Below are 560,839 nucleotides of genomic sequence, written 5' to 3' on the forward strand. Positions count from 1 at the left end.
GCATGCTAGGGCTTCCTTATTCTACAGACGACGCTGATCTATGCATGTTTTGCAAATCCTCTTCTGCAGGTTAAAATGTCACCTTAGATGCTCTGTTGCAGAGCTCCTCAGATCCCAGGCTTGTCACTCCAAGAGCAGGAGGCTGTTGACAAGGACATCCCCTTCCTCGGAGGTTTTTAAACAGGTTGGATGGGCATCTGTCAGGGATTCTGTAGCTGCGATTCCTGCTTTTCAGGGGGTTGGACTAGATGACCCTTGGGATCCCTTCCAGTTCTGATTCTGTGTAAAAAGCCACCAGCCTTTCAATCTCCTTGTTCTGGCTGGAGCCGCACATCACTAGCGTCTTAATTATGTCACACAGTACTGATTTGGTTTTGAGTGGCACAGATGTTTATTTTTATACTAAACCAGCCAACAAGCCCTAAAGCTGGGTATACATTACTTTGTAGAAGAGCTTTGCCCAACTTAAGTGGTAGTTTGGTCCAGATGGTCAGATGAAGCGCAAGAAGGTTATTGTTCAGTACTGCCCACATTATAAACTTCTGTTTTTAGTTGCTCCCCACCCCCTTTTCCCTGTCTTGCAGTGTCCACAGGTCCACCTCCTCCACTGCAATGAAGGGAGATACCATGTGCTGGGAGCAGGGCTGTGGCCACATGGAAGGCTGCCCTGGAGAACTTCCTTCTACTAGTCTTTACTCTCTGTCCCCATTTGTCTTAAATATGCTTCTTTATTGACACTAATTAAGAGGGAATCATAAAGCACTTGGGCCTTGCTTAATGTAGCCTGCAACTTCCATGTGCCATGCTTAATTTTCAAAGAGAGAGGCTCCAGCAAATAAAACTCCGCGCATGCTCAGAGGCACCCTCCTGTTTACAGTGATGTCATTTCACCTTGGTTCCTGGGGCTGGGCCCTGGCTCCAACGAAGCTCTGCCCCCCTCCCCCAATGCCAAAAGGGTGACTGTGATTATGTGGCTTTTAAGAAAAATATTTTTAACTTGTACAGGATTTTGATATGTAGCACTAGTGTATGCTATTAGATTTATACATGTACCCATACTGGAATCTGCTCTTTTTTTAGCTGTACTCCTCAGCCTCTGTGCAAGGAGTTTTTGGTATCTTGTTAACTGGTTATCGAGTCACTAGCTGGGTCTTTGACTCTTACACATGTGTTTCTTTAACATGGCTGCTGGCCGGCACACCCAGGTGGCCTTGACTGATGTGTGTGTATTTGTGTGTGTGTGAGAGAGTGACTGATGAAACTGTTTTTCATTTTAATTAACGTATTGAATCAAGTTGCAATGTGTATTATTTTGCATCTAGCTTACTGTAGAGAAGACTCTCTCCCCCGCCCCACTCTGGTTGCCCTCCAGCTGCTTTTGGTCTACCAACTTTCATCTGCCCCAGCCAGCAGAGAGGAGGCTACCAGGTCCAGGGAAGCTGCTGTAGAGTTTTAAGGCCTGTGCGATCAAATTTTAACTGGCAGCAATCACTTGTAGGAGGGACTGGAAAATGGGTCTGTGGCTGGCAGGGCAACTCAACAAAAGGCAGTGTCTTAGAAGATGGAGGAATGGCCTGGAAGAGGCTGGTTTAAGCTGAGCGGTATGAAAAGTTGGGGGGGAAATCCCGCTCTGAAGCAACTCTTGAATCTTACCTACGTACACCTAATGACAGGTTTTGGTGGGACTGGAAGTGCAAAAGGGATGATAACTGCAAAACACTCTCTCGCTCCTGGGGCTTTAGCAATCCTGAGTGGTAGGGAACATACCAGTGGTAATATCCTAACATAACTTTTCTAGGGTAGACTGAGACATTATTAGCCCTTCCCACCCTTCTCTTTTGTAGAGTAGTCCAGTTTGGGCCACAGGGTTAAAATTGTTAATATAGCTTTATAGAATTCCATATTTATGTAACTTCTTTCAGTAGTCAAGATTGGACCAGGTATTTAAATTTGTCCGAAAAGGACATTTTGGGGTTGATGAGTTGAGAATTACATTTGTGTGGGGGGAGGGGGTTGTACTTAAAATACAACCACCTGATGGAGCTGGATTTGGAAAGTAAAAAAGACCCCTATCCAGCCGGAAATTAAGCACTTTTACAGCCCACTGATAGTAGTGGGAGAGTTAAGTGAATGACTAATCTCTTCCAATTATATTAGTGGGGAACGTACTTAATGTTTGGCTGGATCATGCCCACAGTAAACCCCCCCCTTCCGCCCACCAGCCCTATTATGTTGTGTTTGATAAGTGGCATATAATTTTTGGTACAAGACACTGAGTGGTATTAGTTACAGATAGGTAGCCGTGTTGGTCTGCCATAGTCAAAACAAAATAAAAAAATTCCTTCCAGTAGCACCTTAAAGACCAACTAAGTTAGTTTTTGGTATGAGCTTTCGTGTGCATGCACACGAAAGCTCATACCAAAAACTAACTTAGTTGGTCTTTAAGGTGCTACTGGAAGGAATTTTTTTATTTTGTTTTGAGTGGTATTAGGTACCCTCCGTTTTCAATGTGCGAGAATTGAGAACTATTGAAATGGACAGTGGTTGGGTCACTACGCCACCCTGGTGCCCTCCAGATGCTTTGCACCACAACTCCCATCAACCCCATCACTCTATGGCTATGCTGGCTGGGGCTGATGGGAGTTATAGTCCCAGATCCTCTGGAGGGCCCCACATTGGTAAAGGCTGCTTTGTGTATGCATTCTCCTGCTTCGTTAGTGGTTAACACCTTCAGATGGATGAGCTGTTACTTGTAATGCTTTCAAGTATCCAGAGCCTGAAATTGTTTTTTTTTTTTAAATTACTATTATCATCAGTGAAACATATATGGAGTAAATAGTATGGTTTGCCTTTCCACCTCTGTTCCCCTGCAATCAGTAGCTGCTCATTTCAGGAGACTGCCGTGTTCTTCAAGCATCTTCTGTCTTTAGATGGAGGTAGCTCAGCAATCATTTCCTTGAAAAAAGTGTTTCTCTTGCAATCTGGTCTGCATCCAGTATTTGCTTTTTCTCTATTTTATACCTGAGGATTATGTATTAATGAACCTTTGCTTGTCATCTATGGCTCTTTAGCTTATTAAGCTTATTTTTATTAAAAGCCTGTAATATCCATGTCCTCTTATTTCTTATATGAAACTTGTACAGTTCTTTTTCCCCCAGGGTGTGTGTGTGCTGGTTGTTAAATCTATAATGATCACTTCTTAAAAGGGTACTTGCATTAAAATAACACCTACATCAGTTATGGGGGCAGCACCTTTGACGAAAGCTATCTGCAGTGAGCTGATAGCGAACTGCAGGTTGCTTAATAATCCCTCATGCATAAGGAACACTCTGGGTGCATGATTCTGCAGGTAATTCAAATGAGAGGTTGGTCAGACAGAACCATCCCTTCTGTTTTATAAAAACTTAATGGCAGCCTTAGCCACCTTCCCCTGTCATGGGGATTGTGATCCTGGGGGGTGGGAGGTCCTGTAATGCACAACAGAAGGTACCAAACAGATCAGGGTAGCTCACCTGTGGCCCTCCAGATGCTGCTTGAATGAAATTGTGACTAGCTTTCGAAATTTCAGTATACTGGGGCATGACATATTCTTCCCAAAAGAAAGCCATGCAAATAGTTAGGCTTACCGTATTTTTCCATGTATAAGACACCCCCATGTATAAGACAAACCCTATTTTTTTTAACCCAAAATTAAGAAATTAAGTTTTTTAGCTTTTGGGGGGGGCGTGGAGCAGGTCACTTCCACCAATCACTCACCTGCCACTGCTAATTGCTTGCCACAGCCACTGCCAATCGCATACCTCGCCTCAGCCGCCAATCGTCCGCCCGCTTGCCACAGCCGCCAATTGCCACAGCCGCAGCCAATTGCCAGCAGGCCTTGCCGCAGCACCAATCATATGGCCGTTCACCGCTGCCAATCTCCTGCTTGCTGTTACCATTATTTGCACGTCTCCCGCCCGCCCCCTGCATTCGTTATCCGTGTATAAGATGACACCCAATTTTTGCCTAATTTTTTAAGCAAAAAACGTCTTATACACGGAAAAATACGGTATTTAGTTTATGACCCTGAACTATTCCTCACTGTCTATAATGCCAGGGTTCAAGATTTACTGCTCATGGATAACAAACTTTATTCAGCCCATTTACAGTACACAAAAGAAACACAAGAGGTACAATAGGCTTTCACTGTGGGTTTTCCCATTAATGTCTAGATCACCATCTACGAGGGAAATCCCCCTGCATAAGCCCCTCCCCACCCCGGTGATAAAATGATGCTGAGTAAGAAACCAACCAAGGCTTTCCCTTATGCAGGGAAATATCAGTGGATTGTACTCTTCAAAGGCAGAAAAGGAAATGCCAGTGCTTGTGCAAACTCAAGTTTTATGCTGTTTCTATCCACACTTTGTTTGCACCAAAAGCAGTTTAATTCTTCCTTTGCTGCAGTGAATTTAATCCTATATTCTGCCATTGCTTGGTCAGAGATAAAATTCCCCTCTCCCGGGGGATTGCATACAGAGCTTTTGACCACAAGTGGCTACACTTGAAGGCAGCAATCGAGAAAATCTCCATATGTGTAGGAACTCTTGACTACAGTGACACTCTAACCCTGCTTTCTGGAAGGAGGTGGGCACCACACTCATTCATACACTACTACAGTGACATGAGAGCCAGACAGACTAGCTGTGGTCCTCAAGCCTCTTGGTTGGGCATCCTCTTTCTCTTCTCCCACCTGCCCCCATCTCTAGTAGCAAGATGCTCCCATCATTTGCCCTAGAAACTGCAGAAGTAGCTGCCCTTCTTTAATGGAGGTGTTGGGGTTGCAATCATCCACACTCCGTTTCATTCACCTTGCCCAGTTACTTGGGAGCTGGTACAGAGGGCAAGGAAACTGGTGCTTATAAAATACTACAGGACTGCGCAAGCCTTTCTCCTGCCTGTTTACTGCTGCACCTACATTTTCAGCTGCCATAAGAGGAATTTGGGGGTGGGGTTTGGAGGTGGGGATAGGACAGGCAGGGAACATTTTCAAACCACACCTTTCTCATGCCTATTGTGATGACAAAAAGTTGATAAATATTCAAAAAGCATTTTAGCCTGTGTGAGTACCATTTGGTCTCAGATTTTCCCATCATGTACAAGTACATCCAGAAATATCACTCCCCCCCCCCATCCCACTAACAAAGGCTTGCTGATTATTATCTGCCCCCCGCCCTTGGTCTTGGTCTCTCCTTCGAAATGACGGCAAATGAAAAGATGTGCATGTGCGGAGGTAAACAGTACACAAATGAGAGTTTCACAAAGAGATGTTTTACAGCTCTCTGCTGGGGTTGGGTAGGGACCATGATTTTTTCTTTTCTTCCAGAGATGCAATAGCAACACATCTGCCGCTTCATTGACTTGATAGTTCCCAGGTTCCCGTCGACAGATCCAGGCAAGGAAACAAACAACGGGGCCATCCACGTTTCAGTGTGTTGGAACTGAGCAAGGAGTCGGTCTTTCTCCAGCCGCTGCTGCACCCAATGCAAAAAACTAGGCCTTTCGTCAAAGAAAAATCGCTATGGCAGCCAACAATGGCTGGTACGCAAGAAACAATCCTCGTCACAACATACAGGCCTTAGTTGTCCTCGTCGGAAGACAAGCCTTCAATCTCATCTCTGTCTCCTCCGATGGCCATCCAGAATGCTTTGGCAACCTACGATTCAAGAGTTACCAAGACAGGTTAAAGTCTCAGGAGATGCCACACTCCTGCAGCAGATGATGATGATGATGATGATGATGATGATAATACATTTTATTTATACCCTGCCCTCCCCGGCCAGAGCCAGGCTCAGGGCAGCTAACACCAGTAAAATTACAATAATATTTTTTTATAAAAAAATACCAATTTAAAATACAAGTTAAAATATAACTTAAAATGCAGCCTCATTTTAATAGTAGCCCATAGATCAAAACCATAAGGGGAGGGAAACATAAGGGTCAGGCAATCCAAACCAAAGGCCAGGCAGAACAGCTCTGTCTTGCAGGCCCTACGGAAAGATGTGAAGTCCTGCAGGGCCCTAGTCTCTTGCGACAGAGCGTTCCACCAAGTCGGGGCCAGTATTGAAAAGGCCCTGGCCCTAGTTGAGACCAATCTAACTACTTTGCGACTTGGGACCTCCAACGTGTTGTCATTTGTGGACCTTGAGGTCCTCTGCAGGGCATGCCAGGAGAGGCGGTCCCATAGGTACATGGGTCCTAGAAACCATCTCTCATTTACACACCCATGGTTAAGAGTGGATGTCCTCTGTTAAGTACACAAGGGCCAATCTGTGTGGTCTCAAACAAAACAACATTGAAATTCTCTCTAAAGATAAACCAAATTAAGCAGGTTCCCATAAAGTCTCCTTTCGCTAACTGCGGGAAAGGCAAGGCCACTAGAATCTAGTTGATAATATGCCAATGAGCCAAAGTACCAAAGCCCCCCCCCCCCCCAAATAGTTGATTTAGGCTATTTTTGGCTTAGAATGCTTGCAGAACAATTTCTACTTAGAAATGCTGGCCAAGAATGACTCTTTAAGGGCAGTTTTGAACTCTTCTGAAATCCTCACCTTTTCTGCATGCAGTTTCCTCTGTTCGTGAGGCAGCGTGGCAGCCTTTTCTATAGGAATGAAAAGGAAAGGAATTTACTGTCAAAATTGGTCAAGAGTCGAGAAAGAGCAGAAGGGAGAACTGGCCAAGCTGAAAGAAAACTACACAAAAGGGACCAGCCTGAAAATAGAAAGTATGCACTGGTTCTTTAATTGCTGAAGAACCAGATACCAAACCAGCAATGCACCTAAAAGGCATATTTCCTGAATGAGAAATAAGAATCTGGACAGCTCATAAAGCTCATCTCAAGCATAAAAATAGCACTGAAAGGCCAAACATTCATCTCTGGATCAGCTTTTAATCCTCCTTCTTTGCTCTCTCCTAAACCTCTCATTTACCATTACTGTGCTAACAAGGTAATAGGAGGCAGGCTGCATCCTTCCTCTCCTCCTCCATGCCTGAGATGCTGTTATAGCAGCGTGCCAGGTGCAAGGAGTACTGGGAAATTCAATTTTTCTAGGGCCACTTGCATTTCTCTGTAGGAGGAGGAAATACCTTTCCTGCCACTAGAGTGGAACCTCGTGTTATGGATGAGATCCACTCCGGAGGCCCGTCCATAACATGGAACTGATGCAAGCCAAAGTGCCGCGTCTGCGTGTGGTGCGATTTAGCGCTTCTGCGCAAGCGGCAAAACCCGGAAGTAACCCGTTCCGGGTTGCTGCGGGATGCAACACGAAAACACGTAACCTGAAGTGGACGCAATGTGAGGTATGACTGTGTTGGGAAAGCTACAAAGAGTGGCAAGGAGGAAGAGTCACATTCTACCGCCATCTCAGTGACATCACTGGGGATGAAGCAAGCTCAGATTAAAACCAAGCTATCAAGTTTTAGAAAACATTCCCCCCCCCCCCCAAGTCTGACAAGGAGTTTTACCCACCACTAGAAAACAGAAAGCTGAGTAGAATCTATACTGAAATCTTAACTCCCAGATTAAAAACAAATAGGAAACCTCCCATGTGGTCAAGAACTGCTGGCCCAAATAGAAAGGCTTGCAAGAGACTGTGTCATACACGAGACAGGCAGTACCTTTCATTTCCTTCAGCTTGGAGAACAATCGCTCAAAGTTCTCTAGGTCTCCCTCTCCTGCAGTGAGGCTTGCGAGCTCTTGAATATCCATATCCAGCATAGGATCTACAAGATTCATAAGAGCAGAATGAATGTATATCCACATTTGCAGCCCATCTCCTTTGGCTATCTATTTGGACATATTGACTACCTATATTAATCTACAAGTCAGGATTGATATATATATATATATATATGTGTGTGTGTGTGTGTGTGTGTGTGTGTGTGTGTTTGTATGTATATGTATATGTGTATGTGTATGTGTATATATATGTATAAATATAAAAACTAATGTGAGCAGGTGCTGTTTTTCTTTCTTTCAACAATTTTTAAGCCACAGTTTACAAGAAAAACAAGTAAATAAGAATACATAAAAGGTAAAGGGACCCCTGACCATTAGGTCCAGTCGTGGCCGACTCTGGTGTTGCGGCGCTCATCTCGCTTTACTGGCTGAGGGAGCAGGCGTCCAGCTTCTGGGTCATGTGGCCAGCATGACTAAGCCTCTTCTGGCAAACCAGAGCAGCGCATGGAAACGCCGTTTACCTTCCCGCCGGAGCAGTACCTATTTATCTACTTGTGCTTTGATGTGCTTTCAAACTGCTAGGTTGGCAGGAGCAGGGACTGAGCAACGGGAGCTCACCCCATTGTGGGGATTCGAACCGCCAACCTTCTGATCGGCAAGCCCTAGGCTCTGTGGTTTAACCCACAGCGCCACCAATTAAAAAACCCAATTCACTAAACACACACACATATCACTGAATGACAATTACTAACAGCAGCTGCAGCCAACATCAGGTGTCTTCTCTTTTTGTTAGATTTGCATTAAGAAATTTAAAGAAAAGCTAAGTGGATTTAGACCAGGCATAGGCAAACTCGGCCTTTCAGATGTTTTGGGACTACAGCTCCCATCATCCCTAGCTAATAGGACCAGTGGTCAGGGTTGAAGGGAACTGTAGTCTCAAAACATCTGGAGGGCCGAGTTTGCCTATGCCTGATTTAGACCATATACTTTTGCACTGGGCAAAGGCGTGGACCCAAAGACACCCCCCAATTCAAACGAATTCAGCCCACAGCATTGGGGCAAATGGGCAGCTGTGACCTGCCAGCTGCTTGCTGGAGGGGCAGGGCCCTAGCTGCTCCCGGCAAGAAGTTTGGCCTTTCTTGCTGTTTTCTCCCAAAGAAAAGATAATTCCTCACCAGCAGCGGGGTCAGCTTGCTGGCTGTTTGCATCAGCCACGTCTTCTCCTGCATCGACAGCTCTCTCCACTGGCAAGGGATCAGGCTGGTGGGGAGGGAGAAATCAAATTAGATACAACAGATGCAACAAGAGAGCTGGTCTTCTGGCTTCCACAGGCCACAAGTCCCAGACCAACGTGGAAGGGAATTTTCCCACAAGCCCTGACAGGACTGGTTTTGTTCCCCACTGCTAAGAACACAGCAGGATTTGGTACTGGGCAAAGAATTTAGCATCCATGGAATCTGAGGTGTTTTGGGCTTTCTAAAAAGGTAAAGAGCAAGTTAAGTTCCTAGTCCTCATGGTTGTGATAAGCTTAAGTTATGGACCTGTAAACTGACCAATTTAACCTACAAAGGAAGCTCACAGCTGCAATAAAGGGGACAGGAGTGCAAGAAAGGATGGACAAAGAAGGTTTTTTGGGTGGAAGGGGTAGGGGGAATTAAAAAAAAGGATTTAAAAAAAATTACTGTTTACTTCTGGAGCTTCGTTTTCTTCTGTCCTAAGTCTGCGACTTGTGCCCGTTAAAGCAGGAAGGAAGCCAAAGCCTTGATTCACATCTGAAAAGAAAGAGCTGTGGGTTTAACACTTGAAGTGATGCCAGCTTCAAGGGGGAAGCAGAAGCCCTTCCTGTATCACTTTGTGTGTGTGGTGGGCTCGCTGTATAAAAACATAAGCAGGAGCTTCGTGTAGCTGCTGATCAGCTGACTGACATAAGGAGCATGGGAGAAGGCTGTGGCTGTAGATCTAGGGTTGGATAAAGGATAACCAGGGGGAGAATTCCTATGTAAGAACCATTTTGGGCTAGAGGTGAGTTCTAACCTCCACCCCACCCCATTTTGCTTAAGCCACCAGCCACGACTAGAGAGAGATGTCTGCCCAGTAACTAGGCTGTTCTCCAGGGAGGACATAACAACTTTCCCAAGCAGGCTTCCCCTGCGCTACAAGGGTGGGGGCACCTCTTCTGCCATCTGCTACAATGGTGCCACACTGAAGTTAAATTCAGAAGCCCCCTGAGTTTTTTGTAACCATCTGTGCAATCAAAGGGAAATTTCCCTCCCCGGTGGAGTCCTACAGAGTTTGCTCTGCTGTGATGTGTTAACATCTGTGAGTGTCGACTTAAAGAAAGGAGGTCTGAAAACTCCCACCTTAAAGCCACCAAGTGGTTAGCCTTGCGCATTCCCCCAAATGAGCAGATGTGCTCTGATACCATTGATGGCTCATTCTGTTATTATGGAACTAAGGAGGGTGGAGTATTCAAAGCACAGAGTCTCAACTGTCATGTATGACATGAGAGGTAAAGGTAAAGGGACCCCTGACCATTGGGTCCAGTCGTGACCGACTCTGGGGTTGCGGCGCTCATCTCGATTTATTGGCCAAGGGAGCTTCCCGGTCATGTGGCCAGCATGACTAAGCCACTTCTGGCGAACCAGAGCAGCGCACGGAAACACCGTTTCCCTTCCCGCCGGAGCGGTACCTATTTATCTACTTGCACTTTGATGTGCTTTCGAACTGCTATGTTGGCAGGAGCAGGGACCGAGCAATGAGAGCTCACCCCGTCGCGGGGATTCGAACCACCAACCTTCTGATTGGCAAGTCCTTGGTTCTGTGGTTTAACCCACAGCGCCACCCGCATCCCTTCAGCATGATACAGGGATGCAAAACCCCAAGGTCAATCTCCACACAAGTTCACCCCTGCCCACCTAGAAGTCTTTGAGGTGAGAAAACACAGTGGAAAGGGTGGTGCAGTGGTCAGAGTGCTGGACTAGGAGCTAGAGAGACCAGGGGTCAAATCCCAATCAGCCACGAAGCTCCCTGGGTGACCTTGGACCTGTCACACTCTTGGCCTAAATAATCTCACAGGGTTATTGTGATGAAAAACTGAGAGGGGAAGAATAAGGTACATCGCCCTAAGGAAAGGAAAGGCAGAAATGTGAATGAATGTGAATATAGGAAGAAAGGAGAAGGGAAAGGAAAACGGAGCAAGACAATCCAGGGTGTCAACACTACTTCCGGCTAGTATCACATCTCAAATGTAATTATATGTCCAAAGAGGTGACGTTATCTGACCAATCCAGAAACTTTTTGTTTCTCTTCACTTGCAAGGGAAATGCATCCAATTCCAAGCAGCTGGAGAATCAGACCAGCCAGGTGCCTCCTGCAACCCAGGCCATTTCAGACCCTGTTAAAAGGAGATGTGCTCCGAGCCATTGCTCTGTGATGGGATGGAAGGCTGTAAATATAGAAGTGAAGCACAGAGCACCAGAGGGAGCTTCATTTCTAGTTTTAGGGGCTAGAGCGAGCTGAGGCTGGTGGCTTGGCTGCCAGGGCTCTGCTTGAATGAGCTTTAATTTCTCATAAGCCTCGAGTGCTAATTCTGACGCAGAATGATGGCATGAAGAGGAGCCTGAGCAAAGCAGTAAGAGAGCAGAGGAGGTTACAGAGGAAGAGACACTGTTTTTAATAAGCAGATTGAAAATGACGTACCATTTTTCATCACCACATTTGACCAAACATTGGCATTCAAGGCTTGGATGATTCGCTTCACTCCTGTCGATTCTGGAAAGTCGTCTAAAGAAGCAGAGAGGGGAAAGGAAATGTGCTTTTAAAAAGGCTTCTTCAGAAACCAATCAACAGATTAAGAAACTAAGAAACTGGGAAGAAGACACCAACTCTTAATTTAGTTAGGAATTCTGGGTGCACTTACTTAAACACACAAAGAAGCCTGTGATAATGTTGCTGTTTCTTATTTTTTAAAGCCATTCTGTAAATTCTGGGGAACTTTCTCAGATATTCAGAAGATAAACATATGTTCATTCAATTTCCCAAAACGACACAGACTTCCTTTGGTTAAGGTGCATAATATCACTCTTACTTTCAACTTACACCCCAAAATGTATTACCCATCCTGAACCTTTGGAGGAGAGTGAGATGCAAATAAAGAGCCTGGAACAAAGATGAAAAGTGTAATACTGAGTTCTCAGCCAGCTGTTGCTCTCTGTCCAAGCTGACTTTTGCTCTAGCTCAGTTTTCAAATTGGAAGCAACGAAGAAGGGTTAAAAAAATAAAAAACAAAGGAACACCAACCAACAACTTTTCTCCTGCACAGAGTCAAAAGAAGCCAGAGAAACTGTGATGCCATCGAAAGACTGGAAACAATTTAGCTGGTTCAATTTTATTGTTAAACTGATGAATCACCTTGAAATTTTCCCACTGGGCTCTAAACCAGCAATTTTTAAAACTAGGAAAGAGATTATGTTGTGGCATGCTGTTTCACGGGGAAGGGCCATAGCTCAATGGCAGAGCATCCACTTTGGATGCAAAAGATCCCAGGTTCAATCCCCAGCCTCTCTAGGCAGGACAGGGAAATACTGCCTGTCTGAAACTCTGGAGAGCCGATGGCAGTCAGTGTAGACAATATTGAGCTAGATGGACTGCTGGTTTCACTCAGTGTAAGGCAGCATCTTATGTTCCTAAAGCACTGGCAGGCAGCTTGCAGCTAGGGCACAAGGTACAATGCTGATTCGTAATTCTGGTGCTGTGTCTGTCACCAACAACAGACGGCACCAGTGCAGGCAGAGAAGCTAGAGAAGAAGTGTGCCCAGAAATAAGAATCTGCAGAATTCTAGGCAGAAACTGGCAGGCAGGTAGCAAAGTTAACTTCATGAAAGGAGGAAGTGGAGAGAAACTCACCGTCCTCATCTGGCAGCTCTTCTGGGTTGAGCTCCACCAACTCAAAGCCGTGCTTGATGCACCACTCTTGCGCTTTCTGTCGGCTGATGCCTAAAATAAATGGAATCTGGTTTTTTCCAACAATAGATGCACTTCCTTTTGCAGCCACATTAGAACCACAGTACTGGGAGCTCCTTGGATGGAATGCCTTAGGGAAGGTTCTTATTTTGTCCTAGAAGCTATATATGGGCAACTTGTTCTTGCCATCATATATTATCACACTTAAACTAATTTATGCTGCCATTAAAGGCTGGAAACTGCAGAACAGAAGGTGGGACTTTCAACAACCTGATCAATTCAGCTGACACAGAACTCAAATTGCCTTCTTGAGTCCCATGATGGAAGAAAAGTGGGATATAAATACAAAGTCAGGGTCAGCATTCAGCACATAACCACAAACCATGCTATCTTACTAGGATGGAGAGCAGCATTCGCCAACCCAGTTCTTGCCATGCATTCTGGACTTCAACTCCCATCAACCCCAGCCAGAACAGTCATGCCCACCCTCCCAAAGGCCTGGCCTTGTTGCCTTACCATTTTCAGAGACTCTGTCACAGACTAAGATCATCACTTCTGGTAGCCACTCTTCTATGAGAGGGAGCCACGTAGAGATGCTGTCCAACCCAGAGATCTATAAAAATTATACAGAGGTTGCTGGCTTTCTTCTCTGGGTATTTTTTTTTTAGTATTACAAGTGAAAGTGCATTAAGTACCGTTATAGAGAGGCACTCTCCTTTCTGAACTTCAGGTGCACAGTGACAAAGACTTTCTTATTCCAGCAGGCATTTTATGGCAGTGTTTAGGTTCTCTGCATAGTTTATTTTTATTCTCTGCATAGTTTATTTTTATGTACACCACTTAGAAATGCTAATGATTAAGCGGTATATAAATGTCAAAGTAAATAAATAACATAGCCCTGATAAGAAAGCACAGCTGAGAGTAAGAGAGATTAAAATACAAGAGATCATCTCCAGAAGAAAAGCCACCTTGAAACTCATGTGAAAAAAAGCAAGACATAAATATATTTTAATGTGATGTCCTTAGTGCGATCGGGGGCCAGCTGCTAGAATTCACTGGGTCAAATCCCACCACCCAAGCACTGCTTACCTGGCCCCCAGTTGCCAAACAAAGGGCAAAAAAGAAAAATGCAGAAGACTGACAGACAAGTCAACAGGCACAGGACAGGGTTGTAAGTCTTTATCTAGTTGCTCTGGCTAATTATTTTGGGAATCAGGATCATTTTGTGAAAAATGAAACACACTCCTAATTTGCGCACAGAGCAGCAGTGGAAGGCATATCATTTACAGTTGCAGTTTGACAGGAACTGAATATGTGACAGAGCAACTTGCTCAAGGATATATACGAAGTGGGATTTGGAATGCAAATCCAACTCTTGCTTGTAAATGCTGGCTTTTGATGGGGCAGGAAAGAGATTTGGGTTCCAAGATTGCTTTTGAGAACATTGCTCAATTACTCCACACTTGATTTCCTCCTGTCCTTTAATTGCGACCACTTAGCAACAAACAAGCACCTCAAATTTGACTAGACACAGAGGTGAATGAAACTGAGAAAAGATAACAGGTCTAGATAGTGGTTCAGCTACTTGTAACTCTTGTTTTCAACCACCTTCACTCCAGGGAGGAAATCTTACAAGCATCAAAACAGAAACTTGCACTGTCAGCCTCAAAGATGTCCTCCTTGGAGGAGTCACAGCCCACTTCCTTCGAAGTGCCACTGTGATGCAGTGATATACCTCAGCTTAGCAATGTACATGCTAGACCTGGCAGATGCCACTCTAACAAAAGGAACAAGAGTCCACCCCACTAAAATGCACATTAACCAATGAAACACTATGCCACCAGAAGAGGTGCTTGTCACAAGAGAGCCCTGTGTCTCTTTGCTGAGAAGGCAACAGAAAGATTAGCTCTAGAGCAAAAGTGGAAGGTCTTCCTTCTGGAAATGAACCAATCTTCTGGCGCATGGAGAAGAGAGCACTTCTGCGTTGTAGTCCACTGGGAGCTAGAGAAACTTTTTCAAAAAAGTTTTTAAAACTTTGATGTCAAGTTTACTATTTAACCAACAATGCTGTTACAAAAGTGCAAATGTAATACTGTAATGCTGCCTAATGGTAAACACAACATTTGAATATAGCCAGAGACCCTCTTTGCTTTCTTGCATTTCCTTTTCATCTGTCTTCTGAGAAATCTCTATGTGGGACAAGAAGCTACAGTTAGAGCTGGATATGGAGCAACTGATTGGTTCAAAACTGGGAAAGGAGTACGACAAGGCTGTATATTGTCTCCCCGTTTATTTAGTTTATATGCAGAATTCATCATGTGAAAGGCTGGGCTGGATGAATCCCAAGCTTGCTGGAAGAAATATCAACAACCTCAGATATGCAGATGACACAACCTTGATGGCAGAGAGTGAGGAGGAATTAAAGAACCTTTTAATGAGGGTGAAAGAGGAGAGCGCAAAATATGGTCTGAAGCTCAACATCAAAAAAATGAAGATCATGGCCACCGGGCCCATCACATCCCAGATAATAGAAGGAGAAGAAATGGAGGTAGTGAAAGATTTTACTTTCTTGGGCTCCATGATCACTGCAGATGGTGACAGCAGTCACAAAATTAAAAGACAGCTGCTTCTTGGGGGAAAAACAATGACAAACCTAGACAACATCTTAAAAAGCAGAGAGATCACCTTGCCAACAAAGGTCCGTATAGTTAAAGCTATGGTTTTCCCAGTAGTGATGTATGGAAGTGAGAGCTGGACCATAAAGAAGGCTGATTGCGGAAGAATTGATGCTTTTGAATTATGGTGCTGGAGGAGACTCTTGGGAGTCCCATGGACTGCAAGAAGATCAAACCTAACCATTCTCAAGGAAATCAGCCCTGAGTTCTCACTGGAAGGACAGATCCTGAAGCTGAGGCTCCAATATGGCCACCTCATGAGAAGAGAAGACTCCCTGGAAAAGACCCTGATGTTGGGAAAGATTGAGGGCACAAGGAGAAGGGGATGACAGAGGATGAGATGGTTGGACAGTGTTTTCAAAGCTATGAACATGAGTTTGACTGAGCTGCAGGAGGCAGTGGAAGACAGGAGTGCCTGGCTTGCTCTGGTCCATGGGGTCACAAAGAGTTGGACACGACTAAACAACAACAACAACAACAGAGACCCTCTCACAATAACAACAACAACAACAACAACAACAACAACAACAACAACAACAACAGAGACCCTCTCACAATAACATATGTAATAAAGCTATCCCAAGTAAACAGAAACTATCCAGGGGTAGTCAAAGTGGTGCGCTCCATATTTTGCTGGACTGCAACTCAGTATTTCTGATCACTGGCTCTGCCAGCTGGGGTTGATGGAAGCTGGGAACCTAACTATATATCTGGAGTCCAACTAGTCCACACTGGCAACCCCTGACTGCTATACAAATTTATATAAAACAAATAGAAATTGCTTAACAATTTCTCAGGAAACTTTTTTCTACTAGCATTATGTATGTGTAACAGAAATGGTAATGACGTAGCTCAGCTGGAATTTCCAAAATTGGGATGGTGTTGTTCTAAAAACACAGCCAAAAAGGCTTTCAGCAACCTGGTGCCCTCCAGATGTTTTGGTCCATATCTCCCATGAGCTCCAGCCAGCATAGCAATTGTGATCCAAAAGAGCAAGTTGGCAAAGGCTAATTTACACAACATAGGTGTTGTTGAAGAGAGGGAAAAACATTCTAACAACTGCATCAATTTAATATGAGGAGAAGGTAGCCAACATTTAAAGGCACATAAATATCCATGCTGGAATTATCACATGACGGTGTTCCTGAGAGTCTGGGAGCAAAATATAAACAAGAATTCCCTGTTGCTTTTTACAAGTTCTTCCTTACCTCAGTTTTGGGGCAGGCAACCTTAAAACCACTTTCAAGGAACTTACCAAGTTATTTGTCAGTTCCAGAATTGGCCATTATAATTTCCAGGGACAGAGGGTTGCAGAGATCAAAATTATTATTCATGAATTCATTCCCTGCCTTTCTACAAAAATACACAAGGCAGGTTACAGGAAACTGACAACAAAAAGTAAACTCTAATAACAAGACCAAACCCCCTCCTAGAAAGCAAAACAAACTAGCAAGCAAAACCAGCAGCAATTTTAAAAGATCACACATGATCCATTAAGACAGGCAGGCACTGAAGTTCTGAAGTACTCACTGATGTGCTGTCAAAATAAACCAAGAAGGCTTGCACTGACTCAGCAATTTCAGCTGTCACAAGGAACTGATTTGTCACAACGCAGAGATGGATGTCAGCCGAGTAGTATTTATTCTCTATTGTCCAGGGGTAAAACCGGGCTCCGCTGCCTGTGGAAACATCTTCGGGAAGCTCATTTGTCCCAATGATACCTGAAAGAGGAAATATGGAGGACCTTAAGAGGTGGTGATCATGACCTCACAGCCCCTGTCCTCTTTGGGAAGCCATGGGAGTGGGGAGAGAAAAGAGGGACACCCAAAAATGCTTGCACAATCTTGCCCAAACAGATGTTACTGTAGGGAACGGGTTGCTGTTAATGTTAGTCAGATGCTCTCTTCATCACCCAGTGAATCTGTTGTTAAAGGGGGGCATAAAAATGTTGCACACCAGTCGTAGGGAAACCTCCTAATCAGACCCAGGAGGCCATTTTCCCCAAACCACACCCACCTGCCCCATCCCTCATGAGGTCAGGTGTGAGGTACATAAAGGTGCAGCAAAATCACCTTGAAGTCCACTTCAAAGCAGTCAGTGATGAAACTACTTGCAGACCAACTTCAAAGGAAAGCCCCTTTCCATCTGCCTGCCCATCTGCCAAAGTTGCCCAGTGAGGAGGAGGGAAAGGTAGGTTCCAAACCCCTGCTGTAAATAAATAAAACCAAAGCCTCTGCAGCATTGTTGACGTCATTTTGGTGGGTGCCTAAGAAGCTGCCTTATACCAAGTTGATCTAGGCCAGTATTTGCCACACTGACTGCTAGAAACTCTCCAGGATTTCAGGCAGGGGTCTCCCCAGATGCCTGGGACCTTGTTCATGCAGAGCAGATGCTATCGCTGAGCTATGGTCCTTTCCCACTATTCCATTAATAAGCCATTAGTGAGTATTAAATGACTACTATTCTTTTCCCCTTCTGTTTATTTATTACTTATCAACCCTGCCTTTTCTCCAAGCTCAAAGCAGATTGCATCATCCCTCCATTCTTATTTTGCTACCATGCAAAGTAGCAGAGAAGGTAAGAGAGTGTGTTGACCACACTGTGAGCTTTATGACCAAAGGAAAGAGATGTCACACACACCAAATAGTACTCTAGTCTAATGAGAGAAGAGAGTGAGTCTGCACTCCTGTACACAACCTCAATGAAAACAGGAGTGTTCATACGAGTAAGCCTAGGATTGCCATCTCATTTAGGTACAGTGGTACCTCGGGTTACAGCCACTTCGGGTTACACGTTTTCAGGTTGTGTACTGCGGGAAATCTGGAAGTACCAGAAAGGGTTACTTCCGGGTTTCGCCACTTGTGCATGTGCAGAAACGCCAAATCACATCACGCGCATGCGCAGAAGCAGCACTGCAGATTACAAATGCTGCGGGTTGCAGACATGCCTCCGTCACAGATCACGTCCGAAACCCAAGGTTCCACTGTATCTGCAACTTGAAGGTCCTACAGCTAAATCCATAAAATCATTAAAATTCAGGAGGGCAATGAGAATTCTAAAGCCAGTTATAAAACGTGTTAACATGCTCGGGGCTAGCCAACATGGTGCTGTCCAGATGTAAATGAACTCTAACTCCCATCAGCCTTAGCTGATGGAAGCTGTAAATCAACAGCATCTGAAAGGCATCATGGTGACTACTGCTGGGAAAATATCAACCATTCCAGACCCTGCAGTAGACTGCGTGGAGGCTCTTCTCATCCAACTGGTGAGCTTGGCCCCTGGGTAGGGATGCAAGGACCTTCTGTTGTGGCTCCTTCAACTGTGGAACTCCCTTCCCATGGAGGCATGGATGCACCAAGTGAAAGCATTTTTATTTTCCCAGGAAAATTAGTGATTGCCACTTCTTGAGTTTTGTATTTTCTCATGTTGCTGTTTTACTTTGGGGGTGGGGTGTTTAATGGCTGTTTTTATTTTACATTATTTTGATACCTGTGGTAATACATAATGGCTGTTTTTATTTTACATTATTTTGATACCTGTGGTAATACATAAGAAACTGCCCTGAAATTACTATTTAATTGATTTGATTTATGAATCGCTTCTCATATAATAGCTCAAAACTATTTTAAAATAAAATGATCAGCAATAAAAACAAGAGCACAATTTCATATAGCCCATGACACAATGAAACACAGTCTGAAATTTTGTAAACAAATGGTAACACTAATACTAAGACCTCTCAGGTAGGTCACAGCAAACCAAGCTCTCTTTCTGGTCACCACTACTACATCATAGGCAGAGATAAGGCCCAGAGAAGAGCTTCTGGAAATGAACAAGAGGTTTGTGGAGGCCAAGGTAGTCACTAAGGAATGCCAGTTTCCCTGCTCAAGTTGCTAACACAGAGACAACAAAAAGTGTGTAAAGAGAGAGATGACTGTGGCAGCAGGGCTTCCTGGCAGCCCACTCTGTGGGTTGGGTGGAGCTGTGGCCCACCTTCATCCCATAAGTGGCCTTCCCATAAAAGTAGCTCTTAGTCTAGCCAAAGGGAGAGGCAACCTGATTCATCTGTGATCCATTTGTATCAAATAGCTCCAACTTTAACTTACATCCCACACACTAGCGTGCAATAGCACCCACAAGCCCTCCAGAACCTTGGAATAGATGCACTCAAGCCGTTGGGTTTCAGAAGTTTCCCTCAAAAGCAGTGTACGTTTTCATGCAAATATCATAGAGCCCTCCCACTATAATGATACCTTTCTATATCTAGCTGGAGAGAACATAACCATTTTAGGATAAGCTTTCAAGTCCACACTTGCTTTTGGCCCCAAAAAAGGCTTTTCAGAAAACTGCTATAAAGGCAAAAATACGTGGGTTTGGAAACAACCGTGTCTCGATGGAATTGCTCGCTTTTCATTTTTGATCTTCACAACCATAGGGAAGGTCTGTGGTTTCACATCCAAAGAGCTTTGAAAAATCAACAGACACACTCGGTGACCACAACACTTCAGCTCGCCTCAAGGCCAACCTCTGTGGTTTGTGTTTTCACAAAACGCAAGCCAGCTCTTTGACACCTTCCTACTGTGCTCTGACAAAGAAGATCTGCTGCAGCAGGCACCCAACTCACTCACATTTGCAAAGTGAACTACGCTGAACAGGGGTGGACATGGGCTCCTATCTGAACCAGAGGGCCGGTTCTGCATCCAAGAGGTCAGTGTAGAACAATGGAAGCAAGAAGACTGAACAATTGCTTAAATCACATACGCAGTGGTATGATTCACATGACGCAGTAAGGCAAACCATAATATTGCTACAGGTAGGTAGCCGTGTTGGTCTGCCGTAGTCAAAACAAAATTTTAAAAATCCTTCCAGTAGTACCTTAGAGACCAACTAAGTTTGTTATCAGTATGAGATTTTGTGTGCATGCACACTTCTTCATATACACTGAAACAGAAGTCACCAGACCCTTATATATAGTGAGAGGGTGGGAAGGGGTATTACTCAGAAGGGTGGTGGGAATGGCTGATAGGTGTGGAAAACCTGTTGACGACTGTTAACGACTGCAGTTGGTCTTACAGGAAAAAGCAAGGGGTGAGATGGCTAAAAATAGCTTTATCATGTATAATGAGATAAGAATCCAATGCCTCTATTGAGAACAGGTCTCTCCATGGTTTTAAGTTTGGTAATAAGTTGCAATTCAGCAACTTCTCTTTCCAGTCTATTTCTGAAATTCTTTTGTAATAAGACAGCTACTTTGAGATCTTGTATAGAATGTTCTGGGAGATTGAAGTGTTCTCCTACTGGTTTCTCTGTCTTGTGATTCCTGGTGTCAGATTTATGTCTATTTATCCTTTGCCGTAGGGTTTGGCCTGTTTGTCTATGATATGGCTTTCTGTGATTCTGCAAATGTGCTTGAAGCCACCTTGCTCCTTTTACTGCCATGCCGTGCCAGGAATTGTGGTTAATCTCTCTTCTCACTATGAGCTATAGCCAAGAACAAACAAAAGCAGAAGTCCTTTCTCGTTTCAAGTTAAGCTCCTGAAGGTTTTTTTTTCTCCCCACATTGGAGGCAGCAGTTTGTACTCAAACCAGTTCCCTGAGCACTTTGAATGCAAGCTGCTTTTTCTGCAAAGGGTGAAATAATCCACTTTAAGAAGCATTTCCTCCTCTGCAGAGACTTCAAAAGGACTTCATGCAACCAAGGTTCATCTTACTGTTACTTACAAGGAGCTTCTCTGAAGATCTACTCCCAGCATCAACCAGCTGATTGGTGCTTGAACGTGCATCTTCAAAGGATGTTGCTGCAAGTGACAATCAGCTGACTGCTGATCACTGTGTCCTCCTTTGAACTTTGACACGCATCAATCACCTGGTGTCTTTATTACTGGCAGGTGGGTGATCCCACCCATCTGTCAAAATAGGCCTATGGGGATGGTGGAGGGATAAGGATCTGGCCTGCCAACCCGTAACAATTCCCCACACTGATATAGCCCACCTTCTCTCACTCAGGATTGAAGGCAGTGTCCACATCAGCAGCTGTGGTCCCAGGTAGATTTCAGCTGTAGTACCACTGGAGTGTACAACAAATGACCGCAGACACAACTAAGCAAGACTCATATATACATCAACACAGGGGTGCCAGAGATTCAACCTCCTGTCATCTCAATTATTGTTTTGGAAATCTGATTTGGGAGTAATCACATTGTAATATACTTGTATGATGATTTCAGCTATGACTGCATTCATATTTGGTTATATGTTCTCTTCTCCATGCATTTGTGTTATTTGTTTTGTTGTATTTCATATATGTAATGGTACATCAATTAATATAAAAACATCATATTGCCGCAGATTCCAGTCCAGCCTACCCAGGAGACTAGACAGTGACTGTGCAAAAGCGGAATTTCCACTTCAAATCAATAGGTGGCTGTTTTTATGACTTCAATCCAGAACACAAACACACACACACACACAATTCTTTGTATGTTACTAACTAGCTGCTCTAGCAAGCTACAAATTCCTTCTAGCCTGACTTTTGACAGTGTTCCCAACAGGTATTCAGCTTACTTCATAGTATAAGTAGTTGTGATTCCTTCAAATGCTTTTTAAAGTGATCTCATTTAATTCTCTCCGGTTTGGGAAAGTATGCAAACAGAGCTCCTGCTTTATGTATCTGGAGAGCCACCTGCTGGAGTAAACTTCAGAAAACCTCTCACAGAATTGCAAGAAAATCTACAGGCTGTTCACATGATCAAATTTTGGTTTAATAAACCAGATTATGTAAAAGCTTTGTTGCATCCACCCACAGTCCCTTTGCACAAGGAGAAAAATAGATTAAGTATCCAGAGTTAACCATAGTTCCCATTATATGAGAAACAGCAGCTATGGTTAACGGATTGCAAACAAATGAGGATTCAGACAATGCCTTTTGTTTCTGGGGGTTTTAAATTGCTGCCATTTGCCTAACAATTACTTCATTGGAATTATATGTTTTAACTGTTTTATTATAACCTGTTTTGGGCATATACTAGAAAAGTGGCATTGCAATGTTTTGTACAGATATTGTGTGCCGTACAGATGGCAGATACCAAAGAGGTAGATTTGGAGAACACCAGATCAAGAGAAATGTGAAATGCAGAATACAGGAGGTACTGGAGGAAGGACAAGAGAGGAGAGGAAATGGGTCTCCAATGTGACAGCCCTTCCCACCTATGCGAGGACTGACTGTGGCCACCAAGGAGGCAAGTAAAATGATCTCTGCATATACTCCAAAGCACTCTTTATTACTTCACAAGTCTGAAGATATGAATACAAAGGTTCAGCGTCTGATCTCTGAGCACCTTCCATAACCCACTTTACTCCTCACACTTCGGAAGAGCAATCAGCACAGGCCTAAAGTCTGCTTTATCTCGCTCGCTCCCGTTTATTAGTAGCTATTTTCAAGCCTGACACCGAAAACAGGTCTGTTGTTGACACTCTGCACATGCTCGTGGACACTCCATTATTTCCCGGATTTTAGAGGAGGGAAACTCGGGGGTTGGCAAACAGGCTCCAAGTCTAACTCCACGTAACTGAGTAACTAGTTTGCATTTTAAGGGGGGAGGAAGTTCTTAAATACTGCGACGCGCAGCTGCGGGGGAGGTGAAAATCCCACGAGAAACGGCGCCAAAATCAGAGGCGGCGCCGGGAGATGACGCCACGGCGCAGCAGTTTAAAAGAAACAAGGCTGACGGGGGTCGAGCCGACTCACGTTTCACCAGCTCTTCCCCGGGGAACTCGGCGGCGCAGCTCGTGATTAAGGCGCAAGGGACAGCCATGACACCCGCTAGAGAGGTTCTGAAACGGCCGTGCTTCCTCTTCCGGTCTAGATCACGCCCCTTCCGGGCCATTTGGGTCGTACTATTACCGCCCTGGTGAGGGGAGAGAGACGTAGAATGTTTGTGGACTGAGGTTTAAGTCTTTTGTGCAGAGGAAACGAGATGTGAAATGAGATGGAAACATTGGGTTCCGCCTCACCCTAGGGCTTATGTTTTCTCCTTGCTGCATCTCCACATAAAAACCCCTCAGATTGACAGGAATGGTCCCGCCCGGGCCGCGCGTCTCGTTGCTAAGGCCACGGTCACGTGGTGCACCGCAGTCCCGCCGCTGTGGGGAGGGAGCCTCAGCCAGGACCCATGGCTGAGGTGGCCGGGCCGGGGGCGGAGATAGGGCGCATTTTAGTCCAGGTGGGTCCAAATAGCACTGCAGTCAGGTCCCTCACGGCCGCCTCACAAGCCTCGTTTCTATTGGTCTTGTGGCCACTTGACCAAACTCCCATGAACCTTTGCTCTTATGGCCTCCCGCGCCCACCCAGCCTTGCGTCGCTCCCATTGGACGCAGGGATGGCCTTGAGGCCCTGAAGACCCTGATTAGGCTGGCCATTTACAAAATGCCAAGAAGAAAAGACGAGGAGCAGCAGCAGCATCGTCCACAAGGTTTACTTAAAAGTGGCACATGCTAATTCATATGCGTAGGTGCACATTTAAAAATAAGCACACTGGAAGCTTACATTTGCATTTTAAACTGTTCCATGACATGTTTAGAGAAGAGCTGTAATTCAGTAGTAAAGCATCTGTTTTGTATATCATAGGTCCTAGATTCAATCCCCGATGGCATTTCCTGGTGGGGTTGAGAATACCTCCTGGCTGAAAGAAAGCTTGGAGAACAGGCACCTCTCAGTGCAAGTAGACAGGCCCAGTGGTTTCCCTCAATATAAAGCAGCTTCCATTATTTCCTAAACAGAAATACATCTTGGCACATTGTGACCTGATGACTTAGTGTGGTTCCTCTGCTGTTCAGGTTTGCTGATTATTGATGGGCAACTTAAAGCTCTCGCCACTCCCTTCTTAGAATTTCTTTAAACCAGGTTTTGACTGGTCAGCCTAACAAATAGAGGACTCCTTAAAATAGAGGACTGTTTCCTGCACCATAGGGCACATAGCCACACCAACCCAAGTGCAAATCTCCCTTCACACATTATGCTCACTGTGGCCTTCTCTGAAGTGGTCAGTCCCTGTGCCTCTCCATGCAAAAAGGAGTCCCTCCATGTAGACAAAAAGCATATCAGAAAGGAGGGCTGTGGCCAAGCCTTCTGACATGCTAGATGTCTATGTGTGGGGACTTGCCCTGTTTTTGTATTGAATTAAAATCAAATCAGCCCTCACCAGTCTGAAATGGTAGTGAAAATTAAACCAAACTATCTCACTAAAAACAGTCATGTGGCATCATAAAGACAAACATCTCACACATGCACATACTTGCCCTAACCCAACTGAAAAGATTGTTGTGAAGATGAAATGTGGGCTATACTGAGTTCTGGGCATAGGAAAGATAAAAACACATTCTATGCTTTGGTTGCTCCAGAGCCTCCTTCCAACTGTTTTTCAAATTGAACCTTTTACGTAACTTCTGTGAGCTCTTGCCTTGATGCCTCCCAGCTTTCTTCAAATGTTAATGTTTATTTTTCCTCTCCTTTTGCACATTGAAGCGTAGCTTTTTGGCAGAGAATGATCGGATTTAGCAATGTTTATTGAAAATTTCAAGGGAGCTGAGATTTTCCATAGTAGCTGAGGCTGCAATGTCATGCACACTTAACTGGTGAATAAAGTCCATTGAACTCTGGGCCTAGCCTCTGAGTAAGCTATGCTTAGAATTAGGTAGCACAATTGATTAGTCTGCAGTGAAGACCCTTGCGTTGATCTTGCAAAGCTTAGATCTTGCAAAAGTCACTTCATGGTAGATGATCAACCATGGTATCCTTCTGGAACAGTTTGTCTAACTTAGGAGGGGGTGGCACTGCTTTGTGGTGGTTCCTACTTGGATGGTCATTTCCAGAGGGGGATGCTTGGGGAGTGCTCTTCAGCCCTGTGGAGCCTCCAGTGAGGGTTCCTCAGGGTTCAGTTTTCTCCCCTGTGCTATTTAATATCTACATGAAACTGCTTAGTGGGGTTATCCAGAGTTTTGGAGTTTGTTGTCAGCAATATGCATGCTTTCTGATGAGTAAGGTTACAGAAAACATGTTCCATCAGATGTTTGAGTTCCTCTTCATGCCAGGTACAATCTGAGGTGCTTGTGCTGTCCATTCCTGTTTAATAGGCTGACTGGGGCCTGGGAGCCAAATGTGGCCTCTCCCTTTGGACATCAGGACTCTCACCAGACCACATCCGCTCCCCAGGTAACCCCTTTCCCCAACCCTGCTTCACACACCTCTCAAGTGCTTTTGTTTGGCTGAGATGTATCATTGGGCTGTGATAATTCCTCTAGCTTGACTGGATGGAGGCTAGTGTGGGGTAGGTGTAGGCTGTGACCTTTGTGAGACTGGAATGAAGCCTATGACACAAAGGTAAAATGTGCATTTGTTGCCCTGCACACTTTTGCTTCTGGCTGCACCCACCACTGGCATGCTACTCTTGGAAGATTCCCCACAAGGAAATGTGGTCCTCCAGCTGAAAAACATAGCCCACATGCACTGGGCTCTGTGTATTTTTTAAAAAATACCTCCAGTCCTTTGTCTCATTACCATCTTGGCAGTCTGCTAAGAATGCCCTCTTTGTTGTTACAATATGATGCTCATTTCATAATGATGTATGGAGTTACTGTATAACTTGGTTGCTGTGTTCTTAGAGTGTTGCCAAAGTCCAGGCTTAAACTGCTGCAAACCTTTATTGTTTTCGGTTAAGCTCCTGGAGGTAATTTTAAGTCGACAGTGTATTTCATTGATATTTTCATCATATTTATTTCCCTTTCTCTTATGGATGTACTATGTTGTAAGTTGCCTCAAGCATTTTGGATGACGTGGGTTAGAAATATGACAGTACTATCCTAAGTATATGTACCCAGAAGCCAGTTTCATTAAGTTCAATAGGACTTATTTCCACCCTCATCGTTCAGCCCAGACTCTGAGGTCCAGCTCCGAGGGTCTTCTGGTGGTTCCCTCACAAGTTACAGGGAACCAGGCAGAGGGCCTTCTCAATAGTGGCACCCGCCCTGTGGAACGCCCTCCCACCAGATGTCAAGGAAATAAACAACTCCCACCAGATGTCAAGGAAATAAACAACTACAGTAATACCTCCACGAATGTCTGCTTTGTCTAGCGTCCATTCCAACGAATGTCCACGGGAAACCTGGAAGTACCGGAATGGGTTACTTCCAGGTTTGCCACATGTGTAGAAGTGCAAACTGTTCCGCGCATATGTGCAGACATGGCACTTTACCCTGCATCCTTTTCAGCTAGCGGCCGGGGCTCTGGAACAGATCCCAGCCGCAAAACAAGGTATGACTGTATCTGACTTTTAGAAGACATCTGAAGGCAGCCCTGTTTAGGGAAGTTTTTAATGTTTGATGTTTTATTGTGCTTTTGATATTTTGTTGGGAGCCGCCCAGAGTGGCTGGGGAAACCCAGCCAGATGGATGGGGTATTAATAATAATAATAATATACCCCACCCATTTGCCTGGGTTTCCCCAGCTACTCTGGGCAGCTTCCAACAAAAATATTAAAATACAATAGCCTGTTAAACATTATTATTATAAACAAATTATTATTATGTAGGATTGCAGTTAAGCAGTGCAACCCTATGCAGGTTTATAAAGAAAAATCTGATTGCATTTCCCAGCAATGAAACTTTTGCACGTTTGATTTTAAGTACTGTCTGTGATATGTTGCGGTGTTGTTTCCATTATTTTATATAATATTATTGTTGTGATCTGCCCTGGGTTCCCTTCAGGGAGGAAAGGCAGATTATACATTTTAAATAATAAGTGTGTTTAGGATTGCAGCCTGTATAGAAGAAATAGATAGTTATCAAATTTCCCCCCCTGTTGCATGCTTTTTGGGGTGGAATATTTTACACCCTCCCTGCCCCTTTCAACCTGCTCATCTCCTCTTCTGTGTTCCGTAAAATTGCAGAGGTTGCTCCCTGAAGTGTGTGTTTGTGTGCAGTGCTTAATAAATCTGTTTTGCTTTCAGTTTCTGTGAAATATATTTACATCCTCTGATGATGCATGCATTTACTGCAAGTTTCAACTAATTTTCTAGGTTCAAGAAGATCTTCAGCAGCTGAAGGACCAGCTGCGAGACATCAGCCATGATTGGGAACTGCAGGATGCTCAGAACCTTGAAGCTGCTATTGAAAGTACAGAGAACAGATTAAAGGTAAGTGGATGGAGAATCTTCCAACAAAAATGGGGAAACATCTCCCAGTGAAAGTGTTAATCAGTATTTTATCCTCAAGTGAAAATGTGACACCTCATCACTTTCTAAATTCCGTTTCTGAATAGTAAATGGTTTGAAGTGCCAAGTATTGTATTTTAGAGCAGTGACAGTACGTTTTGGGTGCTCAGCATTATACGTCTGTCTTAGACATAGCATAAACTCAGACAAATTCAGAGCCTGGGGTGATGTCTTTCATTTTTGTTTTCAAAGCTCAAAATTTGTTCAGATCTGCTGGCTGAGGTAGCTCTGCCATCACCTCAATATCCTATATTTTCTTTCTCCCTATCCCTGAACAGAAACACACTGAAAAGTATTTAAATGTTGTAAACCAAACTGTGCTAACGATTTCGTCACCTTCTAATGTGGATCTGCGTTCAAGACAGGTGTCCAAATGGTAAGAGTACTGGAATTTATTTGTGTATGTTACTTTATCTGTAAATTTTTAAATATAGATGTTTATATTCTAATTGTAGTATGTGGGTGTTTGTAGAGTTCATATGGCATATTACAAATAGTCAAAAAGCCACACACAAAAAGCTGTATCAGAAGACATGCCTTCCATCTTATAGCAGAAATTGGACTAGTTGTTCTCAGGATTCTGTAAATTTCTGTGTCTACAGAGTTAAGGACACTAATAATGCCTCCTGTTGTAGTTTCGAGTTCATATACTTAACCCAAGTTTTAAGGTTTTTTTTCTTGTTTCATTGTTTGTTGGTTGCTGCCTGTGCTCCTCTGGGAGAAAGGGTGGGATATAAATTTAACAAGTAATAAATAAATTGCAGCAGTTTAAACTATTGCAGGTGTGGAAATAAAGTTGGAACTGAACCAAATCTTGCAACATTTCCCTATTTATTTCTCTCAGGGGGCTCCCCATGGAGGCTTCACAGAAAGAAATAATTTACCCAGAGATGTCTGCAATTACCACTCAGCCCTGCGGCAGGTTATCACCACATAGGTCTTCTGCACCAAAGGTCTGAAGGAACTCATGGCTTGTAATCCTTCCAGTGATTTTGTAACCATCTTATACTCCCAACTGAGTCTCTTTTCCCTGGTGCTCTCTCAAAGAATCTCTCAAGTCCCAAAGGGCAGGCCTAATGCTTTGCTTTGCAAAGCAGAAAGTGGGTATCGGAGTATGTCTTTGTCTGCAAGGACAATGAATGTAGCTATAGCGTGTGAAACTACACATGAGCCAAATTGTGGGGGGTGGGGGGGACTGGTGCACCAGACGTAATCCAGTTCAAGGTCACAACTGCACCATACTTTTAAAGCAAATGACTTCCCCTAAAGAATCCTAGTTTTGTTAAGGGTGCTGAAAATTGCACCTCTGTGAAGCGTAAACTATAACCCACAGAATTATTTGGGGGAAGTCACATATTTAAAAGGTGCATTAAATGTTCTTTAAATGTAAGGTGTGGATGCTCTAAGTGAACTATATCATAAGGAAATGAAATGCTGTGATGAGCAGCAGAAGCACAAAATATGTAGAGGATCTATGGACAGAAGATCAGAAGCAGGTTGGCCAAACCCACAATGACAGTAGGCTAAGCGAGAAAGGGGCTGCTCCTGCATTAAATGTTTTTTGCTTCTAATACCAACCTCCAATCTTTCTCTACTTCACTATGCATGGTTGATTTAATTTGGAGAGGGGCATGTAATGGCTTACCCAGGGTTTACCTTGTGGGGCTGAAGCCCCACTGCCCTTTCATATCATGTCATTATGGCATCTGCCGACAAAAAAGCCAGCCCTAATTTAACTTCAGAGAATAAATGTAGTTCAGCTTTGCCGGCTGTTCTCAATTGCTGGTGCATTGGCAGAATGACTCTTTATCATGAAACAGTTGTGAAATCCAGCTAAGAGATTGCTGCCTGTTACCTGCCTTAAGCTTCTGGGTATAGGGACACGGGTGGCGCTGTGGTCTAAACCACAGAGCCTAGGGCTTGCCGATCGGAAGGTCAGCAGTTCGAATCCCTGTGACGGGGTAAGCTCCCATTGCTCAGCCCAGCTCCTGCCCACCTAGCAGTTCAAAAGCACATCAAGTGCAAGTAGATAAATAGGTACCGCTCTGGTGGGAAGGTAAACGGCGTTTCTGTGCGCTGCTCTGGTTCGCCAGAAGAGGCTTAGTCATGCTGGCCACATCTGTCTGCGGACAAACACTTGCCCCCTTGGCCTGTAGAGCGAGATGAGCACGCAACCCCAGAGACTGTCCCTAACAGTCAGGAGTACCTTTACCTATAGGGCAGGTTAGACATTTACGTTGCTGTGTTTTCTGGATTCTGTGAAAGCCCCAAACATGGAAGTTCAAGTAAATCATTAAAATGAGACTCACTTTGGCAGAACTGCATAATTATGTTGAGGGCCTGGGCTTTGTTATGGCAGAAATTTTGAATCATTTTTGGTGCCAGATCTTCAGCCTTGATAGATTGCTGAACTTGCTTGAGCAAAAGCAGAGAACATCAGAGCTCTAAGCAGCCATGCTTGTTCCCCATTCATCAGCTGGGGAATAAGCCTGTGTTCATTTTCAGTGCCATGTTTACGGGAAAACTACAGGGAGGTATTACTGCTCTTGATACAGGTCCAAATGTGTTGTTGCCTCTCCTTTCAGCACAATTAAAAGACAGGCTCTGTGTGAAATGCAAGTGCCTGCACACAGGGATAATTCTACCCTGTGTGTTAACTTCTGTGGCTTCTATTTTTATATCCATAAAACAGAAGGCATCATATTCATTAAGCCAAAGATGAGCTTATTAAAGATATGTGCCCCCTCCTTTCCACAAGGATTTTCTTCCACTGGATTTTTTTAAAAAGCAAGCAAAATAGCTGGAGACATTCCATCCAGCTAAAACCAGTATTATCACTCCCTTCAGGATTGTGAATTCCCATTTCTTTAATTATTATTTATTTCCCATTTACTTCCTAAGCATGTTCTTTACCTTCATGGAGTCAGTGAACTGAAGCTGAACCAGAGGAAGCTGTTTTGGTTCACTGGGCCGGTAATCCCTGATTTAAAAATAAATAACTAAATAAAAATCTACAGCAAGTTTGGCAGGACCACAAATGTAGCCTACTGATCAGAGTAGGAATCGACTACATCCGCTTCACACTGTGGAATGTTTAGAGCAAAAGATACTAAGCAGAGGAGCCCAATGGATTTTCTGGCTTTTTCAGCCAGAGAATCTCAACATTGGGGGGGGGTGTGGAAGTGGGGGGGAGTAAGATTCTAGCCCACAAAAGGCAAGGTTAATAAGATGTGGATAGTTTTTTTGCTGAAGGACTTAAAATGTAATTCATACCCAGTTCCTAATTCATACCCAGTCCCTGCAGATGAGATCCTGAAGCCTTGATTCATGCCTTCATGGGTCCCTTGCAGTCTCCTAACAAGGCATGCCAAGCCAAAAGTGCCGCTGGGTGGAGCTACCCTCAGGATTGAATTTACCCCCAAAGAGGTAGTGATGGCTACCAAGTTAGATGGCTTTGGAAGAGGGTTAGATTAATTCATGGAGGATAAGGCTAGCAATGGCTGCTTATCAGTAAGCATCTGAATACCACTTGCTGGGAATCACAAGTAGGGAGAGTGCTGTTGCCCTCAGGTTCTACTTACAGGTTGGCCATTGTGAAAACAGGGTGGTGGCTAGATGGGGCTTCTTATGTTCTTAGGGTTCTTAGGGAGGTTGCCACAGAGCTGCTCAAGTATTCTGTGGTGTCAGGCTCAGGCAGAGGTGATGGGATACCCTTTTGAGTCTAGTCAGCCAAAGAAGCTCTAGGTCCTGCAACAAATGTATGGCTGCCAGCCCCGGGGTCCAGAGCTCTTTGACTTAAGGGAGGCAAAAGCTGCCAGAAAGAGCCTCTGAGATTAGGATCACCTTTGCTGCAGAGTTTTGGGCCACAAAGAGGGTAGTAGCTAAGAGTTTAGTTCCCCGGATTGGTGACAGAAGGGCAAAAGCAGGGGTTATACAATCTAATGTTTCCTAGTTTAGTGCTGCATTCTGGTCTTTGACCTCCCTCATCCACACAGGATGTGAGCTTGGGCTGTATATGTCTGCTTTTTCTAGTTAGCCATTTTGTTTGCATTCTGCCTTGGGGTTGTACATCAGTGCACTAAGCCAATTGCCCAAGAAAACCCAGTGCACATACATCCTTAGCAACGCCACACATGCTTTCAAAGTATGTGTGCAAATTATCAGCAGATGAGTTCTCTAGAACCTTTGTTTTTGTTCCATTTAGCATCTATTTACAGCTTTTTCTCTTGCAGCAAAAACTTTCCATGACGGTGAAGATTATGTACAATCCACGCAATGCTTGCCATCGAAATTTTGTAAATGAGAACTATGGAGTTGACTTGCCAATAATGAATCAGAGACAAACAGCCCCTGTAAGTAACAAAGATGTGGTTCAATGGCTTATTTGTTTCAATATTATTATAACTATTGTAAATTATTCCCCCAAACAATCCAGGCAGGCAGTATTGCAGCAGCTTTTTGGGGGTGCGTGTTTAGGAAATGCAGTCCTAGTTCAGAAGATCAGCCTCAGAAGAAGATGGGGCTTCAAATGACATTGCATTGATTTTTTTACATTTGATGACAACACCTTCTTGATGAGTAAACTCTTTCCATTAAAAAGTTTGGTGCCTGAGGCAATGGGAGGTAGAATGAAAGTTGTGTTTAACGTGTTTAATGTGTGATGGCCCCTTCATATGTTCAACCCATCACTTGATGTTGTAGTCATCTGATGATTAGTTTGCATATACAAACTAGCCCTGAGTCTGTTTCAATTATATTCTCCATGTTTTCTGTGCTTAACCATTTTTGGCCATAAGTTTGCAAAAGACAGCAACTTGGATCTAGGAAGTTGTTTCAGATAATGCACATTTACAATAAATCCTGGTCCTTGAAAATCAACATTTTGTTTAATAAAATGATAGGTCAATTATGTTAAGTACAAACCACTTGGTTGTATAACTTACTGGTATTCATGAAAACTTATCTGCAAATTCTATCAATTATATGCAACTGTGATATACAAGAAGACAGCACTTGTGAAAATATGAAATTATTTTAATTACAGGAATGGAAATATACAAATTAGCACTGTTAATTAAAATTACATGCAAATTATGTTAATTGCAAACAATTAAAATGTATAGATTAGTATTGTTTGTGAACACATGAAATTATGTTAATTACATGTGGCTAAAATATGCAGATTAGCAATGTTAATTAAAATGGGATGCAAATTATGTTAATTGTCTGCATCTTAGAGATGCAAATGAGCTGCATCCCTCTAACATTCCTCTCACCAGTGATTTCTGACATGGCCTAATGAGCTGCTCGCCTCGGTCATAGAACATACACCAAGGAAAATGGCCGTTGAAATTGCCACAATGATAGTTCTAAATAATTGCTGTGACCTAGAAGGAGCATTCTATCGTTCTCATTTTCATAAAGATTGCTGCAGAGCCATAGACTTATACTGGCATTTTGGTCCCAATATCCAAATAAATAAATAAATAAATAAATAAATAAATAATGTAAACTTGGAACCTCTTCATTTATTCATAAGGAAGAATTTAATGCTGTGGCGATCTCGAGTTTTTACGAGTTGCTGTCTTCTGCTGCCCGTTCAACTAAGTTACTCCAATTGCTCCTTTTCCTCTTCCCGCTTTTCCTCTGTGTGTGTGTTTTGTGCTATGTACGCATGTATTTGAATTAATCTCCTACGGGATGCATGCATACATTTTTAAAATGACGGCAATAAAGCAATTTCTTTCATTTCAAATGAACAGGAGAGTGGATAGAAGCAGTGTAAGATCTGAAGAAAAGAATATACTGCACACACACACACACACACACACACACTTTAAATGCTTGCATATGGCTGCAATTACAAAGAAAACCATAATTTTGGCATCAGTAGCAGAATTAGACTTAAACAAATTGATGTTCCACTGCAGTAATCTGGAATACGTTGACTGCATTTATAAGAACGTAACAGGAGACCACAGTGAATTAATAAACTGTCCCTTTCACCAAAAATAAGAGAGGGAATAATTGGTGAGACAGAGTTAAGTGAACAGATGACTACATTCAGCCTCCTCTCAACCTAGAAATGGGAATGTGAAGGTCACCCCTATCCTGGATGACAAACGGAGAGCTCTTTGTTGGTAAACAAATTAATCTTTGGAAAGGTCACCATTTGTTTTACATTTTTTATCCAGTTCTTGTCATCTGGAATCCAAGATTGACTGTCATTCTGCAAGGCGGAGTGCAGCTGAAGCGGCTTCCGTCCGTATCAGCATTCTTTGACGGAGCTCGGCGCCTGATTGAGATGCTATGGGCTGCTGGCTTACAGCTGTCGCCGGACCAGAATGAAGGCCCAGCCCAGAATTCCAATAAGCAGCGCTGGCCAATTCTGCCTGGTGTAAGCTGGCCCTCTGCCCACAAGCAAAATGTGTGGCACTTCGAGCCAGCAATTATCTCGCTCACTTCCTTCTGTGCTGCTTCTGTTTCGTTTTTTGAAAAGCACATGTGGCACGGACTGGAGTTGTGTAGCTATTTTTGCACAAACACCTGGTACGGCAGAGTTTTGAAATGGATAGATTTGGGGAGGGGGGACTTTTGGTAGGTTTTCAGTAAAAAAAGTATTTCCTAACAGTTTAAAGGGAGACTCCTGCACTCCACCAGTGCACACAAAGAACTGAAAGGCATTGACTCATTGAGATGGTAAGGAGGCTGCAGACTTAACCTAGTGGTTAAAGGGATGAGCTATGAAATATCTATTTCAAATGTCATGTTAGCTATGAATTCATTGAGTGGCCTGAATATGTTGTAAGCCCCACCCCACTAATATTGGCCTACCTTACAGAACTGTTGGAAGGATTACTGACATATAAGTTAAGCGCTTCTAACTACCTAGCGAGAGGGGGGGGGGCTATTCAACTCATGGAAATCTTTAAGAATAGATAATTGTGCAGCGCTCTTGATTTAAGGCTTTATTAAATGTGTAAAAACATCTGTAGGTTACATTATCTTTACATCTAGTAACTCCTTTTTCCACAGTCAAAAAGCATTTTAATAGAGTGACAAAATCAGGAGGGGTTTTTTTCTTCCTTTGGAAGACTATCAAATACTCAATCTTAAGAGTTTCATCACAGATGGAAAGTATTTGGGGTTTTTTTGCACGGACTATATATTTTCCATGTGTCCATAATTTTGTGAAATCAATTCCATGGGCCACTGATAATATGAAATAATTATCCAACTAATTTGTCAGTGTCACTAAAGAGCAGCATTTGAAGCCAAATCTGCTTGTGATCTGTCATCAGCACTGATCTGATGCTAAGAGAAAACTTGTCTGTCAGCTACTCAGCTGTGCAAGTATAAGGTGGACAAAGTGATGGTAACCTCCAGTGTCCATTCCCCTTTTCTGAAATGTGTTTCTCCCTCAAAAGCTTCTTTTGCCTCTGCACTGCTTTGTTAATAACAAAAGAAATACAATGACCTAAACAGAAAATCTTTTTTTTGGGGGGGGGGGGAATGCTCGGTTTAAATTGAAGCAGAGAAAAATAACCATATTGAGTGGGAGTTCTTATCCACAAGAGAAATGCACTTCAAAAAGACTAATAGAATTGTTTTGTCTCAGGCCTCTAGTTAATTATACACAGAATTGCTTGAGATCAGGAGAAAATACTTCTGCAGCACGTTCCAGGCATATTATGCAGAGCAAATGTTTGCCGGCAGCCCGAATTAAGATCTCTCTTCTAACCTTTGAAAATTGTGTTCTGATGTAATGTTTCTCTTCGCCAGAATGTTTCTGTGAAATTAGATATGTCAGATTCATTGTGTTGTAATGAGTCATCTGTGGGGATTTTTCAAGAAAGATTTGGTGACTACGGTGGTAGATTCTGATCTGATTCCTTCCTGCTCCTGAGATTACCACAGACCATGTTGTGTGGCCAACCTGGTCCAAAGAAAGGTTGCTTGTGTGAATGCCTCTGTGGGGGAAGAAGGGGGGAAGCATTCCCTTGGTGGCAAGTGTTATGTTGGAAAAGGCTCTCAAATGGTATGTTCAGGCTTACAATTAGTTGATGGCTTAGGCTGCAATCCTAACCCCACTTACTTGGTAGTAAGCTCTATTGAAGTCAATAGGACGTGGTTAGTACTGCAGCCTTAGTGTTTGAACCAGTGCCAGACATGGCACTGCAATTGAAGGAACTTACACTTGACAGTAGTATAAAGAAACCTATTTTCTTCTTTTTGTTTTTACCTATGGCTTTCTCTATGGTTTTTTTTACCTATGGCAGCATTCCATAGTCTTTGAGTTTAGGCAACTTCCTAGGTGCGTTGCAGTGGGCAATGAGTGCCTTTCCCCACTATCCTATATCTAGAAATATGGAATGAACTGGATCCTTTTGGCCTCCCAACTTTGCCCCTAATTCTCTTCCTAAGAACACTATCATGTATGACAAATAGGCACAATCTGTCTGTAGCCCACCCATTCTCTTCTAGGTTAGTAAGGAGCTGTTTCCTAACTAACTAATTGATGCTTCAAGCATGGAGGTGTGGAAGATGGACAAAGCACTTTCTGTCCCCTCCTGCTTTCCTTATGGTGTGTCATTCATTCTCCATCTCTTTTCTCCTGACAGCTCTTTGCTGTGGCCTTTGCTTCACTTCTGATGAAAGATATCTTCAGTTGTGAAGATAATTGAACAGCCTTTGATGGTCAAGTCCAACGCCTCTGTATTCCCCACCTCCTGTTTTGTGCTGAAACAGAGGTGTAAATTGACAGCCCAAGCTCAGATTTTGCCGCTCACTTATTTGACATAAAGTAGTGAATAAGCACCAGATTTAAAACTGCTCCATGTTGCAGATGTTAGATATGATGAAGAGCCATTCATGTACACTGGGCCCAGGGGTCCACATGCAAAGGCAAAATCACATAAAGCCAGGAATGCCCAGAACCATCAATCCCATGCAACCATCCCTACCTGCCCAGAGTGGGCTTCTGGGAGTGTTCCAGGGCCCTTGTGTGAATCTGCCAGAGACCAGTAACCAGGCAGAGGGCTTAAAAAGCTATTTCTGTGGCGGGTTTCCCATTTGTTTAATTAATTTTTGGCTATTCACCTCGAATCATGAGTGTTTAAGTAGATTATGCATGAATTGCGGGCCCACTGTATACCATAGATCAGGGAATTGAGTGAGTTTCACCAGGCCACCAGAAATATCCCAAAAGGGAGAGTTTGTAGTGGAAGGATGAGATTTGCCTAAACCACTTTATGAACTACCACAGGGAACAATTTTAAATGGCCTTAATATGGTGGCTGTTTCAGAATAACCATTTTTACATTTTCAGCAGGGATGGTTAACCTGTGGCCACCTCCATATGATGCTGGGCTACAGTTCCCACCATCCCTGGCACATTGACCATGTTGGCTGGGACTGATGGAAATTGTAGTCCAAAAACATCTGGAGGGCCACAGGTTAACCTCCCTTGGTTTACATAGTGTCATTGCTGAAACCTAGCTAATTCTTTGTAAAAGGCCGTGGGTGTTTTTGTTTTCATAAATTTATTTTATTATTTATAGCATAGCGGACATCACAAGACATTGATTAGATTTTAATTAACTCTCCTTTAAATTGCTTCAACCGCTGACAGTCGACAGTCGTGTGGCATGTTCCTAAGCAGTAAAATCTGAGCTCATACTGTTTTTTGTTATTAAACCTTAATGAAACTATTCATAGCGGAAATGGTATTTATTATTTAGCCACGCGTGCGTGAAGAACTCCTTAATACCAAAAAAGTTTGCAGCTGATGAAGGAATAGGTTTCCTCTCGTCTCTCCTTAGGTACCAACTCAGAAGATAGCAAAAGGTGTTACGGTCCCCAGCCTCTCAGTAGCTCCACCTTCCTTCCATTTGAAGAAGGTTTCCTTTCCAGTTTCCAAAACAGATGCGGAGAAAGGTCAGTCACAGCTGCGTGCCCAATCCTCTGGGATTTATTTTGCTATACTTGTCCTGGCATGTATGTTATGCTTGGCATATATAACTTCACCTAAACCACTGGTTGGCAGCCAGTTTGACTGGTGGGCTGTTTTAAATAGGGATGAATGGGCAACACCTGGCAGGAAGTTCACTCACTGTTTCCCCCTTCTCTCACCTCTTATTTGCATGGTGTGTGAAAGGGGAAAGAGTGTAAGGACAAATTACAAGTGAAGATTCCATCCTTCTGTCATGGGCATCTCTGCCTTCCTCCCCCTTCCAGTGGAGGCTAGTCTGTGAGGGCAAATGTGATGCTGCCCCACCAGCCTCAGTCTACCCTCAGCCAGCCCCAAACTGCCTATGTTCTTATTTACAACCAGTCCTGGGGTTGTCCCTGGCTGTTAGCTTCCTTCTTAGTGAAAAACTAAGCAGGGATGGGAGAGAAACTAGAATACTGTAGTTGACTCTGTCCATCATTGGTTCAGGAGCTACCTGCTGTTGGGCTGCTCCTTACCTTCTGCCCAGGGGGCACCAGCCACCACCACTACTCCCCTGTCACCTCAGTCATATTCCAACTGGAGGAGATAGTGAAAAGGAAAAAGAATACTCTCATTTACACATTCTTCTTCCTCTTCCACCTTGATCTCCTTTTTGAACCACTTCCTGTCTCAGAAGGTTGAGAGAGATGGAAGCAAGAGGGAATTGCTTCCTTCCTCCCAGCATTCTTCCATCTCTCCCTCCTTTTCACCTTTACCAAAGGCAAATGTTAGTCTTAAAAATGTTGCTTGGTAGCGGTGCAGCAATAAAACTGCTGGTACATTTTGCAAAGCTAAGCACGGTCCGGTATTGTTTCAGATTGGATGGGGAACCACGGGTTGAGATTCCTGCATTAACGGGGGATTGGACTAGATGGCCCTTGGGGTCCCTTCAGACTCTACAGTTCTATGATATTGGTGGGCTGGCTTTAGGACTGAGGAGTTTACACTTCCCAGACCAAGCTGCTTCTGAAAGAACTTGTTGAGTCTCCCTGGTTTTTATCTAGGGATCCTGAATCTTATTGAAAGAGGCCTGATTCCACGTGCAGCTAGGATTACTCTAGCGAAACCTCCCATTCTTCCTCAGGCTGCTCCTCTTCATGAATCTCATGAAAAGCACAAGAAACCAGCTGCAGGTAGGGACAAAGAGATGCTGCTGATACTGTAAAGGAGAAACTTTCTCCATTGACTGGTCAGTGTTCCGTATTTTGGCAATGGCATTGGTGTTTCTAAGGACTAGTGGTCACAGCAGCAGACAAACCCAGTAGAGTCTGAGGGTGATTTTTCTTCCTTCCTTTCTGGTAACTTGCCAGAACAGTTCCTCCCCTATTCTCATCTGAGGGCTGCCATTCCAGCACTGGGAGAGCTGAGTAGCAGTGCTTACCCCATTGGCTCTGCTTTGACAGGCCAGCTCCATCAGGTCTCCTCTCGCCTCAACTGTCATCTGAGGGCAAACATTTCATCAGGCTGCCTCAGAGGAAGAGATGGGAAGCAGGGCTCATTCTGTCTGCTTTGCTAGAGGCCCAGCTCCATCAGGCACCTCCTGCCTCTGAACTTTACTAGTTGGTCAATATAGAAATTGGTGTCTGTCCAGAAATTGGTGCCTGAGTTTTGAGTTTTATTTTCTTCTTTTCTTCTTGTCCCTTTTCCCTTATCTGTTGTATTATCATTTGTTTGTTTGTTTGAACATAAGTCTGTGGGTATGGAATGTCTTGTTTTGATTTCATGTAAGCCACTTTTGGGTGAAGAGCAATGTACAAATGCTCTAAATAAATAGACTTCAGTTTGTCAAGCTTGGTTTTACCATTGCCACCCTGCCTTTTCAGCAGTCAAGCTACCAGCCATCCCATTCTGCCAAAGCCCAGCCTCCTGGCATCACATGATACTCTTCAGCAAATTAAACTGTAATAGCAGCTCCTGTTCTGCTAAGAATTGGAGTCTGGACCCATGAAAGGTCTGTTCTGCCTCTATCCACTTTGTACCTGAAAATGCATTTCCAGTGCCATGCTTTTTGTGTCTGGGGTTGCCTCCAGCTGACCTGTTTGTTGAGCATTCATCCTGATTTGTTTGCAAGGAGGTTGTTTCTTGCACTTTCATCTTCATAAGAAGTCGAATTTGAGTGTCTCTCCATGTGTGCAAATCAACTTGAATTTGTCTGTATGTGACTGAATCTCCCCAGAAAATAGCTACAGCCTGGAAGAGTCCAAATTGTAACCTGTAGTTTAATACAGTGGATGCTTATAGTTGTAGCTTTCGTTGGAAATGTTGGGAATAACAAAACAGATCTAGTCTTAATTCCCTCTGTATTTCATCATTCATCAAGGTTATTTATTTATTTATTTATTTATTTTTGGTACCTGGGGTTTAGTGATCTAATATTTACGTTTAATAAAAGCTGTTCAAAACATTCATCCCTTCTGTAGATGGAGGTGTGGAGAGCAAGAAAGTCCTGGCTCCTCCTCCTTATCCAAAGTCCGGGCCCACCTCCACTTCAAGCAAGGGAAGAGGAGGAAGCAAGGGCAACATTGCTCCACCCCCATCCTGCATCTCTGTTATTTCGCCCAAGAAATCAAAGTTGCCCCTAATTCAGGCAATTCAGAAGCGGGCATTGTCCAAGTCTTCTTCCATGGTGCTAAAGGTACGACAGATTGATTTACATCCTGTAAATGTTGGGTATCCATTTGATTCATAGCACCCAGCTATATAACCCCAGTTTCGAGCCAAGCGATTTTAATATGGCCTTCTACAACCTGGTGCCCTCCAAATGTTGTTGGACTCCCAACACCCTTCAAGTCCAGCCAATGCGCTGATGGGAGTTCTGATCCAAAATATACGTATGGTATGCACCAGATTTGGAAAGGCTGATATAGCATTCAGGACTCCATATGCAGATGAGTTTTCCTGGGAATGGAGCTGCCCTCTATTGAAGTGAACGAGGAATCCCTCACAGACTCCAAATGTAGATTGAGACACATTGTCAGGACTGAGCTATGTCCAGTTGTCTGAAGTGAACCAAAACTGGAGCTCGGTAGTCAGAGTCAGGGTCAGAGACACACAAGTGTCAGGAAGACCTCGTTGCTCAGGCAAGATCTTACACCTAAGAGGAATCCTTTTTATAGCTGTTCCTGTCAAGGAGGACTTAGCAACCAGTCCAGAGTCTGAAGGTACTTCACTGCTAGGAAGGTGTTCCAAGCTGCGCATTTGCTAGATCATGGAACAGCTGCACAGAGAGCTGCATGTTCCTAGTTCTAGCTGCGCCAACCCCATGAGAGTCCTCCTGACATACAAACAAAGAAAAAATAGCTATTACATCATGGTTGGTCATGTTAGCCCCTGGCCTCTTCCCAAAGAGCTTTCTGAGTGCGCATTAGATAAACATTACTCTTCTTCAGTTGACCCATAAGGTATTTTATTTCTCTTTTGTGATTGATCAAGACCGTCCTTGCATTGACAATGTTATTAGTATTGTTGTTGTTAGCAGTATTTGTAATCCACCCTTCAACCCAAAGGTTTCTAGGGTGGTACACAAAATTCAACATAACAGTATTGCATAAAAAGCAATAACACCAAAAGTAATAAGCCCTTAAATCACTCATTTCCATAGGAATCAATACATCTAGTGAGATCTAAAAACAGATAAGGTGAAGGGCACCTGTATCTCCAGTAGGAGGAAATTTCACAGCAGGAACCAATGCAGAGCTTGAAGGATCAGTAACACATTATCTCACATTGCACACAGCTGCAGCTTCTGGACCGTCTTCAAGGGAAGCCCCACATAGAGCACATTGCGGTACCCTAAATAAAACTGCAGAGCTTGTGCTACCAGAGCTTCTGATATCGTAGCTAGGCTAGATGCATGTTGAATTGGTAGTCACAGTATTCCAGGATTTGGATCCTTAGGATCTCATTGTAGGTATTTAATGGGACAGCATGTCTCCACTGCTTGTTTTACTCCTTTATGTCTTTCACTCTTTCCATAGACTGCAGAAATAACATCATCTCCGACCTTCCAGAATCTCTCTTTAGAGTTTGAGATACCAATTCGCAAGGGAGCCATAGACTACACGGCTCTTGATCTCCAAGGGTTTAAAAATCACTGCTGCTTATTCTGGGGGAGTGTCCTTTCCTTCTTGGAGCACGTCTCTAACTTTTTGAAGGACTATGCTGTTCCCTCCGCCATCGTCAAGGGGAAGAGAGTGATGGAGATCATTCCAGATTTTGAGCTGAACCAGAGGCCAACTAGGGAGGAAATTCTGTCTGTGATAAAGAACATTTTGGCAGTCAAAAAGCTCTTAAGTAAACCTGGCCAGAGATACAAAGGCCAAAATGGCACTGCAGTAGCAGCTACCAAGATACAGGCATTATGGAGGTGTTACAAATTCAGAAAAGCCTACATCACCTTCAGGCAGCAGCAGTGGGCCTCGGGAGTGATTGCCATCTCTTGGCTTGTGCATGTTCACCGGGGGCGTGTCAGAAATACCCTGAAGGAATCGCGACAGAGACACCTGGAGAATTTCTACATCAGGGCCAAGGTGCGCAAGGCTGCCAGCTGTTCTGGCAGTGCTCCTTCTCTAAACATCACTTGCTTGAGTGGTTGCGTTAAAATGCTACTATTTTTTCATTTAACTGTACACATGTCCAAGCACATTTCATCCTTCATTAGATGTTCAGTCTTCTGTGCATAAGTTCTCTCCTCAACCCCCTCTTCTCACAAAAAGGAGTGGGGGGGTCCACCCAGAACTGCTGCCTGTTTCCTCCCCTCTACATACTAGGGGGGCAATTCCTTTTTTTCTACTTGGGTCACTCTTGTTAGAAAATGATCTAGTTTTTCTAAATGGATTGACAGAGGTTGAAATTAGACGTCGCAATGAATGTGGTATTTTGGCTGAAAATGGCAACCCTATTACATTTCCCCTCCCCATAATTCTATGTATTTATGTATACTGTTCATATTCTTCTTAACATAAATAATCTTTAAGCTGGGTACAAGAGTACAATAAGAAACAGCTAAAAATGAAGAGATGCATATAAAAATACAGTGAAATACTCAATCATCTCTCTCAACTTGCACAGTCTGAAAAACTTTTCAACATCCAGGCTTTCATCATATGCTGAATCTCACCCCTTTACCCTGGCCGTTGACATCTAAGATGTGTGTTTCAGGACCCACCCTATTCCTGAGACTAATAACTTTAATAATAAAAATATTAATAAATTTGGAATGATCCTAACATGGGCAGTGTCCAGTGAAATGCTTCTGTTAGTGCAACAAAACTTTCCCCATCTCTCTCCTCCAGGCCCTCCCCAAGTCTGGAGAGTTGGGGTCACTCTAGGGCAAGCTGGGAGGCCACTAGGGGAGAGGAGTTGGACAGGAAATTCCCTTGCATGGCCAAAACTAGCAAAAGCATTTTGTTGGATACCACCCTGTGCTTCCATTTAGACATGGTACAGGGTGTCACTTGATTCAGTGCTGCCATTTTGGGTAGCAAAGCACATATCTGTCTTCCAGTCTAGTTCCACTCTTTTCTTCCTTCATCTATGTTTTCTCTCTGCCTGACCTTTCCTCTCCCCTTACACCTGTGCTGTGCACTTGATGGGGGGGGGGGTTGGAGGGCGGAGAGAATTCTCACTTGCTTCTGTAGCAGTCCCTACTTTGTCAGAAAGTACTTAAGTTTGCAGACAGGCTTTTAATTAGTGCTCACCATTTCATTTATGTTTGCTTTCTTTTTTTTCATTCATATTCTGTTAATTAAGTGATCAGCCTCTAATCTTCCCCTGCCAGTAGCTTCATGTAGCCATCTAATTAAATTAATTGGGGAAGATGTTTTAAGTATGTGATTAAATCAATTAATATAATTTATGCCTGGCTTAACTGTACAGTGGGAAAAGGGAAGGGGGGAGGGAAACAGCTGAAGTTTGACTGGATTGTATCCGCCACAGCTTCCCCCTGTCACTGATCAATGCCTTCTCTTGATTTTTAGCATCTGGCCGCCAACTGGAATCGCATCAGGACCTCTAGGAGGACCATTATCCATATCCCATCATTAGGTATAACGCTTTTGTCTCTGGATCTATCAGCAACCTCTATTACCCACCACATTATGACTCCTTGATTGAGTTCAAGGAAGGCCCTTGTTTTATTCAAATTGGTCTCGGCAGGAAAATGTTGTCGACATGATGAGAGTAATAACACAGGGCCTTCGCTTGAAACGGCGTTTAATTTGGGGATTAAGCAAATAAAGTCATTATGTAGAGGCCGCTATTCAGTGGAGAGGTGATTTGCTGTAATTCGCTTTCATCTGTATGAAATGAACTAAAAAGTTGTATTTTCCCCTCCCTTCTTTCCCCCCTCCCCTCCCCTCAATATAGCAGATAATGTTTCCAGTATCCGTTAATGACAGGGGGGACATGGGCTTGCCTGCTTCGTTGCTATTACACCAATAAACTGGGATCTTGCTTGCGCCCTGTTTTTAATCAAATGTGCAGTCAAAATGATAAGCTGCATTCTCTGAAATTATTTAGTTCTAATTACGAGCAGATGGGATGCTTTATTTGCACCTTGGGCGCCTGAGCAAAAGGAGATGCTATGTGCACAAGAATAATTAAGAAGTTGAATAGTGGGGTTTTTCCCCCGTACTTAAATAATCTGCAGTTTCATGTTAATTAGCGCTAATGTAATTATTTAATTACATTTATGAATTGGGGGGCTTTAAAAAGTCTTTCCTGGAAAGTGATGGGGTAGCCTGAGTGTTTTTTCAAAAGGATAGAAATATTCTCTCTAGGAAATTGGTGAAAATATAAGCCGTGGTCACAGATTTTAAAATCCACTTAAATTGAGGAAATGTAGTTGGCTTAATCCGAAGGAGTGAAAACTATGTAAGAAGTATTAAATCCTTCTCTTCAATATATGCATCTTTGCTCTTGCTTATGGTTTCAGTTTGGGGGGGGGGGTGAATCTCTGGGGTGACTTGGCTGGCACAAAATGAACAGAATTAAGGGGCAATTTCATAGCTGTGAATGTCCCAACAATTGTTTGCAATCCTTTGGTCTTATTCAGTCATTCCTCTTCAAAGGCACATGTAAAGTGTCACAGAGGTTTGGAATATGCAGCCTATCTTCCTTTTCTGTCATAGCACCTTATCATTTTATTTTGTACTTTCTACTGCTCTTGACCTAAAATGCAAAGAGGAGTTGGGCAATAATTTTTATGGCTGGCAAACAAACATTTTTAGATCTTTGGAATCAGACGTCAGCAATATTACCACATGCTTAGTGCTTTTAGAAGTCCTTTCTAATTCTTTTGATATAATAAAAATAGATGAAGATTTTTCTGCAAGTGAGCCCCATTAATATTCTATATAACCTTTTGCTTTCTGTTACCTCTAGCAAAATATACAAATGTCATTGGAGATTATGCAAATGTCTTGAAGATGTTTTTTAAAGAAATAATTTGTTTCTCCTTTTTGAGAACATTTGACAGAAAAATAAAATGTTGGTGCTATAACTAAAGGGGTAGCAATTAACGTCTTTAGAATATTTGCGCTTTAAAAAGACCATTTCCGTTTCAAAATTGACATTTTGCCTGATCTATGGAGGGCACTTTCTGGCACCCAGGAACCAGACAAATTCTATGGAAGTATCCCACTGAGTTCAATGGGACTTACTCCCTAATCAGGCTGAGAGAGATACTTCATTCAGTTTGCATTTGAAGATGTATCTAGTTAAATTGCACTTCCTGAAACAATATGTAAACTGAAACACAGTCATCCTTCCATATTTTAATGTACCCAAATTTTGAAATGCAATCAAGTAATGTGTAGAAAAATGCTTATATTAGGTAAATGCATTATGTTAGGAGAAATCACTTCCCAAAATGTGTGTATTAGGTGAAATTGCATACAATAATCTAGATATCAAGATAACTTTGCACTAAAATGCTGGTGAATTTTCAGGACATAAAAAAAAAAGAATCCACAAACTGATGTAACACTTTTAGCTCTTCTTTCTTTCTTTCTCTTTCTTTCTTTCTTTCTCTCTCTCTCTCTCTCTCTCTCTCTCTCTCTCTCTTTCTTTGAAAGGAATCTTTTTCAGCTTTTAATACAACTCCAGCATAAATGTTTGTATCAAAGCAGGAGAAGTCTACTTAACTGTTTTTGTTATTGTTTTTACCACACTATCAGACCACTCCTCTCCACTCACAAGTGTGTGTTGGTATAAAAAAAACCAAACTTCATTTTTGTCCATATGGCAAGTAGCCACATCCTTAGATTGGCAATCATAACTATACGTACTGGACATAAATTCAGATGAGTGAGGCATTCTTCCCAGTTTGTCAGTTTCTCTGTAGCAGCAAACACTTGAGAAAAAGAATCACCACATAGCACAAAACATGCCATTAAACTGGTGTTTCTGGAATGTTATGTTGGCGTTTGCTAATGTTTCAGCTTGGGCAGCAGGCTAAACTTGCATTTCACAATATTTGTAGATAAAGCTAAAGCAAATATATTTGTTCCTTTGCTGCTTTTGTGTGCAAGCCATGTTACTGGCAACTTTGTCTTTGAAAGAGTCAGTCACTTTAAGACTAGAAATGAAAGTGCAAAAAATCAAAGCACACCATGTGCCCTTCCTTGATCACAGTGTATCTTGTGAATGTTATGCTTTGATTCTTGAGCATCAAGGAACCGTATTGTTGAGGAACAGCCATAATTCTAACATTAATAGTTTGCTGAGTTTAAGAGACACTTGTTGAGAGTGCAGGATGGGGAGACAATGCATTTTCTGTAACCAGCCTGCTATAATGATGGTTTCTCTTTAAAAACAGCTGGTATTAAAAATGGTGTGCATATAGTTTTTAACTTACGTAAACCTTTGGAACTGGAAAAACGAAATGACATTTTGATTAGTTGGGTATGTGATTCATTTTTCTCTGTTCATATTCAGCTTATCTTGATGGCAGTACAAGCAAAATGCCTTGTAAATTTTCAGTGCAATTTTGGGGAAATGAAATCACTCCATCAACAACAATTTATTCATCTATTGACCATAATATTTAACAAGCAAAGGACAGGTCAAAGGGGGGAAATGTAGTAATCGGTTTCAAAAATAATTCAAATTATATCAAGCATTAAAAGTCTAGTATTAATAACAATATTTAAGAATTTAGCTAATAACAAATGATTTTTTCCCTTTGAAATGTCATCTTAGTGGCCCATTTCATTTGCAGTAATACAGAAGGGCAATAACATAGGTTGCATTCATTGTGAGAGAATTTCTGTGATTTTAGAATAATTCTTCCACTTGGATGTTTTATTTTCAAATGAATGACAGATCCCCTCCCTGCACTACATAATATTTAATATTTAAATCTATGGCTGTGCTTAATCTACTGCCTTGTCCAGTTCCCTTCCATTATTTGTTGTAACCTCTAGGAAATCTCCCGATTACACAGAGGACCGTTCTATGAACACATTAGGCAAATGCCGTAGTGGGATGCAGTTCTTCAATAAAAAACATTTCATCCTGTTTCCTAAATTAACATGTGAATTTTAAAAATTAATACTACTTTTGAAATTTCAATAAGGCGTTCCGGCCATGATTTATGGGTTATGATGGTGCAGAAAGGGGTTCTCACCAAGTCAAACGCTGGGCTATGGTGGTGTTACATCCTAATAAAAAAAACAGTTCTGCTCCGCAGCACAGCTCTGGTGAAGCTGCATATAATGTGTGATTATGGAAGCATTCCCTTCTCCCCTTAACCCCACTAACCCATCTTAAACCTCCTTTAGCTGTTGAATGGGAGTTTTTGTTTCTGACTACTGCACAGTTTTGCTACACATGTGCAGAGCAGTGAGGGTCACAAAGGCAGTTCCTCAGTACAAGGAGCCCTGCTTGGCAGTTCCTAGAAGGCTGTGATCTTACTGTGAGACCAGTGGATTTCTAGAATAAAACCTAGCATCTACTCGTGGGCTGAATGTGGCTGCCTGGAGAAGATCTGCCTTTTAGACCCAAGTCCACCAGCATCCTTCAGCAGATCAGTTTCCTGTTGTATAGAATTTTTTTACATATAGATGCCTCTGTGGTAGTTAAGATGGCAGGCAGCTGGATTCTCACCAGTGGTGCTGTGCTTTTCAGTGTGCCCATCCTCCCCATAAGCAAGTAAAAAAGGGGGGAATAGGCAGGAGATTTGGACCCTCTAGTAGATTTGGACCCTAATGAGCTCCACAGAGAGCTTCTGAAGATTTACTGCTCAATTTCAGCTCATAATTCTCCTTTCGAAATCTGTAGTCTTCATGCACATTGCAGCAATATTGCTATCTCTACTATATGCTCATAACATGTGGCTGCTCACTCGGTAGAGCATGAGGCTTTTAATTCCATGGTCGTGGATTCAAGTGCCAGGTTGGGCAAAAGATTCCTGCATTTCAGGGGTTGGACTAGATGACCCCTGTGACCTCTCCCAACTCTGTGATTCTACACTTCTATGTTTTTGTGCTAAGGCAGCCTTTGCCTGCCTGATGCCCTCCATATATTTTAGACTGCAACTGGGATTAATGGGAGTTGTAGTTCAAAGAAAATGGAGGGCACCAGGTCTATGAAGGCTGTGCTAAGATTTGCCACCCATCCACCAATGCTTCCTTTAAAGTACCAGAGGCTTCTCACTATAAGAATCAGGTAGGTGTGTGCTGTGGGAAGGTCAGGCTGTACCTCATATCTCCTGGTTTAGGGATTCCTGGTCGTAACACCAGGATAATGTCACAAACAGTGCACATAGCACTATTAATTAAGGACATGCATCCTGATAGCTTATTCAGACCAGCTCGAGGTGTTAGTTTCAAAACAGATTTCTGTTTTTCTTGTCAAGCTTTGGCAGATTTTGCTTTTTCACTCAGGATCTAATAATTAATCATCATGTTGGGGAGCAGAAGGAACTTCCCCTTAGGGGAAACTGCTGGGCTACCTTTCACCTTCCATTGTGGCTCATAGTTTGGTTTGCTCACGTGAGCATCTGGAAAGGATTTGCTAAACTTTCTCCTTGCTCTGCTACCATCTTGTTGCACCTTTGGTTATTCCTTCAGATCATCCAGGCCATCTGAGATGATAACTCAGATTGCTAACTTAAGTGCCCTTATTTCGGTATACACTTCCATTTCCCCAGCCAGACTCCCACACCCCAAGAAATATGTTTAGGAACACAGTATTGTGGGTTATGATATGGAGGATACTAATCCAGTTAAGGAGATTGGTTGCTTAAGGTTACTTTCTGATAGCTTCTTCTGTTAACACAAATGATAACTAAATAGAACTTCAGTTGTAGCATATGTCATACACCTTTACCTGATGTTAGATATGAACGACAGAGAAAAGCTTTTGTTTTCATACTCTGCATGTAAATTTTCCAAAACCTCTGTTTACTGTTGGAAGCATGATGCATACATATATATGCTCATATACTAATTTTTTTCAGTGCTCAAGTTTTGAATTTTCACCCACCCTCCCCACACAGACAAACATACAGATGTGTGTCTAGAATGTCTACTACTGCTGCTTTTCCAAAATGTAAACCATTGAGGACAATTTTTCCATGTTGTAGCATTTTTTTCCAGGAATTTTGACCACGTTTCTGAAGATTCTTGGTACATTAGTCATATGGAAAAGGTATTGCTTTAATCTTGTTAGCAAACCATTCAAGAACCCACATCAAGCCTGTGTTTGTTAAGCAGCACTTGCTATTGATTTCATGACAGCTCTTTCTTTTGCCAATTGATCTTTTTTGTTTGTTTACATTAGGACAGTTTTTAGGCAGGCTAACATTGAATTAGCTAAGTTTAAAGTTGTAAATTGGACATACTAACAAGGCACTATGTATAAACCATTTTGAAGAAAATCATGTCATTGGTTTGTAGTAATGGTTCTATCTTTGACAGTTTATGCATCCTATGTACCCATTTTCAGTCTGATAACAAAGAAAAGGTTTGCCATCCCCTAAGCAGTGTGTTCTGGGGAACCCCACACAAGTTTTACTTTAACAAACGGGGAGCAGAAGTCCTTAGTTGAATGGGTGAAAAGTGTTCCAGATGTCACAGCTATTATAAACTAAATATGCATTTAATGAGAGAGAGAGTGTGTGCGAAACTGCAAAAAAGAACAAAACAACTTATAAAGGAAAATGTCTCAAGTTGCTCTATCAAAAAAGAGCCTTGCTTTTAATGAGTTATTTATCTTTTACATTTTTAAAATAAAAATACATATGGATTCATTTTGGTCTGCTGAATGAATTTTATGTAGATTTAACATCACAGTCTCCTTTTAACATGGTTCTGTTTGCGTGTGGTATTATCCAATAATAATGCAAATAATCTAGTTTTGTTCATTGTCTTCTGTTACGCAAAACCTTAGTCCATGGCTTGCTTTTGGAGAAGTGATAGTAAACAAGACAATTAAAAATCTTAAATTAGGAATGCTATGTTTGAACCTGGGGATGCCTCATTTCTCCTGCTTCTGAACAGTATTGCAGAGAGATGTGGATATTTTAGGCACTTAGAGATTCTTTAAAAGGCTGTAGATTAGGTTTCCACTAAAGGGGGAGGGAAATCTAGGCTCCTGCTCTGTTTAATGGAAGTATAATTTGCTGTAATTCACAGGAAATAATTTTGACTGCCACATTCAGAAGGAATCCAAGACACAGTTTTATCACATTTCAGTTGGATTCAAAGCCCAGTGCAAGTTTGTGATTTTGAGTGTGCACAGTAATGTTTTCCATACTTTCTTATTTATTCTTTGGATTGTGTAGCTTCATCATGGTGGTCTTGAGGTCTTTTTAGGCAAAAAATGTCTTCTTTGAAGACTTTTCTGATGATTGCAGTACATAGCTGGACAACTTTTTTACCAAATATCAACTTCATATGTGGACAGGCTTTGTTCTAAGCAGTGAAGCTGCTACGAAACCTTGACATCAAAATTTCCTAGGTGAGACAAAGAACACAGCCATCCAAGTGTACAATCCTAGGTTTAAATTTGGGGCTGTAGTCAACTAAGTGTTATACAGAGTAGGCCAGTTGAAATTAATGGACCCAAGTTAGGCATATACATTAATTTCAAAGAGTTTACTCTGAGTATGACTAGCATTGGATACAGCCCCATGTGTGGAGATCATTGCAAGTGCAATTTGCAGATAATGTGTTGTTGTGGCTTCTTTCAGGGTATGCACATTCTGTTCGAGAGGCGACTCCTGATTTCACTATTTATCAGGGGACACAGTTTGGAAGACTCTGTGAAATACGAGGTACAGACATGCTCCTACTTGTCATACATCCTTCATGTTTCCCAAAAGAAAAAAGACCCATTTCAGTTGGATACGTGTTTTCAAGCCAAGGCAAGCAACCATTTGTTGCCACCAAAGACATATTATTATAGTCACTTATGGACCACTTCCCATCAAGGATCCCAAAGCAGTTTATGGGATACAATTCCAACTCTAAAGTCACCATGATGGGAACAGATTTAAGAGTAACCATTGTGCAATGGTTTTGGTTCTTCCTTGAAAGCTGATTCCAGACAGGGGTGTTGAGGCAATACTGTTTGGCACCTTGGCCTTTGGCTAATGGCAGGAATGGCAATGGCACCCACAAAGGCCTGCATTGGTGCCCTGAGGAAAGGACTCCCAAATTTAAGCTTTTGTGTTATTTTATAAAAAGTACCTAGTCCTCCTAGAAATAAGGCTATGAAGCAAAATGTGTGGGTACCCTTCCATGTGATTTCTGTGAAATGAGCCAGCCTGGCTGTTCCTACCTGTCAGAACTGAATGAAGTCAGACCTGTGATTGATAAGTGATTTGTTTGGGCACGCAGCAATAGAACCCTGGGGTTCTAAAAAAGCACTTCCACCCTCCCCTTTACTGCACTTTCCCTCATTCAGTCTTATTTTCTAGTAGCTTTTGGAATCCCCACCATTTGCCGTTCCTTTCCCCCCAGCAACCAGGACACATCTTTCCTGTTGTGGGTTTGTCTGAGATGAGGTACTCCCTAGAAGTTGTTTTCTGCAAATACTATTGCACAATAAGTGCAGGTGGATGTTAAATAATCCCCTCCTGAAATGGGAAATGCAAAATGTGAAAACTTTGCAAAGAGGCTTGGGTATGTCTCCTATTGGGCAGGAGTTAATGTTCAGGCACTCATTAAGAATTCACTGTAAAGTTAACATGTAGTACAGTGGTATACGTCACAATTTCAAAAGTGTTTGCATTTAATGACACTTGCTCCCTGCTAAGTGGGTGCAGAATAGCAGCTTAGGCTAAGATTGGTATTGAGGGGAACAGTTCTTTTGTGCCTTTAACAGGTATATTTCCACAATCAGGACCAGAGACTGTGGCTTACTTCCCATAGTAAACATAAGGTTGCCCCTGGAGGGGCAGAGAGCAGCAATGGCTGTACTCCATCTAATTTTGTATTGTGTCGTGCCCCCAATGTTGTGTTATATACCATGCCCCATGGCAGCTGTTTTGTGACTGATGCCCTTAGCACTCTCAAGATCCAAACTATGCCCCCTGGTCTGAAAAAGATTGGCAGCTTGTGCCTTTGCTGTGCCTAGGTTGGATTGTTGTTGTTGTTGTTTAGTCGTGTCCGACTCTTCGTGACCCCATGGACCAGAGAACGCCAGGCACTCCTGTCCTCCACTGCCCCCCGCAGCTTGGTCAGACTCATGCTGGTAACCTCGAAAACACTATCCAACCATCTCGTCCTCTGTCGCCCCCTTCTCCTTGTGCCCTCCATCTTTCCCAACATCAGGGTCTTCTCCAGGGAGTCTTCTCTTCTCATGAGGTGGCCAAAGTACTGGAGCCTCAGCTTCACAATCTGTCCTTCCAGTGAGCACTCAGGGCTGATTTCCTTCAGAATGGAGAGGTTTGATCTTCTTGCAGTCCATGGGACTCTCAAGAGTCTCCTCCAGCACCATAATTCAAAAGCATCAATTCTTCGGCGATCAGCCTTCTTTATGGTCCAGCTCTCACTTCCATACATCACTACTGGGAAAACCATAGCTTTAACTATACGGACCTTTGTTGGCAAGGTGATGTCTCTACTTCTCAAGATGCTGTCTAGGCCTGTCATTGCCCTTCTCCCAAGAAGCAGGCGTCTTTTAATTTCGTGGCTGCTGTCACCATCTGCAGTGATCATGGAGCCCAAGAAAGTTAGAACTGGATATGGAACAACTGACTGGTTCAAAATTGGGAAAGGAGTACGACAAGGCTGCATTTTGTCTCCCTGCTTATTTAACCTATATGCAGAATTCATCATGCGAAAGGCTGGGCTGGATGAATCCCTAGCCGGAATTAAGATTGCCGGAAGAAATATCAACAACCTCAGATATGCAGATGACACAACCTTGATGGCAGAAAGTGAGGAGGAATTAAAGAACCTTTTATTGAGGGTGAAAGAGGAGAGTGCAAAATATGGTCTGAAGCTCAACATCAAAAAAACGAAGATCATGGCTACTGGTCCCATCACCTCCTGGCAAATAGAAGGGGAAGAAATGGAGGCAGTGAGAGATTTTACTAGGTTGGATTACTACTATGTAAATAGAACTGCATCTGAGGAATCTTTAGGTGCTTAAGTTGGTCCCGAAAGCAGCCACCTAGCCATGGGATCACATTACACCAATCCTGCAATTTGCTTCCAGACACAATTCAAAGCATTACTCTTTGGCATATTACCCCACTCCCATGGGAGCAGCCACCGAGACCATATAACATTGGTCTTGAAAGACCTACATTGGCTCCCAGTATGTTTCCGAGCACAATTCAAAGTGTTTGTGCTCACCTTTAAAGCCCTAAAGCGCCTCAGTCCAGTATACCTGAAGGAGCATCTCCACCTCCATCGTTCTGCCCGGACACTGAGGTCCAGCTCCGAAGGCCTTCTGGCAGTTCCCTCACTGCGAGAAGCCAAGTTACAGGGAATCAGGTAGAGGGCCTTCTCGGTAGTGGCACCCACCCTGTGGAACGCCCTCCCTCCAGATGTCAAAGAGAACAGTTACCAGACTTTTAGAAGACATCTGAAGGCAGCCCTGTTTAGGGAAACTTTTAATGTTTGATAGATTACTGTATTTTAATATTTTGTTGGAAGCCACCCAGATGGGTGGGGTATGAATCATCATCATCATCATCATCATGCATGTTCCCTAAGATAAGAAGGAGTGTCCCTTCTTAATTGACTATGCCCAGACTATGAAACTCATAGTTTGGTTAGCTCCATTCCTTGCTTTTTTTTTGTGCTAGTCATTCAAGACCTTTTTATTCTGGCAGACTTTTGTTGTATGTAGCTGATAATTATTTGTATGTCTTAGTTTTAATTGCTGATCCTGTTGCTTTTTTATTGTTTTATAAAATTGTAATTTTTAAATGTTCTCAGTGGTGGTTGTGCACCAGACGGGTGGGGTAGAAATGTTTTAATAAATACATTTTCCAAAAAAGTCAAATGTGGGTGCTCGGCATTATGCGGAATTGAAGCTATAAATAATTTCACAACAAGGTTTTCCTTTGAAGGGTTGCAAGGAGGTGATCCCTTATTTAAAGTATTCAAAAGGAAATATTATAAGTGAACAGGAGACAACAAGGGACATGAACTAAACTGGGGAGGGTCCCCTGTGTGGCAGCCCTTCCTTAAGCAAAGGAACAAAGAATATTAATTTGTCAATGGGCAACTTTTCTGGCTCCCCAGAATGACATACTTTACATGATTCATTTATATTTCAGCATCATTATTATTTCATAAATGCCATTTAGTGAATTTTGCACAAAAATGTATTAGTTCTGAAAATTTACAGGAGTCTAAAATAATCACTTAATTGCCTTTATATATTATGAAGGCACTAATGTTGTTTCGTCCTCAGTGCGGTTCTTTTATGTGGTAGTGTTTATTTTAGGAAAGATTTGTTACTTCTGAATGAATGGGAAAGTTGCAGGCACCATGTCACACTACCACTTGGAAGGCTTGCGGCTCCTTCTATTAAAAACCTCCTTCCCCCTCTTAGTTTATTGCATCTGTCTCCCACCTTTCCCCAAGGAGCTGCCTGGGAGATATTAAAAGACTACTTTCTCAAATTCCCACTTGGGTTACATGTGTATTTGGGCTGTCCCTCCAAAATGGATCTCCACCTGGGCAAAGGATAGCTTCAAATCAGCCACACAGCAGTCCACAGCATGCAGGAAATATCAGGATGTGAAATGGAGACTGGAGTAATTGGGGGGGAAGGGAATGTGATTATTTCAGTTATATGTCCTTGGGACCTACGCTACAGTAAGAGACCCTTAGATTTTGCCAAAAGCTTCACAGAAAACATTTTGAGGAGGATTTAAAGGAAGTGAGAAGTAACATCACCAAGGTATATTAGGAAGCATTTCCCAATATCCATGGCAGCAGAGGAGGAAGGGTGGGGTCATTCTAGGGTGCAGGTGGAAGCTGGAGCTGGGGGAGTAAAGATCACAGGCAGGGATTTAGAGACCTATGAGAGCAGAGAGAAGGGAAGGCCATGAACACTGTTCTAAGCCATGCACTGAAGACTGGTGGTTCAGCAAGTGGTGACAGCAGTGGGAAACAAATAAAAAATTAAAGGCAAAGAAGGCAGCATTTCTAGCACGCAGTAGCTAGATTGGAGGAGTGTTTTGTGACTCACCTCTGGGAAAGATTTTCTTGGCTTCTCCATGAGTGAAGAGAACACGAAAACTCAGGAGGCAAATTGGGGAAGATGTTTTTTGGTAAGTCATATGCCTCCCTCTCCCAACAGTGTGATACCTTTTCAATGTCAAAGTGTGTATAGACACTAACTAGTAGTTATTCACACATTTCCACTGTGAAATCTAGTTTGGCTTTAACATAATACGGCAGGAACATAAGAAGAGACCTGCTGGATCAGGCCAAATATCCCTCTAGGCCATCTAGATGTCCATGGGAAGCTTGCAAACACAACCTGATAGCAAAAGCATTCTCCCCACTTGTGGTTCCCAGCGCCCAATATTCAGAGATACACTACCTCTGACAATGGAAGTAGACAGCATAGCCATCCTAGTGAGTAGCCACTGATAGCCTTATCCTCCATGAATTTGTCTAATTCCCTTTTAATGTCAGGTGTGTCTTCCTGGGGAGAGCATTCTGCTGTGAGGGAACCACCACTGAAAAGCCTGTTCTTGTGTTGCCACCTACTAACCTCAGAAGTGGCACACAAAAAAGAGCTTCAGATGATGACTGCAAGGTCTAAGTAGGTTCATATAGGGAGTGGTTGTCCCTAAAGTATTGTGTCTTACACACCATATTGTGTTGTACATTTGACCAAACACACTTCAAGACTTCCTTGTTACAAGATTGGGAGTTCCTTCCACCATTGGTCTGGGGAGTGTATGAAACTGCTGCTTCTGCAACCTTCTCAAAGCTATAAGCTGAATCTACGTTGGTTTTTAATAGCAAATGTTTTCAAAGCCATGCACAATTCCCATCCATATTAAAACACGTCATTCAGCTAAGTCTCCCTTGCAACACTTCTGAACTTGTAGCCAACAATCCCACACTCTGTGTTTTGTGGACTTGGTTCTGAAAACTGGCTGGTTTGTTCTACTTTCTCCAGAGAGAGAGAGAGAGAGAGAGAGAGAGAGAGAGAGAGAGAAAGAGAGGTTGGAGCAGAGGTGTGTGTGCACACATGTGCAAAGATACGGATATTTGTAAAATAAATAAAGTGGTTATGAAAAGTAATACTGGCAAGCAAAGTTACCTTTCTACCAATAATTAACAGTGAGTCTCCTGTTCATTTGTTTGTCTTTAAGATCCTAATGTGGACGTCATCTACATTTGCCCCTACCCACTGAGCGATGAGATGCTGCACTATTACAATACATTTTTGGGTCTGCAGCCAGCTGTTATATCTGGAAGCCCTAAGGACATTGGTGACCTGCAGGACAGGTTCAAAATCCTCACCCCTGAAGCCATAAACAGCTTCCCTGTGAGTTTGTGTCTTCTAATTACTAAGCTGGGGGGAATGCCGTAAAATTAAATTGGAAATTTTATAACTTGCAACGCTCTGGTAGCCGTCAGTGAAATATTATTGCAAGTTTTAAGAGCTTCACAGATTAAGTGACTAGTTAAGACTGTTGGAAATATCCTGGTTTAGCTTTGCAGGCTGAAAGTTGAGCTGAGCTCAGCCCTTCTCCAGTGGTCCCTGCCCAACGCCTGGCCTCATCTAGATCTCTGAACTTAAAGAGATTTATAATGCAATGGAAAACAAAGTACTCAGAATGCCTTCTGCTGCTCAGAGCTTCCTTCTCTGCAGCTGCGCAGACAGTGGGTCCCCTCCCTCCCTTCTCTCTAGCTTTTTATTGTGGCAAAATCCAATTTAAGACTCTCTTTTTTCCCCTTGGATCGTTTAATGTCTTTAATTGAGGGGTGTTGGATATCTTGGTTGTTTTGAACCCATCTAGTTGGTTTTAATTCTCTAGAATTCACTCTGAAAGGAAACTGCCACCCCACCCCATTCTTCTGCCCCTCCAACTACTGTACCCTTGCATTGTTGAAGACCTTTTGATAATGCTGCAATGCAGTAAAGCTCATTTATGGCAGGGTGCGTTTGGATGCTCCTTGGATCATTTTGAACTCACTGAGCCTCAGCTGTAAGTTGGTGATCTTGGCTATATCATCAACTACAGTCCTTTGTCCCTTCCCCGTTTTGTTTGTTTTTAATATTAAAAAACACTTTCCCTGCAAGATCACTGCTGCTGGGTAATTATTTGTACTATAAAACTATGATGCCTCACCATACGAGAACAGTAATCGCAACATGCAAATTTGTTGGCTCTTAAATTTTGACCTATTATAAACATATTCTTTCAGTTCAGCCAATCCATTCTTTTCATACAGTTAAGTCATCCCTTAGTTCAGTCCAAACAGCCTCCAGTTTATCAGCCTCAGTCTCGCAAAGCATTTCGGTGCACAGTGACCTTAAGGATGTTACCGACACCAGTGGGCTTCTCACCATCATAAAAGTAGGCAAAAGTGTATGTTCACATGTATATATATTTGGAGGACAAAGGATGAATGTTGAATACCTTGCACAAGCCGGAGTGGATTCTTTGTAATACAGGCACAGTCCATTGTACTGAAGTTTTAATTGCATATTTCAATCGGGCGTACTTAAGGGTGAGAATTGTGGAGGTGGGCAGCAGTCTTCAGCTCCATATATGGAAATATATCATTAGCAGTTAATCTGCTGCACAGAGGCCCACAAAGTAAGAGGTTTGAAAAGCAGATAGACCCAGTTTTCTTTGAAGCTGGGGGTGGGGGGTGGAATCCATAAAACCTAGCATCTAGTTCTGCACGCCTGAAAGGACTTTGGCCGTGGATTTCTCAGACAACAGCCCCTGATACTACAGGACAAAGCACTTTGGAAAGTTTGGAAACTTTCAAAGGTGCGTTGTGATATGAGGGCTGCTGTTCTAAAAAAAAATGTAAAACAACGGCACAGAACGTTATAGTATCCACCTAAGTCACCCACTCAGATCAGCAGACTTATGTCTCGCATGACTGTGGCCATGACAGTGGGGATGTTTAGACCAGGGGTCAGCAAGGTTTACCTCTCCTGGGCCGGTTCACTCCAGCGGAGATCCCTCCGTGGGCCGAATCGCGTGCGCACATGAGTGTGTGCGCCTGCGATTTCCAGCATCTGCAGACACAATTTCTGGTATCTGTGTCTGCACAGACACAATTTCCTGTGCATGCGCAGACGCGATTTCCAGCACCGCGGAAGTGAGTCCCCGCGCCACGCCGATTTAGCGCAGCATGTGGGGACTTGCCAAGTGGGCTGCTTGGTTCAAGAGCGGCTTATGGGCTGGTTAAATGAACCCTGTGGACTGCTTGTGGCCCATGACCCCTGGTTTAGACTTTATGACATTAAGGTCTTCCCATTGCAGTTCTAAGGTTTAAGTGGGTAGGAGTCAGAGAGGAGTTTGTGCACAACTTCCATTCATTCCTTCTAAACTCTGAGGGCTGGCCATTCCTCTGAGGAAGACCACATGGCTATGGCCATTGCATGCACACACACATGCAGGCAGATCACACATGCTGACTTGTGGACAGACACACTCACACTCACACACATTCAGACAGCTGGCAGACACACACACTCAGTTGGTAGTTGGGAGGGGCAGCATACAGATAGGCAGACACACACATGCTTAGCAGACCAGTGGGGAAAAGCAGGCAGGGAGATGTATGCACACACCTTAATGCAGACAGGTGAACAGCAGACTTTCCAGCATTTTTGCTCCCCATGGCAGCCCTGAGGAAGGAGGCTGTTCTTCTGCCCTAACACTATCATGTGTGGGGATGGTGACAGCAAACCAATTCAAGGCTCTTTCTATGTTGCAAAGGAGCCTCTTCTCTATCCATTGCAGTGTTATTGCAAGGGGTTCTGAAAAAGAAAGTTTCCGTCTTGTTCTCTGAGCTCTAAGACACACCAGTGTGGTGTAGTGGTTAAGAGCGATAGACTTGTAATCTGGGGAACCGGGTTCGATTCCCCACTCCTCCACATGCAGCTGCTGGGTGACCTTGGGCCAGTCACACTTCTTTGAAGTCTCTCAGCCCCACTCACCTCACAGAGTGTTTGTTGTGGGGGAGGAAGGGAAAGGAGAATGTTAGCCGCTTTGAGACTCCTTAAAGGTAAAGGTAAAGGTACCCCTGCCCGTACGGGCCAGTCTTGACAGACTCTGGGGTTGTGCGCCCATCTCACTTAAGAGGCCAGGAGCCAGCGCTGTCCGGAGACACTTCCGGGTCACGTGGCCAGCGTGACATCGCTGCTCTGGCCAGAGCCAGAGCCGCACACGGAAACGCCGTTTACCTTCCCGCTGGTAAGCGGTCCCTATTTATCTACTTGCACCCGGAGGTGCTTTCGAACTGCTAGGTTGGCAGGCGCTGGGACCGAGCAGCGGGAGCGCACCCCGCCGCAGGGATTCGAACCGCCGACCTTTCGATCGGCAAGCCCTAGGCGCTGAGGCTTTAACCCACAGCGCCACCTGCGTCCGCTTTGAGACTCCTTAGGGTAGTGATAAAGCGGGATATCAAATCCCAACTCTTCTTCTTCTCTTCTACCAATGGGAGAAAGGGTGCCCCTTTGCAGGGCAAATAGAGGCAAAGGTGCCCATTTTTTGGAGAACTGATAGGGCCCCTACAGCACCACATCATGAACACGATAGCACCTCAATGGGGGACAACTCTAGACTTTGAAATAATTTTTTTAATTCCAAATTATGGGGAACTTAGCCAACAAAAAAGTCTTGACATGGTGGATCTGGGCTACGGGTTACCCACCCCTGCTCTGAAAGGAAGTTTTAGAAGAGATGAATCTCTTCTGTGGACAGCGGGATTCCTATATGCTAGATTCATAGATGAAAGTTTTAAAAATCTAGTAAAGTCTTAGGGCTCTTCTCACATTATGTAGAGACAATCCGCGCTTGCCAATTCAGCTCACCATTAAGAGGAAACTGCAGCTCAGCACCGTTCCCTGATAAATGTGGTGGCACATACATGCACACACACACACACCCCACTTGCAAGCGATCGACTCACATGCTTCTATGTATACGCATGGCACCGGAAAATAATTAAGTAATGCAATACTAACATAAAATGGCAGGAGAGAGCTGGGAGGTCCTCATGGCTTGCAAGGAGAACCTCCCCAGAACCCAAAGTCCAGAAAAAAAGACTCCAAAATGGCACGCGGGAACTCTCAGTGCTGCTGCACTACTCCTCTCAACAGCTGTTGGGTGGGAAACTGTATTGCAGTGGGCTCCCCTCTAACACACATTTCTGCACAGGGGCCCAGAATGTAACCCCCCTGCGTAAGTGGGGAGTCTCCTGTATTTGCAAGCACAATATTTTCTTACGTGTACAGCTAAATCTGTAACATGCGAAGCAGCCGTGACTTGTATCTTTCAATGTGTTTCTAAGTAGTTGTCCTCCTTCTGTATTTGACCAGGATTATAATTACAATAAGGACTTTGTGAGGCTAATGAAAAGGTGCTTATCCCACAGAACAGCATGTGAACTGCAAAGGTGTTTTGTAACTTGAGAGTGTTTTGTTCTGAAAGAACCATTTAAGATGCTGCTCCTCATAAAGTGAAATATTGCCCAGCTGTGGGAGTGGGTCTTCTTCATTTTTTTGTATTGATTTCTCCCCCCTGACGCAGTAGAGTCAACCCGTGCCAGAAGTGTTGAGATGAATCACCGTTATCCAAAGGCCGCAAGCCTCTCTTCCAAGTGACAGAAGGAGAATTCCGTGTGGATCAAATAAATACAGATGTGTAGTAATTAGTTCTATTCCCAGCGAGCCCATTTCCGACACACTAAAGATGTGAGCGATTATGGAGCCTCACCCCAACAGCTTTTATCAATTTAAACTGCTACGCTACAGGATAGGTCATAACCCAGCCTGCTATTAATAATGTATTTATTGCACTCAACATTATAAATTAGCTCTGCGGAAGAAAGCGAAGGAGCACCTCTTAACGAGACTAATGTGATCTTCATACAGAACCGCCCCATGTCCCTGGCTACCTTCTTGAAGTACAGCCCCAAGACCATCAAAAGGATCAAGAAGCTGATCCAGGGCACAGACGCCTACATTGTCGGAGGCCTTCTAAGCCAAGATGACCTGGCAGTGGCTGATGAGCTGGATGTGCCCATTTTAGGTCCCACCCCGGAAGTAGCTCAGCTCTACAGTTCCAAGTCAGGAAGCAAAAGGGTGTTTGCAGCTGCTTGTGTGCCAGTGCCCCCAGGGCATTATGACATCTACAGCAGGCAGCAGGTAAGACTGGTGGCAGTTTTGGTGACTGGGAGAACCTGGGCCATTCAAACATCTGGTTGTCCCCAGTCAAATCTTACTTTGAAGGTGAAGTCTTCACTCACACCCAGGGATCATAAGGACTGAGTCCTGGAAACTGTTTTCAGTGCCAGGGACCAGCCCTAGGATTTATGAGTGGGATATTAATGTCTTTGCCAGTGAGCTTTATTTTATTTACTATTCCATTATCTGATCATCTTATCTTATCTTACCCTACTCTACTCTACCCTATCCATTTATATCCCACCTTTCCTCTATGGAGCTCAGGGTAGCATAAATGGTTCTCCCCCTCCCTATTTTGTTCTCACAACCGCCATGTGTGGTAGATTATCTATCTATCTATTTATTTATTTATTTCCTGCCCTTCACCGTAAGATTACGCTGAGAAACCCATGGTCACCCAATGAACTTCATGACTAAGTGGAGGTTTGAACCCCTGGTCTCCTAGATCCTAGTCTGACACTTTAACCACTGCACCACATTGCCTCCTTATGGCTGATTGGAGATTTGAACTCTGGTCTTGCTGGCCCACATCCAACCGTTGATACATTATAACCCTTGAACCTCTTGCACGACTTCAAGGAGACCAGTCTGGCTTGTGAATTAGAGGCTGGCACCTTTTTATTGCTGAACACATTTATTTGGAAGTCAGTTCTTTGGAAATTCACGGGATGTTTTTTTCAAGTATCTATGCTTAGGATTGGGGGGGGTTGTTGCCAATTGCTAGTGTTTGCATTAGCATCAGTCTGCACAACAGCATTCAGTAAATTTCCTGAACTGTGCCCCAGCTCATACATATGAATAGCGTTGTGCTAACCAATTAAAACATAAGTGCCGGGGGGGGGCAGCTCCACGTAACTAACCAGATGTTCGAGGCAATTTCATGTGCAATTCCTCAACCTGCATGCGGGGAAGCTGCTTCAACCGAAACTGCTTCCACCATGCGGCTGCCTCTATATGGTACCATTTTGATCAGTTCCCACAACATAGTTTGCATTTGAGAACTGGGCCTCCAAAGAAAAGGTGCAGCCACTAAGAAGGCTTGCTCGCTCACAGTCCCCATGTATTGAACCTTCTTCCCATTTTCTAGGGGAGAATTTTCCAGATGCCATGGCCAGGTTGGGCCTTGTGCAGCTATAGCTGAATCCAGTTATGGTCTGATTCAGGCTCAAACTAAAAGCAGGAGCCTGAAGTGCAGCAGAGAGCTTATGCTCTGTTGAACAGGCAACACTAGATGAAAAGGATCTGAGCATTTTATTCCAGCCGCCAGGCATACTCCTGCCTGTCAGTCTCGGAGATTAATGTTGCATATTCATCTTCTGTTTATAATTTGGTGCATGTAAATTATCCCTGGACTAAAAGATTTCCCAGTTTTTGCATTGGTGGTGACAAGATTATTGGGTCAGGTCAGGTTTATTGCCCTATCTAGCAGTCAAAGGCAAGACAATGTCTTGGGATGTAGGAATACTCCCAGAATTCACCTGAGTTCACAGCAATTAGCAAAGCCGAGTTAGCAAAGAGCTAAAGACAATGGGAACTCGGTAAATGCATACTGATGGAGCATATGAGTGTTCTGGGGCATCAACCATGATTGCTAAATAACTGCAAGCAAACCATGCACCAGGGATGGAGAACTTGTGGCTCTCCAGCTGTTGATGAACTACAGTTCGTGCCAGCATGGCCAGTGGCCAGGGATGATGGGAGCTGTAGTTTAACAACCTCTGGTGACCACAGGCTTTCCATCCCTGTTATTCATTGATGCAAATTGCACCACCAAATTACTTGATAAACATGGATCAAATCTGATGCAAGCCATTGTACTTTAATGTGGGGCCAGTTCATGGTGGTTTCCAAGTCTTCAAACACTCAGGAGTATCAGTAGCTATGAAAATTCATTTCAGCACTCACTCCTAATTTGGTTCATGTAAACGTTCCATGGACAGTTCTGAACACAGAAAGCTCCTTGGAAACAAGAACACTGCCTCTTTGTGTTGCAATTTGAAAATTGCACCCTGTTTTATATCTTCCAAGGGCAAGAATCAATAGTTCTTTGTTTGTCATTGATATGAATCATTATGATTTTGGGGAGGTTGTGATTACTCTTTGATTTATGAATGCTGCTGGTTTTCAGAAGAGCCATTTTAAACAATGGCTTGTAAATAACGAAAGATAACCAAATCTATTGCATATTCCAGATGGCAGGCAGAGCACATCACCAGTGCCCAGAATGAGGCAATAATACCTTTTCTGTACTAAATGTTTCCTTCATCTTAATGCTGACTTAAGGTATCTGAGATACACATCAAATCTATTTGGTATACACTAAATACACACACACACACACAATCTAAGGAAACATAGCGGTGTGAAAAGCAGGACTGATCTGCCCAGAGAGGAGGATGTGTAGGCTCAGGTTGGGGTAGAATGACAGGGCAATAAAAAAGGCAGAACCGAGGATGAGCAACCAAGACAGGAAATGAAGCTGGAATTGGCTTGTCAACACTTAGAGGGTCAAGTGCTCAGAGGTTGCATTTGCACCCTCATTGGGTGGGACATTGATGGCAGGTGGGGTACCATTCGTACCAGAATTGTAAGAATTCAGTTTGCTTACAGAGAAAACACCTGCACACTGACCATTTCATGGGGTCAGAGATCCTCAGCAGAGTGGCTGCATCCCTTAACCTTGCGCTAAATGCAGAAGCAGATGGCAGAAAGTCAACTCGTAGCCAAAATGAACCACAACATTACAAATCTCACAGGCTTAAACTTGCCCCAAGTGTTGGCTTTAATATTGTTTCTCTATAAATGGTACCTTCAAAACCATCGTACACATTAGCTCCCCTTTCAATTTGTTTCAGATTGTTTTTGTTACAGCAGGAAATATTGATGCGAGGCGTTAAATAATCAAAGGAAGATGACAATAATTTAAGGCACAGTTCAATTTTCACTTAAAGATACCTCATAACTCTTTCTGTTGGTGCAATCTTTACAATACTATCGATCCATTTCATTTCTGTAGGGGAGTCGTCAACAGAAAACCCATTTATTGGGCTTTCAAAAGCAACAAATAACGGGACACAGAGCAAACAAATAATAATTCCATTTGTGATTGAAGTTCAAATAATAAAAAGTGCTTTGGAATGGCTGTTGTAACAAATACTTCCTGAGCCGTTCTATTCTGCAGTTACAGTCAAACCCACCAACAATGAAGCCTCAAGATAGAAAAGGGTATTTTTAGAACCATCTAGTTTAAAAAAGGATAAATAATATAAAGCTCAAGTACAGTCTTCGTTGTCATTACACAAATACAGTGTTTTGTGGGCTTTTCCTCCCCGCTCAAACTGTCCCTGTAGTCTCACCTGCATCTTACACATCTGTAAGAAAATGAGACGATCAGTTTCAGGTAGAGAGTGGCTAAGATGACATCCATTTGGATTTAACTGAAAACCTTGTGTGTGTGTGTGTTTCCTAGATGCTTGAAGTCACCAGTCAGCTGATAATTGACTACCCAGAAGTGAAACGCTGGGTGTTCAAAGTGGACAGCGACTTTGAGGGAAATGGCACAGCATTCTGTGACATCTCCGAGCACCTCAAATGCTATCCCTGGCTTCAGAGGGAGATTCGTAGATACGGCCCTGAGATATGGAAGTTGCAGTGGGCACAAGTAAGTCCATCAGTCATTTTCAGGTGTCTTTCATTTTTGAAGTTTACCCAGTGCCTCCTGGAGTTTTATGTGCAATAGGAGAAGCTGAGCTATTTTGAAGGTGTCAACATAGCCTCAGAAGGTAGAGGTACCTGGCACATTGCAGGTCTTAGGAATTCCAAGGGGAGAGAGGCACCTAAACTGTCCTGTATGAAATAGGGAACACTTGTTAAAAATTCATTGCCAGTTAATTTGGGGGCATAGTTGCTTAGGACTTTAAAGGTAAAAGCTGGCATTCTCAAGTTACTTTTTATCTTAGTAAAATCTTCACTGGGGTCATCTCAGTGTAGTATGTATTGTAACATGCCTTTGGGACAGGATGGAGGAGAAATCTACATAAGACCAATCATTATTCGTTTTATCAAAGACACCCATGATTTACCTTCCTTCCCATCTGTTCTCTTAACTGAAACACCTTAACCCATTTTATATTCTCTTCATGAGAAAAGGATCCCATTCTAGCCATGAACCACAGTGTGCAGTCACTGCTGTACTTTCACATTCTCTTTCTTTGGATTAGTGGCTGTTGCTACACTCCAGATTGTCTCTGCAAAGCACATTTTCATTAGGCTTACCCCACCTTGTGTATATCTGGGGTGTTGCAGTGGTTTTCACACTCTTGGCTTCTTGAAACTAATCAGGCTTTAGAAGTTCTTTCTGTTCTGCGCTTTCTTCTTGCCAAGCTTGGGCCAGAATAATCTCTTGCATATTTCCACATAAAACCACAAGAACATAACAGGAGTTTGCTGGATCAGCCCAATGGCCCATCTATTCCAGCACCTTGTTCGCATGGTGGCAAGCCAGAACTCTCCCTTTGTGCCATTTTTTATTTAGTCTGGGTCCACTCCTGGATCCAATACTGCTACAGGAGGCTCAAGTAGTCTCCGTGACAAGGAGTGCCTGTTTCCAGCTGTGGCTAGTTCGACAGCTATGATTTCCTCTTGGACAGAGATGACTTGGCCACTGAGCTCCATGCTTTGATAACTTCTAGATTGGATTATTGCAATACTCTCGACATGGGGCTGCCATTGAAGATGATTCAGAAGCTTCAACGTGTGCAAAATTCAGCAGCCAGATTACTGGCCAGGGTTCCATTTAGAGCTCATGTAATTCCTATTTTGAAACAGCTGCACTGCTTGCCAATTTAAGGGGCTCACATTGATGTTTACAGCCATGAACAACTTAGGCTCCAAATATCTGAAAGACCACTGCCTTCACTTCTTATGCTTTCAGGTGTTGAGATCAACAGAGAGGGCCCTCTTGGTGGTTCCATTGCCTTCAGAAGTTTGGGGAATGGTAGCCTGGATGAGGGCCTTTTCTGTGGCAGTCCCTACATTGTAGAACTCTGTTCTCACAGAGGTGTGTCTAATGTTTTCATCACATAGTTCTGTAGCATGCTGAAGACAATACCTCTTTACCCTAGTCTTTGACAGGTTTTTTGGGTTTTTTTGTATTTCTTCTGTTTGGGTTAATCAACCTGATGATCCTTTTGCTTCAAATTATTTGTGTTTTTTATAATTGTATACAAACTTTTTAGCTTCCTTTATTTACTTTTCTTTTTAATTGTATTGCTGCAACCCACTTTGGGACTTTCTGGTGAAGGGCAGGTGAGAAATCTTACATGTTGGTGTAATGAATTGCTTTGCTGAAAACTTATAGCCCCAAACTGAGAAGTCTCTAAACTAAAATCATCCAGTTAAAATCCATTTAGGAACAGAGATGAAACAAAGGTTAAATAACTTGTTTCACCTTGATCTACAGGTCTCTGTGTATGATCAGATGCACTCACAGATCTTTTACAGGCTGTACAGGGGGCCCCATTCATTTTAATGGGGCAATAATTTGCATCTTACACTTCCCATTTGCTTCCACCATTAGAATGAATGAGGGGTGATTATAGGCAGGGTTATTGGCTTGCAAAACCAAGGTTCCATGCTCATAATCTATTGGGCTGTGGTGCCAGACAGGTGATTGAGTTACTGCAACTATGATGTAGTGCACTTGAGAGCATGCACATAACGGAAGGTGAGAGGGGGAAGGGTGCCAAATAAATACTTAGGGTGCCAAATTTTGTTCTCACTCAGGGCACCATATTACCAGAGTTACCCCTGCTGCTGGATAAGGCTAGTAGCCCATCTAGTTCTAAGAGTAGCCACGTGGATGCCTGCAAGCAGGACCTTAGTGCAACAGTGTTGTCCCCTCCTGTAGTTTCCAAAACTAGTATTCAGAAGCATACTTGTTGCAACCTATTCATTTTGGCACTACACCCCAGTGTGAAGACCCTCCACACATCCATTTTTATTGTGCCTTTATGATGATTTGTACTCAGATGATGGTTTTAGAGCAATTATTCACGATCCTCAATAATGTTCATATCATCAAAAGTTTCAATGTGATCATACTGCTTTATTTCTAAGCAATGTTGGTCTCCTGCTGAAATCCTATAACCTTTTTCTACCACAGTTTGTGTGGGGTTTTTTTTTTTGGGGGGGGGGGTTGTCCCACTTGTGTTGCTAGACACTGGCAGAGGAAGAGGAGTGGGAGGGAGTGCACTGCCCCCAGCAGCGTGAGCTCTCCGCCCCCTGGTGCCGATGAAGCTCTACCACTGTTGCTAGAGTGCTGCCATCAGCAACAAATAATGCAGTAACATTGGGGAGGCATTGGGGAGCAGCTAATAAAGCTGAATAGTGTGTAGATGATCTAGTACAGGCATCCTCAACCTACAACCTCAACCTGAGACTACAATTCCCATCATCCCTGACCACTGGTCCTGCTAGCTAGGGATCATGGGAGTTGTAGGCCAAAAACATCTGGAGGGCCGAGGTTGAGGAAGCTTGATCTAGTACAAACACACCACAAATGCACTATTGTTGTGCATCAGTGCCGTGTTGCAGGATATGCCCACACAAAAAACAACAGTCTGGAGTGGGCCTGAGTGCCCTGTTATGCTGCATTTGACCCATTGTTGTTCTTCCCTGAAGTGTCACAGTACACATATAATAGGGAGAAAGACTGCAAGCAATTTGATCAAACTCTTTGAGAGTATCTCCCCTCTCTGTTTCAAATAATATATCACCATTTCTCACCTTTTAGATCTTAGCCCTGGCTTTTCAACAGCACCAGTCTTTCATATTTAGAAACGAATTGCAGTCTCTATTGAATGTTTCCACTGAGTGCAGAGGATTAGAATCCTCCTTTGTTACTGAATGCTCTTGTAATGCTCCTGCATTTAGACATCAAAGCATTAGTTTATGAGCACAGGCATGCTTTAATGTCCTATTACAGTATGGAGACCTGCTTTCGATAATGAAGACATTGTGTCATCGACTTAAGCTGCCACGTTACCAAACATATGCTGGCAGGTTATTAAAAAATTCAGCTTTGTGATGAAAGACTATCCTGCAGGCTAGGAGTACATGGCAAAAGACTCTCCATTCCGGTAGAGTTATTAGAAACGAGAATATGACTCTAAGCACTAAATTATGTTAATACTTACAAATAGCATCATTTGCATAGCGGTTTATGATACGATCCCAAGGTTTTTCCTTCATTGGTATGTAGTAGGGCAACCGATTAAACATAATGTGGTTTACTGGAGTTTATACTGAGTGTCTATTCCATGTAAAAATGGAGTCCTAATTGCTGGATCCTCCAGACCAGGATGTTGACCATTCCATTCAGGACATACAGTCATCACAGTAATCTCTTCTGAAACTTTCTGTGAGTTCAAGAGAAATCCTGAGGATGTTAGTGGTTTAAGAGCTTATGTGGCAATTTGAATCATCTCCAGTCAAGTCAACACCCTCCCCAATGCTTGTGCCCTCAGATCAACACACATAACCAACCATTCTAAAGGCTTAAGTGTAGGTAAAACACATCAATAATTTTCCTACCAACTACTGGTTGACTAACTTTTAGTTGAGCTATACATCTCCACCCCTTAAGCTCTCACGTGGTATTAATGGGATTGCCCATCACAAAACACCTGGACACAAAGAAGGTAATCCCATTTCTTGAAAAAACAACACAAAGCTATAGTCTGTGGAAAGCTGTGCATTTTTTGTCATGGAAGATGTTTTGAGAAGAACTAGGAGCTGAAGAAACTGGCACCCCACCAACAAATGTTTGAAAGAAGCAGCGAGGTGTGTGTGGTGGCCATTACTTCCATGCCCTGCTTGTGATGTTCCAAAGGGTCCATTGGACCATCTGCTTCTGGAAACAATGTTGACCAGATAGACCCTGGGCTCAGATCCAGCAAGACGTTTCTTATGGGTTTTTTTATGGTGTTGAAAGTGCTTGTTATTTCATTATCAGGACCTAGATCATTAAAATATGCCTTGCAAACCTTTGCTTGACCACTTTTCAGGAATATGGGAGTTTCAGTGCTTGCATGCAACTACTCCACCCTTCAAGGGTAACTTCATTAATTTAAATGCAAGAAGCAAACAACTGTGTGGTCCTACCCAACTCCCTGTACTAGGGGAAGGGCTGCAGCTCAGTGGTAGCGGTAGAGCATCTGCTTTGCATGCAGAAGGTTCCAGCTTCAATCCCCAGCATCTCCAGGTAGGACTGGGAGAGAATCCCTCTCTGAAATCCTGGCCAGCCACTTCAGGCCATTGTATAGAGTTCTGAGCTAGATGGACCAATGGTCTGACTCAGTGTAAGGCAGCTCGTCATGTTCTTCTTGAGTAAGACTGATAACAAATAAGGGTGGGCTCCATATGGGCACTGGACTTGTGTCCTCAGCCATGCTCTGATAGAAAGAATGGGGACAAGTGTGCCCTGCAAGGACTTTCAGCAGGGCTTCCACATGAACCCATAAACCAGCATCAGGAAAAACTGACTTACATCCTCCCTCCATTTCATAAAGTTGGTTCCTGAATTGTGTGCGTATACCCAACCCCTGACCAGGAATGGGCTCAGGGAAAGGGAAGGAATGTGTTTTGGATCCCACCCACCCAGAGGCAGCATTGTGGTTTATGTTTCTAGAGATGCTGCTGGTTTGTGACCCCCAGCTATCACAACAGAGTTTATGTAATAATTGTTACATAGGGAACACGGTCTTCCAGACCGATTATGATCTGAAATAAAAGAAACACCATTTGCAGCAGCAGTATTTTGATAGCTCTTTCCGAATGTCATGTAGCTTAATAGTGGATGTTAAAATTATATTGGCTAGCAGAAGAGGTCTCCACTAGTCTCTAAACTATATAGCCATCGACGGGATATCAAGTTGTGTTTACCTATTACATCAGAGAACAAGCTGTGATGCTCTTGCTCAGTCGGTTATTATATTTAATGTGGCTACCAGCGTTTGGGTTTCAGGTGATTCCCTGATTCCTTAATTGTTGTGTCTTGTTATTTTATTATGTCCCTTGGTTAAATTCCTAGGACCTACAATAATCAGATATGCAAGCTGTTGGTTTGCATGTCCTATTGATTTAATATTCTTCTAATCAGTACATAAAGCTATGGGCCTGCGGTGTTAATTTTTCATATGCTTACAAAGCACCCTTTGATTTTCTGTCACGCGTTAATTACAGCGTTTTGCCATTAAATAGGAAGCTTTGTGTAAACTAATTACTAGGTAATCATTGTCTACCGCGAGCCGTGCTGTTTGGTACCTTTTATTTTATTCGGGGAAAATGCACGGATCTCGCAGTCTGGAACCACTATACCTTCCAGCCATTAGCTCTCACTAATTCATAGCATTATTGTGTTAAGATTGTAGGAGTTGTAATTGTTGTGGTATCAGTGCTGTTAATTACCGGAGTAAACAGTTGAAATGATGCCAAGGTCTATTGTACAAAGCAGAGAAAAGGAGGTTTAAATGTTACTTCTACCATCTGGGGACTGAAGTCTTTGCAAATGCTACAAAACAGCAGTGAGGCAATATCAGAGCTTCAAGCTTCAGGGTTTTAGGCCATATGGATTCAGAATATTTTGAATCAATTGAATTTAACTGCCAGTTTTTAGCAGTAACCGCGCAGAGATGAGGAGAATAAAGCAAGATCACGAAAGAAAATCTGGAATTTGTCAGTGTTATCACATGCCATAAAGTGCCTCTGTAGATTATATTAAAATGTTTATTCTGCTAAATTCAAAGAAGCAGAGGCAGGCTAAAAATGAATGTAGATTTCAACAGTGTATTGCTACAAAGGGTGGGGTTTTTTTGGTTTTTTTGGGATTAGGCAGGGGTATTTGAAAGTCATCTATCTCAACAGTTAATACAACAGTAACAATGAACTCAATAACTAACAATTAACAGGGGGCTCCTGTGAATTTCCAAGGACTTGATTTTTATTCTATTTTAGCATTTGTAGACTTCCTCTCAGAAGTAAATAAAAAAACATAGAACATAACATCAGGGAATAAATTATTTAAAATTGTGGTTTTGGTGCTGTTGTTTTTTTAAAAATGGAAGTATTTGGAAAATGTTCAATCCCAGCAGCCTGAAAGAAGATTTCACATTTGTTCTTGATCCCACTTTGCACTTCAGTGGCAAGACAAGGGCAAAACCACACTTTGCATGGGTGCAACTGCACAAGACAATTCAAAATAAATAGGGAGGTGTGCAAGGGGTGTGCCCTTTGCACTCTGGCCTTCCTAGTTTCTGTTTGTTCAACAAATAAAAAAAGAAATAAGTATGTATAGTGACAATAGCTTTTGAGTATTAACAAGTGTTCCCTGTTTAAAGAAAAATGCCTATTACACATTATTAAAGAAATGAAATCTGACCAGCTCTATATCTAGGCATGGCATAATTTTAAGCACCTTGGCAAAATAAATTGTCCAGACCGATTGCTTTGCTAAAAACAAAAAGCAACAACAATAGAATGAATGAATGAATGAATGAATGAAATTGCATAAATATGTGATATTTCTTTACAACACTACAAAGCTGTCCTGTGTGTGTTTCAGTATATTGCCTTTATTTAAAAACATTGGGTTGATCCCAGTTTTTGTGACATATATCTGTCCACCCCCCCCCCACCCCACCCCGAAAAGATCCCCTGCGGTCCCTATGTAGCTCCTTCATTGGGCTTGGATTTGGGGAGGGGGAACGCAGCCCCCCCCATTCTAGTTTGTTTGTTTTTATTGGCCTGTTAACAGATGTTGACGTGGTTCAGGGCACAAGGCAGCCATGTGCTTCTAAATGGAGAGATCTCTCCACAATGAAGCCTGGAGCTGCAGGGGGTTGTTTGGGGCTAGAACAATGTTCTCTAGGCTTTGTGTGTGTGGCCAAATTCAGAATGAAAAGGGATTGATTAATTGTACGTACTGAAATCCTTGGCGAGCACAGCGAGCCAGAAGAGAATAGCGTGACCCATGTGGTGTGGAGAAAACGGGAGCAGCAGTTTAAGTGGTGGAAAGTTGAAAGAGGGCTAACCTCCTTGTTCTAATAGTCGAGGCGAGTGGCTGCTTGGCGGTCCGCTGTTGAAGTGCAGCATATGTGCCTCCCTTTGACAAAGGCCCTCTTCAGCCCAAAGCAGCCCCTCGGCCTGTGCGTTGATCCAGAGCGACGGGCCGCGGTATTGAGGGACAGGCCTCTCAAGAAGCAGAGAGGAGATAATACCGCATAAGTGGAGAGTTCTGTGGAGTGTTCTCGCCATTCGACATAATGCAAGGCGCTACCCCGGCGAATCGCTTGCCATCCAGCTGAAATGGGCCATTAGGTATCGGGGAAAATTGTCTTTTGCTACTTTCAGCAGATGGAGCAAATATTTTACAAAGCCATTTTACATACAAAAACCATTTGCGTGACTTGGTAATGGCAGCTGTTTTACATGATGTTACCTTCCAAAAGAATGTCTCTCATGAAAGGCAAAATCGGGACTTTTTTAATTTTAAAATTTGCAGTTGCACACTCAAGCATTCAGCCCTAAAAGCGGCATTTGAATTCTAAGTAAGTGTGGCAGGCGATTGATCGCTTCCAAAAACATTTTCCAGCATTTTTGTTCTTTTGCGTAGATTGCAGCACCAGAGAGTAACACCCCACCCCCCCAAGCAACGAAACAAATTCTAAAGTACTTGCAAACTGCTGGATGGTGTGTGCATGTGTGTGTGTAGCGGAAGGAACCCAACAGCGTTTCCATTTCAGTCTGCCTCACAATAAGCTTTTTCTTAAACCCAGTGGCTGAAACCATGAGAGACAACTTTTGACTGGGAAGTGGATTTTTCAGCTAAGTACTTTTTCAGTCCTTGGGGTTCTGGGGAGAACTTTAAACAGTGGTAAGAGCTCAGAAGTTGGGAAATGAATGCACCCATCTGAAAAAAAAGTACAACCACCAGGATCGCTTTTCACTTTGTTCTCTCACTTTTCCCGTGAATAGTAGTGATGGAAAGAATACACAACATACACTTTGAAATGTGCACTTTTCCGAATTTTGCAGTGCAGTTCTCCTTCCAAATGATATTTTAGGGACAAATGTATGTGCATAAAAATGCATATATTAGTGAAAATAATATATTAAAAATGCATTACGTTTGGGAAAAGTGCTTGCAAATAAAGCAAGCAAATATATGTAAAGGAGAAATGCTCACTTTAATGTTGACAAATTTTCATGAGGACTTTAAAAAACCACAAACTTATGTGGAGATGGGGTGAACGGAATTTAACATTGGAAAAATGAGGAATCAAAATTGATAGATTCATCCATTCCTGAAGAACAGTTAGGCTTTCCTTTCATTTTGGTTCACCACATGTGTGTGACCTTAGGTTATATGGGAGATGGTGATTAGCTTAGAAACATAGAAGGAATTGTAGAGTTGGAAGGGATATCTAGTCCAACCCCTACAATGCAGGAATTTCATAGCAGACAGCCATCTAACCTCTGCTTAAAAACCTGCAAAGAAGGAAATAATAATAATAATAATAATAATAATAATAATAATAATAATAATTTATTATTTATACCCCGCCCATCTGGCTGGGCCTCCCCAGCCACTCTGGGCGGCTTCCAAAAGAATATTAAAATACCATGATACATCAAACATTAAAAGCATCCCTAAACAGGGCTGCCTTCAGATGTCTTCTAAAAGTCTGGTAGTTGTTGTTCTCTTTGACATCTGGTGGGAGGGCATTCCACAGGGAGGGCGCCACTACCGAGAAGGCCCTCTGCCTGGTTCCCTGTAACTTGGCTTCTCGCAGTGAGGGAACCGCCGGAAGGCCCTCGGTGCTGGACCTCAGTGTCCGGGTAGAATGATGGGGGTGGAGACGCTCCTTCAGGTATACTGGACCGAGGCCGTTTAGGGCTTTAAAGGTCAGCACCAACACTTTGAATTGTGCTCGGAAACGTACTGGGAGCCAATGTAGGTCTTTCAAGACCGGTGTTATATGGTCTCGGCGGCCGCTCCCTGTCACCAGTCTGGCTGCTGCGTTCTGGATTAGTTGTAGTTTCCGGGTCACCTTCAAAGGTAGCCCCACGTAGAGTGCATTGCAGTAGTCCAAGCGGGAGATAACCATCTCTTGTGGAAGTCTGCTCCACTGTCACACAGCTCTTACTTTCAGAAAGTTCTTTCTGATGTTTCATCAGAATCTCATTTCTTGTAACTTGAAGGCCTTGCTTTGGATCCTAGCCTCTGGAGCAGGAGAAACAAGCTTACTCCCTCTTCAATATGACAACCCTGTGTATATAGATATATGAAGAAGGCTATCATATCTCCTCCCAGATCTCCCTGGCCCAGTGCTCTTCAATAAACCAGTTAGTCTCATAGGATGTGACATCAGTATTGACACTGGGTACTGTAAGTGCGAAGCAAAAACAACTTCAACAGCCACTGTGCAATGCAAGGATCTGATTTTCTCTCTTTCCCCAACCCCCTGATTAGAAGCAAATATATGCATTGGGATTCAGCCCAGAGTGACTAGAGGGAATGGCTTTATCTAGTGCACTGAAAATAAGATAGAAGCAACTTAATGGTACCTATTGATTTGTAGATAGAGCATCTTGCTAGCATTAATCAATGAAGAGAAAATTTATGTGGACCAAGCAATCCCCTCCCCCAATATGGGAAATCATTAGTTCTCGCTAGTTCTTAAATTAGTTATACATGAAAGAAAAGCACAAGCCATTCATTCTTCCCTCTCTTGTCTATATGGTGCTTTTCAGCTGGTTCAGTGCTACTACAATGGCACTGGAATCTATAACTTATTAGCAAATCCTCCCTCAGTGTATAGAGATACCCTGCACCTTCTCTCTTTGCTAGAAGTTTGGAGCAAGCCAGTGGCTTTTAGGGGACCCTCCAGTGTTAGTTGCCAGTAGTAGCTGTTGGCACTGGTGCCCTTATAGGCACCATCAGGTTTTCTGTACACATGAAGAATGTAATGTAAGAATAATACCTTTCTCATTAAAAAATTTGTTAATCCAAATATACAGTATCTTCCAGAGCAAAGGTTGATGACACTCCCAAAGAATTCTAAAACGTTGATTGGGCCAAACCTTCCCTTTCAAAAGACATGCTGATTTTTTATCCACAAGGCTTGTTCTTCTATATATGTTTGTGTGTTTAACAGTGTTAGCATAAATCATTCTTTCTACCAGTTTGTCTGGGATGAAGGATAGGCTGACATGTCTCTAATATCTTGGAGTGCTTCTCCTGTAGTTGTTGCAGATGCTTTTTTTAAGGCTAGCTTCTGAAGCTCTCTCTGCTTTGCAGGCATTAGATATCTTAAGCAAGTGAGTTAAACCATATGCTTCAGGGAAAGGTAATTTGTTCCCAGGCTGAGACTCAAAGATGTTCATTTGTGTTCAGAATTCACAAACTGCCTTTTGGCAAACACAACAGAGCAGTTTTACTTTGTGGTGTGTTATTAAGGGAAGCCGTTGCCTCCACATACAGTGCATTTAAAACACAGCATTTAAAAATGAAGAGAAACCCTGTCTAGCAAGGAAAAGAAATCAGTGTGATGCTTCACTAGTCCATCCTGCAGTCCAGGGGAGCAAGAACAGAGTCCCGGGATTGGTGTGCGAAGTGGGCAATTGGTCCTCTTTTGGAGCATGGGACATTTCCAATTTCAAGGGGTCATGAAGCAGAAGGAAAGAGGCCCAAGGGAAACAAAGAAGTGATCATGATGCAGCTAGAGAAAAGCAACCTGGAGTTTTAACATACAGAGTCCCTAAGCTTGATGTGCTTGCTCAGCGCTCTGACTTTTTGACAGCCTTCCCCAATCTGACGCCTTCCAGATGTTTTGGACTACAACTCCCATCAGCTACAGCCGGCACAAAACATCTGGAAACATCTGGTTGGAAAAGGCTGTGAAAATAATATTGGGTTCTCTTTGCTTGCTTGCTTGCTTGCTTGCTTGCTTGTATGCAACATTGTGGGTGTTTGGTTCTATGGATGTTATATGGAGGAAGATGTTTCCACTGAGTTGCTGCTACAGATGTCAGAGAATACTGACAAAAACAGGAAAGGAAGTCAAAATTGTATTGGTTGATTTTTCGTTCGCCTGTGATCAGGAATGGAAATCAGTCAAGCGAATACCACCAGTATTTGTTTCCATTGTTGTGTTAAGTCCGCAAACAATACGTAATCAGTTGCTCATTTTTTACACTGTTTCGGTATTTCCTTTACATTGAAATAAATATAAGTTACATAGTTACATAAGTTAAGTAACCTACACTACTTAGCAGACAGAGGCAGTGTTGTATTTGGTAGGAACTGAACTGCAGCAGAATGGAAATGGCATTGATGGTGGTGAATACAGATTGGAACAGAAATCTCTGCCTTCTTCCGGGGGCCACTAGGTGGCGCATCGGAAGATGGCTGACAATAACATCTCTCCGACCCACACGAGGTAATTTGGAGGCTATGATGGGGGTAATTAGCCTCCTTAACCCCCCCAGGATTATGGGGGGGACGGCCCTTGCCTGCTGTGCCCTATACCACCCCCGAATTTGTGGGGGTGGGGGCACTAGGCACAAAGCCCTCCTGTGGGATTTTCGGCACTCCTCGACGCCGTCCCCGATTCGCGCCGCTGGTTGCAATGATCTTTAAAAGAAATAATTTGGACATGATTAATTGCACATACATCAAGGAAAAAGGGGAGTAAATACTGCTGACAGAAGAGATCTCTGATAACAAGACAACAATAAAATACGAGAAGAACGTCAAGATACGGTAATGACTGAGGGGGGAGGGGGGGAAAACCTGCCTCTACCTTTTTATGTGATTTAACAAGAATCCCCCTCCCCTAATGAGTCAGAAATTAAGGACTTAAGCTGTGGATTTAAGGCTGTGTGGAGATAAACTTTCGATCCAAAGCAATGTTTCAAGATGAAGCTGGAAAGCTAAGAGTTTTGGAGTGACGCAGTCAGGAAAAAATGCCGTTCGCCATTTTGTGAGGCATTGTGGGAGCTCTTGGGTCTGGGAGGAGAAAGAGAGAAATAGAGTTGTTTACATATCGTGAATCAACTCCTCGGTGGGACTTAAGAGCGACAAATGCCAAAATTTACGATGGATAAAGTGATGTTATCTACGAAGGAGATATATGGAAACCATCTGGACTTAGTGGAGGAACGGGAAATCCACACAGCATTATTACACTTGCTATCGGCTTAAGGAGACTAACAGAAGAGATCGTAAAGGAAAAAGAGAAATTATACGAACAAGATATGATGTGGCAACACCAAGATAAGACTGGATAGAATTATGAACTTTGTTTGGACTGATTGGGACTGATTTGGACATTAACGCAGTAATAAGAAGATGATCTGAATTCCCCTTTGGATCTTGAAGTATGGGTTCCCCCAACAAAATTTAAAAATTTGGCTTTGTAATTCGGAATTTATATGATGTGATTTAATTTGATGTGATTGGCCAGTTAATAAAAATTATTTAAAAAAAAAAAAGAAATCTCTGCCTTCTTCCATCCCTAGATGCTGCTCATCTCGCACATTGCTGATCCCTTGAATCTCCTTCATGCACAGTGACTTAATATAATAGTTTTGCTACCTTACCCAAGGTCAAGGTGCTGTGAGATGACAACAGTGGTATGCCCAGAAGGTTTAGCCAAATTGGTGAGGTCCAGCAGACAAGCCAGAGTAGATTGATGCCAAATGGAGAGCCCTCATGAGCCTTCTGGAGAGAATAGGAACATGCATCTAAATAAGGAGCTAATGAATGGATATTATTATTATTATTATTATTATTATTATTAGTTACCATCACCCCGGTAGACCAACAGATATTTGTAGCCTGCAATCTTCCCCATTTTGTTTATTTTGTTCAGTTTTCTGCTAAAAAGAAATGAAGAATAGAACCAGTGGTTAAAAAGAAAGTATCTTTGATGAGGAAATGTTCTCAGATGGATGAAAGAAGAATAAGGAAAAAGATAAAGGAAACATTTAAAAAAAGGCTTTCTGGCTGTGGTTAAACAGTAACCACACAGCCTGTTGGAGGCCTGGTTTTTAATCACCCCACAAGCAGTTTTCATTTCTGCAGTAAAATTGCTTGTGGTTCTATTTAATTTGTTTCTGCAGGAACCAGCTTTGGCGAAGATCTCCCAGGAGCTGCCGGGCCTTTTAGCACAGCACGCTCAGGCTGTCAATGAGAAACGATTTCCTACATGGGGAAAATTCCTCCAAACATTTGTGAGTCAAGGTAAATAAGACTGCTAAGTTCCTGCTAAGTGCTATGAGGGATAATTATATCACCGGTACTTCATTCTCATTCATTTAGATATTTCTCTGCCCCTTTTCATTTCCCCATTGCAGTTTTAACTGTTGAAAAATAAGATGTAGACAGCCATCTTTGATTCTGCCTAGTTGTGATGGGCTTGGCTTCCTTGCTGGAAACTGCTGAGTTCTCCCCCCACACAAACACTTTAGAAAACACATGGAAACAGACATATGGCTAGGAATTGCCTGGGTGGCAAAAGATGCTTGAGAAGAAGCTTTGAGAAGAAAGAAATCTCAAAGGACTACTGGCAACATTTTGTGGCTTCAAGTCACAGTGCTAGCTGTGGCGTTAGTGTGTTCTGTGGCTTTTCTGAGGCTAGTGAACTATTATTGCAATAAAAGAACCTCTAAATTCTGCACTGTAGAATTCTGCAACCTTCTGAAGACCTTATGTCAGCCAGTTCATATTCTCCTTAGTCTTATTACATTAGCAATTCAGATTTGGTTAGTCAGAATCAAGTTGGGTCAAGAAGCTATGGAGATCATGGAAATCTCATTCCCTGACCAATGGGACTCAGCTCTTCCTTTTGGCTTCCGAGATCTCAAACAAGTTCTTCATGAACTTGAAGCAAAGTGTCTCAAGTTTTGTGCTGGCTCATGTAATTATGAAAGCACAACATATATATTGATCTGGTTGCATTGTTATGCCATTCCTCTCCAGGAAGCTCAGCATTGCGGCTATGCCCATTCCATCTTTCTCCTGGGTAATTCTGATCTCATCTCTACTTCTACGTACACAAAATTAGATCCTTCCAGTCCCAATAATGACTCTCTAACAACAAACATGCCCTTTCAGGTGGCATCCAAGGCTAGAAAATGGCTGTCCTTATAAGCACAGAGGAAACTGAAAGTCACAGTGCCTAGCTGAAGTCAAGTTCAATATTTCCATTGAACCAGGCAGGACCTTCCCTAATAAATTGTTTAATTTTGGAAGGCAACAATCATTCAAGAGAAAATACTGGCAATACTGCATCCCAGAACAAGCATTTAATTTGTATGGGGGGGGGGGGAGCACTGCTTGATGGAATCCTGGCAACTTTTCTCTCTCTAGGTGGCATCATAGAAGCCTTCCCGCCCTCAGACAGCATCACTAGCCTCAAAGTGGACATGCTAATAGAGCCAACTGGAGAGATCTCAATGGTTTCCTCTGGAGACCAGTTCCATGCAGATGGTCCCCTGCGCTCCACAGGAACCACCCTTCCCCAGTGTTCCGTTGAGCCGCGGGTCCTTAACAGGCTGTGTCTTCAGATTGGAGAGGCCTGCAGATCCAGAGAAGTGGTTGGATACTTCTCCATTGACTTTGTGACATTCATCCACCCTCAAACCATGGGCCAGCAGGTGAGTCTGCGAAGTGAAATCTTAAATCCTGTGACACGCTTGCAGATACTGTGAAATGTGATTATGATAAAAGGTGGAGCGGGGGTGGGGAGAAAGAGAGAGAGAGAGAGGGGAAAGCACTCCGCTATCCTCCTCTCACCGGCTACTAATTTCCATCCTCAGAAAACATGCTGTATTACACAGACAGATTGGGTGGGTTTGGCAAAATGGTGGTTTTCCAGAGGTACCATTGGAATGGAGGAGGGAGAGATCAGGCCAGAAAGGTTGACACATTGGAATAGTAATAATTATAATAATTTATTCTTTATACCCCGCCTGTCTGGCTGGGTTTCCCCAGCCACTCTGGGCGGCTCCCAACAAAACATTAAAAGTACAATAAAACATATAACATTAAAAAACTTCCCTAAACAGGTCTGCCTTCAGATGTCTTCTAAAAGTCAGATAGTTGTTTATTTCCTTGACATCTGATGGGAGGGTGTTCCACAGGGCGGGCGTAATGTCACTTCTCGCAGGGAGGGAACTGCCGGAAGGCCTTTGGAGCTGGGGGTGGAGATGCTCCTTCAGGTACACTGGGGTTGAGGCCATTTAGGGCTTTAAAGGTCAGCACCAATACTTTGCATTGTGCTTGAAACTGTATTGGGAACCAATGTACGAATCCAAGACGAGAGTGGCAACATGACATTTCGCTTGTACTCCCTCTTCTCTCTAGGGATGAGATTCACAACACATTACCTTGAAAACAGCAACCATTGTTTAAAAATCAAGTTTTTAGTCCTGCCTGGCTTAAGGATGGTCCCATCTGTCAGTTTTGGTTTCTCTCAGTTTCTCACTTTTTCACTCTTAAGTTCAGCTCTTCACATTACCACATCAGTTTGCAAATCCCCCTTTTTCTTTTTAAAGTCCTCATGAAAGTTCATCAGCATATTAGTCTGAATTTCTCCTAAATGTACAAATCATTGTACAGTATGTGAATTTGCCTAATATACACATTTTGCAAGTACTTTTCCCCAATATGATGTACTATATACATACTTAACCTAGTATATGTATTTTTGTACACATTTTTTGATTGGAGAACTGCATTTGAAGGACAGTTGCATTTCAGCTCTCATGTTGTTTCAGGAAACGTGAATTAGGTAGATTTGCCTTTAAGTATGAACTGAATATGATTCCTCTCTCTACTCCCACCCCTACTCTGGCTGTGTGACCCAGAAGTTCACACCAGGAACTGGGAGATGTTGATACTGTGTAGGGGCTTGTTATACCAAATCTTTTAGGGGAGGTGAACCCTGAGTGCCCTTGGTTGACAGTGGCACCAGCACAAGAACAAATTGACCTCTCTGTTGCTAATCTTTGAGGCAGAAATATTGATTGATTGATTGATTGATTGATTGATTAGTTGCTTCTATACCACCTATCAAAGCAGTTTACAATCAAATGAACATTTAACAATGAAATATTTAAATATTTAAAGCCCTTAATATATTTGTATTTATTTATTTATTTATTGGGACGCGGGTGGCGCTGTGGGTAAAAGCCTCAGCGCCTAGGGCTTGCCGATCGAAAGGTCGGCGGTTCGAATCCCCGCGGCGGGGTGCGCTCCCGCTGCTCGGTCCCAGCGCCTGCCAACCTAGCAGTTCGAAAGCACCCCCGGGTGCAAGTAGATAAATAGGGACCACTTACTGGTGGGAAGGTAAACCGCGTTTCCGTGTGCTGCGCTGGCTCGCCAGATGCAGCTTTGTCACGCTGGCCACGTGACCCGGAAGTGTCTCCGGACAGCGCTGGCCCCCGGCCTCTTGAGTGAGATGGGCGCACAACCCCAGAGTCTGTCAAGACTGGCCCGTACGGGCAGGGGTACCTTTACCTTTACCTATTTATTTATTATCTATTAAATTTGTTAGTCACTTTATCTTGCCCAAACCAACTTACAACCAAGCATATCCAATTGCTTTGAAAAAATGCACAAACCCAGCATGACAGAATAGCCTGCTTATAATTAATACTACAACTCAGTACCCAGGATCCTAAATTAACCCCCAAAGCCCAAAGTAAATAAATAAGTCTATAGATAAGCATAGATATGCATAGGGGCTAAAATAAAAACAAAAACATGTCCACTAACTTTTTTTAAACGCAGAAAATATGTAATTGTCATCAATGATAAACATTTCTAATAGGCAAGAAACTGCAATATTTGGGTAAACTTGCTCTACTCAGAAATGTAAGGGATTGATTCAGGCTTATCACCCACCTTCCTTAGTGATGGCAGTTCCACAGGACTAATCTCAACCCTTTTTCATCACAGAAAAAAACACCTTCCTGCTCTGTTATTATTCCCATCAGCTCCTGTTTCCTTTTCGTTTCCACTCAGTTGTTCTACCTTGCAATTTCCTGCATTTCCCAGCTTGTGCCACAACTTTAGCATTAGTTAAGCTGAGTCCCCCCCCCCAACTTAATTAGATATAGAGGCAATTAATGATGCCATCTGTCTTGTTGTGAGAGAGAGAGATTACACCAAAGATTGTGCTTCTGGAAGCATTATTTTTTTGGCAAACTAGAAATCCTATTAGACTTGTTCGAACACTCTCACACTAATTTCCCAGTTCCCATTTTAGATCAGTAGCTCAAAGGCTCAAATAAATTCTCTGGAACTTACTGTACACTTAGGCATCCTTCCGGAGTTGTACTTTACAGAAAATAACCAATGATCTATGCTTGTTTTGCTAAATCTAAAAATTAAATATATCATTAAACATCTGTTGCCAGTACAGTCAAAGAGTAGTTAAATATCTTAAAATCACCAAAAAAAAACCCTGTCATAGTGATATGAATCTTTTGCATAAACGCAGCTGTTTAGGCAACAGAAAGTGGCCAGGTTTTTACTGGGTGCTCACAACTTTGAAATAAGAAAAAAAAAAATGGGTACCTGACATTTGGGCATAGGTGACAAATACCTGCATCTGTCTGGCTTGATTGTGCAAGCAGTTGCTTGGGGAGGCAATATTATTAGGTGCCACCACTGAAGCAGCCATTGGCTGGATTCAGGAGGACCCCCAGGCATTTATGTGTTTCCTTAGCCAGCGAAGAGTGAAGGAGGTGGGCAGACTGAGAGGTCACCCCAGAGTCCAGGTGGCTCATGCAAGCAAGCCAAGCCAGATGGAAAATAATCTTTACAACCTTCACCACCCAATGCTCAGTGGCATACAGCTTCATTATTCCCTGGAGCAATGCTGCCTAGGAACTGCTTCCTTTGACCTTCTTGGTGGGCTGCAGCAACTGCCCTACCCTGCCATCCTCCAGAGCTGGTCAAGAACCAGCCATATGAGGCTTGAAAGCTGCACCATCAATTCAGGTGCAAGAGACCCTGGGCTTTGCATATCAGGTGCAAAGCAGCTGCTTAGGGTCTCACAATGTCTTGAAATGGCCCTTATTTGCAAATGGAGTGGTTAGAAAGAGAACAGGGGCCAATGATAAAGACCCTAGTGGCATCATGGAAATTTGGATCAAGTGGAATTGAAGGGTTTTTAGTACACCAGTTGCAAAGTTGCTGAAATAAGACACACATACACTCTTACTTTTTTTGCCTGCTTTCCACATTACTTTGAGCAGTGTGCTGTTGCTTGCCTGCCCCCAAACCACTTAGGATAGGATGTTTAACGTCTATCCACTTGGTTGGGATGAATCCACTTAAGGGAGCCTAGAAATTGGGACTGTATTCCACATGAATTGACCCTTGGCCCAGACTGAATGTGTGCACAGTAAAGTAGTTCTGTGTCTGGGTTCGATGTGGGGTCAGGTTTCTGGGCCATAGTTTGCTGGTTGTCAGCAATATGCAGGTAGTAGCACATTCCCAGGTCAAGTTCTAGAAACATTGGGCAAAGGTCAGAAGGCAGGTACATTCCCAAAGGTTCCAAGTGAAAGCAAGATGATCCAAAGCAAGTCTTGTCCAAAAACATAAAAAGGCAGTCTCTTCTTCTCCAATATGATGGATTGATTAGAAGGCTGGGGCTTTGTAGGGCCTGATGGACAGGAATTGGTTCTTAGGGCCTAGATGGCACTTCTCCAGTATAGAGCTTAGCCTGTGAGGCTTTTGGTGAAACAAAACACAGGCAATGTAGGAGGAAAGGCATTTGAGCCTGACTGATCAGACCCAGCCATCACCTGTCATGGGTTGGCTGAGTCAGGATGATGAGGACAGCCCATGACACCACCTGACATGAGTGATTCTGATATATTATGCAATTGGTGCTGAAACATACTATGGGAGCACGTGAAAAGGTAATCAGGTCTCTTGGTGGCTTCATCTTCTAGCCTTTAGTTTCTAAACACGTGCCAATCTCATGGTCGATCTTGTTGCTGCTTCTATGTAAATTGAGGCCTATGGGTTGTATTCAATGTTCTACTCAGAGTACCTTAGTAATTTTAGTGGGCCTACTCTGAGTAGGACTTAGAGGGCGACATCCATATGTTTGCAGGAACGAAGTCATGTGTGTCTGGGTCTTCTGATAAGCTACATATGCCCCAGTAGTCTCTGAAGAGCAACAGAACCTGTTCACCTCCAGCATCGTTCAGTGATGGACCATATTCCAAGCATACATTTAATATCCATTTTACACAAGGAACCACACCATAGGCACTGGGCATTTCCTGAGGATTAACTGACCAGCCGAAAGAGTTATTATGGCCTAGATCAATGTGTTGTGTGTTCTCCTCTCTAGCAGTTAAAATCCGTTCTATTGATTTGTTAGAGCCCAAGGCTTGTGTTGTTCATACATCAGGTAGAGAGCTGACTGGTCAATTTTCTTAGGTTTTGAGGAGAATTCCACTGTTGCAAAATTCATATTCAGATATAAAATGTGTCTTGTCTCAATTGCGTGTCCTTGAGAAATTCCTCAAATACTGATGAGAAAAGATTCTGGAATTTTGCCTCTAGGCAGGAATATCACACCTACTTCGCAGTGGATGCCCAAGCGGGAACGTGTGAAAGTAAGAGAGCCCGCTTTGCTGCCAGTTTCTTCCTGCTGGACTGAGTGGGTATCCAGATTTCAAAAGGGAAGGAGATTATGGGCAGGTTACAAAACAATAGTGGCACTTCACTTGAAATACAGTGCAGAAAACATGTTCCTGCTTGATTGCTGTGGTCACATTGATAGCCTTTCGATTAAACTGCTGTAATGTGCTGTATGCGGAGCTACCCTTATGCCTGGTTCAGAAACTGCAGCTAGTACAAAATGCTGTTACTAGGTTGATTAGTGGGACACCCACCTGTACATATATTGCACTGATGTTGAAAGATCTGCACTAGCTGTCAGCTGCTGAGCCAAGTTCAAGGTTTTGTTGTTGACATTTAAAGGCCTAAACTAGGGATGCAGAACCTCGGACCTGAGGGCCAAATCCTGCCTTCCAGGTCTCACCATCTCGCCTTTGAGATTCTCCCCAGGCCACATGCCTCACTGAAGGATAGGGAGGGGTGTGTGGAAGTGTCCTTGGAACCAGCCTAGTACACAAAGGTAAAATGCATATTCATTGCTCTTCCCACTTTTGCCTCTGACCCTGCCCTGGTTGCGGCCCTTGGGAGGTTCTCTAGAAGAGAATGTGGCCCACAGGCTGCAAAAAGGCTCCCCAGAAACAACTGGGACCGGGATAACTAGCAGCCTCTCCCCCACCCCACACCCCGATACAGATCAAACCCACCGTTTAGATCTTCCCAGGAGACCCTGTTGGTTTATAGCATGGCCAGTGGATTATCACTTTATGATAATATGGAAGTGTGCCTTTCTATTGAAAGCACCCACCCTCTGGAGTGCCCTCCCTCAGGGAATTTGCGAGGAAGGGACAGCAGCCTCTTTTTAAAAATGTACTTCACCAAGCTTTCCTGGACTCTTGATTCTTAACTGTTTTTTTGTTTGTTTTTGTTTGGTACATTTCATGGTTTTGTTTGTAAGGCACAGCTGTGCTTTGCTTTCATCTCATTTTTAGGAAATTTTATTGAACATCATGATATTTTAGAGCAAACTGCTTATAAATGTTCATTGAAGTGCTATGATTTTCTTTCAATAAATGGAAAGGCAATTCATCCCTTGTTTGTTTGGTGGCCATGGCAAGGAAAGGCTAGTTTGCAGAAAGCCAAAGGGGGCTTTGAAAAAATGCATAGGAAAACGCCTTATTGAAAGAAAACACTTTATTGGTCTGCCGGGTCAATATGGGCAAAAATAAAGAGGAGCCTGAGAGCTCTTGGTTGGCACACAGCAGTTCCCCTCCCTTCCAGGACTTTTCCTTTCATTACAGTAGGGGGAGCCACGCCCTATGCATCTGTCCCTTCTGCACACAGGATGCTGACCCCTCCATTGTAGTGAATGGGAGAGCCCTTGTGTATTGGAGCTCTGTGAGCTCCCTGGTGCGCATGTGAGGCTCTCTCCATCCAGCTCTGTGTGCTTGCAGCTCTTTTATTTATGCCCTGTGCTTTAAGCTGATTTCCCAAACAAATTATCTATGATTATTTAGCTGAGAAAAAATGGCTATCCACGAAGTTTAATCTGCACTAAGTTAATAATACCTATTTGAATCTGTTATTCCATTGATTAAAAGCTAGTAGGGGAAATGCCTTTTAACTGGTTTAGCAAACGGTCCTAGAAATTACCCAAATAACCTATTGACTGGGATAATGTAATCAACTCAGAGGAGCTGGTGAATATGCAGCTCTCCCCCCACCCCACCCCGCCACCCATAGCACATCATTGTAATGATTGAAGGGACTCAAAAGTTTTGAGGCACTGAACAAAACTGACCCTAAAGCAAAAGCAAGCAAATCAAAATCTTAAGTGAAAGCAGCCCAGAAAACAGAACGGAGGCCTTGTTACGAGGGAGGCAAGTGCCCTTTAACTGCTGTTTTTGCTTGCTTGTCAAGATCTATATTCTCGAGTCCTGGTTTTATAAGCACTTTGTTTTTCACAAGTGCTATAAAGGCAGAAGCAGGGTCTACTGAGAGACAAATGGCGTAATGGAAGTTATTGTTGAAAACAGAACATTTTGTAAAACATATAAACCTTCATTATATACATATCTCCAGTGGGATGTAGCCTATGTCAAAGGAATGCCTCAAAATATCATAGGTGACTTAAATTATGTAATTGGAGGGGGGATGTAATAGCAAGGCCCAGACACTTTGTGGTTTAGCAACACAGAGCAATTCCTGCTGGAGCTTTCCCTGTAGTTTCCAATCTAACCCACAGAGAACTCTATTGGATGATGAGTTTTCAAGCCAATTAAGGGCAGCAGGCACAATCCTGCAGGAACCGCTCCTGTGCAGATGCCTTCCCTTCAGCAGAGTTTGCACTGGGGCACAGCAGTGGTTCAGCAATGTGCTCTGGAATGAAAAGGTTTTCAAGAAAATATCGTTAAAATTCAGGTATTGAATTAACAAACCGAGTTAAGTGCCAGGATCCCAGGAGCACAGAGAAAGAGAAGGATGTGACAAGTGAGCACAGGATTTAACTTCCCAAGAGTATCAGCTTTTGGTTTGGGGTTATTCTTGTTTTTAATGTAACACGTTTCCAGGACACGTTTGGAAGTGTGTGAACGATGCTTGCTAAAATAGCCCATGTCTAAGGAGCAGCTGAGTCAGATTTCCAATAGTTGTAGGTCAGGCCTCTGTGTTTGGCACTGCACCTCCCCATGATGAGTAAAATTGAAACAAATTATGCAAAATGAAACAAAATATGTGAGTTTGCTCAAGCAGAAAAAGCAGGTGTTCCTGGTGCAGAATTTGTATTTTCTGAATGCAGAATTTTAGCATGGTGCAAAAAAACCAACAACCAAAAAACCACCCTCTGAAGGTCCCTCCAGATGTCCTTTCCATTGTGCATTCATGATTATTTGTGCTTATGATGCTATCGGGACAGTTATAAACAATCCTGATTTCAATTGTATTTGTGCTTGCAAAAGTTATGGGGTCATCGTACTGCTTCTTTTCCAACCAGTTCATGTCCTGTAACTTCCTGCTGAAACACCACCAAAGTTCTGGTTGTGTTTTATTGTTGTTTATTGTCCTACTGCTATTGTGCTATATATAGCCCCTCCAAACAGCAATAATGTGGTAGCATTTGGGAAGCATTACAGAGCAACTAATAAAGCAGAATACGGTAAGTTCACCACTGATGCAATACTATGGTGTCAAGAATATGGTAAAGAATACACCTGTAATAAAACACCAGTCTGGAGAGACACTGGAATTCTAGGCAGAACATGTGCAACCAACCTAGCAAAAAGCATTCTGGATTTCAGCAAGGCAGCCAGAATTTCTGGAATGCATTGTGGGGTTGTTGGAGCCACTGTAGTCACCCTCAGTTCTGCTCCTTGCTAGTTTTGGAGTAGCATTAACTCGTTCCAGATGCCACCTGGGCAGTGTTTAGTCTTCAAATGAGGAAATCTGAATTGCAACCTTTCAAAAACAACTGCCAAGACGTCTAGCTTCACTGTCCTGTAGAATAGCTGCATTGATCTCCCATGTTGGAAAGTTATGAATTGCAGAGCCTGCAGATAGAACTCTATAAACACCTCGTTGAACATGAGAGGAAAAGAGTGAGCCCATATGGCTGCTGTGAAATGAAACCAAGTCATTTTTCCCCCGCCATCCCCCCGCCCTCTATCTCAGAATTCTTTGAACATTGCCCTAGAAAATTGGAAAAGGGAGAAGTAGCTGATGTAATTTATTTGAACTTTCAAGCTGCCTTTAAATAGTCCCTCACAAGGAAACGAAAGGAGTCACCGGGTGAAGGATGGAGCACTTCAGAGACAGGGAAATGGCTGAGAGACAGCAAAGAGGGAGGCTGCACAGTCAATTTTCGACATAACACGATCCAAAGCGCCTCCTTCTCAAAGGCTACGTTCTGGGGCTGACACTATTAATAAGCGTCTCAGTGGAAAAGGAGGCAAATGGTCACTTGGCTGCAGTCCTCCGTCCCAATAAAAAATAAATTTGAAAATCACACTTGCCTGTGTGAAAGTCAATCTGTGTAGACTCCATGGGCTTCTTCTGCATGTTGGGCTGGCCTTGTGAATGGTTCCAGTGCGTGGCCAGATAAGCTCACCTGTTAATGTTTTCCCAGAAGCAATGAGTCAGGGTTTGGGGGTTGTTTTTTAAGGGAGTTGGATTTTTCACCCAAATCTATTATTTGTTTTTATTTCATATATCTGCTTTGTTACCCTGCCTTTTCAGGGTACATATACTCTCACAAGGCAGCTTGCATGCGCACTAACAAAACAGGGGAAGTAAGCTTAGAAATTGCAAGAGAATAATGAGGAATCGCAATGGAGCAGTAGAAGCCTGTCAAGAAGAGAACCATATGCACGGTCAAATATTTGCCTTCTAATTTCGCAGTCACACTTCCTGCCACTGAAGAGTCAATCTGCTTTTCAACCAGCATCCCAGTTTGCCTCTTCGGCACTGGAAATACTTCAATGAAATTCAGAAAATCTCCACTTGCATACTGTACATCCATACCTTTTGGATGCTGGCCCCAGCCTCTTTAGTGAACCATGCGTCTTCATCTGTGTTGTTTCAAAGCAATTTTTTCAACCTCCTCCGTACTGTCGGTTTTTGGCTGCTACATGCTTTTTAAATCGGAGGGATTCTACCTATTACCACTAGATGGCAATCAAATAAGATAACAGTCTTCAATCCTGGCTAAAATATTCAGTCCCGTTGTGAATTTTAACCATAATAAAGAAGAGAGCTCTCTTCTGAGAAACCCGACTTGCATTAATATTTTACTAATTGGCGTTTTTACAGTGTCATCCAGCCACTTCTTAAAAAAAAAAAAAAAAGGCAGGTGTACTCTGTATAATAATGTAGAAGTCAATATTGGAGGCAGAAAGAAACAATTAAACCAAGGGAAGAAAAGCGATAATTTAGTAACTGTTTAAGAATTTATGCTTCCTTGCCCTTCTCACGTTTTAAAGCTGAAACATTTTTATGGCAGCTGTAAAGAATGACACCATAACTGTGACTTTATTCACTCACCATGCTTTCATTTTGCGGTCTCCACACTCCACACCCGATGGCTTAGGTTTTGGTTTTGCTGACAACCTGAGATCCTGCCCACCACCATGTCCTGTATTAAATAACCCCATGTGGAAATTTCAAAGTAGCCAGTTGCACCCTCATAGATTACATACCCAAATCCCACAAGGAAGGCTGGAGAAGTAGGAGGAAGGAGGGCTGGAGGAGCATGGCTGGGAAGAGTGGTAGCTCAGTGGCTGAACATCTGCCTTGCATGCAGATGCTCCCAAGTTCAGTCCCCAGCAACATCTCCCTGCAAGCCTGGGAGATACTTCTGCCTGAAACCCTGGAGAGAGCTGCAAACCATACTGAGCTTGGTGGACCATTGGTCTCACTCTGTATAAGGCAGCTTCCTATGGTTCTTTCCTTATAAACAGCCATGGCTGACTAGCAGAAGCATTCCCAAGCAACTGCAACAAAATTAATTGGGCTCTAGTGGTGCAGGACGCACACTGCCTAGGTCCCTTGCAGTAGTGCAGAGGTCCTGCCCACTTCTCATGACAAGCAGGGCAGCCCCTTTTTGTGGCAAAATGTCTCAATAGGCTCTGGCTTCTCTGGGAGTTGAAAACATCTGGAGTTGGCTAGCAAATGTTTGCTTCACACCATTATCATTTATTGATTTAGCAGTCCTTTGGGACTGCTCACTAGATAAGAGGAGAAACACATTGCTTGCCAAAGCAGAGAGTTTGTCAAAGGTACACAGTGAGCAGGGAGAGGCAAGCTGGTGGTCATGGGCTATAAGAGAACAGCGTAATAAGTGGTTGCCTTGGGAAGGCTTTGCAGTTTTAAGGAAGGAGCTGGCTCCTAGAAGAAGGACTAGAAGCAGAATGGATGGTGTGAGGAAGGGAAGAAGGTGGTGCCGAGGATATAATTGCGGCCCAAAGAGTCTTCAACATAAACATATTGGAGCCTGGAGTTCATAGTGGGTGTGATGGATGCCAGCACAGAGACTTAAGGAGAAGAGTGATGGGGTCGTAGCGATGGGAGAGAAATATTATTTTAGCAGAAGCACTCCGCTCAAGGCATTCCAAGATCAATATCTAGCTCCCCTCTTTGCAGGATTTCCACCTCTGCCCCCAGGAAATGAAAATATTTCCATTAACCAAGAGGCTAATAGGATTCCATTCACATCTGTTTGCCTACCTTTGCAGATCTCATAACATAAGCACACCACTACCTGTATGTTGAACTAATGAAAACAATTTGGTTTTGTGAACAACAAAGTGAGCACTGAGCAGCAAGGCACTGTGGCGGTTAGCAGTTTGGGATAATTGTGCAAGCCTGAAGCTCATAGATACAGGTTTGGTTGGGAGGGTCTACCCACCCACCCACCAGCAAAGAGAAGTCATGGGCTTGCTGACTTAGCATAATGGGACCCCATCTGCTATGCTGGACCTCTACTTTGAGATGAGATGTCAACCACTAGCAGCTGAGACTGGCGCTCTGCTACCTTTGCTACTTCTCCCTATGCAGGTGGGGGGACTGTTCCATTTATATCCATGATCTCTGTAAAAGCGCATGGTGGCAGCAGGGCTGACCTTCATTAAAATCTTAAAATCTGCAATATGTGCAAACTAAATGGATTTGGCCCTATTTCTGCTCAGTTGGCATAGTTTGTTGTGCTTCTGCTAGAGATGTAAGAATTGCCTTTCCTGGATTGGATCAGAGGCCAGCTGGATTAACCAGAAGGTGAGGTGTGATTCAGGCAGAGGTATACATTGCTGTAATTCCCTGCAATGATCAGAAGCTGTCTCTGAACATGCATGTTCTGTTCTTGGCTAGCATGGTGCAATGGTTAGTGCTGGAGACCTAGGTTCAGATCCCCAAGCAGCAAGGATGCTTCCTGTGTGACCTTGGGCCTGCCCCCAATTCTCAGCCTAGCCTACCTTGGCAGGTTGTTGTGAGGATAAAAGCAGGAAATCCTTGGAGGAAAGGCAGGATATAAATATAATTAATAAACCTGCATTTCCCAGAATTGAGCTAGTGCTTTTATTTTAGCTGAAGAGTTTATCCAAGTGAAAACATAGTCAAACAGAAACAACAAATCAGGACAATAGTCCCAACCGAGAGAGAAACAGGGTCACAATACAAATAGTGCATTCAAAATGAACAGTCCAGACAAAACTATGCATTAAATAAGATTATCTTTCCAAAATTATAAATGAGCCAAGGGTGGTCATGGGAAGGATGTATTCTTGTTAACATAGGAAATAAACAGAAGCCACACACTGAGAAAGAGGTCGCTAGATAATCTAGCTCAGTGGGTTAATTTCTCTAGAAGGGCAAAATGCCAAATCTTGCAGAATCAGTTTTGTAGACAGCAAAGGCCTGGGGAGTGCCAGTGTTGTGCAATTTCCATGTTGCAACTAATAAGAAGGCAATAAGATCCTAGACCCTGCTCTTCCCTATATATCATTAAGAGGAACAAGTTTGGGGGAACAAACCATCTTGGAAATCTCCTCCAAATGGGCTTTAGTACCGCCATCATATCAGCCTGGTGGCAAAGAATTCCTTAAAGCTGGAATGATTGCGGGGAAAGAAGCAAGGAATGTGGATGGGAGCCCTGCTCAGCTTCCCACTGGCTTCTGAGATTGTCCACACATTTGAACAAAGTGGGCTGTGAACTAGGCATCATATTTGCAATGGTTGTGCAGGACGCAGGGAGTGTTGGATAAGAGCAGTTCCCCCATGGCACTAAGTGGAAATTAGAGATGCTTCATCATGAATCATTCTGCTCGTGGGGGAGAGTAGGACACCCCACATTTCTGGCTTCCAAAGTGCAAGGGACAAAACGAAACAAAAATGCTTCCTTTCTTCACCGTTTCCATTTGTGAGTTCTAGAATCCAAACCGGGCTATGGGAAGCCACAGTCCACAGGCAATATTTCAGGCTTCATCACTTGTAGTCCTAGAACTGGACAAGAAAACTAAGGAGCATATCAAGAGGGAAAGGGTCTAGAAAACAGTGGCAAGCTTTGAAGAAAGGTAGCAGATTCACAAGGTGGGCGCTTATCCCCAAACATACTGTTTAAAAATGAGAGTCTGATTTATGGCTTAACTTAAAGGGGGGTTCCAATCAAATAAATAAACAGACCCAGGTAGCTCATCTAAGCTTCTGCAGCATGCTAAGCCAGGACTAGAGAAGGCCCTTCATTTCTCCACAGAGCAAATCTGAAGGTGTGGGCAAGGGTGGAAGTAAAGAATTATAACTGGCAAATCTTCCTACTGAAATGTACCAAAGAATACTGGCCATCAGCATCCAATTTGCATTTTCCTCCATGCAGTGGGAAATATTTAAGTTGACAAATAGGATATTTAACCGCGCAACAGATACTTGGCAGTTCGTTATTAACAACTGTTACTGATGTGATTTATTTGCTGTTATAAAAAGGGCATTATTTTGTGAATATGATTCAGAAATTAGCTCCAGTTTAGCAAGAGGCCTTGACTGCCTGACCTCTTAATAGCCTTATAATGATGCCATTTACCATTCAGTGGCTTATTCAAGTCATTGTGTGTGAGATTTGTTCCGAAGGACTGATGTTCACAGATCAGACTGGTGTGTAGATGGCTCACGGGGAACGGGGGAGAACTCTGGGGCCACATATGTTGCCAGGGCCACCTGCACTAATAGGAGTTAGGAAAAGGCAGGTGTGGGGGGCTGCCCTTTCTTCAGTTCCCTTTGCAGGCCACCCCTAGTATTATTCCTCTACCATATCCCCCCCCCCCTCCAGGTACTCATTCTTTGCCCATATAAGTGTCATTTGAATTGTGGTGGGGTTTTTTGGAGGGGGGGGGGGAGAATAGAAATTCCAGAAGATTACTTTGTCAGAATCAGAACTTTCCAGCCAGTTGGACAGTTAAGTCAAAGTACCGGTCGCTCCTTTGCCCTTACTGCCCCACACTACTGTTCCCCCTGTTTCCTTGCCCAATGTAACCCGCCTGGCCCAAAACACAGATAGATATTTCCTTAAAGAAGCTAGACTGCTTGCTAACATTCTGTTGCTGACAATTTCACTCTGAACAGTTGGAATACTGATGGACGTTCCATGACGTAATGATAGGCAAACTACAGCCAGTGTTTAGCCTACTTTAGAACTCTCTGAAGAACCTTTGGATCATGGGCCCAGTTGGAAGATGCATTTTGAGTGTCTCTTCTAGCTTGGGTGTCTCATGTGACATCTTTGCCCACGTGGCTGCTCTGTGGCCCCTCCCACATTGATGCCTGGCATGCTCTGCATTTGGCCCTCTACTCTTCTTTCTGTATACATTACCACCCTGGGTAGCCTCATCACTTCTCATGGTTTTCAACGCCACCTATAAGCTCCTAGCGCTACCTCTCCATCCATATCATTTGCCATCCATCCAATCCTCCATCTCCAGTTACCTTTCTGATATGTCTGCTTGGGTGCGTCAGCATTGTCTCAAGCTCCATGTGTCCATACAAAATTTATCCCATTTTCTCCCATTTCTCCTTGTTCCCGCTCCTTATCCATTAGCATCACCATCCACCCTGTTGATCAGGATAAAGCCTTGGCTTTCTATTATCTTTCCTTGGACCCACAAATGCAATCTGTTCCCAAATCATGCCACTTCTCTCTTTACAATGTGACAAATTACAGCCCTTTGCCGTCCGTATCCTCAGCAAAATATCTGCTCCATACCTTCTGTAGCTCTCATCTTCATGGCTGCAAACTTTCTTCTCTCTAGGGTCTCCTATTGCCTCACCTGCTGTGGTCTCACTCACCTGTACCCAGCACCCTGCTGCCAGCTTTATTTGCCTCGTTTGTTGCTCTGAATATGTCACATGAGAAAGGACTTTAGCTCAATGGGCAGAGCTTCTGCTTTGCATGCAGTAGGTCCCAGGTTCAATCCCTGGTACCTACTGGTAGGGCTGATAATGTTCTCTGCCTGAGGCACTGGAGAGCCATTGTCAGTTAGTGTAGACAATAATGAGTAAGATGGACCAGTGGTCTGACTCAGTCTAAAGCAACTTCCTATGATCCTATGTCTCTTCTCCTTAAACTCCTTCACTACTTCCTGCCCAGTCCCAGATCCTGCATAAGCTTCATGGCTTACCTTCAACACCCTCCATCAGCTTCTTCCTGCACCCCATCTACCACAATCTCTGTTCTTACATCTAGTCACATCCCTTCTTCCCATGACCTTTACTTAACCAGCTGCACCACCCAAAGCTATCCAAATGTCCCCATTCTGCTCTCTGAAATGACTCCATCCCTTCCTCCTTGCTGCTACTGATGCCTGGAATTGCCCTCCCCTCCCTCCCTCCCTCCCTCTTCTCAATGCTTACCTTTCCTAGAAATCTTTGGAGCACCCTCCTAGTAACAATATCATCATGTAACTAAGTCAAAGAACAGGCACTTGAAATCAACACATATTCTTCCCTGCTTCCATTACCTCCCATTTGTTTTTCTTCTGTGTCTGTTTTATATTGTAAGCCCCCTGAGATAGGGATCTGTCAAACCTGTTCTTTATAAAGTGCTGTGTACATAGATCGTGCTATATATAAATAAGTAAATAAATAAAAAATACTTTGGTTTCCCCCCCAGAATAATTTGTCTCAGTTGCGTAGTCTTATCTGTCTTGCCCAGTTTCTTAAATTCTTGCTCCCTAATGTATAACTGAAATCAGATAATAACTTTCTTTAATTTTTTTCTCAGTTGCATAGTTCTGTCCGATTGTAGAACTGAGATATGGCTTGCATCCCAAAGCTGTCTCTGGGGCAAGTTAGCTTCAGAGCTCCTAAAATGCAACTGTAAATATATAGTTTTATAGTCTACCTAGCAGGATTGTAGATGCTTTGCTGTTGCTGACTGATGCATTAGCACATCACAGTTAATGCTGAAAGACTCTTGCTGGTGGAATTGATCACATATGTGCTCACAAGCAAGTGCTTAGCTTTACATGCATAAACAGCAGTGACACTCTGTTTCTCTATCTTTGAGTACATTTCTCCTGGGCTGTGGTCCATAGGCACATGCGGCACACCTTGCTGAAGCTAAGCAGATCTGGATCTGGTCAGTGCCTGGATGGGAAACTGCCTAGAACCATATGTGTGCTGGACAGAGGGACACCTCCACTTAATCTAGACCCACTCCAGCATGGCAAATCAGGGGATTGGATTGCTCTGTTAGTCAGGGCAACCATCTGTGACCTTCTGACTTCCAGATCTTTTGGACTCCAACTTCCATCAGCCCCAGCCAGTATGGCAATGAGAGGGGCAGTCTAAAACATCTGAAGGGCACCAGCTTGGGGGTGGTTGGGTTATGGGCCGATGGGAGGGAACTAATATGACACATGTTTACAAACAGTTAAAAAAAATTCAGAACAATTAGTCCATCTTATTGAGTTACTTGCAGCTGCTGCTCTACCATAAAGATTATTTTAACTTTGAAGTAGTGATGTCTGTTTCTCAGCCTAGAAGAGGAGGTGGATTGTGCAGTTAACTGTCAGAAAGCAAATGTCCATTCCTTTACATGAGTGCTGCCACAAAAGTTTTCCTTACTTTTCTTTTTCTGCTGTCATTAGGTATGGGCAGTAGACCTGGATCTGCACTATAGCGATCATCTGGCTTTGACACAGGTCTTGCTGTATGTTACAAACGGAACACTGGATTGCAAGTTAAGCCGCTTTGAATGCCAGGTCATTCCAAGTAAACCAAAAAGCCGCCGCCCCCCTAAGGAACCACCCCAGGTCAGTGTAACCTCCTACTAGCCACTGTGTTGGCAAATAATTGCTTGGGAGCCAGAACAGAATTGGCTTCCCCTCTGCTCCATTGCACTGGTGTCCTGAGCCACCCTGTGACATTCAGTAAGACAGATCAATGCTACTATGTTTGTTTATTTGTTTGTCTCACGGTTCGAGCCTGTGGAATCATAGAATCATAAAATCTTAGAGTTGGAAGGGACCCGAAGCGTCATCTAGTCCATCCCCCCACAATGCAGGAATCATTTCAGATCTTAATTCTGTCTTGTATGGTGCTAGCTACCCCCCCCCCCAGTTTTTCCCATCATCTGCAGATTTAATAAGCATACCCTTCTGTATCCTCACAAAAGCATCTTATTAAAATATTGAAGGACACTGGGCATAGGATAGAACACTTTGGCTCTCCACTGAAGACCTCTCTCCAGGTAGACACAGACCCATTAATGAGCACTCACTGGATACAGTTGCTCAAGCAGTTGTAGATTCACCTAACAATATTATCCAGCTCATATTTTACCATCTGGTTAACAAGTAAAAAATGGGAGGTCTTGTCCTATGCTCCACTGAAAGCAAAATATACTATGCCCATGCCATTTCTATGATCTACCAAACTAGTAACTACCAAAAAATGAAATAAGGTTGGTCTGGCATGACTTATTCTTGAGAAACCCATGTTGGCCATTGGTAATCAGTGCATTATTTTCTATGCTCAAAGGAGACTACTTATTAATCTGTTTGAGATTTCCCCCAGTATCTGTGTCAGGCTGCTAGAACTCTACTTACCCAGATGGGCCTTTCCTCCCTCTTGGAAGATATGAACAATATTTGCCCATCTCCAGCCTTCCGGCACCTCACCTGTTCTTAAAGAATTTTCAGAGATTGCAGACAGTGGTTCTGGAATAACACCTACAGGTTCCTTCAGCATTCTGGGGTGTCATTCTCCTTGCCCGGAAGACTTTAGGCCATTTAAAGTAGCTAGGTGTTCTTAATCCACCTTCTTACCTACTCCTGCCATTGATCTTCTTCTCGCCACAAAGGGAACATATTTGCATTTTTTGAACCAGTGTTTAACTCCAGTAGTAGAAGTGGGAACCTGCTCTATCTGCAGAAAAATTAACTCAGATTTGTGTTTTTAAAACCTGCCTTAGGAGTGGAACCCTCCCATTTTTATGCTTGGTCAGAATGGACCAGAAACCTCTTCTTATTCATCTACAGACAGAGATTTTATGTTATCCAAAAAGTGTCAGAGCTTTGTAATTTAGAGGTTAATGAGCTTCTGATCTATTGTTCTTGTCACACCACTACTTTGAGTTGGAGAGGAGTAAATTACATATGATTAGTCCCAGTAGTACATGTTTTAGAAATGAAAAGTAATCAAGTAGCAACTTTTTAATTAAAATTCCGTCAGGATTAACATAAATTTGTCACTCCCAGCCTATAATCCCCCCTTTTTTATTCCTTCAAATCTTGCTTACCTAGCAGTCAGCGGCAACAAAAAGAGGACTAGTGTGTCAGAGATATCTTTTAAAGAACCGGGAGAAATAAACAGGAGACAAATCTTTTTACAGCGCATGATCTGTAATGAATGATTAAGTAAAAACACTTTATGTGAAATTATGATGTTAATAATGCTTCCGTCCCCGCGAATTTATTACACATTCACCAGGCTGCTCGCTTTGATTTTGATAAAATGGAGCGGTGACTGAGTGCGAGTGATGATTTTTATTTTTAGAATTCTCCTTTGCAAGAGCAAATTTCCTAGATACTGCTGCTACTGTAATTATGTACAAAACCAATCACTCATTATACTTAGGATACATTATCTTCGAGACAGATGAGGCTAAATAAGCAAGACATTAATAATTCATCCGGCAGTTCATTATGCATGTGTTTGCCTGCTTTGTAGCTGAAATAAGCACCTCATCAAACTGATGCCTGCGCTTAAACAATAGTTCTGTGTTATTGCCGCCACATTCAAGTTTACGCTTGTTAAACTGCTACTTGGATTATTTTATCAAGCATTCATTTATTTTATTTGTGGCCTTCTGTTGCCAAAATAAATTTCTGAGAGCTTTGGGTACCTGATTGGACAATGAATACTCTCAGTTCTCCAAGTATTCTCAGCCAAGGCTGGGTTACCCCTTGTGCTAAATGCGCTTCAGGCTAGGACCCCAGCCAAATTGTGGCCCCTGCTGCTCCCAGCGGCTGCCAGCATTCTTGTAATATTGTGCATGTGAGCACAAGTCTGCCTGCAATGTCGCTTTGGGAACCATGGCGGGCAAAACTGGGGAACTGAGTGCCACTGGGAATAGCAATGGCATGCAACAGATCATAGCTCCCAGAGCGGCAGATTGGAGAAGGGATGAGGCTGGCCTGCCACCACCACAGTTTTCATGCCTTAGGTCTGAGGGTTAGACTAAAAAGCATCTCGGGTGTCTGATGTCTTTTAGTTTTGATCATTAACATTCTAATGCAACTCAAGTAAGTTTGTGCAGAACATCAAGGAAGCCCATTAAGAAGAAATAAGATGCATGCAAATTCTACTAAGCTTCCTCCATTGTTCTTGTGTATTACTGCATGCACCCCACTGAAATTAAAACACTTTGGTGAATTGGCTCTGAAATGACTTGGCAAATATCACACGCAGTGGTCAAAACACCTTTGTCCTTCTGCCACCACTTTCTTCTAGTTTTGCTTGCACGTTATTATTTACCTCTTTATTGAAACTGCCCAATCAATAGCACTTTGCTAAGAAATAAAAGAAGGTGAGAAAACACATCTTGGGCAAAAATTCCATATCGATCTGAACATTTTGCTTTCAGTTCCAGCCAGTGCCGCACTGTTAAGGAAACAACTATTTAAAGAGTTCCTAAGCTCTTAAGATCATGCTTTTAAGGTATATCCCAGAAAACTTAAATGAAAAACAATTTCTGTAATGTGTCACATTCACCCAAGGGCCTCACTTTAAAAAATGCCAAACATTACATCAGGAGAAGCCCCAGCAAGTCAAAAGCAAAATCACAGAGAACGCTCATATGTTATAATTGCATGAGAGCCAATATGGCAACCTTTGTCAGCCTGGTGCCCTCCACATGTTTTGAACTACAACTCCTAACATCCCTAGCTAGCATGGCATATAATACAGCACATCTACTGGTGACCTCTCTAGAAATTTAAAGAAATTTAGTTTTCAAAATTTTCAGAATTGGATCCATAGGATCCAACTCCTAGGGGCCAAGGTCCCTTTGCTACCACCCAATGAAATAGCTGAGGGAGCCTCCCCACCCCTGCCCTCCAAGTTGATGGCATTGCCATTCAAATGATGTGTGTGCACCACATTTTGTGATCGATTGTGCAGGGTGGGACTTATCCCCCATATTTTATTCAAGTTGGCACCCCAGATTGGATCTCTCGTGAATTTCCAGACTGCATAGACGTTTCTCAGAATAATTAATTTGCTTCAATAAAGTAAAGACTATTCAGCTGATTATATTTATCTTGTGGGTTTGGTGTTTTCAGATACAGTGGTACCTTAGTTTAAGAACAGCCCTGTTTATGAACTATTCGGTTTAAGAACTCCGCAAAACCGGAAGTAGTGTCCCGGTTTGCGAACTTTACCTCGGTCTAAGACCGGAATCCGAATGGTGGAAGGGTACTGGTGGCGGGAGGCCTCATTAGGGAAAGCGTGGCTCAGTTTAAGAATGGTTTTGGTTTAAGAACAGATTTCCGGAACTGATTAAGTTCGTAAACCAAGGTACCACTGTACTATTGTAACACATTTTTAAATTTATCTATGCCACTCCGATGGCTGTATGCTTTCTCTTTTACTTTCTCTTTTAAGCTGTGTAAACACACTCAGTTATTGCAGTTTTAAAACTGCTTAATGGACCCTAATTCCTCCATTTTTCTCACTGAGGACCAGATATTGTAACTATAGATCTGCGCCCCACCCCCAGCCCATGCCCACAGGCAATCACTGCTTGGGGTCCACCCCTTGATGTCCACCTTGTTGTCTACATAGGTCCTAGCCACCACCATTTTCAGTTTTCACTTGTTATGTATATGAAGCCATTTATCTTTGCTGAGCCACCTTGGGAGGGCTGTGTCCATAGAATTATTATTATTATTATTATTATTATTATTATTATTATTATTTTAAAAAATTGTGTTACCAAACATTGTTTATCATTGCTCCCGTAACTATAAAGTTAGCCTCAAATACTGTATTACTATTTGTGCCTTTTAGGAAGTAAATTGTTTTTGCAGGATTTATAATAAACTCCAGATTTAGCTTAATGTTTGTAAAAGGGCTTTGTATTGAAGCAAGAATATGTTTGTCTGGCCTTCCCCAACCTGGTGCCCTCCGGATGTTTTGGGCCACATTTTGCATCAGCCCCAGCCAGCATAGCCATTCATGGTGGCTGGGACTGATGGCTGATGCAGGTCAAAACATCTGGAAGGCATCAAATCTGGGAAGGCTGTATTAGTGCTTCATCACAGTCAACTTTTTTCCCTTCTGCTTTTTTTGCCAGCCTGCTATGGTCAGCCGCTATGTTGCCATGAGCAATTCGATCAGACATGCCAACTTTTCCCTCATCTACTATAATGTTTTCCTTCATATGTGCAAGGCTCATGGGGTTGGATATGATGTCCAGGTAGGAAGATCATGTGCTTTGTATTTAAATGCAATAGAGGTAGGAAAGTAGCTTGGAAGGAGGAACAGCACACAAATCCATTCTAGGCTGACTACAAAAAGATTCTCTCACATATCCCCACAATCCATGAGAATCTTTCTGTGAACTCTGAGATTCTAACACAGATTATCATCTATCACTAACCCAATCTCAAAACCTGAAAACCTGTTTTCAAATTCAAGCTTCTGAATCAAAACATGTCTTGCTGGCTTGTTGCAACTGTTGTCAGATTCTACTCATGTGGGCTTTAAGGGGCTTATAGATCAGCTAGCAAGATTCCCAGACAACTTTACATGTCAGCCAGGAAGCAAAAAGCTCTCAGGCCTGGTTTTAAAGTGACCACCTCTCTCTAATTCTGATTATTCACACCGTAATACAGTTTAGCATCTTACTTTTTTAAGAGGAGTTGTTGTTGTTTACATTATGCAATGCTAACACCTTTCCCTCTACTCCAACAGCAAAAAGAAGGAACTGTTTTTACTCTGTTTGAAGACCATAAAAGGCTCAAATTTGGAATTATGTAAGTTTTCAAGAGTGACTTCTGGAAGCATCTTGAAAATCCTCTAGTTGAACACCTCTACTCCCTTCTGTGGGCTAAGGGTTAGTCTTCCATACATACCCCTGAGAAAGTAACTCATTCACAGATGTACCTAGCCCTGGGTAAGGCCCCCAAATGGTGCAAGGAATTCCATAGATGTACATAGAGGATGAGGGACGCAGGTGGCGCTGTGGGTTAAAGCCTCAGCGCCTAGGGCTTGCCGATCGAAAGGTCGGCGGTTCGAATCCCTGCGGCGGGGTGCGCTCCCGCTGCTCGGTCCCAGCGCCTGCCAACCTAGCAGTTCGAAAGCACCTCCGGGTGCAAGTAGATAAATAGGGACCGCTTACCAGCGGGAAGGTAAACGGCATTTCCGTGTGCGGCTCTGGCTCTGGCTCTGGCTCTGGCCAGAGCAGCGATGTCACGCTGGCCACGTGACCCGGAAGTGTCTCCGGACAGCGCTGGCCCCTGGCCTCTTAAGTGAGATGGGCGCACAACCGCAGAGTCTGTCAAGACTGGCCCGTACGGGCAGGGGTACCTTTACCTTTACCTTACATAGAGGATGAGCACAAACAAGCAGCGTGTCCTCTTCTGCCCAAGTCTCACTGAATATTGTTTACAGCAGCATGCTCTAATATTAATAATACAGTGATATTTTCATACCAATGGTGGTGTGTAGCCACATATTTGATGCCCAAAGTGAAAAGGCTTGGAATGACTCAACCTCTTGCTCTCCTCTGCTACTTGATTAATAAAAATTATTTATTACACAAATCCTTTCTACTGACAAGTTAAAATGGAGCCTCATCTTTCATATCTCCCTGAAGATTGCCACCTTACGAGATTGAAAATATTCATTAAATTCCTTGGGCTGATAGGCCCAAATGAGAGGGCGATTGTTCTTAAGCCTGCGAATGGAATCATTGGCAAAGTCATTTGTTTGGATATCATTAACAGAACAATTGGAGAACATCTCCAGGGGGTCCTCATGACCTTTGCTCAGCAACTCTTCATCATCTATCAAGAATTATCAGCACCTAATATGCATGCCGAGACCAATTTTAAGGTGAGGTGTTAATTAACTAACGATCCCAGTTAAATTTCTGTTAGAGGACAGAAAACACCTCATGCTGTATTATAAACAACTGTTAAGCCATCCTGTGTTCTTTCCATAGCAGTACATGTTTTACTGTGTACAGGTCAATGTTGTAGGATTCCCAGTCAATCTGCTAGTTAAATTTATTTTTTTTTAGATGTGGTAACATAGACTTGCTTGAGCTGGGAGCCACTGGTATACTTGAAAGGATTCTTCAAGAGCAATTAGATTTTCATCTTAAATTTATCCTTTCTTGGAGTTCCTAATTGGTGGCACAGAAAAGTATTCATGAAGTCCTTCCTAAAGCCTACTCTTACTGATTTACAAAATGAAACCGTCAATATACCGGTATATTAAAACACATACATTAAGAAATGACAAATAAGTAAGCTTGATTAGTTTCTGATGCCTAGGCCAAAGAAGGGACTTCTGTTTTAGTGCATCCCAGCAGGACCTACCACTAGGGCTGACACTTACTTTTCCTGGGTCTCTGGAATAGGAGCCATTTAGCTACTTAGCTAATCAGAACAGAGTGGCTGCCATGTTATATTTCCTAGAATGCAGTACTACTAGATAAGTTCATCTAGGGGAGGGATTGAGTGACTGGCATGTATAATGTGCCAGGGGACCAAGTGATGGTGGACAACAGTGGTTAGGAAGGGGCTGATTGAGGTGGGGTCCAAGTCCGCGCCAAGGGGGCTCATTGGTAGCCTTAAGCTAAAGGCCTACTCAGGCCTCATACTGGCCATGTTATCAACTATCAGGAGAACCTGACAGACATGCCACAAAATGATCTAGGTCGAAACTCCACAGCAGTGTCAGAAGGTAGATTAGTTGGGCTTTTAAAAAACGCACAGGAGTTCAAAGGAGTCAAGGAGGCTTACTAGTATTTTGTGCTATAGCCCTGTGATGTGGAACTTTGAGCCTTCCAGATATTTCTGGACCATTCCAGCTGGGGCTAATGGGAGTTGGGAGTCCAACAATATTGAGAGGTCCAAAGGTTTCCCACATTGCTCCTGGTGAAACAACTGTATTTGAGCTCTAATAGTTACCTGCAAGTCCTGACTACTTCAGCCTTAGCCTGAATGAGATTGTCCCTGTTGCTTCAGCTTGGTGTTAACTTTAGTTACTACTCAGACCAAGGAGCCTGCCAAATCTGCCAATTGGTTGGGCCAGTCCTGAAGAGTGACTCTTTCTGTGCGTTCTTGATACTACTGGTGCAATGGTGAGCAGGGAGCATAAACAACTGTTCTACCACTTGAAGTGTTTGATTTTGTTATAGAGAGCTGTCCAAGAGATTGAAAAAATTCTGGGAGTTACAGAGCAAAACAAGTTAAAATTTGAAGAGGAAGAGGAGGACTTGAAAGCACAAGCGTCCACAAAATAGTTAGTAGACATTAAAAGTAATCTTTCTTCATCCTTATTCTCATGTCTCTGGGGAAAATAAGTTATTCATTTTCAAGTAGCCCTTTTCAGTCATTTTATGCCCATAAGCTCTGCCAGAGTGTGACTGTCTGTTGACCTCCCAACCATGTTGCTTGGCTCATGGCAACCCTATCCTCCTCCTCCTGGGCCACAACAGTCAAAGCTTAATTTCTCACATTTGGGTTGTGTCTGGTTTTTTAAAATTATGTTTTATGAAATATGTCATGGGGGGTGACATCCGAAATACAACCTGTGGAAGGAGACACATTTGGTTTAATTCTACACTATATTTGCTCTCAAATTTAACAAAACAGTCTCTCATAATTCAACTATTTGAGAAACAAATAGTAAAATGTTAGTATACAATAAGTCTCTCCCTGTGCTTATCTTTAGGGTAGGGTGGCACTGAATGCAGGAAAAAGTTTTTTTTAACCCTTAAATTGTTTTTAGTTATAATTTATTTCTTCTTATAGGTTAATCTCACTGAACATCTTTAAATTATCCACCTGGTTTCCAGTTCTAAAGTACCCCACACTGCAATAAACACTCCACCTACAACTGTGTTTTGGATTGTTGAAAAATACATGTAGCAGAACATAGACCAGTGTCAACAGTGAATCCTGACTCACAGAATTTGTTTTCACTGAAAATTTTGTATCAGATGCTATGACCTCTATATGGCTTAGAGGAGTATTGATTTATACTTCCAATAAAATTAAGTGTATTTATTTTTAAAAATATTTTTGGCATTTTTGCTTCCTTGGGCGGGGGGGAGGGGGATCGTATAATTTCCCAAGCTTTTTCCATGTGAAAGCTTTCCTAACAGAATACATGATTTCTTGGTCATTCCTTTTCCTGAATAACTAGAGTACATTTGTATGGCAGCAGAGTCCATAGATGGGGCACTCCTCCTCTACCAGATCCCATATAAGTGTGCTCATATTCCACTTCACAAGTCCTTCTGGGTTTCAGCTCTGGCATTGGGGGTTGGGGGGAGGTTTTGGAGCTGAGTCCTGGTGATATTATTTGTATCACTTTCATTCATAAAACATATAAAATTCACTAAGTGCCGTACACAGATTAAAATTAGGTCAGTCCCATACCCAGAGGCTTACAATCTAAACAACAGGCAAAAACAGACTGAATGGGAGCATCAGAATAACCTTACTTGCAGTTGGCTTACATCAAATGGGACCCATGTAGTCCACTCTTCTGTTTTCGCAGTGGCAAGACAGATACTTCAATGAGAAGCCTTCAAACAGTGCATTTATGCATTTATTTCATTTATATACCACTTTGGTTTACAATTTAAAATATTGAAATAAACAAATGCTACAAAAATATTCTCAAGCCTACTTCAGGAATGCAGGAACACTCATCCAGAGGCATCCCGGAGATACTATAAAACCAACATGTCATTTATCCATTGATAACCTGATCCTCTTCCCCGTGAATTTGTCATAGGTGGAAAAAGCAAACCTGAGCATGAGTTCTTAAAAGATACAAAATGCTGAAAAGGACCAGCTAATCTGGAAACAGGGCCAGGAGGCGAAGGGTGAAACAAGAGGTAGTCTCTTTTAGTTGCAGCAGCTCCTGGCCTAGTCCTGCTGTCACCTTTTTTTGATAATGACTTGAGAGACAAGAGCATCACCCCCACCCAAACAGGTGATTTTTCAAAGTCCCATTGTGCAACTATACCTTGGGTTACAGATGCTTCAGGTTACAGATGCTTCAGGTTACAGATGCTTCAGGTTACAGACTCCGCTAACCCAGAAATAGCACCTTGGATTAAGAACTTTGCTTCAGGATGAGAACAGAAATCGTGTGGCGGTGGCAGCAGGAGGCCACATTAGCTAAAGTGGTACCTCAGGTGAAGAACAGTTTCAGGTTACGTACAGACCTCCAGAACAAATTAAGTTCTTAACCCAAGGTACCACTGTACTCCAAAACAGTAGCTTCAAAACTATTAGTACATCCAAGTTTTTAGTGTCACATACACACACTTATTTTCTCTTCTATTGTAATTTCATTCCAGGCAAGGTCCTGGGGTTACAAGATCCTGGCTTCCCATGAAATGCAATGGCACCCAAAGGGCTGCTCTAGAGACATACACATGCCCCCCCCCCAAAACCCCTAGCACCAGTATCCAGGTCTATTGTCTTGCCTACAACCCCCACCCCCATTGTTTCTGCTAATCAAGAAATATATTAAAGCTCTCCCTGCTCTATTAATTATCCAAAGGTAAAGTTGAGTCAAAATGTGTTACTGACGATGATTAATAATTAGTGGCTTGTAAGTGCATTCTAGTACATAAACAGGGTACGTGGTTGCGTAGTAATTGATTAATTAGCACAATCTTGCTCTACAGCTCACTGGTCTAAGATTGCTGAGTTTGAAATATTGTTTATAATTATCCAAATTTGAAGGATGAGGGGTGGGTGGGGGCGGGAGGGGGAAGAGAGGTTGCTCCCATTTCTTCGCTCGCTCTTCTGCGCAATTATTCTCCTCACATCACAGACGATGCTTAATGGTTCAGAGCCACGAGTTTCCCTCAGATAAATCACCACAGAGTTCATTTGTTTGTTTGTTCGAATTGCAGCAGCTTTCTACTCCAAACACTCCGGTGGAATGAACACTTTTTATTTAAGTCGTGTGTACTAGTTGTGTTAGAAAATGGTGCTTTAAGCTGAGGACCATGTTGTTGTTTTTGGTTATTAGTGTTATCTTGACATGAGGGGCGCGCGAGCTCGGCCTCTCTCAGCAGAAAAGATCCTCGCAGACAGCTGGGCGCGCGCCCGCTTCTCGGCCTCGCGCGTCGCCCAGTCAGGAGCGCGCGAGGAGTCTGACAAATTCAGTAGGCCGGCTCTGGCGCAGGCGCAGAGCGGCTGTCGAGAAGCTACCGGCGCAGGCGCAGAGCGTGCAGGGGAGCCCCAGGAGGGGGGGAGGGGGAGAGGGGTCGCTGTTGTTTCCCGGGATAGGGGGGAGGAGTGGCGTTGCTTCGTGTCTTTCCAGGTTAGGGAAGGTTAGTAAGTGAAGCAGGAACCTCGCCCCCTTGCTCGGGGGCAACTAACGAGAGGGGGAGGGGCTGCAAAGGGGGGGGGGGGAGTTGTTTTAGGGGAGGGGCAGCAGATCCTGAAGAAAAGTCTCCCTCAGCAACGTGGGGGGGTGAACAATTGAGGAGGGAGGGGCATATCAAGAATTGAAGCTACCTGGGAAAGGTGTCAGCAAGTAATTTGAGGTGGGGAGTCTGAAGGAAAAAAATTGGCTGTCTCCCCCCCCAAAAAAAATAATAATTGGAGGAGACCATATTTTATAGGAGACACAGAAATCCACCCTCCCCCAGGATATTGTGGGGTCGGAGAGCAAGACATGGGGAGGCAGGTGGGCTGGGGTGTCTTCCAGCCCTCCTCAAGTAGCCTTGCCCTCCTGAAGCAGGTGCATGAGGGGTTCCTCCGGCTGGCCCTCTTTCGCAGGGGGGGCCCTGCTAAGCCCAAAGCCTCTGAAGTGTTGAGCCAGCACCTGCTGCAGAGGGGGCTGCCCCACTGGACCTCCTACTGCGTCAAGTACAGCGCGGTGCACAATGACCAGTTTGGGCTCTCCAACTTCAACTGGGAGGTGAAAGGGACAAACTACCACATCCTGCGGACCGGCTGCTTCCCCTTCATCAAGTACCACTGTTCCCGAGCACCCCACCAGGACCTGGCGATGCAGAACTACTTCTTCACAGCTCTCAAACTAATAAACTTTGGTGAGTGTCGTCTTCGAACGGGCTGTGCCTGTGTAGAGGTGGCGCACACAGCAAGGGCTTGAGGTGCAATGAGACCTTGAATAGAGTTAACACCTGATGTAACAGGGAGATGACTTAAACCATACAAAAAGGTATTTTACACAGCACCTATGGAACTCAGTCCCACAGGGCCAGGGACGAAAGTGACAGGGCCAGGATTAAAAGCGCATAGGGCAACTGATGTGACTCTCACCTTTGTGCAGTACACTACAATCCAGCCATACAAAATCCAGGTTTCTGCGTACACACACTTTTCTATCCATTCAAGTAAGCAAGAGTAATTGTCACAGTTCAAGGACGTGTTCCAGCTAAACAGAGATGCTCAAAGAGGGTTTGAAGCAGGGTCAGAAAGGGGTGTGGTCTGTAGATAGAGGGCATGAGATGCAGAGTCCTGAGAGTAGGATAGAGAACAAAATAAATAGGCATCACTTGACCCATCCAGGCCTAAGGCTCCCTACCCTGATCCTAGAACTTCTCTAAATGCATAACAGTGTTGGCACATCAGTGGAGAACACTGGGATATGATCATATTGAACATGTGCAGAAAACAGGACTATTTATTCCTGGTCCTCAGGAATGCAGCCAATACTTTCAGAACAAAATATATTCACTAAGGATTTTGCATGTATCTCGTAAGAGCACATGCAGTGAAAGGCAGGGGGTTGCCAAATAAAGAATGGCACCAGGAAGGTGATCAGTACATCTATAAGTGCAGAGAATGGGTTACCTCAACATGCTTTATGTTTTGTTTTCAAGGAACCAGCCTGGCTTTAAAGGGTGGCAAAATCATGTCTTAATTCAGCCTTGCAGTTTGCTTCTTGCAGCTTGTTGGTGGAGGTGGGGTAGAGTCCTGCAGTACTATGTTATATGAGGTTTTACTTTTTTATTTGTTCCCCCCCCCCTTTTTATACATAGGTATCCCAACTTTATTATATGGAATTGGCTCCTGGTTCCTTGTCAGTGTCACAGAAACTGTTCACACGCATTGTGGCCCAGTCACTATATACTTCCTCAATAAAGAAGATGAAGGTGCCATGTACTAAACTACTCATTTCAAGGACTGACGCTTTCATGGTATATTGCAGCAAAAGACAGACAGAGGGGGATTGTTGTTTGCAATCTATTTGTGTGTAATATGTTCAAGTTTCAAAATGTCCCTATTTTTCCTTCAGTACAATTTTAGTTTTCTTTGAGTCTGGCAAAGTGCAGAATAGATTTAAAAAACCATGGAAAATTACTTGAAGCTACTTTTGTTTTCAAAAACTTTTGGTATTTGGTATTCAAATAATAAATATAATAATGAAAATATACATTGTTGGGAATTGTCTTTGCTTATTTACTGATCATGTATCTTTTGGTGCAGTATCATAAAAGATATTGTTGCCCAACACTTATAACACTTTCCAAATGTGACTACCTCAGGGATAGCCTGTACGGTGCCTCTGGATTCTTTTGGACTACCAGAAAGGCCAATGGTCAGTGATGATAGGAGTTGTAGTTCTGCAACATCTGGAAGACTCAATGTTGGCTACCCCCGTGAAGTAACATTGATTTTTAAAACAAAAATAAAACTGATATGCAAAGGGTGGGGTTTTCATTCCCATACAGGTAAACAAGTCATTTATGTAAAATTCCAGAAAACCAAAAAAAAAAAATTTCATTTTCACTTAGTAGAGTTTTGTGCATACCATTCAGGATTACTTAAGTAGGCTGTGGTGCTGAATAGAAGCTACATACAGACAGTTTGGATATAATCTGGTCCAAACTGAGCAGTTCATTTCAACAGATTTCAGGGATGGGTTTAAGCATCTGCTTAACTCTCCGATTGAAGTCAATTGAACTTTAAAAAGTAACTTTGGGTTATGATAATGTATAATTAATGCATGCAATGGTTTTGTGCTCTCCAAACTAAATATGCACTATTTAGTGCATATTTGGGACAAGGGTGGTGCTCTGGTCCAAACCACTGAGCCTCTTGGGCTTGCTGATTGTAAGGTTGGCAGTTTGAATCCATGCAATGGGGTGAGCTCCCATTGCTTAGTCCTAGCTCCTGCTACCCTAGCAGTTCGAAAGCATACCAATGTGAGTAGATAAATAGGTACCGCTGCAGCAGGAAGGTAAACAGCGTTTCCATGCACTCTGGCACTTATCACAGTGTTCTGTGCACCAGAAGCGGTTTACTCATGCTGGCCACATGACCCGGAAAGCTGTCTGTGGACAAATGCCAGCTCCCTCTGCCTGAAAGCGAGATGAACGCCGCAACCCCATAGTCAAATTTGACTGGACTTAACCACCATGGGGTCCTAGGTAAAGGTAAAGGTACCCCTGCCCGTACGGGCCAGTCTTGACAGACTCTGGGGTTGTGTGCCCATCTCACTTAAGAGGCCAGGGGCCAGCGCTGTCCGGAGACACTTCCGGGTCACGTGGCCAGCATGACAAAGCTGCATCTGGCGAGCCAGAGCTGCACACGGAAACACTGTTTACCTTCCCGCTGGTAAGCGGTCCCTATTTATCTACTTGCACCCGGAGGTGCTTTCGAACTGCTAGGTTGGCAGGCGCTGGGACCGAGCAGCGGGAGCGCACCCCGCCGCAGGGATTCGAATCGCCGACCTTTCAATCGGCAAGTCCTAGGCGCTGAGGCTTTAACCCACAGCGCCACCTGCGTCCCATTGGCCATGGGGTCCTATTGTTGCTTAATTGACGAAGAACAAAGTGTTGCAGGACAGATTAAAATTTAGCTGGCAGCACTAAGACTGTATGGATAAATTTGATTTAATTTAGTTCAGCATTTCCCCCCCTCAGGAAGAGATATTTCTTGCATTGAAAATAAATATTGCAGAATTATTTTTAAAGCGTAAAGCTACAATGAAATGTATGCACAAGTATGTGTCTTAAAATGCTTACTTCAGATTTGAATTGTGAATGACTTTGCTTCTCTTCAAAGCAACTGTAAACAAATCTGTAATCAAGGAAACACTTAACGTAGTATATTTGGTACCGAGGAATATTTCTAGCACAGGTTAAATAAATAGTTTACATTGCGGAGTAGCTGTTATACTATATTAAGCTTCATTAATAATAAAAGTGAGTATTAGCATTTTGCTAGATTAGCGGGAACTGATTTTTCCCAGTAATGGGCAAAAATAAATAAATGCAACTCATAAGTTTAAAATCAAATACTGCTCATTCATTGCTCCTTATTTTGTCAATATTCTGCTGTAAAGGTTTGGTCTCAACACAAGACTGGTAAAATGTTTTTTAATTACCACACTATAAATACAGTTTTTCCTTGGAGTGGCCCCTCTGCTAGCTGCAGCGTATTTGATTTCTGATAATGGAGACTGCTGACTTTGCTTACCTGTTTTTCAATAAGTGGAGGCAACATGACTCCTTGTCCATACAGTGATGGGCATCCCTCCTTGGAGAACCTCTTTGACAAAGTACTCTATTGATCCACTAGAATTCAGTGCTGCTTGCAGCATTAAACAGAGACTTGATTTCTTGCTCTGCTCTCACTGTGTAACAATTAAGCAAATGTAACATTTTCTTTTATTACATGAAAATCAATGGACCTCTTGCACTTCTGAAGTTGATCATGGTGAGGGATGAACTTGGAAGATGGCTGAGGGCAAGTTCAAATATAATAATATCACTTGTTGGATTCATTAGGACCAGTGGGTGACCTGTTGAAGTACTTGAAGGGAACAAATGCTACTCATAAAATGTTACACTTCTTGTGTATACATGAGAGAGTGTTTGTTCATTTTTCAGGGATTATTCCTTTGGGGTGTCAACTAACTGAAACCTGCTTCCTTTTGCTCATATGGCTGTGTAGGACAGATGATGTGTGACTATGGGATTTGGAACTCAATGCCTCAATGTCATTTCAACATTCACTGAAAACGTGACTTTTTTTACACAGACTTTTAGGAATTGTTGACACAACTGGATAGGCTGGACTTCATATGTATTTCCTATTTAATTTAAATTATTGTTCTCTGCTTTATATCAAGCCAGCCCATTAGTCCATCTAGCTCAATATTGTCTAAATTGATAGACTGTGGCTCTCGAAGGTTTCACACTCTCCCAGGTTTCCCTGGATATGCCTGGGATTGAACCTGGGGCCTTCTGCACGCATTACTGGATGAACCTGCTCCAAGAAGAGTTGGAAGCCAAGTGAGGCCCTTTAAGCCTCTGCTTCCCAGCCACTGCCTCCAGGCTCCTCCCACTTGTGAGAAACTTGAAAAGACCAGCGTTCTGACTTGGTGTGCTCACTGTGCCATTGGGCTGGCAACTTACTGTGAAAGGCACCTGGTTCCTCAGGGGAAGGGTCTGTGAGGTTCCTGCCCTGGTGCTGTGGCGTCTTGTTCAGTTAGCTCCTGCCTGCCAGCCAGCCTCAAGTTCAGGGGTCCCCTAATCACCCATATCCATCTCGGAGCCAAGAACCTGTCGAAAGGGGGGGTTATTGTTTTGTTGTTTTGGTTTAATTATTTACTTGTGTTTTATTTATTGTTTTAATTCTGTGAACCGCCCTGAGATCTTTTGATGGACAGTATATAAATCTAACTACTACTACTTCTTCTTCTTCACCTAGTCCAGCTTCCTAGCCAGTGACTGTGTATGTCCTAGTCTCTGCTGGGCTTTGAGGTCATGACACTTGTTTGTCTCGCACCCCAGGAAGGGTCCACACAGGACCCACACAGGGTTATATATATGGATATGTATGTATTTTTAACAATACATATATACCACTCAACTGTAATCAAACCTAAGCACTTTACGAGAAAATCAAAATAATATATGGTCTCTATAGGAACTGAGAAGATACAGAAATATTGATGTTAAGGGCCATTTGCACCTAGTATAAAATCAGCTTAAAAGAGTTATCTTGGTGACTAAACAATTAGCAGCTCCAGGTCAACTTTGCTAGCTGAGGAACATGGATTAGTTCAGTCAGTTGGTCCAGAGCAGTTTCCAGCTGACGGCTTCAGGCTCGTGTTTCTCAAATAACCTCCCTGCCCCTCCATGTTACATAGTGAACTGCTTTTGGATTTAAGGGGAACCCCCAATACCCCTGCTGATTCTTGGCCATTCTGTACAAGTGGCCATAAATTACTCTTGGCATGCAGTTTATACCCACTTCTGAAATGTACGTGTGTTATATATTTAAGATGACTGGAATACATAATGACCCTTAAACTTTCAGGAAATGTGATCTGCTGTATTCTCCTTTGAAACACAATAGGATTGGCCTTGTACCTCTTGCTTTAATTATCTCTTTCACTCTATACAAGGATGATGTTTAAAAGAGCTAGGGGGGTGACATTATAAAGGCCGAGAACTTTGTTGTTAAGCGCGATGAAACAAATGCCGATAACTGAAACCTTAGTCTTAACTCAGTTGATAGGTATCTGCATTTTTTCAGCATCCCCTTTTAAACAGTAATGACTAGTGGGAGAATCTTAACCTAAACAAGTGCTTAGCCTGACATCTTACCTGGGTCAATGGTCTAAGGTATCGAAGTTAAACTGTGTTACTGTAAATTAATGGAAAATGTAACTGCGCTTTGCTGAAAGATCAATGTCCAATAAAGGCCACACAATCAAATCTTGTTGCAATGATTGAGGTCCTTAATTGCCTTTCAAAGATAAGGTGGTAATCAACATAGGTTAAACTGATCTTTTTTACTAGTTCAATTACATGCTAATGGCTTGTGCCAAGGCAGAATCTTTAACTACTTATATGTATTAAATCTTATGTTAGTAATGAAAAATTACTTAAGCTGCCCAATCAATAAAGTGAGAGTCTTAATTACTATATTTCACTTTTAGACCTTTTGTGTGTTTGACAAATTTGGTCCACTAGAGATTTCCCAACAATAAGAAACATTATTAACAGAAGCTCTGTTCCGTGGAGTATTGTTTGCTAATCCAAATGGCTGGGATTTCTTGGGTGTTTTGTGCATTTGTGTTAATGTCCTGCTTGCTTTAATGTCTACTAATGTCAATATGTAATGGTCTTAAGCATCTATGTTTGTATAAAGATCGATTTCTCAGATCTGATGGGAATTTATTTTAATTCCAGAACTAAACCTAGCTTTAACCTGTACATTTTAAATTAAAAGCAATGAAAAAACAAAACTGACAGAAGTCATGGAGAGTTGCTTCATTTTGGCTCTTAGAAATGTGCGTAGATACACCATAGACTTGGAAACCCATTTGTCTTGGTGGTGGTTTTTTTGAGCCCAATAATGTAAATGGGACCATAGAACTTACCTGCCAGCTCAGCTGAGATATCAGCAAGTTTTGGCTCCTACTCTCCTTGAACTCAGTATTTTAGCTAGTCATTGCAGGAACTTTGTAACTCAGATTCATCATGTTTGTGCTTGCTTTTCCCATCATCCTCCTCTTCCCTTCTCCTTTTGTGTCATATCTTTCAGACTGTAATCCTTAAGGTTGGCTTTATCTTATTGATATTTGTAAGCTGCTTTGGGAGTCTTCTTTTGACTGGCATGCAGGGTTAAAATCCTTTAAATAAATAAGCCAACATGTAAACTAGTGAAACTGTTCATTTAGATATTTAAGGATTAGTGCTAAGGTACAATAAATAGCACGATCAGCAAAAAAAGGAAAGAAATCCAGTGACTTTCACCTTTCAAAATAGTCTTGTAAAATGGTATTTTAGGTTCTATTTGCTGAAAAACTCTTAATTGTACACAGAAAGTAAACTAATGCCTATTGTCATTCATGATTAATTGACCCATTCCAATTGTTTGGAGTTGCTGACCTTGCAAAACCTGGTATTTTGTAACTTTAAAAAAATCTTCCATGAACAGTTTGGAAGAACACAGTAAAGCTACTTACATAGATTAAATTAATGTACAGGTAGCCAGGTACATCAACACCAAACCCTGAGTTGAAGCTAGTCAGGAAAATTTATCAATGGAATATGCTTATGCTACATAGATTTGTGAAGCTTGATTATTTACATCACTTATTTGCTAAAATTCTAATGTTAAATACATGGTGCTATATTTTATAAAATAATTAAATTTAATTAAATAATATTAATGCTAAGAAGTGGCTCTTGAGGAATTCTGAATAGGTCATGAATACTTTATCTGATGGCATGCATGTTCCATTGACAATGTACAGCTAAACAAAGATGAGGTGAGAAGCATTTGCTATTTAAAATGGAAATGTGGATTGACACTCATATACAATGCTAAGTAAGGGATAGTACAGGGGTTGGGCCGATTCGTGGTTCTGCAGACGCCATGGTGGGCCGGAGTGTGTGTGTGTGCGCGCACACACATGCACAAACGCTATTTCTGGTGTGGAGGAGGCGTGAGCAACTTCCCATTGGCTGCAAGAGCTTCCTGCAGCCAATGGGAAGCCAGCCAGCATCGCAGAAGGCGGTCCCTGAGCAGGCGGCGGGGGTCCATGGGCAGGTTAAACAACCCCCATGGGCCACTTGTGGCCCATGGGCCGTAAGTTGCCGACCCCTGGGATAGTATAACAGTCTTTCTGCTTTTAAAAAAAGCAAGGTAGCATGGACAAACTATGATTTCTAAACTAACTTTTGCTATAAACTATACTCCAGTTGCGGGACGCAGGTGGCGCTGTGGGTTAAAGCCTCAGCGCCTAGGGCTTGCCGATCGAAAGGTTGGCGGTTCGAATCCCTGCGGCGGGGTGCGCTCCCGCTGCTCGGTCCCAGCGCCTGCCAACCTAGCAGTTCGAAAGCACCTCCGGGTGCAAGTAGATAAATAGGGACCGCTTACCAGCGGGAAGGTAAACGGCGTTTCCGTGTGCGGCTCTGGCTCGCCAGAGCAGCGATGTCACGCTGGCCACGTGACCCGGAAGTGTCTCCGGACAGCGCTGGCCCCTGGCCTCTTAAGTGAGATGGGCGCACAACCCCAGAGTCTGTCAAGACTGGCCCGTATGGGCAGGGGTATCTTTACCTTTATACTCCAGTTGTAGCTTATTCTTGTTTCTTCTACTGGTGAGTTATTTTTTTTTTTTTTTTTTTTTTGCTAACTGGTAGCAAGAAAGGTAACAAATGTTGAAGTTGCTTAGTGAATTTGTTTGAATGTTTAACTTGCAGTAAGGCTGCAAAAAATAAGGGTTAACTAAAAGCAGTTTATGAACCTACCTTAAAAAGGCCTGCAGACCAGATAATCTACTTCCCTACTTTTTTTGTCATTGTTCCCCCTACCCACAAGCTTATAGGCTTTCTACAGGCCTTAGATTTGCTTTAATGATGCTTTCACCATTTCAAGCACAGTTTATGAGCTCTGGACTGGTTCATTACAAAACTTTTCTTCCAATTATACTAGTACTACTAATTGAACCCAAGTGCAAAACGTGATATAAAGCACTTGTTAACACAAATGCCTGGCTTGCCTGCTATTCTGCCCCCTCCAAAGCTTTCATTAAAAAAAATAGCACTTTTAAAGAAAAGAACATATAAAGTTTCTGTTTTGGGGGGTGGGAGGAACAGGTAGAATTATGAACGCTATAAAAACAACGTGCCTTAGTTAACCCGAATGCATAAATCTATTTGAATTCCTCTTCTTTGAAGAACTGACATTAAGATATGGTCATTATATGCCTTGTGATTCATGGGCCTTGTTACATATATGCTTTGTAATGTATGAATAATTTAGTAAGAAAAATCACAATAATTTTGTTGTTACTCAAAAATTTATAGCTTGGCAAAAACAATTACAGAGCCCCTGAAGCTGGTGGAAGGAGGTTGAGTAACATTGTTAATGTGGCCCAATCTGTACCTTTCATGCTGAATGTGTTCTGTAATAATGTAGTACATATTGCACTTAAGCACCTTTTCATTTTGTTTCACGGGAAAAGGGCGAAATTGACAGCCTGTTGCAGTGAAAGGAATGGGATGCACACACCAGTCAATTTACAGATAAAATAAATGATGTATTATTGGGTGGTAGCCCACTGTAACCAGGAGGGGGTTATAGTTAGAACAACCAAATATGGTCCAAAGTGACATTTGGAAGAAAAAATTGAGAATCTGATTATTGTCTGAAATATCTTAACTGTTGTTAAGACTAACAAAAATTAAACAAATTGATGGTGCATTTGTGTATGCCAAAGGGGCCTTTTTTCTAGTAATGCCCTCTACAGAACCATCTTACCTTTGAGGCTGCGTACACACCATATTATTTAAAGCACATTACTTCTCAGAATATTGGGAACTGTAGTTTGCTAAGGGTGTTGGGAATTGTAGCTCTGAGGGGTAAACTACAGTCCCCAGAATTATTTGGAGAAAACAGTTTGCTTTATACGTATGGCGTGCATACAACCTGAGTTATAGCAGGCAGAAACATTAATACTCTCCCAGGCCATTTCTGACAATTAATGGTCAGTCTATTCTTGATCTGTTTGCTTTGGATCCACTGTTCTTATGATTATTATTTAGGTGTTGGCTTTACTGTGATTTTTATATTGTGCTGTACACTGCTTTGTGATTTTAAGTGAAAAGCAGTATTGAGATATATTTCTAATAAATGTGTTCTCCCTGCACTACTGTACATATTTGATCTGCTTGTTATTTGTGGAGAGGGGAAGGACTTCAGTCTTGCTCTTGGTACTGATCTGTTTTGTCACCATGGTTGGGTTCCGTAGAGCTATTTCAAGAGCACGCTCAGGATTGGATGGATATTTACAGTTGGGGTGGGGGGGCTTTTGAACTACAGACCCCAGTGCCATAACTACTTGAGTATCCCCTACATGCGAAGACAGGCTTTGGTGGATTGAGCAGACAAGACCAATAGTGGATCCAACGTCAAGAAGGTCGTTTCTGCATGTTCTGTTGAGTGAAATGAGGGACAGATGGGACTCATCAACCTGGGAAGGTAGCCCATCTAGGAGAAGGAAAACTCCTGATCCTAAACCTCTACTGCCTTGTGGCTATACTCATTTGTGAGAAAGGATTTGGGAGTAAACTCTGAAGAACCATCTGTACCCACTGCCTTTTGGTACATCTTCGGCAGAAGAAAAGGCTAAGTAGTAAATCCTACACAAATCAAGAGTGGAGTCCCTAAGGCAGCTGGATGGCGTCTTGTATGCCTCCTTCTGGCAACTCCTGCAGCCCAACTGGTGCCAAGTGTATTGCTCTGCTTTCCTTTGGACCACATCAGCGAGGCCAAGAGGGGGTTATTGTCTGGGCAACCCAGGACCTCGATACACACTCCCTAGGCTAAAGCAGCAAAAACAACACAGGAGGCGTTATAAAGTTATAAACTCAGAAGTTGTGAGCTCAGCCAGATTGGCATACAGCCTAACAGTTTAACTTCACCCTCAAAGGCATACTCCTCCATTGTCTCGGGAGACGGATGCCAACAAGTGCCATATTTCTGACACAAACGGCTTCAAACTTTTATCAGTTTTCAAAAGAAACTTGCCATTGTTGCCAAGTGGAGTAGGAAACTGCTATTTGAGAAATACAGTATGCCTTGGCCATGCAGAATGATTTGCACATATTTTTGGCTCCAGGGCTGTTTTGGGGGTTGATAAAAGAATGTATGCACACACTTCTGACATATTTGAATTTGCCTCCCTGAGTCATTTCAGGCTTCCCCAACCTGGGGTCTCCAGACATTTTTGTGCTGGGAGTGCTTTCAAAGTTCTGTCTGTGTTATTTGATCCATATTTACTCATTCTCACATGCAAAGCACCGCTTGATGCTGCAGTAATCAAGCATACTAGCCCCGTGACTCTATGATAGCATATACTGGTAGAGCTTGGAACATACAAGTGACATTTGGGAAATTGTAAGTTGGAGTCTGGTAGAATTAATTCATGCTTCTCATCTGTTTAACCTTTGCACTACGCAAACTCCTTTGGTACTGTGCTTTGAATAAATTAATCAATAAATGTCTTAAGGGGTAACTCATTGACATTAAGTGATCTTGAGTATGCAATCTAAGTCAATGTCAGAGTCATTGTTTTATAGGACTAGAATATTTTTTTTCTAAGCTTTGTAGCTGGTTTGTTTGTTCCTGTATTCTCCATAGAATTGAAAACACTGCTGCTTTGCAAATATCTGAGATGCTTTAGAAGGAAAAATATTAAAAAGCTGAAGTTTGATTACTGCTGTCTCAATGCAAACTGGAATAAGGAACTGCGGCAGAGAATAGCCATGTTGAAAAGCTACATAATATTTATGCAAATCTGGTAAGTTGAATTGGTTTTCCCTATAGGTTTATGAATGAATATATATATATATATTAGGGTGGGACTGTAAGGCCATAGAAAAGCTGTGATTTCATAGCCTATTCTTTACAACTTAATAGAAAATGAATTTTCATTGAATGGTACATAGGGACTTCTGGCAGAAGGTTCATTTCAACAGCACTGAAAGTCCATGTGGACAGTCACTATTCCTGGAATATTCTCAAGATGAGACTATTAAGGGTTTTCGGGGGTTTTTTGGTACCAGTTTAAATTATAAAGTTATTGAACAGAAAGATAATTTATCTTCACTAATGGCCATTCAAGGATTAAACTTAAAAAAGCCCTAAACCATCTAGAATTTTAATGAGTGGGAGCCAAAGACTTTCATGAATTATATCAAATATTGCTAGCAGGGCTCTTCTTTATTTTTCTTCTTTTTTTGGGGGGGGGGAATGTAATGAATTTGAATCAAATTATGAAGTTCGCCAATTACCTTGAATGATAAAGACTACAGCCTATTCACACATGGTATTGTACTGTATGAGCATCTCTGTTTATTTTGCAGGAGCTGACACGCGCCCCCCCTTTTTTACAAGTGCAAGGCATTATACCTACCACATGGTGTTTGCACTCAGTATGTGCTAATCAGAGGATTACTGCTACTGAACATGGAGGTTCTGTCCAATTGTCATGGCTAATAACCATCTAGACTTGTGACCATAAATTTACCTTGTGGCAATGAGTACCCAAAGTTAATTCTCCATCGTGTGAAAAAGCATTTTCCTTTGGAAATGAACTTAATAGTCAATGTATTTAATTTGATGAATGCTAGTATTAGGGCACTGGGATGGATGGATCACTTACTCTACTGTTCATTTCTTTATGATTTTTTAATCTTTCCTAGAAATGTGTTGGGCAAGGGGAGAGAGGGTTGCATGAGAAATCTGGGATAGGTGCAGCAGAAGAAAGGGACTCTTGGGCACCTGTAAAGGTTTCAATGAGCAGGATTCACAGCAAGTCTAAAGGCTTAATCCTGGATAGAGTCAAGAGCATATCTTAAAACAACCACCAAACCAGTGCATAATAAGATAATTTGTTTTGCTTTCTTGCTGTTTCTGACTTGGCAGAGCCATAAGGAACATGGATTTTGGCTACCAATATCCAGAAGCTATTTTGGATGGGATGGGAATAAACTCCAGAGAAAATGGAGGCTCTGTGGGTCAGGGGATCTACTAATCCAGGTGTGTTAGACAGGGTTGTCATTCCCATGAAGCAATAGGTCTGCAGCTTGGGGTTGCTCTGGCTTGGGGAGACTCCTAAAATGGGGTGGGGAGACAAATGCTAAGAATTAAGGAACCTTTGAGCATGTGAAATCCACCTACAAAAAGCAGCCACCACTTCTGGTACGCCCCCAAACATTCTTTTTGAGAAACATTTATCCTTTAGAGGGGCAGGCTTCTTCGTTGTTGATATTGTTAAATAGCAGTTAGAATCTATTGTTGGTCTACTGCAACTCACCCAGAGATCTACCAATAGATCCCACTGTACCTTCTGCCCACCCCTGTCTTAGACCCACTAAGTATGCAGGTAGGGGGCAACTTAGTAACTTCATCTGGCATGTCAGCTGCACCCTTTTCTGGAGCAAGTGCACCTGGCCCCAGCCCTTCATGCTCAACACTAGCCATTGAAGAAGTCTGCAAAATACTGTAACACGCCACCCCAATCTCCACGAGCGATGCAACATTACAGGGGTTGCAGCATGTGGAGTTCAGTCTGTGTTCCCTTTTGGGACAAGGAGGCACACCAAGAGACTGTGGTGTCTTTTTGAAATATGGTTTTATTTGCACATATATAGATGGAAGGATTGCATTCACATTCTTGGAGCGTCTGGCTTAAGGGCAGCATTGGATTCATAAGACAGCAGAAAGCCACCTTCAGTGTTTCTTAGTTCCAGCCTGTCATCCCCCGCTCACATGGAGTTCTGCCCCTAATCCTCCTTCTCCTTGCTAACTGATAGGAAGGGCCTCTCCTAGCCTATGTCATTCAAAGTTGAAACCCTGAACCTGCCCTTTGCCTCTTCCCACTAGCACTCAGCAAAGAAGGGGCAGCAACTCCCCTTGCCTGGCTGTCTTGCCCTCCTTGAAGGGCCATGCGTATTTAGCCAGCTCTAAATCCAGGGGGTTTCTGTGTTTGGCAAAGTTTAATCCAACCTTTATTAATTCTAACATTTACTATATCCAGGAATTTAGGGAAATATGGCCCCCCACCAATCCAAATTCATAACAGAATTAGAATGTGTCAGCTGCAATTTGTCTGGGATAATAATAATAATAATAATTTTATTATTTATACCCCCCCCCATCTGGCTGGGTTTCCAGATAGGCTTACAACCTATCTAAAAACATAATAAAGACATCAATCCTTAAAAAATTTCCTAAACAGGGTTGCCTTCAGATATCTTATAAATATCTTATAAATATCTTATAAATATCAGATATCTTGACACCTGAAGGGAGGGCGTTGAACAGGGTGGGCCCCACTACTGAGAAGGCCCTCAAAAGATCAAACCACATTGTGCACCACCCAATTCTTTGGGGAAAGTACCAGGATTCTTTGGGGAAAGCAGTGCACTTTAAATGTAAGGGACATATAAAATACATATGCAGCCACATGGTGTGTGTGAGAGAGATGCTGTAAAGGTGCCAGAACTCCCCCAGGCTCAGAGATCTTCCCTAGATCTCCCCTTTACCACTGAGAATCTCCTTGGTGTTTTACTACTTGGTGGGGGGGAGGGTGTTGGAAAAGGGAGAGGGCTGCTCTAGAAGCTGCTCTAGAAGTTGGTCTGCCCCCACTGCTGACTGTTTTTCAAGGGAGAAGGGAAGAAAATTTACATTTCAAAGCTTTTTAATGTTTTGGCTTTTTTCAATACTCTCAATCTTCAGCCAAATCAGGCTTCTACAGCAGCTTACAAATGTCAATGATATGTGAGTCCCTGCTCTCAACTTTAGTTCCAAAGACACAACACAAAAGGAAAGAGAATGTGGAGGGGAGGAGGAAAAACACAAACACAGCTACACATTATACAGTACCTGTAAAAGGACATTCAAACATATTCTTTCCCTTTCAAATAAATTCGGGGTGCTGCAGTTTGTTAAGGGTTGCTGGGAATTGCAACCGTGAGGGGGTAAATTCCGGTGCCCAGAATGCCTGGAGGGAAAAATATGTGTTTGGAATGCTCTTTAAAGGCTTGGTGTGTACACAACACATACCGGTACATTACTTACAGAGTTTTTGGAATGACCTGCTGTGAAAGAAAGACTTTCAGGAAGAGGAGAAGCTGAAAGCTGCTGGTCCTTTCGGTGGAGCTGATGGAAAAAGTTTGCGCACACGAATAGTGGTGGTTTTCATTGTGGGTTTCTGCACACAATGCAGGCACGCAATGCAGAAATACGGGAAAAGAGACTTCAAAAAATAAATAAGTCTGTATTTGAGCGATCCGCCGTGTATGCTGGAGGGGGGGGGGAGGGGAGACGCGGCATGGGTGACGTTTAGCAAAGGCGGCCTAACTGGGGTGAGCAGCGGACGGGGCGGGGGGGAGAAAGAGTCATTCCGCGGGGCATCGGAGCCTCCAGCCCTTGAAGGGAAAAGGGGCTGCTGTGGCGCCGGCGGGGGCGAGGCCCAGCTTAGGAGGCCGTCCCCGTTGCGGCGAAGGGGCCTTCCTGCCCCGGCGAACTCCTGCCCGGCTGCCCCGTTCCCCGGCGCAGCGGCGGCTGCACCATCGCCGGCGCCTCCCCTCAGCTTTCCTAGCCTTCCTCTCCGCGACGAAGGCGCCCGCCTGGGCCTAGCCGCGCCTGGGGCGGGGGGGGGGGGAATCCCGCGCGGCTCCTTCTTCCTGCCTTCCTCTCAGGCCCGCCTCGGCCTAGTCCGGGCAAGCCATGTGAGCGAGCCTCCCTCGCCCGCTCCGTCTCCCTCGGCCCCGGCGGCTGCTCCGGGGATGCTCTTACTGGCCGTGGGCGACGCCGACGCCGCCTCAGCCGCCGGCCCTAGCCCCGCCATGGAGCCCCCCAACCCGGCGCTGGTCATCCGCATCCGCGTCCCGGACGGCGGCGCCGTGGACTGGACGGTCCACCCGGCGCCTCAGCTGCTCTTCAGGGACGTCCTGGTGAGTGAGAGAGGAGGAATCTGGGGCTGGGGCTGGGGCTGGGGGGTGTCACTCGGGGCACCCCTCCCCATTAGCTCGGGCGTGAGGTGCCAGGGAAATATGGGTGGGTGGGCGCCCCGGGTGCGCTGTCTATTGCGCTATCCCGGGGGCATTTGGCGGAGTAGCGGCGGCTTCTACCCTGCCACTTACCCCGCATTTCCACCGCCTTCCGGTGGGGGGCTTCGGTTTCGAAACGCCGCAACTACCCCCATTGGAGATGTGGGGTTGGGTTGAGGACCGGATGTCTTCTTGCTTGTTCCGTGGGGTTTGTTTTGCGTGCCTTCTCCCCCCACCCCACAACCTACACTCCGGATTAACAGGTGGTTATCTCCATCCCACTCTACCCCGCAGCTGCTGCGAAGTAGAACCGGGCTCCCCCTCTTTTCACTTGCAGCAATGGAGAATTTCAGTTTTGTTCAGTGAATTGGAAGCTCCTCTTCCACGCAGGGAGGTTTCAGAGAAAAACGAGGAATTCTGCATCCAGATTGTAAGCTGGTTGTTGGAAATTTATCACATTTTTCCTTGGAAAGTGTTAACCTGGGTTACGTTGGGTGTTGGCATTTTGATGCCTGTGTCCTGTGGATGCTGTACACATGAGGGGCCAAAATTCCATCATGTTTTAAAAGTTTTAATGGTTTTATTACATATTTTTAATGTTTTTATTGCTATAAAGTGTTTTGATATTTTTAATGATATAGGGGTATACAAATATTTTAATAAATAAGCACCTGTCTGGAAGCACCACTTTATCAGAGTAGTCAAAAGGCACAAGATGCACCAGCTATTCTGAAACACAGGTCTGGGAGAGAAATGTAATAAAGACTTCAGAATTGCTTCCTCTCCAGCAGCATATTGTTTTGAGTTAGTGAATAGACTTCCCAGATCACAATTTTAATGATAATAACTCCCCGCTCATTTTTTATACAGTAGCAATAATGACTTGTGATGTGGTGTGCAGCTCCAGGCATTTGAAGATGAGTAGTTGTGGCACTGTGGTCTAAACCACAGAGCCTAGGGCTTGCCGAATCCCCGCAACAGGGTGAGCTCCCGTTGTTTGGCCCCTGCTCCTGCCAACCTAGCAGTTCAAAAGCACGTCAAAGTGCAAGTATATAAATAGGTACCGCTCCGGCGGGAAGGTAAACAGCGTTTCCATGTGCTGCTCTGGTTCACCAGAAGCAGCTTAGTCATGCTGGCCACATGGCCCGGAAGCTGTCTGCGGACAAATGTCGGCTCCCTCAGCCAGTAAAGCGAGATGAGCGCGGCAACACCAGAGTCATCCGCAACTGGACTTACGTAACTGTCACGGGTCCCTTTACCTTTACCAAGTTGTGTTAGTCTCCTGCAGGAAAAACAGTCAGAGTCTCGTGGCACCTTACAAGACTAAGTTTGAATCAGAGCAAACTGTGGGTTGATGTTTATTCTGATTCAGCAGTAAACAGTGGATTTTCCAGGGGAGAGGAAGGGGGCAAATGAAAATTCTCTTGGACCGGTGCCAGGAAATCACAGGAGAAACGGAAGTGTGGATGAGCCCATATGAATGTATTATGGCATAGGTTTTTATGGACTCAAGCCCACCTTGTTAGATTGTGAAGTGCAATCTTAGTTGGCAGATATGTAAAGGAGAAAATTGTAAGATGGGACTTTAATGGCAGTGAGAATAACTAGTGTCTGCAAAGGATAATTAGTTCTTAAATATATGTTAAATGGGTATTGCTTTTAATGTTTTATAGTAGCAGACTGGTGATATGATTTCATTAACACCTGTAGTGGGACATGGAAGCATTTGCAAGAAACATAGATAGCACAAATACTCATTGGTAAGTCAATTAGTGCATGTAGTGTGATAATTTGTCCTATGCATGTTTACTTGGAAAGAAGTTCAATGGTGCTTGCTCTCAAGGTCTGTGCATAGAACTGCAGCATAGTTAAAAGGAAGAACATTTTTTAAACTTTTGAATGATGGCAACTTCTACAGTGCAGAAAGCTGGTGATGCGTGGTAGATTTGTATGAAATTAACCAAAACCAGCAGGCAGACCTGCTTTACGTTCTTCTTGCATCACATAGACCGTTTTCACAAAAAAGTTCTGGTAAATATTTCTGAGGTTCTCTAATATTTAGGTTCAGCTGGTTGATCAGTGAGGCCAAAAGGGGGGGGGGTCCTGTCATCTGGGCAGCCCAGGACCTCCATACACCCTAGAGAGGTCTTTTTGGTGCTGCTAACACAGAGGTTTGACTTCACCCCCAGAGGCACACTGCATTGTCTCTTGAGACAGATGGATGCCAACAAAGTTAGGATCCGCTACTAGGTCACAGCCTGACCTAAGGTGGGTGGCAACAGCAAAAAAGTTATGAAGGTCCCCAAATGCACATTTAGGCAAAAGGTGAGTCTGGATTCTGAAAAGAATACTGCTTAAGAATCTGGAACAATCCCTTTCTTTTGCAAGAAGGGACAAATTTTTGGCTATACACCTGAGCTTCCAATGTCCACATTGGCTTCCCTTTTAGAGTGCTGAATCTTGAGCTTTTTGTTTTTCTCTCCTTGGGCTGATCTAGTACTCAGAGAGTCATGTAAAAACAAACTTTTAATGTGGTTCAACCAGTCTTTTGTATGTGCAGTTAAAGAAGGCTGACCTGTGGTAAAAGGAAAAAGATGCTCTGCTGTTTCTTTGTGAACCCAAACTTTACATCATTTATCATGTATAGACTTTGAAGATAATGGCTACTTTCCCAACTCGGATTTCCAGATCACCCTGTTTACATTCTTGTCAGTGGCACTTTCACATTATCTTAAAGCGTACCAAAGGCCATTTTCCTAGTGAAGCTGGTAACATCTGACACTAGTGAAGTAAAACTTGGCATTTATTTTGGAAACTGGGTTCTTAAGGTACATTTTTATTTATTTATTTATTTATTTATTTATTTATTTATTTATTTATTATCTAGCCAAATAGTCATTTCTGCACTTGAGTTTGCCTCCAGGTTAGTGTATGTTCAGCATTCAATTACTTTAATAGAGTATGAGTAGTTTTGTCTTCCTAGGGAGAGAGAGTTGGATTAGAGCAGTGTTAGAAACTGAGATAAGAAAGCTAGGAGCTAAATAGCACCTTAAACCTAGGTTATGGGCGCCACAGTGGAGTGTCCAGGCATGCTTTTTTTAATAACAAGAATACAAAGCCGAAAATGAATGAACTGCAACTAAAATCTTATGTCCATAACTCACATGGTCTAGTCCTCATATGAAGACTGCAAAAAACAAAGCCCTGCCCCATCCCCTTATATTCTTATGAGGGTCTCTTCTCCAGTCTTCAGAGAGTGGCTGGAAGTCGGGAAGCAGAAAAAGGTGCTCCTTTCCTTCCAGCAGTGGCAGTTTAATCTGAAATCTTAGGTGCAGTACTGCGTCCAGAGCTCAGAAACTGCTCACATTAATAAAATTCCCTGTCGCAAAACATGCCTAGAACAAGGGGAGTTTCTAACGCTGGATTAGAGTGTCCTCTGCTGTGGCAGTATACTTGACACATGCTTACTGAACGCATGATGAAGGAAAATATTTGGATGAAGGTACACCCAATCTGCAGGTGACACCAAAGTGGCTGGAGGATCCAACTTAGTGTACAGAATGAATTTTATCTGAGATAAATGTAGAGTTTTGCATTTGGGTATACAAAATCTGATGCACAAATAAAGGACGGGTGACCCCCTAACCTTGCAGCGGTAGATGTGAAGAGTATCTGGGATTTTAGTAAACCACAGGCCAGCAATAGTATGCAGTGGTTAAAATGGCTAATGGGATTCTTGGCTACATGAAGAAAAGTATAGTGTCCAGGGCATAAGAAGTAAATGTGTCACTCAGACCTTGGTTGGATCTTCTTTGACATACTGTGCCAATTTCTGGGGCACCTCATTTTAAGAAAAATATTGCCAAATGAACATTTCCAGAGGCGGATGACAAAGATCATGATTGGTCTAGAGACCAGGTCTTATGAGGAAAGGTTGAAGGGGGAAGAAATCCAAGGGAGAAGAGCCTTAGGAAGTGATGTTAAAGAGGCAATGCAATACATTTTAAGGGGTTTCACATAAATGATGGTGCAAATTTGTGTTCTGTTGCTCCAGGGGATGACTTAATGGGTTCAAATTACATGATTGGTCTTACTGGCTAAATATTTGGAAGAACTTGAAAGGAGCTATTCAACAGTAACAGACTGTCTCAGAAGGTGGTGGACTCTATTTTTTGTTAGAAGTTTAAAAGCAGAGACTGGATGGCCCTCCTATCTAAATTGCTAGATGAGCAGGTTTTCTGCATTGGTAGGGGAGGTAATTGGACTAGATGACCCTTGAGGTGACTTCTAACTCTATGGTCCTGTGACTTGGTTTTGCTTCTGGTATCTTCTATTCCAGCAGCAAGAGAGAAAAACCTGTGAATGTGCTAATAAGGGATCTGAAAGTAAATGGTTCTACAAAAAGGGTTGATAAAAATATAGCTCACTCTGCCTCCATTTTTATTTTTATTTTGCAGGACGTGATCAGTCAGGTTCTGCCTGATGCGACGACAACAGCCTTTGAATGTGAGTATGAGTATGAATATGAGTCTGAGGATGGCTCAGTACTCGCATTATTTATTTAAAAAAATGACAACTACATATTGTTTATGTTCAGATATGCTACAGTTAAATATTTATATATGAATGCAAGTTTAATGACGATCCCAAGCTAAGTAATATTTTATTATTTAATCACATTTTGAGAGTGCATATTTCTACAATATAGCTTTAATTACCAGCATGACCTTACAGTGCTCTTTGTGCGCGCTGCAATTATATTGCTCAAATTAAATGAAAAGTATAAAGTACCTGGAGGCTTTGTAGGCTGAGATTTTAATTTTCAGATTTTATTATTATTATTAAAAGCAGAAATCAGTAGCTAGCTTTCAGAAGAGTGGAGTGTACAAATGTAGATCATTAGATTGGTTGCTGAAATGTCATATTCTCTAGAATCAGGTGGCTCTCATCCCTGATCATTCTGTTAGTGGGAGAACAGCTATTGTCTCAGCTCAAGTCTCCAAAAGCTTAATCTGTGCAAGTTCCTGATATCTAGCTCTTGATGGCAGAACTGTCAGTACTGGGCTGTGTAAAGTAATGGTAGAGACCTTACACTATGGACTGGATACCTTAGGTTCAAACCTCAGCTCAGCTATGAACCTAATGGGTGGTCTTAAGCAAGCTGCTATCTTTCAGGCCCACTCCCCTGCCCTCAGTCTGTATTGTGTGGGAAATGAGACTGGCATGGCTTACACGATTGTTGTATAGAGATTGCACACTTGCCGTGAACAGGGAAAAGCATTATTTTATTATTAATAATTATTATTCTATTGCTGGGGAAGAGGTCTTGAGGCATGGAAAGGGTTTTAAGAGTTTGGGTCTGGTCAAGGTGTTATAACTGTTTGTGTGAAGACATCTGCTTGCTGCCAAGACTGTCCTTTCAGCTTTCCTGCTTTGTGCATCAACCTCCACTGAACTCTTGTGTGCCAGGAGCAGGCACTGCAGCCAGAGCAGTAATCCACATTACTGACACCTTTAGGCAGAACTTGCCTTGACATATAGATTTCACATCTGCTGCTGTGCTTTCCAGTTCTTGGTTTTACCCTGTCATTTTACACCGGCATGACATTGTTTCCCCTGCCATTTAAGTGGCATCAGAAATATGTTAACGTATATTGATGCTGCTTGGTTTCAGGGTTATCTTCTCCATGCTGAAGGCCTGAAATTTACTGGTTTAAGCATCTTCTCAGCTACTTGATGGCTTTCTCGGAGGCATTTAATTGCTATCCACAGCAGCTTTCTCTCCTGTTTGCTTAGTTATTGCTATCTCCAGTGTGTCTTCTGTGTCTGCCTCTACCTGGGGCTGTAGTTCTCCCTCACCATTGGACCTTGATGGGCCTTTCGCTGTTGTACGCCATGTTGCTACAAATAAAACGACTAACGACATATGGCTCGTTATGGCCCTTTTATCCCAAACCGTTTTGCATTTTGCATGACACACTGCATCTTTTGCAAAGATTGCTCTGGAATATTTGACTGCCATCTGCTGCATTCTATTTGGTGTCTTATGAGGATGTGACATTAGTAAAATCCAGGCTTTATTTTATTTTAGTTCTACTTTTGCTTCCGTAATGGGCTGGGATATCATGTTGTTTGTGCTCTAGGCAAGCAGAGGGGCTTGGTAAACCCCTTCTGAACCTTTGTGTTGAGCAGAATCATTTTGAGGGTGATTCCATACATTTTATTCCCAGTGGGGTGGTAAAAAATCTTCCTACTTAATCTGAGAAATACAGTGTCTAGTAGGTTTTCCCCCACCTCCAAATAACAAATTATGCTCTTTTGTTTTAGACAGACCCTACTTCCTTTAATACCCATCAACCATCTGTCTTGTGCAGAAATGTTTCTGTGTTAAGAACACGAAAGACACTGTGCTTTACCTGAGGATTCCAAAGCTTGTGTTGCTTTTAGAGCTAATCTACAGTAATGAAGTGCTTTCTTAGTTGTTTCAATTGGCTTTTCAAATGGTGGCCCCTCACGACAAAATATTCCTTTAAGGTGTCTGTTTTAACAGGATTCTGTTTTCTTTTCTTTTCTGTTCTTTTTTAATAGCTCTTTTCATTCAGAGTCAGATTGTGTTGAGAATTTTCATAGCAGTTACTATTCTAATGGCTTCTGTTGAAGATACAAAAAACTATATTTTTAAATGAAGGCTTGTGTTCCTGTCTCCTTTTGAGAAATGGTGTTGCAGAGCAGGGGAAAAGCAGATTTCATGCTTTCATCTTCTTCACCAGAACCCCAAGATCCTCCAACTGGAGCCAGGTGCAGAAGGCAAACACTTTAGAATTCTGAACACAGAAATGTGCTTTTAGTGGCAGAACGGAACTTGGGCCATAGTCCTTTCACGCAACAATCCACTCTCCCCCACCCCAGCATTTTTCACTGTGTTGTTGCTGTGTTCTTAAACAGCTGAGAGTCAGAGATCCTTACTGATTTACTTCAAATCACTTGGATCTACGAGTAGATCCTGATCTACTTTCTGCCAACCCTTGTTATATAATGAATTTTCTAGTTTGACACCAGGGTATCTTCTACCCACAGCATTGTGGCTGCAGCACAGAGTTTACAGAATAAGATAAGCAAAAATGGACAAGCTTCTGTCCCAAAGAGTTTAATCTATATTTTGACAATGTGAAGGAATGGGGGGCGGGGAGCAAGTAAGAAGGACAGCATCTCCTATGGTTGCCTTTTCAACCATACTTCTCCCTAATGTTTATCCTAAATCCAACTTCCTAGAGCATTAACACCTGTATATATGAACATAATAGTTCTGTTATGACCTGAAATTCTATAGCCATTTAATTCTATCTGAATAAATGTAAATCATCCTTGGCAGGGGAAAAAAAATAATACACAGGATGTGAAGCTGTAGGCCATACAGTGGTACCTCGGGTTACAGATGCTTCAGGTTACAGACGCTTCAGGTTACAGACTCCGCTAACCCAGAAATAGTACCTCGGGTTAAGAACTTTGCTTCAGGATGAGAACAGAAATCGTGCTGCGGTGGCGCGGCAGCAGGAGGAGGCTCCATTAGCTAAAGTGGTACCTCAGATTAAGAACAGTTTCAGGTTAAGAACGGACCTCCAGAATGAATTAAGTTCTTAACCCGAGGTACCACTGTATCAGAAGGTATAACACTTGTATGACTTTCAGCATTCTGTTCTTGTTCACTCTCTCCTCATTTGGGGAAGGACATAGTTCAGTGGCAGAGCACCTGCTTTGCATGCAGAGGCTCCCAGATTTAATCACTGGTATGTCCAAGTAGGGATGGGAGAAACCTCTGTCTGAAACCTTGTAAAGCCAGTGCCAGTCAGTATAGTCAAGCCTTTTTCAATCTTGGGTCCCCAGATGTTGTTGGATTACAACTCCCATACTTCCTGGCCCTTGATTCTGCTTGCTAGGGAAGATGGGAGTTGTAGTCCAACACCATATGGAGATTCACGGTTGAGAAAGGCTGGTGTAGATAGTCATTGAGCTAAATGGGCCGGTGATTTGGTTCGGTGTAAGGAAGCTTTTTATGGGCTATACTAGGAAATACTATACATCTGAAATTTATTTGGTTAACAGTGCATTCTTATCCTTTTGCCTTGATTTGTTATTGATTTAAAATCCATTCACTGTCCAGTTTTGTTTGCTAAGGCATACAACATAAGGTTCCTTTTTGTAAAATGTGTGCTATTCTTTTTAAACGAATAATTCTAAAAACATGGGCTTTTTTACAGATGAAGATGAGGATGGTGATAGGATTACTGTTCGAAGTGATGAAGAAATGAAAGCGATGCTGTCCTATGTAGGTATTTCCTATAGCTAGTTTTAATTTTTTGAATGTTTTAATTGATTTTACTAATAGTGCTATTGGGGTTGTGGGGGTTTTTTTTGGTAAATTATTGAGGGGTTTTGTTTTTTTACAGTCAAGCAGTGTATAAATTTTATTCAGTAAATACATAAATAATCATGTGAGATTTCAGCCATAATCCACATCTCCTGAATAAGAAACTTTGAACTGAATGGCAGATACAAAGAGTCCTATGACTTCATTTCAGTCTGACTTTTGCAGATGCTTCTGGTGGCTTCTGATCAGATTCATTCATTGCTCCTCCATCCCTTTTTCTGGTGTTTTTCTGTTAAAAAGCAAACGGAGGATGATTTATTTATTTATTTATTTATTTATTTATTTATTCATTCATTCATTCATTCATTCATTCTATTGGTTTGGTGCAGAGATCTCACATGAAACTTTGAAGTGCTCATTCCTTTTTTAGAGAGAAAAAAGCAACTACACTTACAGATCATATCATGAACATTGAGAGTAATGCATCCTAATGACTTTTGCATTAGATATAGTGCAAACTAAATGGACTATCAATTTCTTGCGTTTTTTTATGCAGTACTTAAAGTAACGGCTCATTAAAAATGAACCCCTTGGCTCTAAAAAAAATGTGTTTTCTAAAAACAAAATCTGCTTTTATCTGGAGACTTTTTCACCCCTTCTCTCAGAAGAGTTATATTTTAGCTGCAGGCTCAGCAGGCAGAGAAGATTTTAAAGATGTATTGTCTTTTAATAACTGTAAAAATATGAAAACAAGGTTATTCATTGAATCTCAATGACTTGTATATAACTTTATAAATGACTTGTCCTTTGTGTTTTATAAATGAGCATGAGTTTAGCTATTATCTCCCCTCCCCCCAATTAAAATAGAGTAACACAATTCATTGGTCTTCCATATATTTTCTTCCTAAAAAGATACAATGATTGACAGTTCTTCAGTGCAGACCTGAGTTCTACATTGTGCTCTGATAACCTAACCCAGGGGTTCCTTATGCAAAAGGAGTCTCCAATGTCCACTTGGAACTTCATGGTGTGCAGCAAATTCCCAGTCATTTCAATGAAGGGAGGACTGCTGGAATACCTATCCCCACTGCCCTTCCCACTGAAGGAAAGCTTGTGTACAGAGGAACTTACGTCCCTTGTCTAAAAAAGCATGCAACTCACTCTGTGCACTCAAGAGGGTTTTGGACTTGTGTTTCACTAATGCCCAGTCCACTCATTCTGCATGGCAAATTGCCCCTGAAACTGCAGGGAGTTTTTGGTATGGTATATGAGTCATAACATCATAGTTTTGAGAAGTTGCAGCCTGCAGGAGTGAGTGCCAGGCCTTTTCAGGCTATGCTATTATCAAAGCAAACTGAAGTTTTGTTTTTAACTGAGAAATAAATGATATAATAGAGGTCAGCTTTGGCAAAGGCTTTGTTTTGGTTCACATGTGAACCACATATATTCCAAGGTTGTTCAGAAACTGCCACAAGCTGTTTGAAAGTAATGCCATATTAAATTTGCTATATAAGACAAAAATGTGTTTTAGAAAACCAACAACCTATTTTATAATCCCTATAGCAATGAATGAATGAATTTCTTATGGTACTTTTAGTTAATTAAGAGAGAGGCATTAAGTGACAGTAGGGCTGCACTGCCACCGTTGCCTTCTATTGGTATAAAAAGGCAGTAATTTTTTTGACAGCCACTGATTGGAAAGTTGCTCGCAGCCATCTGGAAGCAAAGGGTACACGTTTTGGATCAATAACTGGCAAATTTTCCATTAAAAAGAATACCTGAACAATGTTCCAAATAGCCACTGGCATCTTAACTTTCCATGGCAACCTCAAGTGCTCATATGTGGAGGACAAATCATTTTTGGACAATTTTTCCAGACTACTTGTTAACAGTTATTGCTGTCCCAAAAGGTTGACAGCTGACATGATTGATATTTCATTTACTTGTCATCTCTGTTTGAGTAATGGAGAAAGCGACATTACTTTTTTATTTTTAAAGAAACATAGGGCAAAATCTACTGTTATAATCCGGGTTCTGAGGCTGGTACTGGCCCTTGAAGCATATCTCAGATATCTGCTTTTAAGCTCTTGCTACTTTTCTCTGCTTCTTGCTAGAGGAGAATGACACCATGGTCCAGCATATAGAGTAGAGCAGGGGTTACCCTCCAACCCTCATGACCAAGTATGATGAGAATTGTAGTCCAGCAACATCTGGAGGACCAAAGGTTAGCCATCCTGGTGTAGAACATGGGCAGTCTATGGGGATTCAAATCTCCATTCAGCTCTTGAGTTTCTGGATAGCTTGGTCAATTCACAGCTTCCCATCTTCTGTTAGAACGAAGAACTGTCTTACCTAGATTAGGCCCAAGATCCATCTTGCCCAGGATTTTCTTGCCAGTGTTGGCCGGCCAGCTGCTTCTACACCCCTGGTAACAGCAGAGAATATACAAATGTTGGCCATCTCGGTTCGTCCTTTGCATCTACTATGTGAAAGAGGTTGGATTTAACACTCTTGACTACTGGCAGACGTCTGCATGTGTGCGTTTAAGCCTTTTTCAAAGGTAGTGGCCATTTCAAAGGTAGTGGGGTTCCCTGTGAGTAAATCTGAGGCATTGCTGGCCTATTGTGCAGACTCAAGTAAAGAAAAAAGGATAATGATAATTGTAAAGCTCCTTGCAAGGCTATAGAAATGATAAAGCTTACCATGCTTGGCTTATTTCAAAATATTTATATATCACTGTTGCCATTTCCAGGCGATTTACACAAATAGAAATACAAAATATTCAATCATAGTGGTAAAAAACAGTTCGCGGTTGTTGGTAGACGGACATCTGCAGCTTGTGGCACAACCAGGAGGGCATCTGCAGCTGATTGTAGGGATCAGGCAGGTCTGTGCAGGAGCAGACACTCTTTCAGACACCTTGGTCCCAAACTGTTTAGGGCCTTTAAAGTTAATACTAAAGTCTTAAAACTGCCCCTGTAGGAAATTGGAAACCCCTTTACAGTTGTTCTTTTGCAGTCAGTAAGCAAGGGTTCAGTTGCCACTTTAAAAACAAAATACTGCTGTGAATTCAACGAAGAGGGCAAAATGTCTTGGTGACAGCTGAAAGAAAGAGCATTAGTCAATCTCTTTGCTGCAATTAGCATGGTCTCTCTGGAACTGTTGAATTCAGGGAGACACACTGTTGCCAGTCTGTGTATATAACTGAGTGATCTCTCTCTTTCTCGTACATCTTTTTGTAGTATTACACCACAGTCATGGAACAGGAAATAAATGGACAGTTAATAGTGCCTCTGCAGATCTATCCAAGAGGTAATGTTTTAAAAAGTTTTAATTGCCAGCCAATGTATCTATGAGCTGCTTTATCGGTGATTACGGGTTCAGAGGCATGTAATGTCACATTTATGTCTTAATTTTGGAAGGAGGAATCCATTATTCTGGGGACACCACAGTTTCTGCAGATAAAAAGTCATTCTCCAGACCAGATTTTAGTTTGCATTGTACAACTTGTGCCCATTTAAAAATGGTGAGTGTAAAGGTGTGAATGCGTACAGATGCCAAGCAGATTAATCAGTGAAGTCAGGCCTATGCAGCTAGCAACCACTAACTGTTGGGTGGTCCACTTCTTTGCTACTTGCGTGGGACAGCAAAAATTGGAATCTTGTCAATACCTGGTCTAAGGGGGATCTTTTCTTAACAGATGTATCTTAACACGATATGTAATTTTCCCCTTTCCCATCTCTGAAAGTATAGTTGTTAAGAGAGATGGCTTTAAATTCTCTAAGTAAATGTCCTTGCAATAAATTAATTAAAATAATTAAAAATTATACTCTTCATCAGTTAACTGATAATATACAAATAATCATAACACAAGCTTTCCAATTAAAAACACTCTAGACTTTTCATTACTTGTAACTCTCTGAAGTTTGAATTGGGCAATTAACCAACAGGATTCTCTAACACATGCTAATAAGATCTCAAAAGGAGTCTTGACAGCACTGGCAGTTTAGAGATCAGTTGTGTGGAAGAGAATGTGGGTTTAGGATGTAGAGGTCATTTTTCATTCTTGATGAGGGCAGCATGCAATCTTTGTGGATCCCACCAGTGAGAGGAAGGCTCACTATGTCAATTTCAAAGCTCTTTCCAGTGCATCCCAGATGCAAGTATAAAAAGAGAATTTTCTAAAGCGCAAATTTGCCCTATGTCTGCCCCATCTTTTTGGCGAAGCACGTTTTTGTAACAAGTACTTGAAATCTGTTTGTAAGATAGAAATAGTTTAAAGGTGTGCATGCAATTGGGTTAGAACATGTAACTCATTAAATGCAGATAAGCCCGTTTGGTTTTTATTTAGTGGAGGTTGGAGTCGGGTGGAAACCCACAGGGCTCAGAATTAAATCAAAGGGATGAAATCCTAACCATGTCTACCCAGAGGTATATGCTATTCAGTTCAATGGGTCTTACTCCTAAGGGTTAAAATGGGGTTAGGATTGAAGCTTAAAGCACCAAAAATGAAGCTTGCAGTTCCTGAAGTTATCCCACTGCTATCCAGAGTTAAGGTTGCCATGATGCTGTGTGCTGGAAATTGATTGTGGAATTTTAAATTGTTCTCCAATCAGGGCTTAACTCTGCACCTAATGAAGTTTGTTACTAGTATATAACCTGCAAAGAAAGGACACTTGGTTAAATATTTAATACTAAAATATTATTCACTATTCTGGCCCTTCCACCCCCAAATTAGGAATGGCTGATTGCATTTTCATTGGCTGCTTTTCAGATTTCCCTCCCAGCTTTTGCCCTTAAACTAGCAATCCGTTATTTCTTATTTAAAAATATAATGGTAATATTTTCCATAGCTTAAATTGCATGGGCTGATCCTAACTGCTGTGTTTAATAACTATCATATGTGTCCTTTTGACTAATAAATAGCATTGTTTCCTCGTGTCAAAAGCTGGAGTGAAATGCATGTATTTCTGAGAATGGGTGGTGGGGAGAAGGGGAAAAAATCAAATTCATCCTTTCCCAGACAATCAATCAAAATTGACAGGCCCTTTAACATACAATTTGTAGGGCACTGTAGTTTTAAAATGGGAACTATCCGTAACATATAGCTCGAAGCCTTTGTGGCTTTAACATTTGACAAAAGCATATCCACTGCATGGGGGGGCCGGGAGGGCGGGGAAAAAGTCAATATGGAGTTCGAAAGGTTTTAAGGAAATAATTCTTTCTCACTCTGCAGTACTTCATCTTAAAAACCTATATTTCATAACAGCCTGTCATGGGTTTTGTGTAAACAACCAAGGAGATCATCTCAATTTATGCCATGCCTGCTCCTTGGTGTCCTAAGGCAGTCAAATTTGAAACTCCAGCTTTGGATTTTCAGTGTGGAAAATGCAGAACAAAATGTGCCGGCAGCATTGATCCCAGTTACATGGTGTGGGTGTCTGGCGCGTTGGCATAGCTGTGCCATCATTTACCCTCACCCACCCCAAATGTATTTTGATCACCTCTGCTAAAAACAGCATCTCCTGAAGAAAATGTTTAGTTAAAACACTGAAAAGGAATGAAAAACACATAGGAGTTACTGGGAATTGGATTAGAAGATGTTCATTATGACTCACAGTTATATTGATTTTGATGAAATTTAAGATAAAATTAGAATTTATATTAGCTGGTTTTCAGAATACAAATCTTTCTTTAAATGCTCATTCCTGCAGGTCTAGAAACGCTTCTTCGTAATTCCTGCTTTGGGTTTTGGGAACCATATCTCAATCATTTTCTCTCTCTCTACTAATTTTGGTATCACTCTCATTCTTTTAAAAAAAAAAGATTTCATTTTGAGCAAATTTGTAAATGGCCCTGATGTGTTCTACAATTTAGTCAATTACTGTTTCAGCCTGCAAACCTCCAGGGAAACGGAACATACATGGCCTGAAGGTAGGAATTTCAATAATCGTTTCATTAAACTTAGATGGATTTGCAATGCTGTGTTCCACTTATTGAAATGTCAAACAAAATGGTACTTTCTGAGCTTTGACAAGCAGATTTTTTAAAAACGTCGTGGAGGAAAGATTCCTTCCGTATGGTGTTGACTGTGCTATCAGAATAAGTTGTTTGGTTTATCAGTGACTGAAATTTGTTTCTTTTCTTGCTTTTGTTCTCTCTCTCTTGCTTTCTCTCTCTGAAATAAGGTGCTCCTCCTCCTTCTGGTGCCCCATTCAGACATCAGAGTTGTGCAGGAGCTGTGCTCCTGGGCTGTGCCAACGATCTGTAACAAAGAAAGAAGATCATATTAATTTTGACGTACTTAATCTATACTGGTTTAAGCATAGCCCAAACATTGTGCAATATTTATGTTTTAACTTGCATTTTATCGATACGCATCTGTGTAATGTTACATGAATCTCAAATTACGAACGATACACAGTTGTGCAGAGTATATCTCAGCCTTTCTGGTGACATATTAGACAAATGTAATTGATATATTACTGCAAAATGGTCACACAGGGGAGGGGAGGAATGAGCAAGATGTATTTAATAGGAATGAAATGAAAGCCTTATTGTGTGCCTGTTCTTGATTGTATTACTTAACCAAGCATTTCAAATGCAGAGTGAATAAAAGAGCATGATTCCTTGATAACACAATGTGGTAACCTACATAGAGGGTGGCTTTCTACCATGGGCAACTAGCTAATTAACCTTCCTAGAGAAAATAGGAAATTCATGGCAAATTAAAGGTTAATTAGAACCATGTCCTCGGAATAGAAACAACTGATAAAGATTCCTTTCCTGCCTGCAGGTAAATACGCGAGCAGGGTCTGCTAACAATAGTGGCACAGCCGTCCCGGACTCCCTTCCAAGCAATAGGTAAGAATTGAAGGGAAGAGTGTGCATGCGTTTTATTAAAGCAGAACCCGAGAAGTGATTTCTGCATAGTAATTAACAGGAGCAAATAAGGAAATGCCAGATAACTTCAGGGGGATTTGGTTGACCAGTTTTCAGCAAGGTTTTGTGGCTTGTCGAAAGCAATGTTAAGTCTTTGAGGCTGTTGTGCCTTTCAACAACCTATTTCTTTGAGGTGCTCTCTGCACAGTTGCCCCAGTCCAGAACTTAGCATGCTCTATAGTGGGCATATAGACATCCTGTGTTTATGGTTGTTTCACATGGGGCAGGCGGGGTTTTTATTCTCCTATGTGATTAATACTAGTTGTCTCTACATGGATTGCAGTATAGGAAATCAGGCAGCCAGTTTGATATATTGCACAGTGATTGTGGGCAAGGACCTCGGAGACCAGATTTCAAGACCCTTCCAAGCCATTGACTTACTGGGTTCTGAGCAGCTCATCTCTTTTCAGCCTCTGCAAATTGGGAATGTTAGTGACCCAACGAGTGAAGTCTTGTGAATCAAGCAACTTAAAGACTAGGCCTGGGAAATATATTGCCCAGGACCAGTATGAGGAGCAGATGAAACCGCCACCACTTCTGAGTCCCTCTGCTAGCGACTTCCTCCAGCAAACGTTGCTAGCTGAAGGACTCAGGAACAGTGGCGGTTTCACCAGCAATATATCACTGAGTGTAATCGCCATCCCACTCTGCCCTCATACTGCACAGAGGGAGAAGCACTGATACAACTTGTTCCTCCCTCTTCTCAGCCAAGCAATTAAAGGATCCCCCAGCCCAGCGCTGGCTCCTACGCAAGTGAAGGAAGCACCCCATCCCCAGCAGAACCTCACAAAGGATCCCCGATGTTCTCCCTGCTTGTCTGCAAGCAGGGAGAGCACAGGGGATGGCTCAGCTGGAGATTGAGAGCCTTGCTGCACCCCAGCTGAGCCGTACAAACAACCTGCTTTGTCCCAGCCCGCTAGGCGCTGGGGTGAAACCGCCTTAGCTCCCATGGTGAGAGCTGTGGCAATTTCACCCAGTGCCTGACAGGCTGAGGCCAATGCGGTTTATTTTTTCAACATCGCGGTATATTGCCAGACTGTTTGGCTGATGGTATATCACAACACTGAAAAGCTGATATCGCCCAGCCCTGTTAAAGACACTGCACTTTAAGTTTCCTATATTATAGTGGACTGTTCCTGTCCCATTTTGGAATACTATGTGATACAGAACAATACCGTTCTGCTGTTATCTTCTCTTGTCACTCAAGTGGCTATCCTTGCTTGAGGGGGGAAATTCAGAGGTGTTCTAAATCAGCTGAAGACAACAGCTATAGCAAGATCCATGGCCAGTTGATTTTAGCAATAGGCAGAAGAAAGGGTGGATCTTGGTAAAGGAGAAACAGAAAGGCTGCAAGATATGGGCACAGCTTGGATGTGGTGGGCCAAAGGAAAGGGAAGAGACAAAGATGGATCCAGTTTTGCAAGCCTACGGAAAGGATAGGGCTACCTCAGAGAAATGGAGGAGAGGACTGTAAAGGTTATACGTTTTGTCTTCTGCTTCAGAACATTTCTGTCTCATTGAGAGTTCTGCAAGATTATGATGGGCCAGAAGTTCAAGGGGTGATGGACAGAACAATTGGTTTTGTTTTGTGTAAAGGTGGTTAAAGAATTGACAATGAGTGAAGCCTTGCGGTGCCAGGGAGAAATACTAACGAAGAATTAAAGCAAGCGGCTGAGGCCTGAGACCTGTAGGAATCCTCTAAGTCAAGGGTAGCCAATGTGCTGCCCTCCAGGTGTTGGACTACAGTTCCAATTAGCCCAAACCAACATGACCAATGGTTAGGGATAATGGGAATTATAGTCCAAGGATTCCATGTTGGTTACTCCTGCTCTGTTGCAGAAATGAAAGAAGAGGAGTCACTGAAGAATATATAAGAAAAGGCTTGCAAGAGAGAATGATTCTTCTGTTACCTGTTTCTATTAGGAAATGCAAGGAAAGAACTTTGTCTGTTACTAAAGGCCATAGTATCCTAGCGCAGGGGAGGTCATTCTGTGTTGTATGTGAAACCTGCATTGGTCTAGAGTCGGAATCAAAACTATTGCTTACCGAGAAGAGAAGAATTATCAGCAAAGTATTAGGAAATTATTATTATTACAAAATTATTAAGGCTTATTAAGTCATATTAAAGCAAGTCCCTTCCCCCCTTCTGTGGTCAGTTGTTTTCTTCACATACTTTAAGCTGGTTCTGAAAGTGCCCTGCAAGCAGTGCCTTCTGTAGAAGCTGACATCTAATGGGGCAGTTAATTGACTTTCATTTTCCAAAACCTGCCTGCATTAGGAATGACTGTTTTGAAGTCATTGACAGCCTGCCTCCGTTTCATGTTCACAAAACAGTTGGTTGCAAGAGATGACAAGATCAGTATACTTTTCATTTGGCAAAGTTTCTTTAAAGTAGTCCAGCAGACAAGAGGCTTATTAAAGAACAAAGATACCATATACATGTTTTTAATTTCAGTCAACATGATCGATGATAAGACACTCATGCCTGTCAAGAATACAGCTGCATTCACACAATTGAATCCTGGCTTAATAAGAATATGCACCTGTATACAGCCTGTGTGCAGCCCCTTTGCTCCTCCTTTGCTACTCACTTCATGAGGAGAGGAAAAACAAATCAAGAAGTCACAGCTGATCATACCTTTCTGTTGCATGTGAACTTGGAGCTTCCAAATGAAACAGTAGAACATGAGCCTCTTAATCTCAGGGTCGCAGGGGGTTTGGACTAGATGACCCTCATGGTCCCTTCCAACCCTTCCAACAATTCTATGATCCTATGGAAACTCTCCAAGCAGACTGGCTTATTTTGTGATCTCAAGTCATGATTTGTAAGCCAACTGTAAACTATGGCTTTCAACTGCAGCTTCCTGGTCTGTTTTGCCCTCCATACAAATGGAGAAGCAAAGCAAGAATGAAAGAGCTGTGTGTAGCTGCAGCCTGCACATTCATATCCTGGCTTATTAAGTGTCTGGTGCATTTAGAGGTACATATGCACTAATTACATCTCATTGCATTTTAACTTTTTGGGGGGTCGTGATAAAGCAGGAGATGTTCTTGCTTAAGCTCAATTGAAATGAATGGGAGGCTGTGCAAAAGCACCTCTTTGTTCATACACAGCTGACATTCACTTCAATGAGGCTCGTGCACAAGAACTTCCTAGTGGACTGTGACCCTAGGCCAGGGCAGTCCAACTTTTAATATCAAGTGGGCTGCGATAATACTTCAACATGGAACCCACAGGCCACACACTGCCTTGTTGGGTGGGGGAAACAAGGCCCAAAATCGACCCCATCCCATCCTTTGCACTGCTTTATCAAAGCCAGCTAAGTGAGGCACAGGGCTTTGGGAAAGAGACGCAAGGCTCTGGCAGAGTCCTAGAACCCTTTCACCTCCTTCCCAAAGCTAAGAAACCTCTAACTAGGCTTTGGGAAGGAGGCTGAAGGACACTTTGACCCTGTCACAGCCCTCACAGTTCCTTCTCAAAGCCCAGTTTCTCGCTTACTCGGCTTTGTTAAGGCAGCACAAAGGGTTGGGGGGCATCAAATGTTGCTGAGGGCCATCAAATAAGGCTTTGAGGGGGGCCTTTGGGCCAAGCATTGGACTACCCTGCCAGTTAAAATTGCATTCAAAGCATCAGTGGTTAGAACTGGTTGACATGTTTATTCTATCAACAACTATCAGTGGCATTCCCATTTTATAGATCTAGAACTAATCCAGAGATTTGAAACGAGTGGCTCCCAAGTCCAACTTTCTGTCCTTTGCACCATTCTGGCTTTACCACTGCCCTTTCCCCACACTTGTTTTCTCTCTGCAACCCTACCATTTCAACATGAAAGTTCAGTTTTTTTGGAAATCTGAATGTTGAGAGGAGAAATGAAATGAAAAAAGTAAAACTGTGATAATTAATTCTAGGCTAATTGCTTGGGTGCTGAGTTCACACAGCTGTGATTATAGGCAGATGTAACGCTAAGTAGTGTTATACTTTTTTAGTTGGGTATGAGTTGCAGTTCCATTCAATAAAGTGCACTGATACAATCACTAAAAATACCTTTTTTGTCCTTCTTTATTGTGCAGTTTGAAGAAGTCTTCTGCAGAACTGAAGAAAATATTAGCTAATGGCCAGGTAGGTATATTGGATGGGCTTGTTCATGAATGTCTTGTGTTTTAGGATAGCCTCAGAGATGCTTACTGCTCACTTATCAGTAATGTGGTCTTTTAATAAAGTAGAGGAGAAGCTGTGAAAGGGCTCGTATTGTGGAGGCGCCTCTGTCCTGATTGATTTGGATTGGCACACCAATTTGCTTTGCCTTTCTCAAAATGCACTAATCAGATTTAGCTCCAAATAGATTGAAGCGCGTTTCGCATCCGTCGTTCTGCTGCTACCTCAATTTAGGGGAAGAAAACTTAATCAATTTTGAATAGCAAATAGGATTCCTGGCTTGTTAGATCTTTGCATATGGGTTTAAGGCACACACACGCTGCCAGATGATGAAGAGTGGAGGTAGTAGTAGAAGTACGTAGTGCCATGTTATTTGGAGCTCTGTGTTAGTTATCAGTTTGCTGTGTAAAGGGGGCAGAAATCTGTAGAAGGCTTCCTTGCCTTCCCCTGGCACCTGCAATTGAATGCAGTAGCCTCACAATTGATGGGCAAATGGACACTTCAGGGCAAGTCCTTCCTGGCCAGTTTTGATTCAAATAGGCGGGAAGGCCCAAAGTAGCATAATGACTTTAAATACACACCACTAAATGGAAGTACCTGCAAGGCAGCAGGATCTTTCAATAGCAACATAAATAAGTTTTAATGTTTGTCATGGTGAAAGCCCTTTGATAGCCTTGGAGGCAGGCACCTGTCCACAGCGATCAAGCTTGCCTATTAGACACTATTGACTGAGACATCTGTGTCACTGCAAATAAAAGACTCTTATTGATTTTCTTAACTGCTGTTCACTTCCCTTCCATGTTTCGAAGGCTGAAATCTTAATTATCTCAGATGCGTATTCAGTGCCTTCACACAGTGACCTCTCCAAGCCTCATTGGCATTTCATGAATCAAGTAGTTGTAGTTGAGCGTGTCAAGAAGATAAAAGCTGGTCTTCACGCTTGTCCTTCAGCGGCTCACCTGTAACATTGTGCTCTTAATAGATGAGAATGGTCCCGCTAGTGTCACCTGCACTGCAGCCTTGCTTATTTGTGATCAGAATTGTTTAAATAAAACTTAGGAATATGGATTTCAGATCTTCTTTTTTTAAGTCCAGGCTGTGACTCTTGCCTGAAATATAGCAAAGGGGCTTTATAAAAATAAAATACTGTTTTTACCCACCCTCAGCATTTGATTTAATCTTTCACAAATGCTTTTCTGTAATAAATGTTTAAGGTTCCTAGGGTAGAGGAGGAGAAAAAGGTGTCATTAAGGAAGCAGTGGTTTAAATATTCTGTCTGAGAAGAGAAGTATTTTTAATATTCTTGATGGAATGTGGAGGATTTTCAATACTTGATGGGGAAAGAAAATGACCCTTGTAGATGACTTTGGGAAGCCCAGGCATGCAAAGAGTTCTCAGGAATTTAGGGATATAAAGACCCGCATAGTTTTCAAACTGTGGGTATTATCCATACCCCTTTAGTGTTATGTAATGTTTTAAAAATAAGTGAATGAAGGGCTGTTGTAGTAGATGAATAATTGTATCTTTAATTTACTTAGATGCTTATGGTGACCATCAGTTCTTTTGAAATGTTGTGCACCGGAAGTTCTCCCCATCATTTCAGCAGAGCAGTCAGAACTAAAGGGGTGGAGGTGTAGACATTCTCTCCCCCAACCCTGCTGCCAATTGAAGCAAACGAGAAAGCAACCTTTCACAAGGAAACATGGACAGGGCTCTGCACTGAGGGGTGGTTGGTGGTGGGAGTCATGGATATCCATTCCAAGTCTAGCCTGTTTAAGTTCTCTTGATGTCAGTGAAATCAGAACATTCTTAACTGGGGGGAGGGGAGAGAATTAATGTCAAGTTCCCTAACATTGTGTGGTCTTGTTGCTTTTACTGACTGTATTTGATTCAGAGACACGACATGGGAAGTTTCTTTGGTTATAACTTCTAAGGTTGTTGTTTTTTGTTTTGTTTTTTAACAATTTGGTGGTTTAAGCTATACTTTAGTATAGCTGTAGTACAGTGGATAATTCTTTGTTTCTTTTTCCTTTTTTTGCACCTTCTGCTTGAAAGCATTAATAAAGACATTTTTCTCTGATAGCCTCCACTTAGGTTTAATAAGGAATTCATATTAATCATTAAAAGAAAGGGGACACGATTCTTCAAGATAATCAAATATTGACAGGTTAGAAATAGCTTTCTGCCTAGGTTCATTGATATAGGTTATGTGATATAAATATTTATTTCTTTTCTGTCACTCAGAGAAAATGCCGCCAATTGATTCAGCATTGATGTAGTGTCAACAGTTCATAAGAAACATTTGACTGGCTTGTGTTTTCCGATTAGTCTCTGCTCTATAAAGTGGGATTTACTAAATCTCTTCAATTGTCTGCTCATAGAGTGTGACTGCTTTCTGAAGCCATTAGAGCTTCGATTGGTACAGAGGAGGCATAGCTTATAGGGCCGGACTTCTGCTAGAGCTTTACGTATCAAATAAGGATTAATTGAGCATTTTTGCTTCTAATGATTTATAAGAGACGCATGCTGCTTCTCTCCAGGACAGCAAATATAAACAAAGAATGTTTTGTTTGCTGATCCGTAATTGGATACTCTTTTACTTGCCATTAGTTCTATTAACATTGGCAGCCAAACAAGGTTGTTTCACAAAAGTTACTATTTCAGAACCTGCTATGAAGTTGTAGTTATGATTTTATTGAGGCTTCCCACTTCGTAATTATCATTGATAAATTACTAGGTATCTATAGGAATGTCTCTCTGTGTTGATCAACTGGATTTTACATCAGTAAAGTAGGGCATCCTGATAGTGTCTAGATGTTTTGGCCTACAACTCCCATCAGCCCCAGCCAGTACCACGATGATCACTCCAACTCCAGCATCATGTGGCCATGCTGGCTGGGGCTGATGCGAGTTTCTGTCGAAAACATCTGGAGTTCATCAGGTTTGCAATTACATATCATGGTGACGTATTTGAGCCTCCACACTTGTAATGAAAAGGCCAAACCAAGATGGCCTGTGTTAGGCCTCTTGTTCTTATCAAGGAGTATGTCAGACTAATTTGGAATTGGGGACTCCTTGGAAGAAAAAACCTTTGATTAAACACAAGAATCATTCTTTGGATAGCCAGAGGAAGTCTGGTTGCTCTGTCAGTCAACCCTCAGGCTTGTGGGTGCTGCTATTGAATGCTAGGTCAGTTTTAAATAAGGTCTCCCTCATCCATGACCTGTTGCTGGATGAGGAGGCCAACCTGGTTTGTATTGCTGAGATCTGGGTGGGTGAGCAGGGTGGCGTTGGTATCTTCCTGCTGTGCCCACCTGACTACTCAGAGCAGGCTTGAGGGTCAGGCAGAGGGTACCACTATAGACTATAGTAATTTGATCTTTGTCTGCAGGCTCCCTGTCGATTTGAATGGATTTTCATTTTGTATTTTTATGTTATGATCTTCAGATGAGGAGTGGCATGCAAATTTAATAGATGAATGAATGAATGAATGAATGAATGAATGAATGAATGAAGTCTTGTGATGGGCACTCGGGAAACATTAGGGACTCTGTTGGTTTACTATATTAAATAATAATAACAACAACAACAACAACAACAACAACAACAATAATAATAATACTTCCCAGCCTGAACTGACAGATGTGGTCTTGGATGTGGCATGAGGACCCCCAGGTTGTTGGTCCTGGGGAAGTCAACATTCATGATGAGGCTTCTAAGTCTGGGGCTGCTCATAACCTAATAGCTTTGCATGACAGCAGTGGGGCTGTCCCAACATGTCAACAGCCTGACACATGTCGCCAGCCACACTCTGGCAGGAAGAGGGTCATCTGAGAAGAGGATTATAGCATTAGCTACTTGTCGTGGCCAGATCACCTCCTGTTGAGTTTTAGACTTTCAGTTGCTTTCCTCCTCTACAGCGGTAGGGAGCCTATTAGAATGGTCTGCCCTTGGAGACTGATGGATCCAGCTGGTTTTCAGATGACTCTGGGGGATTTTTTGGCTGGCAGCCCTGTCAAAACCCTGGCTCACCTGTGGAATGCAGCCAACTCAAGCCACAGAACTTGGTCATCATTAAGGGTCACAGTAAACAGGTGTGTAGCTCAGAGTTGCTTTAATGGACCTCCCAATGGGTTGTGGCCCACTTTGAGGTGGGGTAGGGGAATGCAGTTTGGATTTATTTTACTCTCGTTTCAAAATGCATCTGGCCATCCTTGGGCACAGTTTACACTTTGAAGAATATGCACACACTAGGTTGATGGTTCTCAAAGGGTCTGACACACCATACTGGTATAGCAGGAGAGGATGGCAAGTGGCGGGAAGATTCAAGGAGAATAAGTATTATATTTTGGGAATGATTCATGTTCTTATGTAGCTGCATTATTTTATACTTTCTGGATGTCTCATGATCCTATTATATAGTAGTTGTGTTCTGTGTTAAAAATCAAGCACTGCTAGGAGTTGTTTTTGTTTTCCAATGTTTTTCTTATTAAATAAAAAATGGGTGTGGCGCTAGCAGATTTTTATTCTGAAAGTGTGGCCCAGAGAAGGAAGTTTGAGAATGACTGCTCAAGGTAGCAGTCATGGGAAACAATAAACTCTTTTTAAAATAGGTGACTTGGCCAAACACAGGTTAAATGAAATGGAGTGAAGAAACACTCCTGCAAAACTCCCAGTACAGTTGTGCTTGTGAAACCTTTACTGGTCCTTCCTGAATCAAAGCTTGTATAATTAAGCAACAAAACTGCTACTCCCCAAAGGACATTTGCAGCGATGCAAATCTGAAGTGTTTCTTTTCCGATGTCTCTGTACAAAGGTAGATTAAAGTAACTGACCTACATCAGAATTCATCGGGGGAACTTTTACAGTGTAAGTCCATTGAAATGATTGGCAATTGCTGTTCAGGAGAAGTTTGTGTAGATAGTACCCCTCATTTGTATTTACTTGGATCATAGTGTGCCCATTTCTCCAGGGCAAGAAATCCTTCAGAGACACTTAAGTTCATGAGCCTAGGTGGTATTTTCTTTTAGGTTTTTCTTAGTCATACCTTTTATGAGGAAACACAGCATTTCGGGAAAGGTAGAATTTCTCAAAATGTTCTTCCCTTCTTGGTCTGCTTTTGTTGAAAGGGGAAAAAACCATTCAGGAAAAAATCCCATAGCATAAACCTTAATTTTGATTCATGGTTGGCCATTGGGTATTAATTAATTTCAATATATTAAGTTTGCTGCAGCAAACTAAACAAGCAATTTATATGAAGCCTACTTTTGTGCCGTTGTGCTTCTGATGATCACAGATTGCCCAAGTTTAGACCTGCACATTTATAGAAATAAAAAATACTTTCTTGGATTAGATTATCATTGAATAGTATTGCAGCAGAGAACATTTTAAGCTTGGCTTTTGTTGCCTTCAAGAAGATTACTTTTGAACATTTTATCTTAGCTTGCAGTTTGCTTCTAAAATCCACTTTCTGCAGCTGATAGCATGATGAAATATTTTGCCCAACAAAACCTGTGTGTCAGGATTATATCTCTCATGATAAGGGTATACTTGTTATAGTACATCTGTGAAACTACCTTTATTTTCACTGGTGCTCGTGCAGAACTGTCTTCTGGACACAGTACCAGGTGCTGGATTGGTACATGTGGATGCAGTGGGGTTGATCTCTTAACATCTGCTTAGTGAAAAATGTTATCAGGGTAGGAGGAAGGAGTTTGCTGTTGGGTAGGAATGCCTGGATCTGCAGCTGACTCTCAGTCTCCTAACTGGTTCGTGTTCTACAAATTTTGGAAACTACTTATTTTGTGATCTCAGGTTGACCAAGATGCCATCCTTGGAACAAGTTCAAACATCTTTTTTTGATGGCTCTTCACCAGTTCTAGAACTAAATTGTAGGTGGACTGCAGTGACAGGTTCCTGGCCACATTTAATGTCAGTGTTGGCTGTGGGCCTCTCAAGCCCCCTCCCAACCTAGGCCTTGGTTTGCAGTCAAGACCTCTTTTCTCCTCTCCATATCTGTGATCTGCTCCTCTTGAGCTATGTTATCATTCCATTTTGACACCTTTTATCAAACTTTAATGAAATGACCCAGGCAAACAAATTGTCATTAAACTTTCCATCACTTTGTCCCTTGGTATTGTCTTTTATAAATTGGACAGCAAATGTTGTATTGATCTCCTCGTTCTTGCAGCTGAACTTGAAATGACCCAGACGGCTGGTTGTTTATGGCCTAGAGTTGCTTTTCCTTGACACTTCCATCCACGGCATGACATCTCTTTTGTTTTTCTTTCTTTCTCGTGGAGATGAATGAACAAGACATACGGTATCGAGACATCCTCGGTCATGGCAATGGAGGAACCGTCTACAAGTGAGTGTTTGCCCCCCTCCCTTTTCTTCTTTTTGATCTCAAATTTTGGGAAAGAGAAGGCAGTGGTCCCCCCCCCCCCTTCTCTAGGAATGTGTCATGAGGTGTCTGGCCTTTATTCCTCCTCTGTGAAGCGCTGATTGTATTTAATGTTTCTAGGAGTTGCCATAACTACCTTAGATCTTGAAAAATGGCCCCTGTTTTTATGTATCTTGTTTGGTATTGTCTGAATCCCAGGCGGATGTGGAAAGTAGCTACTGTACTCTGAAAATGCTATTTCTGGAGTGTTGTCACTCTTGCTTCTACTGAGTAAATAAACTGAGGTGGAAGATCAGAACACCCCATATACAAGTGGCCTGGCATACCCATAACACTAAGCCATGGTTTGTTTAGCCTAATTATAGTTTGTTTGAATGTGTGGACCAAGCCCAGCTGATTAATGATGGTTTGATTTCTGCCAAAAGAAAACACAATGTGAAGCTATGGTTTACTGTTGGATTACAAACCATGGTTTGTTTTAACAATGGTTTGGGGTTATGTTTGAAACCAACAGCCTTCCTTGGACATGGCTTTTTTGATCACCCCATCTTAGATGCTTGCCAAGCTGCAAAAGCATGATGTAAGAGCAAGTGGAAAACAAATCAAACTTTGAAGAAACTGGCCATGACTTGTTTGCTCGTCTGTGAAACAAGTCATATTTCGAACAAACCATGGATTAGTATTGTGAACACAGCCAGTTTATTATTTTTAGTGTTTCATATATTTTTAGACAGTAGGGTTACAATAAGCAAAATGAAAAAGTTATTTGTACAATGCAGAATCAAGCTAATGGAACTTCTTGCTATCACAAGCATAAATGGCTTTAGAACTGGATTAGATGAATACATGGAGGATAGTTCAGTCGGCATCTAGTAACCATATGTTAAATAACCAACTTGTGGAACTCTTTGCCAATGCTTATTGTGAAGGCCAGCCCACTAGCAAGGATTGTGTATATACAAAAGCTGCATTTCTGGTTATTATCCAGCCTCCATTTGGTGCATCCCAATGGTGCTGGTGGATATATACTGTCATGATGTTCTGCTTCCAACCCCCCAAGTGTCATCTTGGTCACTGTTGCTAGATGATATGCTGAGCTCAATGAATTTGTTTGACCAGCCAGTCTTTAGTTTCTTAACCACTGCCTAGCTTGACACTGGAGCTACTTGTACCTCATCAAATGTATGCTTTTTTGCCCATTAGGGTGGATTTCTGTGATTTCCTTAACCACTGTGTGTGATTACAGTTGCCTTTTGAGAAATTGGCCACCTTTTCCAACATGTGCATATGGTACCCATAGTTGCCAGAAAAGTTTGCTAATGGTGGAGTTGCTACCTCTTGAATTTGATGATCAGTGAATCATCTAATTAACATAAGATGCAGCTGCTTCTCCTGTTATTATCTGGATGCATAAGAACATTTGGTAAACCTGGTGTAGCTACACAATTTGGGGGTAGTTTAATCCTTTGATGAGCTGTCCAGTTCTAATTGAGTAACAGCTCCAGGGCACCTCTCAGATAAGAGGCTAAGGATTTGGATTTGGGTTTTCCACTGTCCCAAAATTCAACCCTTTTGCCTAAAACTAATTTGGTCTGATTGAAAATCTAGCCCTTCTAGATAGGTTTGCCCCCTTGAGCTTTGCTTACCTTGGCACATCTTAATACAAGCCCCTGGGTGTGGGTGATAGGCGAGAGAGGCCGATCAATCACCTTCTGCTCAAATATGGGTAGTCCCATCTGTACTGGCATTCTCTTGAAGACACACCTGTTTTCACAGGCAATCCCTTGATCTGAGTGCCCTGTTCTAATGGCTCTGTTGTTTAATTGGGATTTTCTGTGTATTTTAATCATTGTTGTTAATGTTTTAATGTTTATGCCACTTCTTTTGTACTATTGAAAATTGCTTATAAGCCTATATTGGCATTAAGTGGTATATAAACTTATAAATATTAATAATAATAACAGCAGGTAGAAGCTGACACATGTGCAGTGGACAAAGCCTCTTTCAGAACCGGGAGGTTATTCTGTGGTTACTCATACAACCTGAAAGTGAGAGATGCATTCACCTCATCACCCCAGTTGCACCTGTTCAGCACCAACTAGCTTTGAAAGTTAATGCATGTTTTATGTTTACAGCTCCCTTGATACTCTCTCCCACTTTTATGTGTTTGTCGCCCCTCTTTAAAAAAAATCCCCTAAAAGAAACCTTGTGCAGTGAACTCCCTTAGCCAGCTGCCTGCAGAAGCTGCCAATGGAAACCCTTATTAATTTTAAGGATTACAATAGCAAGGGGGTGCTTTATTTGACAGGAAAGTCTTTATCTCCTACATAGTGCAAAAGTTTAAGTCCCATAATGCAAGCATTCACACTTAATAGTCTGCAGTAGTGTATGAAAAATACCCCACAAGGAATTAAAATAAAACTTCATAAGGAAAGCCTTGAGGGAATGATAAAGATTTCTTCCAGGAAGAACTGTTTTCCATATACAAAACACATGTTTCTGTTTTCTTAGAAGACATTACTGTATAAGTTTTTTTGTTTTTAAAGAGAATTTTAAAACCACAGCATGCTTTTAAGTAGATTTCTGTTTACTATTCTGTCATGGAAAAATATTACATTGTTAACCTGGCTTAATTCCAGCAGCCTATCTGCAACCTCTCTCTCTCTGTGAATTTAAGTTGGAGCTGACATGTTATGTGGCATATGTTATACTGCCACCCAAGTCAGCATTGCTATGTTAAGATCTCTCCCCTTAATACAGCCTTTGCCAAGCTGGTGCCCGCCAGGTGTTTTGGTCTCTTCTTTGGTGATCACTCGGAGCCGAGTAAGATTGTCTTCCATAAACACAGTTTTAACAATGAATCCGTAAGTGACTGTGGAGGCCAATTCTGGACCCACACGTCATTCCACAATGGGGACATTGGTTCCTGGGCGGGAGTTGATCACGGTGTGGATTTGCCAAGCGTGCCTTCCTCTTAGCATGTTTCTCCCTTGTGTTCTGAGTTCGAGTGTCTTCAAAGTCCATGACACCTTTGGTAAAGGCTGTTTAAGTGGAGTTCTCGCAGGCCAGTGTTTCCCATTTGTCAGTGTTTAGACTACTTTTTTTTAGATTTGCCTTGAGATAGTCTTTAAACCTCTTTTATTGACCACCAGCATTACGCTTTCCATTTTTAAGTTCGGAATAGAGTATTTGCTTTGGAAGACAATAATCAGGCATCCGCACAATATGTCCAGTCCAACAAAGTTGATGTTGAAGAATCATTGCTTCAACACTGGTGATCTTTACTTCATCCAATACACTGATATTATTTTGCCCGTCTTCCCAAGTGATGTGTAAGATTTTTCGGAAACACCGTTGATGGAATCTTTTGAGAAGTTGGAGATGGCGTTTGTAAGTGGTCTGTGTTTCACAAGCATGCAGTAAGGTTTGTAGTACAATAGCTTTGTAAACAAGCATCTTGTTTACATCTTGTTTGGGTCTACAGCTCCCATCAATCAGCAGAGCCGTATGATGCTTGGGCTTATGTGCTGTGGCGGCTGGGGCTCATGGGAGTTGTAGTCCAGAACATAATGGAGGGCACAAGGCTGGCAAACTCTTACAGCACTTAAAAGCTGCAACCTCTGTCCCATACCTTTGACTGATGTGGTTAGTGATGTTATGGTGAAGGCAGGAGAATGCTGTTTTCAGAGGCACTTCCTGTCCTATGTAACATGTGGATCAGCCTTTATATGAACAGCTTTCTCGGCCTGTTTAATACATTATGTTCATTGGTGATCATTATCTATAAAAGTTCATGGCACAACAAACCATTTGAGACCATGTAAGGTTTATCAGAACGATCGTTAGCTGTGGAAGTTTATTTTGAAATATTTCCTGGGATTGAATAGAAGACTCAATAGGGGGTCAATTATATCCTGTGTTTGATTGTATTGCCTTTATTTTATTGGATTTCTTAGCTGCTTTTTAATCAGGTCCCTGGGCAGGTTACAGTAATTTTAAAATATAATATAACAAATAAGGTTGAGACAATTTTTGAATTGGAAGATTAGGGTGGGTGGGTTATACGTGTGTATCACACACACTGGGGGGGGGGCGTGTCAAAGGCCAGGTTAAAGAAGTACACCTTCAACATATGGCAATAGTTATGCAATGAAGATGCTGGAACAGCTCTGTGGGGAGGGAATTCCACAGCTTAGGGGCTGCCATAGAGAATGCCCTCTTCCAAGCCACCATTACCTGAACTATATAGGCATTGCAGCTATCAAGAGGGCCCTCTCTGCCAAACATAACACCCAGGATCTGTAGGGAAGGAGGTACTCTCTCAGATATTTAGAGTCTAAATCATTTAGAGTTTTAAACACTAATGTGAGCACCTTGAATTGTGTTACAGCAGAAGCCAAACTGAAATTACCCGATTTGAAAGCTTACAGGTGGTTGAATTCTCTCTGGCTATAGGTAGTAGCCACACATATTGCCTTGGAGGCAATTGATGATCATTTCGTCAAATAAAATGAATTACAAATGCTTCTGCTGCTACATTTTATATTTTCTGGCTTCCAGCTTTCCACACTCTCTGCATGTTTCTGAAATGTGTGCACCTCATATTGATTTGTAACTGAAGAACAAAAGCATGTGTGTGTGTGTGTGTGTTCCTAAAACCCTTCACTGAGTCATAGCCATTATGGCAATGAAATATTACTCGCATTTCACAAACAAGAAGGAACGTTTCAGGTCGCTGAGCAGAAGCGTTCAGTTTCTGTTTCCAGGTGAACTAACTATTATTGAAATAGTTTATGGAGATTGAGATATTGATCACTTTCATGCTAACCGTGGCTTAAGGGAAGAGTGAGAGAAGGGAGGGGGGGTTGTGTTCTTTAGAAGACACCATTTCACTGGAGTGTGTGTATATGTGCCTATGTGTTTGGGGTTTTTACCGCCTCTGTGGGTTTATTGCTTGAAGAGAAGGGTATCTTTGCTTTATTTTTATGACAATATAATTATACTTTAGAAATGCACTTGATTACTCTGTGCAGCAAAATTGTTCCAGTGCATTGCCTAGGCCAATACTGCTATACAAACAACTTTTCAGTCAATTGAGTTGGGTTAAAAAAAAAAAATCAATACTTTTATAGCAATATTTCTAGAGAGAACTTGCTGAATCCAATTTTTTGTCTTTCTGTTTGTTTGTTTAAAGAAAAGGTGGTTTATAGCTCTTAGCTTTCTGTTATGTTTATTTCCACCCATTTTAATAACTTAGGAATGGTGAGCTTGGCACCTGGAATTTAAGCACCCCTGGATTTTGATGCTGTTCTGGTAGCTCAGTACAAAACTACTCAGGCTATGAAGTGTGTTTCAGCATATTGCCAGTTTGTCTGAATGTTCCTTGAGTGTTCCATTCAAGCAGTGAAGCAGCTACCACTCAACACCTCCTAGCTTGCCCTGCACCTCAGAGCACCGCTTGACACTAGGCCAATGTCCTCCATCCATGCCCCAGCCATTTTATTTAATAGAATTTACCAGTGCTTGCTTGCTTGCTTGCTTGCTTGCTTGTTTGCTTGCTTGTTTGTTTGCCACCCATCTGACTGGGTTACTCCAGCCACTCTGGGTAGCTTCCATTAAAGTAAAACACAGTATGTAATAAGTATCTCCTTCCATGCTCACAACAGCTAGTGACACCCCCAAACCTATTAAATCCTTATACATTGTGAACTGGATCTGATTTACATTCAGTTGTTTCCAGTATTCAATGCTGTGGACTTATTAACTCTATCTAATTTAAACTAGATATTTTTGTGTGTGTTATCCCACAAATATTTGCCAAAAAGCAAGTATGATAGAGTATATAGGCTGCTGTGTATATATTGGAAAATATTTGTATACTGTAGCATCTAGGGTATTTACTTAAATTGCTTTTCTGAAAAATAATTCACTAGAAAGGCCAAGTGGCACTGAAAGTGGCTTTGCCTCCTGCCACATTTTTTAACTCAGTTGCTGGTTTACAGAGCTCTGAGAAATCACTTTTTCTTTTTCTTTTTTGCAAAATTGCTTCCTCATTTCCAGTGAAATATGTTAACAATGTGATTTATAATACAGCACACACTTTCTAACATTTGTGGCTGAGCAGAAACAGCACTGAATTATTTAGACAAAAACACCTTATTAGTATCATATAAAACTGTGTCACTGGTAAATAACACATAATATTTCTCACTTGAATTGCGTCATCTAAACTTTTGCAAGATCTTCCACATGTTTATCCATGTCTGCTCATTCTGGCTTTAAGAGCTTGGTTTAGATTTATGAAGAGCCTAATAGATCAGACCAAAGTTCCATCTAGTCCAGCTTTCCTTTTCCAGAATCATCCAACCAGATGTCTCTGGGAACCTCATAAGTAGGGCAGGAAGGGGCATGGGCATAGCCAAGTAAAACAATAGAAATACTTAAGTAACTGACTAATCATGTCAGCTCTGGACCCCCTGACAAAAATCCTGACTATGCCCATGGGAAGGGGTCAGTCCTCCCCAGCCATATGCTTCCCTTGTAGATATACTGCAAGGGTGGGGAACCTTTTTCAGCCTGAGGGCCACACTTCTTTCTAGGACCACATGCCAGTGGCTAGAGGCAAAAGTTGGTGGAATAATGGGTGTAAATTTTCTGTCCGGCAGAAGCACTCAATGAAGATGCATAGCAGGACTGGTGAGGGGGGTGGCCTGGAAGAGGTGGTGTAGCTAGGGAGAATACTGCGGACCAGATAGAGAGGCTTGAGGGGCCACATTTGACCCCAGGGTCTGAGGTTCTCCACCCCTGGTATGCTGCCTCTGAACATGAAGATTCCATTTAGCTAATCATGACCAGGAATAACCTCTTCACAAGCCTATGCTTGGTACAGGGAAGGAAAAGTTCTCATGGACTGTCCCTTGCTGAAGATGCTAAAATGCTTCCGAAGAGCAGAAAGAATGGCCCTTCTCTGTGTCCCACTTAGAGTGGGAAGCACATTTGAATGGGATGGAAGAGAAAGCAGAGGGACATCTTGGTGGCTGCACCAAGACTATGTAACACTTGCCCCCATGAATATCACTTGGCCAACTTCCTCGCTATTTTTCATCAGTCATTAAAGACTGGCAGACTTTCATTGTATGTGGCAGATAATGTGTTTATGTTTGGTTTTAACTGTTGCTCCTCTCTCCTTGGTTGACTGTCTTTTATGCTGTTAATTAAAGTGTCATTTTAAACATTGATTTTGTACCAGAAGTGTGAGATATAAATATTATTAGAGATTTTTATGTATATAACCAGCAGCAGCAGAAGAAGAAGAGTTTGGATTTGATATCCCGCTTTATCACTACCTGAAGGAGTCTCAAAGCGGCTAACATTCTCCTTTCCCTTCCTCCCCCACAACAAACACTCTGTGAGGTGAGTGGGGCTGAGAGACTTCAAAGAAGTGTGACTAGCCCAAGGTCACCCAGTAGCTGCATGTGGAGGAGCGGGGAATCGAACCCGGTTCACCAGATTACGAGACTACTGCTCTTAACAACTACACCACACTGGCTCTCTCATCAAGCACAAGATTGATGCTCCCCACAAGTTAGGTGAGTTGGAAAAACAGATTAGGCAGATTGGTCTTGGTCTATCAATAACTATCTAAATAGATAGCCATGCTATCTAAATAGAGATTCCATGTTCAAGGGCAGTACAGTGGTACCTCGGGTTACATACGCTTCAGGTTACATACGCTTCAGGTTACAGACTCCGCTAACCCAGAAATAGTACCTCGGGTTAAGAACTTTGCTTCAGGATGAGAACAGAAATCACGTGGCGGCGGCGCAGCAGCGGGAGGCCCCATTAGCTAAAGTGGTGCTTCAGGTTAAGAACAGTTTCAGGTTAAGAATGGACCTCTGGAACGAATTAAGTATGTAACCAGAGGTACCACTGTATAGCTGTCAGATCACAGGGAAAGGCCATTGCCTTCATATTCGGCTTGTGAGCTGCCCAGAGGAGCCCAGATAGATCAGAGAAGGTTGAGCTTAGTTGCACCTTTCTGGTCTGATATGATTGTGCTGTTTTGTTTTTAAGTGGACTTAAAAAAATCTAGTGCACAAGAGGTCTGGTTTATTTTTTGGGGGGGTGGAGGAATCTTTCACACACGGAAACATCAGCCTCCTGTTTTCCACTGGGTTTTGTATCCTCTTCCTCCTTGTCTGTTTTTACCCTCTTGCATTCATCTAACGATTGCTTTAACTATATCTGGGCTACCACCCCACCAAATTCCTGTGGACAATCGTTACAGGTTAACCAAGACTGACCGGTGATTGCAGTTCACTTGTTTCCATTGACCCCAGCCGTTGGCTGCCCGGCTCATAAAATCTGTTATGCACAAAAGTGCATAAAATGAAGATGAAGTGCCTCCTCCCAGCCTTGACAAAAACCGTTCCTTCTGCTGAACTGGCGCTGCAATGAAAGTAAATAAATGAATGGACAGCAATCACAGCCTAGTTGATGAAACTGTTCAATTAAAGCACAGACATTTACATGGTGTAATTTCCCTAAATTGCCAATGAGCCCCTTTAGACACAACCAGTGTTCAAATTGATTTCAGCATTGATTTTGGCTGAAGCTGATAAATTTCTGCTTGTTAGTTAAAGTAATTTTGCAGAAGACTTTGTACTGCAGTATTGAAGTGTTCATTTAGCTGATGGTTAAAAGAGGAGTTATTTACCGAGGGCTGCACTGTTGTTCTGAGATGGAGCAATTCCCCAATCATCTTTTACTTTTACTTTTAATTTTTAAAGCTTCAGTATCCCAATCAATAGGTGACTGAAACTGATTAAAACTTATCCAACCAGCTGCCTATGGCAGTTTAATTAGAAACTGGTTGATTCTTAAATTAAACTTGTTTTTTTTACACTGTGTACTCATCCTCCTGAATTTTCAGCAAAAAGTTAAGTTGTTCTTGATTAAAAATAAGTCAGGTATTTTTGGTAAGGAACAACAGAAGCCTGTTGTTTATTAGGAGATGGGATCTAACATGGTTAGCTCGGTGAGGGTTATTGCAAGCTTGTTCAAGCTGTACAGAGAGCATGGATTGGCATGTTGACTGTCTTTCTGTATAAAAGCAAACAGGAGTATAGTTAGTTTCTATTTCTTCTCCAGCAGGCCATTTTTTTTTTGGAGTCCACCTAGCTGTCAGTCACATACAACCCATCTTCAGAAACTGCTTCACTGGTTTCCACTGCAGTTCAAGGTGTTCACATTAAGCCCTAAATGATCTAGTCTCCAAATTTATGAAAGCACTGCCTTATTCCCTACAGACCCTCTTGGGTATTTAGATAGGCAGTGGAGGCCCCTCTTGGTAGTTTTACCACCCTTGGAAGTTTGTAGCTGTGGAATTCCCTCCCCACAAAGGTCTGTCTGGCACCTTCATTGTATAGCTTTAGCTAAAGGCTCAACCTTTTTAACAGCTGAGTCGTATATTTTTAGGACCCACCCCCTTCTTCTGATGTAAATTATTTTAACTGATTTTAATATAGTATTTTATCGTTTTAAGCTGTGCTGGGGCCTTGCAGAAAAGGACTGGTAATAAATCCTTTTTAAAAGTGGCTAAACAAATTTATAAAGCACAGGGGAGCATTCAGGAATGTGATTCCTTTATCTGCAGCCTAAAATGGTACAGTCCATTCTGTCCCTGCAGGAATCTTTTTTTCCTCCTCCAAAAATTGTGTAGCAGGTCTTGAGTCATTGGAAGAGTTTTAGAGGCACACAGTTTGTGGGCCAGGGCATGCCTTCAAGTTAATAATGAATCATTTTGTGGTCATTATTCAAGCATCTGCGGTGGGATTTCAGACAGAAGGAAGGGCTGGCATAGATTGTTGCTCTGAACGAGCTGAGTCCCAATAAGAGCTGCTCTTTACTAGCGCTGTTCACTTCTGAATATCCTCTTTTTAACAACCAGCAAGTCAGGCTAATGGGCTTGCCTATTACAGAAGGCAACAACTGTCAAAGTGCTAATTTCCTGGAAGCCATCTGAATCTTTTCCTTTTTAGATGGCTGTTTCAGTATGTGAAAATATCATCATTAAAACTCCCAAACTCTGGCCATTAGCACAGAGCAGAGTGCTAAATCTAGAGTGTGCAAACAAAAAGGCCTGGAACCAAATTTGTACGTGATTTTGCTACATGTTGTCTACAGCCAGTGAGCATCATATCCTTGCACAGTGTGTAATGTTTAGAGAAACTGAGCTTCTCATGCATGAGGATGTGATCGGCTGGTTTTCCCCTGTTGCTTATTTTATTTCTGGAGGGGTGGTGCTTCATTTTGTTTTCTGATCCAGGAGTTTTTGAGCACTGACGACTATCGTTGAGTAATGTATTATGGAGCCAAATCAACAGCTGCCTTGCAGTAAGGTTGCATCCAAAATAAGAGGATGGAGATTATGATTAGATACATCTTCCCCTTCAGCAGGCTTTCTGAACATTGTGTAGTTAGTTATTTCCTCTTCTTGGGCAGCTCATGTCAATGTGTCTACATTTGACTGTTGTTGTGCTCCTGTCCTGCTTGAGGGCATCTCAAAGGCATCTGGTTGGCCACAAGATGCTGGACTAGATGGGCTTTGGTCTCATCCAGTATGGCTTTCATTGCATTCTAGATACTCTACAAATCTGACTCTGTCAGTGCTTCCTGACCCATAAGAAGGAATCAAGGGGAACAATGTAGCTTCAACCAGGAGGAAGAAACGATAACAAAGACCCTTTTCTGTGGATCATATTTATGCTGGTCCTAACAGGCATCTGTCACTTACATTACCGTGTTGAGAACTTGCAAGATTCTGGAGAAAGCAGTTTCAGGTTCCTTGGTTTTTCCTGTCTTGACTTCTTGGGCTCATTGTTCTGGGCACACCCACCCACCCACGTGAGTTCATCACCCTTCCTTCAGGAGGGGGAAAATAAGCAACTAGGAAAATTTGAATGGTTTTGCTCTCAAGTGGTATGTGTGTGCACACACGCCTGCCTCTGATAACACAGTCTGTCTTTCTGTGCCCAAAATAGCTATCTTGCCAGGTCTGGGCACATTGCCTTCTCAGAGCTCCCTGCAGGGAAGCATTTGAATTTTCCAAGTGGTAGAAACTTAGAGTTATGCAAAATGGACTTGGCCCACACCAAGTCCCTTCAGGCTTCAAACGTCTGGGGATATGGTTAATAGTCAAGGTTAATAAAATATTTGACACAATTGTGCTGGTCATGCTTAAAAGCTGTTCTTTGTAAATGGATATAGAAGGCTCAGAGTAGTGAACACAAATAGGTAACATTCAGCAAGAGAGTTCTGTGTTTTGTTTTTGTTTTCCTGGTGGGGAGGTGTCAAAAAGGCAACAACTGAGATTTCGTCTTTCCTGTAGTCTGTTTAAACAGGGTAGGAATATTGAATGTAGCAGCAGCTTAAAATAACTACTCCAGCCGTTAGAGGCTATTCAGAAGAATGAAAACTGCCAATCTTTACCATGAGTTAATTTTTCTGATTAGGTGAGCAGAAAGCAGGGTTAAAAGTCAGTGAGATGATGAATCAATGCCCTTCTAATTTAGAAATAATACTGTTCTATTAGGGAGGAGGGCTTACTATACCATGCATTATTCTGCAAGATTTTCAGCACCCTGTTAATTGATCCAAATGCTTTAATTGGAAAATCAATCCATAGATTATAACACTGAATTATCTCAAGTGATGTTATATTTAGAGAATATAAATTTTGACCAGGTAATGAAACAAACAAATCATGTTTTACTTAAGCAAGTCATTTTAAAGATACCCACCTGGATCCAGAATATTTTGCCTTTTTGATGCATCTTCTTCCGGAAAGCAGAACTGTGGGGATTTGAAACTACACAAAGCAGCCCTGCCCTGCCCCCATTTCTTTTCACCACAAGGAGAAGATTGGAACATGTATTCTTTTGGATGTATTGCTCTTCTTCCTATATTGAAACAAATGGAGGAAGAATTGTGTGTAAGGAGCTCCATGTCCGGCCCTGAATTGGGTTTGGTATCTGGATCAAGGTAGCAAGCACATAATTTAAATGACCAATGTCAACTAGTTGTTCTGCATAGTATTCACTTGCAGGGGAATGTTTTTCCAGCAAACTCATTGGGACAGGTAATTACTGCAGCAGCTACAGCCTAATTTGAAGTGTTAGCTGTTAATTAAAACACTGCCAAGGTGTCCGGTTTTCTTTTGGTGTAACCAAAGCTCCCATTCAGACTCCATTAATCACTTTACAGTTAATGTGCTGCAGGAGGTCAAGACAATTGAGATGCCATGGCGGTCAGGAGTAAACAAGTTTCCTTTCTTCCAGGTAGCATGGCACTTGCAGAAGCCAAGGGGATGCTCTGCCCCTGTGGGCACCGTATCTGTTTTGTGATCTCTTTCTCAATGATAATTAAAAGTTAAATTGCTACTGTCAATGCTCTGTAAACCAAACCAGGTACTTGCTCTTTGCTGGAAATTTAACCCAAACTTCCACGGATGAATTGGCGTGCATCATAATTAAATCATCAAGTCTTTCCTTTTAATTCATTTGGAAACAAGAGACCATCCCCATCCCCACTCCTCTCATGGAATAAGAAGGTGGTGGGAAGGATCGGCTTTCTTGACAGGCTAATTAAGTTGCCAAACTGCCCAGCACAGTACATATTGAACTAACAGACGTTAAGCATCCCATCTCAGATGTTTGTTTTCTTATCGTTTCTGCTTATCTGAAAGTCAAAATGTTCTGCCATTGTTGGTTCATCAGTAGTTACCTCATGGATTACCTTCTATTTGGTTTATTGACTGTGCCTTCTGCTGTCAGTCTCTCAATTATCATTTAAGTGGATAGTCTTCTTTTCTGCTTTTAAATGCTTTTTCTTCAAATATATTTGGGATTCGCATAAATGCTGCTAAAAATTTACTTGTGTTTGCAGATAAATCACATTGCTTGTGCATAATTTTAATACATAAATTGTATTTTCATAAATTAAAATTAAATAATAGAAATGTAAATGTTTGAGTGATTATTCTGTAAAAAATTATAATATATATGAACAGAGGCACTGAGGCCGCAGTCCTTATGGCCAGCAAATCACATTGCATTTTATGGTGTGCTTTTTAGTTGAGTCCTGCAATGTCCTACCAAGACAAGAATAGTCCAGGTATTGATACCTGCCATGTGCTTGATATCACCCCCTTCTCTGTTTTTGCACTCCCAGGCAGGCAGCAAAATGGGAAGCCTATTTAGCTTTTATTAAACCACATTATGCAGTTGATAGGTTGCATTCAGTTGGTGAATCAGGAGTTGTGAAAGATTGATGTGAGTTTGCAAATTGGAAAGATGTCTGAAGCTGTTTACTTCATAAGAGCGAGAACTGGTGATGTGTATCACCCAAATTAACAAGTTGCTCAAAAATGGCATTGACTGCAAGTATTCATTAGTGTAACAAATCCAAAGAATGGATCTGATACCCCCACTGCAGTTTGAACTGACTTTTTCTCTTTTTTCTGTATGCAGAGCAAACCATGTCCCCAGTGGGAAAATACTAGCCGTAAAGGTATGTTCTTCCAAAAAACTGCTTTACAAAAAAGTCCTCTTCTACCCTGCCCCAACCATCAAATTCTTATTTCTGCATTATTTGCCTTGGTGCATGAAAGCAAAACATATACATGTTCAGGCCATAGTGCAAAAAGCATCACACATACACATATACATACACACACATTATTATTATATTGTATTATATTGTATTATTATATTATATTATATATTATATTATATTATGTTATATTATTATATTATAATAATTATCACACCACTACACACTCTTTCCTTTCTAGGTCACACAAGTAGTCTTGGGAAGTATTTGCATGCATTGGAAAAGTAATGAACTGGAAACTGTCAGTTAGAAAATCTCAGATACTGTTGGTGCACCAAGCACACTGGCCCAGCTTGTCCATTCTGTTGCCGAAGCCTTCAGCATTCCTAGAATATGTTTTCAAGTGCTTTCTTCATCTTCCTTTTGAAATGGGTCTTCCTTTCCTGCTTCCACTCAGAGACCTTCTGTCTTCCACCACTAAGGCATCAGCATACTCTGGGCGAACAACAAATTCTTCCTAAACTTAAGTTGTTGCTGACCTGGCAAAATCCAAACCCCATGCTTTGGATCACAGGTTCCATCGGCCCCTGCAAGCACAACTGCTGAAGTCCAGAACATCTTGGGGTGGGGTGGGGGAGGTGGCACCAGGTTGGCAGAGGCAGTGTTAGACAAATTGCATTGAATTCCTTTTTGGAATCCACCACTTCCTGGTTGGGAAAAATAAGCCTGATTCTTCTGTTAAATAATGAGGGCTTTGACAGCAAATATTGCCCTGATTTGCGCAAACACACCCACCCCTTACATATCAGAACAGGTGTCGTTTTTCAGCAAGCCTTACATGGAGATTATTATCCCAACCTGTATCTGCATTGGACCTGAAATTGTTTTTATCTACTGTATACTTTTTGTGTGAATGTGTTTCTTGTTAAATCAATATATTATGGGAATAAAATAATAAGTGTCTGATCCCAATACTTTCGGTGCCAGTAAATCAAGGTTTATGACTGAAGCACCAACACAGCTTTATCACTTTCTTGCACAGCTCTAGCTACTTAAGAGGTTAAGGATAATCACAGCCATTCATGTGAGTGTGAAGATTGGTGGTTTGGAAGCAAAGCAGGTGTGGACCAGTGTGAGAGCCAGTGGGGTATATTGGTTAAGAGCACAGGACAAGGACTGGGCAAACCAGATTCAAGTCTGCAACTTAGGCAGGAAGCTCACTAGAAGACAATGGGTCAGTCCCCATGTCATAATCTTAACTTTCTTCACAGGGCTGTGGTGATAAAATGGGAAGGGAAGGAAAGAGAGGGGCCATAATATTTGCATTGAGGCATTCTAAAAGAAGAGGTGGGGTTTAAATGTAATAATAATATGAACACTGAAAAGACAACCACTCAAGCCAGGATGCCGATGAGCTGGTGAGCAGATTAGCTGGCCAGCTGGTGAGCAGATGTGGGCCATCTGAGAGACACTTGATCTTTTACCTGAACGGCAAGTTACTCAGGCAGAAGTTTCAGGGTACAGGGCCAGAAGGAATCTCATTGGCCTCCTGTGTCACCTGGCTGCTTGTCAGAGCATCATCTAAATGCAGCAGAGAAAGGGCCAGCAGCTCTGTCCTCGGACAAGTCCTCATGGTGGCTCAGAGAACAAGATGCCTCTGGCACTCCAGCAGCTAAACCAAGTTGAGGCTGCAGGGCCTTAGGCTGGGCATAAGAATGCTATTTGACTTGTTGATTCGGGTGTGAAAATATATTGAGCCTTGCTTTGTGGAAAGAGGGAGAAGAGTTTGAAAAAAGAGGGTGCCAGCAGTTTATACTCCCCCTCTCACTTCAAAACTATTTCTGTTTACTTAAAAAAAAGAGAGGAAAAATCTGTATGAGTTGAATATGCAATAAACTCCTGCTTTGTGGTTTCCTATCAGCTGATGCCTGTGGAACATGCCCTCTGAACCTTCCTACCTCCTGTGGGAAGCCACCCGACTGAGGAGGTAGCATCCCTCCCCTTGCGTTGTGTGTGAGGAGGCCGTGTGCTGTTCTGCAACTACAGTGTTTCCTCTGCTCTTAACCTAGCATTTAAATGGTCCATTTGATTAATCATTTGTATACTGACTATCGTACTCCCAAATTTCCTCTGAGTTGTACATACTGTAAAAGACAATTATGTCACCACAGATTAAATAAGTGAATTAAAATGGAGTTGCAGCTTAATTTGACCTGTGATTTTGCTCTCGTTCCCTTTAGTGGCGTGCACACCATTCCAGCAAATAGATGAAGTCATCCATGACAGCCGGTGATGAATTGCCATCGCTATACTGTATATTTTAATAGCCTCTCACTAATTTAAATTGAGCACCGAGTAAATTATAATTCAGTCACTTGACTGCTTGTATTTAACTTGACAACTCATCCTTATTTGTCCTGGAGGTGTAGGAGAGAAGTGGAGAAAATGGGCTCAGGTATTTCTCATAGGGTTAACCCTTTCCCCTTGTAGTGTTCCCTGTCAAAGCCATTGTAGATAGGAACTTGACTGCTATTTCTGTTGCTGCTGTTATTTAACAAAAGGCGGGGCAATGATTTTAAGGCTAGGAGTCACATTTCCCATTTTAAATTGGGAAATGGGTTACACTCAAACTGTATGAACATGCCCCCTGACCCCTTTCCTTCCTTACCACCTCTTTTCTTGGCACACTTCCACTCAAATAAATTAATAAAATATATGGGGCCAGAATACCAATGCAGGTCCCAGTATTCAATACCTACCCTTTGTCCATTTCTGTATTTAGAGTAACTAAAATCATGTAAAAAAAATCATGAAGGTGATTTAGGGCCCAGAGTTACAGTGCAATTCGAAACATGTCTACCCAGGAGTAATTCCAACTGAATTCAAAAAGGCTTACTCCTGGGTAAGGGGGGTTTGGTTTGTATTCTGAGTCTGTGATCCAACAGGAAAATCCTGGCTGCCTGTTTGCTGACATAGTTTATATCCTGCACCTTCAACATAATTTTGTATCTCAGGGCAGCCAAGAGAGTAGTCAGAAACAAGAAGTACAATTTAGGTGATAATGTGTGCAAACTAGCTCATTTTAATAGGCGGTAAAATCAAACTGTTCTAAGTTACATTCTTACATTACCATTTTTAAAAAGATAGTGGCTAAATGATAGCTGTGAGTTCTCCAGGTGGGCCTCTTTGGGAGGGCATTCCAAAGGTTTGCTTTTAGTGAGCCTTGGGGAGTTGAGAGGAACTTGTGACATGTTGACATGGGTGGGTTTATGCATGACTGACTCAATATCAAATCAGGCCACAATCTGGATCTTCTGCAGTTTCCTAGCATCCTCTAAGTTGGCTGTGTGTGGTCTTCAGCCTTACTTCCAGTGGGGAAACTAGAAGGAAAGAAGGAAGGCAAAGCAAGACCAAAATGGGGAGGAAAGCCAAAACGGAGGTGAGGGGAAGTCCTCTGTAAGCAATCGGTTCAGACTTCTTGCAAGAACATCTTCCCTTGCAGAAAGAAAGAGAAGCTGGTGACAGAGGTGACAAAGAAAGAAGAGAATTTAACCCTGCCCACCTTGAGCCCTGGTCCTGCCCACTGCTGGCATGTGACCCCTAAGGAAATGCCACCCTTTCCAGAAAAAGTTTACTTGCCTCTGTCCTAAAATAATTCTGGCTAAGTCCACAGTGGTGAATGTACCATGATTACTGTTTTGAACTTACTTTGGGGGAAACGGAAACTCCCTAAAATTGCATAGTGGGTGTTTCATGTGGCATGCCGTGGCCACAGTTTTTCAGTGGTGTGGCATGAGATTGTGTCATAGTGGCCGATCTCTGTGACAAGCCTTTGCTCGTGAACACATTGCGGCCTGGGGCAATTGGCAGCATCAATGCAATGTTGAGTAAAAGCCATGTGGTGGCCATTTCGTGTGAAGGAGGGCTAAGACCCTTCCATTCTTAAAAATCAATGTGCCTGTAATTCACAGCAGCTCAGGGACTTTCTTCATTTCACGTCTTGGCTGATGCAGCATTTGCCATCCGTGACATCGAATCCAGTCAATATTCGGCTAAAGCTTTTGCAATGGGGGAAGCTGGGTTTCGAGCAGGGTTTTAACAATTGGAAAAGCAATCTCTTTTAGATATGATAGAGGGTTAAATTTTGTTGTTGTTTTAATGGGCAAAATTGATACAGTGTTCCAGCAGGTTACTTTGTTTTAAGCTTTCCACCCTGGAAAAAAAATGTAAGTGAATATTGTTGGCAAATGACTATTGATCTGGAGAAATGTGTTAAATGTTCTCTTGGCAGCCTTTCTATTACAGTTACAATTTAGTTTAGTGAGAGCTTTTATAAATAACCCTAAAGCAAATTCTTGATAGAAACTGGTTATGCTCTTTTTTCTCTGTTTAGACATACATCAATACTGTAAAATGTAGGTTTAGAAATGGGTTCTTTTTGTATGTGTGGTGTGGTGTTTTGTTTTGTTTTAAAATCAGAGGCCATGTTGCTTTCCATTGCCAACCTCATGTGTTGTTGGTTGTGTTAATCCTGCAAAATATTACTGAGTCTCAACCAAGTACCCAAATCCTTGGGAGTGTATATTATTATTATTATTATTATTATTATTATTATTTTATTATTATTATTTATTGTATTTTAATTTATTAATCACTTTCCATGAAACTCCCTAAAGCAATTAACAATAAAAAATTCAATAATAAAAACATATGTAAAAACAATTTCATATCCAATACATAAATCTATTTAAATAAAAATCTCTACCTAAAAGGTTTGTTGGAAAATGAAAAACTTCAGTAGGCACCAGAAAGGCAATAAATATGGTACCTGTCTGATATGTAATGGTAGGGAGCTCCATAACACACCATAATTTTATTTAAAATGTGTTGCCACTCCCTGGGTCAGATAAAACTGACTTGGTAGTTGCCTGGTTTTCAACCAGTGTGCCGTGGCACACAGAGGTGTCTTGAAGGATGGTCAGGGATAACGCGGGCAACACTGGCTGGTAACTTATTAGGTGTGAGCTTTAGTTACTGGTTGCCAAGATCTTTACAGGTGTTGATTGTCACTTGAAATACCCTATTCTGTTGGCAACAAACTGGCAGTCTGTTGGTGGTAGCCAGTTGACTTGAGCAGGAGTTTTCCGTGCCACCTGAAAAATATATAGGTTTGTTTATGGCCACAGTGTTCACATGCATTATGTAATGAGATATAATGTTCTGATGCTTGCTTTCAGGTGATTCCTTTAGATATTACACTGGAACTTCAAAAGCAGATTATGTCGGAGTTAGAAATTCTTTACAAGGTATAATTTTCTAGCATTTACATTTCAATTCTGTGTATAGTGTGCCTTCAACATTGACATTTTTCTCTCTTCATCTGCAGTGTGATTCGTCCTATATCATAGGATTTTACGGTGCTTTTTTTGTAGAAAACAGGATTTCCCTTTGTACTGAATTCATGGATGGTGAGTGGTGCTTGCATATTCTTGAAAAGCTTCAACTGTTTTTTGTTTAATGTAATTGGGAAATCAATTTGAACATTTGTGCACATCCTAAAGAAGCGCAAAGCGATTCCTAGTACAGATGGTGCAAGATGTCTTTTTCTCCTTTTTTTAGGAGGTATTTTAAAAATAATAACCTTTCACAAGCCTTAACACATCAGGCAGGCGAGAGTCATGATTACTTGATGTTAAGTATGTTACATTTTCCTCAATGGAGCTGCATTGACTTTTTATTGAAAATTTAAATAGAACAGAAGTAAATGCTGCTTTATCTGTTGCTTGATATTTTCGACTTCCATACAGTCTGTCTTTACTGACAAAACAGCTGTTCCCACTTTTAATGTTTCAGTCGCCAGCACAGATTTTCCTTTAAATAAGCCTATTAGCTCACCCATTGTCCTGTGTGTTTTCAGCAAGCAGTAGTGGGTTGGGCATGGCAGGATTAAAGAGTTTCAGAGATTTTTTCGCCTGGGTTTCCTTAGCAATTTAACCCCATTGTTCATCCAATTAAAAATGTATCACATGAACAAGGCAGATGCACCTGAGCAGGTGAGTCAAGCAATTGATTTTGATAGCAAGATATTTCCTCCCTATCCCTGGCAATATCACAAAAGAACTCTGGAGCACTACTCCAGGATTGTGCTTTCCTCTCAGATGATGCAGTGGCTTGGGCCAGCCCTATAGGTGAACAAGGGGGACATTGGCAGACCTCACTTTGCTTATTACAGGCTAATCCTGTCTTCTGAGTCAAAATCTTTACAAGCAAGTTCCTCTGTGTTTTCTTTGATATTAACTATGTTTTGTTTGTTCCTGCAGGGGGCTCTTTGGATGTCTACAGAAAAATTCCAGAACACGTACTGGGAAGAATAGCCGTAGCAGTGAGTACTTTGGGGTTCTATTTTTAATAAAAGGTAAGGGTAAAGGTACCCCTGCCCGTACGGGCCAGTCTTGACAGACTCTGGGGTTGTGCGCCCATCTCACTTAAGAGGCCAGGGGCCAGCGCTGTCCGGAGACACTTCCGGGTCACGTGGCCAGCGTGACATTGCTGCTCTGGTGAGCCAGAGCCGCACACGGAAACGCCGTTTACCTTCCCACTGGTAAGCGGTCCCTCTTTATCTACTTGCACCCGGGGGTGCTTTCGAACTGCTAGGTTGGCAGGCGCTGGGACCGAGCAGCGGGAGCGCACCCCGCCGCGGGGATTCGAACTGCCGACCTTTCGATCGGCAAGCCCTAGGCGCTGAGGCTTTTACCCACAGCGCCACCCACGTCCCTCTATTTTTAATATAATAGTGTTAAATACTTAAATATTTATCACAGCTGATATTTGTAGATATAAATAACATAGGAAGATGAGGAGTGGAGGCAGAGTGAGAGTCATGGGGCACCTTGAGAGCTAACAAATTTTGAGGAGTAGCATTAACTTCATTCTGGACTTCAGTCCACAAAAGCTTTTGCCATTATAAAATCTGTTAGTCTTCAACAGGACCCAAGACCCTTGGTGGTTTTTGGTGCAACAGACTGCACAACTACCCCTCTAAAAATGGGGGTGGGGAAAACCTCTTCCTTTTCTAGTATGTATTGGAGAATCGCAAATAAGTTTGGTTTGTAATTTGTTGGAGCCTAAGAAGTCTGCTTATAAGAAAACACCCTACAAAGTTTCTATATTATTAATTCTCATGTTGGCGTACTGTAGTCTCTTTAATTTTGTCAGTTTCATCAATTGAAAGTTGTTTTCATAGAGATGTCTGGAAATTGCCATTAAAGTTCAATTTCAGTTTTTGATAATGTTGGAATACTCTAAACAAATTCTAAAAGCCACATTAAAACCACATGTTTTTCAAACAGCCTAATAGCAATCCTGTTATATATTTTGAAACTAATGTTGCATTCCATTTCACTTGTATCTTATTACATGCTTACCAGGAAGTTTTTGTCAAGTGAAACACATCTTCATCTGCATGTATTTGCACTGTTGATTGTATTCAGTTTCCGGGCGGGGGGGGGGGGGGGGTAGGTAGTATATCAGATTGACTTTATAAAAAGTAACTCACATTACAGAGTTTAGGACAGGGTGACCAAGATGGGGTCCTCCAGATGTTGTTGGACTACAATGCCCATCTTTCCTGACCGATGAGCATGCTGGCTGTGACTGATGGGAGTCGGAGTGCAACAATATCCCCCAGTGTAGGGCATAATCAACTTTATACCATCAATTAACATACATTTCTATTGGGTATTTGTGAAAGGTGTTTGTATTTGCTTAGTTTTCTGTGCAAATTCATACTGTTTATCACCAGCATTCAGAGTTACTGTATTTTTCCATGTATAAGATGCCCCCATGTATAAGATGTCCCCTATTTTGGGGGACTTCAAATTAAGAAAACACCCCTCAGCACTACCCGTGAATAAGATGAGCCAATTTCAAACCCAATTTTTTGGTTTAAAAAACCCTAGTCTTATAAATGGAAAAATACAGTATATGCAGAGGTTGCCATGTAGCTGCCATGGCTAATGGCCCTTGATAGCCTTCCTAAATCTGGTGCCCCCCAGATATTTTGAGCTGTAACTCCCATCACCCCCCACTCATCATACTGGCTGAAGCTCGAGAGCTGTAGTACAAAACATCTGTAGTCCATCAGCTTGCAGAAGGCTGCCCTTGATAGACTCATTTTCCATGAATTTACATAATCCTTCTTAAAGCTATCTAACCCAGCAGCTACCATCTTATGGTAGGAAATTATTTGAGTTTATTAAGCAGTATATAAAGAAGGCCCTTCCTCCTGTGAGTCTTTAATGTATGGCCATGCAGCTTCATTGGGTGACCCCATATTAAACTGTTAGCACAGAAGGAGAAAAGTTCTGCTCTATCCACCCTTTTGCCATGGTTCGTAATTCTATAAACCTTTGCCCTCTTTCTTTTTCTTTTCTTTTTTCCTAAAGTGAGTAGTCCCTAATATTAAGTTATGTACTTGCACAACGTATAGGCATATAACATACAGGTACCCCAATATATAGGACCTATTTTCCCCAGAAGATCAATAATAATTCTGTTTGCTCCATCCATTAGCGTGGTGTACATGAAGGTCCCAGATAGTCTTCTCTCCATGATCCATCCAGAAGCTGCTTCAGCATAGTTGTTGCACTAGTATTAGATCTCATCCTTTCATGCCATGCTAGGGATAATGAGCTGAATTCTCCAAGTCTAAGAAGAGAATGTATCATAATTTTAAAGCCGCAGCCAAGACCAGTTGGAAGGGAGGTGTCATGGGGTAGGGTGCTGCTGAACAATTGCTAAATCTGAAGCAGGCTTTGATAATTTAAGTGGTTTAAAGCAGAACAAAAAGTTATTCTAAAATGTACCATTTAATTAAATGCCTGTTTTCCACACTCATTATACATCAAGCTGACAACTGAAATCCTTTAATCTGATGCAGGCAGCTATTTAGGCTCCTTTCATTGTAATTCGCAGCTCAGCTTCATTCTCTCCACTTTAGCTGCATGTGCAAAGAGCATCTTTTAATCTGATGCTATCGCTTTGGAGCACTTGCAGATGGGCTTGTTTTTTCAGACTCGGCATGGTTCACTTCTAACACACACACATGCACATACTGCTTTGGTGAGAGTAAAAGTGTTTCACTTTTGCAGTCCAGAGGATTTGCACGATCTTATTAAATAACATTCATTTCTATAAAGGTAAAGGTAAAGGTACCCCTGCCCATACGGGCCAGTCTTGACAGACTCTGGGGTTGTGCGCCCATCTCACTCAAGAGGCCAGGGGCCAGCGCTGTCCGGAGACACTTCCGGGTCACGTGGCCAGCGTGACATCGCTGCTCTGGCGAGCCAGAGCCGCACACGGAAACGCCGTTTACCTTCCCGCTGGTAAGCGGTCCCTATTTATCTACTTGCACCCGGAGGTGCTTTCGAACTGCTAGGTTGGCAGGCGCTGGGACCGAGCAGCGGGAGCGCACCCCGCCGCAGGGATTCGAACCGCCGACCTTTCGATCGGCAAGTCCTAGGCTCTGAGGCTTTAACCCACAGCGCCACCTGCGTCCCTTTATTCATTTCTATAGTTCACTGTAAATTACAAATACTTTCTCCTCCTAGGCATTTAGCCTGACAACAAGCATTCTGGAGTAGCATCTTCAAACAGTTTTTCCAGAAAGGGAACATGTGCTGTGTCCAAGGCCACGCAGTGGATTCATGGCCAAACTAAAATCAAATTTTTGCATGATTTCTGAAAACCTGACTTTGAGTGATTGATCTAAGAAATCTTAAGTCTCTAGTTCAGTCCAACCCTTTTGGGTCCATGGAAACATCTGCAAACAGGAGAAATGGGTGCATTCCACCCCTCACTCAACCTAGCACACACCACAGTCTAGTCTACTGTCTCCTATAAATGCTACTTTCACGATTAATTTCAGCAGCATTGGGGTACAGGACCCTGGAGGCACCAGGGAAGACTTGTGCAGGTGAGCCTGCAAGTCTGGAGGTGTGCATGGGGCAGCCAGGGCTGTGTGATAAGAGCCTTAAAAAAACTCAGCCATTCAGCAGAGAAGGTGGAGAAAGAGTGTGTGTGTTATGAATTATGCTACTCCTGCTACTCCTGAACTCCTGACTACAGCGGTACCTTGGGTTACAGATGCTTCAGGTTACAGACGCTTCAGGTTACAGACTCCGCTAACCCAGAAATAGTACCTCGGGTTAAGAATTTTGCTTCAGAATGAGAACAGAAATCATGCGGCAGCGGCATGGCAGCAGCTGGAGGCCCCATTAGCTAAAGTGGTGCTTCAGGTTAAGAACAGTTTCAGGTTAAGAATGGACCTCCAGAACGCATTAAGTTCTTAACCAGAGCTACCACGGTATTGGATTGGGGAGGGGAACTGCATGTGTAGTGTCTGTCCAGATACAGGATTTCCCCTTTAGCTGGGGATATGATTGCAGAAGCTCTCCAGCTGGATCAGATCAAATGTCTTGCTGGTGCCTTTAAGGGGTCATGGTTAAGTATCAACTTGCCAATATATTTTTGTGTGTTTTTCTGTCCCTTGTCCCAATTCCTTATATTCAACTGCATTCTTTCTTTAACAAATTCAGTTTAAGAAAAACTTGAACTGAATTTGCACAAGTGAATGTGATGGTCTTGCTCCTGATCTGTAAAACATGGATGGAATCCATCGTACACAGCCTTGCCACCTGTTAGTTCTTGGTGCTAGACTTAAAAACAATCTTTCAGTTGCAACCAAAAGACAAGGCCAGTGCTGTACCAAAGCTAAGACAGGGCTACCAAATATTCCCAGACTGCCTTTTGCTCGTAACTTCACATTTTTATTTTTATTTCCATTCCCGAAGCAATAACACAATGCACTGTATTTTGAGTGCTAATGTTGATTGAAGCTTTTTTTTCCCCTGCAAAAGATGTGCACTTAAGCTGTCAAGAGAGTGAGTGATTGATGGCTGATCTAACTACTATTTGTGTCAAGGCTTTGTCAAGTCATTGTTGTCAAATGCTGCTTTACTGAATATCACAATATCTTCTGGAGTATTCAGTCAAAATGAATTCTATGCCACCATCTCTTTGATATAATGCTCAATACCTTGCGTCTACATTCTGAACCGGGAAATGGCCTTTTATTCAGTGTAAATGAATAGCTGTGATTCCTGATCAATGTACAAAGGGTTACAGGGCATTGTTGGATCTGTAGTTGTGAAATGTTCTTTTTTTAAAAAAAGAAAAAGTTGAAATGAAAAATCTGCTTGGTTAAGAGTGTGCTTTTTATAAGTATTTATTCAGCAGACATGCTTTGGTACAAAAGCTCTTAATGAACTAATATTTGTTTTTTTGTCACCCTGGATGTAAAATATTATTATTATTATTAATTAAAAATCCAAAATTAAAAATTAAAAAATGAACAGCAATATGCATTTACATTTAGTGTAGCCTCCACTCCTAGACGTGTTGTTACAGTATATGTACAGTGAAAAACAAAGATGCTTAGCCACCTCTTATAGGACGGGATATAACTGATTTCCCTCCCGACTTGTACCCCATTTCTGCTGTAGTTTTGTGTACACTCAGCTTGAAAACATGTGGACAGTTTCTAGTATTCGTCTTCTGCCATAAGGACTAGTCCCTTATTCACTTTTTAAAATAAAAGATTTTCAGAATTCTAAGGAAGCAACTTTTATTAGTTCTAAGAATTAAAATTTTGTTGTTTTTGAGACTTTGTCAGTGGCACATTTGAATCAGGAAGATGAATGCAAATGTGTAGAATAGCTAGCAGAATTTTGCAAGAAATATGTTCCATGTTAAAATGCTGACCCAACAGAAAGGAGGCAACAAAAAAAATCAGGTTTTTAGGGTGTCATTCTAGACAAGGTTTTATAAAATTTGCAAGGTATTTGAAAGCAATGGTACAGATTTAGGAATAAAATTTACAGGGGTAAGGAAGTAAGAAGTTCCACACCCTGTCGGTTTAAATTCCTTAGCTATTGATTGGATTGGCTCTATATAGAAAGACAAGAAGAAATGCATTTTTTCTAGGCATGTGCTTTGAGATGCTTTTTATTACAGGGTGTGCATAAATATCGATCACACAAGGGCCACTTTTCTGTGGCTTCTTCACACTCCATTACAGGAATTCCAGTAAAGCTTGGAATGTACTACCACAAGATATAGCAAAGGTGATTAACTTTTAAAAAGCTATTAGTGGCTGATAATTTTGATCCTCAAAGGGGGGGGAAATATATAAAGTACACATTGATACATTTCCTCAAAGGTGGCCAAAATCTGACTTCTTTTGGTTGTGATTTTTTATCATGGTAGATTCCAGTTTTAACTCTAGAAAATGAAAATCCATACCTTCAAGCATTCCTTTCTCTCTCCTGTTTGCAGGTTGTTAAAGGCCTTACATATTTATGGAGTTTAAAAATTTTACATAGAGGTGAGTTGTGGATTTGTTTTTGCATTTTTCCAGTGCATATAATTGTTTAGTTTCATAAAAGGAATCACTATGATGTATTCAAGATTAACAGGTTTCTGGTAGAATGGAGGGTTTTTTAAAGGGAGCAACCTACTTCATCTGTTGCATAAAGTTAACATTTGGCTTGGTGCATATAAGCACAGTCTGGGATGGGATTCAGGGTTTTGGAACATAGCTGAAAATTGTGGGAGTGGAAATTGCTGATGATGGCTGAAATATTATAAATATCATCCAAAGCAAATGAAAAGCAATTTACATTTTGATATTTCTCTGGCCATGCACCCATCAAGAATAATTTCTCAGAGTAGTATGTGAGCCATAGAGTTGTGATTTGGCACCTTACAACAGCTGTTCAGGCCCCAGTATTGTAGTTCGTTGTTCCCTGCTTTGGAGCTGATTGGCTCCTTCTGGGTAATGACCAGTCACCAGCACCTCCCAAATGGATGTCCCACCTGATGTACAGGTGAGAAGTATGGCAGATGCATCCCATGGTGACAAACTTCTCTTGCTGAAGTTTCAGCTTGGCCTTTTCAACTGGAGCACCCCAATCTGCCACCAGTGGCTGATATGCATAATGAAAACTATCCAGTGTGAACCCTCAAACTACAGATTTTGCAGAGCAGAGATAATCCTACTGATGCAGCCATCCAGTCTTTAAATGAGCTAATTTGTGAACCTACCCTTGAGCTCTTAGAAAAGCCAGCAACCTCCAGAGGGAGCAGGCGACCAGGGTCAGAACAGCAGCAACAATTTGTCTGCTGTTACTGCTAATGCACAGGGGGTGGTGAAACATACATTCATATGTATATGTAGATATGTGTTGCTGCTGATAATTATCTCTTAGCAATTCACATCTCAAACAGGGTTTTGTATTTCTCAGTTTCCTTGAACTTTGGAATTCTGCACTCTAATGCTTGCGTGAAATTCAAGAGGAGAGGGTGGCTTTTGTTTTTAAAAAATATTTTGAATAAAATGGATTTTTAAAATATCTATTTGATATTGAATAAGGCAACTGCATTCAACTTCTTGACCCTCTCCTTGACATTTTTGTTACAGCTAGAAAAGAGTTGCCCACATGCCATTTATCCAGTAGCCTGGTAAAAAATAGCTCAGATGGAGGTGGAATGAAAAGGCATCTGTTCATCCTCCATAAGGCTTGTCTCATATAAATAATTGGTATTAAGGAAACACTTGTGATGATGGGCACATAATGTTCCATTTTGGCTCTTGTTTAAATTCTTCCACATTCAAAATGGAAGTATTAATCACAAAACAGATGCTTTGGGAGAACATTGTACACACACACACACACACACACACACACACACAGTGCTTTCTCTAGGTTTATTTATTTTCTTGAAGAAATAAAGGTGCATTTTTTTTAAATTCCAATAAAAATTGTGGTAGATATTATGTTGCCTGGTTGGTTTTCCGCAATTAATGAAGAGTCTTGTCGCACCTAAAAAGCTAGCAATTTTTATTGTGGCAATGTATTAGTCTTTTAAGGTACCACAATACTCTCTGTTGATTAATGCTTCTCCTCTGGAAATTGTTTCCACTATCTGTCTGTTTTGAAGATTTAGAGAAATCTCACTCTAGAGCAGAGATGGCAAAACATGCACCCTACCAAAGAGCTTATAGCTCCTATTTGGGATATTTTTGAAGAATGTAAACCTCAACCCCCAGCATAACTGCAGTCCTCCATGCCATGTGTTTAACTTAGAGATGTGGACCTTTTTCAGCCTGAGAGCTGATTTACCTTCTGGGCAAGCTTCAGAAAGCCAAATGCACATGTGAGTGGGTTCAAGGGGGAAACTGGGTCCAGTGACTAATGCAAATTATAAGGTCTGACTCAGCAGATAATATTGTTTTGGGGGTTTTTTTTTGCAAGGCATAGCCTCAGAACAACAAGAAAAGCTCTTAGACATTAATTGGTACATAATACGATTAAAATATGAGTCCCATATGAGTGTGGATGAGCCCTAAGCCTTCAAGCACAGATGTGTGTGTGTTTCAAATAAACTTAGTACAGCAGCCAAAAAACTTTTATGTCTCTTTATAAATGATAAGTTATATATAGTAAGCTATATTTAATGAAGTGTGAATGCTGTATGGCTTTGCTTCCTTATCATGTGTTGCTGTCCCCTTACAGATGTGAAGCCCTCAAATATGTTGGTGAACACAAGAGGCCAAGTCAAGTTATGTGACTTTGGGGTCAGCACACAGGTACCTTCATTTCTTCTGCCCTTTCATCTATATCCCTCCTTTTAGCTTGTGTTTTCCAGACTGGCCACAAGACAAGCAGAGCCCCTTGCAAGCAAGCTTGGCTCTGCTGGGAATGGGGGATTCATCCCTTTTTTTTTAATCTCCTGGTGACTTTTCTTCATCAGAATATGATTGTTCATTGTTTAATGACAGTAAAAACTGCTGATATTGTAATTACTACTTACGAATAGCAAACTTCATTGATATGCAGCTTGGCTCTGAAAGCGTTTGGATCAAACAAAAGGGAGGGCAGAGCGGGAGGATCGCCTGGGGAGCCCAACTGGCCCACAGTAAAAATTAATATTGGGAGCAACAATGGTGGTGGGCTTCAACAATGTGCAGCACAAATTTTAATTAATTTCCATTTTGGGCTTCCCTTGAGAACTGCTGTGATACTGACCCATGAGCTTGCTGCAATGTTGAATTGAATTGCAGCCACCTTTCCTCCCAGCCAAACATGAGGACCAAAGAGAAGGTCACTGCTGTATTATACGTTGTCAAAGTCTGTTGTCCCTCCAGCATATTTAGTGTTCATTCCAGCCTGATAATGAAGGTGGCTTTATTCACATCTTGAGCCAGCTGACAGTGGGGGGAGGAGGACGGCTGACTGGATGTGCTGAAAATAAAATAAAATAAAACCCTCCTTCCAATTGACTATTTATATCCAACTGGTTGGTGGAGCACTAAAATCTCTAAGCATCCTGTTTAAAAGAGAATTGTCTTTAAGGTTATCTGCCATAAAGTGAAATACTGTAGTTGTTTTAAATTAGGGCTCTTGTTCAAAAGGAAAGAGAGATTTAATCATTTTTAATGCCTTCACAGGCAAATTTGTTTCCTCACACACACATACACACTTTATATAATTTTTAGCTGATTTATACATGGAATGATTGTAGGTTAAATGAGGAATAATTGCCCGTTTTATTCCCACATTATCTTTATATGGCTCTAACAGGCTGTTTTGTCTGATAGCTGGTGAATTCCATAGCCAAGACGTATGTCGGGACAAATGCTTATATGGCGGTAAGTAAATGTATGCAGATACTGTTGCAGACAAATAGCCTTTAGTGGGCTGCTCAATTTTGTCTGTAGTTTTTAGTTTGGGTTCTGTTACTTCTGCTGTTAGGTGTCTTAAGTCTTTCTTAGTAAACAGATATGGAAATAAGGAAACTGTGTTTTTTTTTTAATGTGACATGAGGAATAGTGATATAGAAAGCTAAAGTGCACATACCAAACTCCTGTGCCTGCAAGGTCAACTCATTCCCTTCGACAGATGAGGCAGCTCTGTGGGTGTACCCCATAACAAATGGAAAGCCCCATGTGCAGAGGGGTGCAGAAGGCACATGTGTGGTTCATGAGAGATCCATCTAATTTGGGGGGATTTGTGTTCAGTTCTGTGCTCCACCATGAAGGCCCTGTCCGCTTCTTCAGTGTAACTCGGGGTTGTAAAAATAATGGGGAAAGTGATACAGAAATAATAGAACATTAACCCAATGATTCTTGGTTGTGTTTTGAAGCTCTTGGGTAGGGGTAAATGCCACAAGTAGGCTGTGGCCGTTTAGGAAGGCAAGAGGGTGGGTGTGGATTGTAATTCTTGGCTTGCTGCTGTTAAAGAGTTTCTAGGACCTTGATAGGAAACCTCACAGGCTAAGTGAGTGCTTTCCTTAGTAAGCTTTTCTGGTGCCTCTTCAGGTAATAAAGAGAACAGAACTGTGAGAGATCAGCCTCTGCAAGTGGCCGGCAACATAAAGCCTGTGGATTAGCCTTTTTGCTCTTGCCTGGTCAGCTGTAACAGTTGTTCCTGCCTTCTGGTGTTCATGCTCAGGTGCAGCCATCCTCTGGCTGAAGCTGATGGAGTTGTAGTCCTAAACAGCTGGAGGGCACCTGGTTGGGGAACCTTATTCTAGTGCATGCCCTCAATCCGTTCCTATCTCTGATATATAGTTCAGTCTTCCAGGCATCTTGAGAATAGAGGTTATGAATATGTGACTTTTAATTGTGCTTGGGCATGTGCACAGGTTGGGTGTGCTCAAATGCTAGTCCAAATGATAGAGATTGGCTTCTGCCATTCTGGGACCCTGCCTGCACCACAGATGAAGGTGGTTTGTTGGGTTTGCCAAATGCCTTGAGCGCAGGCTCCCCCTTTGCAGGAACGATGTCATTGCTGGCACTCCATTGCCTTCACCTTTCTGCTTAAAGAGGAAAGATTTCCTGCACTCTAAGCAGGAATATGAGTAATCTTGAATTGTGAATACTGCAGATACTATTTTTTCTTTCTTTTGAAATCATTGATTCGCTTCACATTTTTCTAGCAAATGTATTTGGATCACTTAACCTCCTAAAGTACAGAATGGCAAATATGTAAAAGGGCTTTAAAGGTATTGCTTTTGATAAGTCCAGCTTGCCAGTTGCCACATCTCTATCTCCTCAAAAGCAGGAACACTCTGATTTAAGCAGTGGGACGACTTCAAACAAATTATTCTACCCAACTCCAGCTTTTCTTCTGGATGACTTTAAATAGCTGTAATAATTAAATTGTATTATTCCTTTTAATGTACAAACCTCGATTACACATCTATTTCCCAGGTGTGCATTAAAGAAATTACTTCTTTTCTTATTGTTTACGGATGACTGTGATGCATCCATCTGTTAATTGAAAAAAGTGAGGATTAAAGCTGTAAGATGTTTTGTCAGTTCTTCTGTTAGGACTGCTTTGCTGCTTGAATGAATTTGTTTCCAGTCATCAGATTATTTTTTTTGGTGTAATCTTGAAAGAAAGGGGGGATGCATATAACACTAGGAACGAAGAGAGGGACAGAACTGTATCCTGTTCCATCTGGTGCACAGGAGATAAGATGGACAGATGTAACTGTTTTGTGGGCTCCTTGCAGCGCCTTTGTTGTTTGGAGGGCTGACATGGGGCTGAGCAGAATGCAAACAGTGGAAGCCAATTGACTTGGTCTCAAACTAAGAAGAGCTTGTAACAGAAAACAGATGCAACAGTCCCCACATATGTCTAAGCTTAAATTTATATCAGGAGTAGCTTACCTTGGCTAAACACACACACACTTTTCCAAAGAGTTGAGCAGCAGCTTTTTCTTGTTAGCAAAGTTTCTGCACCTTCATTAGTGAAGGAAATTGTTCTTCCCCCACCCACTGCTTCAAGCACTCTGCTCAAGGAGGTGTTCAGAGGGGCACATTTAGTGGTGGATCAGGTGTCTCATGGCTGGCCTTCTGTCACCTGGCGTGGAAGCAGCTCAGAAACATTGCCTCAAGATGTCAAGGATGCTTCTGCCCTCCCTCTGGCCTTTCAGCTGTGGTGCTGGCAGCTCACTGTAACAAATTTGCAAGCTGGTGCCTAAGCAACATGGCTGTATGGATACTGCGATACCAGTTCCTACCTGGAATCAGTCTTCTTCTTAATAGAATGATTGTTGCTTAAAATTATACAGTTAAAAAAGGTTACAGGCAGACAAATCCCTACCCTAACAGCTTCAGATCTGAAGCAGGGATGGCAACCTGACAGTTTGATCTGCCCACAGAGCCCACAGAAAATCTTGGCCGTTACCTTTGATGCCGTAAACAACAGTGGGAAGGTTCCAAGAATTTGGAAGGATGCGATTATTATTCCAATTCATAAAAAGGGCTCGACAGATGACCCGGGAAACTACAGGAATATCAGTTTATTGTCAATAACTGGGAAAATATATGCACGGTTCTTGTTAACTAAGCTTACTAAGTGGGCCGAAGAGAACAACCTGATTGGGCCTGAACAGGCTGGTTTTAGACCGAATCAGTCAGCGGTTGATCATGTCTTAGTTTTATACCACCTTGCCCGGAAATATTCCGCCCCAAATAGAGGCCAACTTTGTGCGGCCTTTATTGATTTAAAGGCCGCTTTTGACAGCATCCCCAGGGGATTACTTTGGGGAAAACTAGCACGATGGGGAATAGACAAAAGACTTTTGTGGCTAATAACTAAATTGCATGACGGATCAGCCGCAAGGGTGAGAATCACTCCGGCCGGCGACCTCTCAAATTCAGTAACCATCAATAGAGGTGTCCGTCAAGGATGTATCCTTGCTCCGACCCTTTTTAATCTATTTATAAGTGATATGAGGGCGCCTCTGATAGATTCTCAAGAAACGATCCATGCCCCCCGCCTTGCCCAATATCGTTGCCCCCTTCTACTCTACGCAGACGACGCAGTGATCCTATCTTTCTCAAGAGTAGGCCTTAGGAGGGCACTGAAAATTTTTGATGCTTACTGCAAATCAAATTTTCTTACAATTAATCATGCCAAGTCCAAAGTTCTAATTTTCACCAAGAGTCGAAAAACCTATAATTGGAGAATAGACGGAAAAGCCATTGACCAAGTCTTTAAATTTCAATACTTGGGAGTCCTTCTCCAACACAACATGGGCTGGAAGGTCCATCTGGCATATGTATTAAATAGAGCTAAAGCCCTTTCCTTTGCGCTACTGCGTTTTTTCTTTTCAGATGGGGCTTTCCATATTCCATCAGTGTTAAAAGTTTTCAAGGCAAAGGAGATTGCAACAATAGCATATGCAATCCCAATATGGGGGTCCTTTGTTAATCTAACCCAATTGGAGGTAATCCAAAACCAGCTGCTAAGAAGGTTGCTAAAATTACCCAGGTGTGTAAGCAATACTGCTATACGTCTCGAACTAAATGTTACAGCTCTAGAAACCACATTATGGAAATGCATCCTCTGTTACTGGTTGGCATTATGGCATAAACTTCCAAATCTCCACTTGATACAGTGTCTCTGGAGAGACGACTTCCCTAGCCCTTGGGCAAAAATAATACATGGGAAACTTGTGTCCTTAGGACTATCTCCATCTGAACTACTAAAATTGGATTTAATTTCTGCCAAGAGAATTATAACTCACAAATTAGAGGAGATGGATTTACAATTTAATATTGCGACAGGTGGTGGCACCTGTTCGCCAATAAACCTTGGCTTAACACCACCAACGAAGCTTCCATCTTATTTAACTACCTTATCTGTGGTGATGCACAGGTATGCCTTTATAAAGGCTAGATTCAATGTTTTCCCATCAAATGTGTTGGGTAACAGACTCTCCAACGGACAGATCTCACTCCTCTGTGACTGTAAAAGTGGATCTATAGAATCGTTATATCATATAATCTTCTGTTGTCCTATACATTCGGCTTCACGGTCCAAGTTTCTGGCCCCATATTTATCGAGAATAGCTGACAGACCCCAGGAAGCCCAAATAATATACTTATTAAACGACGAAGACTCAAGTAGATCCCTTGCAGTCGCTAGATACCTGATTAATGTCTTATTTCATAAGAGGAGAAATGGATCACTGTATGACTCTGACAGCTTAGCCAAACTTAAGAACCATCAATAAGTGCCAGAACTAAGACGCATATCCCCCAAAATCTGAGGGATTTGAATTGCGGTTGACATAGAGGCAGCTTATTGTGTATAGTTTACTTAATTGAAGTAAAATTGGTTTTATAGGGGTGTTTTAACTTGGAACTGTTTAAATTGTATTGTTTATGGATAAATTTTGATGTATTGTTTTAGATATGGGCCAATGGCCGTAATAAACCAATCAATCAGAGCCATTCTGTTTGTTCCCTAGTGGGAACCAAATTTCAATCAAGGTATGGAGGAAAACGTGCCAGTAATTCAGCTTGCGAGTAATAACAATAAAAAATCCTCCAAAGTTGAGTGGCAGAGAGATTCCAAAAACCTGTGGGTACTGCTTTATTCTATATAATTCTGTGTCCAGGCTATTCAAATTGTGTGCTAAGGAAAGCTATGCCCTGTATGAATGAGGCAAATTGAGCCTATTTGCATAATTTATTCTGTGATTTTTAAAATTATTTTGCATAATTTATTCTACTACTTCTAAGTTACAGAGAAGAGCAAGGGATAGGCAAACCACTGAAATCTTGTGCTCTGTCCAAACTGGCATTGCTTAGCAAGTGTTTGCAGCCATAAAGACTAGGAACTTAACTGTTTTTAAGGGAGGTTTTTAGGAAGTGAAATTCTGCAGCGCTATTACATTCTGCACTCTTCCCCCTTTTGCTGCTCCTATAGAATCGTAGCACACATGTGTACTTGCGCAGATTTGATGGCATTTCAGCTGACATAGCTGTCAAGTCTCTGAAACCACTCTGAGAAGAAGATTAGAAAGGAGAAAGTGAAGTGCTTTTCAAGAGTAATTTATGGACTTCTGAAATGTTTGTTACCAGAACTGGCTTAACATGAGCCCTACCAAGGTTGCCTCTGTACATGACAGAGGGGACATTATTGCCTGTCTGGAGAGCCTGGTGGCTGCCCTCAATGGCAGGTTGTACAAACTGAGGGAAGAGAAGCAGACCTGGGAGCTCTTTGGGGGGCAGAAGCTGGAATTGGTTCTTCAGGATTAACTGCCTGTAGTTCCTTCCCCTGACGAGCTTTCCATAAAACCATAAGAATATCCCTACTGGATCAGGCTGAAGCAGGCCACTAGTCCAGCATCTTGTTCTCAGATTGGCCAACCAGATGCTGCAATGGGAAACCTGCCAGCAGGACCTGAGAGTGCAGCAGCACTCTCCCCACTTGTGGTTCCCAGCAACAGGTATTTAGAGTCATATTGCCTCTGACAGTGGAGGGATCTATAGTCTGACCTCCCAGACCCCCAGTTCAAGCCCTACAGTCCATGATAAGCTCAGGACAGGAAAGGCTCACCTTTCTAGAACACCGCTATTGCTTTGCCTTTGTTCATAGGGACTCAGCTCAGAAGTGCTATGGTCTGTTCTCTACATGTGCTTTTCTTCTGGGAGGATTCTGCTCTCTGTACTGTCTAGAAGGCTGAGTCTTAAAGACCATTTAGGCCATTGTGTCTGTGTTTTTTACTTAACGTTTACTTGGCGCTAAAAGCTCGTGACCTGGGATTAGCAGCTGAAAGGAAGCATCCTTGAGCACGTTCGACTGGCACTAATTTGGGTGCGTTTGTTTTCTCTAAAGGCTTCTGGGTTATTATAGAGTGGAGGGGGAAAGGAGTTGTGCAAGGTGCCTGAACTAGACAGGTGCATTAACAGCACAGTGGGAAAGAGAGTCTTGTCGAGTCTTTTTATTGTTGCATTTCACACTGTACTTGACCTTGGCAATACTTAGAGCACAGCTTTTGAATAAAAGAGCTGGCTGGCTATTTTGCGTTCCTTGCTGTCTTGAGCGGTATTAAACTTGCCGCTAATTGGTGTGAGCTGAACCTCTTTTATTTGCAGGTTGCAATGTACATTAGCTTGGGAACAGTTAAACAAGAGCTGGTTTTCTGTGGACTCCCTCCTTGCTTGCTTCACACATTCATACAGATATGCTCATAACTTGCATAAGACAGACGACATGAAAATAGAGATGCATATGTGAGCATTGTTGGGAAAGTGATGTCCTGAGTAGTTTACGGCATCTAATTTTATTTTTATTGCTTTGTTGTCTATAAGGGTACATTTATTCTAACTATTAGAGACTCTGGGATAGAAATAAGTATATTGAAGGGTCCGTATAGTGAGGGCTGCTCTTAGGGTGCTCCCAGGAAGTTGCCCTGTGGTAGCATTTTTAGGGGTACTGCAGTTGGAAAGGTCAGCCTCCCTGGTGACATTTTGGTTGCTCAGTTGCAATGGGAGAATGGTGGTCCTGGTGCTGTATAAGAGCAGTCAGAAACACAAGGAATACTAGCCCTGAGTAGGTGAGGCTACACATGATACTGTAACTCCATCCAGTATTGTATGTCACAAGAGTGCACAGTGCAGTTTGGCCATGCTTGGCAAAGCTACATACAACTGAGGCTGGCATGCTGCCCTTGGGGGTAGTAACTGGGTCAAGCGTGGTGTACTCTCTGCCAACCCATTGGCTCTTGGTTTGCAATTCTAAATGCCCCACCAACACTCTGCTGCTCTGATAACCCACCCCAGTTAAGCTGGCCACATGTTTCATGCTTGCTTCCTTCCTTTTCAGCTCCACTCTGAAAAAGAGTGCTGTCCCTCAAACCCCAAGCAACTTTTGGCTTCTCACCATTCCACTCTCTGCCAGTTGTGCTGCTTGCTCAAACGTTTCCAGTTTCACCTCTTAAGTCCCACTCCACGTCTCATTGCATCCTTGTGATACAATTGCCCTCTAAAGTTGCCGCTCATACTCTGATTGTGCAGCTAGGATTGTTGTTCCCTCTCCTGCCAGCATAACCTACACGAGAGCTTATCTTATGGGTCCCAATTAGAGTGAAGAGAAAAGTCCTTAAAAGTCTGTTTTTGCTGTTGAAATAAATTCAGCAGAATGCATGTTTTCAAACATTTTTATCAAAATTTGAGAATCTTAAGTTTTCACTTTCCTTCTCTAATTAAGGTTGTGTTTTTATTTCTGGACATTTCATTAGGTTCAGTTATCTCTCCCCGTTTCCTTTTAACAGCCAGAACGCATTTCAGGAGAGCAGTATGGAATTCATTCTGATGTTTGGAGCCTAGGGATTTCCTTCATGGAGGTAGGTGCCTTTATATGTTTGTTTTTAAACTATATAAAAAGAACACAATTGGGTTTTGATTCCTGATTCATGCAGGCTTGGGTGTTTTTAAAGAGATCCTGCATATGAAATTTTTGCATGGGGGAAATAATGTGTGAGCTAAGTAATCCATGTTGATGCCCAAGCCACAGAGGATCAATCCCTTCCTCCCTTCTTTTGAGGGAGAGGCATCCTGTGGAATGGGGGCTACTAGAGGACCAGGCATCAGCATGGATAGCCCAGCTCGCACACCATTTGGGAAGCTAATGGGAGTACAGGGTTATTCTTTGTGAGGGATTTGTAAACCTGTGAACTGGGACTAAGGTTACAAAGTGACTGCACTTTGGAGCATCCTTTTGCATGTTGAATAGTATTCAACAACCATTGTTTAATCTCTGTGTTTTATTTAGAAAGGATTTGTTCTTCAGAAAGAAGTTTCTCTAGAGGTTTTTATCTTGAGGTTGGAAAGACCCCATACTGCCTACATCATCTTAAAACCCATGGATGGGATTCAATGATGTGCTAAAGCCATTGTTCTATCAACACAAGCTTTTCTGCTTGCCAGAGGGAACTGTTTTCCCCATCCTCTCCCTGCACTATTATGCACAGGGAGCAGGGTTTTTTTTGGGGGGGGGTTGTTGTTTTGAGGGAGTGCAACCCCACTGCACCAGTACAACATCTTAGTTGAATCTAGCCCATAGAATGAAATTAGATTTCAGTTCTGCCTCTATTGTTGTTCCATTCCTACAACTTGGGTTGCCAAATGTTAGGTTGGGCAAGCTTCGCAGGTAAGTGAAATGGACCACTCCAGTGCCAGAAAACTGGAGGGTGCAGGAATTGGGGGCTCAGCTCATGCCTAGCTTGATCAGGCCAAAGACATCGGCCAGGTTTCTGTAACATTTTGAGGTATTGCTGTCGCAGTTAAGAGTGTTCATCTGAAGTTTTTTTTGCACAATGAGTAAAATTTGTATATCATGGCCATCATTAATATGCTTTATGACCTGGATGGTAATCTACTCTTAGCTGCAACCACAATTATAATGTGGATAATTCAGAATGTTACAAAACCTCTCCTATGGCTTTGGCTTGACCTGAACCTCCATCCCATGTGTTAAGTTCATTTCTCATCTTGACATACCACACATCGTTATTATGATAAAATTGGAGGCCCCCTTTCTGCTTCCTGTTGCTAACACTGCATGATGACTTCAGATAAGTAATCTGCTCCCCCCACAACTAAATGTTTGAGTCCTATAGCGGGGATAGTTAAACTTAACACCAGAGAGCTTGTGCAAAGAGCCCTGGGCCTGGGTAGTGCCATCTCTTTGCACAGGGAGGGTCTGCTTATTGCCTCTTCTTGAACAAACTTCCTTTCCTCTTCTTTGCCTTCTGCTTGCTTTTCTCTCCTGAGTCAGAAGCATGGAACAATTTGTCTCTGTGTGCTTTGTTAATTGGTGTGTCATCTGCTCCTCGGAGACCTCTCCTCAACATGATCGTTGTTTTATTGAAGTGGTTTGAGTGATGTGTTAAATGAGGAGAGCGAGGGGAAATGGCTTTAGAAAGGTGAAGGTGATGCTCCAGGAAGCCATGCAAGGTCATTGCCATTAAAGTCACACTGTCTGTTGACACTGGGGTGGGCCAGGGAGCATTTGGAGAGGACAGCTGGAGTTTATGTTGGAATTTCCAAACATCCCTTTTGAGCCAGACTTTGTGTCATTGAGCTAGTGTGTTCCTTAGATCCCTTGGGTAATAAAGCTAAAGAGGTTTTCTCTGCACTTCTTTTATTCAGAAAAAGAAAGGATGCCAGAGCTTAGAAATGTGTCAGAGTCCTTGATCCCACATGCATCCAGTGGGTTGAGTCATGAGATTGAGGCATTCTGTGAAAGCAGGTGCACTCTCTTCTGAACAATTGCTTCATGTGTGTCAGGGCTGAGATCTAATATTGAAAGTTTCTGGGGTAACCAGGAAAACTGCTGGTCCTAGTCTGGGCAACAATCTATACCAACCTTCCCCCACCTGGGGCCCTGCAAGTGTATGGACCGCAACTCCCAATGGCTGTGCTGCCTGAGGCTAATGGGAGTTGTAGTCCAAAACATCTGGAGGGCCCCAGATAGAGCATGGCTGATATTCTTCTGGATGGCAATAGACTACTTCAATACTGTAGATTCATTAGTCATATGGTAGGGTAATAAAAAGAGAATTGAGACATGTGAGGCCATTTGTTCTGAGCAGCTAATTCATTCTGCTCACTCCTAACAGGCCCTAAAAAAGGCTACTCTTTGCTTCATTGTGTAGGGGGAAAGAACCCAGCCTGACAGCAGTGCAGTAATGCTTCAGAGCCTGCTTGAACTCTGTTGTCAACCTGAAATTTATTTTAGTCTTCTAAGCTTGGAGCAAAATGTGTGGATCCACCTGCTACCAAGTCAGACTATTTATCCATTTTGCTCAGTATTGTGTACCCTAAACTACCCTTCATGTTTATATTCTCACTTTTTAAAAAGTGTGTGTAACTGGGTTGCTTCCATTTTGAAGGAAAAAAGGTTGCAGGACGCAATTGTATCTTAAATCTACTTTATTTTGAAGGGGAGGGGGTAGTAAACAGTAAACGGCAAATAGGCCTTATGCAGGTTTTGACCCAGAGAATATCTGAGAAAATCAGTGGAAGAGAGAAGGAAGCTAAGAATGTGTTACATTACAGATGTAGATACATGAGAAAGCTATAGTTCAGTGGTAGAGCATGTGCTTTGCTTGTCAAAGGTCCCAGGTTCAGTTGCTGGCATTGCTGGGACTGGGAAGAAATATTGTTTGTCAGAGCCTTTGGAAAGATGCTGCCAGGCTGAGTAAATGGTACTTGGCTGAATGGACCAGTTGTTTGACATGGTATTAGGCAGCATCATATGATCAAGCCTCCCTAAGCTACAGTTCACTCTGACAAGCCCACAGTAGGGGGACTTCTGGTTTGGAGGGTGTCAATTCCTTGGAGATGCAAGTCCTGGCCCAGTACAGGTTGAAAATTAAGCCTTTCACAATTTATTTCCCAATAAATCCTACTAATATTACTAGCCACGATGGCTGTGTACTGTCTCTGCTATCAGAAGCAACATCCCTCTGAATGCCTGTTTCTGGGGAGCACAAGTGGGGAGAGCTTTTTTGCACTCGGGTTCTCCCTGGGGCATCTGGGTGGCCACTGAAGGAACAGAATGCCAGACACCAGTTTGTTCCAGCTGGACTTTTCTTATACCCTTAACGTTAGTTTGGGGAAAGCTGCTTTATCTCCATGGGAAATGTTTTGGTGGAAGTGGCTGGCCTTTCTTGAAATGTTCTTGCTTTGAAAACTGAAGCATGAGGATTGGTGGGTTTTCCCCCTTTCCTGGTACTATTAAAAAGATAAATTGGACAGCAACGAGTGAGGCATGAGGCATCTCTTGGGACCTAGTTATGAGTCCTGTAATATTGTGCTGGGGCCACTGTTATCTCCTCTGTGTTGTAAAACCTCCCCAGAGCTTTTTGCAACGATTGTTAGGGGTGTTTTGTTTGAGCTTCTTCCCCATGTTGACATTTCTATCTGGTCACCAGAAAGTGGCATTTTTCTAGTACATATCATGCAGGTGCAGGGTGACAAAACAGCTTATGGTCTCACACTGAAAAGTGTTATACAAATCATTATTATTAGTTATCTTCAGCATTGTTATCAATAACATTGTAATCTAGGAATGCCCTTGTGTCCATCACTGGCTCTCCATGTCTTAAAACAATTAAACCCTCAGTATTGCAGTGGTAGATCACATGTTTTGCATGCAGAAGGTCCCATATTCAATTTCCAGGTAACACTGGAACCCTGGAATACTCCTTCCCGAAACCCTGGAGAGCCACTGACCATTAGTGTAGGTCATTCCCAAACTTGGGTCTCCAGTTGTTTTTGGACTACAATTCCCATCATCCCTGACCACTGGTCTTGCCAGCTAGGGGTGATGGGAGTTGTAGTCCAAAAACAGCTGGAGACCCAAGTTTGGGAAACGCTGGTATAGGCAGTACTGAGCTAGATGGGCCAATTGGTCTGATTCGGTATAAGGCAACTTCATATGGTCCTAGGTCCTGCTACTTTGTCGCAGGGCCCTGGTCCCAATGTGCATCACACTTGCTGCTAGATTCATTATGGCCAGGGCCGGATTTAGGTTTGATGAGGCCCTAAGCTACTGAAGGTGATGGGGCCCTTTATATGTCCAGCTGTCCTTTGTCAACAACAAATTGTCGCTGTTTTTTGTGTTGAATATATGACGCGGGTGGCGCTGTGGGTTAAACACAGAGCCAAGGACTTGCCGATCAGAAGGTCAGCGGTTTGAATCCCTGCGATGGGGTGAGCTCCTGTTGCTCGGTCCCTGCTCCTGCCAACCTAGCAGTTCAAAAGCACGTCAAAGTGCAAGTAGATAAACAGGTACTACTCCGGTGGGAAGGTAAAAGGCGTTTCCGTGCGCTGCTCTGGTTCGCCAGAAGCGGCTTAGTCATGCTGGCCACATGACCCGGAAGCTGTACGCCGGCTCCCTTGGCCAATAAAGCGAGATGAGCGCCGCAACCCCAGAGTCGGCCACGACTGGACCTAATGGTCAGGGGTCCCTTTACCTTTACCTATATGCTATATGGTAATTTATGGACTTAATAGGTATCTAAAGCTATTTTATTTGTTTTTTATCTTATATTTTGGAAATGTACATCCAGGTTTTTTTCCTTTAAATATTTTTGGGGGGCCCAAGAGAATGGGGCCCTGAGCTAAAGCTTGTTTAGCTTACACGTAAATCCGGCACTGATTATGCCCACCTTTCAGATTTCCAGTGCCAGGCAAAGAGAGCTTGCACTGTAAAGATGCGGTCCTATCTGCTTCCATAGAAAGTCATGGCCAGTGGTTGCTTTCAGTTCACTGCTGGAAATTCAAGCTGTCTTGTCACTCCCCTTTTAATTCTGTGTCTGCTTCTGCAAGATAGAAGGTCAGTATTAACTAATCCCATTTAGAGTGGCATTATTTCCCCATTCTTTCTTTGAAGATTTTAAGTAGTTGTTAATTGAACACATTAGATGGATCTGGGCACATTTCAGTACCTACGGTATGATTTGTTTTAAATTGCTTTAACTATTTTCCATGCCACATTTCCAACCTTCCTTAGCCTTTTTTTTTTAAACCAAACACTATTTTATAACCAACTATCCAAGGAACCAGATAGTGATTTGATGGCTGCAAGTCACTCCATTATGGTAACAAGCAGACCAAAACAATTGAGTTGCAGCTTTAAAAATATATATTAATAATATAAGCTGTTGGTGCCTTGTTCCTCAAGAGAAATCTCTTAGTTCACATCAGCCTTTGCCGACCTGGTGCCCTCTGGACGTTTTGGACGACAACTCCAATCAGTCCCAGCCAACACAGCTGTGCTTGCTGCAGATGGGAGTTGTAAGTTTAAACATCTGGAGGGCACCAGATTGCCAAAAGCTAGTCTACGTCCAACCCACAGAGCTGCTCAAACAGATCTCCAGAGCCTCTGAGTCTTTTATTATCCTTCCAGGATCTTCTCTCCCTGACCCCAACTCCTTTTTCATCCATATGCAGTTGCTGCTGACTCCAGTTCTGACTGTCCAATTTCCGAATTAATACTATGCACATCCACAAAACCACCTTGATAGGCAAAGGCACTCAAAGGGTATCTTCTCTAGAAGTGATATTACAATCTCCAGAACTTGTTTCTTGAGAGAGAAATAGTGTCTTCTGAATGGGAACTTGGTTCTGATGCCAGATTTTGCATGTGTTAGGTAAGAATGAACACAAGCTCTGCTGGAAGCAGAATGGACTGTGTCTTTCTGTTTAGGCTGCTAACAGTGGAGAAGGTTGCTTTGTAGAGCTGGTACTTTCCCCATATGACGCTCTGAGCTGGTCTGACAGCTGGCAAAGAAAAGAAAATATCATTTCTTTCTCTTTTACAGTCAATTGTTTTGTATTACTTTGAATTATTGAAGGGCATATCTCTTACTTATTGAGTTCATGCAGGTGGCCCCCTGTTGTTCCTTTGGACTATTTCTGGATACACAAGCTAACTTTTTGGTCTTTATTGGGTATTGGGTATTGTTGTTTGTTTGCTTGTTTGCTTTGCTTTGCTTTGCTTTGCTTTTTACCACCATTGATCATGCCTCCCCAGCCTGGAAATCTAGTTTATTCTTATTTATGTAGAGGTGAACTGCCTGCAGCAGGCGTAGCCAGCATGGTGCCCTCCAGGTGTTTTGGACTACAACTCCCATCCTCCTTGATCACTTGTCATGCTGAGTGGGGCTGTTGGGAGTCATAGTCCAGAACATCTAGAGGGCACCATGTTGGCCACCCCTGGGCTACCATAACAATACAAACGGTGGCATATAAAATGACATTAAGCTATTGATTAAAAATTATCTTCAGTGAACCTTGGTGTCCTCTTAAGAAAATCTTAGAGGAAATGAGCAACTACTTCTGGAAGTAGTTTTTCTCATCCTTAGTGGCTAAATTAGACTTCTCTGAAGTATGCATAAAGAATTGGGGGGGGGGGGAGCTCTGTTTCAAAAAAATTGAGACTCAGACAGTTTGAGATGAGTAAAGCTTTTAGATATTAGAAGTAGACATGAAAGACATGTAGCTTGTGTGTTCTTTGTCTGTAGTAATTGAAGTTAGGGGAAATTTTAAGGGTGAATTCTGTGCCTTGCTAAGGAGATGCAGACTTGCAAGTTTTGTTCATGCATACTGAGTGTGTAAATTTTACTGAATGTGTTGTTGTCTTACCTTTTGTTAAACTCTTGCTTTGTGATGGTTTGTTGACTGGTTAAAAAATAAACAAATCCAACATAAAATATTATAAAACTCTCTAAATTTAAACATAAAAATTGTTTGGCATTTGCATGGCTCTGTAACTGTTGTCATGAGAAGTTTTACACCTCGGTTACTAGCTTCTCTGTTTGCCTTTATCTAGGCTTGCCACACAGATGGTAGGCTAAAGAGGGCGCTCTTGGTTGACCATGGAGACTCTGTAGAGGCGGAGGTGAGGCTGTTGAGCTATGTAGAGGTCAAGTCATGTAGGATTTGGCAGCTGAAAACCAGCCCTTTTAAAACATTCAGGTGACTATAGAACAGTAGTTTCCACTGATTCCATGTACACTGGTCTTGGAGATGTGCACACTGGGATACAGGCTGATGCATATGGACCAATTGAATTTTGTAATCAGAGGCATGTGTGTGTAAGAGACGGACCATTCTAGTTCTTCCCTTGTGATTTTTGCCAAACAAAGGTCGTCTGTTGAAAGCAACTTCTCTATTGTCACAACGAAAGCTGATGTCCAGCATTTGTGGTGGTTTTTGTGGGGGTAGAATTGGAAGTAAAGGTTCCACTGCCCAAGGCCTGGGTCATGAATTAATAATTGCCTCCTCCGTGGCGGGTGAGGCCCATCAGCAAAGCTGGGAACGAAGAAGTTGCCTTGCAGAGTGCTATCAATCACCCAGTGACCATAACTTCTAGTAATTAGTGTATTTTATGGGCCTCTGCTTCCGAGGCTTGGAAGCGCATATGCTCCAGTCACAGTGAAACTTAGCCAGAGTAATATTCCAGAATGATTTATCCGCTTGCTGCACTGGGAGGTAACCCTATATTAGGGGAAGATTGTGAACTAAGCTGCAATAAAGTGTAAGTTTAGGTAAAGTTTGCCCAGGTTGAGACCTCAATGCATCATTTCTTTTCCGGCATTCATTGCTCGGCGACAGTAGGCAGGCTTTGTGCTAAGGAAATAAATAACGCAATTATGTGAACAGAGAGGTGTACGAGCAGTGAAAGAAATATGTATGCGGTCTTCCTACAAATCCATCTCTAAACAAAACTCGGATTCTGAAACTCAACTAATTAGCCATCTTTATTGCTACTCAAGCTCCTTTTTTTGTTACAGAAGTGCCTAAGGCAAACCAGCGTACAAAGAGACGAGCACCCTGCTCTTGGCAGTCCTATCGTGCCAAATTTGCAGCAGGCTGGGAGCTCAAGCCCCATCTCCTTCACTCTCTCCCCCAATAAGAGAAGCTGGGAGAGTTGGGAAGGAGCAGAACTGGGGTGGCGCCTCCTGTTTCGTCACCTCTGCACCTCCAAAGCCTCCCTTACCTGAGTCTTGTGGCAGCCCCGCAAAAAGTGGCCGTGACAGCAGCAGGTTCTGGTGAGATCTCACAAGATCTTGGCAGAAGCCACTGCTGCCACTGCTTCTCAGCCAGGGGCAGAAGGGGTGTTGCCTCTTGGTGTTCCACCGCCTGATGCAGCTGCCTCAGCCCGCCTCATGAGCATGCTGGCTCTAAGCAGGACTGTGTCTGATTTGCCAGCAGGACCTTGCTCCTTGCAATTCTATTTCTTTGCATTTCCACATCATTTATTATTTCTACAGCACCATCAGTGCGCCTGGCGCTAGACAGAGTGCTAGAGGATGGCTTTCTGCTCCAGGTTGCTTACAATCTCAAATACGACTCGGGGGCGGGTAGACAAAGGGGAGGAAAGTAGAAGCAGAACTAAACATGGACACTACAAAAGACTGTGAGAAGTGCAGCACTGCAAGAACAAGGAGCTGGTTTAGATTGGCCTTTGAGCTAATCCTGAAGAGCTCTTCTTACGTTGTTCTGTGGCTCTCCAGATGTTTTTGGACTATACATCTCATCATCGCTGACCATTGGCCATTGAGATTGGCACTGATGGGAATTGGAGTCCAAAACAACTGGAGAACTACTGGGGGAGTGGGCTATGCAGAGCACCAAAGCCTCAGCCTCCAGACACCAAGAATTCCTCTCCAGGACTTGAATTAAATACATTGATTTCAACTTGCCAGCCAAACTTGAAGCTGGAGGTCTCTCATCTCAGGTAGATCCCAGGCTTTACATCAGGAACAGCCTTTACAAAAACAGAGCATCCGTACCTAAAGTAATTGGGGGTGGGTGTATGCAGAATTTAGCAGCACTGGGTGATTCTTTTTGATTTATAAGGCTTTAGTGAAAGTGAATTAAACTTGGGGTTTAATCTCTTTTGTCTGGAGGTCCCAGAGGGCATGTTTCTTGCTTGGTCTGGTGGCCTTTCTCCCTAGCCTAGGTGCAGCCTCCAACAGACGTGTCATTTCATCTGTCTCTGTTACTCGGGCTCATGGCCCTCTGCAGGGGTCGCACATTCCACAAGTTATCAGCTAATGGTCTTGTACATTAAAAATGGAAGCTTCCTCCGCTCAGTGGCCTTGCCTTGCTTTGTTTCTAAGCCCCAGACACTTTGGAGTGCAGCTGCGAACTATAGGCAGAAGATTAAATTAATTTGTAACTCTCCCCCCCCCCTTTTTTTTCTTTTGGACCTGTGTTACTAAATCCTTCTCATTTAATTGAAACCCTATTTCAATGTGGTTTGCGTCTCTTGTTCTTTGTTGCCAATTTAACCTCCAAAGCACTTTAACATGAGTAAATTGCGGTTATATCCTCCTGGATTCTTTTTTAAACTGAGCAATAAGAGGACAGTGGAATTGGTATAGGTAGTAAGGAAAAACGATAGGGTTTCTTCTTGCAGTATTTAATATTTATCAGGGTCTTTGTCAGTGGAATGTTAAAGCGATTTTAAACCTTGAATCTAGAAATCTACAAATTGGTCTCGGAAATGAAATCTTACCATGTGAGTTTCAGGTAATCCAGTTGTTATGTCTGGGTTTGTTTGGTCTGTTGTTGTTTTTTAAAAAAAGTTTCCAATGTCTGAATGTTCCAAACTGTCGGCTGCTTTCCTCTAAATTGAGGGTTTAACTGCAGTGCACAATCTAAATGCAAAATCTAGAGATGGAAATTTAATTGTGTAAAATGTGCACAAAGTAATTAAGAACAAATTTTAGAACATTTCAGACTATAAAGTTCTTCTTTAGCTCGATCACAAGCAGTATCGTAAGTGCTTATTTTCAATTTGCAGTTATGCTGAGAAACATGGAATGCAACTAAATAAAGCCATCCTGTGCTCTTCAGTATAACTGTAAATTAAAAAGCCAAACAAACTTGCAAGTCGCACAGAGTAATTTAAAGAAGGGTGGGCAGGAGACTTTATAGCATCATTGTCCTTAAAAACAATATTCAGCATGCCCTTGCCTCAGTGGCTTTCTGCTTACATTAGTGTCAGGACTCAAGCCTGCAGTGGATCTTGAACTCACCATTTGAGGGATATTAAGCTGGGATTTAATGAGTATATTGCCACCCAGATCTAGTCAAAGGTGGAATTGCAACAAGACCACCTTGGCGTACCTCTTGCTGCCAGTAGACCAGAGGCAGGTGAGGCTCCCAGACCTCTGAAAAAACGTTGACGGCCAGCTTGCTTGTATATGAATGTATGAAGCTGCCTTATATTGCATCAGATCATTGGTCCATCCAGTTCAGCATTGTCTCCTCCAGCAGCCACACCTCTCCAGAGTGTCAAGCTGAGGCATGTCTTTCTCGGCCATGCTTCCCTAGGATGCTGGAGATTGAACTTAGCTCTTCATGAAATGCAAAGTGTGCTCTCTAACAATGAACTGCTGTTGCATGTGTTCCTCTAAGTGCCCCTCAGTCTGTGCCTTCCCCCAGAAGCCGAATGCACCTTGGAAGGTCACTATAACTGAAGGTATGTTGAAAGTTTCATGGTAGGATGGAAAGATGTGTATTCTGATTTGACCCCTCCTCCTGAAGAAATCCAGGGAAACAAACACATTCACAGTAAAAAATATTCTTTTTTTAAAAAGCATTCTAAAAGCAGTTACATTAAAACAGTCAAAAACCAGTTAAAACATGATCTCATCCAGTGATCTCAGGGTTGCCAGGAACAAGTATCCTTCAGACATCACATGCCTGGGTAAAGAAGAATGTTTTCAAGTTCTTTGTAAAATTCAGTACTGATGGATGCAGATACACCTCACCAGGGGTTGTGTAAATAGGAAGTCACCACTGAAAAGCAGCATGTTGTTCAGTCGTTTAGTCGTGTCCAACTCTTTGTGACCCCATGGACCAGAGCACGCCAGGCACTCCTGTCTTTCACTGCCTCCCGCAGTTTGGTCAAACTCACGTTTGTATCTTTGAGAACGCTGTCCAACCATCTCGTCCTCTGTCGTCCCCTTCTTCTTGTGCCCTCAATCTTTACCAGCATCAGGGTCTTTTCCAGGGAGTCTTCTCTTCTCATGAGGTGGCCAAAGTACTGGAGCCTCAGCTTAACGATCTGTCCTTCCAGTGAGCACTCAGGGCTGATTTCCTTAAGAATGGAGAAGTTTGATCTTCTTGCAGTCCATGGGACTCTCAAGAGTCTCCTCCAGCACCATAATTCAAAAGCACCCATTATACCAGGGTTGTGGGATCTGCGGCCTTCCATCTGTTGTTGGACTACAATCCCATCATCTGTGACCATTGGCCATGTTGCCTGGGACTGGTGAGGGTTAGAGTCCAACAGCTACTGGGCTGGCTGTGGAACAGGTGCCCCATCCTTGGCTTATACTGTTTTGTGTATGTTAAAGCTTTTAGTGTTATCTCCTTTCACTATTCTTAATCATGGACATTACAAATAACTTCACACTTATCTTTGTCATTCAGTTCTCCTAGCAAGTCACTGAGGCATCATGCCCTGATTTAGAGATACATTTGAATCTTAGAAGCTGCCTTATACAGAATCAGCCCAGTGCTGTCTGTTCCCACTGGTGTTGGCTCTCCAAGGAGTTAGGCTGAGAGAGCCCCGCCACCCAACAGTGAGTGCCAGTGGTTGAATCTGGGGCCTTATGCATGCAAATCACATGCTCCACTACTGAGCATATCTCCTTTTCAAGATGGTCAGGGCAGCCCCAGCTGCATAAGTGATGGCTTAGGGGTGGTGATATTTGGGTGATGGGGGTGACAAGGAAGCTGATCACACTGTTAAGAGGTGGGTCTCCTGGTACGTTGGAGAGGATGCTGGAACTGCACAGGAGTGGTACCTCAGAGCCACTGTGACGTTGCAGTGGATCAGATACTGTGGTGTAGCAGCTTGAGGATGGCAAAATTTAATCTCCTACCCGTTGCATATGTTTTAGGGCTGTTAGAAATGAACTTGCATCTACAGAGCTCACTTGGTCACTGCGTGTTTTCCATAACTCCAAGATTTGTCTGAGCTTAGCATGCTCGGGGTTCTTGCATTTCAGGAATAAAATTACTAAGGCGGGGCTTGGTTTTGTTTGCCCTTTGCAGGGAATGCTTGGCATTTTGTCAAATGTGTCCTTTACTTTTCTGCATAATCCACAGAATGTGCAGTCTAGACCTCTTCATAGGACTATCTTGAGCGTGTGGCTGCTGCAAGGAGGAGCTATGGGAAGCCAGGGTGTTCAGAAGTGACATTTTGGATGAAAATGTAGTAGGCGATGAATTTAAATAAGAAAGCGTGTTGGATAATCGAGATTCAAATAAGGAGGGTTCCACTGTGTTGAGGCACCGATCTATTAACTTGTCAAGCCGGGAGGATTCAAAAGCTAAGAGGGCTAATGGGAATATGTTTCCAAAACTGCGATGGAACGGGTTGACTTTTCTGATTGACTGTCTTAAGTTGTGTGCTTTTATCTTTTCAATTTTCCTCTCGGGATTATATATCATTTTATGTCCAAATGGCTTCTGTTGTATGGAGGCAATTCTCCTGTTGGCAAAGCCCTAATCTGTTTGTTTTCATGGTTGGGTTTTGTTTTGTGTGTGTTTTTGGCTTCTATGCTTTAGCTGTTGGCCTATTTATAAATCTAAATCTACATACAGAGGTCATTGGTTGGTTGAACTTAAAACCATTTTACTCAGTAAATTTAATTAAGAAAATACAGTGCAACTCATAAGCAAATGAGTTTTTTCCTAGTTTTAAACCAAACCATCCTCTTGAGTGCTGATTGCCTTGCTCGACCCCTGGTGATACTGAAACAGGCAAAATTAAAAAGGACATTAAAGCTTCATTAAATCTGAAACACATTTAGTACAGTGACATATCTGCAGGCTATTTCGGGGAAGATTACAGGCTCTTTTGTGAGTTTCTTAATTTATAATACCTTGACAATCTTGGAGAGGGGGGAGGACTCTGCTTAGCCCAGTAGAACAATGGTTCTTGAATTGGGTTTCTTGCTGCTTGGGTGCTGCTCCCTCTTCACAGTTGAAGCAAATCCCAACAGAGGGGCTTGTGTTTAAAATAAATAAATTATAGTCAAGACTTGTTTGCATTCTATATGCAAAAATAACAATTTCTATACTGATGAAACCCAATTCTGTATTCAAAATAAATTATATTTGCATAAATGTGCTTAATTTGTATAAGCATGCCTCTTTTGTATTAATTTGCATAACATTTAAGGGTCTTGCTGTTGTGCTGGATGTTGAACTGCATTTTGTGTGCAGGCATGTTCACGCTTCTGGCAAGCAAGTTTTAGACCAAAAATATCATTTTTATGAGGGTGCTGGTTCTGAATTCTTACTCGCCGCGTATCCAAAGGATCAGTGCAGAATGCAACGTAGCATGCTTCCTCTTTTAAAACAACCCTTTAAGGCAATCTAGAAAAAGAGTGGCTTTGCCAAAGCCATCTAATGAACTGTATGTGCTTTCCCACATCCAACACCCTAACTGCTGCTCTACACAAACCCAGTGAGCATCTGTGGAAGAGCATCAGTGAAGTATTTTGTTGTGAGAAATGAGGAGTCAAAACCACCCTGGCTTGGAATGGTGAGGCGTGGGTGGAGGAGCTGTATGAGCTGCTCTGGGCCTTGTGCATCCTTTTTGCGTGGCAGCATGTGGCCTCTGAAAGAACCCCACGGAACTGGGCTGTGCCTGCGTGGCCCACAGGGAGGGAGCAATCACTTCTCTTGGACTTGGTACCCATTGGCACCCTTTAAGGGCCCTTCAATCCTTAGAGCCATGGTGGAAAGACAAACTCTTCCCCGTGGCTTATGAATGACGTGAAGATTTTAATCCATGTTACCTACAGTGGGAGGACCCAAAGGCTGGTGCTCCTTCCTTGTTGGTTAACATGGAGCACGATGCTGTGGTCTCATGAGGGTTGCATTTCAAAACCAGAAAGGGCCCCAGTTACAGCTTCCACTCTTGACACTCTTCACATCAACACGATACATTTAAAGCATTATTGTCCCACTTTAACAGTCATGACTTCCCCCAAAGAATCCTGGGAGGCCCAGTTTGTTAGCATTACTGAGAATTGTTAAGAGAGCCCCCACTCACAGCTACAATTCCCAGCACGCTTAACAAACTATAGTGCACAGGACTCATTCATTTTGAGTGGGAGGTGGGAGCCATGGCTGTTAAAGTGGACCAATGATGCTTTCAGTGTATTGTGAGAATATGACCAGCGTCCACACTCTGGTGTCTTGGGTGCTTTATCCATACTATTCACTTCACATTGTTTTCTCTTCATCAAAATACATTGAATTAGGATTGGGGATATCAGAGGTGGGCAGGGTTGTTGGGTGGGTAGGCCACCAGATGTATTAACAGACTTCTTCTTCTGTATGATTGTCTGTTTTAAATATAGCTGTTCTCCATGCTTAGAGGTTATTTTTGCTTCAGCGTCTCCTCGTTCTATCTCTGTCCATTTTACATGCAATACTGTACTGATTTTTTTAGTTATTCTCCCCCTCTTCTTCCTCTCTCTCCCCCCTCCTTTTCCTCAACCCCTAATGCAAATCTCTCTAACTAGACAAATATTATTTCCTTTCCCAGCTTGCTCTCGGGAGGTTCCCGTATCCTCAGGTAAGAATGTTCATTATCACTGACTGCCACTGTGGCGTTCATTCCTATGTATGAAGTTGCAGAGAGCAATTGTGAGCCTTGCAACCAGGTTCATATAAATCTGCCCTGTTAAATCTAACGGTAATATCTGCAGAGTTGTCCAAAACTGCCATTGATCTCATTTTGTTTTTAAACTCCAGGTTTATTTGACATATTTGAGGCTATTAAATGAGTTCAGCAATTTGTTGTGGAGTGGGGGGTATAAAGCCTTGCATCACTCCAGTTGTTTGGACAGAATATTAGAACTTTTTAATGCAAATCTTAAATTTTTTTGGGGGGGAGATGTGGGGTGTCTGTGGTTAAACTGACTTGATACAGGGTGGGGGAAGTGGTGACTGAGGCTGGGATCTTTAAAAGTATGAGTTTATTTTAAGTAAATTGCAACATGCTGTTGGGAAAGGGATACTGCTGCTAATGCAATACTAATCCCAGCAATTGTCTATGGCAATTACTGATGCCAGATGAACCCCAACAACTAGGCTAATGACACTGGCCAGGTAGGCTAGTGACTGAAAGCCAGACTCCTGGTCATATTGCCTTCTGATATTTAGGTAGTAGAGATGTTCCTGCACATTAGCAATTCATGTGAGAAAAAAATTCAGTGTAAACCTCTTTTTAAGTGGCAGTCTTCACTCCAGTCCGCATCTGCATCTGCATTGGAACTGGTTTCAGTAGGTTTTACACATTCCTTGTTTTATGCTTGTAACTGTTATATTTTATTTTATTATATTATTACATTAATTATGTTATATATTAGTTTTATTATTGTGTATTTTATTGTGGTGACCCACTCTAGGACCTTGTGGTGAAGGGCTGATAAGACATCTAATAAGATAAATAAGCAGAGTGATCATATTGCTGCCTGTGCCTCAAGTGAAAAAAAGGTGATGTCTTAGCAGTCACAAAGTGATCTGAAATAGGAGCTCTTCTCCACATAGATCATAAGACCTGTGCCTAAGGCTCATCTGACTATTGATGTGCAATGTTGTATGAGTATAATGCAAATACCTACATGCTATGTGTATTTCTGAAGCATTCAACCCATCAGCGTGTTGCTGACTAACCCTTGTTCAGAAGTTGATTTGTTTAAAAGGGCTTTGGTGATACTATGATTCAATATGTGTTGAGCCATTCATGACTCTGTGTATGTCCAACATGGAGTGTCTAAAAAGTTTTCACTTTGTGCTGGAAAAATCTGGTGAACCTACCCTTTTTTGACCTGCCAGTACTTCTGAGGCCTTGTTCTCATTGGGGTGGTAAAACTATGTAAATCCTGAACCATGTCAGACTACAGACATGGGGGGGGGGGTGCCTGCTCTTCTATTCAGTTTACATAGAAAGCAGCATGTCTGGGAGATGTTGAAGACAAAGGGTCTAGTCTTTCCATGTAAGTTTGTTTGCTTAATGTGGAGGAATTTTTTTGGATAGAAGAGCATTCAGATTTTCCACTTCAACAAGAACCAGGCCTTGGTTGCTTACTAAATGGTAGAACCTACCACCCTGCTACTTTCTTATATCCCCAAACCAAGATCTCCTCTCTTGTCTTGGACCAGAAGACCCTCAGGGTCCCTCCCTTCTAACTCTACAATTCTATTATCTTAACTTGAGTCAAAACCAATAATGCTACACCTGAACTCAGGCGGGAAATATCCTTTGACTTCCCTGGAAACTATTGTTAAGGCACTGTTGTTTGAGAAGCTGTGAGCCACCGCCCCCCCCCCCCCCATAGCGTAGAGAAAGTCTCCAGTACGCTAGTCGGCTGTCCCTTTCTGGCTGTATTTCTTTGCAAATACCTGTCATGACAAATGGATGACAGGAGTTCAAGGGGTGGGAGGAAGACCTGCTGTTATTCTTGCTGGAAAAGTTTTGAAGAATTATGTACTTGCCCTTGAAGAATTATGTCCATGCAGCAATATGAGTTATTTGGAGTGTTCTTCCTCATTTTTAATTATTTATTTATTTTGGCTTTTTTTTCTTTCATGGACATGGGGTACAAATCACCCGCAACATCACCTGTATATTCTGCATCAAAATGGATGGGGGCTGGGCACAATCAGTTGGGATCTCTTACACAGCTCTGAGTCATTTTAGTGATCCACGTGCAGGACCCATTCCCTGGTGGATTGTACCCATTTTTCCTAAAGTCTTGGTTGATACAGGCCAAAGTGCCTGGAGGCATGTCTGATTTAAAGCTGGTGTTGGTCTGTGCTCTTTAAGCATCTATTAACTTGCTATTATTATGCAAATAACACATTCTAATTTATGCATGGTTAGATTATGCAGATGCCTCACCACCGTGGTTATTGAATAATAGAAAGAGATTTTGTCTTTTCCTTGTGTTTAGGAGCACTTATTTACTTTTTTTTAAAAAAAAAAACCCTACTTCTTCTTAACCATTTTATGGACTTTAAAAGAGTCAGCAGATGCACCATCTGTTCTTCTTCTTAAACTGGTGGTGGCCGAGAAATATTTAAACAGGTGGTGGTCTGATCCTGGAGCAAATTGTGCAGCAAAGCTACATCTCTCCTAACCATAGCAACATGAAGTATGATCCTGTGGACCCAAACCCAGTCCATGGTGCAGCAATTCGCAGAGAGGGTGCCAGGTAAAAGCAAGTTCCTGTGCACATTATGTTAGCTAGATGCGCAGCTATCTCAGAAATAGTCTTCAGAAATAAATATATATGTATGTAGAAACAGCTGTGGGGGAGGAATGAATGTTCAGAAGTGTATTTGTTGCAGGTGCATAGCAAAAAGTGGTTAACATGAAAACGTACCAAAATCAGTTGATCATGGAGGAAGCATGGAACATATTTGCCTGTTTCACTCTTCCACTAATGCATTTTGATAGTCAGTATAAGTAATTCCTAAGTTAACCTCCTCTGACAAACAACATGGTTGTTTCAACATAGCAGCATATATTTCTGACTCCCAAGATTGCCTTCAAATCATTTGAATCCTGCCTTCTGGGTTAGTGTAAGCCACTGAAACATTTCACTCAAAGAAGCAGAATTGGCCCCCCAGACCAATAATGCTGGTCACCTCTGCTTAAATTCCTGACTTTGCAGAAATTCCACTATGGGCTATCTATAAGGTCAGCCATTCCTTGTCACCATTTTTTCAGGCCATCATGCTTTCAGGCCATATATCCTTCTGCTATATTTTGTTGCATTGTTTGTATGTGTTGTCTTCTCAGTTCCTCCCAGATTGGGGCAGAAGGACTCAGAGGCATTTTGGGATCAGTATGGACGTTGTAAATTGGGAATCTTGTCTTCCTTCACTGAAAGCAAAACACCTGGAGGCATAACAGCCTGTGCGAAATGTGGAACAGCTCCTGCTGGTTTCAACAGGGGACTTGCAAAAAAAAAAAAAAGTTTCCTAGTGAGAGTTTCCTACTGAATATTTTTTATCTTATGTACAATATTCTTATAGATGAGAAACAACTGCTTATGCAAGTCACATGAGAAGCTTGTAAGTGCTTTCAGGACTTTGGTTTTGATGAATGGTGAATGTTATTTGTATTTTTCATTTGCAGTTCACTTGCAAATGTGTCAATTTGCAGAGAAAACATTTAAATATTGTGATAATTAGACCAGCCACTGCTGTTACCAGGTGTTTACACAAACAAACTCCAATGTTTGATCAATCCAGCAAATTCTTGATTCACAACTGCATTTAGATGTATGTGTGTGTATCTGTGAGTCTTTTAAAAGTTCTAAATACCTTAATGCTGATTTGGAGACATTTTCTGATTCTGTGTGAAAAAAATTGTCAAACTGAAATACAGTGCAGTACAGTTTCTTCTTCCAGATATTCAGCTTGCCCTAATTTAAACAGAAGGCAGAGGCGTGCTTAACAGTACAAAAATGCAGAGAAATGCAGACAGTTGCCACTGTCAAGTAGTCACTGCTTGTGTTCCAAGCTGGGGGCAGCAAGGAGAAGTCCATTGCAAAAGTGTTCTAAGGCAACACTTGAAAACTGAAGGATTCTGAGAAATGTGTTTAAACTAGTCCTCCTGGATCTGGCTAAAACCCTTTTACCTATTTTTGGATACACTTGCAGATCTTTGTTAATAAATTACATCAAAATGACTTGAAGTTTGGAAGGGGGGATGTTCCCCCCTCCTATTCTAAAAAAAAAATAAAAAATCTGAGCAAATAGTGCCCCTGGTATTGTAAAGCTTTGAATGTTTTCACACCCCATTAATTTATTACTTCTCCTTCTTCATCTTTAAATTTCATTTCCCCCCTCCCCCCTCAAAAAAATCCAGCTCCCTGCTGCTTGTGAGATTTCCATCTTGTTGTTAATTTTCTCTGCTCCATATGGAGCACCAGACATTTCACCTGGAGGCTGTACTAGATTTTTCTGTAGTGATCGTGCTTCCGGAGGGCAGAACTGTCATTTCAGGTTCCTGGTGCATCTGTCTGTGCCAGCCTTCTTTCTCCTCTTCCCCCACCCCCACCCCTTTTCACTGGCACAGGAGAGTGTGAATAACAAATTGGGCGCACCTGAGATTTGGAGTGTGTGTGTGTGTGTGTGTGTGTGTGTGTGCACGTGTGCGTGTTGAATCTGTGCAACTTGCAAGCAGATTACTTTAGGGCTGAGAGGATCTAAGCAGTTCTTGATGTGGCCAAGTTTGTGCACTCACCTTCTGTTTGGGCTTGGCTTGAGGAATGCAACCCTGAACACAGGCAAGCGTTGGAGGTTGGAGGGAGGGAGGAGAGAGAGAGGAGTAAATATTTCATCCTGCCTTGTCATTGATTAGAAAAGAGCCTTTAATTTCATCTCACCCCATGTTGCGATTAATTTGCATTCTTTGTCAGAAGTTAATGGAGTTTTTTATGGTTCAGTCTGAAATCCTTGAAGACATCAGTGAGTTGATCTGATGTTTATACAACCGCCAGCAGAATTTTTTTTTGCCTTTGATTGATGGTGAGCTTGATGTTTATTCCAAACGGCTTTTAAAGCTGTTTTTAAGAATTATTTGAATAAAATGCAAGCGAGATATTGTTATAACGAGCAAGATTATCTGTTAAAAATCTGTTTCAAATAAGGAGTATGATAAGGAGGGGAGGGGAGGGGGAGAGGAAACCCCAAAAAGAGGAGGCAGTAGTGGCAAGTGGAGAAGATGCCTTTTCAACAAATGTTCACCTAGCAAGCGGGTTATTACAAAACTGCAACGGTGAGACTGATGGAGGTGATATTTAGTGGGAGCTTTCTGTTCAAAAGGGGACAACTTTGGGGGCCAACATGTTTTTTCCCTTTTCTATAATGGCTAATCAAGTCACCAGATTTGAAAACTTGGCTGCTTCCCATTTCTTCTGCCAGCCCTTCCCTGCCTGGCTTTTGCCAACGGTTTGATGAAGTGTTGCTGTCTTGTTCCTAACTCAAAGGGACAAGACTGTTAGGCCAGTTAGCTCAACAAAATGATGACATATTGCTTCTCTCCGGGTAGAGGCACCCAGCGCGATGGAAACAAAAGTGAATAATAGAGAATGTTAAAGAGCAAGATTGAACATGCTCCTCTTTTGGGTTGATTTTATAAAGGAAGGCAGCAGTCCAAGACATTATTAATGGGGGTGGGGTGAGGTAAAAATCCTGCATTGGATCAGTTCTCATGAGTTACCCTGATCCAGGACCCCATATGGGTTCTGGTGTTTCGGCAAAGCTGTTCAGAGGTGAGAGCATCTCTAGACAGGCACAAAATGTTCACAGAAGGATGCAGTTAGGTAGCAGCCCTTCCTAATGAGTTTAGTATTCTGCCCTCTATACATGGACAGTCACTGGATTGGGGCAACTGTTTTTGCCTAATTTTGTATACAGCAAGCCCACCACTTTTGCACATTTAACTTGTGCACATTCAGCTTTATGAAGGGGCAAAAAAAAAATACTATTTTTTAAGGGGCAGAAAGGGGGTGGGGTTCCAGGAAAATTACTTTGGCACAACGGGTTTTGATCACAATGAGTTTCGACTAGACACAATTTTGGCTTTAGGCGTGATCCCCAGAACGCAACCTCTGCATAAGCTGCGGACTTACTGTATTACACTGTCACTCTGTGGCATCATTTTGCTAAGGTCAGCAAACCTCAAGGCATTTGAAACTCACAATATTTGCTGTGTATTTATTTATCTTTGAATCATTTTGACTTAACTAACTAATATTCCTAAAACTGCTAACTGCCTTAGTGGTTAGCTGCCTTAGGCATCCCCAGCTTTGTGGAAAGAGAAGGTAGGGATATAAATATTAGTTTTAGTTTTTACCCTTGACGTGTCATAAATGGGTGCACCTCATGAGAGTATACAGCAAAAGATAAGAAGCAAAAACTTTGTGGGAAAGTCGTAACTTTCCTTTGGTTCAGCAGTGCCTGTCCAATCCTTGTTGGCCACTTCTCTCTTCCCAGTTGCCATTGAGGGTGTCTCTTGGATGAAATGCCATGAGTTGTTGCCTTTCATTTATGAGAGACACTTAGAGTAGGGGGAAATCAACTTGAGGAACTGTGTTTCTCCCTCCAGGAGTGCCACAGCATTTCTGAGAGCCAGTGTGGTGTAGTGGTTAAGAGCGGTAGACTCGTAATCTGGTGAACCGGGTTCGATTCCCTGCTCCTCCACATGCAGCTGCTGGGTGACCTTGGGCTAGTCACACTGCAAAGAAGTCTCTCAGCCCTACTCACCTGTTTGTTGTGAGGGAGGAAGGGAAAGGAGAATGTTAGCCGCTTTGAGACTCCTTAGGGTAGTGATAAAGCGGAATATCAAATCCAAACTACTACTACTACTACTACTACTCTTCTTCTTCTTCTTCTTCTTCTTCTTCTTCTTCTTCTTCTTCTTCTTCTTCTTCTTCCCCCACTACCAAGCCCCGCAGGAGCTCCAGTTTGTCTAGAGAGAGTGCCATCTTCCTCACTCACTGCATTGTTGGGCACAGTCTTGTGATTATCAGAGAGGAGTCTGCAGGCTCTGATATTCTTGGGAAGTGCGTCTGCACCCTCAGCTTCTAGATAGCAGTGTAAGTCTGCCTGGAATTGCCAAATGAAAGGGAGCCACAGGGAGGCATGTGGTGAGGTAAGAATTCAGCCAGCGGAAAAGTAATTTGTAAACAAAGCTCAAGGTGACCCACCCCCCTTTATAATCTAGCCCTTCTCTCCCTGTTGCAATGGAGAATATTTGTAAATGCATCTCGGTTACTCATTCAAAAGCCTTTTTTCCCCTTCCAGGGGAGAAAAAAATATTTTGTTTCAGCAAATTCCTCCTTCATTATGATTCCTGCTAGTGCAATTGAATTGTGGGTCAAAGAGCTCTTCATCCAAGGACTTCCATTTAAAAGCAATTCATTTATTTGCTGCATCTTAAAGGGCTGAATAATTGGCTGGTTTTAATTGAAGCTGTTGCTTTCTGCTCCTTGATATTAGTAAGGTCCAAGGTTCTTTTTCTTATATGTAATCCATAATATTGACCAAGTTTGGCCTGTTTTCATTTCAATGGAAGAGCCACTTGTCAAAGAAGGAGAGGGGAAAAACAGCAACAACATGATTTTTTTTTAACTTGAGTGCATGGAAAAGCTGTTTTGCAGGGTTTTCTTTTTCATTTGACAGAAGTGTCATTTAAGCATTCATTTATTTTGTGAGACTAAATTGATGAGCGGCAGCAGTTGGTTTCAGAATAAGAGTGAAACTCTGATGTCATCAGCATACATTACAATATTGAACCATTTAAAAGACATTAAACACTGTTCACATGTTAATACCAAAGTGGTGCTGTTTTCTGTGCTGAATTATAATCAAAGATCTTTAAGATCATATTTTATTATATGTAATATTTCTCAGTCTTTATAGTATATGGTTCTCTTTGCAGAATACATTGGAAGAAATTTGCTACTGTATTTGCTTTTTAATATTCCAGGGGGATAACTTTACGTTGATTTGACAGCTGCTATTATTATCCTATGGCTGTAGAAATCCTATACACATAGATTTTCCTGCTCTTATTAGACATCTTATATTTGTGCCAAAAACATAATTCTTGGGGATATTGACTTTTTATTTGGCAATGGATATCTACTTTCATACATACACATTCTGTGAGTCAGTGGAAGAGTAGCTAAGTAATTAAATATAGATCACATCTTTTAGACCACTTTACAACTGAAACCAAATAATAATGTTGTGCGGCAATATCTTCTTCCATCTATGCTATCATAGAAACACAGAAATGGGGAGCTTAATTCTTTGGAATGAAGAATTGAACTAGTATTGTCTTTGACCCAAATATTATTTATAGAGGGAAATGGAATGTTTTAACATATAAGGCAGTTTAATCTTTAGAATTCAGAAATTGCTCAGATCTTGAGGAAAAAATAAGGTGCAACAGATGCTTTCAAAATTAGATTCTCCTGATACCTCTTTTTGCTGCTGTCTTTTCATTCTTTTGTTAAGCTTCATTAAGTTTTTACTATTCTGATGGGAGCCGCCCTGAGTGGTTGGGGAAACCCAGTCAGATGGGTGGGGTATAAATAATAATATTATTATTATTAATTATTAATTACTCTACTAGCATGAACAGCTAAATAGCTATGAAAAATGCAGATTTGTTAGTCAATATAAGAAGAGGCTTTCTCCAGCAAAGGCTGCAGGTTCCAATGCCAGGGATGGAGAAAAAGAGGAAATGGGAACTGTGGCAAGTGTCAACTAATGGAAGGAGGCATTCACCTGAGTTTCTTGCTTGGGCCTGGGACTATAAAGCAGAAAGAGGTAGCAGAGGTCTTCCTTGTCACGTCTGTTGAAAAAATCTCTATAGAGACAGAACTATTCAAAAGCAACTTTTCAAAATAAAGGCATAAATTCCCTCTAACCTATTCTCCCCATCAGACAGGAACATACAGAAAATATGTTTTACTGAGCACCCTGCCTAGCTTGCCAGTACCTTGGCATTTATAGAATATTATACTTTATTCTTTGCTTGTTTTGTATGTTTACATACAAATTGCATTTCCAAATTTGGTCCCCCAGCATTACAAACAGGAAAGAATTAATTGTTGGCATCATTTTATAGTATGCATCTATAGAATCATAGAATTGTAGATTTGGAAGGGGACATGAGTCCAAACCCATGCAATGCAGGAATCTTTTGCCCAATGAGGGGCTTGAACCCAGGACCCTGAGATTAAGAGTCTCACGCTCTACCAACTGAGTTTGTAGAGCTTTAAAGTTTTCCAAGTACTTCATGTACAGTATCGAAGTAATGATTGTAAGGTAGGGTGCTAAGATGTATCTCCATATTGCAGGGGTGGACGCTGAACATCAGAGAGCATGGTGAGCCAAGTGAGTTCGTGGTACAGGTGAGGTTGGAAACAAAGACTTCCAGGTTCACAGCTCAGTCACTTCACCACAGCACGACACTCAGTGCAGATGAGAAAGAGTGGAGGCCACAGTGAGTCACTGCTGGGAGCTCTTTACTCTTCCAGGAAAATTAAGCTCTAGGAGAGTTTTTGGTACAGCCTCTGGAGAAGACAGCATGTAAAATCCCCCTCCATAATAAATATTGCCATGTGGGGCAGTAGGATTGGACCATCAGAGCTTCCAAGACCAACTTGTCCCGTGGTAGTGTGGGGCAGAGGGAGAGGGCTCAAACTGTGCAGCATTTTATATTGACTTTAAAAAAAATTATTTCAGTATGTAATAAAATCATATTCTTTTTGCTTTTTCGTGAACTGTGTGCAAAGGTAGCAGTCCCAGCTATACAGCTGTTTTATCTTTCCAGAGATGTGCCAGTGTTGTGGACTGTAAACAACATTGTTTTACAGTGAAAAATATGTCGTAATATAAGTACAGCTTGAGCAGCTTGCCATTGAGGGTCTGGGAAAAATATAGCTGTAGCACTTAGATATTCTAGCAGAGTTAAGAGATTAAGAGGAAACAAAGCCGTACAAACAAAATTACCTGGAGTGGTAGATCACCATAAACAACATACAGCTTTTTAAAGTGTATTCATAGTATTTCAGAGGCAAAAAAGCAGGGCAGCTCTACTTAATGGAGAAAAGACTAAAGATACAATGATATTGCACCAAGACATCAGTGAAATAGCTGTCTGTCATTCTCAGTAGTGGCATTAAGAAGTAACTGAGGGTCTTAGGAAATTTGAATCAGTACTGGGCCCAGATATATTGATGCAGAATTTCTGAAATTGCAGTGTAATACCTCAGTTGAGCAATAGCATGCACTCTGTGTGTCTTCCTGCTAAAAAGGATGACATGAGTGTAAAGCTAAAAGTAAAACAACCACAAAAAGACAGCACCAACAAAAAAAAGAACCTGAAGGAGAATTTATTGGTCAAATGCCCTGCCCAACATGTTCCGACAAATGTCTTCTTCAGGGGCAACAATTACAAGCTGTCCTATTTCAAAGGGTGCTTCAGAGTTATAGTTCATGCTGCATGTTCCTCCAAAGCACCTTTTGAAATGGGAGACCTGTAATTGTCCCCCCTCAAGAAAACATTTGTCTCCTTCAGCAGCAGTTTCTGAGGTCCACCCCCCCGCCTCCCTCACTCTCTCGTATTTATATAAAGCTGTCAAGTTATTAAAAAGCCAGGAATTCTATGTGTGCCATTGGTGCTTAGTGGTAGCAATAAGAGCATTTGCAAGGATTGCTTCCCCCAGTTTTTGTGTGTAATTCCACGCTATTTTACAATCTTCCATGACCAGCAGCTGAGATTGTTCATGGAATTAGGTCAATTTACACTTTTCCCATGGAGGCAGTTACGCCCTTCTCATGACAACTGATCCATGCTTCTTGATAGCGGTACTTGTACAATGGCAGCAATATGCATAAACCAAGAGTCACCAATGCAGCACCCACAGGCACCAGTGTGCCAGCAGTAGATCCTATGGCACCTGTGAAAGAGCTCAGTAAATTTCCCCTCAAAATGTACAATGCATGAGAGATGTTTGCTGTTCCTGCTCATTTCCTGTTTACACTGGCTCAGCCTCTCCTACATTGAACATGTCTCCTTAAACATGCCCACATTTCACTGGATACCAGGATTGGCTACCCTTTCCACTTCTAAACAGCAGAGAGGTGAAAAGAGCTCCTCTCTGCGATCAAGTAAGGCAGTGAATGATTGGGGTGCATGCCTGCACCATTTTGTGTCCCTGTCTCTTTCCCCAATATTTCAAATGTGGTGGCCATTTTGTTGTGCCATGCCTCGGCTGCAGCCATTTTGTGACCCGCAGCACTTTCTCAAAACTCTACTTGGACACTTAGCCTCATGAAGGCTGTTTTCATCATTCATCTTAATGGAGTCAGTCCCTAGGAAGGAACTGTGGATCATCAGATCTCATGGCCCAAAAGAGGATATTCTGCAGCAGAAGGGATCCTTTCAACCTTCTTAAAACCTCCACAGCTGGGACTTCCACAACTGTTCAGAGCAACTTATTCCACTGCTGAGGTTTAGACATGGACACCTCCACTGGCAGGGCTCATCCAGGACTGACTTTGAGATCTGTTGCACCCTAAAGTGAGAATCATATCTCTAGGACTCCCATGTATGCAACATGTACACATAAGGAAGATTTACAAATGATGAGCACAGTGGGGGATTTTTCTTATGCTTTTAGTATTGTAATGTCACTTATAGTGATGTCATGTAGTATGAGCATGGAAATGGCTTCTCCCATTGTGGGCAACAAGTTTTGCCAACGTCACTTGGTGCAGCTTGGCTAGCCAATCCCTAACATACCCCAGTTCCCCGGCCATGAGTAGCTTAGGCCATCTGGATAGAATCCAGTATTTCAAGGGTTGTGGTGCTTATTCTATATCTCATCCTCCCTGATATGTGGAGTTGGAACCTAGAACCTCTCTTCATTTGCTGAACAATGACAACAAAGAGTATTGTGGCACCTTAAAGACTAACAAATGTCTTGTGGCATAAGCTTTTGCAGTCTGAAGCCCATTTTGTCAGGTGCATGGAGTGAAATCTTAGCTGGCAGAAAATTCCAAGGTGGGAAATAAATGGCAATGAGATAAAAAAATACAGTGTGATAATTAGGGCATAGATAAAGGTTCAGTAAGCACATTTGGCGAAATGTGCCACAAAAGTTTGTGCCGTAATAAATTTCTTCATTTTTGTTGTTGTTTAGTCATTTAGTCGTGTCTGACTCTTCGTGACCCCATGGACCAGAGCACGCCAGGCACTTCTGTCTTCCACTGCCTCCTGCAGTTTGGTCAAACTCATGCTGGTAGCTTCAAAGGCACTATCCAACCATCTCGTCCTCTGTCGTCCCCTTCTCCTTGTGCCCTCAATCTTTCCCAACATCAGGGTCTTTTCCAGGGAGTCTTCTCTTCTCATGAGGTGGCCAAAGTATTGGAGCCTCAGCTTCAGGATCTGTCCTTCCAGTGAGCACTCAGGGCTAATTTCCTTAAGAATGGAGAGGTTTGATCTTCTTGCAGTCCATTGGACTCTCAAGAGTCTCCTCCAGCACCATAATTCAAAAGCATCAATTCTTCGGTGATCAGCCTTCTTTATGGTCCAGCTCTCACTTCCATACATCACTACTGGGAAAACCATAGCTTTTTTTTCCTCTTCATTTTTAATATGCTGCAATACCCTTTGTTGTTTCTGCTGCAAGAGACTAACCTGGCTGCCTCTCTGGAACATTTGTATAATAGAGTCTTTCCCCAAAGGTTTTAGTCAACTGTCCTTTATAAATCCTAGCATCTTATGCCCAAAACCACCTCCTCTGCTTCCTGTGAATGGAATCCTGTCACCCTGTTCTGCTCATCAAGCCAGTAGACTCAAGTTGAGCTCATCCTGGCTTCAGACAAGTCCATAGTTCAACAGGACTGAACAGCTGTGGTTTCCCTTCACTCCCCCCCTTACTTCCTCCTCATCCCATCTCGTTCCCTACTTCTATTAAGGCTTCCCCATTACAGCAAGAAGGAAAACCCTCCTTCATAAACCCAATTAGCTGTCATTTTACTGGTAAATATTCAATTCAGGTTGTCGGCCAGATATTTTGCCCCTTGTAATGTAAACAGCATATTGTGTTATGCAGGATCATAATAGCTCTAAATGGTATGTAGCTGAAAATAAATACAGATACAACATGCTCCCCTTGTGGTTTGTGTTGCTTACTCTGCCCCCACCTGCCCACCCCTCGATGTGGGCTATGCCATGCATATGTTGTCTCTGATCAGAACAACATGCACACACTTTGCCCTCTTTAGAGAGGAACGTGTGGTTCTTTGAAGGCACGGTTTTAAACAGATGGGGATGTTAACTGCACCAGATTGCAGGCTCACGGAAGGTGTTGCTGCTCAAGAGAAGTGAAGCAGTATACTCTCCCCTGTGACTTCTGGCAAGTGCAAAGTGCCCACCTTCCTCAGGATTATGGCTCATAAAGTGCAGAACCCCGGGAAGTTCTCCCATGCACTTATGTGCTGCACATTCCCGTGCAAGGAGGTATATGTCAAAAGCACTAGTAACTTCCTGCCCTATCCTGCCATGATGGGGTAGTGATTAGATTAAGACTTCAAATCCCCATTCAGCCATAAAGCTAACTGGGTAACCTTGGGCCAGTCACCTCTCTGCCTAACCTACCTCACAGGGTTGTTGTGGAGGTAAAATGGAGAGTGGGGAACTATATACAGTGCCTTGAATGCCTTGGAGGAAAGCCAGGATAAAAATGTAATCAATATTGTTGTTTCTTTACCATCAACCTCTTCTATTAAATGAAATCTTTTGCTGCTGCTGTAGAATGTACTTTATGGTAACAGCACCCTAGGGGCATTGAAGTACCCCAAAAGAGAGTTTATAATTGGCTTTATGTGGTATCTGGAGGTGTAGGGACGTATAGAGAACTGATATTTTAATCTTATAGATGACTGGAGGAGATCTATTTTGATGTGTTTAATGCACAGGTGATACTTTTTTAACAGGCCATATTTATAGGTGATGTCCCAAATTACCTGTATGTGTTTTATTTTTATGGTTTAGGTGTTCAGACGTAATAATGCTGGGCTTATTTGTTAGAAATCCTGGTAAATAAAATGAAGTTCCACCAGTATGGTTGGTGCAAGGTTGCACATTGTTTCCTTGTATATTTTCTAAGGGGTTTTCCCTATCACCAGACAGAGAATTATGAAAGTTTCCATTTTCCTTTGCTGGAAATAACCATAAGGATGAAAGATACAAGAGAACCCTGATAATGGCACAACCAGAAGCAAATACATACACTGTTGTGGGCGTTGTATATGTCTGTGACCTTTTACTACTTTTGTGAACAATTTTTTCGAGTCGGGATGGGGAATGTGGACTGGATGTTGCTGGACTACAGCTTCCATTGTCCCTGACCTTTGGCCATGCTGGCTGGGGCTGATGGGAGTTGGAGTCCAGCAACATCTGGAGGGCCCAGGCTCCCCATCCCTAATTTATAGGATAATGCCTCTGGCTAGCTAGGGAGGAAGGAAGGAGAGCTCTCGAAGCCAATGAGAGAAGTACAGCCATTCATCATCTCTGGCACTACTCAGCTGAGAATATTGAATGGAAAGGGCAGGCCAAGTTAACTGTGAGTGAACCCAAGATGTTTTAGGCAAAGAAGCATCTTGCAGAATGGAAGGGACCTGTGTTGATATATGCAAGGAGCCACACAGTTGACGGAAAATGATAGTTAATAATGGTAGAATTGTCAGGGGGTCAGTTTTGTCACCCAGCTTTCAGAGATGTAACCAGCAGCATCCCCACCTATACAATTGGCATCCTTAGCTTAAACATAAGAGCCTTAAACAGTGGCCCTTGAGCCACTTCTGACAATGTTTGGTAGCCCCTTTGCTGCAGTTCCCGAGATGCTCAGATTAAGTCTGTGGATTTTGCAGTCTTGGGAGGGACAGGCCAGCTGGTGATCTTAAATGATAATTATAACCCAAAAACTGGTGTTCAGAAAGTAGCTGTGGGAGGTTTGGGGCACAGAAGAAATTCTAAAAAGTGGAGCATAAACTGTTGTTCTCTAAGAACAGGCATATAGTTCAGACACATAATTAAAGTTTCCTTCAAAAAAAAAAAAAAAAAAGAGGGGGGGCAAGATTGTGAGCAGACATTGGCAGTAATCCAAAATTCTAATTTCTGACTATGATTTAATTTCAATTTTAAATAAATCGGTTTTTAATTTAAAAAGAGTGAGCTTCATAACATTAGCAATGATTGCAACATTAAGCGCAGTGCTCACAATCTAGCAATATAAAACATTATTTATATCTGAATCGTAAACAGCCTTTTGAAATGGATTATGGTTTTTCTCCCTATTCTAATACAACCTGGAGGGTACTAAAAAGTGTTGTGTGAAATTAACATTCTGCTGACTTTCGCCTATAAATGAGAAGCGAGCTATTAACATTTGTGTATTTTCATTATGTAAATTGTGTTAACACATGCCCACAAATTGCCACCAGCGATACAATAATTTTCTCTCAGTGATCATAATGTGTCCAAGTGAGTCATTTTGATTATGACATGCTAATTACATATTGCCTCCCCTTTTTTTCCCTTTTCAGATTCAGAAAAACCAGGGATCTTTAATGGTAAGCTTTATGAGTTCGGGAAAAAAATTCACTTTTCTTTTTCCTGATGGCTGCTTCCTTTGCATGCTTGAATGCCTTGTTTTAAACTTAGCAAATTGCATTTTGTGGAAAATGCAAACCTTTAACTGCCTGTATTAGATTAGGTACCATTAGAAATAATAGGACATCCTGAGCCGCGATGTTTTTATAAGAGTTTGCTGCTGTTGATTAATCTTGCTATATTTTATTGCATTAATGATTTTTTCTTTCCACTCCACTGTAAAGATATTGCATATAGCCTAATACTTCTCTTCTCTCTCCCCCCACTTCTCCTTTCCATCACAGCCCCTCCAGTTACTCCAGTGCATTGTTGATGAGGTGAGTCGCCGTCTTATGTGCTTTCACTCCTAAAGTCATTCCTAATGGACTGGAAAGCTTATATTTTGTTTCCTAATGAAGCACAATGGCCCAACGTCCTCAACTGCGAGACAAGTTGCCTTGTGCGGCTCTGAGCTGCTGAGCGCTGGCTGGCCTTGTCCTGCTTTGTGCTGTTTCCTGACTCTTCCTATTGAATCCTTGGCAAAAGGAGGCAGTTTCCAGGAAAGTCTCTTTCTTTCTCCCTCTCTCTCTTTTGGATAACAGAGACCCCCAAAGGCCCCCCATATTAATTGATCACCTCTCCACCTTGCCAGATGTGGTAATGCAAAGAAATGGAAGTTGTCGTTTTGCCTTTTAAATGAGGCAGGCTTTTGTGCAGCTCTGGGTGCGCAAAAGAGGACCTGCTAAAAGGGGTCAGGGTTGAACTGTAAACAAGAGCAGTTTTGAATGTCACCTCTCCGTTCGGTTTTACCAAAGGGAGAAAAACCAAAAACGGCAGGAGCCCTGTTGTTCACACCTCTACCTGAACCCATTTAGTCCTGATCCAGTGATTTCTCAAGAGGAGCAGAAACTCTGATGCTTACGTGAAGCTCCCCACCCACAAGGCCTGCTCAGAGTGTTTCAGCGGGTGAAATGCATGAGTTGTCCATGGCATGGCTCGGGTGGGATCCAGCTACTGAATTTAGTGGAGAATCCTCTACATGCAGGAGAATTTATATTTACCTTGAAGCACATGTGGGCCTCTGGGTCAGGGCATCATGTATCCCCACCCCCACCCCCTCGACTACTAGTGCAGGCCTAAGGAAACAGTATTACTGTTTATCTGGATTTCCAGTTGCCCAAATTTCTGCATGCCTGGCCATTCAGCTGTGGAAGGGCACAATGTGCATTTTTGTTCAAATGCTCCTGCCATTTACATGCACCACATTTAATCTGTGTCCACCCACCACCCCACTCTTTTTTGTCACATTACTATGTTTCTCAGAAAAGAAGAAGCTGGGAAACTGCATTTTATCCTAGCCACAGGACCTTCATTTTTGCCTCTGTGCATCTTTTATCAACCTGGATTTGATTGTGTGTGTGCTTTGATTTTTAATATAGCGTATGTATCCACATTGTCAACACGTAGGTGCTTGCTCTGCTAACCACTATTTTCTTTGGGAGACCTGACTTCTGATTGGATAATCATAGTTGCCAGATTTCCCCTTTCAGAGCTAACAAAATATTCTTCCTTGCGCTCTGGTGGTGGTAGTTGTTCACCTCTTAATCACTTTAGGAAGCAACAGCGTAAGTGAAATTAACCCACAGCAGTTGAAATTCAGTCCTACACATAGGAAGCAGGGCAGATCTAGCACACTTTTGCCTGGAATGGCAGCCCATTTGCTTAGTTCCAGAAGTTGATTTCCAGAATCTTTCCCTGCTTTATCAGGGAACTGCACTTACCAGAACAACTTCTGATGAAACAGGCTGAGCCTGGAATTGATGTGACAGAACCAGAAATTTGGGAGGAAAGGAATTGGGCTGCATGTGGATGGAGATGGTTTCTGGGTGCCTTGAGAAGTAGCAAATCCCTTTTTGCAAATCAGGGCAAACTTATGCATATACATACTTATGTTTGCATGTGTATGATATGCACATCTGTTGATTTCTAGACACTTGGTCACTGTGTGTTTGCATTTGTGAACTGACTTCATTGTGACTGAAGGTATACATAAGCTCTACCTGAGGTCTTATGCCTGTGTTGGCCCATTCACAGATGCATGCTCTAACTTGGTGTGGCAGCCTTTGAGTTATGATCACACATGTGAACAGATGCCGTGTTGCGTAAGTGGAATGTAACTGCAACAACTTCTCCACACGTGACTTTGTGTGCACAGAAATAACACCCTTGGAAGTGTCTGAAAGCCCATTATGTCCAAACTACAGGTTGAGATGGCTAAACACGGCAAATCATATTTCAGAGCAAACCACATGCCATGTGGGAAGGTGACCTTCCCTGGTGGTGTTGATTTCCAACTCCCAGCAGCTCCAGCCAGCAGGTCAATGGTCACGGATGATGGGAATTGTAGTCTAACAACATCTGGAGGGCCACAGGTTCCCTTTCCCTAATATAGTGTCTTAAACCGCCATGCACTGTGTAGATGATGTCTGCATGTGATCAGGCTCCCAATGCACATATTTAGAGACAAGTGGACACTCATGTTATATTTTATGTGCTCTCCCTGACTCAAGGGTTGTATCCAATGTTAGTCATACTCAGATCATGCCCATTGAAATTGATGGAAATGACTAACTTAATTTCAAAGGGTCTGCTCAAAGTAAGACTAACATTAGATACAACCCTCAAAGACAAATCTTGCCAAATGTCCTGCGTCTGTTTTCAGTTTCCCTTCTCCCACCTGCCACCATGAGGACTATAAGCTTAGTATAGTTGTTTTTTTGTTTTTGTTTTTTTGTTGAAAGAAAGAAAGAAAGAGAAGTTCCAAGGAAGCAGTGCCACCTGATTCTGAGCTACATTCTGTGCAGAATGGTGCAATGAAAGCCATGCTGGTTTCTAGGCTCCCTGCCTTCCGATGGAGCTGATTTCCATTCCTCCTTAGGGTCCTGGCGGGTGCCCTACGGTTTCCCCTCCTACATTGGCTTAATAGCAGCTTGGTTTTGTTTTCCCTCCTTGTTTCTCTCTCCCTGCTCCCTCCCTCGGCTCTTTTTAAGATCTAGCCCTGTTGGGGGAGAATAATAGTTCCCACTTATTGTGCTAATGTGTGTGTCTCTTTCTAAATAAGGACCTCATGAGAGAAGGTCTGTTTGCTTTCTGGTATGGTACAGCTGCTGTTGTTTTCAGTGCATTCGTGATAACGTGAGTGTTCGCTATTAGAAGTGTTTAGTGTTCTAAGACTGATGATCTCGGGCCAAATGCTCCCCTCTGTGGCAACTTCATGAGAGCAAATAAGGGCTGGCAAAGTCCTAAAATTCACAGGGTAGGTGTGGGGTGGGGGGAGCAGAGTCACTCCCCTCCCTTTCAGTCTGCAGCTGTTTCTGCATGGCAAGTTTCTTCCTGAACCCAAGGATAGCAAGATACTTTTCCCAACTTAGGCTGGGTTTTTTACTGCACTAAAGTTATGCGCATATGGAGGCTGCCAAGGACTGGTAAGAGGGTGGTCTGAGGGTTGGGAATGGGGCATTTGCATAGGGGCACATACATTCATAGGGTCCACCTTCTGGAGTGTTTTAGGAACCCATCATCAGACCAGTTTAGCTAGGTCAGCCTTCCTCTGTGCTGGCTGTGGCAGAGAAGAGTTGTAGTTGAAAACCTTTGGAGGTCACTAAGTTGGCAAAGTAAGGGACGCGGGTGGCGCTGTGGGTTAAACCACAGAGCCTAGGACTTGCTGATCAGAAGGTCGGCGGTTTGAATCTCTGTGACGGGGTGAGCTCCTGTTGCTTGGTCCCTGCTCCTGCCAACCTGGCAGTTCAAAAGCACGTCAAAGTGCAAGTAGATAAATAGGTACCACTCCGGCGGGAAGGTAAATGGCGTTTCTGTGCGCTGCTCTGGTTCACCAGAAGCGGCTTAGTCATGCTGGCCACATGACCCGTAAGATGTACGTCGGCTCCCTCAGCCAATAAAGCGAGATGAGCGCCGCAACCCCAGAGTCGGCCACGACTGGACCTAATGGTTAGGGGTCCCTTTACCTTTAGGTTGGCAAAGTCTGCTTGATCAGAACCAGCAGCCATGCTCATCTGCGCTGGTCTCTGCTGTTCCAGGATCTGGCTCTTGAGGAGGCAAGATATTGGTAGACTTGGACTGGATGTTGGAGGGCTGTTTTGTGTAGCCTTGATGCTTCACTGCTACTCCTTCTGGCAGGCGTTTCAGGTTGTTTCACAAATGATAAAAATGGATAAGCTGATGAAAAAGGGATCTAGCAGAGGAACACAGCAACAAAACAGGTCTCAAGATCACTGTCTAATACTCTGGATCAATTAAGTTAGAAATAGCAATAAGCCCCCTGGCTTGTTTCTGACTATTACGTTTGAAATCACCACTTCAACATTTCTACGGTGTGTTTTCAACAACTGCATTAACTTTTTAAGAAACAAAGCGAGGGAGAGAGTGCCATGCAGAGTTCCATGTATGCCTCCATCTCTCAGATGTTAAATGTGTGTGTACAGAGGAGAGTCTAGTGTCAGAATGTATCTATCCATCACTGCTTCCGCTCCGGCCCAAATGTTTTCTGCTGTTCTCTTTACTGGAGCCAGAAATTGTGACCTTACCCATGTGCATGATTCAAAGGCTAGATGAGAACAAGGTAAAACTACAGGTAGGAATAGCTGAATAATTACCTTTAGGCCAACCTGAGAAACAAACCTTCCCAAGAGGCCAAACTCATTTAATGGTTCCTAAAAACTCAATCTTGCGGGTGTCAATGGTCATGCTTGATTATTTGTGGCAGTGTTTTATGAAAAAGCAATAAGGCTGCATGGGGCATTTACGGAGGGGTGGAAGCGAACAATAAATGGGCTCATTTCTTTGAGGGAAGGTCCCTTTGGTGGACGCGGCCACTGAACGCTTTGCACATATCTCTGTGCCTTTTGCTGTTTGAAACTGCAAGAGAGGGAAGACACACTAAAACATTTCCATCTTTGCTGCAGCAAAAATGGCACAATGACAAGAACCAAATCCTTTGGTTGTAGAAAAGACAGCAGTTTCAGCCACTGTTAATAGATTAGCCTAGACAAGTGATTTCCAAGCTGCGCTCCAGAGAGCCTCAGGCTCCCTTGGAAACTTCTTGGTGGTTCTTCCATGAGAAGTTCACTAATGCGACACAATCTTGCTGATCTTCCCCCTTCTGTGTACAGTTGGCACAGGGGCATGTTAGGTGTGCTCCCAGGGCACATGAACAACCCACACAGGGCAACAGGTGTGCCCCCAACAGGCCTGGTCAGTGCCTCGCATGAACAAAATGTTTATTTTTCAATGTTTCTATCCCATTAGGAAGAGCATTCTGACCATAAAAGCGGTTTGACAGTAGAATATACCACCTCAGAAGGTGGTGGAGATTTTTTAAGCAGCGGTTGGATGCCCATCTATCAGGGGTTATTTAGTTGTGATTCCTGTGTTTCAGGGGGTTGGACTAGATGACCCTTGGGGTTCCTTCCAACTTCACAATTCTATGATTCTTTCACTAGGGGACCTCACACTAAAAGCATAGAAATAGACAGTCTGTACCCTGCTGAAGGATGCAAGGTCCCATAGTAGACAAGTTGATTCAGAAAGAGCTCCTCGAAGGCAGGAAGCTTTGAAATCTACCAGAACAGCCACTTTTCAAGCCGCAATCACAGGAAAACTCAGTCCACAAAGACTTGTGAGGCTGCAGCCTCATATCATGTGTAGCTGTGGCAGTACTTTGTGGACAGTCAGCACCGCTCACTCTTCTGGAAACCAAGGGCACTGACCTAGGATTCAGGCGCTTACTGGCAAGTTCAGGATGTGCAATTAAAGATGATTTGGGTTCTCTTGTGCAACAAACCTGCCCTCCCCAAAATTGGAGCTTTTGCAGTAAGGAAAGTGAAAGTGCAGTGGAAAGTGTGGGGTAACAACCCCTTGATGCAATGTCTTACAACCTCCTTGCAAACAAATGAGTGGATGCTCATGAAGTAGCTGACACCATCTGCAGACTTTGTGCCAGCAAATCAGGAAGAATGCTCAGTAAACAGGTTGCCTGGAGGTGACCCAAATCTTTCAGAGATCCCCGTCCTATAATTCTTAACATTCAGCCACAAATAGAAATTGGGGGAAAGCTTCGTAAGTTCTGTCTTAGCAGCTAGTTTTTCTGGAGGGCTGCTTTGAGGAGAACGGTGCCCATTTCCTCAGCATGTCTCCTTCTGCACCCCTTTCTTGCCTCTAGGAAAGGGCTTCAGGGGTTAGATTTGGCCCTGGGGGGCTCAGGTGCTGATCCCTGCTGTAGTTCACAGGTGATGTGTAATTGCATTTTTTTACTTGTTTCTCAATAGAGCTTGATAATTTTAATCCTGCACCTTCCTAATAAATTTTAATGATTTGTATATTATTATATACTGGGGGTAACATGCAGCCTGTTAGTATGGAGAACTTGCTGAGCAGCTGTGTGTTTGCGTGTGATCAAAGGTGTTAAGGGAAAAGATCAAAGGATGCTGGGGAATAACTCTTGGATCACAGGCACAATTGTCCGGGAGGCTTAACTTCTCTGGGCACCTTTTGAAGGCTCAGCTGGCCTGATCCACACCTCTAAGGGCTCTCAGGCATCCCTCCTCAAGCAGAGGGGCTTTACCCAGAACTGAATGCTGACAAACAACCTCATGTACACTTTGTTCATTTTTGTTGCTGCAGTTTTGGATTTATTTAACCCTGTTCTGGGTTTTAAAATATATATTATACTGCCATGTTGGGCAGAAGATTCCTGCAGTGCAGGAGGTTGGACTAGATGACACTTATGGTTCCTTCCAACTCTACAATTCTGTGATTCCATGAAACACCCAGAATTCCTCCAGACATGCTGATACCTCCCTTTTATTCATGGGGTTGTGGTTCTGCCATTTTGGCTGCCTATGTGTTGACACTCAGCCTGTGAAGTTGAGAAACAGAGGAAGAATTGCCAGAAACAGAAACAACCCCGCAGGCCTTGGATATAGGAAAGTTACTAATCAGCTCCGTGTTTGTGCAATCAAAGGCACTGAGTGAAAGAATCAGAGGATTCTGGGGAATAACCTGGATCCTACTCAGTGCTGCAGTATTGCAAAGGATCTTGGTGCCCCTAAAAATTCTGCCGCTCTGGTCAAGTAGAGGGGGGGGGAAACGCAGATTCCACCCCCTTTGGTCAAAGAGTTCAGCTCTGCACCTGGAGGGCTGTCACTTCCACAAATTAAATACTAGGGAGTGAGTTTAAAGTTCAGCTGCCTCCCTCCCTCCCCACCCCACCCCAATACCTTGCTCAGATTTTCTGCTGCTGTGCTTTCCTTGTTATGCTTGAGCTCCTTGCTGACGAGTGCTAATAGCAAAATGCCAAGTGAGGGCCTGTTTGGGGTTTACCACATATTAAACATTCTGAACTTGTCCTTTTGCTCATAGATTGGGCATAATTAATAATTAAACAGCTTCTGTTGTAATGGGTTGACCTTCCTGAACTGTTCATTATTCACAAGGCAAAGGCATCACTCAAAACATCCCTCTCCCCCACCACACACACACATTGCCCTTCTCTGTACTCAAAACTGGAGTTATACAAAGCGCTTGGGTTGGTTTTCCTTCTCTCCCTCTTTTCTTCTACTCCCTTTCTCTCTTTTTTTAATGCCATAACTTGGGCTGCCCCCAGGATCAGCCTCTCAAAGTTGAGGCTGGGTAAAATAAGAAAGGAAGCAAACTGGTATATCATGGAGAGCTGGTGTGAGGCTTTTGGAGGACCTTAACATAAGAACGTAAGGAGAGCAACCCAAAGGAGGCCCATTTAGTCCAACATCCGGTTCTCACAGTGGCCAACCAGATGCCCCAGTAGGTAGCAAGCGAAACAGCACTCTCCCCTTCTTCGGTTTCCAGAAATATACTGCCTCTGACAGTGGAGGTAGAACATAGCCATCAAGCTTAGTAGCCATTGATAGACAAATTCATGGAAGTAAGGCTAATTTGTGTGGTGGACTCCTCCCTTCTTATTAACCACCACTTTCGTAACTCACACTTCTGCCAAAGTCTGCAGTTCAAATCTTGCTTCGGCCTCAAGCTCTCACTGAGTTAAACCAAGCCAGTGCTCTCTCTCCTTCTCAGGGTTCATGGGTTTGGCAAAGTGGTCTGCAGTCAGTAAACGCGGGTCTCCCCCTTGTTGCTTAGCCCAGACCAGAAAGTTAGCCTGACCTGGTGCATTGACCTTTTACAAGGAACACCTCTGCACCGTGGGTGCAAAAAGACTTGCAGTTCCCTCCTTCGGCCAGAAGCGGGTGGTGGTGCGCAGGCAGATCCTCAGCCAAGACCACTCCTACTCGCCTCTCCCGGGCTCGGTCTCTAGCCCAATACCCACTGTGGACCCAAGTCCTGACACACACACCCTCCACTAACACACCTACAATGTGAGAACAGTGGCATCGTTCTACCTGACAGGGCTGTTAGCAAGATTCCTGAAAGAAAGTACGTAACAGGCTTTGCACGCTTGACCTGCGCCATGACGGCTTGTCATCCTTGCTGAATAAGTGACACCTGCACGTGCTTCTTGTGCGAAGCCTCTTTTTGGTGGTGGTGTTAGCAAGAGCCACGAGATACAAGTGGCAGCTGTACCTTCTGCGACTCATTCAGCTGCCAGGTTCAAAGTTGCCCTCCCCACATGGCAGAATCCTCAAAAGTGTGTGTCAAAGGCAGCCCCTCAGAACACTGTCGCCTTTTACTCTTCACTTACTTTTGATTTAATTGTATTTTGCTGCAATTTCCGATTGTTTGAATCGGAAACAAAGCCTTAATAAGAGTTCTAGTTAATTTTCTGTCTTGTAATTACCACTCTCATTTTTCTGATAATTGGCCGCTGCAATTATATGTATATTTACTAATCACGTCAGCAGCTCGGTGGTCGCTTCTCCCTGCCGCCATTGATAATGATATGCGCGCATGTATTGTGAAGCTGGCTTTTATCATCATCATCATCTCCTTTCCTCTTCTGTTTCTTCTTCTTTTTTTTTTAATTCCCCCCACCCCTCCTTCCCGCACCACATCAAAGCTATTTCCCTCGCAACCCTCCATAATGAACCCCACACATGCATTTGACACAGTTGTGTGCGAGAGAAATTGTTTGGCTCCCACCAAATGCTGCACGCTCTGAGTTTCTTGCCTGCAGCACTGGAAGGTTGTATGTGATGATATATGACTCTTGCAAATGGCCAAAGCACTCCAAAGCACGGCAAGATTAAAATAAGTCATTCCTTTGTTAATTTAAATAGGTGCATGCATCATACTTTGCAAAGCACTCAGGGACGGGGTGGGGGGAGGTTGTGGGGGGCGGGGGGAACGGTGGCAAAAGCTGCCGAAAGGTATTTTTAATAGCAAATGAGAATAGATGAGAACGGAGTCATTTGCAGCTGACTCCTGTTTTATGTGGTTCTCTTGTTCCAACTGTAGGTCTAATGAGATGACTGTTAAAGTACTCCGCAGTGCAATTTCATTACATCCTGAGCTGTTACACTATAAACACTGGCAAGTCTCTCTGTCATTCTTGGGGGGCGGCGGGGGGGGGGAGAGATGGCAGAAACTCTCCTCAATTTGTAAATCCCTATTTTGCTGATGAAATATTCCTCTTTGAAAAATAATACGGATGTTTCTTGAGTTTTTTAAAATGCATTTGGTAGCCTTGTGTTTTGATAGATTTGTTGTTCATTGGCTCAACTTGCAATTTACTATTTTTTAATTTTTTTTTATTTAGTTCTCCATATACCCCCCCTGGCCTCTCCTGCTTAACTCTAACAAGATTTGAGATTGCTAAGTGTAAATAAATAGCAACTATGATGCAGGAAGCAAAGGTCAACACAAGAATAATTTCCCAGCTCTTTGTTAATTACAAGACCATTTGGGTGTTACTTAAATAATCATTAATTTCTCATTTACACTTTCCCTACCTTCTTTTCTGCCCCGTGGCTATCATTGTCCCTTTTTACCTCCCCTTGGTCTTATTTCTACATATTCTTACCCGTTGTATAACACTCATTACTTCTAAATGCAGGATTTCTGACACATTCTCACGGCTTCACCCTCTCTCTCCCCACACGTACACAGTCTGGTATTTGAAATCAACATCATCCCCTGCTTGCTTTCCATCTGAAATCAACTATACAATTAACAAATTGCACTTTCACTTTCTGATGTTGTTGTTCTTGTTGTCTCCCTCCTTTCTCTCCCGCCTCCCCCCATTGCCCCCACCTGCCCAATCCAAACTCAACTGCAGGAATCGCCTGTCCTTCCGGTTGGGGAGTTCTCAGAGCCGTTTGTACACTTCATCACTCAATGGTAAGCTTCGTTTGCAAATGTGCCGTGCCCTCAATGTAAATGATACATGCCATTAACTCCACAGTACCACAGGACCTTATGGCTTTCCCTGCATCCTCCCAGAGACGCCAGGGACTTGGCAGGCCTTGGGCAGCTGGGCCAGCAAAGCTGAGCAAACTGTTTAAATTATGTAAACGTTATTTACACAAAGGGTCATAAAAGCACTTCAGAGGGAGAGTTTTTACCCCCCGCCCCTGTTTTAATAAACGGTTGGGGATCTTGGGTGTATTCTCAAGGAATTGGTGTGTTCGTGTGTGTGTTTGTGTTTTAAATCACTCGGAAAAATAAGGATGACAGATAATCATATTTATAACTCCATTATTCAGGCATTCTCATATTCCTTAGGAAAGCAGGCAACCTTTTTAAATGGGGTAAACAATGCACTTGATTAATTCATGGGCTTTTCATTTAGAAGTGGTTTTATGGAGTTCTTCTTTGGGAGGGTACTCTTCTCAGTAAGGACCGTATTTTAAACCACACCGTAGGGCATGTTTTGCTTCTTCCAGACAAACTGCCTCATTCAGTGGAAGGCCACTAAAATTAACTAGGGTGTTTTTTTTAATATAAAAAAAGGAATCTAGTTTTAAAAAGGAATCTCCTGAGCACCAAAAGGTTAAAGATCTAAGTACAACCTATTACAATGAAGGCATGTTTTAATGTCTCATTTATAGAGAAAGCTTAATAAGCAGGCGATAAAGGATGAGAGAGAGAGATTGAGCTTGGTCTAAATGATTTGGGTTTAATGGAGAACAATTGCCTTTTTTATCCTGTCAAGATGAACTTTCTGGACAAAAACTGTCAATGGACATAATTCAACAGTGCAAAGCAAGCACACAACCCCTAAGCTTCTAGGCAAACTGAATAGGTGATCTCTTTTATGAGAACTGTTGGATTCAGACATGTTTCCTTGCAGAAGCTGGAGATGGAGGAGGATGCTCAACACTGCACAGAATTAGGCCATCCATTAGCTACTATCATAGGAATCCATGTGTAAAAATATATGGATACTCACCATCAAAACTGATTCCCAGAAAACACCCATAGGTTCCATGGTTCTAAATCCCCTTTTCTTTGGAAATAAAAGTTTGATTGCCAGCCACAAATTTACTACCAAAGAAGTGTCCAGGAATCGGCTTCTTACGCAAAGAGGCATTTGGATACATTCAGATTATGCGAATTTACACTAATGTGAGAGAACCTTCTCTAGAGTGTCCCAAAGGATGATGTTCTGACAGAAGAATTAACAGTGTGACTTTACAGTTAATTGAAATAATAAATACAAGGCTTATGTTTATTATAAGACTGATCCAGTTTCGGGTAGATTAGGTTTTTACGCTGCAGCCATAATTGTGGGTGATCTATCCTGCTCTTGCTGACTGAGGTGCAGGGGGCTGTACCTTTCTGTCTCTTCCCAGAGATTAATCTGAAAACATATCGTTTTTATATATTTTTAATTGAGGCAGGAGGAGGGCTAACCTCTATAGAAATGTCCACAGATGTCAGGCTGAAGCATAAATGATGGCAGATAATAGCCTTGTTCTCCCACGAGATCCAGCTACTTTGGAATGTCAGATTAAGAGGGTTGCCAAGGCGGCTTTGAATGGCTTGCAAGAATGCAACCCTCCGTTGGGCTGTGCATGGCTATTAGTTACAAGGGGAGCGATCCACCAAGTGCTCCTGCTGCTGACTTGTCCTCCTTTAAGTTCTTTGGAGCTTGTGCTACATGGTTATTTATGAAACAGACAAAGATTACACAGCAGCAGTGCCTGGTGCCATTAAAACTGCACAGGGCAACTAGAGATCTTCCAAGGGGCACTGTGTTCTCTGCAAGCTCTCAAGTTGTGGCAGGTGGGACTGCCCAGGTCACACGCTATGCTATGCTACATGTTTTAGGCATATAGCAAGCTGCTTTCTGTTGAGTCAGAACAATTGCTCCAGTCTAGCTCAGTATTTTCAACCCTGGCAGCAAATCTCCAAGGTTTCTGGCAGTGATCTGTCCCAGCTGTGGAGAAGCTACCAGGGACTGAACCTGAGATCTTCTGCACGGGAAAATTTTGCTATATCACTGAGCTATAGCTTCTTTTATTAACCTCTCAGAAGAGTGGTTGACTTGCACAAACTGGTGTAGCCTAGGGGTTCAGAGTGTGAGCTGTAAGCCAGATGGGCTCCAACCTCCCAGTTCAAATCTCACTGCAACCACAGGTTCACCAGCTCACCTTAGGGTGCTATTCTATCTATCTCCCTCCTCCAACAGGGATAATAATATTGGCCCACAGGGCTGTTGTAAGAGTTCGTGAAGTATTAATATGTGCAAATTGTTTTTAAAAGCTTAATAACAGCAACAACAATTTTATTATATATACCCCACCTGTATGTAAATTCTTATTGTGGTAAGTACCCTAAAATGGGAGGAGACATAAGTTGGTTGCCGTAGCTTCCTTGATCAGGATGGGGAGATAATGGAGACAAAATCTGAGGCTGCTGAACAAACTCTTGAACTGCAGTGTTTGGGGGTTTTGTTGAGAGTCGGGGATTGTTGCTGGGGTTTTTTTTTATATCTATCTTTTATATCTTGTGGTTTATATGGAAATTGTTCGGTTTAGTTGTGTATTTTTTAACTCTTTATTTATTGTTTTGTTACATTGTATTTATGTATTTTTTTTCCATGTTATAAACTGCCTTGGGCATGGTTTGAACCATGGAAAGGCGACATACAAATAAAATTCTATATGTCTGTAGAGGTGCATGTAGCACACTACACAGCAGCAAACCTGAGTTGGCCAATCACAGGCCCCTAGTGAGTAAACTTGCATAACACCTATTTGTCTCGCACTACACATTTCACATGTGTATGCCTAAGAGGATCTAAGTGAACACCTAAAAACGTAATGTGTGTGAAGTGCCCCGGCAACAAGCAAACTGGAAGGAAGGGGTCCAGGGGTTGCCAAAGTGTTGTGTCCCCTCCCTCCACTGAAATTAGCCTTGCAAATAGCACAGGCTGCAGTGTGGGGCCATTGTGGAGTGCCTGGTGGTGCCCACCTTAATTCATGGTGGCAGAAGCAGTCAAGTTAAAGCCTTCTGTAGGGTGGGGTTGGGGTTGGTTTTCTTCATTAACTGTTGGTCATCTGTAATAAGAGACTTTTAAAAAAATAAATCTTCAGCATTCCAAGATAATGAAGTAAATGACTAGTGCTTTTTCACACCAAATCTGTGTTCTGTTTTTTGTTGTTGCTGCACAGCATGAGAAAGCAGCCAAAGGAACGCCCAGCCCCTGAAGAGTTAATGGTAAGTAAATCTTCAGCCTTCTCATTACAACACAAACAAGAAAAGTTTTGCTGATTTATGACATGCAGAAGTTTGTTGGGGGTGCTTTTCCTCCATAAGTTAACTAACATTAAATCTAAATTTTGCTTCCAGCTCTGACAGCCAGCAGACGTTGGCGTAACGCACATAAGCTTCTATCTTGGTTTCAGAATCATAATGGTGGTTATGGGACACATTTTGTTTGAAAGGTCTCTTGATCAAAGCAAGATGCTGTCTGTATTAGGTATTACTCAGATTTCTTCCTTAATTTGCTGAATTATTTCTTTTTAAAAAAACTTTTAAAAACTGAATTCTACAGTAATTTCTATAAATTTGTATCAACCCTTATAGTATACATTGGCGGTGTTCTATAATCCTGTGCGAAGCTGATCTTAGGGTTTCTATGGAAATTTTTCATGATTAGATGTGATGTTCTTCCTCACCAAATTGCCAAGAGAAATGTCTTCATTTCTACAGGTTGCCCTTTGTCCTTTTTTTTCTTCTTTCCTTTTTTAAAGTCCTTTCTTTTGCTTTTAGGTTTACAGTCATGCTCTCTGACATGATCAGTGCATAACAATTCACTAAATACAATGGCAAGAGCAGAAACATCATAAACAATAAATCTCATTAATGGTCTTTTCCTTTCTAAGTTGCCCTTTGTTTCTGCCCATGCTGAACTTTGTATAATAATGAAACATTTTTATTTTATTTTATTCAAACAAAATCCCTTCAATACACTTTTACCCATAGATCACCTTTGTTCTTGAGAGGTTAAATAGGTTCCTCTACTTTCCCAGTAGAGAACTGGGAGGAAGCTAAGATGAGTTATGTTTTCCCAACAGAATGAAATAACCATGGCCAAGAGTCACAGATTTATTTATTTTTTAAGTAAACTTTATTGAATTTTTGTAGAAGTATGTTAGACTATTGCACAGAATGCCACAGAATTGAACACCGGTGGGGGGGGGGGCAGGGGTTTGGCCTGCATTCCTCAAACAGCTGTGTACTCTACCACTTTTATTGATTGAAAAACATCTATATACAGCTTAGTATTTTAGAAATCTCTGAGCAGTGTGCAGTCTAAAAAATAAACAATCCACCATTAAAAAAATTAAAACAAAAGCCAAATCACAACCTAGGACCAGTAAAACAGCAAATAAAAACACATCAAAGCAGATAAAAGTGAATAAAACAGAAATTCATTAACAAATAAAACAGGATCTGGGCAAAAAGAAGAGTCTCCGCCAAAACGTCTAAAGCAACGGAGGGTTGCTGCCTCACCTGTGGCAGAGGCAAGGACATTCCTGAAACAATGCTCCAAAGGAGATTTCAATATGGCAGGAGCAAAGTGTGTGTGAAAAAGGAAAAAGTCTAAAATGCCACTGTGCTAGTTGAGGCCCTAGAGGTGCCACCTCCCTCTGCAACTCTTCCTCTGCATGGGCATCACGTTTGTCAGATATGTGACCATGTTTATAAATCTGGATGTGAGTAATTTCTGTTACTGCCGAAGAGAGCTGTTAAGCAATTGCAGAAATACCTTCGTGAGGAGGAACTTTGTATTTCTCCCCCACACCGTCCATTCTGTCTCTGGGTAGTGATGGTTGAGGCTGCCTTAATTTGCCGCTCTCTCTTTTTTTATTAACTTTTGATGGTTGGAAGGTTCCTGCACTTAGTCACATATGAGAGAACTTGGAACAGGTTCTAGAGATGGAGATGCATTTACCTGATGCGTTGTTATTATTCTGTGGCTGGGTAGCTTGACTATTAAACCAACAGAATGGGGTTTCATAAAACCTGTATCTCTTTGTAAATGCATGTTTTCCGTGATGCAATAGGCCTGCCACTTATAAATAAAACATCTGCAGATCGCGCTTCCAACCCTCAGTATATATGTGCGTGTTCGGAAGCTGTAACACCACTCCAGGGTGTAAAGTCATAAAGACGGAGGCCAAGGGGTGAGTGCCTATAGGAACAACGACATAGAGTTATATATCTTTCCAACTACCTGCCCTGAAGTGTCGGGTCCTACTCATAATCTTCTCCCATCCCCCCTTTAATAATTAAAAAAATGCACAATGGCTTTTTAAAAAAGACTCTTTTTTAATATATATATAAAAATTAACACTTTCTTCCACGTTGCTTTCCCTTCACTGCAAATGGCTTCTGAAGCCTGGCCACTCAGTATTGAAAGGGGCCTCTGACTGTGTTGAGAAGTCTGATTGATGCCTTGCTTGATGCCACAGTCATAGACCCAAAAGAGAAGGGGGATGTTGCTTGTGCAGAGACGCCAACGGCTCTTGCACAGACGTTCCTGGCGCATTGTGTCCTGGATTTTGTTTTGTCATCAGATTCTTCCTTGCTTATGCTCCAGAGATCAGGTCACATGGACCTAATCAGGACTGCCTTGTTTGTGGTGACCCATGACAGGCCCTTCTCAGTGGCAGTTCCAGCAAGTAACTCTGCAGGCATTGGGGTTACCAGAAAGAGAGAAGTGGCAGTAAGTGATCTGGACAATGGAACAAGGGATGGGCAAGACTTTTGAAAGCTTAATGGATAAACGAGTCTCTCTCTCTCTCTCTCTCTCTCTCTCTCTCTCTCTGGCTTTGTAATGTTATTGTTGGCATCTGTCTGTTTTGAGAGAGAATGGATTGTGCCTCCAGGGATTAACCCTCTACGTTAGGAGTGTCAAAGTTACCTCCCTGGAGCACAAGCTTGGACAGTGTGTATGGAGGTCCTGGGCTGCTTAGACAGCAAGACCCCCCTCTCAACCTCACTGATGTGGTCCAAAGGAAAGCAGAGCAATATGTTGGGCACCAGCTTGGCTGTAGGAGTTGCCAGAATGAGGCACCACCCAACCATCTTAGGGACTCCACTCTGGATTTATGTAGGGTTTACTCCTTAGCCTTTCCTTCTCCCGAAGATATCCCACAAGGCAGCAGAGATTTAGAGTCAGAGTTTTCCTTCTCCTAGATGGGCTACTTTTCCAGATTGATGAGCCCCATCTGCCCCTCACTTCTCTTTACAGTAAGTGCAGAAACTGCCTTCTTGACCATTGGACCCACATTTAGTGTTGTCGGCTCAATCTGCCAGAGCCTATCTTTGCATGCAATGGAAGTCCCTAATTCACTCTTAAAAAGCTTCCTCTGATTCTTTGGACTCAAACACACACAAAGAAAAAGAGAGAGAAGAAACAAAGACCAAAAACACTGTGTACTACCAAATCTTATTTCTGCTGCTGTCCTATTGCATTTCAATCCATTTTAAATGGGGCTTTTGCAGCAAAACCTCCTGGTGGAATGTGGCCAAGGCCAACTCCTAGTGGAAATGATGCTACTAACTTTGATGGGAGCTGCATCAGGATGGGAGGTTATAACAAACCCTTAAAAACCTGGCTTTCTGAAATGCATATAATAAGTTAGCGATCATTAACAGAGAGTGGGAAAAGACTGGAGCTCAGCTGTCTTCATTTTGCTGCCACCCTTTAATTATATTAAATTGCCTGCATGGTCCCAATATCTCCAGTGGCTAATATCCAGAGAACTGGAAGCATCTATTTTTATCCCTCCTCTCACTGCTCATGAATGACTTACAAATGACCTACAGCAGCTTTCACCAACCTGTTACCTTTCAGGTGCTTTGGAGTACAGCTCCCATCAGGCCCAGCCAGCACAGTTGTTCTAGCTGGGTCTGATGGGAGTTGCAATCCAAAAACATCTGGAAGGCACCAGATCCTTCTTGGATAGTTGGTCCACCTTGGTCCCCACCCTGCACTCAGCTCTCACCCATGGCGCCTAGAAGCTGTCATCATGTGACAGCGGCCACACCCCAGGAAACAGCTTTGACAGGCCAGTTTAACTAGGTGCAGGTGGCCAATGAGTCTCAAAAAGTGTTCGTATAAGCTCCATGTAAGCACAAAGCAAAAGACTCTGAAAATCAGTGAAATAATTCACATTGAGCCAAGTGCCTGATAAAATATACAGTGGTACCTCAGGTTACATATGCTTCAGGTTACATACGCTTCAGGTTACAGACTCCGCTAACCCAGAAATATTACCTCAGGTTAAGAACTTTGCTTTAGAATGAGAACAGAAATTGTGCTCTGGCAGTGCAGCAGCAGCGGGAGGCCCCATTAGCTAAAGTGGTTCTTCAGGTTAAGAATGGTTTCAGGTTAAGAATGGACCTCTGGAACGAATTAAGTACTTAACCTGAGGTACCACTGTCTGACACTTGACTGAAGAACTATCCCACACTTGGACATGCAAGAACCTATTCTATGTATTTATTATTTTATCCTATTAGTATGATGTCCTTTCTCCAAGGAGCTTGGGATAGTGACAACAACAACAACAATAATAATAATAATAATAATAATAATAATTTATTATTTATACCCCACCCATCTGGCTGGGCTTCCCCAACCACTCTGGGCGGCTTCCAAAAAAAATATTAAAATACTGTAATATATCAAACATTAAAAGCTTCCCTAAACAGAGCTGCCTTCAGATCCCATTCTGCCCTCACAACAGCCCTACAAAGTCTTTTAGGTTGAGAATGTCTGACTGGCCCAAGGTCACCCAGCGAGCTTCATGCCCAAGTCTCCCTGTTCCAAGTCAGTCACTGTCTGCTTCACCACACTTTTCAGATATTTTGCCTGATGATGAAGACTTCTGTGGAACATGAAAGCTTGCGTCATTCTTGAGCTATTTGAGCAAGTAAAAAAGAGCCATCATTTCATTCATCCTGCATGCTTATAGATGGGAATCATTTTTAGTTTCTTTAAAGCACTTTTTCTGCCTTGATATCAGGATAGAATCCACAAGTTCTCAGAAAAATATGCAAAGATTTGTTTACACTACTGCACCTCCATTTAAAATCTAAATCAGGCTTTGGCTTGGTGGGAGACTCACTTTTATCTGATGGAGGTGTGTTCTCCAGGTGTGGCTGAATGCCACAGGAATTCACATGGGACAGGAGGCTATACATTTGCGCACTCCAACCCAGACGCCGTCGATCTCGGCCTCAGTGGCACCGTTTTCCTGAAGCTTTCAGTTCCTAAGCTCTATTTAATGGAATCTATGCATAGTAAGTAACCGGGTCAGAGAGAGGCAGCCTTCCCCTGTTTGAGATCAATCGCTGGCTAATACTTTATCTAGGCCACTTTATTATCTCATGGCAATGCGTTCCCATTCGCCTCCTCCTTTTGTAAGACACACTTCAGCTGTGGGGAAAGTGCGTTATCGCATACATATTAAAAACATATACCCATTCTATCTGTATGTAAATGTGCGAGGCACAGCTGGATATTGCCAAGGAGTTTGATTTACTAATGGTTATTATCTGTTCTCGCTGTTCAGTGGCAGAGAGTGTTTCAGCAAGCATGCTAACATGGAAATTGTCTCCCAGTAGCACCGGCCTGCTTTTGAGAATTGTTTAAAAAGATGGCCCCGTTTTCTGGGGCTTTTGCATGGCTGTGTTTTTTCAGATGCTGTTGCGGTCCCTTGGTGGGTTTGCTAGTGAAGCGTGTACTATTGATAGAAAGTTAAGAGCAAACCAGAGTGTTTCTTAAGGCCGTTCCTCATCTGAAGCACCCTCCGCTGCAGGACCCCATCAGCTCAGCCCATAGCAGAATGGCAGCTTAGCCTTCACTCCTCCTCCTCCTCCTTCCTGGTACCCACAGAAGTCAAGACCTGCCACTCTGCCTCTCTTTTTCTAGTCTCAGTCACAAGGGCTTCCTCTTCTCCCTCCTCTCCTACCAAACACTTCCAACGAGCATTCCTGCCAGATTGTGCCCCAGAGAAGCACGGTGCAGCAGTCCAGCATTCACCCATCCCTTGCAGTGCAGGAAGCAAGGTGAGCTGGGAGGACATCTGAGCAGGAAGCATTGGTGAATGAGATTACAAACGCTGCACCAAATTTTTATGAGGTCTGATTTGTCCTGCAGAAGTTGCCATTTGGGGGTTGGATATGAAAGGATTGGCATTCATAAGCCTTACATTCCGCTCTTCTCTCTCTCTCTCTCTCTCTCTCTCTCTCTCTCTCTCTCTCACACACACACACACACACACACACACACACACACACATTGTAGTCCTTGTTTCTTTGAATTTGCTTCAATGCCTTGTTTTTTTAACTTGAAAAAGCTCCTTCACTGCAGGATCCCAGCCAGTCAGGGATCACATAGTGAACTTGTTAATGTTGCAGCACCGGCTTAGTCAGTCAGGGCAGCAACACCCTCACTCTACATGCAAGTGGAGAAGGAAAGGAGGCTCATCTCCATTGTCCTGTATAACTGAACCAGCATTCCTTTCCTTGCTGCACTGGTGGCTTCATGGGACACCAGCCCCCTGCCCTGCCCCAGCAAAACAGGCTGTTATCCCAAAGTAGTAAAGCTGTAACAAAATAGAATGGCTGTATGATTTGCACAATATATCCAGTTTTTACAAAAACACTGGGAAATAGTTGCAATTATCAGCTTAAACTAAAAACATAAGAAAACAGAAAAATAGCCACACTTGCTGTTGTCCCTTTTTGAACTTCTCTACGAGATCAGATTTGTGCAACTGAAACCCAGCCATGGCTGTGCAGCTACTTCATTGTACATTAGTATTGCCTACATAGTGAAGCTGTAGGCTGATTTATTCCTCTCAAGCAGTTAGACTTATCTGCAGCACATGATAAGGTTACTTTTTCTCTATTGTTTATTATTTGTGCCCTTTCCTTCAAGATAAATATTCCAATGTGTCATAATGAAAGACAAAACAATCAGTTTAAAATACAGCCACATTAAAACTTAAACAAAAGCAGCATAAAACAAATTTGACAAGGAGTAAATCTGCTGAAAGGTCTGTGAAAATAAACAGGTATTTTCCTTGACACCAGGAAGGTAAGGCAGGCATCAGGCAAGCTTACCTGGTAAGAGTGTTCAATGGTAGGGGGCCACCACGAAGAAGGCCCTTTCCCCAGAAGCCACCCACTGTCTGAAAGCGTTTTCCACATTCACTGAAAGTTGAAAGCTGTTTTCCCTGAATGAAGGACACCACCATTTCCCCATGTGTCCTTTGGTAATGTTTACGAAGATCCATGTGCCAATATTTGAACTGATACAGAAAAGTCAACACTTACCGTACTTGTTAATCTAGGACATAGTCCTCAGGGGGGATTCCTCCTACACAAGTCCCAGTGAGGAGAACAATGTTTGCCTTCAAGTCCCTTAATGATACATCTAAAAAGATAAAAATAAACATTCAACTGGAACAGGATGGATTGAATTGGCAGTTACTAATTGCAGAGGTACAAAGATGGGAATTTCCCCTTTGCGTTAAAATAAACCCTGTCCATGATGGGTCTACAGTTCTCATTGGGTAATATAAATATTAAATAAATGTCTGTACAATGCTATGCCTTTGAAAAAATATTCCTGAGTGCAAATTTAGGTCTGTGGGATGATTCTCTGTAAGGGATGTAGTAATGGGATTGGTCCACCTTTAAAGCATTCCTAAAATGGGTTCATCTATGGCTATGAAGCATTTTCTGTTTCATAGGGAACTATGAGAAACTGGTTTGTGGGAGGAGCTCCTGATCTTCTTTTAAATAACTCCAGAAGCACTTTCTCATTTGTAGAGTTGCCGAAATTACGTCTTAAGTATTTCTGCTTAAGCGAGCCTATGCCGAACAGCTCTTAATTGGATTTTCATGGTGATTGACAGCATTTCATTATGACAGTAACTTTCTTTGGCTAGACTGCCACAAACCTTGTTTGGATTCTCTCTTTCTCTTCCCCCCACCCCCCAGTTCTCCAGCAAAGCTCATTTTTATCCCTGAATTCCCGGTGGCGCAATCGCAATTGTGAAAGAGCCTTTTAGCACCTTTGTTGTCTCCATCCCTGGTGGTGATTGGACCCAGCTGGTTGTAGAGAAGAGAATGCCCTTCTCACAAAGCGACTCTGTCTCCTGTCTCCGCAGTTTCAATAATTTTAAGAGCTCTGAAACCTGTTGAGGATTCGAAGTAGCTTTAGATGTGGAATGAGTGTTAAGTATTAGTTATCGGGAGATTAGGGCCCCGGGGACGGCGGGAGATAAACAACCACAATTAAGGCAAAATCTGCCATAGTAAACAAAATTTAGCTGAAACAGATGCCCTGACCCATTTGGGGGGATTGATTTGAGGGTGACGAGGAATCGATTTTTGTCTCATTTACACTTTGCAAAACCCCATCGTGATAAGCTGGGAGGATAAATATTTCATACACTCCTGATTTTAGTTAATTTTTTCCCTTCCTAGCACCTCACAGTGGGTCTGCTCTCTGCTAACGGTGACCAGGCCTAAGTTTAGCCTGCATTCACATGGAGCAACTAATTGGCTATGAAGGGCCCCTGTGTTTCAATGGGCTTGACAGGAATTTAAATTTTGCTTCAATCAACCTTTGTGTTTGCAGCCTGCTCCACTTTTTAATTTTTAAATTAAACATTGATTTTAAAGAAAGAAATACAAAGGCAGGCAGGCTCAGGCTTCGCTTCTCTTAAGACCCTTGTTTTTTTACCTTCCATTGAAGGTAAGGCAACCAGCACCACAAAGGTAGTGTTTCTTAAAGCAAGTGCAAGAGAAGAAAGCTGGGGACACCTCTGCAGACCTGCCCATGTTAGAGGAGCACAATTAGACTCTGGGCTTAAATATTGGAGGGGCTGGTGATTTAGATAAAAGTGTGTAGTTCCTTAAAATGTAGTGAGCCAGCTCCACTGTGTTTGGGGGCCCTGCTGCCTGCTCATTCAGTTAGGGGGCCCTGGGTTTCTGCATCCATGACCCATTTGTGTGCTTGCCAGAGGCAACTGGTGGGCCATTGTGGGAACAGGATGGCGGACTAGACAGGCTTTAAATCTGATCCAGCCACCAAGATATTATCTCACTGGAAGAGGTGCTGGTACACAAAGTTCTTAACACACCCTGGTAATTTTGAAATAATAATGAAGTGTAACTGGTGCTTTTACTGCCCAGAGAAAGCAACTTCCAAAATAGCATGCTTTTTTCCTTTTTTTTGGCTGTGTTCCAGTCTGCGCTGATCCATTCTCTCCCTCACTCAAATGCTTCATCTTAGGCTGCTCCTGAGACATTAGTGTGGTGATCCAGATAGCCAATGTTTCCCCCAACTGACCTGGCCTAATCTGCCTTTGCAATTTGGAGAGCTGTATTTGACTTCTCCGGAAGTAACCTTAAATTGTAATCTTGTAAGAATTCCAGCATTGTATCCTTCACTCCTTCTCCTAATGAGGTTATGACCAAATGCTCATTATAATTGCTTTAGACTCCTTTTAATTTTCAAGCTTATTAATCATAAGAAGAGTTATTTAAAATTGCATAAATTAATCTTAGATTAAAAGCCCATCAAAGCCTCAAAACAATTAAGAATAAGTAGGATTTCCCTGGGGCAGCAAGTTTTATTTTAATAGTGTAGCCAGGTGGATATCAGAACATTTGAAGTGTGGGGATGATTAATGTTTGCAGCGATTTTGTAGGAGAGATTTTAAAATGGCAACTCTCGAAGCTTCATCTTGAGCTTTCTGTACAATTCAAAGCTATTGCCTCTCATGTACACTAATGAACATTTTAATTACAGTGTGTGACAGGGCACTGAACTGTGCAAGAGGCCACCTTCACCATTTTAAAATGGCAGTGGAAGGAAGCTGGTGGATCTCTGGCTGCTACGAGCATTCCTATTAGTCTGAAAAATGGCAGACATCCAGTCTTCTGAAGAATGTTGTGTAACCAAAAAGCTTGCACTTTGACTTACTTTTTTGCACATTGACAAAAGGGTTGTGTCTCGTGTGCTCTTTTTCTGCATTACTACCAGTTGCTGGAAAGGGATGCAGGTGGCGCTGTGGGTTAAACCACAGAGCCTAGGATTTGCCGATCAGAAGGTCGGTGGTTCGAATCCCTGCGGTGGGGTGAGCTCCCGTTGCTCGGTCCCTGCTCCTGCCAACCTAGCAGTTCTAAAGCACGAAGTGCAAGTAGATAAATAGGTACCGCTCTGGCAGGAAGGTGAACAGCATTTCCGTGCGCTGCTCTGGTTCACCAGAAGCGGCTTAGTCATGCTGGCCACATGACCCGGAAGCTGTATGCTGGCTCCCTTGGCCAATAAAGCGAGATGAGCACCACAACCCCAGAGTCGGCCACAACTGGACCTAATGGTCAGGGGTCCCTTTACCTTTACCCTTACCCGTTGCTGGAAGCCACAGGAGGGGATAGGGCTCTTGTGCTTGGGTCCTGCATGTGGGTCCCCCATTAGGGCATCTGGCCGGCTACTGTGAGAACAGGATGCTGGACTAAATGGGCCATTGATGTGATCTAGCAAAGCTCTTCTTTTGTTCTTACCATGGGCAAGCTCAGCAAAAAACCCTCTTCATTGAACCAAGAACCATTGAAGTTTGTTCTTGGCTGCATTGTCATACCTAATACCGCTGACTTTTACTCCTGCCGTTGGTACTGTTTAACCTTTGTGTAATGTCAGCTGGGCAATAGAGATGCATGCAAGGTGCAGAAGTGAGATGGACCTGCCCCGGTCACATTAAGAGAGCAGTTGGGAACTGACTGTGAGTCATGGAGATGTCTGGAGGGAGTCTAGGGGCAGTGACAAGGTGAGGCTCAGGAAACCAATTGCTAAACATATTTTGGATTTTGAGGAAGGGCTTGAATGATGAGAAGTGGCTTGATGAGCAAAGTGTGTCCGGACATGCTATAGCCAGATGTAGCAGGATTTCAGAAGCATAGAGACAGAAGTTTGGAGAGGACGTGGCGGCAGGATGTTGACAACAGATCAGCTGGTGAAAGTCGCTGCCATCAGAGGTGCCTCCAAGGCAGTAGCAGAATTTACTCCTGCATGTCCATAGTGAACATTCAGATTTGTATCAGGAGCCCTTTCATAAGAGGTTCAACCAACTAATAGACAGCTTAGCAGGAAAGGACAGTAGTGACAAAAATGTGTTAGGATTAAGCCAAAGAATCTTGATGGCAACTTTCAGGCAGAGAGGACCCAGTGAGCGCAATGTTTTGTTAAATGAAAACTGTTTACAGTGCGCCATTGCACAGAAACCACTAAAGTCTCGTTTTTAAATACCTCCAGATAAAGCTGCTCTGTTCTTCTTTTTCCAGTGAGAAGTCTCACAATTGCATGCTAAGCTGTGAGAAGAACCTTTTTACCAATCAGGCCCTGTAGCCATATTTATTTTATCTCTTTGCTTTCCTCCTGTGCAGGCACTATGTGTTTCCCTCTCTCTTTTTCCTCTGTGCTGTCCTGACTGGCGTCCTGACCAGCGAGCGTGCAGTTCCCCCAGCCCTAATGTGCCGTTAACGATAGGTTAATGTACAGTATAATGTTTGCCGGGCTCTGGGTTCATTACACTTCTGAGTGCAAGGTCTTTCTGCAGAGTGCCCATGTTCCCATTGCATTATATCATGCAATAAAAACACCCTTTTAATATCACACACTAATAAACTGTACTTGAAGTGCCATCTGAGGGACCACCATCCTTCCTAATAAGGTTGCCTCCAAGTAGAACAGTTAGGATCTTCCATGTTATTTTATTGTTCTGGATTGAGATGCTTCCTGCATTTAATGGAAATGCCATTGTCCCCTTTGCTCTGATATTATCGGTAAATTGTCAGCTCAGTTTTTGCCTTTGCTCAGCATTTATTGGCAATTGTTAGTCCTGTTTTCAAAGCCCACATTGTCCATGTACACCACTGGGTGTCTTTGGGAATGTCAAGAACTCCTCAGCCGGGCTTTTGATAGTGTGAAGACTGTAGGATTGTACAGCACCCCGTCTTGCAACAAATGCAGAGTGGTTGCCAAATCCAGGACCTATGTTCAGGATGCTGGTTGTGACCTTTTAAAGTCTTAAGCAGCTTGTTCCACCCTAGCTAAGGGAATGCTTTTCCCTAAATGAGGACCCACATCCTATATGAAATGGGGGGGGGGACCCTGCTCTAGATTCCCTTACATAGAGAAGTTCAATCTGCTTGGCTTAGAAGCAGGGCCCTCATTTTGGTGACTCCAGCCTCGCCCTGAGGTCTGACTGATGTGAGGGGTATTTTAAGATGAACATCAAGGGAAGACCTTTCTTTTGTAGGCACACGGTTGGTTTCCCCTCCATTTTGTAATAAGTCTCCAATTTTACACGTGCAGGTTTTAATAAAGGTGCTTTGAATGTGCTGTGATATGTAATAAACCACTTTGGTGTTTCAAATTAAGCAAATGCTGCATTTGCATGTTTTAATCCAAATGTTTAGTTTCATGTACAGATTAGTCCCTTCTATAAAAATATTGAAGATGCAAAAAAGAAGGGAAGATACTAATCTACAATGTAATAAATGCAAAAATACAGAAAGGAAAGCATTTCGAATGAACTGTCAATAAGAATAAAAGCAGCAGCGGCATCCTTGAATAAAGCCAACTCTCATCCAACACCAGACGCCAAGAAAAGCTGTTGCATATGAAAATGTTTTATCCCATGGGCCAAAGTCATGCCAGGTGGGTGCCTCCAGGTGACCTCTCTCAGCTCCTGGAAGGCAGAAAATGGAGCAACACAGTGTCACTTTGTTGGTAATATTTCATGTTTGGGAAAGTTCATCCACAGGCAGGGCAGAGAATTAAGCATTGATGTTCCCTTGGGGAAGTATAACACCCAAAGGTAGGGAGAAACCCAAGGAGGCAAAGAGTTCGTAGTGGGTTACTTGGAAGTCATTACTAAACAAAGTCAGATAGTTTGAACTATATCATTCACATCTATCAATAGGTGTTCATCTTTGAAAGGGTTAATCTTCCTGCAGAAGCCCAGTGGCTTAAAAAAAAGGCAGCCCTTCTCAAGAAAATGAGATGTGACAAGTTCATTTAAAATGCCCGGTTTGTCATTGTTTATCTCATTTTCAGAGTTGGCAGAGAAAATTAGGCTGGCTGACACTCACCCACATCCATCCCCAGGCCTCTCCGACCTGACCTTTCCCTGGACTGAATCTCTTAAACACACACACACACACAGAGAGAGAGAGAGAGAGAGAGAGAGAGAGAGAACTTTCCCCAGAGTCTTTTAAGTTGTTCTAAATGAGGTGTTTGGGCCATCACTCTGTCTAGGCTTTGATCCCAGGGTAAACTAGAAGAAATTTTTTAGGGGAGAAATTGCAATATTTTTATCTACTTGAATGTGGCTTGGCAGAATAATCAGTGTGTGTTGCTACCTTGTTCTCAGTGTAGTGAGTGTGCCCATTTTCTATGTGTAAGAACTTAGTGGCCAAGTGGAATGGAAACAAGATGGGCAGAAGTGAATGGGACACATATTTCTTAACAAATATTTAAGTCTTTAGCTGTATGGCATCCTTTCTTCCTTCATCTCCCTGTTGTCATAGAACTACTATTAGCACACAACCTCTGTAGATGGTGTTACTCCTCTTGGTGCTAGGAGTTATATTCCACCCAACACTATTTTCTTGGTTTGGATCAGGTGATGGTACAGGAATGGCTAACCTGTGGCCCTCTATATGTTATTCAACTACAAGTCCCATCAACCCCAGCCACCAATCAGGGCCGAGGGGAGTTGTGGTCCAACAACATCTGCAGGGCCACAGGTTCCTCATCCATGTCTCAGAACTTTTGCAGCAAGAAATCTGGGCAGAGCTTAGTTACAGGAAGAGGAGGAGCCATCCTTGTAAATTAAGCCAATTTTTAATACAGTGGTACCTCGGGTTAAAGGGACACGGGTGGCGCTGTGGGTTAAACCACAAAGCCTAGGACTTGCTGATCAGAAGGTCGGCAGTTTGAATCCCTGTGACGGGGTGAGCTCCTGTTGCTCAGTCCCTGCTCCTGCCAACCTAGCAGTTCGAAAGCACGTCAAAGTGCAAGTAGATAAATAGGTACCACTCTGGCGGGAAGGTAAACGGCGTTTCCGTGCGCTGCTCTGGTTCGCCAGAAGCAGCTTAGTCATGCTGGCCACATGACCAGCTCCCTTGGCCAATAAAGCGAGATGAGCGCCGCAACCCCATAGTTGGTCACGACTGGACCTAATGGTCAGGAGTCCCTTTACCATTACTTTACCTCGGGTTAAGTACTTAATTCATTCTGGAGGTCCGTTCTTAACCTGAAACTGTTCTTAACCCGAAGCACCACTTTAGCTAATGGGGCCTCCAGCTGCCGCTGTGCCGCCGGAGCACGATTTCTTTTCTCATCCTGAAGCAAAGTTCTTAACCCAAGGTACTATATCTGGGTTAGCAGAGTCTGTAACCTGAAGCACCTGTAACCTGAAGCATATGTAACCCGAGGTACCACTGTATATATTTTCAACCTGTCATGTGTTGCAGCCCTGTCAGTGCTGGAGCTGAGTTGTGGCCCAGTTCAAAGGCATAAAGAGGAGCCAAAATGAGAAGAGGTTGGGACCAGAGTACTGAACAGCAAGGGAGCTGGCTCACCAGCCACTTTAAAAAAAAAACCTGTTGTTCCAGCAGCTTTCAGAGATCAGTGGGTTTCAACTCCTGAAGATTCTGCATTCAGGGGTTCTCTCTTCAGGAGTAACATTATGGAATGGAAGGCTTTGTGCTAGCAGGTGGGAACTTCACCTTTAGTGTAGGCTAGATTGACTAGGTTTGTGAAGATGGAGCTGGGGGGAGATTAAGGAGAGAGTGACAGATCTAGCAGGCTGCACTAGAGGCAACAGGGCAAGCTAAAAATGTAAATGGAATGGATTTGGGCCATGTGAAAGTAGAATGGAGGGCTAGGAGATGAAGATTAGGAAAACGAAATTGAGAATTACCTGTTTCAAACCAGGGAGAAGCTCACAGTGACCTGGGGGGTAGAATTAGGGTTGAATGCCAAGAATATTCTCTGGCATTCAACCCTAATTCTACCCCCCAGGTCACTGTGAGCACCTGAGAGAAAGCTTCACCAAAATGAATTGTTGGTGGTCTGGCACACCAGCTATTGGACAAATGGATGCTTCTGGCTACCCAGAAACAAGAGAAAAAGCTGTGGTGGGGAACCGTAAGCAGACAAGACTTCATAAGGTCTCCTTGAACCCTGCATGGTGTGGTTCCCCGAGCAAGCAACCGGGGTTCTCCTTGAACCATCCCAAGCCACTACAGGTTTTTGAAATAAGCTTTTCTTAACATGCAAAGGAGGTCACAGGAATGGGCACCCTAGCTCTGCTCCCTCACTGTTTTCATTTCAGAGGGCAACCTTCTGAAATGGGGAGCTACTCAGGAGAAGCCTGAGCCCAATAGAAGAGGACAGCTGGTTACACCATATTCCTTCTGTTGTGCTGCCTAATAAGCCTTCCACTTTGCTCAGCCACATGCGGAGCGAAGTGTTAGGAATCAAGGCACTAGCAGGAACACTTGGGGTTAAGCAAGGCAAAATGGTCTTGGTAGCACTTTAGGTAACAGGGCTTGCGGTGAGGATCCTCATCCTCCTGAGGAAGGCTGCTCTGAATCTAGCTCCAGAGACTGATGGGTCTTGACCCCACGCCAAGCCGATAATTCAAGGTCACCTCTTGTCTGAGGAAGTGTTTGCTACAAGAGAAAACACATTTCAAGCTTCTGTGCATTTACATTTCTGCAACATTACCTTGCAAAATGAAGGGAGTCAATAGAGGGATATTTAAGTACCAAAGGTTTGCTGCCATCTGGTTTTGGACCAATATTGCTCAAGGATAAAGTGGATCCCATCGATGCCAGCAACGTTCATTTGTTGCTGAAATGCACAAGGAGCAAAATCCTGTTGGAATGCACATCTTTCCTCCCTTTTTCCCATTATGTCCTTCCCTGCTTGTGTGTGCCTTGTGTATTTGTTTCTTCTTTCCTTAGGAATGAGAGTGTCTGGTTAACAAATGGGTTCTGTCTCTTTCTAACAGCCTGGAACTTCATTATACCTGCACAAACTGCCAGCTCCATTTCTGATGTAGTTGGCTTGCTTCTTCCCCCACCCCCCACTTCATTCCCCCCTCTAGCTGTATCTCCAGTTACCTCCTACCGGCTCCCTTGTCTTCCGCCTCAGTGGAATCCATTCAACAGTGGGGAAAACACTGAAGCAAGTGTTTTGGTCTGCCTTTTTCTTTCTGCCTTCCTAGCATCCTTACCTCCAACCTCTGCTTTTGCTTTCTATGACTCTACCCACTTGGAAAAAGACTCTTCCTTATGTCTAGGACCACTCTGGCATGCAAAACTTTATGATGTCCCCCAAAAGCCTACAAATCCCTCCAGATCTACAGTTTTGCAAATGCTGCTGAATTCATCTTGTGCTATCGTCTCCCTATTGCTTCTACATCAGCTTCAAATTTGTGGTTAAGAATGTATCTTTATTATTATTATTGCCAACAACACCCGTTTCCATGTTACTACCAATGCCATCTAACCTTTGTTAATACCCAGGAGTGTGAGACCAGATCTAACAGTTCTGAAAATGAGAGTTGGGTTTGTATATACAGAACACTGGTCCATCTAATTCAGTATTGTGTGTACCAGCGGTTCCCAAACCCCCGCCGCCCCCCAATAAACCACTTGAAAATTGCTGGTGGTCTTGGCAGACTATTTAATGATTTTTCTGCCTGTCGTAGGAGTTGTATTACAATTCAAATTCAATGGAATTACAATTAAATACAATATAAGAAAGAAAAGAAGCAATAAAATACTATCAATTATCAATGTGAATATTCAGTGTGATGGATGTGCCATCTCCCATCTTCAAGCACAGATCCACACAATGAACCATTGGTGGTTTGTGTTTGGAAACCCTTGATCTACACTGCAGTAGTTGTCCAGAGTTTCAGTGGAGGAGCTTTCCCCAGCCCTACCTGGAAATGCCAAGGATAAAGCCTGGGATCTTCTGGATGCAAAGCATGTCCTCCACCCCTGAGCTATAGCTCACCTCCAAAGGAATGTGGGAAGCTACCGTATATTAGACCAGGCTGTTTCACCTAATAAAGCTCATTGTGGTCAACTCTGATTGGCATTAGCTCTCCAGGTCTTTCCTATTGCCTGCTCCCATGATCCTTTCTTAACTGGAGGTATCGGGGATTAAACCAGGGACCTTCTGCATTTTTTATCACTGTGCTCAGACCCTTCCCCCATGGGAAGTTTCTATAGATTGGGGTGGCATTAACAGTAAGTAAAAGTTTGTTTTTGAAGCTATTCCCCACCACCACCCAAAAACAATTACCATATAGGCCTGAATATAAGCCACACCTTTAAAATTTTGGCGGGGGGGGGGGGAGAAAAGACAATACCCAAATATAAGCCGCTCCCTTAAAATTCTGCAGGCACTCACACCCATTCCGTTTTACCGCATGTCTGTTTCAGCAGCGATATTGTAAAAGCCAAATTTTGTAAGGTCGTGAATTTAAGTCGCGCTTTAACTTTTCACGGAATTTGGAAAAGAAGTGTAGCTTATATTTAGGCCAATATGGTACTGAGCAGAGCTTGTTCCACAAAAGCAGCAGGTCTCCACCCTTTCTCTGCACCTCCCTCCTAGGAACTGAGTTTGCAACAGGGTGCGAAATGAGCCCTGGCCCTCCTTCCTTTCAGGTTAACTCCTGCAGTCCAGTGCCTCTTCCATTCTTCCACACAGCAACTGCATGCCTAGAGCTCCCAGACACCATTTTGTTTCCAGATTTCCTTGCTGTCTCTCTTGCAGTGGCTAATCCTGAGCAAGGCAAGTTTCTTTTTTCAACTGGTGTGAGATGGGTTTTTTCCACAGCAGGGAGCTTCTCCGCTGTAAAGGAGATTCATGGTAGAAACTGTCTGACTTTGTTTAATGGCTGGTTTTACTGGCCCAGTGTGCGTGTGCTCTCTCTTTTTTTGTCTCTGGGATCTTGATTTGTTTCCCTCTCAATTCTTCCTTGACCTTCCTCGTTTGCCAGTTTTGTTTGTGGCTGACTTATTTAAAAGGCCAGGCAGGTAATTCTAGGTTTTATTGTGAATAAGGACATTTGTTCCTTTCCTCCAGGGATCTCCAAGAGTTTTACAAACACTTAAGTGAATTTAACCTCATGGCATTCTGTGAAGTCAGTGAGAGTAATTACTGTAAGGCACTTGGATACTGGAAGACTAAGCACCAGGCTTGACCAGGAAGTTATTGGAGGAGGAGCAAGTTTTGGCACTGATAAATGCCCAAGTTAGACAATCTGAAAAATAATGCAAATGTTCAAATTTCCACTTCCTAATTCCCGTAGTCACATCTTACTGTGTTTAGCAGCAATTAAGGGAATATGAGGAAAGAGGAAGTCAATGTGTACAGGGGAGGAAAGATGTTCGCGTCGCTGTCAGTCAAAAGGAGAGGAGCATGCAATTCCTAGGATGGTGGTGATTGGGCGATGGAAGATCGGCAAATCTGTTTCATAGAAATTCATATTGCAGAAATGGTGCAAATTTAGAACGAACCTAAAAATACTTTGGTGTCTTTGTACCATCCACAACCATCTTTTGTCCCACTTCCATCTTCAGCTGTGTTTTGCTTATTGTATCATCACCACCCTTTTGATGATTACATTTCCATGTTCTCTTGAAGGGTTTGGGGCCATATTACTCTGCCTGCACCAATTTACAGTGTTACCTCTGGTATGAACTGAATGCGTTCCGTAGGTCCTTTCTTAAGCTGAAACCGTTCTTATCCTGAGGCGTGCTTTCACTAATGGGGCCTCCTGCTGCATGCGTGCCTCTGGCACGCGATTTCCATTTGCATCCTGGGGCAAAGTTCACAACCAGGAACAGCTACTTCCAGGTTAGCAGAGCTCGTAACCTGAAGCATTCATAACCAGAAGCATTCATAACCAGAGGTACCACTGTATTTGTTGCAGCTAGCTATGGCTATTAAGAAGCAAAGTTTCAACATCTCCCTTCGACCATTGATGAAGTTTGTGCAATTATTCCAGAGTACAGCGTCAACTTGACTTTTCCCTTTGTCATTCTTTGCTTTTGTGTTACTTGTGTGAGGCTGGAGCTTTGTGCCAGTGGGTGACTTTTGAAAAGGGAGGTTTCAAGGCTTCTGGCCCCTAATCTCAAAGCAGGGAAATGCCTCAAAGGGAGGCATTCTGCACATGTTCAGTTGCACACCCTTTCTAATTACTTCATGCATCATAAAGCTCACATCAGTGCAGCTGTTGAACAGAGCACAGAATGCAGGATCTGGTAGCTCCTGCAAAGCTCTCAAGTGCTGTGTTCCTTTCTGTAAAACTAGTGCCTTCCCTGATAGTGACTACTGTAACTGAAAAGCGTAACTGTTGCATTCTTAGGCAGTCCATGGGGGCTGCAGGGAGCTCCTAGGAAAGAAGAGAGGGAACTTCCGCACTCAGCTGTATGCCTCAATGGTCTCCATTTTCTGTCCCTGCCACAGCCCATCCCAATAATTGCCAGTCTGAGCATCTTAGTCATGTTGAGGAGAAGATGTAATCTAAATTAATATTGGGAAGCTGTGGCAGCAATCTGGTAATGCCTAAAGCAAAAATACAGGATGGTAATAAACACCTGGGAAAGGTGTGTGTTTGCCTTCTGCCCTTCGACTGGACTGGAAAACAAGCCCAGCATTTTTCCCCCTGTAATGTTTTTCTTTCCTTTTCAGATTGGACCTTTACAAAAGAAAGACACTGATTTATAGATTTTTTTAAAAATTTTTTAAAACAATGTTCTCCATGGAAAAGAAAAACATCAGGGGCCATAGATTGGGTGGGGGTAGAATACTAACTTTGCAATCAGAAGGCCCCTGATTCAGTCCAGAAACCCTCCAGTTAAAACAGATGTTGAGTAGCAATACGTGGAGATCCTTGTGTGTTTCGTACATTCATTCAGTGCTAGTTGCTGGGAATCACAAGTAGGGAGATTGCTGCCTAGGCACTCAGGTCCTCCTTTTGGGCATCTGGTTAGCCACTGTGAGACTAGGATGCTGGACTAGGTGGGCCATTGCCTCAGTCCAGCTGCAGGACTTTTCTTGTGTTCTTAGATGCTTGATTCTGTTGCTTGAGTCCATCTCTGCTTCTTTTCAGGGCCACCTCTTCATCGTCCAGTACAATGATGGGAATGCTGAGGTTGTCTCCATGTGGGTCTGCCGGATGTTAGAGGAGAGACGTTCACAGCAGCAGCAGCAGCAGCAGCAGCAGCAGCAGGGATCTCAGTGAACCAAAGGGAAGCTGAATGTCTAAAGGACAAAGACTCTGGTGTCATCCAAAGCCCATGCGGGTTTTTTATGCTTTGGCAGGAGACTTTGATGAAGGCATGGTGACTTTTTTATTCAAGAAATACCTTCCCCTCCCCTCCCCCATTATCATCACACTGTTTCCTGAAACATTAAGAAAATATTATATATTTTATTAAACTTACTGTATATTTCTTGGCTTCAGAGTATTTTATACATCTTTTACTAGCTTAAAAGCAGTCCATGGGTGGTGTGGATGAATTGATGGGCATGAATTTAACTGTCCTGTGGACTCAATCATATCTCCTTTAGTCTTTTTGTTTTTAACACCAAAAATGAGTTGAAATGACCAGGCAGGGGAAATAATTATGTTGGAAGAATAAAAAGTCTAACCGGTATCAGTCACAGGATGTGTGCTAAATTTGTACTCATTAGAGAAGTGTGTGCTGTTCATCAAAGCAACCCCAAGAGCAGCTCTCAATACAGGGAAATGAGGACATTGTGCAATGCGTCCTCTTTAGTGGGATAATATAATGGAGGTTGGAATTTACTTGGCTTTACCAGTAGGAACACAACCAAAGGTCTCCATTCCCACATTGTCCATCCTGGTGTATGTGGATATATGAATTCATTCACCCATGAGGCAAGGTGAGGCAAATGCCTTGGGCGGCAGGATCCATAAGGGCAGCAGATCATACCTCTAAGGAATGTAGCTGCAGTGGCAGCATCACCTGTGGCACGCTCATTGGAAGGTAGATCTACCACCTCCTCAGCAGCAGCACCCCCAAACTGCCTCAGTGGCTTCTTTGTGAACAGGAGGCATTGCTGGTCTCCTCCCACCGCTAGGGAGGAAATGGGAACTTCCCTCTGGTGTCTCCTAGACTCTGCACTCACCAGCATGATTCAGAGCGGGTCCCTTTTCCTCCCATGATGGCCTTTGATTCCCATTTCAACCATCAGGGAAGGTTGATTTGATTCCCTCCCTTGTTCCCAACGTAGATCTTCACTCCCCCTTGTTCCTGATGTAGAACTTTGTTACCCCATTGCTCCTGATGTAGATCTTCACTGGCCCAGGGTGTGGGGGGAGGTGCCCACCATTTTATGGTTCTTCTCAATTGCCAAAATGTCTTGGGCCGACTTTTCCACTTTTGTTGCCCAAATTTGTTTTCTAATTTTGAGGCTGTTTTAGTAGACCAGTGTTTTAATTTAAAATGTATTTTTAAAGTCTTATAATTCGTTTATTTATCAGGGTTGTGTTGTTGTTTTTTGAAATTCTTCGGGAGATTTCTCAAAAGTCCAGTGACTTGAAAGACTGTATGATAGCCAACAAAAGTGTTTACACTGAGGTGGCTATTTCTGATGCACTGTCACTTAAAAACCTGAAGAGGGTCATAAAAAAAAAAGCTTGGGAGTACACCAGTCCCGTGTAGTGAGGAATTTCTGCTGAACAATTACAAATCCTAACCATTACTTCAGAGGTAGACTGGAAAATACTTTGCTTCCTTCCTTGGAGGGATCATCAATCTTCAGGTGAAGGATAGAGATTGCAGGCATGAACTTATAGACTAAAGTTTGTCTTAATTGCTCCAATGTCACAACCTCTCTGGCAGATAACAGTACAATGAATGACTCGATGTGACCGGTAGCTGCAGGTGCTTTTTGCTAAAAGTGAGACAAATTTCTTTCCTTTGAGCCAACTGAGCTGAGGCAGTTCTTTCATTTATTTATTTCCTAGCATTTTTTTTTTTTTGCATATACCTCCCCTGTATAAAAGGTGTTTGTGTTAAAATTAGTCTCAAAGTCCATAAAAAAAGAATTCTCCTTTTGCCTTCATTTACACAAATATATATATGAGAAAGATCTTTATCTTTAGCCCAAAGGGTCATGCCATTTTGACCCACTGGTTTCCATTTATCAGCCCATACATCAGAGACTGATAAAGGATGCAAATAGATGGTCTAGGCTTGTTGCAAGTGATGAAGAATGTGGGTTCTAAATGTCTCAATTAGCAATTGTAGAGAGAAGGTGGTGGCATGGTTAAAAATGAGCTTTTGGACTTGACCATAATTCATAGTAATTAATTAGCCATTTGCTCAACCATCCCTTCATCTTGCTTGCGTTAACCCTTTTTATAAATGTGTAAAATCTACCTGCATGTACACAGAGCAATTACATCTATGGATACACAATTACTGAGGATCACATGGATCTGTTTGACCCACATTTATGTCATGCCAATTTTGTTTGTGAATTGGCCCTCTACTAACACCCACACAACCACCCGCAAAAAAAAAAGGACTACAGAATAAGGACCACATCATACATCTCCATTGGCAGAATGGTGTAAACAATGAATGGAATGGACATGAATCTCAACTCATTTATTACACCCAGCTCTTCCCCCAAAGAGCTCGGAGCACCTTGCTTAGGGTTCCCAGGCAATCTCTCATCCAGACAGCTTATGAAACCAGCAGACTTCTTTCATTTAGCTTTCAGTAGTGCAACTGTTACATGTACCTTTGGACCATTCTCTGGCCCCTCCTTGGGTAACGTGGAAGAGAATGGAAGTATGGTGACCTGTGTCAACAGCCTCTGCACATAGAATCATTCTCCCTTGTTCCCCAGAAGTGCTATGTGTACACTGTCAAATTTGGTTTCATGTTTCTCCATGTATCACATGAGCTACTTAAGGTCACTAGAGCCAAATGCTTCAAGACTCCTATTTAACTTTGTTCTGCTATTAAATCTACTCAAAGAAAAGGACAACAAAGCAGAAGAAATTAGCTTTTGGTGGCCTTCTGTTGTCATGAAGATGCTGAAATGCTTGGATGTTTCAGGATAAAACACACAATCTGATGAAACAGAACTTGAGCTCAGCTAGGATTGAACTGTCTATACCTGGGGTAGTAACCTGCCCTCAGATATCTTCCTAATTCTTTGCCTCCTGGTGGAGGCAGAAAGAAACTTGGCGCTTTGGGAGACACATGTGTCAAGGCTTTATATGGTGAGCCACTACTATGAGATCATTTCCCAGCAGTTTCCATGTAGTTGGTGTAGTGTGTAAACAAGCCATAATTCTCAAGTGCTTCACATGAAAGATGAAAATGTTGAATAGTTGCTGGGGAAGGGAAGAAGGAGAACCCCAAATATTTGTTTTAAATGAGTATTCCATTATGTGTCTGTACCTGCAAGGGGCAAGTTGAAATTTGACAATACATCAAGTGCAATTATTGGTGGGAGATCTTTCCAACCTTCACTGGGCCTCGGTTTCAGCTGTCTTCAACAGTGGCCAAATCACAATTCCTGAAAAGCTCAGAGTGCTCCAATATCTGTGTTTTCCTTCCATAGTACACATAGGCAGAAACAATTCCTCCCATCCTTCTTAGATATCCCATTGGCTTTTAAGGACGCTTGTTACAAAAGGGTTCAGACATCCCTATTCATTTGTTCACTTGGGGTCGTTCCTCAGAAGTACCCAAAACTCTTGACTAGTATGGGATCCACAAGTAACCACAACAAATGCTCTTCAATTATACTTTCTCCTTTTTGGTCATTTCCTAATATATCCAAGAGCAGTCCTTTGGACCATGCTATGAATTCACTCTCCACTGAAACCTTTTTCCAACCCACAACAAAACCTGGAATGGCATCCCCTGTTAGGTATCAATAAATTTCAGCAGATCAAAATGGCTGACAATGTGGGGTTTTTATTTTGATCAAAAGTAGTTTGCTCAACCGTTCTTGTTACATATCTACCAATGTACGTTTAGTGAGGTTTTCTACCACATCATGTATTGCTTTATCAGTCCTGCACCCATCTTAGATCAATGCCCCAAATAGCTGTTGCCTTCAACTCTTTTGCATTCCAAGAGAAAGCTGGCAGGAGATGAAGGCATTTTCTACTGTGCCCTGATCTGGTACTGAGTATCACTAATGTGGACTAGAACCCACACTTCTCACTAAATCGTGCAGGGGGAAGGGAATTAATGCACCCTTCTGTTTCTAATCTTGGAAAGGCAATCTCATATGCAGCTTGCACAGAAGTGGGATGTTAGTGGCTCATAAGTAAAGCACATTTTGGATTGGAGTCACCAGGGGAATTTTTATCCACAATCCAAATTAGTTGAAGTGTGGCTGTTTCTAAAAATGTACTCCCAAGAAAGACATTCTGGGAGATAGATAGATAGATAGATAGATAGATAGATAGATAGATAGATGATAGAGATAGATGATGGATAGATGAATATGCTCTGTCTTCCCCGAAGACCCAAATGTCTGCAATTTGGCCTTGTTGTTTTTCAGAGCAGGGTGCCGGCAAAGTGTCATTCTTCCTTTCCTCAACAGTACTTTGAAAAAGCTCTCTTGGTGTGTGGATTTATTGGCAGAGAAAACAATTCATGGAACAGATCAAACTGTTGTTTTTTGTTTTAAAAGCCACCAGAAAAGACCCAAATTATTTCAGCTGGAGCAAAATCCTCCTCCTTAGGATCAACTTACACATTACATCCACTATGTCATGATTACAGTTATCACTTGATACTCGGAATTATTTAGTGTGGGGTGGGTTTTTTGCTTTTGTTCTTTTGCTAGTCATGAGTATTTTGTATAGCATTAGCTCCGAAAGCTGCATATGTTCAGTACACTTGACTTTAAGAGTCTCTCTATACACAACATCGCACAAATCTACCCTGCATAAGGTTTTTTAATTTTTTTATATTTTTTTGCATTGCTTTAGAGCTAAACCTTCGAGTGGTAGGAGATTTCAGGGATTCCGAGCACTTACCGGGGTCTCTGTTTTCTTTTGGAAATGAGGCACAATAGAGACTGTGGTGTCTTTAGGATATATGGTTTATTTAAACATATATACAACCTGAGCCTACGATGGCTCAGGCATCAAAAATCATGCTCTGCTTCTCTGGCTTTTTAGCTTGCTGCCCTCACCAGTCGCTAGGTCACATCACAGCCAACTCTCAACTCTAATTCAAACTCTAGCTTTGTAATCTAACTAACTCTGACTCTGACCAACTAACCCCCACCCATTTGCCATCCAACACAGAGCCTTTGCTTTCTTAATAGCCCGTTACCTTTCATTTGTTCTCTTAATGGCCCATCTCCCAGGCCATTGCCTGAACACGAGGAGCTGGGTCCAGAGTTTAAGAGTCTGGCATCCAGTTTAACTCCTCAAGCCTTGATTAAATTCTAACACCAACTGGACCCAGGAATTATGGGGAGTCTGGCACTCATGAACTCATAACAGGCAGAACACACAAAATTTGTGCAATGATAGAATGAAAAACATCTCCGCAACAGCATTTGCTGCTAGAAGCAGTTTCCAGTGGCTTCTCAAATACAGCCCCAGAAAGTGCGTGTGGCAGTGATCTAATCTGGCAGTCAATAGGTTGTGAATGACTGAGGCAAAGTCCAATTTTGTCAGGCAGAATTGTACTTGATGGGTCAGCTGAAACTGAAGAAATGGCACCTCTCACCAACAGTGCTGCCTGCACATCTAGCAAGCGCATATGATCAAGGAGCACCTCAAACTATGAACCTGATATTTCAGAGAGAGTGCAGCCCCACACAGAAAAGGCTGTGGAACCCAACTGTTGTTGGGACATCCCACTCACCAGCAGGAAATCCATTTTGCCTGAGTTAAGTTTCAGCTGGTTTGTACTCGCTCAGTGACAGAATGTGCAAAGTTCTCAGAGCATGACATTTTCCTTTTAAATGAAATGAATGTTATCTTCCTGCTTAGAAATGATATCCTCACACAATTTTGTCTAGTGATTTAGATCATGCTGTCTGTGTGTGCTCATTTAGTTACAGCTTTGGAATGTTAACTTGGTTCAAAGAGAATGGAAGATTCTGAGTAGCACTTTTAAATCCCAAAGCTATTTTGCCAATTTAAAAAAAAATGTCAATTTGCCACTGACCATTAACATTTTGTTTTATCAGATACTAGCCATACCCCACCATTGACCTCACTGTGTGTGGATGTACAGATTGGCAAAATATTATTTGAGTATAGTTGTTTTGTTTTGTTTTATGAACTAAGTTTATTAAGAAAGGCAATTTTATATATATATATATATATATATATATATATATATAAAATCAATATTGCAGTATCTCAGCAATACCCCACTAATTATTCAGGCCTGTCCTAGGTCAGCCAGACACAGATATTTGAACATCCTGCATAAATTTATCTTTGGGAAGGAGGTGGATGCTTTCGGATACAGGATCATCTTAGTTGGTCCTTAGATGCTTTACAGCTGGGATTCCTTAATTTGTTATTGCTTTTCTGCAAATTATATTCTAGTGTCAAAACAAAAAAAAATTCCTTCCAGTAGCACCTTAAAGACCAACTAAGTTAGTTCTTGGTATGAGCTTTCGTGTGCATGCATATCTGAAGAAGTGTGCATGCACACGAAAGCTCATACCAAGTACTAACTTAGTTGGTCTTTAAGGTGCTACTGGAAGGAATTTTTTTTGTTTTGACTATGGCAGACCAACACGGCTACCTATCTGTAACTATATTCTAGTGTGACTGTCATGAATGGTCCCTTTTGGAAGCTAATGCTGCTCCTGCAGTGCTGATCCTATTAATACTCTGCAGCGTAGATGGAATTTGGGTGAGTATACATCATGCAGGTCTGAGCTATACCTAATACAAGACATACAGAGGCTCAGATTTGGACATGGGAGCTCAGCTCCCTAGTTCTAGTTTCAGTAGAGCTGGTTATGGTTTCTTTGTAGTGTAGAGAGAGGGGAGCATTCTGCACATGCACAGAGGTACTCCCATTTACATTGTCATGAGAGAGTTAGTGGAGCACAATGGATCTGAACAGGGTGGTCCTCAAGGACCTTTTTAGCTGCTCTCAGCAACCTTCAAGAATAAACATCTTAAATTTGTGTCATGTGTTGTTAACGAAAGTGCATACATTTGTTTGTACATTAAATTTGTTAATTAGATTATTTAATCTATTAATTGTTTAATTATATATATTTAATCTAATATATTAATATTAAATATATTGCAAACATTTTAATGTATGATGTAGAAATTCAGTTCTGTGTGTTGCCTGGGGTTCTGTGTCAAAGTACCTGCCATGAAAAGTTGGACTGCCTTGGCTTAGAGGCTGCACTGTGAATCAGTAAATGCCTGCTCCAAATCTGACCTCTGCTATAAATACACAAGGTGGCTTTCAGCTTTACTCTCAAACCTGTGAACCCCCAAACTTCAATATGAGAGTGAGGTTAATGGTGTAACTTTCAGGATTGTTGTAAGGATTGCTGAAATAAAATATAAATATTGTTTATTGTAAATATTGGAGGATAATGGACTCTCCATCTGAGGTTTTTAAACAGAGGTTAGATGGCTAACTGTCAGGGGTTTGCTTGCTTGCTTATTCCATAAAATTTATACACTTCTTGGTTGTAAAAACCCTCAAAGTGGTTATTCTTTAGTTGTGGTTCCAGCTTTTCAGGAAGTTGGAATAGAGGACCCAAAGGGTCCCTACCAACTCTGCAATTCTATGATTCTGTGAGTGTTCAAAGTGCTATATACCATATTTTTTGCTCTATAAGACTCACTTTTTCCCTCCTAAAAAGTAAGGGGAAATGTGTGTGCGTCTTATGGAGCGAATGCATGCTGCGCAGCTATCACAGAAGCCAGAACAGCCAGAGGGATTGCTGCTTTCACTGCGCAGCGAATCCCTCTTGCTGTTCTGGTTTCTGAGATTCAGAATTTTTTTTTTTCTTGTTTTCCTCCTCCAGAAACTAGGTGCGTCTTGTGGTCTGGTGCGTCTTATTGAGCGAAAAATACGGTAAATTGTACGTAGATCACTATTACTGCTGTTATTACCTGATCCAAGGGGGGTGGGGTGGGAGGAAAACAAATTCCAGGATTGTCACTTGACCAGTCCAGCTCCAGATTAGGTTCTGAGCCTGCTGCCCTTGTGGCAATGCACTTTCATCTAACTTTCTGATGGGGAAACTTCTACAATAATTGTGGTTTAGGTTGAGTTGGTTTTTCCTTTTATCAGCAGAGTTGTCCAGGATCCTGGTGTCATTTTTATAGGAGTGGGACTCTGGCTGTACAATTGCTGAAGATTTGTACTGACTGGGGACTTTACCTTCACTAAAGCGTAGGCCCATAAACTACAAGTGCAGGCTAAAGACAGGATTTATGGACTGAGCCTTCCTGCCTATTGCAGAACAAACCTGTGCAGCTCATCCCTGTTTTTTTCACTGGCGCAGCTGCTCTGAGCTGGAATCCTGGAAAGAAAGTTCAAGGTTTATAAGTGACTGGTCAGCCCAAGAGATTTTTAATGGAAAATGAATGTCTAGGCTAAGGTTTTTAAAAGGTGTGTGTGTGTGTTTGGGGGGGGGGGGTTGTTCCTCAACAGCTGATCCACCACACATTCTGGCCAAGAGAGAAATGCATAGCCAACAGATGAGACGACTCTAAAGACAGGTGAGTGGAAGGCTGCCTCTGTTTTTGCCTGCGTGTACCTGTTTGGTTGTGTGAACCAACGATCCAGCAAGCGATTCCCGCAGCTGGATGCTGTGCTGGAAAAGCTTTCAGGCCCCCCCCCCTGCCTCTTTTTTCATCCACTTCTCCAAGGCTTTTTCTTTTCCCAAGGGCCTGATCACTCAAGCACCTCCGTCTCTCCCAGCGTGTGGAAAGTGGGAGGGAGCGGGGTTGCGGGGAGAGAAGGAGGGCCAACTAAAGCGTTAATTGTGCCTTTTTAGCTCATGTTCGGCCGGCAGCAGGAGAAGGCGCTGCTTAAACCTAATCAATAAAGTCTTGTCTATTGATCGTGTAAATTTCATTTGGCAACCGTCACTTACCAGTCTCTCCCACTGAGCCGCGAGAGAGGCAGGGGCAGACTCGTCCCCCGACCCGCAGTAAGCTGCTTTGGGGGACGGGCCCTGAGTCTTTGGCGCGGCTTTCATGTGTGAATTTGAAGAAAGGGATGCTGTGCCGAAGTGGAAATCCAGAAACCCGCTCTTTCTAAGCCAGGGCCTTTGCAATATGTTCTCCGGCCCGCGATGACCTTGGGTGGGTGGGGGATACGTCTAAGTGCTGTTGGATGAGTGGCTGTGCCTGGACTTGCACTTGCCCCATTCCTAAACGGCCTTGACTGGAACCAGGCGATACTACCTGCGGATTGGGACCATGACTCTGGGCCCTCCGCCCTGACCGCCATAGTGGAGAAACACCAAGGGCTGTGCTGAGTAGGGGTGGGTACAAATACCGCAATGACTTGATCTTGGTGGAGGAGGGGCGCGGGGCAACTGGCCGTCGGAGTCCTGAAGGCTCCCTAACCCCCCCGCGTCTGCCTCCGCGTCGCTCTCCGAGGTGCTGAAGGTCCCCTGACCTGAGGAGCCAACTGCCAAGGCAGAGGCTGCAGGTTCCTTCAGTCCTTTGCCTATTCCTGGCGGTGGGGAGAGGCTCCCTTTCTCCTCCCGCCTGCCCCGGGGGTCTCCTCTCTCTGTTGGCGGCGCCTCTGACCTCTGCCCGCCCCGTCCAGGTTGATTACTCCATCAGGCCCGTCCGGGTGTGCCAAGGCTGTAAAGAGCCATTACCCGGATTCTTTTATCAATGTCCAGTAATTAAAATGTCACCGTTTAATTTTCAGGCCTTCTCGGAGCAATCTTATCCTAATAAAGAGTCTAATCGAAAGGCTATTCGCCACCCTCCCACCCGAAAATGGCAGCGGTAGGCGGGCTGCTGCGGCGGAGCGAGGCCCCCGCGCGGATCGATAGCGAGAGGGCTGGGATTGATCTGCCGCTAAAATGAAATTTATTGGGGTCATGGTTTTATATGGTGCTGATACAACTGTTAAATGGGGGACATTCGTTTCCAATAGGAGGCGTTTATTAAACTTCCACTGAATTAGACCGCGGTGATTTATGGGGCAATCTCCCGCCTGCGAGCCCCTCCAGGAACGAGAGCGGGGAAGGAAGGGCCTTGGCGGCCTCCTCTTAGAGAGATATTTATAAAGAGATGACACGGGCCTCTGAGTTTTAAGCCGGAGTGGCGAGGAAAGGACTTTCGAGGGACGTGACAAGGAGGCAAAGGATCGGGAGGCAGACGGAGAGTGGGTGGGGGAACCTAAAAGGTGAGCTACCCAAGCCTACCAGCGCCAAGTGTGACGGTCTCACCCCCGCCAGAGTTCCCTACTCAGTTCAGGAATTTCCAACAGACTGGACAGAAAGTCTGTAGTAACATGGGTCTGCACGACTGCAAGCCTACCCAGGTTTTCTGCTAGCCGCCCTGAGCACGGTTGGGTGGAAAGGCGGGGTGCAAAAATAAGGAGTAAAATAAAAGCAGGAAACAGGGAGTAAGTCCCATTGAGGGCGCTGGGACTTGCCTCCGAATCGACACTGATCTGCTTGTGCGCCCATTACCCAGCCGAAATATTCCAAGACCAGCTCACGGGGCCAACTTTCCTGCCAACTGTCTTTTGTCACGAGACTTTAGGTCATCGGAATCAAAAGCATCCTACAAGGGTGGGCCTTCCCTCGCCGCTTCAATGGTACCTTGTTTTGGCTGAAATACACGGATTAACAGCAGAGCGGAAGAGGAGGTGCTGGATTATCGCACGAACGGTCGAAGGGGTTGCTGTGAGGCCTCCCTTTTAAAACAAAACTTTGGAAATTCCCACCCCAAGCCTTCCAGAGAATTTCCCCCCAAGTAACACTTGCACCTTTGATTTGCCACGATCACAGCAGAGGTTGGGACAAGCCATTCCCCCTTTCCTCACTAGTGACTGGCATGATAATACTTTTTCCCCGTTCCTCCAGCTGTCCCATTTTAAAGAAGAACCCCCATCGCCACCCATTCTCCTCCTGCGCAAACAGCTTCCTCATTACCCCTTGGGGGCAGGAAGAGGAGAGGAGTATAAAGCGAGGAACAAGGGGTGGGGGTTCTGTTTGGCAATCCAAGTGGGCCGGGCGGGGGGAGCGTTTGCTTTGCACGCAGAAAGACCCAGGTGCAAAGATCTTCCTCGTTAGTATAGTGGTGAGTATCCCCGCCTGTCAGAAAGACCCAGGTACAATCCTGGCATCTCTAGGTAGAGCAGGAAGGGATTCCTTGCCTGAAACTCTGGAGAGCCACAGAATACGGATCTTAGACTCAATATAAACCCATTTCCTGTGTTCGATATATGAAATGCGGAAGGAAATCGGTCATTCAAGTGCACTCTGCGATTTTACTCTGTGAACCGCCCTGAGACCTGCGGGTATAGGGTGGAATAATAATAATAATAATAATAATAATAATAATAATAATAATAATAGGTGTCCAGAAGCCATCAAGCTCAGGAAATGAAGGGGATGGGCCAAGGAGGATCCACTCTAGCTCTCCAGTACTTCGAGGTCTCTGCCGCTACATGCCCCCTCTGTTTGACACGGCTCAGGCTCTGCGGTGTGTTCTTGTAGTATGGGTGAATGGGTGGCTATAGATATGGGAGAGATTGAATGGCGGGTGCAGGGCTGGATACATGGTTAGAGAGGTTCTTGTTTTTCCCTTTGAGTTTGCTTGTTTGTTTTTGTTTGCTTGTTTGTTTAAGTTATATCCCACCCTTCCTCCCAACGGAGCTCAGGGCAGCAAACACACAATGCTCATCTTGTGGCAGTTAGTTCCTTGGGTCCATTGGACATGTTCTAAGAGAGTGTTTTCCTTGAACACAAGCTTGCTTGTAAGCAGCCTAAGGGGCTAGGAGTGTGCCTGCAGATTCTTCTCCACTATAGACCCTTTTGGTCTTTCAAGGTGCTGCGCCCAGAACCTCTCCAGCAACCCCTGCTTGGAGGGCCAGCTCCCGCTCATATTTCAAAACAAGGGACAAAAGTGGAGACTCTCAGCCATCTCCTTAACCCACACTCCCTCAGAAAAACAACAACCCGTGTATATCCCCCCAAAACCCCTTGCATTGGGCGATCATTGAGTTTTAATTAAAAATTGTTACAATTAAACCCAACACACACGCACGTGCGCACACATGCCTTAATTACATTTGATTTTTAATTCCAAATCCGTGTTTACACAGTAAGCGAGACGTACCTCCTGATTATCCCCAATACTCTTTATACTGTACTAATTATGTAAATTAAACCTAATTAACTGACAAAAAACTGCAGTTAATTCAACTGTTAAAAGATATGGGATCGCAAGGAGCTTAAGAGAAGCAATGAAAGGAAAAGGGGGAGCAGATACCTTCCTGGGGAGGGCCCTCCCCTTCCTGTTTGCACTGGGAGAAGGCAGGTGGGGGTTAGTTATAAACTAGGCACTGGCTGTTAAAGTTAAAAAAGGTCGGTCGTCGTCGTTGGCTTTCCCCGATAAAGATCTGAGACCTCCAGAGCGACACGAGAGGTCAAAAGGAAGATTTTGAACGGCCGCCCCATGGCTCCTTAATCAATGTTCCCACTTCACTCGCTCCCACCCCACCGCTTGCTCCCCTCCCTCCCTTTAATCCCGAAACAGCACTGGAAATAATATTATTTCTGGCTGTGGTATAGTATCTGGACGAGAATGCAAGCATGCATCTAAGTGCGCACTCAGCCTAACAATGAGCGGCGAATATTTTGTCGGAGCTGTTGGGCAGCAGAATGGATATCCTGCTGCGCCGAAACTTCAGTCCCTCCAAATTCCCATGTAAGGGGGAGGATTATGAGAGACCTCAAAAGGCAGCTGCTAGCCTTGCTTGTTGCTTTTATGCTCTCTTGGAAAGGGGGGGGGGAGGGAGAAGTTAGAGAGGGGTGCTGCTCCCTGCTAATGTTCATACAGGGTGGGGGCATGTGGTATAGAGTCCTTCGTCTCACAACTTCCCCGAACGGTGTTATTCGGGCAGCGCCTCCTTTTACAAATGGCGCTGTCTCAGGTGCTGAAACCACCAGTGCGGGTCGAATAACTGCAGCAACCGCAAGTGCGGGCCTCCGACTAAGGGTCAGTTCAGCACCTGGGACAGCGCAGCGCTAGGCGACGCCCGGCGAGTCCTTCCTTTTAAACCGATCGCGACAGGAGGCGAAGGCCGATTCGCCTCTGCGACTTTGGAACCGGTCACTTTCGATTCCAATCGCTGCTCTCTCGGAGTAAGTGTCTGGGCGGCCCACGGTCCAAATAACGCCCCCCGCTTTTCACATTAAATCACCAGGACTAGGGTGGGCGAGACAATGCGGTCTTGCCCATTTACAAGCTAAGGCCTGAAGTTTGCATTCCTGAGATTTCACTCCTGAAAGCGCGTCAAAGCCTCTACTCGTAGTTATTTGTAATAACATGGTCTTGGCCATCTCAGGCCTTTGGGACGTGGTGGAATACATACCCAGGTAAATTAATAAATAGCATTTCCCTCTATCCACCAAACTTCCTGGGTGGTTAAGAGACTCATCCTTCTGGACAGGGCTAGACTTGTACCGGCGACCTCTTAAGCAAGACTCGTTTCCTCCCAGCGCAAAGCAATCAGGGTTGTTAAAATCAGCCAACTTTGGGGACTGCGGCGGGGTCCATCTCGGTTAGCTATTTGTAGGACAAGGTTTCTGGTTAGAAACGAGTCCAGAGCTCAATGCTCCATTCTCCCAAATTCGTTCCTGAGGTTAAACTGCCTTCCTCATTTTTGGAAGAGGAGGGGCCGCCCCGGGATGACGCCGGAGCAAACGATCTGCCACTATTTTAAATTGAGCCCCCCCCCTCGCCAAAAACACTTCGGGGTCCCCTGATGACTCAGTCGTCTGTCGGGAAGCAACTTCCCTCGGTGTGGCAAACTTTACCTCCCTCTGCGCCCCCCCCCCTTCCCAGTTCACCGCCCCCCTTCGGGGTTGCTTTTGCAATTGACACTCTGGGCTAACAGACGGGTCTAATATCAACCGCGCTGCAGAGGTTAAGAGCCCTGGGGCGAAGGGCGGCGGGGCGGGAGGGGGGGCGAAGAGAGAGGGAGAGGGGGAGGAGGGAGGGGGAGGGAAGAGAGATCGGATTAAATACGGCGCTTTGTAAGTATTTAAAATTACATTTAATCTCCGCGTCCCACGTTTGTTTATTTGCTCGGTTTTGTAACAAAACAAAACATAGAGTTTCAACATAAAAGAAGCTCATTAAACCATCAGGAACTGTGAATTATTCTAATAAAAATATATATTAAAAAACCCCCGAAGGAAACACCTCCCTTCTTTCAAAACCAAATAAATATGCCACCAAATTAATACTGAAAACCTCACTTTTTTTGTCTCTCTCCCTCTCTCTTTAACCCATATTAAAATAATGCATAAAGCGCCTGTCTCCGCGGGGGGCGGCCTGCGCGCCCCTGCCAGCCTCTCCGGCTGGATCTTATGAAAAGGTTCCATCTTTTTAACTTCCTCGCCAGGGCGGGCGGGCCTCGGTTTGCAGCCGGGCGCCTCGGTTGGCGCAGTAATAACGGCTAATAAATATTTAACTACGCATTTGTTGTTGCTTTTTTGCAGGGGGTGGGGGGTTATGCGAGGGGGGAGGCTTGCAGGGGCTCAGGAGTCGGCTGGGGGTACCAAAAGCTCAAGGACGCCTCTCCCATCGCCAGGGCAAAGTCTAATTAAAGACAAATGCCGGGAGTGGGGGGGTGGGGGCAGAGATGTAGTGGAGGGGGGCGTCCTCAGCTCTGACCATCCAGGGCTGCAACATTTATTGGTCACAATGCAGAATTCAGTGTGTGCGCTTTAAATAATTAAAAGGCGAGGAATAATTACCGACTCGCATTGTAATTATGGCGAGCCACCCGCGCTTGGAAACGGGAGCCGCATCGAGGGTGAGTCGAGGTTAGGGTTACCAAGAGGGCCTCTGCCAGGATTTTCCAGCTCACCTTTTGTCTAGGGGAGGCAGCCAGGAGGGACGCTGAACTTGAGAAAGGGGAGCGTGTGTTTGTGTGTTTGTCTGTGGCTGTGCTCCTTAAATCCGGAGCACCAATTAAAAAGTCATTTTTCTTTTTTCTTTGCCCACAACTCCTTCTCCGCGCTCTCCATATCCTCCACCTTTTCGCTGCGAAAAAAGTCTCAAAACTCCAAGCCAAAACTCTCTCAAATCCTTCCCCCCGCTCTTTCTCTCCCCACTCACAAATGTAATGCATTCTGGTCTTCCTTCCCCCCCCCCAACCCCCCCAACAACAACACCACACCAGACTTTTCCCGCAAGTCTACCCCCGGCGCCCCCCCTCTCCTCCGCCACCGCATATTCCTCGCCAGAGATTTATGCCCCCAAATCTGCTTTTCAAGGACAAACTCCGCTTCCTGATACATCAACTCTCAAGTAGGCGCGGGCATTTTCATAACAATGCGCGCTGGAAGATGGAGCCCATATGCCGGGGCGAAGGGCGAAAGCTGTTTTCCTGGCGGAGGGGAGCGCCCGCTCCCCTCAAAGTGCCTGAGGCCGCCAGCCTGGGCCGTTATTAACTTCTGTTTGATTAGTGTAATTGCTCAAATTTGGGGCCGGACAGTATGATTAATTACAGTTTAATTAACGCGTCCATTAAGAGCACTTAATGCCACGATGCTTTTAGAAACAGCCTGAGGAATGGGCGCTCCAGGAAAGAGGAGCGAGGGGAGATTGGAAGCGGCGGCGGCGGCTTAATTTTCATTTTTAACATTTATTTGATTGGGGGGGAAATACACCGGGTCAGGTTTCCATAAGAAGGAAGCGGGAAGAGATGGAAGACAAAAAAAGAAGGAGGGAGCCCCCGACAGAAATACGTTTCGGAAGAAATTAAATCCAAGACTAATAATAAAATAAAAAATATTTTCTAATTTCGAAATCTTTCCCTGCATGCTGGATTTAAAAAAAAAAAAAAAAAAAAAAAAAAACCAGCCTCCTTCCTTCCATCCCTTTCGCCATCGGGAGCACCCAATCTTGGTCTGAAATTGAGTCTATATCCCACGTTTGAACCCCTTTCTACGGTGGGTTCCAGTGGAAATTGACCTCTGAGGCATCTTCAGACCCCAGCCCTGGGCACCAGAAGTCCCATTTGACTCTTCCAACAATCCAAGTTTATGATTGGGACGGGTAGTTTATAAGGGATGTGCTAAACAAATTAGGAGGGGAAATCGTCATTTTACCTACCGGATTTATTTGTTTTGGGGAGGATTTTTTTTTTTAATGAAAGGAACTAGAAAACCCCCTTCCGCTGTTTCCCTCACTCCATTTATGTATATGAAAATCTGAAATACCGGTAAATATTTAGCTGCACTTTTATGCAGCAAAATGTTCCTCGAAAATATTTTAATCAATTTAACCTACCCATCACTCATCATCCAGAGAGACAGTCTGTGTCCAAAACAGGTATGTAAATAATTGTACCTGTGTCACGCTAACATGCACTATTTAGGGATCATTTTATAGGGGTAAATTATTTGAGCCGGTCCCGGGCACTCCAAGACGCCTCAACTTTCCCCGTTAAACAGCAGGCTCTCCATTAGGTATGTCGAGACAGGCGCATTTCCACTTCCTTATTTAAATGTCCTCCCTGCAAACAGAGCCAATGAGGCTATAAATATTGATCAAGCCGTACAGTTTAGGCACCAGCCTCCTCCTCCTTCCCCGCAGTTTTGGGCTCATCGCCTCATGTTGACGGTGGCCACGATACTGTGTCATGAGACGGCGCGGGGTGGGGGGGACACGAGACATGTGTCCCATCTTCAGAAGTAGGACGGGTTTTGCCCGACAATTCCTGCAAAGCTAAGAACTCACCGGGGTTCCAACGCCCCCCCCCGCGCCCGCCCTGCTGTCTATTGATCGGCTTATGAATAGTTAATTGGGCATCTTTTTCGTTGTATCTCTCCCCCCTCCGCCCCGCCCCCGCCAGAAGATTGCCTGTTAAATCAACGCCTTTGCCTGAGGGGGAGATACGATCTGTCCTCTCTCTCTGGTTGTAGATTTTTCGTGCCCAGACCCTCAGCAACCCTTATGCTTCAGTTCGTATCGTTCCCGGCGTCCGGGAGCGGAACTGTTATTTTGGGAGCGGGGAGGGGTTGCTCAGATTCCACCCACCCACCCGCTTCCCATTTCTGGTTTTCAGTTGTGGTGAAGAAAATAAAAGTGGGACGCCAGAAGAGGGAAAAGAAAAGCGGGAGAGAAGCAGAGAGGGGGGAGAAATTCGCCTGCGGGACTCTGGTCTTTCTGCACAGTTTGATTAGGGTTGCGGGGCAGAGACCTGAGCCGCCTAGACAGGTGGTAAAAGCTCCAGCGTTTTAGCAGCCTCTCAGCCCAGAAATACCTTCCTTTGCACTCTGTGCCCCGAACATGCTGTAGCCTCCCCATCCACCCCCGAAATTCTATATTAACAGCTCCTGGTGGGGTCGTCCCGCGTTCCGCCAAACTAAGTGGTTCAGCGCCGCTGTCGAAGTCCAGGTGGTCGGTGAGGAGGTGGAATGAAGATCGCCTTCCACTCCGTAGCGAAACATCGCCCGCTGCCCCTTTAATATCACCACACCTCAGGCCCCCTGCCCCCACGCCTCTTTAAGGAAACCAGCCGCCCTGGGGGCTGGGGGGGGGTACACAGAGCAGGGAAACCGAGGAGCCCCAGTTGGCGCTGAGCAGGCGACAGTCGCGAGGAGGGGAGCTGAAACAGTTCTTCCTGGCGTGTGGCCTTGAAGGGGGGGTGACCTCTCCAAGCCTCCCTTTCGCTCCCCAGCCCGCCTCGGAAGATACCTGACCGGGGAAAGGTGTGCAAAAAAAGGGGGGGAGGAACAAGTCCGCGCGCTTACCTTCTCGGCGCCCGCGGCGGCGGCTGCTTCGCACCGAATTTCCTCCTCCTCCCCCCGCAACGCCCCCTTCCCTACCGCCCCCCCCCCCCAAAGCCGGCAATCTGTTTTTCCTTAAAGAAGCCCCGTCTGCGTTTTGATTGACTGGCGCCGCGGGATGATTGACACGCGCCAGAGTCCCGACGGCACTTCGGGTAAATATGTTGGTGCTGCTAAGTGGGAGTTGCCTTCCTATTATTTTAGCTGTCACTGGATCAATGTACAACGTCTTCAACTAAGGATCAGGATCCTCCTTTCTCTCCTCTCTCTCTCTCTCTCTCTCTCTCTCTCTCTCTCTCTCCTCCTTCCCTCCCTCCCTCCCTCCCTCCCTCCCTCCTTCCTTTCCTTCCTTCCTTCCTTCCTTCCTCTTTTTTTTCTCTTCCTTCTTCCCCCTCTCTCTCTCTTCCCGTGAAGCTTAGCCATGTGGTCAGCCTCCTGCTTGCATCTCCAAACCTACGGACGGAGGCAGAGGGCAGGCGCCCGCCTGGAGCAGCAACCCCAATGAAACTCCGCGCCGCGGCCGGAGGCTCCTAGCCCGTCCAGGATTTGGGGCAGAGGAAACCGCCTGTTTGCCGACGGTAAGTCCCTCTCCCCTCTCCGCGTCTGCCTTAACCGAAGCTTGGTTGTTGTTTTTTTATTGGGGGGGGGGGGAATAGTACCAGAGACCGTTTGGCTTGGCACTCGCAACGGTTGCTTTTGCAAAGACAGCCTGGCCTCGGCTATTCTCCACCTGCCCCTGCAAAAATAAATAAATAATAATTTCTCCTCCCCATATTCTTCTAATTTTGCAGGTTTGTTTGGGGAGCCTCGCCTGCCTGCCTTGCGTCTGTTTGTTGGTTCCTCTGATTTCCTGCTTGTTAGATTTTTGTATTCTCTGTGCATATTCGTTTTTAAATCTAATATCAATATTTCCTTCCTGATTACGGGTTTGGTTTTCTTTTCGCGGCCGCTGCCGGAGATCAGCCACTTTTTTCAGAAACCTTCCTCTTTAAAAAAGGGCAAATACAAAAAAAAAAAAAAAAAAATCAGGCCCAGCGAGAGGTCTTGCTTTGCGTATTGATGTCCTTTGAAAATGTAATTAATTTTCACGTGAAGGCGCATTTGTTTATTTCGCGTTTCCCCTTTTCTTGTTATGTTTTAAACAATCTGTCTTCTGGTGGTTGGAGTCTGTTTGTCTGCATGTTCATTTTTATTTTTTGGCGGGGGAAGACGGAGATGTGAGATATGGGGGGCGGGGAGGAAGTTTGTATTCACATTTGAGCGAGGCACCAGCGTCTGGACTATTCTGTGTAATTACCACGAAAGCCTCTTACTTAATCCGGGGCGATCCTGTTTGGGTAAGCTCCTTCGCTTGGCTCAGGGTCCCCTTCTGCTGCTCCGCTTCCCCCCACTTCCTTCTTTTTTATTTTCTTTTAACGTGCCGGTGGAGTCTTTAAGTGGCACGGTTAAGTAATCTTCCTTGCTCCTAATCTCCTGTAAAGACATTAGAAAACGGGGGAGGAGGGGGAGGGAGACTTTCCAACGATGCGCAACTACTTTCAAGTCTGTTCCATCAACCCTATTTAGAAATTAGAGACCCATACAGGGAGGGGGGCAATAAAAGCAACTTGGACTGGCTTCCCCCACCCCAACTCCCCTCGTTTTCTGGTTGTTTGGAAGCTCCTGGATCTTTTCCTAATTTTTCAACCCCCGCTTCTGTTTGGCAGCAGGGAAACCCAGAGTTGGTTGTGGGGTTGTTTGCTCTTTTTCTTTTTTGTTAAATACATCTGGCACCATGTTGGGGCCGGATTACTGCTCAGGCTAAGAAAGACAGCGAGTGTATTTAAACCAGCCTTGATCCTGGCCGTCTAAAGCAGGAGCGAGCCGGGCGCTTTGGCTCCGGATTCGCTGGGTAGCTCCTCTAACGTGTAAATACAATTGCCCGCTGCTCTAATTAAAGCCGCCTCCTTTTCTCCCGCCCCCGGTGGAAGCAATTGTAGTTTTCCTAATAGTGTTGTTGCTGTTGTGGTTGACTATATACCATAACATATGCACAAGGATTTACAAACAAAACAAACATATCCGCCCTCCAAAAAAAAGAACTAAGTCCTTTTAAAAAGAGAGACAGTGAGTGAATGTGAAGGAAAAACGGAGAAACGCAGAGAAAATACTTTGTCACGCGTGTGACATTTTTGGGATGTGTTTGTTCGTTTCACTGTAAACCACCCCTGAAATCCCAGCCAGGGCAGTGTTTAGCCTCAGGCTCCACCATGGTTGTGTGTGTGTGTCTCTGTCTTTCTAAAAACAACAAGCAACGTTTGTTTCTTTCCCAATATTTGTGGGGTTTCGAAATGTCTCGTTTGAGGGGTAGTGGCGGTGGAGTTTGATCGGGTTCCCAGGCTCCAACAATTTCCGATAGAGGGTCAAGAAGGAACCCCATTTCCCTCGCCTAAAAGGAAGAAGGAAGGGAGGGGCGGGTGCAGAGACAGGTGCTCCCCCGGCCACCCACCCAAGGAGTTTTTCTCCCGGCTGGATCGACTGGGCCCGGCTGTCTGTGAACTTGGGTCTGTCCTCATTTCTTTCCGGCGACGGCTCTTGCCTCGACGGCGAGCCTCTGGGCTTCTGGGGGTCGAGTCTCCCCCGCCCAGCCCCCTCCCCAAGCCGCGGCTTCCCCCTCCTCGCAGCCACCCCACCACTTCGTAAGAAAATGTTGGCAGCCTCCTCCCGTCCTGAGTGCTTCTTCTTCTTCTCCTTCTTCCTTCGCAGGAACTCGGCCGTCTGGGGGGGAGATGGAGTCGCTGGCCGCCGCCAGTCAGCTGGGAACTGGGAGAGACTCTGGCTCCTCCTCCTCCTCCTCGCCCCACTCCAAGCAGGAGCTGCAGCCTTACTCGGGCGCCAGCCCCCTGAAGCCCAACCAAGTCGGGGAGACCTCCTTGTATGGCGTGCCCATCGTGTCGCTCGTCATCGACGGGCAAGAGCGCCTGTGCCTGGCGCAGATCTCCAACACGCTGCTCAAGAACTACAGCTACAATGAGATCCACAACCGTCGGGTCGCGCTGGGGATCACCTGCGTGCAGTGCACCCCGGTGCAGCTGGAGATTCTCCGTCGGGCCGGCGCCATGCCCATCTCCTCGCGGCGCTGCGGCATGATCACCAAGCGGGAAGCCGAGCGCCTTTGCAAGTCCTTCCTGGGCGAGCACAAGCCGCCCAAGCTGCCGGAGAACTTCGCCTTCGACGTGGTGCACGAGTGCGCCTGGGGCTCGCGCGGCAGCTTCATCCCGGCCCGCTACAACAGCTCGCGGGCCAAGTGCATCAAGTGCAGCTACTGCAGCATGTACTTCTCGCCCAACAAGTTCATCTTCCATTCCCACCGCACCCCCGAGGCCAAGTACACGCAGCCCGACGCCGCCAACTTCAACTCGTGGCGCCGCCACCTCAAGCTCAGCGACAAGACGGCCACCGACGACCTCAGCCACGCCTGGGAGGACGTCAAGGCCATGTTCAACGGCGGCACTCGCAAGCGGACCTTCTCCTTACACGGGGCGGGCGGCGGCGGTGGCGGTGGAAGCGCCTCCCACGCGGCCAAGAGCGCCCTTCACCCGCCGCCGCCCTCCTCCACAGACCTGCCCCCGGTGCACAAGAGCCTGCGCTGCAGCGGCGCCGAGGAGCAGCCCGGGGAGCGCGGCGGGCTGGGCTTGCCCGCGGGGGCGCACGGGCCGGCCGCCGCCGTGCGAAGCTACCCGGTCATCCCGGTGCCCAGCAAGGGCTTCGGGATGCTGCAGAAGCTGCCGCCGCCTCTCTTCCCGCCCCCCTACGGCTTCCCCGCCGCCGCCTTCGGGCTGTGCCCCAAAAAGCAGGACGATTCCCTGGGAGGCGCCGGAGGAGGCGACCAGGTCAAAGCCGGTGCTTTGCCGCAGGGCATGTTTTGGGGGCCGCCGCACCCCCACCCGCCCCAACCTCAGCAGCAGCCGGGGGGCTCGGCTAAGGACAGCGGAGTCTACCCCTCCTTCCCCATGTTCTGGCCGGCCTCCGGGAGCCTCCCGGTGCCGCCTTACCCGGCCCAGAGCCAGGCCAAGGCGGCCGCCACGGCGGTTGTTGTGGCCGCGGCTGCAGCCGCCGCAGCCGCCGCAGTAGAGCCTCTGGGCCTGCGGAGCCACGGCCACGTGGAGCTGGAAGGGTCGGAGCCGTCGGGCAGCGAGCGCAGCAGCGCCACCCCACAGGAAGGCTCGGGCTCCGGGGCCGCCGACGGCGAGCGCTGCTCCAGCGCCCTCTCCAGAGCTGCGGCCGTCGGGGAGGAGGAGCGCTCCGGGGACGAAGCCTTGCTGCCCCCGCTGCCCCTGCCCAGGAAAGGCAGCTACCTGTCGGCCTTCCGCCCCGTCGTGAAAGACGCGGAGAGCATAGCCAAGCTCTACGGGACCCGCGAAGCCTACGGAGGCCCCACCGGCTGCCCGGGCTACCTCTCACCGGACTTCCTCAGCGAGGGTAGCTCCAGCTACCGCTCCCTCTCTCCGGGCAACGACACGGTGGACGAGCCCGAGGTGGACGTCGAATCCAACCGCTTTCCCGAGGACGAGGATGAGGAAGAGGTGCCCGTCGAGGAAGCCGAGGAAGCTTCTCCGCCCCAGCAGCTTCTCTTGACCGAGACGGAGGAGCCTCTTGCAGCCGTTGGCAGCGTCGGCGTCCTGGCGGCCGCGGAGAAGCCTGCGGAGAAGGCCCTGGAGCCCGAAGGGAGCCCCCCGGCAAGGAGCAACAGCAGGGGCGGCTATGAGGTGCGAGGAGGGGTGATATGGGGAAGCGGGGTGGGAACCAAGGGCGGCGATGCCAGTTCCTGCCCCTCCCGTCCTCGCCCCGAATTCCACCACCAGGGAGAGAGCGTGAGTCGCTCAGAACTAGGTCTGGGCGGCTCTCCAGCGCCGGAGTGGGAGGTCGCGCGCGCGGCAGGGGGTGTTATTGAGAGACTTTCTCCCAGCCATGGTTGCCAAATGCAGGTGGGTGGGTGGTTTAGGACAGGACCTTGGGCTTGTGGGACCTTCTACTTCGTTATTCTTGATGATTTTCCATAACCTTTGCGCAAAATAGTGGTTAAGAAGTAGGGAGGCTGGGAGCCCAGGCTCAGCCCAGCAATGCATGTTCCTAATCAGACGGGAGCTTGCAGTCCTGCCCGATAAGGACCCCCTGCCCTCCTCCACCCGGTTACTTGATATAAGCAGGCAGGTGGGAAGACGGACCGTTTGTAGTTTGTTAAACAGTTGGGAGTCTGAGTCATCCCTGGTCTAGAAGACCAAGAGCAAGAGGAAAGAGTGACCCTGAGCTCCGAGGTTTTGCTCGCGAGTGCAGCTCTGGATTTCCCAAAAGACACACCAAGCACGTGCTTGGGGCACCAGCAAAACAGGGACACGCGCTCACAAACCGATATTTTATTTTATTTTTAAGAAATTGACATTTGATTTTTTTTAAAAAAATGCACCGAATTGGTTGTCTGTGGTCGGGGAAAATCATAACTTTGTTAGACTTCCTTTCATCCCACTACGCGCACTTCGCCCGCTTTTAGTATTGTTTTTGTTCTGAGTTACATACTAGACTGAAGGGCTGCATCATAATCTTCTAAATGCTAAGGGCCTCTTAATCTGACCCTGCAGGAGCGCAAGGTTTTAGTGAACTCTGATAAAAGAGACTGGGATGCGGGGAGACTCTTCCAAGGGAGAGAGGAAGGAGGTCAGAAACCAATGGTTGGATCCAGCACCAGTCCTCGTCAGAGCAGACCCATGAAAATTAATGAACACGACTAACATAGGTCCATTCATTTCAATGGGTCTACTCTGAGTAAAACTTAATTGCGTGCGACCGAATGGCTTTCAGTTGCGGATTGAAAAGAAGTCTGAGAGGTTTCAAAGTTCTTTATTATTATTATCTGCTCGAGTAGGTTGTGGAATTATTAATTTTATTTTTTTTTAAAAAAAAAGATAGGTCAGGCAAGCAAAGGATGCTGGTCCAAGTGCCCCCACTTTAGTTGCAAATTACTTCCCACATTTTCAGGAGAAAGGCCGGGCCGTAGCTCAGGAGTAGTCTAGAGACCTGTTTTGCATGCAGAAGGTCTCAGGTCGAATCCTGGGACCTCCAGGTAAAGCTAGGAGAGATCCCCATTTCTCAACCCTGGAGAGCCGCTGCCAGTCAGTGCAAGTAATACTGAGCTAGATGAGCCAATGACCTGACTTGGTATGAAACAGCTTTCCATGTCCCTGGGCAAACTCAGCACAAGTTAGTGAGTCCCTCCTAAATCTGCACTCTTAATAACGCATTGATGGGATATCCGTGGGCATAGAGGCTTGAACCAGGCCAGCCCTGAACCATGTGATACGATTCTCCTTGACTGTACCTGCCTGGGCTGGGAGAAGGCGGTGGATTGACCCTGATCGTAGCCGAAGTGTCAAAACAGTTCCAGTTCCGTTAATTTACGGCTCGGATTTGAAAGTCTGCATCCCACCCGTTGCCAAAAGACCGCAAATGCTGGGAAGGCACCTTGCGCTGTCTTCAGCACCGTGGACAGATCCCAGCTTGCAGCGCCGCGAAGGCTGGGAGTTGGATTAAAGCTGCTTCCGGACGTCGGAAGACCGGCTGGTGGGCCCCATCTCCCGGAATCGAGGGGCAGATGCCATAGCAGGAATCTAATTAGTAAGAAGCCCAGAGGACTTGCCTCGCCCGCCCCAATTTCTCTATGGCAGAGGCGGTGGCTTTGAACCAGGTTGCTCCGGCAACAGCCAAAGGGGCGCACCGAGGCAGCGTTTGCAAAGACGCTTCGAATCAAATGGATTTGGGAAGGAAGCCCTCTCCCCACAGAGAGTTTTTAAATCATTGTTTATTTATTTACCGCGTTTCTGGCTCACCTTTTCCTCCAAGGGGCTCCAGGTGTGGTACATGGTTCTCTCCCCCCCCCCCCCCCATTTAATGCCAACAACAACCCTGTGAAGTAGACTAGGCTGAGTGAAGGCAGGGACTGGCCCGCTGTTGTATGAACTGACCCACTTGCAAAGACCCTAAAAGTCGGAGCGCAGTCCTCAGGCAAGAGACGCTGTGAGCCTGGAGCGAGGCAACGCAAGTTTCTAGTCCTCATCCCGCGCAAAACAGTTGACAAGAGGGAGAGTTATCGACGCTAGGAATAAGCGAGATAATACAATACGAGTAGGGGTCAAGGGACTGCCACAGCGAGGACTGCCTCCCAGCCCGCTTTCTGTGGGGTGGGAGGAGAGCGGTGTCTCGCTTAGTTGAAAGGGAGAGTTCTCCTTTCAATATTAGGAAGTAGGTCTCTCTCTCCCTCTCCCTCCCCATTTTAACTACCTCCGGTGGGACTGGATCACCAGCATGAATCCTCCCTAAATCCACCCCCACCCACCCCCACAGCTTCCTGGGTCCCCACACTCTTTAGACACGAAGTGTTTCAGGCACGACCCCTGGGAACTATAAGGACACGGATTACCTAGGAAGAGTCGTCACTCCCTCCACCCCCGGATCTATTGGCTGAAGCTGATAGAATTAAAGTACTGCTAGATTTGAGGAGCTGAGAAAGGGAAGGTGGGGGGTGATGCCGGGGGGTGTGCAGGTCAGAGGGGAGAGAAGCTTGCAGGCTTTGAAAAACTCTTGAGTTCCAAGGCTGACTTGGAAGGCGGGTAATTTTCCTCTACCGTCCCCAATAAATATACCTCTAAGAAAATCGCAGCTGAAGTGTCTTTCTCTGTGCTGGACAAGAGACACACACAGCCGCCGAAACCCCCCCCCACTCCTTTTCTTCTCCCCAGTAGACAATTAGTTTTCTGAGTTGAGCTGGGGTCTTGTTTTCGGAAAAGCTGGGCGGGGGACAAGGAAGAGTTTCCAATTTGGCAGCGTTTGGAACGCTTTTTTTGGGGGGGGGGTTTCACTTATTTGCTTTCAGAGAGATTTTCCCACGGCGGCATAACATTAATTAACAAATAGAATAAAAAAATAAACAATGGAGCATAGGAAAAATAATAATAAATGTAACTGTTGCGCTGTTTCTTTCGCAGGTGTATCCGCAAGACAGAGAGGATCGGTCGCAAGCTCTCAAAGCCGGCACCCCTCTGGGCCCCCAGACAACCCCTTACCTCTGCACTCCGGAGAGGAATGGTAGGTATGAACCACGTGCCTAGAGATACTTTGAAGCATCAGGGACGGGATTCTTGTTTGATTCCAAAAGTCTTAATAATTGTCTGAACTGATGTCAAAACGTTTCCACTTCCTTAAAAAAGTAATATTTGGCCAGGCGTTTCAAATAAACCAGGGGTCATTTTTAAAAAACAAAACTTTCACCTGCCAATATTGTTTATCTAATATATTGCTATTGGCTTTATTTATTTTTTTGTGGGGTGGGGGGAGGGAGAAAATAGGCTATGCCCTGCAGGCGTTTAATCAAGCATGCTCTTTCCGGGGTCGTATTGCAATGTTTCCAACTCTCCAAAGGAGGGACTCTGCAAAGCCCACTTCTTTGAAGCGCAGCCGACGCCGCGCGCCCACCCCCACCCCATAGAAGGAGGGCAGCTGGGAACGCTGCTTGAGGAAGGAGTCGGTGGAGTGGGGGGTGGTTAGAAAACTGGTGGGATAAAAGCTTCCCAAGGAGCAAGCTCCTTTCTTCGGCAAGGCGATTAGGCTGTCCCCTAAGAAGGCTTTAACGAGGACTTTGTCCTTAATTATGTAATTAAGGATATATCAGGCTCATACTTTCGTTGCCTGTGCTGCAAAATCGGTTTATTCGCTCTAAGAACCAGATAAAGAAGACAATCATTCGACAGCTGAGGATTTGGAGAGCAAGAAATCCTATCAGAACCAAAGGAGCGTCTCTCAGCCCAGCCCAGCCCACACCGACCGAGGTAAAATGATGTGCTGACTTTGGAAAAAGGAGGGTGGGCGGCCCTGAAATCAGCCCTTTCCCAACCTAGTGGCCTCCAGGTTTTGCGGACTGCATCACCTCCCAACTTCCTATGGCCCTGCTGGCTGGGACTGATGTGAGTTGCAATCCAAAACAACTGGAGGACACCAGGTTAGCAAAGGTGTTCTTAAAGGCACATTTTGCCTCGGAGACCTACCCTGCAGAAGTAGCGGCGCATAGGAGATGGATCAGAGGATTCCAGGCTGTGCCCCCTGCTCTTGGAGGTGCTTAACCATCCGGCCAGGCCAGTTGTCCCCATTGGCTAATGGCCAGGTTCACCTTCAACCAAAGCAGGCTTCCTGGTAGCCGAAATTCTCTGGGATGTGCCCTCATTGCCGCCCCTGTTTTCATTGACCGAGATAATAATAAATTCCTTCACAACTGGAAGAGAAGGGTTGGTTGATGCTAATTGTTAGCGAAAGACTAGGTGCCTAGATTTGCTGGGGCTTCTGGAGTTACAGCCCCTAAAACAGCCTTTCTGGGCTTGGTCCTCTCCAGATGTTTTGGACCTCAATTCCCACCATCCTCAAGCAGTCATGGCGGGACTCTTTGACCGAAACATCTGGCTGCACTCAGACGACCACAAACTTAGGATAAAAAGGGAGCATCAAGACAACCGGGTCTGCTATGAGTCCTGTTCTGGCCAGAGGTTTCACTGAGCCTCTGTACACGGATATGGGCTTTGTAAGTGAAAACTTTGCAGTAGTTCCCACTCATATTCTGTTGACTGGCTGGGAGAGAAATAGCTGTGAGCGGAAGCATTTTTACAATGTACTCAGTGGCAGTGAAAGGAGTGTTAACTTAGGAGCTGCATTCAACGAAGTCCTACGACGCACAGCAGGGACATTGAGATGAATGGGCCAAAGTTAGCCATGCTCATTAATTTCAGTGGGTCAACTCTTGAGTCCAACTGGCATTGGAAACAACCCTTCGTGTCAATAGTGGCTAATACTGACTTCCCAAGTAAATCATGGGGTGTCCCCCCCCCCGGTTTTCTTAACAACTTCAGCTGCTTTGAACTACAATTCCCGCCACCCAGCAGAGCTATATAATGCTGGAACTGATGGGAGTTGTAGTTGAAATCAGTTGGGGGCGGGGAGTCGCCAGGTTGGCCAAGGCTGTTTAGGGCTACTTCGATGGGTATAAAACCACCCGTCCCACCCGTCCCAGGGCTTCCGTCTAAAGTTCAATGTGTAATGTAACACGAATGAAACTTTTCGGAAGTAAAAGTGCGTGTGGCGGAGGAGGGAAAGACGTGAGCCAGGATTTATTGGGAGGGGGGCTTTATGTTAGGGGGGGCTGAACCACAGTTAGCTAAATATTTTTATTTATTTACTTGATTTGGGGGCGGGCAACTGCCCCCTGCCCCCCGCTTGGATACGCCCAAGTGAGCACAGTTCATCTTTTTTTCAGAACTGATATATTGGACTTTAGTTAAGTAATATAAGGCAGCCCTCCCAGTTTAAAAGGGGAGAAGAAACGCCAGATGTATTGGAGATCTCAGTGAGTGGTTTGCTCTCCCCCCGCCTCCAATACATGGTAAATAAATATTTAAAGTTGAAGTTAGGAAGAGAGAGAGAGAAGGAAGGAATGGTGACGGTATAGCGAGATGTTACAAATCAAGGCCTCCTTAAACGGGGGAATGGGGGCTGGGACTCCTCGCTGTCTCCCTTCCCGACACCTTCCACGCTTCTCTGTAATTTCGGTGATAAATTTTCCGCGCAAAGGAGCAGCGGGATTTGGCTGGGAAGAAACCGCTTGGTTTCCATTCAAGGGCGGCGGCTGCTCTGGCCCCCATCCCCAGCCAAACCTCCCTCTTGAAATTTTCAGTCGGTAGTTAATTCAGGAGGGCGACACCTGGATCCCCTCGCGGGGCTGTTTCGACGCTTTCTCCTGCCAGAGTCTTTCTCAGCCCCTTTGCAACAACAGCCCGATTTACTCGAGAGCCAGTCCCGGGACTGTCTGTGGGATTCCTTGGAAATCGCCCCCTATCTTAAATGAAAGGTGGCAATGAGTAAGCCATTGGACTCGGCGGGGCTTACTCTCCGGCTGAGTACACCTTAGGGTCCCACCCCAAGGACCCGGAAACCGCTTAAGCTGCGGTCTGGTTGACTTGGGAACGCAGGTCCTTTGCACTGTCTAACCTTAATGTGCAATTAGTAGCACCCAGTGTTTGGCGCAGTATGCAAATCTTCTGGGTGGCGTTTAGATCTGTGAACGGCCATTCACACGTGCCTATGGTCGGGTGGTGTGTAGGGCTGATGCTGAGCGCAAACTGAGTCTGCAAGGAAGGAGGCGGGTGGGATTTCTAAGCCCATCTTAGTATGCCACTTTTGCCTTTTCAAAGCCGTCTTTGTTACGTCTGGTCGTGTGACTAGCGGGGTGGGAGAGATGTCGCCATTATGCCCCTTTTTTTCAGACGAGGACTAAAGTGTCTAGTAAATGTGCTCCCAGTTCTGCCGGGTGTGTGCCAGACTCCTAAAATCAGCTGTTACACGCTTGAAGGCGCTATACTGTAATATACAGAGTAGGTAAAAAGGAGGTACGCCAAGCCTAGCAGGACCCAGGGGAGATGTTAGCGACCGGGTGCAAGCACGGTGTGCCTGGAAGATGGCAATGCTAGGAAGGCTGAGTTCACACGTGCGTGAGCATCACTTAACAGCTCCGCTCTTGAATGCCTGAACTGGCTCTGCCTGGTGTCTGAGGCCCTGACAGGTTACGCGAAGCTCTTGCTGTTGGGCCAATGCCGGTCCGTCCACACGTGCATGTCATCGCGTGATATTGGAGGAACGATCGAGGTATTTTCTTTCAACGTGTGCACAACTGTCGAGAAGGACTCAGAGTCTCACAGTAACTTTGATTATCTAATGTATGATAATCTCCACCAACTGCATCTCTACTTTTGTTTCCTCCAAGTTGTCCATTGCTACTGCCCGTCAAGGACAGGTGATGGGGCGGGGGGGGGGGGGTTCCCCTACACTTGGCTCCTCTTGTGCCTTTGCCAGGGTGTGTGTGCGTTTGGGGGGGTGAGGGCGGAATCAGCTCTCACCCTTTGCCTTTCCTCTTTCCTGGGCACAGGAGACGAGGTGGTCAGCATTGACGTCACCGGGACTCAACTGGGGGAGAAAGATATTGGGAACCTCGCCAGAGGTAAGAGCGCCTTTTTGGTGGTTTTGCTGGACAAGGGAAGGGGGCGGGGAGAGGAGCGGGGCCTGCGCAAAGAAGGTCGAGGACAATGGGAAGCATCTAAGGATAACTTTCACAAAGGGCTAATCCACAGCGATTCTCCCTCCCGGACCGCCTCCCCTGTTATCTTCTAGCTCAGTTCCCCACCCCCACCCTGGTGCCCTCTCGATGTTGTTGGACTACAGCTCCCATCAGCCCCAGCCTGCTGGAGTCCAACCGAAGTGCTTCTTCGCGCAGCGTGCAGTTAAACTGTGGAACTCACTGCCACTGGAGGAAGTGACAGTCACCAACCTAGATGGCTTTAAAGAGGACTGGATAAATTCATGGAGGAGAGGGCTAATCGGTGACTGCCAGCCAGGATGACTATATTCTTCCTCCACAGTTGGAGGCAGCAATGCTTCTGAATCTCAGTTGCTGGAAACCAGAGGAGGGGAGAGGGCTCTTATGATTAGATCCTGCTTGTGGGTTTCCCATCTGGTTGGCAACTGTGAGATCCGGATGCTGGACCTGATGGGCCTGATCCAGCAGACTCCTCTTACATTAACCAACTGACCGGGCACCAGACCGGGGAGAGACTATAGCTCTTCTTTGCTTATTAAATACATGCCTTGTTATTTAGGCAAACTCTCTCTCTCTTTTTCCGTCGTCTGCCTACATCCGGTCTCTCTTGTCTACACTCCGTAGCCCAAACGTCTCCCTCGCTCTTCAGTCACCAGATGAAGCAACTCGCTCCCTCCCGCATTTCGCTACCCCCCCCCCCCCGTTTTTCATTCACGTTTCTAGGTCAGGAGACCCTGTTGGCTCGCCTGCCTGTCTTAATGTAGATTTGAGAGGGACGTATTAGCAGCGATTCCTCGAGATCTGTGGTCCATCGAACCTAATTTCTAGATCTATCTATCCATCTCTGGGGCGGCGGCGGCGGGGGAGCCCGTTCATAATGCGCATTGACAGCCTCGCTATGGGTTTCTGCTGTGGTATGGAATGGAGAAATTTAAAGGGTCTTTTGTCAGTATCCAAGCAGGAGAGTGAGATGGGTGGTTCCTCACCGGGTCAGGGCGCATCTGGAAGGAGGATCTTTACCTCCCCAGCCCAGATTTGCAGCTTGGGTTCAAGGAAGCCCGCTGACCTAGGAATCAAGGGGCTTAATTCCGAGTAAACAGGGGTTGGACTGCGCTGGTAGTGAAGATGCATTGGTGTATTTGTTTTGATTTCATTTTCTTTTAAAATAGCAACAACCCGAAATTAATAGAATAGCTTTTGACGAATTTAAATGCCCTAGCTGTCAATCTCTCTCTCTCTCTCTCTCTCTCTCTCTCTCTTTCTCTCTTTCTCTCTAATAAAATCTCTTATATTAGGGTTGGACTAGATGACCCTTGAGGTTCCTTCCAGCTCTACAATTATATGATTCCCCATGGGGAAACGAGAGGATTGGGGTCCACCTTCCCTGACTCTCCCTCTGGGCTCAACCCAATATTCTTTTCTTCACAGATGAGTTGCAAAAACTCCTCATGGAGCAAATGGAGCTGAGGAAAAAACTGGAACGGGAATTCCAAAGTCTGAAAGGTATATCTACCGCCTTCTTAGGTCTCTGTAAAGGGCCGCTGTTTCTACAACGATTGCAAATAAAGCATTTTATAAGGGGAAAATTGCATGAAGCGGATTGCAATTAATGGATTGTAGACCATCCGATTAAAATGTACGCAAAAGGCCAGGGGAGACACGTTGGTTCATAAGGGAAAGCAAAGAAACCTCTAAAATCCACAACAGGGCAATACCTTTGTTAGGAACAACGAACATTTTTAGGAAAGAGTGCGGAAGCTTTGGAGTTCTCCAGAATTCTTCATCAGGCAATCTTGCATTGTACCTGATGAAGAGTTCTGGAGAACACTGAAGCTCGCCACTGTTTTGTAACCTTTCGGTCGGTCCTAATAAAATTTAGTTGTGGGTTTTGAAGGCTAAATGCGGGGTTCACTTGCGAAGTTTGCATTGGCGTACTTGCCCAAACGGGTCTTTGCCTGCCCTTTGCAGTTGAGAGCAACCCTTTCCAAGTCCGGTCCAAATAACACCGAGCTGACCGGCAAGCTCTCAGCATCCTTAGGGGAAATCGGAGTTCAGCCAACTGAAGGCGCCAGGAATTGATATCGGATATTCCGCGCTCTTGCAGTGGCTGAAGCAGCCGATCGATTATTAATTTGCTAATTTATAGGTTAACTCTTTCGCGCCTTTGCAGAGTTTCTGCTTGGCTCAAATGGTTTGGAGCCGAACTGCTGTATCTGTAAGGCGGATTCTTTGGAGGTACCTGGACTTCCCACTCCGAAAGGCAGGGGGAATTGTAGGCGAGAGAGAGAGAGGAATCTCCTCTTCCATTCATTCCCACAATCCTCTTTACCTGGGAGTAATTCCTATTAAACGCCCTCAGTTCTAGGAAGTGGGTTCCATGGAAATTAATTTGACTCACTCCCGAGTAACCGAGATATCGATGTTATTGAAGGGTGCGGAGAGCGTCATCCTCGTCGGGTGTTTAATCTGTAGTTGAACTGGAATTAAATCTTGTCCTGCCCTCTAAAATAGCAGGACCGCTCCTTTCCTCATAAATTACGAGCGTAAAGAATTTCAAACTCGTTATAATTATGAGGTTTAAAATTATTATTAACAGCTACGATGAAAGGAGGGTAATAATAATAATAATAATAACAACAACAACAACAAAAGGACTGAAAATCGCTTTTCATTCAGGTGAAGCGCGCATTCCTCCATTCATACATAGCCCCTCAATTATTCTGTTTGAAAGATCTTAAAGATGGAGGAAGTGTCACTCAGTCCATGCATTTCGAAGGGTGTTTGATTCGGGTTGCGGACTCCTATAGCGAGGTTGCTGCAAGGCGGGTGCAACTATTAGATACGCCACCCAGACTTTTCTCCAACTTTTCAAGCCTAGCTGGGCGGGGACGGAGAAGGGTCTCGGGCAGAGGAGGCGAGAGGGCCTGGATTTGGGGCCGGTCTTCAAGGTCGCCCAGACCTCCTTAGCTTTTGTCTTCACAACCGCTTTCAAAACTGTTCGCTTGTTTACAAGAGCGGCTGCTCCTCCGCCCTCCTTCACACATTGTCTTTTAAGGGAGGTCAGACGCCAAGATTCCTTTAAAGGACAGCGGGGAGCGCAGAGCGAGAAAGAACCCGGGATTAGAAGAAAAAGCGCCTCTGAAATGCTTTCTCTGTATTCTTGATTGATTGTGCGAGTAAACCCCATGAGTTAATCCGGATTAATACGGGAGTGCTTGTCCCTGAAAAATAAACGTTGAAATGGAGAGTGGGGATTAAAGGAAAATACACCTTTGAAATTGTTTTTCTGGGAGAAGCGGGGCGGGACGGGGAAAGGAAACTACCAATTAATCCAGATTAATACAAACCGGAGGTACCACTGTATATGGAAGGGAGGTGCCTTTGCACTTTTAAAAGGGAAAAAAGAAGCCAGTTTAAATGAAAACCTATAAACGAAAAAGCATGTCTGAAATTGTTTCTGTGTCTTTTGGATTGTGGCGGGGGTCTGCAGTTAATCCGGATTGATACATTCAGAAACGCGGGAACAACGTTTGTATATATTCGCTTCGCTGGATTTCCTTTTTCCCGGGAGTAACAGATCCCTTTTTAAACCCCACAGATAACTTTCAAGACCAGATGAAGAGGGAACTGGCCTACCGCGAAGAAATGGTGCAGCAGCTGCAAATTGTGCGGGGTACGGGGATGATTTTCCCTCCTCCCCCCCCCTCTCGTACCCCATAATTACCCAAGCCAGAGCTCGCCAGTAAAGCCAAACTAGGAGAAGCCACCCTTCCCTTTCTGTTTGCTAAAGGATGACGACGACTATAAATAATAGTGGAATTTTGGCTCAGTGGCAGAGCCTCCCTGCCTGGGACCCTGGAGAGCCAGTGTGGTGTAGTGGTTAAGAGCGGTGGACTCGTAATCTGATGAACCGGGTTCGTGTCTCCGCTCCTCCACGTGCAGCTGCTGGGTGACCTTGGGCTAGTCACACTTCTCTGAAGTCTCTCAGCCGCACTCACCTCACAGAGTGTTTGTTGTGGGGGAGGAAGGGAAAGGAGAATGTTAGCCGCTTTGAGACTCCTTAAAGGTAAAGGTAAAGGTACCCCTGCCCGTACGGGCCAGTCTTGACAGACTCTGGGGTTGTGCGCCCATCTCACTTAAGAGGCCAGGGGCCAGCGCTGTCCGGAGACACTTCCGGGTCACGTGGCCAGCGTGACATCGCTGCTCTGGCGAGCCAGAGCCGCACACGGAAACGCCGTTTACCTTCCCGCTGGTAAGCGGTCCCTATTTATCTACTTGCACCCGGGGGTGCTTTCGAACTGCTAGGTTGGCAGGCGCTGGGACCGAGCAGCGGGAGCGCACCCCGCCGCAGGGATTCGAACCGCCGACCTTTCGATCGGCAAGTCCTAGGCGCTGAGGCTTTAACCCACAGCGCCACCTGCGTCGCCACCTGAGACTCCTTAGGGTAATGATAAAGCGGGATATCAAATCCAAACTACTCTTCTTCTTCTGCCAGCTCCTGTAGACAATACTGAGCTCGAGGGACCAATGGGTCTAAGACAGTAAGATGCTCCTAATAATATGTGGCCACCTAAGTGTTTCTGCTTGTTTCCAAGACTTGCTTCAGATGGCTCCCCCTCCACAGGATTGCTGTGGGTCAGAGTGGGCATTCCAACCTTTTCTTTAAGCTCCTAAAACTCATAGGGAGCAGCCTTATGCAGAGTCAGCCCATGGGTCCATCATGATGTAGCTCAGGGATGTTTTTTAATATAAATATAGGTTTGTTGATTTCCAATGTATAGCAACAATGACAAAAAAAAATGGCGGGGAGGGAATACAACTAGTTCAGTTTTGCTGACACTGCTTGGTAATGGCTCTCTAGGTTTATTAGACAGAGGACTTCCCGGTCCTACCTGGAGATGCCATGGGAATTGAATCTGGGACCTTATGCATGCAAGGAGGATGCTCGGCTGCTGAGCTAGACCCCTTCCTAGAGCAAAATGGCATTGCTTTTGCTGCAAGAAGTTAGCAGGCCCAGCCCCCCTTGCAAATTGCTTGCTGCTACAATAAAGGTAAAGGTAAAGGGACCCCTGACCATTAGGTCCAGTCTTGGCTGACTCTGGGGTTGCGGTGCTCATCTCGCTTTACTGGCCGAGGGAGCCAGTGTACAGCTTCCGGGTCATGTGGCCAGCATGACTAAGCCGCTTCTGGCGAACTAGAGCAGCACATGGAAATGCTGTTTACCTTCCCGCCAGAGCGGTACCTATTTATCTACTTGCACTTTGACGTGCTTTCAAACTGCTAGGTTGGCAGGAGCAGGGACCAAGCAATGGGCGCTCACCCCATCGCGGGGATTCAAACCGCCAACCTTCTGATCGGCAAGTCCTAGGCTCTGTGGTTTAACCCACAGCGCCACCTGCGTCCTGTAGCACTGCTACAATAAGCCTTAGCAAAGCCTCTCTCCAGCCACCTTAAAAACTTCAACAGTTGTTGCTTTTCACTTTCTTTGGGGTCACGAGTGAAAGGCAGGATTCTTGTCCCCTTTCCGCTGAGCTGTCAAAGCATATTGTAAGGCAGTGTTTTCCAAATTTGGGTCTGTTTTTGGACTACAGTTCCCATCCTCCCTAACCATCGGTCCTGCTAGCTAGGGTTGATGGGAGTCGTAGTCCAAAAGCAGCTGGAGACCCAGGTTTGGGAAACACCAGTGTAAGGGAAAGCAGATTATTGGGGCCTTGAGAGATGAAAGGCAGTGTGGCCAGACAGGCTGTGTGTGGATCAAATACCCTTTCATTCCCTCTCCCAAATCTCCACCCACCCACTCTCCTCTTTTCTTTCCAGATACCCTGTGCAATGAGCTGGACCAAGAAAGGAAAGCTCGCTACGCCATTCAGCAGAAGCTAAAAGGTTGGTTGGAAATGCGGGGAAACTTCACCCTCAAACTGCTGGTTTGGTGGGGCAGTATCGTCTGTATTTTATACATCGTCAGAGTTTCGTGTCTCTGCAAAAACGTCTCACCGGAGGGACTCCCCTCATCAGTATCAATGTAGTTATTCAATAGCAACAGCAATATCTTGAGTATACTGAACTGATATGTATATTATCAGTTTGTCAGCATCATCAGATCCATTTAAATTATCTCCCACCTTTGCTCCAAGAAGCTGGACAAACTAAAACAACAACAGCAGCAGCAACAATATTATTTGTACCCCATCCATTTGACTGGGTTCCCCCAGCCACCCCAGCATAAGCAGAATATAGTTCTCCTCCCCATTTTATCCTCACAACAAGCTTGTAAGGTAAGGTAGGCTGAGAGATGGTGACTGGCCCAAGGTTACTCAGAGACCTACATGGCTGTGTGTGAGGATCTGAACCCAGGTCTTCTAGTCCAGGACTCTAACCACTGCACAACACTGGCACAGATTATGCTCAGGGGCTTGTTTGGAGCAGAATAGCCGCAATAGGCATCAATCTTGTGTATGGGACCTTTTTATTAGTCAAAGTGCCTCACAGATTGATGGTCTCTGTCTCCCTTTGAACAGCCCACAAAGGAACTAATGCTGGATTAGGACCTGGAAGACAGGGGTTCAGATCCCCACTTGGACATGAAGCTCACTGCGTGACCTTGGGCCAGACACTGCCTAACCTACCTCACAGGGTTGTTGTGAGATTTAAATTGGGGGGGGGGGGAGGAAACCATGTACACCACCTTGAGTTCATTGGAGGAAAGGTGGGATATAAATGCAGCCAATCAATCAATCAATCAATCAATCAATAAGGCAGGTCAGCTTGTTTCTAAGGCTCATTTCATTTGGGCAATAAGCAGCTCCATTCTATGCACATTTACTCGCAAGCAAGTGCCACAGATTTCAGTGACATTTGAAGGCCACCGTCTCTTAACCACTTACCTGGAAGTAAAGCCCCACTGAACTCACCAGGATGTGCTTTTGTCTACGCAAGCAGTCTTTCCCAACCTGGTGCCCTTCAGGTGTTTTGAGCAACAACTCTCATCAGCCCCAGCCTGCTGAGTTGCAGTCAAAAACTCCTGGAGGGCACCAAGCTGGCCCTATACCAACATATAGGATTATGCCTTTTAAGAAAGTATAAGGCATTTATGCCTCTTTTTTCCTCCTTCGAAGTTTCTGTGGTTTCTTGTCCTTCAGTCATGGAGGTGAAGATACAGAGAGGGAGGGTGGTTTGATACATTTTCAAGCCAGGTTATTAATAATAACAACAATATAAATATAAATACTATTTTAATAAAACCGAGAGGTAAGATTTAAAAGGGATGTATGGTTGTTGACAATGATGAAGATGAAGATAATAATAAAAACTTATTTATATGCTGCACATCTGACTGGGTTCCCCCAGTCACTCTGGGCGACTTTCAACAAATTAAAACACAATGCAACATAAAAAACTTCCCTGAACAGGGCTGCCTTCAGATGTCTTCTAAAAGTCAAAGGATTGTTTATCTGTTTGATATCTGGTGGGAGGGCATTCCACAGGGCAGGAGCCACTACCAAGGAGGCCCTCTGCCTGGTTCTCTGTAGCCTCACTTCTCTCAGTGACAGAACTGCCAGAACAGAACCTCAGAGCTAGATCTTAGTGTCTGGGCTGAATGACAAGGGTGGAGCCGCTCCACCCCCAGATTGCATGGACCTCAAGAAGATTAAGCCTCCCTGGCTGTGATCTTGAAGGGTTTGGGGCCCTAAGGGTGTGTGTGCAATGGGGTTCCTGGATGCTCAATTGCTTAGGAAGAGCTGGGAAGATAGAGGGTCCCCCTCCCCATATTGCATTACCCCTGGCTCTGAGGATGCCTAGTCAATGTGTCAAGATTCCCCCTCACCCCCAACAACAACACTCAGCTGTCAAGGAGTTTTAATCTGTGCTTGGCCACATAATCATAGAATCAAACCCACTGAAATGCAGTCTATTGTTGTTTTAACTTTGTGAAACTTTTAAACTGTTAGTTTTTCTTATTGATAATGACATTGTTTTATCTTTTTTGTAAACCGCTTTTAGATTTGCTTTTTGCTTTTACAATCAAGCGGCCTATAAATTTTATGAAATAAAGCAAAAAAACAAAACACGGATTTTAACACCCCGTTTCCACCCATGAGAAATTAGTGTTGGGGCGCGGGGGATTGGCATGTGGGACGACTTACGCTGCGTTTGACTCTCTCTCTCTCTCTTTCTCTCTCTCTCTCTCTCTCTCTCTCTCTCTCTCTCTCCCTCCCTCCCTCCCTCCCTCCCTCCCTCCCTCCCTCCTGCATCCCGCTCCACAGAGGCTCACGACGCGCTGCACCACTTCTCCTGCAAAATGCTGACTCCCCGCCACTGCACCGGGAACTGTTCCTTCAAGCCTCCTTTGCTGCCCCAGTGAGCAACCCTCCCCGCAAAAGTCTGGGGCCGAAGCCGTCGCTGCTAGAGAAGTGTGGAAGCGGGATGGGGGGGGGAGGGGCGTGCGTGCCACACAAACTCAGACTCGCGAAATCCTGGACGGGGAGGACGCCCGCGAGACACTAAGCCATGCCTGAATCGAAAGAAGCAGAGCTGTGTAAATAAGACAGGCGGGGGAATCCGGAGTGACCTGCGCTCCATTCCCCGCCCCCGTCGTGTAAATAGAGGCTGCGTCGGATTGTTCCGCCGATGGCATCGGGACCACAGGCAGACTGAAAAGACCTCGGAGAGGGTGGGGGGTAAGGAAGGCGGGAGAGGGGGCGGAGGCGAGCGCCTTTGACTTGGGGGGGGTGAGGCGGGGAGTCACCCCAGCGCCTCTCTCTCTCTCTCTCTCTCTCTCTCTCTCCATCCTCTTCCACTTTTTGGGTCCACGCCTCTCCACCCTGGCACAGACTTGGTCTGGGGAGGGGGGCTTCCAAGCGGCGATGTGCAATGGATAGAAGAAGCGTACTGTGATTTCCCCGACTCCCCCCGTCCAGTATTCGTTGCGATTCTTTATTTATTTATTTGCTGGTTTATTTATTCTGTATACTTATTTATGTTCCCAGCTCCCTCGATCATCATCTCTTGTAAACTGTTGATGTATAACAGCACTTTAAAGACAGAGGCCGGCGATCGGGACATACGCCTGGCGCCCCCGCCCCCCCAAAAAATCATCGCCAGCGTCGGCCGCTCCCAGAACAGACTCTCCTCCCCCCGCCCCCCTAGTTGTTCCCGGAGATAATTTGTCAGGTGTTCGTTTTTGGGTTTTGTCCCCCCCCCCCGTTTTTGTTTGGTTCTTGTTTAATAAAATTCGACTTTTGAACAAAGCAGCGAACTTCGAAAAGCCACACGTGATCGGTGATGGATTTATTATTGGGGGAAGGAGGAGAGACCAGATCGAGGTTCTGAGCATCTGAAATGGTCTCTCTCTCTCTTTGCAAAATATGGACAACAGTTTTTCACCATCAGTTAAGGCTCCCTTGCAGCGGTGGAGCTGTGAGGTCATTTTAGATGCTGGACTCATAGGAGCCAACTCCTAGGGACCTAGGGGTTTTCGGGCCCCCCAATGAAATATTTGAGGGGGCCAGGTCCCCCCCAAGTTGATGGGCCTTGCCATTCAAATACTGTGTGTGCACTGCGTCATGTGATCGATTATGTGGGGTGGGGCTTACCTGCCCTCCCCCAATATTTATTCAAGTTGGCACCCCTAGCTGGACTTGGTGAATTTACGCGGGACCCCCCTTTTGAGGCATGAGGGTTTCCCATCACTTCCTTGTGGCATTCCGGGGCCTCTAGCTCATGTAGCCGGGAGACTCCTCCAAAGTCTTGCCTTGACAGCACCCCTGCTTGAATCCTGACGTTTCAAGCTGAATACTGAGCCAGACCAATGGTCCATTAAGCTCAGTACAGTCCACACTGAAAGGCAGCAGCTCTCTCTAGAGTTTCAGACAGGAGTCTCTCCCAGTCCTCCCTGGAAATCTTGCCACGGCTTGAATGGGGGGGCCTAATCCTGCCCTGAGATGAGGTCCTTCCTTAAGCTGTGATCCCTGGATTGCAGGAGGTTGGACTTGAGGAGGAGTCCTTTCCAAGTCTACAATTCTATGGTTCCTGTAAAGATCAAATAGGATTTCAGCCCTCCTATCAAGGGCAAGTTTAAACAGGAATAGAAGAGTCTTCTTCAGACTGAGTTAGCACACATCTAGCTCAATAGATGTGGGTTAAACCACAGAGCCTAGGGCTTGCCGATCAGAAGGTCGGCAGTTCGAATCCCCGCGATGGGGTGAGCGCCCATTGCTCGATCCCTGCTCCTGCCAACCTAGCAGTTCCAAAGCACGTCAAAGTGCAAGTAGATAAATAGGTACCGCTCCGGAGGGAAGGTAAACGGTGTTTCCGTCCGCTGCTCTGGTTTGCCAGAAGCAGCTTAGTCATGCTGGCCACATGACCCGGAAGGTGTACACTGGCTCCCTCCGCCAATAAAGCGAGATGAGCGCCGCAACCCCAGAGTCGGCCACGACTGGACCTAACGGTCAGGGGTCCCTTTACCTTTATAGCTCAATATTGCCCACATTGGCTGACAAAGGCTTTCCAGGTTTTCAGGCCGCAGACTTTTGCAGCTTTACCTGGAGATACAGAAGATTGGGCCTGCGACGTTCTGCATGCAGGACAGATGCTCTACCACTGAGGTGCTGGCTGGTTTGCAGGAATCTCCAGTTTGACCAGCTAGTAAGCCAAGTCCGCAGCTCTGCCTGAGCTGCGTCTGGGGGAGCAGCTGGGGGGGGGAGGGGAGGCCAAGAGTGATTCATGGGAAACGCCTGCAGCTCAGTGGTGGGCGTCTGCTTTGCCCCAGGTTCAATCGGCCTCATCTCCTGGTAAGGCTTGGAGTGTTACTTGTCTGAAAATCCTTGACAGCAGCTGCCAGTCCGTGTAGACAATGCAGAGCTAGATGGACCAGTGATCTGTGTTGCATTCTCCTGGGCCAAACCGGATAAGCTGCCTCGGACGATCCTAAAGCACTTTATTTCTTTCCTTCCACTTTTGCTTGTTCGCACTTTTGCTTGTTCCTGGGGAACAAATATAAGAGATCTCCTGCCTGGAGCCCTGTGCTCATATCTGCCTCCTTGCAATCTCCTCATTTTCTGCATTATCGGATTGCTGCCCCTCCCCAAACCTCCCTGTTAGACACGAATTAAAAAAAACATGGGAACAGCCGCCTTTCCTGCTTAGCGCAATTCCTCAAGAGCTCGCGATACTTTTTTTGGCCAGCAGAGGGCGTCAGAATAGGATCCCCTGGGTGGGATTAATACTAGTAGTTGTAGTTGTAATAGTAGTAGTAGTAGTAGTAGTAGTAATAATAATAATAATAATAATAATAATAATAATAATAAATACCCTGTGTGTTTCCCCAGCCACTCTGGTCGGCTTCCAGCAAAATATAAAAAATAATAAAATATCAAACATTTAAAAACTTCCCGGTTCAGGCCTGCCTTCAGGTGTCTTCTAAAAGTTGTGTAGTTCTTTATCTCCTTGACATCTGATGGGAGGGCAAAAGTGAAAAGATTCTATTGTGGATTGAACCAGGGATGTTCAGATAGAAGGCAGTTGTTCCCCCACTGAGCCACAGCTTCTCTTTTGCTCCCGCTACTCACTTCCTAGTCTTCCTCTCACAGCTTAATTTGAACCAAGTCACAGCATATTTTAAGCCCTGGGCCCCTTGGCGAAAGCTGGGCTTGCTGCAGGGATGTGTGATGGAAAGAGCCTTTGAGCATGTGCAGAGTTCATTTTTCTAATTTCTGAACAGACATGGCCTGACACACACTCTCTTCATTGTAAAACCTCTAAAATTAGAAAGAAGGCAGAATATTGAAGCAGGGAGAAAACCCCCAGAAGTTGTCCTTAGAGGGATCAAACATAAGAAGAAATGGGTGGGTGATGGCCATCTAGGGACCACCTATAATTCTAGCCCTGGAAATAAATCTGTGCTGGAAATAAATCTGTCCAATAAGTTAGATAGAGGCTTGGACTACTGCAATGCGCTCTACGTGGGGCTACCTTTGAAGGTGACCCGGAAACTACAAACTAATCCAGAACGCGGCAGCTAGACTGGTGACTGGGAGCGGCCGCCGAGACCATATAACACCGGTCTTGAAAGACCTACATTGGCTCCCAGTACGTTTCCGAGCACAATTCAAAGTGTTGGTGCTGACCTTTAAAGCCCTAAACGGCCTCGGTCCAGTATATCTGAAGGAGCGTCTCCTCCCCCATCGTTCTGCACGGACACTGAGGTCCAGCTCCGAGGGCCTTCTGGAGGTTCCCTCACTGCGAGAGGCCAAGTTACAGGGAACCAGGCAGAGGGCCTTCTCGGTAGTGGCGCCCGCCCTGTGGAACGCTCTCCCATCAGATGTCAAAGCGATAAACAACTACCTGACATTCAGAAGACATCTGAAGGCAGCCCTGTTCAGGGAAGTTTTTAATATGTGACATTTTAGTGTATTTTTCATCTTTGTTGGAAGCCGCCCAGATGGGCGGAGTACAAATAATAAATTATTATTATTATTATTATTATTATTATTATTACTATTACTATTATTATTATTATTATTATTATTATTATTATTATTATTATTATGTGGTGGTTCAACAGTTGCTTAATAACATTATTAGTTTTGATACTGTCACCAGAAAACAGGGGGGGTGCCCTTTAATGGCCTAACTCCCTGTCTAAAGTACTCAGCGTTCCCCAATTTGGTTATTGGTCAATGATGAATGAGCTGAGGCAGGGTCCAGAGAAAGAAAGGCTGATTTTTATTTTCTGTTGCAACAGAATCCCCACCCCCCCACCTCTTGCAAGGAGGTGAGGGACCAAGAACAAAGTGTGACATCTCCTTTTAAAGGTTAGAAATTTTGATGTGGAGAAGAAGGACTTCCTCTTTAAAACTCAGTGTCACAAGGGCAAAATGTCAGAAATACACATAAGGTGGGGTTCCAATGGCTCAGGCAGGTCAAGGTGAGACATGCTGAGGGTTAGCAAGTTTTACATAGTTCCAGACAGAGTTTACACAAAATATTAACATTGGAAATAGGATTTCCTGAGGTTCCTTTGATATGACAACCAGGATGCCCAGCAGGACCTGGAGATCCTTTCAGGTGACACAGCTGGGCAAACAGTACAATATTTCAAGACAATTGACACATATAAACTAAAAGGTGGGGAGGAAAACCCCTCAGGTACTTGCTGCGTGGTGTAGTGGTTAAGAGGGGTGGACTCATAATCTGGTGAACCATGTTTGATTCCCTGCTCCTCCACATGCAGCTGCTGGGTGACCTTGGGCCAGTCACACTTCTCTGAAGTCTCTCAGCCTCACTCACCTCACAGAGTGTTTGTTGTGCGGGAGGAAGGGAAAAGGAGATTGTTAGCCACTTTGAGACTCCTTAAGGGGAGTAAAAGGCAGGATATCAAGTCCAAACTCCTCCTCCTCCTCCTTCTCTTCTTCTTCTTCTTCCTCTGGCAGACAGCAGCCTTACAAGATCTCAGGCAAGGGGAATTATGGAGGGTGTAGGGTCTCCCACAATGCAAAGAGGCATACATGACCAACAAGATCCAAAAGCAATAATTACACATTTATAAACAATTTTACACAATGTTCCATAGAGAAATTCAAGTTCCCCTTCTTTTAACAAGCTAGATGTATCTGACTTAAACGGTGAAGAAAGGTGAGACCACGTGTTGTGTGGTGCTTTGGGGTGACATAAGGGTGCACTTGTTTTATGTGTATCCTGGGGACATGTAGTGAGGCACATGGAGGAACACAACAGAGGTATAGAGAAAGGAATAGCGGGGTATGCAGTGGGCATTTTTCTGGTAGCACATGCAGCAGGCAGGCTGCAAGAATGGCAGACAGGCTGCAACTGGTTTGGTGGGTCACAAGGGGTTAATCACCTCTGGCTTCTATCGTTGCGCTACAGGCCATTGCACAACCAATCCTTGATAGGTGCTGGTCCAGCCTTGTTTGGACACCTTCAAGGCAGGAAAGAGATTTCACAGGTTCTATAGTTGGCTTTTTTAATATACAGTGGTACCTTGGGTTACATATGCTTCAGGTTGCAAAGACTCCGCTAACCCAGAAATAGTACCTCGGGTTAAGAACTTTGCTTCAGGATGAGAACAGAAATCGTGCGACGGCAGCAGGAGGCCCCATTAGCTAAAATGGTGCTTCAGGTTAAAAACAGTGTCAGGTTAAGAACGGACCTCCGGAATGAATTAAGTACCTAACCCGAGGTACCACAGTACATGCAGTTCCGGTCAGGAAAGCCTTCCCGGCTTTTGACATAAAGACTGAGAGTTTAAAATAATTGCTTCTTGTTGTGTAGCCAGTGCTCATGTCCTCCCTCTCCTTCCTGAATTGTAGCGAAGTATTTCAGAACTGGTGAGGGCAGCAGCAATACAGATCCTTCCTTAAACTGCTGGTTGATTGATTGGAGGCTCAACCGACTGACTGGAGGCTCCCTATTTCCCTCCAAGACCACCTTTCAACTGCATCTTTCTAAGATGCTCTGTCCCCCCCCCCCCCCAGTTTATTTATAGGCCATTGGCGGATGGTAGAGGAGATGGAATGCTGGTCTCCAGAAATAAAATGCTTTCCTCTCTCTGGTAACTGTAAGCATTGCATGCACCAAAGGGCTCTCCTAATCTGTTGATATTTTAAAATTAAAATTCCTTCTTATCCTGCATCTTTGGAAAGAGAGGTGTGTGTGTGTGTGTGTGTGTGTGTGTGTGTGTGAGAGAGAGAGAGAGAGAGAGAGAGAGAGAGAACACTCTACACAAACAAATCCAAGTGCCAACTGTTTTACACAATCATGTTCATTAGGTGACACTTTTAAGTTACAGTGGTACCTGGGTTAAGTACTTAATTCATTCCGGAGGTCCATTCTCAAGCTGAAACTGTTCTTAACCTGAAGCACCACTTTAGCTAATGGGGCCTCCTGCTGCTGCCGCGCCGCTGGAGCACGATTTCTGTTCTCATCCTGAAGCAAAGTTCTTAACCCGAGGTACTATTTCTGGGTTAGCAGAGTCTGTAACCTGAAGCGTCTGTAACCTGAAGCGTATGTAACCCGAGGTACCTCTGTATTATGTGCTTGCTCGAGCATGCTAACACGTTTCTCATGTATCAGCTGATAATGAAGAGGTTGCATTCTTACCCCAGGAAGCTTGTGGAGCTTCCCACTGGGACATCTGGTTGGCCACTGTCAGAACAGGATGCTGAGCTTGATCTGCCTTTGGCCTGATCCAGCTGCAGGGCTCTTCTTAGGTTCTTATGAGCACCAGACAAAATCAAGGAGGTAAGGCTACTCATAGCTCCTACCATGAAGGCTCTGCTACCACTGTAGCAGGTCGGTTGCCTCTGAAAACCAGTTGCTGGAGAACACAAGTGGTTGTGCTGTTTTCGGTCCTGCTTGTGAGCTTCCTGTTGGGGCAGGATGCAAGGCCTTGGCGGGATCCAGCAGGGATCCTCTTACATCCTTCTGCTCTATCTGTGGAGGACTTTATCAGGTGTGTGGAATGGACCCCTGCTGGACACCCCAGGTATTCCTGGGTGTGCTTGAGTGTTGCACAAGATCATGCTTATATACCTAAGTGCAACAGACCAAGTTAAATGGGAAGGGTCAGGCCTCCAGAGGTCAAGCCAGGGATGGCCCCCATTACTAGAATGGACAAGGTCTGGCAGAAGGCTGAAGAAATGCCGACGTACTGATCCTGGCCAATCAGAAATAACAGCACATGGGCTGCAGACGTAATCAGAATATCTACCAGGCGCCAAACACAAGGTCCACAATCTGGAGAAGACTGAATCTGGTCTCACCCAGGGCTGGATTTAGGTTTGATGAGGCCCTAAGCTACCATTATATGTCCAGCTGTCCTTTGTCAACAAATTGTTGCTGTTTTTTGTGTTGAATATATGCTATATGGTAATTTATGGACCTAATAGGTATCAAAAGCCATTTGCACATGCAGAATGTAGGCACCCTATATATAGAAATGAGCAAACCAGTGATATTTTACGGGCTAGCAGGTGGGGCCCATTACTTACATCATAGGAGCCTACACAACACAACACAACACAACACAACACAAAACACTGTTGCTGTATGTGGGGTTTTTTTATCTTATATTTTGGAAATGTACATCCAGTTGTTTTTTTCCTTTAATTTTTTTGTGGGCTCCCAAGAGAGTGGGGCCCTAAGCTGTAGCTTGTTTAGCTTATACGTATATCCAGCACTGGTCTCACCACAAAAGGTAGTTCATAATATGGTAGGAAAGGTGTAAATACCTGCAGTCCTTCCCTGATCTAGGATTAGCTTTTGTTACTTTGTCATGTGACGGCATTTATTTATATGTCTATCCATTGCATTTATATCCCACTTTTTTCTCTCCAAGGAGCTCAGTATGGCATACATAGTTCTCCCCCTCTTCATTTAATCCTCACAACAAGGTAGGTAGACTGGGCCGAGAGAGGCAGTAACCGACCCAAGGTCACTCAGGGAACTTCATGATGGCGTGGTGATTTGAACCCTGGTCTCCCAAGCCCTAGCCCGACACTCTGACCCCTGCACCACACTGGCTCTCTAGAAATGAGAAACATACACTACAGCCAGAATGCAAGCTTCCGTTATTTGAGTCTCTCTTGGCTTTGCTGAGTGACTGCTTCTTTCAAGAATTTCTTTCCCTTGTCAAATGTGAAAGCTGCTATGTCAACCCTTTTTCACTCAGACCAGTGGCGTAGCGTGGGGGGTGCAGGGGGGACCGGCCGCACCGGGCGCAACATTGGGGGGGGGCGCGCTCGCCGCCTCCGGAGTCACCGAAGAGCCTCAGGCGCAGGCTGTAGCAGAGCCCCATGTCTCGCGGAACTGACGAGCTGTGCGCGCGTCCGGGCTGAAGGCGTCCAGCAGGCAGCGGCTCTCAGCGCTCGCTGCGGTCCCCGTGCATCAGGGCCGCGGAGGGCGCGCCAGGCAGCCCCTCCTCACAGCCCCACCGCCGCCGCTGCCGCTGCAGCTGCAGCTGCTGGGCCATGTTGCATTTTCCTCGCCTCTCTGCCCTCCTCCTCCTCCAGGCAAGCAGTGTCATTTGGGCGGCAGCGCCAGCGGCTACTTGCCTCAGATCACCTGACACAGACCCGCCGCCGCCGCCGTGGCTACCTTACCCAGCCCAGGCAGCAGCAAGAAGAAGCTGGCAACGGCGGCAGGTTAGGGGTTAGGGGCACAAATTACTTACCTTGCCCCGGGTGCTGACAACCCACGCTACGCCGCTGACTCAGACAAACCCCACTGCTGATGTCTCAGGTGGTGGTGAGGGCAGCTGTGCTCATTCAAACCTTCGCTATTGAGAACGTCATGTTTTATACAGATACAGTGGTACCTCGGGTTAAGAACTTAATTCATTCTTAACCTGAAACTGTTCTTAACCTGAAGCACCTCTTTAGCTAATGGGGCCTCCTGCTGCCACCATGCCACCGCCGCACGATTTCTGTTCTCATCCTGAAGCAAAGTTCTTAACCCGAGGTACTATTTCTGGGTTAGCGAAGGCTGTAACCTGAAGCGTCTGTAACCCGAGGTACCACTGTAAAATGTGGCAATAGGACTGCAAACTGCTACCTGGTTATGGGTTTTTCACATTTCCACTTACTGGCTGTATAAACCACCTTTTGCCAACCTGGTGCCCTCCAGACATTTTGGATTCCAGCTTCCATAGGGGGCTGGATCCGGTGGGAGTTATAGTTCAAAACTTCTGGAGGCAGAGCATAGCCATTGTGGCTTGTGACCATGGAGAGCCTTCTTCTCCTCCAGAATCTGCCCAGTCCTCTTTTACAGCCATCCAGGTTGGTCGCCACCACTGTTTCCTGAGGAAGGGAGTTCCATAGTTTAACTGTTTGCTGTGTGAAGAGAGTTGCAGTCCAGCAACCAAAGCTTCCCCATGTCTGGTGTAGCTTGTTTGCTGAGCTAGATGAACTGACTCAGGTTGAAGCAGCCTACTATGGGTGTAGCCAGGATTTTTGTTAGGGGAGGGGCAGGCTTTTGTTGTGTGTGGAGGGGCAGAACCTCAGATTTGTATTGAGCTTGATTGACTTGGGGGGCAGTTTCCCCTTTGCCCTCCCCCCCCTCCGGCTATGTCCATGCAGCCTCCTAGGTTTTTGGTAAGGAGGACCACAGCCTATCTGTCTGGAAGCCCCGTTGTTCTCACACTGTTGAAATGTCACCTCGCTGAGGCATTAACCACCCAACTATTGGAATGTGCATAATTATTGATAATTATACAATTTGTTGCTGATTGTGGTTTCTGGTATATATTTTAATTAGCTTCTGAAATTCTCATTAAGTAAAATGAAACATTAATAGGAAAAATATGGTGCCATTAAAAACCCGGAACGAACAACTGTGCCCATCGGATGGTGAATTAATTTATTTTCGCATCGCAAGCCTGCCATCTAGTGGGCGCAAGCGACAATTGCGGGCTCCCGCGGAATGCGAAGGCTCTCCCGAATCCCTCCTTGCACGTTTGCTCGAACTCACCCGCCCCCCGGCTTAATTTTACTAGATGCAATGGAATTTTTGCTCAGGGAAGGAAAATGTAGCCAAACACTGTTTGTCTGATGTTTCTCGGGGGTCTGGATTAGAGATAGTGCAGACTGAAAATGGGTTTCGGGGCTGAAATTAAACCCTGGTCAAGGGTTGTGGCTTCTATGCGGGTTTTTTTGCAGCCAAGCGCTGGGGAAGGGCTGTAGTTCAATGGCAGAGCACCGTTCTATGCAGGAGGCCCGAAATTCAACCCCCGGCTTCTCCAAGGGCTGCCAGTCTAAGCAGGTAACAGTGTAACCTGAGCCAGTAGTCAGTTTCTGAAGAAGGTAGCTTCCTGCTGCTATATAACTCACAGTCTTGCATATGAGCCATTCTGAGAGCTCTCTGTTAAGGGAGAGGTCATTATGCTACAGTTGCCAATTGCTCGGAAAAAGCGACCCCATTTGCTCTTCTGCTTTTAGCGGAACTTCATCTGCAGAGTTCAGCAAATCAATCTTTTCATGGCATCGCAATCAGCCTTGTCAGCTGCTAATCATGTGTGCAGACCAAGCTGCTGCTTAAAGGCACAGGAGCAGGGGCTGGTATATACAGTACGTTGGCAACTCCCCGCAGCAATATGACAAATGCGTTAACAAAGCACCCATTTATTTGAATTTTATTTCAACATAACCACCTGCTCAAACGATATTCTGTGCAGGGTGCCAAAGCTTATGAAAATATGAGAGTTCAAATTAAAATTTTCAAAAAAGCAAAAATGAAACACCAACCCAACTGTTATGTGGGATTAGTATTTTCACACCACTTAGCTCTCATTAAAATGCACTTTGCTGACTGTAAGATGCAGTTTCAAATGACACAACATATTAAGTGCTTAATATACTAGAAATTATGAAACTGATCTACTCTGTGCAATATGAAATAATTAGAGGGAATGAGACGTCAGCGGCTGAATGAAGGAAGACTGGCACTGCCAAGCGCCTTCAAACAGCTGGAGGGAGATGGCAGATGCTGGAAAAGAAATGAAATGAAGAGCTAGCAAGAGAGGGGACCTCAAATCATTGTCCTGACACCAAAGTAAGAAGCACTTGAGTCGGACTGGCCTGTCTCTGAAGTTGTAATAAATTCAAGATCTAGGGTAAGGATGAGGGAAAGCGAGGGTGTCCATGGATTAATTGCTACTAGCATAAAAACATAAGAAGAGCCTGCAGGATCAGGCCAATGGCCCATCCAGTCTCACAGTGGCCAACCAGGTGCCTCTGGGAAGCGGGACCGGAATACAGGAGCACTCTCTCCTCTTGTGGCTTCTAGCAACTGGTACTCAGAAACACTTAGGCAAACTCGGCCCTCCAGATGTTTTGGGACTACAACTCCCATCATCCTGAGCTAGCAGGACCAGTGGTCAGGGGTGATGGGAATTGTAGTCTCAAAACACCTGGAGGGCTGAGTTTGCCTATGCCTGCACTTGGGTCTCCGGTGTCAGGAGTGTGTGCAGGAGCCAGGCCCTGTGACTGGGAGGGCCTCGCAGGACTGGGGCCTTCCTGAGTTTGGTCTGGAAGGGCAAGGCGCGGCCACACAGGTGAGGCTTGACAGAAGACCCGTAGCACCGGGTGGCAAGGGCTGGGAGGGATATATAAGACTAGCATTTCCCTCTGGCTCTTTGCCTCAACAACACGCTACCCACCTAGCTGTGTTTTGGCTTCCTGACTCTTGGACTCTTGGCTTCCTGACTCCTGGTTTCCTGATTCATGGACTCATGGCTTCCTGATCCCTGGACTGCTGACCCTGGACTGCTGATTCCTGCTTCCTGACCTCCACCCCGGTCCTGATGTACCGAGCCGGGACTCCAACTGCCTGTAACCTGGACCGTGACATCCAGTTGCTTTTGGACTACAACTCCCATCATTCCAAGATAGCAGGACCAGAGCAGATAGGCAGCTAAAAGAAGTCTGGATGATTCAGGTGAGAGTCAAGTAGCCATATTTCTTGGCAGAAGGCCAAGCATATCCGCTTTTTCTGCTGCCAGCCCCAGCATTACTGGCCAATTGCCACGCATGGCAGTTGGTTGGATCCTCAGCATGATTCACCCCTGCCCATTGAGCTTCTCCAGGAAATACTTGTGAGGGTATCCCTAGTCCTGGTAATGCACCCTTCTCCCTGCAGCTATCATGTGCGATGTTCACAAAACAGCATCCAGCACAGAGAGCATCCTGTTGGGGGTGTGCGAAGGGGCTCTAGGTGTCCCTGAACTGCAACTCCCATCAGCCTGAGGAATCAAGACCAATGGCCAGGGTTGATGGAAGCTGTAGTCCAGAAACATCTGGAGGCAGAAGAGCCAACTCCTAGGGGCCAAGGTCCCTTTGCCCCCCCTAAAATATTTTAAGGGGGCTGGGTGACCCCAAGGTTGGTGGGCATTGCTATTCAAATGGTGTGCCATGTCATGTGATTTATGTTAGAATTCCTGCTCCATGATTGCAGTCATGGGAGTGTTGTCTTTCACATGACATTATATATTTTGACTCCACAGAGTAGGAAGTGACGAAGACAGGATGTTTGTGCTGCTGGGTTCCGTGAAGTGGGACTATTGTCCTTTGTTCCTTTTCTCTTTGCTGTCTGATGCTATAGAGAGAGGGAGCCATGTTGCAGTGCTCCATGTGTGTTTATATGTAAATAAAGTAGATTAGCCAAAATGCTGAGTTGCTGAGGTCTGTCACGCAGGTTGCAAAGACTCTGCAGATCCCTAAGTGTCAGTGTTGGTTGGCAATGTTCGCTGTGATGTTCGGGCAGAAGAAAGCTTTTGAAGCTCCCAAACGATCAACCAGGAGCGAGAGAACATGCCAGTCAGACATGTGTCTCTGCCAGGGTCCTACATGAGTATAGGCTGAGCTCCTGACAATTTATGTGGAGCAGGGCTTACCTACCCCCTCCAATATTTTATTCAATTTGGCACACCTGCATGGAGGTTCCACACACCTGCTTTATGTAATAGCAGCAGGGGCAGCTTAGTTGTTAGCACCACCTGTACAAGAAGATGCTGCTGTAATAATAATAACTTTTTACCGTAATTCATAGCCCGCCCATCTGGCTGGGTTTCCCCAGCCACTCTGGGCAGCTTACAACATATATAAAAGCACAACAAAACATCAAACATTAAAGAAAATATCCAATACAAGCAACAAACAAATCAATAAATTAATAGAAACCAACAACAATAATAACAATAAGTTATACCCAAATTAAAATAACGGCCAACCCCAACTAAACATTTAACCCCAACTAAACATTTAACCAACACCAACCCAACAAAAACGAAAATGGAACACCAAAATTAGAACTGTTTAAAACATTTTTGCCAGTTGCCCCAACCCAAGAGTTGTTCCAGCAATGTCCCTCCGGCCTCTCAGGAGACTTTTAGCTGCTCAAGGTGAGTCTGGGCCCTGCCCCCTAGGCCAGTGAAAATGGGCCTGGCAGCAGGGAGCAAGTTTTCCTTCCAGCACTCATGGCAGCAGCCATGCTGCAGGGATGATGCATTACAGGGGGTTAGACTAGATGCCCCCTTGGGGTCTGAAATATACTCAGAGTCCCGTAGTGATTTCATGCTCTTTATTGCAGCTTGTAAAACAGTGACTGAATTGGCCCCCAAACCGCAGTCTTTTATAACATTTTTTACACAATGAGTCCTGTCTGATTGGCTGATTCTGCTTCCCTCCTGGAGCCTGATTGGTCTTTTCCTGCAAGTCAATCAGTTGTTGCATTCTAGGATCCTACTTGCCTATTGTTCTAGGATCCAAGCTTAGTTACAGTGGTACCTCAGGTTAAGAACTTAATTCGTTCTGGAGGTCCGTTCTTAATCTGAAACTGTTCTTAACCTGAAGCACCACTTTAGCTAATGGGGCCTCTCGCTGCTGCCGCGCCGCCGCTGCACGATTTCTGTTCTCATCCTGAAGCAAAGTTCTTAACCTGAGGTCCTATTTCTGGGTTAGTGGAGTCTGTAATCGCGTCTGTAACCTGAAGCGTCTGTAATCTGAGGTATCACTGTATATAACAGGATCCCTTCTAACTCTACAGTTCTATTCTTTTTTAAGAATAATTTTTTATTAACCGACCAATCACATCAAATCAAACCAAATTACATAAATTCCAAATTACACAGCCGAATTTTTTATTTTTGTTGGGGGTACCCATATTTCAAGTTCCAAAGGGATCCAATCAACTTCTTGCTTCTTACTGCTGTTTTAATGTCCACAAATCTAACCTTATGATGTTCACAGTACTATCCAGTCCTTTCTTATTATTTTTCCACATCTCTTGTTGTTATTTTCATATATTTTTCCTTTCTCTTTGTGACCTCTGACAGTCTGCGCAAGCTGGTTAGAACAGTTTGTAATCCTGCGTGGCTATTTTCTTTTTTTATCCAGTAGCCATATCCAGACGTTTTCCATATAACATCACTTCCATACATCAAAACAGTCTTAGTGTCATTAATCTTCACCAATCTGCCTCCTTTCTCAAAACCTCTGAGGAGATTCACTAGGAATGCAGTCTAAAAACAAGACCATTCTTCCTCCCGGCTGTAAATCCTTTGGCAAGATGGCGACTCCGAATTAATTGCTGCGCCATTCCAAAAGCTCTTATTGCTTCTCGTTCTCCATAAAGCATACTTTTGGTTAAAGTTTATCTCCACACAGACCTTAATTATCCTGCTTGGGTCAGTTCAACCGACGGTTCTAATGAGGAGGGGTTCTTGTAAATCACATAGAAGGAAAGTAAAAAAGGTTCCCCCCCCCATTCAGCCCCGTTGTCAACATACCCCGCCTTTGGTGTATCTTCATCGTAAAATATTCCTGTTTCTCCAGCCCGTTGTCTTCTTTCACAGAGGTCACTTAAATTAGCAGACTTCACTCCCCTTCTTCACTTGAAATATGTGCATTTGCTTCCTTTGTAATTAATTATTCCAAATTGCTGCAACTAGTGCGCAATCAGAGACAGCGTCCAGGAGAGCCGAGGTCCACACGGGGGCATTCTGCCTAGGGCCCTCACCCCCTTCTTTCGAATTAGGGGGTGATTTATGGGCACAGCAGGCAAGGGCAGTGTTCCCCATTTCCTTGGGGCAGCAAGGGAGGCTGCCTACTCCCATAACAGCCTCTTAATTGTCGGCCATCTTCCAATGTGCCCCCTAGTGGCTCCCTCTAACTCTACAGTTCTAGGATTCTATGAAAAGGGCCCAGACTTCTATAGGAATCTCCTACTGCAAGGGAGTCAAGAAGCCTCAGGTCTTCCAGAGCCCCCCAAGTCAGATGATGACAGCACCACGTCCTTGGGCTGGGAGGGAGGGAGGTCCTGGTTTCACAGGTTCCTTGAGGAGCAGTGGCCTTGAGTAGCACTGACCCTGCATGCCTTTCCTCTTCAGGTTCAGAGTTCTCACCTCCAGCATCAGGTGAGGAGGAATTTGGTTCTTCTTCCCAGGTAACTAGCACCTCTCCCTCTGCACTTGGCTGGCACACCATCCTCATGGGGTAAACATTATATACTTGAATTGTTTGCCACAGTGATTAGGTGTTTCAAACTTTTATTTATTTATTGCCTTTATATCCCACAAAGGTACTCAAGGTGGCAGGCACGAAGTTTTAGGAGACTATTTTTTATTTTAAAAAAAATCAAGCTGGAAGTGGTCTTTGATCTCTGCTCTGTGTTCTCAGGTCTCTGTTGCCTGGTAGTAACAGTATTTCCTCCTTGGGTTTTTATTAAGCTTCAGTTTGTGGGAGATTTGTTTTAGAGAGGAAGGTGGCACACTGATGTATCAAATTAGACAGATTCCTGAATAAGTAAGTAAATTTGGCTATGCTTACTGGAGCTGCACCCCAGAATACTAGGTTGTCAGAGACTGATATAGGCATGAGTTGGGGGTCAATATAAATTCAGGAGGATAAGGCCTGATGGGACAGGGCTGCTGCTCAGTGACAGAACATCTGCCTTGCATGCTGAACGTCCCAGGCTCAATCCCTGCTGGCATTTCCAGATAAAGTTGGGAGAGACTCTGAAACCTAGAGAGCTGCTGCCAGTCTGTGTAGACAATACTGGGGTTGATGGCCCAACAGCTCAATAGAGGGCGGCTTCTATTTTCAGAAAGGAAGCACTGCATGTTCGTAGTTGCCCACTAGGGGGCGCTGCACCCTAAACGAATGAGCAGAAGCCGTGAAGCTGAATAGGAATGGTGATATTTTCCACTGGCCGGCTTGACCCACAAGTCAGTAAGCGTGGATTAAGAAGGAGTGGTTTAAGCCTGGAATGTGCTGCATGCATGCAACAGAGGGGTTCTGGCCCTGACCTAAGACCCCCTCCAAAGCACCAGGCCAGAGCTGGCACACCAAGGGATCAGCAGTGTCATTCCAAGAAGACTGCTCTCAGAGTGCTGATAAAGGCAATCTAGGGCATAGCCAGAGAGCAGTTGCAGCCAGGCCCTGAAGTGTAAGGAATTAAGGTGAAGTTAGTAAGCTGCCAAAGTCCACAGGTAGGCAGTCCATCTGAAGGGGGCTGACTGATCTCTGGTTTTCAACATTTTGATATATATCACCAGCTGAACATCTTGATATATCACAATGTCTGAAATAAGCTATGGAGTAGCTATGTAGAGGCACTGGCCAGCTTCACGGATTCCCCCTCATTGTGATTTCCCCACAGCATACACACACATCATGATTTGCGATATATTGCTAGGTCAAAAATTAAGAAACCAGTGTCACGATATGGACTTCAAACTGGTTTTGGATGATATATCAATATATCACCCAGCCCTAGCTGGGAGTGAAGTCCTAGACTGTGGATTCTTAACTAGCTCCTACCAATCTCTTGATCTGTTATCTATCTCTTTTTTAAAAAAATCATTTTTATTGATTTTTCAATAAAAAACATCCAATTAAATATTCAATCATAATACTTCAATTAAAATAAAAAACTAAAATAAAAAAGATAAAATTATAGTCCAAATTGTATTTATTATTTTCTTGGGGGTCCCCATGGTCTGGATCTCTGGAGCATATCTCCACATCTTAGTCCTGCTGATCTCTTATCTATCTCTTGATCTCTTATCTCTTATCACACAACTGCACAGTTGTTGTTGTTGTTTAGTCGTTTAGTCGTGTCCGACTCTTCGTGACCCCATGGACCAGAGAACGCCAGGCACTCCTGTCCTCCACTGCCCCCCGCAGCTTGGTCAGACTCATGCTGGTAACCTCGAAAACACTATCCAACCATCTCGTCCTCTGTCGCCCCCTTCTCCTTGTGCCCTCCATCTTTCCCAACATCAGGGTCTTCTCCAGGGAGTCTTCTCTTCTCATGAGGTGGCCAAAGTACTGGAGCCTCAGCTTCACAATCTGTCCTTCCAGTGAGCACTCAGGGCTGATTTCCTTCAGAATGGAGAGGTTTGATCTTCTTGCAGTCCATGGGACTCTCAAGAGTCTCCTCCAGCACCATAATTCAAAAGCATCAATTCTTCGGCGATCAGCCTTCTTTATGGTCCAGCTCTCACTTCCATACATCACTACTGGGAAAACCATAGCTTTAACTATACGGACCTTTGTTGGCAAGGTGATGTCTCTACTTCTCAAGATGCTGTCTAGGCCTGTCATTGCCCTTCTCCCAAGAAGCAGGCGTCTTTTAATTTCGTGGCTGCTGTCACCATCTGCAGTGATCATGGAGCCCAAGAAAGTAAAATCTCTCACTGCCTCCATTTCTTCCCCTTCTATTTGCCAGGAGGTGATGGGACCAGTAGCCATGATCTTCGTTTTTTTGATGTTGAGCTTCAGACCATATTTTGCACTCTCCTCTTTCACCCTCAATAAAAGGTTCTTTAATTCCTCCTCACTTTCTGCCATCAAGGTTGTGTCATCTGCATATCTGAGGTTGTTGATATTTCTTCCGGCAATCTTAATTCCGGCTAGGGATTCATCCAGCCCAGCCTTTCGCATGATGAATTCTGCATATAAGTTAAATAAGCAGGGAGACAAAATGCAGCCTTGTCGTACTCCTTTCCCAATTTTGAACCAGTCAGTTGTTCCATATCCAGTTCTAACTGTAGCTTCTTGTCCCACATAGAGATTTCTCAGGAGACAGATGAGGTGATCAGGCACTCCCATTTCTTTAAGAACTTGCCATAGTTTGCCATGGTCGACACAGTCAAAGGCTTTTGCATAGTCAATGAAGCAGAAGTAAATGTCTTTCTGGAACTCTCTAGCTTTCTCCATAATCCAGCGCATGTTTGCAATTTGGTCTCTGGTTCCTCTGCCTCTTCTAAATCCAGCTTGCACTTCTGGGAGTTCTCGGTCCACATACTGCTTGAGCCTTCCTTGTAGAATTTTAAGCATAACCTTGCTAGCGTGAGAAATTAGTGCAATTGTGCGATAGTTGGAGCATTCTTTGGCACTGCCCTTCTTTGGGATTGGGATGTAGACTGATCTTCTCCAATCTTCTGGCCACTGCTGAGTTTTCCAAACTTGCTGGCATATTGAGTGTAGCACCTTAACAGCATCATCTTTTAAAATTTTAAATAGTTCAGCTGGAATACCATCACTTCCACTGGCCTTGTTATTTGCAGTGCTTTCTAAGGCCCATTTGACTTCACTCTCCAGGATGTCTGGCTCAAGGTCAGCAACCACACTACCTGGGGTATATGAGACATCCGTTTCTTTCTGGTATAATTCCTCTGTGTATTCTTGCCACCTCTTCTTGATGTCTTCTGCTTCTGTTAGGTCATTTCCACTTTTGTCCTTTATTATGGAAATCTTTGTACGAAATGTTCCTTTCATATCTCCAATTTTCTTGAACAGATCTCTGGTTCTTCCCATTCTATTGCTTTCCTCTATTTCTTTGCATTGCTTGTTTAAGAAGGTCTTCTTGTCTCTCCTTGCTATTCTTTGGAAATCTGCATTCAATTTCCTGTATGTTTCACGATCTCCCTTGCATTTTGCTTGCCTTCTCTCCCCCGCTATTTGTAAGGCCTCATTGGACAGCCACTTTGCTTTCTTGCATTTCCTTTTCATTGGGATGGTTTTCGTTGCTGCCTCCTGTATAATGTTACGAGCCTCCATCCATAGTTCTTCAGGCACTCTGTCCACCAAATCTAAATCCTTAAACCTGTTCCTCACTTCCACTGTATATTCATAAGGGATTTGACTTAGATTGTATCTTACCGGCCCAGTGGTTTTTCCTACTTTCTTCAGTTTAAGCTTGAATTTTGCTATAAGAAGCTGATGATCTGAGCCACAGTCAGCTCCAGATCTTGTTTTTGCTGACTGTATAGAGCTTCTCCATCTTTGGCTGCAGAGAATATAATCAATCTGATTTCGATGCTGCCCATCTGGTGATGTCCATGTGTAGAGTCGTCTCTTGTGTTGTTGGAAAAGCGTGTTTGTGATGACCAGCTTGTTCTCTTGACAGAACTCTATTAGCCTTTGCCCTGCTTTGTTTTGATCTCCAAGGCCAAACTTGCCAGTTGTTCCTTTTATCTCTTGACTCCCTACTTTAGCATTCCAATCCCCTATAATGAGAAGAACATCCTTCTTTGGTGTCACTTCTATAAGGTGTTGTAAGTCTTCATAGAATTGGTCAATTTCAGTTTCTTCAGCACCAGTAGTTGGTGCATAAACTTGGATTACTGTGATGTTAAAAGGTCTGCCTTGGATTCGTATCGAGATCATTCTATCATTTTTGAGATTGCATCCCAGTACAGCTTTTGCCACTCTTTTGTTGACTATGAGGGCCACTCCATTTCTTTTACGGGTTTCTTGCCCACAGTAGTAGATATGATGGTCATCCGAACTGAATTTACCCATTCCCGTCCATTTTAGTTCACTGATGCCCAGGATGTCAATATTTATTCTTGCCATCTCATTTTTGACCACCTCCAACTTACCCATGTTCATGGTTCTTACATTCCAGGTTCCTATGCAATATTTTTCTTTACAGCATTGGACTTTCCTTTCGCTTCCAGGCATATCCGCAACTGAGCGTCCTTTCGGCTTTGGCCCAGCCGCTTCATCAGCTCTGGATCTACTTGTACTTGCCCTCCGCTCTTCCCCAGTAGCATGTTGGACGCCTTCCAACCTGAGGGGCTCATCTTCCAGCGTCATAACTTTTATATGCCTGTTGTCTTTGTCCACGGAGTTTTCTTGGCAGGGATACTGGAGTGGCTTGCCGGTTCCTCCTCCAGGTGGATCACGTTTGGTCAAAACTCTCCACTATGACCTGTTCATCTTGGGTGCCCTGCTCGGCATAGTTCATAGCTTCTCTGAGTTCTTCAAGCCCCTTCGCCATGGCAAGGCAGTGATCCATGAAGGGGAACTGCACAGTTAAAGAAGCACAAACCTTGCTATTGTCAACTGACTCCACAGATAAACCTAGTCTTAATCTCCAGCCCAGTAATTCATTTGTCTTTTCTCACCCAACTAATTTCTTCTCCATCAGTTTGTGTCTAATTCTCCAAAGGTCCTCATCTTTATAGTCCCATCATTGTCAAAGGTTTTCAAATGATCAAATAACAGAAGCTGAGGACGAGACTACTGCCTTTGGCAACAGAGTTGGTAGGTCTCTTGCTCTTTCCTCTTCACAGAGCATGCAAAACATACTGTACCTTTCCCTCAGAGAAAAAGCAAACAGAAAGCATCATCTAATCACTGTGCATGACAAGCTTATTGTCGATGACCATTTATAAGATTCCTGGGTTTAGTGGGTGTCCTCATGCACCGCCAGGTTCTGGAGTCTGGGGGTATGAATCACCTGGGGAGGACCCAGTCGAAGAGTCACGTAGCAGAGGAGAGCACCCTGTGCTGGCGTTGGGTGACTCAGCTTGCTAGATCAGCCAGGCTCATCTTCCAGGGCTGCAAGCATTAACTGTGAATTCATGAAGGCTTTCATCAGCACAGCTGGGGCCTGGAGACATTCCTGGAGTTATGTCTTCTCAATCAGAAGGAAGGGAGGGGAGAGAGAAATTCAAAAGCAGGCAATAGTTCAGCCTTCCCAAGTAAAAATTCCAACCTTGCAACTCTTGCCAAGTTTCCAAATTACCAGCTGCTTTCAAAATTTCTGGCTGGGAGGTGGAGGCTTTTGATCAAGGAAGGGTCATGCTGGAAATTTTCCAAAGGCCTCGCTATCTCACCCCAAACAAAAAAACTCAATTTCCAGTTAGTTAATTGGCTGCTGTGTTTTGGAATTCCAGCGGGGTTGAGTTTTTAAAAAGGGTTGTAGTGAGGACACAGCACTTTGTTCATGCTCAGATAAAAGCACAGCCCCACAGCACTGATGAGCGCAGCTGACAGTGCCTGCAGCGTCAAGCAGAAAATCGCCCAGGTCCCCCACATGATGCCAGAGCTGCCTCATGGGACAATTAGAGGTGGCGGGTGGCGCTGTGGGTTAAACCACAGAGCCTAGGACTTGCCGATCAGAAGGTCGGTGGTTCGAATCCCCGTGACGGGGTGAGCTCCCGTTGCTCGGTCCCTGCTCCTGCCAAACTAGCAGTTCTAAAGCACATCAAAGTGCAAGTAGATAAATAGGTACCACTCCGGCGGGAAGGTAACAGCGTTTCTGGGCACTGCTCTGGTTTGCCAGAAGCAGCTTAGTCATGCTGGCCACATGACCTGGAAGCTGTACGCCGGCTCCCTCGGCCAATAAAGCGAGATGAGCGCTGCAACCCCAGAGTCGGTCACGACTGGACCTAATGGTCAGGGGTCCCTTTACCTTACCTTTACCATAAGGAAGCCATCACACGAGCAACAGCACCTCCAGCAAAGCCCTCCCTAAACCAGCTGTTAAATATGAATTTTATTGAACCAGGGAGCTTGGCAGCCAGGTGGTAGTGCCTTTACTGCCTATTTGGGGCTTCTGGATTCCACCCTCATTTTGCCAGTCATGATACCACCTTGGCTATGTTTAACCTGCACCTCTGTGAGCCTTGGATATCCATAGCGTAGTGGCAAATTCAGCAGTGCAGGGATCCCTTCGTGATAGTCACAGCCACGCCCCTTCTTATACAATAATCTGATAAATATACAATACTAATAATTAGAGATGTACTGCAATGGTCAATGCAGATCTCCATGTGTTGCATTTCAGCTGGATCTACTATTTTCTCAGCATGTACCTGGGCAAATGACTTGGAGTGCTCCAATATCTTCCTTTGGAGCGACTTAATTCATGTTTTCCTTGAAGTTCCACTGCACATAACAGAAACTGAAAGCACCTTGTGTTTTCAGTGTTCCTGAATGCTTAGCTTTGGAGCATACAGAACATCTCCCCCTGTTGATCTTCCTGCGCATTTTATCCAGAGCGAGAGTGGCTGACTCACTTCCTTTCACTCCAATCGGCACCAAGGGTGAGAAGACTTCTCTGTGGCTAAGAAGCTCCCTTTCATGCTGATTGGGTGACTCTCGGACCCTGGAGACTGGGACCCTGAAGGGAACCTGCTGCAGAAAAAGTAAGAAGGTCTTAGAACCCCCATGACCACTATACCCCTGGCTCTCCCTCATTCCTGCTGCGTATTCTTGACCTCTCCCCTTCTCTCTCCTCCCACCCCACAAGTCATCCATCATTTTCTTTTCACAGAACACAAAGCAACTTCCATCAGCCTGGTTTCCTCCTAGCTCTTATACTGCTGTTCTCAGTGGCTTTCATAGGAACCTGGATTTCATCATTCAGTCTGTCTTGTAAAACAATGAATGATGGAGCAATTGTTAACCAAATGAAATATAAAATGTCTTGCTGCAAATGCAATTTTCCATTGACCCACACTGTGCTCTCTTGTTTCACAGTTACTTCTATACTGAAACAGCAACAATAATACTGTCACTGAGCTACTGGGCCCAATTCTGGCATATAAAGCCTTAAATGAGCTTTCTCTAATTCCAGCCATCTCTGACCCTACAATGGCAGGCGAGGCCTTGTTGGTGCCGTCACTGAAGGCTGTTTGCGCTGACTCGCGACAGTGCCTTTTTGGTGGTAGTCCCCTGGTTGTGAAATGCCCTCCCTATTGAGGTCCCTGTCTCCATCATTACTGTTACATCCCTCAATCTCTGCTGAGTGGTAGCAAGATTCCAGGGGTTTCGGGGCTCACTTAGGGCCATGTTTCTGTTGTGAATTCAGGGCATGGCAGAGGCTGTAGTTTTTTTAAAGATATATGGTTTATTTTACAGCTATATACACCTGGTTCTACATGGGGAGGAAGAGAGCTCACAGCATTACATCTCCAGAGATGTCTCTTCTCCCATAGCTTCAGCCAGCTTGAGTCCAGAGCACCCAGCCATGCTCTCCAGTCTCTGGCTTGCAACCTCTCCAGTCAACAGGGCGGGCGTGCTACCGAGGGGGGTGGCACGTGGTGCAGAGGGTGCCCTCCCAGGTGCGAGACAGCCACTCGGGTGCCCAGAGCAGTGCGCGCACCCTGAGGCTGGAAGGGTGGAGCAAGCTGCCCATGGCAGACACTTGGTGCCCACGACTCCCAAGCCTCCCCCAAGCTGTTAAAACGAAGGAGGGAATGCCGTCAGCAAAGCAGTGCAGCTCCCCCCCTTGTCAGGAGTTCAACTTACATTCGAGTAGGACCCCGGCATAGACACATGCCCAGCTGGCATGTTCTCTCCCTCCTGGTCGATCGTTCGGGAGCTTCATAATCTTTCTTCAGCCCAAACATCACAGCGACCGATGCTTACAGACGCCAGCACACTTAAGGATCTGCAGAGTTTGCTCAGCTTGCATAATAAAGGTAAAGGTAAAGGTACCCCTGCCCGTACGGGCCAGTCTTGACAGACTCTGGGGTTGTGCGCCCATCTCACTTAAGAGGCCGGGGGCCAGCGCTGTCCGGAGACACTTCCGGGTCACGTGGCCAGCGTGACATCGCTGCTCTGGCCAGAGCCAGAGCCAGAGCCAGAGCCGCACACGGAAACGCCGTTTACCTTCCCGCTGGTAAGCGGTCCCTATTTATCTACTTGCACCCGGAGGTGCTTTCGAACTGCTAGGTTGGCAGGCGCTGGGACCGAGCAGTGGGAGCGCACCCCGCCGCAGGGATTTGAACCGCCGACCTTTCGATCGGCAAGCCCTAGGCGCTGAGGCTTTAACCCACAGCGCCACCTGCGTCCCCAGCTTGCATAATAGACCTCAGCAACTCAGCATTTTGGCTAATCTACTTTATTTACATATAAACACACACGGAGCACTGCAACATGGCTCCTTCTCTCTCTAGCATCAGACAGCAAAGAGAAAAAGAACAAAGAACAATAGTCCCACTTCATGGAACACAGTAACACAAACATCGTGTCTCCATCACTTCCCACTCTGTGGAGTCAAAACATACGCCGTCATGTGATAGACAAAAACCCCATGACTGCAATCATGGAGCAGGAATTCTAACACCCCTTACCCTGATGGCTCGTGGTAGGCTTGGGAGTCGCGGGTGGGCAGCGTGCCAAATGTCACCCCCCTCAGTGAGGGCACCCGTGGCAGTCCACCCTCCCTTCTTATGCCCCTGTCCCAGCATCCCCTGTCACCTGTCACCCCACCACCACCTTGGTAACCAGCCAATTCTTGTGTCTGTCCCCTCCTCAGAGCTGGAGGAAGGACGGTTCTTCTGCATTGCCAATGGCTAAGTATTGTTTCTTTAGGGCTCTACACTTGGCTAGCTTGCCCAGGCTGGTTTGCATGAGCCGGCCCAGGGACCCCTTCTCTGGAAGAGCTGCAGCTTCCTATCCTAATTATTTCCCCTTCCTATTCCAATTATTAGCTAGATTCTGACATTCATTAATTTATTGGGTTTAGCGGGGGTCTCTCCTCCCCTCGCAAACTTATAACATCATTAACTTGCAAGAGGAATCTGAAAACATTCCTGTTTAACCAGGCGTTTGCTGGCTGAAGAATACTGCTCCTGGCAGCCTCCAGATCATTGATTTTTTTTAAAAAAAATTGCAATTGTTTTTAGAAGGTTTGAGTTGGTTTTAGAATGTTTTTGCTTTGTTTTTGTTTTTAAATTGAATATCTGTTTTTGCCTCCCTGGGTTCCTTAGAATGCTGAGATATAAATTCAAAAATTAAATAGTAAGCAATAATTCTCTTGCTTGCAGCCAGAGCCAGTGAGTGCAGCCCCTTAGGGCATAGACCTCAGAGGGGGAGAGTGGTGACTTCTGTGGTGCACGGTTTTATACAGACTAGCTTTTTTATATCTTATACATACCAGATAATATTTTACTTCTGTTTTATATTTTGAAGAATTTAATCATTTTTAGAAGGCATCTGTTTTTGAAAATTAGCATTTTATTTTACTTTTGCAAAGGTGCAAGGGGTTAAGTCTCGTCTGTGGTACAAAATAGCCTGGCATCAGCAATGCTTGAAGCACATGACCCCACGGGCCAGTCTTCCCCAATCTGGTGATCTCTAGAAATGGTTTGACTCCCAATGTGCATAAGCTCTGACCATTGGTCATGCTGGCTGGGGCTGATGGGAGTCATAGTCCAAAGCAGCAAATTGGGGAAGGCAGACCTAAACTTTCAGAAGTAATAATGCTTTGCTAAAGAAAAATAAAATATAAAAAATAATGCTTTGCAACCCGTTGGAGATTGCACTCTTATTGCATTCTGCCTGCCTCCCTCTGCCTTCTGACAACCACAGAAAGCGTTAATTACTGGGTGTTTTTTAACAGTGCTCTGGAGACAAAGCTCTCAAAATATGATCATGTGCCCTGACTCTGTTGCTACACCACGTTTCTTTCACTCACTGCCAAAGGATTGTCCATTTTATTTTATTTTTGGAACTAGCTTGTTATTTCTGCCCATCCTTAAACAGATCCCCAGGACAAACGGGCAGATGGAGGCGGGTGTGTGTGTGTGTGTGAGGGGTGGTTAGAAGTCTTAGGTCTGTAATAGTAAAACAATTCACAATGTCTGAGGCCGTAATAGGGTTCCACATCCCACCTTCCTCCTGGAAAAGAAAAAAGAGTTAACGGAGGAGGCTGAGATAGTGCACATTATATTGGATGATACATGTTTGAATTCTGGCAACTTGTGTGGAAAAAGGGACCCATGCTGGCGAGGCTGTAATCTTACGTACTGACCTCACTGAGGATAATAATAATAAATTCTGCCTCACTTTTCCATCATTCTTTCTGCAACCCTTTCTTGTCTCACCCCCAGGTCAACTTTACCTCTGTCCCTTCTTTCCTCTCTTATCTCAGCATCCTCTGCCTCTGTTTTTTGCTCCCTCCTTCCTCCAGCTCCCTTTCTCCTCTACCAGCACTCTCCTGGGGTCAGGCTGACTTTCTTCATGGGATGAGGATGGGGAATTCAGAGTAGGGGAGGGGATGATCCACAGAGCCAGCCCCAGAAGCAATCTAACCAACTAGGAGCCTTTCCCTAAGAAGAGCCTGTGGAGCCATCTCAGAAGCTCTAGGGCAGAGCCAGTGTGGTGTAGTGGTTAAGAGCGGTAGTCTTGTAATCTGGTGAACCGGGTTCACATCTCTGCTCCTCCACATGCAGCTGCTGGGTGACCTTGGGCTAGTCACACTTCTTTGAAATCTTTCAGCCCCACTCAGAGTGTTTCTTGTGAGGGAGGAAGGGAAAGGAGAATGTTAGCCGCTTTGAGACTCCTTCGGGTAGTGATAAAGCAGGATATCAAATCCAAACTTTTCTTCTTCTTTTCAAACTGTGATCCACGGACGCCCACAGTCCACGTGCTTCATTTAGGTAATCTGCCATGCATCTGTGGATTTGTGGTTGAAGATGGAAGGCAACACAGCCATTGAATTATATATTCATATTGGTTTGAAAATAATGTTTTTATTGCTCCCTTTATTTCTTATTGTAATACAATTTAACTTCCACAGAATTCAAATTGTCATACAATGTGAGGAATAAAAGAAGCAATAAAAATAAAAATAAAATTAACAGAGTGAATTACAATTCCTACAACAGGCAGAAAAAAATCATTAAGTGGTCCAACAAAACCCTCAGCAAATTTTGAAGTCATCTGTGGAGGGGAACTTTGGGGAACCTGTGCTATACTGCTACCACTGTGAGCAGAGTAAATTACTGCTGGAACAGATTTTAAATGAAGAGGCTCCTTTCGTGGAAGGCAGAGCTAGCAAGTGAGTAGGGGCTGAAGCCCCTCCTTAAAGCTCAGTCTGAGGGTGGCTGGTGCTGAAGCAACATTCAAGTTCTGCTCTTATGGAGTCTCCAGCCTGAGACCTGCATGGAGCTGTCCAGGGTGTTCTTGCCTTGTGTGAGGTCAGTGAAAGCGGGCCTTCTGACATCACACAAATGTGCAGAAGGCAGAGAGCTTAAAAGCTCTTTTTGTGTAGGGTTGTTGCCAGAGAGCTCTTAAGCTCTCTGCCTTGCTTACCAGATTCTGGGATGTTCTGGTGCAGGCTCTGGGATGCTCTCGTGAGATCTCATAGCATCTTGGATAGCCCTACAAGATCTCGTGAGCGCATCCCAGAGCTCAGTAAACAAGACCCGCTTGGCGCATGGCTCTAGAAAGGTAAGGATGTTCATATGGGGCTGGTTTAAGTAAATGTGTTTTTGTGTATATGAGGCATCCCTGGAACATTTTTCGCTCTATAAGACGCACCTTTTCCCTCTTAAAATCTAAGGGGAAATGTCTGTGCGTCTTATGGAGGGAATGTGTGGTCCCTGGGGCTGGGGGGGGGGGACCCGGGCTTCCCTCGTCAGCCCCGACAAGCTCTGGGAGCAGCGGGAAGGCTACACGCAGCCTTTCCGCTGCTCCCCAACCTGCTCTTTGGGGCTGGCGGTGGCTTTCCCAGGGTTGGCGGTGAGGGAACCTCCCGCCGTGCTCGGGAGGTTTCGGGATGCTTTCTGCTGAAGCCTGGAGAGCAAGAGGGGTCGGTGCGCACCGACCCCTCTCGCTCTCCAGGCTTCAAAGATAGCCGCCTGAAGCCTCCTGAGCGCTGAAGGGGTAGGTGCCCCTTCAGCTAAGGCGCAGTGCCCCTTCAGCTAAGTGGGAGGAGAAATGGAAGGGGCTCCATTTCTCCTGCCACTTAGCTGAAGGGGTGCTGCACAGAGAGGGGGATAATTTTTTTTCTTGTTCTCCCCCTCTAAAACAAGGTGCATCCTATGGTCGGGTGCGTCCTATAGAGTGAAAAATACGGTAACCTCCACACAGGAAGTGATTATACTGTTTTCTAGGTGTACCTCTCAGTTTGTAATTATTTGGTTGCTTAAGAGCATGGGAAGGTGCCTCATAATGAGTCAAACTGTTTGTCCATCTAGCCCAGTATTGTAAGTGTTGATTGCAGCAGCTTTCCAGGCTAGGGGACACCCCCAGCTTTACCTGGAGATGCAGGACTTGAACCTGGGAACTGGGAACCTGAATGCAAAGCAGATACTTCACTCCTAGTGGCATTGCCACCCAAAAAATCTGTGTGCTGCCATGCCAGCAGTAATCTTCACTTCCTTGCCCCCCCTTCCCATGCACCTCCCTCCTCCCGTGATTCTTCATTTTTTACACAAATAGAAAATTTAGGAAGTGAAAATAATGGACCCAACGAGGAAAGAAAAATGCTCACCTACCTGGATTTCATTACAAAGGAACACGAGGAGTTGCATTCAGTGTTAGTCATACTCAGAGTAGGCCCATTTAAATTAATGACCGTGACTGGCTTAGGTCAATTAATTTTAATGGGTCTACTCTGAGTAGGTCTTGGCTAGACACAACCCATTACAGGCAAGGCATGCCTCCTGCTTGAGTTACTGGTGGTATAAATTCATGTCTGCATTTCAACTTGAGATGTTTTGCGGCTTTCAAGGACCAAATGAATCCAGGTTTGCTTTGGGGTAACCTACTTTTCCATAGTTATCTCCCTCTCTCTGTCTCTCTCTGTCTCTCTCTCTCTCTCTGTCTCTCTCTGTGTGTATATATATATATATATATATATATATATATATATAGTGCATAACTGTATGTTCTGTAACAGCAGAGTGCTGATAAGAGAAGCAGACTGTAATTAACTGACATACTGTAATTAACTGACAAGCTATTTACTCCTATTTGTTTGTGGGACAGACTGTCCTGAACACACTGGCATGCTTAAATCAAAACCCAAAGCATTAGATCATGCAAGAGTCTTAGACTGCTGTTGCGCATGAAAGGAGAAATGGCTTGTTCTAGCCTTTTGGGCTTCCAGTTCATTCCAATTTGTCACCCCACCCCCACCCCCAGCAACGAATTACCAGATGCAGTAGAGCTTCCTATTGCTTCGCAGTTTCTGGGATGGTCTCCCGCAAACTTCATTTTTGCACCACTTTTCAAGATTGTCCACTGGAAAATCACCTTCAAGTCAGGGAGGAGTTTCATTAATGACTCACCATGTGGGTTCAGACGTGCTTCAGACACCCCAGCCGCAATCTGAGATAGTCTGTGGCTTGTGACATCTGAGGACGGAATGTTTCTGTTGCGATACCAGTCCACTCTCCAATAGCATAACCAGATTTCTGGCTACTTCACCAATTTTTACAGCACAGAGGAGGAACTAAAATGTCTGTTTTCAGCAGTACACTTCCAGCCTGTTTAGGTTCAGGACCTAAGCATATGTTAAATTGGAGGCAGACTGACCATTGTGTAATAATAGCAGTAAAGGTAAAGGTAAAGGTACCCCTGCCCGTATGGGCCAGTCTTGACAGACTCTGGGGTTGTGCGCCCATCTCACTTAAGAGGCCAGGGGCCAGCGCTGTCCGGAGACACTTCCGGGTCACGTGGCCAGCGTGACATCGCTGCTCTGGCCAGAGCCAGAGCCAGAGCCAGAGCCGCACACGGAAACGCCGTTTACCTTCCCGCTGGTAAGCGGTCCCTATTTATCTACTTGCACCCGGAGGTGCTTTCGAACTGCTAGGTTGGCAGGCGCTGGGACCGAGCAGCGGGAGCGCACCCCGCCGCAGGGATTTGAACCGCCGACCTTTCGATCGGCAAGCCCTAGGCGCTGAGGCTTTAACCCACAGCGCCACCTGCGTCCCATAATAACAATAATAGCAGTAGTTGTATGCATTAGATTGAGGCCTTTTATTGTACAAAAAGAAAGGAAAGATACCGTAATTTAAAAAGAAATATAATTTCATCCATATACGTAAACAGGAAACATAAATATTATTTCATATTATCATGTATCCTTCATATACAAAATTATTTGATGTCCTTTGTTAATTGACAAAAAGAGTCAGTTAAAGAGTGCTGCATACACTGACTTCGTTTTTTTGGTTACTATTACATTTTAAGCAGAATGTCGGATTATACGAGTGAAAATAATACGTAAAGTTCAACACTATATTGGAATTTTAGTTTCCAACAATTAACCAAGGGGCGGAATGTTTTTAAAAGAATGGAGAGAAGCACAGGGTTTGGCAGTTTCTTGCCTGAAGTGAACGGACCAATTTCTTTCACCCCATTGTTTTTCCTACATTGGTATCCTACCATTCTTCCATCTTGGAGCCCAAGGGAGTGTCTGTGTCCAGTTCTGGGCACCACAATTAAAGAAGGATATTTATTTTCTCTCTCATGACGAGAAGAGGAGCTTTGCTTGTGTTTTCTTTCAAGCAAATTCTGTAATCGGTTATGGAAAAAAATCAGTGCTGGTTTGAAAAAGAATCAGTGTTTATACATTGTTATAGGTTTTTGGGGGGGTGGGGGTGTCAGTCAACAGTCCCTTACAAGTCTGTGATCCTGTGTATATGAGGTTTGAGGCAGACTGTCAGACCAGTTTCTTTGGAAGATAATGGCCTTAGCTGGCCAGTTAAGTACTGCCATTTACATCTCCAAAGACGTCCTGTTGCCATAGAAACTAACAATGGGTAGGCCCTTCTTCAGCTCACCTGCCTGGATGCCATGGCATCTTGGGAGGAAGAACAACAGGCCAAGGGGGCCTGTGTGAGAGAGGGGGAGGGAGAGAAAAAGAAAGAAAGAGAAAGAAAGAAATTTAGTTTTGGCTGAGGCTGAAAGTTGGAGACACAGAAACCTGTCTTGTTCTGGATTCATAGCTGTGTCTTAGGGCTTTCTTAGAAACATAATAGGAAAGCAAGTTCTATTGAGGTGTTAATGCTGTGAGCCCCTCTATCCTATGTTCAGGTTTTACAGATGTGTAAATAAAACAAAAATTCTAAAGATATCACAATCTCCATTGACCTTCCTTCCAAGGAATCCAAACTCTGGGTAAGTGCTGGAACCCCTGTAGTTTCTCACTGCTCAGATATTGGGGTACATGCAACAATATGTTACATTTAAAACTGGGCATAGTTCTTCCTTTTACAATCTCAGGTAAGTAGCATAGAATTTGATACCAGGCGCATAATTTAACATCTTGAGAATCACAGGTCTCATCACTTAAAAAAATAAGTTTCTAGGCCTTATGTTTATTTGTGCATTTAAAGCATTTCCACCCTGTGTTTCTCCCCAGCAGGGGTACCAAAAAAATTGACAGCAGAAACGGCCATAAAACCAAATTCAAATAAACCAAACATTACAAAGGAAATTAAAAACAAAAAAGACATTCAGAGGAGCCATTATTATTTAACTAAGAGAAATAAAAAAAGAGAGCAAGCATCCTCTGAGAAGCTAAGCAATAACAAGACAATAAAGGCAGAGTGTACAGCCAAAAATATTAATAATGATGAAGATGCTCTTGAAATCGTGGAGGGCCAAAATCCGTAGGGGGATGGGGCGTGTTAGAAAGAAGCCAGAGCCTGAGCAAGCAGCCTCCTTATTTTCCAGAAGGCAATGAGTAAATGCAATGAAAGAAAATAGACCCAATTTGCCAAAAGCAAAAGTGAACAGAGCAATGGTTGCTGTTACTCTCACTTTGGTACCATACACTACATTTGAAGGGGCTACCTTTGAAAGTGACCCGGAAATTACAACTAATCCAGAATGCGGCAGCTAGACTGGTGACTGGGAGCGGCCACCAAGACCACATAACACTGGTCTTGAAAGACCTACATTGGCTCCCAGTATGTTTCCAAGCACAATTCAAAGAGTTGGTGTTGACCTTTAAAGTCCTAAACAGCCTTGGCCCAGTATACCTGTAGTAGCGTCTCCACCCCCATCGTTCTGCCCGGACACTGAGGTCCAGCTCTGAGGGCCTTCTGGCGGTTCCCTCATTGTGAGAAGCAAAGCTACAGGGAACCAGGCAGAGAGCCTTCTCGGTAGTGGCGCCCGCCCTGTGGAATGCCCTCCCGTCAGATGTCAAAGAGATAAACAACTACCTGACATTTAGAAGACATCTGAAGGCAGCACTGTTTAGGGAAGTTTTTAATGTTGACATTTTAATGTATTTTTAATCTTTGTTGGAAGCCGCCCAGAGTGGCTGGGGAAACCCAGCCAGATGGGCGGGGTACAAATAAATTATTATTATTATTATTTCAGCCACATAAAAAGCATGGGTTTCTACCTAAATTGACACCCCCCCCCTCTCTGTTTGACATTCAGGCAAGCAAGAGGCATTAACACAGTTCAAGGGGAATATTCCATCCAGGCAAAAGCATTCAAGGAGGGCATTGAGCAGGGTCAGTGAGAGGTGGAGCCTAGAGAGGCACCATGGCCCGGGGGGGGGGGAGTCCTGAGGCCAGACAGAGAGGCCTGGAGGGCCGCATTCAGCTTACGCACCCAAGGTTCCCCACTGTTGAAGTGCATTGCTATGACTTGGGATATATATTCTGTATTTCTCTTACTTCACTCTCTTGCTTCCTTCGCCATTTTGAAAGGGAAGCCTCAACCCAAGAGAGAGTTCATTTATTTCCAAAGCAACAAACTGTGCTAAGGGTTTGCAGAACGTAACCTTTGCCCCAGGATTCCTGCTGGGCACTATCCAACCACTCATTTCTATTAACAAGTAAGTCACCTTGAAAACATCTGGTCAAAGGATGGATCCCTTCCCCCCCCCCCAAAAAAAAGGGGGGTGGAGATTTTTGTGTGCTTGGAACCAAGGGACTGACAAAAAGTTCTTTGTGAGGGGAATTAGAGATAGCAAACATGGGGGAACTCGCTGAGCTTGGGAAGAAGCTGTTGGCTGATGATTTCTATAGCACGTCATCCAACAATGCCTTGGCTAAGAGCAATGTTTAGAATTCATATTGACCTCAAACCGCTGTATTGCAAATAATAAGAATAGTAGTTGTAATAATAATAATAAGTTTAAATACAGTGTGTCTGACCCATAGCTAGGCCCTGTTAAAACCAGTTCAAAAGTCATAACTGCTAAGGCTATCAATAGCTGCTGGCCAAGACCGCTATGCTCTACCTTCACAGTCAGTGGCAGAAGCCACAGAAGTCACTAGAAGCTGAGGGAGGGGAGAGGACTCTTGTGCTCAGGTCCTGCTTGAAGGCTTCCCAGAAGAGTCTTCTGGTTGGCCACTGGGAGAAGAGGACGCTGGCACAGATGGGCCATTGGCCAGATCCAGCAGGGTTCCTCTTATTACATCATATCCTTACCTGCTTCCAGTAGGACTTAGTCACTCACAAGTAGCCAGGGCAGATGTGAGCAGAGTGGTTGGTGGCATATGCCATGTGATCAAGTCCCAGAGGAAATGCTTTGCAAAACAAGAGCTACTGCTGGATTCGTAAGCCAACTGGGCACCTAGTCTCATTTCTCCCTGCACTGCGAAATGGTTCCAAGATGGTGGTGTAGACCAGGCATAGGCAAACTCGGCCCTCCAGATGTTTTGGGACTACAACTCCCATGATCCCTAGCAAACAGGACCAGTGGTCAGGGATGATGGGAATTGTAGTCCCAAAACATCTGGAGGGCCGAGTTTGCCTATGCCTGGTGTAGACGCTGCTGCCATGGGTCTTGGTCATGTGACCCCCATGGGTCCAGAGAAGGCACCATGTCCTCCCGCATCGTCAAGCATTTCACTCTGAAATGTTTCTCCAGTGTGGACATTCTCTAGGACAATATGATCAAGAAGATTGAAATTGCTAAGATATATTGATAAAGAGTGACTGGTTCCTGGTGACATTAGAACACAGCTGATACTAAGTGAGCGGAAAACTCTAGAGCAGTACAGTGTGTGGCCAAATGGCTTACCTAGCCTGAAGCTCTGGATAAAGTGTGTCCAATACAGAGCCGTCTTTCCCATAGGGCTTAGTGGTGTGTCACACCAGGGTGCTGGCCTCTCAGGGGCACCCCAGCAAGTGGGGGAGCTGCGCGGCTTTGCCAGCGGCCTCCCCTTTCCCTGCATGCCTGCCAGCTGTGCCCCACCAACCATAAGGCTGGCAGGCGTGCAGCTTCCCTTCCAAGCTTCTGCAGGGATCGCTCTCCCACCGCGGCATGGGGGAGAGTTGCAACCCCCGGATGGCTGGCAGTGCGCAGCTACGGCCACCCCAACACTATCCATGGTAATTTTGGGGTGCTGGGCAGATATTTGCACCCCAGCACCGCATCTGCTAAAGACCAATAGATACCATGATGGACTTGACTGTGCCTTTTGTGACTATCAGACAATGCCCAACTGCCCGCTGGATGCATCCTGCCAATGGCATAATCTGCAACCTTGAATTCAACATTCCCAAAGTCCTTGGCTGTGATGATATTACTGGAGAGCCTCTTTTTCAATGGGATGATAACAAACCAGAAACTTATGAAGAGGCTGAAATCTTGCGAAAATGAAACCAAACCTGCCCTTGAATATTATTGCCGGAAAGGAACAGAGACCAACAATTCATAGTTTCCTTCAAACAAAGCTGCCTGATATGAGCTAGAAGGAATCTTCTATGAGCAGATGAAGGAAGATCTATCACTGTATTGAAAATAGAGAAGCTAGTGGCCTAATGGCTAAGCTTCCAGAAATATATTGTCTGATAAATAGTAGAATCATGGGTAGCCTCAGCTGTGTTTGGGCCATGGGGTTGTATTCAACACTGGTCTTACTCAGAGCAGACCCACTGAAATTAATGAGCATGACTAACTAAGGTCCATTAATTTTAATAGATCTACTCTGAAAAGGACTAGAATTGGCTGCAACCCATAATTTTATTTTTATTTTATTTTTTGCTGGGGTTTCTTTAGACATAGCGTGCTGTAGAGAATGTCTTGGTTCAAAATGCCTAGTGCCCATTGCTTTGAACAGGTCTTTGTAGGCGCTGCTGATTAATGATGCAAATCCCCCTTTAACTGAGCCACATCTTTGCTGCTCCACACATGATGTCATGTCTAGGGCAGGTGGGCAGGGTTTGGCCCAAATGGCTTCGTGGGCCAAATGGGGGAGGCCTGACCTGCCTAATTAGGCCAGAAATTCTCCATTTCTTATGCAGTACTCAGACCTAAGACAAAGCCATTGAAATGTCTATCATAGGTTAAGGGCATTTGGAGGAGCTCAGAATAGGGTCATTTGTCCTTGATAGGGCGCCTGCTTTCTTCCTAATTTCTTTCTTCATAAAAACCCTCAAAGCAGTTTATAAAAAGATAAAACAATAAAATTACCAATAAGAAAAATTAGCAACAATAATTGAAGACTTGAAAAGTTAAAATAACTGGGAGTGACGCGGTGGCTTGACCTGCAAGCTCCGCGCTGCCTCAAACAGTCCGCCCATTGCCTCCCCCTCAGCTGTATGGCGACTGAGTGGGAGGAGGCAGGCAGACACCTTAGATACTCCGCGGTGCCATTGGGCACCAGGATCCATGGGGTCAGCAGATCCCGATGTATATCTTTCTTCCCTCCTGTTTCTGTTTTAGACATTCACTCACACCTTCTTCATCAGCAGGGAGGAGAGTGCCATTTTGTGGTTTGCCTCAGGTGCCAAAATGTCTTTGGCAAGCCCTGCCAGCCAGATAAGAAACACTTTAGGCAGGCACAGCCTAGGGCAGAATCTCAAGGGCCAGCTAGAGAGGCCTGGAGGTTCCCCACCCTTGACCTAGATGCTTGATGTGCCAAACCCGTTGAAGTGCCTCATCTTCTTGACTTTCAAATGTGTTCATTCTCTCTCTCCCACTCTCTACGTTTGGCATGGAGCCAAGTTACAGTAGGAAGAAGCAGCACTGACTGATCTCAAGCAGGGCATATATAAAACCAGCACTGCTAATTATTTTGCAGTAATTACCTGGAAATTATATGTATGTTGTTTGTGCAATAGTGGGTGCTGCTATTTTTGAACTCGCATTGTTATCCTTACTTGGTGGAGTCACACACTCTCAGAATCCATATTCATCACTGGACATGGTTGTTCCCCACCTCCCCATCCCAGCAGTTGGTGAGAACAGTGTAATTATCAGCTTGCACTAATCCAAACACCTTTGCTCCTTCATTCTGTACACACCCCTTCCTTTCCCTTTCACCTCCATATTCACTCAAACCAACTCAATTGCTTGAAAGCATTTAGCATGAATCAGGATAAGATGCTTGAACCTTTGCCTAGGTTCTAGAAATAGCTCCCAGTAGATCATTGCTGCTGCTGCTTCTTTTTAAAAAGAACAAACTTTATACGTGCTTTAATTATTATCTTCATTTAATTGCCCCCTTTCCCCACAGCTGTTTTGTGATCTAGAAATGTTGCACAACTCTCTTGGCACTTCAAAGGGGAAAATGAACAACCAACAAGCGAAAACAGTGGGCACTTAATGGCTTTGGCCAAACTTGTTTGCAATCACCGTCCCTAATCAAACCATTACAACAGTTTCCCTTCCTCCTCTTCCGAGTGTCTAGGTGCGGTGTCTCCTTGCAAGACAGAACAAAAGCATCTGAAAAGTGTCTTATATTCAGATGAAGATGTTCAATACCAAATCTCTCCATCCAGGAAAGCGAAGTGTTTGATTTCTACATCCTTGGCCCTATTCAAGGACCCACAACGATGCATAAATATCCTAAGTGACTTAGGACCCAAATATCTGAAAGACCATCTCCATCCCTACCTGCTAAGATATCCATAGGGGCCTCAGAAGTTCTACCACTCTGAGAAATGTAGGAAATAGCAGCCTGGCAGATGGCCTTCTTTAAACTGTGTAACTCCCTCCTGCCCACAGAATTGTGTCTAGCATCTTCTAAATGTGCATTTTATATTTGATTTCCTTTAGTAATGTTTTCTTTTGAAAAATTTAAGATAATATTTTAGTTTCCTTTTAATTACATTGCTTTCAACTTATACCTTACATTTTACTTTCTTCAGTAACGTTTTATTCTGGATTGCTTCATTTGATGTATTAATTTGTTATAAACTACTTTGAGATTCCCCCCCCAAACATATAAAGTGGTATAGAAATGAAAGAAATGATAATGATTTTTATAATACAGTTAAATGATTCTGTGAAAACTTAATAACCCTGTCTTCAGAAGAGCTACACTAAATATGCAGGACTTCTGACAGGCTAAATAATATGCTGGACTTCCAAGAAGCAGAATGAGAGGAACCCCAGTGATCAGGCCAAAGGTCCACTTCATCCAACTTCCTGCTTTTTACAGTGGCCAGCCAGGGAACGTAAGAGCTCGGCTGGATCAGGCCAAAGGTCAGTCTAGCCCAGCATTCTGTTCTCAAATTAAATGTAAACTCCAGAAGGCTAGAGACGCTCATGTTGTAGCACCCTGCTTGTGGTTAACGCTTAGCTGGAATGAAATATTCAACGCAACAATAGAGAAATTAAAATAATAATTTATTTGTCAGACAAATAAATATGAGGCACAGTGGTATATGGTTACCAAGCTCTGGCCTGGCCTCCTGCCATTCTGGCCAGCACTTATATTTCCTTAATCCAGCCCCCTTGCTCCTCCTGTGGCTGCCTCTGTCCAATCAGCCTGGTTGAAATTCCTATTGGCTGTTTGCTAGAACCAATCACAAAAGATACACTCATTTCCTTTTGCCCTTTTATGGGAAACAAAAAGCTATATATTCTTCTATCTATAAATGACAAATAAGTAGTAATATATCTTACATGTGTCTCAACAAGGAACCTTAATTACCAGCTCACCTCTTGCCCTCCTTGCCCTATTGCCCTCCAAAACAAATGGTTAATCTTAAATTTTTATCTTAAACAGATGTCAAGGATCTTGAGTTCACATCATCATTGAAAGATCTCCTTCTCTTGGAGGTCTTTAAACAAAGGCCTGACAACCATATGTGTGCTCTAATGATGTTTCCTGCTTGGCAGGGGGGCTGGGCTGATGGCCCCTGTGATCTCTTCCAACTATATGAAATAAGAATCTAGCATAAGGATTTAACATTTCTTTCTTTCTAAATCCTTTGCATAATTACATTTAAGCCAATATATTTAATACATAACATAGATAGCTTTTTAGAAGAATAAACCTTTTCAAAGTAAAAAAGGAAGGAACAGTTTCCAGCCTCAAAATAAGATAGGAAGAAACCTATCTTCTCCAGCCAAGCCAGTTGCCTTTTTCACTGCTCTTGACCTTTCAACCTTAGGAAAATATGGCTCAAGTTTAATGGGAGGCACATGGTTTTATTTTACTATTTATCAACTCTTAATTATGTTTATCTCTTTTTTTATCTTCTGTAATATGTAGGGTCAGTGTAACCTTGGCTGTCAGCCTGTAATTCCCTTTTTACGACTTTGAGAATTGTTTTCTGCTATAAATCAGGGGGCCCCCTTGTCCAGGAGAATAAACATCTTGCCAAGGTTCTTAGGCAGCTGGTCTTCTGCCTGGCATAAACATTTGAAAATCTTTAAGCTCATTTTAAAATACAGGCCTTAATCAAAAATATAAGCTTTGATAAAAATGCAGGCTTATGATTAGATGCCTCAGTGTGAGATCTTGTGGGAACTAGGACAGGCTCTGTGAGATTTTGTGAAAGCATCCCAGAACTTATGCACTGAGAGAGCCTTGTATTGCATCCCCCCCCCCGCCAAAGCCCAGGGCAGAGAGCTTAAAAGCTCTTTTAGAGCTGGGTCTTATTGGAGTTCCTGGCGTGAAAAGAGCTTATAAGTGCTCTGCTTCGCAGGGGACAGGGGCAAGGCTCCTTCAGTGTGGTGGCTCCAGAAGGCTAGTGTGGCTTCTGATTGGCTTCAGGAAGTTCCTGCAGCCAATCGGAAGCTGCAGAAGCCCCGACAGACATTTGGCTTACAGTCACTTCCAGGTTTGCAGTGTCCGGGAGTCAAAATGTTCGGGAACTAAACTGTTCAAAAACCAAGGTTTGACTGTATGTGCACTCCCTGGAAAGTAACCCCCATATAAGATGCAGTCATCCTGTATTATGTGGATGTTTTGATGATTAATATTTAGAATGCAAACAAGAGACTGATCTTAAGGCTACTGTTGTTTTCTTTTGGAAGTAGGTGAACCACTCATCTTCTCCCAGTTCCCATATGGTGTATGCCTATGCCTGTGCATGTGTTCATGCGAGTGAGACAAATTGCTCATATTCCAGCTTGGTCCCCTTTGATGCCATCTTTGAGTTTAAGTTGTCAAGATGAAAGGCCACACAGGAAGGATTTTTACTCATCTAGAGCATGTGATGATTAAATGCATTGTAGTAATTAGTGTTTACTACTAACAGAATTGGCATTCATATTCCAAGCATTAATTAACAGGGGAGGAAATAGAAATAGATCATATTTACACATCACAATTATTCCTCTAAAGTCTAAGTGGCTCCAAAGCAGAAGAATTTATTAAAAGCGAAAGCAGACTGAGGTATGTCCCCAAGGGCAACACCATCCATAGGGGATCGACTTTGAACAGAGAATGTGTGGATTACACAGTAATCCTGCACATGCCTACTTGAAAGTAAGTCCCACTTACCATAATTCAATGGAGCAAGTGGGTATAGGATTGCAGCCATATTCTTAGATAAATGCACACTGGTCCTGATTGCTGTAATGAAACATGACTGCAAGGACATATAGTCTGAGTCCTGATTTCTGGTGAAAATGATGAACTAGATTTTTTAGTGGACTGTGGTACAGCATGGTATGAATTTCTTCAAATTGTAACTAAGGGGAGGTAAGTTTCTCAAGATGCAAAAACTTAGATTTACTGTAGCTACGATGAAGTGCTTCAGTGTTATCCATGGGACAGATTCTTCCCCTTCATCTGAGGGCAACATGCTAACTCGGGAAGCACAGGTTAGGGCAAATGGCGCACATGCAGTTCTGTCCTTCAACCTGCAACCCAGCATCTACCACCTGAGGCAACTGCTTCACTGTGTCCAGTGGTAGGGACACCCTGACTAACACATCACATAGATTTTGTTAGTCATAGGAACCAGGAGGGAATGACATATGTATGGGCTGTGGTGTTCAGAAGCCGCGCTTAAACAGTGCTCCTTATGCTTGGAATTAGAGCGGCCTGGTTGTGCCAGATTCCTCCTCCCACATGGGTGGTGAGAAACTTTTGCTAATCATGTATATGGGATAAGTGTGTGCAATTACCATGGTTGAGTGCAGCATGGTGTACCCAAAATAGCTGACACCATACATCTAAATGATCAGGTTTGGCTAGGGAACTTTCACTTTAAAACACCTAGAACTCTTACAGCACATTTTTGCCAGTCTTATTCTTTTTCTCTTCTGTACTGTTAGCTTCTCAGCTCTCAGTAATAAGAATTCACCTAGGAGCAAGTCATTTGCTTTTTAAAAAAAAAATAAAAAGAAGAATCTACACAGTACAAGATACAAAAACCTACAAATTCCTTGTGGGTTGGCATGGTTGAAAGAGAAAACCTGTAGGGATGAAGTCATGTGACTTGCCAGGAGGGAATTTCAACTTTAGAGACACACTCCCCCCCCCCACACACCATTTCTTTTATCACTGAACATTCTGGTATTCTACCTATGGAGATTGCTTCATGCACATATTTTGAGATATAGCTCTTCAGTTTATTGAAGTAATCTGAGCAAGGTCTGCAAGGGATTCCCACATGGCAGGGTTAATGTTGTCAGCCTTTGTGTCACATTTGCACACATCTTTTTAATGCAGAATGGGTCTGCCAACAGGCCTAGTGTCTGAAGTCAGCTGGATCCAGAAGCACCTTGTCCACATCAGCCGACTGCATAAAGCCAAAGGGGTCCCTCCCCACAGTAACCTCTGGACCACCCAAAATAACCCTGTTGGCTGGCTACTAGAGGACACAATGCGAGCTGCAAAATGAGCATTCTTTGCAGCTTGCACTGCTACACAGTAGGCATGATTGTGTTTTCTTACTAGTGTTAGGTCAGCTTCAATGCAAAACATGAGCCATTTGTGCTATAGTCTTCGTCTGTTCTGTTTCACAGTCCAGAGCTCCTCAGAGTACCAAGGAGCTGCTCAGGCTCCAAAGCACCCAATAAGACACTCAGGAGCGTTTGTGTCAACCTTTCTGTTCCATAGCGAGACTTGGGCTTCAGGAGGATCACCAGCTTTCACCACTGGAAACCTCCCACCCAAGCATTTAGGAGTACATTAGGTTCCATCTGTCTCCGAGGGTGGGCTATCAGAGCAGGCCCACCACCCTTACAGGGAGAATTGCCATTGTCAGTTCAAAATTAACCAAATCATGATCTAAACATGACAAGGGAGTGCACTGCATCCCTCCGTCTTCTATAATTTGGGGCTAATATCACATCAAGGGTGTGCCCCTCCTGAATCGCTGGGCCAATGACAATCTGAGAGAGACTCACAGTTGTCATGAAGGCCATGAACAGCAGGATCCACGTGGATATTGATGCCACCCAGGATTATCGTTTTAGGGTCCTCCAACAATACCATTGGTTAGCCAGATCAGGGATACTGCTGGGCAACAGGGTGGTCAGTAAACCAGCAGCATCCCCAGTCTGTTTCTTAGGAATATACTACTATCTGACGTTTAGAAGACATCTGAAGGCAGCCCTGTTTAGGGAAGTTTTTTTAATGACTGATATTTTATTGTATTTTTAATCTCCTGTTGGAAGCCGCCCAGATGGGCAGGGTATAAGTAATAAATCATCATCATCATCATCATCCCTGGCCCAACATCAGGTGCCAACCATGTAAGTCCATCCCAAGATTAAGCGTCAAGTAGATGGTGCTCTTATGGACAACACAACACCTCCACTGCAGCTCCCTAGTCTAGCCTGGTGCAGTACAGACGATGGATTTAGTTGCATCTGAATGACATGCAATCTCACATGCATGGCACTGAACTTGGAAGTAGCCCCAAAACGTTGTGAATTGCCCTGAGATTGATGGGTACTGTATAGGGCAATATACAAATTTAATAATAATAATAACAAATAAGTCACGAAAATGATGAGGAATGGTGATGGAATGGGGCAGAGCAGGCTTATGCATGCTCCGCCGACATGCATGGGGGTCTGAAGTGTAACCACCCCCGACTGGCAGAATCCGAGACCTGGGAGAGGAGAAGGTTGAAGAAGATTGGAAGAAATTTAAGATTTATTTACAAAAGTACTGTAATTTGGTTGAATGTTAATAAGGATGCTAGATCATAAGTAATTCGGCACCACTGAGATTGAAGAAAATAACTTTTTGGAGAAGTGTTAGGTTATTTCTCAATTTATTTTTTCAATTTGTGGAATACAAGAATGTAAACAAGATGATAAATTGCTGGCAAAAACCTACGGTGGTGAAAGTGGGAGCGGGAGACGTGAGGGAGTCCAAAGAAGCTATGAAAATATGTCATGATATAAGATATATTGTTTATTGTTTTTTCACTTGTATTTAAAAAATCTGAATAAATATTTATTTAAAAATAAATAAATAAAGTGTAACCACCCCCCTGCAGAAAATGAGGATTGCCTTTGCTGAAAACCCAGGTGAGCACAGCAGTGTAAAGTTTGGTCTATCCAGCTCGCTCACCCAAGTCTCAGTAATGTAAACCACATCTTCCAGCTCATGCACAATCAGATTGTGCACAAATATGTTTGTGTTATTTATTATTATTATTATTTTTATTATGGACTGATTTAGCATTCAGAATCAGCACCACCAGACCAGAGGACTCAGCAGATATTCCGCCAGCAGATATTCTCATTGGTGGAGTGAGAGGACTGGAACAAGAAACAGAGACCAAACACTTAGACCTCCAAGCACTAATAATAATAATAATAATAATATCCAAAGAAATAAGTAATGCTCAAAGTAGGTAGACTTGAAATGCCTCATGCCCTACTGATTTCAAAGGCTCCCCACACTCTACATCCCCACGCTAATAACGAGAAGTGACATTAATATGTCTGTTAATTTCCGAGGGTGGCACGACGAGAAGCCCCCTCCCCTCTCTCGTCCCGCCCTGAGGAGGGACCAACAAAATGGCGGCGGCGGCGCGCCGTTGATTCAAACGCAGCGCGCGGGGCGGCGGTGGTGGGAGGCGGCCTCCCGGCGGGGTTCACTGCGCCTGCGCCCCGCGATTCAAGATGGCGGACAGTGCGGAACTAAAGGTAAAGGCGCAGTTTCAAGCCGCCCCCCCTCCCCTCTTCCTCCCCCCCCCCGCCTCACCGCCGCGGCTCTTCTCTGCTCCCGGGCCCCCCTCCTCCTCCCCGCAGCAGGCCTGGCCCGGCGGCCGGGCGACCCAGTGGAGGAGCTCAGGGAGGGAGGGAAGGCTGGCTGGCTGGCGGCGATCCGGGGGTGTGTAAGAGGAGAGGGAAGAGAGGCGCTGAGGGAGGGACGGAGGGAGAAGTGAGATTGGGGGGGGAGCGCCTTTGGCTCACCCATTGAACTGAGTTTGCCTCCCCCCGTATGGCCTCCCTTGCTTTTCTCATCAGCCCCCACCCTAGGAAGCGAGTCTGCTCGAGTCTACTTTCCCTCGGAGGTGCTTTTCTCTCAACCCCCTGCCCTGCGAGGTTGGCCAGGGCTGAGGAGGAGAGGAGACCTCGTTCTCCTGCCCAAGTTGTGGGCGACTCTTCTCTCTCCTCACATCTGCATCAGATCAGCCTCCCTCTCTCTCTCCCTCTCTCTTGCTCCTCCACCTTGAGCTGGCTCAGTGGGTCCTCGCCCCCTTGAAGGCCACGAATTTGAGGAGTGCAGAGTAGGTTATGTGCGTCTCCTCCCTCCCCATCTCAAGAGGAAAATAATCTAAAAAGGGGGTCCCGCACAAAGCTGCCCCTTCTTCTTTGACAAAGATGATCGTCCTATTCGCCTACGTGGAACGGAGTTTGTCCAGAATCTGGCTTCTTTCACCTACCCAGCTTTTGCCCCCCTCTTTTCTGCCCCTCTTCCATACGTTTCTTCAACTGTGCAAGGGGCAGAGAACAAGGAGGAAAATGTGTCTTTACCTAATCGTCTTATCCCGAAGTTTTGACAGCTCTCCCTGACTTTTAAATGCTTAGTATTTGCCAGTGGCAGAGAAGGGTGCCTGAAAGGAGTGGAAACTGAGAGACTCCCCTCCCCAAACTTTCACTTTCAAAGGGTGGAAACTGGTTTTGTAGTAGATCCTTTTGATGTTCGTTCAAATTTCCTTTTTTTTTGTAATCCTTAACCTGGATTGCAAAGGTTTTATTACTCCATCCAAAGATGCTAGTGCAGTAGGCAGGGAACCCAAATTATGGGCGTGTGAGCAACAGCTGCCTTTCAGAGGAAGTAAATAAAACTATAAGCATGTGTGCATGCATTTTTTCTACTTCCCAAGAGGTTTGTTAAACCTACATTTTATTTGAAATCGTAGATGAAATGATCAAGGGCTTATTTTAATGGGAGTAAGAAACTGAATAGAAACTTTGGCTGTATTTAGATCCTTAAGCTCATGTGATGGAGAGGGCTTTTTAGCTCATTTCCTGAGAAGAAATTCTCTCATGTTGAAATCTAAAGCGCTCTGAACTCTCTAGAGGGATAGTAGATAGGAGGAAACTCCCACCACCTTGGTTTCCTGTTTTAAAGTGAGAGGAAACCAAAAGTGCTGAATCTCACTTGCTCTTCCCTCTTATACACTGCTATTTTCTCAGTATAGCCTCCATGCATGACAGCTAGAGAAAAAAGAGTGAGTTTAAAAATATCTGAGATGATTTTGCAGCCAATCCTTCATCCGAATAAAGTGTGTGTGTGAGGTAGTATATATATTAAAAGCCCTTTCTGAAAGTCTTGAAATGCCCTACTCGCTAAATGAGTGAGGTTTGATATGGCTGCTACAATTCTAGTTGCTTGCTGTGATTCCCCAGGGGGTATTATAGTAATAGATCATAATTTCCTTTTTTTCGTCCTCAACATACCCACCCTTGGCAAACACAAAGGATTGTTTTTTAAGTAAAAAGTATTTAGTATATTTCTTAATCTGTTTTGAAGACTTGCCTGTTTACATACTATAAAATTCAACAATGATTACAATAGTCACATGTTAAATATTGAATAACAAAATGTGTCTAGGTTGAGTGGGGGTGTTTATTTTCCCTACATACTATAGACTTTTATAATCACAATGTCTTTGTAAGCAAAATAGAAACCACATGTTTAATACCTTTTTATAGATAATATGTCAAAGTGCATGTCAAATGCTTTCCAGTTAAAATTCATTTACCAAGGGATTATTTTGTTTACAGTGTCTCTCAGTGTCTTAATGCTTTTGGAAATCACACATGTTGCTTTTATGGCTTTTTTATCCTGGCTTTTCAGAAAGGTTCTTTGCTCCTTTGGGGCATGTGTACACAGTGATGGCAGCTCTCTTTGTGAGGTGAAGATGAATGGATCCTGTTTATAACCTCCATTGCCTTTTGTGTTTGGGGTGTGTGTGTGTGTGTGTGTGTGTGTGTGTGGAATCTTGCTGCAGTAGGAGACTTAAGGAAGCCTAGTGCCCATTTCTGCAGGCAGCTTGTTGTAAAGCATAAAAAGGTTTATCTGTTTTCCTTCATACTTGGGGTTGCTTCATTAATCTTAGTGCAGTAAATACAGCAAGGTATTGGTAACAGACTCTTATTGGCTAGGATGCTACATTTATTAGGTAGTTGTTTTAAGCTTGGTTGATCTGGGTGGCAAAAGATTTCCACCTCAATCTTTTACCTCTTCCTTCAATGCCTCTCTGGAGAGAGGGAATACATATATGTGTGTGCAATTCCTCCTCATGAGAGCTTGATAAAATTACTTGATGAATTACTAGATTGTGTTTTTTAAATAGATGCCATTGTCGGAGGCAGCATGCCTCTAAATATCATCTGCTGGTAATCGCTAACAGGGAGAGTCCTGATGCTCTCAGCTTCCCATAGTCATCTGGATGGCCACTGTGGGAACAAGCTGCTCCGCTAGATGGGCCTTTGGCCTGATACAGCAGGGCTCTTCCTATGTTTCTTTTTAAAAACTGGAATTTTATATTAGTCTACTTTGGCTGCCCTCTATCTAACCTCCAGTTCCTTTCTGAGTAGGCAAGTTTTTGTCCCCTCCCTCTAATATCTTTTCAATGCATATGCTAACTTTCCTTTCTCTGGATAATGCTTAACTTTACTGCTTATTACCCTTGCTTTTCCAAAAATCAGCACAAGGAAACTGAGATAGTTCTTCTCAATTTTCTGTCCTTACTGGTTTGTAGCCAGAAATGTGAAACTGACTTGTTTCATCAATCTTGTCCATTTGTTTCTTTTGGAGAGGTGGACAGGGGTGACCCGCAGGCATGGCATGATGAAGGTTGCAGGCTTAAAAAAATGCCTTCTGTTTTGTTATGGAGGACAATCCTTTGTTTAGATAAAGCAACTTTTATTTACTTAAGAGGTTCTTTGTAAGTTAGCAGTCAAATTGCTGGGCAAAATATTTTGCCTTTTGAAATTTATATTAAGTTTCCTGCTTACCTGTGTTTGACATATTCTCAACCAAAAATTGAAGTTCTGTGACACAGGAAATGTCCAGTCCTTCTGCTTCTTGAGTTATGGGAAGAGTAAAGGTTAGTTTGTAAATTTTGTGAAAAACCCTACTTCAAGTGTCAGATGGGGCAAAGGCTTTATTGAGGGATGGCAAGAAGGGGTTATGGCCCACTGTAAATTGTCATAGAACCATGACCACAGTTTCAAGTAATTAATATTTTCAAGGATGCTCCCAAAGAAAGTAGGTGGGGGAGACTTTCCATCTTTTATGGCTTTCCAAGCCCTGTTGGATCGCTTTGATACCAAGCAAATATCCCCCACTGTAACTTGAATAATTATTTCTGCTAACTTTTGTGTGCAGTCTAAACGGAAATATTTTGTTCTGCCTCTTGTTAGTATTCTTAGCAAGTAAGATAAATGCAGGCATTAAAATAAATAATCCTGACTTGGATTCAGAATAAGTTGGTTGCACTTAGTACTCATTGAAAGCAGTGAGATTTAAATGGCGGCCTAACTAACTTGTCCCATTGATTTCAGTGGAACCTAAGTTCAGCTAACTTCAGTGTGGATCCAGCCCATTGTGTGTAAAACTGTCATTAAAGCTGTTAAATTACAGGGAGACGTGTTCTTCTGTTTTGCTTTGTATTTTCTTAGTAAACATCAGAGCTGCCTCTTTTTGAATGTTGTATTCAAACTAAAACATTCTGAGACATTAAATAGCTTGAGTGCCAGATTCTTCTGTCATTGAAAATTTCCTGTGTCCTAATATATCATTTAGTTACTTTTTAAAATCAAACAGGTTCTGAAAACATTGGTTTCTTACCCAGCATTGTTCTTTTTTAGAGGGTTGTGAATCCCCCAGTTCCTTATTCTTATTCACCTAAGAGATTTTGTGTGTGTGCTGATATAATAGCTCATATTAAGAACATAAAATGAGCCTGCTAGATCAGGCTGGTGGCCCATCTGTATCACAGTGGCCACAGGATGCCAGTGGGAATCTTCAAGCAGGACCTGAGCACAAGAGCACCCTGGTTTTCAGAAGCACACCATCTTGGCTAGTAGCCATTGATAGTCTTCTCCTCCATGAATTTGTCCAATCCTTTTTTAAAGCTTTACAGATGAGTGGCCACCATTGCTTCCCAAGGAAGTGAGTCCCGCAGTTTATGCACTATGTCAGAGCTTTCCAAATTTTTCATGTTGGTTACACACTTTTTAGACATGCATCATTTTGCAACTCAGTAATTCAGTTTTACTAGCAAACCGGACGTTAAACTAACCCCTTTCCAGCCCCGGGAGGAGCACGGGGAGCTTTCGTGTGACACCTACACACTGCAGCCAACACAGTAACATGTCGTGACACACAGTTTGGAAAGCTCTGCACTACGTGTGGGGAAGCATATAAATAAACAGCTAGTTCTGGAGTAGTATGTTGTGTGATCTTTGTGTGAATGTCTTCATTACACAGTTCTAGGTTTTCATAACATTTACATATAGATCAGAGTTTAATTATTTCTAAAATTTCATTGTTGATGCTGTCTTCTGAATGGATGTCAAAAGTGCATATTGAGAGGCTTCCGTCTTTACACTCTCATTTTAAAGGAGTGCCTTTGAGAACTGGGAAAGATCCTTGAAGTGTTTCTTGTTAGTTATGTTTCCTGATTTTAAGGAGTGATGGTGATGGAAGCTAAAGAAAGATTTTGATTTAAAATATCTAGTCATGTGTTCTTCTGTACAGGTGATTTTATGAATGTAAATCTCTCAGTTGAAATCAAATACTAGGCTTGTTTGATGTGAGGAAACTACTAACAAGCAAGGTATTTAGTATTTTTAGATGATAGTAATAATGAAGATTAGGCCTCCAAGGATGGAGAAACTTCATAATAGCACTAGCAAAATAGCCAAATAAGCAGAAGCCACCATTTTCAGCTTTTAGTTATAATTTTGCTCAAACCATTTCCATTGAAGATCTATCTAAATCTCAGTGTTGGATACAAGCCGAATAATTTCACAATTGAAATTGTTTTAATGAGCAGCCCTTACCATGCATCTTCCTATTTACAGTTTTTCTTCTTGTATAATCCATGGTGTTTCTTCAGTGCGCTTTGAGAAGTCATCTTTACATTTTTATTTCTTCATGCTGAAGCTGCAGAGATCAAATAAGCAGCTGTGCATCACTGTAAAAATAATAATCCAGCCCATGGTACTTAAGTATGTTTGCCAATAAAAATTAGATTGCAAATTTCATGCACACATAAATATGAATAGTGTATGCATACTTGTTTGTGAAGGGTTTTATACTTCATTAGGAGTTCTCATCAATTATATTTACAGGGATATGGGGTGGAATTTTTATTCATGGATACACTAGTAACTATTGTCTAATAAAGACTGGAAATTCTCATTGGCTTAAAGGTATTGCATATAGACAGAAAATGTCAGTGGTGGTTGCTGAAGGAGGCATGAGTCATTTGTAACCATTAGATTGGTATTATTTTAACATTTATTTAAAGCAATTTTCAGATGTGGTGCAGAACAGAAATGTGGTGCAGCACTCAGTCCTAAATGCATTGCATGAAGTAAGCTGTATGGATGTCAATTGTGCTTGCTTCTGGGCAATGCCTTTAGAATTAGGGCATATTTTGGATAGATGGAAGGTGATGGGAGATGATGGGGCTTGATAAAAGCACAGAGTGAATAGTAGAAACTGCAGAACAGATGAAACTGGTAGTCTTGGAAAGACGAGGAAGTGATGCATTGGTTGAAAGGGATTGTGTTGGAAAAGGAAAATGGAGAGGCAGATTTCATGGAGAGGAGGCGCTGCAAAGGGGACGGATGAAGAATGAGAAGGTTTGGTTTAAGTACAGAGCATAGCAGTCTAAACAAGGATGATTGAGAGGTTGGAAGTCACACGGTAATCAACTGGGAGCCAGTGTAGATACTTTGGGTACATGTGCGGTTGAGAGTGAGTCAGTCTTAATGAGTTTCCAGAAGTAATCTTAGGCATTATACTTTTTAAATTACAAACTTTATTGAAATTTTTAAAAACAATTACCAAGCATAAAGTCGAAACAAAATAAAAAAGTACCTTCTAGTAGCACCTTAGAGACCAACTAAATTTGTTATTGGTATGAGCTTTCGTGTGCATGCACACTTCTTCAGATACCTGAATGCATGCACACAAAAGCTCATACAAATAACAAACTTAGTTGGTCTCTAAGGTGCTACTGGAAGGAACTTTTTTATTTATTTTTACTACGGCAGACCAGCATGGCTACCTACCTGTAACTAAAGCATAAAGTGTTATCTTCCAGGACAAATCCATGTACAGGTGTTAAATCTTGTGTGCAGTCATCTGCATGGCATCAAGACACTTGGGAAATGTTTTACATTACAGATTAAGCTCACACCCACAGGGTATACTTCAATCTAGAGCATTAAAATAATTTCTCCATAGTGCCTACTATGACAAGAGATGGGAGATTACTGTACTATAGTTAATATAAATAGAGACCATATGGAGTTAAACCCATCCTTCTTTGTTATTCCTCTTATCACCCTCTGATGTTGAGTTAAGTGCTCCATTATACTTACGATCATACTTAGATTCTCACAGAATCACAATTCCCAGAATTCCTTACAAATGTGTAAAACACAGGAAAGTAAGTAGACCTTCTTGGCTGTGAGTCCTGGAGGACCTGTTCCCTGCCTTGCATGCCTTTTCTACCTGGCCTGGGAGGGTGGGGCCCTGACTGACTCCAGTTACGAAAGCTGAAGGATGTCCAGAGCACTGTTTAGTCCTGTTGCGTTGGATGAGTTTCAGTTAATAAGGCTCAAGGGTGTGTACAATGTGCTTGGATCCGTCAGGGCGACCACTTGCATTCTGGATCCTTGTCCCTCTTGGCTGATAAAAACTTGCAGGGAGCAGACAGGTGACTGGGCCAGGGGAGGTGATTAATAACTCAAAACCTTGCTCGCTGTTTTGTGACATTTTGTAGTTGGTCCTAATAAAATTGGGTTTTTAATATTTGCATGCTACAAACATGCTGTGCCAGAGGAGTGACAGGAGAGGGTTCTAGAGGCATTTTGAATCAATTGAAGAGCACTGACCAAGTAGGAAGGCTTCCTGTACAACAAGAGATGTAAAACTTATGGAAATCTTGAAGCTATGGGAAAAATGGTAAATTTATGGAAAAAATAAAAAATGCAATACTTTTTTAAAGTACTCTTTACATATTGAAAATCACAAGTTTTCATTACAAATGAAGCTACAAACTGCTGAATCGTAAGGAACCTAGCATATCTTTGGTTTTGCCAGTTTATGAGGAGCAGGCAAAAACAGTAAAAACAGAAATCAACATTATAGTATAGTAAAACAAATGATAATTTATTCTGAAAATTATTTGTATTCTCTAGTCCTCTACAGTATCAAGCAGACATAATGCACTTATTTCCATAAAAAGATCTGAAAAAAGAGAGGAGGGGGAACAGAACTAAACACTACATGAAATTTAATCAGTCTCTTTCTTAGCTATCACTATCTGTTTCTGTTTCTCTGTATTTGTCACCATATTTATCATGGACCCCTAGAAACTGAAGATTTACACAGATTGAAGCAAGCTTATACCCTTTCACATGCCAATTTAGTTATTGATTTCCTGTGAGTATTTCTGACCACAGACAAGTTATTGGAGGAGTCTGAAGTAGGTAAGTATAGTGGCAAAGCCCTTGTCACCATATTGCAGAAACAATATGCTTGGTGGAATCTCAGATTGCGATCCTTGGCCAAATACCTGAACATTTTCTATACTCTGCAACTTTTGAAAGGAAGGACTAAAATATGCTACAGTGCCACTCTTCAAGTTAAGGGCCAAAAGCCTGGAACAGTGGCGTAGCGTGGGTTGTCAGCACCCAGGGCAAGGCAAGTAATTTGCGCCCCCTAACCCGTGGATTTTAGCACTGATTTTAGCACTGCGAGTGCGAGCGCCCCCCCAGATGTTGCGCCCAGTGCGCCCGGCCCCCCCTGCACCCCCCACGCTACGCCACTGGCCTGGAGAAAAAGAAAAGCCCTTTTCTAGCAGTGGCACCAAAACATAAATTGTGTGTTCCTCCCTGGGGAAAGCAGTGCACAAATGGGGGCCACAACTGAAAGGACCTGACCTCATGTTTCCAGCCTCCTGTTGGAAAGACTTTGGATAATAACCACAGGGTTCTGGTCCACAAAAAAGGCATTGTTTGACTGGAGGTCAGTTCTTCCCCTTCCTTTGAGGGAAGATCATTTGTCTGTCTTGCTTGAGATTGTGAATGTTCAATCATACTGATTTATGATTAATTTTTGTTGTATTTGGATACTTACTTTATCTTTGCACAATTTTTGGTAGTAGGATTTAGTTTTTGCTGGCGGGGGAATGACAAAACACCTAAAGCTGAAATATTTTCCTAAATGACTTGTCTTCTGAGAGAGCAGTCCAGTTCCTGTCCTGATAAACATCTCTTGTAATCCCCATTGACTGAGCACCATCAGTGTCCTTTACTGTGTATTTTGCTCTCTTGCTAGGAAACAATACTTAGCATTTTTCTTTTTGGAAAAGAAAGAACAAGTGCAAGTTTCAAGAGCATCAGGCTCCCAGGCAAAGTCTTCTAGGTGGGAGAAGATTACGTTTGTCTCCTCTGCAATATTAGCCGCTAGGTTTATTTTCTTTGTCAGATTCTTTACTATTCACCTTTGAAGAAGTGCTGCATTGCTTTCTAGGCCTTTGGCTGCACTGAGATTTGTTAGAAGGCTCCAGGGGCTGTGGATGTATAGAACAGAATTCTTTCCAGATGACGAAGGCTTTAATGGGTTATAGGAGTCACATAGATAAGGGAGAACCTAAACGTATTTCAAGGGGCTCATGCAATGTCCATCCAGATGTTGAACAATGCATACTCCTTTTGTGAAGGGTAGTATTAAATCTTTGCAGGGCAATTGTTTCTGAAGAGAGGTAAAGGTATAGAAAAAAGCGAACCTCAAAATGAGGTTTCATAACAGTAGGGAGGGGAATAATCTTAATTGCCAACAAAACTTACAGCCTAGCATTGTCAGGCAAGTTCAGGTCACAGAATTTAAATTTTGTCATAACTGACAGTTTCCCTTTAAACAGTTACAATGCTTGTGAACATTCTGTGGCATTAAACCAGCTCATCCAGTTGAAAATGGGGTGAGAGATGGTTGGCAACCTATTAAGAGTGATTTTCCCTATACAGTCTAGAAAAACTGGGTCAAGAACTTGTCAGTATGCTTCTGGAAACTTAGCTGGGACTTTGTCAATCCTTGAGTAATATTTTTTTTAGCTGTCCACATCAGTCAGATTAGAAAGTGAAAAAATTCTCATCCACAAATGGAGGTAGGTTATGTAATAATGCAACATTTGTTATGTAGCAGACTAATCAATCTATTGACCAGTATAATAAGTTGCAATGTATGTTGTTAGGCTTCTGTTTCTCTGAAGAGACAAGCACCTTCACTGAGATAGATTTACCTGATCGCAAATTCCACTCAAACAAAATGAAATTCCACAAAGTGTGTGTAGAACTGCAGTGATGATTGCAGTAGTAAGCTGGCCTTCCAATCTACCTGATGGATGTAAACTCACTGTAGCTTGAATGTCCATATGCATTTGCACCAACAGAAGTTGATCCAAATGAAAACAACATTTTAATTTGCAGTGGTTCTTGATCTGATGTTTTGAGGGACACCAAGGCAACAGCTGTTTGTTCATCTGTCACATACTATTTTCCTAAACATCAGGCGCATCCCTTACTTCTAAGTGGTATTTTTAAACTATGGATATGAGATTTAAATATTGTGAGGGGTACAGCATATTGATGACCACTACAAAGGACCCTCACTGCATGTTAGAAAGGGTGCATGCTGGATAATGAGGCTGGAAAGAAATATTGATGAGCTGTTTCACTGAAATACCTTTTATCAGTTATACTGAATGAGGTTGGAGTCTGGCAGGGGAGGCTAGGGAATGTATAATTCAGCCACCTATAAGCAGTTTTTTTGAAGGTTGCTTGTGCGTTCCCCCTTTATTTCCTACTCCAGATGCATTGCTCAGAACCATACAAGGCTATTCATTTCCCCTCCTCAAGAAAACTGGACCAAATCTCTGTAGGGTAACATTTTAAAGTGTTTTGCACTCATTTCAGAAGCACTAATTAGCACTGCTATAGTTGCAGTAATGGTGATAACCTGTTGTGTGCTGCTTGTACTTAAAATCAAGACATTTTATGTTGCAACTGAAAAGGCCTTCTAGCCAAAGACCTAATGATGGTAGAAAGCCAGCAGATACTTACTGGGGTGTGTGGGTGTGTGTACGTTCACTGTCAAGTGTTTTTCCTGCTGAGCAGAGTCACAGGTATTTTTTATTTTATTTATTAAATTTGTATACCATCCTTCACCTGAAGATCTCAGGGCAGTTCTCAGGTTGTAGTCAGTGCAAAGAGCTTCTGACTTTTCATGTTGAGGCCAAGATGGCTAACTTGGATAATTTGAGAGGTAAAGAGAGATATAGATGAGGCTTTCAGGGGTGTGGTGGTGTTCATTTGATGTCAATTTGATGTCACATTGTGAGTTTTCTGGGATGCGGGGTCTTGGGACAGATGGGATCATAATGAGGAAAAGAGCACAGATGTCTAAAAAATGAGCATCCCTCTGGTGATGAACTGATATCCTCTCACAACAAGGATGTGCCTCTGAGGGTAATGCCATGGGGACTTCCCATAGGCATATGGTTAGCCACTGTGAAAATAAGATGCTGTACTGGGTGAGCCACTGGCCTGATGCAACAGGTTCTTCTTATGTTCTTAATTTTAGATTATTTACATAGGGACCTAGATTTGTAATGGGCATACTAACTGCAAAGTTACTTGTCTGCCTGATGCAAAGGTCTCAGTTGTCAAAAGTATGGGGGGGGGGATTTGTACCTCTGCATGGATAGTGACTGCATTGTTGCAGTCCTGGAAGGGAAAAAACAAGTTGTTAAATAGGATTGTAAAATTCAGATGATCTGAAACAGCCAGTTTGGTGTAGTGGTTAAGAGCGGTAGACTCATAATCTGGTAAACCGGGTTCGCGTCTCCGCTCCTCCACATGCAGCTGCTGGGTGACCTTGGGCTAGTCACACTTCTCTGAAGTCTCTCAGCCCCACTCACCTCACAGAGTGTTTGTTGTGGGGGAGGAAGGGAAAGGAGAATGTTAGCCGCTTTGAGACTCCTTAGGGTAGTGATAAAGCAGGATATCAAATCCAAACTCTTCTGCTTCTTCTTTTGAAGAAATGATATCTGTTCTGCATGCAAAGTTAGCTAGGCAGGCAAAGCTGGAGATTTAAGTGTGTGAATAAGGGAAGGACGTTGGGAAGAGGGGTTTAGGCTTGTAAGGCATGGGAACATTTTGAGACAGGTCAACCTTGTATAGAAAATGCTCTACTTGTGTGTCTAAACTGTTATTGTATGCCATCAAAAAAAGAAAAAGGCTTCCATCAGATCACTGATGGGATCTGCACTGATGTTGGCTCACCATGGAAGAAATCCTAAGATCATGCTCAATAGCTCCATGAACAATTTGAGGCAGAGTGTTGTGGCAGATAAAAATGCAATCTTCAATACTTATGCAACTTCCTGTTGCTGCTTTTGCATTCTACTTGCTTTCCCAACACACCTCAAGGCCCAAATAATTTTTCTCCAGACAGAGGCATGCTTTTGCTATGGGATGAAATGATGCAAATCGCAGAGTGTTCTCAAGAAGTATTGAAAGCAGAGTTAAACTCTACTCCAGATTATTGTAGTCATGTTTTCCAGTTAAAGCCGAGGGTAGAATGTCTTCAGCATTGGGCTCTTATTTGTAGATGACAAAAAACTGTGAACTCTTTATGGGCATAAAAGGATCCTTGATTATGAAGAAGAGAGTTGTTTTCAGGGTCAGTTGAAAGGCGTTGTTAGCAGTTGTGAGATTAAGGTCTTTAAAAGTATTTTGTATCCTTTCCAATGCTTCATTGTCTTCCCACCAATACCTGCTTACCATCACTCTGTCTGTAGGGCCTCCTCCATATCCTTTCTCTTGCCCCTTTGCTCCTCAGTTGTGTCTTTCCCCTCCACCCCCATTGCCTTGATTCTGTTGTTGCCAGCTTTATTTCTTGTCCTCCCATCTCCCTTCTTATAGTTCCATCTGCCCTCCTAATCCTTAGTGCTGGCTCACATCCTCTGTATGCTTCCTGTGCTCTTGCTCAAGAGCAGCTTTGAATATATTTGGCAGAAGTCTGTGTCTGTCACCACTCTGAGTTCCCCCTGCGTGTAGCTCTGCTACCTTCTTGCCAAGCAAAGCAACTTGCCATCTGGTAGTCTCACAACCCCTGCCCTGGACTTCTCCATCTTCCTTCCATAAAAGCTGTTTCCTTCTAGGGAGAATCCACTTCCCTCTCTGACCCAGGCCCTAACAGTCACCATGGTCCTCGCCCCACCCTCTTTTCTGCACACCATCAGTTTCTGTTCCTTAAATTCTTTCCCTCAGAACAATCTCTTCCCTTCCACCCAAAAACATTTCTGTTTCTTTACTTCCCCTTTCCCTCCAGTGTACTTGAACAAGCAGTTTCTGTTCACTGTCCTGATTATCAATCTTCAAATTTACTGGGCACATCCAGGTAACTTTTTGGATCCTGGCCAATGCATGGCTACAGGTAGCCTCGTGGGCAAGATGGAGGCCAGACTAGAAGTGCTAAATGTAAATATTGACTTTATTCTTAAAGAATTACATTGCCTCGCAAGGTGGTGCACACTTACAATTCATTAAGTACATACTTATTGAAAAAAATCTATCAAACCTTAAAGAGCATTGCCACTGAGAACTTCACCTATATTTGTGTTTCCTTCTTCCATTTCTCTAATGAAGTACGGGTTGTTGGTTTTCAACTAGTAAAGGGACAGCTTTAATGGTGTTTATAACCTACAAAGAAAACTATATTAAGATAGCTACCTAATGGCACTGGACATCTTGGAAAAATAAATAGTGTGGGAAGTGGGAAATTGTCATTGTTGGCTTTTGTCAATATAGTAGTCTTTCCCCCCGTCATATGTGGTAAGGTAAAGGTAAAGGGACCCCTGACAATTAGGTCCAGTCGTGACCGACTCTGGGGTTGCGGTGCTCATCTCGCTTTATAGGCCGAGGGAGCCGGCGTTTGTCTGCAGACAGCTTCCGGGTCATGTGGCCAGCATGACCAAACTGCTTCTGGCAAACCAGAGCAGCGCTTGGAAACGCCGATTACCTTCCCGCCAGAGCGGTACCTATTTATCTACTTGCACTTCGATGTGCTTTCGAACTGCTAGGTTGGCAGGAGTCATATGTGATAGAAATGTCTCAATGTGGAAAGTTTCTGGTGTTTGCTAACTGTGATACTTGCATTATTTTTAAATTGGAATAATTATGGAATAGTAATTATAGTTATGTTAAGTATTAGTACAGTGGTACCTCAGGTTAAGAACTTAATTCGTTCTGGAGGTCTGTTCTTAACCTGAAACTGTTCTTAACCTGAGGTACCACTTTAGCTAATGGGGCCTCCCACTGCTGCCATGCCGACACCACATGATTTCTGTTCTCATCCTGAAGCAAAGTTCTTAACCCGAGGTACTATTTCTGGGTTAGCGTAGTCTGTAACCTGAAGCGTCTGTAACCTGAAGTGTCTGTAACCTGAGGTACCACTGTATACCAAAAGACACGGGTGTTGTGCATATTTTCTTCATAGCACGGTTAGTGCATGCCAGATGGTAGAAGGATAGGTGAAAACCAAATAAAGTTGAACAGATTAGAAAGTAATGGGAACAACCAGGGATAATTAAAGTGATGGTGATGATGATAAAAAGGAGTATAAGGAAGTGCTTAAGTGGTTGGGGTCTTGTGGTCAAATACATCAAGGAACAGTCAGGAGTTGTATTTAATGTGAAGGCATGGTGTATAATAATAAAGCAGAATTATGATAGAAGTGAAGTTGGAGTGAGTGGGGAGTATTTGTATTAGCTTAAACTGTTCGTAAAAGTGATATATTAAGTGTTACTATAATATTAGACAAGTCATTCTAGTATTTTCCTTTATACTTGCTTGCATTTCCTTTTTTTGTACACTTCAGTAATAAAATAATAAAATAATTAAATAATTTAAATAACCTGGGTGTCTGTGTCTTTAGATACAAAGAAAGAGCCATTAATGTGCATCTCATCTCATGTGGGAATTGGAGAATGGGGGAAATCAATGTTGAAACTGGCTTTTTCAAATTACTTATGGACTAGTAGACTCCAGTGATGGTTGCCAAAGTAATGACAACATTTCTCCAGCTGAATGGAAGGGAATTTGGGAGCAATCTCTTTTTTAAATAACAAAAGGAAGATTAATCTGACAACCCCTTCTTGACTCCCTTGAAATATGTCATCTTTATTTTTTGCCTTTTGTCTTGATTCTTGCAAGCACTTTTAATTCTCCTCTAGACACTCCACGGTATACACTAAGACAGTGTCTAATGCTGATGTATTTTTCTGCAATTACTTGTCTTTAAACTAGGCTAACAAATAGCAATGTAAAACAGCTCCCATCTGCATGACTAAACACAACACTGGTAATAAAGATGGAAAATGCCAGCAAAGATGACTTTATTTTTCTAGCACTGAAATAAAGAATACTGTTAAAACCCACAGCCTTGTTTAATACAAAAAATAACAATAAAATTCTGACAGAAAATAAATCTCAAGCATCTTTCACTAGCATTACTCCCTTTCATTTCAATGGGGCTTTCCCCATGCCTATAAGATGTGAGGATATACAGTGGTACCTCGGGTTACAGATGCCTCAGGTTACAGACCCAGAAATAGTATCTTGGGTTAAGAACTTTGCTTCAGGAAGAAAACAGAAATCGTGCGGCAGCAGTGGGAGGCCCATTAGCTAGAGTGGTACCTCAGGTTAAGAACAGTTTCATTTTAAGAATGGACCTCCAGAATGAATTAAGTTCTTAACCCGAGGTACCACTGTACATCCTCACGTCTTATAGGCATGGGGAAAGCCCCATTGAAATGAAAGGGAGTAATGCTGTGTAATTCATATGTTCCATTAATTTTAAATGAAGCTTAAAGCAGAAGTGTTGGTGGGTAGATTTGTACTAAAAAGACTGGCCTGTTCCTGAGGCATACTGAAGACTCTGTCTTGATTTCGGAATTTGGGGTACAAGTTTTGGAGACATGTATTTGGGCAACGTGCATCAGCTCATTGATTCCAGTCTCTTGGGCTGATGGCACAAAAGAAAACCATCAGTTAAAATCAATTTCAGCATATTTACAAGTGAGCATATAGGTCACATACCTGTTTAAATAAGAAATGTCTTTGTTTGCTGGCAGGAAGTCATTGGAAACAAGACTAGTTGGGCCTACCTTGGCAAGGAGTTCCCAATCCTGGGAGCAGTCACTGAGAAGGACCTTCCTTGAGTTCCTTCTAAATTTGTTCCAATGTTGGAACAAGAAAGAATGACCTTCCCAAGAATCTCAGAAAGTGGTCCTTCAGATAACTTAGTTCCATGTTGTATAATGCTCCTGTAAGCTGTATAACAAGATAGTTGCGTGATTCCTGTAATCCATCATCAGTTATCTGATTGCTGTATTCAGAACCCACTGAAGTTGTTTCTGTTTTGTTTTGTAGGAGTTAGTGCTCAATTAATCTAGATTTTGGTCTCTGAATTTTGCTTACAGTTGCTTTGCTGGAGTTTTAGCTTACCGGTATATTGTTAGGAAATCAGGATTGTTCTGTGTGCTGTCAGTGTTACTTTGATAATATTCTAAGGGAATTAATGGATTTCATTTGTTTTCCTGATTTACCCGTGGGCTGCTGTTGGACTTTGGTGCTCTGTTTTGGATCTCCTGCGTGTACGTTGGTAAAATCCTTCTCTTACACCTCCTTCCTGCCTCCTTCCCTGCGTCATCCTTGATGTGTGAGCTATGAACTAAGACTAGGAGAGAACCAGCCAAAGCTCTGAACAGATTGGCCTGTTCTGTTCTAGCTTTTATAACTGCAGGCACACTTCATTGGATGGAGGAAGATGATGTTCTTTGGAAAAGGAAGAAAAATGTGAATGCTTTGTATCCCAGCCATGGTTATTTGAGGTGGGGGGGCATTCTCATTCTGTATACAAAATCTGAAAGGAAGAGTCCTTTCCTTTCAGCTACCTGAATAGTACTTAAAGGTGAAGCTATGTGATACATTTGTTTATATATTCCCTCCTCCCTCACATTAGAACAACCCTTGGCTTTTAGCATTCCAAAACCATAAGGTAAAATGAAGTAAGTTACTACCTGTCTGTCAAGGACCTGAGTGTCCATGAATTTTTTCTCTCCTGCTTTCCTTTTGCAGTTCTGCAGCGGTTGGATGATGATAGTCTTATAATCCCTTCCTAATGGGATGCTTAGGTTATAATCTTATAACTGGAATTTAAGGCAAGCCCATATATAATAGCCCAGGATCTCTGTTATCCTTCATGAACCATTTACTGCTGTTCTCAGTGGTCTTAATATGAATCTCAATTTCCAGCAGTTTGTCTTCTAAAACAATGAATGATGGAGCAAATGTTAGTCAAATTGGGGGGAAAACAAGTCTTGCTGCAAGTAGGATTTTTATTGCATTTCCCCATGATGTTCTCTCTTCATTCACAGTTGTTGTTGTTGTTGTTTAGTCGTTTAGTCGTGTCCGACTCTTCGTGACCCCATGGACCAGAGCACGCCACGCACTCCTGTCTTCCACTGCCTCCCGCAGTTTAGTCAAACTCATGCTGGTAGCTTCGAGAACACTATCCAACCATCTCGTCCTCTGTCGTCCCCTTCTCCTTGTGCCCCCCATCTTTCCCAACATCAGGGTCTTTTCCAGGGAGTCTTCTCTTCTCATGAGGTGGCCAAAGTATTGGAGCCTCAGCTTCAGGATCTGTCCTTCCAGTGAGCACTCAGGGCTGATTTCTTTAAGAATGGATAGGTTTGTTCTTCTTGCAGTCCATGTGACTCTCAAGAGTCTCCTCCAGCACCATAATTCAAAAGCATCAATTCTTTGGCGATCAGCCTTCTTTATGGTCCAGTACTCACTTCCATACATCACTACTGGGAAAACCATAGCTTTTACTATACTTACCTTTGTTGGCAAGGTGATGTCTCTGCTTTTTAAGATGCTGTCTAGGTTTGTCATTGCTTTTCTCCCAAGAAGCAGGTGTCTTTTAATTTTGTGGCTGCTGTCACCATCTGCAGTGATCATGGAGCCCAAGAAAGTAAAATCTCTCACTGCCTCCATTTCTTCCCCTTCTGTTCTATCTAACTCCTATCATACCAGACCATTATTTTTTTTTGTTGGCTGGCTCTGATAGGAACATCAGTAGGGCATGAGGTTGAGGAAAATGTTGGGTATTTCAGTGCAGGAAGTTATTTCCCCTCTATTTATTCCTTGATTAACCCCCTTACATACCATTTGCCATGCTGGCTGGGAATGATGGGAGTTGGAGTTCAACATCTGGAGAGCTGCAAGTTCTTAGCCTCTAGCCATGAACAAGTTGGAGGGAGTGCTGTGCTGCTTACTCAAAGTTGCACTGCACTGATCCCAAAATAATATCAATCTCATCATAGGCATTGTGTTCTTTTGTTCTTATATGGGCAGCATTACACATGTCCTCCTTCCAGACCAAACAGCTAGCAAGGGTGGAATATTCCTTATCTGTATATGACAGTTCACTGGCAGCATCCTGGACACCACATGCTCTGCTTCTCTAAGATTGTTCTTTGTGGTTTGGATAGAGCTATATCAGAATGATGACATCTGCTGTAACCTCCCTATCTTGACTGCAACATGTGTTCAAGGCTTTGCAGTGCACTATGGGCAAGACTCAATCAGTTTGGGTGTGGGGTAGCCTTCTGATAAGGTTTTTTAGATGTTCCTTCTTCTCTCTACATTGAAAAATCTGGATGGAAGGCTTGTCCTTCTAGCTATGTTGCAGAATTTGACAGTTTTAACAAAGTAGTGCCTCTTGATTGAAACTTTTGGATGACACAGTGCAACAATTTATTGCGCAAGATGGAAGTTCATTTTCTCCAAAACAACATTACACACCTGTGAAGATTGGCACTGCTCAGTTGGAATACAGTTCCCTTTCCATGCCCAATTCTTAGAGATACAGGAGGAATAAGAGAACTGAATATTTCCCAATCCAGATACAGTGGTACCTCGATTTATGAACTTAATCCATTCTGGAAGTCTGCTCTTAAACCAAAACCGTTCTTAAACTGAGGCACGCTTTCTCTAATGAGGCCTCCTGCTGCCGGTGCCCTTCTACCATTCAGATTCCGTTCTTAGACTGAGGTAAAGATCTCAAGCCAAGACACTGTTTCCAGTTTTGCAGAGTTTGTAAACCAAATTGTTCTTAAACTGGACTGTTCTTAAACCGAGGTACCATTGTACTTCTTTTATTTCTGTGAGCATCCTCATATAAAGTGATGCTAGATGACCTGGTCAATAAAGAAGATGCACATGATTCATGAGGTGGGGGCTGAAGAAGGCAAGGTTAGGTTCTACATCTGATGAGAGTCATGCCATGAATAATGCAGGCAAACCACCACATGGGAATTAGTATATAAAGTAATGTGGTCAAACAGGAAATATTAGGTTCTTGCTTACAGGCTAAATGGTAGTCTTTAACTTTATGAGGTGATGACAGAGTGTAAACAAACAATATTTCAGATAGACTGAAAGGACCAGTTGAAACTATTAGCATTTTTTTTTTTACTGAGAAATGGCTTTCCATCTCATTCTCTAGTTTTGCTTCCTCAAATATTATACTAAATATTATATTTATTTATATACTGCCTTTTCCACAAACTGAGTCACAAGGTGGCTTACAAACAAAAAACAAAAAACACAGATAAAATAGAAAAGCTGGCAGGAAGTCACTGGATTAATTAAAATTAAAACCGTATAAAAGTAAACCTATTAGAAATATGAATAATAACAACAATAAAAACCTCACAGCAGCAATCCTTTGCTTAAAAACAGTCAGTCCCTAAAGGCCTGTTCGAATAAAAAGGTCTTTACCTGCTCACAGAAGGACAACAAGGAGGGAGCCAGTCTTGTCTTAGCGGGATTTGATATCCTTCCGCAGGGCCTGTAAGACGGAGCTGTTCCACCAGGCCTATGGTCCGTGCCCAGTCTGACCACCTTCTTTCTATGGGACCCTGTATGTAAGTGGCCTCCTTGGCTCTTTCTATCGGCCCATATGGAACCAGCACGAGTGGCCGGGCCTGGTGAACTTTTAATTCCTTACCCCTACGGTTATGATTCGTGGGTTCTCACTTAATTTTATTTTGATTTTAAATGTGATTCGAATTGTAGTTTAAACTAATCATTTGATTTTGTGTTTTTAATGTATTATATATTTGGTGTTAGCCGCCCTGAGCCCAGTCTCGGCCGGGGAGGGTGGGGTATAAATAAAATGTATTATTATTATTATTATTATTATTATTATTATTATTATTATTATTGTTTTTAGGGAGTTCCAGAATCTGGGTACAGTCACTGAGAAAGCCCTCTTCTGTGTCCCCACCAAGCAAAATATTTGAAAACATGTTTTGTGTATTCCACATCACATAGAATTGTAGAGTTGGGAGGGTTATTGGATCCAACCCCGTGCATAGGAGGCTCATCAGCATTTTGGGCAGTTGGTGTACTTCTCCTTACTTATTTACAGAACCGATTTTTTAAAAAGAGCTTTCTTGTGCACTTTGAATTTCTTCCAGAGATTTTGGATTTGAATTTTTGGCTAAATGAAGAGGTGATTCACAGACAAACCATTTACACTATATGCCGCATTCTGTGATACTGGGGAGCAGTTTCATGTTGTCAATGGCTCCTTGAACGACATAGAAATTTAAGGGATATCTGATGGTCCCAGTGAAGGCTAGGAAAAATTCAAAAAATTGAGGGGCAGACTATGTACATAACTGAAGGAATACTGAATTTCAAGCTACTACTCAGGAGCTTGGGAGTCTAGGTGCCTTGTGTGGTTTTCTTAACCACCATGATCTCTTCCATATAAGTCCAAAGTAAACTCTTCTCTTGAGATTGCTTTAAGAAAATGAAGGTAGACCATCATGAAGGTCCATGTTTAGGGATATATTTTACAATTGTAGTAATAGTTGTGCTTTATTCAGTTTCTAGTAGGAATTAAGTGAGATTGCTGTATAAATCACTTGGTTATGATTCTTTAAAAAGTTTCATTGAGGCTTGTTTTATCAAGGTGAATGTGGCATTCTTGAATACTTTTTTAGACTTCACAATCCACAGTTGCTCACTTTTATTCTTTAGGTTTTATATTTTTCTCCATTTATTAAGTTTTTTTAAAGGATTTGTGTATCTTGCTGCACAACATATAGAAGAAATGGGGATAGATCCTCAAACAAGTTCTTTGGGTCTAACACACAGGGTAGTTTTCAGTTGATTTAAAAGCCAGTTTGCTGCCTTTGAGAGTGTATAATCTTTTGAGCTTAAACTCCCCAAATTCTGGGCGTGTTAAGTATACTTTCGTAGATGGAAAAATATTTCAGACTTGTGAGCTCCACCCTTGTTTTTCTGGAAGCCAGTTCTGGAGATTTAATAAGGCTCAGCCTGGCCCAAGGAGGTCTAGATTTTTCATATTCATAGGTGTCAGTATAAAACTTCTAGGGGCTGGAGCAGATGTAATGCAACCATTTACTTGAGAGTTGCAGGTTATATATTGCATCAGCATTCCTCCGGCTCCCAGTTCTTCTGTAGTAACCCTCAGTCTTTTGACAGTTTGGATATTGTGCAAATATGATGCATCATGCAACCTTGAGGGGGGGAAGTATAATGGAACCATGGAAAAGTAATTGTTTGGGATATGAGGCTATACGCTGTGTTAGATACTGGAAGGATGGGCAGGAGCTTCTGCATTAGCCTTGTCTATTAAGAACAGAAGCACACTATTTATTTGTGACATTTGTATGCCTCTCCATAGCATGAACTTTTCTGGGTAGCTTGCAATAAGTAAGTAAAAAGCAACTAAAATACAAACAAAACCATTAAGGGGATGGGGATGGGGACGGAAACCTACTTTGATGCAGCGAAAGCACAACAGAACTTGCCACACACCCCAAGTTAAAGACAGATTTTAAAATCCCAGAGCTCCAGACAACCTAAATTATAAAAAGGCCCAGGTGAACAGAAAAGTCTTCACCTGGCACTGAAAAAACACCCGAAATGACACCAGACAAACCTTCCTGGGAAGAATTTTCCATATCAGGGAAAAACCAATGCTGAAAAGGCTCTCTTCTCCCTGGTGGCTGCCCACCTCGCTTTATTTGGCAAGAGCACCCAGGGCAGGACCTCTAGATATATTCTTAAGGTTTGGGTAAGTATATCTGGAAGAGTGGGATGTTCTAGGTAGTTTGATCCCAAGGCACTGAGAAGCTAGAATGGGTAGAACCATTTTTAGAGAGGAAGAGATCTTAGGGCAAATTGACTTATGCCTGCAGTAGTCAAAGTGTTTCTCAGGACTTCTGCCTCAAGTTTGAAGAACATTTGCAATCCACTGTGGATGGCTGCTTCTCAAACCTCATCAAAGTTAGTAGGGACATGGCATTTCATTCCAAAAGGGCTTGTAGGGAAGTCGTTTTTTTCTGCAGCCTCTCATATCTGGAACTGTTTCAGAGAACAACTCTGTGGAACCACTCCGTCCCTTCAAACCAACGTTCAAAGCCCATCTCTTCTGTTTAGCCTTTGACTTAAGTCTTTATTCCTCACCCATAGCCCAAATGATGCCTAAATATGTGGAATTGCATTTTCTTATGTGTGTCTTGTTACTCTGGCCTCTCTCCTCCCTCCTAAATTATGTTGTAAGTTCCTTGGGGCAAGGTTCTGTCTTGCTTTGCTTATTCTGCAAAACACCTGGTACAATGATGGTGCGATATTAATAACACTTATCTTGGCTTTTTGTTTGTCTTCAAGCAAATGGTGATGAGCCTCCGAGTTTCTGAGCTGCAAGTACTTCTTGGATACGCAGGGAGGAACAAGCACGGCCGCAAACACGAACTCCTTACAAAAGCCCTGCATTTGCTCAAATCTGGTTGCAGTCCTGCTGTCCAAATGAAAATCAAAGAACTGTACAGGCGGCGGTTCCCACAGAAAATCATGACCCCTGCAGACTTGTCCATCCCCAGCGTCCACTCAAGCTCCATATCTGGTACTTTGTCACCATCTACCATTCCACAGCTTGCTTATGACAGCCACCCTGCAACATCACCTTTGCTCCCTGTTTCTCTCATGGGACCTAAACATGAACTGGAACTGCCCCACCTTACCTCAGCACTCCATCCTGTCCATCCAGACATAAAGCTTCAGAAATTACCCTTTTACGACTTATTGGACGAACTGATAAAGCCAACCAGCCTAGGTAAGGACTCACCTCTTTGCCCTGGCCTTTGGCACTTGAGATGTGTATTTTAGGACCCACCCTATGCTTCTAATTGTCATTTGTTCTAAACGGTGTTTAATGTTAAATTTTAAATTGTTGTGACCCACCCTGGTGGTGAAGAGCAGGTAATAAATCATATTAATAATAAACAATGATTGTTACTTTTTACAAATGCCCTCATTGTGCATGGGGGTATAGGGAATAAATACAAGGTCATTAAGCTATACTTTTCCTTCCTTGGGAATGCTGGTGCATAGGTCTGTTGGTTGCCTTATCCAGTCTTTGTCTTAATCATTTGCTAATGGGAGGGGTGGGGCGGATGGCCCATTGCAAAAAGTTTAATCTGCAGGCGAGCAAGAGGGAAACACCCAGAGGTTGTTTGATGGAAGCAGTCATTTGGATACCTTTTCAAGAATGCAGTTAACCTACTATTTAATAATGTGAAGAGCAGGAAGTTTTGTCATAATCAGTTTACAGTGGTTCATTCACAAATTATTCTCCAAGGAATGTTTTATAGGAAGCTAGCTGTGGAGTACTACCTTAAAGTCTGAAAATCTATGAATTTAGCCTTTCACATAGATCCACAAAAGTTGGCAGTTCACAAAAGTCTGTGTGTTAGCTTATAATTTATTTTAGTCTTTTGGGAAACTCTTTAGTTCATACAGTTCAGATCTGGCAAGGCGACCTCAAGCTTGAAAAGGTGCTCCTTAAAAAATTGATGTGAAGATAAGCATATTTCAAAGTTATTTTGTATTGTCATGGATAATGTTACAATGCATTTAACTGTCCTTGTCAGAGCATTGTTCTCAAATATTCGTTAGCACTGTCTGTCTCAAGGTAGTAAACAAATGGGTCTGAAGCACTTAGTATTTTGAATGTGCCCCTCATTTTTTTGGAACACTTGTTCAGTCTCTAAAAGGCTGATGTAAATTCCAGTCACTTGTGACTCTTCCTGCCTGGATTATAGCCAACCCTGCAGGGTCTCTGGCTTTCTATCTCTAGCACAACAGGAATTTTTGTTTTCATGCTGTCATCTTGGTGACTTGTGGAAGAGCTCAAGAAGAGTTGTTTCCTTGGGAAACAGATCCTAGGTCATTGTTACTCTTTGGATATATTTTATTTTGTCAGTGGAGTTAAATACTTTCTGGACAGGATGATTCCCTTTTTGAAATACTTACATGGTAACCATTCGAATTTCCTTCTGATCCCTCCACCCCACCCTTGTTTGGTGATGGCAATCATTAATGGCTTAGGGATTTGACCTCTTTGATATCTTGAGAAACAATGTTCTACCCTGATAATTGTGAATGACACTGTGTACCTCTCTCAAATGCATGTAACGAGGATGATAAGTTGGTTTAGTTCCAATGCTTACCTTGCCTGATAGCAGTTGTCTGTGGATTAGTGAGGCACTGGAACCTCTAATTGTTTGAAAGATGATCAACTCACTCTTGATTGTCTAAGAAACATGGGAATAAATTTCTTGCTAGTCCTGGCCATATTCTGCCTAAAACATTTGCAGCATCAATCTCACCACATCACCATGCCAGTTCTGTTAATAAAAGGGCATGGTTACAGTGACTGCAGGGGACGCAGGTGGCGCTGTGGGTTAAAGCCTCAGCGCCTAGGACTTGCCGATCGAAAGGTCGGCGGTTCGAATCCCTGCGGCGGGGTGCGCTCCCGCTGCTCGGTCCCAGCGCCTGCCAACCTAGCAGTTCGAAAGCACCTCCGGGTACAAGTAGATAAATAGGGACCGCTTACCAGCGGGAAGGTAAACGGCGTTTCCGTGTGCGGCTCTGGCTCGCCAGAGCAGCGATGTCACGCTGGCCACGTGACCCGGAAGTGTCTCCGGACAGCGCTGGCCCCTGGCCTCTTAAGTGAGATGGGCGCACAACCCCAGAGTCTGTCAAGACTGGCCCGTACGGGCAGGGGTACCTTTACCTTTACCTTTACAGTGACTGCAACCAAGACAGATTTATACTCCTTCTGGCCCCAGGAGAGCTTAGACCTGGTTTCCTAATGAGAAGGCAAGACAAACATTCCTGATTTGGTTACAGATAGGTAGCCGTGTTGGTCTGCCATAGTCAAAACAAAATAAAAGAAAAAAATTCCTTCCAGTAGCACCTTAAAGACCAACTAAGTTAGTTCTAGGTATGAGCTTTCGTGTGCATGCACACTTCTTCAGATACACTGAAACAGAAGTCACCAGACCCTTCTATATAGTGAGAAGGTGGGGAGGGGTATTACTCAGAAGGGTGGTGGGAATGGGTGATTGGCAGATAGATTGTTTATTCCTGATTTGGTGGACCATAGTATCTGGGACACAACTGCTTGACAATTTCCTTAACTGTAGCAAAATTATAGCTACTTCTAACCCTAGCAACTTCTGGCATCGCTCTCTGATTCAAACTGATTAACAACATCTAACAACTTTTTATAAGGAACCATCTGGGCTTCCTTTTTCTCCTGTAATTTACATGGGAGTTCATTTGTGTTGAAAACTATGTAGTGGAAAATGTCATTTAACTGTTCTTTGAAGCAGTCCTCATTTTCCATGGGTTCTGTTGTGTAAATTGATTTGTTCTCGCTTTCCAAATTACTTGCTTGTGTAAAGCAAGTGCAATTCAGCCTCATGCATCCCTACTGTAGAAAGTGTATGAAAGACTTCTGTTTCTATTTTGCTGATAAGGGCTGTTAGAAAAGAGTGTTGTGGTGACACCTAGAGATGGAGAACAAACATTACAGCACGGTTTTAGTACAACAAGCATCATAGATGAAAAAGCAATCTTTTAGTCCTAAGAGGTTCCCAGATAGCTAAGTGTAGAAAAGCCATTACATGTATGCTTGTAGACCCATTTCAATGTCAGTGGTGTTAAAAGAATGTACGTTTGTGCATGAGACTTTTCTCCAAGCCATTCAAGGAGCCTTTGGAGAAGATGTCTTTATTTTCCATCCCACTCCCTAATCTGAATATGCTTTTCTTGCAGATTTATCTAATGAGGTTGTACATAAATCCCATAGGGTGTCTTGTTGAGAACAAACTGAACTGGACCTCCTTTGTTAATGCCCCAAGGAATCCCGGCTTGCCACATCTGGGTGTAATACCTTTAGCTATTAATAATAACCCAGTGCAATCCACTTAAATGATTCACGAGGATGAATGGGAGTGAAACCAATCTGTTTGTATTCTAGTTGATTTAAAAACACAAGCTGATCTGCCTCAGGTGTACATCTCTAACTTTGCACAATGCAAAAGGGTTGAATAAAGGCTAAGGAGCATTTTCCACTGACAATGAGCATTTTGTAAAGGGCTTGGAAGAAGATTTCAGGTTCTCAGGCATGTAGACCGTCTGCCTGCTGTTTTTCTTTCTTTATTAGGGCACTTATACCCCACCCTTCTATGTCTGACAAATGAGCCACTCAAGGCACTTATGAATGATGTTTAACACATTTAGCAGTACAATCTGAAGAGAGTTTTTAAGTTCTGTTGAACATGCTTAGAAATCCTCCCTATGACCAGAAACCCTGATAAGGTAGTGTTTCGGCTTACAGTGAGGGTTCTAAGTATGTTCAACACACTCTTCAGGCATTGGCACTAAATGTACAAAGGTCTGGAGAGCAGCCAGCATGTCTGGGGGCATTGGGGCAGGATTGCTTGCTCCTGTCCCCATTTTAATGCAAATGCCAGAACATGGCTATAGAGATGCATATTATCTGCGTGCTAGTGACTGCCAATTCCAGATCCCTGAGTGATCTTTCTCAGCAGTTTCATGTAGATGTTGAAGCTATGTGCGACACTATATATATGTTGTAGGTCACTTTGAGTTAACCTGCTGAAAAAAGGACCAATAAATTTAAGAAATAATAATATGCACCAGGAGGAACTAACAGGGTGCTATGTGGCTGTTGTGCACTACAACTCTGATCACCCCTGAGTGTTCATCTTGCTGGCTGGGGCTCATGGCAGTTGTAGTCCACAAAATCTAGATGACATCACATTGGCTATGCTTGCTTGTTTACACCAAAGGTGAAAATCTTGATCAGGTATCTCCCAGCACCAGTTCTGAAGTCTGTACTCTGTGAGGGACCAAAGCCACTGTTAATAGAGTGCTCTCAAGCCCCATCCATGTATGCCAGTAGTAGGGAACTTTTGGCCTTCCAAATGTTGCTGAACTACAACTCTCATAATCCCTAGCCATTAGTCATCTTTGCTGATGGAAGTTGAGGAGCAGCAACATCTGGAGGGCCAAAGACTGCCCACACTTGATGTGGGCACATTCCTGAGGGACACAACCCTGGCTAACGTCTTGTACCTATTGAGGACAGTTTTGGTTGGTCAGGTTAGGTTTGCTATAAAAATATTCTGATGTATTTCAATCTTTGGTAAACATTTGTATCTTCAAACTGCAAGAAATAGTTCCAGAGCTGGGTTATCGCCAGCTCAAAATCTTCATATTGAAGACCTTGGCTAGATTTAGAAACTTCTGAGAACAGGCAAGTGGAAACATGCCATATTGGGTTAGACAAGTTTGGTCACTCTAGCTAAGCTCCTTGTCTCCAAGTGTGGCTAATATTAAAATGCTTGAGAGGAACAGGACAATTATCATTTTAACGTCATTCACATTTTGTTCTTGGCAACCAGAATTCATTTACAGTTTTAAAATGAAAAATACTGTTTCCCAAGGAACCTGCTTGCACAAGGTAACTTGAAACCTAGTTTCATTGTGTAGTTTCATTGCATTGTGTATGCAATCAAATGCCAACAGTGTCCTTCAGCTCTCTATATTGGACAAACAGGCCAGACCTTACGCCAAAGAATAAACGGACATAAATCAGACATCAGGAATCACAAGACAGAGAAACCAGTAGGAGAACACTTCAATCTCCCAGGACATTCTATACAAGATCTCAAAGTAGCTGTTTTACTACAAAGGAATTTCAGAAATAGACTGGAAAGAGAAGCTGCTGAATTGCAACTTATCACCAAACTTAAAACCATGGAGAGTCCTGGTCTGAACAAAGACCTTGGATTCTTATCTCATTATACATGACAAAGCCATTTTTCACCTTCTCACCCCTTGCTTTTTCCTGTAAGACCTATTGCAGTCGTTAAGAGTCGTCAACAGGCTCATCACAGCTATCTGCCAATCACCCATTCCCACCACCCTTCTGAGTAATACCCCTCCCCACCTTCTCACTATATAGAAGGGTCTGGAAACTTCTGTTTCAGTGTATCTGAAGAAGTGTGCATGCACACGAAAGCTCATACCAAGAACTAACTTAGTTGGTCTTTAAGGTGCTACTGGAAGGAATTTTTTTTGTTTTGAAACCTAGGGTTCACAAATACATTTGCCAGTGAGCACTTTATTTGGGGGGGGAGAGGTCTAGCAGAGGAAACAGTTTTTTAAAGTTGGCAAAACAAAAATGTAGAGAGCGCCTTTGTTTTTGTTGGTGGGATTAGTATCATGGATTGCTACGCAAACACACTATTCCCTACCCCAGTAAAACCCCTTTTCTGGGCAGGAAGTACCAAAGGGATGTTTTGTTTTGAGAGGGGTGTTCAAGAAAATCAAGCATTATGGGCTTCTAGAAACTAGCTGGCTACCAAATCCAGGCCAAATTTGTGGGTCCCTGCTTGAAGCTGTGTGAATATTTGATATTTCAAGTCCATAAATTTTTGGCACTTCTTGTTTTGTCAGTAAATAATACTTACCTTTTTCATAACCAATAAAGATTTTATTATGTGAATGGCCTGTGGCCCAAGCATTAATAAACTACATGTACATCAAACATTTTATTAGGGAAACTGAGAAACCCTTGTGGGGGGTAGGAAGCAATGGAAGAGAACGCACATACAGTTTTATGTTTTGTGATAGGATTTCAAAAGTTTTACAATTGAGTTGAAAGGATTTGCTGCTTTCTTCTGCTCTGGATGTGATATTCTAGTGCAATAGCTACTCCTTTCGTACGGTTTAAAAAAACTTGGAACTGGTATATTTTGCATTTCAAAGCTGAAATTCAAATGAAAACTTCAGTTTTACATTTTGAATTCTGGCAGACCATATTCAGATTCTACCTTCTATTGTTCTAATATATTTTGTTCTAAATCTTTCCCTATTTTTAAAAATGAAATTAGGATCTTTTAATATCCTCTTCACCTCTTTTACTGCTGCTTCCCTTGCTCTGCTATCTCCTCTCCATCTTGAGGTAACAGGTTTTAAAACCGTGGGGGTTTCTCCATGCCACTCATTACTTGCAGCCCGCACTCTGGAAAAATCTGAGCCTCATCTGTTCATAGACCGACTAGCCATAAATCCAGCAGGCATTTTGTGTCCCCCAAACCCTGGGCTGCTTTTCTGTTTGACTTAGTGGTGTTTTGTTTGGCACTTTAAGAAGTATTGCTTCAAAGAAAAGTCCTCCTCAAGAGGGAACTGAAAGATCATAATGAGCCAGAAAGCAGCAGTGGATTTTCATTGTGTGTACCCACAATACAAGGCTTACTTTAGGCATTAATGCCATGTCAAAGAAGCATAAGTTTTTGGTAGAATAGTGCGTTTTTCCTTGGTGTCTGCAGTTTGTGAATTCTGCATAGAGCAGCTACCATGTTGTCTAATGTATTCATTGCCACAAGCATGGCCACATCTGCTTACCAAGGCCAAGTGTCCCAGCCCAACAGCATGAAGGTCACTTGTTGAGTGCCTTGCCTCCATTAGGCTCTCAGATGCCTCATGGTATGAAGAGAATAAGAGACGAGCGTTGTTTGGGGTGTTATAGCTTTTCACAAGTGACAGAAAACTATGCCTCTTCCACGAGCCTTTGCTCACCACCAATTATCCCTCAGTCCTTGAGAATGTGCAGAGGGCTTGAGAAGGGTGGGGGGGGGGGTCTGATCTCATTTGCTCTGAGATTTGGAGAAGCTGAGAAACATCAAGAGTGTCTTACACTGTTTTGGTATTTTTGAGGAAAATCTCACATCTCCCCCAAGCCTTCTGCATTTTCGCAATGACTCTCTGTGCAGAGAATTGGTGATGAGCACAGATAAGAGCTGGCTAGTAAGCCAAGTGGAAATTTTGGGATCTTTACAAAACCATGCTGCCTTATGCCACCCACATTGCCTTCCACTGCTGTGGGTGATCCTCAAGAATACTACCTCTTTTCAACCAGTTCTAAGAGTTGATGCCTCTATGGCTCTTATTTACAAATGCTGGATTCTGCTAGTGGGAATTATGGCTGGCTTCATTCAGCAGAATCCTTAGGAGTTGCCCCGACCCTTCTCCAAGGGCCCATGGCAGAGAATAGTATCTGTACCTAAATATAGGATCTTTGTCCTCAAAATGGCACACTGAAGCTATTTGAAGGTATGGGGGAATGAGTGGAAATGAAAACACACACACATACACAAAAAATAACTACACAAAAGGGAACAGTTTTCTCTTGCCCCTGTTGAGTCCACAGTTAGCAAGTGTCCATGGCCATGATGTTGCTATAGGTGTGCCATAGGCTGTGCATTATCTGGATGCATCAAGCCCTGGCAATATGTGTCAGAATTCTTGCAGGACTCTACTTTCGTTGAGCCACTGCATCTCTTTTGGACCTTAATATGTTTGCTATAATGTTGTGCTGTCTCCAGGAGATTCCTTTTGCGTCACTTTCTCAGAAAGAGAAATGCAATGCATCAATTCAGCAATAGAACTTTCTCATTTTAAATAAGTCGGAGTTTATTATACTATGAAACCTACCCAGCAGACAGTTACTTCCCTATACATTTTATCCTTAGTCATCGCAGTGAGCTCTTTAATTATTTAGCAATGGCCAATTTGCTAAGGAAGATGGAAGGCGTTCTTAGCTAATAAATTGAGCTGATGACCATTGAAATAGAGTGGTGCAGCCTGCTCGAGGCTGAATAGTACAGTGTTCATCAAAGGCAGTAGAAGAGCATTTCTGAATGATTATCGGAGGGGAGCTTTTCCCAACACGGCAAGAAATATTTTAAAAGAGAAAGATTGTGGTGCTATATTTAGCCACTGGCTACTACCAAGGGAGAGAGAAGCACATTCTTTTTTTAAAGCGGAAGGAAATAGAGGCATCCAACTAGATTTTACAAATTTTCTTTCATGCCTTCACATTTGAAACATTTTCTCCTGTAGCTCTAATTGCATCTCTTAACCCCAGTCTTCAATATGCACAATTTACATACACCTTCACTTGGCCAAACACTTTGTGTGTGTTTCACATGCATATCTTTTAATGTGCCTAAAAAGAAGAGCCAGGCAGTGTGATGTTGTGGATATAGTGTTGGATTTGCATTTGTCCAGTCAGCCATGGCTCTCCTTGGGCTCTTGTGGCCTTATATACCGTATTTTTCGCCCTATAGGACTCAATGGCCTATAGGGGAAATGTGGGTGGGTCCTATGGGGCGAATACAGGCTTTCGCTGAAGCCTGGGGAGCGAGAGGCTCTCGCTCTCCAGGCTTCAGGAAGCTCTGCGCAACCCTCCGGAGCCCGGCGCGAAGCCGCGTCAGCCTCCGGAGGGTCGCGCAAAGCTGCCTGCCCTCCCGGGCTCCGTGCAGCTCTGCGCGACCCTCCAGAGCCCGGCGCCAAGCCGCGTCGGCCTCCGGAGGGTTGCGCAGAGCTGCCTGCCCTCCCGGGGTCCGCGCAGCTCTGCGCATCGCTCCGGAGCCCGGCGCCAAGCCGCGCCAGCCTCCGAAGGGTCGCGCAGAGCTGCCTGCGCTCCCAGGCTCCGCGCAGCTCTGCGCGACGCTCCGGAGCCCGGCGCCAAGCTGTGCCGGCCTCCGAAGGGTCGCACAGAGCTGCCTGCCCTCCCGGGGTCCGCGCAGCTCTGCGCGACCCTCCGGAGCCCGGAGGGTTGCGCAGAGCTGCCTGCATTAGGAAGCCTCAGCGTGCCCGGGCTTCGCACAGCTGTCCGCAATCCTGGGGAGACCGGCGCGGCTCCCTAGGCTTGCGGATAGCAGGCTCTTCTGGGGGCTGGGGTCGGGGGAAGCTCGGGCTTCCCCTGCGCCAGCCCCGTGCCTGGGGGGGAAATAATTTTTTTTCTTTATTCCCCCCCCCAAAAAAAACCTAGGTGCGTCCTATAGGGCGGTGCGTCCTATGGGGCGAAAAATACGGTACTTTGCGTGGTAGTTGTATGATCTAGGGCAGCCTTTCTCAACCTTGGGTCCCCAGATGTTGTTGAACTACAACTCCCATCACCCCTAGCTAGCAAGGCCAGAGCTCAGGGATGAAGGGACTTGTAGTCCAACAACATCTGGGGACCCAAGGTTGAGAACCGCTGATCTAGGGAGAATCACCCATGTGTTGCTGTCAAGCTCCTGAGGGGAAGAATGAGATGTAAAGTATACGTCAGCCTTTCCCAGCTTTGTGTCCCTCCAGATGTGTTGTATTTACAAAAGATCCCAGCTGGCACAGTCATGGTGGCTGGGGCTGATGGGAGTAGGAATCATCCAGCACATCCGGAATACACCATGTTGGGTAAGGCTGATATACTCACTAAATGAAAATAGATGATAGAAACTTTTATCTTTCTCCTCAAATAAATACTTTATATTAAAAGAATTTCTGCATTTTAGTACTGTAAAATAAGCCAGGACCCCAGAATAGTCTGCAGTGTTAAAGAATAAGCAATAACTGAGCCATAATCCTTCCCCCCTCCCCCACTATAAAAAGGACTCCTCAGCCATTTCCCCAGGGGAGATGGTTTTGGTTCTAGAGTTCTGGCTAGCTTCCATCTTGATGAATAATATATTGTTAGTGATATATTTGGCTCACTCTCAGTTCCCACTTACAATCAGGAAGATTATTTTTGCTTTCAGTTCCTTTAAATGGTGCAGCTTTCCAGCCCAGTGTTGCCAAATCTGCTGTCACACAAAATATGCTGGTGTAGTGGTAGGCTCCAACTTTGGGGTCACAGGTTGTAATACATCGTGATGGTTGTTAAAAAATCCCAGCTTGGAAGGAAACTTATTTAGTCACTGCAGTGTTGCATCCTTCATTGAAGCTAACTGAGAAATGGAAAATGAATGTCTAGCTTTTCCCAGGATGCTTTTTTGTTTTTTGGTATTTTAATTAAATTACCCTGTTATTTGATGAAACATAGTCCCTTTTTTGTTGAGCTAATTCTTCATTGCCTTGTACTGCAAGCACTTGTTTGAACAGATGTATACTAAAAGCCTCACAGAATCAAAAGACCTAGGTATTTTGGAAGCAGATTAATTCATTGTGAATGAGTTGATATGCTTTTGCTCTGTGAATTACTCAGTGAATAGATATGTTGAAATGATTTACCATGTTACAGGTGCCAGTGTTTTTAGTGGGAAGAAATGCAGTTTAAGAAACTAGTCATTTGAAAAATGCTAAAGTCTATACAGCAATTACCTGATGACATCTATAGTGGAATAATAAGCTATTCTGATATTTCAGAAAGAGACTGGAAGCATCTGAAAGTTTATTCTGTTGGCTACTCTTAAGGCTTACCTCTTTGGTTCTTATGACCACTGTTTTTAAGTTCTGTATCAAATTGTCATGGTTAAGGCCTACATATAAATTTAAGATTTTAATATATATTGAGACTATGGAGATTGGCAGGGTGTGGGCGGGGGCAGGGAGGAAAGCCTGAAATATATAGAGAATACATAGTTTCCTGTCAAAGCTAAACTTGCTTTATTGCACTAAGCAACATGTTTCCAACAGCACAAGGATTTCCCCTTCTCCCCTGACACAGGATGCACAGGGGAGAAGGAGAGTGGGGATATACTGTTACTGTACCTTGCACCAGCACAACTATTTTGTTGGCTAGTACTGATGTACCAGTTGTTACTATTTGATATATTTATGAAATTTGTAAACCCATGCATATTTGTACAAGCAAGGTGGGGAATATATCCAATGCTAGCTAGAGAGATGGGTGCAGACTGCTCTGTCCTATGCTACTTAAGTGCTTGCATTAGTGGAAAATAGAAACCACAAATTTGGTAATAAAGTAAAGTAAGTATAGTATTGGGGCTGAAACTGTTTTGTATAGCAAGCCACCAAATCTCTGCTAATCCTTAATATTGTATGTTACACTTTATAGCAACATTGAAAACATTTGGATTTTGTGTATGTCTTTATCATAGTGTCTACACAGGAATTAACATTTGCTGATATTGTAGGTCAGGAGTGGGGAACCTGTGGCACTCCAGATATTTTTAGCCTCCCAGCTCCTATCAGTCCCAGCCAGCATGGGCAGTGGCCAGGGAAAATGGGAATTGGAGTCCAACCACACCTGAAGGTTAGCCACCCTGCTGTAGATTGTTTTGCACAAAGGTTTATGCACTACACATTTGTAGTGAGGAAAACCTTGTCTTATGAGCATTCCATTCATTCCAAAAGTGTATATATTTCATAGCAGTTATTTTTTCTAGTACATTGGTACCTTGGTTCTTGAACTTAATTTGTTCCTGGAGTCTGTTCGACTCCCGAGACGGTTCGAAAATCAAGGTGCGGCTTCTGATTGGCTGCAGGAGCTTCCTGCACTCAAGCAGAAGCCGCATCGGACGTTCGGCTTCCGAAAAAGGTTCACAAACCAGAACACTTACATCCAGGTTTGCAGCATTCGGGAGCCAATTTGTTCGGTAACTAAGCCGTTTGGGAACCAAGGTTTGACTGTATTTCTCTTTTGGAAGCATTGAAAAAATATTCAAGTTGGTCAGGGGAGAAGGTAAGGGTGCATTATTGGGAGAAGTATCCAACTCTAGAATATATGTGAGGTTGTGGATCTTCTTTCTGATTATAGATGAAACGTGGGCCTGGCATTAAATTGGCCTTCTCCAACCTGGTGCCCTCCAGAAGATGTTGGACTACAACTCATATCATCCCTGACCATTGGCCATGTTAGGTGGAGCTGATGGGAGTTTTATTTCAACAACACCAGGTTGGGGAAGGCTGTGTTCATGGCTTCTCAGGAGAGCGTGGGGTGTCTGTATTTTCCAAAATGGATGAGTAGAGTGATCCTTCCTTTTGCACACTCAAATCTCCTCTTATTTTCCCATAGCATCCGATAATAGCCAGCGGTTTCGGGAAACCTGCTTTGCATTTGCCCTGACTCCACAGCAAGTGCAGCAGATCAGCAGTTCCATGTAAGTGGTAGTGATCTTTTGACACCTTTTAGTCCTGTGCATCTGAATTCTGAATGCATAAACCATTTAAGAGAGAGAGACAGACAGAGAGAGCATTTGTGTGTGTGTGTGTGCGTGTGCGTGTGCGTGTGCGCATGCATAACTGTAAGATTGAAAAACAAGACAGATGTTTGGAATTTAATAACCGAAAGTGAGCTAAAAGAGAGTGGTTAGAGTAGAAGTGCAAGGGAGAGCTACAGTAATTTGGGAAAGGGTTTTTCTGTATGAGTAAATCAGGAGGGATTTGGAGATGGAGTATCCGTCATGGGAGTGAGGACATATTTTTATTTATTTACATGTTTTAGGGGTTTATAACCTCCCTTTCAACAAACCAAAATTGCAAGAAGAACTGTTAACCATGCAACACAGTGACCCACTGGTCCCATGGTATAGTCTGCAGGCACATGAGGCCATCACCTGGCTGCAGCTAAGCAGGTCCAGGTCTGGTCAGTGCCTGGATGGGAGACTACTTGGGAGCCGCAACTTTGCTCCCTTGGATTCCATGTCAGAAGAAAGGCTGGATATAAAATGTAAGAAAATAGGTAAGTAAGTAAGCAAGGAGAGCAATCAGTAGAATTAAAACAGGTTGGGTTAAAAGGCTCAGGAAAATAAAAGAGCTTGCCTGGTGAGCCTCCCAAGATGGATCCCAGGCTTTTTGAGGGTGTTGAAGCGTAGGCCTGTTTCCCAAAGCAGCATATGAAAGCCCATTAGAGTCCATTGCCTGAGTCGTTTAATGCGTGCTGGCCCAAAGCTGTTTTTATGGAATTGCTATTATGTGTTCTGTTCGCATAATTGGGCAAAGTGATACACATTACAGGAAGCACTGCAGAGGTCAATTGTCAGTGAACTACAGCATCAGATCAAAGGTTCATTTGCTCTAGCATCCTGCAAAGGTTGGTGTGTGTGTGTGTGTGTATGTGTGGACAGTAAGGTATGATCCTGGCAAATAAGTCCAGTTCTGGTCAGTGACTCAGCATAGACTGTGAGTAGCATGTTTAACTTTTGAGACCTTTAAATACTCAGATCTTGCATTGGTTTATTGTAATGTACAGTCTTTAACTGATGTCTAATGTCTTTGCTAGGGATATTTCTGGAACCAAATGTGACTTCACTGTGCAGGTCCAGCTAAGGTATTGTTTCCCTACAATTCAGTTTTTGTTTTGGTGGACTTTGCCCCCCACTTCCCTTAAATTCTCTACCAAGGATGGTTGAGATTTGCATATATGATCATGCTTATTTTACATAAATTTTATTTGCCCTGAGACCTCTGGGTATAGGGTGGTATATAAATAATAATAATAATAATAATAATAATAATAATAATAATAATTATCACTACTCTGTTTCCAATAATTGTGGAAAGAAGCACAATAACTCTGTAAGCTCCATGCACCACCCCCCTTCCCAGTAATATTGGTAAACAGAGAAGCAGCAGCTCCTCATTACTTCCTATGTTGCTTTTACTTGCCTGTGGCAGAAGAATTGGCTGCTGCTTTGATTAATTCTGTCATTATCTGCCAGAGGAGGACTTGCACCTTGGTGTGTGTGTGTGTGTGTGTGTTTTCACGCACCTTCAGGGGAGAGGCTGTATGTGTTGTGGTTGAGAGTGCTTGATGCAGCCTAGTGGCCATTTCTAAATCGATGAGACCTAAAGCCCCAGAATGATGATCTGTGCTAGTAGCTATGCCTTTTGATATCTGTGTGTCTTGCATCTGACACGCTTCTCACTTTACTAGCCCCTGATTCACTTGTGGCCCCACAACTCCTCTTCCCTCTTTCCACCCTGAAACAGGATCTGTGTTCAATGGATTCAAGAAAGACAGAGACAGGGAAAGATTGTTCACTGCTACCGTGCTTTCTGCTTAACACCTTCATGTGCAAACATTAGCCTTTTAAATCCATGTCTGAGTTTCAGATTGAACTAAAGGCAGGTGACGGGGAGAATCTAAACTTCACCCTCTTTCCATCCCCCAATTTGCTAGCTGTTGATTTATTAATGTGGGGTATAATTGAGTCTCCTCAGGAGCATGTAATTTCATTCATTCTGTTTAGTGATGTTGGTTGAAAGGGTTGTAGCAGCCTCTTCCTCTGAATTCATCCCTCTGCCTCTTGAGGTCTGATCTTTCTTTTGTCAGCATCTTGGATAGGGAGGTGCCTGCAGACCCGCAGAGGAGAATCTAGCTTGTGCAGCAAGCACTGATATCAGGAAGATGAATGGAATTGGAGTGTGGCTGAACTGAAGCTCTAGAATCTTGACTGTGTGCGCCAGCAGTAATTAGAGAGAGCTGCAGCCGCGGCAGCTGTGGAGGTGGAAGAGGGAACAATAGGAAGGAATATCGCCATTGGTTGTAAGCAGCTTTCATAGGACTACGTTAGGTGGAAGAAGCCTGTGACAGGCTGCCTGCGGCACAAGCCCTTAACCACAGGGGTTACATGCAGGATCCATGGTGGATGGCTCAGAAATACTTTTTAACGGCTTTCTGTTTTACTCTGTAGCTTAGTTGGGTGCACCATCCAGAGAAGTTTTATGATATGAGATGGCATACAAATGACATAAATAAAATTTGATTGGGGGCATTAAGCAAATCCTCTTCCCAATGGTGGCGATACCTTTTTAGGTCATCCAATGATTGAACTAGAGGACATGGCGCTCTGATGTGCATACAGCAGGTGTTTCCCCATTTTTGATGGGGACTGCTCCCCACAATCTGTGGAAGCCTCCATACGCGGATAAGAGTGTGTCTTTTCAGAAACACCTGTCATTCAGGGGATGAAGCTTTTGTGCTCCCCCCTAGGGGACCCAGTCTTGCTTCTCTTCCAATAGGAGTCTGTAGCCTGTCTGATTTATTAGCTTTTGAGCTCCCCAAGTTTCAAAGTCTGAAATATTTAATTCAGATTATACCTTACACACTTGGTAATTGGATGCAAAATAAGATGTATGTAGATTTTCTTAGCTTACATAATTGTGTTTTTCTTTCTTTCTTGGAGTGGGGTCTATGCCACCATATTGACTCACGTAAAGTTGTGATTGTGTATGTAAAGTGAGAAATTGTGGGCTTACTGTACAGTGATAGAGCTGGTGGAAGCATAGCTGTCTGGCCTGGGCTGATGGTATTTGTTGTCAAAACTATCTGGAGGGCATCAGATTAGTGAAGGCTGCTTCAAAGCACTATGGGACACTGGCTCACAGATAATGATATTTCCCCATGTCACTTGTAGTATTTACAGACCCTGTATAGAGTTTAATATAAAATGTCCTTGAACTCACTGTTTTGTCTTTAGGTTTTGCTTATCTGAGACCAGCTGCCCACAGGAAGATCACTTCCCACCAAATCTTTGCGTGAAAGTTAATGGAAAACCATGTAGCCTACCTGTGAGTATCCTCAGAAATTTGGCCAATAGTTAAAGATGCTTTCTTGGGGGGGAAAGAAAGAAATTGTTTGGGGGATATTGAAGTGAATAGTGGTGTCTTGAATTGCACCGGATAATTCAAGGCAATGCTACCGAAGTCTTGTATTGAAAGATTCAACAAGTGACACACAAGAAAAGCAAATGAACTCTTCTGTGACTCCCACTTGACAATGTTTCATTGCCATTTGCCATTCACAGTCTCGCTCGCTCACATATAGACTGGGGTCTAGGGAAATTTAAAGAGAGCAGGAGTGGGAGATCCTGAGAGGGACTTCGGAATTGTTTTACTCTGTATTTCCTGTCCAGTTCACTCCTCCTCCTGAGAGGTTATAGGAGGATATCAGGGACTGGATGTTGTTTCCCATTCATTAAGAGATGGAAGGCAGTGAGTAAGTAAGTAAGGGGAGGCACTGGTCATTGGGCATCAGATGCTTGCGTCTCAACCTCAGTTCCCTATCAATAAAAGGGAAGGTCATTCAAGGACAAACAAGGGGGCAAAAGAGAAGTTGCTTTGCATATTCATGGTGATGTGTGTGTTGTTTCAGGGCTATCTTCCACCAACCAAAAATGGGGTTGAACCAAAGCGACCTAGCAGACCAATCAACATCACCTCACTTGTGCGGCTGTCCACGACAGTACCAAACACAATCGTTGTCTCGTGGACTGCAGAAATAGGAAGAGTGAGTTACAGTTGGCTATCAGGGGGGTGGGGTGGGGGCTGTATGCATCTGTAGAAATTCATGGAATTTGACTAGTACTGTCAAGATCTAATACCTTTGTGGAAATCTTTCTGTAGTTTCTTACACTTTTATGTACTGACTATATCTTAGTTTACCTTGCTACATTTGAGTAGGGACCCTGAATGGACTGTATGTAGACGTGTAAGAGGGATATGGAATATAGACAGATTTATTTATGTGTTAAATTTGTTAGTTGTTTACAAAAAAAAAAACATAAATTAAAACCAGGGTGGAAAAACCATTAAAACGCCCCATACATTCTAAAAGGCCACGTACAGTTAAAAGCCAAAGATCTGCTTAAAATGAAATGTTTCTGCCTGGTGCCTGAAAATATTCAGCGATGGCACCAGACGAACTTCCCTGCAGAGAGCATTCCACAGATTGGGAGCCACCACTGAAAAGGCCCATTATTTTGTTGTCACCCTCTGGACCTCCCATGGAAGTCCACGGAAAAGGGCCTCAGATGTCGATTGCAGGTTCCAGGTTGGTTCATATGGGGAGAGGCAGTCCTTGAGGTAATGGGTCTGAGCCGCGTAAGGCTTTGTAGGTCCTTGATTGAGAAATAGAAAGCTTAGATAAGGAGATGGAGAAAGGCTGTCAATATTGGATTTCCAAAGACTTACTGTAAGCAAAAGAAGATGCAATCCCAATGCCATTGCTTGACTCCATGCAGTTAACATTTAGAGCCCCCACATAAATTAAAGGGTCATAGAGCTGCATGGCACATTCAGTTTGGTAGCCACGAGACTCAAACATGATTGCCTTCTGGAACTTGTAATTAATTCTACAAGGTCTCATAGTGGGTGTTGGTATTTGCAATACCATCTGGGACTTTCAAACACAGATTTCCAGTCTGGATCAACGTAATTCAGGTAAAGGCATAATAACCTTGTTCCAGCTTCTATGCCATGTGACTTCTCTTCCCCACCCCCCAAAATTTCCATCAAAACTTGCTGTGGGCAAGTTCCACGCTCTGTAGATTCAAGCTGTCAGTAAATAATGCTGTTAATTAGCAGCTCTTGTCTTTTGCCCTAATTGAAGCATTAAATAAACATGTAGCCCTCTACAAGTTTGATGGGGAAAACATTTTTAATAACATACTAAGCAATGCTTAATAAAGAAAGGTTTGGCTTTGTTATATCTGGCACTGCTTTTTTTTAAAAAAGCAATGGTGTCTACAATTGTGGAATCATAAAGCTGGACAGAATTGGATTCAGATTCCACCAGGATCCTTTGTGCTTCTAAAGACCTTTGCCTTGAGAAATTTGAGCTCAGGAGAACAAGGCTTTTAGATCAGAGGATGTAGCTTCTAGGCAGCCCTGAGTCCCCAGGTTAATTTTTAAAAATTAAGCACTATCACCCTCCTCTGCTTTCAACTCGTTTTGAGGCTTTCAGGCAGGGCAGCAGGAGATTTAGCTCTAATGTATCTAGCAAAGACAGCTTGTTTGGAGTTCTTAAAAGTAATTTCTGCTGCACAGAGCAATGCACTGTTGGTCAAACTTTCATAGCATACACAGAGGGAGGAGGAGCACACCAACAACAGGAAGGTGGGAAAGCCAATAAGGTGCACACATATTTTGATAAGAAATCAGCATCTTCAGCTGTCTTTATTGGGGCAATCTGTGGAACACAAGCTTTAAAAGTAAATAAACTTTTAGACTGCATCACTAAAAATTCTATGCCTCCTTTAATGGAATGTAATCACAACCAACATCTTGAACAGAAGGAGTGACAATAGGAACCCACTAACATACCATCTTGCCTCAATAGCCGAGTCTCTTGAAGAATCAGGTTTTTCTGTTTTCTGGAAATGTAATTGGCAAACTAAGAGTACTGTGATGTCTATGGCTTCAGAATTGGCTAATTTTATATGGGTGAATTCGAAGAGAAATTGATTCATTCACCTGACAATCTATTCATTGACACTGTTAAATGGTGGTGACGTATATAGGTTTTTCTACTTTGGAAGTGGATGTTTCTGTACCATCTGCTTATTATATTTGGATTAGCTGAATAGATAATTTTATTTTTCACTTCTGTTGTATTCTGAGAGTAGCCAAATTATTTTTAGATGTTTATGCCAAAAAGAATGGCAGATATAAATAATAAATAAAGGAAACTGCCAATTTCTTCTTTGAAGTTAGAAATCATTTTCCATATAGTCACTATTTACAGCATAGGAATTCTGTAAGACAGTGCTAGCAGGCTTGCATTTGGAGTAAATCAATATATTTATTACTTTGTTTCTGATGTAACAGATTTACTTTTTAATTCCCCTGCATTGACTTTGAAGAGATGTTTAAATTAACTTTGCTGTCAGTGCCAATACATTTTGAAGCTGTTTGTAAACCACAGTTTTTACATTATTCAATGTTAGTGTTGCATCTGCTGGTACAAGAATATCTTTCTTAAGCACATTATAAAATATAAAATAACTTTATGTTTTAAATATTAGAGAAAATGGGCTTGTTTTACCCTTGATTGTTTTTTTTTTTACAAAGTGTTTTTATAAGAGTATATTGTAGGAGTAATACATGCTTATGGTTAGTATTTTTAAAGCTTCTTTTACATTTGTGTTATGCTTGTAACTGTACTTACACCTTATGTCTTTATATCTCTTGCAAAGACGTCAGTGTGCCATTGTTCTGCCTGCCTGCCAAACTGTGATCAGTTGGTAGATTTTGGAGTGGGGAAGGGGAACATGCTGAGTTTCCCTAATGGCCACAATTGTTGAGTTAGTCATTGCAATATTATTATCATTGGGTGATAGTAAGTCTCATTTGGACGGACTTTTTTTGGTGTTCTCTTGTTCCAAATTCACTGCCAACTGTGAGTTGATAAGGTAAAAGGCTTCATGCAGGGCACGCTTACTTTTATCCTGATTCTTCGCACAAGGCCTGTCTTTCGACCCTGAGCAAAAAAGTAAAAGCACCTGCCATGTTTTCCCCTGCTGGAACGGTGTAGACATAAATGAGAGTTGTGTTGCACACGTTGCCAGTGAATTTTGCCTCTGGTTCCTGAGGGCTGAAAAAACGCGGGTGGGTGGATGGGATTTGGACACATTAAAATAAGATGCATGCTCATTGGCCAAGCTGATTCTCATTTGTTCTTGCTTTTTTTCTATTCAGAATTATTCTATGGCGGTCTACCTTGTCAAGCAACTGTCTTCTACAGTCCTGTTGCAGAGGTTACGAGCGAAAGGCATCAGGAATCCTGATCATTCTAGAGCGCTAAGTATGTCCACTTCATGCATATTCCTTATATAAATGTCCAGATAGATAGACACAGTGATAACTATTCCTCATGCAGTTAATGCTGCCGTTTGTGATGGGGGCTTGAAATGTTCAGGGTGCCCAGAATGTAAGTTCTCTCCACGCTCTGATAATTCTGCCGCATCTGGGGTCCACAGTTTCTGTGGAACCCAGCTCTTAAGTTTCCTTTGCAAAGAAAAAACCTCAGAATATAAAGCCTCCTGAACTGGAGTGGGCTGGTCTGCCTGCTGTTTTTCGGGGGGTTGCTGAATCTTGGAAGTGAATGTTTGAGTGTGTGTGCTGGATTTAGGATTACCCTTTATGCAGCCAATGAAGTGGACTCTGGACCACAAAAACTTAAGTCATAATGAATTTACTAGTCTCTTAGGTGCCGCAAGATGCTTTATAGTTCTTTCTGGGTTGGTGTTCATTCCAGACCTTTCTCCTTTTGCTCATTAGTTAGTCTCAGTCTAGGACCGTTTCTGCCTCCATGACTTTCTCTCCCTTTCCCACCTTCAGTATCCCATGGGTGAAAGGTCAGTGCCTGGTGTCTTGCTGTTCTTCACCTGCCAGCTGATCTTGGGGCTTCTAAGGTGGCAGAACTTCCTAACTCCACCTACAGCAAGTGATGGTTTCTCCAGTTAGGATTCCTGTGCTGCTGATCTTCCCAGCCTTTTTAACCAATGTGCCTCATGGATCTTTTAATAGTTCTTTTGTTCCTCTCCCCACCCCCATTTCTTCTTTCCTTGACAGTCAAAGAGAAACTAACTGCAGATCCTGACAGTGAAATAGCAACAACCAGCTTAAGAGTTTCTCTTCTATGCCCAGTAAGTCTTAACTTCCCTAAAGTGACTTTATTTGCTGTAGCAATGCCAATTTGAATAGAAGTTGAAAACCCAAGTTTAATTGATGCAAAGGGTCTTGGTGTTCAGGAGGGCAGAAGTCTGAAACTGGCAATATCCTCGTGAGAAGGGCAGGTAATTGGTATGGAACAGTCTCCCATAGCCTACAGCTCTTGTCAGCCTCAGCTGCCTGTAGAATGGGGCAGAAAGTTTCAAGTCAAACTTTAGCAGGAAGGATCTCTTTCCACTGTGAATGTCAGAGACAGCCTTGTCCAAGTTATGCCCCTTGCTGGATGTTGCAGTCCAGCAACATTGGGGGGCGCACCCAAAGGGTAGCCAACCCTGTCCTAAAGCAACCTCATTTTCCTGCAACCTGATAGTGGGGCATCATTGCCAGTTCTTGACTTGTAAATGGGACAGATAATTCAGCTTAGATGTATCAGAGGCTGTCCTTCGTCATGCTGAATGTGACAGTGATAATTCTGTAAGTTGCTTTACAGAGGTGAGAGGTATTTTTCTCAGTCAGAGCACACAATCGCAGAGATGAAACCTGTGAAATCTGAGGCTGTGAAAATGGTTCTGTAGTGTATGGTTTTTGAAATAGGACTTGGACCAAATTGTGACTTGAGATATTGGGCAGTATTTACACCAGAGGTGTTGATCAAAGAGACTCCACTGGGAAGATCATATTGGGGAGGTGGACTGATTGCTGCTCATGCAGACAGTGAAAGGAGAGTGTGCCTTCCACTCTTATGTGTAACCTGAATCTCTTGCTTGACTTACCTGGAGTTACATGATTTTAAAATGCATCTCTCTTAAGCAGAATCCTTTGTTCTTTTTTTGTAAATCAAGGCATAAAAAGAATGCTTTCGCTTTTTATTTTAATAGCTTGGTAAAATGCGGCTGGCGATACCCTGCAGGTCCCTGACTTGTTCACATCTGCAGTGCTTTGATGCCACTTTGTATATTCAAATGAATGAGAAGAAACCCACCTGGGTTTGCCCTGTGTGCGACAACAAAGCTCCTTACGAACACCTAATAATTGATGGGTAAGTACTTTTTGGAAGCCAGTAAAAGCTGGGTATAGTGAAGCAAGTAATGTGCCTGGAAATATTTTTGCCCTTTTTGTAAAGGTCTGAAACCACTGAGGTTGTGTGTTTTTGCCACCTCTGATGGATTTCAGAAGCATGAATGTTCCTTATGTGCAAATTCCTCCATGCTTTCTGGGTGATATTCTAAGGAGGCTCTTTTTAAATAGGTTGTTTATGGAAATCTTGAAATACTGCACAGATTGTGATGAAATTCAGTTTAAGGAAGACGGAACCTGGGCTCCTATGAGATCAAAAAAAGAGGCACAAGAGGTTACTGCATCTTTTAATGGAGTGGAAGGTGAGTTACTGAAGTCGACTTGCGAAACTGTTGCTCCTGCTTTTTGACTTTTTCATTTTCTCCTCTTTGTTCTGGCTCATGATTTTGGTGCTTTGTAAGTGTGTAATTCCTAAGTGCAGACCTTACAATGCTATTAAGTCCTCTTGAGGCACACTGTTCTGGAACAGGTTGATTATCTAGATCAGCCTTGGGTCAATTTGGAGACCTCCAGATGTTTTGGATTACAGCCCCCAGCATCGTATGGCTGTTTAACTGTATTTTAACACACACGCACGTTGCAATTACCAGTTGGGACTTCAGCACTGGACTGGTCTCTTTCTAGGTTGCTTAAGTTCTTCTGTGGATCATCAAGTGTCCTCTCATCAGTCAAGCAAAAATAAGAAAGTTGAGGTGATTGACTTAACCATTGACAGCTCATCGGATGAAGAAGAGGAGGAGCCATCGGCCAAGAGGAGCTGCCCTTCCCTGTCTCCTGCATCACCCATTAACAATAAGAGGTGAGGAGACACTTAGCTGCCTTGGGAAGTGGTGGGCTGCAGCTCAGAGCCCTCAATGTGATGCTGTGTAGGCAGAGCTCACTGTTTCATTTCATGGAACTTGTAAGCCATCAAAACCTTTCAACTTAAAAGCATTGGATTGTATTCAGCTGAAGTTATGTTCCGAGAAGACTCTCTGAAATTAATGGACCTCGGTCAGTCAGATCCATTAATTTCAATAGGCGTGTTCTGATTATGACTAACATGGAATGCAGTCAGTGGCATTTTAATGGCAAATGTGGCCCTTCTGTTGCTTCTTTTTCCCATAAGAAAGAAAGTTGTTACCGGTTCTGGCAAAAAGACTGTATCCAATGCATTTTTACAACAAATAATAATTGAGAATTTCCCTGAGGCAGTACAGTTTCTGGACCTATAACAAGTATTGGGGCAATTGTGGAAGCTAGATGACACCTCTGACATTGTAACCAAGGTGATTAGCTAATCAAAATACAGTAGGGTATTGGCATGAGTGTATTTAATATAACAATATATTTTGTTTTGGGAAGCATGGAAATACCCTACTTCAAAAAATTGCCTTTAATGATGAACTAACTGTACAGAGTCTTTTATGGCTAAGTTACATGAGGGAGGGGGGTGGTTTCTGTTATGTGTGACTTTTTGTCTTGAGTTTCCAGAAACAGGAAGTCTGAACTAGTTCACTCCCTGCCTCTACCCTTACCTTGCTGAAATTACAATGCCCATTTCCAGTTGCCAGAATACTTAAAGGAGGCTGGGAGTATAAAACCAAGTGAGATTTGAACCCCGAGCCTTCAGAGGTGCTCTCAGATATCTTCAAGTATTTCATTTCTGAGCTGTGCATAAGAGCTTGCCATTGCTTGCTCACCTGTCCCTTTCTGGTGAATAAAAATTGCCCCCAGGTGACCAAATCCTTCACTAGCCCCAGTTCTGGAAACAGAAGCACATGAAAGAGCTCTTAGGTTCTCCCCTCCATGCGGTTAATGTTTGGCAGAGGCCTGTGCTGCAGAAATTATTCATGAGGGTTGCATACATCAACAGGATGTTGGACAAGGTGAGCCATTGGCCTGATCCAGCAGGCCCTTCTTATGTTATTAGGTTCTGAATTGTGGGGATAAGGATGGCAAGCAGGAGGTGCAAAAGCAAAAGGCAGGGTGAAAAGGACCCTGCAAGAGAACCTCAGGATTATTTGTGGCAGTAATATATATGCAAAATCTAGCTGCATCAAACATTTGTCAGAAAGCATGAAGTGAAAGGAGCTGTCTTTTAGGAAAGACCACAAATGCCCAGCTCTGAACCCCAGGTTCTGTCTGTTTGGGATACTGCAGGAGGAGTCTGCAGGCCCCATCTTCTAAACTCAGGCTTCTGCTTCTGCTTCTTAGCATTTCAAGTATGCCGCATCAAGTCTCTCCTGTTTCAAGAACCCCAAGCCTTCCGGCTGTTGACACAAGCTACATCAACACGTCACTTATACAAGACTACAGGCACCCGTTCCATATGACACCCATGCCTTATGACCTCCAAGGTAGGTTTCTGACAGGACAAACATCATAGATAATAGTAATACCTGAAATTACTGTTTGGATATTTTAACTGTTTAAGAATGTTTCAATTGTTTTCAGAAGGCTTTTAAACATATTTCATATTATTGATATGTTTGCTGCCCCGGGCTTCTTTGGGTGGAATATAAACTGAATTAGTTACTGTAATTAGTAGTAGAGAAGCAGCCACCACATTACTGAGTGTGAGGTATTTGCCTTGAGTGATGGAGCCTTTCACAACCTTGCTACTAATGTCCTTTTAAACTGATGGTGTTGGGGGTTGAGCCTACAATCTAAGGTGTGCAGAGCATGGGCCATACAAGGTTTGACCCCTTTTCATGGCTTCACAAGGCCTGTCACCAAAGGTTTGTAGCAAAAAAACCAACATACTTAACATATTTTTCTTTTTCCTGACATAATTTTGCGTAGGTTAGTTTAAGAGAAGCACTGTTTGAGGAAGGCTGGAGGCTAAGCAAGAGTGATTAGGATCTGTGCTATATTCTGCTTAAAGCTGTTTGATTTTAGGATGTATGTTTTGAGAAAATGAACCTGTTTCATTTTGCCTTTTTCATAGGACTGGACTTCTTCTCATTCTTACCAGGAGACAATCAGGTAAGCTGCTAATGGGAGGCAGGAAACAATTCTAGAACAGTCACAAAGGGGAGTAGTTTTGATCTAATATAGGGAGAATTTCTTCTTAATACAGTATCCCAAATTGAAAATGTCAAGTGTCTGAAACCACCAGGCAGTATTATAAATTATTTTTGATGTGCTAGAATATCTTTGCCAGAATACATTATTCTAGCATTTATTTCCATCACTGAGGGGAGCAAGCCTGCACAACTGGGATTGCACTGCAAAAGTATTGTTTAAAACTGAACATTTAACTTGTTTTTTAAAAAGCATTCAGGTCTTTTTCTTCCTTGAGGAAATGCTAAAGGACTCTGCATTTTGCCAGTAAAGTCCAGTAAATAGGAAGTGGGGCTTCTCCCCACAGTCAAGGTCTCACTTCCTCCCCATTATACTGCCTCCTCTGATTTCAGTAATCCTCTCAGTGAAACCTTGAGCCTGACCTTTTTCCTAGAGTATGACTGCAGAAAACCAGTATTCTTGGGGCACTCGGTTCTGTGTCCAGTTACTGCACCCAACAAATCCAACATGCCTGTGAACTGCATGCAGGAGTTTTGATGACCCTTTTATTTATTATTTTATTATTTCAAAAAAATTATACACAGCTTGAGTGTATAAATTGTATCAAAGCGGTTTACAATAGTAAAATCAGTAAAAGCAGTTTAAAACGTTCAAAAATAAAACAAAATCGGCAACAATCAGAAACCAGTTTAAAACATGCACCAACATCCTACATGTCTGAGTAGGCTTGCCAAAACAAAAATGTTTTTAGTGGGTGTCAAAAAGAATACAGTGAGGGCACCGGCCCTGATGTCAGTCGGCAGGGAGTTCCAAAGTGTAGGTGCTTCTTATATTAAAATACAGGTTTCTTACAAGTGTGAAGCAGATATTATTACATGGCACCTGTAACCTGTAACAGTGGCAGTTCTGGAAAGAAACTGAGCTGCCCATAAGTACTTGGAATCCCCTCTTCATTGGCCTGTAGCCCCCTGGCCTTTGAACCCTTGTGAACCCACCTCTTTTGTTTTATCTATACTGTGCTGGTTTTGCTTTTTTTACTTGTGTGAGCATATTGCTGCAACCCACCCTTACGGTGAAGGGCGTGAAATAAAAACAGTGGAGTAGTAGCAAAAATATGCATGAGTACCGTTTATTAAAACCTGCTCTCCAGTGCCTCACAGCTGCCCTTTGTCCTCCTTCACATCTCCAGCATTATAGCACTTCTCTTCTGGCCGCTGCAGCCGCCGCCGTGTCTGCTTCAGATGACCCAGAACTTTTGCACTCCCGGTTTTTCCCCTATGCTTCGTCTCAGATGTTCCTGGATCAGTTGAACGCAGGAGGGAGTGCCACCCTTCCAGCCACTAACGGCAGCAACAGCGGCAGCAACAGCAGCCTCGTGTCCTCCAACAGCCTGCGAGAGACCCATGGCCACCCCGTGGCCAACAGAAGTAACACAGACCCAGCCTCTCTCTTTGGCGTCATGCCGGATATCATTTCCTTGGACTGAATCTTGTTGAGTTTTCACTGGACTAGCTAGAGGAGAGATCTGGGGTTTTGTTTTATCTTATTTTGTTTAGAAATGCAGACAAGCTTTTCCTTTTTGTAGGGAAAAAAATATTAAGATATGTACAGAGAACAAAACTATATTTTCAGTTGTACTTTTGTATATAAACAAAATATGGTTTGACTGGTAAAAAAAATGACAAAAGCTCCCAACCTAGATTTTTGGATACGGAAGATTTTACACCAACCTTTCTGTCTCGAGTGTTCGTTTGTTTTAAGGCTTTGATTTTTAACTGCATCACTTTGTTTCTTCACAGTGATATTAATGGAAAAGTAATGGAGTGATTGAAGCTTTGAAAAGTTCTGGGAGGCTTCTAGTTCCAGGGAAGACAGATGGCACCCACAATAACTGGAGGGAATGGTTTTCCTCCTTAGGGCACAATCCTCTGGGAATATTTTCCTGCACAAGCACTATTGAATTGAATGAGTCTTGTGCCAGTGGATCAGGCCCTCTCTCTTTCTTTGTAATTTATGTCAATTCCACAGCATTCTCTGCCTGCTAAACTGGTTGTGTGGCTTCTTGGAATGTTCTTTCAGCTCTTTCTTCTGGTTCCGAACTTCTGTTCGGAACCTTCCTTGTTCCTTCACCAGACACCATATTGTTCTGTTTGTGTGTTCATCAGTTCTCCTCATGGGGAAAAAAATACCCACACTCCTGCATGTTGAAGCATTACCATTGGAAGGTCTCTCCGCTTTTGCATGAGGCAAAATGGCTTCTTAAAATCCTGCTGCCATAAAGGCATCGGTGATCCTTTCTTGTATGTTAAATGTTCTGTGTTAAAGACTTGCTTTCTTGAGGTCATTTGCCATTGGCCTAACACTCAAACTTCCTTCCCCAGGACTTTAAAAATCTCTTTTGTGAAACTCCTACATTGTACTGTGCTATCAGGACTTAAATGAGATGATATCATTTGAAAAAAGATGTATTTTGCAGCGGTTAATAACAAATAGCACGCAGAGTCCTTTTTGCAAGCATATTTGAACTATAGGCTCCAATCCTACGCACTTGTGCTTCAGAACAAACCTGCATCAGATTGGGTTATATTAGTGGCCGAACCCCACACAACTCTTTTTTTAAGTTCAAAGTCCTTCCCCCTTTCCTTCAAATTTACCAAAATTTGTTAAAATCTTGAGGGTGATCCACCCCCCTACCTGCTTATTGGCTTCAAAATAATTATTGAATGATTTTGGCTTCTTCTGACTGAGCATGTGAAACTATATTTAATTCCCCTTTAGTGTTTGTGGGTCACTCTCCCCCCCCCCACAACTACCTTGAAACCTGTATGATTAATTAGGAAAGAGTAACTTGGGGATTATTTAAACTCTTCCTTTTTTACTAAATGACAGAACATGTAAACGGAGAGAAAGGGAAACTGTTCATAGTACATGGGAGAAAGAAGGGGAGGGCCAAGCAGCCATGTTGATGTATCCCAGAGCCCTCATTGGAGTGCAGATCTGTTCTCTGCTGTGAAAATACTTTATAGCTAGCTTTTAAAAATCTAGGTTTACAACAAATCAGGAATGGATAGGAAGGAGGGAGGTAGCAGGGTTGGTTGTAGTTTTTTCTTTTTTTGCTATACTTTATCAAAGACCATGTTAGCGATTTCTTTAAACCATAGCTGCAGAAGTTAGTATCTTGTCCCCCCAGCTTTGTTTTCAAAATCGTTTTTAAGATAAACTTTGCATTGATATCAAGCCACCACTTTTTAATAGGAAACAATCATTTCTTTTCAACTAATTGAGAGACAGTATAAATGTTCTAAGTGGGTTTTCAAATGTCCCCTTCGCCATTTTAAAAGCTGACTTGAATTTTTAAAATGTTTGTTCATATGTATATGTGTGTGTATATATGTATTTATAGATCTCTCTGTGTGTGTGTCTCAGTGTGTCTGTTTCATGCATGTGAATTCCATTACTGTCTGGCTGAAATGTTTCCTTTGACTAGTTTATAATTTATTAAATGTCAGTAAAATCTAAATAAAAGGAACACAAAAGAGGAATCCTTTCTAAGTTCAATCTAGCTTGGAGGCATCAGAAACTGATTTCTTTTTTTAAAAGTATAATGAAACTGGCTTAACTTAATATAAAATGTGGTCCCATTTTGTTGCAATTGGAAGGATCATTCCAAACACTGAAACAATCAGAGATTTGCTAACTTTGGAAAGTCTGGTCACAGTGTAGTTGCAGGAGTCAAAATTGACAAGTGTTCTGATGAAACCCTGTAGCTGATGCTCTGCTTCTTAGCTTAAGGTGAATGCTTTTTATCAGGCACTTAAACGTGAGTCTGGGTACCACCTGCTAAATACATTGTAAGATGTGGGTCTTGTAGCTTGCTTTGAATGCAGATGGCTCCAGCTTCAGTCTCCGCCAACTCCATGTAGAGCTGGGAAGGTCCCCTGCCTGGGACCCTGGAGAGCTGCTACCAGTCAGTGTTGACAATATTGAGCTATATGGACCAATAGTCTGACTCAGTATGAGGCATCTTCCTATATTGTTACCTGGAATATGTGGTACAGTCAAGTGCATGCAGATGATGGGCTGCAATTGAGTGTATTTATGACCCATTTATTGTCATGCAATGCAAGCATATATAAGTGTGCACTTGGCTACAGCATCTACACAAGGCTCCCCCCCCCCCACTCACCAAATGTATCTACTGCAACTCAAATGGTTTTTATCTGCATGTCTGTCGAGATTTTTCTACATCTGACAAAACAACTGTCGAGTCAGAATTTTAGGAGACTTTCCAACAATTTGTCAGGCTTCAAGGAACGCCGTACTCTGCTTTCAGTGCTGTTTGGTGTGTTTGAATGCTGGAAGTAATATTGTGCTTTACAGTAAACGGGAACTGCCTGAGAGTGCAATTATCTTCAGTGTGACTTGACTGAATGGTGTTTTGGGGAGGGGGAGGATTTTGCCCATCCTCTTTCTTAGCCTGTGGGTGCTCGATAAAGATCTAGAACTGTGTAAGACTAGAAATCTTTTAGGACTGGTTCAGGTTTTTTAAGTCCAGTTAATTGTGAAATTAAAAGGTACCTGCTACATTGAGCCCACGGGTTTCCATGTTTCTCTCTCTCTGTCTGATAAGGTAAATGACACTTCTCACCACGGTGGGCAGTAAGGGGTGGGCATTGCACTTGCAGTTTGGGAATGAGAAATTTAAAAGCATTACAAATGAGACAAGGCACACAAAAAAAAGGTCAGTCAGTTAATGTTTAATGTGGAGAGCGCTTGAAAATTTAAGGTAGCAAACCATTGTTTATATGTCTTTTCCTGCTCCTCCTGTCCTTCATACTAAGTAAAAACAATGAATCTTCCCAATTCAAACTGAATAGTGTTTCCTGGCCTCCCTTAACTTGGGTTTTGGGTCGGGGAGGGGATTTTTGATGTATTTAATTCCGGGAACCTCTTTTGAAAAGCTATTTCCTGGCCAGTGTGTGTGTGTTTTAAGTTGTTTGTGTTTTTTTTAGCCAACAATAATAGTTAATTGGGGAAAGGTTCCATTTTGGCATTACCTGCAGTCTGTCAGTTTCTTTAAAATACTAATTTTTAAGAATTGCAGAGATATTTTTTTTAGTAACATGGAGTTAAGGGGTGTTTTTTAGTTAACACACAAATCCTGTTAAATTTGAATATGGAAAGCGTACTTCTTGCATTTCATAACTTGTTGGCTCACTTTGTTTTGTCCTTGTTTTTCCAAAAGAGAAGTAGAGGGATGTGTGCTGCTTGGATGTGTGTCTCACTTTGTACAAAAATTTTGGGGGAGTGAGTGAGTGAGTGAGTGAGTGTGTGTCTACACAAGTACACACAGATGCAAGATCCTTGAATAATAGCAGGGGTAGAGTGATTCTGAATCACTTCTGTGGGCATTACTCGATGCAGAGTTTGTTGTTGTTGTTTTTACCTAAAAGCAAAACCAAATTAAACCTTGCTAAGACTTAACTAGCAGTTTGTTGCAAAGTCTTGCAATATTTTCATTACTGCATTCCCAGATTTTCTTATCCCTATCAAACATATACCATACTCCCCTGGAAGAAGGCACTTTTAGAAACCTTCCACTGAACTTGTAGCTAGTCCTTGTTTTTGTTTTTTTTGTGGTTAATTTTTTTCATTGCATTAAACATTTCAGGGTGTTTTCTTTTTCACAATACATTATGTCTTGCTTTGTTTTTATTATTTTCCTTTCAATGAGAGCTTAGATTTTTATTGAGAGAGAACCTGCCAGAGGCCCCCAGCTTGTGCTGCTGTTTGTTGCTCTAATTAACAAAAGGGAAAACAATATGTAAATAAGCAGAAACTTTAAAAAAGTTATTAATTCCATAAACTCAGATCTGTGATTCATTGCCTTAACTTTCTCTTAGTTTTCCATACAGCATGCCAAACAAGTTTTAAAAGTGGCTTTTAAATAAAATGTATAGTAGACCAATGTCAGTTTGTATAAAAGTATCAAGTGAAAATATTTATTACATGCATTGAAAAAAAATGGTTTACCCTACTGAATGTTACCTGTTTATGTAAAACATCTTTAGATGTAATAAAAAGCATTATTACGTTGTCTCTTCTGGAATAAATGTTGCTGAATTTGCACACTGTAAATTTACATCTGCAGGAAAGCTATTAGGGAGGTGTGCATGTCTGTTGAGAAGTCCTATAGGTAACCAGCACAAATGTGACACAACTGGACTCTATTGTGTCTCAATTTCTGCCAGTGGGTTTTGGAAGTACTCTTAAATCAGACCTGCTCAACTTGGGGGCTGTCTTCTGGCTTGGTAGATCATGCCCCACAGAGACAAGAGTGGTAGCCACTGATTGCGTGGGTGGTGGCTGTTCAGCACCTTCTGTGCTGTTTTGTTTTTGAAGCCCACCTTGTTTCGAAACAAGATTTGAATGGGCTTTCTCACTACAGGGAAAATAACCACACATCTCCTGCCAAGGTCAGGAGACACAACCCTGCTGAATAATAATAGTACATAACCTGCAAGTTCTTCCTGTACGCTACCTTAAAATTCTTGGCCCACCAACACAGGACTGAAAAATAACCCAGATTCCTAGGCACCTTGTTTTTAAAACACTGAAATTGAAGTGAAATAGGTGGTCCATTTTATACAAGCCCAGTTCCACTGGTTTGTTTGAACCAACAATTTGGGCCTGGGAAAAATAGGGTCTTTACTATATAAATTTGAGGATTCCAAAAGACAAAGCATTTAAGGCAAGTAAGTGGGAGAGATCCCAGTTCCATCAAGCACCTGAAGGAGCACTGCAAGCCACAAGGACGACGGTTGCCCTTCTGTTTCCAATGATTCAGTAGTCGGCAACAGGGAGAGTAATGGATTGGACCAGGTCTTCATACCTGACTATTCCATTGTGGCCCACTTTGGCTTCCTTCAGGAGGTTGTCCACTGTAAACAATTGCACAGTAATTGTGGCATGTCAGTTGTGCATTATATCTAGATTATTGTCTACCTTTTTTATTTTTCACATGTGTGTGTGAAACAAGTGTAAACTATGTTACAGTGGGTCCAAGGAGTTTTCCCATTTCAAGGAATAGGTGGGTTACATTGTGCAAAGGCACAAGTCCAACAGCTTTCCTTCCCAATCCTGTTGGTCTCAGAAATTGACAACTTGTGTCTATTCCACTCACCCGCCTGTCTCTCTGGGGCTCCATATATTTACATTGGTGCTGTCAACCCAGTTTTCTCAAGAAAAGTGTGGGAGCCAGTGCCACTGCTAATTTATGTAACTTCCTTAAGAGAAGTACCATTTTGAAAATGGGAAAGCAAAGGGGTCTGAGAGAGCAATCTAAATATGGGATTAGTTTAGTAATTAACCAAACTGGGGACTGGAGATGTTTCAGAAAAGCCTATTACAATAGAAAGGAAATGCTTTTAAATATAACCAGTTGTTGTTGCTATTATGTATTGCATTTATATCCCACTTTTTCCCTCCAAGCAGCTCAAGGTGGCGTTCATGGTTCTCAATCCCAGGAACCCTGTAAAGTTGGTTAGGTTGAGAGGCAGTGACTGGCCCAGGGTCATCTAGTGAGCTTCACTGGGGAGTTGAACTCTGGTCTTCGAGGTCCTACTCTGACACTCTAACCACTATACCACACCGACTCTCAAGTCAGACTCTGTGAAGCAGCCTTCTGCAACCTGGTGTCCTCCAGATACTTTGGACTGCAACTCCTGTCAGGGGCTGATGTAAGTTGTAGTCCAACGAAACATCTGGCTGATGGTAGATAACCTGGAAATGGTTGGAGAGTTTCTGCTTCACATAGTAAGCATACCCTTTACCTATTACTCCTGATCAATACAATATTGTTAAAAAAACCTGTTCGCTGGAGGCAAAATTAAGATTGAGGGGACACGTCAGAAATGCATGCCAGCCAAGAGAGAATCTCTCCACTAAGAACTTTTTACCTTCCTCCTTAGACAGTTTCTCTCCTAGATTCATTAACTTGGCCCTCAGCTCTGCCACTGAAATGAATCCCGTCTTCTTCCTGTCTGCCATCAACAGGGCCAAGAGGATTTCGTTCTTGGGATCTTCTTGCTGCATTTGCCTGTACATGATGGTCAGGAAAGTTGAAAAATCCATTTCTCCAGTCCTGTCTGGAAACCAGAAGAAAGATTGGGTAGTCTGCTTGAATTGGTGGTTTCTTGTGCCTAACAGGCCCCATGGAGGGGATTAAGCAGTCCCATCATGGCTCATCAGCATCCGGACCTGAGATTTTCAATTTGTTCGTAAACTATCTAGACTTAGGGATGGTCAGTGAACTGGGCAAGTTTGCTAATGACACCAAGTGGTTCACAGATGTAAGGAGAAAAAAGGAGCTCCCAAAGGACCTCTCCAAATTGGGCATTAAAATGTTGAATGTAATTCAAATAAAGAAGTGTAAAGTGATGCACATTGGAAACTTGTTTGTTTTTTTTTCTTTCGAATTTCACATACATGCTAATAGGGTTTGAACAGGCAGTGGTGGGGAAACCAAGCCTTGTGAGGAACCATGGAGGGAGTTGGGGATGTTTAGCCTGGTAAAGGGGGGGACTGAGAGGAGACATGATAGCCATCTTCCAATATCTGAAGGGCTGTCATGTAAAAGAGGGAGCAAGCTTATTTTCTGCTGCTTCAGAGGGTAGGGATTCGAATGACAAGAAAGGAGATTCTGACTAAACATTAGGAAGAACTGTCTGAGTGGTTGGACAGTAGAATGGACTCCCTCAGAAGGTGGTGGACTCTACTGGAAGAGTTTGGATGCCCATCTGTCAGGGATTATTGAGCTGTGATTCCTGCATTGCAGGGAGTTGGACAAGACAACTCTTTAGCTCCCTTCCAACTTTAAAATTCTATGATTATTTGACTCCAAAACAGCAGGAGAGAATCACCTTGGCTAACCTTGCTTTAAGCATTAAAACACACTAGCTCTCTAACCCTTGGAAAGAAGCACCTGACCAGGAATTTTGGGGTGGGATCTAAGTAATTTGTACAGCTTGCCTTTACTAGAGAGTGTTTATTAAAGCACTGGCTATGCCTACCCTTTACTTACCAACTTTCTGCAGCTGAAGGTGCCTGGCCACTTCTCCGGGGGTGGGGCTGCTCCCCAGACAGCGCATAACAGTGATGAGATCACTGGCATTGATCTTGCCTTTACGCTTCTTATCGTAGAGAGAAAAACATTCTTTGAACTCTAGTCAGGAAAAAGGAGGAGAGGAAGAAACCCAGTTTCACTGACACATCCTAAAGAAGGTGTCTGTAACCTTTGACCCTCCAGATGTTTCTGGACTGCAACTCCCATAATCACCCCTGGCCATTATCTATGCTTACTGAGGCCCCAGAGGGGCACGCCAGTGCTAAAGAGAGATGATGGAAGCTAGCTACCTTCTAGGAATAGTGCAAGTCCCTCTCTATCATTTCATTTTTATTTCTTTTCAGATTACTATAGCCACTGCATTGGGACGTGGGTGGCGCCTAGGACTTGCTGATCAGAAGGTTGGCGGTTCGAATCCCCACAACTGCCTTCAGATGCATCAGGAGCTCGGTCCCTGCTCCTGCCAGCCTAGCAGTTCAAAAGCACGCCAAAGTGCAAGTAGATAAATAGGTACCGCTCCGGTGGGAAGGTAAACAGTGTTTCCGTGTGCTGCTCTGGTTCGCCAGAAGCGGCTTAGTCATGCTGGCCACATGACCTGGAAGCTGTACGCCAGCTCCCTCGGCCAGTAAAGCGAGATGAGCGCCGCAACCCCAGAGTCGGCCACGACTGGACCTAATGGTCAGGGGTCCCTTTACCTTTACTATAACCACTGCATGAGCAACACTTGGAAAACAACTGGACAAAACGGCAGGAAAACAGTAATATAATGCTAACCCATTTCAATGTAAAACAGCAACTCTTCCTTTGAAAAGCAGAGGAACCACTGTAAAGCTGTGCTTAACTTTTCACATCAACAAGGACTTTGTGGCTGAGAACAAGCAGCGGTTCTTGGTAGCTGAAGTTATTTCTTTTATTATCTGTTTCTAAGGTAGTAGTAGTAATTATTTATATGTCGTCTATCTGACTGGGTCGCCCCAGCCACTCAGGGTAAAAAGGTAAAGGTACCCCTGCCCGTACGGGCCAGTCTTGACAGACTCTGGGGTTGTGTGCCCATCTCACTTAAGAGGCCAGGGGCCAGCGCTGTCCGGAGACACTTCCGGGTCACGTGGCCAGCGTGACATCGCTGCTCTGGCCAGAGCCAGAGCCAGAGCCAGAGCCGCACACGGAAACGCCGTTTACCTTCCCGCTGGTAAGCGGTCCCTATTTATCTACTTGCACCCGGAGGTGCTTTCGAACTGCTAGGTTGGCAGGCGCTGGGACCGTAGCTTCCAACAAATTATAAAACCACAGTAAAACACCAGACATTAAAAAACTTCCCTATACAGGGCTGCCTTCAGATGCATCAATAGACAAGCCGTCTATAAAGAACTGCAAAAGACATTAAACTAGCATTTCCCAAACTTGGGTCTCCAGCTAGCAGGACCAGTGGCCAGGGATTATGAAAAGCAGTCCAAAAACTTGGGAAACTTTGGGAAACCCTGCATTAAATGGTGGCATCCTTGGTGCCATGATACCTAGTGAAGATGTGGGCACTCACTTCCCCAATATTTTAAAGACTTAAAAATGACCTTCCTCAGTGCTTCAATGAGAAACTTGTTGGAAGGAATTCCTAAAAATCTGCTTTGGCGTTCTTCCAAGGCAGAGTAGGACACACACAAGAAGAAGGTAAGAACATTTAATTAGTTGCAAAGAGTGTTTTGTTAAAAGGTACATACCATTGATCTGATCTTGGGACAGGAATTTTGCCTGCAACACACAAAAGGAACAAAAGGGAAAGTTTGATAAATTAAACTGTAATCTGCAAAGCAAGAAACATCACCGTCCCAGTCATCTCCAACACACATAGACAAGCTAGATTCTGTCCCCCTTCATTCACCATTGTTGGGTATTAATTGTCCTTTTCAGTGGGGTGTGCCACTCCTTTTGCCTGCCAGCTTGCTAGTCTCTTTGCCTTCCGCGTCTGACTTAGTATGGTCGAAGTCTAAAGTCCACCTGTGCCGACGAGTAGCAAGAAGCAGCAGGTGTAATAAATACTCTTTGCTGTCATGGATACAGGACATGCTGTGTGTTGGATTTCAGCAGCTACTAAACAGACAGTAAGTAGGCCATGGAAATGTCGATTTACTAGAAGCTGTTTTTCACCTCTCCATAGGTGTTTTTAAACAAACAAAAGCAAACAAACAAGGGTGACAGTTGTTAGAAAATGCCACCATACTAAAAGCAGCAATTACCACCCTGGAATCCCCCAAATGATAGAGCGCCTCAAAGGCTTGGTAATCCCAAAAAGATTTCAAGACACCTCATGCTGTGTTTAAATACCCACTAGTGCCCATTTGCTAATGCTTAATGCGATTGTTTCAGGAGGACACACGGAGGTCACTCAACCACTAGCAGTTAGCATGGATGAATCTTCCAGCAGAAGAAAGCAGGGCAAGAGATTCCCACGGATGCTTAGACCTCACTTTAAAAATTTGGTCCCCCAAATCGTGCTTTTTTCTTCTGGAATGTGCCAGAACGCAGTACCCTTTCTCTTGGCCACTCCTCGTGACACGTAGCGAATTCTCTCCACACAGGCTTCAACCAAAGTTGGGTGTGTGGGGGGGTGTTGAATTGCCCCCCCTACCTTTTCCCAGCTTTATGCGCTCAGAGACGGTAGGCACCCACCTGCTCGGGCCTTGTGGGGTGCTGTCATTCACCCTTTTTTTCAATTTTTTTAATTGATTTTCCAAATTTATAACAAATATAACACACAAAGAAAAAGACATTACATTACTAAAAAAGAAAAAGAAAAGAAAAAGACAAAAATATGAACCAACATTACTTTAGGACCCAATTTCATTATCATTGTTAACTGACTTCCTCAAATCCCCCCTATCTGAATTTCATTGAATCACCTTGTAACAGTTTTCCAATATCCTCTTTCTAATAAAATTAACTCCTTCAAATAACTATCTTCCTTTCTTTTCAACATTTCCCAAATCCATAATGTTTTACAATACATTCATACTCTAATCCTAAGCCATTTTGATACTTTCAAGTGACTTCTGTTGTTTTATATTACAATGTTTGGCTAAATAGTCTTTAAATTTCTTCCAGTCTTCTTGATATTCCTCTTCTTTCTGATCGTGGATTCTCCCAGTCAGGTCGGCCAGCTCCAAAAAGTCTAACATCTTCATCTGCCATTCTTCTACTGTTGGTAGCTCTTGAGATTTCCAATTTTTAGCTAGTAGTAATCTTGCCGCTATAATGGCATACAAAAACAATCTAACATCTTTTTTAGGCAGTTCCAATCCTATTATTCCAAGTAGAAAGGCCTCTGGTTTTTTAATAAATGTATTTTTCAACGTTTTTTTCAACTCATTATAAATATTTCCCCATAAGTCTTTCAGCTTGGGACACGTCCTGTCATTCACCCTTTGCTGTTTGCTGTTGTGATGCACAAGCTGCTGTTGGTGCAGCTACACCGGAGGCCTCTACATCACCGTTGGCGCCTCTGCCTCCCATCCTAACCGGCTACTCCCTCCCCTCCCCTTCTGTGGGTGCCTCAGGAGCCGCTGCTTCCACCCTTCTTGCACCCAAGCAAAGCCCCCTTCCTGCCCTGCATCTGCCACCTTAGCACCTTCTACATTTACTTCAGCATTTCACCACCAAGTACGTTCAGCCACTGCCCTCATGAGGAGGCCCCTCGCAAGGTGGGTAGCCCCAGCAGCAGCCTCCCCCTGCCACCGCAGCCTCAGGCGAGGGCCGAAGCGGCTGTGGTGGTCCGCTGAGCATGTGCAAAGTACCGCTTCCTTTTCCCCACTCGGCTGTCCCTCCTCAAGCCATTTCTGGGCAGTGAGTACCTAGAAAAAAAAGCACTGCCCAAAACGTTACTAGGATTAAATAGGTTTTTCTCCAGAGGGGGCCTTAGCCACAAAGGCAGGAGAGACGGTTAATGGTGGCAGAGCGAGAGACAACTAGGTCTGCCCCAGGTGGCCTCAAGTTGCTGTTTTTTAATTACAAACCAGTTGAGACGAATAGTGACTGTGCAAGGATAACATCTCCTGGGAATTTTGCCCTGTATTTATTAGGGAGCAGAGGGCTACCATTTGGATCTTCCTTTCAAGCATCAATAATGCCTTAGGACAATTGCTCTCAGCATCTGAACAAATGCAGTATATGGAAACAAGGACGTTTGGCTAAATAAATAAATATGCTGCATAACCTGAAGTACGATACCCTTGAAAGAGGTGGAAATATGAACACTCCTGAGAATGTCCCTGGACCCCTACCGCTTGGTTGCAAATACTCCCTTTTGGGGGAAAGGGGATTGAGAAGGTTGTGGCACCCAACCCCACATGGAACGAAATACTCATGGATGAAACTGATCAGATTGACCCATTCCAATTAGGGTTCAGGCCTGGGACTTTTATGGGATTGAATTAGGCTTGATTGCCTTAAGGATGACTTTTATTGAGAGGACAGGGGGAATGAGACCCTGCCATTCTTTGTTGTTTTCTCAGCAGCTTTTGGTACCATTGGCCATGGTATCCTCCTGAATAGGTTCTGTGAAATGGGCACTGTTTTGCAGCAGTTCCACTTCTATCTCAGGGTTGATTTCAGGGTGATTATTTCTTGACCCTCTGACAACCATGCTGTTGGGTGCCACAGGGCACCATCCTGTACCCAGTGCTATTTAACACTTGTATAATGCTGCAGCTGAAAGATTTGCACTGGCTGCCAGTTAGCTATCAGGCCAGGTTCAGGAAATGGAGACTTGGGACTCAGCTATATATGTTTTAAGTGTGTTTTAAGTGTATTATACAAATGTGACATTAGTTGGCAATGGTGAGCTTATGGCAAATTCAATATATTTCTCAAAACACTTTAAAAAAGGCATTTCACAGTGTTACTTAAATGTGTCTAGATTCCACCTTGGTCTGTATTAACATTTTTTTTTAAAAATAAATAAACAATAAAATCTCAGTCCACAAATACTTTAGCAAACTTTTATTTCTCTGCCAACAAACTCTTTTACATCCACTTAGTTTGGATCACACTCAGGATAAATGTACACAAGGCAAAGTCATGGAAGGCGAACAGTCAATGAAGGTTCGGTCCAGGAATTTGAGGCTACAAAGGAAAGTTCTACTCAACAAGTCCTTAAAAAGTTTTGAAAAAATAACCGTGCACCTCCCTTAGAATTAAAAATTTTCTACCTGAGTATCAAAGGGGAGGAAAAGCATAGAGAGGACAACAGGCAGTGGAACAAAGAGGGCATGCGGCAAGGAGGAAAAATCCATTTCGACAAGTGGCAGAAATTTAGCTTTCCTGATCAGAGCGTGATCAGAGCTGTGCAGTATGCCTCAGTGGCCATTCTTGAGGTTCTGCTTTAGGATCAGGTTCTGAACATGGCTGTGTGTGCGCATGCACGCACCTGCCTCTTCAACAGCCTTCCCCAACCTGGTGACCTCCAGCTGCTTCAGATGGTGAGCCCAGCAGGGCTCTATGGAGTGGTTTAAGAAGTGGGGTCCCCAGTGGGATCAACGGTATTCTTCCTCTTGCAAAATGATCAGAGGGCATTTCAAAATCCATTAAGATAAAGAAAACAAAAACAAAAAAGCAACTCCACTGAAATTTTCAGCAGTAGCTGCTCTCAAAACCAAAAGCAGACATCGGTGGGCCTCTCCCAACCCTGGGCTTTAATAAAAAGGCAGCGAGAACTAAGCTAGACTGTACAGAAGAAGCAGATTCACTTCTCTTTTGCATAGTTTATTCTGCAGGACACAGGAAGGAAAATGGGGAACAAAGGGGTATGCATAGCAATGAACCTGCCCTGACCATGGGAGGCCTGCTGGCGATGATCCTCTCTGGTTTCTGAGATCCTCACAGACTCTGCTGATGTGTTTACAAGGTTACCTTATCAGCCATAGGAACCAGAAGGATGAAGAAACCTAGAGCTCAAGCAGACAAATATTTCAGGTTCAATGGTGGATCCCAATGGGTGTAAATAATTCTCTGTACGACCCACACATGCCCTTATTACAGACTAAGGCCGTGATCCTAAACAGACATAGGCTGCAACCCTAACCCAATTTACGTGGGAATGAAGCCTCACTGAATTCAACAGCATTTATTTCTGAGTAGGCCTGGCTTTATTTGCGAGTAGGCCCCAATGAAATCAGTGGAGCTTGTTTCCATGTAAACCTGCATAGGACCACAATGCAGCACTTTATCTGAGCTACGTTAGGATTAACCATTGAATTTTTTTTGGTGGTGGTGGTGGGGGGGGGAGAAAGGAACTTCTCTTGCTCTGTACTGTGGGCCTGATCCACTGCACACATCATGCCCTCTTCAATGGTGCTTGCAACAGAGCAGACTGGGGGCCAAGGGTTGCATTTTCAAATTCTCTCTCTCCGCTGCCCCCCAACCAAAGAAAGTTAAATGCTCTCCCCCTTTGCAGAGTGCAGGTTACTCATGTGCAAGGTGTAAAAAGCCCACGGTTCCGGAATGTAGATGACGCCGGGGTATTTCTTCCTGAGGATCTTGTCGTTCCAGAGCCAGCCGACCCACAGGGCGATCAATACCAGTGTGATGATGAAGGAGTAGAAAAGGAAGCGTCCGTTGCTGTCCATGAGCAAGCCTTTCCGCTTCTGGTGCATCACCAGAGCCATCAGAGCAAAGAAGGTGAAGATGAAGAGGATGAAGATCTGCCCTTCCGTGACAAGGTACCTGCAAGCAGGGGGGAAAGGGACGCGGGTCAGAGAGCTTCTTCATAAAGCAGGGAAGACAAAGCAGGCAGATGGGGAAGGCGACAACATTCAGCACTAGAAGAAGATGCCTCTCAGGTAAGAGGTCTCCCAGGTTGGCTTACCAGCACACAGTTTATTTCTGACATTTGTGCCCTGCCTTGCTGTACAAAATCTGAATCAAGGCAGGTTGCAAACAATTGTTGCGATAACTATTGAAATGATCTAGACCAGTGTTTCCCAAACTTTTTCGGGCCACCATCTCCTTGGTTCCATAAACTCATCCCTAGTGGGCCCCCTACCCTATAAAAAGCACGATTCAGAATAGCGGTTTGCGTGACCCTTCTAAGGAAGATAAGAACACAATGAAATTCAAAACGGTAATTAATTAACAATTATTTTTTAAAAACCAAATAAAGCTATCTAGCTTAATTAATTCAGCAAAACTGATGAACTTGATTCAGGGATACCAGCTTTTCAAGGTCTGATAGTCATTTACACCTCCAGTGCCCCCTGTCTTTTAGTGTCCCCCCCCCCACCGGCAAAGGGCTGTACCATGCTCTTTGGGAACCACTGATCTAGGACAACTTTACACCACAGTTAAAAGCAGCACCAGCAAAACCTTGAAGAAAAACAATATTCCAGAAAAACAATTAAAAACAGATGTGTGTTACTTAAGAGGAACAAATTCTACTCTTCCAAGTTACAACTAGGGATCTTGGTTAAGATTCAGGATGTTCGCAGCAGCCTTTGAACATTGGCTGCCCCCCCCCCCCCGATGATGCATCTGTGGCCTCATGTAGCTCTGTAGCATCTAATTGTGACTTCCCCCTTCTCCCCCTCTCCAAAGCCACACCTGGCTCACTTACCAGTAATAGAGGCTGCTGGGCCCAATGAGGAGTAAAGCAGCCACAGGTATCCTCTGCTGCTCTTCTTTAATGGGGATGAAGCAGCCGGAAAAATAGATGCACAGGATAAGGAAGAAAGGGATGTACCTGCGAGAGGGAACACAATTGCAACGGAGCCATCAGCAGACAATTTCAACAGGCCCCTCCCCAGATTTAATGCAGAAAAGAGGGGTTCTTTGCTTCAGCTGTTAACAGCATGAAGACTGGGTGAAGTCTCTGAACAAGAGGATTGTGGTAGTAAAGGTCTGTGCTCTGTCCCCTTTCCCAGAGATCTGACCAGGTCCTTTGCAGATGGTTTCAAGCTGCTCCTTACAGCCCTGAGAGCCAGAAAGTTTGTTCATTCGTTCATTCATTCATTCATTCATTCATTCATTCATTCATTCATTCATTCGTAAAGCAGGCAGGCAGGCAGGCAGGCAGGCAGGCAGGCAGGCAGGCAAGCAATCCTTGCCCAATGTGGTGCCCTGATAAGAAGAGTCTGGCTGGTTCAGGCCAGTGGCTCATCTAGTCCAGCATTCTCTTCTTACAGTGGCTACCCAGATGCCAGTGGGAAACCTACATGCAGGACCTAAGAAAAAGAGTCCTCTCGCCTCCTGTGGTTTCCAGCAAGTAGCATTCAGAAGCACTGCTGCCTCCAATTGTGGAGGTGGAGCACAGCCATTGTGGCCAGTAGCCAATGAGAGCCCTCTCCTCTGTGAACTTGTCCTCCAGATATCTTGGACTACAACTACCATCATCCCCAGTTGGTGGGGGAGGCTGTTGTAACTAACCGCTAACATTAACCTTAGCTCTTAATCAAGTAAAAGCAGGGGCTGGCTTAGATGCTCGGTTTGTTATCTAATCGCAGCTGGCAACCACCCATGGCCACACGAACGAAGGAAAGCACAATTGATTTGGGAGATAACACAGAGCTTCTGGGGAGGTCAGCGAGAGAAGTCTGGGTGGAACTGGATGCGAGGAATGGCTTAAGGAGAAAAGCGCAAGGGGGCCTCTCAGGCAAACTGCCATCTTCCAGGACTTATGCAGAAGTTAAGAGGCAGCAAGAACATTTCACTGCTCCTTCCGCAGCCCAGGGCAATGGCTAACATCACAGGTCAATAGCCAGAACCAAACACATCAAGTCTCTCTGAGCCAAATTCTGCCGCATATTAGCCAGGGATAAATGTCACCAATTTTACCAGGGAACACACGCAACAGAAGAAAAGGTTATCCATTCAAGCTGCCTATCGCTGTTAAATCCAGAATGCTCATTTCATTTTGGGTCCTTACTGCTGCTCCCCCCCTCCACTTCCCAGTGGAGAATCATTTATGTATGTGCCTTCTAAAATCACGCCTTCCTCCTGTCAGGACTGTTTGAGAATGAAATGCAGACACAACCAGAAATGGACTTCTTATGCTACTGTTAATGGAGGGTGAGAACCCCCATCCCCCCCCAAAAAAGTGGGAGAGAGAGATCTGTAAAATGCACCTCCACAAGGGATCAAGCCAAAAGAGATGTGCAGAGTTTAATTAAAAACCTGTTGTGGAGGAGAGGGAACCAAGCCAAGATTTTAATTGTCATAAATGATTTTTGGGAACCAATTGAAAAAGAGGCACAAGGTTCAAGGTGTTGCTATTAGTATATAAAGCCCTTAACAACCTGGGACCAGTTCACCTGCAAGATCGCCTTACCCCTTAAATGCTCACTCAGGTGTTTCGATTGGTGGAACTGGCCCTGTTACAAGTGCCCCATCATATCAGTTCCACATTTGTAAGAACTTGATCTTTTAGTATGGTGGCACCTGCACTTTGGAACTCCCTGCCGATGGACATCAGACAGATGCCTTTGCTGTACTCCCTTTGACACCTGCTAAAAACATTTTTGTTTAGACAAGCCTACCAAGAGATGTAAATGTTGGTGATTGATTTGATCTGTTTTTAGTTTATTTTTGGGTTTATCCCTTGAATGTTTTAAAGAGTTGTTTTTACTGATGATATTATTGTTTTATTTTCTTTGTAAGCTGGTTTTTTTTTACAATTAAATGGTGTATAGATTTTATGAAATAAAATAGGAATTATTATTGAGTGGCATTTTCTCCTCCAAGAAAAGGGGGGCGGGAGCGAGGAACACCAACACAATACCCCAACCTGATGCGTGGGAAACGCCCTGCAGTTTACTTACCACATTGAATGGCCCAGATATTCATCATAATAATACAGCAGTTCAAATGAATCAATCTGGAAAGGAAGGAAATGAGAGTCAAGCCAATGAAAGTTTCGCAGCCAGCAGCAGAAACAAAGCAGGCAGGAAGCACCAAAACCTCTCGTTACCAGTGTCTCCGGCTTGAGGTTTTTGATGATGGGGTTCTCCCGGACGGACAAGTGGAGCTGGTAGCCACTGAAGATCAGCCGGTGGTTGACCGAGTCCCCCACCAGGTGGATGCTGGCTCCCATGACGAAGGTAATGATGCAGATGTACACCATGGACCGTGGGAGAGTCTTGGGGGACCTTTCGATGAGCTGCAATGGGAAACTCCTCTCAAGAACATGGAGAGACAATCAGACCCTGCCCTACACACACACACACACACACACACACACACACACACAAACACACACCCCTCTCTTCCTCAGGCAAGAGCTGGAAACATCCTGTAGACAGGACTCACAGTTCTTGGGTTCCAATGATTTTCTTAATTTCATTTGTTTCCTAAAGGAAAGGACTGTTTTTAAAATTAAAAATTGAAAAGCAGAACTGCAGCCTCCACTGACCTGCAACTAATCCAACCACCCTTTCCACATCAAAGCAATTGATTGTTATGCATTAGCCTGAAGGATCAAAAGCACCACTCAGCAGAAGTGGCCAATTCCATTGCCTCCACTGCACTATTTGAGAGTGTTCCTGTACCCCACAACCAGTGGCTGATTCCACCCCACCCCAATCTGCAAAGCTCTTGAAATGCAATTTCATATCAAATTTAAAAGGCAATGCCGGCCATTAAGTCATATAAGGCAGAATGAAACAATGAGACTGGTCCCAAATTAACTTATGTTAGAGTTGAAGCCAGGGAAAAAGAGTAATTCTAGTTCCTATGGTTCAGAAACCTAAACATTCACACTGACCTAACTACTGCGGAAAACATCCTCACTAGTTCCAAAGACCTGAATGTGTTTATACCCACACCCACACCCACCCACACATCCTTTGTTGTTTAGTCGTTTAGTCGTGTCCGACTCTTCGTGACCCCATGGACCAGAGAACGCCAGGCACTCCTGTCCTCCACTGCCCCCCGCAGCTTGGTCAGACTCATGCTGGTAACCTCGAAAACACTATCCAACCATCTCGTCCTCTGTCGCCCCCTTCTCCTTGTGCCCTCCATCTTTCCCAACATCAGGGTCTTCTCCAGGGAGTCTTCTCTTCTCATGAGGTGGCCAAAGTACTGGAGCCTCAGCTTCACAATCTGTCCTTCCAGTGAGCACTCAGGGCTGATTTCCTTCAGCATGGATAGGTTTGATCTTCTTGCAGTCCATGGGACTCTCAAGAGTCTCCTCCAGCACCATAATTCAAAAGCACCCACACATCCTATATAAACTTAAATGGGCATCTATTCAGCTCACAAGCAATTGTCACCACCTGCTTGCATTTCAACAAACCCCTTTGTATGTGGTTATTCTGACACAATTGTTATCTGAATGTTTTATCTCTGAGAACAGACACTCAAAAGCAGGTTGCTCCGACAGCTTATTTTGCTGAATCATTTGGGCTGCATCCCATAGCTGCTGTAAGGATTACAGCAAGATCACATATGTGATCACTAAAAAATAATAATGCTAGAAAAATGCTAAGTATTATTAATTGCTTAGCCCCAGTTTTCTGCCAGAGAAAAGCTGCTTTACTTATGGCAAGCATTTGCAGTTATGCAGTCTAATATTTCATGGACCAGTTTTCCCAAACCAGGTGCCTTCCAGATGCTCTGAACTCCCAAAACCCAGAAGATCCGGCCACCATGGCCAATGGTTAGGGATTATGGTAGTCAGAGCCCAACAACATCAAAAGCTTGGGGAAGGTTGTCATTGGTGAATGCTATCATGGCTGAGTTTACTTTGCTTTTTTATTTATTTATATATATATTTATTAAAATTTTTAAACATAAATGCAGAAATAAAAACAATGAAACATATATCATAACATATTTTCTTAGCTTCATTGGACTCCCTCACGTCTCCCGCTCCCACTTGCATCATTGTCAATTCTTACCCGCAATTTATCATATTGTTTACATTCTTATATCCCATTCATTTAAAATATAATCTAATAATCCTCCCAAAGGTTTATGTTTTTTCCTCAATCTCGCTTGTCATCCTAATTCCATCTAGTTTAGTGGTGCTCAATTATTTATGATCTAGCATCCTTCTTAACATTCAACCAAATTACAATGCTTTTTAAAATAAATCTTAAATTTCTTCCAGTCTTCTTCAACCTTCTCTTCTCCCAGGTCTCAGATTCTGCCGGTCATCTCGGCTAGTTCCATATAGTCTATCAGCTGCATCTGCCACTCTTCCAGTGTGGGTAGATCTTGGGTTTTCCAGTGCTTAGCGATAAGTATCCTTGCTGTTGTTGTTGCATACATAAAAAATGTTCGGTCCTTCCTTAACACCTTCTGGCCGACAATACCCAAAAGGAAGGCCTCTGGTTTCTTAGTGAAGGTATACTTAAATACCTTTTTCAGCTCATTATATATCATTTCCCAGAAAGCCTTCACTCTAGGGCAAGTCCACCAGAGGTGAAAGAATGTACCTTCATTTTCTTTACATTTCCAACATTTATTATCAGACAAATGGTATATTTTGGCAAGTTTAACTGGGGTCATGTACCATCTATATATCATTTTCATTTTCCTTCAAAGCATTACATGCAGTGAAGTTCAACCCAATGGTCCACAACCTTTCCCAGTCCTCAAACATAATGTTGTGCCCAGTGTCCTGTGCCCACTTTATCATAGCCGATTTAACCATTTCATCTTGTGTATTCCATTTTAACAGCAAGTTATACATTCTTGAAAGTACCTTAGTCTTAGGCTCTAACAGTTCTGTTTCCAACTTCGATTTCTCCACCTGGAACCCTAGCTTTTTGTCATTTTTAAAAACTTCTTTAATCTGAGCGTAGTGTAGCCAGTCTCGCACTTTATCCTTCATTTTCTCCAAACTCTGCAATTTCCAATTGTCTCCATCTTTTTCTAGTATTTCCCAATATTTTGGCCATTTGGCCTCCATATTGGGTCTTTTTCGGGCCTTAGCTTCCAGCGGTGAAAGCCACCTTGGAGTTTTATTTTCCAATAAGTCTTTATATTTTGTCCAGACATTAAACACTGCTTTTCTGACAATATGATTCTTAAAGGCCTTATTGATACCATAAGTCATACCATAAGTATGCATGCCAACCAAAAGCATTGCTAAAACCTTCCAGATCCAGAACGTCAGTGTCCTCGAGAAGTAGCCAGTCTTTTAGCCAGGAGAAAGCTGCGGCCTCATAGTACAACTTTAGGTCTGGCAGGGCAAAGCCCCCTCTTTCTTTCGCATCAGTTAGTATCTTAAACTTAATTCTGGGCTTTTTGCATGGCTGAGTTTACTTTGCTGGGCTCTGAGATGCCAACTCCAAGCTTAGCATTTTCCATTAGTAACATGCTTCTTGGAGAGCTAGTGTCATTTTTTAAACTGATTATGTGAAATGCAAGCAGCACTACCAGATGACACCCATCACAATCATGAAGCTCTACCACGTTAACAGTGACATTTGGCTGTATCGGTGTGTGTTCTGAGAAGCACTGTGCCAAAATCTGTCCTCCGATTTCATAAAAGTTTTCTTCCTTAGCCACAACAGTCTTCCATAGTTCTACCTCATTAACATGGCACTTTAGAATTTCAACAGGTGTGGTGATTTGAGCTTACTATGCCATTGAGAGGTGGCATTTGTGTTTCTCTCTCCATTAAATGTTCCTGCAGCCTCCTGATCTGAAAAAGCTACACAGGAGGAGTTACTTTATGATGTTTCCCCCTGAACTTTTAACCAGAGAGTGGTCACCTAAGAAAGCTGTGAAGTAGACCACTGGCAAGATGATTTGCAGAATGAAAGAACAGACTCTCTTACTCTCAAGAGTAAGGTGAGCACAACAGAAATCCTGCATGCCACCCATGAGAATTTCATTGAAATTTTTCTCTGGTGCAATTTCTTTTCTCATTAACTGGTGGCACGAATAAGTGAACATGATATAAATTTTGGAACAGCACTACTTCTCAGCACCATCGTTTCAGAAAATTCACTTTCCACTCTGATCATTATTCCCGCTATTCAGCCTTCCAAAACACACAAACAGACCTCAGCAGAAATGAGAGAAGAACACAGCTCAAAAATTTACCTTCAGAAGAATAAAGGGCGTTATGACATTGTAAGCCATGTGAAAATAATCTCCAGCACTTGGTTTGTTCAGGGGAAACCATTCCAACGGAAGCACGATCTGAAAGAATGGAAAATGGAAGAAGGGATGAGTTTCATCACTGGCAGCCCACAATGAGCAGTGGACTTCTTTTTTAGTTTTATATTGTTATACAGTCTTTTTGTCACGGCTGACCACAAAAGCCATTTCCTTCCTGCTTTTGTGCAGCAAAACCCAAGCGCAACAGAGATTGCAGTAAATGAAAAAGAGACCACCACATTCATTCATTCATTCATTCATTGGATTTACATCCTGCTTCCCCCCCACCCTGGAGATCAAGGTGGTATACTTGGTTCTCTTCCCATTTTATCCCCACAACAACCCTATGAGGTAGGTTAGGCTGAGATACAGTGACTGGCCCAAGGTCATCCAGTGAGCTTCATGGCCAAGTGGGAATTTGAACCCTGTTCTCCCAGGTCCAAGCCTGAGACTCTAACCATGATCAAGAAAACACCAGTTCCTAACCCCATGTTGCCCCATAAGGGCAGGGCCAGTGGGGGAGGATTTCCAGGCACAAGGAAGGATGAACACCCCCACCCCTTACAATTGCCCCCTGCATTCCTGCCAGCTAACAGAGCTTTTTCGGAAGTTTGTGCCCATGTAATGAAGGGTGGGGGGGGAGTGCTTTGTGCTTTGGTTACTGTGAGAACAAGATGCTGGACTAGATGGGCCATTGGCCTGATCCAACAGGCCTCTTCTTATATTCATATTGGGAACAGGTAGAGACACTGCACGCAAGGCATCTTGAGAGGCTTCTCCCTCTCAAGGGATATCAGATCTGCTGCTTAACAGGAGCACACACAGCTTACCTTCATGTACTTGTAAATAAAGCATGCATTTCAAAATCTCTAGCGTTCTGTCTTCCAAAGAAAAGGCTGCTTGGGTAATGCTGTCCCAGGAATTTATGGATGGAAGAAGAGCCCTGCAGCTGGATCAAGCGTGTGGCCCATCCCATCCAGCTGTTCTCACAGATGCCTCAAAGGGAAGCCCCAAAGCAGGTCCCTGGCTGCAACAACACTCTCCCAACTTGTGATTCCCAGAAGTTGGCATTCAGAGGCATGCTGCCTTTGAAACTGACCACAGCCATCATGGCTACTAGCCATGGGTAGCCTTACCCTCCCTGAATTTGCCTAATTTCCTTTTAAAGCCAGCCAAGTTGGGGTCCATCACTCCATCACATGGAATTCCGGAGTTTAACTAAGGCACTGTGTACTTTCTGTTGTCTGTCCTAAATCTTTTAACATGCGAGGAACTGAGGAACTCACAATTCCTGGGGTTCTGGGAAATTCCAAATGCTGCGACCAAAATTTTTCGTTGCCCCCTGTCCCCTGGTCACATAGAGTGACCAACCTCTTTCTGCCCGGAACCCACATTTTTAACAGCCACCGGATGGCAATGAAAATGCAGCGGCACTCACCATGGCAATGGGGCGCCCAAAATCCAGCACCCAGTTCTGCAGAGTGAAATAAAACCACAAGTCGAAATGAAACCGGGGGTTTCTGCAGGCATCTTCCTCTTGAGCCACTCCATGCCTGCCAAGGAGAACAGTTATTCAATAGTAAAGAAAGAGCTTTAAAAAGTGTTTGGAAGCTTCAGCTGGCCCAGAATGCTGACTCAGACCAGTGACAGGAAACAGGTTACTCCACTGCGAAAACAACTTTCTGGACACAAGTGCTTGTTAGAACCTATAAAGCCCTATGACTTGGGTCCAGGCTACCTAAAATCTTGTACCTCCCCACATGAATCTGCCTGGGTGCTAAGATAAGCACCTTCTCTCAGTCCTATCACCATCAGAGGCAAGGTTGGTGGTCACCCGAGAGGGTGCCTTTTCTGTGGATGCCCCATATTGCAGAATTCCCTCCCAAGAGAGGTCAGACTGGCTCCTTCTTTGTTATCCTTCTGCCAGCCTTTGTCATCCTTCCACCTTCCTGTTCAGACTGACCTTTGGAAACTGAGGACAGGCGATGCTGATCACTGGGCAAATTGTCCTTGAATTGCTGGTTCTAAAACGTGTTTTGATATATTTTGATGATTTTTTTTTAGGTAGGATTTTTAAAAAAAACAATTTTGCATTTTACAATGTTTTTAAATGTTGGAAGCTGCCTTGGATCCCAGCTTGGGAGAATGGTGGGTTATAAATACATTAAATAGTAATAATGTTACGCGCAACTTACAAACACAACTGCAAACAAAAGGAAGTTTTCACACCCACGCAGGGTTAATCTGTGGTACTCAATGCAACAGAGCAACCTTCCCCAAGCTGGCACCCTCCAGATGTTTTGGACTACAACCCCCATCATCCCACTGGCCTTGATGTGGACCTGATGGAAGCTAGATTCAGAAACTTATGGAGGGAGGCTTGTTGGTGAAAGTTGCAGTAGGGCTATGTCAAAATACCGGGGTGGTGGGTGGGGAAAGGATTATACCTTGGGCCAACCAAGAGTGGAATTGGTCACCTGCTGGACCACCTTCAGTTAACTCAAGTTCTCTCAATTTCTGCCAGTTAACCCTCATGTCCAGGTTTACTGGGTAAAACCAGCTGTTCTCTGACAAAGAATTCAGAGCATTTAGTGGGCTCTAGTCAACAAAACGGAGGCACTGTGGGTTAAACCACAGAGCCTAGGACTTGCCTATCAGAAGGTCGGCAGTTCAAATTCCTGCGACGGGGTGAGCTCCCGTTGCTCGGTCCCTGCTCCTGCTAACCTAGCAGTTCGAAAGCACACCAGTGCAAGTAGATAAATAGGTACCGCTGTGGTGGGAAGGTAAACGGCGTTTCCGTGCACTGCTCTGGTTCGCCAGAAGCGGCTTAGTCATGCTGGCCACATGACCCGGAAGCTGTACGCTGGCTCCCTTGGCCAATAAAGCGAGATGAGCGCCGCAACCCCAGAGTCGGTCACGACTGGACCTAATGGTCAGGGGTCCCTTTACCTTTACTAGTCAACAAAAGCCTTTGGCTACACAGATGGGCCTTGCAACAGGGGCCCCATCCAGCATCCTGTTCAGCGGCCAAAAAGATGCCTGTGGGAAGCTTGCAAGCAGGACCTGCGCACAAGAGCACTTTCCCCTCCTGCAGTTTGCAGCAACTGGTATTCAGAAGCATCACTACCTCTGATGGTGGAGGAAGAACACGGGCATCAGGGTTAGCAGCCACTGAGAGACATCCTCCATCTTTAAAGTGCCACAAAACTCATGTCTCTTGAGATGGCTGTCCCTCCCCATCAGAGGTCTCTTGTCTCTTACTCAAGAAGCTCATCATATAAGAGCCCTGCTGGATCAGGCCAGTGGCCCATTTAGTCCAGCATCCTATTCTCACAGTGCCTGTTGGAAGCCCACATGCAGGACCCCAGCACAAAAGCCCTCTTCGCTCCTGTGGTTCCCAACAAATGGTTTTATTCAGAAGCACTGCTGCCTCCTACTGTGGAAAGTCAGCTTTAATGCATGTTTTATGGGGAGACAAAAGAGAGGGGCTTTCTGGGCTTAGATGCAACCTTTCCCAAACTGCTGCCCTCCAGATGTTTTGGACTACAATACGGCTGTGCTGGCTGGGCCTGATGGAAGCCCAAAAATGTTGGTGGGGGCCACTTAAAACTAGGTTGGGGAAGGCTGCTTTGAAATAGCCCCTTTGCCCATAAAAGCCTTCTTGTCATTTATTCAGACACAGATGTGCTCGTATAAGATTGTAATTAAGCAGTACACAAATTGTCTAGAATGAAGAATTAAATTAAAATATAACAAGTGAGAGAGAGAGACCTAACAGATTCATTAACTAAGTATTTGGGATGGTTCTGGAATTCTAGAGCTGGATCTAGTTTAAATTTGAACTCCATAGAGAAGGTCCCAGATACTACCCTCAGAGGACTGAAGTCTTCTACAGAACTTCAGCTGGTTTTTAAAAAATGTGATATGATGCAGTTTCTTCCATCAGACTGGAAATAAAGAATTTTCCAGGGTGTTGGTGTTGGTGGAAGGCTTTCAAAAATGCATACCAATTTATTAGTCAATTCAAGGAATTTATGTACCAGCTTTCATTCCGAATAGGAATTACCAAGGCGGTTCACAAATTAAGCAACCACAAATTTTCATAATAAAACAAAGTTAAAATATACATCAGCACCAAGACAAAAATGTTTCCGTTTGGAAACTGTGCTACAGCGTGGCAAGTGGGTTGCAGAAATTTATTCTTGGAAAAGCATGAGATTCTGTCTCAGAACACGGATTAAATCCATCCAGTATTAAAGGGGGGGGGGGGAATCAGCGAGGAAAGTCGTTGATCCTCGGGGCTTATAAGAGAGGCCTCTCATTAATTCCTGCTACTGTCATGCCTTGCACGATATATTCCGCCGCGAGGGGACTAGACCTGCCTGCTCAGGGAAATCCTTTTTTTTCAAAGTACTGTAAGGATTTCACCACAGATAAGAACCAGCCTTGCAAAATGTGGGATGGGCGGGGGAAATCCGCCCGCACCTAAACCGATTCCATGCAAAGAAGTCGGCGTTGCGAAACACCGTCTAAACCACAAGCAATGATAGGATATTGTGCAAATGTGGGGAGGGTCCCTGATCAAAAGGCCCTGATTCTGGCCGCACTTTGGAGCAAGTGGCCTCCTGCCTGCGAGGCTCCACTCTCTCTGTCCTGCCTGCCCCTGCGCGGGCGGCTTCCCCAGGCGCCCTCCTCCGTCTCTGCCCGGCGCAACAGAGAAGCGCTGCAGCGCCTTCGGGGCAGAGACCTACGTCTCCCCACGCTTGCAAAGCCATAGGGCTGCGCTGCAGCCCAAGCAGCCTCCTGAGCGGCTGGACCAACGGGCAGAACCCAACGGGCTTGCAGGGTGCTGGGTTGGGAGCATCTCCCCTCTTCCGAGGGGCGACTCACCTGCCCGACGACGAGACCCCCGCGGCCGCCTGCCGCCTCCGCACGCCCGACATGGGGAGGGCGCTGGGGCTGCCTGGCCTAGCGCGTCTCCTGCGGGCGCCCCCGAGCTCGGGAGTCTTCCTCTCCGCCGCGGCTCTCCATGCTCGCCCGGGAAAGGAGGAGGAGGAGGGCGGGGAGGGGGCGAGGCGAGGCGGGGCCAAGCGGCCGGGGCAGGGCCGGGCCCGCCTCTTCCGAGGCTCAGCAGCGCCCGGCCGCCGCCATCACCAGCAGCAGTGGCTGCGCGCCTTTACGCACGGGAGAGGCGCGGGAACGCCAGGAGGCGGAAAGGAACTCTGCACATGCTCTAGGTCTGCTCGTTGCCCGCCAGGGGTGGCCGGACTCCAACTCCCACCATCCCTCAGCATTAGCTGTGCGAGGAGGCTGTTGGGAGTTGGAGTCCTTGGCAACCGCTGGATAGACCGGTGACAAGCACGTCAGACGTTTAAAAGCACTCTTATGCCACTTTAAGATTCGCTTTAAAAAGCGGGCTTTATCACAGCGCAAGCTGTCCCTTTGGATCCTAGCATTTTTGTCATCCTGTTATTATTTTGTTATTCAGAAACTGCCCAGCCACTTTCCCACAAGGATCTCATTACTCACCTGAGAGTTTCTGCACTGCTTACTATTGCAAGGTATTGGAAGACTCTAAACGCAGACCTGTTTGAAATCGGGATCTCACAACTCCAGGATTTAAGGGACAAACGGACGGTCAACGTCCAAAAGAGTCGAACAGACAAGAAAATCCCTACTTTTCAATTTGCCTGGAACAGTTTTACTGCATATGCAAAATTGATAGAGCGTGGTTATTGGCCTCCAAGGACACATGGCAACTTGCGGAATGATACCTTTCTTTAAAAACTAAAATGATTAAAAAAGTTAAATGTAATTAAATTGACATTTGGTGCTTCTGTGTAGGGTGGGATGGATTGCTGAATATTGATTGTTGCTTCTTGAATAAATAAGTGAAAACGATAAAAAAAAATGTGGGATAAAAAGATCAATGGCTTTCCCTAAACAATCCTAGAAACTGTGGTTTGTAGTTCAGTAGTACTTGGAGGGCACCTGCTTGGCAAAGGTGACTTTAGGAGTTAAGAGGATAAATCTGGGAGAGATTGCCTTGTTCCAACTGTCCTGTCCCAACCACCGGGGCTTGGAACCACCATTGCCAGATGCCCAGAGCAGAAGCCTTGTAAATACTTTGATGATTACACAGTGCTGATGTGCTTTTTTGTGCATGAAAGCCTTGGCAGACTTCAATCAATTAATTCTTTTATAGGAGGGAGCAGTCAATTCTGCTACAATATATTAAAATGCAAACTTGGAAATATTTTAATATATTTGTCCTGCTTACGGGATTTCGGGATGCATCTGGGCAACCACTGCTGGCAACGGGAGCTCCAAGTAGATGGACTTTCAGTCTGATCCAGGATGGCTCATGCTTTCTTGGATTCAATTTAAATTAGGGCTGCCATACGTCTGGAATTTCCGGGACATAGCTGGGATTCAGCCGTCGGAAACAATATCTGGGTGGAAATCGCTGAAATGTCCAGACGTATGGCAACCCATGTTGGAAGTGTAGATTTGGGCGAACATCTTTAAAAATAGCTCCAAAACTTTCTTTTTTAAATTAGATTTTTGGCTCAACAACTTTGGCCAAACAAACGAACAAACTAACTAACTCGACAAATCTGCCAAAAAAAGGGGCTCAACATTAGTGTCTGGATTTTCACTTTCTGATATTTGGCAACCCTATTTAAATGGCACCCTGCTCCATTTCAGCAGTGAAGCATTTGCTGGTATGGAGAGCAGGTGTGAGAAAAGGTCTGATTACTGTATATTTCTGTGCAACTATTAATGGCATGTGAGAACTGCTGGGAAAATAAGGTTGGCAACATCTTAGCCCAGGCCCACCAAGACTCTTCTAACTTCCCTCTACAAAAAGTGTGGAGAACTAAAGGCAGGGTGGGGTGAATGTGGGTTTTGGGGCCACCCCCCTCGCTAACTGTTCCACCCATTCCTTTTTTCTGGCTGGTGTCCTTTAAAATGCATTTTGCTTCTCTGAATGGAGGATGGAGAGAGATATGGGTGCGGGGGGGGGGGGAGTAGAAACTTCTGACTTTTGCTTAGCTGGCATGTAGCCACAGTTGCATCTGTTGCTCCAATTGCTAACCTGCCCATCATGAAATCATAATCCCAAGGCAGGTTGCAACAATCAAACAAAATGCTGCCTCACTTTGCCTAATGGTAGGGTCATCCCTCACAACACAATAAGGCCTTCCAGGGGGTTGGATGACTCTCATGGCCCCCTCCAACTGTACGATTACTTAAAGGGATTTCATTCTAATTGGAGCAGTCAGTCCTATGACCAAAAGCAAGATTTCTGGCAGAGAGAAGCTGTATTCGCAGTACGTAGATCAAAAGCGTGGAAATCTTTTGAGTCTGTGCCCTGCATCTGTGACACAAGGTCTCTGCATGCCGGGCTGAACCTTTGAGTGATGGATTTGATGCCTCTCGGGATAATCACCATCAGATTATCCACCCTGGGAGATTAGGGGAAGATAAGGGAGCGGAGGGCTATGCACACATTGCAGCGAGGTCATTCTCTCTTTTTTGCAATTTAGATCCAGGATGGTTTGCGGGGAAACACATCCAAGTGCAGTATTTCATAAGAAGCAACAGGATAGATGCAGGATAGTATAGCTCATAACACAGATATGGGGTGTGGTTAATGCCATGAGAACACCACTTCCCAAAGCAACACTGGGCATGGAGAACATAAGAGCCGGATGGATCAGGCCAATGGCCGATCTAGTCCAGCATCTTATTCTCACAGTGGCAAACCAGATGGCTGTGGGAAACCTGCAAGCAGAACTTGAGCACAACAACACTCTCCCCACCTGCAAGTTCCTGCATCTGGTTTTCAAAAGCATTACTCTCTCTGAAGGGTGAGGCAAAGCGTAGCCATCGTGGTTGTTAGCCACTGATGACCTTATCCTCTCTGAATTTGTCCAAACATTTTTTAAAGCCACCCAAGTTCGTGGCCATGACTGCCTCCTGCAGGAGCGAGTTACATAGTTTGCAATGTGTGTACTAAACAGGATTGTGTACACAGCCAGAGGAGGAGAATATACACAAATGCTGTGTGTTTCAGGAGGGCGACTTGTGCTCACCATCCCTTCCTCCTGCTGCCACCTCTTTGATGCGCACCCCATCCAAAGAACCACATGGCGCAACCAGGCCATTCCTCCCATGCATAATGCATGGCATTGCCCTTGTGCAGTTTCCACGGCTGACAGCGGCTCCTGTTGCATGACCTCCAATTAACTATTAATTTTGTTGTTACTGAAACCACGGCAAAACAATTGCACCAAACAGGCCCTGGGTCCAATTAGCAAGATCGCATTACTGACCGTGTCAGCTGGCTCCAGCAAATGACTAGTTCGTGACAATAGGTGGGTCCCCCTGAAAGCCTTGGGAAACAAAGACCGGCGTCTGCAACAAGAAAGCCGGAGGGAGGGCCGTTTCTCAGTGGCAAAGCATTGGCTTTGCATGCAGAAGGTCCTGGGTTCAGTCCCTGGTATTGCTAGATGGGGCTGGAGAGTCCCTTGGCCAAAACTTGGAGTCATTGCCAGTGAGTCTTGACAGTACTGAGCTAGATGGATTCATTGTTTGACTCTGTATGAGGCAGCTTCCTATGTTCCTAGGAGAGGAGGAAGAGGAGCAATGCCACTAGCCAGTGTCTGCAGAAGGAACACCACTGCCTGTTCAAGGGGATATCAAACCTGTCCCCACTACATCTGGCAGGTGCAAAGAGGTGCAGGTGTTTGTTTATACTGTGGTGGTCTCATAAAGCCAGCAAGGACCATTCCAGCATTCACCTGCCAGTTTCCCTTATTCTGACTTCCAAATCTTTTCTGGCACCTTCAAACCTTTAAGACAAATGTCTTTTAGACTTCTGACTGCAGTAGCATATGGTTTAAAATGAGAGACACATTTCCCTTTTTTACTCAAAATGGTTTTAAGTGTTTGAAAGAGTGTGACTAGCCCTTGGAGGAGCCCTCTCCCCCTGCTGTGTTTTTGTGGGAGTCACTGCTCTGGGCATGTCTGCTGACTGGATGGAAGCAAGCCCAAAGGAGGGGTTTAGAGAAAAGGCAAGCTTTACACTAATGTTTACACCAATGGATAGGGACGCGGGTGGCGCTGTGGGTTAAACCACAGAGCCTAGGACTTGCTGATCAGAAGCTCGGTCCCTGCTCCTGCCAACCTAGCAGTTCGAAAGCACGTCAAAGTGCAAGCAGATAAATAGGTACCGCTCCGGCAGGAAGGTAAACAGCGTTTCCGTGTGCTGCTCTCGTTCGCCAGAAGCGGCTTAGTCATGCTGGCCACATGACCCGGAAGCTGTATGCCAGCTCTCTCAGCCAGTAAAGTGAGATGAGCGCCGCAATCCCAGAGTCGGTCACAACTGGACCTAATGGTCAGGGGTCCCTTTATTTTTACCTTACACCAATGGACAGTTCTAGTTGAGGAAGCCGAATTTACAGAACCGAGGAAGAGAGGAAGCTGCCTTCTAAAGTCAAACCACTGATTCATCTGGCTCAATATTGTCCGTACACTACAATCCACAGTGCTGTCCCAACAGATGTTGGCAAAGGCAGTAGCTCTCCAGGCAGGGTTCTGCCCCAGCTCTGTCTGGAGACGTTGGGGATTGTACCCGGGGCTACCTTTTGCATGCGATGAAAGCATGCATTCTCTCCATAAGTTACAAGGTGTAGTGCCTGGCATTAGTGGGAAAAATTGCACAAAAACTACAGAGTGCTGGGAGGGCAACAAAAATAAAGTTATTGGTGACTGGTTTCATTTTACTACAAACTCAAATGAACATCACGTAACATCATGTAACCTCTCCTCCACATTGTTAGCCTTTGGAATTCTTAGTACCCCGCCCCCAGTCAATCTCTGGTTAAGTTGTGTGTTGTTACAAGCCTTCCTTGTCCTTGGCTTTTGTATTCCATCATTGTGTGATTCCTGTCAAAACCTGCAGGCATCCCTGCAAATACGAAAAACAGAGTTTAATCTCATGCTTATTGGACCTGCTGTAACCTAGGCTAACAGATTGCTCTCAGCAGAATGCTGGGTTTAGCTGGTTCATATCTGTTTTTTATGTCATTTTTGGCACGTATATCTCAATATGCTTGTATCTTGCTTTCCTGTTGTATATGTTTCCAAAAATAAAATAAAAAATATACAAAACCCAGTCAGCCTGGGAGTTATCCTGGATCTTTGCATAAAGAGCACATGAATAATACAGTACTGTAATAGGCTAATTGCAGCAGCAGCTTTCATAGACAACAGCTCACCTCATCAGATACATGTAGTCTTAGTCTATAGAAAGTGCTACAAGATTCTTTATTGGTTTTGCTGCCCAGGCTCATTTTCTTCTATCTGTCCTGAATCTTCCAACATTCAGCTTCATTGGATGTCCATGAGTTCTTCTGTGGTGAGAGCTGGAGAAAAGCTTTTCTCTCTCCACTTTCTCCACGCCACGCAAGATTTTATAAACGTCGATCATGCCGCCTCTTGCTTGCCTTCTCTCTAAATTAAAAAGTCCGAAATGCTGCAACCTTTCTTCATAGAGAAGTCGCCCCACCCGCTTGGTCATTTTGTTTGCCCTTTTCCACCACATCCTTTTCAAATGAACACTCAGCAATTCGGCTTCCTCGACTAGAACCGTCCATTGGGGCAAACGCAGCGCGGCTCCAAAGGGGGTCCTTTGGGCACCTTGTTTGTTTTCCTCCCCAAAACCAAAACTGGGATTCTCCTGGCAGAAATATGGAAACAGTCGAGCTCTGGAGGGCCCTTCCGGAAACGTGGTTCGAAGCAGAGAGGAGAGAAGGGCCAGAGCCATCCACGTGGCTTCCTTTCCCCCTCCTCCCTTCCCCCCCTCCGTCTCTTCCTCCCTCTTTCTTTCTCCCTCTTAACCCAGCTATCTGTCGGCGGCCCTGCTTGGCTACGGAACATTTCTCCCCCGGGCGGAGGTTTCCCAGTCCGGCTCCGATTCCAGGGGGACCGTCCTGGCCATTTCCGCTTCCGGGAGCCGAGGCGCAGGGAAGGTGGGAGGGAAGGAGGGAAGCGAAAGCCGGTCCGGCGGCCGCGAAGGGCACCTGCGGCGGCCCGTAGCCGCCTGCGCTCCCTCTCCCGCTGCCATCCTCCGTCGCCGCCAAGACCGGCGCTTGGCGAGCCTTCCGGGGAGCCGCCGCCGCACCGAGAGGCCTCCAGTCCAGCTTCCCGGCCACTTCGCACAGGCCTTCCGGGGAGCCCGGCTGAGGGAATTGGCACCCCGGGGCCTTCGTCTGCCCCGCTCCCCGGTTTGGGTTTGGGCTTCCGCGGGCGGCCGCCGCCTGAGGCGGGGGCTGCGGGCTCCAGCCTCGCCTGGAACTGCTGTGCGTGCGGACCCAGGCAGAGCCCCTCAGCCAGGGTCCCTTTTGAGCAGGAGGGGGCATCGCGGGGGGTCGGCTGAGCCTGCCCCAACCCCCAGTGAGCATGGGGTCTGGGGCTCTCAAAGGCAGGCGCTTGGGGGTGGCACAGCTGGCCTGAACAGTGTGCGGTGGTGGCGGGGAACAGCAGGACGACGAGAAGCCCCGGTGCCCCCCTTGACCCCACGGGGGTCGGCCCGCATGCACCTCCCCACTGCGGAGCCACGGAGGCGGAGGAGGCGGAGGAGGAAGATCCCGGCTTGGCCCTGGCGCCGGCTGGGGAGGTTGGCGGCTGGCGTTGGCGGTCCCGGGAGGAGCAGGCAGCCATGGAGAGCCTGGCGGGCTATGTCTACAAGGCAGCCAGCGAGGGGCGGGTGCTGACCTTGGCAGCCCTGCTCCTGAACCGCTCGGAGAGCGACATCCGCTACTTGCTGGGCTACGTCACCCACCAGGGTGGGCAGCGGTCAACACCTCTCATCATCGCTGCCCGCAATGGACACGCCAAAGTTGTGCGCCTGCTCCTGGAGCACTACCGTGTGCAGACCCAGCAGACTGGCACGGTCCGTTTTGATGGGTATGTACGTAGACGTGTGGCACGTGGTCACAGAGGAGGCCTTGGGCTTCTTTCTAACAGGAGAAGATGGGATGGTCCTGTGGATTGATAAATTCGGTCTGGCTGTTGTGGTGCTTCCTTTCACTCAATGGAATATAGTAGGTTACATCATGCCTTCATTTGACTGGCATATGCTGTTTCTATAAATGATCTTCCAAGAATCATAAAAGTGGAAGGAGCCGAAAGCTGCCTGCTGTGAGGCAAGACCTTCCCCTGGATCAATTTACGTAACCCTACCTGTGCTGGACTGTAAATAAAGAACAGGCACAATGCAGAAAGGTACCTGTATAGACCAACACTTTTGAGATGACTTTACCAACTAATTCCAGATGATACTTCAGGAGAAGGTGCACACAGATATGTCCTCTCCTGCCGGTCTCTAGCCAGAGCCTGGTCCTTTCTAATTTTTGCCATCGTATTGGAGTTGTGAGGACTAGGAACTCTTCCTTTCTCTCCTACATGCGGCAGTGGTTTGTAGAAAACAGTGTGGGGCACAGTGAATAATGGGTGGCATGAGTTATCTAGCCTACTGGAAAAGATGCAGCTCATGGAATTGTTCAAAGTCCTGGTTACATTGCTTGGATACATTGACCCCCTTCATGTGTTACTTACATGAGGGACGCTTCACCTGTTAAGAGGCAGAGGGATCCCACCACTGTCCTGTTAATCAGAAGGTGACTTAACACATAGAGCTTCCATGTGAACAGTTACAGATAGGTAGCCGTGTTGGTCTGCCATAGTCAAAACAAAATAAAAAAATTCCTTCCAGTAGCACCTTAAAGACCAACTAAGTTAGTTATTGGTATGAGCTTTCGCATGCACACGAAAGCTCATACCAAGAACTAACTTAGTTGGTCTTTAAGGTGCTACTGGAAGGAATTTTTTTATTTTGTTTAGCCTCCATGTGAGTAATGCTTGGAGGGAGCTATTGACAAAGAGCCAAGGTAAAATCAGGAATGTATTTAAGTGGTTCAAAGGCCTCACATGAAAGATTTCAGATACATTTCAGCTCCATATGTCTTCCAAGGCATGACAGTAATGCCAATTGGGGTCTTAAGATGTATATTAGAATTCTTACTTTTGGAAGTAGTTCTTATTCTTCCCTAAGGCTATTGAGCCAAAGGGCAAGCACAGAGCATTTAAACACGTAAGGATCAACATTTCCCATATGCCTATCTACCTGGTAATGGGGTGCTTTAGCTTTTGCCAAAGGCACTTGATAATTTCTTTCTGTGACATCGCTGAGGAGGTTGCTGGGAGCTGTGGGACACGCCATCAGAGAGGGGAGCAGAGGCTGTACCAAACTTGTCTCTGCAGCCACACCTCCTAGCTGTCCGTTGCTCCTGTTGAAATGGACTAGGTATTATGATTGTGTTTCAGTTTCTGGTGAAGTTGACAGGATAGTAATCCGAGCATAGCTCTAAAACTATACAGAAATGTTTTCTTTTGGAGATAATTAAACAGCTGAGAATATTTCTTTTGAAGACAGAAAGCCAACTCTGGGGGTTGTCATATGGGACTACTCATCATCAGATTTGGGATGGGGGAGAAGGACAGCTACTTTCTGCAGCCTACTTATTCTGCTGCCATTCCAGTTATATGAATTAGACTTTTGTGGCTAAGTCCCTCCTAACTGAGTTTTGCTGGAGTACCTCATTTGATTATCAGAGATTACACTACAGTGTAAGCCTCCTGAGATTCTTTGTTGGTCACTTGTTGATCTTAGATAGTTTAAAGAGGCTAGGCCACTGTTGAGTCACTAGGGAGAACTCCAGAATCTCCCTTTTGAAAACAACTGACAGTGCTTGACACTGACATGCAACGTAGGAGATGGTAAACAAATGGGTGGAAAAAAATATCCCTGTCCCTGCCTGCATAGGAGTCAAAGCAACAGCAACAACAAACATCCAAGGAAGCCATAGCTGTTGTAAAAACCCTCTGTTTCCCAGCCTCATAATTATTTTGCATGTTCTGCAGTAAGACTTCCTTCTTTCCTTTGAACTGCCTTTAAAACCAATTGCTTCTTTGTTGTCCCAGCATATTCTGACAAGAAGCTCCCTCTAAATATAAAAGCTGTAATTGATTTAAACACATTTGTCTGAAAAGTCTTTTGGCCTGGGGTTCTTTATTCAGGCGTGGTGAGATGCAACTGATAGGTTAAAACAGATTGAAAAATTGCTTAATGCTTTCTCCTGGGGTAGGCAGTGCAGTCCCAAGGCCAAAAGATGTTATCACTTTCCTATTTCTGCAACTGAATGTTTGGTAACTCTCTTTGCTTTCTCTTTACTAATATCTGGAATCACATTTGTCCAAATGTCATGAGGGTTATCCCACAGTATTTGGATACCTGTGACAAACTTTTACTACTAGGTGTATCCAATATGGCAAACACTCGGTGTTCTCTTTAGTATGGCTGCTGAATGCAAATACCACCTCATTAAGTGGTTGTTTTTGTTTTTGTTGTTTTTTAAACTATATTCATTATTTTGGTCTGAGTCCTCCCTGTAGCTATTAGAAAGCTTGAGGATTGGTTGCCATCAACTGCAGGGTTGAGATGAATCCTGCCTCAGTTACAGATTGGATTCTATACATGTTTTGGAAAATCATGCCCCTTTGCTAGAAGTTATGCTCTCCTCCAGATTAGAAATTTCATTACGTGTACTTGTCCAACTCTTCTGCCCACATCCAGCCACCCATTGTGAACCTAGCCCTTGCATTCCCTATCATTCTGAAATTCTTCTGCTCACTGACTCTAGACTGTTTTATAGGATATTATTTTGAAGATTTTTTTTTTTAAAAAAATTGCACCTATTTTAACATCCGGTCTCTTTCTTTCCATAGTTATGTCATCGATGGCGCCACGGCCCTGTGGTGTGCAGCTGGGGCTGGCCACTTTGAAGTCGTCAAGCTCTTGGTGAGCCACGGAGCCAACGTCAACCACACAACCGTGACCAACTCTACTCCGCTTCGCGCTGCATGCTTTGACGGCCGGCTTGACATTGTGAAGTACCTCGTGGAGAACAATGCCAACATCAGCATCGCCAACAAGTATGACAACACTTGCCTTATGATCGCTGCTTACAAGGGCCATGTGGATGTGGTGCGCTACCTTTTAGAGCAGCATGCGGACCCCAATGCCAAAGCACACTGTGGCGCAACAGCATTGCACTTTGCGGCAGAGGCTGGTCACCTGGAGATCGTCCGCGAGTTGGTGAAGTGGAAATCTGCCATGATGGTGAACGGCCATGGAATGACACCTCTGAAAGTGGCTGCCGAGAGCTGCAAGGCCGACGTTGTTGAGCTGCTGCTGGCGCACGCCGACTGCAACCGCAAGAGCCGGATAGAAGCTCTGGAGCTCCTGGGTGCCTCGTTTGCCAATGACCGAGAAAACTACGATATAATGAAGACCTATCACTATTTGTATTTAGCCATGCTGGAGCGGTACAGAGATAGCGAGAACATTATAGAGAAGGAGGTCCTGCCTCAGATAGAAGCCTACGGCAGCCGGACAGAGTGCCGGACTCCTCAAGAGCTGGAATCCATTCGGCAGGACCGGGATGCTCTCCACATGGAGGGCCTCATTGTCCGAGAACGAATTCTGGGCTCCGACAACATCGATGTCTCGCACCCCATCATTTACCGCGGTGCTGTTTACGCAGATAACATGCAGTTTGAGCAGTGCATCAAGCTCTGGCTTCACGCCTTGCGTTTGCGGCAGAAAGGCAATAGGAATACCCACAAGGACCTCCTCCGGTTTGCTCAAGTCTTCTCTCAGATGATACACTTGAACGAGCCGGTGAAAGCCAAGGACATTGAGAGCGTCTTGAGGTGCAGCGTCTTGGAGATAGAGCAAGGGATGGCCCGGGTCAAAAGCTCTCAGGATGCTGAGCTCCACACAGCCATGGACAACTACGAATGCAACATCTTCACCTTCCTGTATTTGGTGTGCATCTCCACCAAGACGCAGTGCAGGGATGAGGAGCAGTCGCGGATCAACAAGCAGATTTACAACTTGATCCACCTGGATCCCAGGACGCGAGACGGCTCTGGCTTGCTGCACCACGCCGTCAACTCTGGCACGCCGGTGGACGACTTCCACACCAACGACGTCTGCAGCTTTCCCAACGCACTGGTCACCAAGCTCCTCTTGGACTGCGGCGCTGACGTCAACGCTGTGGACAACGAAGGGAACACACCGCTGCACGTCATAGTCCAGTACAACAGGCCCATTAGTGACTTCTTGACCTTGCATTCCATCATCATCAGCTTGGTGGAGGCTGGCGCTCATACGGACATGACGAACAAGCAGAAGAAGACCCCTCTCGACAAAAGTACCACCGGCGTGTCGGAAATACTCCTGAAGACTCAGATGAAGCTGAGTCTGAAGTGCCTGGCTGCCCGAGCTGTGCGGGTTTATCACATCAGCTACCACAACCAGATCCCCAAGACACTAGAAGAATTTGTTGAATTCCACTAGCCACGCCAACGGGGTGGTGCTCCTTCCCTTCCCAGAAAGGTCAAACTCTTGTCAATAAAATACTGGGCAGAGCTTTAGAAATCCCTTCTCCTGTCCTTTCTTTTTGGTAGCAGACACACACCAACCAGCCCCCTCGTAAACTGGCTAACATGGCTTTGATTTGCAAAAACCTGTCTTCCGATGGCAGAGCGAACAGGTTTCTTTTTTCTCTCTTAATGAACTGGGGCAGGGTGGAGAGTCAAACTCTAAAATGAGAATGAGTGTAAAATATTTTGATACTACGATGCACACGGGTTTTACCATTGACAGCCAAGAATGCTTTAAGCAGCTACCTGCAAAGAGGTTTTGCATTTAATTAATTGAGCCAGCATGTTACCTATGCAGCAGTTTGGAAAGTCTTCTTGCGGGAGGGAAGAGGAGGAAGGGAAGAGAAAATGGAGAAGGATCTTATTGCTGGGATTTTATTAAAACATGCAAAGCAATCCAGGGAAATTTACTTCTCACCAGCCTGTTTTTAATGCCTTTCAGTTCCTACCAGAGTTGTCACTAACATTTAGTTTTAATTTCTGCTTGCAATGAGATGAAAATAACTGATTGTTTGGCTACAGAAAAAGGGAAATGCAGGTTGAAATTCAGATGTGTGAATGTGCTTGCCTATCAGTACTTAAAATTACTAGTATTTATTTGGTTGTTGTTGAGGGGGGCAAAACAGGCATACCTCCTCAAATTTATTCTCATTTTTGCTGCTTTAAGATAAGTAGCATGCAGAAATAGTTTGCATTATTTGGGTATTGTTTTATGCATGGTTCCCTGTCCCCGCTTCCCTCTGGTAAGATAAAACGTAAAGTGGTTAAGGCTGGATCTTAATCCCACACCTGAAATGATAACTGCTGCATTTCCTGAAATCTTCCAAGTAGCTGGCAAACAGGTTTTGTTTTAAAAAAATGAGCTTTTTTAAAATTAAAAACAAAAACAAAAAATGTTAGAAACCTGGCAGGGAAGGATCAGGGAAGAATAATTGTGTTGGCAGGACCCTGCCCTGAGAATCAGTTTCTGTCTTTTTAGCCCTCTTCATTATGGAACTCTTCAGAAAAATAGATTCCACACCCACCTGCACATGTCCAAATCATCCTCTCTAAAGGCCATCTTTTAAATCACTCACAGTACCTTGATTGTATGAAGAATGTTTGACCTGTGAAAAGCATCTCTCCTTGGCAGAAAACTTCAGCAGCCCAATGCCATTTTTTTGACAGGTTACTGAAAACACTTCCCATGATTTTAAATTCTACTTTCTAACTGTCAGCTGGGAAAAGAATGTTCTGCAGTCATTTTTTTAAAAAAATGGAACAGAGAGTTCAAATAAAAAGGGGCATTCTGAGCACAGGTATGTGTGTTTGTATTACAAATAAAATCTTGAATGTGAAACTTAACCCTGATGTGTTCTGCTGCAAAGTGATTGGTAGCTGCTCTTGTGGGATGTTGGTAAGGAGCAGACCTCTCGTTTTGAAAAGAAGTGGTTTCATGCCATTGCATTTAAATTTTATTGTAGTTTGATTAATGGACAAGTCGCTCAGCTAAGCTCTGACCTTCTGAGCCTTAAACAAATAAGTTGGCCAAATATTGTGGTGTTTGTGTGGATGATTTCATTCTGAACAGTCTGAAGTCCAGGTCATTCTGCATTTCAGCATGTTGTTCATGGGGCTTTGAGGGATGGCCAAATTATATTAATTCCTCCCTGATGAAGTGGGGGAGAGGATGATTTAAAAGTTGCCAAAGCTTCCTCTTTTGTGAACACGAGCACTTGTTTCCAAAACTCAAAATGCTGCTTTTCTCCCCTGAGAAGGTAAAAAAGAATGGCAGTGTGGTGGTAGTCACCAAAGTGTGAACTCTCAGATTTATGTTGTTGTCTCATTTTAATTTTGGGGTGCAAATAAGAAGCTTAGGGGTCAGTCCAAGCTGCCTCTCTTGATACAGATAATGTTAATGTGGTGAGATGAAATGCCACCAGTTCTCCTGTGAACCTGGTTCTGTGAACTAACACACAAAGGTTCCTTTTCATAAGATTGATGCTGTACCTTGATTGGCAGCCTGGGAGCTGGACTTTGGCCTCTGCCAACAAAACAGTAGGCATGAGCTCTGTGAAACCTCCAATTCTGACCAAGTCCCTGGTCTTCCAATACTGCAGGTTTCAATATTTTACCATATATATATCTCGTGTGTGTGTGTGTGTGTGTGTGTGTGTGTGTGTGTGTATAGTATGCATGCAACATAGAAACAGTAAATAATAACATTGCTACAAAATTGCAACATTAAACCACAGAATCATAGAATTGTAGCGTTGGAGGGGACCTTGAGGGTCAGCTAGTCCAACCGCCTGCAGCACAGAATAAAAACGAATTCATAAAGAGATAGGCAGCGTCCAACCTTATAGGTTAGGGAAACCCTGGTTTAAATGCTAGGTCTTTACAAGACGTCTGAAGCAGCTGATGGCTGCTGTTTCATTCATGGCAAAGAGAAAGACCTTCTATAATTACAGGGGCAGTAGTGGAAAATGCCCTTTTTTGGGTCACTGCCCTATGATGTTCCACAGAGTGGAATTTCCCCATACAATCTAAGTGACATCACAGGTCTCTACAGGGGCAGGTGATCTTTCAGGTTGGCTAGCCTTGAGCTGTTCAAGGCTTTATTTTTTAACAAGATTTTTTTTTTAAAAAAAAATATATGCACATCCCCCTTCACAGAGCATAAACAAAGGAGGCAGCCTTACAGATGCTGACAGTGTGGATTATTGCAATGCTACATACTCTACCCACCCTTGTAAGTTCAATTGCTAAAAGCCTGGGGGAGGGAAGGAGGGATATGGGAGCTTTGTATCCTAATCTGGGCAGCATCTGTCTCTTTGGAATACTCTGGAAAACAAACCATGAAGTCAAACGAGCTCAGTGGGGGAAGCAGAAAGCAAAATTGATGGTCTTTGCCAAGCGGGTCTCCTCCAGATGTTGTGGACTGCAACTCTCATTAGTCACATGGTTCCCCCCCAAAAAACAAAAACAAAAAAAAGCTCCCAAGGATGACCGGGTGCTTTGATTTGGAATGTGTCGTAGGGGGTGCATTGGGTTTTAAAAGACAGCTGGTGGTTTTGAGGCAGTGAGCTTGTTGCTAAGAAGATTCAAGTGAGCGAGGGAGGGAAGGAAAGCTGGCATGTTGTCACTAGGAGAAAGAGCACGGAAAGGTCGAGAACCCTTTTAGAATTTTGTACCTGAGCTCTGAGCTGTGGAGCAGTAGTTACGTAACTGGGGTTGGCTTTCCTGAAGGAAACGTTTGCTGGTGAATTGAACCAGACAGACTTCTAGCACTTTGGGAGATTCCCAGGGTCAAATGTGTCTGTCTCTGCTTCCCTTTCTGTGAGTACAATTTTGCACTGCCAATACTTCAGTTAAGTGTCCTTGCTATGACAACTAAAAATAGTTGCAGCTATGTTAATGTCAGGCTGCTCCTAATGCAGCCTTCACCAACCTGGTGCCCTCCATCTGTTCTGGACTACAATTCTTATCTGCCCCAGACAGCAAAGTCACGGTGACAGGCTGGTGGGAGCTATGATCCAAAACACCTAGTGAATGTCAGTGTGCATTTGGGTTTTCTCCAACCAAAAGGCAAAATTCCTAGTTCCTTAAAAAAAAAAGTCTTAGACAAATGACTGCATCTAAAACTTTCACTTTAAAAAGTTTTAATTTTCTTTTTACAAAATCCCACAAACCACAATCTACTGCTACAGCATTTTACATAGGTTACTGCATTCGGTGGAACTGATTTCTCATTTTCAGCCATTAATATTCACAATAGCATAAATAATTTTATTATGCAAAAGAAACAAAAAGGGTCAAATTAAAACATTTCCATCGTACAAAAGTATATACACATATAGTACATATTTTCCATGTGTTGCTTTTGGAAATTGCACAACTTGATGGGAAACACTTCAAACTGGTTTGCTTTAGTCGACTTCAAAAACAAGAAAGGTAAACATTTTCAGAAAAAGTATATACAGCTGAGGATTGAAGGCTTGCATTAAGGTGCTTACAATTGTCGGTATCTGTGTTCAGTGCATTAAAAGAAGGCAATAAAGATCTCTCTCTTCATCTGCTCCATTTAGAGACTGGGAGAGGCACTGCAGAGTGGCGGACGGTCTGGCTCTGAGCTGGGCATGTATCCTGCACCCACCCCTTTGGAATGAATGGGAGTTTCATGTACAGAATAAGTGCCCAGTGTGTTATATCCTGCTTGGGCTCTTCATAAACATTTGGTGTAGAGCATTGGATAAGAATCTAGTAACTTTTTTCATTCATAGATAAACACACGGTGCCCCTTACTTGCGGCAGTCCCTTTCTTCTGACAATTAAGGGAATAGCTAGAGAACATGTGTCCCCACCTGCAAGTTAACTTCTGTTTCATTCAAGTCACCCAGCCTCTTACATGTTTTATGGATAACATGAATGGATCTTGCTTTTTAAAGCATTAACTTGCTACAGAGTCCTCTGGTCCAGAAAGAACCTCCCATCCTCAAATGATTTCAAATGCTGCACTATTTTGTAAAGGCAACGCCATTTGTTTCAAAGGCATGCTGTGTTGATATCTCAACTTCTTGAAGACCACCTGTGCAGAATATATCGGTCTGGTTCATTCTCCCATGGCATCTTGAATAAGCAGTTGCTGTAAAAAGAATATGTGAAGACCCATTACAAGTTTGCTGCTGCTGGTATCCATGCAGATCCAGGTTTTTTCCCCTTTTTTTGGTGGGGTGAAAAGCTTTCCCCAGTGAGATATGCTTGTGCCACGAACGGATAAAAAGGACTGGAGCTCAGAGGCTTTTAAGATCACTGCAGAGCTATTCTGGCATGGTAGTTGTCTGCCTCGTGGAGCCAAGATTTGTCATTTTTAAGAAAGCGATGGCCACTGAAGGTCCCTTGTCCCTGTAAATTTACTCTCCTGGCCGTTGCTGCGTAGCTTCCAGTGTCTTAGGCTGAAGGAAGCAATTAAAACCAGTTTGAAGTCCCTTTTTAGCCAGCTGCATCTTGCCCCTTGCAGGTAACACTGAGCAGTTGGGTTTGCTTTCATGAGAAGAGGTGGAAGGGGTGTTGAGGGATCTCATCATTGCAAAGGAAACTTGGCTCTGAGGAGCCAAGTGAGTCACTTAGGGAGATGGAAGCCTCAGTCCAAGTCCTTGGTGTTCTGGTTCTGGGCTGCGTCTCTCTTGCGGTTAGCACTTTTAAAAAAGCCAAGCTGCAGGAAAAGGAAGATAAAGAAAAACCCACCATTAATTTATATGCCAGGCATTAATAGCAGTATTGATAGGTCACATGTAGCTGAGGCTCCCTGCCTCATCCAGCTGCATCTCAAACTCAGGACTCGCCTATATTTCTGCTTGACCTGTATTTTGACTGTATCATGTCCCAATTCATTCCCCTGGGTCTGAGAGCTTTTCTTGTAGTTCCGTAGCTGCGCCTTGTGAAAATCCAATTGCACCTGCCAAATCGGGTCTTCTCGGATGTGTGGAAAATCCAAAAGGAGATTTTGCTTAAATGAGTTCAGTATAGCAGGTAAGATCGCATTTCCACGATCTGTAGAAGGATGAGAAAAGCTCTCGGACATGGGGGAATTAATGGGTACACAATATCAGAATATAGAACAGGCAACAATGAGGACCAGCCCAAACTCACTAATCATTACGTGACATCATGGTACAGTATTAGTTTGTTTATTAAGACATATCCTATCTTAGTGACTTCAGACTGGCTTACAACTGAATAAAGAAATATGCAAATGCATAAAAGGGCAAACATTGAGCTAGGAAATGGTGGGTGGGTGGGAAGCAAAAAAGCAGAACAAAACCCAATCAGCTGAGATTCTGCCTGTTACATGGCTCATATAGCAATCCTAGTTGTTAAACAAGGAAAAGGCCAAATGTTTAGCAGTGTGACTAATTTTCATGGAAATGAATTTATTGCTTTAATGGTAGGAATAGAGAGTAATAATTTTTGTTGATGGATTATTTTAAAAACTCCTATTCTTGTCTTCCCACTAAAAGGGCAGTTGGCAGACAATAACTTCATATATAAAGCTGGTTTTTGTGAGGAACATCTTTCATCCATTGGGGTCCCCATTGCCAGTTTTCAGCCTTCCCCAATCTGGTGCCCTCCAGCTGCTTGTGCACTACAACCCCCATCAGGCCAAGGGGTGGTTGGAGCAGTGGCGGACTTTGGGGGAGTCTCGGATTTCAGCAGCACCCTGTGTGACACTGTGTGACCATTCCACCATAGCTGTGGTGCCCCCATGGCTCAACTCCCAGTGCAACCAAGCTGGCTGCGCTCCCCTAAATGCGCCTCTGGTGGGAGAGGGACTCACCTTCCACAGTGCTAGCACAAGGAGGGCCAGCAGGAGAAGACCACCTAAGGTGCTCCCAATGATGATCCAGATGGGGATTTGGGACTCCTCTATCTTGGAGATTTCAAACATGACCTGCAAGAGGAATACACAACAAGAACACTTGCAACTTTGGGGGGAAACCTTCTGAGGGTAAGAGCTGCCTGACAGTGGAATGAATGACCTCAGAAGGTGGTGGACCCTCCTTCATTCGAGATTTCTAAACAGAGGTTGGATGGCCACTTGTCAGGGATTCTTTAGCTGTGATTCCTGCATTGTAGGGAACTTGCACTAGATCACCCACTTCTGAAGAAGTGTGCATGCACACGAAAGCTCATACCAAGAACTAACTTAGTTGGTCTTTAAGGTGCTACTGGAAGGAATTTTTTTATTTTGTTTTGACTATGGCAGACCAACACGGCTACCTATCTGTAACTAGATTACCCATGGGATCTTTTCCAATTCTATGATTCTACCAACTGGCTCTTCGAATGGAACCCCCCTCGACTTTTAACCCCCTTTGCATCCACAAAGGAGCAGGGTGATGGGTGTGATTTGTATGGAATTGAAAAAGAAGAAACAAGTTTGGTTATGTGTGTTTGGGTTCACTCTGCAGAAGTGTACCTGTGACAAGCACATACTGACATCTGCTGCCAGCAGAGGGCACCAGTGCCCTGCTTTTCAACGACATTTCAGAAACGAAGAGCATGCCATAATGTTCTTCCGCTCTGTGTCGTATATGCATTTATTTATCTCTTCTTCAAGGGCTGCAAGCACAAGTCTATTCAAGAGCATGAGGGGCCCTCATTGGGGCCTAATTCTGAAGGAGAGATGCTGGATGCAAAAGCTGCAGTTTACCCTGTTGGGTTAAACTGGATTTGCAACTGCTGCTTTCAGATAAGGGCAACATAGCAGGACCCAGTCATTGATGTTCTGCTCTGAATGGCTAGTGGATCAGGAACTTTGCTTCCAGACTGCTGGAATCCAGATGACATTCTGCGGCCCAGTGGGCAATTCCAGATATGGTGGGGTGGGGAAGAGACAATTTTGATTGGGACTATGGCTTAGCAGGAAAGGATTAAATGCTTCCTGCCCTCTTGACACAGTTTAAAGGGTAGCAGGAGGAGGCTGATAGAAAGGCAATGCTATTTGGAAAGGGAAGGTTAAAGTGAGAGAGTTAATTGCTAGACAGGAGAGACAAACCCCAGAGAAGGAAATGGCTGGAGCACTCTATACAGGCCAGAACCAGCCCGAAACCCACAGGAAAGCTGCATGATGGGTCATCTGGGGAAATTGCACAGCTGTTTCATTGCTTTTTTTGGTCAGTTTTTCTGAGCTCTGGGTGGGGAAGCAGATGCTGAACAGGGAAAGCACGAGAAGAAGATGTTTTGTCCATGACTATTGGCACTGAGGGTTAAACCACAGAGCCTAGGACTTGCTGATCAGAAGGTTGGCGGTTCAAATCCCCGCGATGGGGTGAGCTCCTGTTGCTCGATCCCTGCTCCTGCCAACCTAGCAGTTCGAAAGCACGTCAAAGTGCAAGTAGATAAATAGGTACTGCTCCAGAGGAAAGGTAAACGGCGTTTCCGTGCGCTGCTCTGGTTCGCCAGAAGCGGCTTAGTCATGCTGGCCACATGACCCAGAAGCTGTACGCCTGCTCCCTCGGCCAAGAAAGCGAGATGAGCGCCGCAACCCCAGAGTCAGCCACGACTGGACCTAATGGTCAGGGGTCCCTTTACCTTTACTATTGGCCCTGTAAAAAGTGAGTGAACAAAGCATGGCTATTTCACACTATGTGTCTGGTGTAGATGCAACCTGAAATGTTACATTGGTAACTGAAAGCAAAAATTATTTGCCCTTCCCCAATTACCGTCTAAACCCAATGGCAAATTTTGTTGCCATCAAATTAGGAGACAAAATGATCTGAGAGGAGAGAAGAGGCAAGCCAAGAGATGCAGTTCGCTAATGGATGAGAAACCGCATCTTTGACTGCAGGCTTCAGGGTTCCTTTGAACCCACTTAGCAGCAATTTCAAAAGCAAGTTTTCCTTCTTCCCAATAAATCCATCACCCCCACGACATACCACACTTCTCCAAACACAAATTCCAGGTCTGGTGCGTACCATTACTTGCCCAAGTTGCTTGTGGCCTCCCAGATCATGAGGGTTCGAACATGTGCTGCAATTCCTGCATGGCAGCGGGGTTGGACTAGATGTGCCTTTGGGTCCCTTCCAACGCTACAATTCTATGAGATCTGATGAGCGCCTGTGGTCAAGCTACTCACCTGCCGACTGGGATCGTCCTCTCTGAAGACGAAGGCACTGCGGAACCCTCTCTGCAGGACGGCGTTAATCACAAATCTCAGCGACTTGAATTTCATCTTGAAAAGACAGGGCAAGATAAGAGTCACAAGAGGGGGCTCAGCAGTGGACAGTTCAGCTAGTCGGTTACTCAGCTTGTTTGGGGGGGCCTTTTCACTGATCTGAGCAAACCAGGGGTTGTGTCATTTGTAAGAGCAGCACTCTTTCCTGCCTGGAATGTTTCAAGTGATACACCAGGGAAAATAACTCTTCTGTGCCGCAGCATCACTCCCTTGATGTCTGCCCTGAGACCTTCAGGTAAAGGGCGGTATACAAATTTAATAAAATAAAATAATAATAATCATGTCTGTCCAAAAGCAGCTGGAGACCCAAGTTTGGGAAACCCTGTTTGAAACAGTTGTCCTAAAATTGTTTTTAACTGATAATTTACAATAGTTGTTTTATTCTTTTTGTAAACCACTTTTAGGCTTTTTTTAAAAAAATAAAACAGATAAAAACAATTTATTGAAGGGTGTGTATAAATAAATAAAGACCAGAAAATCAAGCTGGCTGGCTTTATGATGCGCTAAAAATAACACTTTTCTTTAAACCAGGAAGAGTCTCACCCAGCACTCATCTTAGTGAAAAAGAGGTCACAGATGTTCCTGGCTTGACCTAATTCTTTCATTATTTGGTGTAATTAGCAAATGGTGTTGATGTGGCACTGAAGAGGATGACAAATCTTGTTTCCCAGCTACGCAGAGAGGGAGGATTCCATTGGGGACGGGCGGGGAATGACTAGCAGCTGAAAAAGCTGGCGAGAAAAGAGGAAGTTTGAAAACTTCCTCGTGGCCCAACTCCTTGGAGTCAGGGGCTAGTTCGGGATACAGCCGAGCCGCATAAGCACAATAATCTGCCAGCCTTCAATGGGGATAGCACTGGAAGCTACAGTACACTGTTTGCTGACTCGCCCTTACAGCTCTCAGTGACTTCATCCACAGATTTCCATGCAAGAGGAAGCTGACTTCTCCATTGGCAGCCAGATTTACACTGCAGTCTATGGATATCACATCAGAATTACTGTAGTTCTGGAAGGAGTAAAAAAGAAAAGAAAAAAAGGAGTTAGAAGTGGAGAGGGCCATAACAAGGCTCATTCCTCCCATCTGGAAGTAGGACCAAAGTGACTACTGCAGTGGTCTGGGCAGGTGGGTGACCACCACTGGGCATTCTCTCAAATTTGCTGCATCCACAATGAGGTGGTCAGATCCTGCTCATGCTGGATGAAAGGAAGCACTTTTTCTTTTCTTTTTAGCTGCACAGTATTTCTCAACCTGTGGGTCCCCAGATGTTGTTGGACTACATCTCCCATCATTCCTAGCCAGCATGACCAGTGGTCAGGGATGATGGGTGTTGTAGTCCAACAACATCTGGGGACCCACAGGTTGAGAACAGGGCAGATAAAAGGAAGTTCTTCATTGTTAAACTATGGAACTCACTCCCACAGGAGGCAGTGACCAACTTGGTGTCAGGCTTGAGGAATCCTCTCCCTCCCCCGATGGCACCAAGAAGCAGGGAGGAAACAAGGAAGTTCTTACTTATGATTTGTTCAGTTATAATGGTGCTGCCCAGGACTGACCTGCTGGGGGCCTGAAGGGCCTGGCCCTGCTTCTCTTTGCCTGGCTTGGGGCACGGCCTGACAGGCTCCATTAAGGAGTGCTGCTGCTGCTGCTGGGCAGAGAGGGCTCCATTTTTTGTTGTTGTTTTCAAATTGCTTTTATTTTTTACCTGTGTCATTTTAAATTGTGATTGATATTAATGCTGTATTCTTAGTTTTAGATTTTATGATTTATGTGGAAATTGTTTTCCATTTGGCTGCGTATTTTTTTGATGTGTTTTGTTTATTGTTAATGACTTCTGTTATGTTGGTAATTACGTAAATCTGGTGATGTTGTAAGCCACCCTGACCATTGTTTTTAGCTATAGAAAGGTGGCATAAAAATAAAATGATGATGACGAAAGACAAAGAAGTCCAGTCATTCCTCAGTGATGGAGTTGCTCACACTGAGCTCCTCCTCCTCCCCGTCTAACAACAACACCTGCTTCTATGGCATCCGCCCATGGTGAACTGTCACTGTGCCCTTTGTTCTTAACGAATGTCGTGTTTTGGGAGAAGGGGGCTCAGTTATGCTGTCCAGTGACGTGTCAGCTAGCTGCTCTGTCTCCCCTCTACCTTCTCCTAACACCTCATAACTCTTCTGTTCGCCTGTCTCTGAGCTGTTATCTTCCTCGAAGCCCTGCTGTAATTTGAGACTGCCTTCCTCTTCTCTGGAAGCTACAGGAGAAGGGCGGGGGGGGTGAACTCCACCACTCCTCGTCCTCTTCAGTCCAGTCCCTGACACTTGGATGGATCTAAAAGAGGACTGGACAAATTCATAGAGGAGAAGGCTATCCATGGTTGCTAGCCACTCTGCTATGTTCTACCTCCTCTCAGAGGCAGTAATGCTTCTAAATAATAATAATAATAATAATAATAATAATAATAATTTATTATTTATACCCCGCCCATCTGGCTGAGTTTCCCCAGCCACTCTGGGCGGCTCCCAATCAGTGTTAAAAACAATACAGCATTACATATTAAAAACTTCCCTGAACAGGGCTGCCTTAAGATGTCTTCTGAATGTCAGGTAATTCTTTATCTCTTTGACATCTGATGGGAGGGCGTTCCACAGGTCGGGCGCCACTACCGAGAAGGCCCTCTGCCTGGTTCCCTGTAGCCTCACTTCTCGCAATGAGGGAACCGCCAGAAGGCCCTCGGCGCTGGATCTCAGTGTCCGGGCTGAACGATGGGGGTGGAGATGCTCCTTCAGGTATACAGGACCGAGGCCGTTTAGGGCTTTAAAGGTCAGCACCAACACTTTGAATCGTGCTCGGAAACAGTGGTACCTTGGGTTAAGAACTTAATTCGTTGTGGAGGTCCGTTCTTAACCTGAAACTGTTCTTAACCTGAAGTGCCACTTTAGCTAAGGGGGCCTCCCACTGGCTGCTGTGCTGCTGCTGAACGATTTCTGTTCTCATCCTGAAGCAAAGTTCTTAACCCGAGGTATTATTTCTGGGTTAGCGGAGTCTGTAACCTGAAGCCTCTGTAACCTAAAGCATCTGTAACCCGAGGTACCACTGTATCAGTTTCTGGACAGCACAAGAGCGGAGAGGGCGCTTGTGCTCAGGTTCTGCTGTGAGAACAAGGTGCTGGATTAGATGGGCTTGACCATTGGCATGACCCAGCAGGGCTCGTATTATGTTCTTATGCCAGGCTGGCAGTCCAAAGGCAGCCTGCCGCACGGAATAAGCTGAGACGGGGAACATTTGTGATTCTCCAAATGTTGTTGGGCTCCAACTCCCATCAGCTCCAAAGGCAGGGAATGCCAACAAAAAGGGTGCCTCTTTACATCCTTGGCCAATGCACAGGGATGATGGGAGCTGGAGTCCTTCAACATCTGGAGGGCCGTAGGGTCCCCATCCTCTATCATGACTGTTGCTCAGACCAGTGAGCATGCTTGAGCCCAAAGGGAGTCCCCCCCCCGCACGGGACTCACAGCCTACTCAGGTTTCCTTGCTGTTTAGGATGACCTCCCCCTGAAGTCCTCTCCTTTGGACAGGCCTGAAAATCACTTGCAGGTGTCATCCTAAGCAAGATTGGGCTGCCCACACTCCAGACCAGTCAAGCAGCTTCCTAATGCACAACCTGATGTCTTCTGGATATTTCGGATGACAACTCCCATCAGCCCCCACTGAAGACACCAGGTTCAGAAAGGCTGGTTGAGTGCATCAGCCCAAAGTCAATTTGCTATCTGACCTCATTCTCCATGTTTGCTATGTAACATTAAAGCCAGGGAGGGCATTCCCCCCCCCCCCAAGTCATAAAAAGTATTCATTGCACAGGAAATGCCGTGCAGGTTGTGAATACCTTGGCAATGACATTGCATACTTTTTAAATAAAAGATGGACCAGAATTTGAGCCCTATGTTCAAGTCTTGTCTCAGCACACAGGATTTGATTTTGTCTTTTCAGATGTCCAGCACAGAAAGATGGGCCTTACATACCAGCTGGGGGTGGCGCCCCAAGTCCTCATCAGAAGGTGTCCTTCGATAATCTGTGTTGTTCCCCCCAATGTGGCACGTTATGTGTTCCTATAATAGAAGAGGGAAGCTGGAATAGCTCACTGGGAACAGAAATCCAAAGAAACACCCTGCAAAGAATGACGCAGACTGGATAGTTTGTTTGGGGGATTTGCTCCCCCTGTGCACATCCTTGCTCCTAAAATACAGCTTCCATTTGTGCAGCCAGTCCGTCCCAAGGCAGCACACAAAATGTGCCCTGTGATTTAATGGGCACCTGGATTCCAGCAACAGTCCCTCTAGGAGGAAAATTGTTCCGTGACCTTATAAGCTAGTCATTAAATGCCAGTGGGAGGTTGGCTCTCTGCTGCTGCTGGCTCCTAATCTTTTCCATAGCTCCCCAGCCAGCTATGTGTGGAAGTGGATGGAGCCCTGAGTGCACAATTAATGCATAAGGGCTGTAGCTCAGTGGCGGAGCACCTGCCTTGGGTGCAGAAGGCTCAGGGTTCAATCCCCAATGGCATCTCCATGTGGGGCTGGGAACGTCTCTTGCCTGAAATCCCTGGAATGCTGCTGTGAGTCAGTGTAGGAGATACTGAGTTAGAGGAAGCAATGACCTGGCTTTAGTCTTAAGACAGCTTCCTTTCGGAGCCAAAAACTGTAATAATTGGGTCAAGAGGGTGACTATTAGCAGAACAGATGGGAGGAAACCAAAAGATGACACAACATCTGGATGGGAGGATGGTACAGCCTGCCAAATTTGCCATTGGGGGCCCAGTTTTATAAAAAGCACTAAAGCTGGACACAGGAGACTGCCAAGCCAGACCACTGGGTTCCATCTAGCTCAATATCATCGACACGGGCTGGCAGCAGCTCTCCAGGGTTTCAGAAAGGCAGCCTTCCCAGCCCCACCCAGAGATGAAACCTGGGGCCTTCTGCGTGCACATTAGATGTTGTGCCCCTGAGCCATGGCTCTTCATGGTAAGCACCACAAGTCTTTACGTAAGCCAAAGGGGTTTGATCCTAGAACTGGAAGTTGCTTGCAAGGGGTAGGGGAAAGCATGAGCATCATGACAGCACATTAACTTTGGAGGTTGCTATGATCACACAATCAAATTTGGGGGTTGGGGGGAACCCCTACATTGTGGCTTCCTGCTAGAGCATCCTGATTTGTAACCCACACCTTAAAGTTCCTTTGAGGCTATTTTTTAAAAATCTCCTTAAGAATCACAAATAAAAGTTCTAGCTACCTCATCCACATGGAAGCCTGCTAGCTGCAGAAGGCGATTGCCTCCCCGTGTGGCCACAGGGACTGTGATTTTGATAGCCATCGCATCAACAGGAAAGAGGCCCAGATTCTGCAGCTGTGAAAGTTGACAAACACACACTAGATCAATACCCTTCTGCAAGGGAACATCCCTCGCCCTCTTTCCCCACCAGGTTCCTCAGACACAGAGTTCCTCCACTACCTTAAAAGTACAGTTAAAAGGCGGACCGATGCTGTCATATCTCTCCAGAGAATTGTTTGACTTGACCTCGTAGTAATTCTGGCTGGGACTCCTGAATAACGGCAAAAAGGAGAAAACTCATCCATACATAGTTCAACTAAGGGTGTGTTCACATTCTGCCTTAGAGCACAATAAAGTTGTTCCCTTCCCCCCTCCCCACTGAGGATGTTTCACAGCTGAGCTCTTTTGCCCCTTAGTTCACATCAGCAGGGCTTCATTAGTGTCAGATTCATTTCTGTTTGTATACATCCTTTGGATGTCTTTATCCCATGCAAAGGTGGTCACACCTTGGCTAGAGGTGAATTAGGAACAGCTTAATGGCTCCAATCAACACACCAAACAGTAGTACCTTATAAGAAGCAAGGCGTTTGAAATGATTTTTAATATTGTTCTTGTTGTTGTTTAGTCGTTTAGTTGTGTCCAACTCTTTGTGACCCCATGGACCAGAGCATGCCAGGCACTCCTGTCTTCCACTGCCTCCCGCAGTTTGGTCAAACTCATGCTGGTAGCTTTGAGAACACTGTCCAACCATCTCATCCTCTGTCGTCCCCTTCTCCTTGTGCCCTCCATCTTTCCCAGCATCAGGGTCTTTTCCAGGGAGTCTTCTCTTCTCATGAGGTGGCCAAAGTATTGGAGCCTAAGCCTAATATTGTTTTTAATGTTCTCTAATCTGCCTTGGGACCTTAGGGTGAAGGGCAGGTAAAAAGGTAAAGGTAAAGGTACCCCTGCCCGTACGGGCCAGTCTTGACAGACTCTGGGGTTGTGCGCCCATCTCACTTAAGAGGCCAGGGGCCAGCGCTGTCCGGAGACACTTCCGGGTCACGTGGCCAGCGTGACATCGCTGCTCTGGCGAGCCAGAGCCGCACACGGAATTCATAGTAATAGTAGTAGCAGCAGTAAGTCCAGGATACACCTACATTTTTAATAATGCTGTGTGAACTCAGGTTAAAACCCCCACACTGGAAACATAGTGAGTGCCCATTAAACAGGAGCATGAATGCACACAGCGGGTGGAAATTTCAGTGTTAACAAATCAAAGCACTATAAAGACTCCACTCGAAGCCATCAGAAGTACCTGGTGAAAAGCAGGTCTGTTTCATACTTCAGCGGAAACTTTAGGAGGGCAGAATTGTCCTCTTTGGTGTTTTCCTGTTCCTCGCTGTCACTAGAATACAGAAGAACCAGAAGGTCGTTTAGGTGACACAGCAGGACTCAGAAGCCAGCAGATTAACAGGGAATGGGCTAATGTTGATGGGAAGGCAAAGACCCCTCCAAGCTGGTGCTTTTTTGAAGGTGTCTTCTACAACATCATTCAGCCCGGACACTGAGGTCCAGTGCCGAAGGCCTTCTGGCGGTTCCCTCACTGTGAGAAGTGAGGTTACAGGGAATTGGGCAGAGGGCCTTCTCAGTAGTGGCACCTGCCCTGTGGAATGTCCTCCCATCAGATGTCAAGGAAATAAACAACTATCTGACTTTGAGAAGGCATCTGAAAGTAGTCCTGTTTAGGGAAGTTTTTAATGTTTGATGTTTTATCGTGTTTTTAATATTGTGTTGGGAGCCACCCAGAGTGGCTGGGGAAACCATGTATGTATGTATGTATAAATTATTATTATTATTATAAACTCACTACGACCCTGTGAGGTAGGGTTAGACTGAGAGACTGACTGGCCCCAGGTCACCCAGGGAGCTTCCTGGCGAAGTGAGACTAGAACCCTGGTCTCCCGGGGTACAGCTACAGGATTTCAACAGGAAGCTACAAAATGTACACAGAGAGGAAACGGAGCAGTAGGTCTGCCTCAAATCCGTTCCAGGAGCAAAGAGCATTGAAAATGGGATGCAGGAGAACTGTCCAGATGCCACCATGAGCGTAATTATTTGTGAATGCGCCTGGAGGGGCTGTAAGCAGCTGCCTGCTCAGATGCAGCTGCATGAGGAACGTTGTGGACCTAGGCTGCTTACAAGAAGTTCCTACTGAATGGGATTAGGAGCTGTTAGCACTTATAAATATACAGAGAGAGAGAGAGAGAGCTCAGTTTTTCTTCTGTGGCATCAATGCCAGGGTTGGCGCTGGTCCCCTTTCCAAGAGTAGCAATTTTTCTTACTTATACTCTCAGTGACTTTGGCAGCAGACAGAACTTTCCCCTTGCCACTCGCCAATACTATGCTGGCCTAGCGGGATATAGAGACGTATAAAAGGGGATTTCTGGCTGACACAGCATGATTCACGAGCTGTGCGAAGTTAATCCACTCTGCAGTTGAAGTGAACAGAAATTTTTGTCATTTTCCAAGTGCTCATCTTACCAATTTTTGACACAGCTCTGGGTTCTCTAAGCGCTCTTACTCTCTCTCTCTCTCTGCCCAAGTTTAAGGAACTTTCACCCACATGTGAAACATCGCCTCCACTGCCATTTCTGTGATAGCAATTTAGCATCCGTACCTTAAATGCATCTACGGGGAAGTAATTCTTTTAATTCTCTTCTCCCCCCCCCCTTTTTTAGCAAAAATTCAAAACTGAGAGATGGTGACTGACCCACCATTGAACCCATAATAAGGTACTGTGTGGAAGTCCCCTTGGACTGGGGATATTTACATTTTAAAGGGATGGAATGTGAAGTCTTTCTCCTCCCCTGACCCAATTTCTCCAGCGGGTCTGGCACAATTCTAGAAAAGGTCTCTCTGCCGTCATATGGGCAATGGAGGGAGGGAGCTGTGATTTACAAGTGCAACTGTGGGTTTTCTAACTGCCAAAGTTAGCTTTGTTTTCATAGCGCCTGGGGTCTCTTAGGAGTGAGGGAGACCTGGTTTCACAAAGGCTCAAATTTTATAAACAACATTTATTGGGCTTGTGTGTGTGCGCGCGTGTGTGTGTATGTGTATGTGCATGCACAAACAACGACAGCCTCTGTATTCCACTGTATATTTTCATGGCACAGCTAGACAGTGCCCCCTGCCAAAGATATTTATTAGCATATGTATACATAAATGTATGCAATCTCCACAGTTTGCAGGAACCGAGGATTTACCCCGTGCTGGACAAGAGTCCACTTATGTGAAGGATGAGGACCAGCATCAGGACCACACGGGCTAAATGATCACTTTGCTGCCTCTGGCATGGGGACATCAAAGCTTACTTCCGTCCCAATGTCAGTGATGCAAGTTTGGGTGGGCTGGGCCTTGAAGCCATGCCCTTCATCTGCTAGCCATGCCCATTCAGTTCCCTCTCATCTGTGACCCCCTCCCCCCTTTTAAAAAAGGAATAGAATTTGAAATAGAAGAAACAGACCACAATACATGGGGGCTACTTAAGTGCCTAGGAGAAAAGGCAGGATAGAATTGTAACAAATAAGAGGTGTGTAAGCTATCTTATTGGTTTGGTGAATTAGTTGTTTCATAAAATGTATGAAGAACTTGATTGTAAATGAAATGATATTAAAGCAGTTTACAAAAAAAATAACAAAAAGATTATCAGTTTTTTAAAAAAGCAGTTAAAAACCATTATATAAAACCTTCAAAAATAATTGAGCCAAAAACCAGGTTTGTACGCATGTCAGCATTCTGCATGTTTGGATAGGCTTGCCTAAACAGAAATGTTTTCATTTCTGTTTCACTGAATGTTGACAACATTCAATGTTGTCAATAAGCAGGGAGTTCCAAAGTATGCATGCATGTGGTGGAGAAAATTCACAGAGAAAAGCTTTTCTGCCTCTCTCATAATGCCCCCCAAACCTGCCCACCTTACTTGGATGGCAAATAATTTCTGTGCACCCAGAGCATTGCGGAGTTCCCTGTGTTGGGATTCGCAGGATACTGAATAAGTCTGCAGGCTTCAACAGGATGATGCAATACTCTGTGAAGTGCTGAGTCAGAGTGACTCAGCAGGAGTGTGATTAATGTGATTGGCTATCACCTGTTTTAAAAAGAAAAGCCTGTTTTAACAGTGGGTGTGGTTGGTATGGTGGTTGTGCTGTAGTGTGGTGGTGCTGTGGTGGAGAGTATTCATTTGTAAGTACTCTGTATGGACTGTCTCTTTTGTAAATACCTGTATATACCTCACATTAAAAGACTGCACTGGGAAAAACCTGGGACTCTTAGCGTTTCTGCTGAAAGCGCCACAGACCTATTGAATTGTTGGGGTTTTAGCATCTGCAGTTTCATTCTTTTAAATACACCATTCACCAACTGCTGAGCCTTTGGGAAGAGGTAGGCTAGACACTCAGATAAATATATACATTTCGGAAGCCTCCCTGTTCTGACTCAGAAGCATCAGAGAGGGAAACAGCTTGGGGAAGAATGTGGTGGTGGGGAGGGAAAATGAGTGGATGTAAAAAAGGAGAAAAATAATGTTATTGCCGACCTGTTGGCAGTCAAAGAGATTTCCAGATTTTGGAGGAAAATAGATTTGCTGAACTCGAAATCCAGGCGAAAAGCCACCTGCAGAGATTGAAAACAGACAGATGCATTAAGGAAAACAACTCAGGAACATTTCCCACAGCCATCTGACAAGAGTCTTGTAGCCAACGTTTAGTCATAAAACTGAATTGAAATTAATGGACTTGACCAACTTAGGTTAGGCGAACATTTCCATCAACTCAGTTTGAAATCAGCAAATCAAAGGTCCATCAGTCGCCCCTGGTGTATGATGTAGAAGATATAGAAACATTCAAAGTATCCTATTTCTGAGCCAGACCCATTGGGCTCCATCTAGCTCAGCATTGTCTACACTGATTGGCAGTAGCTCTTCAGGGTCATGCCTGGAGTTTCCAGGGATTGAACCTGGGACCTTCTAGGTGCAAGGAAAATGCTCTGCCACTGAGCTATGGACCTGCTCCCTTAGTTTTACCTTTCTGGTTGCAACAGCGACTGGAGAGGCACTTAGCAAGTCTGATTAGTTGCATTGTGTTGCCCAGTTCACTTACACTGGGGGTGTTGCCTTGCTGAAAGTGGGAGGTTGGCTGCCAACCCCCCCCCCCCGCTCTAACTACATCTTTTTTTTAAAAAAAGCCCCAGGTCTCTGCACAGCTGATTATAATATTAAAATTCCCCTCCTTGGGCTCCGAGGGCTGAATTTTCCATTTTTAGCTTCTATTTGCTTTGGCAGAGCCGTACATATTCGAGGCCATACAGATGCATTATGATAGTATTTCATGGTCCAAAAGCACACAGGGCTGCTTTATTGCAAGGGCTAAATCTTAGCGCAGTGATTAGATCAAATCCATCACTGTCAATCCCTTGCCAAGCCGATGTTTCAATCTTAACATTTTCTTTAGAATCTGGGAAGCCTCTCATTGCCTTCGACTTCTTCTCTGTCTGCCTGTAGATCTTCCAAGGCTTTCCTTCCAGCCTATAGTGGATATGAGGGATAATTTATTTTCCAGGTAGATCATCTATGACAGCTCAGTGAAACTTCTTCTGTTTAAGGAGTCAGGAGAGTTAGGATGGGAGAGTTCAGCTGCCCAACATAGTTTCAAGCCCTGAACATCCTCTCAGGGTCTCTGCTGAGGAATCCTGATGGAAGTTGTTATGAAAATGAAATAATGAAGATGTCTCCTCCTGGGCCAGGCCAGTGGTCCATCTTGGGTAGGACTGTCTTCTCTGACTGGCATCAACACTCCAAGGTATTCGGCAGAGAGAAACCCTTTGCTTACTTGAAGATGCCAGGGACTGACCTACTGCATGCAAGGCAGGTGACCTAGAGGCCTCTCTTAAACCATCCGTGTGCTTTGCATACGGACTTGAGCTTGCATAGCTAAGAGCATGATGAGTGGGGAAGCTGCCAAAAGAGGGGAACAGGCTAGTGTTGGCACTATGAGATTTACAGATTTTAAGTAATCCTGGTGCCCACCAGGCATTTTTGACTGCAGCTCCATCAGCCTCGGTTTCCTATAAGTTTGCTTTACGTTATGGGATGGAACAAAGACTCGGCCTACTAGAGAATGATGAGGAAAAAATACTCAGTGCCTAGTTAAACTATGGAACTCCCTCCCACAAGAAGCAGTGCTGGCCACTAACCTGAATAGCTTTAAAAGAGGATTAGACAAAATCATGGAGGAAAAGGCCATCAATGGATACTAACCATGATGGCCATGCTTTGCCTCCACAGTTGGAGGCAGACATAGGAGCCAACTCCTCAGCCCCTCTCCCATTAAAATATTTGAGGGAACCAGTCCCCCCAGTCAATGGACATTGCCATTCAAATTGTGTACATGTGTCACATCATGTGATCGATTATGCAGCATGGGGCTTACCTGTCACCCCCCCCCCAATATTTTATTCAAGTTGACACCACTGGAGGCAGAAATGCACTTTAATACCAGTATCTGGAAACAACGGGGGGGGGGGGGGGGAGAGTGCTCTTGTGCTCAGGTCCTGCTTGCAGGCTTCCCATTGGGGCATCTGGTCCCCCCCTGTGAGAGCAGGATGCTTGACTGGATGGGTAATGGACTGATCCGGGAGAGCTCCTTTTATGTTCTTAATACAATCTACTTAGAGGTGAGAGGTGATATGACAGCTGTCTTCCAATATCTAAAGGGTTGCCCTGTGGAAGATGGAGCAAGTTTGTTTTCTGCTGCTCCAGAGGGGAGGCCCCAAACCAATGGATTCAAATGACAAGAAAGGCGATTCTGACTGAACATTAGGAAGAACTTTCCGACAGTAACAACTATTCAACAGTGGGCTGGACTACCTTAAAAGGTGGTGGACTCTTCTTTCTTTTTTAAAAAGTATTTATTTATAATTTTCATTTATGCAAATCTCATTTACAGTTATTTCATTTACAACAATTATTCAATCATAGTTTTAACTCCGGCTCCCTTCCCCCTCTTTCTGTGGGGGAAGGTGGTGGACTCTTCTATATTGTAGGTTTTTAAAGAAAGGTTGGATGGCCATCTGTCAGGAATTCTTTAGCTGTGATTCTTGAATTGCCGGGGGTTGGACTAGAGGACCCTTTGGGTCCCTTCTGACAACTCTGCAATTCTATGATTCTATTCTCATTCCATACTGCAGTCACATCTGGATTTGGCCAGAAGCTTTAACTGAAATGAACTATTCCTTGGCATAAACAAGCCATAAAAGGTAAGAAGGAATCCATCAGTCATGGCTACCAAGAACTATAAAGCGTGGAATCTTTGAACACTTGTGTCTCCCCCAACATCCTTCCTCGAATACATAAGAAGATGGTCTGAACCCACAACAGCTCCAAGAATCTAACATGGGGCTGAAAGTGCCCCTGCTGAAAACAGGAGAAATCTGAGTCTAATATAATCCCCAAACCCAGTGGTTGCAAAACAGGAAAAAAAGGTGACTCATACAGCAGCAAAGGAATTTGGGGGCTAAATTACCCAAAAGCCACTGTCAAAGTGCTCCAGAGGATTAGAGCAAACGTTTTTGGAATCAGCCTTCTGGTTTTGACTACCCAAACAAAGGCCTCTGAGGATTCTGGGCCATCTATAAGCAGCTGAAATTTCTTTGCTCACTGGTTGCTTCCTAATTTGGTTTCCCGGCGGAGCTCTGCAGCCTTGAAAAAGCAAATATTCCAATTATTTGTGTGTGTGTGGAGTCCTTAACGTCTCAAACTGAGCTGGGAAAGCAACAGGGATTAGGGTGGATGATGAATCTACTTAGAGCAACATCGCTCCATTAAATTCTGGAGAGGGCTAACCTCCCACCCTTGAAGGTTGCGTACCCCAGCACCCCAAATGTCTATACCATTTTATAATATGGTCAGTGACATACTGCTCCAGGGTTGTGGGGGGTCGAAGCCCCGCTGCTATTTCTGCAGCAGGGTCCCTCTCTTCAGCATCCCAGAGGCACCCCAACAGCAGAGAAGAGGAGCTTTTTAGCCCCTCTATGCTCCAAATGGGATGCGGGTGGCGCTGTGGGTTAAACCACAGAGCCTAGGGCTTGCCGATCAGAAGGTCGGCAGTTCGAATCCCCGCAATGGGGGGAGCTCCCATTGCTCAGTCCCTGCTCCTGCCCACCTAGCAGTTCGAAAGCACGTCAAAGTGCAAGTAGATAAATAGGCACTGCTCTAGCGGGAAGGTAAACGGCGTTTCTGTGCACTGCTCTGGTTCGCCAGAAGCGGCTTTGTCATGCTGGCCACATGACCTGGAAAAACTGTCTGCAGACAAACGTCGGCTCCCTCAGCCAATAAAGTGAGATGAACGTCGCAACCCCAGAGTCAGCCACAACTGGACCTAACGGTCAGGGGTCCCTTTACCTTTATACTCCAAATATAAGCATTTTATATTGGAAACTGCCTTGCGATCCTCAGATGAAGGGTGATATAGAAATTTCATAAATAATGAAAAAATAATCATAGAATCGTAGAGTTAGAAGGGACCCTGAGGATCATCTAGTCTAACCCCCTGCAATGCAGGAATATGCAGCTGTCCATTACGGGGACCGAACCTGCAACTTTGGCGTTATCAGGACCAAGCTCTAACACATCAGAGCTGTATAGGAACAATGAAAACACAAGGTGTTTGGGTTTCAAGAGAATGGGGTGCAAGTTCTGTTATATGCAGTGGAACTTCAAAGAAAACACGACTTAAAGTCACCCTGAAATGAACACTCCAATTCATGTGCAAAGAACATAGTTCTAGCTGAAAGGCAATTCATGGAGATCTGCACCGATCATTACAATGCATCCGTTATTATTATTGTATAATTATGAGATTATTGTATAATCTTAGAAGAAGAGGCATAAAGGGATCCTGCAATACAGAATGTGGTATATCTGCAGATTAATATACAATGATTCCACAGAGACAGAGCTATCAGATTTCTGGCTTAGGGTTACCAGCAGAGGAAAGCACCAAGTTAGCGGTCAGAGGACCATGATGAAGAGACTTGTGGGACCAGCTGTGGAAGCTCTGGGAGCCTGATGTGTGTACAGGCATCCTGTGGAGGAATAGAGATTCAGAACCTAACAAGGGCATCATCAGTGATGCCAATGAGTCTCACGGTCTCAGAAACAGGTATGGATACAGTAGTTGACAAGTATTTCACCAGCTCCCACCCTCCAGTTTTGTAGAGTGGAGAGCTCTTTTGATGTTCAATGCAGGTGGAACAAAAGAAGCTGCCTTGTTCTGAGTCAGACCCATTGGTCCATCTTGCTCAACATTGTCTACACTGGCTGGAAGCAGCTGTCCAGGATTTCTGGCAGGAAGTCTTTCCTAGCCCTACCTGGAGTTGCTGCCAGAGATTGACCCTGGGACGACCTGCATGCATCACTGAAGCTTTTCGTTTAATTTAGGGGGTTACTTTCCCAGTGTTGGGAATTGCTGCTGCCCTACTCATTGGAAGGCAAACTTGACTTAGACTAGCTTGGACCTTACAGCAGCTCTCTAAGAAAGAGGTGGTTGAGAGGCTGGTCAACAGCTCCTGTTTAGAGAAAGCTCCGTGGTTTTTGCCTCACCTTGAGGATGTCCCCAAAAGCGAGCTGTGAGTTCAAGTTTGCCTTGGCTGCCTCCTTTTCCCTATTTTAGCTGGTGCTTGTTTTGTGCGCAGGTGCCTCAGAGCCTCTTACCTTTGCTTTGGCTCGGAAGAATGGATAGCTGACATTGCAAACCCTCCGGTTCGGATGCTTCTCTTCAGACACGCACTCAATATTAATGTCCAGGTCATCCTGAAACAGAAGGGAAAGAATTGACGCTAGCTTTGCATGGGAACTAGATTGCAAAGAGGTCCCCCAAAGCATTTTGAAATGCAGTCTCATTGCCTGGTATACCACTCTACCTTGCATTTAATGAAACTACTCTGCTTCTTTAGGACGTGATATTTGCCCCTCTCTTATGCCTTGGAAGGACAGTTCTGGAAACCCGCTGGGTGCTGTCTTATCAGAAGGCATGCAGGCAGGTTGGCATGAGAAACAGTGCTTTGTAGGGAATGACCTTTACCATTGGTCATACTGGCATGTCCTAAAAGAGGAGTCTAGTGATTGCAAGTTACTTTGATCATACTGGCACAGTCCACTGAAAGCACACAGCATCCCCTATCTTCTGAAACAACAATGGGACACTAACTCCACCCAAGGCGGGCTGGAGAACAGCAACAACTGACAAAAGATCGACAAAATATATTACAAGGTCAGGAAGAAACACTATAGACAGAATAATTGTCACACACAGGAAGGAAAAAGTTTAAATGCTTCATCTGTAGGCATAAAAATCAAAGTGTCAATACGAATGGAAGTCGCTAAAACGGCAGTTGCGATATAAAGGACGTATTTGGACTGGAGCGTAATTGGAATTTATAAGATTTTGGAACACAGAAACAAAGTAAATCATTAAACCATCAATTCCAGCATGTGGGGGGGGCACCTAAATTGTATCATTTGGCATCTCAATGATTGGTATTATTAATTGTATTGTAATTTGGCATTGGATTGTTGTAATTGAAAGCTAATAAAAATTCTTATCAAAATAAAGCACAGCATCCCCTAAAGAATCCCGGGAATTGTAAATTTGTTAAGGGTGCTGAGAACTGTAGTTCTGTGAGGGCTTAATTACTGTTCCCAGGGAAGCCATGTGCTTTAAATGTTATTTAAATATGTGGAGTGGATGTGACCACTGCTTTGAGAGGGAATCTAAAAATTAACACAGTTCCAGGGAGGTTTGTAATAAACCAGTTGGGGCTGATGTATTTGTCCCTATGTGAAAGGTGATTTGCAAAAGCATTTTGACATGGAGGAAAGAACACACTCTCTGCTTCTGAATTCAAACTCAGAACCTCCCCCTTCTTACAGGAGATTCCTTTCATAATACAGTGGCACCTCGGATTAAAAACTTAATTCGTTCTGGAGGTCCGTTCTTAACCTGAAACTTTTCTTAACCTGAGGTACCACTTTAGTTAATGGGGCCTTCCGCTGCCACTGCGCCGCAGCCACACAATTTCTGTTCTCATCCTGAAGTAAAGTTCTTAACCCAAGGTACTATTTCTGGGTTAGCCGAGTCTGTAACCTGAAGTGTCTGTAACCTGAAGCATCTGTAAGCCGAGGTACCACTGTATGGAATAGCTGGGAGCCTCAAATCTGTTTTTATAAGTCAACAAAACATTTCCTTTATTTGCTGCCCCTGTGTTTGTTCTGGTTTCGTCTGTTCATGTTGTCCTTTGGTTAAGTTTGGGGTAATTCATCAGTAAGAAGAGAGAAGCATTTTGCACTTTTCCTATTTTGTGGTTAATCTTTCCTGCAATTTTCCACTGGCAGAGCCTTTTAAATCAACACAAGGAAGACACTTGATGCTTGGCGGCTAGAGCAAGCTCAGCATATTTACTAATAAAGAGGGAGAGAGAGCATGGCTTGTCCAAAGCTCGCGGCAAAGTGCTTACACACACTGTCAACACTTCACCATTTACTGCGAGTCTAGACGGCAACATTGGGAAGAGGACGTTTCAGAGGACCAGCTAGGAAGTCGTCACAATTGGGAGGTATTCCTATGAAAATAAATACAACCCACTGTGGCTGGCTTGTTGGGACTGGTGGGGTAGAAGGCAGGGAGGTCAACAGTAGGTGGTGCCAGAGCCAATGACAGATGGGGCACCCTGTGGCTGGTTGTGAATAGGAAAGCAGAATGGTGGGGGCAGTGGCTAATTTGGCCTAATGTACGAAGCTCCTCTGAATGTAATTTCCTGATGGATTATGATGATGATCAGTGCTTTTTTCTAAAAAATATATGCTTAGGGGTACTCTCATTTTCTGACTCATATTGAAATACTGCCGCAATAAGGCCAAACTTAGATTCACAAAGTGTTTAGGGGAATGCGTCCCCCTGCGTCCCCCCAGAAAAAAGCACTGCTGATGATGATAATGATGATGATTTATTTGCACCCCGTAAATGACTGGGTTGCACCAGCCACTCTGGGTGACTTCCAGCATGTATAAAAACACAGTAAAACATTAAACCTTAAAAAGTTTTCCTATACAGGGCTGCCTTCAGGTCTTTCCTAAGTGCTATATAATTACTCATCTCCTTAACATCTGATGGGAGGGCATTCCACAGGGTGGGTGCCACTACAGAGAAGGCCCTCTGCCCTCTGCCAACCACAACCGCTTAGCCCAGCACTGTATTTCTATCAGCAGCCAATCAGATGTCTTTGGGAAGGCCTTGAAAAGGACATAAAGGTGACATCCATCAGCCCTTGCCTCTCAGCAAACTGGAATTCAGAGGAATACTGCTTCCATATATGGAGGCTCCATTCTGGGCCATTGTGGCTAGTTACGAGGATCATCAAATACCACATCAATGAATCTACATTTAGGCTCAGCATAATGACTGCTATGACTGCTTCAGTATCACAGCCTGTGATGTTGCAGTGGTAGCATCACAAGCCAAAAATGGGGGGGGGGCATTCCAGTGGAGCAGGGACAGGAGTCAGCGACAGCTCATTCACGCTTCTTGAACCATTAAGTGAACCAAAATGCAGCCATCCTTTGGACCTTGCAGGTCTCCAAATGACGCAATGGAGCTCTCCAGCCAAGAGAAATACACAAAAAGGCACACCTTTGTGAAAACAGCATGCAGAGCTATAGAACATTTAGGGGAAATTGCTTCCCAAGGTGTGCATATTAGGCAAAACTCGGTGCAAATTTTCACAAATGGGTGAAGATTGAAAAATGAGAAAACAGAGAGAAAGCTGCTGGCCTCATGCATGGAGGCAGAGCAATGGTGTTCTATCCTAGTTGTAAAACAGGTAACAGAAAGAAGGTGTTGCAAAGGCGAGGCTGAGAGATGCACTAGCAGGGTGCTTCACTGGGATTGCAGCTGACACTGAGGTGAATGGAGAACTGAACTGAATACAGTGGTACCTCTGGTTAAGAATTCATTCCGGAGGTCCGTTCTTAACCTGAAACTGTTCTTAACCTGAGGTACCACTTTAGCTAATGGGGCCTCCCGCTGCCACCACGTGATTTCTGTTCTCATCCTGAGGTAAAGTTCTTAACCTGAGGTACTACTTCCGGATTAGCAGAGTCTGTAACCCGAAGCGTTTGTAACCCAAGGTACCACTGTACTGGAAAAATATGAGAAACTGCGAGAAACCAAAATGGACAGATTCGCTCCTCTCTACTTGAAATGAGATGAGCCACTGTCATGGCTCCTCACTGCTTTTGCTGCTCTCAGCGGAGGCAATGTCCATGGTTACAGCACCACTGTAAAAATGGCAAACCCTAGAGGGCCAAGGCAGTGATAGAAAAGCTGCTTTATCCACAGCCCAGGCAAGCAACAATCAGGATGACAAAGGAGCTGACGTGGACACAGCCATATGAAAAATATAAATCAGAAACATTTTTTCAATAAAGCATTCCCAGACGCTGGCTGGCTTCGATGGCTGGCTGTCAGCGCAGTCCTATATGATGTCCCCCAAGTGCTGAGCAGATGCTTGGCAAGCCCCCCAAGACTCCTTCCATCTTCCCTCCCGAGATCAGCAATTGCTGTGGCATCATCCATAGCCCAGTGCACAAAAACTATAGCTCATTCTCTGTTCTAAGCCCCTTGTTTCCAGAGAAGCAATAACTCAGTGCAAAAAAAATCACCTCTGACTGAAACTTGGCCATCAAGGCAAGTGCAAAAGCAAAAGGAGGAGGGAGATGCTTTTGAAAACCACCAGGAAAATGGACAAAGTCGTTAATCATTGCACTATATTGAAGTTAAAACACCCTCCTGGGGCAAGTAGCAATTGCTTCTGGGCAACTAGATTACCAGCTTTTCCATGTGCAGCAACGTGTGGAAACAAGAAAACCTGAAAGGGTGGAGGGGTGTGTGTGCATGTATAAATATTATTTCTACCATGCAGAGCAGAGAAAGTAATCTCTGCTGGTTGGGTATGAGGATACACACACACACACACCCACACACACACCATCTGAGCTGTGCATTTAAATAACACAAACAGCTGGAGTTGGGGGCAGCCACACTACTCTCAAACATGAGAAGTCGACAAGGTGGTCAGAGGTCTGCTGTGCTTTTTATTCGTCCCGTATTGCGCAATGAAAGCACCTGCAAGCAAAGATCTCGTTGACTCTGAGAACTCAGAAGGCACAGGAAATACTTTTGCAGCCTGTCAGTCTTCTTAAGGGGGGAAAAACAATTGTGGAGGGCAGAGAGAGAAAAAAACTTAAAGGATTGAAGAGGATGACATGGACTTGGAAGCACTCTGATGAACTGTTTCATAAAAAATAAGAGTTTGGGTTTAAATCCATCCATCCATCCATCCATCCATCCATCCATCCATCCTCAAGGGACATCAGTGTCTCTATTGAAGCAGTTTTCCTGATGAAAGACATCACTTTGTTGCTCAAAAGGATAAGGAGAAATGCATCACTGCCTACGCCGGATCAGATCAAGGGCTCACTAATATCGGACAACTACTAGATGCACAGGCCTGTTGGGCATCTCCTCATTTGCTCCCAGCAGCCACTACTCAGCAAAGGCTGTTCCTCAATCATGAGCTAAGTGAACACTAGCTGTTTAGCCCCATCCCCTGACCTCAGAGGACCTCAGCAGGAACAGTTTCCTGGGAACTGCCATGAGAATGTAAGAAGAAGCTGCTGGACCATGCCAATGGCCCATCTAGTCTAGCATCCTGTTCTTACACACACTTGTGGGAAGTCAGCAAGTAGGATTTGGGTGCAACAGGCCATCCTGTGATTTCCAGCAAGTGAGATATCAAGAAGTGTCTCAATCATGTGCTGCGTGAGTTGCAGTTGCTCTGCCCCACTCCCTCACCTTGGGGGTCTTCACTGGGCTCTGCTGCCTAGTAGCAAGGCAACACTAGTGAAGGTCAATCATCTTGTTGCCCTAGAGCTATTTCTCTCCCCACTACAAGACTCAAATATGTTTTTTATCATGGGAATCTCCTTCCATGGAAGGCACTCACAAAGAGAGCCCTGATCACAGCAGGACCAAACCTTCTTGCTCTTGTTTGGGATGCAAAAGAGTCACATCACCGCCTTCTTCCCTGTTCCCTCACCTGACTGTATGCTCAATCAGGGTTTTAAAAACCCTAGCAAAGCATTAGTCCTGCCCATGAATTGATTTGGGTTTGGAGACAGGGTGGGTCAGGTTGGCCCAAGCTGGGGGGCTGTGCGCAGCCTCAATAGCTGCCCAAGACCACCTTGGCTTCCTGAACTGGGAATAACTGGCCAAGGAATCCATGGTCCCTCAGGAATAAGACAGGTCAAAGGATTCTGCTAGGAGAACAGTGCCACATGGAAAGCTGAGGACAGGCTGGCTGATGCATTACAGATGTTTTAGATTCTGATGGTGGGACTGTGTTTTACAAGGAAATGCATTTAATGAAAACCTGATGGCCGCTTCTTCTAGATGGAGTGACTCTGGAAGAGGAAGACTTGCACGGCAGAAGCAGCAGGGATGCTCCAAACTTTTGCCACCCACCATCTTTCCCCTGAAACTCCTCCACCTTTCTCCTGCCCTGGAATGCCAGAAGTGGGTACGCGGTAAAAACAGATGACTTTGGCAAGGTTGCTTTTTCATCCCCCCCCCCCGAGGCTAAATTCAATTTCCCCTACTTCTGCATCAGTTTGCAATTTTTCTTTTATGAAAAGTTAGCATGCGGGTGGCGGGGGCATGGAAAATGCACAGTTGCAGTCAACATCATGTCCTGCTTGGTCCTTACTTCCTGTGATACGAAAGCTCATAGGACCATTAAGAAGAGCCTACTGGGTCAAGCCAATGGCCGAGCTGGTCCAGCATCCCATTCTCACAGTGGCCAACCAGATGCTGATTATGGGACACCAGCAAGCAGGACCTGGGCATAAGATCCCTCTCCCCTCCTGTGGTTTCCAGCAACTGGTATTCAAAAGCATGACTGCCTCCAGCTGTGGAGGCAGAGCAGAGCCATCCTGGCTAGAAGCCATCGATAGCTTGTATTCTACATGAGTTTGTCTAATCCTCTTTTAAAGGCATCCAAGTTGGTGGCCAGCACCAACTTCCTGTGGACGTGAGTTCCATAGCTTATATATGCACTGCTTGAAGAAGGCCTATTTCTAAATTAAAAAGTCCCAAACACTGCAACCTTTCCTTGTAGGGGAATAACAGAATCATAGAAACATAAAATTGGAAGGGTTGCAACCCCTTGCAATGCAGGAATTACAGTTAAAGAATCTCTGACGGATGGCCATCCAACCTCTGCATTAGCTACCCCTTCCAGTTTGGTGCCTTCTGCAAATTGGATGAGCAGCCGCTCAATTCCTTCATCCAAGTTGTTTATAAAGGTGTTGAACAACAACAGGCCCAGGACAGAACTGGACGAGGAGCCAATAGAGAGCAGAGAAGCTACCACTTGCTTGTCCTTCCTCTTGCTTTGAACATAGCCAAAGGAACATTTTAATATTATTTTTAACCTCTTTTGCAAGCCTGAGCTTTGGCGTGCATGACCTCCTTCCTGCAACTGTTGGCTACTTGTGTATTTCTCTTTGTGTTTTCTCCTCCCTTTCATTCAGAGACTCCTTACCTTCTGGATCAAGCTGGCAAACTTCAGGTTCCTCGAGAACGAAATGTTTAGAACGGTGTTATATGCATTTTCTCCTCTGTTCTCCAGCGTAGCTTCCACTGCCACCCTCCTCCTGGCACTTTCTATGACAAAAATGGAGGTGTCAAAAGACAGCGTGTAGGCGGAGCAATCCGAATGCGATTTTCTCAGGACGCGTCTGCAATACTCCCTATGAAAAGAGCAAACATTAAAGCAGCAGCCCAGGAAGAAGCGTCCACCCTCCCTGCAACTGCGCATGAAGGAGACTCCCCACAGTCTCACAGGGGGCAGCCTGTCAACGCCCAAAGTGCCTTGGTCACACTGCAGCACCAACAAGAAACAGGCAAGGGCCCAGCGCTAAAGCAAGAGGCTGAACAGTGAAGCACGTAAGACAATGGACCTGGAAGGAAGGCATTCATATTCTACATGGCATTCTTATCGGACAGTGTCCTGTGGGGTCTCTTAAACTAGAAAGGGTGTTCCCAATTTATTTTCACAAGCTCAATACAGTGGTACCTCTGGATGCAAACGGGATCCGTTCTGGAGACCCGTTCACATACTGAGTAGAACGTAACACGTGACTGCATGTCTGCGCATGCGTGGGTCGCGTTTCGCCACTTCCGCGCATGCGCGTGATGTCATTTTAAGCATCTGTGCATGTGCGAGCGGCGAAACCTGGAAGTAATGTGTTCCGTTACTTCCAGATCACCGCGGAGCATAACCTGAAAACACTCAACCTGAAGTGACCTAACCCAAGGTATGACTGTATAGAAATAAGGCCAGATTACACATGTTAATCACACTTTTTAAAAATAAAAAATAAAAAAAGCTTTCTTGCAGTGCCAGCACTGGGAAGTTGGTGAGATTCCACAAGACGGTCTTCACAGTGGTGGCACCCAGAGGCTGGAACTCCCCCCCCCCCCTGGGGAAATACAGTAGTGCCTCTCATTGCTGTTCTTCAGCACCACTTAAAGATGGTTACAGTGGTACCTTGGAAGTTGAATGGAATCCATTCCGGAAGTCCGTTTGACTTCCAAAACGTTTGGAAACCAAGGCACAGCTTCTGATTGGCTGCAGGAAGCTCCTACAGCCAATCAGAAGCTACGGAAGTCCTGTCAGATGTCCAGCTTCCAACGAATGTTCACAAACTGGAACACTCGGGGGTTGCGGTGTTCGGGAGCCAAAACAGAGGAGTACCAAGGCCTTTGGGATCCATGGTACGACTGTATTTGTTTAGCCAGGTCTTTGGGAATTAAGCATCCCATTCTAGGCTGTAGTTTTAAAGAAATGGGGTTTTTGTGTCAAGTATTTTGGGATGGTGGTTAATTATACTGGACACCACCCATGGATTTCAACTGGAGGAACAGAAATCAAACAAATAATAAAATTATAATGCTGTTGCCACTTGTACTCTGAAAGAACAGTAGCCAGAGTCCCCCAAATCCTATGCTGTGCTTCCGATCTGTGTTCCCAATCTGGTTCCCAGCCCAAACCCCACTCCCCTGCTCTGTTTTGTCCCCAAAGGTACTGCAAACAAGATGAAAAGAAATGGCCAAATTCAGGATGACATCACAATAACCTATAAGATAAGTGTGAGAAATCTTCGGTCCTTCAGGTGTTGCTGAACTACAATTCCCATCCTCCCTGGCCATGGGCCATGATGGCTGGGGCTGATGGCCAACATCATCAGTTCAGCAACATTTGAACCATCAAAGGTTCCCCACTCCTGTTCTAAGAGTGGTAACCCTGCAATCTGATTTCCCAAATCCCTCTCACTCCAGATGAGCTACTCACATGGCAGTTGGGATATCAGTTTTAGCATCAAGGACCAAATTAGGGATGCAATGCTCGTCCTCGTTGCATCCGTTCCAGAAAGGTACCTATGAAACAAGAAGGAAAAGTATTTATTTCCCAACCTTCGCCCTAAGCTCCCAGGATAGGGAACAACATTTAAACAGTTTAAAACAGCTGACAATTATAAAAAATAAGGTGGGTCCTAAAAATGTGCATCCTCAAGTGTCAAAAGCCAGGGTAAAGAGGTGCATCTTCAGCATCCTCCAGAAGCTGTATAATGAAGGTATCAGATGCACCTTTGTGGGGAGGGCATTCCACAGCTTGGGGGCCGCCACAGAGCAGGCCCTCTCCTGGGCCACCGGCACCCTGCAAGCCTCTGAGGATTCTCTGGTTTTTATATGGAAGGATAAAGAAGATGTCTATAAACTAGGTACCCTGGACAGTTCTGGGTAACCTGAATTACAGTACAATACTTAAAAAAAAAAAAGATATCAATATGTAGGATTTGATATTGTGCCAGGCATGACACTGTGCAGAAAGGTTGACCACACACATAATACATCTGCTGGCTTTCTGGTTGTCCCAACCAATATGTGAAGCCCAGAGAGGCAATTTAGTTAGCTCATACGTCTCAGCGTCTGGATTGAAAAATGAGGACCAGGTGACTTCCATAAACAACAGGCTTGCCCTCCTTTCATATGTTTAGGCAGCCTTGCAAGTTATTACTGTTTGATTTATACAAATTTCAAACGACATTTTTGCTGTAAATATGCATGGGATCCAGTGTGGTGTAGTGGTCAGAGTGTCATACTAGGACCTGGAAGACCAGGGTTCAAATTCCCACATGACCAAGAAACTCACTGGGTGGACCAGTAACTGCCTCTCATCCTAACCCACCTCACAGGGTTGTTGTGTGGATGAAATGAGGGAGGAAGAGAGCCATGCACACCCACTTTGAGTAATAAGTAAAATAATAAAAACAACACACCTTGGTTCCTGATCTGCTCTTCCACATTCCTCTGCCCCCTATACTTCAGTGACCTGTCCCCCCCCCCCAATTCTCTTACTCTTGGGCTCCTGGTCTGGAAGGCCAAACTCTTGTCCTGAATATTTCTTGGCCACGGCCTATAGGGGCAAGTTCCCAAACAGATCAATGGACAAAATACACTGCGATGTTTCCAAGCTGCCTCTCCACCTTCCCTCCAATGTAACGACAGTTACGCACAGCAACTTTTAGCGAGGTAGACCAGCCGCCATCCATCACCGGTCCATTGTCAGGGCTACCCAGGGCATAATCAACAGAGAAAGTCACTGGCTTCACATAATCGGCTGTGTCCTAGGATAGGAGAAAGCAAACACCATTACCCTCAGTTTTCACTTTTGCACATAGCTGTCAAGTGTCCCTTATTTGAAGGCACAGTCCCTTATTCCAGTGCCATGTCCCGCTGCTGTCCCTTATTGATGGATGTCCCTTAAATGTCCCTTAAATGATGTCCCTTAAATTTCAAAGGAAGCAGCTCCGCTCCCTCCCTCCCTGCCGGCCAGGGAGGAGGGAGGCTCCAACTGTGTTGCTTGACTGTGTTGCTCACCCAATAAGAAGTCTAAGAACAACTGGGGGGTGGAGCTTGAATGCCTTGTGTGTGGCTAGTTAATGCAAGCTGAGGGGGGTTTTGAATGCTGGACGCCATTTTGTTGCATGTGCTGCCACAAACTTTGCAGTGCAAAGCCAGGCTGGGGAGCCATCTTAAGTTGAGGCTGCATAGGCCTTGTGGTGCCTGTGATTCAGATTCTATTCAGTTGAACCTCTGGTTACAAAGTTGGTTTGACAGTGTTCTCGAAGCTACCAGCATGAGTTTGACCAGACTGCAGGAGGACAGGAAGACTGGAGTGCCTGGAACAGGTGAGGCTGCAGGTCCCTTATTTTGGCTGCTGGTCCCTTATTTTCAAATCTGTAAGTTGACAGCTATGCTTTTGCAACAAGAGCCCAGCAAGCATAAGTTGAACGGGAAAAGTTTCTCCTTAACTATTCACCAGAGTTGTAAAAAGACATGCAATCTGGTTGCCCGTGGCAAGTAGACGTTGTCTCAAGGAAACCTGTGTGAGCACAGTGGCTCATAAACATTTCTGCAGTTGGTGTATGGTTATTATTATTTTATTTTTTTCAAAGAGATGTTACACAAAGTTGGGCATATAAGGCAACATTTCTTGGTCCGCTAACAAACAATTGGTCTGTGGTATTTTGAATGCACAGCTCAAAACTAAACTGCACTTCCTGGCAAGGAAACTCAACCTTTAGAGATCTGAGCACGTACCAAAACATGAAAATTCAGCTTATCGCACCATTCTTGCCCTGCAAACAATGTAACCGTCTTGTGGGTGAGCCTGTCTCCATTCTCATCCAGATGGGCTCGTGGGATGTACCGTCGCTCGTCAATGGTGATGTTGTAATTCAGTGCTGAAATGATTGGTTCAAAATGATTTGCACATGCACAGCGATTTACAGAACCATAGTGAGAGCAGATAGCTTAGTTGGCTAGAGTGTGGTGCTGATGATAATGCCAAGGTTGCAGGTTTGATTCCCTGTAAGGGACAGCCGCATATTCTTGCAGTTTTAATGTTGCGCAACAGAAGGATCCAACACAACAGTTGTGCTAGCAGAAATGGACTGTGCAACCAAGGCTGGATCTTCACAGCTATAAAAAAATGCTCTACAAAAAACTGTTGTAAAGCTCACAATTGAAAACATCACTGAGTTGTGATTTCAGCTCTACATCGCCATCTGGTGTCGCAATGTTATAATGCATTTATAATGCTGTATTTTGACTAATGTAGCTGAGTCCCAAGTTACCAGAAACTTGCTTATGCATTCTCTTGAGCTAGATGGCTCCAATGGCACAAAACATTTCGCCAGCGGAAGAAGCAGACCTCTATGTTGGTATAACTTAGTGTTGCCTTAGATACACCCCCAAATCTCTTTGAAGAGTAGTTTTGGAGAGGGTAGGACACAGTCACCTTGTGGGGAGAGCAAATCTAGACAGAAATCTGGGATCTCCACTTACTCACGCTTGCCGTCTGAAAATGTGCTGAGAGGAAAATGGCAGTGAAGCAAAGAAATGCAGACAGGCATGTGGCGTCCTTCCCGTTCCGAGTGCAGTCCTTGTTGAAGATGTTGATCTTGAATGGCTCAAACCTGAGGCTGGCATTGATCCGTACCACACTGCGGGACCTTGTGAAGAAGAGGAAACGTTTGATGATATCCTGAGCCAACCCAGAAATTCGATTACCAATTCAGATGTGTGGGTCAGAGTTTAAAGCATAGGTAGGCAAACTAAGGCCACAGGGCCGGATCTGGCCCAATCACCTTCTAAATCCAGCCCACAGATGGTCCAGGAATCAGCATGTTTTTACATGAGTAGAATGTGTCCTTTTATTCAAAAATAATTTCTGGGTTATTTGTAGGGGCTGCCTGGTGTTTTTACATGAGTAGAATGTTTCCGGCCCCCCACAAGGTCTGAGGGACAGTGGACTGGCCCCCTGCTGAAAAAGTTTGCTGACCCCTGGTTTAAAGTAACCTAAATTTGAGTAGATCAAGTAAAGTAATTTAACTTTAATTTTTTACCTAAGTTTGAATAGAACTTCTGGCTGCTGTGGTAAAACAGCAGTGGTACAGGCACTTTCCTAACCACATTGTCCAGAATGCCTCCCTCTGAAGAAAGACCCCCTTGGCCCTTTCTCAACGTGAGGCAGGGTTGCTGACCATCACTGCCTCCAGTGGGAGCAAGTGCCATAGTTATCAATGCACTGTGTGAAAAAGGGCTTGCTTTTTATCTGCCCCAAATCTTCCAGCAGTCAGATTCTGCAAACAAGCCTTGCTCTGAAAAGTAGCCCCACCAGCCACAAATCCTCCATAACAAACCATAATAATACAGCATTTCCCAGTGAGCCAACGGCGAGGTCCACAAGCCTGTCTTCATTCAGGTCCAAGTTGCCATGGATGCTGCATCCAAAATACATTAAGCCTGGAGAAATTTCAGCTGCCGTAATTCTCTGGAAAATGACAAGAGGAGAATCCTGTTCAGCATCCTGGTGCAAAGAGTACAAAAGTGATGGCATGTTTTCAGATTTTCTCTCTCGCAAGGGTGGGAACCCAAAAGAATCCAGCAGGTACTTAGGAGCATTGGTAGGAGTTGCCAGCTTGCTGAGGTTGTGCCACTGCTGCTTAGCTGGGATGATGCAAAGGCGAGGTCAGGGCTGTGCAGACAGGAATGCAGGAGGGACCAATCCGACACTCACACTGGTGATGCCCCGACCTTTGCTGCCTTCCTGCCTTGCCTCCACACCATCCAGGTAAGCAGCAGCGACTCTGCTGTCAGGAGGGGCTGCCGCACTGCACTGCCCCACCACATTAGCACAACAACAACAACAACAACAACAACAACAACAACAACAACATTTATTTATTATTTATACCCCGCCCATCCGGATGGGTTTCCCCAGCCACTATGGGCGGCTCCCAACAGATTAAAAACAGAATAAAACATTAAACATTAAAAACTTCCCTAAACAGGGCTGCCTTCTAAAAGTCAGATAGTTATTTATTTCCTTGATATCTGATGGGAGGGCATTCCACAGGGTGGGCGCCACTACCGAGAAAGCCCTCTGCCTGGTTTCTTGTAACCTCAGTTCTTGCAGTGAGGGAACTGCCAGAAGGCCCTCGGCACTGGACCTTAGTGTCTGAGCTGAACAATGGGGGTGGAGATGCTCCTTCAGGTGTACTGGGCTGAAGCCATTTAGGGCTTTAAAGGTCAGCACCAACACTTTGAATTGTGCTCGGAAATGTACTGGGAGCCAATGTAGGACTTTCAGGACCGGTGTTATATGGCACTCCTGTCTGTTTGGGTACATGCAAGAGAGATGACCCTTTGAGTCCCTCCTAACCCTACAATTCTACGATTCTATAACAGCAAGCACGTTGGCAGCCTAGTCACCATTTTGCATCCTCCACAAGGCCCCAGGCTTAGCTTCATTCTAGCACATTGGAATGAGGATGATTAAATTCATTCACCAGCACGTCACAGTTCACAATTTAAATTTCATAATTAAAAATAGTTAAAACAGATTAAGGTGGAATCTAGACACATATTAAAAAAAACACTGTGAAAATGCTTTTTCTTAAAGTGTTTTGGAAAATAGATTGAATTTGCCATAAGCTCCCCATCGCCATCTAGTGTCACATTTGCATAATGCACTTAAAACACACTTAAAATGTTATATTTGCAGCTATATAGCTGAGTTACCAGAATAGCGTGGACCCTGAAAACACCCACCCCAGTTAAACGCCAGGGTATGAAGAGATACCTCTTCAGCATTCACCAAAAGATGTATAGTGAAGAAGCCAGATATACCCAGGGGCATAGGAAGGGGGGGTGGCGGTCCACCCCGGGTGTCACCCTGAGGGGGGGTGACAAAATGGCAGGCAGCCGAGGACGTGTGCGCACTGTTGTGAAGGGTGCCGCTCGAGTGCCGCCCATATTGGCACTGCACATGCGCCATCCGTATCGACGCTGCGCATGTGCCACTGGGCGGTTTGCCTCGCCCCTGTGGGTGGTTCGCCCCGCCCCTCGACACCCCACTCTGGGTGCCGGAGAGCCTTCCTTCGCCACTGGATATACCTATGTGGAGAGGGAGAGGGAGTCCCAAAACTAAGAGGCTGCCACTAGGCCCATGCAGAGCTTGTTTGAGGCCCGGGGCAGCAGTCTTGTTAGAATAAAGTTATAAACACAAACAAAAAGGCAACCGGTCCCTGGTGGGGCACCCCAAGCATCTTAGCCCTCTGAGGCCCTTGGCAAATGTACCCAGCTGCCCCTCCCCCCAGCTGCATGAGCCTGGCTGCCATAGAGGAATGGTGGCTGCAACAACAACAAAAAAAATGGTGGATAATATTCAGAGAACATTCTGTACAGTGGCCTTCTTTTTCTGAGGTCAGAGGAAGAAGAAAAAAAATCTCAGAATTTTTCCTCAGAAAATGTCATTTTAAAGAAAAGTCTTCTTGCCCTTCACCCTACATGAGAACTCTACCTGCTTATATTGCCGTACGAGGTTTTCCTTGTAGCCATGGAAGATATATATTGCTCCCTGATGCTCATCTTCAAGCGGGGCTCCCACAACGACATCGTTGTAGGAGTCCTGATTCAAATCGGAGACGGCAGCTATGCAGGAGCCAAACCTGGAGTTCTGGTAGCCTGGCAAATCTTCCAAAGTCCCATTGGAAACAAATCGATCCTTTGAAGAAAAGAGCTTATATATCACCCACGCCCACAGACATTGTGTTTTTTCTGCCAAATGCCCCCAAATAAACAACTCTGCAGAGAGAGAGAAATCCGACAGTTCAGTCTGGGCAGAAAAATGATTCACCGTTATGCAATATGTAAAGATGGCCAGCAGAAAAAGAGAGCAAAACAACAACTGGCCTTGTTTGATAAGGGATGGAAGGAGGAAAGGAAACCAAATACTCATTCTACAAATGTAAGCTTTACATTCAGGGGAAAACTATTAGTTGTATGGATGAAGTAGCCACAACGGCTATGCTTTCCCTCCCCTGTTGGAGGCAGTGAGTCCCTGAATGCCGGATGCTGGGAGTCACAAGTGGTGAGAATTTCTGTTGCTCTCAGGTCCTGCTCTCATCTGGTTGGCCTCTGTGAGAAAAGGATGCCGGACAAGACAAGGCTTTGGCCTGATCCAGAAGGCCCTTCTTTTGTTCCTATTTTATATAAATGTTTTTGATGTAGGGAAGCTTAAGCACCCTCAGGACTTGGAGTGAGAGGGTGGAGAGAGGGTCTCAAGCTTTTCTGCCCTTGCTATCTCTAAAGGCACTATTTGCCTTTGAAGGGAAGCCTTAACTGGTGCCAGGGGAAGTTTCCCTTGACATGCAAACAGGACCTTTGGAGAGGCAATTTTTGTCAGGACTGTAGCAGGGAGAGAAAGTGTTTGATTTCTCTTCTCCCTCCGCTCAAGCTTCCCTGGTTGAAGCTTAATAAATTAAATTAATAAATTAAAATTAATTAGGGTTGCCACATTTCAAGAAGTGAAAAGCCACACACAAACAAATAGTTAAGCTTTCTTGAGAGAAATTTCCCTAAGTTGTTGAGCTTGTTTTAGAAAAAGGCCAAATTGGTTCAGCTAATTTTGAGAAACAAGCTGCTTTTTGGAAATTCCCCCCAGACACTTCCGCTATTGAAATTGGACCTATGGCAACCCAAATTTAATTATGCAATTGTATAAATTACATTGTACATTAACTGTATAAGTGAAACTAAAGTCATGTCCAGTTTGACATTTTCACGATACCAGGAATCGAACCTTGGACCTTTTTCACGTGAAGCAGATATTCTGCCAATGAGCTAAGGCCTTTCCCGTTCTGGCAATTAATTTTAGAACCAACATAGGAAACTGCCTTATACTGAGTCAGATCATTGGTCCATCTAGCTCAGTACTGTCCAAACGGACTGGCAGCAGCTCTCTAGCAGGGCTCTCTCCATGGATAGAACCTGGAACCTTCTGCAGCCCAAGCAGGTGCTCAGCTGCTGAGCCTCTATGGCCCTCCCCCGATAAAAGGTGGGAAATGTAAATAAATTTTTAAATTGTTTTGTGCTTGTAGGGGACAAGACCAAGTAAATTACCTCTTTTAGGGTGTAGACATACACCTTCCCCCTCTCTCTTCCTTCGCTAAAATACATTGGGGCTCCAACCAACAAAACGTCTGTGACGCCATCGCCATTAATATCTACAGAATTGATTTCACTTCCATAGTAGGCACCGATCTGGGGAAAAAAGAATACATTGACATATGTGTGCATGCATGGAACGAGTGCTAGAGTGTTGTGTGTTTTTATATTTCCATTTGCTTCCGAGAAATTAATGGCATCTTAAATGATCCCGTTGGAATGAGAGGTATTTCGAAACGGAAGCAATCTATCATCTCCTTGTCTAGACATCTCCCTCGGGAACAAACAAAGGCAGACTAAAAACTTTGATCCTGGAAGATTAAGGATCAGACTCATGGCTTGTCTCTATGATGCTGCTTCCTGAGTTCATTCCTTTTTTGCCCAAAGACTATGATGAGAATGATTAATTTATTTATGATGGGATCCAAGCTGATTTTCAGCAAGTAAAATGCAATCTTCAAGTCTCACAGCTTCTTGACTGACCTCCAGAATGGAACATCTTTACAGACAATATTGTGTCTATGCTGAGGTATCTAGAAGATATGACATTGCTGTCTAACCCCATTTGGCTGCCCCAAGTGTCTGAAAATGCAAAAACTCAAGGTCACCCAGTGAAACCAAGAGACAATAGGCCTTATACTAGCAAATTAAAGTACCTATGGGCCTCATTTGTGTAGGAGAGGGGTGGGAAACCCCAGGCTTGGGGGTTGAATGTGGCCCCTCAGGACTCTCTATCTGGCCCCTAGAACTCTCCCCAGGCCACACCTGTTTCACTTCCCAAGTTGTTTTGCCTGGCTAGAGTGTGCCCTTAATCTCTGGCAATGCCTCTTACAGAGAGGGGAATGGCTGAGTGAGTGCTGAAACTAGCCTACTGTACAAGCACAAAATTTACATGCGTTGCCCCACCCACTTTTGCCTCTGGCCCCACCCACCATTGGGACATGGCACTCGGAAGGCTGCCCAGAATGGAATGTGGCCCTTGGGTTGAACATGATTCCCAGTTCCTGTTGTAGCAAATAGTGACGGCCACTGGCAATAATGGATTCCTTGGGGGAGAGGTCATAAGGATGGCATTCACTATGCATGCTCCATCAACCTCTTGAAGGAGTTAGTACAGAAGTACGACCTCACATTTCTCTGCAGTCAGAGGGGAATGAGGGTGGTTTTTTGCTTTAAAATGGTACTGGAGATTCTCCAGATGTTGGATTCTGTGTTCTGCTTATGGGAAATGGATAGCTCAGTATGGTACTGATAACGCCAAGCTTGCAGGTTCAATCCCTGTATGGGACAGCTGCATAGTCCTGCACTGCAGGGGGTTGGACTAGATGATTCTCAGGGTCCCCTCCAACTCTACAATGCTATGATTCTATGAATTGTTGCAGTGGATGCTCAGACTATTATTATTATTATTATTATTATTATTATTATTATTATTAAATTTATATACAGCCCTATACCTGGGGGTCTCAGGGCAGTTCACAGAATAAAAGCAAGATATAAAACCACAAAATACCACAAAAATACCTAATAAAAATAAGAACCCAATAAAAATAAGAACCCAATACCCCCCCCAAAACCCCACATTTTAAAAGGGTATAGGATGTAAATCGGATTAACCAAAGGCCTGGTTAAAAAGGAATGTTTTTGCCTGGCACCTAAAGGTGCGTAATGAAGGTGCCAGGTAAACTTCCCTGGGGAGAGCATTGCACAGACAGGGAGCCACCGCAGAGAAGGCCTGCTACCCTCCGAACCTCTTGAAGAGGGGGGACACGAAGGAGGGCCTTAGATGATCTCAGGGTCCGGGTAGGTTCATATGGAAAGAGGCGGTCCTTGAAGACTGGGCACGGACCTTTATATACCCATAGCGAAAAATGATCAGTCTCATACTGGACTAACTGCCTTGTTTAGATCTTCTGCAACCCCAAAGCAATGTTCCCCCCTTGCCCAATTTACCTGCTCTCCTTTCAGAGACTGGTGAATGGTCAGATTCCGGTTGGCGTGCATTGTGAAAATGATAACCTTCCCTGTGTGGTTGAATCGGGGTGCTCCAGCGACGTAAATCCTGTCAAGTCTTGTTGACACCACTGAGGTGACGGTGTAACCTGCAGCGCACACAGACAGAAAGACAGGAAGGCAGACAGAAAACAAGGTAGCATGTTATGCAGAGGGAATCACAAGAACAGCAGCCCAGTGGCGTAGCGTGGGTTATCAGCACCCGGGGCAAGGCAAGTAATTTGCACCCCCTAACCCATGGATTTGCGCCCCCTAACCCGTGGATTTGCGCCCCCTAACCCGTGGATTTCCCTAACCCCCAGATGTTGCGCCCGGTGCGGCCGGCCCCCCCTGCACCCCCCACGCTACGCCACTGTAGCAGCCACAGACAGCCTCATCTTCCATGAATAGCTTTAACCTTCCACCCAGCTGCTAAAGATTTTCTATTTCGTCTGGCCTTATAACCTGGTGGGTTTATTTTGTTTTAACCTGGATCATCCATTTTTTATTCTGTCTTTTGGCTTTTGGTAACAGCTATGCCTGGATAGCTCAGTTGGTTAGAGCATGATGCTGATAACTCCGTTTGCAGGTTCAACCCCTGCGAGGGACAGCTGCATATTCCTGCATTGTGGGTGGGGTGGGGTGGGTGGAGAACTAATTTTATGATATCTATGATAACTGACTACCGTTCAATACATTTTTCATCATATCTTTTTTTGTAATATTTTTGATGTGTTATTTCACTGTGCTGTTGGCCAGTTTAGGCACTGAGTACAGGGACACGGGTGGTGCTGTGGGTTAAATCACAGAGCCTAGGACTTGCCGATCAGAAGGTCGGCAGTTTGAATCCCCATGACGGTGTGAGCTCCTGTTGCTCGGTCCCTGCTCATGCCAACCTAGCAGTTCAAAAGCACGTCAAAGTGCAAGTAGATAAATAGGTACCACTCTGGTGGGAAGGTAAACGACCTTTCCATGCACTGCTCTGGTTCGCCAGAAGCGGCTTAGTCATGCTGGCCACATGACCCGGAAGCTGTACGCCGGCTCCCTCGGCCAGTAAAGCGAGATGAGCGCTGCAACCCCAGAGTCGGCCACGACTGAACCTAATGGTCAGGGGTCCCTTTACCCTTTACCTTTACTTACAGAACAGCAGGATATAAATTCTTACAACAAATGGATAAACTGACAAAGAATCATGCAATTCACACAAGCTTCATCTCCCTGGCACTGTTGCTTCGGATGCCAGCCACAGTCCAGAGACTGGTGCACTTTACACCATGATTACATTTTAGCCCCTCCCTAAGCAATTGCATAGTCTGAGATCCAGAAGGGAGGAACTGTTTGTGTGAACCAGCTCGACCCACTTCCCTTGCCCAGCAATTGCTGGTGATTCCTCTTACCCAGATAAGCTCCGTGATTTTTCAGCTCCTCTGGGAACTCTTGGAGGTAGGATTCTCGGTGAGGCACGACTTTGCCGCTACTGGTTTCCTTGAGGACTGCTCCGTTCCAGTCGTAGGCACCCACAGCTCCAAGCAAAATCCCATCCTGGTCATGAGGGTTGACAAAGGAGCTATTAGCAATTTCTAAGGGCTCAACCACACTTTTGCTTGAGCTGTATTTTGATTATATTGTGTACTGATTAATCCCCCAGGGTCCAAGAGCTTTCTTTGTTGTTCCCTGGCTGTGACTTGCAAAAATCCCATTTTACCCGCTGATTTAAAGCTCACTTATGCCAAATTTCCCTCTGGAGTGTCTGATAAGATCTGATTTAATGGATAAAAATGGATTTTTGCAAGCGGCAGCCATGGAACAATGAGAAAAGCTCTCAAACCAGGGGAATTAATTGGTACACAGTATGATAAAAAATGGGTCAAGTACAAGTATGAATGAGCCCTAAGATATTGGTACATGTATGCTTGAGGCATACACGCACAGAGACAAAATTGACATTTCTACATGCTAAAGATCTCACCTTGGGCTGTGACACAAGAAAGCACCAGCATTTCAGTGAAATTTTCTCCTAAAACTGTACTGTATACACATTTGTTGCAAGGCAATTCCTAATATAATGTATTTCTGTATGCTATTTCCACAAATATATGCCTCTTTGAGCACACTTTACCCTAGCATATGCATTTTTGCACACATTACTTGACTAAAGAACTGCACTGCAAAATTAAGACAAGTGTGGTTTGATACGTCTAAATTACTGTAGATTCCGGCGTATTAGGTGACTGGGCGTATAAGATGACTCCCAACTTTGCTGTTCAATTTTAGTTTTAGAGTTACAGAGTTTGAGCACTGCCAGGGGCAGAGCGCGCACCCCTCTGCTGCCTCTGCCGTCATAGCAGCAGCAGCAGCCCGAGGCGAGGTGTTTGGCGGGTGGGCGAGCGCCACGCTCGGAAGGACTTTCCACATCCCCTTCTGTGGGGAGGGAGGAGGAGTGATGGCAGAAGGGGCGCCTCTGCTCACCAGCTCCCTCTCCTCCTTCCCAACGCGTATACCCGGCGTATAAGACGACCCCCAACTTTTGGGGTGATTTTCCAGGGATTAAAAAGTCATCTTGTACGCCGGAACATACGGTATGTAGGGTTGCATTCAGATATGAACTGAATCAATTCGTACCCCTATCCATATCGCTATCCTCAAACTTTATTCATTTTCTACTTTTCTTTTTCTAGAGATTTAGAATTGAATCATAGAATCATAGAGTTGGAAGAGACCACAAGGGCCATCGAGTCCAACCCCCAAAGCTTAAACTAGAAGAATAAAAGGAACGCTTAAGGCACCGCTGGGATTCGAACCCAGGATCTCCTGTTTACTAGACAATTGCATACATAATAGGGTGGGGAATTATGGTATAAAGTGTGTGTGCTGAATTTTCCTAACAGGCAATTCTGGGAGACTCTTTGTATGTGGTAGAGCTCATCTTCCTGAGCATGTTGGTGTGTGTTAGGCCTTTGCTGCAATAAAGAGCTTATCCACACTGGTTTGAGCTTTAAAGCTTTGTGTCTGAATGCCCCGAACTTCCCCCATGAAAACCCGCTCTTTAACATTCAATCAGAGCAAACATCACTTCGGGTTTTCCATAATTGCCTTTTGCTCCAATTCAGCTTTAAAGAGCAGTTATTTGCGGGGAAAGCTCCAGATCAATAAAAAAGGGTGCTCAGACATGGAGCTTTGAACTGTGGACTTTGCCTGGAAAGAGCAGAGGAAAGATCAGTGTTGATAAGTCCTAAATTAGATGCTGAATCATTGATGGCCAGAATATTAGGCAATTGATGTGTAATTTTGGGAGCAGTTTGACAGTTTCCTTCTTCTTGGCTCTCGTGTGTCCTGGTCTCTGTCCCTCACAAGGAACAGCCACCCGCACAGCTTCCCTTGGCATTCGACCGCTGGCATCGCTTTTGGTATTGTTATTTAAAACCGTCCAGCACATTGGCTTATAATCTGCATTTTAGCTACAGCGAGAGAAGCTTCCAGTATTTAAAGGAGCTCTGGGAATGTGCAAGGAAGCCTCTGCCAAGTCAGCAAGTGAAATATTCTGAGACTTGCCAGTTCCTCCAGACTTGTCAATTTTGGCAGTGCAACTCTAGAAAAAACACACACCAGGGGAAAAAATCCCCACCAGCATCAGCTCAGTCCTTGTGAAAAGAGCAAAGTAAATCAATTTATAATCAAAGCTCCCCTTCTGGCCAAAAACTACCATAGGCTGAGAGGAAGGCTGTCACTGTTTCTTTCATTATGGCCAGAACTCCTGTGTCTTCAGCAGCAGTATGGTAGGCAGAGATTCAACAGATGTGGCTTTGTCTAGCATGGAAACTGGGATGCACCTACTGGGGATTTTTTTGCATGTCAAGCAGCTACTTAGAAGGAACCAAGAGTTGTTCCCTGAGTCCTTGCAGAAGAGGAAGAGGTGCAACTCTCAGAAACTCTTAGTAACTTCCAGGCCTTCTTTGGAAGGCATTTGGATCTGTGGGTGCACTCATACCATACATTTAGAGCACATTTAGGCTTCCCCCAAAGAATCCTGGGAACTGTAGTTTGTTTGCTCTGTGGTAGGTAAATTGCAGTTCCCAGGATTAAAGGCATGTGCTTTAAAAGTATGGTGTGGGTTTATGCATATGCGTGAAAATCCAAATGGCAACTCCCTGCCCCTTGTAATTTGTTTTTCTATTAGCTTCAACATCCAACCATTTCTTGCCACTTCAAGTCTCTCATAACCTGCTGCTTCATACGAGAGTCAGTCTTAGGAAGTCTTGTCCATGCTGCCAAGAACAATTTAGTCCAGAGATGGCAAAAATATATACTAAAAATGGCTTCATCTAAATTTTCAGTCAACACATTCTCAGAAATAAATGGAGGAGCCATTCCTTGGGATCACTTTCCATGAGGAACCAAATGAAAACATATCTGAAAGTTCCTGGCCCCTCGCTCAATGCTTTTGTTTCAAATTGCATCAGGAAATCAGCTTTTTTGGCCCACGGAGGAGCTGAGAATTCTCAGCGGCTTTCAGCTTTGGGTGCATAAATAATCCAGGTATCATCTGCTACCATACATGGGCCTTTAGATGCCCCCATCCATCACAACCGAAAAGCTCTCCACGTGCCAAAGCCACATGCCAAAGGCACATGAATCATGGTGGGGAAATGACAAAAACAAGAGTGTTATTCACTCACTTCCACAATATGGGATGAAAATCCCGTCTGGGACATTTCGAGGCCAAAGGATATCTCATGCTTGTTGGTGCCTGCAGACAAAAGGGAAAGGCATTTCAGGAATTGTCAGACACCTTCCATGGGGAAAAAACAGTCAGATGCCAAACAGGGACAATGGGAAAGGAAAAATAATAATAATGAACTACCCTTTCCCAGCATAATTTTACAGCATTAATTTCTACAGTTTGGGGAATTAGGCATCTGGAATTGACAGAACAGGAAGTAGAACACTGGTGAACTCGCATGAATCAAATTTTAACCTATGCTTTCTGAAATCTGGAACAAACTTCCACATAACTTCACAGCTTCACCTCTCAAGACTGAGAGGTGACAGGACAGCCACCTTCAAATACTTGTCACGTCAGGTGGAAGATGGAGCAAGCTTCTTTTATGCTGCTCCGGAGGGTAGGACTTGAACCAACAGAGTCAAATGACAAGAAAGGACATTCTGACTAAACATTAGGAAGAGACTAAATATTTCTGAGGGTAAGAGCTGTCTCAAATTTAGTCCTCCACATTTCTGCAACAGTTTGAGGGTTTTATTATTATTTTTAAAGCCCTTATAAAAATTCATTGGTGTTTTAGGGAAACACATGTTTGCATGTAGCTGTGCCCAATATGCACATTTCTGCAAAAGGACTGACTGGCGTGACCTGCCTTTCAAAAGTGGGACAGGTGAGATGGAGAAACTTGAGGCAGTAGCAAACTCTGCAGCTCACCTTCCAAGCTGAAAATCCTTTCCCCCAGAGCGTCCACGATATCTTTGAGAGCAGCTTCATCAGTGACATTAAAAAAATGTTTTTCATCTGGGTCACTCGCTATATATTTGATTTCTTTCAGGAAGGCTTCAGGATTGATCCCTCTTCTGTTATAATAGCCAAGAACCTGTATTAGAAAGCAAAAAGATGTGCCTCATATTTTTTTCCGCAGAATGAAAGGCATTTGTCAAGAACATTCCAGCGCGAGCTCATCCAGATTTCCGCTCGTTTCACTGCTTTCCCTCAGAGAAACCCATTCTTTATCAGTGAATTAGAACAAATGTCTGTCGGCTTTTCCAGCACTAAAGAGCTGAATCTGCCCACCTCAGGTCTACTGGGAGTGGCTCCTATAGGAAGAAGACCTTTCCAAGCCTGCTATCCCTAATGCTTTAAAACTAGAAATGATAGGGATTAAAACTGGGGGCTTCTACAAGCAATGCCATGTGGCTGCCATACCTTTGGCACCAAAATGAACTTACCGTATTTTTCCGTGTATAATACGCACCCGTGTACAAGATGCCCCCTATTTTTGAGGACTCAGAATTAAGAAAATGGGGGAGATTGTCCAGAGTCGATGAGCTTTTTAAGGGAGGATTGCTGAAAATCGCTCACCCGCCTGAGCTACGCTGCATCTCACACGCATCGCAAAACCTGTTCCCTCGCCGGCAGAAGCAGCCAATTGCCCGCCCATTTGCCACCGTGGCAGCCAATCAACAACAGCCCTTTCCACAGCGACCAATAACGCAACCAATAACCGCTGACAATCTCCGGGTCGCAGCACCAACCAATCCCACGTTCCCCAGATCCACTACCCATGTATAAGACGACTGCAAATTTTTGACATACTTTTTGAAGAAAAAACCTTCGTCTTATACAAGGAAAAGTACGGCACTTCTATGTCTGGGGGAAAAATGCTAAGCTATGGTTTGTTTAGCCTAAGTGAGGTTTCTTTGAAAGTCTGAACCCAGCCTCAACCATGGTTTGTTTTCTGGCAAGACCATGATGTTGCTGGATCACAAAAGTGTGGCTTGTTTTAACGATGGTTTGGTATTACCTCTGAACCAAACAGCCTTGCTTAGCTAGGGTTTGTTCGGCCAGTTTGCCCTGGATGCTCACCAAGCTACAGAGGGTTTAGGCAAGGAGAGACTGTAAAAAAGCCAAACTTTGGAGGGGGAAAAGCATGGCTTGTTTGCTTTTCTGTGCAGTGATTCATGGTTCGTTGAGCAACCATAGCTTAGCATTATGTGCAAAAGCAACCATTGCCTCCCTGCCCTTTATAATAATAGCAACCCGCCACTATGTGTAATTAATGAAAGGGAAAACTGAGATGGAACTGCTAGATATGCACTGAGCGTAACACATAGTTTGGCTCCCAGAGTGCACCTCTGAACACACTCCAGAAAACTCTGCAAGATCCAGGGTTTCTCTGACAGTCAAGTAAATGTCGATTGCGATCCTCAAAAGCAGACTGTCTGAAAACTAGCACTGATGGTTTCACCGGTAGAGAGCCTGATCCTGACTCTACATTCACTCTGGAGCAATTTTGGCCAAAGCTCCCAGTAGGTGGTGCCAAAAGGAGACTCACCGCAACAGCGTATCTGGTGACATTATCTTTCTCGCTGCCTTCAATCACCTTCTCGAGGTCGGGGCTGTCGTGTGATTCTCCGTCTGTGATGACAATCATCACTTTCTTGGCGCCCTTGCGGCCGCCTTTCTGAAACGCCTCTGTGCTGAAATTCAAGAGATTATGGGGAGTTAACATTTCAGTTCTGCAGAAGTTTTCTTTGCATCACAACATGTTCACAATGGCTGGTCTTGTTTCTATGGAGATTTTTTAAAGAGCTGAAGAAGCATCTTGGGGAGAAACATGGCAAATGAGAGACAAAAGTGAGAAAGAGATTGTCCAAGATCTTTAAGGAACCGTTTCTATTACAGTGGTACCTCGGGTTAAGTACTTAATTTGTTCTGGAGGTCCGTTCTTAACCTGAAACTGTTCTTAACCTGAAGCACCACTTTAGCTAATAGGGCCTCCTGCTGCCGCCGCACCGCCGGAGCACGATTTCTGTTCTCATCCTGAAGCAAAGTTCTTAACCTGAAGCACTATTTCAGGGTTAGCGGAGTGTGTAACCTGAAGCGTATGTAACCTGAAGCGTATGTAACCCGAGGTACCACTGTAGGTTGAATTGAATGTTTCAGAACCAAAGCATGCCAAAGTTGCCTTATATCTAGGGATGGGGGAGAATTCTGATTTGTTATATTTATTTCTTTATTTCCTTGCATTTATATCCCCACCTTTTCCTGCAAGGAGCTCAAGATGGCATATGTAGTTCTACTCGTATAACCCTCACAACAACCCTGCGAGGTAGGTTTGGTTGAGAGGCTGTCACCGGCCCCCAAGGGCACACCCAATGAGTTTCATGGTAGAGTGGGGATTTGAACCCTGGCCTCCCAGGTCTTAGTCCCGGACTCTAGCCGTTATACCACACTGCAGTTCTCCAGTCAGGTGCTGTGTACTAAAGTGCATATACTCGGGTAAAGTGAGCACACCAAGTGAAGGCAACGTACAACTATTCATTACGTAAGGGAAAGGGAAAGGTAAAGGTAAAGGGACTTGCTGATCAGAAGGTTGGCGGTTTGAATCCCCGCGACAGGGTGAGACCCATTTCTCAGTCCCAGCTCCTGCCAACCTAGCAGTTTGAAAGCATGTCAAAGTGCAAGTAGATAAATAGGTACCGCTCCGGTGGGAAGGTAAACGGCATTTCCGTGTGCTGCTCTGGTTCGCCAGAAGTGGCTTAGTCATGCTGGCCACATGACCCAGAAGCTGTACGCCGGCTCCCTCGGCCAATAAAGCGAGATGAGCGCCGCAACCCCAGAGTTGTCCGCGACTGGACCTAATGGTCAGGGGTCCCTTTACCTTTAACCTCATGAATACAAAAAGATACCAGCTATGCACAAGAATGTCTTTTGGGAGATCTTGAAGGAGAAAAATAGGTATATAGAAAGGAGACTTCCTGGATGCCAATTTCCAGGTTTGGAGCAAGTACTCTTCAGTGAGAGAACCCCAGCAGAGATTTAAAATCACAAAATATGCAGAAAAGTAAAGGCTGGAAATATAGGTTGTTAGATCTTTAAAATATGCCCTTGTGAGTTCCAGAACTTTCCTCTTCCCCTAGCATAAAGAAATACCACATATTTGGCAAGTTACACATGGTTTACTTACAAATCCTCTAAAGGTCAGATTCATGTGCATTCAGAAAAAGTTGCGCAGGCAGTAAAACTTGGCTTAGTTACAGTGGTGAAAGTTCACAGTGGTGAAAGTCCAGGAACTCAAGAGAGGTTGAGTTCATCAAGGGTAAAAATAAGCTTGATTACCTTGCTGCCACAGTGATGGGGAGTGACTTGGCTAAGCCTGGCAGGGCAGCTTACTTTATGGTATTAACCCCTTCATGCACTAATTAGACTTAAGCATGTTGGTTATATGAAGCCGGTTGTCCCACATTGCTCACCGAGCGAATTCTATCCCGAAGGCTGTCCGGGTCTCTGTGCCCCCTCTCTGCTCAATGTGCCTGGCAGCTTCCACCACATCCTTCACAGACCTGTAGTCATTCAAATGAAACTCATGCACGGCATCTTCTCCATACTGGACGACTCCAACCTGGAATGGGGAAAAAGAAGGAGGAGCACATGGTTTGTGGATCCTTTAAGGCAAAGGTAGCCAATGTGAGGCCCTCTGGATGTTGCTGGACTACAATACCCATCACCTTTGACCAATAGTCATGCTGGCTCAGGCTAAAGCCCAACAATATCTGGTTACACCGGCTTTAATATATTTTGATACACTATTAATACAATACATATTTACCAAAATAAAGTGCTTAATAGCACAGATTGCTATGTGAATAATGTCTTATACTGTACACATGATTCCTGCATTTAGCTCTTATTCCCGCATTGCAGGGAGCTGGAGCAGACGATCCTTCCAACTCTACAGTCCTATGATTCTACATCTGATATGTTGCACATATTACACCTGCGATAAAAACATAAGAAGAACCTGCTGGACCAGTTCAGTGGCCCGTGTAGTTCAGCATCCTGTTCTCACAGAGGCCAACCAGATGCCTGTGGGAAAATGGCAAGCAGGATTCAAACATAAGAGCACCCTCCTCTCCTGCCATTCCAGCAACTGGTATTCAGAAGCATAGCCATCCTAGCTTGTAGCCATCAATAGCTTTCTCCTCCATGAATTTGTCCAGTCCTCTTTTGAAGCCACCCAAGTTGGTGGCCATCACTGCCTCCTGTGGGAGGGAGTTCCATAGTTTAACTATGTGCTGTAGGGGGCTGGACTAGATGACTGTTGGGGTTCCCTTCCAACACCACGATTCTATGATTCATCCCAAAGGTTTGACTTTTGCAAAATCTTTTGCCAGAGGTCAGACCCCTGCCTGCTCCCTTGGCCCAAAGCAGCCCAATGCATTTGCTTCGTCCTGGGTAGCATCTCTTTCAAATGCAAACAATATTCGACTGATTCTTGAAGAAAAGCACGGTGCGCTGGCAAGGGTGACGGTTCCTAGCACGCCAGCATGGAAAAAGCTATAAAACAAAAGATGAGGATGTGCTGATATGAGAGAAATTCCTCACATGTGTTTTCTCACCTGTATTTGGCCTGGTCCAATGTAAAATTTCTCCAAGATGCTGATCAGGAAATTCTGTACTTCCACCCAGGGGTAGATGCTGTTGGAACCGTCCAAGACGATAATTATATCCATGTATGTCTGGCATCCTGCGATAGAACAGGCAGGAGATCATTAAGAGATCTTGGCTACTTTCAGGAAGCGGATAAAGGCTTGCCAATATATATACATATATATATACATATATATATATTCTTTGTCTCCTTTGGAGCAAGAAAGTCCTGAATCTTAGGCCAATCTTTCTCCTTTCCTGTTCTGAAATCTTATCTCCTGGGTTCTGCTGTGTTTCTTCTTTATTGAGGTTCCCTAAGGGTATATACAAATATATCTATATTACATGTTTAATTGGTTTTATACATTTCAAGAAACTCTGGGAACTGCAGTTCTGCGTGGAGGCGAAGGATAAAAAAGCCTCAGCACCTCAGCAAAGTACAGTTCGCAGGATTATTAGGAGGGAGCTGCAGAAATTATAGTGATACTTATTTATTTGTTTCATAAAATTTATACACTGCTTGATTCTTTTTTTAAAAAAAAATTAAAACATTTAAAGCAGTATACAAAAAAGAGAAAACTATCAGCAAGAAAAAATATCAGCAATAAATTAAGACGTCTGAAAAGTTAAAATAACAACTGCCTAACTACAGATTAAAACTCGCACCAACCTTCTTAACATCTGGGTAAAGGTAACGGTAAAGGTAAAGGGACCCCTGACCATTAGGTCCAGTTGTGACTGACTCTGGGGTTGTGGCGCTCATCTCGCTTTATTGGCAGAGGGAGCCAGTGTACAGCTTCTGGGTCATGTGGCCAGCATGACTAAGCCGCTTCTGATGAACCAGAGCAGCGCATGGAAACACTGTTTACCTTCCCACCGGAGTGGTACCTATTTATCTACTTGCACTTTGACGTGCTTTCGAACTGCTAGGTTGGCAGGAGCAGGGACCGAGCAACGGGAGCTTACCCTGTCACGGGGATTCGAACTGCTGACCTTCTGATAGGCAAGTCCTAGGCTCTGTGGTTTAACCCACAGTGCCACCCGTGTCCCATCTGGGTAGGCTTGTCTAAACAAAAATGTTTTTAGCAGGCACCAAAAAGAGTCTAGTGAAGACACTTGCCTGATATCAATAGGCAGGGAGTTCCAAAGCGTAGTTGTTGCCACACTGAAAGATCGAGTTCTTACAAATGTAGAACAGGGATGATCTGGGACCTGTAATAGTGCCAGTTTTGCCAATCAAAGCAGTTAAGTGGGCATATATGGGGCAAGGCGTTCTCACAGGTAAACCGGTCTCAGATTGTTAACGGCTTTATATAGAAACAGCTATTGTTACAGTAAGGCTGTGTGCCCCTCTGGCATGGCATAGGAACACCTGGATTCCACCAGTTTCTGGAAGGGGCAACATCACATACAACTCACTGGGGCATTGGGGTTGGGCCTCTGCAATATACCTGATCCCATAAAGGGGCCGTAGGGGGAGCACTGCTTGAGAAGCAGTAAAAGAAGGTTGAAGCTAGAGTAACCTTCTCCTAACTTATAGCATACTGAGAAGTGGACCCAACACCAATAGTCTTCTGTAGGAACTTTTCTTTTTATCAAAAAACTACATTGTTTTCACCCTGTAATGTAAAGTCATAGATATCCAAAACATGTCCTTTTCTCTTTCTTTTGGGTCTGGAAGGAAAAGGTGTCTATGCTTCGCTGCTGCAATTTTTACTGTTGCCGGCCCACAAAATTCGCTTTGCTGTCCTGCTTCCATTCAAGCAGAGTTTCCTAGCCCCCCTCCCTCAAAGTGGTGCTGAAGGCATTAGAGACCAAAACCCCCTCCTCTGGCAGAGAGAGAGAGAGAGGGAGGGAGGGAGGGAGGGAAGGAAGAAGGGGGAGGGAGAGAGGGAGAAAGGTCTATATAGCAGGCGCATTCTCATACTCTGGAGCGCTGGAGCCACAGTCTTGGAGAATCTGAAGTTGGAGTTCACCCTGGAGCACATTCCTGTGGTGTAGTAAGAACTTCCGCACTCATGAGACCAGAGAGGGCTGCAAGCCTGTGTGAAGGAGGGAACGAAACAGGGAGGAAGGTTTTAGAACTGCTACTGTCGGTTGTTGCTGGGATAAATTCTTCAGGACACAGGACATGCCAGGAGTCTCTTTTAGATGTTTTAGCCAGGCCCAGAAGGCTAAAAAAAGGGAGTCAAAGTGATACAGGCTAGAATTCTTGTGAAGTTTAAACCTCTCCTTCCAGCACAGTGCCTAGATTGGGATGGTCTTCTCAGTAGAGATGGATGGATCTGCCAATTTGACTTTATCTGTAGGGGTGTGTGTGTGTGTGTGTGTGTGTGTGTGTGTGTGTGTGTGTATACAGTAGTACCTCGGGTTAAGTACTTAATTCATTCCGGAGGTCCGTCCTTAACCTGAAACTGCTCTTAACCTGAAGCACCACTTTAGCTAATGGGGCCTCCTGCTGCCGCCGTGCTGCCAGAGCACAATTTCTGTTCTCATCCTGAAGCAAAGTTCTTAACCTGAAGCACTATTTCTGGGTTAGCGGAGTCTGTAACCTGAAGCATATGTAACCTGAAGTGTATGTAACCTGATGTACCACTGTATGTCTAACAGATGAGTTGTTATGCAAACAGTACCCTAGGATATGCATTTGGGCACACTTTACTTGGCTGGAGAACTGCATTGCAGAATCCAAAGAAGCATGAATTTTTGAAGGGCTGCTAATGTTTCAGTTTACATATATTCCAGAAAGTGTGAATTAGGTAAACTTGCCTTTAAATGCAAACTGAATTGGATTTCTTCCTCATTCCTATTCCCCCAGTCATTGGACTGATTCTGTGAAGAGTGGAAAGAGGAGGACTGGGGGTGGGCGAGCTCTGTGTGTCTGCACAACAATGTGTGCTGCCTGAACCTATCATAGGCAAATGGCCCCCATAAGGTTCCCCAAGACTGAATGCAACCCTCAAACCCAAAATAAAATAAAATAAAGGGACTAGTCACGTCTGCTGTAGATCATTGGCTTGAGCGCAGCACCCCATGGTTGAATTCAACTCGACTTAACTGTCCAGGGGTGAGTCAGGTATCATATAAAGATAGGGCACACACAAATTTAGAGGGGTGTGTGTGTCACATTGCCATCACCATGTTAACTTCCACTCTAAATGTGTTATTTTAAGAGAAGGTGGAAGGTGGAACGAGGATGAGAAAGATGGAACTATGTAGCTTTTTATTTTTATTTTAAACTTGGTCCTGTGGTGCAGGTTGGGGTTAAAAATGAATCTTAGGCTTGTCACGACAGAAGACGGCAGCAACTCAGAGAGCATATGTAAGCCTACATGCAAATCATTCCTTACCAAAAAACTGTTGTCTTTGGGGTTTGTGGTCAAGCTGAGACCCAGACGCATATTATCCTTGCGCTCCGACACATTGGAAAGAGTTACTCTTCCTTGGGAAAAGAATGCCAGAGTTAGGCATGTAGCGGAAAGGAGGAACAGCTGTAGAACAGGGAGCTTCAGAAAGTGTTTGTGCAAACTCTTTGCATTTCCCTCTACCAGTTTTAATGCTTGGTTTTTCAGGAAGAGGGGCAGCAATCAGACCATGTATAAAACTGAAAGCATTGTGCACTTGCAGGAAGGGCCATAGCTCAGTGGCAGGGCATTTGCTTTGCATGCAGAAGGTACCAGGTTCAAATCCTGACATCTTCAGGTAGGGCTGTGAAAGGTTTCTTGCCTGAAACCTTGGATAATGGCTGCCAGTTAGTGTAAACAATACTGAGCTAGATAGATCAATAGTCTGACTCGGTCAAAGGCAGCTCCCTTCACTTACTCTCCCCCTTTGAACTTGAGAACTTGGCTAACTGGTAGCATCAGTCTAAAACAGCATCAGTCTGAAACTGAAAAGGAACATTCAGAGCTGGTTGCCACCATGCTGTTAGGTCACTTACATGCTTAACCAGCATGCTTAACTCTAATTAATGCATGAAGGGGTTAAGACCATAGAGTAAGCTGTCTTGCTAGGCTTAGCTAGGTCACTTCCCCTCCTCTTAGGAGGAAGGGTTGCCAAGCTCTCTGTTCTCTCATATTCCTCCATGTGAACTCTGCCAGTAAGGAGGTCTAAGCTGGATGCTCCAAGCTTAGACTGTGGGACTAAAGCAAGCCATCTTTGTGTTTCTATGCAAATTATTTAGAAACATTTACCATTTTTGGAACCTAAGTTATACTGCCTGTGTTTTGTTGCTGCTGTATGGAAAAACACATGAATCTGACCTTTGAAGAGTTTATAAGTAAACAATTTTAAGCTTACCAAACATGTGGTCTCTTTCTATGCTAAAGGAAGTGGGGAATTTTAGGAACAATTTTAGGTTTGCAGCATGTTTTGTTATTTTAATTCTCTCCTAGGGCTCTCTCACCAAACAATACTTGCCCCAAACCTGGATAGAGGCATCCTGGGAATTATCTTTTTTATTATTTTACCATATCTATTTTTCATTTTAATCATGTTAACCAACAAGAGTGGCATTTCATAGAGGCCTGCTGGTTTCACTTCCCACTGAAAAATGTTCCAGGGCTATAAGGGTAGAGCTTAAAGACGAAATAGAGCTGATCTAGTGGCAATCTTTCTTACTTATGCACCACTCAGAGAAGTCACTGGTAGCTATGGATGTGAAGACATGTGGGCCTTTGAATGACCCTTAGCAATTTCAGTGGAGCACATATAGAAAAGATCCTCAAGGTGGTAGATTTTATCCCATGGGTTTACCTAGATTGAGCTTGGAACAGGTGCTGTTGGTTTCACCATTCACCGAACACTTGTAGACATCTCCAGTCTTCTGTTGCCCACTGGTCTCATAAGGGGCACCGACTACCAGCCTGGAGGGAAACAAAAATTTGAGGAGGGGGGGTTAGGAGGAGGTCTTTTATTGGCCATTTCTGAACATCACACATTTGATCACAAACACTGAAAAGCCTTATCACTGAACGGTCTAACAAAATACAGAATATTGTAATAGACACAATAATTTATAAAGATCAACTATTTAAAAAATTGTATAGAACGATGGAGTATTTTTCTGACGTTTTGGAACGTCAAACACCGAGACAATATACAACCATATAACTGTAACTAATAAAAAGAAGCAGCACTGCATTATTGTATTGTCTTTGTTGGTCCTTCATGGTCAGTTGTAGCTTACATTATTTAAAAATATGTTACAATAATAATAAAAATCAAACAAGCATAGAAACCCTCCTAATTGAGTGTATGCATAGGAATTGCTTACAATGACCACCGTTTCCTTGCAGTCTGCTCCAACCCCAAAACATTATACCATTCATTCATTCAGCCTTCACATTGGCATAATTTAGACAATAAAATCATAAAGGGGGGGAGGAACTATCCATAAAACATTGGTAATCCAGATACATTAAGCACATGAAAGTATTGCACCAAATAGCAATGCATTGTAGCCAATTCAGGGAAACCCCATTGAAATCAACGGGCCTAATTTAGACAGCTGAGATTCCTGCGTTGCAGGGGGTTGGACTAGATAACACTTATCTAGGGTCCCTTCCAACTCTGCAATTCTATAATTGTAGTCGTGTCCATTGATTCCAATGGGTATTCTCTTATTAGAACTAGCATTGGATATAACCAGGGGTGGCTAACTTGCAGGCCACAGGCCACGTTAGTCCCCACCCTCAAAAAAAGGTTTACATTTTAAACCAAGGTGAACTGAAAATACGTTGTCTGGGTTTGGTAGAGGACAGATAATAAATATCTCAAGTGTGCTGTGTATGCACCTCTGGATAGGGCCCATGCACTAAGCCAATGCTGGGAACCTGTGGCAATCCAGCTGTTGACGGACTCCAATGCCCATCATCACTATTGGCCATGCTGGCTTGGGTTGATGAGAGTCAAGAGTCCAAGTTCATCTGGTTCCCCATCCTTGCACTGAACCTTCCGTCCAGTTAAGTGTGCAGTTCCCCTTAAGAAACAAGCAGCCTCCCCAAACCTTCCAATATTTGGACACTGTCTATTGCCTTGCTAGACCACATCATGCTGTAGTTTAGAGGATGCTTGCAGTCACTTTTGGATGAGAGAAGAGAGGAGATGCATTCCCTGCCCCCAACCACATTTAATATTTAAGGACAGAGTTCATTCAACTCCAGCAGAACCCCACAACAGCCGGGAATCATAAAGAAATCTAAACAATGACTAATTCCTGTTTGGAATGGAGATCTTTTTCAAATCACCCGGATCGAAATCTGGCAGTAGTTGAGAGTCTGGGGACTAAATATATCAGCTGATTAAAAAAGAGTTTCAATGCAGAGCAGGAAGCAACATCAGTCAGTGTAATTTCTTGGAAACAAGAGTTGGTCTTTATATATTACATGGTGGATTAGAGGGAAGGTCCCCCTTATCTTTGATGGGGGATCTGAACCAGGGGTTGGAATCCAGTCAAGCATTTCCTCCCCACCCAGAAGAACATGAGGTACCACCCACTAGTACCCTCTCGGGGTTGGGTAGACTTGTACAAGCTGGGCAGGCTTGTTTTGCTGAATGCTTCCCATGGAGTGTGCTGCCTTCTGTTGCTCATGACCTGCTTTTGATGCTGCTAGAGCGCATCATTGTATGCTACTGGAGAGGACTGGCCCAAGGCTGGTCCCATGGTAGAGACAGGAGAGGAGCAAGCAAGGCTCATTGCTTTTTCTAATATTTTTCTAATATGGGGGGCACACAGCTTTTTCTAATATGTTATATGTTCATATGATTTCTTGTCTTTTCTATAATGTATTTATATATATATATATGTTCTTTAGTATGAGACCTAAAGGCGACTAAAAATGTCAATAAATAAATAAGACATTTTGCTGCCTGAGACAAAGCACAAGATATGAAACAAGCTTGTTTCCTGCTGCTCCAGAGGCCAGGACCCAAATCAGTGGATTCAAATGACAAGAAAATATATTCTGACTTAATAATAAATAACAATAACAATAACAATAATAATTTATTTATACCCCGCCCATCTGGTTGGGTTTCCCAATCCACTCTGGGCGTCTCCCAACAGAATATTTAAAACATAATAAAACATCAAACATTAAAAGTTTCCCTAAACAGGGCTGTCTTCAGATGTCTTCTAAAAGTCAGTTGTTTATTTCCTTGACATCTGATGGGAGGGCGTTCCACAGGGCAGGTGCCACTACTGACAAGGCCCTCTGCCTGGTTCCCTGTAACCTCACTTCTCGCAGTGAGGGAACTGCAAGAAGGCCCTTGGAGCTGGACCTCAATGTTTGGGCTGAATTATGGGGGTGGAGACGCTCCTTCAGGTATACTTAACATTAGGAAGAACTTTCTAAGGGTAAGAGCTGTTTTGCAGTGGAACAGATGACCTCAGAAGGTGGGCCATTGCAGGTATTTAAGATGAGGTTGCATGGCCATCTGTCAGGGATTCTTTAGCTGTGGTTCCTGCATTTCAGGAGATTGACCATTGGAGCTCCTGGCAGCTCTACAACTGCTGCTGCTGTTGTTATCTACAATCCTATGATTCTATGATATCCTACACCACACTCAAAGGCAGCAGGCTAGCTTAGGGCAGAGAGTGCACACACAGTTTGGCCCTATAACTCTCTTCCCTTTAGTATCTTCTGCCTTAGGCAGCTGCCTCACTTTGTCTAATGGTAGGGCTGGCTCTAATACTGGAATACATCCATCATTCATGCAAAAGCCCTACCAAGGAATGTTTCTTCTACTTAGTGTTGTTGCAGGAAATCAATCGGGGTTGCCTCTGTATGGAGTGATGTGCCACATCTGGAATCCATGAGGGACCACCACCAGCTGTTCCTCTGGATCTAGCTATGCTCAAGCTAGGCAGCTTTTCTGGAGCTCTTTCCTTTGGAAATGTCCAGGCTCTCTGTTTCCAGAAGAGAGTGGCAGGTAAGGGACTGATAGATAGACTGTTTCTCAGTTTCATCTCTGAGACTGAGCCTGCCCCAATGATGATGATGATGATAATGTCATGAAGTCCTGACGTAGGACAAACCTCCGGGAAAGATTCCCCACAGGCCTTGGCATTATGGATTACTTTTTACTCAGAAGCGAAAATCAAAATGCACTTGCTTTCAACCCAATCCCAACATCACCACCAGGCTGCAAAGGTAGCAACTGAAACGAGCATCTTATTTTCGAATTGCAAACAGGACGTCCAGCCAGCTAGTGAAGGAGGAGAGGAGATAAAGTTTTCAACAAGCCGTGTTGACACACCTCGTGAAGAATTCCTCAAATGCAGTTGTCAAGGCTCTGACATCTGCAGCAGCTAATCCCCATCTCCACCTTCAAAGTAACTGGGGAAATATTTCCATGGACGCTAAGTTTCCATGAGGCTCAATCACCACCGCTCTTTAAAAACTTAAAGTTCAACCCCAATGGAAAGCAATGTGTCATTGTCCAAGAAAGACAGAAAAAAAATTATGTGGCTTCCTTTCATTTTAGGACTTTGCCTCCTTCATTGTCATGACTGTTATAGGTTTTGGTTTCCACCATAGCTCTAAGCTTGAATGACTCACTTTTTAATGCTTTATATAGCTTTGGAATTGTGATGCCTCTGGAATTGGGTGGAAGAAGTTTAGGCTTGCTTAGGCAGCATTATTAAAATTCTAGAGACAACCACAGAATGTTGTTGGATATCCAATCCATTCCCTCTTGAAATGAAGGGCCCTGCAGGAAAGGAGAAGACTCTGCAAAGGTGGCTGTTGGATTATCACTATTTTAAGAGACTTATGCCAAGTTTCCTTTCATTATCATCAGTGGGCCTCACAATGCAGCTTTCTTCTGGGCCAGAGTTCACCCCCTGCTATGGATTCCCTAATTCATGCTAGGTCAGAGAACATAAATAAAGCCTACTGGATCAGGCCAATGGGCAACTTGTCCAGCATCCTGTTCTCACAGTGGCCAACTAGATGCCTAAGGGAACCTGCAAGCAGGATTCGAGCACAAGAGCCCTCTCCCGTAGTCTCCAGGAACTAGGTAAAGGTAAAGGTGACCGACTCTGGGGTTGTGGCACTCATCTTGCTTTATTGGCCGAAGGAGCCGGCGTACAGCTTCCGGGTCATGTGGCCAGCATGACTACGCTACTTCTGGCAAACCAGAGCAGCACACGGAAATGCCGTTTACCTTCCCACCGGAGCGGTACCTATTTATCTACTTGCACTTTGATGTGCTTTCGACCTGCTTGGTTGGCAGGAGCAGGGACTGAGCAATGGGAGCTCACCCCGTTGCGGGGATTCGAACCGCCGACCTTCTGATCGGCAAGTCCTAGGCTCTGTGGTTTAACCCACAGCAACTAGTTACAGAAGCATTATTGCCTCTGACTGTGGAGGAAGAGCACAGCAGTTCCCCACACTTACACAGCAAAGGGAAAAGTAATAATATTTAAACAATCAATGTTTATTTAATTACTTCATTCATGCAGCGGTTTGACTTCATCCCCAGAGGTGTACTTCATTGTCTCTCGAGACAGGCAGATGCCAACAACAACTTCATTAAATATCATATCTTACTGCTTCTGATACCACCTAGAAACCATAATCATCAGCACAATATTGATATGCCTCTCTTTTGCCCGCCAGTGGCATATTAAAACCATAAAATGTCCAATAAAATGTCACCATCAATCAAATCCATGTAAGGCAGAAAAATCACAACACACAAGGGCCAGGAGATACTGTCTTCTGGTCAGAAGTGCTCTCGCTAATCCTACTTTCCACACTCTTAGGGTCTAGAAACATGAAATGAAAAATACTTAAAAACAACAAGCCAACTTACCAAAAGTAGGACAATTAATGATGTTATTAATTGTGAACGTATGCATTATTTAGTATTCACCATGAACAAAAAAAAAGTCTATTTAAGATATTTATATACTTCTTTTCAGGCAAACCTTATCAAGCGGTCTTAATATGAAATATTAAAAAGCATCAATTAAAACTATAGAAAGAAATGACAAGTTACGGGGGAAAACATTCTGGATCAACGGCAGGACTTAGGTCAGGGTGGTCCAGTGCGTGGCCTGAGGGCTAAGACCTCTTTTGGTGGCCTTTGGCAACATTCAGTGCCCCCCCCATTGCACTCTCACTGCTTTCCCAGAGCCAGATAAGTGAGGTCTTGGGCTTTGGGAAGGAGGCATGAAGGCTCTGGCAGGGTCCTAGAGTCCCCCTTCCTCCTTCCCAAAGCCTAGTTAGCAGCTTCCCAGCTTTGGGAAAGAGGTGGGCACCAAATTGTGGGCTCATTCCCCCACCCCATGTGACAAGGCAGCATGTGGCCTGTGGGTTCTGTGTTGAAGTACTTTCACGGCCCACTTGGTATGAAAAGTTGGATTGCCCTGACCTAGATAGTCATCAGCTCACCTGGCTGATGTAATTGGCTACTTAGGAGCATCTGAGTGCCAGAGAATAGGCTGAATTCCTTGAAGGAAACCTGTGCTGTGCTTGAGGTGTGAATTACTAGCTGGTTGCTGGACCCTCCAAGCAAATCTTGCTTGCAGCAAAGCTTATCATTTGCAAAACCCCACTTGCCAATTAGACACCTCAGAGTGATAACAAAACCAGATTCTTTTGTTGTAAAGGCATCAAAGCATGGCTGTTTTAAAGCCCCCCCCCTGCAGAATTAATGTAGTTTCCCCCCTGTTTTGTCTTAAATATCTAGCGTAAAACCAAACCAGCTGTGATGGGTCTGGTTATTTTTTCCAGTCGCTGTGTAGCATGCAATGAATGGACAGAGAATAAAAACCACTTTTCTTATTTTGGCTCTTTGGACTTTGAAGCCAGATATTTTCAGCATCTACGCTCAGGGAAGGGCTGTAGGGAACTCTAGGAAATGTAGCTCTGCGAGGCGAATAAGGACCACGCGGGTGGTGCTGTGGTCTAAACCACAGAGGACTTACCAATCAGAAGGTCGGCGGTTTGAATCCCCGCAACGGGGTGAGCTCCCGTTGCTCGATCCCTGCTCCTACCCACCTAGCAATTTGAAAGCACGTCAAAGTGCAAGTAGATAAATAGGTACCGCTCCAGCGGGAAGGTAAATTGCGTTTCTGTGCATTGCTCTGGTTTGCCAGAAGCAGCTTAGTCATGCTGGCCACATGACCCGGAAGCTGTACGCCGGCTCCCTCGGCCAGTAAAGCAAGATGAGCACGCAACTCCAGAGTCAGCCACGACTGGACCTAATGGTCAGGGGTCCCTTTACCTTTACTTTAACAACTATTAGCACCCTTAATAAACTGCAGATCCCAGGTATTTAAAGTGATAGCAAAGCACTTTAAATGCATGGTGCCAGTGTGTCAAAGGCTGAGGAACTGTGTCTGGCTAAGGACAAGGTCTCTATGCCCTCCAGGGCAAATTTCACTGATGTCTGCTCCGTCTTGCAACTGTCACTTATTCCTAAATATTCCTTTGTCTACAAAAGAAGACAGGCCTGGTTCCTGGAGCCACGGGCAGAAGTGAACAATAACAGCAGCCAAAATGCAAAGACCTCCTGAATTTCATTGGCATTTCGATTCTACATCTAATCAGCTGCTCACTGAAATAATAAACCGATGGGGGAAAGAGCTATACAGTTACACATGTTTAAAATACACACGTATATTGCATTTCCCAAAAAATATGTGTGATTAATGTGAAAGACACCAGGGAGAGAAAAAAGAAACGGGTATTTTTGGAAAAGCAGACATGAAACAACAGAAGATCAGCTCGTTCTTTGCAATCAATGGAACAGTTAATCTCCGGCAGCAGCTCTGGAGCCACTAATTTATTCAAGATGGGGCTGGGCGGCAAATGAGAGCTGAGAAAGGGAGTGGGTCACAAGGAGGGTTTCAATGGGTTTTGTTGGAAAGGAGGGGGTTGCCAACACCCACCCACCCACCCACCCCTGGATTCAACTGAGTTTCAATTTAAAGGTGAACTTACTCAATTCACACTATCTGAAGCAATATGTCATCTTCACTCTGCTATTGATTTCACACGGTTCTTGGAAATTCGCAGCTTCTCCGAATTTTGTGACGCAGTTCTCCAGCCAAGCAATGTGTACAAAATTGCATATACTGGGGTATCGTGTGCTTAACTGATGTATTTTAACTATTTTTTAACTAGTTTGATTTTTTAAAATCTGTGTTTTGTAATGTAAGCATTGGAAGCTGCAACTGAATCCGAGCTTGGGAGAAAGGTGGGATATAGATAGATAGACAGACACACAGACACACAGACACACACACACACACACACACACACACACACAGACAGACATTAAATAATATTGTAAGTATTATGTGCACTGGTGTGTGGGTGTGGGATTCACTCCCCAGCCTTTCTGGTACAATTCTTTAGTGATATGGAACAACATGGCTGCTCACTTGGAATGGGCCTCTAAAAATCCACAAGACTTGAGCAAAAATTGGAATTCTTCCAATGGGCGTTGCAAAGAGAATTCCAGGGCAGGGTGTTATATTGCGTTTATAGGCTGGATTTGAAAAAGGACATTAGGGGCTTATCACTTTCAGTCAATTCCACCCCCTGCTCCAACCCCGCTGGCTCAGCCAGCTTTCCCCTAAAATAAAATAGACAGCAAATAGACAGTGATTAGGGGTCTTGAACCTGCATTTCCACAGGTGTCTGCTGTGTTCAGATCAGTACAGGGATGCAGTTGCTGCTGTAAGACATTCTTATGCAAAGGTTTCCTTGCAGGATAATATATCAAATGAAACTGTTTCTTAAACATATGATGAATTTTAGAAATAGCCCTTACAGCTGTCTCTCCCACAATTGCAGTGGAGCATGTAGTCATCCTATTGCCTGTCTCAGGTGATTCTTTTTGTTGTTGCTGTTGTTGTTTAGTCGTTTAGTCATGTCCGACTCTTTGTGACCCCATGGACCAGAGCACGCCAGGCACTCCTGTCTTCCACTGCCTCCCGCAGTTTAGTCAAACTCATGCTGGTAGCTTCGAGAACACTATCCAACCATCTCATCCTCTGTCGTCCTCTTCTCCTTGTGCCCTCAATCTTTACCAGCATCAGGGTCTTTTCCAGGGAGTCTTCTCTTCTCATGAGGTGGCCAAAGTATTGGAGCCTCAGCTTCAGGATCTGTCCTTCCAGTGAGCACTCAGGGCTGATTTCCTTAAGAATGGATAGGTTTGTTCTTCTTGCAGTCCATGGGACTCTCAAGAGTCTCCTCCAGCACCATAATTCAAAAGCATCAATTCTTCGGCGATCAGCCTTCTTTATGGTCCACCTCTCACTTCCATACATCACTACCGGGAAAACCATAGCTTTAACTATACGGACCTTTGTTGGCAAGGTATTCTTTTTGTGGGTGTACAGAAAATGAATCACAGAATTCAATAGTTGGAAGGAACCCAGAGAGTTATCTAATCTACCCTCTGCAATGCAGGAATCACAACTAAAGATGCAAAATGTGACCCCCGGGTCCCTTCCAACTCTACAATTCTATGATTCTATGTACCATACAGGTCATAATTGTGGCTCTCCTTTGTAACCACCTTTCATTTTTAATTCCCACTTTCCCTTCCCTTACAAGCTCAAAGTAGTTTGCTTTTCCATTGTTTTGGGTTTTTCCACTCCAGTTCCAAGCTCAGGCCCTCTCTGAGCATTGAGCCCAAGCTTATGCCTGTTTACTTGGAATCGAGCCCTACTGATTTCAATTGCTCCCAAGTCGGTGGGCGCAGAAACATGGTCCTCCCTGCCACTTTTTACAGCCTTATTAGTGAAGGAACTGTTTGTGGTTTGGGAAAGAGGTTTTGGGGTTTTGCAAGATGAAAAGAGCCACAGGCCTTGTGAGAAAACAAGCTTGGAAGAGTAGCTATGCAGGCCGCCCCATGACCACAAAGTCAGCAAACAACGTCTGAGCTGTGCTAACTAACACCTGTGAAACCAGACCGAGGCCATGTGGAAAATGAATTAGCCTTTCCTTGTTCAGGCCCTGGCAATGTCTAGGCTCATATCGATAGGGAAAAGAAGCCAGGATTGATGGATGAGGACTCAGCTATTTCCATTTCAGAATGGGGAAAACCAGCATTTCATTTCTAAGAAAGAATGAGCAGGTGCAGGCAAGCATATTAGGGATGGGGAAGAAATCTGATTCAGTTCACATGTAAATGCAAATCAACCTAATTCACACTTTCTGATACAGGACGCAAACTGAAACACAGCCGTCCTTTGAAATTTGTGCTTCTCTACATTTTGCAGAATAGTTCTCCAGCCAATTAATGTGTACCAAAATACATACAGCATGGTAAAATGTGCACAAAAGTGCATATATTGGTGAAAATGCCATACAAAAAAGCATATTTTAGAAAGAATTGCATTTGGAGAATTTTGCAGTACAGTGCTGATGAATTTTCAAGAGGGTTTTTTAAAAACAGTAATTTGCAATTATTTAGTTGTGTCTGACTCTTCGTGACCCCATGGACCAGAGCACGCCAGGCACTCCTGTTTTCCACTGCCTCTCACAGTTTGGTCAAACTCATGCTGGTAGCTTCAAGAACACTGTCCAACCATCTCGTCCTCTGTCGTCCCCTTCTCCTTGTGCCCTCAATCTTTCCCAATATCAGGGTCTTTTCCAGGGAGTCTTCTCTTCTCATGAGGTGGCCAAAGTATTGGAGCCTCAGCTTCAGGATCTGTCCTTCCAGTGAGCAGTCAGGGCTGATTTCTTTAAGAATGGATAGGTTTGATCTTCTTGCAGTCCATGGGACTCTCAAGAGTCTCCTCCAGCACCACTCCTTCATGGATCACTGCCTTGCTGTGGCGAAGGGGCTTGAATAACTCAGAGAAGCTATGAGCTATGCCGTGCAGGGCCACCCAAGATGGACAGGCCATAATGGAGAGTTTTGACCAAACGTGATCCATTTGGAGTAGGAACCTGCAAGCCACTCCAGTATCCCTGCCAAGAAAACTCCATGGACAAAGACAACAGTAATTTGCAAACTGATGTGGAAATGTGAAAAACTGGACTTAGGACTGGAAAAAAGAGAAACCGAGAGAAACCAGAATTGGTGGATTTGTCCACCCCATCTCTGGCATGAAGACTACAATTTGGGTCCACCTTCTGCCCCATCCAGGGCAAAAAGGGCTGGTATCACCTGGTTACTACAACTCCATGCTCTAAGAATCTGTGGTCCTCCAGCTGGTAGACTGCAGCAGGGTTTGCTAACTTGTTGGTCTCCGTATGTTACAGGCTCCAACTCCCATCAGCCCCTGCAGGCAGCATGGGCAGGGATGATGGGAGTTGTAGTCTAGCAACATCTGAAGGGTCAAAGATCTCCTCACCTCTGTTTAAGCATATCTTTTTTTAACTGAATTGTTTACATCAAGAATGCAACAGGTATTTCCGCAGAGGATGTGCAAAATACAATGCCATTTCCCGGAAGACCTTTCTTCTCATTTTGTTGGCAACTCAGGAACACAAGAAACTGCCTTATACCGATTCAGACCGTTGGGTCCATCTAGTTCAGTATTGTCTACACTGACTGGCAGCAGCTCTTTGAGCTCTTTGAGGTTTCTGACAGGGGACATTTCTGGCCCCTACTTGGTGAAATCGGGCATTGAACCTGGGACTGTCTGATTGAAAAGCAGATGCTCTACCAAGTGGCTCCAGCTGGTTGCCTTCTAGCAGCTCATACCTTTCCTTGGGTTAAAAAAAAATATGTTTTCCCAATGGGATAATCCCCACAAAAATATTGTCTTTAATCTTTAACAAGCAATGAGGTGACTTTACTTTCTTTTCCCAAGTCATAATGAGTGTTTTCTTCCTGTTTTAAATCAAGCCCTCTCATCCAAATCTGACACAACTGTAATCTAAACAGATGTTCTCAGTGACTGTGGCTTTGGGCTTGGAAGGGATAATTCTAATTACATAGCATCTTCTGAGGAGTGCATCTCTTAATTCACTGCTTGGCATATGGGAGCTTCTTTGAATCATCTCTCCATACTGCTTTGAGAGGGTGGGAGCTGATCTATAAAATGGGTTCTTCAAGACAGGCTGGCAGGGGTTGATGGGAGTTGTAGTTCAAAACATCTGGAGAGCTGAGAGTTGGGGGAATGCTGCTACAGTTAAAGAGCCCCATGTGCCAGCTACATTGGGGTTGTGATATATTGATAAGGGCTGCTTTGCTAAACCCAACAAAAAACACCCATTGGAGGCAATCATGAGTTGCATTATGATATCAGTGTTTCAGAACCAAAAATACTGCATAGAATGGTTGATGAATCAATAGTGTGATGCAGCAGCAAAACAAAACAAAACAAAACAAAACAACAAAACAAAACAAAACAAAAAACACAAAACAAAACAAAACACAAACAAAACAAAACAAAACAAAACAAAACAAAACAAAACAAAACAAAACACACCAGCTAATGCATTTATATGCTACATCAAAAGAAGTATAGCGTCCCGATCAAGGAAAGTCATATTACCACTCTATTCCGCCTTGGTCAGATTGAATCCTGATTTTGTCTTCTGTGGCATTAGTTACCCCTCTCAATTTTGTGTCAAGTGCAAATTTGATGAGCATTCCCTCAATTCTTTTGTCCAAGCCATTTATAAAGGTTTTGAACAACAGCAAGCACAGGACAGAACCCTGCGGCACTCCACTTGTCATTTTTCCCCAGGATAATGAGGAACCATTAGTGAGCACACTCTGGGTTTGGTCAGTCAACAAGCTCCAAATCTACCTAACAGTTATCTTGTATATCCCACTTTTTACAAGCTTCCCACAAGAATATCATGGGCAACTTTGTCCAAAGCCTTACTGAAATCAAGATACTCTACATTTACAGCATTCCCCTGATCCACCAAACTTGTAACTCTAAACCAATAAAGAAATGAGATTTGTCTGGCCTGACTTGCTTTTGGGAAACCCATGCTGGGTCTTAATAATCACATCTTCTTTTTCTAAGTGCTCATAGACCAACAGTTTAATTATCTGTTCTAGGACTTTTCCTGGTAGCAATGTGAAGCTGACTGTTTAGTAGTGGGGTGAACTATAGTGGAATGGACAATTTCAGAAGGTGGTGGACTCTCCTTCATTGGAGGTTTTTAAACAGAGGCCTCCATATTTTGAATATATAAAGAGGGAGAGTCATATAAGTACTCCTCCCATCATTCACTCCTCAATGTGGCTGGGCTATAGAGACTCATCTTAAAAACTTAACTACATGTAACTGCATCTCTGTATTTTCTTTATATACTGAATATGCTCCATGTATAGTTGTTATTGTTTGTGTGGTTATGTCTTAGTGCAGGGGTTGTCAACCTGTGGCCCATGGGCCGCAAGCGACCCATGGGGGCAATTTAACCGGCCCATGAGCCCCCCCAAACTGAGCCACCTGCTTGGCGAGTCCCCATGCGCTGTGCTAAACTGGCACGGCACATAGACTCACTTCCGCAGTGCCGGAAATCGCATGTGTGCATTCCCAGATGCCGGAAATTGCGTCTGCGCATGCCCAGACACTGGAAATCACACACGCAATCTGGCCAATGGAGAGATCTCTGTGGGACTTTACCAGCCCAGGCAGGTAAAACCTTGCCGAGCCCTGTCTTAGTGTGTCCATATGTTTTTGATAAAATCAATATATTTATGATAAAATCATTTTTTTAAAAAAAATAGCAGAGATCTGTCATGTGTGATCTAGCCAAGATTCCTGCTCTGCAGGGGTTGGACTAGATGACCCTTGGAGGTACCCCTCAATGCTATAATTCTATAATTCTATGATTAAGTCCATATGCGATGGGAAATATCAGTTGTGTTTACTACAGAAGGAAGGCCTATGGAAGCCAATGAATCCTCCTTTGCTTTCATGAGAGAATACAATGGGACCTGTAGCTTGCAGTGAACACTGAAATGACAATAAACCACAATCCAAGCAGGAGACAAAACCAATTTCTTTGGCGATCCAGAATTTCCAGAGTGGGGAAAAATATGTGCGAGAGCATTCTGTCGAAAATCTCTTTGGCTCCCGCAATTTGAAACAAATTCAGGACCAACAGTTCAGTTCTGGCAATGCTTTGTTATTTCTAGAGTTCCTTCCTATGTAGAATATTAAGTCCTGAGCTGAACTGGGCTGGGAGGGCAGCAGGGTGATTCACAAAGATTTTCATATCCTTTTGAAAAGCGGGATCCTATTCTGTCCCTTTCATAGCCTTGGGAATGGCTGCTTTTAAAGTATGGAAACATCACCCTCTGAATTTTCCTGCATTTCATTTTTCTCTTACCTCACTTTTCTTTTTTTTTTACAACTCCCCCTCCCATCCATGTGGGACCCTGCAACTCTGGATTACACTGAATGCATGATGAAGTGGCCGGTGTTTCATGAAAGCTAATGCTGCAATTCATTCATTCATTCATTCATTCATTCTTCATTAATTAAATAATTGTTATAAATTATTATTATTATCAGCCTTCCACCCTAAGGTCCCTGGGTGGGTTATAGCATTAAAATCAATTTTTTAAAAAATAAATAAAAGGAATTTACAACCATCATTATTATTAATTTGCTTGTTGTTAAGGTGCCATAAGACTCTTTGCTCCTTTTGATGCAAAAGGCTAATACAGCCTGCTCCCCCTCTGTAAACCGTCTCTGATGTGCAGCACAGATTCTTCCACATGGAGGCATAGTAAAGGTAAAGGGACCCCAGACCATTAGGTCCAGTCATGACCGACACTGGGGTTGTGATGCTCATCTCGCTTTATTGGCTGAGGGAGCCGGCGTTTGTCCGCAGACAGCTTCCAGGTCATGTGGCCAGCATGACTAAGCTGCTTCTGGTGAACCAGAGCAGCGCACGGAAACACCGTTTACCTATTAGCGGTACCTATTTATCTACTTGCACTTTGACGTGCTTTCGAACTGCTAGGTTGGCAGGAACATGGAGGCATATATATATATTATATATATATATATAATATATATATTATATATATATAATATATATATATATATTATATATATATAATATATATATTATATATATATATATTAAAGCCCACATAGCCCCTTCCCCCATCTGTAGTTCAAAAAGCCCTTGACCATGCGATTCTGTGTTGAACAAGAAATGAGGCTAAAATCGCCACTCATTTTTGCACTCCTGAACATCTACCAAGACTGGGGGTGGGGGTGGGGGTGGGCGGCGGTGCAATTCATATAGCTAACCCTATCTTTTTTATTTTGTTTATAGGTTCATTTTCTCATTCTCTTTGCACAGATATGTTTTTTTTGGTGTGTGTAAAAGTTGCAACAACAAAATTAAATAACAACAACATTAAGATAGTAAAGGGCTGTATCCAATTAAGTCCTATGTAGAGAGTAGACCCACCGAAATTAGTTGTGTCCAGTAACTTCAATGGGTCTACTCTGAGTAGCCCTAACATTGGATGCAACCCAATAAGAATAATAGTCCATCCTACCTACCCTCCTTCTCCTTCTCCCGCTCCCTGTCGCAAACCCCAAACTGGTGCATCCAGTTGCAAGCCAGACCACCAAAGACTGACAGCCAAGAAAGCTGGGGAAATGACTAACTCCTTTTCCAGATCAACACAATTATTGCTGTAAATCTTCAGAGCAGATTTGATGCGGCTTCCCCAGAGTCCCTTTCCCTTTTTTTCACATTACAGTAAGACAGAGGACGTCATGTCTGCTCCTGTGATTACCCAAAGTATAGGAGGGTTTGCCACCAGCTCCTCCGAGCTCATGAGGTAACCAACAACACAGGCCTGGGAGCCCTGCGGCTCTCAGGCTGGATTGGGCCTCTTTGAGATTCCTGCTCAGCCATGAAGCCGCTCTGTGCCATTTTAAGGATTAGAGAGACAAGAGACCGAGAGATATAATGCACACACTGAAGAATGCTAGGCAGCAAGGGCTGGTCCTTTCAGGAGCGTGGGGCACAGCCCCACCAGCCTCCCTCTGTTCTCAACCAGCCCCCACCTGCCTGCCTCCTTACTTACAACCAGTCCAAGGTGGGGGTACCCATTCCCATCAGCTTCCTGCTCCCTCAGTCTCTGTGTTGCCTTTGTAGAACATAAGAAGAGCCTGTTGGATCAGCTCAGTGGTCCATCTAATCATCCATCCTGTTATCACAGGGACCAACTAACTGCCTGTGGGAAACCAGCAAGCGTGAGCACAAGATTCAGAGCCCTCTCCCCTCCTGTAATTTCCAGCAACTACAGAGACATTACTGCCTCAAACTGTGGGGGAAGGGCACAGCCATCCTGGCTAGCAACTATTGATAGCCTTCTCCTCCAGGAACTTGTCTCATCGTCTTTTAAAGCCATCCAAGTTGGTGGCCATTACTGCAGACCCTCCAAGTGTCCCTATTTTCCAGGGACAGTCCCGGATTTACAGAAGCTGTTCTGGTTTCTGATTTGATCCCAGAATGTCCTGTCTTTCCTCAGGACGTCCCTGTTTTCATTAGAGAAATGTTGGAGGGTATGAAGTTGTGTGACCCTCAAGCCAAGGAGATAAGTAACTATACAGTAATATCTCCGTGAACGTCCGCCCCGTCGAGCGTCCATTTCGGTGAACGTCCGCAGCAAACCTGGAAGTACCGGAATGGTTCTGGGTTTGCAGCTCACGCATGTGCAGAAGCGCAAACCACTCTGTGCGCATGTGCAGACCAGCGCTTTGTCAAGAGTCCCTTTCGTCAAGTGTCTGGGGCTCCAGAACTGATCCTGGACTCAAAACAAGGTACCACTGTATACTGAAGACAGCCCTGTATAGGAAAGGTTTTTTTTTTTTTTTAATGTGTTTATATCTATTGGAAGCCACCCACAGTGACCAGGGCAACCAAGTCAGATGGGCAGGGTATAAATAATAAAATTGTTGTTGTTGTTGTGGAATAGGGCAGTCCTATTTTCATCTGAGAAATGTTGGAGGGTACTGTGTCCTGTGGGAACAAGTTCCACAGTTCATCTGTGTGCTGTACAGTGGTACCTCAGGTTACAAACGCTTCAGGTTACAGACTCCGCTAACCCAGAAATAATACCTTGGGTTAAGAACTTTACCTCAGGTGAGAACAGAAATTGTGCGGCGGCAGCGGGAGGCCCCATTAGCTAAAGTGGTACCTCAGGTTAAGAACAGTTTCAGGTTAAGAACGGACCTCCAGAAGAAAGTAAGTTCTTAACCCGAGGTACCACTGTATAAAGATACATAAATGTTTCCTCTTATTCACCTTTTCTCTTAAAAAAAACAACAGCAAAAAACTTCACATTTGGGGAAGGGGACAGGCCTCTCATGACTTGGACAGCTGTCACATACTTCAGCAACAGTAATCAAATCAGGGAACATAAAAACTCATTTCACCCTCCAGGGTTCAGGGTGAGTTTCATATTCACCGCCCGCTTTGCTCTCATGAGGAGATGCCGTTTCTTTTCAGGATGAAAAATGGGCTGTTGCAAAATATCCGAGGCTAAAGTATGCAATTAGGTTGGACTTTTTTATTTTTAAAAGATGATCTTTCAGAATTAGAAAATGGTCACGTCAGCATTTGGAAACACACATGTGCAGCAGAGGCTCAAGGAGAGGAGAGGAAGCCAGGCAGACTCTTCCTTTCCCTGGAGCTGCAGGCGAGCAAGATCATCGGGGGAAGAGGAAATCCAAGTTTAATGGAACTGTCAGAGAAAAGAAAGGTTGGGGTGGGAGAAAGGAAATGAGATGAACCCTATGAGAGCTGAAGGCCTGATCTTTAGAACTCAGTCCAATGGTTTTGGGCCAGTGATCCACCAAGAGCCACCCTCGTAACCCAGATGGATGCTTGGGTAGGTAGGAGACCTGCTTCCATCGTAGGCTGAGTGAGTTTCAACTTCTCAGCCCCACTCCTTCCCCCAAAAGATCTTCAGTAGGTCTTCTGCCTTGCAACACTAGGAAACCCCAAGAACGAGGACAAAAAAGCTGTCTGAATAAATCTGCCATGTTATTTCTGTTTATATGGCATCACAGAATCATAGAATTGTAGAGTTGGAAGGGACTCCAAGAGTCATCTAGTCCAACTCCCTGCAATACAGAAATCACAGCTAAAGATTCCCTGACAGGTGACTATCCAACCCTGATTTAAAACCTCCAATCAAGGCGAGTCCGCCACCTTCTGAGAGAGTCCGTTCCACTGTTGAATGGCTCTTACTGTCAGAAAGTGCTTCCTGATGTTTAGTCAGAATTTCCTTTCTTGTAACTTGAATCCATTGGTTCGGGTCCTTTCTTTCATGGGACAGTGTTTCAGAGATCTGAAGATGGATATTATATCACCTGAACATACCTCAAATTAATACAGAATTTGGATAAAATGGAATTATGAATGAACACATCTTCAGTTGGGACGCGGGTGGCGCTGTGGGTTAAACCACAGAGCCTAGGACTTGCTGATCAGAAGGTTGGCGGTTCGAATCCCTGCGACGGGGTGAGCTCCCGTTGCTCAGTCCCTGCTCCTGCCCACCTAGCAATTCAAAAGCACGTCAAAGTGCAAGTAGATAAATAGGTATTGATCCAGCGGGAAGGTAAACGGTGTTTCCGTACGCTGCTCTGGTTCTCTTTTTTTTTAAAAAAAATATAATTTTTATTAACAGGCCAATCAAATCACATTATTTCCAAATCACATTAATTCCAAATTATACAGCCAAATTTTTAAATTTTGTTGGGGGTACCCATACTTCAAGCTCCGAACGGGGGTCCAAGCATCACTTTTATTGCTGCTTTAATTATACAGTTCTATCCAGTTCTATCCGGATAGTCTCTTTATTACTTTCTTCATCTTCTTGTTGTTATCGTATATTCCTTTCTTTGCGATCTCTGATAAACTTCACAAGCGGGTTGAGAGCAAACATCCTCTGTGTGGGTTTTACACTTTCCAAAAATCATATCACATAGGGACAGCCGCCATTCCACACCTCCGTAAAGTGGTTCACCAGAAGTAGCTTAGTCATGCTGGCCACATGACCCGGAAGCTGTATGCCGGCTCCCTCGGCCAATAAAGCGAGATGAGTGCCGCAACCCCAGAGTCCGTCAAGACTGGACCTAATGGTCAGGGGTCCCTTTACCTTTACATCTTCAGTGGAAATGGCTTTGGGTTTCATTATTCTGGTCCCAAGTATATAAAGAAATATCTGAAATATTTAAATCATTTGTTCGGGCTTCCCCACAACTGTCATTACTGAATATGTGGATGGACAGCATGAAAGCTTGTCACTCTGCAGAGCTTGGGACATGCATGTGAGTGAGATGCAACTAGGATTTCAGTAGCCCAGCGATGGAAAACCTTGGAAAACCACCTCTGTCTTTGTGGTATAAGAACTTATGGACTTTGGCAATTGCAGAGAAAAAAATACACATGAACTGTGTGTTTTCAGGGGTATGGTGGATCCAGGCTGCTTTTATGTTATGTGATGGGATTTTATTTCCTATGCTTCAGGCTTAGATGCTCAGCATTCACCATCCACGCCAGCTCAGAAAATAGGGATGTCTTTATTTTATTGGTGTGTCACCATTTCTATTTCTTAATAGTTACTGTTTGTTGGTTTTGTATAAGGTATGTTGTAATGCCCTGTTACTGCACTTTGGGGTTGCTAACAATGTTAATCGAGGTTTAGATGGACCTCTGGGTCTGATGCAGTATAAGGCAGCTTCCTATGATCAGGGGCAGGACACAACAGGCTGCTGCTGGCTCACAGCCATGCTAAAGTCCTGGATTTCTCCATTTTTTAAAAATATGAGCAACTCTCTCTTCTGCCCACGTAAGGAGAGAGGGACATCATAAGGGGCCACCAAGTTCCACCTCCATACAAGTGGATTATCACTCTGGATTTCTTATCTCTGTGCCGTATGCCAGTGGCAACTCCAACCCATCCAGGCCTGTGTCAGAATCCCCTGCATTGACCCTTGCCAAGGGAGCCGCTTACGTTACCAGCACGTATGTGGGGGTCTGCATTCCATACGCAAGTTTCAAAGGACAGCACACCTATCAAAAATGTCTCAGACCACTTCAGTAGCTACAACATGAAAACAACAGAAAAAGCAAGTGGTGTTGTCCAATGCAACCTGGTTCAATACGAACAGACTGTGACTGGGCTCATTTTGAAAGAAAAAGGAGGCTTATTTTGAAGGGTGGGGGAGAGCCAAGGTCACTTAATGAGGAAGGAATGAACTCAAATTGCCGATCTGGAAAGACAATGAAGAGAGAAGATGATCTAATGTGCTGGCTGGATTTTGGAGCGGTGCAAATTACGTCTCCCACCCCCTCCCTTGGAATTTGGGAATCTGGATTCCTTCTTTTTAGACTTTCCACTACCTTGGTTATATCTGAACCCCCCTCCTCCAAATGTGTAACTCTTGGCTGTCTGCCCCCGAAAGCCCTGCTCAGATCTTTTATACATGCACAGACACAATAGAAAGAGACCAGCCACCTCTCTTCCGCTCTCAAAATCCCTCTAAATCAGCCTTCCTCAATCTGGTGCCCTCCAGGGGTTGCATTACTAATGTAGTTGTAGTAGTATAAGCAGTATCACCTGCCCTTCACCAACAAGTCCCAGGGCGGATTGCAACAATTTGAAATTCAGAACTGAAAAAGAGTTAAAGCAGATTACAGTCACAGGAATATGGTGGGCCCTGAAAGCATAGATCTCAGGCATCAAAAACCAGAGGAGAGAGAGGTGTGTCTTCAGCCTTCACCAAAAGCTGAAAAGTGAAGAAGCAAGACATACCTCTGTTGGGAGAGAGTTCCACAACTAAGGGGCTGCCACAAAGAAGGCCCTCTCCTAGGCCATCACTATCCTGGATTTCTGAGGGAGGTGGAACAAGCAAGAGGGCACCCCACCCCCAAGCCATCCAACAGAGTGCTAAGTTAAAGTCACTTGTATACTTGTTCCCAGTGCTATTTTTCTAGAAAAAGAGGTGCCAGAACTCATCATGAACACCTCCCTTATTCTTTTATAATGACCATGGCACCCACCTGACAAGTGCTGGAACTGAGTTCCGGTGAATTCCGTCTGGGGGGGGGAAGCCGTTTGTTCTGCTGACAGAATGTTGTTGCACAAGAGGCTGCTGGTAACTTTGTTGAGCGACAGATGGCTTAATCTGTCGCATTTTGAATTTCTACCAGCACAATTGCCGCACTGAGATGCTCTGTTGTACAGAACTCACCCACCCACCAGTACAAGAGCCCTTGCAGATGTTCTGAAGGACAACTTTGGTGGGGATGAGGGCCACTCCCCTCCCCCTGCACTGCCGCCTGCTCATCTCTCCAGACTCATTCAGCACTGGAACTACCCTGGGCTGTCTCCAGTTGCTTCAGGCCATGGTGGCAGCAGCAGAAGAGGCGGAGGAAGAGGCAGTGATGGCTGGTGGCAAAGCATCCTGGGCTGTGGGGAGGCAAGGTAGTGGGAGGTCTCTGTGATATGGGCTCTGCCACTGCACCAACCTCCCTGCCACCTTGTCCCTTCCCTACTTGGTGTATTCTGTATTGGGAAGCCAGGCGAGTAACACCGTCTCAGCCTGCTGGCCGCCAACGCTTACACCCAAAGGAGGCCCAAACTTCAGGCTCATGGCATTTACAGAACCAGTTTGGGATTTCTCATGGATTCCACATCTTATACAACCAAGACAGCAGATTTTTATTTATATGACACACATAAGTTATCTGAGGGAATTTCTTTAAAAAGTATCTTTGGGGGGAAAGACACCAAAGAAAGAATCCGAGATGCTCAGTGAGCTTAAATTCCTCTTTAAATACTTGGTTGGATGCCAGGATTTGTAAGAGCTGTTATTATAACCATCTTCCCTCCACAGCCCAGAATTTCTCCGTTTGCCATTCAGCTGTGTGATGGTGCCTTTGCTTTCCCTCTCGCTGGAATTCTGGAATATTTGCAGGCTGCCTTTCAGGGATGGCCATCTGGTTTCCCTCTTAACATCACGCTGTGGCTTTGCTCTCTTTTCCACTGCGTCTGCCTCCTGCCAATTTCACATCTAGCAGAGCTGGCTGACAGTGGCACCGCAATCGCTGGGATACTGGATCCTTTGGTAGCGAAACATACGTCTGTTGGTTTTGTAGTATAGCTGGCTTGTTTGTTTAGTGATTCATACTTTGTGAGTCATGGTGGGTTTACAATGGCTTCTTCCTCTTTTTTTTGCTTTTGGGGTAAAAACAAGAATCCTTAGCTCCTTATTTTATTGCATGGGGTTCATTTTAGGCATTTGAGGAGAAAGGAAGGAGCTTTTGGAGTTTGCTCTCTCTCTCACACACACCCATTACACAAAGATGGCAATGTATCCACAGATCTAACATCACAGATAAAACTTTCACACCACCTCAAAGAGAAGGTTTGTTACTGGGAATCCATTCACACGTTCAGCTGCCATGGAACACACACAAGGAGATGGGGGATCTTCCATTATATGTTCCTTCTTCTCAATATGCCTTGGTGCAACCAGTAACCTCCAAGGCCCCTAACGAAACCTTATTTGAACAGGGCTGGTCCTACCATTAGGCAAAGTGAGGCAGAGGCCTCAGACGGAAGATGCTGAAGGGTGGCAATGAGGTGTTGGAGGACAGTGCTACTGCCCTCAGCCAGATTGTTGCCATAGCTTAGTAGAAGAACATGTGTCTTGAATGCAGAAGGTCCCAGCTTTAATCTCTGCATTTCCTGGGGAATAAACCCTGGAGAGCTGCTGTAAGTCAGTGTAGGCAATGGACCAATGGGTCCCAGTTGGTACAAAGCAACTTCTGATGCTCCTAGTCTCGACTTGGGCCTCTCATTCTCCATCTTCAGACTCTGACCAGATGCAGACACAAAGGGCTATACCACCAGCCTATTGTTCCTCCACCCATCCACATTGTTTACCACTTAGACTGATGAATTGTTCTGTGGAACTCAAAAGCCAGACACTATTTAGTGACATTTTGGTTTGCCTAAGAAATGGGTTGCCCCAAGGTAGATGTTCTTATAGGCCAGAACAGTTACCTTTGCTTTTTTCTTTCTTTCTTTTTTAATCACACACAGACTGAATTTCTCACTGAGAACTGGTGAGGCATCTAATAAACACGACGAGACTGGAAGGAAAGAGTGGTGGGGAAAGCAAGTATATGCTGAAGACATTTGGGGGGAACTCCTGTTGTGTACATCTGATTCTCACAAGCAAAACAATGCCCTCACTGACCACAATGCTACCTCGGTAGTCTGAAGGGCTGCCTGGAAAGATGCTCAGATCTGCATCACTGGTCAAAGTCGCAAAACAGGCAGCTGCACAAAGACCTATCCAATGCAATGATCTTTCCCCCTCTTTGCTTCCCAATGTCCAGTCTGTGCTCTAAAGGCTTCAGACCAGGAACATGGGAAACTTTGTCCTGTGCTGTTCCACCCTTCCTTAAAAAGGAAGCCCAGGTTTTGCTGTTCATGAACTGAACTAGCTTCTTCCCTTTAGTTAAAGCCATACATGATTCCATCTGGACAAACAACACTTAGCATTGATATTTCAGATGTTCACTACACCTATCTCAAGGACTGCCTCTTCCTATATGAACCTACCCGGCCCGTGAGACCATCTTCTGAGGCCCTCCTTCATGTGTCTCCTCCTCAAGAGGTCTGGAGGGTGGTAACATGAAAACGGGCCTTGTCTGCAGTGGCTCCCCATCTGTGGAATGCTCTCCCCAGGGAAGTTTGCCTGGCACCTTCATTGTACACCTTTAGGCGCCAGGCAAAAACATTCCTCTTTAACCAGGCCTTCCATTTTAATCCAACACCCTTTTAGAATATGGCTTTTGGGGGGGGGGGCGTTATTGGGTTACTGCTTTGGGTTTGATTTTATATGTTGTGGTCTTGTAGTGAAATACCCTGAGACCGCTGGGCATAGGGCAGTGTGTAAGTTGAATTAACAACAACAACAAATACAGTGCCTATATTCACCTTGGTTTTCTGCTATGTGAGCGAACTTTTCTGGGTTCAGGCAAAATGCCAAGCTCATGTGGTCTCTTTTCCCCTCCTGCATGGCCAGCAGGAAGATTTCTGCAAGGTTTTGTTTCTCTTTCAAAGAATTCTGGCTTTAACATTACATATAAACCAGGAGTCATGGCGTACAAGAAACTATGGTTAATTAGGAAGCCAGCTTCATAACCTAGAGTTTGAAGTTCACTTGCTTAGCAACTAACCATCATTTATTGTACAACATATCACCTGAGTTGCATGTACCACTAAGCCAAGATTCATTGAAAGCAAAATTGGAAATCCTTCCCCCACCTGCAAGGGAGGAAAAGAGTTAGGAGGGTGCATGATCCTGACACTTTGCTGGGGTTCATGGAGGTTTTTCAAGGAGGGTCTCACCATGGTTTTATGTTATGTGTGAGCAGGTAAAAAGGAAATGCAATTTACCAGCATTTGATTAAGGACAGTATTAGAGACATAATAAAAGACAAATGCCTTGCCAAAAGCACAGGAAGAAACATCACAGCATAAGCATCCCGTTTAGGCATGATGTGGTATTCATTTACCATTTCTTCCCATTGATTTCATGCTGTTGAACCGTATAGCCAAAATATGCTTCTTTAGAGCCTGGAATAATTCGTGGCCTCTTCGTGTCAATGTTGAAGGCATCGCAGAATCCTGAGACAAACAAATATGAACAGAATTAAGTTGTGCAGCAAAGGGAACACAATGCCCGTTTTACATTCAAAAAATAAATAAAATGATATTTTGTTAAGGCTGCAAGTGTGAATTTAATACTCCTCTCCCCGAATTGCAATTTTTAAATTCATTGTTTTTTAAAAACTGGAAGTTAAGTTTTTATGCTGGAAAATGTCAGTGTAATAATTAAGGCTGAAATGTTTCATTGTTTCATCAGTTACATCAATTAAGGGTGCAATGCAGTATAAACAGAAGCGGGTTCCAAAGGAACTGGAGAGACCTTGCTTTTCTTTCTCGGTGCCTGGACTTGGAGCAGGAATCAAGTCTTTATCTGGGCCAAACCACTTAGCAAGAGGATTATGTAGGGGAAGAGACAAGGGCTACCTGGCTGTGTTTATCTTCTGAATGGAGTTTCTGCCATTTCTCCCCTTCTGCACATATTGTATTTCTGGACAGTGGTGATAAATAAAAGAATAACTCTTGCAGTTTGGAACAGAAGGACCGTGATCATATTTTTGGGCTAAGTTTCCTGGTATAAATCCAGGGTGGAATTTTCATGTGACAGAAGATAAAGTTCTTTTTCATTTCATCAACAAAATTTATTATTTTTTTCCTGCACAGAGCAGAGCCTGGATTGTCTTCTGAGAATCTCAAAAATCTGGTGTTTACCTCTTACCGTTATTATGTTGATGAGACAATATTAACATTATTGAATGATAAGGGTGCTTGGTTTCTGAATGGGAAGAATGTTGACCCAGCAAGGAGGGAGGCCTTTTGACATGCGATTGGCACTCCTTGATCCACACAGCAACAGCTAGCATCTATTTCAACGTGTCAAAATAGAGAGCTTACATCAGATTTATTTTATATAAATATAGATTTAAAATACTTCTGTCCTGATGTCACAAGTCCCTGCATCCCACACCCCTTGCAGCTTAAAGCAGCTGCTCTTTCCTTCCTCCTCCCGTTTTTGCGGTCCCTCTATCTCCCCATCAAACTATCATGGGCAAAGAAAACAGATGACCCAGCACACCATTCCCTGCCCCAGAGTTCTTTTCTCCTTCCTCAAGAGGCAGCCTCTGCCTTCTCCAGTTTTCTCTTTCTCCTTTCCATGATTCCCTTTTATAAGCAATTGGGGGTGGGTGAGGGGACACAGAGAGTCTGGAAGCTTTCAGTCTCTCATGAGACTCACTCAGGGCTTGTGTGAAGATTGGTGGGTTTTCTTGCTTTTTATTTTGCAGGTATCTTCTGCAAAAGGAGGTGCCGAGGAAGGTGGCCAAGATGACCAAGGGTATGGAAACCAAGCCTTATGAGGAATGGTTGAAGGAGTTGGGTATGTTTAGTCCAGAGAAGAGAAGACTGAGAGGGGATATGATAGCCATCTTCAAAAACCCAAAGGGCTGTCCCACGGAATATGGAGCCAGCTTGTTTTTTTGTACTGCTCCAGAGAGTAGTACCCAAACCAATGGACTCAACTGACAAGAAAGGAGATTCTGACTCAACTTTAGGAAGAGCTTTCTGATTGTAAGAGCTGCTCAACAGTGGAATTGACAACCTCAAAAGCAGGTGGACTTTCCTTCATTGGAAGGTTTCCAGCAGAAGTTTGTGGGCATCTGTCAGGGATTTAGTTGTTATTTCTGTATTTAATGGGGTTTGACTAGATGATACTTGGTCCCTTCCAACTCTACAGTTCTCTAATTCTATGTTACTGATACAGTGATTTTGCATTAGTGATGGGCTTATACTGGACCATCCACACACCATTCTGCTTTATTAGTTGTCTGGCAATGCTTCCCCAAAGTTACCACACTACCATCTGCAAGGGGGGGGGGGAATTCTTGCACTACAGTGCAACAAAACAAAAATTGCAAACCCAAAATACTTGTGCTATAAAAAGTGACAGAATTTCAGCAGGAAGCTACAGAACACAAGCCAGATGGAAATGTGGCAGCGTGTTCACTCCAAAACATTTGCGGCATACGCAGTATTGAAAATGGGAGAGTGTATGACCCCCCTGATAACATCATGAGCACAAATCATCATGCATGCACAATCAAAAGAATTAAAACAGCCTCTAGCTGTGCTGGTTGGGACTGATAGGACTTGTAAACCAAAATATATCGAGGGCACCCAGTTGGTGAAGGCTGTTCCACAATATACACTGTGTGGCAACTCTTTTTGCTAACAAAAATGCAGCCTAAGAGGGTACTAAAAGTGGAAAGCAGGTGGAGGAAAAGGTCTTCTTAACCCTCATGTTGTTTTCCTGCTGAAAATGCCCCTAGCTGCCTTCACTTCCCCACACCACACCCCATGGGAAAAACCAGTGTCATTGTGCCCTAAGGTTGCACAAGTTTCTTGCACAATTTTTTTAAACAACCATAATAGTTATGTGCTCCTATTGAATAGTCAAAGTGCCTCAGACATAGTTTAATAATCGTTACAAGAATGCTTTAAAATAGTCAAGTATCATCATCATCATCATCATCATCATCATCACACATGCTTCAAAACTTCTTGGAGCTGAAGCCCTGATGAGGTTTGACCTGCTTGACTCACATAGGAGTAAAGAAAGATGACTTATGCCAGGTCAGACAATTGGTCAAATACAAATATAAATACAAATACAAATACAAATACAAATACAAATACAAATACAAATACAAATACAAATACAAATACAAATACAAATACAAATACAAATACAAATACAAATACAAATACCTTTATTGGCATTACGAGTTAAAACATTTCAAAACACTAGGATAAATTTAAAAGGGACAGGAGTGAAGTTGTCGAGGATCACAAGGTACTAGATTGTTCTGCTTCAGGCAATTGGTCCATCAAGCGCAGTGCTTTCTACACTGATTGGCAGCAGCTCCCCAGTGCTTCAGGCAAGGGACATTCCCAGGTCCCAGCTCCCCACGGAGATGCCATCAGGGATTTGAACTTGGAACCATCTGCATGCAAAGCAGATGTTCTGTCACTGAGCTCTGGCCCTTCGACTCACAGTGCTCCCCACTTCACCATTCCAGCTTTTGTATTGTTGGGGGCTTGGGGGGGGGGAGGTCAGTCGGAATGATGCCTTGCACCCCTTCCAATTGTTGAGATCAGGAACTCACTGTGGGTTAGAATTTAATAGAGGATTCTATTGCTGAACTAGTAGGACAAGTTTGCCCTGAGCTGGCCACTTAAGTGTCCTCATCAGCATCCCAAGATGCAAGATGCAAGAGCTACAACTAAGGGATGGTGCCCTCCAGGCTAAAGGGTGGGCATTTCTTCTACCCCCTCACCTAGTTGCTAGGTAGGAGAACAAGAGTCAGAGAGTTGTGTGTGAGCTGAGCTGAAAGCAGGAGACAGAAAGGCATGCTTGCTTTGTGCTGGATCCAAAGTTGTGACAAAAAGAGAAGCAAGATCTGTTGCTTTGAGCCTCTCTATCCTATGCTCAGGTTGTAAAGGTAAAGGTAAAGGGACCCCTGACCATTAGGTCCAGTCATGACCAACTCTGGGGTTGCGGCGCTAATCTCGTACAACTTCCGGGTCATGTGGCCAACATGACTAAGCTGCTTCTGGTGAACCAGAGCAGCACACGGAAACGCCGTTTACCTTTCCGCCGGAGCGGTACCTATTTATCTACTTGCACTTAGACGTGCTTTCGAACTGCTAGGTTGGCAGGAGCAGGGACCGAGCAACGGGAGCTCACCCTGTCACGGGGATTCGAACCACCGACCTTCTGATCGGCAAGTCCTAGGCTCTGTGGTTTAACCCACAGTGCCACCCGTATATCCTAAAGACACCACAGTCTCCACTAACCTTCACATTCCAGGGAATCTGAACATGGGCAAGCGTCTGGATTATCTCATCGCTCAGAGATTGGGGTGACATATAACAGTATGATTTAGGAGAAACCAGAAACATTGCCCTTTCTTCTTCTTCACTGCCCCCTGGAATGATCTTTAAGCAGCCAGCAATGAATGAGGAGATTCAAAAGAATGTTTGTTGCCATATCTAATTGCTGTCTTATAATATAGTGGAAATATAAGAGAGACCAAGGCAACGTCTGGTCTTTGTCAAAACAGAAAGGACTTGGCCCAGAGAAGAGAAGGGATAAAACTTGAGTTGAATTCACAGCCATCATCTGGACATGAGGATTGATGGGTGTTTTTCCTCACTCGGACTTTCGGAAAACCCTCATAGCATATTTTGGCTGGGGATACCTGGCAATAAGGCAAGGAAACCACCCTCTTCCTTGCAAGGTGACCCTCCTACCTGCCCCCTCCAGAGGAAGGGCTATAGCTCAATGGGAGAGCACCTGATTTGCATGCAGAAGGTCACAGGTTCACTCTCCAGCAGCGTCTTCAGGGAAAGATTCGCTGCCCGACACCCTGGTGAGCCACTGTCAATCTATGCGGACAATACTGAGCTAGATTGGACCAACAGTCCATACAAAGCAGCTTCTGAGCACCTAGGATTAACCTTTCCTTTGAGTATTGAATATGGCCCAATGGGAAGCCCACAAAACAGGGCACGGGTGCAACAGCACTCTTTGCCCTTGCAAATTCCAGCAGCAAGTTTTCCAGAGTTATACTGCCTGCAACTCCGAAGGCAGTACAAAACCACTCAGGTTAGTAGCCATGGATAGATCTACCCCCCTCCATGATTTTTTGCTTTTGCAAACCATCCAGTTCACGTTTTGTATAGCCATCCAACACTCATGTGGTTCTTCCTTGGGGAGGTTCTCAATTTCTGGTTCTCCATCCAGAGCAACTTTTGTTAAAAGCATTAAATGCGCCGGTGTGCAAATTCTTCATGCCAAAGAGACAAATGCTTTTGCTTTTAAAAGAGTGTGTGTGTGTTTGACAAGGAGGACGGCTTTGAATTGTCCAGATGACAATGGCTGTGCTTTATCTTTGGCCATGAGTGAACTTATAACCCACACTAGGAATCAGGGCTTGTTCCAGGGTTTAGGGGCGGGGCTCCTGACAACACCTTCTGGGTGCGCTCCCTCTCCCTTCCAAAGTGATGGTGAGAAGGAGCAACACCTCCTCTGCCTGCTCACACCTTTGCTCCATTCCTCTGGATGACAGGAGGATGGCTCCAACAAACCAAGGCATCATCCTACCTTCAAGGGAAAGGCCAAAGGTGCGAAGGGAGTCAGTGTGACCTAGTTAGAATGCCAGACTAGGAACTGGGAGACACCAGAGTTCGAATCCCACATGCAGCCATGAAGAAGCTTACTGCATGACCTTGGGCCAGTCGCTGCCTCTCAGCCCAGCCTACTGCACAGGGTTGTTGTGTAGATCAGTTCAGGAGGGGAAGAACCACTTATGCCACCTTGAGCTCCTTAGAGGAAATAGTGGGATATAATGCCTTGTAAGAAGGAGTAATTGCTGGTGGTCAGTTGATACGCCACAGAAGGGCTGGGTGTCTGGAGGTGAGGCAAATCAAGCTCAGGGCAGGCAGCAAGGAGCAAATGGCAAGGAGCCATCCCTAAGACTGAGGTTTTATAGGGCCAGGTGGAATCCTATTGGCCCCTTGTGTCACCTGACTGCTGATAAGATGGCTGCTGCACTGCTGCCTTCCACCTGCAGCACTGATAGTGGCACTCAAATACAGTTGAGAATAGACCGGCGCCCTCTCCTGGCAAGCTGCCACAATGCAGCCACCTTCCCAGCCAGAATCTCCACTTCTTTTGGCACTCAATGGGGTGCCTGGTTCTCCAGTGGTAGAAAGCATCTCCCATAAATGCAGAAGGTCCCAGCTTCAATCCCACGAGCATCTCCAAGTAGGGCTGGGAAGGATTCCCTGCTTGAAACCCCAGAGCTGCTGCCAGTCAGTGTAGACAATACTGGGCTAGATGGACCAATGGGTCTGACTCAGCATAAGGCAGCTTCCTGTGTTTCACTCTCCAGAACGAATCACACATTTACAGGAATCTTAAGGATGTACATTCACCCAAAACAGGCCATTCAGACTTGAAATTTATGGCTTGCGATCATCAGGATTTCAACCCACTCACTTCCATATGTGAAGCTAAAAATACTGTGTAACTTTGGGTTATTCTGCCCACCTCTCTCTGTTCCCATTTTTTTTAGAGCTCCCTTTTTCTTTTCTTTTTTTCCTTGTTAAATTCTGGACGGTTCTGTGGGGAGTGCCTAGAATTAACAGAGTGAGCAAGTATGCTTATGAAAAAGAGAACGTTTCCTTCCTAGCATCTACGTAATGGTTGGAACTTAAGTATTTATTAACAAGTCACTATAGCAACTCCTTTAAGAAGAGGAGATCTATCCCGCTACTGAGGAACCACATAAATTGTAGAAAGTGACATGCACAATTATGGACAATGAATTCGTACATCAGCAGTTTTAAAAGTTCAAATTGGGCCGAGCAAGCCAGTGGAAATTCTGTAGGGATTAATTTATGCTGACATATTGGTCTGATTTGTTTATAATAAACGTCAATGTCTAGCCCTGAATTGGGGTTGTTTCTGAACAGTCTTGGAATAGTAAAGCTAATATGTGTGACTACTGGGGGTCTAAAGGTTGTTGTTGTTGTTGTTGTTGTTAAGTTTTATTTTAACATACATGGTAAATATCATTAATCAGATAGGAAGTACATTAAATATTATCACCAGAAGAAAACTCTTAAGAAAACGGAGAGAAGTATTAAATAGTGACATTAATTCAAATGGTTAAATTAGTCTGCCCAAATATAATAAAGGTCAATCCTACCAGCAATAAGGCTGCAATATTAGGGTCTCAGGTAGGGTATAACTGGGGCCACAGAATTTTGCAGGTATCTTTCTCTGGGCAGAGAAGTAGGTGTGGAACATAGAAAGCTGCCTTCTAGCAGGTCATTGGTCCATATTGCTCAGGACTGTCTACATTGATTGGCTGTGGCTCCAGTCTTACCTGGAGATGCTGGGATTTGAACTTAGGACTAGCTGCATGCAAAAGAGATGCTCTTCTACTGAGCTACCACGTTTCCCTTAACACACATGAACACAGGGAGCTGCAGCCAGAATACTGGCCCATCCATTGTCTGCACTGGTTGGCTATTGCTCTCCAGTGTTTCAAAGGGAGCATCCTTCCCAGCCCTGCTTGGAGATCAAACATCTGCTGGAAAAGGCTGGGGCAGAACCACTCAGCGATGGTTGCTCTAGTCTAGCTACTGGGACAGAGCTGCAGCACCTATGTAAGGTTCAGCCTGCCTGCTGCTGAAGCAACACCTGAGCCCTGCTCCCAGGCAATATTCATCTTGAGCCCTGCACGGAGCTGTCCAGGGTACCTTTGCCCCACCCTGCCTCTACTGAGGTCAGTGCTCACATCAGAACAGCTGGTGCCCTAGCAGGCCATGACAGGAAGCCTCCAGCTGCCCACCATTTTTAATTAAAAACATTTCTGATGCCAGGGCAAGAGTGACAGCCAGCTCATGCTATCAGTTACCTCCTCTGGGGTCGTGGGGTCAATAAGAGTAGCAAGAGGGTGGGTTGAGGGGGATTGGCCCACCCCTTCAGTCCTCCAGAATCCTCATTGGCCCCACAACCCCAGAGATGGGGCCTGACTGCTGGTCTCACTGTTTAAATTAAAATGGCCAGTAGTTGGACCATTGGCACAGCTAGCTGGTGTTGCATCTGTGGGCAGTGAGACTTTCCCTCAACACCTTGCCTGCCTGGTTAACACTTATTCATCCAGCTAGTTAACCAGGGAGGAAAAAAGTATTGGTGCCACAATTTAAAAACAAAGTTTTTTTAAAAGCCAGGCTGTGACAGCAGAGAAGCAGAGAAGTGGGACCCCAGAAAGCAAAATGCTCCTCAAAATTGGCACTTCCTCAGAGTATAACTAAAGGACCCAACAGTATCTTTCATGCCAGTGGTTGCAAATTTTGGGGGGATGGCACTGCCCCCTTGGTTCCAAAAACTCATCCCCTACCCTATTGAAAAGCACTATTCAGAATCACAGTTTGCATGACCAACTAAGGACGATAATAGCACAATAAAATTCAAAGCAGTAACAGTTAATGGCACATCTGAGCCTGGATAGCTCAGCTGGTTACAGCGTGGTGCTGATAATGCCAAGGTTGCAGGTTCGATCATTTTGGTGCGAGGTGAGGATATATATAGCAAGAGTAATAAAAAGAAATTGTTATTTAGGGGATTTGAATTTAATTCTAAATTATATACCGGAAACGTGGGAGATTACAAGGGGTCCAAAAAAAATAAATGGATGTACCGTGCCATATTAGAAGCAAAAAAAACTTGTTTTAATGAATTGGAAGAGCCGCGAAAAGATCCCATTGAGCACATGGATTGACAATATGGACAGACTAGTTACATATGAACGAATTGCATATCGACGCAAATTAAGAATGGATAAATATGAAGAAATCTGGAAGGAATACTTAAGCGATAAGGCGGAAAGTGGTGGGAAGTAGGGGGAGGAGAGGTGGCAAAATATTGTTAAAAAGGTGTAGTTATAGGTGTATCAGCACTCAAATCTGAATAGTTAAATTGTGTTATTAGTGTTATTGTGGTTTTTGTTGTATGTGTTTTTTGTGGTTGCTGTTTGTATTGAAAAAAAATGATTAAATAAATAATAATAATAAAGGTTGCAGGTTCGAACCCCATATGGGACAGCTGCATAGTCCTGCATTTCAGGGGGTTGGACTAGATGATCCTCAGGGTCCCTTCCAACTCTACTATTCTACTATTCTATGATTTATACTCCTTTCTGGTGCTTTCCAGAATAACTGGTATTCTGAAGCATTACTGCCTCCAACTACTAGTATCCACTGACAACCTTATCTTCCTCTATGAATCTGTCTCATCCTCTTTCAAAGCCATCTAAGTTGGTGGCCATCACTGCCTCCTGTGGGAGGGAGTTCTGTAGTTTAACTATGCACTGGGTGAAGAAGGACTTCCTTTTATCTGCGTTGATGCAACAACAGTAGAATCCCCCCCCAAAAAACACCCATCCGCCCATTTTTCAGGGCAGTAAAATTGTATGCATGTGGGGTGGGTTCATTGAATTTGCTCTGGAGGGAGGCAAAACTATCAAACGGTTTTGGAATAGCAGGAAAACGATAAATTCTCAAGAAAAATATCTTCCAATACTGAATGAAATTCTGTTGGTAGTTTATGCTCACAGCTGCAAGAAGCCGTGGGCTAAGAGACAAGGACTACAGGAGCCATAGCTTCAGTCACAGGCAGAGAACTTGAGATGGGTGGTGGTGGCATTTACAGAATATTCTCTGGGATTCCTGAAATTCTCCAACAGTTTGGAGAGATCCCCCCGAAAGAAAATATTCAAGCACTGCTAAGAGAAACACTTTCCTGAGATATTTCAGCCCAGGCTGGGATGAAGCCTCTCTTACTTCCTCCACATCCCTCCACAAAACCACCTTTTCCATTAAGCCTTTGGCACAACCCCAGAGGTCCCAGGCCTGGCTGCAACTAAGCTTATAACTAAATTAAAGAATGTGGAACTGAAACAGCCACATTGCATTTCTCTGTATAGCTGTGGCCTTCATTTCCTTCCCTTTCCTCAGTTCTTTCTCCCATGCCAAACTCTGGAGTGTAAGCGCCTGTGGGGCAGGGACCTGACCTCTTGCTCTCTGTAGATCACTGAGCACACTGTTAAAAGGCAAAGGGTAAAGGGACCCCTGATCATTAGGTCCAGTCGTGACCGACTCTGGGGTTGTGGCACTCATCTTGCTTTATTGGCCGAGGAAGCCGGCATACAGCTTCCGGGTCATGTGGCCAGCATGACTAAGCCGCTTCTGGCGAGCCAGAGCAGCACATGAAAACGCTGTTTACCTTCCCGCCAGAGCAGTACCTATTTATCTACTTGCACTATGACGTGCTTTCGAACTGCTAGGTTGGCAGGAGCAGGGACCGAGCAACGGGAGCTCACCCCGTCATAGGGATTCGAACCGCTGACCTTCTGATCAGCAAGTCCTAGGCTCTGTGGTTTAACCCACAGCGCCACCCGCGTCCCGAGCACACTGTTGGCACTATGTAAATAAACAGCAGGAGCAACCTAAGAAGAGCCTGCTGGATCAGGCCAATGGCCGATCTTGTCCAGCATCCTATTCTCACAGTGACCAACCCACTGGACCAATGGGAAACTCACTAGCAGGACCCGACCACAAGAGCACTCTCCCTGTCAACAGTTTCCAGCAACTGGTATTCAAAAGCATAACTATCTTTGAATGTAGAGGCAGAGTGTAGCCATCATGGCTAATAGCTACCATTGCTGGACTGTAGCCACTGAGCACCACTGTGACAAGAACAATATACATTGCTGGACTATAGCTGCCTTCATCCCTGCTCATTGGCCATGCAGGATGGGGTTGGATGGATTTGGAGTCTATACCTGTCCTAAATTAGCATGTCATTCTGGAACTATGTCCCCCAGGTGGCCAAAGACTGATCTAAGTACAGTGGTACCTCAGGTTAAGAACTTAATTCATTCCGGAGGTCCATTCTTAACCTGAAACTGTTCTTAACCTGAAGCACCACTTTAGCTAATGGGGCCTCCTGCTGCCGCCGTGCTGCTGGAACACGATTTCTGTTCTCATCCTGAAGCAAAGTTCTTAACCCGAGGTAATATTTCTGGGTTAGCGGAGTCTGTAACCTGAAGCGTATGTAACCTGAAGCGTATGTAACCCGAGGTACCACTGTAACTGCAGGAACAAAATGACTCCAGCTAGGAGCATTTGGACACAATTTATCCTGGGCAGCAGTGTTGAGTGAGAGCGGAAGCAGAAGGCAGGACGAGAAGAAATCCCTGGAGTCAAGACCAAAACCAGACAGGCTGACCAAGCTCTCAAGATGGGCACCACTGAGACAGGAAGTATACACTCCTTCCTGCCCTAGAGGAACCAATAGCTAGCCTGATGGGCAGAGCCAGACCAAAACCCAGAAGGTTCTTCTCTGAAAAGGCTGCAGTTTGGCACTTCACCACTTGGGGCAGTGGCAACAGCTCCTGGCAGGTGGTTCCGATAACAATGGAAGTGTGGAATCAAAAGGGACCACTCCCAGCCTACTGGTAGGACAGTACCCCATGTAGCTCAAGCCCCAGGCAAATCTCCACCTATCCTTCAGATTCAACTTTTTACTAGGCTTCCATAAGAATAGAAGGAGAGCTTGCTGGGAAACCCGTAAGCACAAGAGCCCTCCCTGCTCCTGTACTTGTTGGCAACTGGTATTCAGAAGCATTGCTGCCTCTGAATGTGAAGGAAGAGAATGGCCATCATGCCTTGTAGCCACTGACAGCCCTTTCCTCTATGAATTTGTCCAATCCTCTTTTAAAGCCATCTATGTTGGTGAGTATCACTGCCTCCTATGGGAACGAGTTCCATGGTACTGCAACATTAATAGCAAGGAGACAACTTGCAGCCTTACAGCTGATTCCCTTTAAATGCAGGAGGAAAACACAAAACTTCAACTTTCCTGTCTAGTTAGTATTGTTGCCTGCCACTGGGGTGTAATGCGCAGGGCAACCTCTCCAAAGAGCACAGCAAGAGTCATGACCGAATCAAGTGCCACCCCTGGAAGAAAAAGGCTAGCCGGTCGCTGCGTGCAGCTGGGTTGTGGCAGGCACAACACAGCAACGTGTCCACGTGGAAGAGCGCAATACCAGCTCTCTCCATCAGCCACACTTTGTCTTGCTGTGGCTGCCTTCAGGTCTTGCCAGTTTTGTTCAATTTGGGAGAAAGGTACATATTTACATTTGAAACATTCCCAGAAATAGTAATGGACTGGAACCCCTCCTAAAGCCCCAGGGTTGTTCCAGAGCCACAGTTCCACTCACAAGCCGGAAAAGTTTCTCTTTTGTTTGAAAATCTCACAGCAGAGCACCCTCCCTCTGTCCCCTCCCTTTGCTTCTGAGCTGGAACTGGGCACAGAACAATGTCAAACATAACTGAAGCAAACACGTCTCCCCTTCCATCAGCTCAGCCCCCTCCATACATAACAGAGTTTTTAAGTTTGCAGGAATGCAGCCAGCAAAAAGGCAAAATTTCACTCTCTCCCTTCTCTGCTGTAACTCAACACGCACGCCAGCAGCCACGCATCAAACCATATGTGGGGGCCAGGCTGCATCTTCTAAAATAAATAAAAGGACTGAGCACCTAAACATAATAACGGGTACCATCAAGTCGTTAACTGGACTGCAAAAGTTTTCAGCAAAGAAAGACTCTCTGAAAGTTGAAAAAGCAAAACAAAGTTACTTCATTTTGCTGCTTGGGGGGGGGGGGCTTAAAAAGGAAGCAGACTGAAACATTCAAAACTGGGTCTAGGTGCCAAAATCTTAATGTACTTGAGATGCAAAGAACTTCTCGACTTCCTCCCTCTGAAACTTTGCAAGAATTTATACCCTTTGCATTTTAAAAGTGGAGGAGACACAGACCGCTCCATCATTACATGCTTTGGAGGCAAATCTCTCAGTTGCTGCATAAATAATAATGATAATAATGAAAATTTGGCAACTGCGTCTTCTTGCTGACCTAGGCACTTTCTTTCTCCTGAATTGCGTTTCTCACCCGCCACGGTGCACTGCTATGCTCCTGTATGAGATTCAGCACCACACACAGCCTGCCTTACCTGATAGGAGGCCGATAGCCCAGGCTACCACCAGCTCAATGTAGAAGTCCATGTGGGTGGCGGAAGTTTCTGGTGGTACCCGACCCAAACCATCCGCTTGAGACGCCAAGGCAGTGTGGCAGCTCCACTCTGAGGGGGGAACAGCTTTCTGCTTATCCCACAAGCCGTTCTTTGCTCCCTGACAGAAGCAGCTCTTGAGAAGGAAGTGGGAGGGAATAAATGGTAGGAGGTGCAGGGGGAGAGGAGTGGAGAAAGGACCAGGCGAGAAGCAGATTCCCAACACCCTGGAGGGGCCACCCTGGGAGCTGCCGGGATTTCCCTTGGCTGCAGAGACTTGCAAGAACTTTAGGAGAGAAAAGGAAAGAATCCAAAGCAACTTCACTCAGTGGGGCTTTTGATTGCAACTGCAAACAAAACAGCCCAAGTCTGAGTATCCACAATGCATGCATGCTGTTGAGTTTGAGGGTGTTTCTAAGGGGGGTGGGAACAAGGTATACAATTCTGACTTTTGCAAATTCCTATTGATTTTCAAATGAGGTGGAAGGGAAATTTTATAAATGGTGGGGGGTGTCCTTCAAATTTAAAAACCTGAAAAGGGTCTCATTCAAAATTCCAGATTTATTCTTTTTTAAAAAATGTGTTCAGAAATATCAGCTCTGTTTGGAGGAATTCATTTTTTCCCCTTTACTGCATTTGCATCTCGCCTTGTCTCTCTCCAAAGAGCTCAAATTAGCGTGCATGGCTCTCCACATCCTCATTTAAACCTCACAACAACCCAGTGAGGTAGGTTAGGCTGAGAGGCAGTGACTGCCTTTCAGAAGGCAGCAGCTTCAGCGTCAAATTGTGGTGGAATGCATCATTCCAGAAAGGGCAAGAAAATGGATGCATCATTTCAAAATATGGTGTCTACCCCAGGAAATTGGAGCGTGTGTGAAAAAATTGGGGTTGTGTCATAAGAAAATCCTGCTGGATCAGACCAGGGGCCCATCTAGTCTAACAGCCTATTCTCATGGTAGCTGACCAGATGCCCTAAAGGGAAACCTACAAGCAGGATTCAAGCACAAGAGAACACAAGAGAGCCAGCATGGTGTAGTGGTTAAGAGCAGTAGTCTCGTAATCTGGGGAACCGGGTTCGCTTCCCCGCTCCTCCACATGCAGCTGCTGGGTGACCTTGGGCTAGTCACACTTCTTTGAAGTCTCTCAGCCCCACTCACCTCACAGAGTGTTTGTTGTGGGGGAGGAAGGGAAAGGAGATTGTTAGCCGCTTTGAGACTCCTTTGGGTAGTGATAAAGCGGGGTGTCAAATCCAAACTCTTCTTCTTCTTCTTCTTCCTCTCCTGTGGTTTCTAGCAGCAGGTATTCAGAAGCATCTACTGCCTGCGACCATAGAGGAAGAACATAACCATCATGGCTAGTACACACTGATAGCCCTTTCCTCCATGAATGTGTCCAGTTGTTCTTTTGAAGCCATCAAAGTTGTCATCCAGTATTAGTCCCACTCAGAAAAGAGCCACTAAAATTAACCTTCATCCATAGGTGCCAACTCCCTGGGGCCCTGGGTGCTCAAGCACCCACAAAATTCCCCATAAAGGGGCTGGGCACCCACAAATTTTGGTGCCAGGGCCATGCATGTTGCATGGCACCCATGGCCCGAGGCACCCATGGTTGCGGGGTCAAGTTGGCACTCCTGTCTGAATCTATTCATTTTAACAGGCCTACTCTGAGTAGGATTCAGTTGGCCACAGTTTTAATGCTCTCATGTTGCGGGTGCCCATTCTGTGCTAGACTAAGGTTACCAGATTTTCTCCCCAATGAATCCGGGGACAGTTTTCAACTTCAATGGATTCTGTATGGGGACTGATTTGTAAATCCGGGGACTGTCCCCAGAAAACGGGGATGTCTGGTAACCTTATGCTAGACAGTTGGCTCATTGGGGGAAACTAGGGTTGAGGTGGGAGGGGGCTTGAGCTAGGCGCACAGTACAGGGTCACCATATCATATACTGCTAGCTCCGCTTCCAAATCCAACATGCAAAGTCAGGTCAAGACCCAGCAAGGCAAAGCCAACACAGCAGAGGGCAAGTCTGAATAAGGAAGACCAGGCAAAGCAGAGGTCACATTCCAAAAAAGAAGCCAGCAAGGTGAGCAGTACCTTGGATAGCTCCAATTAACACCTAGATCAGCCATCAGCCAAGGCAGGCTTGAATGTTGTTCTAACAACCAGCAAACCCAGACTGAGTGCTAAATAGACCTTTGAACAGCTAGCCCCTAATGGGTGGGGCATCCACTTTTAAAAGGGCCCAGTCTATTTTAGAAGCTCTGGACTCTGGCAGTGGGGGGGTGGGGGGTGTCTATTATGGCATATGAGCTGGAATCCATAACGTCTTAAGACTGAAAAGGTCCTGGCATTATGGACTCGTTTGGTGCTGTGACTTCTGAGGAGGTAGAAATGTCAAAGGCTGGTTCAGAAGAAACATTCTCCTCCAGATTGTCATGGATGCTTTAGCTGAGATTCCTGCACTGCAGGGGGTTGGACTAGATGACCCTTGGGTCCCTTCCAACTCTATGATTCTGTGATTCTGTGACTAGATGGGCCACCAGCCGGATCCAGCAGGCTCTTCTTATGATTCTTTGTTCTTAAAGCAGATGCTGTACCTTCAGTCCCATTCACAGGGGAAGATGGGAGCTTGTCTCCCATCACTGATCTTATCAAGAGCCCCCTAATAAGTGCTCGAGGAGCTTTTCCCCAGAACAGTATAGAAATTGTTCTCAATGCCAGGCCCCTCCACCAGCCAATACTTTCTCCATTCTTCCTGGTGAGGAATCAGCATGCCTTCCATTTGTAGTTACTTCTTGGCACGTTCTTCCATGGGACAAGGCCCAGGATGCAGATCAATCAAGAGCAGCGGTAGGCAATCAAAGGCCCCTCGGCCACAAGTGGCCCATGGGGGTCGTTTAACCTGCCCATTAGCCGCCTCCAAACTGAGCCACCCACTCAGTTAGCCCCCGCGCACTGCGCTAAACAGTGTGGTGTGGGGACTCGCTTCTGTGGCACCAGAAATCATGTCTGCACATGCACAGACGCCAAAAATTGCATCTGCGCAGACGCAGACACTGGACCATAAAGAAGGCTGGACCATAAATAGCTGGACCATAAAGAAGGCTGATCGCCGAAGAATTGATTCTTTTGAATTACGGTGCTGGAGTAGACTCTTGAGAGTCCCATGGACTGCAAGAAGATCAAACCTCTCCATTCTTAAGGAAATCAGCCCTGAGTGCTCACTGGAAGGACAGATCCTGAAGCTGAGGCTCCAATACTTTGGCCACCTCATGAGAAAAGAAGACTCCCTGGAAAAGACCCTGATGTTGGGAAAGATTGAGGGCACAAGGAGAAGGGGACAACAGAGGACGAGATGGTTGGACAGTGTTCTCAAAGCTACCAGCATGAGTTTGACCAAACTGCGGGAGGCAGTGGAAGACAGGAGTGCCTGGCGTGCTCTGTTCCATGGGGTCACAAAGAGTCGGACACGACTCAACGACTAAACAACAACAGACGCAGACACTGGAAATCATGGGTGTGCACGCTCTCTCTCACACACAATCTGGCCCACGGAGGGATCTCCGCTGGAATGAACCAGCCCAGGCGAGGTAAACCTTGCCGACCCCTAAGCAAGAGCCATCATCTACTGAAGAATTGATCCTGTTTTTCTGTCTGACCTGCCAACTATCAATGCAATAATCAAAACCAATCCCTGGCAACAGATGTATTTCCAGGCTGGGCTGTTTTGCCAAACCTCCACAACCCTGTCTAGATTTCCTCCGTGAAATGAATATCTTTCAAACTCTTCATGGCAAATGCTGGAAATACCTTTAGCAGACCTGTTTTTGAGACAGGAGACCCGTTCCCAGTTTGGCTGAGCAACCTGCAAAGGATTCTGTTAAACATTTGTCCATACACATTCATAATACCCTCCTTTTATTTTATTTCTTTGCAGAAGCCCTACAGCTGAAAATCTGGCTCCCTTGGAAATGTCTCTACTGTGAACCTGTTCCAGTGGAAAGAAGAGAATAGCTGTATAATATTGTTTCAGAGAATTAGCATTTGGACCCTGCCAAGATTCCTAAACAATCCACATCCATTTCTTTCTCTCTCTCTCTCTCTTTTTAGACCATCTCAAATGAGTTGGAGGATTCCTAAGAGATTGATAAATCCAGACAAATCGCAGTGTAACCCTTGACAGTCTGACAGGGCCACTTAAGGGTCTGTGTGCCAGATCTCGAGGGAACAAATGGAATTCCATTTTTCCCTCTCTCTTTTTTTTGCCAAAGTTAGTCTGATGACAAATCGGTGCCAAGAAGGAGGGGCGGGGTGGAGAGTCTTTCCTTCCAAGTTGGAGGGGGATCTAGCAAGTGGCTGGGATGTTCACATGGTCCTCATTAGCGAGGCTGGCTGCAGAGGGAGAAAAAATTAACTGCATAACTCCACCGGGTGCAAATTGCATCTTGACTTCCCTGCCTTCCTCCAGCCCACAATAATGGCAAACTCTCTTTCATTTGGAAAGCTTCTCACTGTCCTGAGGCACACTCTGCTCCCTTTGATGCTTTTAGCATGTGCCCGGAGACTGGGGTTTCATGATGGGATCCCATCAAGGAATCTTGGAGCTAGAAAGGGGAAGCAGGTGATGTAAGTCAGGCTGAGCTCTGCCTGGGGATTCCTCTACTCCTGAAATAATATATCTTCCAGGGCAATGCCTCACTCCGGGCTTCTCTGATCATGCCTCATAAGCAGCTTTGCAATGGCACTGAGCCTCCTCTCTGGAGAAGAGACGGCTGAGAGGTGATAGGATAGTCATCTTCTAATATCTGAAAGGTTGTCACATGGAAGATGGAGCAAGCTTGTTTTCTGTTGCTTCAGAGGGCAGGATCTGAACCAGTGGATTCAAGGGACAAGAAAGGGGATTCTGACATTAGGACCAAAGGAGATTAAAGGCAAAGGGACCCCTGACCATTAGGTCCAGTCACGGATGACTCTGGGGTTGCAGCGCTCATCTCACTTTACTGCCCAAAGGAGCCGGCATACAGCTTCCGGGTCATGTGGCCAGCATGACTCAGCCGCTTTTGGCGAACCAGAGCAGTGCACGGAAACACCATTTACCTTCCCGCCGGAGCAGTATCTATTTATCTACTTGCATTCTGATGTGCTTTCAAACTGCTAGGTTGGCAGGAGCAGGGACCGAGCAACGGGAGCTCACCCCGTTATGGGGATTTGAAGTGCCGACCTTCTGATCGGCAAGCCCTAAGCTCTGTGGTTTAACCCACAGTGCCACCTGCGTCCCTAGGAGATTAGGACCAAACATTTTTTATGGTAAGAGCTGTTAGACAGTGGAAAGGACTACCTCAGAAGGTGGTGGGCTTTCCTTGGTTGGAGATTTTTCAACAGAGGTTGGGTGGCCATCTTCAGGGATTCTTTCGCTGTGGTTACTGCATTGTAGGGGATTGGACTAGATGACCCATTGGGTCACTTCCAGTTCTATAATTCTATGATTCTATGGTCTGTGGGGACTGGTTCCTATTACCACCGATAAAGCAGAAGACAGAGGTGCCACAGTAAGTGGTGCCAAAGCCAATGGCACGTGAAGTCAACTAATTCTAGTGTCGCATACTGCATGCGGAGTTCTGCAAGGGCAACACAGGGAAGGAAGCTGACAGGCAGGGCCACCCTCTGGGCAGGTTGTGAGTAAGAAAGCAGGCAGCTTTGAAGGCTGATTGAAGGCAAGACCCCATTTGCTCAAAATAATAATAATAATGGGATGCGGGTGGCACTGTGGGTTAAACCACAGAGCCTAGGAGCCTAGGAGTTGCCGATCAGAAGGTTGGCGGTTCGAATCCCCACGACAGTGTGAGCTCCCGTTGCTCGGTCCCTGCTCCTGCCAACCTAGCAGTTTGAAAGAACGTCAAAGTGCAAGTAGATAAATAGGTACCACTCTGGCGGGAAGGTAAACGGCGTTTCTGTGCACTGCTCTGGTTCGCCAGAAGTGGCTTAGTCATGCTGACCACATGACCCAGAAGCTGTATGCCAGCTCCCTTGACCAATAAAGCGAGATGAGCGCTGCAACCCCAGAATTGGCCATGACTGGACCTAATGGTCAGGGGTCCCTTTACCTTTTTAATAATAATAATAATAATAATAATAATAATAATAATAATAATAATAATTTTATTATTTATGCCCCGCCCATCTGGCTGGGTTTCTCCAACCACATGAAAAACTTCCCTAAACAACTAGACTGGCTAGATGGAGTCCCAGTATCAGCAAAATGCAGACTAGTACATCTGGAACACTTTTAAATGGACCTTGGTGGCTTCCCACTTGTCCTACCTGCAGTCTTGCATTCAGTAGTGCCATGATCAGTTGTGGAGTGCAAGAGCCAATGATGACAGCTCTCATATGCTCCCAAGGACAGTGTATGAATGCAAGTAGCTGCACCAACCTATGACTGCCACAAAATAGTGAACTGGCAACGGGTAGCATGGCGGTTGCCATGTTGGAATTTGGCTGGAGTGACCTCAAACACTTGGTATAAGCAGCCTCCAATGCTCCCATCTTTCCAGGCATTAAAATCTGCTGAGGAAGCTCTACTTCTGCCGGATACATTTAAAGCACATTTGGAACACATCCCCCCCCCCCCGCCGCCCCGAATTCTGGGGACTGTAGTTTGCTAAGGGTTGCTGGGGAATTGGATCTCTGTGAGGGGCACCCTCCAATACCCAGAATTCTTAGAGGAGGGGGAGAAATGTGCATTATTTAAAGGTACAGTTGTGAACACAGGCTCCGAGGAATCCCAAAGTTTGCAAAAATTCAAAAAAATATTTTTAGGGAAATCACTCAAGAGGGACCCTCCACTCCAAAAAGGAATAACCCGTTGTGCTCAATGTGCACAGACTTCTGGCTGATTATTGGGGAAAGTGGAAAATTGGTTGGGAGGGGGATTATAAACCATCTTGGAGGGCAGCATATCTGGCTCACCAGGAACACTCAGCACTACAGCATTTCGTTGCAAGTCCCACCTGTATAACATCAAGTGTGGATTATAACTTGCCAGGAAAATCCGAGCCTTATAATTTCCACTGTGCACTAACACTCAAAGTCATTACAGTCTGAAGTGTGGCCCATACACTTTCAGTCTGGGGGGAAAGGGGGGAATTAAATATTCCATTAATAAAACAGGATCCCCCCCCCCCGCCCCCGGAAATGCTTTCCATAAAATCCTTTATGTGGATACAATGCCGCGCACTGTATGGTTGTAATTATGATGGTTTTATCTTTTTCTCCCTGGAAGCATTCGGCTGAGTGGTGTTTCTGCTACTGCCATTTGTCTGTCTGGAGGAATTACCCCTTTTGTAAAGGCTATCCACCATCCAACAGAAACAGAGACTTGCATTTTGCCATTTGCCTGCTTAATCCTTGCAAAGCACCACACATAGTTAAGTCCCAAAGGCAGACGTAAAAGCCACTGAAATCCTGAAGCCCAGGCAAACCCTCTGAGCCAGCAGCTCATAAAGTCATGCAATGTAAGGAGGAAACCTTGTTGAATGCTCAGCTGACTGTACTAGAGAGGGAGGCAGAAAAGGCAACCTCTGCCCAAGACCCCTTGCAGAGGCTGCAAACCACCTTCTCCTGTGACCTGGAAGCAGGGAAAACCAAAGAAAGGAGGAAGATGGCATTACCACTTTTTCTCATCTTGGCCTCCTTATTCATATTGTTGCACATCAGCCCAATCTCTGAGCGGTGACAGATCCCAGGAGTTCCAGGTGCCTACCAAAGTCCGGTTTCCCTGGAATGAAGGTCAGAGGAGACTGGGGTGTCATTAGGATAGATGGTTTTATTTACACATATATATGAGCTAAGCAGAAGATAAGGGACATGGGTGGCGCTGTCGGTTAAACCACAGAGCCTAGTACTTGCCAATCAGAAGGTCGGCAGTTCGAATCCCCGTGACGGGGTGAGCTCCTGTTGCTCGGTCCCTGCTCCTGCCAACCTAGCAGTTTGAAAGCATGTCAAAGTGCAAGTAGATAAATAGGTACCGCTCCGGCAGGAAGGTAAACGGCGTTTCCGTGCACTGCTCTGGTTCGCCAGAAGCGGCTTAGTCATGCTGGCCACATGACCCGGAAGCTGTATGCCGGCTCCCTCAGCCAATAAAGCGAGATGAGCGCCGCAACCCCAGAGTCGGCCACAACTGGACCTAATGGTCAGGGGTCCCTTTACCTTTACCTTTTAAGCATAAGATGGAGATGCTCACAGCATTAACCCCCGCCCAACAAATCTTGTTTCTCCATTAGTTGCAGCTTTGGGTCCAGCACAGAGCGAACAGGTCTCTATGTCCCCAACCTGGCTTCCAGTCTGCTTTTAGCTCAGTTCACATATATCACACTGGCTATTGTTCTTATACCTTCTAACCGGGAGAAAAAGTCCACCCACTAACCTGGAGGGCCCCATCACTTAGTTGTAGCTCTTGCAACCTGGCTCACTCTTATGGGATGCTGATGAGGACACTTAAGTGGCCAGCTACAGTTGTCTCATAAGGAAACCTGTCTGACTTGTTCAGCAATAGAATCCTATCTTACAGTCTAACCCTCCCGGAATACAGGACCCCAAGAATTGGTAAGGACTCAGATCATCATCCAGACTGACCTCCCAAATCTACAACAATAGAAACCCCATTTCTGTGTCCCCTTTACAAGAGGCAGGCCCAGAATCAAGTCAAGAGAAAGCTTTCATTTCTAATCCATTCAGAATTTGTTCCCCTAATGTTCAACTGAAAGCTTCCATTGCAAAATGCAAGTAGAGAACCATTCACCCATTCTCCCATCTGATAGCCCAACCTTCCCCACCCAACCTTGTGCATGCCTTTCAGATGTTTTGGATTACAAGTCCCATCAGCCCCAAGCCAGATAACACAGCCAGTGCTGTGGGAGTTGTAGTCCAATACATCCTGAGGGCACCAGGTTGGGGAAGGCTGTGATAGCCCTTCAGATCTTTGAAAGGGGCTGCCATGTCTCTCCCCCACCCTGCTCTAGTCTTCCGTCTTCTCCAGGCTAAACATAGCCATATCCTTTTTGTTCTCATCTGCCTTGAAAGGTGGACATTTCCTCCTGATTGCCTTGATATATCAGGATAACGCACGCGCCCCATTCCAAAATCCAAACCAAGGAAATGATAACATGGAAACAAAAATTGAGAAGGTGAACAAATGTTAACTTGCAACCATTAAACCAGCATTTGAACTCTTTGCACAGGAACAGTCTTGCACAAAAAGCGAATGAGTGACAGGCAACTCAGGTACCAGCTCCGACTCCAAGTTATTAGCAAGATTGCAAGATTTAGGACCTCGGACTCTCAGCAGCACCCAGATGGATTTCCTTTCTTACTCAGTTCCAGAAAACTGCCAGACAGGCATCACACTCAGTTGGATTTTCTTAAAAGAAACCGTAGGCCAGCTGGGGTTTGGGGGCTTGCTGTTTTATCAATCTAGGACCCCCTTGCCCCCACCCACACACGCCTTTAACCAGCTTTGCAGAACGACTCAAGTTTCTGCCTTCTATCCTTTTGGGTTCTTAGTGACCCTCTTGGCATCACATGTCAAGGAAACCATGGAAGGCGCCTCTGAGATGGTATCCCTTACTCACCCCTTGGCTAGGGATGGAAGAGCTGCCTGTGAAAAGAATGGGAGATTCTGCTGAGTCCAACTCAAGGCTGCCTGTTCGAGGTAGTTCAGTGTGATGTACTAGTTAGAGTGTCAGATTAGAACCTGAGAAAAGACCCAGGTTCATTTCCCTGCTTAGGCATGAAGTCCACTGGGCGACTCTGGGCTAGTCAATGTCTCTCAGCCTAACCTACCTCATAGGGTTGTTGTGGGGGTTAAATGAGGAGGGGGAAAATATGTACACCACATTGAGCAAGGAGCAGGGAAGGAGCTACTTGTATGGTGGTGGTGGTGGTTGCTGCTGCTGCTGTTGTTGTTATATTGATGATGTATTACAGTGTTCTGTCTCTATTTTCAGTGCCAGCTCCAGGTTTTGGACAAAGTACCCTTTATGTGATTGTAAAAAGAGTCTACTACAGTGGGTCAAACTGACTGAAAAGGTCCAGCCAGGCAGATCCCCATTATTGGCTGGTAGCTCTTAATTTGCTGTCCTCAGTGGCATAGTGTGGGGTGGAAGACACAGTGGCAGTTGCCCTGGGTGCAAAATTTCAGCACCTGGTGCTGCCTTAATACAACCTCGGGTTGAAGTTGCTTCAGGTTGAGCACTTTCGGGTTGCGCTCCGCGGCGACCCGGAAGTAACGGAACTTGTTACTTCCGGGTTTTGCTGCTCGCGCATGCACAGACGGTCAAAGTGACGTCACGCGCATGCATGGAAGCAGCAAATCGTGACCCACGCAGACGCGCAGACGCAGGTTGCATTCGCTTCAGGATGCGAATGGGGCTCTGGAACGGATCGCATTCACATCCTGAAGTACCACTGTACAGCTTCATACTTCCATTGCTGGCCTCTGTTAAAAATGGCTTCTCCATGCGAACCAGAAAGTGACCTCTCCAGACAATGGAATAACTCTTCTTTTCATGTCTCTGCAGCTGCCATCTCCTGGATGACGTGGGTCCCTTTAGGCAGTTGAATGTGCCTGTGTACTCCACCCATTTCTCTCCCACCCACCCACCCCGCTGTGCAGCCCCAGGTGCTGGCAACCCACGCTACACCACTGGCTGTCCCTATCAATGGTTGGTAAAGAAATGGTTCCTCCTTGACCTGGACCTGTGGGAGCAACAAACTACAAAAACAAAGCAAAACAAAAAACAGGCTGACAGTTTTTGAAAGACCTGGAAGGAGTCTGAGGACTGTGTTTGGACTCTGAATATACTAACAAAACCTTGTGGTTCCTTCTGTTTCCCCAGGACAGCATGCTATTGCCTTGGAATAATCAGCACTGTTGGAACTACAACTCCCATCATTCCCAGCCATCTTAGCCAATGGTCAGGGGTGATGGGAGTTGTAGTCCAAAAAAACATCCAGAGGCCTATCGAAGAACACTGCATAGAAAACCTGGTGAGGGTGCAGTAAACGTTGGGTGTCTATTGGAGTGGCTTAATGCCACACCTTCCCTTAAGTCCAACCTGTATATTTCTAAATAAACCTAAATGTTACAGAATGCTAGGAAGCTTCCAGTAATCTCCTTCCAAGGGAAATAAAACTTGGGCAATAATATATAATAATAATATTTTTTTATTTATACTCTGCCCATCTGGCTGGGCTTCCCCAGCCACTCTGGGCAGCTTCCAGAAAAATATTAAAATACTATCATACATCAGACATTAAAAGCTTCCCTAAACAGGGCTGCCTTCAGATGTCTTCTAAAAGTCTGGTAGTTGTTGTTCTCTTTGACATCTGGTGGGAGGGCATTCCACATCTGGTGGGAGGGCCACTACCGAGAAGGCCCTCTGCCTGGTTCCCTGCCTGGTTCCCTGTAACTTGACTTCTCGCAGTGAGGGAACTGCCTGGTTCCCTGTAACTTGGCTTCTCGCAGTGAGGGAACTGCCAGAAGGCCCTCTGCACTGGACTTCGGTGTCCAGGCAGAACAATGGGGGTGGAGACGCTCCTTCAGATATACTGGACTGAGGCCGTTTAGGGCCTTAAAGGTCAGGACCACACTTTGAATTGTGCTCGGAAACATACTGGGAGCCAATGTAGGTCTTTCAAGAGTGGTGTTATATGGTCTCGGCGGCCACTCCCAGCCACCAGTCTAGCTGCCGCATTCTGGATTAGTTGTAGTTTCCGGGTCACCTTCAAAGGTAGCCCCACGTAGAGCGCATTGTAGTAGTCCAAGCGGGAGATAACCAGGGCAAGCATTGCATTGCTGAAATTTCTCACCTCTTGTAGAATTGGGGATGCAGCCACTGGGGTCATCCAAAGAGGGCTTCTTGGTGGTCCCTGGGAAGACACCATTTAGCACAATGGTGCCAACATTATGGGACACAGTCCCTTTGCACATGCAACATGCATCTCTGATTTCTGATGCATGTTCGCTATTTCCTCAACGCTTGCTTTTCAAGGTTACCTGGTGTCTTATTTCTGCCAGTCGATACAGAGTTGAATTTTACCTGCATTGTTTTACTGATTGTATTTTTTAAAAAGTTGTGCACCACTTTGAAAATTTGGTATTTGAGGTTTGTAAATTTTGCAAATGCAATCATGAATAAATACGTGAAAGGGTGTGAGTGATCACCCAAATCCTCTCCCACCTTTTCCTCCTCTATTGCTCTCTAACTTTGGGAATTTATGTCTTCTGGTGAGTGAAAGCAGCGGAGCTCGACAAGATCTTACCTCCTGCCTTCTTGTTGCACCTGAAAGCCATTTAGCAGAGCTCTAAATAACGATAATAAAGATAATGACACTACATGAACTCACCGGGGTCTGCTAGAGACATTAAACTGGGGCGAGTGATCGGTCTCCCTGCCGTAAGCCTTTGGCAGCCTGTCTCGGCCTCACATTGTTTAATCTGCGCTCCCCCCCCCGTGCCTGGCTTGCGAGAAAGAATCTATTATGCAGCACCAGACTATCAGCGCCGTCTTTACTGGCAAGGAGCAGGCGGTGGGACGGCTCTTCCATCGCAAGACGTCAATTTCAAAGGCAGTGGAGCTTCATTCCACTCAAGAAGAATGGTGGAGATTATTTGTCTTGGCTGCGAGCCCCTGATGAGCTCAACTGAAAAAACCCACATTGAAAATGCTTTTGGATTTGGAGCAGAGACGCAGTCTCAGAATCCAGACGCTTTGGGTCAGACCAGGCATGTCCAAAGTCCGGCCTAGGGGCCACTTGCGCCCCCTAGGCAGCTTTCAAACGGCCCCCAGTGCCTGCCCACCAAAGCCATTTTCTTTTTGCTGGCTCATCATGAGCTCTCCCCTCTGTGCGGGGGCCGTGGCTAGCCCTGCGTCATTAGGGAGTCGAGGCTGCATCACTCCTTGGGTCGACCAATCTGGCCAGCCGGGGGGGGGGGCAATGGCTAAGTAAATAAATAAATACTACAGTACACGTTCGGGATGTTGATGCTGCAGCGATGCCGGTGGCAGAGGGGCCGCCACCACCACCTTGATCCAGTGCTCTATTTATGTATAGGATAAGTAGGCTGTAGCCTAGGGCCTGTAAATCTAGGGTGCCTCGCCAGCCTGTCTGCTCCCCAGTGCCGCAGTCTCTCCTCTCCCAAAATTGCAAACCCAAGACTTCATGCGAGGGCAGGACAACTCAGGCCTCTAAATCTAGGGGGGCTCACCAGCCTGCCTACTCCCTAGTGCTGCAGTCTCCCCTCTTCCAAAATTGTAAACCCAAGACTTCATGCAAGGGCAGGGCAACTCAGGCCCAGCAACTATGAGACTCAGGGGTAGCTCAAATTGAAGCAGTGGGGTGCAACTTGAATTTTTTTTTTTTTTTGTAGGGCCCCAGTTCACAGCCAAAGTCTGCAAAATCTTATAGATATAAATAAAATCTATCTAGATTGCCCTAGTGCGGGGGACCCCTTAGGGGCCCAGTTTGGCCAAATTGCTCCAATTGCCTTAAGGTTGGCCCTGATGAGACTGTGCAGGGTTTGGACTGACAAACCCAGCACCTTCTAGGTCCCTGGTGTCACTATTCAGAGTACAGACTCAAGGACTTTTTATGGAAATAAGGGGGGGCCCTTATTGGTAAACAGTTTTGTCATCTCTTCCCCACCAAACCCTGAGACAATGAGCCCAGCCACCTTTTATTCACAGTCGCATAAGCACTACGCTACAACATGGCCATAAACCTGTATGTTCAACAGCTGAAATATATACCCAATATGTAGCAATGGAGATTTATGTTACTGCTTTATGAATGAACACTGTGTTTTATGAATGGACTCTGTATTTTGTGAATTACCTAAGAGCCACCAATAGGGAACTCTAGAATCTGACAGCTAACCCATTGGGTACTAGCAAACAGCGACCCCTATTGCTGAAAGCAGGTAACCAGCAGGGAATGCTTCAGCTCAGCCTTTGCACTGTTGACTGAACACCCCCTGCTGTGCAGACAATGGAGAAAGCTCATAAATTGTATCCCTTCTGGCATGCTGGCCAACTCTATTACGCTGGTATAAACCTTGGTGCACCAGAAGCCCAGAATAGCAGCAAATAAAATCTGCTCACACGTCAGTGACTGATAAGACTTGTCAACCAGTTCTTCCAAAGTCTTCCTAAATAATAAAGCTCCAAAATACAGGCGAAAAGAGAGCAGGTCTGGGAAGAGTGAGGCATACAATGGGACCACCAGTGAAAAGGCCCTGCTCCATGTAGCTCCTGCCCTGTGATTTGATAGGGTGCCTACTTGCCCTCCTTCTTGACATGGAATGCGCTCTATTGGAGTCTCCAAGTCCAGTACAAAGACTATAAGAAGGGAGAGCAGGGACCTTTAAGTTCACAACAGCTGCTAAGCAAGCAAGCAACACAGGTCACCTTTGTCACAGTCAGGAGGCCTATGTCCTGGCCAGGCCTGCACCCAATCTTGTTTCTGTACAATCTTGTTTGTCCTCAGTAACCAAAATTATATTATCGACATATACAAGCAGAAAAGTTGTTTTCCTTCATTTGAAAGGAATCATACAAAACAAAATGGCACTAATAAAGAAAAGTTCCAGGGTGGCAACAGAAAGCAAACTAAAAATGCTTTTGTCGTTCATCAAAATTAACCAACAATATCAAGTTATAGGAAAACAGGTAGAAATACTGTTTGTAATGAAGTGAGAGCATTAGTTTACTTGCTCGAATTAACAAATAAGAAAGTTTTGAGAATTTAAAGTAGATTACTTAATTGAGAAGGGGACTGTAACAAAAACACTGGGGCCTAATTTAAATAGTAGAGTGCCTGGTATCTGGTGGGCAAACAAAAGCACTCGTCAGGATAGCTATGAGATTCAGGTGAGGGTCAGATGCCTTGTCAATCCAGCAGGTATATAACAGGACGGCCCGGCCTGCCCAGCTATGAGATTCAGGTGAGGGACAGATGCCTTGTCAATCCCAACAGGTATATAAGAGGACGACCCAGCCCGCCCAGGCCTCCAGCCTGCCCATCTCAATTGAGATGAATACATTGTAAAATCTCAGTTAATGTCAGTTGGTCTAAATCAGGTATAAATATATTTGGACACAACAATATATTTTGGACACAACAAGTATACCTGGTGTTATGTTCCTGTTCATATGTTGTGCAATGTTGATAGACAACCTTTATTACTGTGTAATGTACTTTACAATGTTCCTGACATATATTTCAGCTTTCTGGATTTATTTTTCAGCTGGCCTTCAGATATGAGAAGCAGAGTGATTTAACACCTGAATAGATTTGTCATCCATGTGACAAAATGAAAAGTATGCCATTTGCAATAAACTTTGCATAAAATCTTCGCAAAAAAATTGCATTTAATTTTAATGATTCTAAGAATGTCAGGCAAAATGGTCGGGCCTTGTGCATGTTCACTTCATCAAATCATGCCTCAGCTCTCATGCTGTCTGTAGCTGCTGCTGCATGTTGTAGTCTCCATCATCTGGGACAACAAGTTGACAAAGGCTGCTGTAGAGTCTCAGGAGTTGAAGGAGCCCAGGAAAGGAGGTGCCAGTAATAATGGAGAGCCTGTTTCTTTGAAGTTTGACCACAGTCACTCTTCTCTTCTGTCCCCTCAACACCTAAGTGTAAATGTAAGTTAAACCCAACAATTTCTGTGGGGAGCAATCCTAAAAAAGGCCGGCCCTCATGCATGTTCACTTCATCAAATTTGGCCCTCTTTGAAAAAAGTTTGGACACCACTGGGTCAGACACATTTCCCTCCAGCATCCTCAAAATGACCTCTTGTGGAAGATGCTGGTATTTCCCCTGTTTGGCGCTGTGTGTCGCCTGAAGTTCTGTCGCTCTCCTGCCGTGAATGGAACGGTTCTGTTTAAAAAGCGAGGGTTGGCTCTGTCGCAGGAGGGATTCAAGCGCTTACAGGCATTTTCAGTTGACGCAGTTAAAGTGGCTTCTTATGAATTGATCTTAGAGTGGGGGTGGCTTGGGGGTCTTGAATCACAAACCCCTGACCCCCTACATGGCTTCTAGAAGACTATTTGGGGAGTGTTTGTAGAGATGGATATGCAAATGAAATCCCTTCCAGCCGCCTTGTCTGTTTGCTTTGGTTACATTTCCCCCTTCAATCTATCTATCACTGTGAGCTTGGCTCTACAAAGAAGACTCTGCAACGGACTCAGCCAGGACATGGACACCTGTCTCTCTGGTAAATCATCTCATTTGGTGCCCATCCCTCCAAGGCCAGAGTTAACACTTACGGTGCCAAAACACAGGCAAGAGATGTCCATTCAGAAAGACATCTCCCTCCTCCTTTGCTATGACTAATCTTCAACAAATAGGCAGGAAGTATTACATAATCATCATCATCATCATCATCATCATCATCATCATCCTGTGTCCAGGCAGAGAAGTTACTGCAGCAATGCTGTTCTGTCTCCTGCATGTGGTGTGAATGATGGGATTAACAATTATGTTGTTGCTCCGTGTCTAGTTTCTTTTTAAGCCATGATTTTGTTGCTAATCAGAATATGTGCATCACATGCATTTACAAGGCATTCCATTGTCTCTCTTGCTCCTAATTCTTAAAAAAAGAAATTATTTAAAAAGCAAAACCAAAAAGGCAAAGCAGTATATTTCTCCCTTTCTTTGTAACACATTTTTTTTTAAGCAAGGGGGCAACTGTTTTGAGAGAAATGACTTTCTGACTTTTCTGAATAATGCCATTTCAGCTTTCTTCAACTTGTGCCCTCCCAATGTTTTCTGCTGAGGCTGATGGGAGTTGTAGTCTGCAACATCTGGAGGGCAACAGGTTGAGGATGTCTGATCCATTCTGTTTCTGTGAATCTATGTTGGAGGTACTGCTTTTATCCATATATGCCTATGCAAGTTGACTGGCACATTTTAGGAGTGGCTTTTCTAGCTCCCAAATTAGATGATTATGGTCACACAAAAGCTTTTTTAGGTTTAAGCTATACAAACACACAGTTTCAGGAGAGGAAAAGCCAGGCCCACAAGGATGAAGGCAGCTCTCCAGATTTTGACTCAGGAGGAAGGAATGATGGTCACTAACTCGGATGGCTTTGAAAGAGAATTAAACAAATTCATGCAGAAGAAGGCTATCAGTAGCTACTAGTCCTGATGTCTGTGTTCTACCTCAATTGTCAGAGGCAGTAATGATTCTGAATACCAATTGCTAGGGATCACAAGTGTGGAGAGCGCTGTTGTGCTCAGGATCTGCTTTCAGGATTCCCACTGGTTGGTCACTGTGAGAACAGGGTACTGGATTAGGTGAGCCATTGGCCTGATCCAGCAGGATCCTCTTATATGTATCTGGAGGCGGTTGGAGGATGGATGGTGGCTAACAGATTGAGGTTGAATCCTGACAAGACAGAAGTACTGTTTCTGGGGGACAGAAGATGGGTGGGTGTGGAGGACTCCCTGGTCCTGAATGGGGTAACTGTGCCCCTGAAGGACCAGGTACACAGCCTGGGAGTCATTTTGGACTCACAGCTGTCCATGGAGGCGCAGGTCAATTCTGTGTCCAGGGCAGCTGTTTATCAGCTCCATCTGGTACGCAGGCTGAGAACCTACCTGCCCGCGGACTGTCTCACCAGAGTGGTGCATGCTCTAGTTATCTCTTGCTTGGACTACTGCAATGCGCTCTACGTGGGGCTACCTTTGAAGGTGACCCAGAAACTACAACTAATCCAGAATGCGGCAGCTAGACTGGTGACTGGGAGCGGCCACCGAGACCATATAACACCAGTCTTGAAAGACCTACACTGGCTCCCAGTACGTTTCTGAGCACAATTCAAAGTGTTGGTGCTGACCTTTAAAGCCCTAAACGGCCTCAGTCCAGTATACCTGAAGGAGCGTCTCCACCTCCATTGTTCTGCCCGGACACTGAGGTCCAGTTCCAGGGGCCTTCTGGCAGTTCCCTCGCTGCGAGAAGCCAAGTTACAGGGAACCAGGCAGAGGGCCTTCTCGGTAGTGGCACCCGCCCTGTGGAACTCCCTCCCACCAGATGTCAAAGAGAAAAATAACTACCAAACTTTTAGAAGACATCTGAAGGCAGCCCTGTTTAGGGAAGCTTTTAATGTTTAATAGGTTATTGTATTTTAGTGTTTTGTTGGAAGCCGCCCAGAGTGGCTGGGGAAACCCAGCCAGATGGGCGGGGTATAAATATTATTATTATTATTATTATTATTATTTTCTTAAGACTTTTCCCTAGGGCTATGGGTCAATGCATTCATGCACTGAGAGATTCCAAAACTCAATGCTGAACAGAGCACTTCCAATGCACAACTCATGCTCACACCAGCCTCTTTTCTCCACCAGCTCATATTGTATACAGCAGTTGCAACATCTGGTGATCTGGTTAGTTGGAGGGGGGGAGAGAATAACATTTTCCTAATTTATAAAATGTTGTGGTTGGAGCATTCCAAAAAGGCCATCTCCCCACACCATGGGAAGGTGTCTCGACAGGCTGCTGCAAATGGGAAACAACTGTGTGTATTTAACCTCCTAAAAATAGATAATCTGGAAAGGCCCCCCTCGCTGGCTTTCTCCCCCTATAAGAGCCAGTCTGGAGTCACATGAATAGAACACTTTGGCAGACCTCTGTCTTGCTTTGGTGGGTCCTTTCCTGGCCAATGTGCTTGCCAGATGCTCAGGGCAAATTCAAAGGAAGATCGCCTCTCATCTAAGAGAAATAGGAGCAGATCCAGGCCACTTCTGCCCTCCAGTTGCCCACCTGGTCCTATCAATCATTTCTCTCTATTTCCTGCACCCCATCTTTCTAGAAAAACAAGCCATTTATTGATCTACTGGTTTTAAAAAGGAAACAGGACATTCTATCCTTGCTCTTCCTGCTTTCAACCGCCTTGCCATATTTTATCTTTATTAAACTTTCAGGCAGATGATAAATCATTAAAGTGTGTGTGTCCCGTTAAAGGGTGGCGCAATCTTTCTGGCAGCAGCCTGTGAACACTCAGCTATCAAACATTGTCCCTGAGATGACAATACTGCCCTGCCCAGGGTAGCAAAAGTGTGCTTCTTTCCCTTCCAAAGCTGGATTGTTTTTTCTTTTTCTGAGTAGCTGGTGATAATTACTGCTTCACAAGATATGGTGATGACTTGCGGAGCAGGGGGCTTTTATATAAGGCTCAACCTAAAACTGGTTGTTGCTGAAACAGCACCAGAATGTTCTCTTACAGGAGTCAGCCTGAGCCTTGCAGAAGTCCTGCCTTCTAATGAGGTCAGTACTTGCCTCAGAACAAACAGATTTTGTGGGTGCCTTCAGGCAGATCCTCACCATATGTGTAACACCCAACACACATTACAAAACACCTGTTAAAGGTAAAGGTAAAGGGACCACTGACCATTAGGTCCAGTCATGGCCGACTCTGGGGTTGCGGCGCTCATCTCCCTTTATTGGCCGAGGGAGCCAGCATACAGCTTCTGGGTCATGTGGCCAGCATGACTAAGCCGCTTCTGGCGAACCAGAGCAGTGCACGGAAACGCCGTTTACCTTCCTGCCGGAGCGGTACCTGTTTATCTACTTGCACTTTGACGTGCTTTCAAACTGCTAGGTTGGCAGGAGCAGGGACCGAGCAACGGGAACTCACCCCGTCACGGGGATTTGAACCACCGACCTTCTGATTGGCAAGTCCTAGGCTCATTGGTTTAACCCACAGCGCCACCCGCGTCCCGTAAAAAACAACACCTGACTTGCCCCCAAAGAATCCTTGGAAATGTAGTTCCCCCCCTCACCAAGATTCAAGCATCCTTAATGAACTACAGTTCCCAGGATTTCCTTGGGGGGAATCATGTGCTTGAAATGTGCATTGGGTGGACTTTGAATGTATGGCATGCACCTGCCACTGTGGCGTAGTGGTTAGTGTGCTGGACTAGGATCTGGGAGACCAGGGTTTGAATCCTCACTCAGCCATGAAGCTCATTGGGTGACTTTGGGCCATTCGCTGCCTCTCTCAGCCTAACCTACTTTGCAGGGTTGTTGTGGGGATAAACTGAAGATGGGGAGAACCATGTGCACCACCTCGAGCTCCTTGGAGGAAAAGGTAGGATAGAAATGAAATAAATATATGGTATATCCCAGGATAGCCCCTCAAGTTCTCCTGCCTTGGCCTAGACAATGCTCTTTCTACCAGCTGAGCCTGAATGGCTGGCAAAGAATCTACTTTTGCATTGTGTGAGGAATAGCTTCCTTTTGTGTAGTCTTCTGCCAATCATTCAGGACAGACAGAAGACTGTCCTTCTTCACACACCACATAGTTAAACAATGGAACTCACTCCCCCAGAAGGCAGTGATGGCCAACAACTTGGATGCTTTTAAAAGAGGATGGGGCAAATTTATGGATGAGGGAGCTATCGATAGCTACTAGCCACAATGGCTATGCTCGGCCTCCATGACTGAAGGCAGCAATGATTCTGAGTTCCAGAACCACAGGAGAGGAAAGTGCTCGTGTGTTCAAATCCTGCTTGCTAGTTTCCCACAAGCATCTGGTTGGCCGCTGTGAAAACAGGATGCTGGACTTGGTTGGCTCCTTTGACCGAGTCCAGCTGCATGTCTGTGTCCTCTATCTTTAGTTTAACAGGACAAATGTCCCAGTTACAGATTAAAATAATGATAGGGCCGGCTCAAGACCTTTCACTGCCTGAAGCAAAGCCCAAATATACTCAGCCCTCTATACTAGGGTAGGGTTACTGGACATCCCCGTTTCTCAGGGACAGTCCCCGGATTTGCAAATCTGTCCCTGGAGAAATTCCGTCCCCAGAATCTCCCCGGATTTCATTAAATGTCCCCAGGAAATGTAGCAGCGGCAGTTTCAGCAGCCTGGAGCCAGGCTTCATTGAAAAAAGAGGCGCACCGCTCGATGAGGGCCACAGCTCGGCTCGGGAGAACTTCTGGAGCAGTAAGCTGCTGGGTCCACCAGCGTCCCCCTTCGCCTCCCACTGCCTCTGCCACCTGGCTCCTTCCGCAGGCCACCCTGGAGGGGAAGGGCAGCCCTGGGAAGGAGCCCAGAGCTGCTGGACTGGGGGGGCCAGAGGAGGCACCGCCGCTACGACTGTTTGTACCACTATGGGTGGCAGGCAGGGCTTTCCCCTTCCCTCCCTTCGGACCTGTAATGTCAGGACGAGGGTTTGGCGGGTCTGTGGGGCACAGGTTGGGCCCGGTAGCCTCCTGCCCGCCTCGCTCCCACTTTTCCCTCCAGTGGAAACGCACTTGGCAGGGAGGGGTGCCCTTCTTAGTGCCTCTTTCCCTGTGGCTGTGGGATAGCGATGTCCCCGGTCTCCTGCCTGCTCCCGGCTGCTGCTGCCGCCCATATGGTTTCCCAGTCCATGAGGAGGATGCTAGCCAGTGGGCCCAAGGTAGGTTGCTTCTTCTCGGTCACATGTGCTATTTGGGGTGCTATCCTGCTCCTTTGCTATCCTAAAAATGTTTCGCAAAGAAGGGCCAGTGAAACGTAGTTTGCTGCATTATTCTTTAACTAGTAGCAATGACTCCAAATTGCCATAGACAGTTTAGCGTACAGTGGTACCTCGGGTTACAGACACTTCAGGTTACAGACTCCGCTAACCCAGAAATAGTACCTTGGGTTAAGAACTTTGCTTCAGGATGAGAACAGAAATCGTCCTCCAGCAACACGGCAACAGCAGGAGGCCCCATTAGCTAAAGTGGTGCTTCAGGTTAAGAACAGTTTCAGGTTAAGAACGGACCTCTGGAACGAATTAAGTATGTAACCCGAGGTACCACTGTACTTGATTGAAACAGGTTACATTTCCATGGGCTCAAGATCATGGAATCATAGAATTGTATGATTGGACAAATTGAGTTATGTAAAATAAGGAAGATACGTCTTTGATGTATAGAATAGATTTAATTATGGATAATAAAGCATGAAATAAATTTTAAAAAGTGTCCCCGGATTTATTGAAAAAAATCTGGTAACCATAGCCAACCCACTTTCTGCCTCAGTTCCAGCCCCCATCTATATCCCGATATTGGTACCACCTGAACCAGGTATTTTCATTCTGCTGCACAGCACCACGGACCCCGATCACAGAGAACCAAATCGCCACCCAACGTCATGTGCATTGTTTACCAGTAGAGGGCAGCCTTGCCCGCCTGACTATTCCTTGTGTTTGCAAACATGGCTGTTTACTTAACATCGGGATGGAGAGCGGAGGAGTTTTGTGCGATGTGTACCTGGCAGAGCTGGCGAAACCTTGCACAGCCCACACTCCGTCTCAAAACCTAATGAATCTTATTGGCAGGAGCAGGTTCCGTACTGATTAAAGAATGCACTACTTCGGGCATTTAAAAACAAGAAGTTTTTGTATTTTCTTGTTACAAAATTGCATGTGACAATATATGGGTCACTGGAAGGAGTGAAATACTACACATATTATTCTGCAGTACATAGCAATGGTAGGTGATTACAGCAAATCAGCAAAGTGAGTTCTTCAATAAATCAACTTGGGAAACACAGAGGAACAGAAGTGCTCTAATGAGTGGTGCAATTGGAGCAATTTGACCAAATTGGGTCTCACGTGCCGCTCCTAAGGGGCCCCCACACCAGGGCAAGCTAGATGGATTTTGCAGACTTTGGCTGTGAACTGGGGCACTACCAAAAATAAATAAATAAATAATAATCAAGTTGCACCCTACTGCTTCAATTTGGACCCCACTGGCTAGCCCTGAGTCCCATAGTTGCTGGGCCTGAGATGCCCTGCTCTTGCATGAAGACTTGGGTTTACAATTTTGGAAGAGGGGAGACTGCGAAAATGGGGAGAGGGCAGGTTAGTGAGGCCCCCTAGATTTAGAGGCCTGAGTTGCCCTGTCCTCACATGAAGTCTTGGGTTTGCAATTTTGGGAGAGGGGAGACTGTGGCACTAGGGAGAGGGCAGGCTGGTGAGGCCCCCTAGACTTAGAGGCCCGAGTTGCCCTGGCCTTGCATGGTCTTGTGTTTGCAATTTTGGGAGAGGGGAGACTGCCCGCTGGGGAGTGGGTGGGCTGGCGAGGCCCCCTAGATTTAGAGGCCCTACTTATCCCATACATAAATACAGCACTGGGTCAAGAAGGTGGCAACGACCCCTCAGCCACCGGCATCACTGCAGCATCAACGTCCCAAATGTGTACTGTAGTATTTATTTATTTAGCCACGCCCCCGCCGGCCGGCCGACCAGATTGGTCGACTCAAGGAGTGATACAGCCGGGGACTCCCTAATGGTGCCTGGGCAGGTGCTGGGGGGGCCACCATTTTCAAAATTGCCTGGGGGGACATTTGAAACCTGCGAGGGGGCCGCAAGTGGCCTTCGGGCCAGACTTTGGATTTTGTTGTTTGTTGTTTAGTCGTTTAGTCGTGTCCGACTCTTCGTGACCCCATGGACCAGAGAACGCCAGGCACTCCTGTCCTCCACTGCCCCCCGCAGCTTGGTCAGACTCATGCTGGTAACCTCGAAAACACTATCCAACCATCTCGTCCTCTGTCGCCCCCTTCTCCTTGTGCCCTCCATCTTTCCCAACATCAGGGTCTTCTCCAGGGAGTCTTCTCTTCTCATGAGGTGGCCAAAGTACTGGAGCCTCAGCTTCACAATCTGTCCTTCCAGTGAGCACTCAGGGCTGATTTCCTTCAGAATGGAGAGGTTTGATCTTCTTGCAGTCCATGGGACTCTCAAGAGTCTCCTCCAGCACCATAATTCAAAAGCATCAATTCTTCAGCGATCAGCCTTCTTTATGGTCCAGCTCTCACTTCCATACATCACTACTGGGAAAACCATAGCTTTAACTATACGGACCTTTGTTGGCAAGGTGATGTCTCTACTTCTCAAGATGCTGTCTAGGCCTGTCATTGCCCTTCTCCCAAGAAGCAGGCGTCTTTTAATTTCGTGGCTGCTGTCACCATCTGCAGTGATCATGGAGCCCAAGAAAGTAAAATCTCTCACTGCCTCCATTTCTTCCCCTTCTATTTGCCAGGAGGTGATGGGACCAGTAGCCATGATCTTCGTTTTTTTGATGTTGAGCTTCAGACCATATTTTGCACTCTCCTCCTTCACCCTCAATAAAAGGTTCTTTAATTCCTCCTCACTTTCTGCCATCAAGGTTGTGTCATCTGCATATCTGAGGTTGTTGATATTTCTTCCGGCAATCTTAATTCCGGCTAGGGATTCATCCAGCCCAGCCTTTCGCATGATGAATTCTGCATATAAGTTAAATAAGCAGGGAGACAAAATGCAGCCTTGTCGTACTCTTTTCCCAATTTTGAACCAGTCAGTTGTTCCATATCCAGTTCTAACTGTAGCTTCTTGTCCCACATAGAGATTTCTCAAGAGATAGATGAGGTGATCAGGCACTCCCATTTCTTTAAGAATTTGCCATAGTTTGCCATGGTCGACACAGTCAAAGGCTTTTGCATAGTCAATGAAGCAGACTTTGGATATGCCTGTCTTAATTGGTCCATGTCTGAAGTTTACAAATTAGAGAAGGCAAATGCTGGGGTTACTGTATACGGATTGTCTGAGCTGTAATCTCAAGTATCTTTAAAAAACTCCCTTCCACAGTAGCTCTCTTTGTAGGCATTCCCATCACAGACATTGGCTACTACCTAGAATATGGTATCCTCTCCAACATCATGAAGAGCTGTTGGGCTTTATAGAAGATAGGAGCCTTGGTGTTAAATACCACCCACCCACAATTCCTAGCTGTTGCTGACAAAGATTTGTATGGTGGTTTTGTGCATAAATTGTCCCATTTATCCTCTTCAATGTTTATATCCCATCAGCTTTTTAGATTTTGTTGGGGCAAAACTGGTTCTTTAAAAGAGGGTTGTATAAAAGGGAAATTAATCCCTTAGTCAATATACCATCTCTTATTACTATCTTTTCATATTCTGTTAGTTTACTTTGTAGCTTCATTTTTAATCTGTGTATTTGTAAGAAATGATCTCAACTGACAGCCATGAAAACTGATTATTTTCTAAATGTGTTTGCATATTTGCTGCAGAATAGAATAGAATAGAATAGAATAGAAGAATAGAATAGAATCATAGAGGTGGAAGAGACTCCGAGGGTCACCTAGGAGTCTCTTCCAGCTCTATGATTCTCTTCTATTCTATTTGTAAGAGAATGTCCTTTCCTATACTAATCTTTCAAGTGAGCTAAATGGTGTTCTTTGCATACCTTCACATTACATAATCTGTTTTTTTAAAAAAATAAAGGATGGCATTATATCAGAATTATAGGTACTTATAGGCATTTACTGGCATAAGATGGGCCTCAGCTCTAGGGGTAGAGCATAGAATCATAGAACTGTAGAGTTGAGAGGGACCCCAAGGATCATCTAGTCCAACCCTTGGCAATGGAGGAATCACAGCTAAAGAATCCCTGGCAGATGGCCATCCAACCTCAGTTTAAGAAACTCCAATGAAAGTGAGTCCATCTCTTTCTGAAGTTGTTCAGATTACATTTTTAAAGGCTTTAGGATATTCACAGAGGATGGGCCCCTCAATGGCTATTGGTCATGAGACGTAAATGGAACCTCTTTGTTCATATGCAGTCTACCTCTGCTTGGAGCCAAGAGCAAGAGGGGGCTGCTGCTGTCATGCTGTCCTCATGAGCTTCCCGGTGGCATTTGCTTGATCTCCTTTGGAAACAGAAGAAGAAGGATGGGCATCCAACAGTTTGGATGGAGTGGGCCTCCAAGGTCTGGGACAGTTCTGCTCATTTCATTTCTCTTCTTTCCCCCTTTCATGTGCAAAGAACATGCTCAAGAATCCAGATGTTGTGCCAGGCGCCAGATTCTGGGAAGCTTACACAGGTCAGAGCAGAGAAAGCAGAACTATCTCCGCCCTTCTTCGAGAGATAAGAGTGTCAGAACACGCTCCTGCTGATGGTCTCCAGGCTGGCAATGGAGAAGTGGCTAATAATAATAATAATAATTTATTTATACCCCGCCCATCTGGCTGGGTTTCCCCAGCCACTCTGGGCGGCTTCCAACAGAATATTAAAATACAATAGTCTGTTAAACATTAAAAGCTTCCCTAAACAGGGCTGCCTTCAGATGTCTTCTAAAAGTCTGGTGCCCATTTCTCCCTGCAATGCACAATGCTGGAATGACATGGCTTTTGGCAGTGAGTTTCCTTGCGGATGGCACTGTGGGTTAAACCACAGAACCTAGGGCTTGCCGATCAGAAGGTCAGCAGTTCGAATCCCCGCGACGGGGTGAGCTCCCGTTGCTCGGTCCCTGCTCCTGCCCACCTAGCAGTTCGAAAGCACGTCAAAGTGCAAGTAGATAAATAGGTACTGCTCTGGCGGGAAGGTAAACGGCGTTCCCGTGCACTGCTCTGGTTCGCCAGAAGTGGCTTAGTCATGCTGGCCACATGACCCGGAAGCTGTAGGCCGGCTCCCTCAGCCAATAAAGTGAGATGAGCGCCACAACCCCAGAGTCATCTGCGACTGGACCTAATGGTCAGGGGTCCCTTTACCTTTACCTTTTTCCTTGTGCAGGGCTAGCGAGAAGCAGAGAGCTCCATCCCTTCCCATCTCCTGATCTGCTGTAGCTTTAAACACAAACCCCACACGCTCTCTCTCTCTCTTCCCCAAAGTGCACAGGCGTCCACACACCCACACGCCCCTTTGGAGACCCATCTCGGCTGTGTTTGTTCACCACATTCAGTTCATACTTGGCACGAGTAGAAAGGGCTCCAGAGCTTTCCTTTCAGCTCCCAAACCAAACAGGGATGAGATCTCCTTTAATCCAAAGCAGATGAGGGTGTTAATAGCCAGGGTTGTGGGAGCTGTTAAGATAAAGGCAATGGGTTCTTTCAAACAGGGTTTTGTTTTTGAGTGGGGAAACATCCTGCCTTGAGCAAAATTAGAACAGCTCCATGAATGTGGGGTGTGGGACAGACAGGGGTGTGCGTGATGCATCTGCTTTGATTCGGGAGGCAGCTGGGAGGCAGAGTGAACTAGACTGCCACAATATTCTCCTTTGGGGAAGATGGAGCCTGGAAAGGGGCTGGAAGTCAGCCGGAGACCCCAGGGTGAGGTCAAAGTCAGGATGGGAGAATCTGCCAATTTCAGTTTCTCTCACTTTCTCGTTTTTCCAATCTTAAATTCAGTTCTTCCGTTTTCTGGACCAGTTTGCAATTATTATTATTATTTTTAAAAGGCCTTATTAAAATTCATCAAATTTCTCCTGCAGCACATGATTTATACAGTGGTACCTCAGGTTAAGTACTTAATTCGTTCTGGAGGTTCGTTCTTAACCTGAAACTGTTATATAATATAATAATAATAATTTATTATTTGTACCCCGCCCATCTGGCTGGGCTTCCCCAGCCACTCTGGGCGGCTTCCAACAGAGATGAAAAATACACTAAAATATCACATATTAAAAACTTCCCTGAACAGGGCTGCCTTCAGATGTTTTCTGAATGTCAGGTAGTTGTCCATCGCCTTGACATCCGATGGGAGGGCATTCCACAGGGCGGGCGCCACCACCGAGAAGGCCCTCTGCCTGGTTCCCTGTAGCTTTGCTTCTCGCAGGGAGGGAACCGCCAGAAGGCCCTCGGAGCTGGACCTCAGTGTCCGGGCAGACCGATGGGGGAGGAGACGCTCCTTCAGATATACTGGACCGAGGCCATTTAGGGCTTTAAAGGTCAGCACCAACACTTGGAATTGTGCTCGGAAACGTACTGGGAGCCAATGTAGGTCTTTCAAGACCGGTGTTATATGGTCTCGGCGGCCGCTCCCAGTCACCAGTCTAGCTGCCGCATTCTGGATTAGTTGTAGTTTCCGGGTCACCTTCAAAGGTAGCCCCACGTAGAGCGCATTGCAGTAGTCCAAGCGGGAGATAACCAGAGCATGTACCACTCTGGCGAGACAGTCTGCAGGCAGATAGGGTCTCAGCCTACGTACCAGATGGAGCTGGTAAACAGCTGCCCTGGATACAGATTTGACCTGTGCCTCCATGGACAGCTGTGAGTCCAAAATGACCCCCAGGCTGCGCACCTGGTCCTTCAGGGGCACAGTTACCCCATTCAGGACCAGGGAATCCTCCACACCTGCCCGCCTCCTGTCCCCCAAAAACAGTACTTCTGTCTTGTCAGGATTCAACCTCAATCTGTTAGCCGCCATCCATCCTCCAACCGCCTCCAGGCACTCACACAGGACCTTCACCGCCTTCACTGGTTCTGATTTGAAAGAGAGGTAGAGCTGGGTATCATCTGCATACTGATGAACACCCAGCCCAAACCTCCTGATGATCCCTCCCAGCGGCTGCATGTAGATGTTGAAAAGCATGGGGGAGAGGACAGAACCCTGAGGCACCCCACAAGTGAGAGCCCAGGGGTCTGAACACTCATCCCCCACCACCACTTTCTGAACACGGCCCAGGAGGAAGGAGCGGAACCACTATATGACAGTGCCCCCAGCTCCCAGCCTCTCAAGACGGTCCAGAAGGATGTCATGGTCGATAGTATCAAACGCCGCTGAGAGATCCAGCAGAACTAGGAAACAGCTCTCACCTTTGTCCCTAGCCCGCCGGAGGTCATCAACCAGTGCGACCAAGGCAGTTTCAGTCCCATGATGAGGCCTGAATCCCGACTGGAAGGGATCCAAATGGTCCGCTTCTTCCAGGCGTGCCTGGAGTTGTTCAGCAACCACTCGCTCAATCACCTTGCCCAAGAATGGAAGGTTTGAGACTGGGCGATAATTGGCCATCGTGGCCGCATCTAGAGATGGTTTTTTAAGAAGCGGTTTAATAACCGCCTCTTTCAGCGGGTCTGGGAAGGCTCCCTCACGGAGGGAAGCATTCACCACCCCACGAAGCCCATCGCCCTGTCCTTCCCGGCTAGCTTTTATAAGCCAGGATGGGCAAGGATCCAGGAGACAGGTGGTTGACTTCACTCGTCCGAGCAGCCTGTCCACATCCTCGGAGGTAACAGCTTGGAATTGATCCCACACAACTTGACCAGACAGGACTCTAGCACTCTCCCGCCCCGGCCCTGCTCCCACGGTGGAGTCTACTTCTTCCCGAATCTGAGCGATTTTATCTGCAAAAAAATTTGCAAAATCATTGCAGGAGAACATGTGGCCCGTACTGGGCCCCGATGTTACAGGTGGTTCCGCTAAATTGTGAACCACCTGAAAGAGTCTCCTGCTGCTGTTTTCTGCAGATGCAATAGAGGCGGTGAAGAAAGTCTTCTTCGCCGTCGCTATCGCCACTTGGTAGGCTCGACGTTGAGCTCTAACCTGTGTCCGGTCAGATTCAGAATGGGTTATCCGCCACCGGCGCTCTAGCCGTCTCAACGATTGTTTCATTGCCCTCAGATCCGTGGAAAACCACGGGGCTCTCCGGGCTCCATGCAATCGGAGAGGGCGCTTCGGAGCCAAACAGTCAATAGCCCTGGTTAACTCCGCATTCCAGCGGGCCACCAGGGAATCGGCTGAAAGGCCATCAACATGGGATAAAGCATCCCCTACCACTCTCTGGAAACCATTTGGATCCATTAAGTGGCGGGGGCGGACCATCCGAATCGGTCCCACCTCCCTGCAGAGGGGATGGGTCGCAGAGAAGTCCAGTTGCACCAGGAAGTGATCTGACCATGGCACTTCTTTTGTTTCACTTTTACTTAGTGTCAGATCACCAACATCCGTAGAGGTAAACACCAGGTCCAAGGCATGTCCGTGGCTATGGGTTGGGCCAGACTTATTCAGGGACAGCCCCATGGAGGCCATGCTTTCCACGAAGTCCCGAGCGGCCCCTTGTAAGGTCGTGTCGGCATGGATGTTAAAATCCCCTAGGACGACCAAGCTAGGTGTCTCCAGGAGAACATCCGCCACGACCTGAAGCAGCTCGGGCAGGGAATCCTTGGTGCAGCGGGGAGGTCGGTACACCAAAAGGAATCCTGTACTGCCCCTATTGCCCAACTTCCAGAACATGCACTCAGAAAACTGGGTCTTCCCAATAGGACGCCTGGTGCAAACTAATGATTTCCTAAAAATCACTGCAACCCCCCCTCCCCGCCCACATGACCTGGGTTGCTGTGCGTAAGAGAAACCTGGTGGACAAGCAGCGGCAAGGACAGGCCCATCTGCTTCATCCAACCAAGTCTCTGTCACACATGCCAGGTCAAGTCCTCCATCCATGATCAAGTCATGGATGGCAGTGGTCTTATGAATCATTGACCTGGCATTGCACAGCAACACTTTCAGGTCATGTGGGTATCCCTTGCTGATTCTAGTATTCATCCGGTCAGGACCAGACCCGGAGGCAGGGATAGTCCTCAGACAACGACTAAACCTGCCTCCTCTGTAATGACATGGTCTGGTCTTAGCGTAACTCCTCCTCCTACCCGTGATCACTGAGATCGGTTGTCCCAGTGCATCCCCCCCTGTGGAACATGCCCCAGCCATTTTGTGGGCTGGGGCCCACTCCCCGGCAGCCCTGACCCCTCCCCTTAAGAACAAAATAACCCCTTTAAAAAACAACAGCAAAAAAGCAACAACACAAATAAAACAATACAAACAAAAAACAATAAAAATTATAAAAATTACAAAAACATAAAATCAAACAAATTCCCAGGCCCAATAAACATCCACCCCACCCCACCCCACCCCACATACAAAAAATTCAAAATATTTTTTTTAAAAAAAAACATTTTAAAAGCACTCTGCACCCCTCCAGCAGTAACAGCAACTGTCCTAGTGAGGCCCGTCAGGCCCTGCCCTGGGCCAGGTGGTAAGTGGCAGGAAGGAGCAGGGCCCTCAGACACTCACACAGGAGAGTCCTCCTGGGCAGCGGAGTGCAGCAGTCCCTGTGAGGCTTCAGGCCCCACCCCAGGCCAGATGGTGAGTGGCAAGAAGGAGCAGGGCCCTCAGACACCCACGCAGGAGAGTCCTCCTGGGCAGCAGAGCGCAGCAGTCCTTATGGGGCTTCAGGCCCCGCCCCAGGCCAGATGGTGAGTGGCAGGAAGGAGCAGGGCCCTCAGACACCCACGCAGGAGAGTCCTCCTGGGCAGCAGAGCACAGCAGTCCTTATGGGGCTTCAGGCCCCGCCCCAGGCCAGATGGTGAGTGGCAGGAAGGAGCAGGGCCCTCAGACACCCACGCAGGAGAGTCCTCCTGGGCAGCAGAGCACAGCAGTCCTTATGGGGCTTCAGGCCCCGCCCCAGGCCAGATGGTGAGTGGCAGGAAGGAGCAGGGCCCTCAGACACCCACGCAGGAGAGTCCTCCTGGGCAGCAGAGCACAGCAGTCCTTATGGGGCTTCAGGCCCCGCCCCGGGCCAGATGGTGAGTGGCAGGAAGGAGCAGGGCCCTCAGACACCCACGCAGGAGAGTCCTCCTGGGCAGCAGAGCACAGCAGTCCCTGTGAGGCTTCAGGCCCCGCCCCAGGCCAGATGGTGAGTGGCAAGAAGGAGCAGGGCCCTCAGACACCCACGCAGGAGAGTCCTCCTGGGCAGCAGAGCGCAGCAGTCCTTATGGGGCTTCAGGCCCCGCCCCGGGCCAGATGGTGAGTGGCAGGAAGGAGCAGGACCCTCAGACACCCACGCAGGAGAGTCCTCCTGGGCAGCAGAGCACAGCAGTCCTTATGGGGCTTCAGGCCCCGCCCCGGGCCAGATGGTGAGTGGCAGGAAGGAGCAGGGCCCTCAGACACCCACGCAGGAGAGTCCTCCTGGGCAGCAGAGCGCAGCAGTCCCTGTGAGGCTTCAGGCCCCGCCCCAGGCCAGATGGTGAGTGGCAAGAAGGAGCAGGGCCCTCAGACACCCACGCAGGAGAGTCCTTAACCTGAAGCAGCACTTTAGCTAATGGGGCCTCCTGCTGTCGCTGTGCTGCCGGAGCCCAATTTCTGTTCTTATCCTGAAGCAAAGTTCTTAACCTGAAGCACTATTTCTAGGTTAGCGGAGTCTCTAACCTGAAGCGTATGTAACCTGAAGCGTATGTAACCTGAGGTACCACTGTATATGCAATTTTGCCTAATATGCACATTTTTTTGCAAAGGATTTCCCCCTAATACTATGCATGTTTGTGTTTTGTTTTTGCTAATACCGTCATACCTTGGTTCCCGAACAGCTTAGTTGCCGAACAAATCGGCTCCCGAACATCACAAACCCAGAATAAATGTTCTAGTTTGCAAACTTTTTCAGAAGTCAAATGTCTAACGCGGCTTCCATGGCTTCTGATTGAGTGCAGGAAGCTCCTGCAGCCAATCAGAAGCCGCAGCTTGGTTTTTGAATGGTTTCGGGAGTTGAACGGACTCCCGGAATGGATTAAGTTCGAGAAGCAAGGTACCACTGTAGATGTGCTTATGTGCATGCTGCACCTTCCTTGGCTCTGTGCCCCATTGGGTAATTAGGCTTAACCCCCCTCCCCACTCCAAAAAGAAAAGAAAAAGCTCCCATAGCCAAGTGGGCAGCATTTGGGGGGGGGTGACAGCTAGAAATGGAAATTGGGCTTAGGAAAAGGTCCCCTTCATGCAGGGACAGAGATAAAGACAGACAGACAGACAGACAAACAGACAGACAGACAGAGAATATGAATACCCCCCACTCACTTTGGCCCTGTCCACATTTTTCTTTAGTCCTGCCCATTAAAAACTCTCACCCCGCCTATTCCTGGTATGTGCCTCCCAATGTATTTCCCTTGAAGAAATAAGGCCAGAAAACATTCTCCGTCCCTGGCCAATACATGCACTTTTTCTTTTCTTTCTAAAAGGAAGCTGGGATTCCTAGAAAGCTGGATTCTGTGCCCAACATGGCAGTCTGCTATACAAAACTGTGTGAAACTAGAATAATCTTGGGTGGAATCTAGACACATATAAAATATGTTGTGAAAATGCTTCTTAAAAAAAAGTTTTGAAAAATATATTGAATTTGCCACAGCTCACCATCGCCATCTAGTGTCACATTTGTATAATGCACTTTACAACACACTTAAAACGTTTTATTTGCAGCTGTATTGTTGAAAAAATATATTGAATTTGCCACAGCTCACCATCGCCATCTAGTGTCACATTTGTATAATGCACTTTACAACACACTTAAAACATTTTATTTGCAGCTGTATAGTTGAGTCCTTCAAGGGACGCGGGTGGCGCTGTGGGTAAAAGCCTCAGCGCCTAGGGTTTGCCGATCGAAAGGTCGGCGGTTCGAATCCCCGTGGCGGGGTGCGCTCCCGCTGCTCGGTCCCAGCGCCTGCCAACCTAGCAGTTCGAAAGCACCCCCGGGTGCAAGTAGATAAATAGGGACCGCTTACCAGCGGGAAGGTAAACGGCGTTTCCGTGTGCGGCTCTGGCTCGCCAGAGCAGCAATGTCACGCTGGCCACGTGACCCGGAAGTGTCTCCGGACAACGCTGGCCCCTGGCCTCTTGAGTGAGATGGGCGCACAACCCCAGAGTCTGTCAAGACTGGCCCGTACGGGCAGGGGTACCTTTACCTTTACCTTTTTAGTTGAGTCCTTAGATAAAGCTTCCCAGCCAAGAGAGCAATGAATGCTTGGAATGAGGTGCCCAGGGAAGAAAAGAAGACTGGGTGCTTGTTTGCAGAGGGTGCAGTTGACATATTGCAGAAGGTTGGACCAAACTGCATCCTTTCACCTTTGTCTTTCCAAGACCCAGCAACCCAGGCTGATGCAAAGCATGTGCAAAGGAGACCTCCGTTGACAGCATTCTTCCTTGCAGAGAAGCCACAGCTCAGAGCTCTGCTTCCCCAGGAAAAGAGGCCCTGATGCTCCCAAGCCAAGCCAGACAGGCTGTCTCCAAGATCATTGATCATTAGGCCCTAATTGCTAGCATCCTCCATCGCTTCATCCTGTGCAGAAGCACTGCTGAGCAACAAGGATCTAGAAGAGCCGAAGTTCAAAAGTGCAAAGTGTAGCCCTGTTGGACTTTTGTTGGTGGCTGTTCGGAACAGGGAGAAAGAGGAAGAAAGAGCCACTGGTCTTCTTGCAAAGGCGGAGCAGATTTGAACCTCACTATCTTACTGCACATCTCTAAACCCTCTCTGCTGCCAATTGTAACTCAGAAGAACATAAGCAGAGCTTCGTAGATCAGGCCAATGGTCCACCTAGTCCAGCATCCTGTTCTCACAGTGGCCAACCAGATACCCCAATGGGAAACCCAAAAGCAGGATTTGAGCACAAGAGACCTCTCCCCTCCTGTGGTTTCAAGGAACAGTAATTCAGAAGCATTGCTGCCTCTGATTGTGCAGACATCATGGCTATGAGTCATCAACAGCCCTCTCCACATACCTGTTTGCAGTTCTGGTTTTAGCCACACTGATTCTACACCCTTTGGAATCGTCACTGTCTATGCACCAACTTTTTTAACAGGGCGCCTTGATGATCTGTCCTTGGCCTCTTGTAATTCTATGTTCTCAGGCTATTTCAAACTGGAGTTATGGTGACTTTTTAATTTGTTGTTGTTATTTTGTTACATTGATATCCCACCTTTCCTGCAAGGAGCTTGATAAGGTGTACATACTTCTCCCCCCTTATTTTATTTTATTTTTAATAAAAATTTTATTGGATTTTCACATTTTATAAACACAGACACACACAAACAAAAACAACACATATAAGATTTCATGTCCTTACTTTTCCTAACCCCAGTTCTTGACCTCCCCCCACCCCCCCTTCATACATCCTAATTTAATTGAATTAACTCAGCAAGCTCATATCTCTCATCCTTTACATATTGTTGTTATATAAGTATATATTTTTTTTAAAGAAAATACTTAATTCATATTACTTGGCCAAATTTTACTTATCCAATTTTCTTATAAGTATTAAATCCTTTTCTAAGGTCGACCCAAATTCCTTCCACGAATTTCCCTTTTATCTTAAAAATAGGTCATAATAGTCAAACACAAAAATCATGAAAATTTTAAAATTCTGTTCTTCCCTCCCCCCCGCCCCGGTTTCTGTCCCTTCCCAAATGCATGTCCACAAAAACAGTTTTTAGCCTGGATTCCTCACATCTGAGGCCTTCAAGTCTCTGTCAGTCTCTCTCTGCCGATTTTGTTGGTAGCCCTCTTTGTTGATTATCGGGTCTCGAAGGAGTTCTAGCTCAGTCTCATCAGATTTTCTTCCATCCAAAGTACTTGATGGTCCCTTATCCTTAAACCCAGAGGCACCATCTAGGGGGCTGGGGGGTCAAGCCCCCCAATTTTCAAAGGGGGGCAGGCCCCCTCAATATTCCATAGCCTGCCAGGCTCCGTCAGGCATACCTGTAGTTAGCAGAAGGCAGCACTGGCCGTGAAGTGCTGGGAGACACTGTGGTGACTGGCATGCCTGGCACAAGGTCACACTGGCCTGCGCAACATCTCCCGATGCAGGGACTAGTAAGGCCTAGCGTAGAGCTTTCCTTTTTATATGTATATAAATTTTTTATTAGTTTTTCAACATATCATTTTCAACAGTAATTAAACATACTTCATATCTTATACCATTTTTTTTTACTTCCATCAACCGCATCTGAAAATTTTCCAACCTATTCACTAAATATACATTTCTTACTTCCACAATTACATTTAACTCATAACTGATATCTCTATTCTTTCTCTACTTTGCAATGTTTCATACATCTCTCCTTACAAAACTTATTGTAGTCCTACTAGCGTAATTTGTTGATTACAGTTGCTCTTCAAATAGTTCATATATTTCTTCTAATCTTTTGTGAATCTCTGGTCCCACAGGTTTTGAATCCTTCCTGTTATTTTATCTAATTCTGCGTAGTCCATTAGAGTAGAGCTTTCCATGCTGTGTCACGACACGTTAGTGTGTCGGCTGCAGTGTGTAGGTGTCATGCGAAAACTCCCCACGCTCCTCCTGGGGCTAGAAAGGGGTTAGTTTAACCTCTGGTTTGATAGTAAAACTGAACCACTGTGTCGCAAAATGATGCAAAACCAAATTACGGTGTCACAAAATTGAGCAGGACTAAAAAGTGTGTCACCAGCGTGAAGTGTTTGGAAAGCTCTGGCCGAGCGGAAGCCTGCCCCAGCCTGTGCAGTGTTGGGAGATACATGTGACATCACTCGTCACATGTGTAATGTCACAAGTGCGCGCCAGGCCCCTTCAATCTTATGGGCAACCCAGTGCCTGTGCTCACAATAACAGCCCTGTGAGGTTGGTGAAGCTGAGAGGCAGTGACTGGCCCAAGGTCACCCAGTGAGCTTCATGGCCCAGTTCAAGATTTGATCCCTTGCCTCCCAAGTCCCTAGTCCATCATTCTAACCACTCAGTGGTGTAGCGTGGGGGGTGCAGGGGGGCCGGCCGCACCAGGCGCAACATCTGGGGGGGGCACTCGCACTCGAGTGCTAAAATCCACGGGTTAGGGGGCGCAAATTACTTGCCTTGCCCCGGGTGCTGACAACCCACGCTATGCCACTGTAACCACTACACCACATTGACGGTCTCTCAGTGCAAAGAGGGAGGTGAAGTGCTATTGAGGCTTTCAAGGGCTCTGTGCCTCTAGTAAAGTGCTTCTTGCTTGCAGTTTTATTGCTTCGTGATGAGTATAGGAGCAAGATGAACGAGCAACAGCAGCTCTCCATTGCCTCACAGCTCCATTTTTCTCCCCAGTATTTCATTTTTTAAAAGTTAAATGGTGAAGGGGAATGAGAGGAAATTAAAACCTATACACACACAAACACCCAGCAGCAACAGAAACTGACACTGGGACAAAATCAGCGGGAAAATTAGTACCCAACTGGACTGAATCTTTTACTTTAACATTGGCAGGAGACTTGACTGAGCCGCCACTCCTTCTCCCTCTCACTTCCGCCCCCAGGATGATGCCCCCGCATGGTGTCCCGGGTCCAGAGGTAAGAATGTTGGCCGGTTTGTACTGGAAGTTGTAGCCCAAATCATCTGAAGACTGAGGGAGGCTGCCCTAAGTTATGCAAGCATTGAACTTAGCAAACTATAATACGAGATTGCCTCTACATTTATCACCTAGGATTTAAAAGCTGGCTTTCGAATCGCATTCCCAAAGGCCTTTTGGAAAGGCTTCAGCATGGGAATGTCTTCCATTGTTATTATTATTAAATTTTTTTTGCAATTTTCTTCCTCCCTTTGGCTGTCAGTTTTGTTTCCACCCAGACAGGCATGATACAAGGAGGCAAAAAAAGTTGAGTTCCTTCCCTGCCAGAATCCTGGTATTCCGGGAATCCTGTCCAGCAACCCCGAGCTCATTTGTCGATAACGCCAAGCTGGTTCAAAGGCTCCTGGCAAGCAAAGTGCATTAGGCCACAATGACAGGAAAGGGGCCCTCGGCATCCGCTAGGAAGTCTTAAGTTATTTTGGTGGGAGAGGCAGGCGCAGCCCAGGGAGGGAAGGGTCTATTTCTCCTCTAGTGTGAGCAATGGAAGGTGTGCTCCCACTTACTTTCTGCAGGGTTCCCAGTCTCTAGGGCAAGTGCGCAACTGGTTGATTTATTCAGCGAGTTGCACACACACACCCCTCTTTGGCCTTTGGGTAATGCAGTGCTGATTTGCTTATTTATTTAATATCTATCCCAACCTATTTCTCTAAGGAGCTCAAGGTGGTGTATGTGGTTGTCCCCCTCCCCATTTAATCCCCACACAGCAACAACCCTGTTAGGTAAATTAGGCTGAGAGAAGCAGAGACTGGCCCAAAGTCTTCCAGTGAGCTTCGTGGATGGGATAGCTCAGTCAATAGAGCATCAGACTCCTGATCTCAAGGTCATGGGTTTGAGCCCCTTGTGGGAGAAAAGATTCCCACATTGCAGGGAATCTATGGCCAAGTGGGGCATTTGAGCCCTGGTCTCTCCCAGGTCCTACTCTAACTACCACACCACAATGGCTCTGTATCCATTAAAGCAAATGGAGCCTTGCCCCACCAACCTCAGCCAAATCACCACCTGCCTGCCTTCTTACTTATTATTATAATTAAACTCTTTCAACATGTAACATCATACAAGCCAGCGTTTAGACAATACGTGTAAAATAACACCCAAATAACCTAATGTTCTTATCCCAGACTAAGGAAGGCGATAAACAGTTTATGTGAACCCAAAAGTTTTATAATGCGAGTCCTCTGTTTTCTTTTTTAGCCATGTACTAAATAAAACTGTTCCGATCTATTACAAAGAGTATTTGTGCTTTAAACCTTGTGCCAATTTTATTTTATTATTCAGTTTTCCCACAAATGCAATTTTGCCGTATTTTTGTTGCACCAGTTTGTCAGAGAAGCCCAATCTAAGTTCTTCCAGGATCCCGTCATAATAAGCCTGCCTGTTAGCAGAAGAGAATTTATTTGAGGTTTGAGTTGCAGGTTAATATGGTTTCTGGTGAAAGAGTTTAGGAGCAACAGCTCTGGACATTTAGAAACATTGTGTTGAGTAATTGCTTTTATGTGGACAAATACTTCCTCCCAGAATAATCAGTCTGGGGAGTGGCCCTGTCTGCCAGCTTCTTCCTCCTCCTTAGTCTCAAGTGTTGTAGAACTCAAGGATGGGGGCAAAACCAGAATTAGTTGAGTCCTCCTGTCGTTGACTCTGGCGCCACCTACTGTTGGGCTCCTTGCCTTCTGTCCTGCCAATGGACATCAGCTACCACTACCAGATCTTGTAGGTTTTTATCTTGTTTCAAAAACCTGTTTCACTGGAGGGCAGGAGAGGGGCAGAAAAAAATGCATGTGCAGATAGCATAAGAAGGGAAGCTTCCCTCAAATCACTCCAGGTATTTGTCCTCCTTATCGGCAAGCAAAACATTAATGAGAACCGCTGCTAGATCTCTCTTTTCTGCGGTAAAGAAGCGAAAAGAGATTCTGCAAGTTTAATCCTAGCTGCACTGTTTTTCTCTTTCCCGTTTTAACCCGTTTATGTTAGATATTTTTTTTTTGCATTTTGTTGTTTGTTCATTTATTTATCTATACAATTTATATAGTGCTTACCTACAATAGTCTCTAAGCGGTTTACATGATGCAATCCAAAAATAATAATAATAATAAATTAAAAGTATAAAAGCAAACATTAATTATTTGGTAGGCGCCGGAAGCCCAATAGGGAGGCAGCCTGCCTGCCTGATATCAGCTGGAAGGAGGTTGCATATAATTAATGGACCTATGAATGTGCATTACACAAGAACAGCCTTGGTCAACCTGGCACCCTCCAAGTGTTCTGAACTACAACTTCCATCAGCCCAGAGTTGTAGTCCAGAACACCAAGAGGCCACAAGGTTGGAGAAGGATGTGGAAGAACCTAAGAAGTTGGCTGCTGGATCAGGCCAGTGGCCCACGTAGTTCAGCACCCTGTTCTCATAGTGGACAAGCAGATGCCGCAATGGGCAGAACCTGAAGTTGCAACAGCAGTGAGTATCTTATTTTTCCTTCTTTTAATATGTAATTTCAATGGGGGGGGGTACCACCTGACCCACCGGGTACCACCTGACCTTGCTATGCCACTGGCAGTGTTTTCCCCACTTGATTGACTCCCCGCTCCCCAAGGGAGCTTAAGACAATGATGCCACTTATCAGGTGCTAAGGTTATATGTTTATAGGGAAGTGAAGGCCTGACCACCTTTCTCTTTGCCTGTTCCCATTTTACAGGTGGTAAAAGAAGGTCCTAGATTGGCGACCTAACCAAGCGCACAGGCAGACTTCTTGGCAGAGCAGTGCTTGAAGCTGGCTTCCCAGATCCAAGCTGAACACACTCTCAGTTTCATTTTTGGTTTTACCCCAGAGGCACACACAGCGGGAACTGCTTTCCACATGTCCCAAGGAGGAGGACTATATCCGCAAACACTTTCCCTGAGGCACAATTTCAAACTGAGAGCAGGAAATGGCTGGGGCAGCTAATTTTTCACCCTCTCCATTTAATTGCTGCAAGACAAGTAGAAGTTCAGGAAGTGAAGCAAGGGCTTTGAATGATTGGGAAAGCTTGGCCTGCTGCCATTTGTCCACAGGGAAGGACTCTGGCTCAGTCACAGAGCACTTGCTATGCAGGCAGAAGGTCGCAGGTTCAATTCCCAGCAACATCTCCAGGTAGGACTGGGGAAATAATTATATTTGAAACTGTGGCAAGCCACTGCCTGTCAGAATAGGTGTACCAGTGGTCTGGTTCGGTATGGGAAACAGACAGCATCACAGGTATAAAAAGTGATTTATAATACAATTTGGATAAACCAAGCAAGAAGTCTCAGCGAGATCTGTGGCAGCCAACTGAAAGGAACTATCCAGTTTTATTTCTGATGGAGTGTGAAACAGGATGTAGTCCAGGATATCTCATCTAACATTTCATATAGAATGGAATACAATTGTATACATAGAATTGTAGATTTGGGAGGGACCACAAGGGTTATCTAGTCCAACTCCCTGCAATGCAGGAATCACAGCTAAAGATTCCCTGACAGATGGACACCCAACCTCTGATTAAAAACCTCCAGTGAAGGAGAGTCCACAACCTTCTGAGGGCGTCCATTCCACTGTCTTCCTAGTGTCTAGTCACAATCTTCTTTCTTGTTAATTGAATCCCTTGGTTTGGGTCCTGCCCTCTGGAGCAGAAGAAAACAAGCTCGCTCCATCTTCCATGTGACAGCCCTTCAGATGTTGGGAGATGGCTCTCATTTCACCTCTCAGGCTTCTCTTCTCCAGGCTAAACATGCCCAAGTCAACCCTTCCTCATAAGGCTGGGTTTCCAGACCCTTGATCATCTTGGTTGCCCTCCTATGTACAGATGTTTGAGATGTTTGGAGAAACTGTCACACAAACTGTGGCGTTCATATGCACACAGACACACAAACATTTTATATGTGGCCTTAAATTCTTCGCTTTATTTTTCAAAATATGTTCTCATTGCTTTGGGAGGCTCCTGAGGTCTTGTCTATTGTTTCTCATATGCCTGGGGACCTTCTCACTTGTTTTTGTTGGCTCAGTGTAAGGCAAGCTTCCTGTGTTCCTTTGTCATGTAGATATCAAAGGCATGGCAGTCCCTGCCTGAAGGACATAAGCAGAGCCTGCTGGATCAGACAGATGGCCCATCTAGTCCAGCATCCTGTTCTCACAGGGGCCATCCAGATGTTTATGGGAAACCCATAAGGCTAAGCAGCACAGGAGCACCAGAGCCCTCTACCCTCCTGTGGTTGCCAGCAAGTGGTATACAGAAGCAATACTAGAGCATAGCCTTCTGGCTACTAGCCATTGATAGCCTCCTCCTCCATGAATTTGTCCAATCCTCTTTAAAGCCTTCCAAGTTGGTAGCCATCACTGCCTCCTTTGGAGCGAGTTCTATACTTTAGCTCTGTGGTATATGAAGAAGTCCTTTCTTTTATCTGTCCTGAATCTTACAATATTCAGTTTTATTGGATATCCATGAGTTCTGGTGTTATGGAGAGAGGAAGAACAACTCCAGCTGCGCCATGCATGATTTTATAAAGTTCTATCACGCCACCTCTTTGCTCACCTTTTCTCCAAGCTATAAAATCCCAAACTCTGCAACATTTCCCCTTAGGGGAGTTGCTCCATCCCTTCCATCCTAGCCAGTGTGGTGTAGTGGTTAAGAGCAGTAGTCTCGTAATCTGGGGAACTGGGTTCTCATCCCTGCTCCTCCACATGCAGCTGCTGGGTGACCTTGGGCTAGTCACACTTCTCTGAAGTCTCTCATCCCCACTCACCTCACAGAGTGTTTGTTGTGGGGGAGGAAGGGAAAGGAGAATGTTAGCCGCTTTGAGACTCCTTCGGGTAGTGATAAAGCGGGATATCAAATCCAAACTCTTCTTCTTTAATCATTTTTGTTTGCCCTTTCCTGAACTTTTTCTAACTCTGCAACATCCTTTTGGAAGTGAGGTGTCCAGAGCTGTGCATAGTATTTTATGTGCTGTCACACCATATAGTTGCATAACGGCATTATGATGTCAGCAGTTTTGTTTTCGATTCCTTTCCAAAGATCCCCTACCATGGGATTTGCCTTGATAGGAAAGCTGGCCATCCCAGAGCAAGAGACGGGACTTTCCAAATGGGCAGACAGGAATGCTTGGCTGCTCAGGCCTCGGGTCCACAACCTTTCAGTAAGCCAGGTGGCCAATGAATGCCTGGAGGCGGGGGTGTCTTCCACCTGGGCTTGCAAGTTACACAGCCAAATATTGCAGGATGCGAAGGACATTTTCCAACAGAAGATAAAGTGGTCCCCAAATCGGACCTGAATGCAAATCCTAGGAGACAGACAGACAGACAGACAGACAGACAGAAGAATGACACTCATCTAACCATTCAGAAGCAGCAGAGGCTTTGCTAGGAACATAAAACTTCTCAGGGCAGAAGCCTCTAGGCGAGGGGTCAGCAACCTTTTTCAGCCGTGGGCCGGTCCACCATCCCTCAGACCATGTGGGGGCCCGGACTATATTTTGAAAAAAACCAAACTGAACGAATTCCTATGCCCCACAAATAACCCAGAGATGGATTTAAAATAAAAGGACACATTCTACTCATGTAAAAACACGCTGATTCCCAGACCATCCATGGGCCGGATTGAGAAGGTGATTGGGCTGCATCCGGCCCCCAGGCCTTAGGTTGCCGACCCCTGCTCTAGACATCAACGTACATAAGCACTTCCATTATATGCTAATTCATACGTACAGAACCAAAGTTTAGAATTTAAATGTCAAAGAAGGCAAGCAGGCTAATTCTCCATCCAGCTTAATTCTTCAATTAATTTGCACCCTCTTAGGTGCCCCAAACCCTCTCAATTAGTTTCCCAACAGATCCTGTTCCAAATGAATTCAATTCCTGTTGCCCCCCAGTAACCATTAATTATCGTTCATTAGTCCTATTCATTCCCCACCCCCACCCCAGTATTTTAAGAAAAAGTCACCTTGAAGCAATTCATTTCCCAGACTAAAACCCTACCCAGTAAACCTCCCCCCCCCCAATCTAAAAGCAAGTTCCTTTGACTTTCCCACCCAAAAACAGTCAGGGCACTTACAAAAAAGATGTAAGATACAACCCTCTTAAGCCCATTCCTAGCAATGTTCCTGAGAGGCAGCCCTGACCTGGATATTAAGACGGGCATGGATCAAAGTGATCACCTGGCATGGCCCCCACGCTTTGAGAATCTCAGCAGCAGCAAAGGCCACTGAGGTTTCCGTCTGAGCTTCTCCACAGATACTGGTAAATCCAATTAGAGGGCCATAAGTGGGAGCTATAGGCATCCCCCTTCTCCCCTCCAGCAATCAAGGTGCTGGAGACCCACATTGCTTTGCAAAGGGGAGTTTAGTGCAATGCAGTCCGAGGAGATTTGGTGTCACTGCAGATTTCTGCTCAGGCGCGGTTGTCTGCTTTGCCAGGAGGGGGGACACAGCAGATGCCAAAAACAGGATTAATTTCAGCAGCAGCGGCAGCAGCAGCAACATGCTTAAAAGTGCAGTTCAGGACTCCTAATCTGCACACACAGTCCTGGCTGGGTTTCATCATTCCTGCGAGGCTACAACAGCAGCCTTCCCCAACCTGGTGCCCTCCAGATGTTCTGGACTCCAATTCCCATCAGACCCAACTGTAGGATGGTGGGGCTGATGGGGGAGGCGAAGCAACCCCATCGAAACATTAAAACACCCTCAGTTAAAATGTGCACCAAAATAAGCCTGTCCAAACAGCACAACAGGTAAGACAACAATTTAAGCAGGTCGTTTAAGCCAGAAAACCAAAGGGATGTTTACCTAAACAGGTGCATCTTCAGGGTCGGCGGAATGCCAATACTGATGGGGACTTTTCTGTTTCAGCAAGGAAAGCATTCTGCATAACTGGTGCCACCACATTTTTGCAACTGCTTTTACCTTCTAGTGGGCAACATTTCCAGGTTGATGATCCCCATCTGCCCCTCATTAAACTGAGGACCAAATTCTTTTACAGTGGTACCCCAGGTTAAGTACTTAATTCGTTCCGAAGGTCCGTTCTTAACCTGAAACTGTTCTTAACCTGAAGCACCACTTTAGCTAACGGGGCCTCCTGCTGCCGCCGCGCCGCTAGAGCACGATTTCTGTTCTCATCCTGAAGCTAAGTTCTTAACCTGAAGCACTATTTCTGAGTTAGCGGAGTTTGTATCCTGAAGCGTATGTAACCTGAGGTACCACTGTACTCCTTTTTTATTTCTTCGTTTATTCTTTTTCCCCTCCCCCTCTTTCTTTCTGAATATTGCTTTATAGATGTATAAATAATGTTTATGTGTATATGTATGAAATTTGTTCTGTATTTCTTTTCTTATTTTATATTCTTTTTTTTTGTATTCAATAAAATTATTTTTAAATAAATAAATAAATAAATAAATAAATAAATAAACTGAGGACCAAATCAGTTTTCTCTCCAATCTCTAACTAAGGCCCCTGTACCTTTGTGTATCAGGTTCACCAGTTCTTGAAATATTGAGGATAATGGGAAGTGCCGCATGGTGGAGCCACTACATGTCCATTGTTATCGTCACAACAACCCTGTGAGGTAGGTTAGGTTGAGAGAATGTGACTGGCCCAAGGTCATCTAGTGAGTGTCGTGGCCAAACGGGGATTTGAACCCTGGTCTCCCCAGTCCAGGTTCAGCACTCTAACCACTACATCTCTGGTTCCTGCCCCGACTCCATCCCCAAAGTGGTCTCAGTCCCACTGTGCCAAACACAATGCAAAGCAAGCTCCCCTTTCTGAAGATCACAAACCCATCATGGCTTTCACAAAAAGAGTTGTCATCATCTGATATTTCTTTCTTCCCCCACCCCCACCAAAAAAGAAAGACAAGAAAGTAGTTTTCTTGGCGTTCCTTCCCTATCAGATCCAGGCAGATTTTATTAAATGCCTCAGCTCAGCAAGGATACACTTGGATCATCTCCTTATGGAAAAAATACCCCTTTGTTTGCTGGCAAACTGAGGAGGGATTGAACGGACAGACAGAAAGGATTTAATTTTATTATTTTCTGTCCTCAGGCACTTCAGAATTTAGCACTGACAGTAAAAATAATAAAACCATTGTTCGTTTTTATTAGAGGTATTAGTAAATAGATGGGCAATTGCCAGCAATCGCCATTCCAGACAATGTTCATTTAGCAAGATAAGAAAAAGAAGCCTAGGAACTGCTCACTTTACAATCGCTCATAGTTGACCTGGTGTGGCCTTGAATGTACTGGCTGGATCCTAACAGAAAGGGCATCAAGATAGCTGATACCATGAGCCAGTGTGATGGTAGCAGTTAGGGCAGGGTAGTCCAACATGTCGTTGCATGTGGCCCTCAAGGCCTTTTTTGGCAGCCCTCAACAACAATGGTGACCCCATCTGCCTTCTCCAGTAGCAGGGGCAGCTGAGCAAAGGTTCTCCCTGTTACTCACCACTGCTTAGCAGGGTCCAGGATGTCCCAGCCCAGCTGGTGGAACAGCCATCCCAGCTTTGACCTCAAAGCTACCTTGCCAATGATCCGTCTCTGCAAACATCCTGCAAGGTGCCAGTGGAGTAATTGAGCTCCACCAGGTGCCGCCCGGAAGGGACGCACATCACATTCCCCGGCGGAACTGATGCTCTGATAACGTGCAACAAAGAACACAGCTTGTACTTTTCTGAAGTTGGCACGAGTGATTCCTCCAAGTTTTTCTCGGGCTTGCTATCTTGCAAAGTCAAGAGGCCCTCTCCTCTCTCAGTCCATGACTTTGGAGCCTGGACTTTGGAGCCTTACAGAGATGTCAAGTTGAACAGTGGGTTCGACAGCCACAGTTATCCCTGGACCAGAAAAGTTTGGCCATATTGTTCATGCATTGGCTACTTCAAGGCTGGATTACTGCAATGTGCTCTACGTGGGGCTTCCCTTGCACTTGATCTGGAAACTGCAGTTAGTGCAGAATGCTGCAACGTGATTGCTGATAGGACTGAGATCTGTGCTCAGAGATCTGCACTGGTTGGCAGTTTGCTACTGGGCCAAGTTCAAGGTCTTATAATTAGTGTATAAAGCCCTTAATAACTTGGGACCAGTTTACCTACGAGATCTCCTTACCCCAAATATGCCCCCTCAACCGCTTCTACTGATGGAACTGGCCCTGTTGTAGGTGCCACATAATACCCTTCCTGTTTTTGTAGCAACTCAATCATTCTCAAGCTTTGGAACTCCTTGCCACTTGATGTCAGGCAGGCACCTTCACTGGACACTTCTTGGCACCTGCTAAAAACATTTCTGTATAGCAAGCCAACTGAGATACTTAGAAATTTGGTGCGACTTTTAATCTTCCTTTCTTTTAGTCTATTGTTATTTTAACTTTCTGGAAGGCTTTAATCATTGACGTTGATTCTTCTTCTCTAAAATTATATTATTGGTTTATCCTTTTTGGAAACCGCTTCGAGGTTTTGTGTTGTTTTACAATAAGCAGTGCGTAAATTTTATGAAAATAAAATAAATGCTCAGAAACAAAAGCTTCAGGAAGCGACTGTCTGGAGTGAGCAAAACTCCTCAGGGCCCTTCTACCATTTGCAAGCCATTCAGGTCTGAATCTAAAAAGAGAGAAACTGGATTAGACTAAGGATTTGATGCCCTTTTCTGGGATCCTGGTTGCAATACAGTGCCTGGGAGAGATGCATCAGCAGAGGGCAAAAAGCCACACACACACACTGTTTGTTCCAGCATTGACTTTTCAGAGGTGGACAATACCTGTCCATGGAGGTTCCATTGATCTGCAGCTTGGCTCCCTCCAGATGTTTCAAAGCAGAACGCCCATCAGACCCAGCCAGAGACGGCATATAGCAGCCTCCAGATGTTTTGTGCTGCATGCTGGCTGGGGCTCATAGGAGCTGAAGTTGAAAACAGCTGGAGGGCAATGCATTGAGGGAGGCTGCTATAGATAATCCCTTCTCCATGACTGTGTCCATTTCTAATCAGACCACAAGAACATGCATGTGTAGTCAAGGCTGGTAGGCTTGCCAGCTTTTAAAGTGTCGGACCAGGACCTAGGAAGCTAGGGTTCAAATTCCCGCTCACTGGGTGACTTCAAGGCCAGTCACTGCCTCTCAGCCTAGCCTACCTCACAAGGTTGTTGTGGGGATTAAATGAGAAGGGGTGAGCTATGTGACCACCTTGAGGTCCTTGGAGAAAAAGGTGGGATATAAAGGTGACATATAAATGCAACAAACAAACAAACAACGCCCCCCCCCCGGCTCCAGGATTGGGGGAGCAGATGTGCCCAACCTTGGCACT

The 560,839-nt window shown here is 44.3% G+C and overlaps 11 protein-coding genes and 3 long non-coding RNA genes across 25 annotated transcripts; 8 read left to right on the plus strand and 6 right to left on the minus strand.

Annotated features, from left to right (window-relative positions):
- Positions 1 to 4,105: 4,105 nt before the first annotated feature.
- On the minus strand, positions 4,106 to 23,409 carry AAGAB (alpha and gamma adaptin binding protein). The gene is made up of 11 exons (XM_079953032.1): positions 23,365 to 23,409; positions 23,099 to 23,258; positions 16,882 to 17,072; positions 13,193 to 13,289; positions 12,620 to 12,709; positions 11,414 to 11,497; positions 9,404 to 9,486; positions 8,890 to 8,974; positions 7,654 to 7,758; positions 6,588 to 6,637; positions 4,106 to 5,692 (listed from the first exon to the last, which is right to left on the minus strand). The coding sequence occupies exons 1-11, from the start codon at positions 23,392 to 23,394 to the stop codon at positions 5,615 to 5,617; spliced, it is 1,053 nt and encodes a 350-aa protein (XP_079809158.1). The 5' UTR covers positions 23,395 to 23,409; the 3' UTR covers positions 4,106 to 5,614.
- On the plus strand, positions 23,398 to 105,471 carry IQCH (IQ motif containing H). Of its 4 annotated transcripts, XM_079953002.1 has the most exons (22): positions 23,407 to 23,573; positions 27,423 to 27,539; positions 27,896 to 27,993; positions 28,462 to 28,570; positions 31,850 to 31,969; positions 37,439 to 37,553; positions 38,613 to 38,741; positions 40,029 to 40,243; positions 41,586 to 42,137; positions 43,587 to 43,653; positions 50,804 to 50,887; positions 56,411 to 56,586; positions 61,165 to 61,437; positions 64,946 to 65,137; positions 78,661 to 78,781; positions 79,910 to 80,196; positions 96,805 to 96,969; positions 101,514 to 101,636; positions 102,134 to 102,195; positions 103,168 to 103,276; positions 104,589 to 104,692; positions 105,205 to 105,471. In XM_079953002.1, coding segments are annotated over exons 1-22 (3,270 nt in total). In that variant the 5' UTR covers positions 23,407 to 23,522; the 3' UTR covers positions 105,206 to 105,471. The 4 variants fall into 4 exon arrangements, with proteins under 4 accessions (XP_079809130.1, XP_079809129.1, XP_079809131.1 ...); XM_079953004.1 differs by lacking the exon at positions 96,805 to 96,969 and having other exon boundaries at positions 23,398 to 23,573; XM_079953003.1 differs by lacking the exon at positions 50,804 to 50,887 and having other exon boundaries at positions 23,403 to 23,573.
- Positions 105,472 to 105,526: 55 nt separating this feature from the next.
- On the minus strand, positions 105,527 to 116,073 carry LOC307202799. The gene is made up of 3 exons (XR_013833007.1): positions 111,877 to 116,073; positions 108,712 to 108,909; positions 105,527 to 106,130 (listed from the first exon to the last, which is right to left on the minus strand). It is a non-coding gene; the product is annotated as an uncharacterized lncRNA (long non-coding RNA).
- LOC307202794 (uncharacterized protein C15orf61 homolog) lies at positions 107,843 to 109,826 on the plus strand. Its single transcript, XM_079953047.1, has 2 exons — positions 107,843 to 108,479; positions 109,434 to 109,826. The coding sequence occupies exons 1-2, from the start codon at positions 108,101 to 108,103 to the stop codon at positions 109,559 to 109,561; spliced, it is 507 nt and encodes a 168-aa protein (XP_079809173.1). The 5' UTR covers positions 107,843 to 108,100; the 3' UTR covers positions 109,562 to 109,826.
- Positions 116,074 to 123,298: 7,225 nt separating the features above from the next.
- MAP2K5 (mitogen-activated protein kinase kinase 5) lies at positions 123,299 to 251,167 on the plus strand. Of its 7 annotated transcripts, none has more exons than XM_079953024.1 (23): positions 123,302 to 123,884; positions 128,438 to 128,486; positions 132,239 to 132,306; positions 135,591 to 135,660; positions 138,242 to 138,282; positions 139,145 to 139,212; positions 143,362 to 143,410; positions 149,749 to 149,813; positions 163,379 to 163,418; positions 168,698 to 168,766; positions 168,847 to 168,928; positions 169,781 to 169,842; positions 175,854 to 175,902; positions 178,094 to 178,167; positions 179,179 to 179,229; positions 186,657 to 186,728; positions 201,482 to 201,511; positions 210,828 to 210,881; positions 217,087 to 217,113; positions 217,438 to 217,470; positions 227,415 to 227,476; positions 230,755 to 230,800; positions 250,825 to 251,167. In XM_079953024.1, the coding sequence occupies exons 1-23, from the start codon at positions 123,717 to 123,719 to the stop codon at positions 250,954 to 250,956; spliced, it is 1,461 nt and encodes a 486-aa protein (XP_079809150.1). In that variant the 5' UTR covers positions 123,302 to 123,716; the 3' UTR covers positions 250,957 to 251,167. The 7 variants fall into 7 exon arrangements, 4 of the variants coding, with proteins under 4 accessions (XP_079809150.1, XP_079809152.1, XP_079809151.1 ...); XM_079953027.1 differs by lacking the exon at positions 123,302 to 123,884 and adding an exon at positions 124,110 to 124,243; XR_013832996.1 differs by lacking the exons at positions 230,755 to 230,800; positions 250,825 to 251,167 and adding an exon at positions 226,595 to 226,669 and having other exon boundaries at positions 123,299 to 123,884; positions 227,415 to 227,458.
- On the plus strand, positions 245,650 to 249,221 carry LOC307202803. The gene is made up of 2 exons (XR_013833011.1): positions 245,650 to 247,600; positions 248,244 to 249,221. It is a non-coding gene; the product is annotated as an uncharacterized lncRNA (long non-coding RNA).
- A 20,334-nt stretch (positions 251,168 to 271,501) lies between the features above and the next one.
- On the plus strand, positions 271,502 to 289,267 carry SKOR1 (SKI family transcriptional corepressor 1; the record flags this gene model as incomplete). The annotated part of the gene is made up of 8 exons (XM_079954443.1): positions 271,502 to 273,481; positions 276,752 to 276,851; positions 277,484 to 277,591; positions 280,729 to 280,800; positions 282,325 to 282,399; positions 284,495 to 284,569; positions 286,714 to 286,779; positions 289,161 to 289,267. The coding sequence occupies 8 exons, from the start codon at positions 271,502 to 271,504 to the stop codon at positions 289,256 to 289,258; spliced, it is 2,574 nt and encodes an 857-aa protein (XP_079810569.1). The 3' UTR covers positions 289,259 to 289,267.
- A 43,317-nt stretch (positions 289,268 to 332,584) lies between these two features.
- Positions 332,585 to 386,189, plus strand: PIAS1 (protein inhibitor of activated STAT 1). 3 transcript variants are annotated; one of them, XM_079953558.1, is made up of 14 exons: positions 332,585 to 332,706; positions 355,102 to 355,546; positions 367,616 to 367,700; positions 368,822 to 368,869; positions 371,022 to 371,112; positions 371,696 to 371,830; positions 375,019 to 375,124; positions 375,895 to 375,968; positions 376,872 to 377,032; positions 377,242 to 377,372; positions 377,695 to 377,869; positions 379,267 to 379,409; positions 380,000 to 380,037; positions 381,266 to 386,189. In XM_079953558.1, the coding sequence occupies exons 1-14, from the start codon at positions 332,683 to 332,685 to the stop codon at positions 381,560 to 381,562; spliced, it is 1,953 nt and encodes a 650-aa protein (XP_079809684.1). In that variant the 5' UTR covers positions 332,585 to 332,682; the 3' UTR covers positions 381,563 to 386,189. The 3 variants fall into 3 exon arrangements, with proteins under 3 accessions (XP_079809684.1, XP_079809686.1, XP_079809685.1); XM_079953560.1 differs by lacking the exon at positions 332,585 to 332,706 and adding an exon at positions 332,800 to 332,893; XM_079953559.1 differs by lacking the exon at positions 332,585 to 332,706 and adding an exon at positions 342,226 to 342,428.
- CALML4 (calmodulin like 4) lies at positions 385,183 to 391,187 on the minus strand. Its single transcript, XM_079953562.1, has 5 exons — positions 391,077 to 391,187; positions 390,916 to 390,946; positions 389,159 to 389,299; positions 388,035 to 388,223; positions 385,183 to 387,017 (listed from the first exon to the last, which is right to left on the minus strand). The coding sequence occupies exons 1-5, from the start codon at positions 391,077 to 391,079 to the stop codon at positions 386,920 to 386,922; spliced, it is 462 nt and encodes a 153-aa protein (XP_079809688.1). The 5' UTR covers positions 391,080 to 391,187; the 3' UTR covers positions 385,183 to 386,919.
- Positions 391,188 to 394,174: 2,987 nt separating this feature from the next.
- CLN6 (CLN6 transmembrane ER protein) lies at positions 394,175 to 408,337 on the minus strand. Its single transcript, XM_079953561.1, has 7 exons — positions 408,179 to 408,337; positions 404,727 to 404,841; positions 403,232 to 403,330; positions 399,147 to 399,335; positions 398,998 to 399,053; positions 396,798 to 396,923; positions 394,175 to 395,911 (listed from the first exon to the last, which is right to left on the minus strand). The coding sequence occupies exons 1-7, from the start codon at positions 408,229 to 408,231 to the stop codon at positions 395,620 to 395,622; spliced, it is 930 nt and encodes a 309-aa protein (XP_079809687.1). The 5' UTR covers positions 408,232 to 408,337; the 3' UTR covers positions 394,175 to 395,619.
- Positions 408,338 to 413,050: 4,713 nt separating this feature from the next.
- LOC307202705 (uncharacterized protein) lies at positions 413,051 to 415,018 on the minus strand (the record flags this gene model as incomplete). The annotated part of the gene is made up of 2 exons (XM_079952873.1): positions 413,051 to 413,264; positions 413,575 to 415,018. One exon carries the CDS (start codon positions 415,016 to 415,018, stop codon positions 413,939 to 413,941), a length of 1,080 nt encoding a protein of 359 aa, XP_079808999.1. The 3' UTR covers positions 413,051 to 413,264; positions 413,575 to 413,938.
- FEM1B (fem-1 homolog B) lies at positions 414,877 to 419,861 on the plus strand. The gene is made up of 2 exons (XM_079954107.1): positions 414,877 to 415,264; positions 418,145 to 419,861. The coding sequence occupies exons 1-2, from the start codon at positions 415,017 to 415,019 to the stop codon at positions 419,778 to 419,780; spliced, it is 1,884 nt and encodes a 627-aa protein (XP_079810233.1). The 5' UTR covers positions 414,877 to 415,016; the 3' UTR covers positions 419,781 to 419,861.
- Positions 419,862 to 423,490: 3,629 nt separating this feature from the next.
- ITGA11 (integrin subunit alpha 11) lies at positions 423,491 to 513,723 on the minus strand. Its single transcript, XM_079953001.1, has 30 exons — positions 513,528 to 513,723; positions 500,794 to 500,905; positions 477,032 to 477,141; positions 475,627 to 475,718; positions 474,204 to 474,318; positions 472,246 to 472,373; positions 471,100 to 471,248; positions 469,179 to 469,323; positions 467,555 to 467,720; positions 466,797 to 466,867; positions 463,518 to 463,662; positions 462,082 to 462,230; positions 460,084 to 460,224; positions 458,483 to 458,686; positions 456,321 to 456,451; positions 455,464 to 455,630; positions 454,717 to 454,859; positions 453,630 to 453,740; positions 452,405 to 452,490; positions 450,593 to 450,800; positions 443,649 to 443,747; positions 438,477 to 438,553; positions 435,198 to 435,287; positions 434,084 to 434,174; positions 433,865 to 433,978; positions 432,600 to 432,686; positions 429,477 to 429,587; positions 428,484 to 428,579; positions 426,183 to 426,296; positions 423,491 to 425,060 (listed from the first exon to the last, which is right to left on the minus strand). Exons 1-30 carry the CDS (start codon positions 513,577 to 513,579, stop codon positions 424,989 to 424,991), a joined length of 3,576 nt encoding a protein of 1,191 aa, XP_079809127.1. The 5' UTR covers positions 513,580 to 513,723; the 3' UTR covers positions 423,491 to 424,988.
- Positions 513,724 to 550,058: 36,335 nt separating this feature from the next.
- LOC307202801 lies at positions 550,059 to 554,117 on the plus strand. The gene is made up of 3 exons (XR_013833009.1): positions 550,059 to 550,107; positions 550,415 to 550,497; positions 553,244 to 554,117. It is a non-coding gene; the product is annotated as an uncharacterized lncRNA (long non-coding RNA).
- Positions 554,118 to 560,839: the final 6,722 nt, after the last annotated feature.

This window comes from Podarcis cretensis (assembly GCF_951804945.1).
Source record: "Podarcis cretensis genome assembly, chromosome: 14".
Classification (NCBI taxonomy): domain Eukaryota; kingdom Metazoa; phylum Chordata; class Lepidosauria; order Squamata; family Lacertidae; genus Podarcis; species Podarcis cretensis.

What these genes read in the sequence shown, in the direction of transcription:
- AAGAB (XM_079953032.1), bottom strand. Translation starts at nt 23,394, where the DNA reads ATGCAGCAAGGAGAAAACATAAGCCCTAGG. An exon ending in GAGAAAACATAAGCCCTAGG is followed by an intron (nt 23,259 to 23,364) that starts GTGAGGCGGAAC and finishes TCCCCTCACCAG; the next exon opens with GGCGGTAATAGTACGACCCA. An exon ending in GCAAGCTGACCCCGCTGCTG is followed by an intron (nt 7,759 to 8,889) that starts GTGAGGAATTAT and finishes TGAATCTTGTAG; the next exon opens with ATCCTATGCTGGATATGGAT.
- IQCH (XM_079953002.1), top strand. Translation starts at nt 23,523, where the DNA reads ATGGCTGAGGTGGCCGGGCCGGGGGCGGAGATAGGGCGCATTTTAGTC. An exon ending in ATAGGTCTTCTGCACCAAAG is followed by an intron (nt 28,571 to 31,849) that starts GTCTGAAGGAAC and finishes TTTCTCTTGCAG; the next exon opens with CAAAAACTTTCCATGACGGT. An exon ending in GCACAAGAAACCAGCTGCAG is followed by an intron (nt 38,742 to 40,028) that starts GTAGGGACAAAG and finishes TCCCTTCTGTAG; the next exon opens with ATGGAGGTGTGGAGAGCAAG.
- LOC307202794 (XM_079953047.1), top strand. Translation starts at nt 108,101, where the DNA reads ATGGGGAGGCAGGTGGGCTGGGGTGTCTTCCAGCCCTCCTCAAGTAGC. An exon ending in TCTCAAACTAATAAACTTTG is followed by an intron (nt 108,480 to 109,433) that starts GTGAGTGTCGTC and finishes TTTTATACATAG; the next exon opens with GTATCCCAACTTTATTATAT.
- MAP2K5 (XM_079953024.1), top strand. Translation starts at nt 123,717, where the DNA reads ATGCTCTTACTGGCCGTGGGCGACGCCGACGCCGCCTCAGCCGCCGGC. An exon ending in TTGTACTGAATTCATGGATG is followed by an intron (nt 168,929 to 169,780) that starts GTGAGTGGTGCT and finishes TTGTTCCTGCAG; the next exon opens with GGGGCTCTTTGGATGTCTAC. An exon ending in GGACAAATGCTTATATGGCG is followed by an intron (nt 179,230 to 186,656) that starts GTAAGTAAATGT and finishes TCCTTTTAACAG; the next exon opens with CCAGAACGCATTTCAGGAGA.
- PIAS1 (XM_079953558.1), top strand. Translation starts at nt 332,683, where the DNA reads ATGGCGGACAGTGCGGAACTAAAG. An exon ending in CGGACAGTGCGGAACTAAAG is followed by an intron (nt 332,707 to 355,101) that starts GTAAAGGCGCAG and finishes TTTGTCTTCAAG; the next exon opens with CAAATGGTGATGAGCCTCCG. An exon ending in GAGTTTCTCTTCTATGCCCA is followed by an intron (nt 375,969 to 376,871) that starts GTAAGTCTTAAC and finishes TTATTTTAATAG; the next exon opens with CTTGGTAAAATGCGGCTGGC.
- CALML4 (XM_079953562.1), bottom strand. An exon ending in GTCCCAAGATCAGATCAATG is followed by an intron (nt 389,300 to 390,915) that starts GTATGTACCTTT and finishes TTTCCTGACTAG; the next exon opens with AGTTCAAAGAATGTTTTTCT. An exon ending in CCTTCAGCTGCAGAAAGTTG is followed by an intron (nt 388,224 to 389,158) that starts GTAAGTAAAGGG and finishes TCTGGTTTCCAG; the next exon opens with ACAGGACTGGAGAAATGGAT.
- CLN6 (XM_079953561.1), bottom strand. Translation starts at nt 408,231, where the DNA reads ATGTCGGGCGTGCGGAGGCGGCAGGCGGCCGCGGGGGTCTCGTCGTCG. An exon ending in CGCCCTTTATTCTTCTGAAG is followed by an intron (nt 399,336 to 403,231) that starts GTAAATTTTTGA and finishes TTCCCATTGCAG; the next exon opens with CTCATCGAAAGGTCCCCCAA. An exon ending in TATCTGGGCCATTCAATGTG is followed by an intron (nt 396,924 to 398,997) that starts GTAAGTAAACTG and finishes TCCCTCTCGCAG; the next exon opens with GTACATCCCTTTCTTCCTTA.
- FEM1B (XM_079954107.1), top strand. Translation starts at nt 415,017, where the DNA reads ATGGAGAGCCTGGCGGGCTATGTCTACAAGGCAGCCAGCGAGGGGCGG. An exon ending in GGCACGGTCCGTTTTGATGG is followed by an intron (nt 415,265 to 418,144) that starts GTATGTACGTAG and finishes TTCTTTCCATAG; the next exon opens with TTATGTCATCGATGGCGCCA.
- ITGA11 (XM_079953001.1), bottom strand. Translation starts at nt 513,579, where the DNA reads ATGGACTTCTACATTGAGCTGGTGGTAGCCTGGGCTATCGGCCTCCTA. An exon ending in GGAAATGCTGTATTATTATG is followed by an intron (nt 455,631 to 456,320) that starts GTTTGTTATGGA and finishes CTTCTTCACAAG; the next exon opens with GTCCCGCAGTGTGGTACGGA. An exon ending in AGGACGATCCCAGTCGGCAG is followed by an intron (nt 426,297 to 428,483) that starts GTGAGTAGCTTG and finishes TTCCTCTTGCAG; the next exon opens with GTCATGTTTGAAATCTCCAA.